The sequence below is a fragment of the Sphaerodactylus townsendi genome, linkage group LG08 (assembly GCF_021028975.2).
Source record: "Sphaerodactylus townsendi isolate TG3544 linkage group LG08, MPM_Stown_v2.3, whole genome shotgun sequence".
NCBI classification, from domain to species: Eukaryota; Metazoa; Chordata; class Lepidosauria; order Squamata; family Sphaerodactylidae; genus Sphaerodactylus; species Sphaerodactylus townsendi.
In genome coordinates this window covers 97,744,119-98,306,734 of record NC_059432.1, presented here as the reverse complement: position 1 = coordinate 98,306,734, position 562,616 = coordinate 97,744,119, and the positions used below count along the sequence as shown (strand labels likewise).

General features: G+C 46.7%; 2 protein-coding genes across 5 annotated transcripts; both read left to right on the top strand.

The window, feature by feature from the left end:
- Positions 1–27,178: 27,178 nt before the first annotated feature.
- On the top strand, positions 27,179–164,379 carry PLD1 (phospholipase D1). The gene is made up of 21 exons (XM_048506934.1): positions 27,179–27,354; positions 69,420–69,602; positions 73,876–74,003; positions 76,832–76,977; positions 80,128–80,236; positions 81,402–81,467; positions 98,527–98,585; positions 100,064–100,156; positions 104,499–104,651; positions 106,084–106,233; positions 109,962–110,045; positions 111,185–111,266; positions 115,281–115,406; positions 133,877–133,987; positions 135,483–135,571; positions 143,253–143,366; positions 149,154–149,203; positions 150,554–150,688; positions 158,943–159,096; positions 161,965–162,079; positions 163,248–164,379. The coding sequence occupies exons 2-21, from the start codon at positions 69,449–69,451 to the stop codon at positions 163,470–163,472; spliced, it is 2,343 nt and encodes a 780-aa protein (XP_048362891.1). The 5' UTR covers positions 27,179–27,354; positions 69,420–69,448; the 3' UTR covers positions 163,473–164,379.
- Positions 164,380–212,129: 47,750 nt separating this feature from the next.
- Positions 212,130–559,790, top strand: TNIK (TRAF2 and NCK interacting kinase). Of its 4 annotated transcripts, XM_048504898.1 has the most exons (34): positions 212,130–212,780; positions 281,150–281,215; positions 390,318–390,374; positions 397,986–398,111; positions 417,699–417,809; positions 427,183–427,273; positions 428,895–429,025; positions 435,334–435,388; positions 436,444–436,522; positions 447,471–447,646; positions 449,738–449,804; positions 453,791–453,995; positions 481,295–481,405; positions 482,127–482,213; positions 486,260–486,454; positions 500,363–500,527; positions 503,370–503,609; positions 511,919–512,025; positions 515,424–515,587; positions 516,876–516,973; positions 519,932–519,955; positions 526,717–526,725; positions 529,458–529,642; positions 533,161–533,287; positions 539,369–539,530; positions 543,783–543,891; positions 544,831–545,001; positions 546,471–546,614; positions 548,319–548,453; positions 552,973–553,073; positions 553,823–553,972; positions 555,976–556,135; positions 557,771–557,910; positions 559,227–559,790. In XM_048504898.1, the coding sequence occupies exons 1-34, from the start codon at positions 212,724–212,726 to the stop codon at positions 559,308–559,310; spliced, it is 4,089 nt and encodes a 1,362-aa protein (XP_048360855.1). In that variant the 5' UTR covers positions 212,130–212,723; the 3' UTR covers positions 559,311–559,790. The 4 variants fall into 4 exon arrangements, with proteins under 4 accessions (XP_048360855.1, XP_048360858.1, XP_048360856.1 ...); XM_048504901.1 differs by lacking the exon at positions 503,370–503,609; XM_048504899.1 differs by lacking the exons at positions 519,932–519,955; positions 526,717–526,725.
- The last annotated feature ends 2,826 nt before the right edge of the window (positions 559,791–562,616 follow it).

The following is a 562,616-nucleotide window of genomic DNA, read 5'->3' as shown; positions in this document are numbered from 1 at the left end:
CAAGGTATCAGTGGGTGTGGCTATCTAGATCAGGCAGCACAGCCCTCCCTCATATGCTCGCTCACGCGCTATGATGTATGGGACTTACTCCAAAATATACACTATAGCCAAAATAGTTTATCCCTCCGAATACTGAAGTGCTGGCTAATCTTCTTTGTTTAATATGACGGAGCGGGAGAGCGAGATGAAAATGAAGATACTTCAGTTATCAACAAAGCACATTTTACTAATATAGCAACTGGAACAGATGGAGAGAGGAAGCCACACATTTACAACCACCGGCTGCCTTTCCCTTAAGAACATCCCTTTACTGAAATGAAGCTTTATAATGTAGCTGCTCAGCAGACATTCTTCCCACTTACTCTCTCTTCTTTCCCCTTCTCTATTGCTCCAGTGGCAAAGCTTAGATTGTAAGCTCCTTGGGACAGAGACCTTTCAGCTTCTTACTACTTACGTTGACCTTGTAGGGTATTCAAAGCAAGAGAGGTTTAGCAGCAGACTCCCCATGCTTACCTCTGCATAGCAACCGTGGGCTTCCTTGGCGGCCTCCCATCCAAGTACTAACCATGCCCAACTCTGCTTAACTTCCAAAGTCTAAGGAGATTGGGCTTTTTGTTTACTTCTTACTACTGCATTGTAAATAAAAACAAACACTTGCTTTTCTGGGCATCCTGTAGATTAGAGGAGTACAATCTTGTGAATTTGACAAGTGCTTTATTGGAAGACGTTTGGTGGGCTTCCCCGTAACATTTAAAGACCTATTCAAACATCCCTGAGGTCACTTCTGCAAAAGAAATCCTAATGCAGGAATGGAGCAGAATTCTCTCCAGCCATCCTTCATGAGTTTGTGAGCCAACTGCACAAAGACAACTCACACAGGGCCTTGGATGTTGTAGCCATTTCCTCTGATTCGTTCCTCTCTTTCTCACAATACTAGAACCAGGGGGCATCCATTGAAAATGCTGGGGGGAAGAATTAGGACTAATAAAAGGAAACACTTCTTCACATAACGTGTGATTGGTGTTTGGAATATGCTGCCACAGGAGGTGGTGATGGCCACTAACCTGGATAGCTTTAAAAGGGGCTTGGACAGATTTATGGAGGAGAAGATGATTTATGGTTACCAATCTTGATCCTCTTTGATCTGAGATTGCAAATGCCTTAACAGACCAGGTGCTCGGGAGCAACAGCCACAGAAGGCCCTTGCTTTCACATCCTGCACGTGAGCTCCCAAAGGCACCTGGTGGGCCACTGCGAGTAGCAGAGAGCTGGACTAGATGGATTCTGGTCTGATCCAGCTGGTTTGTTCTTATGTTCTTACATAAGAGAGAGGGAGAGAGAGAGAGAATCTACATTGAACTTAGAATGGAATGGAATGTTTAATTTCTATATTGCCCTCCCCCAAAGGGCTCAGGGCAGTGCACAACAATATAATAATACCATATATATAACAATAACAAAGATAATAATCATGATAGCAGCAATGAACATCAATTCTCACAATGCAAACACTTCAAAACATCAATAAATAGAACAGATTAAACAAAACACAACAAGAAATTCCAAAAATATAGTACTATACTAATGGCCACCGAAATACACATCTCCTCACATTTGCGTGCCAATCTCCAGGTAGGGCACGGAGACATCCTGGAATTACAACTGATCTCCAAACTTCAGACATCTGTTTCCAAACCCTTGGAGGAAACGGCAGCTTTGAAGTATGCATTCGATGCCATTTCTGCTGCCCAGATTCCACCTTCTCAAGGTTGCATCCCCAAATAGGAATTTCCCAAGGCAGAGCTGGCAACCCTATTTGGGCTAGAAGTCAGCAAGGGGCCAGCCACTGGCTAGGAAGGAGTTTGATGTCCACAGAAGATTGTGTGACCGGCCCTGCTGATGAATTTCACAATGCATATCATAGCAGGGTGAAATTTTGCCACAGGGAAAATTATTTCTATTTCAACGCACCTGTAAATTGCCAGCCCCCCCCCCCCCAAATATCCTTGCTTTTTAGCACCTTCTGCATTAAGGTTAGCAGACAAACACACTCCCATAATAACACATTCAAAAAGCATGCAATTTTACTCTGTTTTGGGCAGAATTAACCTTCGCCCCACTTTGGGTGGGACTGTGTGCCTCTATTTCAAGAGGGAATAATAATTTCAAAGCAGATGAATGAGAAACAGTAGGTGGCGCTCTGAAACAACTCTTGTGAGATTCATCTAGTCTTAATCTTATCATAAGCTTCATCATTGTATTGCCATAATGCACTAAAGTCTGTCAATAACCATGTTCTCCTTTTTTTACATCTTCCCATCATGTCACTAGCTTAAATGTACACCCAGAAAATTAATAAAATGACAACCCCCCCCCCCCGAATCTAGTATAGCAAGCCAAATGTTTTAAATTGCTTTAATCCAAATATTTACTTAAACTTGGCTTCAATAGATATTCTTTGCAAATCTGAGGGGAATGACACCATTAACTACATGGTTCCTGGAACTGTCATCTTGCACCGCAAGCCGAGAAAGACAGCCTGTTTACAGAAAGGGGGGAAAAACCCACCTCGAAATAATAATAACGTAAAAAAAAAAGATTTTGCTGGCTGGGCTTTCACCTCCTACACGTATGAGTGGGAGAAAGGACAAATGTCTAGGACTGAGCTTCCCTTGGCAACGGGAAAGGGAATTACTTTACCCTTTAAAGTGCAAGGACGACTCATTTGTGTTCATTTTCTCAAACACAATAATAGCACCGTGCTGGTAAAAAAGTCTCTGTCGCAGAGACAGCGCAAGATATTTTGGTGCCTGAGGCGAAACCAGAGGTGGGATCCAGCAGGTTCTCACAGGTTCCCGAGAGTAGGTTACTAATTATTTGTGTGTGCCGAGAGGGGGTTACTAACTGGTGATTTTGTCACGTGATTTTTGCCTTAGTTATGCCCCTCCTCCGCTCCTCAGCAGTAGTGCGTAGAACTTGAAGCAGTCTAGCAGGAGGTGCACCGGCGTGCGTGGCAGCCTGCGCCTGCGTGCATTCGTTTCCCGCCCAAGGACCGGTGCGGCGGCTGCGTCCTTGCCACAGCCCCGCCCAGGAATGCCCCGCCCCTGGAATGCCCGGCCATGCCCCCATCAAGCCCAGCCCAGCCCCATTGGCGCTATGCCACTGTTTGAATCCCACCACCATGGGAACCTGTTACTAAAATTTTTGGATCCCATCACTGGGCGAAACCATCCAAACATAAGCTCAATAATTTCTGAAGGACGGGCGCCTTCCACAGGTCCCTGTTCACCAACGACTGTCTTCAGGCAGCCATCTGTAGGATAATCCACCACTTATGGTGGACCATCTGGAATCTTTGGAATGACAGGCATCTTTTACGGGAGAAGGTGGGAGGGATGTGAGATGTTATTTTATCTTCAGTTTTATAGCTGGGGACATTTCAGCTATTATTGTACGCTAACTTGAACCACTGGCTATACATGTTTCAACAACACTGTCGAAGCTCCTGCATATGGAGTCAGACCTTTGGTCATTGGAAGCCAGCATTACCTACTCTGATTGGCTCCCTTGGCTGGTAACCCCATGGAACTTCAAGGGGAGCGGAGAAATTGGTATTGCGTGATGATACATTGTCACAGCATTGTGTGACACTGGTGATTCCTGAAATCTCTATGGTGCTTACCATAGAGATTTGGGGAATTTCTAAAGCACCAGGTGACTCTGTAATATCACTCCAGGGAATGTGACCATAAGTGATATCACAGCATGGCTTGACACTGTCCCACGCTTTTGCCCCTGCTGCTATAGCAGTGGGGGCCGAGAGGTTGGGAGGGAGGGTCCGGGGGGGGGGGTAGAGGTTGCCCATCTCCAAGGAAGGCTAGTTGTACTCACCTAGAAGAAGCAGGCTTTCAGTTTAGGAATGCTATTAGATCAGGCAAAAATACTAAGCCTTTGTTAACTGTTCATTGAGATAATTTTTAACCTGATTGCTTGGTTTTTCTTTTGGGAGCTCTTCCATATTACAATTATTAACAATATGATCATTCCAAACCGTTCTAAATTGATTCTAAAATGTACTTTTAAAAAATTACTGCTGGGGTAAATGGTTTCATTGCAGGTATTTTAATAAGACTCTGTTATTGCTCTTTATTATTTTATTGTTTCAATGTTTTAATTGACTGTCACTTAATAATCATGACTATTGCTACTTGATGGGAGTTGTGTGGTACAGATGATTTATAGTACACTTGTATGCACAAGTACACATGTACACACAACATTTGTTGGGCATCATGATGTGTTTGAACCTTCAAAAGGCTCAAATCAATGTTTTGTGCCAGCCTACCTCAAGGTTGAGCAAATGAAGATACCACCACCAACACCAAATGAAGATACCAACAATGGCTACCAATCTTGATCCTCCTTGATCTCAGATTGCAAATGCCTGAGCAGACCGGGTGCTCAGGAGCAGCAGCAGGCCATTGCTTTCACATCCTGCACGTGAGCTCCCGAAGGCACCTGGTGGGCCACTGTGAGTAGCAGAGTGCTGGACTAGATGGACTCTGGTCTGATCCAGCAGGCTAGTTCTTATGTTCTTAATGAAGATACCACCAACGAGAGGACCATCTCATACAGCAGTGGCGTAGTGGCTAAGAGCTGGTGCACTCTGATCTGGAGGAACCGGGTTTGATTCCCAGCTCTGCCGCTTGAGTTGTGGAGGCTTATCTGGGGAATTCAGATTAGCCTGGGCACTCCCACACACGCCAGCTGGGTGACCTTGGGCTAGTAACAGCTTTTCGGAGCTCTCTCAGCCTCACCCACCTCACAGGGTGTTTGTTGTGAGGGGGGAAGGGCAAGGAGATTGTAAGCCCCTTTGAGTCTCCTACAGGAGAGAAAGGGGGGATATAAATCCAAACTCCTCCTCCTCCTCCTCTTCTTCTTCTTCTACAGCATTTCCTTTCACACAGTGGCCAATCAGCAGAGCCAAATAAACAGGGCATATAAGCCCAGTATTCTAAATATGGAGGTTCCCTTTCGTTACCATGGCTAGTATCCATTTATGGATCTTTCCTCTTTGAATCTATCTAACCCCTTTTAAAGCTATCTGTGCTTCACTCGCCTAACTGTCAGTGAATCTCAGTTTATTTGATCATTGAGTAAAGAAACATTTTCTTCCGTGAATCTATTTCTCATCAATTTCACTAGGTGCCTGTGAGTCCTTGTATAATGGTTTAGCTCCCTTTTATAAGACACGTAAAAGAAACAGATGGGCAGTTAAAATAAATACTTTAATAATACTCTTTTATAATAAACCTTTTTATAAAGACATTTTTTTTTGGCTTTGCTTAGTACAGTGCACTTTTCTGGGATATTTCCTGTAATCTCTTCCCCACACACTAGATTGCATGGCAGTACATAGCTGATTACAAGGTAGTGTCTAGGGTTACTACCCAGTGTTTTCAAAAAAGATAGAGACAAAGAAAGTCAAATAAAAGGTGGCTGCTAACTCTGATACGATTAATTTATGGCATAAGCTGGCCACACCAAATAATTACCAAATAACCAATCAGGTATCAAGTTAGTAAGAACTCTTGGGAAAGTAAGCAAATTATTCTCACCCTTTTGAAACTTTAATGGGGGCTTTAGATCAGTGGTGGGATCCAAAGATTTTAGTAACAGTTTCCCATGGTGGTGGGATTCAAACTTGGTGTAGCGCCAATGGGGCTGGGCGGGGCACGATGGGGCGTGGCCGGGCATTCCGGGGGCAGGGCATTCCTGGGCGGGGCTGTGGCAAGGACACAGCCGCTGCGCCGGTCCTTGGGCGGGAAACGAATGCACACAGGCACAGGCTGCCACGCACGCCGGTGCACCTCCTGCTAGACTGCTTCAAGTTCTGCGCGCTACTGCTGAGGAACGGAGGAGGGGCGTAACTAAGGCAAAAATCACGTGGCAAAATCACCAATTAGTAACCCCCTCTCGGCACACACAAATAATTAGTAACCTACTCTCGGGAACCTGTGAGAACCTGCTGGATCCCACCTTTGCTTTAGATGACCAGTTGGATCCCGCTGAAGATAATTGGAGAACTGTGACTTGCCCAAGGTCACCCTGGAGGAATGTAAGCATGAGGAAACAAATCCAGTTGACCAGATAAGAGTCCGCCGCTCCTGTGGAGGAGTAGGGAATCATGAGATGGCATATGTCACCATGAGCAGGCAGCGACTTGATGGCACTTTCCACACCATACTATTTTTCCCCCAATTACAATTTATGCTGAAAAGCAGTTGGCCTCTTCAGCTTATTGAGCAAACGTACAGCACTTCAATATCTTTTTCTGTTTGAACCATGGCTTCAGGTGTTTCCTCAAAGACCACCAAGGCCCACTGGTAGGTACTGGACCACTGTTTCAGAACAGCGACTCTTCTTTGAATTTACACTGTGAAAACAGACCGGCAGGGGAGTGCCAGCTTTTAAAGATGCTGGAATTGCTGGCGCTCAAAAAGATGAAGAAGAATTTGGATTTATGCCCCACCTTTCTCTCCTGTAAGGAGACTCAAGGAGGCTTACAAGCTCCTTTTCCTTCCTCTCCCCACAACAGACACTTTGTGAGGTAGGTGGGACTGAGAGAGTTTCGGAGAACTGTGACGCTAGCCCAAGGTCACCCAGCAGGAATGTAGGAGTGAGGAGACACATCTGGTTCACCAGATAAGCCGCTGCCACTCAGGTGGAGGAGTGGGGAATCAAACCTGGTTCTCCAGATTAGAATCCACCTGCACTTAACCACTACACCACGCTGACTCTAGCAGAGCTGTCTGCAATTTGTGCCCACTAATTGCTTTTAGAAAGTGGGTGGGGCTAAACGGGGATCTTACAGGGCTGGGTTTCTGATTGGTTGTGTAGATTAAAACACATCCTGTTAAAGAGAGCTTCTGCCTAAAATGTTGGGGACCCCTTTCTAACCCTTCCACCACCTACCGAGTTGTAATTTTGGCTACCACGTCTGCTGTGCCAAGTACTAATTAATTCAGATGGCAGGCTGAGTCATCTGAAGTTGAGAACCTGCTAGTCGGGTATTTGTGACTCCTTCACATCCAGGTGGCTCCTCTCATCTTCAGAGGCATTGTAAATACTACAGATGAGTGGCAACATCTGTGAGTTCGGTACAGGAAATATAATGAGACTCCAAAGGTAGTAAGAGGCCGCGACTGACGGACAGCATATGGTCCCATGTTCAGTTCCAGGCATCTCAAATTCTCAGATCAGAACTTGCCAACTTCCAGGTGGGGCCTGGAGATCTCCCAAGATTACAGAGATTGGTTCCCCTGGAGAAAATAGCTCCTTTGGTAGGAGGACCATATGGGACTGTATCCTGTCAATGCTCCTTCCATTATCCTCCCCAAAATCTCCAAGGATTTTGCAACCCGGAGCTCGCACAGCTAGAATATCTCCAAAAGGGCAGATGGACACACACACACACAGGAGGAAACACACAACCATGCCAATGGAATCAGAAAGAAGCAAAGTAATAAAGTGATACAAGCAGCAGGGAAAGAAATGGAAAGCAGGGGAGGGGTTGAAGAAGAAGAGTTGGATTTATATCCCCCTTTCTCTCCTGTAAGGAGACTCAAAGGGGCTTACAAAACCCCTTTCCCTTCCCCCCCTCACAACAAACACCAGGTGGGGCTGAGAGAGCTCTGAAGAACTGTGACTAGCCCAAGGTCACCCAGCTGGCATGTGTTGGAGTGCACAAGCTAATCTGGTACACCAAGCCTCCACAGCTCAAGTGACAGAGCAGGGAATCAAACCCGGTTCTCCAGATAGAGTGCACCTGCTCTTAACCACTACACCACACTGGATTGAGAACTTCAGGAAGCAAACTTGGACTATAATGTGTTCTAGAGCTGCCAGTCTCTAGCTTTAATTCTGGAAGGCCTTACCTGGAGATCAGTAACCAGGTAAGCACACCTAGGACCTTTCTACCCATTAAACCACCTGCGACTGACTTCAGCATCAAAAATTATTTGTTTTCTGTACCGTCGAAAACTTTCACAGCCGGAATGAACTGGCTGTTGTGGGTTTCCTGGGCCGTGTGGCCATGGTCTGGTAGTTTTTGCGCCCAAAATTTTATGGGCAGCATCTTCAGCGGCAAGTCACGGTAAGATGTGCTTCTCTCCACGGCACAGAAACACATCTTACTGTGTCATGCCTGTGAAGATGCCAGCCATAGATGCAGGTGAAACGTTAGGAGCAAAAAATACCAGACCACGGCCACACTCGGTGACATGCCTCTGAAGATGCCGGCCATAAATGCGGGTGAAACATCAGGCACAAACATGACCAGACCACGGCCACACAGCCTGGAAAACCCACCAAGCCAGTTGATTCTGGCTGTGAAAGCTTTCCACAGTGCAGAAAACAAATCAAGTGAAACATCAGGCGCAAAAACGACCAGACCACGGCCACACAGCCCGGAAAACCCACAACAGCCAGCCAGGGATTTGTTTTGTGGGAGTCTTCACATCATCAGCTCTAGGAAAGGGCTGGGTTAGGCGGGCTTCACCAAAACAAGCACCACGCAAACAGGGCGGGGATCGTTGGAGAGGTTTTTGGCAGTCCGCCCGTCGTTTGCACATGGGGAGGAGGGCGACAGTCCCGCAGGGAAGTTTGGCAAGAGTTGGCACAGAGAGAGACCTGTCATTTGACCCGCTCCAGTCCCGGCCGCGCCCCGGGAGGATCGCAGGCGTCGCCTCCGAGTGCAAACCGGACGCCGCCGCCTCCTCCTCGCCCGGGCAGGTGCGCAAAGCTGCGCTCCTAAGACGAGACGACGGAGCCGCATCTTTAAGCGCAAAAAGAGCACGCGGGGCAGGCCGGGCGCAGGTAAAGCATAAACGGGAGGGGGTTGGGGTTGGAGGGGAGTGGTCCATTTTGGCGCGAGCGGTGAACCTTGAACCTGGTGCTGCAAACTTGCGGCTTTCTTGAGCAAGTGCGGCGGGTCGTTTTGTGCTTGAAACCGCAGCAGCGTTTGCAACAACGTTGGTTGCAAAACTCTTTTTATGTGTCTTCTGCAAACCGGGATCTGGAAACGCGCATTTGGAGAGATGGTCTTCGTTGAAAGGCGATTGCGTTGGAAGGGTGTAAATGGGGAGACCCCCGGCCTACAGTGCCTTGCGCTGGACTTTCGGTGTCTTGACTCCGTATTGCTTCTTAGAGGAATAATTTCCACTTGTGCCGAAGAGGAAGACTTCCTTTTACGAGTCACGAGACGAGGCTGGTTTCAGAGAATGGGAAGGGTTTGTTCTTTCTTGCTTAAAGTTGTGCGTGCAGATTGATAATCGTGGCCCTTATTTTTGCGTGCAGCCGATGACTGCAACTGATTGCACGCTTACTCTAGAGAAGCCTCATTAACCGGGCCCTGGAAGTACCAGAAACCTCATCAACAAATGCAGTGAAATTTGGGCTTTTCGTTCTCGAGGGTGTGTTTTATTTCAAAGGGTCCTTTATTCCAAAAATGGAAACCTGGCAAGGAATTTTGGATGCCCCTTTATTGCCATCCATCCCGCACAACATTGTATTGAGGGTGACATGTAAGTTTCCCAATTGGGGCAAATAGTGGCTCTAGGGGGCCATTTCTGGTCAAGAAAGTGGGGCTGGGGTCTCTGTCTGAATCAGGCCCCAAGCACTTGGAAATGTGCCCCTGGGAATCAATAAACAGTTCTGCTTTAAGCAGAGTTATACCCGACTATATGCCTGTGTAAAGCACCCTCAAGGCTCAGCCAACGTGCAGCAAGCAACTACTGGTGGGGTTTTCATGGCAAGCGTTAAGCAGAGGTGGTTTGTCATTGCCTTCCTCTGCTGCCTTCCTTTGAAGCCTCCTTTCCAAGTTCTGAAAGGTAGTTTTGGAGATTCAATGAGATCGGACTATACCATGCTGCCTTTCCTCCTTGCTCATCAAATTGCCATTGTCAACATTATTTGGAGGAAATAATTACTTATACTATACATGCCACATCCCTATAAGAACTAGCCTGCTGGATCAGACCAGAGTTCATCTAGTCCAGCACTCTGCTACTCGCAGTGGCCCACCAGGTGCCTTTGGGAGCTCACATGCAGGATGTGAAAGCAATGGCCTGCTGCTGCTGCTGCTCCTGAGCACCTGGTCTGCTAAGGCATTTGCAATCTGAGATCATGGAGGATCAAGATTGGTAGCCATAGATCGACTTCTCCTCCATAAATCTGTCCAAGCCCTTTTTAAAGCTATCCAGGTTAGTGGCCATCACCACCTCCTGTGGCAGCATATTCCAAACACCAATCACACGTTGTGTGAAGAAGTGTTTCCTTTTATTAGTCCCAATTCTTCCCCCCAGCATTTTCAATGTATGCCCCCTGGTTCTAGTATTGTGAGAAAGAGAGAAAAATTTCTCTCTGTCAACATTTTCTACCCCATGCATAATTTTATAGACTTCAATCATATCCCCCCTCAGACGTCTCCTCTCCAAACTAGAGTCCCAAACGCTGCAGCCTCTCCTCATAAGGAAGGTGCTCCAGTCCCTCAATCATCCTCGTTGCCCTTCTCTGCACTTTTTCTATCTCTTCGATATCCTTTTTGAGATGTGGCAACCAGATGTATACTTTTTGAGATGTATAGTTCTCTAAGGCCATTGAATTTACTTCTCTAAGACCACTGAATTAGAAGGGGCTGCCTCTGTTTAAGTGAAATTTCCCAGCACAGTACTCGTAGAGTATATATGTCATCAGTCCACATGTCCAATATAGGAACTTTGTAACTTGTGGATTTGATCCCTTTATAAGTGACAAAGTGAAGGGAACCACTTTCATTCCAGCCAAAGGCAACCTCATTTACATTATCAATGAGAGAGTCACACCTGTACATACATCTCGGTTATCAAAATGAATCAGCAAGCAGTCCCAACCCGTTTTTATTTACCTGGAAGAAAATGGTGTTGTGTTCTTTATGGCATATCTCTCATTTAAGGGTATGTACATCTGTCTATCACGTTTTTATCCTGTCCTTCATCCAAGGAGCATAGGGTGGCATTTGTATTTCTCCTCTTTTAGATTATGCAAAGAGAGAGTGATTTTAAAATATTTGAAAGGCTGTCGCTTAGAGGAGTGCAAGGAACTGTTGCTGTTGGGAACAGAGGGTAGAACTCGCAATAATGGGTTTAAAGAACGAGTGGAAAGGTACTGGCTCGACATTAGGGAACTTTTTTTACAGTAAGGGTAGTTCAGCAGTGGAATCTGCAGCGCAGGGAGATCGTGAGTTCCCCATCACTGGTAGTCTTCAAGCAGCCGCTGGACAAATGATTATTCGGAATGCTTTAAGCTAATTCTGCATCGAGTGGGGGTTGGACTAGATGGCCCGTATGGCCCCTTCTAGCACTGCAACTCTATAATTGTAGAGATCACTTGGTGAGCTGAATGAGGTCTTATCCCAACCAACCACCGTCCTAACCCATCACACTGGCTGTCACCCTCACAGCTTGTCTAGTATTGACCTCCGTCAAACATAATTGAGAGTTACTTCTGAGCAAATACACCTAGGCTGTTAGAAGTACTTAATCCTGGCTGGATCTGTCCCAAAGTTTGGCTAGCAAAAAGTGAGGCACCGTGGCCCTGCGGAAGAGCATTTGTTGTGCACACGGAAGGCTTCAGGTTTGGTCCCCAGTATCATCAGTTAGAAGTTTCAGATAGCAGACGATGAAAAGACCCTTTGCCCGAGACCCTGGAGAGCCACTTATTAATCATTATTTATTGTTAAGTTCATGTATAGCCTTCCTTTCTTACTGAGACAAGGCAAGTCACAAAGTATGAAAAGCAATTAAGTCAGACAGCAGAGACCTCAAGTGAACAGTGTGGTAGGCTAAATTACAGAACTGGAAAACACGAGTGTAGTGTAGTGGTTAAGAGCAGTGCAGAGCTGAATTTGATTCCTCACTCCTCCGCATGAGCGGCGGACTCTTATCTGGTGAACTGGATTTGTTTCTTTACTCTACACATGAAGCCTGCTGGGTGACTTTGGGCTAGTCATAGTTCTCTCAGAAATCTCTCAGCCCCATCTACCTCACAAGGTGTCTGATTGTGGGGAGAGGAAGGGAAGAAGTTAGTAAGCCACTTTGAGCCTCCTTACTGGAGAGAAAGTTGATCTGGCTAAATCCAGTTGATCTGATTAAATCTACACTCTTCTTCTTCCTCTTCTTCTTCTTCTTCCTCTTCTTCTTCCTCTTCCTCTTCCTCTTCTTCTTCTTCTTCTTCTTCTTCTTCAGTGATGTGGAGAAACAACCATAATGAAGACAGGAGATTACAGAGTTAGAGAATATTGTGGTAAAGAAATGGCATAAAAAGGGATGCAATAAATATCTTGGTACTAACCTTTAGGACTTTGAGCTGTCTGGAACTGTTGTATCTTCAGGACTGCATCTCTCTATATTGCGGAGGACACTTTGATCCTCTCAAAGTAATCTACTGGTGGTCCCTGGCCCCAGGGGCATTCGGCTGAACCTTACCAGAGAGACGGCCTTTTTGGTTCTGGCTCCTATCTGGTGGAACTCACTCCGTGTGGGACATAAATCAATTCCGCAGGGTCTGTAAGACCGCAGTGTTCTGCTGGGCCTACAATTGAAGATGCCAGTCCTAAATTGTAACATCTTAGCCCCTGAGTTTTCACCCCTTCCTCTCTCACCCATAAGATCTTAAGCCAGGATGGGAGTGAGATTGATATGTGGGTAGGATGTCTAAATTGCCATCTGGATACATGTTGTATATTGGAGTTGTTAACCTATTATTTTATTAACATGAAGTTTTATGACTGTTTTAAATATATGTATTAGCTGCCCTGGGCCTGCCCTTGACCAGGGAGGGCGGAATATTAAGCTTCATAAAATAAACAACCCCAAAGTTTTCTGATTATCACATGGGGAGAACTAACAGTGGGAACTTCTGTCACTTACATGTTTTACATATGTGCTTGACAGCTGGCATGGTGTAGTGGTTAAGAGCAGGTGGACTCTAATCTGGAGAATCAGGTTTGATTCCCCACTCCTCCACCTGAGTGGTGGACTTTTATCTGGTGAGCTGGATTTGTTTCATTGCTCCTCTACATGAAGCCTACTGCGTGATCTTGGGCTAGTCACAGTTCTCTCTGAGAAGTGTCTCTGTCCCACCTACCTCACAAGGTATCTGTTGTGGGGAGAGGAAGGAATTTGTACGCCATCTGGAGACTCCTTATAGGAGAGAAAAGCAGAATATAAATCCAAATTCTTCTTCTCGTCTCGTAGAACATTTGGCTGTCTGTGGTTGGAAACAGACACTTTTATCTAGAGCATTCCTTTCCGTTTGCTCTTTCCCCTTCCTTCCACCCTGGAGAGTGCTCTCCAATTCTGCATTCCTGCTAACACAGGACCAAGATCTTTCAGCAATCCAAGAGGTACCCTGAATATATTTAAAATTAAGACTCATGAAGGTTCCTGTTGCCAACAGAGAACTGAGTTAACTAAAGCTATTTGCCTTTAAATCCCTACCATAAAAGACTGCTGGGTGGATCAGTCATGTAAATAGGTGTTCCCAAACTTAAGTAAATACTATCACACTGATTATGTCTATGCTTGGATAAATACACTTGGGCTAGAAAAGTTTTATTTCCTCATTCAGAAAGCCCTTGTGACGATGTAACACTGGAGAATGGATTGCTGAATATTGTTACTGTCTCCTTGTTACTGTCATGCAGTAATCACAGTGGCCGGGTCAAGTCTGAGCTGCCATTTTGTTAGATATTCTATACTGCAGTAATCAGGAGCAGAACGAGAGTGAACTGCACCCCGCGCCCCTGCCACAGCGCTGCCCACCCTCGCCTTGGAATTCTCTTGCCATGCCCCCGCACTGGGGCACGCCCAGGGCATCACACCCCTGCCCCATGGGCACTACGCCACTGGCAGTTATTGGCTTTATGGAACCTGGAAATCTCCCTTGTCTCACCCAGGAGGGGACAAGAGCCCCTTTTGTGCTAGAGGAACAGGAACGCTTCCTGTTTCCTTTGTTTTGTTTTTTTGTGAACCCACCATGTAATGAAATCCCATAACTAAGACTGCTGGTAAACCCTTAGTATGTTGTGTTGCGTTCCAAGGAAGAATGGTGGATTATGAATGTCATAAGTGACATCTGCTTTCTCTGTCATTGTTGTATCTGCTTTGCTTCTAGCAGTATGTTCCCTTTCTCTAGAGTAGAGGAAGTTGCAGATGCTCAGGGCTGATAATAACCATAATTGATAATAACTGGTTGATAGTGAAGGGAAGCAAGGAAACGAAATGGGTTGCTGGAGAAAGTGTGCTCAAGCTAGAAGTTTTAAATTGAAAAGTTCTACTTTCTCCAATGTAAGGCTGATTTCTCCCTTTTGTTTTTGACAAAAGTAATTCCAGTTACTTTTACTGAGAGTCACACGTTCTCAGTCTAACTTATCTCTCAGGGTTGTTATAAAGATAAAACAGAAAAGAATGGTGTAAGTTGTGTAGGTTCTCATGGGATACCCTACCTTTCTTTCCAATGGGAACCCAAAAAATTCTTCTCTCCTCGCTTTTATCCTCACAACAACCCTGTGAGATAATTTGGTCTGAGAGTGTATGACTGGTCACCCAGCAGGTTTCTGTGGTGAGCGGGTTGTTTTTTTCAAACCTGGCCTGATGCTCTAACCACTATGCAGCACTGCGTCTTTATATTGATAGACGTGGTCCTACCTCATTTTTTCCTCATACAAACTCCAAGAGGGAAGGTAAGCTGACCTGATGACCCAGTTTTACAGGAGAAGGGGGAACCTAAACCAGATCTTTCAAGCCATAATTCACACAAAGCTGCCTTCTACTGCTTGCAACCGTTGGTATCTTGAACACAGCATGCTCTACTCTGAAGATTAGCATCTCTCCAGTTGCTCAGGCATTGATCTGTCTCATTCCTTACCACCTGAGCCTTTTCTCTGAAGATTCTGGGGATTGAACTTGAACTTTGAACTTGCCAAGCAGATGCTTTACCACTGAACCACTTGTGGCTTCTCTGAGCCATGTCTTTCCACACCACACTGGCTCTCTTCTAATGCTGTTTGCTCCAGTCCGTGTATCAGACATAGTAACTTTGCAGCATTCTCAGCGTTACACCCAGTTAGTGTAAAAAAAATATATGATTTTTTTTTGCAATGCATTTTGGGAAAAGCAATGGGAAAAGCCATTAGAAACTGTGTAGCGGACAAATAACCCTATCTAGCCGTGACTGAGCTCTTGGAATCCTCTCTCCTTTGAGGTTAGTTACTCTTCATGGGGAATCATGAGTTGTCATGAATTATTTAGCATGCACAATATTTTTGGAGCTCTGTTCCTGCAGTGGAATATCTACCTTTTAGCTGTTGGAAATTGATTTCCCTCGCTGTAAAATAACATTTTCTTCTCATGCAAAGTAGGTATTGCTTAGTCTATGGTAATATCATACTTTTCTATTCTTGAAGCTGCGAAAATATTGACTACAAGATGTGTAGAAGGGTGGTGTTCTGTTTATTTATCATATCTGTGTTCTGCCCTTGAACATGTAGAGATGGCTGTAAAGTACAGTGGTTAGAGATTTGAACTATACCTCAATTTGTATCTCTACTCAGCCATCTTTAGTCTTCCAGGTGCCACCTCCCCCAGGTTAGAGTAGCCTTCTTGGCATCTGATAGAACAGTCCCTAACGTGGTTCCTGTGGACACCGTGGCACCTGCTGACACCTTTTCTAGTGCCACCAAATGTTTTTAGGAGTGGGTGGGGACGGGACAGACTTTTGTCCAGTGCTAGATTTAGATCAGCCATTCTCAACCAGGGTACCGTGGTACCCTGTGGTGCCGTGATCATGTCCCAGGGGTACTGTGGCAACACTACCGCCCCCCCCCCTCATTTTTGTGGTGTTTCCCACCGGCGCCAGCAAGGACATGGAGCTGGCCCATAGGGCAGGGCCTGCCACAAGGTCAGCAGCCACCACCACCCCCAGTGCTACCCTTCACCCTGGGAGGGGAAGGTGGGGTGTGTGGCAAGCAGGGGCAGTGGGAGGGAAAGGTGGAGGGTGGCGGCAGGGGTACCGTGAGATATGAAGAGTGTGGTCAAGGGTACCCTGACCTCAAAAAGGTTGGGAAACACTGATTTAGATGAAGAAAGACCCTAGGCTTGTGAGGCCCTTCCCAATCCCCCACCCTCATGACTAGAGGAAGATAGAAGAGTGTTTTAAACACAAAGAGGCATTCTCACAAAATGGGGTCCACTTCAGTGAAGTCCCGGAAGGACTTTGGGAGGACTTTTAATGAGATTTCAAGCTGTGGGAGTAGGGTGGAGAATGGGATTTAATTGTGTTTTGTATGTATTTAATTTGGGGAATTGCAAGGGCCAGACTGGATATGATAGCAGCCATTTCAAAATTGCCACGAGGTCCTGACCCTGATAGGGCCCGCAGTGTGGCAGCAGAAGGTGACCCTGTTTCCTCCTTCTGAACCTTTCAGATTGCTGAAACAGCCCCCCATGGCTCTTTCGGCAATTTTAAAATGGCTGCAGTGGCATAGGGTGCCCAAGCACCCCGGGCACAGTTTCCCCTAAGCCCCTGGTGAAGACACTGGAGATTGGCTGACAGCTTCCCAGTGAGCTTCCCAACTGAGGAAGGAATTTTAACCGGGATATCTGTGATTAAAGGTGAAACACAGAGAAATTCTAGTGCACAAGAGAGTGAAAGACTTTGTACCTGATGTTTACGTTACTACCTACTTTCTTGTGATTTCCCGGTAGATTAATGCCTCATTAGTAATTTGATGATTACCATGACAAGAAAGGGTTGGGAGGTAGATGTAGGCGTGAAAGGATTCTTTTGGGGAGACTATTTATTCCCAACCATCTACAGCATAGGTGTCAAACTTGCGGCCCTCCAGATGTTATGGACTACAGTTCCCAGCATCATGCTGGCAGTGGATGATGGGAACTGTAGTCCATAACATCTGGAGGGCCGCGAGTTTGACACCTGTGCTCTACAGTTTATTTCCTTAGATTTGAGGGTTGTCAGTTCTAAAATATAACAAACTTATGTCGTCTTTTTTAAAAAATAAGAAAGTAGAGAGGTATTTTTTCATGGTAGTCCAATGGTACCTCCATGTTAGGGGCAGTATATCACTTAAAAGCATAAGAGGACTTATGGCAACAGATGCAGTATGTGTAAAAGTGGGGGTAACCCTTGTGTTCAATTCTTGGGAGAGTCCCTTTGCTACAATTTTAACAAAAGAGCCAGATTATGTACTTGTGCACTATGGGTCAGGATTCTGATGCTGGTTGTAATAGCACCATTGTTATTGAGGGAAGATGAAGACTTACAGTGGCGTAGGAGGTTAAGAGCTCGTGTACTCTAATCTGGAGGAACCGGGTCTGATTCCCAGCTCTGCCGCCTGAGCTGTGGAAGCTTATCTGGTGAACTAGATTAGCTTGTGCACTCCCACACACACCAGCTGGGTGCCCTTGGGCTAGTCACAGCTTCTTGGATCTCTCTCAGCCCCACCCACCTCACAGGGTGTTTGTTGTGAGGGGGGAAGGGCAAGGAGATTGTAAGCCCCTTTGAGTCTCCTACAGGAGAGAAAGGGGGATATAAATCCAAACTGCTCCTGCTCCTCCTCCTCTTCTTCTTCTTCTTCTTCTTCTTCTTCTTCTGCTTCTGCTTCTGCTTCTTCTTCTTCTTCTTCTTCTTCTTCATATTTCTGAGATAACTTCCAAATTTGCTATGTGTTGCTTTTTCTTTGATCTGTTAGCTTTTTGGTATGCTACAGAGAGATTAATGTGGAATTCTCTGCTGCAGGATTTAGTGACAGCTGACTTTAAAGGGAGATTAGACACATTCATGAAGGAAGTTATTTCCCATAATCACTAAAGGGAACCTTCTTGTTGAAACTCTCTGAGTTGGTAACTCTCTGAGTACCAAGCATGAAGTGTTGGATGTAGCATTGTCTAACGTGCAAAGGAACTGGGTCAGGCAAATGGTCAACCAGAGAGGACTATAAAGTTAGTGACCTTTCCGTCTTTCTGTGTCGCATCTTGTCTGTCCTTAGATTGATGTTCTCAGGTCTAATATCCTGCTTCTTCTCAGAGGTTAATTGCACAGAGATTCTTCCTAGCTAGCAAGATATCAGCATTCTATCTTGCCCTCTTTACTATTCTAAATTTACATCCTAATAAATGTTTACCTTTGACCCTTTTAATCAGTGCGTTAGCTGCTTCTCTGTGTGGTAAACTCCAATGTGGAGAACCTCTGCTTGTAAACGTTTGGGGACATCTGGTTAGTCATACTGCAGACAGTGTTTGTGTCCCCTCAGAAGCATTTCAGGAAGTGTCTGTGTTGAGTATATAGAGCATGTGATATCCCTGTAAAAGATCCCAACTTCAATCTGCAGTTTAGCAATCACTTAGTATGGCAGGGGAGATATGATTGAAGTCTATAAAATTATGCATGGGGTAGAAAATGTTGACAGATCTTTCTCACAATACTAGAACCAGGGGGCATTCATTGAAAATGCTGAGGGTAAGAATTAGGACTAATAAAAGGAAACACTTCTTCACGCAACGTGTGATTGGTGTTTGGAATATGCTGCCACAGGAGGTGGTGATGGCCACTAACCTGGATAGCTTTAAAAAGGGCTTGGACAGATTTATGGAGGAGAAATCGATCTATGGCTACCAATCTTGATCCTCCTTGATCTCAGATTGCAAATGCCTTAGCAGGCCAGGTGCTCAGGAGCAGCAGCAGCAGCAGAAGGCCATTGTTTTCACATCCTGCATGTGAGCTCCCAAAGGCACCTGGTGGGCCACTGCGAGTAGTGGACTAGATGGACTCTGGTCTGATCCAGCAGGCTAGTTCTTATGTTCTTATGTTTCTTACCATCCACTTCCCTCTTGGGCATAAAATCCAAATGTCTTGAATGGTACAGGAAAAAGAGTTTCTCCCCTGAGCTGGACGATATTGTGGATGTTTTCCACTGTCCGAACAGGGAGGCAGGATCAAATTTCCCACATCCTGACTAGTTAGTGCTCATCCCTTCACTACCAGGGAGAGCAGTTCTGTACAGTTGCCGGTGCCTTTTCTGTTGATTTTTACCTTAATTCTTCTTCTCTTTTCTCCTTCCCCTCTTGATTCTACTGATCATCCCACTCTTCCACCTCTTTCTCTGTCCCTGCCTGAACATTAGAAAGGTGGCTTTTGGCTGTTTTAGAAGGGGGAGAGTTGGATTCAGTTGGGCCAGTAATGGTGGCCGCAACAACAGTTGGAGATAATGGCTTCCTCGCCAGTGAAGATCTGGAAGCCCCTATTGTGGCTGAAGTTATAGTGTGGGCTGATAAGGCTGCCCTGACCCTTCCTGCCTCCTGTAATATTGTTGAGCAGCAGCAAGAATTGGCTCCAAAAATTGAACCCAAAGCTGCGTAGAGACAAGATGGCCACCGCAACCCTCAGTGCTTCAGTGCTGGCCCCAGAGGCTCAAATTAGCATTTGTGCAGTGGTGGGGGGAGAGGGAGACTCCAGCCCACTCCTCATTCCCCTGATGACCCCTCTGGAAAGCCTGATTTGAATGTGGGTAATGTAGCCCACAAAGAGGAGTTCCTTTTTCTGTAGACTTGTTTAGTGCCTTGAGGGGAAATGCAGGAACAAATAAATGCCCTGTTCCCACAGCATTTGAGTGCCATTACTAATTTGACTATCTCGGTTCCCCATCAGGCAACTGGTGATTTACCCATGGCCATTTACTGAACTTCTTAACTGATACAGTGTTTGAATCTGCGTTTGTGGCCACACCAGTGCTTTTATCACAGACTAAGAATTTTCCAAATGTGGTTGTGAAGGGAGTGATATAATTTTTGTGTGTCTGTGTTTTATTGTAGAATACAAACAAGGATATAACCACTAGATGGCACCCAAAGATTTTATGTGAGCAAGAAGTTAAGAAAAGATTGTCAGCAATTAGTGTCACGCAGAATTGTGTTTTTGAACTAAATAACCATGCCTGGGTTGACTTAGAGGGGTATCGTTCTGCATAGATTTGCACTGTTAATTTCTCCTGTCCTCCTAAATCAAAAAAATTGGCCTTCAGAAGGGCAAGCTTTTTAGAATGAGCCTGATGCTGAAAGAGAAAAAAAAATCCTGCTTTGATTTCTTGATTTTCAGGACAGCAAGGATATTTGGGGATGGGCCAGAAAGGCTTACATGTCAATCTGTAGTCTAAACAACTGGTTTCCTTTCAATGTTAGGACTTGCTTAGGTCTTTTAATGTAGATTTTAATTGCATTGTGTAGCCTTTTAAAATATTCAAAATAATAGAGGGAGGGGAGTACTAGAAGGAATAAATCATTTCTTGTTGTTACCTAAAGGCAGCTGATGAGCCAGGAAATGAAGAAAGTGAGGCATTGCTACATCTTTGACAGTGTTGGCGCATTTTCCCATATCTTACACAGAATGGATGTATCATTCTAGCTTGAGGTGCAGTCAAAATTGAATGTCTGAATATTTAGCTATTCTTTGTGATGATCATATATGCTTTATGATGAGCAAATATTCTTTATAAGAATCACCAGTTTACTGTACAATCATGAACATGTTTACTTGAATTTGGTCAAAGGTATTTATTCCCATTTAAGGCTGGGTCTAGATATGAACCAGAAGGTTTGTGATGATAATGAACCAGGAAGACTATGGTCTCATGAGCATCCTATCACCTATTCCTTCCTAGAGTTGCCAACAGACCTCTTTGCCATTGCCTTCCTCCTCAGAGTCTTCCTTGGTGGTGTCTCATCTAATAGGGTTGGAGATTCGGATGGTCCAAATCCGGGTTCGGGCCGAACCTGTGCTGATTCGGACGGATTCGGACGAGCAGGGTCCGGATCCGAGCCGTCCGAATCCCATCTGAACTGAATCCATGGGATTCGGATCAGTAGCCGAACTGCGTTTTTTGGTGTGTTTTTTGTGGTTTTTGGTGTTTTTTCACGTTTTGGCCTGCAGGGGTCACATTTTAGACATATCGGCACCAAAACTTCAGGGTATCATCCGGTGACTGTCCTGATGATACCCCCCAAGTTTGGTGCAGTTTGGTTCAGGGGTGCCAAAGTTATGGACTTTCAAATGGGTAGCCCCCATCTTCTTAGCTCCCATTGGAAAGAATGTGGAAGAAGGGGGCTCCTAAGTATCTGAGAAATGATGTGCAGCAATTTGGCTAGATGTTAAGGTTAGATCCTACAGAATGATGCTTTCTTCCAGCACAAGCAGCCAATCCTGGACCTAAGAGGTTCTTCCACTGGTGGGAGAACCTCTTCTGTTATGGGAAAGTGGGGAAAAGATCTGATAGAGGCAGAACCATTCCACAGGATTCAATTTTTATTTAATTACCTAATTTAATTATAGCCTCTGTTTCTCATGGAGATCTGAGGCAGATTGCAGAAATTAAACGTCACCAGTAAAAAAAACCTCCAACAGATGTTAGAACCTACAACAATTCCTTCTTTCCAGAAACCCTTTCTGAAAAATTCCATTTCAGTGGCGTAGCGCCAATGGGGCCAGGTGGGGCATGACACCCTGGGCGGAGCAGCGTGTGGGCGAAGCCCGGATGGCACTGCTTGGCAGTGGTCTTGAGGAAATAGATGATCCCCTATGTGCCCCGGGTACAGTTCTCCCTCGCTCCACCTCTGTTCCATTTGACACAATATGTGGAATGATACTTCTCTGTGAGAGTGTGGATAGGTTATTCACCATATGGGTTCCACAACAGAATGTTGAGGTGTGGGCCATTGCTGATGTTACCCATTTGCTGGGCATCATGTGTAAAAGGCCATGTTAAGATGAACAGTGCTGTCCCAGCAGAGCATTTTGGGGCAAGCAGTCCTGCAGATACCGTATGTGGATAGAGATGTAAAGACCCAGAAAAAAACCTTGGAGTTGAGGAGCAGCCCCCCCCCGCCTCCTTTCATTTTTTTTCTGATGGAAAAATTGGGTAACGGCGGGGAGCATTGCTAAAAAACCCCTCCTATGAAATGTTCTTTCTTTGAAATGAGTGACCTAGAACCCATAAACAAATATGTAAAATATTTTAAAATTTAGAAGCCATAGGAAGAAGCATAGAGTTTTCCCCTGATTTTTTGCTGGAAAAGTGATTTTTTGGGGAAAAATTGAAATACATGAAATATGAAGTACTTGAAATATATGACTTATATGCAACTGAAATATATGAAGTACATATTTTCCTAACAAATCTAAATCTATTTTGTGCCTTCAACAACATAAGATGAATCATTTATAACTTAGATTCTGGGTCAAAGAGGAATAAATAGTTAATTAGTACTACCTTGAATTCAACATCAAATCATATCAGTAGGTGTTGATTACGGGCAGAAGCATTATGATTTTTAAACTTTGTGGTTTGGTGCTTAAACGTTTGTTTTTAAATCTCTTATACTGTGATTTTGGAAGAAAAGCAGATATGAATCTCAACAGAAGTAGGAAGCAGTCTTGAGAATTTCCTGTGTAAATGAAGAAATGTAGCTATTGGTTTCCATGTGGTCAGAATTACCAAGAGTGGGAAATCAGGGATGGCTGTTTCAGATTTGGGTGGCAGTGGGTAGACAATGGGGAGAAGAAATTTCAGGGAAGAGATTATTTCCAATTTTAAAGGCATTACCTTAAATACAACAGGATCAATTTGCAAAAAAACCCCCACAGGGTATTTATTTATTTATTTATCAAATTTATAGGCCGCCTCACCCCCCAGAGACTCAGTGACTCCTGTATAACATTCTTTAAAGACAGCAATGGCACAACATAAAGAGCTTGGAAATCCATTAAAACTTAATCAGCAGTTATAAACATTAAATAAGTTAAAACAACAAAGGTGTTTAAAAGTTGTTTAAAACAGGCGCCTGATCTAAAGGCCAAAAAAACAGGCGCCCGATCTAAAGTCCAAAAAAGTATCTTAGAAACTTTTTAATGCGTCAAAGTATCAGCTGTAATGTTATCCTAACCAGTCAAAAAATGTCCATCCATTTCCCTGTTTTAAAACAAAAGATTTGTGTTTTGAGGATGGAGTTCAATTTGGAATCTGCAGTGGGTTGGAGATTTATCTAAGTGAACAACATTACAGCTCTTGGCAGACATACCTAGCTCATAGATAGGTATGCCAACTCTGAGTGGGGAAATACGTGGAGATTTTGGGAGCTGAGTTTGGGAATGGGAGGGTTTGGGGAGGGGATGGACCTTTTCAGGTATACTGCCAGAGTCTGACCTTCAAAGGAGCTATTTTCTCCAAGGGCAACTGATCGTGGTCATCTGGAGATCAATTGTAATAGCAAAGGATCTCTCAGTGCTACTTAGAGGTTATCAGCTCCTTCATTTCATTGTCAATTACTCTGTCCATACAGCCAAGGTGTTGACCAGAAATATGGATGGCCTTGACAAAGGAAGAATTTGTGCTTTGAAATTTAGGGTGGGGAAGGAGCAATGCCCCCATGTAAAGGTTGCTAGCCTTCACAAGTTCATGCTCTGCAGTTCTCCAAGAATTACAGCTGATCTCCAGTCACAGAGATCGGCTCCTGTGGAGGAAACGGCAGATTTGGAGGGTGGACTCTATGGAATATTGCTGCTGAGCTCTCTCCCCTCTTCAAACTATACCGTCCCCAGGTCCTGCGTTCAAATCTTCAGAAATTTCCCAAACCAACATTGGTAACTTTACCCCACCCTTCCTAAATGGTAATTATTTTCTCCATTGAGGAGAGGGTTTCCTTCACTTTAAAAAGTGTGTCTTATGTTTGCAACACCAGTAAAGACTCTTGGCTTTGGCCTTCCAATATTGTGTGTGTATATACACATTCCTTTAATGCTTGTACATGTAAAAGAATAATTAAATATGGGATGATGCTCAATATAACTCCCCACCCAAGGATTTTATTGAGCCAATTCATGTAGCAAACACTTCTTGGAATTATACTTGTCTGTCGGGTTTAGTATCTGCTAGAGCCTTAACGATCTTCTCCGTGTTGAACAGGAAACTTCTCTGGACAGTAGTAGATCATTTGAACCACATTCACTTATCCAAGGAAGAGACTGTAAAGTAATTTTCCATCTGCTGAAGGATAGAATTGGCACTAGCAAATTCACCTATGTGTTTTTGTACTGTGGCAGCCTAATCCTGTTTGTATTTTCCGAGAGAGAAGCGGTGTGATGGTCAATAGGACCTGCTCCCAGATAAAGATCCGCAGGATTTTAATCCTAAAGAAATGGATTCTCTGGATATTTGCCTTTTGATGGTTGTTGAACTTGCACTAACTTATTTTTTCAGAGAAGCACAATTGCTTGCATTTTTCATTTTATGATTGGTAAAAAGAAGACTTACACCCACCCACACATTGCTGTCAAGTCACAGCTGATAGATGGTGGCTCTGTAGGGTTTTCAAGGCATGAGATGTTCAAAGGTGGTTTGCCATCGCCTGGCTACACCCCCAAATCTCCAAGGTCTTCCACCCAATATTATACACAGATTTTTCACAGATTTAAGGTAACTTGCTATATACTTTGGAGGGGGAAAGGTTAATTTTGCTAAGGAGTACAGAGAATGATAATTGTTGTGCAATTATCCATTCCTCCTGTTCTAGTAAGAGTGATAATCTTGCTCTTCTCAATCTACATGATGCTATATTTAATTGGCATCTGCAGAACAGTGTTAAAATTGATTAATTAATTGCATGTAATCTTATCAGTAGGATTTGACAACAGGTGGGAGAGTCAGCGGTCTGTCAGAGTGTTTCCATGGAAGAATCATGTTCTGCTCTCAGAGCCTGACTTTCCCTCTTCCTCCCACTATAGCTCAGAAAACCCCTTGAAATGCTGTTTCTGGGAAAGATGATAATCAGCATTTGGGGGAATTTTGAGCTGCACCAGGTAGGGAAAAATAAAATGATGGTGCTATGCAAGCAGAAATCTTTTCCTCCCTGGGAATGCATTTTTGGATCCAAGATAGCATGGCATAGCAGTTATTGTATCCCACAAGGCTTCAAACCGCCACTTGGCCGTGCAACTCACTGGGTGCCCTTGGCCAACAAGACTCTCTTAGTGTAAGTTGTCTCAGGAAGTTGTGATGGAGGCAATCATGTATACTACCCAGAGAAGGAATGAGATTGCTGTCAAAGTCACATTTTAGATACACGGTAGAGTTCAGGATAGTGATGAAGAAGAAGAGTTTGGATTTACACCCCACCTTTCTCTCCTGTAAGGAGACTCAAGTTGACTTACAAGCTCCTTTCCCTTCCTCTCCCCACAACAGACAACTCGTTAGGTAGGTGGGGCCGAGAGAGTTCCAAAGAACTGTGACTATCCCAAGGTCACCCAGCAGGAATGCAGGAGTGAGGAAACACATCTGGTTCACCAGATAAGCCTCTGCTGCTCGGGTGCAGGAGTGGGGAATCAAACCTGGTTCTCCAGAGTAGGATCCACCTGCTCTTAACCACTACACCACACTGGCTCTCTCATGATGAAGCATCATGAATTGCAGCATGTACTAAAAGGTGATGACTGATGTGTGTATTTTTGGATTGTTTAATAAACTCTGAAAGCATACATACTTTCATCACTTCTTGGAGATCGCCCCTATTCATTTGGTTGCATATCTGGCTTGTCTTATTTTCAAGTTAACATTCCAGGTTATTATAGCAGATCTCAACTTCCTTCAACTCTAAAGTAAGTGAAGGCAACACACAAAAAGGAAACTGTACGTCTTGCATTTTTTAAAATGATGGAGCAGCAGTGGCGTAGGAGGTTAAGAGCTCGTGTATCTAATCTGGAGGAATCGGGTTTGATTCCCAGCTCTGCCGCCTGAGCTGTGGAGGCTTATCTGGGGAATTCAGATTAGCCTGTACACTCCCACACACGCCAGCTGGGTGACCTTAGGCTAATCACAGCTTCTCGGAGCTCTCTCAGCCCCACCTACCTCACAGGGTGTTTGTTGTGAGGTGGGAAGGGCAAGGAGATTGTAAGCCCCTTTGAGTCTCCTGCAGGAGAGAAAGCGGGGATATAAATCCAAACTCTTCTTCTTCCACCCTCCTGATGGGGTCTGGAGGTCTCTCAGTGGATCACCACATGGCAGGGACTAGTTCCCTAGAGAACAATACAGCTTTGGAGAGTGAACTCTATGGTATTATACCTTGCTGAGGTCTCCCCCTTGCCTTCCCCAGCCTCCACCCTCAAATTTGGAAGGATTTTCCCAGGTCAGAATTAGCAACCCTCTACGAAGAGGCCTGGATCTGGATAGCCCAGGTGAGCTAGATTTCATCAGATCTTGGAAGCTAAGTGGGGTTGGCCCTGGTTAGTATTTGGATGGGAGATGACCAAAAATTCCAGGGTCACTAGACAGAGGCAGGCAATGGGAAACCACCTCTGAACCTCCGTTGCTTTGAATATCCTAAGTTATTGCCATAAGTTGGCTGCAACTTGAGGGCAAAAAGTACTGAATGTCTGCTGATCATCTTTCATTTATAGTGTAGTCTAATATGCCTGACAGACATCTGATATCTTGCTTTCAGTTTTCTACAGCTGTTAAGTACAATCCAGTCCTGTGGAAGAGTCATGGTTTCCTGGTTTGTTGAGAAACTGGCTTACTAAGATCGCTGCTGCATCCATTGAGGCTCCAGGGTCTTTACACAAATCCCACGGATTTCTCTTTAAACTCTCTTGCAAGTAAGGTTGCAAATCTAGTCCATATTTGCAACACAAAACTGCAGCCGAGATCAGCAACGACCCACAATAGATTAATAGTGATCTCTCCTTCCATGTGCCTGTTTGGGAACTAAGTGTGTACATCAGCTTACTACTTTCAAGGGTAAACTGAGCTACAAGTGCAGTTAAAAATTAACCCAGGTAATGGTTCCCTACCCCGTTTCTGTATTTTCTTGGTTCCTGTGAAGACCTGTGCAGCATCAGAAACAGAAAGTCTCATTCCCGGCTTCCGTGCCCTTCCCCCTCCTGCTTTCCCTTACATTTGCTTGCTCTGCTCCGCACAGAGGGAGTGGTTTTCCCTTTTATTAGCTCTGCTTCATAGGCTGAAAGCTCTTGGGGGCTGGATTCTCTCCCTTAAACTGTCTCTCTGGAGGCAGCTCCTACACTTCAACAGAAGCACTAAGACACCACCTGCTATTCTGGACTGTAAAGAGTCCCTCTGTTAGTGTTCTTCGCTGGAGCCTTGCCGTGAATATTTAATGTCGCCCTGAAGAGAGTGGATTGGTAAAAAAAAATAACACAAAAAGGATCATGGGGCGGCTTCTTCCCTGGGGGCGCAAGGTTAGTAAACTTCAAACTTCGTTCCCTTTTTGCCGGAGCGTCATTTTGTTTCTTGTGACATGTTGTCCTGCTAACATGGAGCGGCTGGCAAGAAGGAAAAGCTGTCAAAATTGCCAGTTGGTCTCTGCTAGTGCGGGCAGGCAGAGAGGAATGAGTGAATGCTGAGTTCCTGATAAACGTTTTTCTTTTAAAATGAATAAAATGGGAACCTAGTTATTGAGAGTCTGGAAATAGAAAGTCCCTGCTTTAAAGATCTGGGTGTTTTTGCAAGTCTTTAGGATGTTTTTTTCCAGGTAGCCTGTTTCTGTGTTGTTTATATGCATATGGGATGGACGCTGGTCAAAGTTTAAAAAGAAATGTTGGAAGGGAGTTCTTAGCTCCCTTTGCACGGAACTGGCTTCCTAAAGATTATGTAATGGACTTTGAAGCTGTATAATATCATGTATGGATCAGCAACTTCTGTATAGTTTCATAGGGAAATGAGTGACACCCACGATAGCTCTTAGCAACCTAGCCTGTTGTTTGCAGCCATGCTTGATGGTAATACCAGCCATTCTCGATAGTCTCACGAGTGCCTTCGCACATTGCTTCTGACAAGTGTTCACAAGGTATTAGTCCAAAATCCAAATCTCATTGTTGAAAAGATCGGACCCCTTCCACTCCGAGTGGCTGGAAGGGATGCAAATATTTGAAGCAGAATGGGCAACAAGCAGGCAGGGGAATCATCTGTAAGCATAAAGGGTCTTCTAGCTTTTCTGAGCAGTGTATTGCCCTTGTAGAGGGAGTGGACTCTGCCTTAGTGGTAGAGCATCCGCTTTGCATGCGGAAGACTCCAGGTTCGATCCCAAGCACTGCCAGTTAAAATGTTCAAAGGGTGGGTCACACTACCCAAGACTGAAGAGCTACAGAGAGAGTGGACGGCACTGACCTTGATAGATGAATGGTCTGACTTGCTATAATAAGGCAAGTCCATGTATTCATCCATGTGGAACATAGTAGACGTTGGAACTATTTAGGAGACACTGGTGAAGGAATGAATCTCTGGGAGGCATGTTGTTCTCCTCTTCTTCAGATTATCCTGTGAGGTAGGTTAGGCTGAGAGAGTGTGATTGGCCCAAGGTCACTAGTGGCACAAGTGGGGATTGGCCCAAGGTTCCATAGCACTAGTGGGGATTCAAACCTGGGTCTCTCATATACTAGTCTGACACTCTTAACCACTACTCCATACTGACTGCGGTGGTTGTATCCTGGCTTTCGTTGCCTGTACTTCCCTTCTCTGATCCACAGTATAATGGGGTCGATATCTAACCAACCAGGCTTCTGACTTAGACCGTGCAGGGTCTAATGCAATAGGACAGTTGGATGCCGAATACAATTTAAATGGATCTGTGCATCTCTGTGGGTGACTTGGGAGTAGATCTGATGGGTGGGTGCAATTTCTCAGCAAGACCTGGAGCTGATTCCTCCATAAAACTATTGTGTAAGTATAGAATAGTTGTGTAAGTGTAGAATAGTTACATGAAGGCTATGGCTCCGAGGTAGAACACATTCTTGTCAAGCAGAAGATCGCAGGATCAGTCCTTGCTAATTCCCATTAAAACAACCACAGGAAAGACCTCTCTGTAAGACACTAAAGAGATGCTACCTGTAAGAATAGACAACATTTTGCTAGATGCACTACTGGTATAGGGTAGTGTCAGGTTATGCTTCTATATATATATGTATGTTGAGATGAGAACGATCCAAGAGCCAGAATCCTCATAGTTCTACAAACAGATTCACCTGCAGAAAAGTTACTCAGGCTCATTCTGCACATGCAAAATAATGCACTTTCAAACTGCTTTCAGTGCTCTTTGAAGCTGTGCGGAATAGCAAAATTCACTTGCAAACAGTTGTGAAAGTGGTTTGAAAACGCATTATTTTGCGTGTGCGGAAGGGGCCTCAGATAACATTTGTAGAATATACTTCTCAGCAGTATGTGTTCATGGGAAGTACAAGAGAATATTCATCCAAGGTAGATTTCCATGAGATGGGATTTAGTAGATGGTGACAACAGACCCAAACTGTCAAGTGTGTGATAATAATATACAATTTGTGTGTTCTCCTCTGTTGCCTTGGGCGCTGTTCCCACTTGGATTGAACTGTGGCATGTGGGCAAAAGGAGCTTCAAACCCCACTGTTACCCCAAACAGAAATGGCTCAATGAGGGAGCTCTTTGGCCTTCTGTAGTAAGCCAGATAGCACCACTCTGAACTCTTTGGAGTATAAAGTAGGGCATACTCTGAGATATGGCAGCTAAGTGTCTGTATACGGTACAGAGGGCATGAATGGCAGTCCTGGTGGTGGTTGGAGGAAGAAAGGGAGTCCCTGGTCACTCTGTGCCCAGATCCCCACAAAATCTGGAACCGGCCCTAAACATAGGGTGGAAATGATTGAGGCTCCTGCATGCGCACTGCAGTACAACTTGTAGCAGGAAAAGCATATGCAGCAATGGAGAAGTACATGCAAACCATGAATGTGTGTGCCAGAACTCATGGCTTGGATCCATCGTCCTCATCCAGTGAATTCCCATCGCATGAAAACTAGTTGCCAGTGACCAAAAATGTAGTAAGAGGGTGAAGAATTGTTGCAAACAACAATCTCTCTGCCATTGTAATTTTAAATTAAATTAATTCTTCATTGGGAACAAAACTAGATTAAGGAATAGTTGTTGTTTTGTGGTATAGTCTGATCTCCTTAGATCTCTGAAGCTAAGCTGGTTTGGTGCTTAAATGTGAGTTCACCAAGAAAGACCCTGCAGAAGAAGGCAAACCACTTCTCATTTACCTTGAAGACCTCTTGGTGGGGCTGCCTTAAGTCGGCACATATTGTTCTGTAAGCATCTATCATTGCGGGGTAGGGGAAATTGAGTGAATTGACCAAGCAACTGGCCCTGATGCACATGTTAACATTACTCAGGGAATGCAATTGCTTAAGTGCCCCCCCCCGCCCCCCCGGTTACCCCAAGTAATAGGGCCTGCTCATTTTAGGATGAATAATGAGCAGGGAGCAGGCCTTGAATGAAATGCTTAGTTTAACTTAAGGGAATGAAACATTTAGTTTAACTTTCTTTTTTATTGTGGAAACCAGTCGTGTCTGGAATTTCTCTAGGAGCAAGGCAACCACTCAGTTCTACCAATAAAAAAAATCTTCCTTTGACCTGTTTTTAAAGGATGTTGAGATTTGAATTGTTGATCTTCAACCTAACAAGTATTTACTGCCGGGCTGTGGTCCTCAGTCAGTAACTCAACAGGACCTCTGCACGCCTGATATGCAGTGATTGGTCTCCTAAGAGAGACTGTGAAACTCTGTCCTATCGGTCAAAGCAATACCCTTGTGGTGATTGTATGGCCAAGCAAAGAGAAAGTGAATAGTGTTGGAGGTTTTCTTTTTTTGGCTGAACTTCTCTGGTTTGCCTGCAAATTCCAAGGTGACTTAAAGCAACTAACATAAACTTTAAATTCCTTGGAGTAGTTGTCTTGCAACAGATATGGGGGATTCTGCTTATGTGGTATTGATGCAATGAAAAGGCTTTTTTGGAAAGGTTTGGTAAACTGGTTCCACTTAGGTCTGACACTGGCATCAAGAGGAATGCCACTCCCCCCAGTTATATTAGCTAATGAGTTACTTTTCTGAACGTTTTCCCCTGCAGTGTGTCTTTTATGTAGCATGCATCAAAGCCATTTTGCCAGTTCTGAAGGTGCAAACTTATACTGGCCATCTTAGTTTATGCTCAATTGGTAACCACAGCTTAACTTAATTCTTGACTAGTGTATGTATATGTTCCTGCCTTCTTCCCTCACAAACACCTACATATGTCCCTGAAATGCTCTTCTTCCAGCTTGGTGTAGTTCATGGGTCCCTAGCGGTGGCCATGGACACCATGGCACCTGTTGACACCTTTTCTCGTACCTGCCAAATATTTTTAGGAAGTGGGTGCGGCTAGGTAGTGGTTTTGACCAGCAAGGCTTCTGATTGACTATTGAAGATTTGATGGTCTGTGGGGATTTTTTAAAATGTTGATTTGGCAGCAGCAACCCTCACATCACAGGGATCTGCCCAGTGGTGGGATCCACAAATTTTAGTAACCGGTTCCCATGGTGGTGGGATTCAGACTGTGGCGTAGTGCCAATGGGGCTGGGCAGGGCACGATGGGGGCGTGGCCAGGCATTCCTGGGGCGGGGCATTCCTGGGCGGGGCTGTGGCAAGGACGCAGCCGCTGCGCCAGTCCTTCGGCGGGAAACAAATGCACGCCGGTGCACCTCCTGCTAGACTGCTTCAAGTTCTGCGCGCTACTGCTGAGAAGAGGGGCGTAACTAAGGCAAAAATCACATGGCAAAATTACCATTTAGTAACCCCCTCTCGGCATACATAAATAATTAGTAACCTACTCTCGGGAACCTGTGAGAACCTGCTGGATCCCACCTCTGGATCTGCCCTGTATTGCTGCAGTTAAATTGTGGCAAATGTACTATGGCTAGCTGTGCATCCTGTGGAAGCCATTTTTGGTAGCCATTTTGTTGCTGTGCTGTGTTCTGAGACCATACTGTCTCAGAATTCCAAATATGGCCGCAAGCCCAAAAGATTGGTGACCCTTGGTATGGGGGGGGGGGTCTGAGAGACCCAGGTTTCAATCTCGACTCTGTCATGGGAGGTTATTGGGTGACCTTGGAACAGCCATAACTCTCAGCCTAACTTACCAAACATGATTGCTGTTGTGAGGATAAAAGGGGGGAGAATGATGTAAGCTTCTTTGAGTCTGTAGAAAGGTGGGGTTTAAATGAAATAAGTAAATATGCACAAATAATATTTTTCATCCTGTCTTCTATGGGTATATGCCAACTTCTATGAGTATATCTAGTTGAATGGTGGTTTCTTCTGGTAAATGGAGTTGTCTGTTCTGCACAGCACAACAAAGACGTTTCTGGAATGTTTTAAAAAGAAGCGACTGCTTGTTTTCTGGGGGCGTCTTAAAAAGAGGTGGCTGCTGGTTTGGACAGCAAAGGTGTCAGAGGGGAAAATAAGCTTTTTCCTGCTGGACAGTTCCGCTTTCTGGTCGGTTTCACCCTTTGCTTGTGCCTGACATTTTGTGTACTCCCTGCCTCGATTTGCTGAAGGTAGCCCTAGGACATTTGCTCTACAGGCTCTGATCCCGGGCAACTTTTCAGCCCGAAAAGTACATAGTTGTGCTCAGTTTGTCCTGCTGATTCCGGAGATATACAGTTGCCCTCTTTTTTTTTCAAGCAGCTATCTTTGTAGCTGCGCAGTCAGGCCTAGTGGGAAAAGATTTAAGGGATGAAAACCGTAAACATAAGTCTAGCTAAGTTACGTTAGAAGTCAGTTACCTTAGAAGGAGCAAACATATCCCCCAACTCCTTACTGTAGACTAGTTTTGGTCCCATCTTAGATCACAACATCTGGGCCAAATATGTGAGCAAATAACAAAGGAAGATTCCAGCTTTTAAACCTTTGGACACCTCCTCCCTACTCCAGAGTTAGGAATCCTGTCCCTCATGGTATCTCCGGGTTTTTTATGAGCAGCATCCGTCTCCTCTGTTTGGCATTTAATCTAGATGGGCAATTTCTGGCGGAATTTGATCCCTGTAACCCGACTGCTTCTTGCAAGTTTAATTACACAAGTTGCCTAGTTTCAGGGCCCCTATTCATAACAGATACTATGGTAGGGTATCTGGTAGCCCTAGATTCTTCTATAGGTTAATGCTGTAGAATGCAGAGAAGTTGAGAGCCTCAGGAACTACTTCAGTTTCTCCAAGTGCATGGGACTTGGACTCAGATTGGAACTGTAATGCAAGAGGACAGGGTTGCTATGGTCCAGGTCAACTGACCAGAAAATGGAAATGGAGACACCTGGAGTTGTCCTGGAATTGCAGCTGACTCCAGAGATCAGTCCCCTAGAGGAAATGGCTGCTTTGGAATGTGGACTCTATGACATCACATCCTGCTGAGCTCACTCCCCTCCCCAAACTCTGCCTTCCCCTGCGTATTGCACCCAAATTGCCAGACATTAGTAAACCAGCATTTAAACTAATGAGAGTATGGGTACAGTCAAGAAGCTTGTCAGATTTATTATGGGCCTTGTGTCTCTATAGAAGTTTCAATTAGGACATTATAGTGGCATGTTAATGTGCAAAATTAAACCTTCCATAATTGTAAGAGTGTAGCTAGATCTTACTTATTTAAAGAATCGAAATACTTCTTTTCTATCTACCTGGATCCACGAGATCTCAAGTCATCCCTCACAAAATTCTCAAGATTTTAAGAAGATACTTGTTGAAATATCTAAACTCAAGTTTAAAGGTCAAAAAACCAGTACTTTAAACTGGGTCCCAAACCAACCAGAATCCAACGCTTGCTGTACACAGATTTTAAATTTAATTTGTTTTAAGTTTTAATTTAAGTTTCATTTAATACTCCCGAATCCATGCTGTAAACAGAATTAAAACTTATCTTGGAAGATGGGAGAGCTCGGCAAAAAGCGACCGCTCAGCCTCCATGCTGTACTCTAATACTCTGATGGCTTTATTCTGAACTAGTAATTTCTGAACAGGGACCTAGTATGAACTGCTGAGGTTCCTGCTTGATAGAGTTTGCTCAGAATTCTGCTTCCTGGTAACTGGGCTGATGGGGCACCCTCATTATGAATAGACGCATGAACATAAGTCATATTTAAGAATGTGGGCAAGACTTTACAACTTTTTATTAAAGAAGTGGACTTAATAATTCCATGAAACAGGCAAAAAGGGAACCAGATGTCTCATCTGGACTATGTTTGTTTCAGGAACATGAGCTCTCCCGTGATCAGTGGTCTACTTGCATGTTTTCATTGTTCAATCTATGTAAATTGTTGCTATTGCACTTGCTTGCACTGAGATATTAAATGCTGTATACCTGTTGCACTATATTCAGGATTATGAGTATTACTGTAGCCCAGGTATAGCTATTTTTTTAAAAAATTGGTTGCTTACGCTGTTATGTATTTTTCTTTGTTTTGCTTACGCTGAATTGGACCATTTGTCTGTTAAAATCAATATTGTCTGTGCTGACCAGCTGCTGCTCTGCAGAGTCTCTGGCCCCTTCCGCACATGCAAAATAATGTGTTTTCAAACCACTTTCACAACTGTTTGCAAGTGGATTTTGCTATTCCGCACAGCTGCAAAGAGCACTGAAAGCAGTTTGAAAGTGCATTATTCTGCATGTGCGGAATGAGCCTCTGATAGCTGATCCTCTTGCTGGAAATGCTGGGAGTCGAACCGGAGACCTTCTGTATGCCAAGAAGCCTCTCTGGCCCCTTCCGCACACACAAAATAATGCATTTTCAAACCACTTTCACAAGTGGTTTGCAAGTGGATTTTGCTATTCCACACAGCTTCAAAGAGCACTGAAAGCAGTTTGAAAGTGCATTATTCTGCATGTGCGGAATGAGCCTCTGTTTCTGAGCTACAACTCTTTGCTCTCATTTCTACCGATGTGGCTCTAGAGCTTTGGGATACAGAAACACAGGGTTGGAAGGAACCTCTAGCACAGTGGTGGCGAACCTTTGGCACTCCAGATGTTATGGACTACAATTCCCATCAGCTCCTGCCAGCATGGCCAATTGGAAATGTAGGAAATTCACAACTACCTCCCCACCCCACACACAGGCACCCAAGTGACTTTTGCTGCACACCCTGGAGATGGTAAAAAAACCTCCTCTTAAAGATCCCTGGCCAATCTGGGCTGGAGGGAAATTGCTTCTTGACTTGTAAGTGGCAATTGGCATTGCCCTGAGCATTTAAGAAAGGACCATAACTCAGAGTTATCTTGGCATGGCACTTAGTAAACCTTTTAGAGCCAGGACAATATGGGGCTGTTAATATACCTTTATTATTACTTATTGGTTGGCTTTGTGTCATGCCTTCTGCAGGGAGTGGGCAAATATAGTGGGAAGTAAAAGATGTACATAAATCTGTCCTTCCCACAGCTTAGTTGCTGCTGAGACCGCCGTTGTGGCGTGTGTAGCTTCTGCTTGGGGTATGGGAAGCGTGGATACTGCCCACATTGAGTGAAGTTATATAACCATCACTTTGAAGATTGTGTCCATATTGCTTGTACTTTAGACATTACCCAACTGCTTAATCTCCTCCACCTCAGAATGTTGTGGGTGTTTATTCTCAATAAAAAAGCAGATGAAACAACATAAGCAGAAAATGATACAATCAAATCCCAACCACTGTTCCTCAGTTGTCAGACAGCTCTCCCACACTACATGTATTTCAGAGGTATTCTAATCACCAAGAAGCCATCTGTCTAAACAGGCAGGAGGGGGGCGGAGGGAATTGTTCCTTCGATTCCTCAGCATACAAGTGTGTTGATTGGTACATATAAGGCTCTGTGGCCAATTTTATGTTATTGTTCCCACAGGGCTGTAAGGGAGGCCGAAGGAAGAGATGATAATTTGCCCTGCAATTATAAATGCACTGTTATAATCAAAGTGTCTCCATCCTTTTCTGCATACACAAACTTTTACTGAGGGCAGCCCCTTGAAACTGAGAAGGACTTAATCTTGCCTGTATGATGCCTCTCGTTGCTGGGACTAACAAGATGCCTGCCAAATCTTGGACGTCGTTCCCCTCCCAGCTTTAGGCCCAGGCACCAGTATTATGGGTCTTAACAGGTTGTTTTAGGATTTGATGTGCTGCTTAAGTTTTTTAATGGGGGTTTTAACTGTATTTTAACTGTTGTAACTTATATTTGTTGCAAACCGCCTAGAGCCCTCCGGGGATTAGGCGGTCTAAGAAATCTAAACAATGAATGAATGAATGAATGAATGAATGAATGAATGAATGAATGAATGAATGAATGAATGAATGAATGAATGTATTGTCGAAGGCTTTCACGGCCGGAATCACTTGGGTGCTGTGTGGTTTCCGGGCTGCATGGCCGTGTTCTAGCAGCATTCTCTCCTGACGTTTCGCCTGCATCTGTGGCTGGCATCTTCAGAGGATCATGCATGGCCGTGTTCTAGTAGCATTCTCTCCTGACGTTTCACCTGCATCTGTGGCTGGCATCTTCAGAGGATCCTCTGAAGATGCCAATACAGATAAAACGTCAGGAGAGAATCTTGCTAGAACATACCGGCTCTGACTCCAGCTCGAAACCACAGCACCCAAATGAATGAATGAATGAATGAATGAATGAATGTTGGGTCCATGCATGAAAATGTGGCTTTAAAAATGAGTGATAAGCCCTCCTAAATTTCCCTTTATGTTTCTTTAAACCCTGCTTCTTCCCTCGGTGCCTTAAGACCCTCCCCTTTATCTGCCACTATATCTATCCCCAGATATACACTCTACGCTGTACCCAGAGTCAAATACGTGTCGTCCCTGCTACTCAAAAAAGAGTATGCATCTGACTTACAAAAAATTATCTTTCTGTTGGACAGTCCCAGTAGTGATGCAAACGATGCAGTCGCCTAATTTTTTGATTTGTACATGAAACAACGCTCTAGGAGCAAATCCTGAACATCAGCCTCTTTTCCTGTACGTTTATTTTAGTTTCCCACTATTTGGTTAAGTGGACTTGTGTATATAATATTGTTATGCCAATAAAGGTTCTTTGTTTGTTGATATCCCCAGATAATGAATCCCTTGCATGTTTAGTAGTAACCAGGGTCAGGACAGGGAATACCACTCTGAGCTGTTGTTGCCTACTGCAGCTCCAAATGATGGCAGGGGAAGAATTAAAAAAAACACACCTCAGTGGCTTCACGAGTGTGATGACGTTATTTCTGGGGGAATTCAGGAGTGAGGTGGTAGCTCTAGGAATTGCTGGTAGCTATGTTTTTACCATAGAGTTCCCAGTGATTTCTGGAGCTACCGCCATCGCTTCTGGATCTCCTCCAGAATTTTTGTAATGCTCAAAATGGATGTCGTGCTCATGATGCTGCCCCCTCACCATGTCCCCTCCCCCAAACTTCCCATTGGTTGCCAGGCTTAGCCAGGCAACCATAGCAGCAGTGGTGGGATCCAAAAATTTTAGCAACAGGTTCCCATGGTGGTGGGATTCAAACTGTGGTGTAGCGCCAATGGGGCTGGGCGGGGCGCGACGGGGGCATGGCCGGGCATTCCGGGGGCAGTGCATTCTTGGGCGGGGCTGTGGCAAGGACACAGCCACTGCGCCGGTCCTTGGGCAGGAAACGAATGCATGCAGGTGCAGGCTGCCACGCACGCCGGTGCACCTCCTGCTAGACTGCTTCAAGTTCTGCACACTACTGCTGAGAGGAGGGTGTAACTAAGGCAAAAATCACGTGGCAAAATCACCAATTAGTAACCCCCTCTCGGCACACACAAATAATTAGTAACCTACTCTCGGGAACCTGTGAGAACCTGCTGGATCCCACCTCTGCATAGCAGCAACCCCCCTTTCAGGGTTTATTAGAGGAGCCACAGAGAATACATCCCCCCCTTTTTTTCAGACTTTGCAGAATGTCTCTCTGTTTCCCAACTCCTGAGCTGTTACTTGTGTGGGTTCCACACAGCAGCTGTGCTGTTCACTGCTCTTCTTTGCATTCCTTCATAAGCCTGGGTTTCCAGACCTGTTAAATATGGCAGTTTTGCCTTACCATGAGATACAGTGGTTGTCAGGCATGCAGAGATGTGGTTTGAGATGAGAGTGGGAGGTGACAGAAGGTTAACAGAAAGGTGGATTTGAGAAGAATAATTAATTGCAGCTCTCAACCACAACCCCCCTCCCTGTTCGCACTAGGGGAGTAACTCAGATACATTCCAAGAGAAGATAACATTCCAACAGACAATAAAATTTAAAATTTAAGACTGCTCTTACAACCGCTCTGCAACTCGGACTGGAGATCCCCAGGAGATTGCTATCAGAGGACCCAAGGTCATCTGGGGTCAATGTGGGATAGGGCGGGATAAAAATGTGAAAAATAAATATATGGGGAAAGGTGCTTCTGAAGGTACAACAATCCCAGATTGCTGAAGGCTTTAAAGGTCAACTCCAAAACCTTGAAAACGATCTGGAATTCAACTGGAAACCAGTGCAGGCAGTAGACAGCAGGTCTTATATGTTCTTTTGCTGGAGTCCTGGTGAATACTCTAGAATACATGTCGCATTCTGGACCAATTATAGTCTCTGGAGCAATCTCAAGTGATGGCCAGTGTAGAGGGAGTTACAGTAATCTAGCCTGGAGATGACCATTCCATGGAATTAAATATTTCTCATTGTGTGCACTGTAAAGGAATTGTAGTGCTTCTTGTAAGAGTTATAGTTGGGCCTTTGCAGCCTTTACACTTTAGAGCGAGAGTTCTAGCTGGTTCTAAAAAGCTGAACTGTATACTGGATGGCTTCTTAAAGTTGGTGATCTGGAAATAAACCAATACGTTTTTGTTGGTTCTGGTGGGTTTTCTGGGCTGTTTGGCTGTGGTCTGGTGGATCCACCAGACCACGGCCACATAGCCCGGAAAACCCACCAGAACCAGTTGAATCCGGCTGTGAAAGCCTTCGACAATACAATACGTTTTTGCTCCCTGCATGTTGTAGCCATTCATGCGCGAATCAGACCTTAGGTTCTGATTTGTAAATATGAAAAGAGGCTGAAGGGTGATGAGCAGGGAGGCAGCTGGATCCAAGGATTCTTTGGTCATAAGGGAGCGCAGGTGTCCCTTCTTCCCTGCAAGACAGATTATTCTGAAGTGCTCAGTGCTAGACTACCTGCGTGACATGCAAAAGGTCACAGGTTTGGTCCTTCCTGGGTGTTCTTGTGTGTTCAATAATGACTAATGAGCAGAGAGAAGGCAGTAAAGGATTTTCTCCCGTAATTTTCACTGGAAAACCCTGTGGGATGTTTGCTGTATGAAGCTCATGCAGATAACATGATTCCTAAACTTACATTCTGCCTTGTTAGTTGCAGACTAAGAGCATTCTTTTCCTGAAAGCTGAGAATACAAATTTGGCGTTGGAGCCTAGTTTCTGCTCTTGCAGATAGTTGGCCTACATATGAAACTGCCCCGTATCAAGTAGAACCCTGTAGCCCAAAGCTTTCTACTTTGACTGCCAAAGCCCTCTCTTATCACCGAGATCCTTATAACTGGAGATTGATCCTGCAGTTTGGTACACAAAAAGGACGTTCTCTCTCACTCAGCTGTGGCCCCTCGCTGTGAATAACTGTAACTGTAAGGGGGGAATTGCCAGCACTGGTGTTGTTTGACTATCAAAGGTATGTGGTTGTGTGCATATCTTATCTGCTTCCTGTTTTTAAAAAAAGTTTAGGCATGCTTGCCCGTTTGGAAGTTGGCTGTTTCTCAGGAATCTGTTCTGATTTATTTCGGGATTCTGCTTTGGAATCCAGATTATTTGGAATCTTCTTGCTCCCTTCAGTGAGAATGGATCTTAGCAATTTGGAATGACTCTTATATATGTAAAAGGTTGGCCCTAATAATCTTTTGGTTATGCTGAAGTCGCTCGGTCCCAGAGCACTTCATCCAAATGCTTCCCTCCTTATTCAATATGACACCAGGATTAGGGCTAAACAGGGAGAAGAAATTGCCTGCTGTCATTGCCACGTGGGCAAAATCTGCTGCCGTCTCCACATTGCCTGTCTGGCCGCCCATTAAGTGGTAGACATTACGCTCATTAACTGAAAATAGTTACCTGCCTCCAGCAACAATCTGTTGTTGGTTGAGCAATCTGCTTGTGGCTTAGGAAAGAACATGGATACTTTCTATTTGCAACTGGGCTTGATTCAAATCCAAATTGAAATTCAGAATGATAGCCAGTTCTGTAGAATGGCGAGGCCATTCCTGTGAAATGGCCTCGTGAATTTCCACTAGCTTAGCCATTTTCTAGCGTTTTCCCTTCAGGTACCCCTTTTCAGCATCAGTTGGTCTGCTGGGGAGAGCCTGCTGTAAGTCTGCTACAGAGCCCAAGTCCGTTGTAGAGACTTTGGTAGTCAGATGTACATTTGGTGTTGAACCCATGTGGGGGCTTAGGAGAGAAGTTCACCACTCATCAGGGAACCAGATATGCTAACTAGAAGACCTTTGGTGGTGTTGTGGTAATTGGCTAAGATCAAGAGTAGTTAGTAGTAGTAGTGCAGTGATGGTGAACCTTTTCAAGACCGAGTGCCCAAATTGCAACCCAAAACCCACCTATTTATCGCAAAGTGCCAACATGGCAATTTAACCTGAATACTGAGGTTTTAGGTTAGAAAAAACGGTTGGCTCCGAGGCGCATGTTACTCGGGAGTAAGCTTGGTGAAGCAACCGTGCAATGCTTCGAATGGGTGAATCACGACTTTAGGAGGGTTTACTCAGAAGCAAGTCCCATTGCCAGCAACCGAGCTTACTCCCAGGTAAAGGATCGTGCCCAGGCTAGCCTAGATGTGTGTGTGGGGGGGTAATTTTCCACCACCCCCACATGATGAACTCTGTGCTCGTGTGCCCACAGAAAGGGCTCTAAGTGCCACCTCTGGCACCCGTGCCATAGGTTCGCCACCACTGTAGTAGTGTTTTAGTAGTAGTTAGAAACTTGGTGCGTAATCTGGAAACAGTCACTCTCTTACTGCTGTAACACGGTTATTGTGAGAATGAGATAGAGGAGGAGAAAACAATGTTTAGTTTCCCCATTGTGAAGAAAAGTGGGGTATAATGTCTTAAATGCCTGAGCTAGCCTAATCTCGTCATTTCTTCTACTACGCTTGATCTTAGCCAAAAGGTCGAGAAGTGATGTCATATCTTCAAATACAAGCAGGGTCACCACTAGCAAGTATCGAGAGACCTCCCAGGAATACCAGGGGTGTGATGCAGAGGCAGGCAATGGTAAATCACTTCTGAACGTCTCTGGCCTTGAAAACCCTACAGGTCGCCATTAGTCACTTGTGACTTAAATAACGCTAGCCCGTAAATGACTCTAGGCCTGCTCAAGCAACAACACTAGTTGTTTTCAGAGAAGCTTGTCAGCCATGATTGATTTTTCTCCTTGAGGAACTCCTAATGGGCTTTTATAGATTGCTAGGGATCCTCAGGACAGGGTTTGAAAGGCGATATGTTTGACACTTTATTAGTCCTAGCTGTGAAGGCAGCATTTTGCGGAAGTGCTAACTGTATGTTGTAGACTCAGATTTACACTGTAAGATGAGTATTTTGAAAAGACAGTCGTTCACTGGTGCTTTTACAGTTATTTTTGTTTTATAGACAGATGATAACTCAAAACGCTTCCAGTCAAAACAGCAAACCAAAATAGGTTTTAGACTACACCTTAACCATTGGTATTCTGTCGTAGGTTTCACATGCAGAAGTGAAAGAATCGCTTTGTTCTTGCATTGAGAGAGCTGACACTTCACGTTGTTAATTCTCAAAGCTATTGATCACAGAGGATGACTGTACTTTCGACCTTTCTGAGTACCTTTCATCTTGGAACCTTATTAACGTATGAAGAATGTGGGACCTTTCGGGAGACTCATAAACCAGACTGGACTTGCCTTACGGGAGTGGTGACAGGGATGATTGTACTTTGATCAGAAAGAAAAGGTGATTTTCAGAGTGGGAAAAAGCATAAATGGTAAATGAATACCTCTGCTACTTATGGTCCTGGAATTTATTACTGTTACTCGTTTATCCAATCCCCCCATGCATATAAATAAATATATAAATAATTCAGGATAGCATCCATGCTCCCCCACATTTTCTCCTCAGAACGACCCTGTGAAGTAGGTTTAGGCTGAGGAAGAATGACTGCTCTAGGCTCCTCCTCCCAACTTTCATGGCTGACAGAAGATCTGAATTCAAGGCAAGGCAACAGAGCCCCCGCCCCCAATTTATTAATTTATATCCTGCCTTTCTCCCTAGTAGATATCCAAAGAGGCTTACATCCAGAGGTGGGATCCAGCAGGTTCTCACAGGTTCCTGAGAGTAGGTTACTAATTATTTGTGTGTGCCGAGAGGGGGTTACTAATTGGAGATTTTGCCACGTGATTTTTGCCTTAGTTACGCCCCTCCTCTCAGCAGTAGCGCGCAGAACTTGAAGCAGTCTAGCAGGAGGTACACCAGCTGCTGCATAGGCAGCCTGCACCTGCGTGCATTCGCTTCACCAAGGACTGGTGCAGCGCTGTGTCCTGGCACAGCCCCCCAAGCCCCCAGAATGCCCTCTCGCCAGGAATTCCCAGCCACACCCCTGTCATGTCCGCCCAGCCCCATTGGCGCTACGCCACAGTTTGAATCCCACCACCATGGGAACCTGTTACTAAAATATTTGGATCCCACCACTGCTTACATCATTCTCTGTTTTACCTTCACAATAACACAGTGAGGTAGGTTAGACTAAGAGTGCGTAGCCAGCCGAAGGTCAGCCAATAAGCTTTCATGGCATAATGGGGAATTGAACCTGCGTCCAATTCTGACAACTACGATACCTCTCTAGCTGTCTACATCCATGCTGATTTTCTAAATCTGTTGCCTGAGGCCATTGCCTCACCTCAATGATTAAGGCAGTTCTTGGTAAGTTTCTGGCGGTTTCTCTTACTTTTCTGTGTTCCTTGGTTTTTGCATTCATCACTTCCTCCTCGTGGACCTTGCAGTCAGGGATCCCTTTTGATGATTGTTGTACGCTTCTGGAGTTATATAAGTTAACATTTGTTACTCTAATGATTTCCATGGCAACACCTGTTCACGTCAAGTCATCTCGCTCGGAACTGGGAAGAAAAACGATGGCTGAGCATGAGGAAGATAGTGGTTCAGCGCGGATGTCGTGGCGCTCACGAGGCCGTGCTACAGTGTAAAGCATAAGCATAAGCATAAGCATTTTATTGTCATTGTGCACGCACAACGAAATTTACAGCAGAATTCCTCGATGCACACAATTTCAGGCTCATACCCCATCCTCACTTTCCCCTTCCTCCACCCATCCCTACACAGCCCCAAACACATCAACACGAAGCTCTAGAGTAGAAGCTGTCTCTAAGCCTCTTTGTCCTAGTTTTGGTAGACCTGTATCGTCTGCCAGATGGTAACAGGGAATATTTTATAGGGCCTCAACTATGATAAAATGAATTATTCAGAATCAGATACTGCCCATGATTTTTGCCAAAAGGTGGAGAAACAATTATTACGGGAAGCAGAATTAAAAAAAATATATTGTAACTTCTCCAGCTGATTGCTTCAAGGCAAATTGTGCAACGCACCAAACTTATCATTCCATTAAGTATTCATGCTTCCAGATCCCCCCCTTAAGAAGTACTGTTGAGAAGTTCTGTTGTCAATGGCAAACCACCTCTGTTAAGTCTTTTGCTTTGAAAACCCTGCTGAGCTGCCATAGGTCAGCTGTGATTTGATGGCCCTTGACATACACATACTTGTGGCCATCACGATGTCCACTGGCAAGGAATTCCTCTTATTTTTATTTCACATCATTCATACCCTGCTTTTCTCCCTGCTGAGAACCTAAAATGGCTGACATCATTTATTTTTTCTATGTTATTTTCACAACCACCCAGGTTAGCTGAGAGTTTGTGATTGGCTCAAGGCCACCTAGCAAGCCTCCATAGCAGGATAGGCATCTGAGATCCTAGTCTGACACTCTAACCATTATACCACATTCTCATCTGTCCTGAACCTACTGCCCTGAAACTTCCTTAGATACCCTTGAGTTTTATTAGTATTATGGGAGCAAGAGGAAACTTCTCTCTATCAACCTTTTCCTCCCTGGGGACAATGTTATAAACTTCTTATAAACATCTCCTTGGTCATCTTTTTCCAGCGTGGTGTAGTGATTAAGAGCAGTGGACTATAATCTGGAGGACCGTGTTTGATTCCCCACTCCTCCATGTGAGTGGCAGACTCTTATCTGGTGATCTGGATTTGTTCTCCCACTCCTTCACGTGAAGCCTGCTGGGTGACTTTGGACTAGTCACAGTTCTCTCAGAACTCTCTCCGCCCCATCTACCTAACAAGCTGTCTGTTGTGGCGAAAGGAAGGGAAAGGCGTTTGTAAGCCACCTTGAGTCTCCTTACAGAGAGAAAGGCGGGGTATAAATCCAAATTCTTCTAAAGTCAAAAACCTCTGGCATCAGCACTACTCAAGCCGTGTACTAAAACGTTCTTAAAGCATGCACAAACTCTTCTGATACAATTGGAAAGCTTGCACTTGGCTTTCTCCGCATTTGGATTGAGTCGTTGCCTAATGGTACCAAGGTATGAAAACACAGGGAGGTTTCTTTTCGCTGTTTCTAATTTGTCATCTGTGGTGAAAAAAACACAACTCGAAACACAGGGCTGTCACCCTCTGGAATCATCCTTCAAACTTTGTACATCTGTCAGCACCCCCTACTGCATTTTTATCGTTTTGTGTTTTGTTGTTGGCTGCCGTGAGAATTCCATGTTTATGCTAATTAGCAGGGTATAAGTTTTCATATTTTAAAAAATAGCACCTTCTTCCAGTCTTAGACACGCCGTCCTTCTTCACATTCGCCCACGTGCTGTTTTGCAAATGACAAGTAGTACTGAATGACATTTTCAAATGTTATTTTTTTTCCTCAGTCTTCAATCTTGCTGGCATTTTGATATTTGGAATTTTGTGACCAAATAGTAAGTTCCAGCTTGGACAGTGTATAATTAACTAAAAAGTAACTCAGTTTAATATATTCAAAAATGGCAAGGGCCTTCCAGAGTTTTTCCTACTGACATGCCCATATGCTTTTTCGACTCTCGTAGAACTCCCTTACTCAGTTCTTCAGGGACTGCGAGATGTTCTGCTTTGGTTGAGGCAACGATGGGTCCTCCTCTCCACCTTTCTGGCCTTCCTATCTTCGGTTGAGAGCCAGCGTGGTGTAGTGGTTAAGAGCAGGTGGATTCTAATTTGGAGAACCGGGTTTGATTCCCCACTCCTCCATCTGAGTGGCAGAGGCTTATTTGGTGACCCAGATGTGTTCCCACACTCCTACATTCCTGCTGGGTGACCTTGGGCTAGTCACAGTTCTCTCAAAACTCTCTCAGCCCCACCTACCTCACAAGGTGTCTGTTGTGGGGAGAGGAAGGGAAAGGAGCTTGTAAGCCACCTTGAGTCTCCTTACAGGAGAGAAAGGTAGGGTATAAATCCAAACTCTTCTTCTATCCAATTACCGCTCCTTTGCCATCTCGATGGTTAATAATTAGATGCTACATTGGACTGTTCTGGTTCCTTTAGGCGTGTAGAGGTCCGATTGGACATCTGTTTTCTTCAGCATGTTTAATGTTTATTGTATGTTAGGTCTACAATTCTTGCCCAGTAAACAGACTTTGGTGTTGGTTACAGTAGCCTTTATTACAGTAGTCTTTACAGACAAGAACCCAAACTTCTTCAAGCCAGTTCTAAAGCACCGAGGGGGGGTGGGGGGAGAGAAAGCGTTAGCATCTATCAACCCTTCTCCCCCTCCTTCTCTTTCATGTCAGTGAGAACCTTTCAGGCTGTGACTGAATTTTGTCTAGTGGAGACATCTTCCTTATCACGTTGCTTGGCGACCTGGCCTTGCAGCTCCATAGTTGGGGCCCTTAAGATGACTTCTTGCCCTCAAGCTTACCAACCTCCAGCCAGGAGTGCATGTGAATAAAACTACATACATTTTGCCAGGCATATAATTGGTGCAGGATACAGTATTTAAACCCAAGACTCTGGCGTTGTATTTGAATGGTATTGTTAAAGTTTCAGTTGGATTTATATGGAACTGTTTTAAGATTGTCTTTTTAAAAATAATGTGTGGAAGCTGTTTTGAGCCTGGCCTTGGCCGAGAAGGGCAGAGTATCAAATATAATATAATAAAGTAAATAAATACTTAGACTCTACTATAGAAACCTGTGTGTATTCCAACTGTTCCTGCTAATGTCTTTCATGTAATGTGCAACTGAACGGTCAGCTTTCACTTTAAGGATAGTAAGTTTCTAGCTCATAGTTTGATAAAAGTTACGCTTTTGGAATATGCGGGCAATGCCAGTTGCAATTTCAGAAGCCAGGACATAATTTGCAGAGTTGAGGCTTCAATTTCACTCTGTTTAAGCTCTTTATCCTTTCTATGACTCGCAGTGAATAAGAAGTCATCTTTGGAGTCCCTGCTTCAGGTGTTCCTTCTTAGTTGTGGCACCAAAACTATGGAATGCCCTCCCCAGAGAGACTTCTCTGGTCTCTTCTATTACTATCTTCCTCCAACAGGTGAAATCTTTCCTGTTTTGTTGACATTTTCTTACTGACCCCCCTTTCCAATTTGTCTTAAGTGTTTTGTTTTAATTGTTTTATGTATTTTATGTATTTGAAAGCTTGTTTTTTTAAAAAATATTCTTATTGTTTGCTAGGGTGTAAAGGCACCCAAAATATATTATATAAACAAATAAGTAGAGGAAGTAATGCAAATTTGTGTAAATTATAGGCAAAGGAAAAAATATGCAAATTTGTATAAATGATAGAGAGGAACAAAATTTAGATTTTTTATAAAGCAGTGCTCCAGAATTCACTATTGCCAGCTATGTATTCAGTTCTGTGTACTTGTGAAGCTCCAGGTGCTATAACTACTTGAATCCCATGCACACATTAGGCTCCAGACAATTGCCAGTAACTTGCACCTTTGTAGAATCTTCATAATGCGGCTGGCCTCCATAATGCGGCCCTTTACGGCCCTGGCCCCGGCCTGGTGGAACACTCTTCCTCCAGCTGTCCGGGCCCTGCGGGATCTTGGTGAATTCCGCAGGGCCTGTAAGACTGAGTTGTTCCGCCAGGCCTTTGGAGCAACCAGCCGCTGAGTATGGCGCCCCTGCTCAGTTACATCTAGATTACCCTCCTATGGAGGAGTCCGGCCTCTCCCTAGGGGAGGGTTTTAAGAAAAAAGAGTTTACCGGGCGCCTTCTACTATGGTATTACCGCTGTTTTTAATGAAATCCAGTATATTTTAACGATGGAGCCTCTGTGGGTTGCTGTTGTTTTAATTGTATAGTTTGCTCCTGAACCTGATTTGTTGAACTTGTTAGTATGCGAAGCATTTCATTTCCGATGACATCTGTTCTGTCCGGGCCGACTTAATGCAATTGGAGTTGAGCCCCAGATAGAATCCCCACTCCATCATTCCTCTTGTAGTACTTGAAATTGAGTGCAGAAATTTGATTTGGCAGGTGGTGTCTATTTCATCTGCCTGCCACGCATTTAAAAATCCCAGAATAGCATTCTGCCTGACATCCCAAAAGAACTTCAGGCAGCGCTCTGTAGTCCCCTTTGGGAGCATTTAGATAATTAAAAGCCGCTAGTGATTTACAAAAGGTACTTGCAAATATTTTAATCACCAGGGGAAAGCCTAATGCTGCAAATGAAGCTGAATTAAATGTAGCTGCCTGAAACTTTTTCATTTATACCCTACAAGCAAAATATGAGCTTGTAATCCATTTATTTCTTTTTTACATTCCGTGGCATGCATTGTTCAATAAGTCTACATGGATAACTTGGAAGACAATGTCATGACTGCTACCTGTTTTTAGTAAGCTGTGACTAGAAACCGATTACCTTCTAAAACGTTGACGGTACAATCCTATTTCATTAAAACCAGTGGGAGTTTTGGCTGAAACAGGAGCAGTCCTGCAGAGGCTGCATTATTAAGGACACTTACCAGCGCAATCAGTTACATTTTATCCTATGGTGCTTAGTATTGTTATGTATAGATAGTAATATTCCAGTGATGGTGAACCTTTTCGAGACCGAGTGCCCAAATTGCAACCCAAAACCCACTTATTTATCGCAAAGTGCCAACACAGCAATTTAACCTGAATACTGAGGTTTTAGTTTAGAAAAAACGGTTGGCTCCGAGGCGTGCGTTACTCGGGAGTAAGTTTGGTGGTAGTCAGTGGGTTTGCTTTGAAGTAATCATGCAACTCTTCTAATGGGTGAATCACGACCCTAGGAGGGTTTACTCAGAAGCAAGCCCCATTGCCAGCAACCGAGCTTACTCCCAGGTAAAGGATAGCGCTTTAGTTCTTCGCATGAAAATCAGTGGGGTTTAACAGCACTTAACAGGGTTACCTACACTGCTTCCCCAAAATTAGGTCTTAGGCTTAATGCTAATAATCGAGCCCAGCGGCCCAGGCCAGCCTAGATGTGTGTGAGGGGGTGGGGGCAACTCTGTTTGTGCGTGCCCACAAAGAGGGCTCTGAGTGCCACCTCTGGCACCCGTGCCATAGGTTCGCCACCACTGTAATACTTGGTTGTTAGTAAGGTATTGCATTAATAAACCAAAATGTGCTTCTTCCTCATCCTTCTTTTTTTTATCTCCACATCATGGAGAACAATTAGATTTGAATCCAGTAGCACCTTAGAGACTATCGAAATTTTCAGGCATAAGTCTTTGAAAGGCAGCCCAATTCGGGGAGCGTGGGTGCGTGGGTGAATTCCCCTCTGGAGCCAACACGACCTAGTTCTAGCATGGGTGCCCACCCTGTTGGTGCAGGGGCAAATACGCCGACAAAGGGGATACTTAATTCGGCAGCCGGGTCCCATGCAGCTCCATGGCACCCAGCCTGGAAGTCACTGCCTTTGTCTAGCCCCGTGGTGGCGAACCTTTGGCACTCCAGATGTTATGGACTACAATTCCCATCGGCCAATTGGCCATGCTGGCAGGGGCTGATGGGAATTGTAGTCCATAACATCTGGAGTGCCAAAGGTTTGCCACCACTGCCCACCAGCACAAAATGTTGTGCTGGCTTGGCTGAGGGAGGGCCGGGGGTGGGGCCAACCTTGGTGGTCCTCCACTGCCTGGTCGGACCCCGTGCGCTTTTGGAGATTGAGTTTATCTCTATTCTCCCCTATGGGGGATTTTCGCTGTGGTATGTTGTTTTTTACTTTTTCAGGCTTCCTGTGCTGTGGGGAAAGCCCTTTAAGGGGACTGGAGCGGTGCTGTCCCCGCCCACTGGGTTTCTCTGGATGAGGCTGAAAGCACCCTTCCTCATACTGACAAAAAGAGCTTTGACATTCGAATGCTCATCCCTTGAAAATCTTGTTGGCCACTAAAGGTACTCAAATCCAACAGTCCATTGCAAACCAACAGGGCTACCTTCTGGAAACGTCCAGGAGAATTTTCCCATCCGAGCTGTTGTGTCTATTTGCATAAATCCCACCCCAACTTTTTTTGAAAGGAGAAGATCTTTTAGGGAGGCTGGAATCTTTAGCAAAGGACCACAGAGCTGCGGGTGGAAGAGATCTCCCGTTTCACTGCTGATCATTTGTCCACTCAGTCCCAAACCGGGTTGTTTTTCACATGCAGGAAAAGAAACCAGAACCTCCTCCTTCAGATTCCAGCTGGCCTCAGAAAAGAAAAAAAAGCCACATGGACCAATTGCGCTTCTGGCTTGGGCTAGTCACCTTGGGCCTTGGGCTAGTCACAGCTTCTCGGAGCTCTCTCAGCCCCACCTACCTCACAGGGTGTTTGTTGTGAGGGGGGAAGGGCAAGGAGATTGTAAGCCCCTTTGAGTCTCCTGCAGGAGAGAAAGGGGGGATATAAATCCAAACTCCTCCTCCTCCTCCTCCTCCTCCTCCTCCTCCTCCTTCTTCTTCTTCTTCATGCTTTTGTAGAAGATAGTTCTGTTATAATGCTGCAGCACTGATAAATATTCTGCTTACTGAAATTCTCTTTTGTGCTGGTGCAAGAATCCTGCTTTCCTTTGCAGCTGGGTATCCTAGATTGTACATAAGAGCGTTCCTGCTAAAGCTATCTTCCTTTTCATTTGGTCCGTTTTGAATATATTCATATACTTTCATTTGAGAAGGCCACATGCAGTTGGATAACTCAGCTGCCCCAGATAAGCTTCTGTTTTGATTGTTCTGCAGTAGAAATGCTTCTTAACTGGAACATATATTAGTCCAGGGGTAAGGAACCTGTGGCTCTCCAGATGTTCAGGAACTGCAATTGGCCAATTGGCCATGCTGGTAGGGGCTGATGGGAATTGTAGTTCCTGAACATCTGGAGAGCCGCAGGTTCCCTACCCCTGTATTAGTCCAATCAGGCCTTTCCTATCTTCCCTTTCTTTCCACATATGTGCTGCCTTCAAGATCTCCAATGAATTCTGTAGCTTCCAGTGTTTATTTTTAAGGAAAGATAACAGATAGGCAGTTGTCTGCATGAAAACAAGACCTTAGAATTGCTGGTGAGCATCTGGCCTGGAATATATTTTACTTGACAATGCATAGCAGATAGGCCCTGGTCTTTTTGCTGTAGTCAAAAGTAAAGTGATAAAGACTCCTTGCTTGGTGGGGCAGGGGGTTAGGTGGGAAAGAGAGGATGAAGAGAGTTAAAAAATTGTTGGAGAAAGTGGACCGAATCCCTAAACAGCTGCTTCCAGATGAGTCAGCGATTGCCATTAGGAAAAGCCGTTCTGCATAATTACACCGCTGTGATAACAGATAATTAAGAAAATGAAAAGATGTGTTTAAACAAGAGATTGACCAAGCTATTCCCATCAGTGTTGCCCTTATTCAAAACAAAAAAAAAGGATTGCCCTTATTCTTGAAATAGGATTGAATTCCTCCTCCAATGGAGTCCTCTGAGAAAACTTCAGGATTCATCTGGGTGGGGTGTTTGCGGCAAGGCTGGAATCTGTGTGTCAATAAAGAATATAAGATAATAATCAAGAATGTTATTTGATTACTAATAAGGGAGAGTCCTGAACTATGGCCGATTGGAAATAATTTCCTCCAAACCAGGTAGGTGGGTTATGCGTGATTCCTGTATACTGAGGGGGAAGTACTCTGTCCGTATTCTGACTTCGACTGTTTGTAATTTTGACATTCAGAGCAGAAGTTATTCTTAATTCAGATTCATTTCAGTGCATGTCCAGTGCCAGCTCGTTGCAGTGGACTTATAGTGTTCCCAGCAAAGGACTTTCAAGGCATCTGAAAAGCAGAGGTGGTTTTCCATTGCCTTTCTCTGAAGTTCCCCTTGGTGGTCTCCCTTCTAAGTACCAACCCTGCTTAGCTGCCAGGGTCTGATGAGACTGGATTAGACTATGCCACTTTCCTTCCTCAGATTTATTTAGATCTTCCCAAATACCATACTTTTCATTAGTGAGAGGTGGTGGGGATGAAGACTGGTTTAATGTGTGTGCGTGTGCGCGCACACACACACACACCCCTGCGAGATTCATGGTGAGGAATCCCATTCTATCTATCCATTCTCCAGGCTGCTAACTCACCAGACAACTATCCTACAAGAAGAAGAAGAAGAAGAAGAAGAAGAAGAAGAAGAAGAAGAAGAAGAAGAAGAAGAAGAAGAAGAAGAAGAAGAAGAAGAAGAAGAAGAAGAAGAAGAAGAGTTTGCATTTATATCCCCCCTTTCTCTCCTGCAGGAGACTCAAAGGGGCTTACAATCTCCTTGCCCTTCCCCCCTCACAACAAACACCTTGCGAGGTAGGTGGGGCTGAGAGAGCTCCGAGAAGCTGTGACTAGCCCAAGGTCACCCAGCTGGCGTGTGTGGGAGTTCACAGGCTAATCTGAATTCCCCAGATAAGCCTCCACAACTCAGGCGGCAGAGCGGGGAATCAAACCCGGTTCCTCCAGATTAGATACATGAGCTCTTAACCTCCTACGCCACCTGCAATGTTATCATCTGCTCCTGCCTGGCCCACATGGTGGTGGCTCCCGATCCTCCCCTTCCCCACAAAACCCTGGTGAATGGTTTCTGCTCCTCCCATCTTTCCCCTCCTACAGCACCACCTTCTCTGCCTGAGTGGCTTATGGGGCAACATGGGGTGTGCTGCAGCTCCAGCTCCTCCCCCCTGCCCCCAGTACTGGCACCACCTTCCTCACTTGGTCAACCTCCCTTCCCTTTTGTTCCCTTAAAATGGCAGCTGAGATTTTGTGATGTAGCATTGCAAGATCTCTTCCCCCCCACTCTGGTAATTTAAATTTTCTATTTTTTTTTTTGTCTGGGGGGATTTTTGTGCAAACCTGGAGACTGACCCAAGATTGTACAAGACTCCCCCTGCTTTTACCTAACCCAAGTGTGCAGATTTAATAATCCATATGGGAAAACCCTGGTTCAAAATTATATTCATCTATGGTTAACTTTCCAGCATTATCATTCCAACTATCTAACATTACAATTTTTCCTGAAAGCAAATTGTATGTTTTAACTGTTGCCAACGGTCCAATAATCCTGTTAGGGCAACTAGCTGACTCGTGTTTCATTTCTCACCCAGGCAAGAGAAAGCCAGGAATTTATATTCAGATTAGTTCAAATGCTCCGAGTGAAAATTACTCCAGCCCTAAGAATGTCAGTGATGAGAACCTATTTTCAGTTTCTTTTCTCTTATTAAAATGTTGTACTTTAACCCTGAAAGAACAATATGGCTGATTAATACGTTGCACAATTTCTCTCCTCGTTTTAATTGATGTAAAACCTGAGAACCTTTGCTCCGTCATCTGATCTGAATTTTCAGAGCTCATTAATGGGCCAAATACTGGTACCGAAAGAAGTCCATGTGCATAAATAAGATGGAAATTTTGCATACAGGATAGATGAAGACACACACCTAAACTGGAAACACCATCTCCACAACTTGCATAAGTGAATTCTTTAATTTGACTATTTATTATGCAAGGAAGCACTTCCTTGAATCTGTCCATGGTGCATAATAGTCTATCAGTTTCAATGGAAATCTCCAACTCTCTCTGATAATGTTTTTATTTACTTACTTTATATATACACCTCACCTTTCTGCCCAGTGGGGACCCAAAGCAACTTGCATTGTTGTCTACTCTGTTTTATCCTCACAACTACCCTCTGAGGTAGGCTGGAAGTATCCAGGCTGAAATATCTGACTGGCCCAGGACATCCGGCAAGGCTCTATGGCAAAATTAATTGATTTGAACCCGGGACGCCTAGATTGTAGTCTGGTGCTCTGACCACTGTGTCATTGTAGGGCCACCTGATAAAACATTGGCAACCCTATAGAGTTTCAAGGCAAGAGACAAAAAGAGATGGTTTGCCATCACCTATCTTTGCAGTGGCGTAGGAGGTTAAGAGCTCGTGTATCTAATCTGGAGGAACCGGGTTTGATTCCCCGCTCTGCCGCCTGAGCTGTGGAGGCTTATCTGGGGAATTCAGATTAGCCTGTGCACTCCCACACACGCCAGCTGGGTGACCTTGGGCTAGTCACAGCTTCTCGGAGCTCTCTCAGCCCCACCTACCTCGCAAGGTGTTTGTTGTGAGGGGGGAAGGGCAAGGAGATTGTAAGCCCCTTTGAGTCTCCTACAGGAGAGAAAGGGGGGATATAAATCCAAACTCTTCTCCTTCTCTTCTTAGCAACCCAGGACTTCCTTGGTGATCTCCCATCCAAGTACTGACCAGAGTTGACTCTGCTCAGCTTCCAGGATCTGAGAAGATCAGACCTAGCCTGGGCTATCCCGGTCAGGATGATGAGATTGATTAGTTTTAAAAGACACATTGGTCATTTCTCTGTTAAGAAGAAGAGTCTGGATTTATACTCTGACTTTCTCTCCTGTGAGGATACTCAAAGTAGATTGCAAACTCCTTTCCTTCCTCTCCTCACAACACACACCTTGTGAGACAGGTGATGCTGAGACAGTTCTGAAGAACTATGACTAACCCAAGATCACCCAGCAGGCCTTGTGCGTAGGAGAGGGGAAACAAATCCACTTCACCAGATAAAAGTCTGCTGCTCATGTGGAGGAGTGGGGAATCAAACCCGGTTTTCCAGATTACAGTCTACCTGCTCTTAACGACTACACCAGTGTAAAAATTTAAACAGTGTAATGTAATAGCTAGAGTATTAGAACTAGAATTTGCAGATACATTGACATTTACCCTGTACAATTGGTTTATTATTGAAAAAATAGAAGCGATGAAACTTCCATGGTTGAGGGCAGTATATACTTGAATTCCATGTTCCAGGACAGGAGAAGGCTGTTGCCTTTTTGCTGCTTTGTAAGCTTCCTAGAGACATGTGGGTACAAACGTAGTGCCTCACAGATGGCTTAATTTCCAGGCTCAGACCAGAAGCTGTCAATCCAAACTATCAAGATCAGTTGCCCTGTGTGTTCCCTTGAGGATATTTTGGCTCCTTTGGCCTCTTCCCTTCTGTCATTTTACTCCAGACCCAGAACCCCTCCCTTCCCTTGAATGCCATCCCGCTCCCGCCGTTAGGGTGGGTGGGCCGTGTCCAGATGCTGCCCCCCCTCCCTCCCTTGCATGCCACCCCTCACTACCTCCCCTCCCCCTCCCTCCACTAGGGTGGGTGGGCCATGTCCAGATGCTGGGCCCCCTCCCTCGCATACCACCCCTCACTACCTCCCCTCCCCTTGCATGCCACCCTTCCCTCTCGCTCTGCTAGGGTGGGTGGGCCATGTCCAGATGCTGGGCCCCCTCCCTCGCATACCACCCCTCACTACCTCCCCTTCCCTTGCATGCCACCCTTCCCTCTCGCTCTGCTAGGGTGGGTGGGCCATGTCCAGATGCCGGGGCCCCTCCCTCCCCACCTTTGCATGCCACCCCTCACTACCTCCCCTCCCCTTTCCTCCCAAGGGATTGAAGCACCTTTTCTGTGAGGAAAAGCTCAATAATTTGGGTTTTTGTGATCATAAAAAAGGACCACTAGGGAGAGGTGTCATATTTTAATGAAACGTTGAATGGCATGAGAACAAAGCCACAGACTCTCCTATAGCTGAGTTAGAAGAAAAGCACACGAAAGCCTATTACAGACTTTGCGGCTTGATAAGGACTCCTAAAAACCAGAGACAAGCCTGATCTCATTGAAGGAGAGCCATTATAGAAGAAGTTTCTTTGGCCCCGCCAAATCCTTCCAGTCTAGTTCTGTCCCCCAAAGCTTCCCTTAGAGACTGAACTTTTAAGGTGTGAATTTTAACGTGTTTCTTAGGGAACCCTGCCAGAAGGTCACTGCTTGCAAAGGGTAGCCATGGGAACTTTTAAAAAAGGTGTGGGGTATTTTTGCCAGCTGAGTTAATTAAAGGCCACAGTTCTGTCTGAATCAGGCGCATCAGTGCGGTGAGCTTTGAATGGGTTGTGGAGGAAGAGAGATGGCAAGGAGCTTGCCTTGGCACCTAAAATAACTTAGATCAATGTTGTAACTGCACTTAAAGCTCAGACTGACATGTCAGGCACGGGGTGGCCTGAATCGTTTACTGGGAAAAAATGATGGCTGGGTGAACGTGCCCTTGTTAGGCTGCCAATCACTGCAAGATTGCCTTAAGTTAAAAATAATAGTAAAAATAGCCAAGCCTGGGCATTTCTACTTGAAAATGAGTGAATGTTATTTTGATCAACAGGGAGACCATGATGGTTACACGTGGAATGAAGAGAGAAATGGTTGTTGTGGGTTTTCCAGGCTGTGTGGCCGTGGTCTGGTAGATCTTGTTCCTAACGTTTCGGCTGCATCTGTGGCCGGCATCTTCAGAAGTTACACACTTCTCTCTGTGATGCACCTCTGAAGATGCCGGCCACAGATGCAGGCGAAACGTTAGGAACAAGATCTACCAGACCACGGCCGCAAAGTCCGGAAAACCCACCACAACCAGTTGAATCCGGTCGTGAAAGCCTTCGACAAAAAGAATTTGGATTTATACCCCAGTTTTTTTTCAACTGAGAGGCGTCTCAAACCCCTTTCCCTTCCTCTCCCCACAACAGACGCTTTGTGAGACAGGTGGGACTGGGAGAGTTCTGAGAGAACTGTGACTAGCCCAAGGTCACCCAGCAGGCTTCATGTGCAGGAGTGGGGAAACAAATCCAGTTCATCTGATTAGACTCCTACTCATGTGGAAGAGTGGGGAATCAAACCCTGTTCTCCAAATCAGAGTCTGCTGTTCTTAACCACTACATCACCCTGGCTCTCAACCCCTTTTAGGGGATCATACAACATTAATTTGTGTATTCAGGTTACAAACAACTAAAGTTTTTGCGTGTTCACGTAATACAGTATTGGCTTACAGTGGCATCTCTTAAAGCAGAGCTGTTTTTCTTTAGGGTCACAGACTGGAACGGGAGGCATGACCTTAATCTCATGCACTTGAGCACAGAGGATGACAGCCACTTTTGCTGAATTGGGCCAACTAGAACGCTTAGCTTTTCATTGCATGAACTTTGGAATGTTAGAAATATAGCCAAATGTTATGAAACCGAGGTAACTTGTTCCATGTATAGCAGTATCATCTTTGGGGGGGGGGGGGGCAACTGTGCTCTGACATCGTTGATGACAATATTTTAGAAGACTGCATATCAACAAAAGCAGTTACGAGTTATCTTCGTGCACCAAACGCTCTGCACAACCTAGAATGCACACTGTGGGCCTTTGGGTGAAAACAGTTTTGCATCTCTGATTCCAGAATCATCTACCCCTGTTTCCAACCACAGAAGAGTTTTTTCAGGGGTAAATAGTTGAGATGTCAGATGCTAGCTTGATGCCAGTTTTGATTTGAACTGAAACAACCTGATTTAGTAATGCTTGAGTGGCCATTTACAAGGCTATTGAAAACTCTAAGCCTGTGGTTTTGCAGGCGGGCCAAATCTAATGACTTGGATCTAGCAGTGTGCAAGTGGAAACGTAAACGGACAGTACAGTTCTGCTTATGGAAGACCATGTGCAACACCCAGCACTTTCCCCCCTATATATTTTAGTGCCTAGAAAAATGGTATGCAAGACTTTGCACAAGCAGAAACACAAGTAGGGATACAATAGGGTGCTGTGTGGTTTCTGTGGTGTATGGCCGTGTTCTAGCAGCATTCTCTCCTGACGTTTCGCCTGCATCTGTGGCTGGCATCTTCAGACGATCTGATAGTAGGATTGGAAAGCAAGTGGAGTATATATACTGTGAGGTCAAAAGGTGAGGCCATCTGAATAGAGTAGCCTGGCATGTGAGTCACAAAGAAGTCTGTTTTGACTTAACACAGATAGCTACGGTGGTCTTTTTCTTGCATATCTGATTGCAGAAATTTTGCGCTGGATCCAGCCCAATGTTTGCTATTCCCTCCTCCAAGTTATGCCTTTTATTTATCCATTTATCTTATTTATTGTCTCTCACTGAGACTCAAGGTGGATTACACAGCATAAATCAACGCAGTTAACAGGATGGGGTCTCCAGTAAACAAAGCAAATTTTGGAAATCTGAAAACAAGTAGCATAGTCCACAATCTTTATGCTTTTTTCATCGTGGTAAGTTGATACTAAAAACATGTTTTTCAGGGGATGTTTGTATGTACCAAGTGTGGCACAAACCAGAGGACATGATGTACATTTTTCATTAAGGTCACAAGTGTCTTTAAAATTGAGAGTGACCCAGGTCTTTCCATAAATTGTTGTAACTTCATTTTGTGGCATTTTCCTTCCTTCCTTCCTTCCTTCCTTCCTTCCTTCCTTCCTTCCTTCCTTCCTTCCTTCCTTCCTTCCTTCCTTCCTTCCTTCCTTCCTTCCTTCCTTCCTTCCTTCCTTCCTTCCTTCCTTCCTTCCTTCCTTCCTTCCTCCCTCCCTCCCTCCCTCCCTCCCTCCCTCCCTCCCTCCCTGTTTTGTCAATTTTCTAATGCCTTTCTTTGCTCAGTTCGTAATTTTACATAACATTGACTGATTATGCACAATGTGTTTGCTGTGATATGTGCTGCTAAGGTTAATATGTTAAGTTTGCCAGATACGGGCAGCATTTCCTAGGGCTCAGGTTACTTCCCACTATGTCTGGCAAAATGCAACTCTCTTCTATCTTCCGCATCCTTTTATGTTTTTGTTTGTCAACATCTTCACTGGTAGACATTGCCTTTTTTCAGCGCTTGGGCCCAAGCAGACCAAAATGGTTCCTTTGGTCACCATCTCTTTGAAGAGACAACGTAACACAGACAGAGAATGATAGGATGGAATTGCTCTCCACCAGCCTGCTGGCTACTCCACTGGAAACAGGAGCCAACCACGAGTTAATAACTTACTGATTAACGTACAATTTGGGTTCATCTGACAAGCGGGACTCTGCCGTGCCAGGCACTGAGCGGAACAAAAGGATGAGGAAGATTGTTCTAATTTCCTTCCCACCCACCGCACACGCATCCTTGCATAATCTTGAGTGTTTTGTAAGTGGAGCTTTGTCAGGGAAGATGAAACAGCTCTCATAAATTAAAAAAAGAAAACCCCCAAATCATTACTGGTAATAGTTTTTATTAACTCTGACTGCAAACACTGCTGATACAGAAGTGATCTTCAATCTGCACTTTGGCTGGACTAGGCCCAAAGGTGTTTTCTCAGGTGAGGGTCAACAGTGCAAAGTTGTGCATTCTTTAATGCAAAGGAATGATATTAAATGGGTAACTGTCTGGCTTTGCTGAGGGGCTCTCGGCTGATGGCACAGGCCCCTAAGTAATGCCCACCCATTTTCTTCGTGACATGATAGCCATTGTATAGATATTTGAAGGGATGTCGTGTTGGTGAGGGAGCAAGCTTGTTTTCTGCTGCTCCAGAGACTAGGACCAGGAGTAATGGGTTCAAGATGAAGGAAAAGAGGTTCCTCCTAAACATCAGGAAAAAAACTTCCTGACAGTAAGGGCTGTTCAACAGTGGAATGCACTACTTCAGTGTGTGGTGGAGTCTCCTTCTTTGGAGGTTTTTAAAGAGAGGCTGGATGGCCATCTGTCAGGAGTGCTTTGATTGTGCGCTCCTGCATAGCAGGGCGTTGGACTTGATGGTCCTTGGGGTCTCGTCCAACTCTATGATTCTATGATTCATACACTCTGTTGGTCCTGTGATGTTCATGAGTGGCAGAGTTGGCTGCTTTGTGCACTGGGCAAAATGGTCTTGTGTGCCACTGTTCAACATGCGTTCTAGGGGTTGTCTCCCCTTTAATTAGTGTTACAATATTAGGACGCCAAACATTTTGCAACAGTGTGCATTCTTACACTGGCTTGGGTGAATATTAGTGGCTGTAGCACATGCATTTTATTCAAATGGTCCCCAGTTCAGCCTGTGGCATCTTTAATTTCTAGTTAAAGGTTTCAATAGAGGTTACTGGACAAGGCCTTTCTATGTAAGAGATCTTGGAGAGTTGGTGCCAGTCAGAGTAAATAGTGCGGAACTAATAGTCTGATTGAGAGTTTCCAGGTCTCTTGCATGAGACCTCCCATCAACAGCCTGTTCTTGGAGTGGTAGTGGGAGACAAATAAAACAGATCAGCAACAATGGTGTGATGTCACTTCCAGGGGAAATCTGCAAGCAACTTTGCAGTCTCTTTAGGAATGACTGGAAGCTCTGTGGTTTTGCCATGGAGTTTCTGGCAATGCCTAGGTCAGGGGTAGGGAACCTGCGGCTCTCCAGATGTTCAGGAACTACAATTCCCATCAGCCTCTGTCAGCATGGCCAATTGGTTGCTAAGGGATTGTTCCCTACCCCTGGCCTAGGTAGATATGGTGTCATTTCTGGGTTTGGCAGGAAGTCCCCCATGTCATTTATTGGATCAAGACATTTCCATCCCTTTCTTGCAATCTGCATGTACGTTTGAAGCTGCATTTTACTAGGTCTGGCTAGGGTCTCTTGGCAAGGTTTGCCAGAGGGGGTCGGCGTGAGCAATCCCTTAGCAACCTTTGTCTAGCAACTCTGTAAAAGGCAGCTTTATACATATGTTCAGGCTGCAAGAAAGAGATGGACATTTCTAGATCCAGTCAATGAGTTTGCCTTTGAGTGTTGTTGGAGTCATCTGGAGGAATGGAGTCCGAGATTTATTGCAAGGTGTTCGCCGTCAGCAACAAGAACCACAGTGCTATCATGTTCATCGTCCATATGTAAAAATGGAAACTTGCCCAGAAAGTCCAAAACGGTCAGATTTATTTTCACGAGAGGAAACGATTACTCAAGGATGGGATTAGTCTAAAGGAAGTGAAAGAGTCAAGAGGATCATAGCTCTTCAGGAGGGTCGGAGGTTACTAAAAACCACAATAACAGAATCTTGGCTAGAAAACATGCTGCAGGTTAGGAACAGTATAAATGAATCCCAGAATGTCCCAAAGTGGGCAACAAGCAAAGACAAGGAAATTATAAGAAGCAAGTTGCCTTCCTTTCAGAAGCGGACACTTTACCAAATCAGGAGAACCAAAGAACAAAACAAACACACACACACACACCAACAATTTGGAAGGAAAAACAACAATTTGTGGAAACACATTACATGCCAAACCTTTGCTACTACTGTTGTTGAGGGAGAGCGGAACCAGAAGCTACGGAAGCTGTCACCCTGGTTGAGGAAGCTCTGCCCTAGAGGCAGAAAAGGTTCAGTTGCATCAGTCAGAAAGCCTAGTGGGTGAGGAGGGAGCTAGCTCTCCATCAGGGATGTACCTACTAAGGTTGGCGCCCAGGGCAAGCACTGCACAGCCTTGAGCTGTGTGCTCCCCCCAGCCTTGAGCTGTGTGCTTCCCCCAACTCAGTTCAAGGCTACACTTTGCTGTGGATTCCACCTTAAAGCCAGGCTGACCCCACAATTGAACTGTGGGCTCTGCCCTGGATGGGTTCAGCTTTATACTTCTGACTCCACCTCTGAAGCTCCACCTCCAAAGTCACATGGACTTCAGAGGCAAAGCCAGCAGCATAAAGCTGGATCCAGCCAGGGCAGAGCCCACCGTTCAAGGTTGGCCTCTGCCTGGCCAAGTTCAGCTTTTAAGGGAGGAGTCTGCAGTTTGAAGGTGGGCCTGGCCAAGCCCAGCCTTAAACTGCCTTCTCCCCCACTCCCAAACTCCATATTTGGGAGTTAAACTCTGTATGGAGTTTGGGGTCAGGGGTGGGCAGATGAACACTGGGCCCAGGCCCTGTGCGCCCCTGCCCCCAAATTCCACATGGAGTTTTGGGACAGGGAGCAGCTCCATAAGGGGGCACTCTGGACTGCCTGGCGCACCTCTTTCAAGTAGTGCTTGAGGCATGAGTCCTGGCTTGCCTCACCCTAGGTACGCCAGTGCTCCCCACAACCTCTGTTTCAGGCCTAGTGAAGCCCCACCACCACCAAGAAAGCTCAGGAGACGGCGATCACTCATTGACCTCCCACCCACTCCCACTGAGGGTTGGAAGCCATTGATGCCATCTGCCCAGAGCAACAGCAGTGCTGGCAAGAATACTTGGAAGATGGGAGAAGACTCTGAGGAGCATTTGTTGCTACTACTATTGAGGGGCAGCCAAATGAGGAGCTTCCATGTTTGGACATCAGCCCATGCTCTTTTGGGACTGTCAACTGCACCTGGTATCCCAGAGGCAGATCCCATTAAAAAAGCAATTTATGCATCTCTCTGTGCCTCAGAAGTCCCCTCAGATCAGCAGGATAAATTCAGCTCAGAAAGTATTTTCTCAAAGGGTTCCATCATTATTATCAAAACAATATTTGTCCCACTGTGGATAGATTTGATTGTTTTAAACTCCCTTGGAGAGATGTTAGTGTTCGAAAACAGTGTATAAACACAGGAAATAAATATAAACGCGAATAACAAAGTATGTGCTGTATTGAACGTTATCAGTGACATGTCTAATGTATCTTGGAGCTGTAGAACAATGAAATACGACGCAAACCTTATCTAGAAGTTTACAACTGAAAATGTAAAATACAGAGTTTGGGTTTTTTTAGGCATTTTTCTTCATTCAGGCTTTTAACTGAAGTTACACACACACACACACACCGCAATTTGCTTCTAGCCTGAGTCTGTTTTGTGATCTGCCACATTGTTCTATTGCTGCCAGATACTAAGTTTAATACTGTCCTGTTTGGATGTCTCTGGTAAGTTCTTTGCTAGTGATATTTTTAATACTTTGTTTGTTTTTATGGCTTTATATTGTCTTCACTTGATGAACCCCTCCTTTAGCAGGTACGTGGTACGCCAACCTGAGTAAATAATCTGACCATGCAGTCAGAACATTCTGTTTATCAGGCCTTTGTTTGCCTTCATCGTAATAATGTGTCTCATGCTTGATATATTGCCACTTGGGGGCACCTGGTAGACCTTGCAGTCTTGGGTCAAGCTACACATTACACTTTGTAACATGTTGGGTCTTGGCTTCCCCGACCCACCTTCAACGGAGACATTCAGACATCAGGTGTGAGGGAACACATTTATATTGTCTATTTATATTATAGGCCAAGATTAAAACTAGCACTATGCCTTGGAGGGAGATTTGGGATTCGACCTTCCTTCTTGCACTGTTTTCATGACCCAAAAAGGGCAGAGAAGGAGACTTTTTGCCTGTTTCTGGGCATCGCCTGTACTAATAGCTTCTCCTTGCCCTCATTTGTGTCAGAAAAAACATGGTGGCAAGAAGATATACGCCACTGCTCTTTTAGTGGCAGTCCAATCCTATCCTCACACAGACCTCCTTCGCACACAGCTGTGTGGAAACCAATTCACCATCCCAAGTGGCTCTGTATATATGTGAATACTAGAATCATGTGAGTAGGGCCAGCCACACTGGCCTTCCTTACCCACTGATCACTCTAGGAGCAGCAGTGGCGTAGGAGGTTAAGAGCTCGTGTATCTAATCTGGAGGAACCGGGTTTGATTCCCAGCTCTGCCGCCTGAGCTGTGGAGGTTTATCTGGGGAATTCAGATTAGCCTGTACACTCCCACACACGCCAGCTGGGTGACCTTGGGCTAGTCACAGCTTCTCGGAGCTCTCTCAGCCCTACCTACCTCACAGGGTATTTGTTGTGAGGGGCAAGGAGATTGTAAGCCCCTTTGAGTCTCCTGCAGGAGAGAAAGGGGGGATATAAATCCAAATTCCTCTTCTTCTTCTTCTAGGGAAAGAAGGCACAAATCTGACAGTAAAGAGATGCAGAGCTAGACACACGCACATAGTTGAAGTGTTCACATACGTACCACATCCATGTGAGGAAGCAACATGGAAGCTACTTCTATATGACTATGTTCTTCTGAAGAAGAGACGGCATTAGGTGGACCCACCTTGAGGCAAAGTACATCTCAGATTAACTTGGCAAGGTGCCAAATGAATTTTTCCAAGATATCTGTTTGCAGTAGACAGGAAAATAAATTTTAGGTCAGTATCCAGGAGAAAGACCCAACCATTATCAGGAGGTTGGGATTAGCCGCTGACTAAAGTTTAGTTTGCTTCACTTCAATGTATTGCAGTTGGCTTTGTGTCTTATTGGAAAGTGCAGCATCCTTACGTAAGTTCACGCTGGGGCGGAAGCTCTTGTCTGAAAAATTATTTGTCGACAACCAGTATTTGCATTTCACATATTTCAGGACTGTGCAGCTGCCTGTCTAGTCTCCTTCCTGTAACATATAAGAGGCGGCTGAATGTGATCATCTGGAGATGAGGCGGCCACCCCTTTCCCTTCTACTTTTCATGGCTGCATAAAAGTTAGAAGTGCAGACATTCTTCCCAGCGTTCCTACTGAATTTGGAAGGCTTTTTGGTGGGTAGCTGGCAGAGGCATACCTGGACAAACTGGAGCCCGGGGACAAACCTGAGTTTGCCCCCCCCCCCCCGGGTTATGGGCGGCCACCCTCCCCCACCAATGACCAAACAATTATTTTTTGCACCAGCTCACAAAACACCTCCCTCTCCCAGCAAAACATACATGGCTCTCTCCCACCAACTCTTTTCCTAATTTCCTAATCACAACAACCCTATGAGGTAGGTTGTTAGCCTGAGAAACAACTCCAAGCCAGTGCAAGTGGGTATAAAGCAGGTAAATCTCTCATAAATCACCCCCAGCAAAACATTTACCAAACAAATGTCAGCATCATCTCTCACAAAACACCTCCAGTGGAATCCACTGGCCAAATGCTGTGGACATCAAGTTCACCTTCAACTTGGTGCCCACAGCATTTTCCTCTTCCACACACATTTTAGCAAATTTGGCTGGTTCCTTTCAGGAGACTCACACCAGCAGCCCTGCAGGAAATGCCCCCACCCAGAGCAAGACCCCTACCACAGTGCCTCCTAGCTGGTATGTTTTACATGTGAAAGGTCCCTAGTTCTCTACCCACCTTATCAGTTAAAAGGGCATTAGTAACAGGTGCCAGAAAACATTTTTTTTGTCCAAGTCAAAGTAGACAGCACCAACCTAGGAAGGCCAGTTGGTAAAGCTGCTTTGTATAATATATAGTTTATCTGTCACCTGCTGAAAACAGACAAGCTTTTGGGAAATGATTGATAACTCTTATGCAAACTTAGGGTTGGGCAGCGCTATTAGCTTTTCTTTGTTCCGGTTTCTGCTGCCAAGTGTCCTGCAGTCTTCGGGTTCATTGAAGGGCTTGTTGAAGGCTTTCATGGCCGGAATCACTAGGATGTTTTGGGTTTTCCGTGTTTTATGTCGGTGTTCCAGTAGTATTTTCACCTGATGTTTCGCCTGCATCTGAGGCGAAACGTCAGGAAAAAATACTACTGGAACACGGCCATACAACACGGAAAACCCGCAATATCTTTGAAGGACTGTTTCTTCTCATTCCAGAGAGTATCCCAGCTTCCCAATTTTCATGGGGAAAAGAAGTTTAGTCCCCCCCCCCACTTCTTTTTCCAGACCCAGACTGGCCCCAGAGAGCAGATGCCACAGTCTAGACTTATTATGGTTCCAGTCCCCAAAGACAGCCTCCCTGAAAATGCAGGAAGGCTCTAGCACGGGCCAGGTTCCAGAGGTTTTCTAAAGCCAAAATGTTAAAGGGCTTTTTTAATAGTGGGTGAGATTCCTGGGCTGTTCAGGCGTGAGCCAGAGGTGGGATCCAGCAGGTTCTCACAGGTTCCAGAGAGTAGGTTACTAATTATGTGTGTGTGCCGAGAGTGGGTTACTAATTGGTGATTTTGCCACGTGATTTTTACCTTAGTTACACCCCTCCTCTCAGCAGTAGCGCGCAGAGAACTCTGAAGCAGTGGCGGTCAGCGGGGAGGTGCACCGGGCGAAGCGGCATGGCAGCTCCGCGCCTATCGCGTGCAGTATTTGTTCCATAAGGACTGGCGCAGCAGCTGTGTCTTTGCCACAGCCCCGCCCAGGAATGCCCCGCCCCCGGAATGTCCAGCCACACACTCTGTCGTGCCCTGCCCAGCCCCATTGGCACTATGCCACAGTTTGAATCCCACCACCATGAGAACCTGTTACTAAAATTTTTGGATCCCACCACTGGCGTGAGCTGTACATAGCTGCTTTTATGCCTTAATGTTTGTAGGGTTTTTTTTAATTGTTCTATGTAATTCTGATGAATATTGAGTTTTGTAAGCCACCTTGAGTTGTCATACCGGTAGTTTAATAAATAAATACTTTCTCAGTCAGTGTTGGCTGTGGGTGTTGAGTGCGGGCGTGAGCAAACCAGAGATCAGCATGCCATATCAATGCAGAGATTTCAGCCGGAGATAAAGTACGAAGGCTGAGTCATGTTTCACTAAAGAAAGTTTTTTGTATTTCTTAGGGTGTCACATGGTCGGCGTTTTGAAATGCAAAGTCCTCCGTTTTCTGCTGTTGAAAATACATCTCATGGTTGATTGCGAAAATCAACCATTTATTTAATTTCTTTCCTGCTTTCTCTGCAAGTCACTATAGAAGCTTCTCCTGCCCTCTGTTTAAACCTAACAACAGCCTTATGAGGGAGGCTGGATAGAGTGAAACAGAGAGACTGACTCTGGCCACTAAGCTTCACAGCCAAGTGGGAATTGGAACCTGAGCCTGATTCAATGCTGATCATTTAAGAGTGCTTTTTTCTGCTGTGGGTACTTTAACTACAATATACCCTCGTCCTCACCTACCTAGCAGGGTTATTGGGAGAACAAAAGGGAGGAGAGGAGAAAACAATGGGAGCTATATAGGGGGTGAAAGTAGGATATAAAGGAATTAAATAAATATTTCCTTATTTGGCTCAAATTAGCGGCATGTATGCACTGAAGAACAATGTGTTATAGAACTTATTTTTGAACTCCTATCATACGGGTGGCCAACTTATGGTGCTCCAGATGTTCATGGACTACAGTTCCCATCAGCCCCTTTCCAGTAGCTGATGGGAATTGTAGTCCATGAACATCTGGAGCACCATAAGTTGGCCACCCCTGTCCTATCACATAAACTAGAATTGCCTTCACCATTCCATGTTAGCTGTTCTCTTGGGAAAGGCAAGCATGACTGATACTTGATCTGGCTCATTAATTTTCTTGGGCATTTCCTTTTTTTAACCCAACCCTGCTTTCCGCAGCTTGTACTTTGCTTAGGGGAAGTTTCACTTCCCAGGAGCTAGATTGTTTCCCCGGTTCTCAGGTTTCATTGTCAAATAATGTGATGACAAATGTATACTACTGCTTTAGAGTGCGGTCTGAGATGCTAAGCCTGCTAGATAGCTATGAGTTGATGACACTACTACTACTTTCCCAGCCAATGTTTGTACAATAAATATTGAAAAAGTAGAGGCAGGCTTGTCTCAGTTGGAGATCTGAACTACAGCCAAGGTAAAGGAATGGAGCATTTCTTCTTTCTTTTGTCAGAGATTTTGGTCACTCTGGTGGTGCTATTTGGCATGTGACAAGGAGAAGCGAAATCACAGGGCCCTGCTAGACTTGGCATGTGGGGTGGGAAGGTGGGATTATGAGATTTGCCTTCCACTAGCATAATTTAAAAAGGGGGGGGGGTTATATTCAGAGCAGGATCCAGCAGGTTCTCACAGGTTCCCGAGAGTAGGTTACTAATTGTTTGTGTGTGCCAAGAGGGGGTTACTAATTGGTGATTTTGCCACGTGATTTTTGCCTTAGTTACGCCCCTCCTCTCAGCAGTAGCGCACAGAACTTGAAGCAGTCTAGCAGGAGGTGCACCAGAGTGCATGGCAGCCTGCGCCTGTGTGCATTCAAGCCTCAAGCTCGCTAAGCGATTCCGGCTGCGAAGCGGCGCCGCCTCCCTGCCACAGCCCCGCCTACAGGAATGCCCTCCGCCTCGAATGCCTCTGCCATGCCCCCATTATCGCGGGCCCTCAGCCTGTCCAGCCGCATTGGCACTACGCCACGGTTTGAATCCCACCACCATGGGAACCTGTTACTAAAATTTTTGGATCCCACCACTGGTTATATTCTATTGTTTTCATTGAAAAAAGTGATCAATGTTATTTCCTGTCATGTGACAGTTAAAGGCAGGGGTCCCCAAACTACGGCCCGGGGGCCAAATGTGGCCCCCTGAAGGCATTTATCCGGCCCGCCAGGCATGGCGGCGATGGCTCCATTCATGTGCAGTGGGGGCTCAAGGCAGAGGAGGAACCGGCTCCAACGGCTGTTGATTGCAATTACATGATGGCACCCCCAAATCTCCATGAATTTTCTGACCCAGAGTTGGAAACCTTACATGTGGCAACGCCTGCTCCGCCCTTCCCTCTCAGCTACTCCATGTGTTGCTCTCAGGCTTTCTGTTCCGCCTCACTCCCATTGGCATCAGCCAGGCTGGCGAATCGCTCGCTGGCTGCTAGGGAGGAAAGAACCCAGGAAGATACCTGATCCTGGGTTAGATGGAATGTTTCATTGGGAAAGTTCTGCTTTTTTTTTTACAGGGGAAGGTATTCCACAGCCTCCCCAACAATATTTGGAGCCCACCCTGTACTTGACATACTTTGGTCACTGTTCTAAAAACAGACCATGACAGAAAGGCTGAAAGGTGAAATCAAACATTTTACAATCATTTGTGCATAGGAATTGGTTCATAGTTTTTTTTAGTCCGGCCCTCCAACAGTCTGAGGAACAGTGAACTGGCCCCCTGTTTAAAAAGTTTGGGGACCCCTGTTCTAGAACGTCCTTGCTGTGCAGCGAATTCCCCTTTAAAGTTGCTTCTCGCTGTGCTCTAATACTGCTTTTAATTGACACCACCATTTCTCACACTAGCTGGACACCCATATAGCTACATGTCAGAATTATAGGGAAGACAGTTTCCATACATGTCCTCCAGCATAATCCACATTTCCATCTGTTTTTCCCTCCTTTTGGTGATGGGGTTGATCTCATCAGATCTCAGAAGCTATGCAGAATCAGCCCTAATTAATACTTAGCTGTGAGATCACTGAGTAATTCCAGGGTTGCTGCAGTGACAAACCACCTCTGCTCATCTTGTGAGTTGAAAACCATATGAGGGGTCCCCTTAAGTCAACTGCAACTTGTGGACTCATTAAACACACAATAGGATTAAAGCAGTGTTGGGATCCAAAAATTTTAGTAACAGGTTCCTATGGTAGCATAGTGCCAATGGGGCTGGGCGGGGCACGACGGGGGTGTGGCTGGGCATTCCGGGGGCGGGGCATTCCTGGGCGGGGCTGTGGCAAGGATGCAGCCACTGCGCCAGTCCTTGGGCAGGAAACGAATGCACACAGGCGCAGGCTGCCACGCACGCTGGTGCACCTCCTGCTAGACTGCTTCAAGTTCTGCGCGCTACTGCTGAGGAGTGGAGGAGGGGCATAACTAAGGCAAAAATCACGTGGCAAAATCACCAATTAGTAACCCCCTCTTGGCACAAACAAATAATTAGTAATCTACTCTCGGGAACCTGTGAGAACCTGCTGGATCCCACCTTTGGATTAAAGTCCAGATCAGCCAGGTCTGGGTAAAATGTACCCCCTCATGAGCTTAGCCCATAAATAACACCATAGCCATAATCCACTCATTTTATGGGCCACAACCCATGGGATGGCACATTGATCACACACATTCTCAACAGCCTTCAAAGTGCATGCGTGTGGATTCACAGCAAATGGAACCAGCAATTGTGTATGCTCTATGACAGTAAATGCATGTACACAAACATCATGAACAGCTGAAACTTCCAATCAGTAAAGTTTTTGTTATTTTATGTTAGTAAAGTCGATACTCTCCTTTGCTGTTTTCTTTTAAAATTTAAGGGGTTGTTTTAGGGCTGTTTTAACGTCTTCTTTATGATGCGCTTTACGACTGACTGCGCTTTCCCTACAGGGAGAGATTCCACGGTCGAGTGAACACAATTCTAGGTGTTTTGATAACTCTAGCAAACAGCAGTTATGAATGGACACAGTAATGCAGCTCCCAATTTTCTTCTCATCCAACAGCCCCCTGCCCACATTTGTGGGCGTTCAAGATGTCTCTAAACCGTGCAAAGGAGCTGAACACTTCAGCGCTGAGGAGAATAGCCGCCGACATGAGCAACATAATTGAAAGCCTGGACTCGAGGGAGCTCCACTTGGAGGGCGAGGAAGTCGACACGGATGTTCAGCATGACCCTAAGGCCCCTGGTAAGTTGAGGGCATTGTTTGCTCCCCAGGCAGACCATATGGCACTGACTGCAGAACTGTATTCAATTTTGAAAGCAAGTTAAATACTTCTTCTCGTGGCAGGGAAATGTTTCAAAATTTTGAGTGATGTCTGGGGCATATCTGGAAGCCAAGGGCTACCTGAGATCCCAACAATAATAGAATTGGAATTCAGTGCCCTGCATAGCTCTTTGTCCTACCCACCATGGCTAGCATTTAATCTTCTCCTGGAGGCGACCTCGGGCATCTTGATTGGGTGATTCCCAACTCATTCTCAGGGAGGCAGGATTTAATTTGTTGTCACTTCCTGTAGAAGGCTTGGTCACCCATCTTGGTCTAGTATTCTTCCTGCCTCATTAGAGGGAGCAGGTCTTGGAGATAGCTCCAAGTCAGCCTAGGCAATATTTTTTCAGCCTGTCCATCCCCTGTCACATAATACTCCAGCATTCTGTTATGTGCCTTGTTGACATTTGTGTTCTGCGAAAGGCCGATATCCTTTCAATCCTCTCACAAAGCTCACTCCTTCTACACAGCGTGAACACATGAAGCTGCCTTATATTAAGTCAGACTGTCTAGCAAGGTCAATATTGCCTGCTCTGGCTGGCAGCAGATTTGTCAGCTCTGGTTGGAAGCGCCTTACCTTTTCCCCATGATCAACAGCTTTCAGAAAGTGCCCTGAGGATCATGGGGAAAAGGTGTACGGGAGGGCGACGTGCTGACGATTTGGTGATTGTATCACAGTTTCTTATGCCTTCTCTCTCTCCTTGTGTGGTGAATCAACAGGCATCCCAATCATGACACGTGCTTTGGTAAAAATCTGCTAATTGAGCAGAGCACAGCAAAGCCCGTTTAATCTCTGTGTGTGCTCAGAAACAGAATTACCCAGAGTCTATTTTATCTATTCAAACTTTTATCTATTCAAACTTAATATACTTGACGTATTACAAGAACTCCGTTTCTGAATAGGATAGAGTAAATATAGTTTCTTCATCTAGTCTTAACTCTCTCGGTATGTCACTCGAAGATCACTGTGATCAGCAAATGAAAACCTATTGGTGACCATGGGCCTGAGAAAGGTCTGGCTAGCCTGAACCAGGTGAAACACCTGGTGAAACACTCTTGTCTGCTGAGACCTGGATTTGAGTCAATTCCACAGGGCCTCTATGACAGATCTGTTCCACCAGGTGCACTGTTGAGGCAGCTATGGTTTTTTCCACCTAAACCTTCCCCTTCTCCATTCTTCCCACCCTATATTTCCTCCTGGCATTGGATATGTAATTTTGGGGATTTTTACTGCCATAATTTTAGACTAGGTTTTAAATTTTTACTTATTTCATTATATTGTATCTGTTATGGATAGAAGGGAAGCTGTCCTGAGCCCATAAGGGGAAAGGCAGCATATAAGTCCAGTGATCAATCAATCAATAAAACAAATAAATAACTGGGATGGAGGGAGATACAGGCCCTGTGTCCTGCCCTCGTGGTTGCAAGACGGAGAAGAATGCATGCCTGCAAGCGGAGGTGTGAAAAGGAGAAAGGAAGGAAGTTTCCTGAAAATAGCGGTCTGCACATCAAAGAGCTAGTGTCAGAGCCGTAGAGAGAGGACGCCCAGTGCCTTGGCCCTTCTGTCTCTCTGACTCTCTTGTCAAGTCCTGCTCTGAAGCCTGAGGTTAAGGGACAGCAAAAAGTATTTCACTTCCAGCACTTTGGACCCTGGCTTGAGCAGCTGTGCAGAATTGCACAGTCTATACTGCCCTGCCTGCCTGCTTCAATAAACTGTACAGAACCTAACACACACCTGTTACTAAACAATACTTCTTCAGGGAAGATTACTTAGTAGGGAAATCTTTGTTCTCCTTTATCGGCACTGTAAGGTTATTACATTGCCAGATGGGCTATTCTTCTCTGTTGCTACGTGCATAATGTTTTTTCATCATTTAAAAATCTCATTGCTCTCTAAATGAATGAACAACAAGTAGCCCAGAGATTGGTGCACTTTGCTGGGTTTTTCCCCTCCTGGCATCCTAATTTCCGGTGGTTTCCAAGAGACTCATGGAGTTCCTCAGAATTTATGGGGGTAGCAATCCAGTGACATTCTTTATACCCAAAGCAAACTGCATCTCCAAACAGCCTTTGTTTCCTGGCTCGACAAGGAAAATTTAGCATAAAACCCAACTGATAATGTGTTGGCGTTCAGCTGTAGATATTGTGAACTGTATTCCTCCTTGTCGGTAGTCTTCATTGTGCTATTCTGACCCTTCTTAGAATTAAGTTCTGCAGGTGACCATTGTAGCTTGGGGATATAACCATAGAAGAGATTTAGTTCCTACCCCGTCCTCACCAGGCTGAAGTAACTTGAACGGAGGGTTTCAGCCTTAGAGTGCCATCCTGTTGCGTGGCCCTGACGTAAATGCCACTCCGTGCAGTATACGTGGCATCTTTGCCTGCACTAAAGCACTTACGCCAGCATCAATGCTTTTACTGCAGCAGCGTTTCTCTGGCACAATGGGCGCATTCCCAATTTTTAGTCGGCTTCCTGAGCCCTTGCAGTCTGAGAATGGCCACTTTTGCTAGCATGGCCAAAAGGGTGGTGCATCCCACTGGATTGAATAGTGGCTTTTCACTGCTGTCAGAGGAGGTCGCCTGTTTTCTTGCTATGCCACTAATCCAGTGGTGGGATTCAGAGGTTTGCACCACTTTGGCAGATGCCTCTTATAAACAACCGCTTGTTAAATTATTTAAATCCCGCCACCAGAACGGGTTGTTAAATTGTTTGAATCCCCCCCACTGTGCTAATCTCTTTGGAAGTGGCATGGCTGTGCTGTCCCCGGCCACTGTGAATCTAGCCCTCCCCACTTGGGATTGGACTGTTAGTCACAATGAACTCTTGTTGGATTGGAAGACAGTCAACACATTCAGTCTTTTTTAAAGAACTAACACAATTACAGGAATCTCTACATACTGGAGATACATATATAATTATTCCTTTAACGGGAATAACTTGAAACATTTGTTTGATGCTACTGAGAAAGATAGTCCTTGTCTGTGAAAACTGGTCCAGGGGACATGTTAAAATGTGTTGATTTCACTTGTGCTCACAATTTCTCTTAATCTACCTGTTCCTTAACCATTTGAAAAAGGGCTTCTATTTTAAAAAAAGAAGGCATTACATAATAATATGGGACAATATTTGTTGTGAACCGGGCTACTGAGAGTCTGGGGGGGAATTCAGAGTTGGCAATAAAAGAACAATATATCTGGTTGAAATCTGCATAATTGACACAAGGAGAAAAACATGACATTTTTAGGAAATTTGAAATGAACATGTATGAAGTGTTGAACCAAATATAACGACAATCCCCAACAGTATAGGTATGTGCTCCAGTACAACTTAATGAAGTGAATATTAGCTAATCAGCTAACCAAATAAATAAATACACAGAAACATATTTTAAAGTTATAAAATACAGTCAGAAATCCAGCAGGTGAGTGTAATGTATAGTCTTGATGTCTAACTCCACTCATAAAGCAATCTACTTTTTCTTGAAGCAATTCAATGTTTTTTAAAAATTTTATCATGGAGGAGCAGAGGCATAGCTGGGCCAAACTGCGCCCAGTGCGCATGCTATATTCCCCCCACCACCCCCCGCGGCGCTTCCTCTTCCTCCCTTCCCCCACTGACCTTAGTTCCTTTCCTTTTTGAGAACTTTTTCAGGCTGCAAAAGGCCTGTTCTCAGTAAAAACGGCCTGATGGGAACTACACTTCCCAGGAGACCTTGTGAGCCCCAAGGTCTCCTGGGAACTATAATTCCTCAGGCTGTTTTTAATGCGAACAGGCCTTTTGCAGTCTGAAAAAGTTCTCAAAAAGGAAAGGAACTAAGATCAGTGGGGGAAGGAGGGTGCCGCGGGAGGCGCCACGGGGGGCAGGGAAAAGTGGGAGGGGCGTGGAGTGATTTTCTGTGCCCCCCAGGCGTGCACCCGGTGCACAATGCACCCCCCGCCCCCTTGTAGCTTTGCCGCTGTGGAGGAGGACTCAAGAAAATATCTTCATAAGCTGTATTCAGAAATCCAAAAGGTGAATATGTTCCGGTATAAGGAATGTAATATATTTCTTCATAGACATGTATCTTTTTGGTTGGGGGATTCAGAGTTCCCATGGTAGGGTTTGAAGTCTTCATATCCCATTTAACTGCTTTCACACCTATACTGGACTGCTTTAAAACAAGTACTAAAATTGCTGCCTCGTCATTTGCAGTGGGCATTCCATTCTCAGCCATTTATAACACTAAAGGATTTAAAGAGACTCTACTGCAGATCTACCTAACCGGGTGCCCCATCCGTGTGCGAGTGCTGGAAGTGGAGCGATTTACCTCGACTACAAAGGTCAGACCTTCTTTGCCACTGTGGTTCTCTTTTAAAGATCTGGTCCTGTTCCGCGACTCACTCCTGGCTTTAACAATTTTCTTTTTTAAGCGATGGCAAGACAAAGCATTTTACAAATCAAATCTTTTTTAAAAGTCTGTATAAAAGAGCAACCTGTATCCAACCATGAAGCACCCTGCGTAGCCCAGGACTAGACAAAGTTTGTTAGAGCTGTGAAGCTAAGCATGGTCAGCAGTGGTTAGTCCTTGGAGTCTACCAAGGAAGACTGGGGTTGCTCTTCAGGGGAAGGAAATGACAAACCACCTTTGCTCATTTCTAGCCTTGAAAATCCAACGAGGGGTCATCATAAGTTGCTTGCTACTTGCCTTCTGTTGTTGTTCCGGGGGGGGGGGGGGGGTCTGCTGAGCCTCTGCAGGGGAAAGAAATGGCAAACCACCTTTGCTCTTTGCTAGCCTTGAAAATCCAATGAGGGGTCATCATAAGTTGTTTGCAACTTGCTTTCTATTGTGGTTCCTGGGGGTCGGTTGAACCCAAGAACAAAATTTTGAGGTCTTAATGGGCTATAGTGGGAGGGGGGAACTAGACAGTCCAGCTCCATTATGTCCACCCCACATTGGATGTAAACCGACCCATTTAACAGCTTTTTAACCTGATCCATATAAGTAACTCTATTAACACAACTGGGAGGGAAACCAGCATGATGTGTTGCCTGAGCTTGTCAGATCTTGGAAGCTAAGCAGGATCAATACTTGGGTGGGAGACCACCCAGAAAGACTCTCCATAGGAAAGCAATGGCAAACCACCTCTGCTTCTCACTTGCCTTAAAAGCCCCTTACTGGGGTCACCCTAAGTCAGCTGTGACTTGACAGCACTTTGGCCTCACACATTAACGCAACTGGTGGCCGGATATTTGCTTTCTTGAGAAGCTAGCTGACACACCAGTTGCTCGTCAAAATTCCCATTATTGCACTTAGAAGCTTTGAACTGGTGCTTGAGTTTGGACTGAGTGAACTTCCTCAAGTTTAAAACGCAAATCTCGAAGCGTCTCCGAGTATTACAGAAATAAAAAAGAAATGCAAGCATGTTGATGAGTGTAGAGGAGGTCTCTGTGCATATTCCCTAGGCATGAAGGGAGCCATGCCCTTCGCTAAAGCAAAATGTCAGGTAAAGCTACAGCAGGTAGGGAAGCTTGATAACATGCATTGGAAGTCATAACCTGAAGGCATCATTGAACTGAAGCAGTGGTTTCCTTTACAAGGCAACATGGTGTGATGGTTAGAGAGTTTGAATAGGTTCTGAGAGATGCAGGTTCAAATACCATTTTGCCACGGGCCAGTCAGACCTGTCATGAATCGGTCAGACACTGACAAGATTTTTGTTGGGAGGCTAAAATGGAGGATGGGGAAAATGATGTTGTAAGATTCTTTGAGTGCTCATTGGGGAGAAAAGAAGGGTATAAAATCTAAATAAAATGGGTAGTACTTAGACTTGTTGGTGGCAGAAAAAGAAGAGGGAAGGGGCATATCTGAAAGTATCTACAATAGTTTGAGTGGCGCAGGAGGTTAAGAGCTCGTGTAGCTAATCTGGAGGAACCGGGTTTGATTCCCAGCTCTGCCGCCTGAGCTGTGGAGGCTTATCTGGGGAATTCAGATTAGCCTGTACACTCCAATACACACCAGCTGGGTGACCTTGGGCTAGTCACAGCTCTTCTGAGCTCTCTCAGCCCCACCTACCTCACAGGGTGTTTGTTGTGAGGGGGGAAGGGCAAGGAGATTCTAAGCCCCTTTGAGTCTCCTGCAGGAGAGAAAGGGAGGATATAAATCCAAACTCATCTTTTTCTTCTCATTGGAGTAGTAGAAATTGTGTAGAAAATAAAGAGGTGACTTAATGATTTACAATGCTGGTACTTCACCCACAAGGGCCACCCAACGTAAGGACACCCTCACCATACCAAAAAGGGGCCTCAGAATGCATCAGCCCATTGGTCCATGAGGTTTGGATTCCATGCCCTATGAGGAGCCGCTTAAGGAGCTGGGTATGTTCAGTCTGGAGAAGAGAAGTTTAAGGGGTGACATGATAGCCATGTTTAAATATTTGAAGGGATGTCATGTTGATAATGGAGCAAGCTTGTTTTCTGCTGCTCCAGAGACTAGGACAAGGAGTAATGGGTTCGAGGAACAGGAAAGGAGATTCCACCTAAACATTAGGAAGAACTTCCAGCCAGTAAGAGCTGTTCGACAATGGAATATGATGCCTCGGAGTTTTTCAAAGTGGAGGTTTTCAAACAGAGGCTGGATGGCCATCTGTCAGGAGTGCTTTGATTATGTATTCCTGCATGGACTTGATGGCCCTTGCGGTCTCTTTCAACTCTATGATTCTGTGAACTGCTGTTCCTTCCTAGAATGGCAAAGGTAGTCTTAGATCTCCCAGTTCTAAGACTGATGCTCTGTATACTAAAGAACCACTTCAGAAGAACAGAAAGGTTCCCATTTCTTAATAAAATAAAAGGGTCTTTTATGTCGATGGTAAAGTTACAGGAGATCTTTGTCCATCTCTGAATTCAAGGGGATTGATTTAATCTCCTTTTTTCATACAATGTCTTTATTTTCTCTGCTGCTTATTCAGAAGAAATCCCTGCTTTCCCTGAATGTGCCAAACCATTATTTGCTGGAAACACTTTATTGCACTTTGTTAATTAATTGGCTGGTTGCTAAGCTATTCATTGATTTGTTTGAAAGTTCCGTTGGGTTACAGTTCCGAGACCAAACAAAAATTTAATTGCTGGAATCATGGCTCATTAGCTATCTTGACGCTGTTCCTTCCTGCAGGTACCAAGTCTACATGTTTACACCATTGAATTGACCCACGGGGAATTTACATGGCAGGTGAAAAGGAAATTCAAGCACTTTCAAGAATTCCACCGGGAGCTGTTGCGATACAAAGCTTTCATACGAATTCCCATCCCTACAAGAAGGTAACTGCGGGTCTTCCCAAATGATAATTTTGGAATTTTCTGTCTTGATTTTTTTTTTTTATTGTGGGTGGGTGGGGCAGACAGATAACCCTACTGGCTTGGATCTTTTGGATCTTTTCCATGGACAGAAAGTTTTCCACCCATGGAGTGTGCCCTTTTTTATCCTTGGGATAGTCAGAGAGTTGTCCAGCCCCTAGCTAACAAACAAGTCTTCTGTAAAGGGATGAGCACATTTCTAATCTGCAGCTGTGTTCAGTTAGCTGTCAAGATGCTTGAGGAATATTAAGGAGAGAGAAGGCTTTTGTGGAGACCATTTGAGTTTGAGAAAGAATCTGTTTTGAAGACAACGCTCCTGCCTATTAGAACCCCTGTGTCATGGGCTGGCCACAAGGTTCAGCAAAGTCCACAAAGTCAGGTTCAACACAAGATTCCACAAAGTCCATAAAGTCAGGTTTACCACAACGTGCAGAGCAGGGCAGCCAGCAATGTGATCTGTTGTCATCTGCAAAAGCATGAAGCAGCAACCAGCCCTCTTTATCCATGTGGGACTAATTGCCAAGCCCCAGGGAGCCAAGTCTCCCCTCCCCTCCCCCCTCTCTCCTCCTTTGCATGCCTCCCCTCCCTCCCCTCCCCTTACCTCCCTCCCTCCCCCTCCCCTTACCTCCCCTCCCTTGCATGCCTCCCCTCACTCACTCCCCTCCCTTGCATGCCACCCCTCCTTCCCCTCCTCCTCCTCCCTCCAGATCCAAATCCCGGGGCCCCTCCCTTGCATGCCTCCCCTCACTCACTCCCCCCCTCATACCACCCCTCCTTTCCCTCCACTAGGGTGGGTGGGCCATGTCCAAATCCTGGGGCCCCTCCCTTGCATGCCACCCCTCCTTTCCCTCCACTAGGGTGGGTGGGCCATGTCCAGATGCCGGGGCCCCTCCCCTTCCCTTGCATGCCACCCCTCCCTCCCCTCCCCCTGGGATGTGAGCACTCACATCTTGCTTAGGGAGCCGAGTCTGTGAGCACTCACATTTTGCGAGCAGCCAGTCTAGCTGATCGCTGGTGCTCTGTCAAGTCCCACAGCAGCTGTTGCCCGCGCTGCTCTAGCGGGGTAGGGGAACTAGGAGGACAGCAAGCTGGGGAGACTGGAAGTGAGCCCTGGGCCTGTTCTGGGGGTGCTGGCTGAGCTGGCCCTAGGTCTGTAAGGCCATCAGAGGCTGGTGTGGCCGCAGCTCGGTCCTCATCCTCCAATGAGGTACTGTGGCTAGGTGTTGCTGAGTCAAAAGACCGGCATGACAGGCTGTCATCCTCACTGTCAGACCCAGCAGGGAAACAGACCCTGACACCCTGCCTATAAGCAGGTGTAAACAGGTTTACCATTACGCCTAGTCTCCATAAAGAAGGAAACTGTGAGTAACTCATTGTTCAAGACTTTGAGGCCTGATAGAGATCAAATTACTCAAAATGAAGTGCATTACCGCTCTATTACCATTTGGGGTGAAAGAAATGACCTCTGAGTCCTCCGAAAGCAATTCAGTTAATTTGTATACAGATCATTCATTAAGCTGTAACCTATGAACCAGAAAAATGTATAGCTCAGCCAAGGCTGTGTCGTTACATTTTTCGGTAGCCTGCCTTGAAAATAACACAACAACTAGTGTTCTCTTGTAAACCTGCCTCGAGGGTTTCTGTGTCTTAAAGGACCATAAAAGGTACCTCACAATATGAAACTCACAGTTTAGCAATCATCAGAATGCAGCCCTGTTCTAAAATACCTTAGGGGGAAATTGGTGATAGTACAAACAATTCAGTGAAATTTAATAAGGCCTATTATACCCTCTGGCCTTCTGCTGCAGCCAGAATGCTCCCTGAAATGCTTCTGTCCCTCCCTGCCCAAAGGTATTTACAACATTGTTCTCCACACTTCCATTATATCTTCACAGCAGTTACCCTATGGCAGTGATGGTGAACCTATGGCACTGGTGCCAGAGGTGGCACTCAGAGCCCTTTCTGTGGGCACATGTGCACAGAGTTCATCATGTAGGGGTGGGATGAAAAATCACCCCCCCACACATACACACATCTAGGCTAGCCTGGGCACGATCCTTTACCTGGGAGTAAGCTCGGTTGCTGGCAATGGGGCTTGGTTCTAAGTAAACCCTCCTAGGGTCGTAATTCACCCATTGGAAAAGTTGCACAGTTGCTTCACCAAACTTACTCCTGAGCAACGTGCACCTTGGAGCCAACCGTTTTTTCTAAACCAAAACCTCAGTATTCAGGTTAAATTGGCGTATTGGCACTTTGTGATAAATAAGTGGGTTTTGGGTTGCAATTTGGGCACTCAGTCTCGAAAAGGTTCGCCATCACTGCCCTATGGCATTGCCCTATGACATAAGTTAGGCTAAGAGAGTGACAGACACAAGATCTCCTGGTGAGCTTCCATGGAGAGTTAGGATTGGAAACAGATCCTAAACATGACTCTGCCATCATGATGTGGTCGGTAAGAGTATCAGTCTGGAGAGAGAGGTTTGATTCCCCGCTCCTCCACATCAAGCCTTTGGCTAGTCACAATTCTCTCAGAACTCTCTCAGCCCAACCTGCCTCACGAGGTGCCTACTATGGGTGGGGGAGGGGAGGTGACTGTAAGCTTCTTTGAGGCTCCTTTTGGGGCATGAAAACCAACTCTTACATCGTCTTCCCTGAACTTAAAAATGGTTGGTGGGTTCCAGCGCTTCATACTGAGAAGCCTACATCAATATGTTGATCTCAGTTTGTTACGTGTCAGCTTTAATCATTCCTGTTCATCATCTTTATGCCCTGAACAAGAAGGAATGTCATGTAATTCAGCAAGAGGGAGGGGTGGCCGTTACTAGAGACAACCCTTTTTATTACCTGAACAGCTTGAGGGAAACTCTAGTCATTCAACCTAAATTCCTAGCATTGTTGAAGAAGTAAAAACTGATAGTAGTCCGCCTAGAAAGGAGCAGCAAACTATATTGAAACTACAAAGGTAGTTCCTTGGGCATGCACACAATTTAGCTTTAGGAAATGTCACCTGTTGATCACTGCCATCGCCTCAGAGTATTTAAATAATGACCATTTTTTACGAGAAGAAGCATCTCACTTTCTTCTCCAACTTATGCGCCATGCCGCCTTTTTCAGGCACACAGTTCGAAGACAAACCATCAAAAGGGGAGAAGCGAGACAAATGCCAAGTCTACCACGCACCTCTGAGAACATGGCCAGAGAAGAGCACCTGTCCAGTAGAAGGGTAAGAATGTTTCCTCTTGTGGATAGCACACAAGTCACAACTGCAAGCACTCTGCCGTTCAACGCACTGAAAACATTAGGTCAGTGATGGTGAACCTTTTCGAGCCCGAGTGCCCAAATTGCAACCCAAAACCCATTTATTTATCGCAAAGTGCCAACACAGCAATTTAACCTGAATACTGGGGTTTTAGTTTAGAAAAAACGGTTGGCTCCGAGGCGTGCGTTACTCGGGAGTAAGCTTGGTGGTAGTCGGTGGCTTTGCTTTGAAGCAACCATGCAACTCTTCCAATGGGTGAATCACGACCCTAGGAGGGTTTACTCAGAAGCAAGGCCCATTGCCAGCAACCGAGCTTACTCCCAGGTAAAGGATAGCGCTTTAGCTCTTCGCATGAAAATCAGTGGGGTTTAACAGCGCTTAACAGGGTTACCTACACTGCTTCCCCAAAACGAGGTCTTAGGCTTAATGCTAATAATTGAGCCCAGTGGCCCAGGCCAACCTAGATGTGTGTGAGGGGGTGGGGGCAACTCTGTTTGTGTGGGCCCACAAAGAGGGCTCTGAGTGCCACCTCTGGCACCCGTGCCATAGGTTCGCCACCACTGCATTAGGTCATCCCTCACCCCACGTTTGGATCTCTTTGCAAATTTGATAGCAAAGGTATTGATTAGAACTGAGCTTCATGTTAGGTGGAGGATTGAACATGCTGCTGTATTTTTAAGATTAAAAAGCAGACGTTGGAGGGGACAGAAGAACAATTTGGATGGCTATGCTATTTTTCCCAGTAGAAGTTTCTCTGTACACACAGCTGCTACTGACATAGGGAAAGAAAAAAGACTGGTACAATATGGGTGCCTGTCTTTTTTCCCTACTGGAACGAATAGCTGCCTTGGGAACATAGCATTTCTATCAAGAATATGGTGGAAGAGGGAAGGGCTCTTTTGTTGTGCTATTATTTTTATTTTCTCTCCCACTTCTGTGTTGCTCCCTGTGCACCGATACAAGTGCCACATTAAATTGTTGGCTCAGAATAAGGTTTCCTTTTGGGACTGCTTGTGGGTTTCTAATTCTAAACAACAAAAGCATAATCCAAATACATAATGAGATGCACTTGAGACTGTTGGCAGCCTAACTCATGGCTATTTTGTCTTGTTTTGCATTTTCATTACAGAAGCAACTGGAAGATTACTTAACAAACCTCTTAAAAATGCCCATGTACAGGAACTACCATGGAACGGTAAGTAATGAATTCTGAGACAGCATCCCAGGATTCTTTGCAGCATCGCAGAGAATGTTGTGATCAGAGTTGCCAGGATACGTTGGGCAACGCCTAGGAGCAAGCAAAGGGGCAGGGATGACATGCTGGAATGCTCATGTCACTTCCAATTAAAAAACACGTGGTATCATGGGATGCTCTGGGGTTTACAAAAACCCCGTGTTAAAACCATAGAGGTTTTGCAAATCTTAAGAGTGCCTGTGAGATCACTCCAGGTTTTTACTGGAAGTGACATCATGATGCTGGTGCGCTCACCAATCCCCTCCTCCTCATTTCTGCCTGTTGGCATTTCAGGCACCAGCAGGCATAGCCAGTGGTGGGATTCAAAAATTTTAGTAACAGGTTCCCATGGTGGTGGGATTCAAACAGTGGCGTTGTGCCAATGGAGCTGGGCGGGGCACGACGGGGCGTGGCCAGGCATTCCAGGGGCGGGGCATTCCTGGGCGGGGCTGTGGCAAGGACGCAGGTCGCGCGCGCCCCATGTGCAGTTCCCGATCGCCCCACCTCTAGATTCAAATAATGACTGTTTAAAGTATTAATAAAGCAATATACCGAAAGGTAGTGTATTATTTCTTTTTTATATGATTATGATTGATTTTAAATAATAACATGAGTAAGGAGAGAAACCAAAAACTGTTTACAATTGTTAACATATTACAAACATATCTAATTGTCTATTTCTCTCAACCCCTCCAACTTAAACATCCTATATTGCCTCCCTCCTACCTATATTTCCCTCCCTCTCTACTTTCTGCTTCCCCTTCAGATTCCTATAACTACTTTATCTATTCCCCTTGAAAGAAAACTAACAGAGGGAGAGATCCAAAATCCTTAATCTAAAAGAGTAGTTTAAACTCCACTCTTTCCAATATAAATGTCAAGGGGAAAAAAGAAAATGAAAAATCTTTACTTATAATACTTTCCCAACCTTTATACCAGTGAACAAAAAAAATTAGAATTACTATATATTGTATTATTTCATACAGTTCATACTCATGTGGGGGAGGGGGGTTTGCCATGGGGGCAGGGGGGCCTGGGGGGCGATTTTGCATCCCCCATTTGACAAGATTTGTTGTACCCAGGGACAGAGATTACCCCCTTGTCCCTAGTGGAGTTAATCATTAATAACCGGTTCTCTGAACTGAGGCTGATTCTGCATGGGCCAAAAACAGCAGTGTGAAAATGGTGTGAAAACAGTATAAACCCTTTTACACCGTTTTAAGCCCTTTTATACCATTTTCACACCGTTTTCACACTGCTGTTTTTGGCCCATGCGGAATCAGCCTGAGAAAACTTTAGTAACCGGTTCTACCAAATAGGTGCGAATAGGCTGCATCCCACCTCTGGGCATAGCACCAAGTTGCTGGGGGACACCCAACAACTCTAGGGGATGCAGCTGTTAGGCCTCCTGCAAGCAGAATTCTTAGCCCAACTCTTTACTTGCCTCTGCTAAATTGGTGGATGTTCTTCCAGGCTAGCCCCAGCATCTAAGATGTCATCGGATTACAGAATCCTTGTAGTTTAACCTTATGGGTTTTCCAGTGCCATCACAAGCAGAGTGACATCCTTCTACATCTGTTGAAACCAGTGGGCTTGAAAAAGTTAGGATTGTACCGCTAGTTGATCGATGTAATGGGAATAAATAATTTTGACCAACATTAAATCATGCTATCTTTACCTTTAGGTATTGCCTTTGTCGCAGCCTTAGGCAAGGTGGCTCCTCCCGTGTTAGAGTGTCTCATCTAAGATGTCACAAGCCTTTATTGGCATAAAATAAACATACAAAATCAGCATACAAAATTTGCCCATTATTGCTCACAATTGTAGACACTGGTACTAAAATACTAAATACTAAAATATATACATGGTCCTTCTGTAACTATAGGACATTCCTTCAGCTAAGTTAACTCACTTAAACGTCATCGGATACTGACAGAAGCTAGAAAAATTACTGCTGGCTATATGTGGTCATAATACATAGACATTGGTTGGTATTCATCTAGACTTACGTCTATTATTGTTAGCAGAAATTTTGCTACATTCTCACACACTGTGGGATCCATGTTGTTCAAAAGCATAGGTATCTTAAGAGCATCAGTTAGATTGTTATACAGAAATGGGATAAGTGCAGATTGTGACATTCTGATTTTGCAAACCCCTTATACACAATGAAAGAGGGTATGATCGAGTGTCTCCACCTGACCCATATTGCATGGACATAGCCTCCTCTGTTTATCAATTTGTTGATATCTGCCATAGAGCAGCATAGAAGCGCATTAAGATTGAATCTGGCCAGTGTTAAAGCTCTTCTTTAATTCTAGGGTTGGTGATCCACTGTAAATAATTGTGGCCATGTGTCCTTGTTCAATTGGAATAAAGTAAGCAGGGTCAGGGGAACACGTTTTCCTCGCATGGCTGTTATCATATCCCCGATACTCTTGTTCTAATTAAAGCTTAGTTTTCAAGCAGCTATATGCTTCTTGATAGGGAGAAGAGGGACTAACGACTCTAATGAAGAAAGCCAAGAGTGTTGATTTTTTCCTCAACTAGTTTCAGCCACCCAGAATTTGCATAGTGGCGGAAAGCATGAGAGTGTAACAAACTGGAGTGATCCTGCCAAATAGTGAATCACGTGAGCCAGTATCTGACAGTGTTCTCAGCCAGGCCATCGTTGGCATATGATATTGCCCGAGTTCTAAAACATAGGAGCTGCATATGAAGCATTGAATTTGGTAAGCCCCATAATTTTGTGGAAGAAACGGGACTGGGCTGTGTTTATATTTTTTGTTTTATAGCTCTCGATCCAAACTAGGTGCTCCATAGAGGAGCTGGAGAGTCGCATTTAGCATTGAACACCTTCAATGCGGATGAGTATATACTGGTGGCCCACAGTGAAAAAGAAACGGCTGGAATTGCTAGGGCACTGTTGTTGTTAGCTGCAGCGAGTGCTAATTTCCTATGTGTGTACTGCCCTAATTAAGGTTAAGCTAGTAAGAGTTATGCCCCAAATATTTGAAACTGGTTAACTTGTTCTATGGGTCTGTTATTGATGGTCCATGTATGACTCAGGGAGGTCTTCTAGCGAAGACCATTATTTTGGTTTTTTCATAGTTAATTACCAGTTACGTTCCTGCTTACAATATTCCAGCACAGCAATTTAAGAGAGCGAGTGAGACCAACTTTAGTGTGGGAAAGAAGAACGGTGTCGATCAGCATACAGTAACGCCGGCACGTGTTTAGGTGCTTAGATTTGGGAACATGCCCATTGGCCTTCTTGGAGGTTGGCACTAGATCACTAAGGAATATATTGAACAAAGGTGGAAAGGGCCAATGTACTGCAGCCTTGTTTGACCCCTCTGGTTGTGATGATATTTTCTGTGAGCGGTCCTTTTGTTGCGGCTCTTATTCTGCAGCTAGTGCAAGTGTGTAGCTGTTTTATAAGAAACAGTAGTCTGGGGTCCATGTGTAACGCCGTCAATTTTCTCCACAGTAGGGCTCTAGATATGGAGTCAAATGCCCCTTTTAAATCCAGGAAGGCTGCAAACAGTTTACGGTTATTATGAGTTATACTTTTGTTAGCTAAGTGTGCTAAAACTGTTACATGATCCAGTGTTGATTTATTTTTAGTGAATCCAATTTGCTCTGGTCCTATTACTTCTGCTTGCTTGACCCAATCTTCCACTCTCCTAAGGAGTAGTTTTGCATATAGTTTGCTCATCTAAGATGTGGCCTCCCACCTTCATTTTTTGGAAGTAGAAGTACACGCTTCCATGTACTTGAGGGGCCTCCTTTGCACGCTTCCACCTGGCAGCTTTGCTACTCTTATCATACTCATACTTTATCTTGAGCTCCTTTTGTAACTATCTGGGCTTTGGTCTTCTTGGTGGTGGCTCCATGTTGATGGACCAGCCAGGACAGCTGGTACTCTTGTTTCAGTTCCTGTTGGTTTGGTCTTGTCATGAGTCTCCAGGCGGGAGCAGGAGACGTGGCATCTGGGAGAGATTTGTCTGCCTAGTTTCATTTTTGTTGACTGACTTTCTGTGTTTTGCTTGTGCTGCTGCAAACTTCTTTGAAAACGACCTTCTCATGAACTTCAGACTTATAAGAAGCTATGTGGGAGTGCGTGGCTGGGAAGAACTGTTGCTTAGTAACGGGGGTGAAGGAGGGCTGCCGGTGCATCCTTTACAGGGGACTTTGGGTGCCTAAATGAGACTTCACAAAAACTTTTCAAAGTCATTAGATTACAGAATCCTTGTTAACTCTTCTGATTCCCTTATCAATAGATGGATTTTGTTTGCAACTGAGTCTATTTTATTGGGAGATCAAGGGAATGCATACACCTTTTTGGCCTTCAGCAAGGCTACAAAATTATTTCAGAGTACCTATGAGGGAGTTTAATAGTCTTGGCAAAATGACTGTTTCCTTGTGGTTTGCTAGGAAGTTCCAATACCATTATTGTATTTTAAAGTGGTTTTAATGTATTTGATATTTTCTGTAAAATGTTCTTGGTCGCTACCTGGTTTGATCCTGATACATTTGAAGAAAGGCAGACTGATAAATATTTTCAATAGATAAACATAAAATAAAAGTAAAAGCAATTAACTTCAAAACAGAACGACATCCTTTGAGGGATTAAATAGGAATACTTTTTTTTAAATTGATCAAAAATGTCCTACTCCACTAATGTGACTGATTAATGTAACTGTTGAATGAACTTTTAAGGTCCTTCCCTATAATCAGTAGAAGAGACACATGTAAGGATGTTCTGCATTGTTGCTGAGGATGCTGGGATGCCACCTTTGGGCTTGCTGCTAATATAGTACTTAACCCTGGTTTTGTTAACCAAGGGTAAACATCTTGGAATCAGAGAAACTGGAGAAAGTACTTAATGGCAACATGCTTGTTGACATTCCCTTTCCTCCAGAGTTTCTTCTAAAGTGACCAATAGGTCTCATGGATTTTTTCTCATAGTCAGTTTGGCACCACTTCCATTGGCAGACTGTATGATAATTCCTCTCTCCATAATCTTGACCAGGGTTAAGGTGACAAACCATAGTCTTGCATTATATCTTCACTAGAACCTTATTGTGTACAGTCCTACACAGTCCAAGAGTTGTATGCCAGCTACCTCTGTGATACTGCAAGGCATCATGGGTTACATGTCATCATGCCATGTGATTTAATTTCTTTAGGAACCTAGCTATCTTGGGTTGACCACGGATTGGCCTCCTGTTTCCTGTAACTAGTAACGTTAATTGTAACAGTAACTTGTTTATCCTTTTCTACTCCCACTTTTATTGATCTTATATCAAACTCTGTTATCCTTCAAGTTTGATCTTTCAGTTTTACTTACGAAACAGTGGGAGTGAATGTGATCATTGTCATTCTCCTGACAGCCTTCATAAATGTAGATTAGAAATCTGAGGAAAGTACCAAACAAAGTTTAAGTGGCTATGGAAAATCTTATTCAGTGCCAGGACTCAGCTATGGGATATGTGAAAAAGCATTTCTGTCCCCAGAGAAGTGGAGAATATCTTTTCTTAAGGCACAATTAATGCATGGAATTTGCAGTCACGGGGCATGCTGTTGGTTCCCTTCTTAGATAATTTTAAAACAGAATTTGAGAAACTCAAGGAGGGATAGAAATCAGTCTATAGCTATTAGCAATAATTGTTCAGAAGCGGCATGCTTTGATTACCAGGTTCAAACAGCAGGGGAAAGTTGGTTGCCTTTATCCCTTGCTTTTGGGCTTCCGAGAGACACCTGGTTTGGCTTTTTCAGCAGTTTCCCAACTCTATTTTAATTAAATTTAAAACTTCATTTGCATCCCACCTTTCTCCCCAATGGGAAACAGAAGTGGCTCACATTGTCCTCCATTTTGTTCTCACAACCACTATGTGCAGTAGGTTAGTCTGACTTTCCAGAGTCGCTTGTGGAAATTCCGTGGCAGAGGGGATTCAGGCCAGGATCCCTCAGATCCCGTTTTGATACTGGAACCAGTACATCAGGCTGGCTCTCGTGATGATGCCCCCATTGTTCTATTTAACTGAGGCTTCTGGGACGCTGTGCAAAATTGACTGGCTACACTGGGGAGAAATGTGTGTGGAGGTCGTTTGGAGTTCCTTGCAAAATATTGGCACTACCAACAAAGGTAAATTTTCTTGGGAAATACAGCAAGCCAAGAGGCCTTTAGTGAAAGGTACTTTTTGGAGCGGGGCTGTGGTTCAGTGAAAGAGCCTCTGCTTTGCATGCATGAGTTCTTAGGTTTCAGCCCTGGTATCTCCAGTTAAGGATCAGTTTGTATATGATACTAGCGGGGCCCAGCCTCGCGTTGCTGTGGCAATTGTCCTTCTCATCACAGTCCGCAACCCACACAGATGTCCATGCAGGTCCAGTGATCCCCAGCATAGCCTTTTGGGGTGGCCAAATGGAATCCCTCTTTCCCTTTTCAATGCACATTGTTATGTGGTGGTGCCTTGGGTTTTTAGTATAAGGTAACCCTTCCCGTTCCACAACGGAACTGTCCAGAGTGCAGATCCTGCTGTCCATGAGGCTGGTTGACACGCACAGTCCTGGCTTGGGTAAGGCAGAACTGGGGCAAGGAGGCTATCCCAGTCAGGCAGCAGAGGCAGGGTGGTGAGGCGCTCAGATCGAGGCCAGCTCCCTGGGTTCTTAAAGGGCCATGTGCAAAAGAAGCGGAGCCGGTAGTGTTGATTCACCCCCACCTCGTGGATTTTCTTAGAAGAAAAAGGCAAACTCCAGATCGCTTTTAGTAAAAGAGAGCTGTGGTGAATATGGGTGAGGAAGTGGGTAAGTGGTGGTTGGATGTGAAGGAGGGCAGAGTGAGGTGTGTGAGGATGAGCTGGATGTGTGTTATGTGGTAGCAGTGGGTGAGGCACAGAGAGTGAAAGTTTCCTGCGTGTGAGAGGGGGAACCCCACCTGATGCCTCACACGGCAAAGTGTGTATGTGTTTCATTTCCACTCGTATTACCTAACAGTATTACCTATTTACTGTTTCCACTGCTCATCTCTGCCCATCTGAGCGAACATTCTAAGCCCTCAGGCCACAGACAGACAGGCTGCACGGACATTCTAAGGGTGACAGTTAAACACAGCCAGCTTCATGGCCTGGTGCGCCAGGAAAAAGATGTTTTACCTGGCTCAGGTATGGACTTTCAGCGATTTGAAGGTCCGATTACCTGCCCGCAACAGGGAGGAACGTCATGTGAAAATTTGGGGGCAATCCATTCAGCCGTTTCGGCGTTAGGGAGTGACTAACAAAGTCACTGTTTGCTTTTTATATATATAGATGAAAGACCTCCACCTAAGACCCCGGATTGCGTCTGCTTCTGAGTTGGCAGTACTGACTTTGATGGACTAAAGGTGTAGTTCAGGATAAGCCAGCTTCATGTGTGTTTTGTTTGTGTGCTTAAATCATTTGGGACTTTTTAGTTTAGGAAAGAAAGAGGGCAGAGGGCAAAGAACCTGAGGGAGGTTCAGAAAATTTGGGGTTTTTTTTGGAGAAAGTGGGTAGAGAGAACCTTCTGTCCTTGTGACGTTAGAACTCAGAGTCGCCTGATGTAGTAAGATGAAGTACTTCACACAGTTTATGCTTCATTTGTTGAATTTGCTGCTGGAAGATGTGATGAAGGCTGCCGGAATAGTTGGCCTTAAAGGAGGACATATGCCTGCCAAGGTCCAATAGCCCCAGTAGCTAAATGGAACGCCAGGTATTTCTTAAGGTGATTACCGTGTTTCCCCGAAAATAAGACAGTGTCTTATATTAATTTTTGCTCCCAAAGATGCGCTATGTCTTATTTTCAGGGGATGTCTTATTTTTCTGTGTTCTGTTCGTCGGGCATGCTTCCAGACAAAAACTTTGCTATGTCTTACTTTCAGGGGATGCCTTATATTTCACACTTCAGCAAAACCTCTACTACGTCTTATTTTCAGGGGATGTCTTATATACGGGGAAACAGGGTAGTAGTTCTGGGCAAACTACAGTCCTCCCTCACACATCGCGAGGGTTAAGGGTGTGTCCCCCACCCACGTTGTGCAGAACCCCCAGGGCCGGGCTCTTCCTCCCTCCCTCTGGCCCTTCCTTCCTCTTTAAGACCTCTGCCAGCTCCTGCCAGCAACCCTGCTGCCTCCTTGGCCTCTCCCCTGCTCTGGGGCTCCAGATACGTGAGGCTTCGGGGTTCTGTTGGGCAGCGACTTTCTACTTGCAATCTGGAAAACAAAGTGGAAAGTTGCAATGTGGGGGTGGAAGACCGTATTGCCGAAGCTGATTATCTTCATTCCATGCTTATAGATTTCCAAGAGGCATCTGATTGGCCGCTGTCGGAAACGGGAACTTTTAATCCTGTTACTGTTGCGGGCTGTTTTCAGAAGCTAATGTAAAATGGCTGCCTTCTGTGTAGGCTTGAGTTAACAAGTATGTGTAATAATATAATTACCTTCTGTTCGTAAAAGTGATATTATGCCAACTTGGCAACCATAGCTATGGATCCGTAGGAAAGAGGAGAGTACATAATGCCGGGTGTAAAACTCTGCTGATGAGTGTGCTGCTAGGCAGACGTTTCTTCCTCGCTTTTTGGATCTGACGATGGAAATTTCACACACGCACATATCCTAGCAACTTAACAGAGCAGCTTCTTTTAGCAGAGATGAATGGAAAAGTTCGTTTCAGGGCAAGGGCTTTTTGTGAGTCCATTGTCGTTGAGCCTTAAGATGTACACTCTACTCTGCCAACATACACATGCGGACAGCGGACACGTAAATTCGCACAAAGCCATTCCTTGTTCTCCACTTCCTTGCAAGCCTTAGAAAACAGCTTTGGGGCCTGGAACGGGCAATTAGCATTGCTCACCATTCAGTTGTCCTAAGCTGTTGCAAAGATAGCAACTAGAGAGCCAGTGTTATAATGTTGGACAGTGTGATGTAGTGGTTAGAGTGCTAGAGTAGAATCTGGGAGATGCAGGCTTGGACCCCTGTTCTGTCTTAGAATCGTTCTAAATAATTTTGGCTTGGTTTTGGGTACTCACAGGATTGTCATCTCACAGCCACTTGGTTCCTGGAAGCAGGATTTAAATATCTAAATAAATATCCAAACATTTACTTGGGAGAATGGGTCTCTGGGGACATGCAGAGTTATTTCCAATCTGAACTCCAACCCTATATCTCCACACCCATCTTTTCACTGCAATAAGCATTCCAAACTTATGACAATCCTTTTAGATACAACACGCTGCATAGTAAAAGCTTTCTCTTCAATGTTCTTACAAAAAGATCCAGAGAAGCACAATATTCTATTAGGGACGCAACCAAATAGTGAAGTAGAGCGTGATACCCATGAGCAAGAATGGTTTCAAAAGTCCTCGACACAGAGTTGCAATCAAAAAATTTAAAAGGATTTTGTAATAAAAGGAAATTGGAATTTGCATGGCCTATAAAAGTAAGACGAAGAAAATTTATCAAAATGTCACAAAAGAGTATATAAAAATAGAAATATCCTAGTCGGATCTCAAAACCAGATAGAGTACAACATGTCACAGGTATGGTCCTTCGGCTCAAGTCATTATAAGATGGCTTCAGCTTCTTGTGTTTCAAAGGGGGAAGAAAGAGCAGGAATCAAAGCTGAACTTACACCAGAGTACGTGGTCTATCACTCAAGAAGCTACTGAACCCAGCTTGTTTGAAATTCATATTTCGCTTGAGGGTGAGATAAAAGGCTCTTTGGAAGAAGGAGGAGGAGGAGGAGGAGGAGGAGAAGGGCCGGCGACGAAGACGAAGACCAGCAGATAATCACCTGCAATAGCAAAAGACACAAAGCAAAGCCATTCCCCAGAGCTCCCCTCCCCCGGCAGGCAAATGGAGGTTTGTTGAGTCTCAGATGTAACTCATGGCTGGTGGAGCATTTTCATCTTGGCAGTCTGCAAGTTTTGCAGACCTGAACTCAGTCTTTGTTTTCCTGATTGTTAAATGGAAGAATGTTGGCATTATCTATGTCAAGACCTGCCTGGAAACAGAGCTTTGAATATAAAAAATAAAATAAACAAACACATGCGTCATTTGTTTTATGGTTCTCCCTCCCGTTCCTTCAAATTGTAAACCTCATGGGCCCCAGAGCCATCTGTATTCCTGTTGTTCCCTCCACCCTACTGGTAGTTCTGTTTGTTCTCTGGAAATCAGAAGATGCCCTCCCACGCACAATTTCTCCATTCACTGCCTTAGCTTTGTGTGAACTTGCTGTTGTGAAACACACTGAGCCACAACAGATAAACACGATTCTGCTGAATTGAATATTGTTCACAATGGCTGTTGAACTATCTTCAGGGGACCTGGTGCTTTTCTGAGGCTCATAAGCGAAAAAATTGATAGATCTTCCCCTAGGAAGAGGGCGGACATTGGGTTGAATCTCACAGAAAATTTCTGCATTTGCAACAATCCTTGTGGAAGCAGAAATGCTAAAATTACTCTTTGCAGTCTGCTTGCTTTAAACGAAAATAGTTTTCTCCCTACTTTCCTTACAGCATGCAAAAGATAAAACACAGAGTGTTCCTTCCAATACCGTGTCAAAAACCATGAATGGTACGGTCTGTTGTTCACTGTATATTCTCAAAGATGCACATTGTTACTTGTTTAAAAAAACTATTTATTTTTAAATTTTTAAAACATGTTTTTGCCACCATTCCAACCGATTAGAGTCCTCAAGGTGTCACAAAAATATTGAAACCTTTGAACAATTAAAAACAATTATAAAATAATTTAATAAAATGTATAAATAAACATTACTAGAGGAAGGACAGTGATCGTTCCTTAGGGCATGCCCCCCCCCCCAAGTCTTCACTCAGAGTCCAGGGGTCTGCAACCTGCGGCTCTCCAGATGTTCATGGACAACAATTCCCATCAGCCCCTTCCAGCATGGCCAGTTGGGATTTGTAGTCCATGAACATCTGGAGAGCCTCAGGTTGCAGACCCCTGACCCAAACGATACCAATAAATATAGAGGGAGACATAGCTCTAAAGGGCTATATATGGCTGAATCCCATGTGTGGTTGCTTGCAAATGCAGAACTGTGGCAGGACATTGCGTTTTCTGTTCACTTGTCACTGGAACTAAGCCCCAAAGACAGATGTGTCCAGACGTCGTAATAAGTATTTGAACTTGACTGCAGTTCAGAGCAAGGATTTTTAAGACTTCGTGAAATAGGTGTGTTTTGAGGGGTGATTTGAAGAGGCCCAGAGAGAAAGGTAGTATCACAGCCATCTTTTAAAAAAGATTGATAAGATACATCTTCAAATGTGCTTTGGTCAAGAATAAATCCTCCTGGCTTCTCCCAGTCCTTTTTACAAGTGTTCTTTGAAAGATACAGATAAAAGAAGTCACTGTTTTGATTCTTCCTGGACACTCAGGGATCCGTATTCTTTTCAGATCCAAACTGAATGGGTGGCAGCTCTGGCTGGGTTTTGTAATATTTCTCCAGCGTTGCAGTTCTTGACAAGTTCAGGCTCCAAGCCACTAATTCGAAAGGGCCAGCTGTCCCTTGTGATTGATAGCTCTCTCCAAACGTGTTCTCCTGCCAGCCGGTTGTAGCTCAGAGACAGCCATGGTTTGTCCCCTGATTTCCACATGCATTTTTCTGTCTTTAGCTTTCACTTCAGTTTTTCTGTTTTCTCTCTGATTTTTTCCACCTCTTTTGAGACCACTTTTACAGAGATGTTTTTCTAGAAGCCAGTTTAGAGTCAATTGTTTCCTAGTGTGTAACATTTGTATCCATTTCCTTTGTCCCTCTCACCTTCAGCCAAATTTTCAATGGTTAGACTGCTGTCATTGTTAAATCACTCCCTCTCCACCTGAAGACGAGTGATTTCATGTTTTTTAACTGTCCTAAAGTATCACTGAATTGGTGTAGTGTTGAAAATCTCTACCTTCTTCCCTTGCAGGGGTATGCCTTTTTCATAGCTTCACGAGGGAAGGGGCCAGAGACTAACTTTATAAAATATAATGAATGTTGCAAATTCAGAGGACCTGCTTAAGCTATTATTACGACACTACAACGGCCTTGATATTTTAGGTCCATTTTAAGAAAATAAGGGGGTTGCTTTCATGCTAACAATAACCACACCAATGATGATAGTACCCTCCCTTGAAATTTTTCATTATTTAAGTCACACTTGAAAGACAGTGAACTGACCGCAACTGTAAAAATGTATAGGGAGGGCAGACATGCAGAAGAACCCTGCCCAAACTGATTCCAATGCTTGTAGATCAATTCCCAAGAAAATCAGGAGTAACTCGAGCGTGCAGAAGAGGAAACTCCTACATCATCCTGCTTCCCAAGCTCCTGTTTGCCTCTTTAATGCTGGTATTGCTAAACCCTGTGTGAAAGTTTTCCAGCAGCAAGGCCAACTTTCCACTTCCCTGACTGAACCAGCACTAATGGTCAACCATCCTGTATTAGAATGTTCATGAATATTCTGTGACACACCATACTAGAGTGGGCAGAGATTAGCTGTACAAAAGCACTGTTTTTAATGTTTAGAAAAGTGGCTAGGAATCCGTCCATCCATCCATCCATCCATCCATCCATCCATCCATCCATCCATCCATCCATCCATCCATCCATCCATCCATCCATCCATCCATCCATCCATCCATCCATCCATCCATCCATCCATCCATCCATCCATCCATCCATCCTCTATCTTCTATCTTCTAGAGCAGCAGTGGCGTAGGAGGTTAAGAGCTCGTGTATCTAATCTGGAGGAACCGGGTTTGATTCCCAGCTCTGCCACTTGAGCTGTGGAGGCTTATCTGCGGAATTCAGATTAGCCTGTACACTCCCACACACACCAGCTGGGTAACCTTGGGCTAGTCACAGCTTTTCGGAGCTCTCTCAGCCCCACCTACCTCACAGGGTGTTTGTTGTGAGGGGGGAAGGGCAAGGAGATTGTAAGCCCCTTTGAGTCTCCTGCAGGAGAGAAAGGGGGGATATAAATCCAAATCCAAACTCTTTCTATCATCTATCTATTAAAATTTTATTTCTATCCCACTCTTCCCCACTGTAGTGGACTCAGAGCCTGCTGTGGGTGAAGCTAAAGTGTTCTTTTAATTGTGCACACAACCTAGAGTGTATCTTGTGAGATTTTTTAGCATCCCCCCCCCCCTTTGAATTAAGTCCCCTGTTTTATTAGAAAGTGCCTTTGTAATTCTCACTTTACAAAATGGTATACCTCATTGTTTGGAGGCAGGGCTGTAGTAATGGAGAAGTCATGGGGTGCATTACCTCACCTGGAACTGCGGAACATTCACCCCAACTAAGAACCTTTCCACACAAATCCACACACACTTTATAATTTGTACCAACTCATGGATACTAAAAATACACACAGACGTTTGGGCTTGGCAGCAAATTCATAAAAAGCAACATTTTATTATGAGGAAATGTCTGGTTTTCCATTTCTTTGAAGCCACACCTGGAATTGTGGTAGCTCCACCTAAGCAGGTAGTCAGGCCAAAGTCCTATTTGGGGTGGAGGTTCTAGAAACGCAATATCAAAGCTTATTGCCAGGCGTCTAACTAAGGAGAAGCTAAAGGGATCTTTTGATCCCGGTGAAATGTTTCCTTGTTACTGCTACTGGATCATTTCTGACCTTCCTTAAATTCTGGTTTAAATAAATGCGCATGAAGTTGCCTTATACTGAGTCAGAACATTTATCTGCCAGTACTGTCTACTCTGATTTTAGTAGCTCTCCGCAGTAGCCCCTTCCACACATGCAGAATAATGCAGTTTCAATCCTCTTTCACAATTGTTTACAAGTGGGTTTTGCTATTCCGCACAGTAAAATCCAGCTTCAAAGTGCATTGAAAGTGGATTGAAACTGCATTATTCTGCATGTGCGGAAGGGGCCATACAGTTTTTAATTGATTGGGGATTGAACCTATGACCTTCTGCATGCAACGCAGATACTCTGCCATGGATCATTGGCCTCATCCTAGCACAAGCGTACACAAACTCTGTGGCGGCTGGCAAGTCACCATTCCCCTTTCACTTTTTTCTTCTCTTCAGCGGATCTTTCCGGGCTGTTTATTCCTCCTTTCGTGGTAACTGATTTGGAAACCCTCAGATTATCCCGCCACTTAGCTAGACAGCTCACACTGAAATCGGAGTGGGATACTACTGAATCTTTGATCATTTCCCCACTTACCTTTTGCTGCGCGCTACTCTCCCCAAGTAGCGCGGGGTCCCCCGGCACTCCGCACTACAGGTGTCGCCACCCCGACGCTGTTGCTCTCCTGCCCCCTCAGTGTGCATCATTCCTGGCGCTCCTCAAAACGGCGCCTTTTGATGATGTCATGGGGAAGCCTGGGAGCGCACCAGAAATGACGCGCGCTGGGAGTAACGCGCAGCAAAGAGTGGTCGAGGTAAGTGGGGAAATGACCTTTATTCCCCCAGGTGGGGGAGAGTTCAGTTTCAAAGGGTTGCTGTGTGGCTTTTAGTTTACTTGCTAGAACCCCGCAGGCTTTATGTTCAAGGGATTCACTTTTGTCTGTTTTCATTCGCATTTAATAACAAGCTTATGCCAGTAACTCACAGCTGACCAGGGGCGAACCACCCAGGGGAACGTATGGGTCAAATCTCCCCAGGCTGCAGCCATTTAGTCATGTGGGGCAGAAAATCACCTCCCACCCCCTCCTCCTTCCCTGATGACCTGGTGCAAAAAATGTTGATTGGTTGTGGTGTGGGAGGGCGGCCACCCATACCGGGTGTGTGTGTTTGTGTGTGTGGAAAACTCAGATTTTGCACCAGGCTACATTTTCCCTAGATATGTCTCTGCAGCTGATTCATGGCAATCCCAGCACCGTGGGGTTTCCAAGGCAAGGGATGAGTAGAGGTGGTTTGTCATTGCCTTCCTCTGGGTAGCAACACTGGACTTTGTTAGTCTCCCATCCAAGTACTTACCTGGGCTGTTTCCTGCTTAATTTCCCATCTCTGACATGACCGGGGTAATCAGTGTTAGCACCAGGTGGCATTATTATATTAGACCTTGCTTTTCCAGCCAGTTCATAAAACCCATTTGGCTCATTCGTAGAATACGTGTTTTCCATGTCGGAGGCTGCAAATTCAACCCCTGGCATTTCCAGTTAAAAAGGATCTCAGAAAGCTCTTTCTCTGACAAATCACTGCTGCCAGTGAGAGACAATACTAGGCCGATCGAAGGACTACCTTAGTATGAGGCAGCTTTTTATGCCTGGAATGGACAGATTACAGTGAAAGAAACAGCCACTGATCGGGGGGGGGGGGGGGGCTTTATTCAGATGTCATCCCGAACGGTGGTTACCTGTTGTGGCCCTTTACAGCCTTGATGTGCATGTTCAGAACATGTTGGCAACTTGCCCCTTTTACAAAGCAAACAAAGCAGGATACAGAAGAGGAAGACGGTTAAGCGCAAGAAAGCTAGTGGCGCTTAGCAACAAGCAGCACAGAGTCCTCGGCTTTATGTTTCCCCTCCAACCTGTTGTTTTTCCTAACAGCAAATACAGACAGCGTTTCAAGCAGAGGCATGGGGGTTCTTGACCCTTTCCCCCCTACTCTTGCTGCTATTCATTTCACCGAACTGCGTTTCCCGTTTTATTTGGGGGTGTTGTTTTTTTCGCTTCGGCTTCATCTGTTTATTTCCCCTTCCTAATGTGTCCCCTGTTTTGTCTGATAGGTTGCAAGTCTGCAGGCAGGATTTGGCTTTATTTATGATAACTGGTAGCTTAGCTCAAAAGCACTTTAGGAAAATTAAACCCAAATTCTGATCTGCTTTTTGGCCACACAAGTGGACAGTGAAATAAATTGGGATTTATGCACTTAGTGAAGCATTAAGTTTAATTAATCCCGAAATGCCCCCTAAAGAAAAGTTTCTATAGATTGTATTGTCGAAGGCTTTCACAGCTGGATTCAACTGGTTGTGGTGGGTTTTCCAGGCTGTGTGGCCGTGGTCTGGTGGATCTTGTTCCTAACGTTTCGCCTGCATCTGTGGCTGGCATCTTCAGAGGTGTATCACAGAGGAAAGTCTGTTATACGCTGTGTCTAATGAGACGGGAAAGTTTAGTGGGGTATAAGTTGTCCATGTCCCAGGGTGGGGAACCAATCAGTAAGTGTTTGGGTGTAACTTGCTATACAAAGGTGTGGTTGAGTGCATTGTACAGCGGGTGGGGTTATCAGTCCATTTTTCAAGTACTGGTAGCCAAGCTTTGTTAATTCTCAGAGTCTCTTCTTTCTTGTTGAAGTTGTCTTGGTGTTTGTGAATTTCAAGTCTCCCTGTGCAGTCTGACATAGTAACCTTCCGAATTGTCCAGAATTTCAGAGTTCTCAAATAAAATGTTATGTCCAGTTTTGTTTAACACATGTTTCTATAGATTCCCCCCCCCCCAAAAAAAAACAGTTTAAACAATATGTGCACACAAGGCATGGAAGCAGCCAGTTCAGAGAAAATCATGCACAATGGTGGGCTATTGTATCTTTCAGCATGGAAGGATTTTTGCTATGGAAAGAATGATCAACACGGTCAGTTTCTCACAGAACTCAGTGGTACTCTCCAGTAGGAAGTAGTAGGAATGGACCTGGCATTGTGAAATTTATTTTTAAACCATTTATTTATTTCTTAATATTTACACCCTGCCTACAAAAATCTCTAGATGGCTTATACACGGTGAAAAACAATAAAACATCCCAATAAAAGCATCGTAAATGAATGGTAGCAATTAAAATAAAACAATAAACACGTCATAAAAATTAACTCCACACGTCATAAAGTATTGCACTTAAAACCTAACAATAAAAAAACATAAAAATTAGCCCCAAATCCCACTCACCCACATTCAAACTCACCCCGCCCCAAACCAGCAGTTGTAGAGGGGTTCCAGGGAGGCTAACCAAATTCCTGTGTGAAAAGAAAGGTCCCCGTCATGCGCCTAAGCCCAAATTTTTGATGGCATCGTTTTCTTCTTTTATGATTTACTTTTCAGATGGAGTTCATTGGTGTAAGTCAGCTGTCATTCATCCATGATCTAGGACCAAAAGGCATGTAAGTTGGCCCGTCTTTATCAGACCAAAGCCCCTGGGGGACAAATTTGGGTTCTGAACCACAGTGCAGTCATGGGTTATATCTGCCCTCTCCTCGACCAAATGCCGGGCTAACATTAAATGCTTAAGGGATTTCCCCGTCTTTCCTGCCGGGTCAGGCTGCTGCATCAAAGAGCAAGGCAGGATCATTTGTCAGAGAGACAGACTAAGGTCTGTTCCCAGAAGGTGGTCTAGATAGCTGGGGCTGATGGGGATGAGACAGGAGAAACAGGAGAGGTTTACAGAAAAAGGGAAGGCGGTTGAGGAAGAGACAAGAAAATGGGCTTCAGTAGCACGCATGCGTGGCAAGCTGAAAGTCCCATTCTCAGTTCTTCGCTTCTTCTTAAAGGTACAGGTAACAATAAAGGTAGTCCCTTGTGCAAGCATAAGGTCATTACTGGGGTGATGTCACATAACAACACTTACTAGGCAGACTGTGTTTATGGAGTGGTTTGCCATTGCCTTCCTCATCATCTGTACCCCCAGCAAACTGGGTATTCATTTTATCAACCTTGTAAGGACAGAAGGCTGTGTCAACCTTTAGCCAGCTAGATGAAACTGATTTCTGTTGGGAATTGAACTCGGTTTGTGAAGAGAGCTCTGACTGCAGCTTACCACCCTGCCTGTCTACCTGAGATCCGGGAGAGTCGCTGCTCATCAATGTAACCAATGCTCAATTGATAGACCAATGATCTAACTCCATATCAGGCAGTTTCATATGCTGAGTTTTTAATGTGAAATGCAAATAAGGAAACAAGGGACATTTATTAAGATATCCTGACCCAGACTGTTCACCTATATTTGATGTATGCATACTCAGAAGCAGATTCTGCATGTACTGTCCAATAAATTCTGCACATGATCATAGCCTTTAGGCCAGAGGTGTCCAACTCTGACGCTTCAGATGTTCATGGACTAAAATTCCCATCAGCCCCTGCTGGCATGCCCAATTAGGAATTGTAGTCCATGAACATCTGAAGCGCCAGAGTTGGACACCCCTGCTTTAGGTCATTGCTGTGTGTTCTGAGTGGTGATTTCCCCTCAAGTTCTGGGAAAGAAAAAGGTATTTTCCAATACCTGTTATCTAAGATCTAGCTAGAGACGTCAGGGACAGACCTTGGGCTGTTGCCATGTGTGAAAGACAAACCTTGAGACCTTTATCCTGTCTGTTTTTATCTAAGGAGCTCTGCAGGAAAGCTCTTAAATCAGGAAGGGCCTTTCAGAGGAAGGTTTGTGCCTGGTTAACAGGTTATGTTTCCATTGTCCTTGCAAGAATGCAAAATACAGATGTGCGGAAGTTCCTAGCAGGGTTGTGATTTGCCTTTAAAGCCTTTGATAGCAAATAAAATATCAGATCGGTCTTGTGGCATATTATCTGAGGTTGTTTCCAAGAACTTGTTGAGTCAATCATTTTACCACCTCTTTTCTCTTTGCTTGCAGAGAAGGCATGATCATAAAACGGTCTGGGGGTCACAGAATACCTGGCCTGAATTGCTGTGGACAGGGGAGGCTGTGCTACCGGTGGTCCAAAAGGTACCTTTCTATTTTCAAGTGGTTCCCCCCCAATTCATGATACTCAACGTGTTATCAGCAGATAGGACTGATTTTCTCCTCTTTGCTATACTTCACTGCAGAGGCGAAGCTACAAGGGGACCCGGGGGTGCGCATTGCACTGGGCGCGCTCCTAGGGGGCGCAAAAAATCAGGTTTGTGTTGTTTGTATTTTTTTAGTGTTTTTTCAGTTTGTGGCCTGCAGGGAGCACAGTTTTTAGGCTAGCAGCACCAAAATGTCATGGTATCTTTAGGATACACTCCTGATGATACCACTCAGGTTTGGTGAGGTTTGGTTCAGGGAGTCCAAAGTTATGGACTCCCAAAGGGGGTGCCCCATCCCCCATTGTTAATAGGAGATGGGGCTACACTTTTGATGGTCCATAACTTTGGACCCCCGGAACCAAACTTTACCAAACCTGGGTGGTATCATCACGAGAGTCTCCTAAAGATACCCTGACATTTTGGTGCTGCTAGCCTAAAAACTGCGCCACCTGCAGGTGAAAAACTGAAAAAACACTAAAAATACAAAAAACACAAATGAGCGCAAAATTATGGAAAAAAATAAGACATCCCCTGAAAATAAGCCCTAACACATTTTTTGGAGTAAAAATTAATATAAGACCCTGTCTTATTTTTGGGAAAACACGGGTATATATGATTTCAAATGATGGAGAGAGTGGTTTTTTTAAAGTTATGAATCAGGGCTGTGCCAGAAAGATTATAACTCCTTAGTAAATGCAATAACGTTTGGAGATTTTAATCACATTTCTGCACTTTTATTATATTATGTATATGTCTATTTATTTGAAGATTTATAGTCTCCTTTTCAACACAAATGAATTCCCTGAGCCTTTTATAGCTCAGATTCATTCATTATTTAGTGGCTTGGGATTGCTTTTTATTTTTAGGATCATTGTTGCACTGGGTTGATAAGATCTCTTGAGATCTTCGCCGGTTGTGTTTTCCTGTTGGAGTTTCCCACCAGCATCCGTCCCATCTAGTATAGTTCCTGCCTCCTTTTATTCTGTGGGATGGTTCCATCTCCTGCATGAATAAATCTTTCTCATTCACCACAAACACTGTCTAGAGATCCTGGGTCTTTTTTCTGTGTCCACCATTTTGCATTACGCATTAGTGGCAGGTGCGGGGAGACCGCGAGTGCCAACTGGGCAAAATCGCATTATGTTCCCTGCCTTGTTGTCTTCTGAGCGTTCCTCATTAAGAAGCGCCAGTCAGTCCTGGATCACTTCACAAAAACGCAATTCAATTTGGAACGAGAACATGATGCTGAGATCTTTCCCTGAATATGCAGGGCTCCGCTTTACACTGGAGCCATTGTCTCCAGAGAGCGCCTTTGCCACAACGGGATGATCTCCTTGATGACCTTGGATGCCTTTTCCCTGCCTTGTCAGCTGTCAGACTCTTCTCTTGGTAAACTGGAGAAGGCAGAAGCCGGCCTCTTGCAAGGGGACAAGAAGCAGCATTTCCCTTGTAGCTGGCCTACATTTATGATAATTCAGAGTCAGCATTAGGGACTGGCGTTGCCAAGATTGCAGAGGTCCACCAGCGTGGTGTAGTGGTTAAGAGCAGGTGGATTCTAATCTGGAGAACCAGGTTTGATTCCCCAGTCCTCCACCTGAGTAGCGGAGGCTTATCTGGTGAACCAGTTGTGTTTCTGCACTCCTATATTCCTTCTAGGGGACCTTGGGCTAGTCATGGTTCTTCAGAACTCTCTCAGCCCTACCTACCCCACAAGGTGTCTGTTGTGGGGAGAGGAAGGGAAAGGAGCTTGTAAGCCACCTTGAGTCTCCTTACAGGAGATAAAGGTGGGGTATAAATCAGAGGTGGGATCCAGCAGGTTCTCACAGGTTCCCAAGAGTAGGTTACTAATGATTTGTGTGTGTCGAGAGGGGGTTACTAATTGGTGATTTTGCCACCTGATTTTTGCCTTAGTTACGCCCCTCCTCTCAGCAGTAGCACGCAGAACTTGAAGCAGTCTAGCAGGAGGTACACCAGCGTGTGTGGCAGCCTGCGCCTGCGTGCATTCGTTTCCCGCCCAAGGACTGGCGCAGCGACTGCGTCCTGGCCACAGCCCCACCCAGGAATGCCCCACCCCCGGAATGCCCGGCCACACCCCCGTCGTGCCCCGCCCAGCCCCATTGGCACTACGCCACAGTTTGAATCCCACCACCATGGGAACCTGTTACTAACATTTTTGGATCCCACCACTGTACCCACCATCTTGCATTACACATTTTTCCTCCTCCTCCTCCTCCTCCTCCTCCTTTGCTGACAGCTGTGTCAATCCACTTAATACTGGGGCCCCTGCAGCAACACAGGAGGCATGGTCAGAGGGACAATTGACCTTTCTGCGCAGCCAACCTTAGGGCACCTTTTGCCACAGTTTCTCTAGGCAAGAAGTCAAAGGACAGGTAGTTGCGACTAGTGATCTGAAAAAGTCTCTTTAAAGAGATGGGCATGAGAACCGTTCCTACCTGTCCATCTTTCCTCCCCAACAGGTTTTAAGAACTCCTCCTTGTCACAAAGTAAATTTATCTGCTTAGGGAACTGGGCGGTGGAAAACGAGCATTTCAGCGCGCCAGAGTAGACCAGGTGCTGAAAATAACTTGCAACTGAAAAGGACTTCTTTCGCTGCTCCCTCCCACACCTCTTGGGAGGTCTACATCAAGCCTAGGGGGGGAAAAACAGCTTGTCATTTTTTCTCACCCTCAATTTGTGAGTTTCTGGTGCGGGGCGCGTTGCTTGGCAATGCAACCTTTTCCAAAGCACAGCCTCTTCTGTATCCTTTCCATTAACTTTAATGGAATTAAGTAAGGGCGCCTGTATAAATAAACCATTAGAAGTCTGGAGTGTGCCAGTCTTGCTGCACTTCTAGATGTTCTGAGGTATTAGATTTATTCAGCACACGTTGCGAAGCTTCCCCTGTTCTTCTCTTTATCCATTAAGTAGAAACCTCTTGAGGTCACCCGACGTTTGTCTTGTTGGGTGATTCACGTATCCACGTTAATCCCTCTGTCGCGTCTGCATTTACTGGTGATTTGCGGAGGTGTATGGGCACATCGAGCGCCACTAGCGTTGGATCCCACTGTTCTATTCCACTAATGGTGGCACTTTTCTGCATTGCAGGGAGCTGGGGGAAAGCACCTTCATTAGCAGAACAGATCCACAGGATCTTACACACAGGAGTTCGATACCACTTCTCACCCAAGCAGAATTATGTGGTAGAAAAGCCCATGGGATGTAGTGGTTAGAGCCATGGTGGCGAACCTTTGGCACTCCAGATGTTATGGACTACAATTCCCTTGGCCAATTGGCCATGCTGGCTGGGACTGATGAGAATTGTAGTCCATAACATCTGGAGTGCCAAAGGTTCGCCACCACTGGGTTAGAGTATCAGACTAGGATTGGGGGGGACCCAAATCCCTGTTCTGCCATGGGAACTTGCTGGGTGACCTTGGGCCCTTTCAGCCTAACCTATCTCACAAGGTTGTTGTGAGGATAAAATGGAGCACAGGAGGATGAAGGACGCAGCTTTGAGTCCCCAAGGGCAGAAAAGTGTAGTGTGTGTATATAAATAATTAAATACCATGCGGAGGTTGTAGAATGGACCCTAGCACTTCAAACTATAATGGGGGGTGGTGCAGCAGTGGTTAAGAGCAGGTGTACTCTGGAGGAACCGGGTTTGATTCCCTGCTCTGCTGCTTGAGCTGTGGAGGCTTATCTGGGGAATTCAGATTAGTCTGTGCACTCCAACACATGTCAGCTGGGTGACCTGGGGCTAGTCACAGTTCTTCTGAGCTCTCTCAGCCCCACCTACCTCACAGGGTGTTTGTTGTGAGGGGGGAAGGGAAAGGAGTTTGTAAGCCCCTTTGAGTCTCCTTACAGGAGAGAAAGGGAGGATATAAATCCAATTCTTCTTCTTCTTCTTCTTCTTCTTCTTCTTCTTCTTCTTCTTCTTCTTCTTCTTCTTCTTCTTCTTCTTCTTCTTCTTCTTCTTCTTCTTCTTCTTCTTCTTCTTCTTCTTCTTCGTCGTCGTCGTCGTCGTCGTCGCAAAGAAAGGGGGAAAACCCCTGCTTGCATGTACAAAATGAACACATAGGGAAATCTGCTGCCTGATGAATGAAGAGCATGTTTTAAATTAATGGTTAATCAATTAATAACCTTTTATCATCTAATCGTTCAATTCTTACTCCAATTTAACCTTATCAAATCAATTAGCTTAGGCTAAGAGCAACTCGGTATATCTTGTGTTGTAAATATTGCATCCTGACTGATTATGCATTTGTGCTTGTCTTTCCTAGGTGGCTAGTAGTAAAAGACTCCTTTTTAATGTACATGAAGCCAGATAGCGGAGCTATTTCGTTTGTCCTGCTGGTGGATAAAGAATTCAGCATCAAAATTGGCAAGAAAGAAGCAGAAACTAAATATGGGCTACGAATTGACAATCTCTCCCGGTGAGAAGGTCTTTTGTTGTTGTTATTGCATTGTTGTTGTTGCTGTTGTTGTTGTTGCATACATGTTGTTATTGCATACATTGGCTTAATACATTGCATACAATGGCTTAATACTAAGAAAAGAAGGGTTTGAAGAACAATTCATTTGGCACGAATGAATGTATTTTATGTATTGGCAAAGGCTTCCATGGCTATAATCTAATGGCTGTTGTGGATTACGCAAGCTGCGTTGCCAGGATCTGGTAGTTTTGGTGGCAGCGAAATGTTAGGAGCAAAAACTACCAGACAAGGCCACACAGCCCGCATAACCCACATCAACCAATGCATTTTATCTTTGATTTTTTCATACTGGTCAATAGTAAAAGCTGTGACCTGGATAGCTCCAGATCTCAGAAGCTGAGCCATGGATAGAATTTGACTGGGTGACCCCCCCACCCCACCCCAAGGACTACCAGGGTTGTGATGCATAGGCAGGGAATGGCAAACCACTTCAGAACATGTTCTCTTGCCTTGAAAACCCCAGCAGGGGTCGCCAGAAGTGAGCTGTGACTTGATCACACACAGGTAGTAAACATTGCCTAGCATTCACAAAACAGATCTGTACATTTTTACAGTCAGGGTAATTCAGTAGTGGAATTGACTGCCTAGGGAGGCAGTGAGCCAGCATGATGTAGTGGTTAAGAGCAGATGTGTTTCCGCCTGCCTACATTCCTGCTGGGTGACCTTGGGCTAGTCACAGTTCTTTGGAGCTCTCTCAGCCCCACCTACCTCACAAGGTGTCTGTGGTGGGGAGAGGAAGGGAAAGGAGCTTGTAAGCCACATTGAGTCTCCTTACAAGAGAGAAAGGTGGGATATAATTCCAAACTCTTCTTCTCTTCTTCTTCCCCCCACCCTGGCAGTCTTCAAGCTGAGGTATGCTTTAGGCCCATGGTGGCGAACCTTTGGGATCCCAGATGTTATGGGAATTGTAGTCCATAACATCTAGAGTGCCAAAGGTTCGCCACCACTGCTTTAGGCTGATCCTGATTGAGCAGGGGGTGGGACCAAGTCGCCTGTATGGCCCCTTCCAACTCTATGATTCTATGATCATTTCTTTGCATCCTTCGATAATAATTTTGTGAATAAAGCTATAGTCCAAATACTGTTAAACCAATCTTTTATAGAAAATAGGAAGTTCTTGCACAGGTTTTTACCTTTGTATATTACTTATTATTTGTTTAGCATTTGTACTTTGCTAAATGCTTTGGACCACTTTGATAACCTTAATTGCCAATGGGATTGCTTCACATATTCAGTCAGACTTGTCTGTCCATTGTCATGGAGTCAGGACATTTGGCTCAGATGCTTGCTTTCTCAGTGGCTCAGGTTCAGTCTCCTGCAACGAATCATATGACTGGTCAGGAGTGTGAGAGTTTTCTCTTTCTTTTGCTAGGTCACTCATTCTGAAGTGCAGCAGCTACAGACATGCTCTCTGGTGGTGCCAAGGAATAGAAGAATTCATTCAGAAGAATGGCAAGAACTTCCTCAAAGATCACAGATTCGGTTCTTATGCAGCCGTCCAGGAGAACACATTGGCAAAATGGTGAGGGCCCTGGGCTCTTGTTGTTTTTAATGCTCCTGAAGATTAAGAAGATTATGAGGAAATGCTTTACCTGTTGAATTTCTACGTCTTGTGCATTGGTTAATGGCAGAAGAGAACTACCGGGGGGGGGGGGGGGGGTCAGAGGGTAACCATGCTGGTCTGCAGTAGAACAACTAGATTGGAGTCCAGTAGCACCTTTGAGACCAGCAAGATTTTCAAGGCATAATCCTTTGAGAATCAACGCTCCCTTCCTCAGTATCTTATGAAGGGGACTTTGACTCTCAAAAGCTCATATCCCTCAAAATCTTGTTGGTCTCTAAGGTGCTACTTGACTTAATAGTAAGGAAAAAAGATGGCAGTCCTATCTTCTCTGAAGCCATGAAGGATAGATGCTTGGTGGTTGTTGTTTTTAAAGAAATGAAAGTATCTTCAAGACGCTAAGAAAAAGTGTTGACTAACTTGGAAGTACTTCTGACTTTTTTTGGCAATAAGCATGATGTCCAGAGATATTTAATTAAAGTAGGGATGCCTGGCTCCTGCATTCTGAGAGTTGTTCAGTTCTCCAGACAGCGAACCGTAGGCTGGGAGTATACGTTGCCACATAAAGTATCTCCTTAATTGGTGGTCCGGCTCTAGAGCAGGGGTGTCCAACTCTGGCGCTTCAGATGTTCACGGACTACAATTCCCAGGGGCTGATGGGAATTGTAGTCCATGAACATCTGAAGTGCCAGAGTTGGACGCCTCTGCTCTAGAATAAGATTCACATACAACAACAATGTGTCATTACAGGAAGAAGCATGAGTAACCCTTGGTCCTGTAGACTCTAGCCATTCCCACATAACCAATATAAAATGTCTTGAGGCAGAAAATAAATTGTTTCCTCTGAAGGGTTCTACATAGTTTTCAGCCCAAAACATTTTTCCCCATCCTCAAAACAATTTATTTGCATCCAGTTCCCTCGAGATTCTTTTTCTGAAAACGTTTGAAAAATTTTTCACTTGCTGTGCATTTAGTCTTTGCGACGTTTCCCATTCCTCCCGAACTTCCTCAACTTCAACTTCAACTGACCTTTATTAGGCATACATGCAAAACAATAAATAAAACAAGGTACAAAGCATAGCGGTTCTTAAATAAAACCAAGACAAGTCACGTCGGGCCAGGAACAAAGTGGCGATTGCCATTATAATCTTATCTTAATCACCTCTAACAAAAAATCAGCAATGTTTCCTGTTGTCCCACAATCATGATTATTCAGCAGGTGTATAGTCTTTATACACTTAGAACAGCGGTGGTGAATCTATGGCACGGGTGCCAGAGGTGGCACTCAGAGCCCTTTCTGTGGGCACACGAGCACAGAGTTCATCATGTGGGGTCTGTGTGGAAAATTACTCCCCCCCACACACACATCTAGGTTAGCCTGGGCACGATCCTTTACCTGGGAGTAAGCTCGGTTGCTGGCAGTGGGGCTTGCTTCTGAGTAAACCCTCCTAGGGTCGTGATTCACCCATTCGAAGCGTTGCACGGTTGCTTCACCAAGCTTACCCCCGAGTAACGTGTGCCTCGGAGCCAACCGTTTTTTCTAACCTAAAACCTCAGTATTCAGGTTAAATTGCCGTGTTGGCACTTGGCGATAAATAAGTGGGTTTTGGGTTGCAATTTGGGCACTCGGTCTTGAAAAGGTTCGCCATCACTGGCTTAGAACAACCTATTTTTTCCCCCTAGTGCCAGGGCAAGTAGGGAAAGTCTAAGTGGTGCATACCTCGGACGAGAATACATAATGTTCTCAAGTGTCTCAACCCTAACCTGACAATATGCAAAAGTTCTGTCTTGGAGGGGGATATTCAATTGTCGACCCTTGAGAATGGCAGAGGGGGATACATTACATCTAGCTCAGGTAATGATCCATTTCTGCCTGCTCTCAAGTAGTTGGGATAAAAATTTAACTGTCAAGCTAATTTCAGGATATATTCCAAAGTGCTAGGGAGAACAAGAAGTCCTAGTTGCACTCAGCCTGAACTTCCTCAATGGCCCCATTTTCTGAGCTTGCGTCGGCCATCTTGCGCTGTAATTTTGTCAGTTTTTTAAAATTTTGGGTGGGTCTCTGTAGCTTCAAATACACACACCTAGAGAATCACATCATGAGGCGTAAGCTTCATAGCATCGGATCAACAGCTCTTAAAAAACCCACACAGAATGACCACAAAATGGCAGCCAGAAATTTGAGTGTGGATAGGAAATTAAATGTATCCTCTTTCATGGCAGAACGTTGGGTTGGATCCTGTGATTTCCCCCTCTGCTAAACTGGCTCTTAAGATGGTCCTTCCCAGTGGTGGGACCCAAAAATTTTAGTAACAGGTTCCCATGGTGGTGGGATTCAAACTGTGGCGTAGCGCCAATGGGGCTGGGCGGGGCACGACGGGGCATGGGCGGGCATTTTGGGGGTAGGGCATTCCTGGGCGGGGCCGTGGCAAGGACGCAGCCGCTGCGCCGGTCCTTGGGCGGGAAACGAATGCACGCAGGCGCAGGCGGCCACGCACACCGGTGCACCTCCTGCTAGACTGCTTCAAGTTCTGCACGCTACTGCTGAGAGGAGGGGCATAACTAAGGCAAAAATCACGTGGCAAAATCCCCAATTAGTAACCCCCTCTCAGCACACACAAATAATTAGTAACCTACTCTCGGGAACCTGTGAGAACCTGCTGGAACCCACCTCTGGTCCTTCCTTTAAACTGGACCAAGAAATACCGCATTCAGTGGTGAAGGATTTCCTCTGGCAGAGAAAGGTTTTCTCAGTGAAGATGGGCTTTCTCAGTTGGAGGAAGTCTTCCGCTGCTGGACTAAACTTTAGCAGAAGGGAGCCATAAGATCCAGCCCACAATTTCTAAAAAATTAATCGCAATACATTAATAATAATTAAGTGCGATAATGTCACAAACTATTTATGGAGATCTCTCATGGGGTTTTCAAGGCAAGATGAGCAGAGGTGGTTTGCCATTGCCTACCTCTGCCTAGCAGCCCTGGTCTTCCTTGGAGGTGTCCTATCCAGGTCCTCACCAGGACCAACCTTAGTAAGATTTCGAGATCTGGGCTATTCAGGTTGCATCATCTCAATCACCCGCAGTTTAACACTGGTTTAGAGGAAAGGGAACCAGCCATCAATTGTAACTCTGATGAAGTAACATGCTGTGATTTTCTGTGAAAGCGTTGCATTTCCTGGCTACACGTGTGGGAGGAAGGTTGTGGAGCCGACAAGCAGGGAACACACAGGGATTGCCCAGGCTCATTCCCATTAAAATGAAGCAGTGTTTTGTCATTAGGTGTGAAAACTGCTGGTAACCACCAAGCAGTGGGGGGGATAGAAAGTTCCGGAACATACAAACCCCAAAGAGGGGCACAACACAGTGCAGAGTTAACTCTTGCAGCTCTGGACACTTATTTATTTTCTTCAAGGCTGAAAGATGTTTACCACACCCTTCGAAAACCATCTGCTTCAAGTGCCAGGTCTAATTCACAGACCACATGTTTTCTATCCCTGTTTTGTGGGATCAAGTGAATTTTGGGGTTTCGTTTGTTTGAGATCAGGAAATGTTCTGATTAATCTTTTGCTTTTCCCATTTTCTTTTGATAAGTTGCATGAAAGAAATCCAAGTTTTTGGATAGTTTAATTCAGTTACCTGTTCTTTCCCCACCTTTCCCCTTTAGAAATAAAGTATTCTCCTTGCTTCTAGGTATTTGAATGCAAAAGGTTACTTTGAAGATGTCGCCAATGCCATGGAAGCAGCTAAAGAAGAGATTTTCATCACAGACTGGTGGTCAGTATTATGGGATGGCAGCAGCTCTCAATTGATTCATCCAGATGTTTTAGTGTGTGCTTTTGGTTCACAGCAGCTTTTGCTCCTCCTTAGAACTCGGTCTCCCAAAATGGGCCGACAAGTTACTCACTGGGCGGTCTTTACAAACAAAGGACGGTTGACTCAGTCACAGATGTTGGCTGTTGCATAGAGTGCAGCATTGTTCAAGGCCATGAATAGAAAGTACATTCAAAAAATGTATCATTCCAAGGGGACTCGGTTTGTTTATCTGTTTTAACACCCAGTAGCTAAGCTTAAAAGAGATGTGCTGTTTTTGTAAATGTTGGTTAACTGGGCTGAGGTAGACGATAGAGTGTGGACTTTCTAGCATGTGCTGCTTGGTGGGATTCTTGTGAAGAACACTACTTTTGGTGGCCCTTCTACAAAGTTCTCTTTGGCCACATATGCATGCAGTTCTTACTCCGTGGCTGTTTACATTGCTGTAGGGGTTTCCTGTGTTTTTCTGGCCCCTTCCACACACGCAAAATAATGCGTTTTCAAAGCACTTTCACAACTGTTTGCAAGTGGATTTTGCTATTCCGCACAGCTTCAAAGAGCACTGAAAGCAGTTTGAAAGTGCATTATTCTGCATGTGCGGAATGAGCCAAAGTGTACTCTGCAAAGTGTAGAGACAGCTGAGTCACCATTTTGCCTCCCCCTCCTTGCTTCCTTGTTGTTTCTGAAATTTGGGGGGGCTGCATGCCACCTTTTTAAAAATAGGGTTTTACATGACCTATCGCTCCTATGATAGACCTACCCCATCAAAATATAAAAAAGAAGCCTCTCTGATCTTCCTGAAAAGCTGACCCAAAGAATGGGCAGAACTACTACTTTGTGGTATTGGGAGAAGTAGGAAAACCCAAAGAAAGCTGGATGCACACTGCTATCCTTTGCTCTCCCTGCGAAAGGAGGCAAAATATCACACTTTAACTGAGTTTGGAAAACAAGAGGATAGTCTGATTTGAGAGTACAGTGAATTACTCTCCAGCTGAATTCTGGGTCATGCTAGGTTTTCTTGCTTTCTTTCCAAAAAACAAAACAAAACAAAAGCTGAGTTTTTAAAACAGATGTTAATGTGACTGAAACTTTGGTTTTTGTAGGTTAAGTCCAGAGATATTCTTGAAGCGGCCCGTGGTGGAAGGGAATCGGTGGAGGCTGGACTGCATTCTGAGACGGAAAGCGGTAAGTGTGCTGAGCAGGAGGCCTGGGTTTTTCAGGCAGGGCTGCAGAAAGCTCCTGGAGGCCGGGGGGGTGGGGGGTTGCAGGGAGAGAAGCTCTCTGGTGCTGGGTTTAATGGCCAGCCGTGGTGGCAACTGCCGCAGGAACAATGAGGGTTTGCGGTGCTGGAAGGAAGTAATATAGTGCAACAAAAACCCCAAAAGTTAAGGCAGAAAAAAGTGATGTTTGTTTGGACTGGTCTTAAGTGGGTGAAGTGGAGAAGCTTTTTTTGGGATTTGTTTCAAAGAAAGTTTAAATCAAACTGTTTGCTGAAATACGAACACATGAAACTGTTTCAAATCACATTGGATCATTGTCTAGGGCAGTGGTGGCGAACCTATGGCACTCCAGATGTTATGGACTACCATTCCCATCAGCCCCTGCCAATTGGCCATGCTGGCAGGGGCTGATGGGAATTGTAGTCCATAACATCTGGAGTGCCAAAGGTTCGCCACCACGGGTCTAGAGTACCAACTCCAAAGCTGAATACCCTGTGCCAAAAAAAGCCAAATAGATTCCAGCTTTTTCATCTCTCGTAGCTGCAAGGTGGGGGGGGGGTCAGGTGACCCCGATCCCCTCAGGCAGTGCCCCCACCCCTGCCTGCAAAGCCGGTTCCATCTAGGCAGTAAGGTGGCCAGCAGGGTTTCCTTAGGGGTAGGGTGGGTGGGGTTCCTGATTCTGTCAGCTAACCCTCCCTCACTGCTTGCTGTGTGGGGCTAATATTTTTTGGTTTAGCTTTAAAAAACTTGAAATTTCCAGGAAAGCCCTGAAAAGTCTAAGTGGGGTATCAGCTTTTTCTGGTTTTCCCAAAATGTTCAGGTCTTTTATAGCGAAACCCTAAAAATACCACTAGAAGTGGCCACCCCCATTGCTGTTTGCAGTCAGCATAGTATAACAGCCCTGTCTTGTTCTATATCACATAAACTAGACCCGGTCCCTAAAAACCATGATTAGCTGTGACATCCTTTACTCCTTCAGCAGACTCCTTTGGGGATTTCACTGAGAATAAATTGTTGCTGATAGGAACAGCAATGCTACACATAGTATAAATTGACTTCTTGTGACGCTTCTGTCACACTGCAGGGTGATTTATCGTATGTGTCTGCATCCAGAATGGATTCTCGTTACGTTGATAATGGTGGGCATTGATCTTCTGCGAGGAGACAGCAATCTAATTAGCAAAGAATATTATTCGGCTGCATTCGTACTTTATTGCAATGTTACTAGAACCATATCATTAAGCTTGTGGCAATAGGTCTTTCGTTTCTGTTTTTTTCTAAATGGGCCTTTAAATCATGAGGGCGAACGGTCTTTGCCTGTGCACTGTAAGAGCGTTTGAAAGATCTTATGTGGCAAAATGGATTGTTCCATTGCGGGGAAACCGTCTCCTGCCTTGAATATCATCCTGTGCTTTCGGCCTGAACTGAAGATCAATCAGTCTGGGATTTCCTGGCACATACATACAAGCCCGTTGAATTTATAGCTCAGGGACACCAAGTGGAGCAGATGAGCAACAGATTCAGGACAAACGCAAGGAAATAGTAGGGTTCAGGTGGGGCCTAGAGACCTCCCACTATTACCGTTGATCTCCAGACAACCAGGATTGGTTCCCCTGGAGAAAATGGCTGCTTAGAGGGTGCTCTGTATGGCATTCTACTCTGCTGAGGTCCCTTCCTCCCAAATGCCACCCTATTCAGGCTCCACCTCCAAAATCTCCAGGTATTTTGTAACTCAAGAGCTGGCAGCCCTGGGAAATACTTATTCAGCGAGTCATTAAATTTGGGGATTCCCTTTCACAGGATGTCGTGATGACCACAAGCGTGTGGAAGTTTGTAGAGGAGAGGTCCATTAATGGCTATTAGCAAAGACAGAGAACCTCTGAATGCCAGTGCCAGGAGGCAACATCAGGGAAAGACCTTAGCTTCTTGTCTCCTCCAGGAGAACTGGTTGGGTACTGTGTGAAAAAGGATGGTGGACCAGATGGATTTCTTGTCTGGTCCAGCAGGGCTCTTCTGTGTTCTCATAGAGGAGAAGGTGTTCTATCATGCAGTGGGAGATGTCAGTCAGGAAGATAGCTTCTTAAAGTGCTCAGACTCCTTGGTTCGTTTCAGAGGCAATGCTTGAATTTCTTTTAACGAGCCAATGTGGTATAGTGGTTAAGAGCAGCAGACTCTAATCTGGAGAACCGGGTTTGAGTCCCCACTTCTCTACATTAATCCTGTTGTGTGATCTTGGACCAGTCACAGTTCTCTCAGAGCTCTCTCAGCCCACGTGGAGGCCGGCAAACCACCTCCAAATGTCTCTTGCCCTAAAAACTCTATGCGGTTAGCTATAAGTCAGCTGTGATTCGGCTTGTAGACAGTCATTTAGATCAGTGATTCCCAAACTGGCGTACACTTATCTCCAGAACATTTGGGAGTACACAAAAAAAAAATTATATAATGGAGGAAAAAGTTGCATTAATGCCAGCAGTGTAAGACAAAACACAAGTCAAAAGTTGTGAAATTAATTCAATCTTATGACAGGTGGTGGTATGAATTTCTTGTGTTATTTAATTTGGAGAAAAGCTTGCGTTCCCTAGCTTTGTTATTTTGGTAAGTGTGTCTGTGCAGTGCGCATGCGCCTCTTCACTGGGACTGAGCTTTTGAGTTTAGAATCCCTTTATGCCAGTGGTTCTCAACCTGGGGGTCGCGACCCCTTTGGGGGTCGAAGGACCCTTTCACAGGGGTCACCTAAGACTCTGCATCAGTGTTCTCCATCTGCAAAATGGATAAATGTTAGGGTTGGGGGTCACCACAACATGAGGAAGTGTACTAAAGGGTCACGGCATTAGGAAGGTGTTTGGTGAGGTAGCTGTTCCACATTTTCTCTAAAAGCTGCAGTTTTTGTCACCATTTTAAGTCAGGTTTAAAATAACTTTTTCGATTCTAATTTTAAATGGGGATACAACTTAGGGAAATAGGCTGCCAAGTGGTACCCAAGTGAAAAAAGGTTGGGAACCATTGATTTAGGTCACAAGAACATAAGAAAGAGCCTGTTGGATCAGACCAGAGTCCATCTAGTCCAGCACTCTGCTCCTCACAGTGGCCCACCAGGTGCCTTTGGGAGCTCACATGCAGGATGGGAAAGCAATGGCCTTCTGCTGCTGCTGCTCTCAAGCACTTGGTCTGCTAAGGCATTTGCAACCTCAGATCAAGGAGGATCAAGATTGGTAGCCGCAGATTGTTCAAAATGGATTGTTCAAAAAAACATAGATTGTTCAAAAAGGCCATTGGATGGCTTTGAGAAACAGTAATTTTAAAGTTTTTTTGCTGATTTCTCTGTTTCTACCACTAAGACCTGGCTGATATCCCAGCCTGAAAGAGAGGTTCTGGGAAACAAGCCATAACATCCACGTTCCTGTGTCAAACAAAACCATTGTTAAGACTAATCCTCTTTCAGATTCTATCATGACAGGCCCCGTCTAATCATAGATAGCAGAGTGGCCCACATACAGATGATCACATTAACCGTGGTTTCCTGTGACGGCTGAACCCAGCCAGTGTTACAAAGGAAACTGATAGCAAAAAACGTCTTGAGGCCTGAAAATAAAAAGCATCTTGACTCGACTTTCAGAATTCATAATTTCTGAGTCAGTTCTGTGAACCTCTCACTGCTTGGGGAAGTAGGGAGAAGTCAATCTCTGGCTACCAATCTTGATCCTTCTTGATCTGAGGTTGCAAATGCCTTAGCAGACCAGGTGCTCAGGAGCAGCAGCAGCAGCAGAAGGCCCTTGCTTTCACCTCCTGCATGTGAGCTCCCGAAAGCACCTGGTGGGCCACTGCGAGTAGCGGAGTGCTGGACTAGATGGACTCTGGTCTGATCCAGCAGGCTAGTTCTTACGTTCTTAAGTTCTTAGGGAGCACGTAACGTAATGCTTTCTTAACCAAGCATGAGTTTTGCGTTGGTCATATGGTGTGTGGTTTTTTTTCCTGACAGCAACAAGGGGTGAAAATCTTTGTGATGCTCTACAAAGAAGTGGAGCTGGCTCTGGGCATCAACAGCGAGTACAGCAAGCGGACTCTGATGCGTTTGCACCCCAGCATTAAGGTAGCGATGCTCGTGGTCCATTGCATGCGACTTGATTTCACTTTAGCCTGAGATATGCTAGGCCAGTGGTGGCGAACCTATGGCACAGGTGCCAGAGATGGCACTCAGAGCCCTCTCTGTGGGCAAGTGCAAACAGAGTCCCCCCCCCCCCCATCTAGACCGCTGGGATCGATTATTAGCATTAAACCTAAGACCTAGTTTTGGGTAAGCAGTGTAGGTAACCTGTTAAGTGCTGTTAAACCCCACTGATTTTCATGCAAAGAACTAAAGCACGATGCTTTACCTGGGAGTAAGCTTGGTTGCTGGCAATGGGGCTTACTTCTGAGTCGTGATTCACCCGTTGGAAGAGTTGCACAGTTGCTTCAACGCAAAGTCACCGACTACCACCAAGCTTACTGCCGAGTAACGCACGCCTCGGAGCCAACTGTTTTTTATAAACTAAAACCTCAGTATTCAGGTTAAATTGCCGTGTTGGCACTTTGCGATAAAGAAGTGGGTTTGGGGTTGCAATTGGGACACTCGGTCTCGAAAAGGTTCGCCACCACTGTGCTAGGCTCTGGGCTGGATTTACCATTTCTCTGGAGAAGCAAGACTTGTGTTTGTATCATATCCAAGGAGCCCCGGCATCAAAATCAGGGAAAAGCGGCTTTTGAATGTAGGGGCTACCCCTTAGTGGCAGAACTTGTGCTCTGTGCATACAAAACTGCAAAGAGATGGAATATTTTTTTCATAGTGACTAACCCTGTACTGCTTCATATCCATCAGAAATGATGGAGAAGATTCCACTGTTGGCTTTTTGATGCCAGGACTCAATACAGAAAGGTGTGAAGTCGTAATATACAATGTTTCTGAGGATATGTAGAAAACTAATATTTCTGTCCAACGTTCCTGATTCGCATGTCTTTCTCCTTTGTGTTAATTTCCCTCTCAGTTCTTCCTCTTAAAAAGAAAGATGTTTCTCACTGCATAGTAAGCTTACAGGAAAGAAAGCAGGGTATAAATCCAAACTCTTCTTCTTCTTTCTTGATGTGAGGGCTTAACATGCATTGCTATAAGTCAGTCGGGGCCTGCCGCTTTGTCTTTTGACTATTTCTTTATAGTCTGTGGTGTTTCTTGAATCTCACAAGTTTGATTCAGTATATCCCTGTGTTCAGGTGTAAACGTTTTGGTATGTACTCCATTTACATATTCCTCTCTTCCACTTTCTGCTATGACCGTGGTGGTGAACCTTTGGCACTCCAGATATTATGGACTACAATTCCCATCAGCCCCTGCCAGCATGGCCAGTTGGCCATGCTGGTGGGGGGGGTGGGGGGGGTGGGGGTGGGGGGGGGGGGGGGGGGGGGGGGGGGGGGGGGGGGGCGGGTGGGGGTGGGGGGTGGGGTGGGGTGTTATGGGGGGGGGGGGTGTGGGGGGGGGGGGGGGTGGGGGTCGGGGGGGGTGGGGGGGGGGGGGGGTGGGGGGGGGGGGGGGTGGGGGGGGGGGGGGGTGGGGGGGGGGGGGGGTGGGGGGGGGGGGGGGTGGGGGGGGGGGGGGGTGGGGGGGGGGGGGGGTGGGGGGGGGGGGGGGTGGGGGGGGGGGGGGGTGGGGGGGGGGGGGGGTGGGGGGGGGGGGGGGTGGGGGGGGGGGGGGGTGGGGGGGGGGGGGGGTGGGGGGGGGGGGGGGTGGGGGGGGGGGGGGGTGGGGGGGGGGGGGGGTGGGGGGGGGGGGGGGTGGGGGGGGGGGGGGGTGGGGGGGGGGGGGGGTGGGGGGGGGGGGGGGTGGGGGGGGGGGGGGGTGGGGGGGGGGGGGGGTGGGGGGGGGGGGGGGTGGGGGGGGGGGGGGGTGGGGGGGGGGGGGGGTGGGGGGGGGGGGGGGTGGGGGGGGGGGGGGGTGGGGGGGGGGGGGGGTGGGGGGGGGGGGGGGTGGGGGGGGGGGGGGGTGGGGGGGGGGGGGGGTGGGGGGGGGGGGGGGTGGGGGGGGGGGGGGGTGGGGGGGGGGGGGGGTGGGGGGGGGGGGGGGTGGGGGGGGGGGGGGGTGGGGGGGGGGGGGGGTGGGGGGGGGGGGGGGTGGGGGGGGGGGGGGGTGGGGGGGGGGGGGGGTGGGGGGGGGGGGGGGTGGGGGGGGGGGGGGGTGGGGGGGGGGGGGGGTGGGGGGGGGGGGGGGTGGGGGGGGGGGGGGGTGGGGGGGGGGGGGGGTGGGGGGGGGGGGGGGTGGGGGGGGGGGGGGGTGGGGGGGGGGGGGGGTGGGGGGGGGGGGGGGTGGGGGGGGGGGGGGGTGGGGGGGGGGGGGGGTGGGGGGGGGGGGGGGTGGGGGGGGGGGGGGGTGGGGGGGGGGGGGGGTGGGGGGGGGGGGGGGTGGGGGGGGGGGGGGGTGGGGGGGGGGGGGGGTGGGGGGGGGGGGGGGTGGGGGGGGGGGGGGGTGGGGGGGGGGGGGGGTGGGGGGGGGGGGGGGTGGGGGGGGGGGGGGGTGGGGGGGGGGGGGGGTGGGGGGGGGGGGGGGTGGGGGGGGGGGGGGGTGGGGGGGGGGGGGGGTGGGGGGGGGGGGGGGTGGGGGGGGGGGGGGGTGGGGGGGGGGGGGGGTGGGGGGGGGGGGGGGTGGGGGGGGGGGGGGGTGGGGGGGGGGGGGGGTGGGGGGGGGGGGGGGTGGGGGGGGGGGGGGGTGGGGGGGGGGGGGGGTGGGGGGGGGGGGGGGTGGGGGGGGGGGGGGGTGGGGGGGGGGGGGGGTGGGGGGGGGGGGGGGTGGGGGGGGGGGGGGGTGGGGGGGGGGGGGGGTGGGGGGGGGGGGGGGTGGGGGGGGGGGGGGGTGGGGGGGGGGGGGGGTGGGGGGGGGGGGGGGTGGGGGGGGGGGGGGGTGGGGGGGGGGGGGGGTGGGGGGGGGGGGGGGTGGGGGGGGGGGGGGGTGGGGGGGGGGGGGGGTGGGGGGGGGGGGGGGTGGGGGGGGGGGGGGGTGGGGGGGGGGGGGGGTGGGGGGGGGGGGGGGTGGGGGGGGGGGGGGGTGGGGGGGGGGGGGGGTGGGGGGGGGGGGGGGTGGGGGGGGGGGGGGGTGGGGGGGGGGGGGGGTGGGGGGGGGGGGGGGTGGGGGGGGGGGGGGGTGGGGGGGGGGGGGGGTGGGGGGGGGGGGGGGTGGGGGGGGGGGGGGGTGGGGGGGGGGGGGGGTGGGGGGGGGGGGGGGTGGGGGGGGGGGGGGGTGGGGGGGGGGGGGGGTGGGGGGGGGGGGGGGTGGGGGGGGGGGGGGGTGGGGGGGGGGGGGGGTGGGGGGGGGGGGGGGTGGGGGGGGGGGGGGGTGGGGGGGGGGGGGGGTGGGGGGGGGGGGGGGTGGGGGGGGGGGGGGGTGGGGGGGGGGGGGGGTGGGGGGGGGGGGGGGTGGGGGGGGGGGGGGGTGGGGGGGGGGGGGGGTGGGGGGGGGGGGGGGTGGGGGGGGGGGGGGGTGGGGGGGGGGGGGGGTGGGGGGGGGGGGGGGTGGGGGGGGGGGGGGGTGGGGGGGGGGGGGGGTGGGGGGGGGGGGGGGTGGGGGGGGGGGGGGGTGGGGGGGGGGGGGGGTGGGGGGGGGGGGGGGTGGGGGGGGGGGGGGGTGGGGGGGGGGGGGGGTGGGGGGGGGGGGGGGTGGGGGGGGGGGGGGGTGGGGGGGGGGGGGGGTGGGGGGGGGGGGGGGTGGGGGGGGGGGGGGGTGGGGGGGGGGGGGGGTGGGGGGGGGGGGGGGTGGGGGGGGGGGGGGGTGGGGGGGGGGGGGGGTGGGGGGGGGGGGGGGTGGGGGGGGGGGGGGGTGGGGGGGGGGGGGGGTGGGGGGGGGGGGGGGTGGGGGGGGGGGGGGGTGGGGGGGGGGGGGGGTGGGGGGGGGGGGGGGTGGGGGGGGGGGGGGGTGGGGGGGGGGGGGGGTGGGGGGGGGGGGGGGTGGGGGGGGGGGGGGGTGGGGGGGGGGGGGGGTGGGGGGGGGGGGGGGTGGGGGGGGGGGGGGGTGGGGGGGGGGGGGGGTGGGGGGGGGGGGGGGTGGGGGGGGGGGGGGGTGGGGGGGGGGGGGGGTGGGGGGGGGGGGGGGTGGGGGGGGGGGGGGGTGGGGGGGGGGGGGGGTGGGGGGGGGGGGGGGTGGGGGGGGGGGGGGGTGGGGGGGGGGGGGGGTGGGGGGGGGGGGGGGTGGGGGGGGGGGGGGGTGGGGGGGGGGGGGGGTGGGGGGGGGGGGGGGTGGGGGGGGGGGGGGGTGGGGGGGGGGGGGGGTGGGGGGGGGGGGGGGTGGGGGGGGGGGGGGGTGGGGGGGGGGGGGGGTGGGGGGGGGGGGGGGTGGGGGGGGGGGGGGGTGGGGGGGGGGGGGGGTGGGGGGGGGGGGGGGTGGGGGGGGGGGGGGGTGGGGGGGGGGGGGGGTGGGGGGGGGGGGGGGTGGGGGGGGGGGGGGGTGGGGGGGGGGGGGGGTGGGGGGGGGGGGGGGTGGGGGGGGGGGGGGGTGGGGGGGGGGGGGGGTGGGGGGGGGGGGGGGTGGGGGGGGGGGGGGGTGGGGGGGGGGGGGGGTGGGGGGGGGGGGGGGTGGGGGGGGGGGGGGGTGGGGGGGGGGGGGGGTGGGGGGGGGGGGGGGTGGGGGGGGGGGGGGGTGGGGGGGGGGGGGGGTGGGGGGGGGGGGGGGTGGGGGGGGGGGGGGGTGGGGGGGGGGGGGGGTGGGGGGGGGGGGGGGTGGGGGGGGGGGGGGGTGGGGGGGGGGGGGGGTGGGGGGGGGGGGGGGTGGGGGGGGGGGGGGGTGGGGGGGGGGGGGGGTGGGGGGGGGGGGGGGTGGGGGGGGGGGGGGGTGGGGGGGGGGGGGGGTGGGGGGGGGGGGGGGTGGGGGGGGGGGGGGGTGGGGGGGGGGGGGGGTGGGGGGGGGGGGGGGTGGGGGGGGGGGGGGGTGGGGGGGGGGGGGGGTGGGGGGGGGGGGGGGTGGGGGGGGGGGGGGGTGGGGGGGGGGGGGGGTGGGGGGGGGGGGGGGTGGGGGGGGGGGGGGGTGGGGGGGGGGGGGGGTGGGGGGGGGGGGGGGTGGGGGGGGGGGGGGGTGGGGGGGGGGGGGGGTGGGGGGGGGGGGGGGTGGGGGGGGGGGGGGGTGGGGGGGGGGGGGGGTGGGGGGGGGGGGGGGTGGGGGGGGGGGGGGGTGGGGGGGGGGGGGGGTGGGGGGGGGGGGGGGTGGGGGGGGGGGGGGGTGGGGGGGGGGGGGGGTGGGGGGGGGGGGGGGTGGGGGGGGGGGGGGGTGGGGGGGGGGGGGGGTGGGGGGGGGGGGGGGTGGGGGGGGGGGGGGGTGGGGGGGGGGGGGGGTGGGGGGGGGGGGGGGTGGGGGGGGGGGGGGGTGGGGGGGGGGGGGGGTGGGGGGGGGGGGGGGTGGGGGGGGGGGGGGGTGGGGGGGGGGGGGGGTGGGGGGGGGGGGGGGTGGGGGGGGGGGGGGGTGGGGGGGGGGGGGGGTGGGGGGGGGGGGGGGTGGGGGGGGGGGGGGGTGGGGGGGGGGGGGGGTGGGGGGGGGGGGGGGTGGGGGGGGGGGGGGGTGGGGGGGGGGGGGGGTGGGGGGGGGGGGGGGTGGGGGGGGGGGGGGGTGGGGGGGGGGGGGGGTGGGGGGGGGGGGGGGTGGGGGGGGGGGGGGGTGGGGGGGGGGGGGGGTGGGGGGGGGGGGGGGTGGGGGGGGGGGGGGGTGGGGGGGGGGGGGGGTGGGGGGGGGGGGGGGTGGGGGGGGGGGGGGGTGGGGGGGGGGGGGGGTGGGGGGGGGGGGGGGTGGGGGGGGGGGGGGGTGGGGGGGGGGGGGGGTGGGGGGGGGGGGGGGTGGGGGGGGGGGGGGGTGGGGGGGGGGGGGGGTGGGGGGGGGGGGGGGTGGGGGGGGGGGGGGGTGGGGGGGGGGGGGGGTGGGGGGGGGGGGGGGTGGGGGGGGGGGGGGGTGGGGGGGGGGGGGGGTGGGGGGGGGGGGGGGTGGGGGGGGGGGGGGGTGGGGGGGGGGGGGGGTGGGGGGGGGGGGGGGTGGGGGGGGGGGGGGGTGGGGGGGGGGGGGGGTGGGGGGGGGGGGGGGTGGGGGGGGGGGGGGGTGGGGGGGGGGGGGGGTGGGGGGGGGGGGGGGTGGGGGGGGGGGGGGGTGGGGGGGGGGGGGGGTGGGGGGGGGGGGGGGTGGGGGGGGGGGGGGGTGGGGGGGGGGGGGGGTGGGGGGGGGGGGGGGTGGGGGGGGGGGGGGGTGGGGGGGGGGGGGGGTGGGGGGGGGGGGGGGTGGGGGGGGGGGGGGGTGGGGGGGGGGGGGGGTGGGGGGGGGGGGGGGTGGGGGGGGGGGGGGGTGGGGGGGGGGGGGGGTGGGGGGGGGGGGGGGTGGGGGGGGGGGGGGGTGGGGGGGGGGGGGGGTGGGGGGGGGGGGGGGTGGGGGGGGGGGGGGGTGGGGGGGGGGGGGGGTGGGGGGGGGGGGGGGTGGGGGGGGGGGGGGGTGGGGGGGGGGGGGGGTGGGGGGGGGGGGGGGTGGGGGGGGGGGGGGGTGGGGGGGGGGGGGGGTGGGGGGGGGGGGGGGTGGGGGGGGGGGGGGGTGGGGGGGGGGGGGGGTGGGGGGGGGGGGGGGTGGGGGGGGGGGGGGGTGGGGGGGGGGGGGGGTGGGGGGGGGGGGGGGTGGGGGGGGGGGGGGGTGGGGGGGGGGGGGGGTGGGGGGGGGGGGGGGTGGGGGGGGGGGGGGGTGGGGGGGGGGGGGGGTGGGGGGGGGGGGGGGTGGGGGGGGGGGGGGGTGGGGGGGGGGGGGGGTGGGGGGGGGGGGGGGTGGGGGGGGGGGGGGGTGGGGGGGGGGGGGGGTGGGGGGGGGGGGGGGTGGGGGGGGGGGGGGGTGGGGGGGGGGGGGGGTGGGGGGGGGGGGGGGTGGGGGGGGGGGGGGGTGGGGGGGGGGGGGGGTGGGGGGGGGGGGGGGTGGGGGGGGGGGGGGGTGGGGGGGGGGGGGGGTGGGGGGGGGGGGGGGTGGGGGGGGGGGGGGGTGGGGGGGGGGGGGGGTGGGGGGGGGGGGGGGTGGGGGGGGGGGGGGGTGGGGGGGGGGGGGGGTGGGGGGGGGGGGGGGTGGGGGGGGGGGGGGGTGGGGGGGGGGGGGGGTGGGGGGGGGGGGGGGTGGGGGGGGGGGGGGGTGGGGGGGGGGGGGGGTGGGGGGGGGGGGGGGTGGGGGGGGGGGGGGGTGGGGGGGGGGGGGGGTGGGGGGGGGGGGGGGTGGGGGGGGGGGGGGGTGGGGGGGGGGGGGGGTGGGGGGGGGGGGGGGTGGGGGGGGGGGGGGGTGGGGGGGGGGGGGGGTGGGGGGGGGGGGGGGTGGGGGGGGGGGGGGGTGGGGGGGGGGGGGGGTGGGGGGGGGGGGGGGTGGGGGGGGGGGGGGGTGGGGGGGGGGGGGGGTGGGGGGGGGGGGGGGTGGGGGGGGGGGGGGGTGGGGGGGGGGGGGGGTGGGGGGGGGGGGGGGTGGGGGGGGGGGGGGGTGGGGGGGGGGGGGGGTGGGGGGGGGGGGGGGTGGGGGGGGGGGGGGGTGGGGGGGGGGGGGGGTGGGGGGGGGGGGGGGTGGGGGGGGGGGGGGGTGGGGGGGGGGGGGGGTGGGGGGGGGGGGGGGTGGGGGGGGGGGGGGGTGGGGGGGGGGGGGGGTGGGGGGGGGGGGGGGTGGGGGGGGGGGGGGGTGGGGGGGGGGGGGGGTGGGGGGGGGGGGGGGTGGGGGGGGGGGGGGGTGGGGGGGGGGGGGGGTGGGGGGGGGGGGGGGTGGGGGGGGGGGGGGGTGGGGGGGGGGGGGGGTGGGGGGGGGGGGGGGTGGGGGGGGGGGGGGGTGGGGGGGGGGGGGGGTGGGGGGGGGGGGGGGTGGGGGGGGGGGGGGGTGGGGGGGGGGGGGGGTGGGGGGGGGGGGGGGTGGGGGGGGGGGGGGGTGGGGGGGGGGGGGGGTGGGGGGGGGGGGGGGTGGGGGGGGGGGGGGGTGGGGGGGGGGGGGGGTGGGGGGGGGGGGGGGTGGGGGGGGGGGGGGGTGGGGGGGGGGGGGGGTGGGGGGGGGGGGGGGTGGGGGGGGGGGGGGGTGGGGGGGGGGGGGGGTGGGGGGGGGGGGGGGTGGGGGGGGGGGGGGGTGGGGGGGGGGGGGGGTGGGGGGGGGGGGGGGTGGGGGGGGGGGGGGGTGGGGGGGGGGGGGGGTGGGGGGGGGGGGGGGTGGGGGGGGGGGGGGGTGGGGGGGGGGGGGGGTGGGGGGGGGGGGGGGTGGGGGGGGGGGGGGGTGGGGGGGGGGGGGGGTGGGGGGGGGGGGGGGTGGGGGGGGGGGGGGGTGGGGGGGGGGGGGGGTGGGGGGGGGGGGGGGTGGGGGGGGGGGGGGGTGGGGGGGGGGGGGGGTGGGGGGGGGGGGGGGTGGGGGGGGGGGGGGGTGGGGGGGGGGGGGGGTGGGGGGGGGGGGGGGTGGGGGGGGGGGGGGGTGGGGGGGGGGGGGGGTGGGGGGGGGGGGGGGTGGGGGGGGGGGGGGGTGGGGGGGGGGGGGGGTGGGGGGGGGGGGGGGTGGGGGGGGGGGGGGGTGGGGGGGGGGGGGGGTGGGGGGGGGGGGGGGTGGGGGGGGGGGGGGGTGGGGGGGGGGGGGGGTGGGGGGGGGGGGGGGTGGGGGGGGGGGGGGGTGGGGGGGGGGGGGGGTGGGGGGGGGGGGGGGTGGGGGGGGGGGGGGGTGGGGGGGGGGGGGGGTGGGGGGGGGGGGGGGTGGGGGGGGGGGGGGGTGGGGGGGGGGGGGGGTGGGGGGGGGGGGGGGTGGGGGGGGGGGGGGGTGGGGGGGGGGGGGGGTGGGGGGGGGGGGGGGTGGGGGGGGGGGGGGGTGGGGGGGGGGGGGGGTGGGGGGGGGGGGGGGTGGGGGGGGGGGGGGGTGGGGGGGGGGGGGGGTGGGGGGGGGGGGGGGTGGGGGGGGGGGGGGGTGGGGGGGGGGGGGGGTGGGGGGGGGGGGGGGTGGGGGGGGGGGGGGGTGGGGGGGGGGGGGGGTGGGGGGGGGGGGGGGTGGGGGGGGGGGGGGGTGGGGGGGGGGGGGGGTGGGGGGGGGGGGGGGTGGGGGGGGGGGGGGGTGGGGGGGGGGGGGGGTGGGGGGGGGGGGGGGTGGGGGGGGGGGGGGGTGGGGGGGGGGGGGGGTGGGGGGGGGGGGGGGTGGGGGGGGGGGGGGGTGGGGGGGGGGGGGGGTGGGGGGGGGGGGGGGTGGGGGGGGGGGGGGGTGGGGGGGGGGGGGGGTGGGGGGGGGGGGGGGTGGGGGGGGGGGGGGGTGGGGGGGGGGGGGGGTGGGGGGGGGGGGGGGTGGGGGGGGGGGGGGGTGGGGGGGGGGGGGGGTGGGGGGGGGGGGGGGTGGGGGGGGGGGGGGGTGGGGGGGGGGGGGGGTGGGGGGGGGGGGGGGTGGGGGGGGGGGGGGGTGGGGGGGGGGGGGGGTGGGGGGGGGGGGGGGTGGGGGGGGGGGGGGGTGGGGGGGGGGGGGGGTGGGGGGGGGGGGGGGTGGGGGGGGGGGGGGGTGGGGGGGGGGGGGGGTGGGGGGGGGGGGGGGTGGGGGGGGGGGGGGGTGGGGGGGGGGGGGGGTGGGGGGGGGGGGGGGTGGGGGGGGGGGGGGGTGGGGGGGGGGGGGGGTGGGGGGGGGGGGGGGTGGGGGGGGGGGGGGGTGGGGGGGGGGGGGGGTGGGGGGGGGGGGGGGTGGGGGGGGGGGGGGGTGGGGGGGGGGGGGGGTGGGGGGGGGGGGGGGTGGGGGGGGGGGGGGGTGGGGGGGGGGGGGGGTGGGGGGGGGGGGGGGTGGGGGGGGGGGGGGGTGGGGGGGGGGGGGGGTGGGGGGGGGGGGGGGTGGGGGGGGGGGGGGGTGGGGGGGGGGGGGGGTGGGGGGGGGGGGGGGTGGGGGGGGGGGGGGGTGGGGGGGGGGGGGGGTGGGGGGGGGGGGGGGTGGGGGGGGGGGGGGGTGGGGGGGGGGGGGGGTGGGGGGGGGGGGGGGTGGGGGGGGGGGGGGGTGGGGGGGGGGGGGGGTGGGGGGGGGGGGGGGTGGGGGGGGGGGGGGGTGGGGGGGGGGGGGGGTGGGGGGGGGGGGGGGTGGGGGGGGGGGGGGGTGGGGGGGGGGGGGGGTGGGGGGGGGGGGGGGTGGGGGGGGGGGGGGGTGGGGGGGGGGGGGGGTGGGGGGGGGGGGGGGTGGGGGGGGGGGGGGGTGGGGGGGGGGGGGGGTGGGGGGGGGGGGGGGTGGGGGGGGGGGGGGGTGGGGGGGGGGGGGGGTGGGGGGGGGGGGGGGTGGGGGGGGGGGGGGGTGGGGGGGGGGGGGGGTGGGGGGGGGGGGGGGTGGGGGGGGGGGGGGGTGGGGGGGGGGGGGGGTGGGGGGGGGGGGGGGTGGGGGGGGGGGGGGGTGGGGGGGGGGGGGGGTGGGGGGGGGGGGGGGTGGGGGGGGGGGGGGGTGGGGGGGGGGGGGGGTGGGGGGGGGGGGGGGTGGGGGGGGGGGGGGGTGGGGGGGGGGGGGGGTGGGGGGGGGGGGGGGTGGGGGGGGGGGGGGGTGGGGGGGGGGGGGGGTGGGGGGGGGGGGGGGTGGGGGGGGGGGGGGGTGGGGGGGGGGGGGGGTGGGGGGGGGGGGGGGTGGGGGGGGGGGGGGGTGGGGGGGGGGGGGGGTGGGGGGGGGGGGGGGTGGGGGGGGGGGGGGGTGGGGGGGGGGGGGGGTGGGGGGGGGGGGGGGTGGGGGGGGGGGGGGGTGGGGGGGGGGGGGGGTGGGGGGGGGGGGGGGTGGGGGGGGGGGGGGGTGGGGGGGGGGGGGGGTGGGGGGGGGGGGGGGTGGGGGGGGGGGGGGGTGGGGGGGGGGGGGGGTGGGGGGGGGGGGGGGTGGGGGGGGGGGGGGGTGGGGGGGGGGGGGGGTGGGGGGGGGGGGGGGTGGGGGGGGGGGGGGGTGGGGGGGGGGGGGGGTGGGGGGGGGGGGGGGTGGGGGGGGGGGGGGGTGGGGGGGGGGGGGGGTGGGGGGGGGGGGGGGTGGGGGGGGGGGGGGGTGGGGGGGGGGGGGGGTGGGGGGGGGGGGGGGTGGGGGGGGGGGGGGGTGGGGGGGGGGGGGGGTGGGGGGGGGGGGGGGTGGGGGGGGGGGGGGGTGGGGGGGGGGGGGGGTGGGGGGGGGGGGGGGTGGGGGGGGGGGGGGGTGGGGGGGGGGGGGGGTGGGGGGGGGGGGGGGTGGGGGGGGGGGGGGGTGGGGGGGGGGGGGGGTGGGGGGGGGGGGGGGTGGGGGGGGGGGGGGGTGGGGGGGGGGGGGGGTGGGGGGGGGGGGGGGTGGGGGGGGGGGGGGGTGGGGGGGGGGGGGGGTGGGGGGGGGGGGGGGTGGGGGGGGGGGGGGGTGGGGGGGGGGGGGGGTGGGGGGGGGGGGGGGTGGGGGGGGGGGGGGGTGGGGGGGGGGGGGGGTGGGGGGGGGGGGGGGTGGGGGGGGGGGGGGGTGGGGGGGGGGGGGGGTGGGGGGGGGGGGGGGTGGGGGGGGGGGGGGGTGGGGGGGGGGGGGGGTGGGGGGGGGGGGGGGTGGGGGGGGGGGGGGGTGGGGGGGGGGGGGGGTGGGGGGGGGGGGGGGTGGGGGGGGGGGGGGGTGGGGGGGGGGGGGGGTGGGGGGGGGGGGGGGTGGGGGGGGGGGGGGGTGGGGGGGGGGGGGGGTGGGGGGGGGGGGGGGTGGGGGGGGGGGGGGGTGGGGGGGGGGGGGGGTGGGGGGGGGGGGGGGTGGGGGGGGGGGGGGGTGGGGGGGGGGGGGGGTGGGGGGGGGGGGGGGTGGGGGGGGGGGGGGGTGGGGGGGGGGGGGGGTGGGGGGGGGGGGGGGTGGGGGGGGGGGGGGGTGGGGGGGGGGGGGGGTGGGGGGGGGGGGGGGTGGGGGGGGGGGGGGGTGGGGGGGGGGGGGGGTGGGGGGGGGGGGGGGTGGGGGGGGGGGGGGGTGGGGGGGGGGGGGGGTGGGGGGGGGGGGGGGTGGGGGGGGGGGGGGGTGGGGGGGGGGGGGGGTGGGGGGGGGGGGGGGTGGGGGGGGGGGGGGGTGGGGGGGGGGGGGGGTGGGGGGGGGGGGGGGTGGGGGGGGGGGGGGGTGGGGGGGGGGGGGGGTGGGGGGGGGGGGGGGTGGGGGGGGGGGGGGGTGGGGGGGGGGGGGGGTGGGGGGGGGGGGGGGTGGGGGGGGGGGGGGGTGGGGGGGGGGGGGGGTGGGGGGGGGGGGGGGTGGGGGGGGGGGGGGGTGGGGGGGGGGGGGGGTGGGGGGGGGGGGGGGTGGGGGGGGGGGGGGGTGGGGGGGGGGGGGGGTGGGGGGGGGGGGGGGTGGGGGGGGGGGGGGGTGGGGGGGGGGGGGGGTGGGGGGGGGGGGGGGTGGGGGGGGGGGGGGGTGGGGGGGGGGGGGGGTGGGGGGGGGGGGGGGTGGGGGGGGGGGGGGGTGGGGGGGGGGGGGGGTGGGGGGGGGGGGGGGTGGGGGGGGGGGGGGGTGGGGGGGGGGGGGGGTGGGGGGGGGGGGGGGTGGGGGGGGGGGGGGGTGGGGGGGGGGGGGGGTGGGGGGGGGGGGGGGTGGGGGGGGGGGGGGGTGGGGGGGGGGGGGGGTGGGGGGGGGGGGGGGTGGGGGGGGGGGGGGGTGGGGGGGGGGGGGGGTGGGGGGGGGGGGGGGTGGGGGGGGGGGGGGGTGGGGGGGGGGGGGGGTGGGGGGGGGGGGGGGTGGGGGGGGGGGGGGGTGGGGGGGGGGGGGGGTGGGGGGGGGGGGGGGTGGGGGGGGGGGGGGGTGGGGGGGGGGGGGGGTGGGGGGGGGGGGGGGTGGGGGGGGGGGGGGGTGGGGGGGGGGGGGGGTGGGGGGGGGGGGGGGTGGGGGGGGGGGGGGGTGGGGGGGGGGGGGGGTGGGGGGGGGGGGGGGTGGGGGGGGGGGGGGGTGGGGGGGGGGGGGGGTGGGGGGGGGGGGGGGTGGGGGGGGGGGGGGGTGGGGGGGGGGGGGGGTGGGGGGGGGGGGGGGTGGGGGGGGGGGGGGGTGGGGGGGGGGGGGGGTGGGGGGGGGGGGGGGTGGGGGGGGGGGGGGGTGGGGGGGGGGGGGGGTGGGGGGGGGGGGGGGTGGGGGGGGGGGGGGGTGGGGGGGGGGGGGGGTGGGGGGGGGGGGGGGTGGGGGGGGGGGGGGGTGGGGGGGGGGGGGGGTGGGGGGGGGGGGGGGTGGGGGGGGGGGGGGGTGGGGGGGGGGGGGGGTGGGGGGGGGGGGGGGTGGGGGGGGGGGGGGGTGGGGGGGGGGGGGGGTGGGGGGGGGGGGGGGTGGGGGGGGGGGGGGGTGGGGGGGGGGGGGGGTGGGGGGGGGGGGGGGTGGGGGGGGGGGGGGGTGGGGGGGGGGGGGGGTGGGGGGGGGGGGGGGTGGGGGGGGGGGGGGGTGGGGGGGGGGGGGGGTGGGGGGGGGGGGGGGTGGGGGGGGGGGGGGGTGGGGGGGGGGGGGGGTGGGGGGGGGGGGGGGTGGGGGGGGGGGGGGGTGGGGGGGGGGGGGGGTGGGGGGGGGGGGGGGTGGGGGGGGGGGGGGGTGGGGGGGGGGGGGGGTGGGGGGGGGGGGGGGTGGGGGGGGGGGGGGGTGGGGGGGGGGGGGGGTGGGGGGGGGGGGGGGTGGGGGGGGGGGGGGGTGGGGGGGGGGGGGGGTGGGGGGGGGGGGGGGTGGGGGGGGGGGGGGGTGGGGGGGGGGGGGGGTGGGGGGGGGGGGGGGTGGGGGGGGGGGGGGGTGGGGGGGGGGGGGGGTGGGGGGGGGGGGGGGTGGGGGGGGGGGGGGGTGGGGGGGGGGGGGGGTGGGGGGGGGGGGGGGTGGGGGGGGGGGGGGGTGGGGGGGGGGGGGGGTGGGGGGGGGGGGGGGTGGGGGGGGGGGGGGGTGGGGGGGGGGGGGGGTGGGGGGGGGGGGGGGTGGGGGGGGGGGGGGGTGGGGGGGGGGGGGGGTGGGGGGGGGGGGGGGTGGGGGGGGGGGGGGGTGGGGGGGGGGGGGGGTGGGGGGGGGGGGGGGTGGGGGGGGGGGGGGGTGGGGGGGGGGGGGGGTGGGGGGGGGGGGGGGTGGGGGGGGGGGGGGGTGGGGGGGGGGGGGGGTGGGGGGGGGGGGGGGTGGGGGGGGGGGGGGGTGGGGGGGGGGGGGGGTGGGGGGGGGGGGGGGTGGGGGGGGGGGGGGGTGGGGGGGGGGGGGGGTGGGGGGGGGGGGGGGTGGGGGGGGGGGGGGGTGGGGGGGGGGGGGGGTGGGGGGGGGGGGGGGTGGGGGGGGGGGGGGGTGGGGGGGGGGGGGGGTGGGGGGGGGGGGGGGTGGGGGGGGGGGGGGGTGGGGGGGGGGGGGGGTGGGGGGGGGGGGGGGTGGGGGGGGGGGGGGGTGGGGGGGGGGGGGGGTGGGGGGGGGGGGGGGTGGGGGGGGGGGGGGGTGGGGGGGGGGGGGGGTGGGGGGGGGGGGGGGTGGGGGGGGGGGGGGGTGGGGGGGGGGGGGGGTGGGGGGGGGGGGGGGTGGGGGGGGGGGGGGGTGGGGGGGGGGGGGGGTGGGGGGGGGGGGGGGTGGGGGGGGGGGGGGGTGGGGGGGGGGGGGGGTGGGGGGGGGGGGGGGTGGGGGGGGGGGGGGGTGGGGGGGGGGGGGGGTGGGGGGGGGGGGGGGTGGGGGGGGGGGGGGGTGGGGGGGGGGGGGGGTGGGGGGGGGGGGGGGTGGGGGGGGGGGGGGGTGGGGGGGGGGGGGGGTGGGGGGGGGGGGGGGTGGGGGGGGGGGGGGGTGGGGGGGGGGGGGGGTGGGGGGGGGGGGGGGTGGGGGGGGGGGGGGGTGGGGGGGGGGGGGGGTGGGGGGGGGGGGGGGTGGGGGGGGGGGGGGGTGGGGGGGGGGGGGGGTGGGGGGGGGGGGGGGTGGGGGGGGGGGGGGGTGGGGGGGGGGGGGGGTGGGGGGGGGGGGGGGTGGGGGGGGGGGGGGGTGGGGGGGGGGGGGGGTGGGGGGGGGGGGGGGTGGGGGGGGGGGGGGGTGGGGGGGGGGGGGGGTGGGGGGGGGGGGGGGTGGGGGGGGGGGGGGGTGGGGGGGGGGGGGGGTGGGGGGGGGGGGGGGTGGGGGGGGGGGGGGGTGGGGGGGGGGGGGGGTGGGGGGGGGGGGGGGTGGGGGGGGGGGGGGGTGGGGGGGGGGGGGGGTGGGGGGGGGGGGGGGTGGGGGGGGGGGGGGGTGGGGGGGGGGGGGGGTGGGGGGGGGGGGGGGTGGGGGGGGGGGGGGGTGGGGGGGGGGGGGGGTGGGGGGGGGGGGGGGTGGGGGGGGGGGGGGGTGGGGGGGGGGGGGGGTGGGGGGGGGGGGGGGTGGGGGGGGGGGGGGGTGGGGGGGGGGGGGGGTGGGGGGGGGGGGGGGTGGGGGGGGGGGGGGGTGGGGGGGGGGGGGGGTGGGGGGGGGGGGGGGTGGGGGGGGGGGGGGGTGGGGGGGGGGGGGGGTGGGGGGGGGGGGGGGTGGGGGGGGGGGGGGGTGGGGGGGGGGGGGGGTGGGGGGGGGGGGGGGTGGGGGGGGGGGGGGGTGGGGGGGGGGGGGGGTGGGGGGGGGGGGGGGTGGGGGGGGGGGGGGGTGGGGGGGGGGGGGGGTGGGGGGGGGGGGGGGTGGGGGGGGGGGGGGGTGGGGGGGGGGGGGGGTGGGGGGGGGGGGGGGTGGGGGGGGGGGGGGGTGGGGGGGGGGGGGGGTGGGGGGGGGGGGGGGTGGGGGGGGGGGGGGGTGGGGGGGGGGGGGGGTGGGGGGGGGGGGGGGTGGGGGGGGGGGGGGGTGGGGGGGGGGGGGGGTGGGGGGGGGGGGGGGTGGGGGGGGGGGGGGGTGGGGGGGGGGGGGGGTGGGGGGGGGGGGGGGTGGGGGGGGGGGGGGGTGGGGGGGGGGGGGGGTGGGGGGGGGGGGGGGTGGGGGGGGGGGGGGGTGGGGGGGGGGGGGGGTGGGGGGGGGGGGGGGTGGGGGGGGGGGGGGGTGGGGGGGGGGGGGGGTGGGGGGGGGGGGGGGTGGGGGGGGGGGGGGGTGGGGGGGGGGGGGGGTGGGGGGGGGGGGGGGTGGGGGGGGGGGGGGGTGGGGGGGGGGGGGGGTGGGGGGGGGGGGGGGTGGGGGGGGGGGGGGGTGGGGGGGGGGGGGGGTGGGGGGGGGGGGGGGTGGGGGGGGGGGGGGGTGGGGGGGGGGGGGGGTGGGGGGGGGGGGGGGTGGGGGGGGGGGGGGGTGGGGGGGGGGGGGGGTGGGGGGGGGGGGGGGTGGGGGGGGGGGGGGGTGGGGGGGGGGGGGGGTTGGGGGGGGGGGGGGTGGGGAGGGCGGCGGGTGGGGGGGGAGGGTGGAGCGGGGTGGGGGGGGTGGGATGGAGGGGGGGGTGGTGGGGGGGGGGGGGTGGAGGTGGGGGGTGGTGGGAGGGGGTGGGGTTGGGGGGCGGGGGGGGCGGGGGGGGAGGGGGGGTAGGGGGGGGGGGGGGTGGGAGGGACCGGGTGGGTGGGGGGGGGGGGTGGGATCTATCTATCTATCTATCTATCTATCTATCTATCTATCTATCTATCTATCTATCTATCTATCTATCTATCTATCTATCTATCTATCTATCTATCTACCTGGAAATGAGCACACTGATGTTGAAAAACGAATCTTGAATCTATTTCTGTATGTCTGGTCTTTGTGGTGTATTCCTCTTGATGTTACCTGAACATGAGAATCTATCTCACCCTGAGGCAGAATGTTGGTTTCCCCAATCTAGTACTTTTGGCCAAACACAGCTAAGAATCCTAGCCAGGGGGATTTCCTAGCCCTGGGACCCAAGACCCTTTATCAGGGGGCGGGAGGTGGTTCTTAGTAACAGCACCTATTTTGCCTAAAGAAGGTCCAAAATTCTATCCTTCACATCTCCTCTTAAAGGTGTTCAGTTAGCCGATAGTGAAAGAGACATTTCTTTGTCTGAGAACCACTGCTGCCTATCAGAAGCTAGATGAGACCTGATGACATGGTAGCTTCATATTTCAAAGGCCAGAGACTTGCACCTTTAGCATGCAGAGTATCTGTTCCAGCATGGACAGTGGCACCTGATATTTATTCCAGCCTCAGTTTTCATGAATCAGAGGCCCCTTCCACACACGTAAAATAATCCGTTTTCAAACCACTTACACAGTTGTTTGCAAGTGGATTTTGCCATTCTGCACATCTTCAAAGAGCACTGAAAGCAGTTTGAAAGTGCATTATTCTGCATGTGCAGAATGAGCCTGAGATTGCTTCATCAGATGCATGAAGTGTTCAGCAGTTTACAGCTATGAACAACTGAAAAGTGCCAAGGGAAAGAGATGTTACAGAGAGCGACCAGATAAAAACAATATCCATTCCTTTCTGCCATCAGCCATGCAGCCATTCCATCATGCAAGTCTCCCCCCAAGATGCTACAGCCTGCCCCAGTGTGAATTAGGCCTGTTTTTGTCCAGCTGATTAGAGAATTCACGTATGGGAAGTGCTTTCCTTGAAGACACTATTCCTTCTCCTGTAAGACTGTTAATTGCTAGGGAGAAGCAGGAAGATGTTTCGGTTGGGAGACTGCATTAGTGGACTGAGCACATTCCTTGGCGATTCTGCAAGACTGAAAATGATCCATCTTTCCTGAACTTTATGATCTGACAGACTTCACTTTCATCAGATCAGTTCTCCGGCTAGACGGCATTTATCTCTGAACGGAGCGGTTGCACCTCTCACCTTGTGAAGTTTATCAGCCATCACAAATACGATGGAAACAATCGATTTTAATCCTTGCTCAGTTGAAGTACAGAGCATTAGGCTAAAGTAACTCACAAGGTTGCCAGCCTCCAGGTGGGGCCTAGAGATGTCCTGGAATTACAGATGTACTCCAGAGATTGGTTCCCTGGATAAAAATAGCTGCTTTGAAGTGGGAATAATTATTCCTGGAAATTTGGGGTAGAGCCAGGATTTAGTGAGGGGTGGGTCCTCAACAGGTATACTGTTTCAAGAATCTGCCCTGAAGAATATTCTTCTTCTTCTTCTTCTTCTTCTTCTTCTTCTTCTTCTTCTGCTTCTGCTTCTGCTTCTGCTTCTGCTTCTGCTTCTTCTGCTTCTGCTTCTGCTCCTCCTCCTCCTTTTCCTCCTCCTCCTTTTCCTCCTCCTCCTTTCCCTCCTCCTCCTCCTCCTCCTCCTTTAAATCTTGATCTTCAAGGAGCTCCTGGATTTGAAGCTTGTTCTTCTACTGCAGACCAACACGGCTACTCATCTGAAACGACATGGATCATTATTAACAACACTGTCCATTTAAATGTATCATTATTAATGACACTGTCAAACTGTTGATCATCAAGAGCAGATATGCCTTCTAGCCTCTTTTTTTCCTTCTAGCGTGTGGCGACCTGAAGCAGCAGACCAGAATGCATGAAGGCATTTCAGTTTTGCAAATTTGCGCATGCATGTGTTAAGTGTCGTCAAGTTGCTTCAGACTTACGGCAACCCTGTGAATTAATGACCTCCAAAGCGTTCTCTCATTAATAGCTTTGCTCAGGTCTTGCAGACTGAAGGCCGTGGCCCTCTCATGCTGTCTCTCCTTCTTATCCTGCTTCCTTCAGCCTTTCCTAGTGGTTTTCAAATTTAGCTCTGACGGGAATTTAGAAAAAAAAAGCATAAATAGCTGGTGGTTTCTTTTCTAGGTCCTCCGCTCTGCGGCTGACTGGTCGGCTGGGATCAAGTATCACGAGGAATCCATCCACACTGCTTATGTCACTGTGATAGAAAAGAGCCAACACTACATATACATTGAGGTAAGTAGCAAGCCTGCAGGGAGAGCAGCGCATGTGAGCAAGCCAGCGTTTTTGTTTTGAACAGTCGCAAGCTCGTTTGTGAAATTTGCTCAATGAATGACAGCAGGTGCTCCTGAAAAACACCAGATTGTGAATGAATGAACTTCTTTGGTGAGCAACAGAACATTCTTGAAAGAGTGTTTGGCTTGCATGTTTGCCACCCAGATTTGCATATTCGCATTTTTAATCAAGGCTACATTTTGAATTTGAATATCGGGTGAAGAAAAGATAGAAGTAGCATTGGGGGCTGTCAGAAGATCAAAGGAACAATAGGCTCAATTCATGAACTGACTTGATCAGCATATGAATGAAAAACAAGACTTTGGACAAAACACAGCAAATGGATTGTTTTTAGGCAATGTTTATGTGATGCAGCGAGCAGCAGAATATACTTATTTACTTGGTGCTTTTTATCTCACTTTTCTCTAAGGATTTGAGGGTTGCATACCATGATTCTCCACCTCCTCCATGTTTACTCTCACAATAACCTTGTGAGGTAGCTTAGGCAGAGAAAAAGAAGAAGAAGAAAAGTTTGGATTTATATCCCCCCTTTCTCTCCTGTAGGAGACTCAAAGGGGCTTACAATCTCCTTGTCCTTCCCCCCTCATAACAAACACCCTGTGAGGTGGGTGGGGCTGAGAGAGCTCCGAGAAGCTGTGACTAGCCCAAGGTCACCCAGCTGGCGTGTGTGGGAGTACACAAGCTAATCTGAATTCCCCAGATAAGCCTCCACAGTTCAGGCGGCAGAGCTGGGAATCAAACCCAGTTCCTCCAGATAAGAGTGCACCTGCTCTTAGCCACTGCTCTTAGCCACTACGCCAAACTCTTCTCCTCTTCCTCCTCCTCCCAGGTTCGAATCCCTGCTTTGTTGTGGAAGCTTGGGCCACTGACGGACACTTGGTCTGGCCTACTTCACTGCATTGTTGTGATAATAAAACACAGGAGAAGGGAGTGATGTAAACCAGGAGAGGCCAACCTATGGTGCTCCAGATGTTCATGGACTACAATTGTCGGATGTTGGCAATTGGCCATGCTGGCAGGCGTGGATGGGAATTGTAGTCCATGAACATCTGGAGCACCATAGGTTGGCCACCCCTAATGTAGTTCACTTTAAGTACCTATTGGGGATATAAATAAAAGAAATAAATTAAGATAGGATAGGATAGGATAAGACACGAAAATGTGCTCAGTAATCTCCTGAGGATGAATACTACAGAGGAAGATCAGCAATGGATTTTGGCCAAGTGGTCTTTCAAGGAAGTTTCTGCTCTATGACCAATCTTCTCTTCCAGCTGCTTCCAAAAAAGCTTTCAAGAATCCCCAGGGTTTCCCAGAACACTGTTTGAAAATTGCTGCACTGACAGATGCCGTAATATCAGATAACTGTGCAATAACAATGTTATTAAGAGCAAGATTGTTTCAGGGGGGTTTTCCGTTCTCTTTTCCAACCCTTTAGAACCAGTTTTTCATCAGCTGCGCCGATGACAAGATTGTATCTAACCGGATTGGTGACTCCATCGCAAGAAGGATTCTAAAAGCCCACAGGTGAGCCTGCTCAAAAAAACACAGTCTAGGGTGCATCTATTCAACTATTCACCTATCCATGTGCAGAACATCAGCCGCTAATGAGTGTCAGCTTCTCTTGGGTTGTGTTTGTGTGTTGCATAAATGTTGGGAATGCAAGATGGATTTGGGGAGGGGTATAAATTGGACTATAAATAAACAAACAGTGTTGTTAAGAAGAGCTACACTTAGCTCAGGAGAAGGGAACATGCTTTGCATTCATTCATTCATTCATTCATTCATTCATTCATTCATTCATTCATTCATTCATTCATTCATTCATTTATTTTTATATCCCACCCTCCCCAACAGGGCTCAGGGCGGCAGACAACATAATACCACTAAACATAATAAATCAAAAACAATAACAACGACCATAACGGCAAAGCAACTACAGATGGCAAAAAAACTCACCCACCCCCCAACTGCACCCACAGGAGGCCAATGATGATAACGGTCATGCCGGCTGGCTAGATGGAAATACCTGGCGGAAAAGCTCCATCCCTTAGGCCCTGCGGAAGTCATTTAAGTCCCGCAGGGCCCTGATCTCACTGGGGAGCTTATTCCACCAGGTAGGGGCCAGGGCTGAGAAGACCCTGGCCCTCGTGGAAGCCAGCCGGACATCCTTTGGGCCAGGGATCTCCAGCAGGTTTCCCTCTGATGAGCGGAAGGACCTAATGGGGGAATACAGGGAGAAATGGTCCTGTAGGACTGCAGGTCCAAGACCCCTCGCAGCCTTAAAGGTCAACACCAACACTTTGAACATGATCCGATACATGAAGAAAATGTATCCCATGATGTCTTCAGTGAAAGGAACTCAGGTCGGATCTGTTGAGAGAAAACCTTTCTTGCTCAAGAGTCTGGGAAAATGCTGAGGAAACTGTAAAGAGATAGATCAGGGGTCTGCAACGTGCAGCTCTCCAGATGTTCATGGGCTAAAAATTCCATCAGCCATGCTGGCAGGGGCTGATGGGATTTGTAGTCCATGGACATCTGGAGAGTGGCAGGTTGCAGACCCCTGAGATAGATGGACCAGTGGTCTGACTTGCTATGACCCAATTTCCCGTGATCAATCCATTCTGTCTGAATATGTCCCCCTTTGCTTGATCCAGCAAGCAAGAGCCATATAGTTCACTCTTGCTAGATGAATCAGGAAGTACATCATTCATAATGCTCCGAAATCCATCTTCCCTTTGTGCTCAAGATCTCAGGATTACCTTCAGTAAGGAGGAGGCAGCGAATCAGATCATGTTATATATGAGAAGTTTAATCTTCTGGATTTCATGGAGATGAAGAGTTCGCTCTGGCATAAATATTTAAACCTTAATGGAGGCATTTGATGGAGTGTTCCAGCAAAGAATATGCACCTATTTTGTTCTTGAGACAATAGAAGCCATGTATAATTAATAACCTTCCCTTTACGTGGACAGATTTTCAGATGATCTGTTTTGCTAAGCAAAGTGTTATATTTTTTTATGAAAGTGAAGTTGCTCATAAGTGATTTATTTGTGTAATTACTTTTTGGCAAGTCTCAATAATTAATACATATCGCTTTCCAATGACTTGCCCTGCCTTGTGCAGATGAAATCTTTAATTTAAAGCAAAATGTGTATTCATGTAGAATTGTGCAAAGTTAAATCTCATTTCCACTGTTATTCATAGAAATTTTTTCTTACTTCTACAGAAAAAAAGAAATAGGCCTGTCATGGCTTTCCTGTGCTACTTATTAATAGGAAATAAGTCATTTTAATGCAGTACGTTCAGTCATGCAGCGTTCCGTACATTCTTTAAACTAGCATTAATTTGGGATTTTATATGAATGAGCCCAGTTTATTGCTGCATACATGCCTCCCTTCATTTCCTCTCCCATCTGAAACGAAGCTTCTTGGTTGAAACTAACTCTGAGCAGTAGTGGCGTAGGAGGTTAAGAGCTCGTGTATCTAATCTAGAGGAACCGGGTTTGATTCCCAGCTCTGCCACCTGAGCTGTGGAGGCTTATCGGGGGAATTCAGATTAGCCTGTGCACTCCCACACACGCCAGCTGGGTGATCTTGGGCTAGTCACAGCTTCTCAGAGCTCTCTCAGCCCCACCCAGAGGTGGGATCCAGAAGGTTCTCACAGGTTCCCGAGAGTAGGTTACTAATTATTTGTGTGTGCTGAGAGGGAGTTGCTAATTGGTGATTTTGCCACGTGATTTTTGCCTTAGTTACACCCCTCCTCTCAGCAGTAGCGGCAGAACTTGAAGCAGTCTAGCAGGAGGTGCACCGGCGTGCATGGCAACCTGCGCCTGCGTGCATTCGTTTCCCGCCCAAGGACCGGCGCAGCGGCTGCGTCCTTGCCACAGCCCCACCCAGCAATGCCCCGCCCCTGGAATGCTCAGCCCCGCCCCCGTCGTGCCACGCCCAGCCCTATTGGCGCTACGCCACTGTTTGAATCCCACCATCATGGGAACCTGTTGCTAAAATGTTTGGATCCCACCACTGGCCCCACCTACCTCACAGGGTGTTTGTTGTGGGGGGGAAGGGCAAGGAGATTGTGAGCCCCTTTGAGTCTCCTATAGGAGAGAAAGGGGGGATATAAATCCAAACTCTTCTTCTTCTTTGGGTTGTGTGGATGCGTCTTAAGTGCTGTCAAGTTGCTTCTGTGTTAGGCCTCATCTCCTCAGTCAATAAACAGACTCTGGATTCTTGATCAGTAGCGTTTATTGGAATGTTGTGAGAAAGCCCAACCTGGCTTTCTTGGAGCCCTTTATTCCCAATTGACCCCCCCCCTCCTTTTGTCACACCCAGAGAAAGTGTGAAGAGAGTTGTTTAGAGGCTGAGGCATCTCAAGGCCACAATATAGAGATAGATACAGCCACCTGGCTAGTCTCCCCATTTAAGGCAAACAGGCATATCCTGTTTCTCTTGGGAGATGACCCGCCAGGGTCACTTAGCCTAGTTATCTCCAATCCGTGTTAAAGCCATGAAGCCCAGAAAAGAGAGAGAGAGGAGAAGGAGAAGAAGAAGAGGAGGAGGAGGAGGAGGAGGAGGAGGAGTTTGGATTTATATCCCCCCTTTCTCTCCTGCAGGAGACTCAATGGGGCTTACAATCTCCTTGCCCTTCCCCCTTCACAACAAACACGCTGTGAGGTAGGTGGGGCTGAGAGAGCTCAGAAGAACTGTGACTAGCCCAAGGTCACCCAGCTGGCGTGCGTGGGAGTGCACAGGCTAATCTGAATTCCCCAGATAAGCCTCCTCAGCTCAGGCAGCAGAGCTGGGAATCAAACCTGGTTCCTCCAGATTAGATACACGAGCTCTTAACCTCCTACGCCACTGCATAGGAAAGGCCCATTACAAATATCAATCAGCTTACATATATCTTGCAACGATTATGCTGAAGTGAAAGTACCCATCAACCCCCAGGCGCCTCAGTTCCTGGTATTCTGGCTCACGGCGACCCTATGAATCAGTGTCCTCCCCAACACCCTTTTTGGTGACAGCCTTGCTCGGGTCTTGCTAACTGAGGACTGTGGCTCCCTTGATTGAGTAAATCCATCTCATGTTGGGTCTTCCTCTTTTCCTGCCGCCTTTGACTTTTCCTAGCATTATTATCTTTTCTAGTGAGCCTTGCCTTCTTATAATGTGGCCAAAGTAAGAAAGCCTCAGTTTACCCAAGGTATATGAATGCAGGTGTGCAATTAATCAGAGTTAGTTGCTCCTGACAAAAAATGGATTTTAATTAAGAAGAGTTTGGATTTATATCCCCCCTTTCTCTCCTGTAGGAGACTCAAAGGGGCTTACAATCTCCTTGCCCTTCCCCCCTCACAACAAACACCCTGTGAGGTAGGTGGGGCTGAGAGAGCTCCGAGAAGCTGTGACTAGCCCAAGGTCACCCAGCTGGCGTGTGGGGGAGTGCACAGGCTAATCTGAATTCCCCAGATAAGCCTCCACAGCTCAGGCGGCAGAGCGGAGAATCAAACCCGGTTCCTCCAGATTAGATACACGAGCTCTTAACCTCCTACGCCACTGCTGCATTACATTCTTTTTTGGAATCCCCATTTATGGAAGCAGGAAACTAGCTGTTGTTAACCTCTGTGCCTGGGTTCGAACATCATGGGTATCCAGGATTAGAATCTAAAAGGGAAAGGAATGTTTTTTATATTCTGCTTTTTCCTGACTGAATGGTCTGTAGACCCTGGTAAAAGAGGAAGAATAAGAAAAGAATAACAGTTTGGATTTTTACCCGGCCTTTCTCTGTTGTAAGGAGACCCAAGGCAGCTGACAAACTCTTTCCTCTTTCCACAACACACACCTGGTGAAGTAGGTGGGGCTGAGAGAGCTCCGAAGATCTGTGACTAGCCCAAGGTTCACCCAGCAGGCATCATGTGTAGGAACGGGGAACAAATCCAATTCACCAAATAAGAATCTGCTGGTCATGTAGAGGAGTGGAGAATTAAACCCAGTTCTCCAGATTAGAGTCCAGCACTCTTAACCACTACACCACGCTGGTGTTTTTTTCAGGGAACAGCTAGCTGAATGGTCATGTTACAGTCAGAGTGATCAAAACAAACTCTGTCAAGGCGCAAAGTCATATTGGGAACTTTGGCTTCTCCCTGCAGTTTCCTTGTGATCCATGCTGTTCATTTTCCTTTGCTATTTTCACTATCAAAATTTCACCTATAAGCTCCTTGGGCAGGGGAATATTCCTTCCTTCCTTCCTTCCTTCCTTCCTTCCTTCCTTCCTTCCTTCCTTCCTTCCTTCCTTCCTTCCTTCCTTCCTTCCTTCCTTCCTTCCTTCCTTCCTTCCTTCCTTCCTTCCTTCCTTCCTTCCTTCCTTCCTTCCTTCCTTCCATTAATCCAGTATAAAATAATAAATAATTAGGGAACAGCATATATGAAGACATAATAGGAGAGAAGGCAGGATGCTTAGATTTATCTACTTCTCATGTATTGGGGGACTGGGATGGTAGTCAATAAAATTCCAGAAGGGTGATCTGTGAAGAGAAGCTTATTTCTTCATATTGGTCCTCATCCAAAACATCCATCAAAGCACACATTTAATTTTACTTAGGCAAGTACCTGTATTACATTTGTAATCTGGAATTACTGCTGTTACTTTGAACTATGCAATAAAGGATGGGAGCATTCCCATTTAAAGTACATACCTGGCATTCACTGCTGAAAACACATTTTGTTTGGAACTGGCTGTTTGTAATATAGTAATACAAATCTTAGAAACAGTTCCTAGGAAATGATATATCGGCTTGGTAGAATCACTAATAATTTCTGTGTCTTTAAACCTTATGATATGCGCCATCTAGTGGTCATTTCCTGTCTCTTCATTTTTGGTGGGATCTTTGCCTTTCAAGAGGACAGAATCATAAATTTTGGTGTTAAGCAGATTTGGAAAGTCATACTGGGTGTTGATTTTAATTTTTACTGTGGTGTTAATTTTAAGTTTTACTGGAGTTTTGTAAAAACAAAAACAAAATTAGAGACTGAAGTGCATTTGTGGATTCAAAACTATACCATAATTTGGATGGTCCACAATGATAATCTGTCAGGCGATAAAAGAATAAATATGAGTTAAAAGAGAAAATGTTTTTTATATATCTGAGTCTATTGGCAGCAAATTTGCTTCTTGACTTCTGCTGTCTACTTTTATGACTATCTGGTCTTGAAAACTAAAAACATATTTAGTTTAAAAATACATACTGGTTTTATGTTGCATTAGTTTTCATGGATACCTCCTAATACCTAATAATAATACCTCCTAAAAATCCTAATAATAAGGATTTTAGTTTCAAGAGTTTTAACATTCTCCCTCCACCCATAACAGAACTGCAATTCCCAGAATTCACTGGATATGGTACATGTCTGGTGAATCAGTTTAATGATTCCAGTTTAATATCCATGTCAGTCTGTTGAAGCAAAATGAAACAGGAGTTTATCTGCACCTTAAAGATTAACAAAAAATAAAGACTAAATTTTGAAAACTAAAGACTAACAAAAAAGACTAAGAAAATGTATCCCAGCATACATTTATCTTCTATATATATATATATATAAAATGGAACCATGTGTTTGTTGCTTCGAGAATAACCCCGCACCTGCTGGCCCAAACACTCTGAAAATTTCACAGACACTTACTCATTCCCCCGACTGTGTTCTTATGTACCTCCCACTGTCACACAACACACCTGAGCCAGGTAAAGCATCTTTATCCTGGCGCACCAGGCCTTGAAGCTGCCTGTGTGTAACTGTCACCCTTAGAATGTTCGTGCCCTTAGAATGTTCACTCAGATGGCCTGATATGAGCAGTGAAAACAGTACATAGGCAATAACTCGAGTGGACGTGAAATACATGCACACGTTGCCGTGTGAGACATCAGGTGGGGTTTCCCCCCCCCCACACACACACACGCAGGTACCTTTCACTCTCTGTGCCTCACCCACTGCTACCACACAACACACCTACTCTCATACACATTCAGCAGAGGGAGAGGGAAGGGACGGAGGGGGAGGCATGCAAGGGAAGAGAAGTGAGGGAGGGGAGTGAGGGAGGGGTGGTATGCAAGGGAGGGGAGGGAGCGGGCCCAGCATCTGGATATGACCCACCCACTCTAGCAAAGGGAAAGGGGAGGGAGGTAGGGGAAGGGGTGCCAGCAAGGGAAGAGAACTGAGGGAGGATGCGGTCACACACATCAATGACATCGCACAGTATCAGCCTGCGCGTTTCCATGAGCACCCACTGCTGGCCTCTGCAATTGATTTGCTGCTACTGTTCTTTTCCCATTTCACCACAATAAGCCACAGCAACGCGTGGCCAGGCCCCGCTAGTGTTGGAATACATTTTGTTAAAGATCCACGGGACTCTTATTTTATACCAGTTTAAAAGGATGATGTGTACTTTATTTTTGCAAGTTGAAGATAAATGAGGCCAATTTGTTGCCCTTTCTAGGGATTCTGGGCTGATTTATTCATTGTAACGTTGTCAATACCATGAGTCTTCAGTCTTTGTTCTCTCCTTGTTTTGTCTGTGGTTTTTGGAACAGCTTCATTGAGCTGTGGCAAGCAAGATAATAGAAAGCCAACTCAGAGTGAGGTCGATTTTTTATTATCGTAGATCATAATTCCTCACTTCTATGTTAACCAAGTTTGTGGAAAAGGTTTGAAGATAACTTTTTAAAATATACTTTTACAATTAAGGTGGAATAAATTTTGCTAGTTTTTTGAACCTGTTTTTGTAAGAAAATATTTGGTTGTAACCTGTGAACAGTCAACACAAGGTTGCCATTTTGCTCCTCCCTCTTCCCCCAGGAGCCCCTGGGAATGTCTAAAAAGTTTGGCCTGCAAGTTGCTGGAACTTTGTGGACCAATTACAGTGAAGAGGGACTTGAGTAGATCACACACACCCTATTTCATTCTTGTACCAATGAAGTCTCTTGTGTCACGAGAAACTCCACTAGTGAGAAGGAGGAGGCGATGTCTTCCTCACAGCAGTGCCCCGTGGCATTTTGTCCACAAGGCTCCCACAACTTCCTCCGCCAGCATTTCAGTGGTCTCAGGGGATTCTGGGGGGGTCATGGGGTTGGGAGGGAAATCCAGATCACCAGAAGAGGTTGGTAAGATACCAACCATTACATCAAAATAGCATCATCTGTTTTTATATTTTATTCTAGGGAAAACAAGAGATACCGAGTCTACATAGTGATTCCCTTGCTGCCAGGATTTGAAGGCGACATTTCGACGGGAGGAGGAAACGCTCTTCAAGCAATAATGCACTTTAACTACAGGTATCCCTAGTGGTCCAAATTGCTGAGATCATTTTATTTTCAGCCGTGTATGTGCTTCACAAAAATATAGGCAATATGAAGCTGACGGTATATTTTGTAGACAGTAGGGCACAACTGACCCTTAATGCAGGCTTTAACTGAAGAGTGACCCTGTTTATTAAAAAAAAAAGATTTGTTAGCTACCTCTTCATTAAAAAAAGTTCTCGCTATCTTACAAACGAATCGTTAGCAAAACTAAAGCACAAATTGTACAGTGATAAAAGTAGCAAAACTAAACGCAGCAAGTAAAATGCATAAAACCAATAAAAGCTTCAGATAAAATTAAGGGTACGACCCTGTGAAATATACACAATTAACCAAATAAATTAGCATGTCAAAATGTTTTCATTTAAAAGTTAATTGTGTAGTCACTGGGCTAACTATTGCAGTGAGGATATTTCACAGTCATGGTGCCATGATAGAAAAGACCCTGTTTCCATTTCTTTCCCCACCAGTGAGTGACCAACTTTAGATGGACTTAGCATCAGTAATGTCTCTATATCATGTGCCTTCACCTCAGGCATTTTGGGCAGGCAAGGGAGAATTGGAAGGGCAAAAGTTATTGACAGGAAGGGTTCTAGACTGAATTTATAACCCCAAGAGAGCACTTTGCTGCATGGATAACAACTTGTTAGTGATCCCTGGCCCGAAAGACATCCAGCTGTCTTCAGCCAGGGCTGGGACCAGAGGTGGGATCCAGCAGGTTCTCACAGGTTCCCGAGAGTAGGTTACTAATTATTTGTGTGTGCCGAGAGGGGGTTACTAATTGGTGATTTTGCCATGTGATTTTTGCCTTAGTTACGCCCCTCCTCCGCTCCTCAACAGTAGCGCGCAGAACTTGAAGCAGTCTAGCAGGAGATGCACCGGCGTGCGTGGCAGCCTGCGCCTGCGTGCCTTTGTTTCCCGCCCAAGGACCGGCGCAGCGGCTGCGTCCTTGCCACAGCCCTGCCCAGGAATGCCCCACCCCAGAATGCCTGGCCACACTCCCATCGTGCCCAGCCTAGCCCCATTGGCGCTACGCCACAGTTTGAATCCCACCACCATAGGAACCTGTTACTAAAATTTTTGGATCCCACCACTGGCTGGGACTTTCTTGGCTGTGGCCCTGGCCTGGTGGAATGCTATGTCAAATGAGACCCAGGCTCTGTGGGACTTATCTCAGTTCTGCAGGGGCTTTAAGAGGGAGTTATTCTGCCAGGCCTATGGTTGAGGACAGTAACATTTTTTTCCAACATAGCTGGCCTCCTGATCCTTTTCTTTCCTTTCCCCCTTTCCTTCTTTCCTTTCTTTTCTCTATTTTCCTTTGGCTAGTGTTGATTTTAGAGAGCTATTAGGAATAGCTTGTGAAGTTTTTATCTGTTGTAAGCCACCCTGCATGTGTCAAACAAACAAACAAACAAATAAATCAAAACTAGGGCTTTAAACTAGAAGTTGAAGAAGGAGAAGAGGAGGAGGAGGAGGAGTTTGGATTTATATTCCCCTTTTCTCTCCTGTAAGGAGACTCAAAGGGGCTTACAATCTCCTTTCCCTCCCCCACCCAACAAACACAAACACAAACATCCTGTGAAGTGGGTGGACCTGAGAGAAGCTCCGAAGAAATGTGACTCGCCCAAGGTCATCCAGCTGGCGTGTGTTGGGAGTGCACAAAGCTAATCTAGTTCACCAGATAAGCCTCCACAGCTCAAGTGGTAGAGTGGGGAATCAAACCCAGTTCTCCAGATTAGAGTGCACCTGTTCTTAACCACTACACCACACTGGCTGTCTGGTCTTTAATTGTTCTTAAAGAGATCAATAGTGTGTCTCAAGTGGCCATTTAAAACCAGTTTTAAATAGTGGGCATCACCCCTCCCTTCAATGTTGTGCTGGCTGGTTCTGTGTACATTATTCCCAGTTCCAATCCAGGAAAAACATTTTGCTTTCATGTAGCCAGCAGAGGGAGCACCAAGTTTTGTCTTGTGCCAAGCCAAAACAAAAATATCACAGGGCACACTTGACTCTTGGTTTTCTAATTAAGCTTTCTTTTGCTTTCCAATTTTCTGTTGATTGTCTCTTCTTTGTAGGATCCAAAAATACAAAAGCACAGTTTAAAGAATGGACACATTTTTTTAAAAAAAGAAACTAATACTAATTCTCCAGAGGGCATTTTCCTTCTCAGTGTTGTTTGTTAGGACTGATTCATGTATCATCACTTTGGCGGCTGTAGCATGTCTCCCGCAAGCGGCGTCTGCGACGTGCTACCGTACTGTAGCAATGGCTCAAATCTTGAAGATCAGCTCAGACTATTTGAACTTTCCTATCCCATCCTTCCTCATTAAGGATTCAACACATGGCATCCCGTTCTTCCGGTTTATCGTCACAACAACCCTTTGAGTTGGTGAGAAAGAAAGCAAATGCTCTCCTTAGCCGCTCCTTTCATGGGAACCTGCAGCAAAAACAATACATTTCATAACCCTTTTGAGTGCTCAAAGTGCACATACTGCCTTGTTCTCTCTTTCTCACAATACTAGAACCAGGGGGCATACATTGAAAATGCTGGGGGGAAGAATTTGGACTAATAAAAGGAAACACTTCTTCACACAATGTGTGATTGGTGTTCGGAATATGCTGCTACAGGAGGTGGTGATGGCCACTAACCTGGATAGCTTTAAAAAGGGCTTGGACAGATTGATGGAGGAGAAGTCGATCTATGGCTACCAATCTTGATCCTCCTTGATCTGAGATTGCAAATGCCTTAGCAGACCAGGTGCTCAGGAGCAGGAGCAGCAGAAGGCCATTGCTTTCACCTCCTGCCAAAGGCACCTGGTGGGCCTCTGCGAGTAGCAGAGTGCTGGACTAGATGGACTCTGGTCTGATCCAGCAGGCTCTTTCTTATGTTCTTATGTTGTTCTTATTAAAAAGTAATTCTTCTTTCAGGAGTGAAAGTGGCACGACATAGCCTGATGTCCTGCTACCTTGGAAGCTAAGCAGGGTCAGTACTTGGAAGGTTGACCACCCAGGAAGGCTCTGTAGAGGAAGGCAATGACAAACCACCCCGACTTCATGCTTGCCTTGAAAGCGCCTTGCTGGGTCACCACAAGTCAACTGCGACTTGATGGCATTTTATTCACACACCATTCTTATTATTCCCTTATTTCCAGGATGGATTGAGAGTTTGAGCCTTGCCTAAAGCTGTCTTCGGAGGTTCATGGGACTGGTGACGCTCACACCAGATTATCACTCTTCCTGCATTAAATACTTGGGAGTAAAAACTCAGGACGCTTCCCACTTTAAACATTTTTAGCGTTCGGATTCTCAAGCCTAAGCGAACAGTTGAACCTGTCCCCAGATGTGAAATTTGCATCTCCTAATCCCAGGCTGCTGAAGTTGGTTGCTAGAGGCAGGGAAGGAGTTAAAGTTTGAACAGGACCCAGGACAGGTGATGGAGCCAGAGTCAAGGTCTAAAATGAGCACGGAGTGCATCCGGCAGAGATACAACGGGCAGCCCCAGAGGTGGGATCCAGCACGTTCTCACAGGTTCCCGAGAGTAGGTTACTAATTATTTGTGTGTGCCGAGAGGGGGTTACTAATTGGTGATTTTGCCACGTGATTTTTGCCTTAGTTACGCCCCTCCTCTCAGCAGTAGAGCGCAGAACTTGAAGCAGTCTAGCAGGAGGTGCACCGGCGTGCGTGGCAGCCTGCGCCTGCGTGCATTTGTTTCCCACCCAAGGACCGGCGCAGTGGCTGCGTCCTTGCCACAGCCCTGCCCAGGAATGCCCCGCCCCCGGAATGCCCGGCCACACTCCCGTCGTGCCCCGCCCGGCCCCATTGGTGCTATGCCACAGTTTGAATCTCACCAGCATGGGAACCTGTTACTAAAATTTTTGGATCCCACCACTGGGCAGCCCCACCCACAGCTCTCGGAAGCGGGATGTGGCACTGCTGTGGTGATGCCCTGCGGCATCCAAGAGGGCTTTCCGCCAGAGCAGGGAGCAAAAGAGGCAAAATAAACCCTTGCCATCTAGAAAGCCCTAAACCCCAGGAGGAAGCTAACATTGGCTCCGCCCCTGAGAATGTCCTCCCACTGGTGTCTAATTAGGACACCAGTGCAGCCTTATGGCAACTCAGACTTCTGGGTTTCACCACTACGGAGCTGGGGAGTGGCCGCCAGCCAGTGCGTTTGCCCTCTCTGCTAGGATAAGTGCCCCAGGGCATTCCATTCTTTCAGTTTGTCCTCACAACAACCTTTTGAGGTAGGCATGGAGGGCAAACAGGGAGGGCGTGTTTGCCCAGGGAGGGCAAACATGCCAGCACTAGGCCACACTTCTTCCCCAAACTCTTTCACTCCACCCCTCTGGATGGAGCTGTCTGCGGTCAGGGAAATGGCACAAGGATGGGCCCCTAATATTCATATCAGGATTGGCCAGTAATGGAGCCTGCCAATTACAGGGTCTGACCTTGGGCACTCCTGTTCTTTACCTCAGCTGCAGGCTCTGAGGTGCGAGCACATGATTTGGTCTTCACCGCAGGCCCTACGTTCAAGCTACAGAGGCTAAAGTGATGACCATTTTTTGCTCCTGGCGATCATAACACTGGAATGAAATGCAACGATGACCGTAGGTCTGCCATTGAAAAGGGCAACTACAAGCTGAGTTCCCTTTCCTACACCCATAATACATGGCTATGGAGACACGTAACATCATTATCACTTTTTAAAATCCGTGCTTTAGTCATTCCTATAACTGTAGGTGAGGGAATAGAGAGAGAACTCAACACACAGCAGCATCCCTGTGTTTGTTATCACATTCAGTTCTTCACGTAAAAGGTAGGGAAGATGGTCTTGTTGGGAGATTCCAGTTCAGGTAATAGATCTGCAACTAAAGTTTGTCTAGCACTGTGGTGGCGAACCTTCAGCACTCCAGATGGCTGATGGGAATTGTAGTCCATAACATCTGGAGTGCCAAAGGTTCGCCACCACTGGTCTAGCAACATGTGGGAGAGCTGGTATGCCTAGTGGTTACAGTGTCTGACTAGAATCTAGGAGAGCCAGGTTTGAATACCTACTCTGCCATGGAAGCCTGCTTGGACCAGTCAGACACTCAAAGCCTAACCTATCTCAGAGAGTGGTTGGGGACGTATGCGGGGTATAAATGAAGCAAAGAACCAGGTTCGATTCCCCACTCTGCCACTTGAGCTGTGGAGGCTTGTCTGGTGAACCAGATTATCTTGTGCACTCCAACACATGCCAGCTGGGTGACCTTGGGCTAGTCACAGTTCTTCGGAGCTCTCTCAGCCCCACCCACTTCACAAGGTGTTTGTTGTGGTGGGCGGGGAGGGAAAGGAGATTGTAAGCCCCTTTGGGTCTCCTTATAGGAGAGAAAGGGGGAAAATATAAATCCAAACTCCTCCTCCTACTCCTCCTCTTCTTCTTCAAATAAAAAATAAACCTAGTAGATGACCTGGGGAGTGCTGGGCTGAGATTTCTGAGGCCAAAATTTACCCAGTTGCTGATCCTTATACTAGGAGATACATGTTATCTAAAGCAGAGACCTGATCCTTCACACGTCCCCAATGAAGAACACTAGACACTTTTCTACATCTCACTGTTTTGCTTCTTGCATGGATGCCCTGGGCATTGAACAGCCCCTCCCCCCAAAAAAACCCCATTTATAGATGAACATTTCTGATGCTTTTTAATTAGCACCATCCTTGCAAGCCCGTTCACAGGCTTCTTCTGTTTTGTGGGTTTAATTGTGGCTTTAATTCTTCTAGGACCATGTGCAGGGGAGATAACTCAATCCTTGGACAGCTGAAAGCAGAGAGTAAGTGCATCGCTTTGCTCTCCATATGCCACTCACTGTTGGGCCTCGAGGACACTAAACTTTGATCGATGCGCTATAAAGCCCGCGTTCGTATGCGTAATTGCCGGATTGTATAACCAGTAGCGCAGGAGGCCTCCATTATGTCAAGGAGATCTTCAAAATAAAGGAAACAAACTGGCAGAACTACATCTGGCAGTCTCACAGAGCTGCAGTTTTTGGCATTCCTTTAGCTGCGACTCAAAAATAATTATTCCCCCACCTCCATATTTCCATTTCCCCCCGTTGTGATGAGCAGGGGCCATCGGCTGCGTCCTGTGGGTCATTGTTACAAATAGGAAGAAGAGAGGGTCATATTCTGCTTTTGATAGAGGGTATTTTAGACAACTTCCGTTTATTACCTCCTTTTTGTTTTGCCTTTATGATGGCTGCCTGGCAAAAAATAAATGGCACTTAATCAGAAATAAATACACATAAATTCGTGGCCTTGGCTATTCGTGGCCTTGGACCAGCATATCTACGGGACCGTCTCTCCCTATATCGCCCTGCTAGGCCCCTCCGCTCCTCGGAGGCGGACCGTCTGGTGATCCCTGGCCCCAAAGTGATCCGGCTGGCTTCCACAAGGGCCAGGGCTTTTACGGCCCTGGCCCCTACCTGGTGGAACAGGCTCCCAGGTGAGATCAGGGCCCTGCGGGACATACAGAGTTTCCGCAGAGCCTGTAAAACGGACCTGTTCCGCCAGGCATTTGGCCAGCCGGGATAACACCACACTTCTGTGACAAATATCTGGCCTCCGTGGGTGCAAGAATGGGAAAGGGGAAACAATTTTAATCGCCATCTGAATTTTTATAATTTATATATGGTTTTAATGGATTTTAATTGTTTTTATATAATTGATGGACACCGCCCTGAGCCCTTCGGGAAAGGGCGGTATAGAAGTTTAATAAACAAACAAACAAACTGAGCATGGCAGTCGTTTGGCCATTCAGAAATGGTAGCGGCAGCAGTGCTTTCTCGATCAGGGCAGGGGACGGGATAAATGTGTGAGCCACTCCAAATCCAGCTAAGGGGCTGAATGTTACATCCAAGAACCAGGGGATGGCAGATGGAAGGGAAACAGACATCAGATGACAATGTTGTTGCTTTATTCCCTCTGAGTGGTAGGGTAATGGGCCCAGCCACTGTGCAGGTGCTACCTCTGTGCATATTATTTACGCTGCCGCTTCTAAACCTCTTACCTGGAGGTCTAGAAGTTGAGTGTTTTGCTCCACTGCATCTTAGGTGTTGCTAAGACCTGTCTTCCTCCCTCCCTTTCTATGTCACCTTCCTTCCCCGCCCCATGGCATCCTTCAGTCGGAGACCAGTGGATTAATTACATTTCATTCTGCGGGCTACGGACCCATGCAGAGCTAGAAGGGAAGCTTGTCACGGAATTGATCTACGTTCACAGCAAGCTAATGATTGTCGATGATAATACAGTCATCATTGGTGAGTCTGGAGTCTGGTAAATAAGGGTGTGGGGGATTTGCTTTTAATTAACAAGGATCTCAATTAAAATATCTCTGCAGGTTTCGTAGAATCCATTCCTGGGGTTTGCAACACCAGAATACTAATACTTAGGAAAGTTGTTCAGACAATTCGGTGTCTGAAACTTGAGATGAGCATGTTGCTGTGCATTCCTGTTGCCGGAAGTGTAAAGCTACGTGTCGGTTTTTAAATAATAATTGTGCAAGAGTTGCATAAACTTGTGGCTTGCGAGCTGCGCGTCTGACACAGTGATGTGCGCCTGACACTGGCAAATGGACTGAGGATTCCTCTCCGGTGCTTAATTGTTGTGAATTTCCGTGCTGAAATTAGCATAATTGCGTAGTTGTCAATTTCAGTCAGCATCAAAACTACAAGCAGAAGAAGGGGTCACATTTTGCAGAGCCAGAGGTCAAAACTAATGAGTGCAAGAAAGATTGGGTAAGAACCGGCTTCTGAACTTCGCAAAGCGTAACAGACGTAGATGCTCTTCCTCAGAGGCCCTGCTGCAGTTTGTATTCTCTGCAGTTTGGAAAACAATCCTAATTAGATCTGCTTGGAATCCTACTTGGGTCTATTCAGTTGTGCTCATATGTAAGAGTGGGGAGTGAAGCCTTCTCTTAACCACTAGGCCACTCTGCTTCTCAGAGGAAAACTCTGAAAGTTTAATTGAGAATTGAGCAGACAGCAAAAATTAGCTTGTGCTAAGATAGTATAGGATGTATCAGCTTGTACTATTTTCTCAGGTATTTTGTGTATTTGCAATTTTGATTGTAGAAAACTGAGGCATTTTTAATTTTTAACTCTTATATATATTTCAAATATTGCAATTTTATATGCTAAGTAAGTTATAAATAATACATTTACAACCATAATATATTGTTAAAACCAATTGGTTTAGAAGAAGAAGGAGAGTTTGGATTTATATCCTCCCTTTTTCTCCTGCAGGAGACTCAAAGGGGCTTACAATCTCCTTGCCCTTCCCCCCTCACAACAAACACCCTGTGAGGTAGGTGGGGCTGAGAGAGCTCCGAGAAGCTGTGACTAGCCCAAGGTCACCCAGCTGGCGTGTGTGGGAGTGCACAGGCTAATCTGAATTCCCCAGATAAGCCTCCACAGCTCAGGCGGCAGAGCTGGGAATCAAACCCAGTTCCTCCAGATTAGATACACGAGCTCTTAACCTCCTATGCCACTGCTGCTCACTTTAGGCTTCATACAACAGTAAGCATTGCATATATTTCCAATTTTTCCCCAAATTTTCATTTTTGACTTGGAAAACCCCCTTGTAAAAACTGATTTTGGCTTCAAAATTTCTAGAACTTTTATGTCTCTACTCCCTCCCTCCAAATACACACACTGCAAGAGCTCCACTGTGATTCATAATTTGCAATCCCAAGAAGTTACACCCTTCATTAGACTTGAAGATTATAATTATTCTCAGGATTAAACTGTGACACACATCTATTTAATCAGAACACTTCCCCTCAAAACTACTGAAATATTGTGTTACTGAACCATGAACACTTGAAGATGCTATATAAATCTAAAGGATTGATAATATTGTTATTACATAGCTGACCCCGGCTATGTTTATCTGGGTGTTTTCAGCCATCTGGTATCTGTTTAGGTTTGGGAAGTCACTAAAGAAACTGGAATAAATTAGAATCCTCTTCTCAGTGTCCCAAAGGTTCTGCACAGGCCATCTGGATGAAATTTCTATTACTCAACCTGAAGGATCTTTGGTTCTAGGCCCTGTATACGGGCCTGTTCCTTATTTTTTGGGGTAGCGGTGGTAACTTTGAGGTCTTAGCCAGACCAAGATAGATTCAAAGTCAGTAGGTCTAGTTTTCTCTTAGGAAGCAACCAAAGAGTCCAATTATACCATCTAGCCTGTGGAATTTCCACTTATGCTGCATCTACTAAAGTCAGTGAAAAGAAAAGGGGCACTGTTAATTTAAACAGGGAGCAGCAGTGGCGTAGTGGCTAAGAGCAGTGGCTAAGAGCAGGTGCACTCTGATCTGGAGGAACCGGGTTTGATTCCCTGCTCTGCCACTTGAGTTGTGGAGGCTTATCTGAGGAATTCAGATTAGCCTGTACACTCCCACACATGCCAGCTGGGTGACCTTGGGCTGGTCACAGCTTTTCGGAGCTCTCTCAGCCCCACCCACCTCACGGGGTGTTTGTTGTGAGGGGGGAAGGGCAAGGAGATTGTCAGCCCCTTTGAGTCTCCTACAGGAGCGAAAGGGGGGATATAAATCCAAACTCTTCTTCTTCTTCTTTTAAACGAGACCACCATGGTTTAATTACTGTAGTCAACCCAATTTTCCTCAATGGGTGAAAGAAAAAAATGCCTAAAATTGATTGACAGAGAAGTTTTCGTTGCTCTCTTACTAACAAGGCCCTTCTGCAGGGAACTGGGCCCATCTGGCTCGTGTCTGACTTGGGCTTTGTCTCGAAACTTAGGCAACTTGTCATCTGCTCCTCAAAGAACAGAACGTCCTGTGAAATTTGGAAGCTTTGTGCTGACATGTGTGCTCCATCTAGCTTTTTTTCCAAGGGATTCGGGTGGAAAAAATGTGTCAAGAATAAGCCATCTATCATCCTGTTTCCTTCTCCCTGTAGAGGTTGCAAAGAGCAGAGTTAAACTCATTTAGCATCTTTGTTCCCGTGACAAGAAATGGACACACACTTGTTTATGTTTAAGAAAGCTCTTTTCCCCTTAGGAGTGCTGAGAGAGTGCGGAGGGTAGCCATGTTGTCTTAAGAATCGAAAACTGTCCGCAGAGCCCAAGCATCATTTCTCTGGGCCCAGTAGACAGTATTATGATACTTTTAATTATGATTTACATGCTGCCTTGAGCTGTGAGGAAAGGTGGGGTATAAGTGAGTAAATATGGACAGGTGGATCATCATACCAAAAAATTGGGAACCGCTGCTATAAAGGCTAGCTCAGTTATTAGGCAGGGTAAAATAGTCTGCTGGGTGCATCTCGGGCATGATAACTCCTGTTTCAGCGATGTTGCCTGCAACTGTGATCCCCCAAGATTAACAAGAATCCTGACATCTACTGGTTTCATCCCCAAAGTGTCTTTTCTCCAGACAAAAGAGCCATTATTGACTTAGTTTTCCCAAAAAAAGCCGTTCCTTTATTCCACTTCATTGGAACAGAAGGGGCTTCAGAAGAGCCAACAGCAATCCCTCCACTGTAATTGGGTTGCTTCCCAAGAGAAAAGAGCAGCAGTGGCGTAGTGGTAAAGAACCTAGGTACATTCTAAACTGGAGGAACCAGGTTTGATTCCCCGCTCTGCTGCCTGAGCTGTGGAGGCTTATCTGGGGGATTCAAATTAGCCTGTACACTCCCACACACGCCAGCTGGGTGACCTTGGGCTAGTCACAGTTCTTCGGAGCTCTCTCAGCCCCACCTACCTCACAGGGTGTTTGTTGTGAGGGGGGAAGGGCAAGCCCCTTTGAGCCTCCTACAGGAGAGAAAGGGGGGATATAAATCCAAACTCTTCTTCTTCTTTTAATGGGATTCTTATCTTTGAACCTTTTGCGATTGGCCTCAGCACTGTCTGGTAGCCATACTGTTATTGCAGCCATTTTGTGAGCACCCTCTGTCTTCTGTGCCATGAACTGACTGAGAAATAAGGGACCTTGAGTCAATGACAATGTGAGAGAGCTGTGGGCTGGGTTTCTCGTTTATGGAATGTGAATCCACAGCCTCAGGGCAATAGTCAGATTCGACTCCTCCTCTGGGAGGTCTGGAAAATATTCTTTCTTGGGCTCAACCTAGCATGGGATTTATAAGATCTTTGGGGCAGAGTTCTTGTTGAGATTCCTTTATGGAACATTACTTTCCATTTGAATCACCATCTGAAGCAGATAGAAGCTGGGACGCAACACATAGGCTTCAATCCTAAGAACTCTTTCCAGGGAATAAGCCCTGTTCAAATGAGACTTAGTTCTAAGAAGACTTGTTTCAGATTGTTCCCATAATGTCTACAGTTTCCAAAGGGGCCTCTTTATTGGATATTTGATACCTGGCCTCCACCTCTGTCCTCATCATGAGGAGAAGATCAGGCCTGAAGATACACTAAGAGAAGCGCAGGATCCTCCCCGTCTAGGCCTGAGTTTTAGTGAGGGGGAAGAAGAAAAAGAAGAAGAGTTGGATTTATATCGCCCCTTTCTCTCCTGTAAGGAGACCCAAAGGGGCTTGCAAACTCCTTTCCCTTCCCCCCTCACAACAAACACCCTGTGAGGTAGGTGGGGCTGAGAGAGCTCAGAAGAACTGTGACTAGCCCAAGGTCACCCAGCTGGCGTGTGTGGGAGTACACAAGCTAATCTGAATTCCCCAGATAAGCTTCCACAGCTCAAGCGGCAGAATGGGGAATCAAACCCGGTTCCTCCAGATAAGAGTGCCCCTGCTCTTAGCCACTATGCCAAACTCTTCTCCTCTTCCTCCTCCTCTCAGGTTCGAATCCCTGCTTTGTTGTGGAAGCTTGGGCCACTGACGGACACTTGGTCTGGCCTACTTCACAGCATTGTTGTGACAATAAAACAGAGGAGAAGGGAGTGATGTAAACCAAAAGAGGCCAACCTATGGTGCTCCAGTTGTTCATGGACTACAATTGTTGGGTGTTGACAATTGGCCATGCTGGCAGTTGTGGATGGGAATTGTAGTCCATGAACATCTGGAGCACCATAGGTTGGCCACCCCTAATGTAGTTCACTTTAAGTACCCAGAATAGTTCCTCCAGAATAGAGTACACCTGCTCTTAACCACTACGCCACTACTGCTCCAAGAAGCCAACCCTCACCAAATTATGTTTAACCCAACAGCCTATATAACAAACACACAGCCCCGAAAGACCAGATGTTTATGCCCTTCATATTTTGCACCGTTTTGGTGACCACAGTTGTAGGCCTTGGCAACATTGTGGAAATAGGATGAAGGTTTCTTCCCAAGCGTCGTCTTGGAAAGGACCATGAAAGGACTCAAGCAGTTCTAATGATGGTCACAGGTCTGCCCAAACCACAGAACCTATTCAATCTATTCCCATCCTCCCACACGTTCGATCTATTCCCATCCTCCTATTCGATCTATTCCCATCCTCCCACACATACTTAGAGACACAAAACATAATGTTTTACCAGCTTAACTGCCAAAACTTTGGGCCTAGCAGCCTTAACTCATGAAGAGCCTTCTGTGCCATTACAGCCTTCTGGAGGAACAGCTTGGAGAAACAGAGATATTGGGCTCTGGTTTTTTTCTTCTTATGAATTTGTGATTGTGAATTGCGTCACCTTCTCTAATTTATTGGCATTTATGAAGCAGGAGGTATTCCCCCTCCCCCCCACACGCAGGCTCTCCATTGTAATATTGGCTGTTTTTATGGATTTTTGACTCTTACATTAGGAGGTGCTTTTGACGGAAAGGCCGTCTGAACAAATCTTCATCTTAACAACTGTCAGCCTTTGCCAGCTTCAGTTGTCCCCTAATGAGAAAGAAATGGATAATGTTCACAAGGCATTAATATCGATCAGCTCCAGAGTTTTCACAAATGAGGTGAGGTAATGCAGTCTGCTCTTCACCACCTGGTAGTAAAGGGAAAGTTTGTCACAGTGGATAGTGGAGGCAGACAGGGTTTTTTTAAAAAAAATGATAGGGAATTTGCTGTCCCCTTGTGCAACGCAGGCGGCCATCCAGGAGCAGCAATGGCGTAGGAGGTTAAGAGCTCGTGTACCTAATCTGGAGGAACCGGGTTTGATTCCCAGCTCTGCCGCCTGAGCTGTGGAGGCTTATCTGGGGAATTCAGATTGGCCTGTGCACTCCCACACACGCCAGCTGGGCGACCTTGGGCTAGTCACAGCTTCTCGGAGCTCTCTCAGCCCCACTCACCTCACAGGGTGTTTGTTGTGAGGGGGGAAAGGGCAAGGAGATTGTCAGCCCCTTTGAGCCTCCTACAGGAGCGAAAGGGGGGATATAAATCCAAACTCTTCTTCTCTTCTTCTCAGCAATGGTTAAACCCGTTTTGCAGATTTTCGTAGCTAGGTGAGGAAGGATAGAGGGAAGGTGTGATGGGGACCATACAGCACACAAGTTCCATTTGCAACTCTTGTACAAGGCAAAGGAAGGAAAGGCGTAGGGATGAGGGAAAGAGGCAACGCAACCAAGTAGTATGAAAGATTGTTTTAGCGGGAATCAAATTATCCTTGAAAAAGATCCCTCTGGTGTCAAACCATTGTGTCTGGCACACTTTTTGAGGCCTCTGGTTCTCACTGGTCTCTTGCACAAGGAGGCATTTTGTGATACCTTCATATTTTCAGATGTCTTTATAGCCACGAGGGTTAGAAACCTATTTGAAAAGAAAAGTTAAGGTTGGCATCACATCCTAACGCCCTGAGAGCTAGAATCCATCCATGTACAGTGACAGATAATGAAGACTGTCAAGCTTGAAGCTACTTCCCTCACAGTTTCAGAGACTATTTGGAGACCTATGGAAGTATGCATTGTTTTTTATTGCTTGCTATCTGTAAATTCCAGCATTAAGCTAAGGCACTTTCCGCACTGCGGAAAGGAATTCTGCCGGTGGAGGGGTGTGGGCCGTTCGCACGGGAGCGTGTGAGCGGCCCCCGCAGAGGCAGGCGCGGGAGAGGCGACTCCGCACTGAGCCACCTCTTCCCCGTCCCCCCCACTCACCTCGTCGTCGTGCGTTGCCCTACTGGACTCCTAAGACCCGCCCACGCTGCCCTCCGACCTCCAGGGGTCGGAGGACAGTAAGGGAGGGTCTCAGCAGTCCAGTAGAGCGACGCAGGACGACGAGGTGAGTGGGGAGGGGACGAGGAAAACAGCGTGTTCCCAGCGGTGCTGTTCGCACCGCGCCGGCGGGAACACGCTGTTTTCCAAAAACCTCGCTCCAGGAGGGAGGCTTTTGGAGGCAGCCTGATGCCGCTCTGGGGGAGGTGGAGGGGAGCCAGGTCGGCGCTGCTGCGTTTCAGCAGCGCCGCCTGTGCGAACGGCTCCCTGGGGACGTCGTTTTTGCCGTCCCCAGGGCGCCGTATTTGGCCCGTGCAGAAAGGGCCTAAGTTTCTCCCCACTGAGAACCCAAAACACCTTAAATCATTCTCCTGTCCTCCATTGTGTCCTCACAACAACCACTGAGGAATTCTTTCCTAAAGCTACAGGGACTGTTTTTTTATTATTTTAGTGGTTTTTAACACCCCTCCATGTATTTAGAAAAATATTTTTTTTAAAACCTGGGGCATTTTTCAACTTCATGGAAAGATGTATCTTGTCTGTTCATAGCTCCAGTCTCCATATTTAAGTATCCACAGATTTGCCCATGTCAAAAGTTAAGTATATTGATATGACATTTTCCTCTGCAAATCTGTAATGAAACTATTAAAAAGCCAAAGAACAGGTTTAAATTGACAGCTATCCCCACTGTCAATGGAAATCAGGAATAATTCAGGAAATTATTTCATGTGGATGTTTTTCAAGTGGCTGTTTTTGTTTATGTGCCATCTTGTAATGTGAATGGCCACAATCATAGCAGTAGTTGTAGGGCACAGTAAAATGCTCATGATTCTGAAAAGATTACTGACCTTGGAAAACAAAAGCAAAGAAGATCAAACCTCTAGTTCATAAGAAAAAATAGGTTACAAACATAACTTGCCGTTTCTTGGATGTTGCAAACCAGGTGACATTTGGATGGGGTTTCCTGTAGCCCAGTAGGAAAAATTTTCATTCAGCATAATTTCATTTGCAAGGCTTTCCTGTTCCTTTTGACTGTTGAATCTATTTCCCTGTGACCGTACAGCTATCCTCCACCTCGCAAAGTCCTTCACAATTACTTCACTTCCAACTAAGTGCCTATTCTGTTCTCAACCCACAATTTTGGCATTTATGGGTTTTTTTAAATTCAATGAAGACAAAATACCCAAGCAATGTAATTAGTCTTAACCCTAAAGCATGGAAATTAAGCAAATTTATACATGATTCACAGTGGTAGATTAATTTATTCCTCTAGCCTCTTTTGGAATGTTTCCTCTAATCCAAGATCACTCATGATTACCTACTGTAATCTGTGCTGCTGTTGGACTCCAATGCAAGGCAGTTGTGTTTGCGTCTGAATCACTGCAGTCTTCTGAGCCATTGCAAAGGGTTGATTGATCCAAACTATTTACAACATTTCTGCATCTCTCCTTCTCTTTAATAGGCTCCGCTAACATCAATGACCGCAGCATGCTTGGGAAACGAGACAGCGAAATGGCCGTCATCGTACAGGACGCCAACACTGTTCCTTCCGTGATGGACGGGCAGGACTACAAAGCCGGAAGATTTGCTCATTCTCTCCGTCTGCAGTGCTTCAGGTACCAGTGTTGACTGTGGTTCAGTCAACCTTTGAGTAGTAGGATTAGAACTATAAACATGCAGCGAGAACTATAAACATGCAGCGAGACAGCTTAAAGTGTTGAAGCATCTTGCCAAGATAGTGCAAGTAAGCTTTAGAACCAAGAAAAGATCTGAGCCCAGCAATTCCAACTCATTGCACTTACTGTTTATTATCACCTGCAATTAATAGTGAATTTGGGAATGTTCTTGATCCTTTCCCAAAAGGGAGAAAATGTCATAGAATCACAGGGGAGAAAATGTCATAGAATCACAGAGTTGTCATAGAATGTCATAGAATCACAGAATGTCATAGAATCACAGAGAAAATGTCATAGAATCACAGAGTTGGAAGATACCCCAATGGCCATCAAGTCCAACCCCCTGCCATGCAGGAACACATAATCAAAGCGCTCCTGACAGATGGCCATCCAGCTTCTCTGTCATCGGGAGATCAGCTGGAATTCTTGGACATCTCCAGGTACCACCTGGAGGTTGGCAACCCTAGATCCAGTTCAGATCTAGAACCTCCTCCTTGTGAAGCTCATTGTCTAACCTGGAACCAACCCCCCCCCCCCTCTCCCAAAGGAATGTTGTGACAATAAAACAGAACAACAGTGTTTATCACCTTGGACCCCTTGGAAGAAGGATGGGATACGAATCTGACAGAGAATGTGAGTCATTCTGAGGGAAGTCATCAGGGGCAGACTCCCCTGTGAGTATCTAGCCGGCCAGATATTGGGCACGGAGTACAAAACCAAGGGACGACCTCCTCTGCAGTGTGATCCAGAAAGGCAGTTACATAACCTGGATTGAGTCCACCAGTCTTGCTTTCGCAAAGAGTTTTTCTTCTTTGCTGCCCGCTGTTTTAATCTTTTTAAAAATATATATATTGGCTTGACCTCCTTTTGCAGTAGGAACAGAACAAATGTCACTTTGCTGGAAGCACTTAACTGCCACCCTCTCTCATTGATCGGAGGTGGTGTTTGTCTTTTGTTTCAATGGGGATTTGTTCAGTCAGAGGATCCATCTGCTCCAGAGTGCAGCTATTTTCGCAAGGAAAAAAAAACCCCTCCTTTCCCTCTGTTCCATCTGGAAGCTTTTTTAAAAACTGAAAGAAGGGAGGAAGGGGGAGAGAGTTCAGGCTGGCAGAATGTTCTGCAGAGAAAATGGTAGCAATCAGGCAGAGATCTGCCAACTCCAAGTTGAGAACTTCCTGGCGATTTTGAGGAGGAACCTATGGAAGGTAGGCCACCACCCCTCAGACACTTCTAGGGCATTTCCAGGTCCCAGCTGGATGTTGGCAACTCTAGATCCAGGCCACTTCATACCTGTGTCTATCTAGAGCAGTGGTGGCGAACCTTTTAGAGACCGAGTGCCCAAACTGCAACCCAAAACCCACTTATTTATCGCAAAGTGCCAATACGTTAAAATGCAATTTAACCCGAATACTGAGGTTTTAGTTTAGAAAAAATGGTTGGCTCCGAGATACACGTTACTTGGGAGTAAGCTTGGTGGTAGTCAGTGGCTTTGCTTTGAAGCAACTGTGCAATGCTTCAAATGGGTGAATCATGACCCTAGGAGGGTTTACTCAGAAGCAAGCCCCATTGCCAGCAGCCGAGCTTACTCCCAGGTAAAGGATTGCGCTTTAGTTCTTCCCATGAAAATCGGTGGGGCTTAACAGGGTTACCTACATTGCTTCCCCAAAACTAGGTCTTAGGTTTAATGCTAATAATCTCCCTGAAATAATTACACTATTATCACACTGGGGACCTGGCGGGAAAGGGGAGGGGTGTGGAGGGAGAGGGCAGTAAAACGTTCTCTTTCTGTGGTGCGTGCATGTCGTGCCCAGCAGCCCAGGCCAGCCTAGATGTGTGGGGGGCAATTTTCTGCACCCCCCCCCCCACATGACGAACTCTCTGCGCGTGTGCCCACAGAGAGGGCTCTGAGTGCCACCTCTGGCACTCGTGCCATAGGTTCGCCACCACTGATCTAGAGATTCTGTAGCTGCATCTGCTTTTGCAAACAACACTATTCCTGCGTCAAAATGGATAAATCTGAATTTATGATCTAGTTGAAGAAAACTACCATCAATTGGCAGCTCCCTTACGCTGTAAGGTTTCGGGGCAAGAGACATTCAGAGGTGGTCGGCCATTGCCTGTCTCTGTGTCGCAACTCTGGGCTTCCGTGGTGGTCCCTTGTCCAAATACTAACCAGAGGTGACCTTGCTTAGCCTCTGAGATCTTGGACTACCCTGGGCCATGCACCTCAGGTTGAATTTATGATCCAGCACCCATTATTTCCATTGCGAAACTTGCGAAAAATTTGTCCTGCCGTAAAAATGAAATCCATCTCTGCTAGTTTCATAGCTCCTCTTAATGCAGTATAACTTATTGTTCAAATGCTATTTTCTTTTCCAAAATCTCCCCTAAATTAATCCTGCCACAGCCGGAGAGTATGACATATAATTACCCATCCCTCTGAAACTGCAACTACTGTCAAACTGACTAGATAACCTGGAGTGTCGCTGCAACAAAATAAATTTAATTCCTCCCCCCCACTCCCCCGGTACTGGTATTTTTTGGAAGTGTTTGCCTCTCAGACAACCTTGCAGAAATAATGAATTGATGACGTTTTATTTTAGAAAATAATGCACTGCGACCGAGAGGCCAAGCCTTAGGCTGGTAATTTATCTCAATCCATAGTTGGATTTCCAAGGGTGGGGTGGGAGAAGCCCCAGAACGACTTCCCGATGCTTGGATTTGTTTTGCACATTCCCGGAGAATCATCCTGCAAGATCTCCAGGAGAAATTTCCCTCCCATTCTTCTCTGTCTTTCCCCTTTTTCAGAATTGTCTTGGGAAGCACAACAGACCCCGATGAGCTCCAGGATCCTATTTGCGACAAATTCTTCAAGGAAGTGTGGGTTTCAACAGCTGCTCGCAATGCAACAATTTTCGATAAGGTGAACTGTAGCCCCTGAGGTTTCCAACTCTTGTCTTGGGCAATTCCTGGAAATTTGATAGTGCATCATGGGGAGGGCAAGGTTTGGTAGGGGGTATAACGCTTCATGGGGTATAACGCTATAGTCCTGTGGTGGCGAACCTTTGGCACTCCAGATGTTATGGACTACAATTCCCATCTGCCCCTGCCATGGCCAATTGGCCATGCTGACAGGGGCTGATTGAAATTGTAGTCCATAACATCTGGAGTGCCAAAGGTTCGCCACCACTGCTATAGTCTACTCCTCAAAGCAGACATTTCCTCCAAAAGAACTGACCTCTGTAGTCAGGAGGCAAGTTATAATTTTGGAGATCTCCAGCTGTTCCTAGAGGGTGACAACCATAGTAGTTCCCTTTTCACTGCTTCCTAGCAAAACAAGTCTGTCTTCATGTGAGAGATCTGGAAGGAAGATTTTTTTAAAGAAATGTATTTGATGGTTCTTTTAGAAAGGAGGTCTTTTGGCCATCAGGGACATATTAGCAATCCCAGATGGGGGCAGTTTGAAGAATTTGGGCCCCACACATGTCTAGTGTTCCCCTTTCCAGCATTTGGTAAATTTCAATGTTGTCTTAAAATGCCAGGGATACATTTCAGTTTTCTCTGAAGGGGAAAGGGGAAACAGAAGGGCTTATGATATATCTTCCATGAAAAAACTTTGACACAGCTTTGACCAAGGCATGCTGGGAATTATAGTTTTGTGAGGTAAGAAGAATCTTGTTAGAGATTCTGTATCCCATGCCAGCGGCGTAGGGGGGGAAATGGTGCCTGGGGCAAAATGGCGCCTGGGCACGCACCCCCCACCAGCCGCCCCCCCTTACCTTTTTCTGCCCACTGAAAACAGCTTTCTGCCAGTTGAAAACAGGCCAGGCTGGTGGGGCCAGACCTGGTGGGGCAGGGTGAGGGGGGAAGGTGTCGGGTTGGGGCGTGATTTTCCACCCCCACTGGCGCGTCCCCGGTGCACAGCGCGCACCCTCCTGTCCCCTTCTAGCTACACCTCTGATCCCATGTCAACTATAGCTTCCTGGGGAGAGAAATGACCTTTAAAACAGATTAAGTCTCTTGTATAGATAACCTTTGGGAAAAAATTCTGTCCTCATGCGTTTTTCTTCCTTTATCATCTCTTGAATTAGGTTTTCCGATGCCTTCCCAGTGACCAAGTGAACAACTTAGCCCAGTTACGGGACTTCATCGCAAAACCAAAGCTTGCCAACGAGAACCCTGCGAAGGCAACTGAAGAACTCAAAAAGATCCACGGATTTCTAGTTCAGTTCCCCTTCCGTTTCTTGGACGAAGAGAATTTGCTTCCCTCTGTTGGAACGAAGGAATCCATGGTGCCCATGGAGACATGGACTTAAGCAACATTGGATCAAAATCTACTTAGAGAAATATTGAATGGACTGTGGTTGCAGGCATCTTTTCTGCCATAGGGCGGAAAAAAGATTTCCACTGATCCCAAAGTGCCTTTTGATGGAACTGTTTCCGGGTTAGGAAACAAAGACTGTGTTGTGGAGAGAAAAACTGAAAACAGCCAATGACTGACAGGTTCTGGTAAGGGATGAAAGAAGACTATCCTTAAGGAATCTTAAATGGCTACGTGTGAAAATACAAGTCACTTTCTTCAAAAGACCAGACATCATATTACAACAAACTTCACATATTTCATGCATGCTTCAGACACAAATCAGAATCACTTTTTTTAGGAACAACTGTGGTAAGGCATTTGCTTCTACTTTGGCCTTAACCTGGATGGTCTTTTGGCCTGAACTGGATCTTCTAGGTCACAGGTGTTGGCAGGGGATGATGGCAGGGGATGATGGGAACTGTAGTCCACAACATCTGGAGGGCCGCAAGTTTGACACCTATGTTCTAGGTTAACCTGATCACGACAGATCTCAGAAGTCAAGCGGGGTCAGCCCCAGTTGGTACCCGATGGGAGGCCACCAAGGACGTCCAGGAATGCTACAAAGATACAGGCAATGGTAAACCACCTCAGTTCTCTTGCCTTGAAAACCCTATGGGGTTGCCATACATCAGCTGTGACTTGACAGAACTTTACACACATGCATCCATTTTTATTTTTGCACCAGACAGGGTGTGGTAACCCGTTGCCACCACAAGATGACTAAGGCCACTGCCAATATGATTTACCTCTAATTCAGGACAAAATGGGTCCTCGTCCATGTGTCTGGTTTCAGAAGAATGCACTGAACACCTATGGATGTGATTATTAGCCATGTGCTGCAAATACGCATGTACTGTAATTGTGACAATATGGGTGGGTGGTGGGTGGGCTGCTTATGTTGGCTACATCTTTGGTCCTAAGGGTTCTCTAGTGAGACTTCCTTTTCTTCAGCCACTTTTTTTGTGTTTTGTAAATGTGTGTGTAGCAACTGTTGAGAAACCCTGCACGATCTCACTTTGGGCATGACTGCGATCGCTAGCTATTGAACCTAGGTCGTAAAAGTTTGCACAGAGCTTTCTGCCTTCTCTTAGCTGTATTTAGAGCAAGATGTAATTCCAGTCCTGGAGCGCCTGCATATGTTCCATTGCAACAATATGTGTCGAAGCTCTTGTGAATCTCAGCATGGATGGGTGTCCATCGCAGTGTTTTATGCACTGAATTGCCAGAATGCACAATCCTGGAAAACAGACGGGTGAGTCTTGTCCTCCCTGTTGGGAAAAAGCAGAACCAGAGAGCCCTTGATTGCTCATGCCTAGAATTCCTACTGCCAATGGGGATGCAAAGTGATACTTTATCGTTTTAGTGTCTTTTACTGGTGGGAAAAAATGAGATTTTTTTTTCCTTTTTCAGTGAGCATTTTAGATCAATGAAACATTCTATTTAGTGTGAAAGGGAGTAGGGAAGTTAATTCAACACTGGTTATTCCAACACTAGGAAACATGTTTAGAGAGCTAGCCTACTCAGAATCCTAATCAGTTCTGTTCCATGGGGCTTACTCCCAGGAAAGTATTTACGATTGTATTTTAGTGCAGTTCAGTGGCAGAAAACTAATTTTACTCTGTTCTCCAAGGAATACCATTCTTTTGTTCAGGCCTAGTGCTATGGTTCAAAATCAGAAATCTGCCCTCCACACTGATGTCTTTTTAAAAACAATTAATGATACCATACATAGTGGATGCATAAAGTAACATCTTGTTTGGCATCTTGAGTTTGCCAGTGCCGGTATTTTTCTGATAAGCGGGAGATGAGATTGATAGCAGCTCTCTGTATACAAAGTTTTTAAAAATGGCGTTTTTTGCTATGTAATACCTTGAACTGTCTTTACGCCTTGTGGACAATTCTACTCAGCACTGGGAAAGCGTATCGGAGAAGGAAGGGGACTGGAGAAGACCCTTAAATTTGGACCAATTTCCACAATTGCTACAACTCTGACAAACTGCTGTGCTTTAAAATTTGCTTTTCCTCAGTCCACATCCCTCTTGCCCCTCTAATTAACACTTCTATCTAATTTTGAATTAAAACTGTAATCCCGTTTGAAGCCAATCTTGGGATGCTTCACTGAATCAGTAAGGTTGGGTGGCAACTATCTGAGGGCTTTCATGAATATGCACCTAAGGACAAGAAATCGCAAATAGAATTTTCAAATCTGATCGAAGATGGTCAGAAAATAAACCAAGTAAATGGGTCTATGTTGATTGTCATCTTGGGGCCAACAATGTGACTCTATTTAAAAGTGAATGTGGTCAAGGCAAGACTAATCCATCAGTGTTTTGACCTACTGAGTGTGAGAGATTAGCCTTGGAGTTACGCATTGGCCCTTCAGTAGAGCATCATTCCCTCTCCAATCTAGCAGGGAAAACCTGGCATGGAGGCATTCTAGCATCATTATGATAATCTGATGAAGATTTCAGGATAGAAAGATCAAATGGATGAACCCCCTGATTAGTCTGAGGACACAGGTGTAAGAATACATAGGTGTGAAGATTGAATAATTAAGAAAGCTGATGGGAAGAAAGTTGATTCATTTGAAATGTGGTGTTGGAGGAGTGTTATGGACACATGGACCACCAAGATGGCAAATTAGTGGGTTCTAGATCAAATCAAACCTGACATCTTCCTAGAAGCTAAAATGACTAAACCAGAGGTGTCAAACTTTGGTGCTTCAAATGTTCATGGACTACAATTCCCATCAGCCCCTGCTGGCATGGCCAATTGGCCATGGCAGAAGGGGTGATGGGAATTGTAGTTCATGAACAACTGAAGCACTAGAGTTCGACACCCCTGGACTAAATAGAGGCTGTTGGTCACATATGAAAAGGCAAGACTTACTGGAAAAGACTATAATGCTAAGAAAAGTTGAAGGCAGCAGGAAAAGAGGAAGAGTCCACATAAGATGTACTGACTCAATCAAGGAAGCCACATCCCTCATTTTGCAAGACCTGAGCAAGACGATTAACAATAGGATGTCTTGGAGGTGATCGATTCATAGGGTTGCCATGAACTGGAAGGGACTTGACGGCACTTAACACGCAGAGACAATTCCTGGAGGATAGGTCTACCAAAGGCTACTGGTTATGGTGGCTAAAGGGAACCTCCATATTCAGAGGTAATAAACCTCTGAATACCAGTGCCGGGAGGCAATAAGGCTTTGGCCTCTATGCCCTGTTGTTGGTCCTCCAGAGAAACTGGTTGGTTCCTGTGTGAGACAGGATGCTGGACTAGATGAACCACTGGTCTGATGCAGAAGGGCTCTTTTTGTGTTCTTACCTGTGTTATCAAAAGTGCCCATGTTATAATGCTATGTGCACAACATGGTCTTTTCAGTGGGCCTTAACGTGCCAATTTATCAATAAACAATTTAATAAGCACTACTGTTTCGTCAAACGCCTTGTCATGCCTTTACCATTTTCAAAATCCAAACCAATATACAGCTTTTTCTTTGGCCAGATTCAATGTTAGGCCGTCTGAAATTATCTGTGGAGGATATCAAAATGTAGCATGTTCAGATACCATTGCCCTTGTAAGGCGGGCTGCATTGAAAATACCCAGCGTGCAATTGTCCCTTTTATTTGGATATTCAAAGTATCTAAGCCCTGTTTTAGTACGCAAGACAGGACTTTCTGATGCTGCCAAGCTGTTCCTTCTCTTGAATAACTCCAATCTTGAAATAAGTGAGACAGCAGCAACGTTTTTGCAAGATGCTATAAAGCTGTGCCAAGATAAGATTGGAAGATAAATTGTCATTTATTTATTTGATCTGTAATTTGTAATTATGGCTTACCCTTGATTTTGTTTGGTATGTTTTATATGCCAATAAAGCTTTTCTGTCTGTCAAGTGGACCCAAGTTCAGGTCATGCAACCCCTGCCTAAGAGAATTAGATGGATGTTGTACTTATATTCTTTAATTTAAATAGATTAGATTTTTTAAAGAGCATCGCACATAAAATATAATTGGCGCCTGCCTCTTCAGTTTAAGCACCTCATGGTTTATATCTTTAACAATTTAATTAGGTTTTGAACAGTCCCATATTTCACACTGTACTAATAAATAAGAGACGTTAACTGTCCTTTAAGGCAAGCGTCACTGCAAAAGTGCCTGCAATTTCATGCTGTCCAATTGTGGCAGGGGCAGAAATCAGACACACCCTTTCCAGTTGGTGAATATTTGACCCTTCTGCGGATTCATGCATGGCAGCCTCTTAAGAGATAACCTGCATGGATAACGTGTGTATCCGACATGTACTATAAGTCATTTTGGTTGCCTTGTTGGACCTCAGGAAATAAGCATTTTCAAATCCTTCCTTTTCCTGCTGTTTGCAATGAAGCTCGGGGATGACAGAGGAGACATTTGGGATATGAAGCCATTGTTGCATATATTGTTGTATTGTTGTATATTTTGTTTTATTGTTGTATATTTTGCTATAGCATTTCATCCTGTTCTTGTAGTTTTGCATAAGGCCAACGTTTGAGGTCACAGGTGGCACAGGCATCAAGGATTCGGAGAGGAGCAGAAGGTCACGTGGGCTAGTCGCGAAGTAGACACAGCCCTGCAATTTTGCTTGCCAGACCTACTTCATTCTTTCCAGGCTCAGTAGGTTTGAAGCAAAACCACCCCAATGGTGGCGGACGGGCAGGGTTTCATATGACCCATAGAATTTGCAAGAGAATCTTCATCTCATACTTTAGACCAGTGTTTCCCAACCTTTTCGAGGTCAGGGTACCCTTGACCTCACTCTTCATATCTCACGGTACCCCTGCCACCACCCTCCACCTTCCCCTCCCAGGGTGAAGGGAAGCACTGGGGGTGGTGGTGGCTGCTGACCTTGTGGCAGGCCCTGCCCCATGGGCCAGCTCCATGTCCTTGCTGGCGCCGGTGGGAGACACCACAAAAATGAGGGGTGGTGGTAGTGTTGCCGCGGTACCCCTGGGACATGCTCACGGCACCCCAGGGTACCATGGTACCCTGGTTGAAAATGGCTGCTTTAGACACTGTGTGTGTGTGTGTGTGTGTCACATTTGTCAAAAACCTTGGCTGCCCATTCTAAGGTTGCTAATGTGTCATTTGTAGGTTGCAGACTTTATGAGGGATACCACGCACTTGTAGGATCTCTGTACCAAGCACAGAAAGAAGTCCTGAAAGATCGCCACATGAAGTTACAGAAGAGCCAATGCAGTTTTTCAGTGAAGGAGAGTCGAACCTGCGGCTCTCCAGATGTTCAGGAACTACAATTCCCATCAGCCCCTACCAGCATGGCCAATTGGCCATGCTGACAGAGGCTGATGGGAATTGTAGTTCCTGAACATCTGGAGAGCCGCAGGTTCCCTACCCCTTGTATAGGGAAAGATTCAGCTGTTTAGGCACCACACAGATGGCAATGGTTCTGAGACAGTTCTCGTTTCTCAGCCTGAGTTGTAATGTGAGGATAGACAGCACCACATGGGTCTGCTCCGGGTTCTTTGGAGGAAGGACAATATCATTCATAGCAAGAGCAGAAAAGGATTTGCCCACCAGGATGCAGGGCTTGACTAGAGGACAGCTCGTTTGGTAGAGCTGGCAGTATTAACCTGCTGCCCGTCAGTTTACCCGATGCTGTTATAAGACTTGCCATCTGCTCCCCAGGAAGAATGTCAATGGCCTGGGAAAACGTTCCATGAGGCAGTGAGGTGTCATGGCCAACAAAACCCACATAGTGAACTCCCCTCCTCCGTTCCCAGTCTGTTGCTAGACTTCACATTGGCATAAATGAATGTTTCCATCTTGCGTGTATGCGTCAGTGGTTCCTCAATATAATCAATCACAATTTTAATGTGATTAAATTTTTACTTCATAAAAACAGTTTTCTAAACAACTTCCAAATGTGAACGTTTTTGGGTACAAGGCATCTCTGTATGAAGGCATCTCTGCTTTACCGTTAAGACCCCTCATAATAAACTGAAGAAGAGGAAGAAGAGTTTGGATTTATATCCCCCCTTTCTCTCCTGTAGGAGACTCAAAGGGGCTTACAATCTCCTTGCCCTTCCCCCCTCACAACAAACACCCTGTGAGGTCGGTGGGGCTGAGAGCTCCAAAAAACTGTGACTAGCCCAAGGTCACCCAGCTGGCATGTGTGGGAGTGCACAGGCTAATCTGAATTCCCCAGATAAGCCTCCACAGCTCAGGCGGCAGAGCTGGGAATCAAACCCGGTTCCTCCAGTTTAGAATGCACCTGCTCTTAACTACTACGCCACTGCTGCTCCAGTTCTGGCTCCAGTTCTGCTGATCCACTTCACCTGCTCCTGTGCCTGTTTTAGCTCTCTTGAACTAACAACCCACAGTCAATCGTGCCTGTTTGTTGATCCACGAGTGTGTTTAACTCCTTACTGGTTCATTTCATTCTGACCGGTCTGCCTGAATTAAACCTTTGGTGCTCTGCTAATTTTAAATCCTGCCTGTTGCATCCTAGTGGCTTGCTCACTCCATGTATATTCTGCTGGGTCCCAAACCCATAAGGAGGTAATGGTCCCATTTGGCTCCATGGCCAACCTTTGATTCTTCTGCCTGCCATGGGACTATTGGAGGATCTTAGCCAGTGCTTGGATACATGGATCAGCCTTGGGTGTGCCTACATTGTGTCAAGCATACAATTGACCTCCATCTACCTGTGTTGTATGGTTTCATACTACAGGAACAGATAGCCTTTCTCTTGTGTTAGACCTGCGAGAAGCACAGCAGCACCCAGATATAGCGTAATGGCTAAATAATTGAACCACGCATGGCATCAAATGCAATGCCTACCTTGCGGACGATTGCAGAAAAAGCTACGAGACAGGCATTTGCTGTATTTGCCAAAGCAAACGCTTGCAATTTTCTGTGTGTGGGGGACGGGGGAGGCAATCTGTGTAATCCAGATCTCATATTTCTGGAACAAGCCACTGGCAACCAAGGGGGGTGAATATGACCACCCAGTCCATTTTCTTGTGCGCTGCCAACTCTGTGATGTAAAGGATCCTCCCCGTACAGACAGGATAGTACTGGTATTGCCACCATCCTTCACATCGCAACTTTTTAGAGCTTTGTTGAAAACTTGATTGTTTACCATTGCTATAACGAATAGCATTTTGAAGGCTGCGGAATCCATAAACCCGTAAGATGAAAGGGCTGAAATCAGTATTGATCGAAATAATCCTCAAGGCAGTGAGAGCCGAAATGAGACCTGAAGACGTCCTTTCCTTTCTGACTTTTTAAGGCAGAGAAAAATCCTCAACATTTCTTGTCTGTGTGTGTGTGTGTTTAATCCCAGCGGTTGTCGTGGAGCCCTTTTGTGATCTTACCGGTGTGGTTTCTCAAAATAAACGTTGCTGAGGATAATTGTAATTTATTTGTCTCATCCTTGACACTGAGATAATGGAAAAACACCAGGTTGGCTTTTTAATTGACTGGTCAAGCCACTATCACCTCAATGAAATGTCCTCTAGATTAAGAAACTGACAAGGCAAAGCACATATTGAATTTCAGAGGGTATGGAACAATTCTATTTGTCTGTGCAACTATATGAACACTGTGAATATACCTTCTGTGAAGGATTCCGATTTGTTGTTCTTTTTATATATATATAAGTGCTAGCCATGCTAATGCATGCTTTTATTTCCCCGCTCCCTTCCTCTGTGATTGTAATTGGGAATACGCATATGTTTGTCAACTGAAAATGCAACTAAATGGTAATGTCAGAAACATTTGCGTCACGTGTCTTCATTTTTGGAGTCTCGGAAGCCTGAAGCCGTAATCTGCTTTCACACTGGATCAAGCACAGTCTGCCCTTCTTTCAAAAAAAGCACAGTGGAGGGGATTTTATGTAAATTTGAGCTTGGCGGTAAATGGGTTCCTGCCGAGACTGGACTAGGCAGAGCAATGGAAAGGGCTAATAGGAAATGCCGTTGTGGCATTGCTGAATCAAGATTGCAGGCGTTAGGACCTGGGGGAAGTAACACCAAGGCCTGTGGCATGGCACAGCTTGCCACAGCCATGCTATAGGGAACCGGGGGTTGGTGGATGGTCACTGAGAAGAAGTAGCAGGAAAGATGAGTGAAGATCCTCAGATCTTCCCTATGTGGTAGACATCAGAAGAGACTGTAAACGCCATAGAGCTGTAGCATGCCCTCTTGAAGGAGTTTCTCTCTTATTCCCTTACAGTTGAGTCCATTATCCCTTTCCCTCCTGTGATACTTTAGGGTGAAAGTCCTATAGTCTGTGAGAACCCACAAAAGATTTGAGGTTGCCCAGAGACTTAGTCACAGCAGTCACAGCACCCAGGAGTTTGGGCAGTTCATATTGTCGGGATAACTCAAGGATTGTCAGAATCATGAAACACGTGCACCTGTAAGCTAACCCAAAAGTGTGGGGATACAGATTTGAACCTGCTTTGGAAGGTGAAAATGGGACTCCAGTGTGGACAGGCCTTTCTTAAGATACTGTGTTTTTATTACATCATTTCTGCCCCCCACCCCATAAACTGTGGGCGTTTCCCCACTCACCGTGATCCCCCCTATGCTGCGCGCTGCTCTCAGCGCGCAGCATCCCTGGTGCGCGCCTGGGCATCCCCACGACCCCGCGCTCTGTGCAAGGTCATCAAAAGGCACCATTTGCAAGAGCGCCAGGGATGCCGCGCACTGAGGGGGCACGGCAGCGTCGGGGCGGCTGCGCTATCACCGCCCCTGTCGTGGGGAGTGCCGGGGGACCCCGCGCTACTCGAGGAGAGTAGGGGGGGCTTAAGGTAAGTGGGGAAAGGCCCTGTAGCTCATGTAACGCTTCTTATCTGGTCAAAGGAAAGCAATTCTTACCACAGAGAAGCAAGTCATCTATCTTTATATGCTTGTCACATACCTGAGGAGGACAATTCCTTCATCAACCATTGCAGTAAAGGTAGACTTTATTAGCTAATGTAATTCTGCTGTTGATCAAAGGTTTGTTGCCACAGAATTGTCTGGTTACTCACTTTCAAGAATGAAATATGCCATGTAAACATTCAGCTGCTGTTACTTGCAGCTAAAAGATAGTTTGTTCATGGAGGAAGAGAAGAAGAAGATACTTGAGGTGGGCCCTCAGAAGTCAGTAACTGTTCAGCTGTAAGTTCAACCCAAAATATTTGAGGGAGTTGACATAAAACAGTCCTATTGCAATGTGATTTACAGGGGGAAAAACCCATGGAAACAGCTTGATCAAGACTGAAAATGACACAGCACTTCTAATTTTTAGTAAAAGGCTGCATCTGAGAATAGCACAAGTCCTTTTCCAGCATTGCATTTCTTGTGCTTTTGTCTTGCGTACTAGACGAGTGTACTACGTGTGATCCAGTTGGCATGCACAACTGCCATGTTGTGTGAAACGAGCAACATGTGTATTGTCGAAGGCTTTCACGGCCGGAATCACTGGGGTGCTGTGTGGTTTCCGGGCTGTATGGCCGTGTTCTAGCAGCATTCTCTCCTGACGTTTCGCCTGCATCTGTGGCTGGCATCTTCAGATGAAGATGCCAGCCACAGATGCAGGCGAAACGTCAGGAGAGAATGCTGCTAGAACATGGCCATACAGCCCGGAAACCACACAACACCTGAGCAACATGTGTATTTTCCAGGCAGGATATTTGCAGGGTACAGGGTATTGTCAGAGCCTGCAAGCTAAGCAGGATCAATGCTTGGATAGGAGATTACTGAGAAAGAATCTGCAAAGGAAGGCCATAGCAAACCAGCTCTGCTTCTCACTTGCCTTGAAAGTCCCTTGCTGGGGCTACCAGAATCTTATAGCCGCTTGACATAATATCTGCATGTACAAAAGCTACAAAATAAGTGAATTGCCCTTTTCAAACAAAAGGGTGCTTCTGTAGTCCAAGAAAGGAAAAGGTACCCAAACTAGTAATTAAATTTTCAAAATTGTTGGGGGAATTCGTTGAGCGTTACCTTTTTCAGTTTCTTCGGACGGTCCATGCCCACTGCTTTCCGGGAGAGCAGTTTGTCTTTTCCACAACCCAAGCCCAAACCGCCTGAGGAGAGGACACGATGACAAAAACTGACAACTTTTAAACCTTGGCTGCTATGACTTCTGTCTTCCAGTGAACTATGCTGTCACTTCATGCCCATTTACAGGATTGTTACTGCTAGGATAACTATAGCACAGTTGGTTCCACTCAGATGCCATCAGAGACAATATGGCTGAAGACAGACTACCAGCTAGGGTGTTACTCAATGTGTCGCTGAGGAGGAAAATCATTTACAAAAGGAGGATCCAGGAAGAGAGAACACAAGATCTTGTAGCCTGTGTATACCAGGGTAGATCTCATTAATAGTACCCACAAAGAAAGTGTAAACAATTATAAACACACACAAATAACTTAATTGTATGCAAAAAAAAGGGAAATGCAGAGAACTTACGCTAAGCTTCTGAGAACTGATTCCTCAAGCATTTTCTCTCATACACACATACAAGCAAGACATCGTACCTTACTACAGGGAAAGGGAAGATTCAGCAGGGTGCATGTGTAACCCTCATGCTCAGAATGGGTTGACCCAGTAAGGGGTGGAGACTCAGAGCAGCACGAGGCAGCAGAGCTGATGTAGTTGGAGGAGACAAGGCTACCAGACTCTGACCTTGATTTCTATAAGCCCTTAACACCTTGTTAAGGTAATTGCAATATTATTGGGAACTACTGGGAAGGTAGTTGTTTGTTTTTGCTATGTTGTAAATGTTGGAGTTTATTGTTTCAGGGTTTCTTTTTGTGTATGTAAATGCTGAGAGTTTTCTGGGAACCTTCAACACTTTGAATCCCGTTCACCAAGCCTCTGAAGTCTTCAAAACCAACCACCAGCAAAGAAGAATTGGACTTGGCAATATCAGTAGACTGTAAATATAAGGACTCGAAAATGCAAACTTAACAGGACTGTAAAGTGTAAATGTTAAATGTTTTATTTATTATTTATTTATTTTATTATTTGATTTAGTATACCGCCCTATCCCCAAAGGGCTCAGGGCAGTGAACAATATAAAAGCATATATAAACATATAAAAGTTTAAAATGTACATTCTAAAACAGTATCCCACGAACCCATATGCAACCCTCCCAAGAAGAATGATGGGTCCCGATTATGTTAGGGACCCTATACAGCAGGGGGGAGGATGAAAGTGATTTGTTAAGAGAAGTAAACTGTTTTGTTTAAACTTAGTTCTTTGCAACTCCTTCCAAGTACTGCCCCACAGAACCCACAGAAAGAGGTTACACATGCAACCTTAAAGCAGAGGTTTGAGGTCTGAAGAGATCCAGGGGTTGGTGCAGCAGAGGTCCAAGGAGTAGAACAAGGAGCCGTGGACAGAAGGTTTGGCTCTCCTAACTTTGGATTGGGTCAGGATAAGAAGTCTGAATCTTACTGACAGGTTAAACTGCTGTTATATGTTGACAGCAAAAACTGGAGTAATTACCTTGATTGGGCTATTGTGTGCTAGATCTGCATGGGTAAAAATACCCAGGAGAGGCAAATTGACTCCTGAGATTAGGGTTGAAGGCAGGTTAATGACTTAAGTACCTTTGTTGATTAAGACAATGACCTTGGGCTGGGCAGACATCTCTGGGTGTCTGAGGACATTAGGTGAAGTCCTCAGCGTTGACCTTTTGTTCTTGAGAAAAAATGTTCCACGGAGCTGGGGAAGATTGCTCTTAATCTGCTTTAATTCCACACTGTACTTCATCCCTGGAGCAGCAGTGGCGTAGGAGGTTAAGAGCCTGTGTATCTAATCTGGAGGAGCCGGGTTTGATTCCCCGCTCTGCCGCCTGAGCTGTGGAGGCTTATCTGGGGAATTCAGATGAGCCTGGGCACTCCCACACACGCCAGTTGGGTGACCTTGGGCTAGTCACAGCTTCTCGGAGCTCTCTCAGCCCCACCCACCTCACAGGGTGTTTGTGGTGAGGGGGGAAGGGCAAGGAGATTGTAAGCCCCTTTGAGTCTCCTGCAGGAGAGAAAGGGGGGATATAAATCCAAACTCTTCTTCTTCTTCCCTGGGAATCTCCCGTGTCATGTCTGAAGCTGTGCCTTTCTGAGACCCGCAAGTTTTAGATCCCCCGGCAGTTTATGTTCTACAAGGGGTATCAAAACAACTAAGTCCATAAAAGGGGGGCACCTCCTTTCCTCGGGGTCTTGGCTGGAGGAAGGAATGGGGTCTTTACAAGTGTGGGAAAACTAATGCCACAAAGATGTTGACATTTACCCAGTCCAGTGCCACATGGCTCCAACAGCTGTTTCCACTTTTGACCGCATGAAGATTGTGTAGTCAATCCCCAGGAAACGAGAACTAGGCCCAGTTCTTATTTTACAACAATTTATTTTTAACATGCCGAAGACAACTTTATCTTGGGAAAGAAATTACTTTGGGAGGGATGTAGGTCACATTGTGTTTGCATTGTATGATTAATTGTCTGAGTTTTTCTCCTCCCACCCAAAAGCTCAGTCTATGCCCCATGAAGAGAGACTTAGGGAGCTGGGTATGTTTAGTTTGGCCAAGAGAAGGTTAAGGGGTGAGATGGCAGCCATGTTTAAATATTTGAAGGGATATCGTGTTGAAGAGGGAGCGAGCTTGTTTTCTGTTGCTCCCCAGGACAAGGAGTAATGGGTTCAAGGTGCAGGAAAAGAGATCCCGTCATTAGGAGGGACTTCCTGATAGTTAGGGCTGTTTGTCAGTGGAATACACTTTCTCAGAATGTAGTGGAGTCTCCTTCTTTGAAGGTTCTTAAACAGAGGCTGGATGGCTATCTGTCAGGGGTGTTTTCTTGTCCTTTCCTGCATGGCAGGTGTTGGACTTGATGGCCCTTGGGGTCTCTTCCAACTCTATGATTCTACACTTAACAGAAACCTCAAGATGGAGTTTATGGCATTGCAGGATGAAGAGCACTGGTAACCAGCACAGCACGATCAGCTGAGTCTACCAGCTGCTCAGGTCATTGAGAAAGCCGGATGTTGCAAGACTTGTGGAGTCTGGCTCACATCCTCTGAGTGTAAATAGATCTCCTTGCTAGCATGACTGGGTCTCCTTGCAGTTCACAGCTAGAGCTACATGGTGGCATCCTCGACCTGACCCTTCCCCTTTCAATTGCTGGTTTCAGACCCACTTCTGACTTGCATACAATAGTCTAAATACAAACATAAATGTAAAGCAAGCTACTGCCATAGCAGCACCTTGCTCTAGTTCGGTGGTTCTCAACCTGGGGGTCGGGACCCCTTTGGGAGTCGAACGACCCTTTCACAGGGGTTGCCTAAGACTCTTTGCATCAGTGTTCTCCATCTGTAAAATGGATAAATGTTAGGGTTGGGGGTGACCACAACATGAGGAACAGTATTAAAGGGTCATGGCATTAGGAAGGTTGAGGACCATTGCTCTAGTTTATAATCACCAGAGATCAGTGGTGGGATCCAAAAATTTTAGTAACAGGTTCCCTCGCCAGCCCCCCCCCCCTCAGCAAAGGGGGCAGAGGCGTACCTAGGCAAACCTGAGCCCTGGGCAAAACCTGAGTTGGATGCCCCCCCCATGGGCAGCCATCCCACCACAACCCCAAAAATTTTTTTTGCACCAGGTCATTTCTAAATCATCATCACATTATAGAAAATGCCCCAACTCACAAATCTGAACACAGCAATGGTGAAACACACAGGTTCTTTGATAGAGACTGGTGAGATAAAAGGTACGAAAGGCTGAGAATCAATGAATTGCAGTACCTGAAAGGGATTAACCCAGTTCAGGGAGTTACATTATTAGTCGCAATTGCTATATGGAACCTTCACATTCAAAGGCAGCATGCCTCTCGGGGAGGCGAGGGCGTGGAGATGGAAAAGCGGACCCAATTAGTAACCCCCTCTCGGCACATACAAATGATTAGCAACCCACTGTCGGGAACTGGTGAGAACCTGCTGGATCCCACCTCTGCCAGAGATGCTGAAAACTTGCTAGGCAAACTGAACTGTGTGCAAACCCCTCACTGAAGCATAGATTTTGTTCCCTCACCAAAGCACCAAAACGTTGCTGTTTGGTCGTGTTCAATTTTGCGGCTGCACAGTCAGCAAACTGAGCTTTATTGATTACCAGAGAAAACTGTTCATATCCCCCACCCAGGATCACAGTCAGACTATATAAGTCTCTTACTTTTCCAAATGCAGATAACTCACAGTTTGCTGCCTCTCCGTGAATATCTCTCTGTTTGGGATAGTTTGGCTTCTTTTCCTTATAGCTGGCAATGCAAGTGTGCCGGGAGTGCTATGTAGCAATGCGTTCCTTCTACCCTGTTTCCCTGAAAATAAGACATCCCCAGAGAATAAGACGTAGTAGAGGTTTTGCTGAAGTGCTAAATATAAAGCATCCCCCAAAAGTAAGACATAGTAAAGTTTTTGTTTGGAATCATGCCCGTTGAACAGAACACCAGAGCATGCAGCTGTGGAGCAGAAAAATAAGACATCTTTGGGAGCAAAATTAATATAAGACACTGTCTTATTTTCGGGGAAACACGGTAGTAGTTTTACCATTTTAAAACAAAACTTTTAACAGTTGCAAGTGGGAATGAAGGGGGAGAGAAATAAATGACATGTAGAAGTTTGGGGATGCTGTAGCACAAAATGGGGGATGCAGATAGCTTAGCAGCCACTATTACACAACAGGTTACATGGTCAGAATTCAAAAGAGTGAGGTCAACACATTGATTCCTTCACCCTTATGCCTCTTAATTCGGAAATGCTGTCAGTATTGACTCCAGGTGCTGTCACTGTCATGCCCCCAAAGACACCCTCTCCTTATTTAAGTCTCAGTTATACCTTTAGTTAGAATGGGCTTAGTTGCCTTTTGTACAGTTTTCTGTGGGAGGGAATCTTAGTTAGACCCTGTCCTTTTAAGAAGCCTCTAGAGGCAAAGCACCATAGCATTTTTATTGGTTAGCAGTTCTTGTTTTTACAGATTGTCTTTAGTTCAGGTGTCTGGAGAAGGCTGGAGACAGCAATATCCCAGACAAATAAGGTGTTACGTTTAAGGTGTAAAAGATCCACGATACTTTAAGTAATCCAATTCCAACAGAATTGCAAGGAAACAGAGTCCAGTTAGAGGACACTGGGAGAACTCAGAAGAAGCAAGCAGCACATACTTCCTTAGAAGCAGTTAAGAAAGGAGTTGATGTCTGTAAATTCTTCAAACCACCTCCAAACGTTACCAGCATTGCAAGTATACGTTTATTAGATAGACTACATGGGAGGAGTGAGAGTCCTAAACTTTCAGTATTATTAAACCGTTTTTGAACTGTTACTTATTTGTCTGTGGGTCTCACACTCTGTTCTGGCCAAGTGAAAGGCACCTGAATTTGGTTTGCTTGGGAAACAGAACAGTCACCTGACATGATTGCAACAGACCGCAGGTGGTAATTTTAATACATGGTTTCCAAAGAACTCAATAGAGAGCATGTAGATGAGAGAAGTTGTGGAGGAGAGGGAAGGGGAGGTTTGTTTGTCTGAGAACATGGATGAGGTAGCAGCTGACTCATTGCAACCCCATATGGTTTTCAAGGGAGGAGATGAACAGAGATTGCTAGCTGTTGCCTTCTTCTGTGTAGCAACAATGGTCTTCCTTGTAGGTCTCTCATTCAAGAACGAACTAGGGTTACCCTGCTTAGCTTTCCAGAGCTGACAAGATTGGGCTAGCCTGGACCATCCAGGTCAGGGTGAGAACATGCCTACATGAGACCAAACATGGTCGTACAAATGGAGTTTTGACACATGATAGTTTCACGGCTTTGATTCTGGAGTTTTTACTTTGTGAATGTGTCTACACAAGTGGGGGATCTGAGGATTTTCCAGCCACCTCTCCTCTCACCTGATCTTGAATAATTTTACGGGTCATTGAGTTTTTCTTGAGAACTTTAAAGACTACCAAGATGTCCTAGCTCATTCTCATTTGAAACAGTTGAGAACCTCAGATCTTCCCAGGGATTACAGCCTCTGTCCTTCATCCCTTGAACACGTAGATAAGTGTGGGCATGACTTCAGGAGAGAGCCAGCGTGGTGTAATGGTTAAGAGCAGTGGACTCTAATCTGAAGAACCAGGTTTTATTCCCCACTCCTTGATAGGAAGCCTGCTAGGCAGTGGTGGGATCAAAAAAATTTAGTAACAAGTTCCCTCGCCAGCCCCCCCTCAGCAAAGGGGGCAGAGGCGTACCTAGGCAAACCTGAGCCCTGGGCAAAACCTGAGTTGGATGCCCCCCCCCGGGCAGTCACCCTACCATGACCCCCCAAAATTTTTTTGCACCAGGTCATTTCTGAATCATCATCACATTATAGAAAATGCCCCAACTCACAAATCTGAACACAGCAATGGTGAAACACACAGGTTCTTTGATAGAGACTGGTGAGATAAAAGGTACGAAAGGCTGAGAATCAATTAATTGCAGTACCTGAAAGGGATTAACCCAGTTCAGGGAGTTACATTATTAGTCGCAATTGCTATATGGAACCTTAACGTTCAAAGGCAGGATGCCTCTCGGGGAGGCGAGGGCGTGGAGATGGAAAAGTGGACCCAATTAGTAACCCCCTCTCGGCACACACAAATAATTAGTAACCCACTCTCGGGAACTGGTGAGAACCTGCTGGATCCCACCTCTGCTGCTAGGTGAGCTCGGGCCAGTCATAGTTCTCTCAGAACACTCTCAGCCCACATGGAGGAAGGCAATGGCAAACCACCTCTGAACAGCTCTTGCCATGGAAAATCCTATGGGTTGCCACAAGTCAGCTGTGATTTGATGGCACATAAACACACACACACACACACACACACACACACACACACACACACACACACACACACGTGACTTCAGTGGTTGCTTTCTCAGGAAATCAGGTTGCATAATCAGACTTCCACTATGCCTAGTTTGTTTATGTGGCTCTGTAGAATATGAGTGGTAAAGGATTTTGCATGGACAAAGAGCTGGAGCACAAATCTCTACCACCTATCATATCTGGTGGAGACCACTCACGAATGCAGGTCAACACGACAATGGTACATTCTAGACCAAGCCAAGGTTACTGATCTAATCTTAATTGATTGCCACTCGTTTTCAAGCATGAGCCTACACAGACACACAACATTATAAATCCTGGCTCAATTTTTTTTAGGTAACTATTCAAAATGTGCCTCTGCCACTCATTTCTCCTTGATTTATTCTTGGGCAGACTCTGGTTTGTCCCGGAATGATCAAAAGCAGCCTGTTTTCCTCAGTATATCTTTTTAGTTTCATTATTTTATCCCTCAGTTTCCAGATTTCACTTTGGAAACCTTCCGTTCCACCCAGGCACTGCACACCCCATCAGCAGCCTCCACACGTTCCGCTCTCTCTTGTATCTCTCCCTCACACGCTCAAATACACGCACATACAACACACACGCACGCACGCACGCCAAACTCTATTCATTTCTCCACAGCTTGTGTCAGCTCTTTGTATATTGTGTACCATCACTCCAAAGACGCTGATGCAGACAGAGTTTTGGTTCTGTGCACCCAAATCCCAGTGGTGCTGGAGTACAATACTCATTTTTTATTAGAAAAAAAAATCAAAAGTGACGGGTACAAAATTGGTTCCACCAGTTTGATTGATCACAGAGAATATTTAGCTGGGAATGATTACAGCATGAGTTCTCATTAAAGCTGTCGCTGGGGTACAAAAATTAGTTTGGGGAGGCTTTATTTGGGGAAAAAATGTGCTTGAAACAGAATGTTTGTGGGTATATAAGTTTTTTTAAAAAATCAATAAATATTCTGTTTTGTGGCGGGTGACAGTTGCGACTAGAGGGGATGTCGAGACACTCTCTACTTTGGTGAACCAGTTTTGATTAATTAAAAAACAGTATTTGAAGGAAAAAGGGGACTGAAATGGCAAGGTGATACTCTAGAGCTGTGGCTATGCTAAACTCCGCTGCTTCATATTGATGTATTTGGGGCTGTGTAGGGATGGGTGGAGGAAGGGGAAGTGAGGATGATGTATGAGTCTGAAATTGTGTGCATCGAGGAATGCTGCTGTAAATTTCGTTGTGCGTGCACAATGACAATAAAATGCTTATGCTTATGCTTATGTGATAATGTTATCTTGCCTTCCCAGATCCCTGTTATCTAGAGATTAGCCTTGCCCTAGAGGAAACACTAGAGTGGTTAGTATGCCTGTTCAACCACACAGTTAATGGTCTTTCTGTACTGTCTGGCCCTACTGGGAAATCTTGTCTCATATGACATTTTAAACATTTCATCAACTGGAGGAGCTGCCCACCAGTATACAGACACTGCCCTTTGGCTGAAAAGTTTAAACAAGTGAAATAAATGCTTGTCTAATGGGTGCCCTGGCGGTTCCAGAGTGGTGGTCTGTCCAGGAGGCTACAGAGTTCTTTCCTGGGGGTGGGGGAAGGGAATGGAGGGTCAAGAAAGGGTTGCACAAGCCAAGGGGAACTTTGATGAGAAGATTAGCTCCATTTTTGCCTGCAAAAACTGTTATGGTTAAACGTTAAATTAAACATTGTTTTAAAATTTTAATACGGTAGTTGCTTTGCATGCAAATATCTACTGATCTGAATCAGAAGATGGAAAAGAAAAGTGGATTGTTTGGGAGGTTTTGTACACACCTATCGTGTATGGGGAGGCAGGCAATGGCAAACCACCCATGAATGTATCTTGCCTTGAAAACGCCACCATGGGGTGCCATAAATCAGATGTGACCAAAAAAAAACCCCAAAACGTTTGTGCATGTGTCTCAGCAAACTGCAGGAGATTTCAGCAGGGCTTTCAAATAGATCGTCATGACCATTTTTATACAGAGTTGATTTTAGACACCTTCTCTTTCCTTCCTTTTGCAACCTACGTGTATGCCTTAGTCTGAAATATTTTGGCCACAAACCAACCAAAACGTGCATTTCTTTCTTTTTAAAAATTCTTTGAAATATAAGCAGAATTAGAATGCATATCCAGATTATACAGAACAGCACCCCTGAAGAAAGTAGAAACTTCAGAGGAAGATAATCTGTTATTTGTCATAGATTCTAGATGAAATCCCTCTTCAGATTTTACCTTCCACAGGCACTGTCCCCAAATCTTTACCAGTCTAGAGTTTACCAGTCTAGAGTTGACAATCCTACTCCAGTTCCAATAATGAATTGCCAGTTGTCTTTAAACAGGTCAATGGCATTTTTCTTTGTTCTTCTTCCTATATACAAATTATTTTGTACATTATTCTGAAATCCTGAAATTTCTCAGACATTCTACAAGAAGAGGATTTTTTAAGCATTTCCAGTTTTTTGCTATAATTATTCCAACAGAGTGTATTTTCAGTCACGTTCAGAATAATAACTTGCAGTACAAAATTTTCAAACATGAGCCGCCATGGTGTAGTGGTTAAGAGCAGTGGACTCTCTAATCTGAAGAAGATAAGAACATAAGAAATGCCATGCTGGATCAGATGAAGGGCCGTCAAGTCTGTTCACACAGTGGCCAACCAGGTGCCTCTAAGAAGTCCACCAAAAAAGACAACTGCAGCAGTATTATCCTGCTTGTGTTGCACAGCACTCAGAGGCATATCAAGGGGGGAAAGCGCCCGGTGCACTGGTGGGTCCTCTGCCCCCGCCCCAGAATGCCCCATCCCTCCATGCCACACCCCCATCACGCCCCGCCCCGCCCCCACAGGGGCACACACCCGGTGCATTGGCCCGCCCCCCCATCCCCTTGGAACAGAGCCGTAGCTAGACCAGAGTGAGCCCGGTGCACACTCTGGCTTTTGCACACACACCCCGTGGTGCCCCCCGCCCCCCCACAGTGCCCCCTCCCCCATGCACCCCACCCCACTTACTTTTAGGAAAGGAGCAGGCCGGAGAAGAAGGCCGGAAGCCTGCCTGCGTTGCCTGGGCCTGGTGGGAACTACATTTCCCACAGGCTTCTGGCCTGCTCCATTCCTAAAAGTAAGCGGGTGGCGCGTTGCGGGGGGGGGGATGCCACGGGGGAGAGCGTCACAGGGGGGAGGGGGATTTTTCCACCCCCCACGTGACTAGAAATGGCGCGTTCGGTGCGTTGCGCACCCCCCATCCCCTGGGGCTTCGCCACTGCCTTCGAGCTACGCCTCCGACAGCACCTAATATAATAGGCTTGCTTCTCTGATACTGGAGAGAATAGATATGCATTTTGACTAGTATCCTTTTCGACTAATAGCCATTAATAGCCCTATCCTTCACAAACATGTCTACTCTCCTCTTAAAGCCTTCCAAGTTGGCAGCTATCACCACATCCTGGAGCAGGGAATCGCACAATTTAACCATGTGTTCTGTGAAGGACTATTTCCTTTTGTCTGAATCAATCACGCTTCAGGTTCAGCAGATGATCCCACATTATGAAGCCTGCTGGGTAACCTTGGGCCAGCCACAGTTCTCTCAGAACTCTCTCAGCCCAGGCAGAGGGAGACAACGGCCAACCACCTCTGAACATCTCTTGCCTTGAAAATCCTACAACGTCATATGTCGTACAAGGTTGCCATATGTCAATTGTGACCTGACGATGTGCACACTCACAAATACCAGTTTTCTGTTATGGTTCCTACAGTTTTCAATTTCTGATCCTAATATCTCTGTTAAAAACAGTAGAAAAGATCTCTCTTATGTAGGCTGACCAGACGTCCCGCTTTTGGCGGGACAGTCCCGCCTTGAAACAACTTGTCCTGCATCCCACGGGTTTTTTCAAGTGTCCCGGGTTTTGGAAGGCTGCCGCACTGCCTTCTGGGGCACAAGGCAGTGCGGCAGCCTCCCGCGCGGCCGCAGGAGTGCACTGCCTTCTGGGGTGCTCCCGCTTCTCGCCCTGTTGACAGGGCGCTGGAAACGGGAGCGCTCTAGAAAGCCAGTGTCGACTATCATGACTTCGTGCAGCTGCCACACCAGCCCTTATCCTGAGCCTTTTGCGAAGGTGACCATCTGGTCACCTTACTCTTATGGACACATTCATAGGTGTTGCTGAGCATATGCTGCATACATACTTCCACTGATTTTTAGATATGTTTCCCCATTTCTCTTTAAAACATTGCACTGATATTTAGGCCTTGGTGCACAAATACATATATATTTACTTAGAAAAAGTTCTTTGCAGGTATTAGAAGTTATAATATCAGTTCAAATTCAGTTAGGTTTTGTGTACAGCATGGTCTCGTTAGACATATAAAACATACCGGTACTCTTTTTCTGAAGATAGTGGAAAAAGAAGGGACATTCTTTTTACATTCTACGTCTTGTCTCACTATAAGTTATATACATTTATTTTCAGTATATAAATCATAACATTTGAGTCAAGTAAGCATTTTCCCATCCACTGGAATTACTTCTCAGGCTGCCAAGGTGTCTTCATGGTATATCACAGAAGCAACCATAGACTGACTTGGTGCTAATTCTTTGTTACGTTTGCCCCAAGTGTTTAGCGTAATATTTCACCTTGGGATGGTTTTGATTTCAATCATGTTCTTTTTGTTGTTCTGCCTTTTTTTCAAGAGCGCAGCCTGTTCTTTTATGGGAATAGAACTATTTTGCTGATCCATCCGATCTACTCGGACTGTCCTCAAGACCTTCTAAAGTTTCTTGCTGCATGATAGACATGGTTTATTGTTCCTGACAGGCCGCCCCATCCAAACCTGGAGGTAGCAGACACAGTACCAGTGCAGTACCACCCCGACATCTCCAGGGGCGATTCCGCACACGAGTAAAATAGGTTCAACCCAGTTCCCTGAGAAGGGTACTAACCTAGGTCGAAGCCATTGTTGTTCCCCACTGCAACCAGCTTGATCCCAGCTCGGAGGGTGGAATCATCCTGTGCCTCTTCGCCGCTCCGTTCCGATTGGCTATTGTTTTACGGCCACGTTCTGTCTATGCCCACACACGTTATTAAACAAAACTGCCACAGGAATGGAGGGACGAAGGTGGCTTTTTTTGATTGGCCAGCTGTACGCATGCCCGAAACACTCAGCTGTGATTGGCTGAATGGGGAAGTCCTGGCACCAGAGATTCCGCACTTTACTGGAATCGAGCTGAGTTCGAGCGTGGTTCCCTGAAAAAGTAGTAGTTCTCAACTGGAGTCAGAAATTTGACCGTTACATGAGGCGAAGCTGGTACAAAACCACATCGATCCCAGTGGTTGTGTGGAGCACTTAGGTCGAACACAGCTCGAACTTAGTTCGATAACGCAAGTGCGGAATCGACCCAAGAGGGCTTTCTGGCGCCACGGGGAACTTGGAAAAGGCCCGAAATCTCCTCACTATCAAAAATGGCAGCATAAGTCCACGGGCCAGGGCACTGCGCTCTCGTCCATCAACCTCAGGAAGGAACTGGCTAATGTCAGCTCCATCCCCAGGAATGCGCCAGCTTGCCCCCACACACCCCAGAGCGGAACACCAGCGTAAAAGAGCGGAACGTCAGCGTAGCCCCATCACAGCCCAGTCTTTTGGGTTCTGTGGGGGTGTGGGACAGGTGGCTGCCAGCACATCTGCCCCTCCGCCAGAGTAAGTAACCCCCCAGGGAGGGCAAATAGTCTGGTGCAGGGCTGTACCACTCCATAGGGCCCTTCCCCCCCATGGGTGGGGTTGACAAACTGAATTAAATTTAGCAGGGTTTTTTTAAATGTTTACCACCATTGCTAGTGAGTCATGCTATTAATCTACTAAGGTCAGTACTGTCTACTCTGAACAGGACAAGCAGTCCAGGGTCTCAAGAAGATGTCTTTCACATCAGTTATTGTGTGATCCCTGTTAACTGGAGATACGGGGGCTGACCTGGGACCTTCTGCACATAAATCAGATGCTCTAATGCTGCACCATGATTGGAGGATGCAGTAATATAATACAGAGAGGTGATATTTGATGCTATTCTTGGGAAGGGTCCAATAACTCCCTCTACCTTGGTTAAAAAACAAGAAACTAAATTTGCCAGGGAACATCAATGAGATTGCACTGTAGAGATGGAGGCACACACTATACTAAATATTTCACAAAGTTACTTGGATAAATTATTACGGGCTATGATCCATACAGCTGTGTACAGCTTGCTGAAAATAGGATCCTATTCAATTGTTCTTTGAATGTCCCATCCTGTAAATCCTGTTGTAATCTGCCTTGAGACTGTGAAAAATTTAGAGAAGGGTTTGTGGGTTTTGTTAGGAAAAACATAACAATGTTGTACCACTTTTGGGGTTTTTTTTCATAGAATCATAGGCTCCTTCCGCACATGCAGAATAATGCACTTTCAAACTGCTTTCAGTGTTCTTTGAAGCTGTGCGAAATAGCAAAATCCATTTGCAAACAGTTGTGAAAGTGGTTTGAAAATGCATTATTCTGCGTGTGCGGAAGGGGCCATAGAGTTGGAAGAAACCACAAGGGCCATCAAATTCAAAACCCAGCCAAGCTAGATCTAGCCTAGACTCCTTGGTTAGATCTTGAGTTGCTGGATCATAGAATTATAGAATTGGAAGAAACCCCAAGGGCCATAAAGACCAACCCCCTGCCAGGCAGGAACACACAATCAAAGCACCCCTGACAGATGGCTATCCAGCCTCTGTTTAAAACCTCCAAAGACAGAAACTCCTCCACTGTCAATCAGCCCTTACTGTCATAAAGTGTGGTCTTTTACCAAGTTCAGTGTGGTCTTCTACCAAATTCTTGTGAACATTTTATTCCAAGTACCGGTAGTTCTGATCTTTATCCGTCCACCTTTCTGAGCCAATACTTTTGAATATGTCTTTTCTTTCCAGGTGAAAGTGCATTCTTAGGTGTTCCAAGTTCCACAGACAGCTTCTCTATCCTGCAAGACTGCAGTTTTGCAATGATACTTTAGAGTTGTACTATTTATTCCTGCCCCTGAATATGCATGTTCTCCTGGCACAATTAAAAACACACCCTCTTTCAACATTTCCCTTGAAATTGATTAGAAATTCCTCAGAAAGCCAGAGTGATCCATAGTGTCCTCTAGATGGCAGCTGCAAACAGAATATGATGTAGGGACTCTATACTTGACTGCATAACAACTATTCCACTTTTTAATTACATGTTCCAAGGTGTGTACATTTCGTTATTTGTACAAAGGGCCCATACCCACTTAATGGGTTCTAGAGAAATTGCAGGAAGCCTGTAGGTGTGATTATTGTCATTGGGAAGGTGAGGCACATATGCTATAAATGATGTGTCATGGAGACTGTTGAGCCACAGAGACTCATATATCTGGAAGAGCATTTACCTGACACATTTTGACTTGGGAAATTCAGAGACATTATTTGATGTCTAACAGTACTGAGGACATAGTAGTTTGAAGACTTGCACTACCATCACCTTCGCTAGTTCTAGGACAAGACTTGGGGATTGTTGTTCATACTGAAGTGTTGTAAAGACATTTCTCATTCTGGTATTTTGTGGACCCAAAAGATTAAATTTAAGCATGAGCAATTATTAATAATATAAGCAGTATGCTCTCACAATTATGGTACGCCCACAGTATCAGAATTTAGGGCATTTTAAACAAGGAAGAGAATTATATAAACACTCAGGCAAGGTTTACACTCTTTGGGCGATTCCGCACCTGAGTAAAATAGGTTCGACCCAGATCCCTGAGAAGGGTACTAACCTAGGTCGGAGCCATTGTTGTTCCCCACTGCAACCAGCTTGATCCCAGCTCGGAGGGCGGACTCATCCTGTGCCTCTTCGCCGCTCCGTTCCGATTGGCTACTGTTCTACGGCCATGTTCCGTCTATCCCCACACACGTTATTTTAAAAAACTGCCACAGGAATGGAGGGACGAAGGTGGCGTTTTTTGATTGGCCGCTTACATTGGTACGCGGAAATTGTGCGCCATTTATGCGACCAGACATCGCTTCGAACGCAAGAAAGAAGGGGGGGGGGAATTAGGAGCGATTTTTGCCATGGCGGTTCTCCAGCTGTACGCATGCCCGAAACACTCAGCTGTGATTGGCTGAATGGGGGACTCCTGGCACCAGAGATTCCACACTTTACTGGAATCGAGCTGAGTTCGAGCGTGGTTCCCTGAAAAAGTAGTAGTTCCCAACTGGAGTTGGAAATTTGACCGTTACACGGGGCAAAGCTGGTACAAAACCATGTCGATCCCAGTGGTTGTGTGGAGCACTTAGGTCGAACGCAGCTCCAACTTAGGTCAATAACGCAAGTGCGGAATCGACCTTTTGCACTCTTTTCTAAACTAGTTCAGATTCAAAATCTCAGGTGAGCGTGAAGCGAATGACAGGAACTTTGTGGTGAGGAAGAGACTTGGGAAAGCATCTTTCCCTGGAACAAAAAGGGAGGATAGAACAGTTGCTAAGCAACCAATTCCTCGGTTTCCCAGATCCTTCATATCACCTTCTTATTCTCAGAAGAGGTTTCTGCTACACTGGAGCTTTCGGCCTGAGTCAGCTGTGAAAGAAAATGGAGTCTTTTGCTCCCTGGGGTCCTTTTGTGTTTTCCTCTTGATTAGCAGCAGCACCCTCCACTGTTCAGGCCTTGACTCTTGATCCGCTTGAAACAGAGTATGTGTTGCTGACAGAGGTCAGATTACAAGCATCCATGAGCAGGGCTACTGAAAGTCTTGGGCCACTTAAATCATGTAATGGATACTTCATTTCAGGCCTAGAAGCTCAAGCTGGAGAAAATTCACCATGTTTATTTTAAACTTGCGGATGTTATGGAAGTAGGATGGGGTCTGTGCTCTGTGACCCAGTCTCATACCACATGGCAACTTCTGATAACAACCTCAGTCAGCTGTGAAGAAAAATACATTTGGAGAAGAACAAAATCCAAACCTAATCAGAATCCGACTCGTATAGTTAATGCAAGTGAGGGCCAAGCAAAGGATCATGCAATTATGAAAGGCAGAAAAGCGGTTACAACACTACTGTCCAGATAAATAGCTCCTTATATAAGTCAGGAGCATTATTTATGATGAAATGCACTGGCTTATTTGATTCTAAAGATGGCTTCTTCAATGTTCTTCCCAGAAGGCTTGATTTGCTCTGCGAAGAGGAGTTACTGGCATGCATAATTGTTTTCTCCCGTGCTTCCCGGTGTGGCCTGTATCCGACATAATTTGCATTTAAAAATACTCTCATCGATCTAATTCTTGCAATGGGATTATCGCATTACATATACAAGGAACCTCCTTTACTCTAACCTGAGGCTCAAGGGAAATTCCCTGTGTGGGTGACGTGATGGTCTATTTGTCGGAATGAAGTCTGTCAGAATGTGGGATCTGGCAGGCCCAGAGTAATGACCTACTTTTCTCTCAAGGTTTTTTCAGAGACCACGTTTTGTCCGATTCCTGATATCTTCACATAATCACTGAACAATTACTGTTACTCAGAGATTGCATGGGTCCATCCCTTTCCCCTTTCCCATCCATTGTCCATTGATGCAAAATCTTTTAGGAAAACTGGTAAACAGAGTTGGTCAGGAGAGTCTCTTTGGTAATTGTATATATTTTAGCTCTTTGATCATTGTATTAGCGTCAACCTTGAGATTTTATGTGTTTTTATGTGTGTATACATATATATGTATATATGTGTGTGTGTGTGTGTTGTTGTTGTTGTTGTTGTTATTATTATTATTATTATTGTAGATTTCACAGCTGCCAGATCTTTAGCTGGTTGTTGGCCTTCATTACAATTCGAGCCTCACCCAGAGGCCTAGGAAGTTGTAATGTATTGGCGTATTATTATTATTATTATTATTATTATTATTATTATTATTATTATTATTATTATTATTATTATTATTATTAATTTGATTTGATAAACCGCCCTACCCCCGAAGGGCTCAGGGCAGATGTGTATGTATATATATATATATGTGTGCGTGTGTGTATGAGTATATTTGTATATGTGTGTGTGTATATATGTGTGTGTGTGTATGCGTGTGTGTATATATATGTATATATATGTATATATATGTATATGTGTATATATAACACAAATCAATAATCAACTTCCTCTCTCTTGGTGTGTGTGTGTGTGTGTGTATGTGTTTGTACACACACACACACACACACACACACACACACACACACACACACACACACACAGACAGAGGTATTCGATTATTGATTTATCAGAAATCTGCCCTTTCCCAGCCATGGTCAGGCTCACAGTGGCTCACATCATAGTTTAAACATGTATTTAAAATCAATACAATAATTGAAATCTTATTCTTTTAAAATTCAACTTTAAAATCCAAGCACACCTTTCATAACAATAATACTTGGACAGTATTGGATGTGACTGAGACCACCATTGAAGTCCAGGGCTGCTATGCAGAAGAAGGCAGCGCCAAATGACCTCTGCTTGTCTCTTGCCTTGCAAACCTACGGGGCCACCATAAGCTGCTGCAACTTGATGGCATTTGCCACCACTAGTAAAGCTTGTGAAAAAGCAGTTCTCGCCAGCAATCCTCACAATTACTGATGCTGATTGGAAACCTACTAAAATAGGGGTCAGGAAAACCACCCTTGGTCTAATTCCTGACACGCCACCATAATGAATGTGTGTTAGTGAGTACTTAATACGCCATAAGCGATCTTGAGAGCTTGTCTCTGATTATTCCTAAGTATTTATCACCTGCTATAGCCCTTTCCATCCCTGACCAAATCCCCCTCCCCACCAAAATCAGGAAGCCTGAAATGAATGCACCTAAGACCAAAAATGTCACCCCAAGTCCATGTTTGACCTTTCTCCAAGAGAAATAGGAGACAGCGTTCCAATAGCTGCCACATGGCATACAGTGACCCATCATTTCTCCTTGACTGCGCTCCCTTTCCACTTCTTTGAAATGGTCCTCAATCAACGTTAAAAGAGTTTTCCCTATTTCTCATCACTCTTTCTGGCCTTGTAAATCAAGCCGGCACATGGCGCAGTATCAAACGCTTTCCTGAAACTCAGATAAATTATAGCCACTGTTTTATCACAGTCTGGCAGAGAGCAGGTTAGAGGCGGGGGATAGCGCCGAGGCACATTGGTTACATAAGAATTTCCTTTAATGCAATGAGGATAAAGATTTTTGGCCACATTATAGCGGATATTTCTCAATATTTGGTAATCTAAATCCCTCAGCAGTACTTTTCAAAGCATTGATACTGACCTCAAGATAGCTATATGCAAAGAGGATTATGAATCAGCCTTCACCACCTGCCCCACCCAGGGCAAGATGTTCTGTGCATAGAAGCTGATTCTAATGTTGGTGTTAGGGGATTGTTAGGTTTTGGCCATTTTCTAACTTTAATGCTACCTTATATGAAGCGTTCCTTGACCTGGATGGGCCAGGCTAGCTTGATCTTGTCAGTTCGCAGAAGCTGAGCATGGTTGGCCAGGGCTGTCTACAGAAGTATACGGGGCGGGGGGGATGGCGCCCAGGGCAACACCTGCTCAAGATGCCCCACCACCATCACCTGCGCCCCCCATACCTTAGGACCGTGGTGGTGAACCTTTGGCACTCCAGATGTTATGGACTACAATTCCCATCAGATGTTATGGACTACAATTCCCATCAGACCCAATTGGCCAGGCTGGCAGGGGCTGATGGGAACTGTAGTCCATAACATCTGGAGTGCCAAAGGTTCGCCACCACTGCCTTAGGAACAGCCTGGCAGGGCCGGGCCGAGGGGCAGCCTGCAGCAGGCTCCTGGCCTGGCTGCTAGGAGCAGCTGGGCCAGGAGCCTGCCAGCAGAGGTGGGATCCAGCAGGTTCTCACCAGTTCCCAAGAGTGGGTTACTAATTATTTGTGTGTGCCGAGAGGGGGTTACTAATTGGGTCCGCTTTTCCATCTCCACGCCCTCGCCTCCCCGAGAGGCATACTGCCTTTGAACGTGAAGGTTCCATATAGCAATTGCGGCTAATAATGTAACTCCCTGAACTCGGTTAATCCCTTTCAGGTACTGCAATTCATTGATTCTCAGCCTTTCGTACCTTTTATCTCACCAGTCTCTATCAAAGAACCTGTGTGTTTCACCATTGCTGTGTTCAGATTTGTGAGTTGGGGCATTTTCTATAACGTGATGATGATTTAGAAATGACCTGGTGCAAAAAAAATTTTGGGGTCGTGGTGGGGTGGCTGCCCATGGGGGGGGCATCCAACTCAGGTTTTGCCCAGGGCTCAGGTTTGCCTAGGTACGCCTCTGCCCCCTTTGCTGAGGGCGGGGGGCTGGCGAGGGAACCTGTTACTAAAATTTTTGGATCCCACCACTGCTGCCATGGCCTGCCGGGCACCCCCATGTGATCAATGGGGTTGCTTGGGGTCAGTTGACTCCCCATGTCCCTGTGACAGATACACTACTGGCTGTCTTAACAGCATTAAAGCCGTGCATGAGGTACATACACGTACGTGTAATTACAGAAGTAGCCATGATACTGAATCTAGTGCTGTCCTCTCCTTTTAATTCTCCCCATGCTTGGACGACAATTTGGCTGTGACCAGGTGGGAAGGAGGTTTAACATAGGACTATATGTATTTTCGCCATCTATGGGTTTTTGACTGGAAAGTAATCTTAGTTTTATGTTTTTATCGTATGTTGATGCTTTTAAACGTGAGCACACTGCCCTGTGCCCGACCTGGGTCGGGAAGGATGGGATATAAATTTAATGGAATTTTTCCTAAACCTGCTTTCCTGTGATGTTTTGGAAAAGATCACGTGAAAGCAGGGATGACAGCGCCAAGTTGGGAAATACCTGGAGAGGGCTGGTGTGACGAATGCATTTATACTGCATTCAGGTTACAGGGTGGAGCCGCCCCTGAAAGAGTTAAGCCCTGACCATCCCTGATTGGCCAGAGAGAAAAAGGCAGGTACTATAAATACAGTCAGCAACAGTGCTGAGGGGTTCTTTGGTTCTTTCTGGGAGTCTTTTTTACTTTGTGGCTCTGTGTGAGCTTGTGTGCCCTCGGGTGCTTTTTGTGAACAGAGTGAGGAGAATCCGCTCAGATCTCTCACTGCTGTTATTTAGTAATAGCTGAGGAAGCTATTTAAAACAACTAAAACCCTGAGTTTGGAGGAGAGTGTCCGCCCTCAGGTGTTTTTGAGGGAAAACTCTTGTGGTTTTGAGGGAAACCTCTTGAAAGTCTAACAGTCTGTCCTCCACAGCGAACACCAGTCTAGGGAGGCCCAGTCCTGGGGCAGAGAAGCCAAATTTGGGATTGTGGGAGAGGGAGGCTGTTATGCCTGAATCCCACAGGGCGTAGACTTGGTGTTTTATTTTTGTGGTGAGGTACAGTGGACTGAAGGCTTTTGTTAAGAGGGAGTGTGAAACCTCCAATGAAACATCTTTTGTGAAACATCTTTTATGAAGTGAAAACATAAGTAAAGTGACACCTGCGAGTGTTCATTTTGTAACTTAAGTGAAGTGCCTGCAACCGTTAAGCCAGTAACATCTCTGCAACCTTTACGCTAAAGCAATCTTTCTCTGAAACCAACACGCTAATAACCTCTCAAAGTTACCTGAGAAGCCTCTGTTAAGCCAGCAATAAAAGTTTTAAGTTTTGTTCATCTTTAAAAACTGCTCCAGTCTATTATTGTTTTGTCTGTGTCTGTGTTCCCCAGAAAGGGAGGTGGTGGCCAGGAAAATCAGTTTTTGTGGGCTATAAAAAAAAATTATATTTTGGTGGCAGCGCAGTATAATAGCCCCTCGTGTTACAGCTGGGTTTGAGAAAGTGTGTGATATAGTGCCATAGAGTCCACCTTCCAAAGCAGCCATTTTTCTCAGGTGAACTCATCTGGAGATCAGTTGTAATTGAGGATGATCTCCAACCAATCTCTGGGAGGCTGACAACCTGCAGCAAAGCTGGGCTGGCTACTGCATGGGCAGAAAAACTGGACTTTTCCTGTTTCTTCCACACAGCCAAAACATTCCCTGCCTCAGGCCCTGCTTCCACCTCTCCCCCCTGCAGGACACCAGGAGTCTTTTATGACTGTACCCCGGCCAGGGACTCTGGTGATGGATGGGAAATAAATTTACTGAAATGAGAGAGAGAGAGAGAGAGAGAGAGAGAGAGAGAGAGAGAGAGAGAGAGGAGAAGAGAAGAAGAAGGAGGAGGAGGAGGAGGAGGAGGAGAAGGAGGAGTAGTTTGGATTTATATCCCCCCCTTTCTTTCCTGTAAGGAGACTTAAGGGGGCTTACAAACTCCTTTCCCTTCCCCCCCCCCACAACAAACACCCTGTGATGTAGGTGGGGCTGGCTGATGATAGATAGATAGATAGATAGATAGATAGATAGATAGATAGATAGATAGATAGATAGATAGATAGATAGATAGATAGATAGATAGATAGATAGATAGATAGATAGATAGATAGATAGATAGATAGATAGATAGATAGATAGATAGATAGATAGATAGATAGATAGATAGATAGATAGATAGATATTGCAAAAAGCAGCAACTGGTGTATTGGAATGTTCACTATCAGTTGAATTAAAAAACCCACCTCCCCCCAGTGAGAGACTTGCACACGTCTCCTTTCCATATCTTCTAGAAACAAGCATGTTTTGACCTCTGCACCCAGCTTTCTTTCTTCCTTGGCTGTAATTAGGATGTCTTAAATTGTAGCGCTCCAAGCAGTCCAGTTCTATGTGACTGAGTAATGGGTCAAACAACAGGTTTCTTTCATTCACTTCTTTCATTGATATCCCACCTTTCTCCGCAGCAGGAACCTAGAGCAGCAACGCTGTTCTTTTCTCCCCTTTATCTTCAGATAAACCCTGTGAGGTAGGCTAGGCTGAGAGTGTGGTCACATCCAGCAACGTTTCATGCAGAGTGGGGATTTGAATCAGGCTCTCTCAGATCCTAGTCCAACACTTTGGCCTACGCACAACACTGGCTCTTTATCGGGGGCGTGTGTTGGGACATGGGAACTTTTTCTCTGTGTATATGCATGTAGGAGAAATATGCCCATCCTCAGAAGACTCCTTTCTGAACCAGGAAAGGCTCAGGTGTGGGTGATTAAATACTCCCCAGCAAGAGCTGAAGGATATAGCTTGCTAAGGAATGAAATGGCATGACATTATTTGCAGGCAACACCCAAATATTGTGCTCTGCAAGGGATGGATCAGAGACCTGGTGGCAGGTTCCAATCTATTCTTCTTTCCTCACTCAGCAGCTCTGGACGGAGGTGGGCTTTCTCTCCGGAAAAGAGGCATCGTAGCAAAAGAGGTTAATTGACAGAGCCCGTTCCTGTGTTGCTCTTGCAGCCTGTTCTGAAAAGAAGCACGGAAATGTGTGATCCGATAAATAATGCATTAAGCTTTCCAATGCTAGGTTGCAATGTAATCAGAGGCTATCAAAGGCGACACGAATATCCGTCTTCGTGCCGTAACCAAAGCAGTGCCGCTATGCAAATGCATTTCAGGACAGCTTGACGGGGACAAAAGCTCTGTGAACCTTCCAGCCTTTCGCTCAGCCGTAATTCAGCTGCCTCTCAGCTGGCCCCAGGGGCAAAAAGGCATTTAAACTCTCCTGAGATAGGTCTGGGGCCTAATCTACAAATATTGTAGGATGCCAGCCAACGAAAGCTCAGACACAGCTGGGAGCCTGGCCACATACTCAGATACAGTATGTTTCTTTATTTACATTCGCACACATACATCCCGATATTCCCTTGTTGCTCAAGGCGGCTTTTTTCTTTTTTCTTTTGCTTCAAGTCTCAGCTGACTTATGGTGATGTTGTTGGGCAGAGGTGTCCAACTCTGGCGCTTCAGATGTTCATGGACTACAATTCCCATCAGCCAACTGGCCATGCCAGCAGGGGCTGATGGAATACAGCCCTGCTGTAGGGTTTTCAAGGCTAGAGATTTTCACAGGTGGTTTGCCATGGCCTGCCTCTGCAACATGCCCCTGGTATTCACTCCTTGGAGGTGTCCACTCCCAATAATAGCCAGGGTCAGGGCTGAGAGGGTGAAACTGACCCAATGTTATCCAGTAAGTTTCCATGGCTCAGATGGGGATTCAAACCTGGGTTTCCCAGGTCTTAGTTTGACACCTTAACCACTACACCATGCTGGCTCTCCAAAGCAGCTTTCAAGCCTGAAGTGAAAACTAAAAATAATGGCACCTTGTGAGACAGGCGGGGCTGAGAGCATTCTGAGCAAACTATGACTTGCCCAAGGTTGCCAGCAGGAATTTAGGAGTGGGGAAACAAATCCAGTTCACCAGTAAAAGTGTGCCGCTCGTGTGGATGAATGGGGAATCAAACCCTGTCCTCCAGATTAGAGTCCACTTGCTCTTAATCACTACACCACACTGTCTCTCTAATGGTGGTTATAGTAAGTCAGTGGTAGGGAATCATCCGGATGTTCAGATGACCCCAACTGGCCCATCCCAGATGCGTAGGCTGATGGGAATTGTAGTTCCTGAACATCTGAGAGCCGGGGCTGATGGGAGTAATATTCCCTGAAACATCTGGAGATCCTGTCAGTCTAGGATCTGAAAGACTTGTGTCCAAATCCTCAATCTGCAATCTTACTTGGTGTCTTTTGATCAGTCACTCTTAGCTACCGTGTCTCACGTGGTTTTTGTTGTGACAATAAAATGAAGAAGGGAGAATAATGTTGTAGGTCCCCTCTGGGGGGAACAGTGGGGCACAGATATTTAAATATGCAGAACAAAAACTGTAATGGGGGCAGCAGCACCCACTCCCCAAAGCCTGCAGGATAAAATTCTATGCAATCTGGAGAAATACATTTTATTTTGAGGTCTGGGCTAAACACAACACCCATATTTAGTTTTCAAAGTTTTCCTCTCTCCTGGCCAAAGTCAGGCAGGAAGGAGGAAGTCAATAACATTTGAATATCACCAAGTACCAGTCATCAAAGCTTTAGAAATGCTAATGGTCTTTCTGGCTGTAAACAATTGAACAGTCAACTCACACCTAACTAGAATCTGACACCTTAAAGCTAACAGAGATATTTGGGGGTGCAAGAGGACTGTGTTATATTTTCCTGGAGATTTCAGGAAAGGATTTTTTGATCGATAAGAGCACAGTCAAATAGAAGCGCTCAAATCCCTTGGAATGAAGGGAGAGGGGTCCATTTTGCAAGCTCATCTTGGCTGATTCCATCTGGAGGAAGAAATTGTCACATCAGAACTTTGTCTTGATGGCTGCAATTGCCATGTGGAATTGGGATGGTTGTCTGGAAAAAAATGCTCCAAATCAATGGGAACTTTTTAGGATACTCTCTTAGAACCTCCCTTAGAATAAGACCAGCTAGGACAAGGATAAAGCAAGGAACAGAGGAGTCATGTAATTAAACCTTTATTTTGCATTCTTAGCTCGATATTTTGCTGTGCAGAGAGTATGTGTCTGAATTTTTTCCTTTTAATAAATCTTTAAATGCTGGTAGTTGTTCTCAATATCTCATAGTCCTCCACTGTTTAAATACAACATTAGCCTTGACTTGACATGATTGTTGGACATCAGAATGCCTGGGAGGACTAAGTAGAGTTGTATTTGCAGATCAGTGAGATGTTCTGCCACATAGTCCTGTGGAGAGTGTCTGTGTTCTAAACCCATTGAAATAAATGGTCTTAGATTGGAATGAATTTGCCCTAGACTGTACTATCTGTCTGCTTAAAATATATTGATCAGGACACACTGAGGCATAATGAGCAATAAAGTGTCAGAATTACCCTGACAACTTGCATACAGCATCTCTGTTGATGTACCAAAAATACTTTCTCCACAATCTTTTGAAAGTGATCTTATCCATAGCACCTACCTGTGGTGATGCAAGATGAAATGACATGGAAAATAATTTCAGCTCCGTTAAGGTGAGCTGTTCTATTAATCAGTGCACCAGCAGCTTTGCATCTTGAGGAAAACTACCAGCCGCCCCAAAAGATCTAAGCTATCAAAAACTAATGACAAATCAATTAAAACGTATTTGTGAAGATCAATAGGCACAGGTTGGACACAAGCAGTCCATTAATTCTGGAGATTCTTTTCAAATGCTGCTCCAGCTGCAATCACATAAGCTTGAAATCCAATTATTATGCATTTAATAGTGCATTAATATTTAAACACCCTTTAGTGTGTTTAGATAGCGCCCTCTCGACCATAACTGAACTGCAAAGGAGAAATACGAGGGTGACATCCTTCAGGGGGGAAGCAATCACCGTAGCCCTGATATGTCACTGGATTTATGTCGGGTGAGGTGAGGTGGCGGTTAGATGCCCAGGGCCAGATCAACAATCATGCGCAGCTCTAATTATCTGTCCCAATGTCCATGTATCTACAAACAAGCACATAAACAAACCTGTACATACAAATTGCAAATTTCCTATCCACAGAAATCTTTCTGTGTCAGCAATTATCCAGCCATGTTCTACTCTGAAAGGTAACTTTCTAGCTACTTGCGTATCGGAGTCAGCTGTAGTTCCATTTACCTTCGAACTGAACAGGTGTTGCCTCATCACAAGAAGCCAGAAGAGGTGGGCTTCTAACAGGTTGTCAGAAAATTTAGAAAGCTGGCGAAATGAGCCTGGCTGTCAGTTAAATTCTGCAATGGAACACCTGCTCTGCATTCCACGTCCTTCATCAGTAATCGGCATATTTTATTTATTTGTTTATTCAAAATATTTGTTTTAAACAAGCCTTTATTGGCATAGACAACAATACAACAATAATAAAAAATGGATTAAAAAGCATATACAAAACAGGAAATAAATGTTAGGTTGAAGGAAATCTACTGGCGTTTGGTAATTTCCAGGAGAAAGTCTGCCACTATCATACAGAGAGAAGGATCAGGGTTGTCCAACAAGTAGTGTAATCTAATTAAATTGGGGAGATGGGGTAAATGTAAAGGAGTAAGATTCACATACTTGGATCTGATTTCCTTGAATCTGAGACAGTGTAGTAATTGGTGGGCCGGAGATTCAACTGAGTCGTCGTTACATGGGCACAATCTTTTTGCCTTTTCTTGCTTATTAAATCTGCCATGCGACAAGGCAGAAGGCATAACATCAAAATATTTGTTAAAGGCCTTTCTGCCTTCCAGAAATCAAGATGGCTAACAATGCATACACACATTTTAAACCCCCTAAATTAAAACCTCAATTTACAACTGACAAAAACATATAAAAACCTAATCTAAACTAGCCCTGTATCATACATTTATTCCAGCTAGCTGAGGAGTTGATCAGGTACCCAGGGCCAAATCAAGGTATTTATTTAAGACATTTCTAACCTGCCTTTCTCTCATAACACACTCAGGTTGCTTCCAGATTTTTGCAAGATTTCTACAGATTTCATTGCCTACCGGATGTCTCATCTTTTTGGTTCTATCTACCTATTCTGGGTAATCCCAGCAGGAAAGATTAATTATAAATAGTGTAAACAGATAAAATAAAGACAGCTTACAATGGTGGGCACTATTTAATAAACTTGGGCAGGCCCTTTCTACAAGTTCCAGTCAAGCCATGGAGAATGCTTTCTCTTCCAGTAAGACTGCCAGACAGCAATTAGTACCAGCAGGAGTTCTCCCTTAGGGCAAGAGACCTTGTAACCTATTTTACCTGCACGTTGTTGTGTGCGAGATCAATGGTTTTCAATGAGCCCTTGGGCACATGGAAGTTGCAGGGCAAGAGAAAGCAAGCTCTGCAGCAGAGACAATCTAGCATGCATGGAACTTGTGCATAGGATCTAAGCCGAAATGTTACATAAACCTCAAGCAAATAAAAAATTATCTGTACCAGCACATTAGAGCCACAGTGTGTCCTTCCCTGATGGGATGCCTCAATTATGGACTGTGCTTCTTGTCCTCACAACCTTTTCCTGGGTGCTGGATGTGTACACCTTTAGGAACAAGGAACAATACCCAGGCATTATGTTCTGTTTGTTGATTTCAGTAACTCGCTGATTTTTTTTCACTGACTTTCCCCCTCTGCCGAGGGTTGGTTTTTTTTTTTTATGATTCTCTGTTATAATTTTATCTGGGCTTTAATCTGCCATTTGCAATAATTTTATCTAGTGTTTTATCTTTTACTGTCTGTGCAACTGCTATTTAATTGGGGGGTTTTTTTGCAATTAGTGTTCAATTTCTAACGATTGCGGTAATTTACTTCACACATATATGGACACATTAAGCTCCTTGTACTGAGTCAGACACTTGAGCTATCAAAGTCAGTATTGTCTGTCCCGAGTGGCAGCAGCTCTCCAGAGTTAGAGAAAAAGATCTCTCATATCACCTAGCACCAGAACCTTTCAACAACAGAGGATCGAATCTGGGACCTTCTTGCAAGCAAAGTGGATATCCTACCACTGAGCCTCATCTCAAGCATTTTAGCAACATGCAATTATCCCAAATAAACAAATTTTGTATTGCAGAGACTATTAATTGAAGGCAAAATGATGCGGCTGGCCTCCACTCGAGCCAGGGCCTTAATGGCTCTGGCACCGGCCTGGTGGAACACTCTCCCTCCAGCTGTCCAGGCCCTGTGGGACCTTGGGGATTTCCGCAGGGCCTGTAAGACTGAGTTGTTCCACCGGGCCTTTGGAGAGACCAGCCGCTGAGGGTGCCCCTGCCCCCTCCTCTTTACCCCCATGGGCCCTAATACCATCAGGACCTATTATTTTGCATTAGGAGGGTTTCGTAAGGGCGCGGGCGATGCTCTAAGATACAACTGTTGTTTTAATTATATGTATGTTTTTAGATTATGTTTTATCTGTACACCGCCCTGAGCCCTTTGGGGATAGGGCGGTATACTAAATTTTAATAATAATAATAATAATAATAATAATAATAATAATAATAATAATAATAATAATAAAATCAATAATGTTTGTGGGTTTGTATTCATGTGAGGGAAAGTGACATGGTATAGGGGTCTGCAACCTGCGGCTCTCCAGATGTTCATGGACTACAATTCCCATCAGCTTCTGCCAGCATGGCCAATTCCACACAGCAAATGTAGCGTGGGTTGCAGCGGGATAAATGAACCTGGCATATGATCTGCAGCATAATTTTTTTACGCGGTCAAAGGAGACCCTTCCTCCCGGATCCACCCAGCTTCTCTAAGCATGCGTTGACTGGATACAAACAGGCCATGTGATTAATTAACTAATTAAATATTAATTTAAGACTTCCAAACCTAATCACATTGCCTTATAACCCTCACTGCAAACCCTCACCAAACTTCTAGGTAAAATTAGGATGGGAGCTATACCTATGTTGAAAGCTTATAGTCAGGTATCCCTGCAATGGAAAATGTGAAAATTTTTCTCTTAAAATGGTTGTTGCTGTTCTGAGCCCTGTTGGGAAGGATGCAGTATAAATATAAAATAAAAACAAATGAAATAAATGAAAAGAACAGTCCCTCTAGATCATATGCTTCTTGTTTCACACAGTGAAAGGCCTTCAAGCAGAATTACAGAAAGGAAAGATTTCCTTTTGTTGCTGCACTTCCCGCCCTCCCCCCTCCCCCCCCAAGTCAGATATGCTGCCTCTCAACATGGCTATCACGGGGGTGATTCTGTACAGGCCAAATAGAATGACTTCCGTTCAGGACCATTTTTAAAGCGTTGTGGGGGATCAGTTCCCACAGACCGCGCTCCTCAAACACTTCTGACCCATTTTAGTTGCCTGAACCCAGGTTAAATTAAAGTTGCTAAATCAGCTACTTTTTTCTTCAGCTGGGTTGCAGACAAAATGTTTTCTGCTTGCCCGCACGAACTACGGCAACCAGGAAGCGTTCTATTCCCACTCCTTTCCGTCCACCATCATGGTGGGTTCCCCAGGCAGCTGCCATAAGAGTGGATTCTCTAATAGGCAGCCGCCATTTTGTGCTGTTAAGTGGTTGGGGGGGAATTATCGGATGGGTGGATTCTTGGATGTGTGCTTTGCAGGGAATACTGTGTTTCCCATACGAACCGTGCCACCTCCTGCCGCCAGGATCCCAGTGATCCCGCCAAGCAAATGGTGGCACAGGCAACATGGGTTCATTTAACCCGTTAGTGTTGCCTGTGCAAAATCAGCCATGGTTAACTGTCATTTGAGGTCTATCTATCCATCCTGTTATTAAAACCATCTAAGCTAGTGGCCACCACTCCACCCTGTGTCTGAGTTCCACAACTCTGTGTCTGAGAGTTATGCTCTGTACCCTTCAGAAAATCCAGAAATGTGTGGGAAGCAGGAAATAAGAGACACCCAAGTTTCAAATTCACCCCTTATCTGCTTTGATTGCTACTTTTAATATAGTCACTTGTGAAGGCCGGGGAGGCCGGCTGCTGATATGCCCGTTAACAACTAAGCCCGCTGTTCCCCTCTCAGAGGAGTTTTAATGGTTATTCGCCATCTGCATTTTAAATTATTAAGGAATTTTAGCGCTGCATTTTAATAACTTAATATTTAATATTGTATTTTATCTTCCCATTTGTTTGATTCATGTTGTAAACCGCCCTGAGCCCTTTGGGGGAGGGCGGTGTATAAATGGAATAAATAAATAAAAATGAAACACTTCTGTATTCTGGATTGACCATGCCATACTGTACAGTAATTTTTAGAGTTGTTGAATCCAGTTACAAATCAAGAAAGCTAATATTCCAGTTACCAAATAGGAACATTAACTTGGAATCTGGAGTTTCAAAATAATGCTAAACCTATGAGAGAGTATGATATTGTAATCTATGTATGATCCCTCAGGTAAACTGTGTTTTTTTAATCAGTGTAAACTAGAGAAGTAAATGCGCCACAGTTAATGACACAGTGCAAGACAGATTCCAATCTGATCTCAGTTGAACTTTGGTTATAGTCTAGGAACTGTTCTCTCTTGTTCTCTGCTGAAACACAGGAATAACAGCCATCTAATTTACTGGAATGTGTGAAAATGAGGGCTGCCCCCTCCCTTTTACTGAGATTTTGGGTAACAGCTACATGGGAGGATGGTATTAGCAGGCAGGGCTAAATTTCCCATCACAGCATCTCCATATGGGAAGAGCTTCACCCATTGAGAGTTTTGAGCCGTATATTAACATTACAGAAAAATTAAGCTACTGTGCTCATTTATTATAGAAATTTTTCATCAGTGAAATTAATTTGTGAGGGCTTTTAATGGAGTTTAAACTGCAGGGATCGTACTGGAAGGGGAGGTTAATGGGGTTTTTATTGTACTTTATGTGTTTTTAAAATCTTGGACTTGCAAACTGCCTTACACAAGAGAAAGGCAAGGTACATATATTTAAGAAATAAATGAAATGATAAACAAGCATTGTGTCACCTAGGGTTGCCAAATCCAGGTGGGGAAATTCCTGGAGATTTAGGAACTGAGTTGGGGGTTGGGGAGGGGAGGGGAGGGAAGAGAGGGAGGGATTTGAGCTGGCATAATGTTGTCAAGTCTACCATCCCAAGTATGCCCTGCTGTTAGAGCTCCAGAGTTTGGCCACTGTGTGAGACAGGACAATGAATTAGATAAACCACTAATGTGATCTAGCAGGGCTCTTCTTATGTTATTATTCCCTGTCTGTGTTTGTGAGGTCAGAATTTGGAAAGATCAGAAATGGGTTACGGATCCCCCACCTCCCGGCTCTAAAGTGCCCTTTTCATCTAGTTAGGCTCTTGACTGTAAAATATTTATTATTTATTTGCTTCATTACTCACTGAGATTCAAGGCGGATTACAGAATATATTTTAAAAAATTAAGTCAGACAAGACATCCAATTCACAATGTAACATGACTGGGGTTACAGAATTAGAAAACAAAGTGAACAGAAAATTGACCAATGCATGACATTCTGAAAGAGTGTAGTCACAAAGTGCATCACAAAGGTAAAAGGGAGACAGTAAAAGCAGTTTGATACACACAATAAACAGCACATGACTAAATCCTATCTTTTTACAAAAATGCCCTCTGGACAAGGCCTATCCGCTGAGTAGATTTAGAAGGAGGAAGGTTTTGATGAAATGCTTGTTGTAAAATTAATCAGATGTGTAATTATTTGTAGTTCCCGGGCCCAAAAGTTGCTCTAACACAGTGAAAGCTTTGGTAGTATGTTAGAGGCTACAGTAGCTATCTCTGGTTTGGAAATTCCAACAGATTTTGGGGTGATCCATGGGGAAAACAGGGTTTGGGGATGAGAGGGAACCCAGTGGGGATGCGATCACACAGAGTCCACCATCTGAAGCTGCCTTTTTTCTTCAGGGGAATTGATCTTGGTAATCTGGTGACCTGGTAGGATCCTGGGAGAACTCCAGGCCCCACTTGAATTTAGCAACCCTTGTAGGAGCCCATATATGTCCTTTTGGATACTTAGGCCGATTTAAACATGATACTGATAAGGCAAAAGAACGTAACACTGTGACTTTGCACTCAGGTTGCCAACCTCCAGATGAGTCCTGGATGGGGTTAATAGGACTGGCTTGGCAATCAACAGGAGACCAGGGAGGAGGAAGTATTGGGGAGGCAGTTGTCAGCATGATGTCACTTCTGGGGGAAAACCCAGAAATGATGTCACACCCCTCAAGGAATTGCTGGAAAACACTATGGTAAAACCATAGATTTGCCAGCTATTCCTAGAGTGGCATAACATCACTACTAGAGATTCTTGGAAGTGATGTCATGCCATTGGCCCAACAGTAATTTTTCTTTCTCCCAGCATTTCTCTGGATGAAGGCGGGAAATGAGTGGTGGTGACTGGGGTTTTCCCTCACTCACCAGGGGACTGGCAGCCTATGGCCTGATGATCTCCGGTCTACAGAGATCAGTTCTGTTGGCAGAAATATCTGCTTTGGAGGGTGGGCTGTGTGCCCTTACACCCCATTGAGGACCTTCCCTCCCCAAAGCCCTGCCCCCCCCCCATACACCACTCCCAAAGCACCAAGACTTTCCAAAACCAGAATTGGCAACCCTTTCTGTCACATCGGTTGTGCTGTAGGGGGGGACCTCAGCAGGGTATGATGCCAAGGAATCCATCCTCAAAAACAGCCATTTTTTTCTAGGGAAACGCCTCTCTGTAGTCTGGAAACCAGTCGTAATTTCAGGAAATTGCCATACCTCACCTGGAGGTTGGCAACTCTAGCACCGTACTCCCAAGAACCAATGCTGTGCAGCATGTGTGGAGGGAAAGTAAAAAACAACAACAACAAAGGAAAGTGCACAGAAAACTCCCCATAAGTGCAAGCTCCATTGCTAATGCATATGTGCCTAGGTTTCTAATGGCGATGACAACAATTAAGAGTACGTATGAACACGGAAGCTGCCTCATACTGAATCAGGCCATCAAGGTCCGTATTGTCAACACAGACTGGCAGCTGCTCTTCAGGGACTGAGGAAGAGGTCTTTCATGTCACCCCAGCCTAATCCTTTTAAATGGAGATGCCAGGGATTGAACCTGAGACCTTCTGCATATGAAGCAGATGCTCTACAACTGAGCCTCCGAAGAGAATCCTTGACATGTAGTAACAGTCATGATTGCTGGGCTGCCGGGTCTCCCTTGGTGGTATTTTATTATACAGTTTTGGTGGAGTCCTAGAGCAGTGATGGCGAACCTTTTTGAGACCGAGTGCCCAAATTGCAACCCAGACCCCACTTATTTATCGCAAAGTGCCAACACGGCAATTTAACCTGAATGCTGAGGTTTTAGTTTAGAAAAAACCGGTTGGTTCCCTCTTCCTCCACCCCACCCGCTCGAGCAGGGGCCAGCCTGCTCTAGCCTCCAGCAAGTCCCACGCGCCACACTCTGTGCCTCTCTAGCATCTCTGCCTCCTCTGCGCCCCCCCCCCTCGGGCAGCAGCCACCCAGAGCACAGGCACCAGGCCCACCAGCCGAGTCCTCCCTGCTCACCACGGTGCATGCATGTCGTGCTCAGTGGCCCAGGCCAACCTAAATGTGTGTGTGTGTGGGGGGGTTAGTTTCTGCCCCCCACATGACAAACCATATGCGCGTGCCTACAGAGAGGGCTCTGAGTGCCACCTCTGGCACCCGTGCCATAGGTTCGCCATCACTGTCCTAGAGAGTTGCTCCAATGCTATGATGTCACTTCCAGGGTTGCACCGGAAACAACATTCCAGCATTGAAATGCTGTGTATTTGCATGTCCCCACCCCCCATTTACCTCCCACTAATTGCCATTGTTTGACTAGCAACCCTATATGGTTGCCTTACACAAGGAGCAGTCCTAACCCTGACATTGGCATGAGTCTCATTTGCCTCACATTTAACACTGTGCGCTTCACCTGAATCACAACTAACTGTGGGATCGGGCTGCTTCTACTCTAACTTTACAGAGAGCTGCACAGTTCAGAAAACAGGCAAGAGGTGCACAGCTATGCTTTTGTTGCCACTCAAGAAGCAGAACCTGTTAGAATCATAGAGTTGGAAGAGATCCCAAGGGCCATCAAGTCCAACCCCCTGCAATGCAGGAACACACAATCCTTTCATTATGTTGCAGGGAATCTTTGATTTGTTGCTAGATTCCAGATGAATTCTGTGTCGTTTACATGGTCAAACTGGCCAAAAACAGGCATGTGATTCAGGCTTCGGCCTACGTCAGTGATGGTGAACCTTTTCAAGACCGAGTGCCCAAATTGCAACCCAAAACCCACTTATTTATCGCAAAGTGCCAACACAGCAATTTAACCTGAATACTGAGGTTTTAGTTTAGAAAAAATGGTTGGCTCCAAGGCGCACATTACTCGGGAGTAAGCTTGGTGAAGCAACCGTGCAACGCTTCAAATGGGTGAATCACAACCCTAGGAGGGTTTACTCAGAAGCAAGCCCCTTTGCCAGCAACCGAGCTTACTCCCAGGTAAAGGATTGTGCCCAGGCTAGCCTGGTTGTGTGTGGGGGGTGGTGGTGGTGATTTTCCGCCCCCCCATATGATGAACTCTGTGCACGTGTGCCCACAGAAAGGGCTCTGAGTGCCATCTCTGGCACCCGTGCCATAGGTTCGCCACCGCTGGCCTATGTGTTGTCACTTGGGAGTAAGTTTCCTTACACTCCTCGGACCTTCTGAGAAAACGCCTCACGTTTCACTTCTGCTTTATCTGCTTCTGGGTAATAACATGTGTATCAACTTTGCATTCAGTCCCAGCTAATCAGCTCCGCACGTTGGCAAAGTTGCCTTTTTGTTTGTTTACTACTGACTGAGCTCTGATGCTCCGACACCCCACATCCAGCTCAAGCCGCTAGCAAACAATTTGTCCCCACAGCCTCAGGCCAGAGAGAACCTCACTTGCTACATTTCAGGGTAGGCCCTGAAGCCAGAGAAGTTGAAAAAACGAAAACAAGACAACCAACCCAAACCACCGCTTATGTATTCAACCACAAGCCTGCAAGCTCACATCCTGTACCCTTTAGTTGTGTTTGACAACTCGCGTCACTGCTGTGCGTCGCATCTTTGCTGACCTCCTGAGCGGCACTGTCTAAAGAGATTCTTCTTCTTGGCACCGTGCATGATGTTGAGCAGAAGACGCTGTAACAGCAGTCACTGGCGGAGACCGCTGTTGCTGTGTGGCTTCCTGCCGTGACTCAGTTTTCAGTACTAATGACCATAAGAAGACATTAATTCAGTCCCACGCCTCACCTTGCAAGCTATGTAACGGGGAGAGTACGCTGGCTAAGGGGAAGCACAGGGGAACGCCAGGGGATAGACTCCAAGCTGCTTTTACACCTCCCAAGATGACTTGTTGCTTGCTGAAATTCACACCTCTGGATCCAATCTGCATAAGGCACAAGGGCTCCTTTATAGGGGCTGGCTGGAGGGAGAGAAATATCCAAGGTTTGCTTTCGAAAATGCTGCGCTGCAAAGGTCACAAAGAGATGGGTTCAGTATTGACGTTCCAAGCTCACTCAGCAACACAGACAAATTAAAGCTGTCAAGCAATTAAAGAATTTTGAGTCGCTTGATCATCTTTTTCTTTCCCAATAAATTGATTAGAGACAAATAAATGTGCTCACTGCTGCTATGTGTGTGTGGGGGGGTGCTACACCCAGGTTTGAATCCGTGTTCTGCCGTGGAAGCTGGGTGCATGCCCTTTGGGGGGGCCATCCACACTCTTCTCAGCCTAACGTACGAGGGCGGGGGGGTGGGGGTGGAGTTGTTGTGACAGTCACATCAAAGGGAGGGGAACGATGTTAGCCAGTTTGGGTCCCTGTTGAGGAGGACACTGTGATATAAATTAGTTCAAGAAATAGAAGTAATCGTCAGTGCCGTATGGAAAGGCAACTGATTAATCTTTGGCAGTATCACATCGAGATCTAAACAGCCTATGGTGTTACCAAGTGTGCCAACTATTATTAGATTTTTTAAATTTAGTCCGGAATTGCTAAAAGATGGGAACTGGTCCATGATTATCCAGGGAGTTTAATGGCTTAGTGAGATGTTACTCCGAGTCTCAGCAGATTTCAGCAGTCAACCTTGGCTTTCCTCTTCCTCCGTGAGGAGATGATTCAGAAGAGCCTAGAAGGCACCATCACTATGTCTACAGGCATGTCTGGAAATGGCAGCATCCATCATAGGAGGATGCATGGCTTGGGACCATCCAATATTTTGTGATTGGCCCCAGCCCTTCCTCCTGGCAGCCATTTTGAGATGGGCGAACCTTTGGCACTCCTGGCAGCCATTTTGAGATGGGCGAACCTTTGGCACTCCAGATGTTATGGACTACAATTCCCATCAGCCCCTGCCAGCATGGGCAATTGGTCATGCTGGCAGAGGCTGATGGGAATTGTAGTCCATAACATCTGGCGTGCCAAAGGTTGCCAATTTCATAGCTATCATTTATAACCGCACTCATTTTCCACTGCCAGAATTCCAAGTGTCCACAAGCTCAATGAGACATCCATGATAAAACGCTTTTCACATAGTTTGTGTTAAGGCAGGTATATTTGCTTTTTCAAGGGAGCAAGTGAAATCCTACAGTGCATTCCAACTACTTGGGTATATGTGTGCCTCAAGTGTGTGTCCGTCCGTCCGTCCATATCCATCCGTCCGTCCGTCCGTCTGTCCGTCCGTCCGTCCATCCATCTATAAAATTTATATCACACTTTTCTTTTTAATTAGAAGAAGAAGAAGAGTTTGGATTTATATCCCCCCTTCCTCTCCTGTAGGAGGCTCAAAGAGGCTGACAATCTCCTTGCCCTTCCCCCCTCACAACAAACACCCTGTGAGGTGGGTGGGGCTGAGAGAGCTCCGAGAAGCTGTGACTAGCCCAAGGTCACTCAGCTGGCGTGTGTGGGAGTGCACAGGCTAATCTGAATCCCCCAGATAAGCCTCCACAGCTCAGGTGGCAGAGCAGAGAATCAAACCCGGTTCCTCCAGATTAGATACACGAGCTCTTAACCTCCTATGCCACTGCTGCTCCCTTTGAGGACTTTGAGGACTCAAAGTTGCTTACAACATAGTTCTCTTTTATTTTACTCTCTCAGCCACTGAGAGCCAGTGTGATGTAGTTGCTAAGAATGTTGGACAGGTATGGGAGACCTGGGTTTGAATTTCCACGCCGTGGAAGCTCTGGGTGATGTTGGGGCTGTTATACTTTCTCAGCCCAAGCCACCTCACAGGATTGTTGTGAAGATGGCGGAGAGGAGAATTGTGCAAGCAGCTTTGGGTTCCCGCTGGGGAGAAGGTAGTTACAAATGGAGTAAATAAACAAACAACCACCCTACAAGGTAGGCTAGCGTTAAATGTCTGGCCCAAGGTCACCCAGAAAGCTTCCGAGTCAGAGCAGGGATATGAATCTAGTCCCCAGATCTTAGTTCTTACCACTAGATCTCCCGGATCCTTGTTCTAACCACTACATGCTGGCCTCGATTAGGAAACCCCATTGAGGCATTTGTTACCATGCTAAACGAGCACAGCATGTAGTCCCACAAAACAGACCTGCACCTTGTTTTGCAGGATAGATTCTGGATGGAGTAATCAAGAATGCCTCTGGGCTTGCACAAATTATCTTTGTCTCTTTCCTGCAAAGCACAAAGAGTTCGCCCCCACAGGCTTCCAGGTTAACGGGGTGTGATTCCCCACTGTACAAATCAGCTGCACCAGTACAAACTCGGCCGGTCCTCCAAGGCAGCCTTTCTCTGCCAGGTGTTCATTTTTAATGGCCCAGGTATCCTTATACAAGTCAACCCGTGCGTCTTCCAGCAGCAATTACACCCCAGCTTGGAATTTTAGCAATGCGTTTGGAACAGCTGCTTTAGGTTTCCGCTTTGAATTCCCGTGTTTATCGTCTGAAAAGAAAGTCACCACGCCATATGGTTAAATTTGAAAGAAACCGTAACATTGCCGTTAATAAAATGGAGGCTGGAAACCGATCTTAATTTGGAATCCATCACAGCCCTCAAATGCAGAATGGACTTCTAATTCACAGCCTGTAAATGTGGGAAAGTGCTGGAGCAAAAATGGCATAAAAATACCCGGTACGATGAGGTACGATCTGTGCCTAAGTTAACTCTGTAGTTAATATCCTACAGAGTTCAGTGCCTCTTACTCCCAGTCCCAAGCAAATGCATATTATAGCTGTATGTCCCCCAACCCTTATTTATGAGGCAGTACACTCTCTCTCCACCCCTCTGAGGTAAATCAGTTCCTTCATAGGGTTGTAGCCCTTAATCCTTACTCAGAAGTAAAGTCCTACCATGTTCTCACGGCCCAGTAAAAATAAAAGGAGTCTAGTACCAGACCTAGAAACTAACCAGATTTTATTCCAGCATGAACGCTGGTGGACTAGAGTCCATTTGTTCAGATGCAACGCAGTGACTCTCCACTAGGTGGACATTTTATATCCAGAGATGCCCTTTGCATTTGAATCACAAACTGTGTCAGACTCAGTTGTTAACCCGGCTAAGTTTAAGCTGTACCAAAGTACCATCTCTAGAATAAATCCTGGTAAGGTGTAGTAGTCAGTCACCAACGTTTTGTGTGGGCACCTGGAAACCCAGGTTCAAATCCTCCCTCCGCCAAGGGTGGCCTTGAGGCAGCCTCCCTCTTTCTTAACCTAACGCAACTCACGGGGTTGTTGTGAGAATACCCCCCCCCCCTTTCCAGTTCACATCCCCACTGTTGTGATGCATACGGTGTCCCCTTGGGCCAGTCACTCTTAGCCTCATAGAGTTGTGAGGCTGAAATGCAGGAGGGGAGTCCACCCAGAGCTCCTGAGGAACAGTGCACCTCAAGCGCTGTGATCCTGTACTTAAGGAAACGTGGTTGGGGGCTGTTAGCTTTATCTGCCCCCTGCTCGCCTGGTGGATCTAGGTCAATCCCGTGCGGGGGAAACGGTGTGTGTGTGTGTGTGTGTGTGTGTTAATCGGACTCCCCGCCCCGAAACGATCCGGGCGCCGCTTCTTGCAAAAGAGCCTCGTTTCTGCCGATTTGCCGGGTTTTGCAAGAGCAGCGCGAGCAGGTAGCTCGCCGGGGCTTCCGACCAATGGCACACCCGGGTGGGATCTTGCAGCCAGTCAAAGGATCGGGAGGCTTCAGCCGGCCGGGTTGATCGATTCCCCCCTCCCCCCCGCCCACATCGATCCCTCCTCCCCTGAGAAATTAAAGGGACAGTGCCAAAGGAGGGCCGCGGATGCTGCTCCCGCCGCCGCCTCGATCTCCGCCGGGGGAGCGCAGGCGCCACCCCCTGGGTGACTCCCTTTCCCTCCTCCCAGGAAGCGGCGAGAGGCGATCCTTGCGTGGCTTCGGCTTGCATCGGAGGGGAGCGCTGGATGCGCCTCGTTAGAGCAGCAATCCGCGCAGCCGCCATCCGGGCAGAGGGAAACGCAGCCGGCATGCCCGCTCGCCGCCCCCGGCGCCACCTTTAACCTCCCCCGGCTCTGCCTGTCGCCCGCCCGCCCGCCCGCCGTCCCCGGGATTTGCAAAAAGGGAGAGGTTGCAAAGCCACGGCGCGGCGGCCGCCTTCGCTTCGCCCGGCTTTCGGGGGTCCGCCGCTTTCTCTCCCCCTCCTCTTCTCCGGGCGAGGGTTGCAGGGAGGAGGGGGCTGGTCTCCCCGCCGCTGGCAGCGTTGCATGCCAAGAGGCGTGAAATAGAGCCCCCGGGGACCCCCCCTCCCCGAAGCCCAGGCGGGAGACGGTTTTGCAAGGTGCGGGGAAGCCTGCTCGGTGCTGGCGCTCGGTCCTCGGCGGCGGTCCCCGGAAACATGGCGAGCGATTCTCCGGCGCGGAGCCTGGACGAGATCGATCTGTCAGCCTTACGGGTAAGGTCCTGAAGCGGGCGGGCGGGTGGCTCGATTGGCCTCTTTCCACCACCCCCAGCCTCCTCGGCCTCTCGACCCGGCCTTTTTTATTATCTAAACATCGGTGAACTTTGCAAACGGCGGTAAGAGCTGGAATCCATGCAGACCGTGGTGCTTCGCTGAGCCCATTAAAGATGGGAGATGGGGGAAGGCAGTCTTGGATGCTCCTGTCGCCGGGAGAGAAATAGGAGGCCGGGCAAAACCCCAGGGAATTAGGCAGGCATGCTTAGGAAGCGGTTACCTACCTCCAAATAGCCGTTGGGCACCTGTTTGGGCTTGCATTTAGCATCCCAGTCTTGCCTGTGCTGCGTGTATAGACACCCAGTGTGCCTGCCCTTCCTGGGATGCAGGCAGAAAGGCACAGTGTGGCATGGGGGATGGCTCTTGTCGCCGCTCTGCAAACTGAAGGCTGTCTGTTTGATGTGCCACTTGAAAAATCCAGGTGCTTCCCACCTGCTTTGGGCTCTGCCTCTAGTTGGGTACAAGCACAGGATGGTTCAAGGTGGAGACCTTAAAAATTAAAAGGCTAGATCCATCGCAAGGTCCTTTTGGGAAGTGCCTTCTTCTCCATCATGTTTCGTCTTCCTTTGCCACTTCCCCGTCCTTCCCGGTTCAGCTTATTTATTTGCAGCAAGGGGAAAGGCTCTCGAAGAAGGCGAGGATCAGGGAAGAAATGTGCCATTTTATATATTTATATAGTTAAACGTGAACACACTCCGCGGAGGGCTTTTCTTAATGGTGGTGCTGAAACAGATGCTGTTGTGTGGTGATAGGCAGCTGGGATAGCTGTCGGTTGAGCTGCTGCTTCAGTCTGGACCCCCAAGACGGTTGTGGTGTCCATTTTGGTGTGGTTGTTGTGAAATGGTAACTTTGTGACCTTTCCGCCGTTATCCTTTCCATTCCTCTCAAGGGACCAGAACGTACCTCCTGGCTATTCTAGCCGCATGACATATTACGTGCATCGCAGTATGGGCCAGCGGTGGGGATAATTGATTAAATAAACACTGAATGTTTTGCAGAGACATCTGTTTGTAGATCTGCTTTTATTTGGCATATACCAACGTCTGTATGTTGATTCTCTCCTTTGGCGGGGGGGGGGGGTTGTCACAGCAGGAGCGGATGGCTCTTCTCAGTTCATTGTATAAATGGATTAGGACCACCGCTGTGTGGCCCTGCGTGACACATGGTAAAACTCACATCATATCCCCCCCCGCCCTTTTCTTTTCATCGTCCCACCCACTCCTTTTAATTTTAAATCTGGATTTCTAATTTACAAATTGTATGCAGACCTTATATGGAAGGATTTCCATCTTTCAGCTTTTCTTTGTATGATGAATAATTATTCATCCTTTTGGCCTGAGAATCAGTGATTGGTTTCGCTGGAAATGTGCCATGGAGGACAATAAGGCCAGAGGGTTGTTTGGCCTGGAAATATACAGAATATCAAGTCAAAGATTGTCTGTTGGCCTGTATAAATGCCTCAGTACCTATCTGGGTTTTTTGGGGAAAGGTTTTATGGGTTAAAGGTTTAATTTCCGGGAGTGTGTCCAGGAAGATTCTTGTGCCCCCGCCCCATTGAATGTGTGGATCTATATCTAGCTATATGTTATGACAACTTTACTCATTCCATTGCTATGTTTGTTTTTCTGTGGCTATGTGTTATCAGTCATTGGTGGAGTTCATAACAGCAAGAGCTGGTCAGATGGTTGTCTGATAGCTGTTTCCTGTTTTATGGCAGTGCGAGTTCTTATTTTTTTTATTTGCCACAATCTCTGAGCAAATAGCAGTACAAAGTGGCGTGTGGGAGCTGAGAGAAAGGCACTGTGGCCAAGTGGAGGGGAGAAGGTCTGTTATATTCACTTGCTGATCTTGTGGCTGTATGACAAGAAGACTAACTTGGGATGCAGGGTTTGTGTATTTCAAAACTGCTCCTTCTCTTGATACCTGTCATATTTCCACTCGAAACAATGGAGCAACATAACTGAGCAAAAAATGGAATAAATGAGAATAGGCCACAGAAAGAATTGGCTTTTTGACTTTGTAATCTCTCCTTTGACTAAAAGAAACCCGTTATTCTCATATATAAATCGAAATGTAGTGTTGTCTCAACCTGTGTGTTTGTGTACTACCATAGCATGTTGGGACTCTCCATGTTTTATTTTCAGATCAATTGGTTTTTATAATCTACACCTTCTTGGAATAGAACAGTGTTTCCCAACCTTTTCGACATCACGGTACCCTTGACCTCACTCTTCATATCTCACGGTACCCCTGCCACCCTCCCCCCCACCTTTCCTTCCCAGTTCCCCTGCTTGCCACCCCTCCATCTTCCCCTCCCAGGGTGAAGGGAAGCACTGGGGAGTGGTGTGGGAATTGGCTGCTGACCTTGTGGCAGGCCCTGCCTTCTGGGCCAGCTCCATATCCTTGCTGGCGCCGGCGGGAGACACCACAAAAGTGAGGGGGGCTGGTAGTGTTGCCGCAGTACCCCTGGGACATGCTCACGGCACCCCTGGGTACCACGGAACCCTGGTTGGGAATCGCTGGAATAGAAGATAGTATTTCTTTACTTTAGCGATATTCTCATCATCCCTTGCTCTTAATTACATGTACCCATTTTGCAGACAGGGAACTGGAGCAGAGGGAGATGATCTCCCCATGTGGAGGTCATCCCCTGAACAGTTCCACTATGCTTGCAGTACAACAAGAAATGTTGGCATTTTGAGTAGTAGACGTGGGGTAGATACAGACAGGGATTTAACTGTACCCAGATAGGGAGTTAACTGATTGGATGCCATCTAGATTTCTCTCGGCACAGGGGGAATGATTTTCACCCTCACCTGTGGCATCCTGCAAATAGCCCCCGATTCTGCTTCTTGAGATTGGGGACCTACAGGAAAGTTTAGGGGAAACTGAAGACCTCCCACAGAATGAGGCATTGGCAAAAATGGCTTCCCCCTTGTCCTTGTGGAAATCTGGGTGGGATCTAATTCAACTTTTTAGCATGCACCTAATACAGTGGTGGTGAACCTGTGGCACTCCAGAGTGCCATAGGTTCGCCACCACGGTCCTAATATATGGTATATTACACAGAGGTCCAAATTATTCCAGAATGGCTTAAAAAGATAAAGATGGGTTTGAGGAAGTGCGGAGTAGGAATCTCTGTATATGTGCAATCTAGCCATTATTTATGCATCTTGCTTCTCTGAATAATGACTGGGCCAGGTTTTCAGGGCTGAACAAAAGCTACTCAGTCTGAGATTTTTTGGGCTGGAGTCTACATCTTATTGCCAGCAATGGAAGTAATCCCGTGGATTCTCATGAATCGGGCTGCGTCCCCCATAAGATGGGAATGGGTTCAGAATGTTGACCATTATATCGACATTATGTGGATGCAAGACTTCAGGCACTTAAGCTGTTCTTTATTTGATATCTGTTTGACCCTGTATAATACTTGAAGGTCGGCACGATGAAAGTGTTCTGTGCAAAGTGTGAATGGACCAGGGCTACAGCCACTTATAGGATGAAATATGGTGTGATGTATCCAATTTAACTTGTGGAAGTTCAGCGGATCTACAGCTCTCTCTCCTCTTTCTGAAACATTAGACCAATCAGAGGTGACAACAGTAGAATTCTTAGGTGTTTTCAGTCTGCCAAGGGGATGAATACAGTGTCACATGCACACATACAAAGCTACTTATTGAGTCTGACCAGTTTTGAGTCTACTTATTGAGTCTGACCATCTTGCCTAGAATTTATATGAGGTCCAAGGAGGTGGAACAATTACTTTCCACCAGTTGAAGTTTTAAACGCTTTTCAAGGGCAGCCCCACATAGAGCATATTCCTGTAATCTAAAGATGTCACCAGGGCATGGACTACAGAGGTCAGATCTTGTCTGTCTAGGAGAGTTGCAGCTGGCTAACCAGTCTAAGCTGGTAAAAGGCACTCTTGATCCCAGAAACCACCTGCTTACCTGGTTTAAGATCATGCCCAGATTACAGAACTTCAAGGGGAGTGCAACCCCCAACAAAATGGATGACACCTTAAATCCTGGATCAGATCCTCCACCCACCAGTCAGGATTAAGCTTCAGTTTATTAGTCTGCATCCATTCCAAAACTGCTTCCAGGCATCAGACCAGAGGATCTACAGTCTCAGGATATCTACAGCCTTCTTAGGAACAGCTGGAAGCATAAGATAGCATTGAGCGAGCTTTGTCATAGACCAGGGGTCCCCAAACTACGGCCCGGGGGCCAAATCAGGCCCCCGGAAGACATTTATCCGGCCCGCTGGGCAGAAGCGGATCTCCCCCTTCTCTATCTCCTTTTCCCCAGGTTTACAAACAGCATTAAGCGCGGGCGACTCGCTGCTCATTCCAAGCGGCTGGAGGGGACCGTACCAATGCGGCAAAGGGGGGAGAAAGGCGGCGGAGCTTCAGGGCCGGATTGGAAGGGGACCGCGGGGGTGGGGGGCTCGGCCAGGGGCGGGTCGAGGGCGGATGAATGGCGCCCCCCCCCTGCGGGCGGCACTTGGTCCGGCCCCCGGCTGGGCTCTGGCCATGCGTGAACTGGCCCCCTGTTTAAAAAGTTTGGGGACCCCTGTCATAGACCTAGCAGGCTATTTTAATACTGAATTAACATCCCTATCCAAAGGAGGAGGGGAACAGCTTCGAATTGCACCAATGGATTTGCACTCTCTAGGGCACTTGTCCCAGCCTTAGGCAAAGGCGTCGGTGGGCAGCCCCGGTGGCCCTCTGAAATGTTTGGATGCAACGCAGGGCACTGTGCCACCAATTTTGCGCTGTTGCTGGCCCCATTGGTGCAGCAGTGATATTCACAGGCGTTCCCAGAAGCGGAGCTGATATTAGTCAGCTTCCGCCCCCGACGTAGCAGTGAATACCACTGTGGTCTGGGACTCCGACATGTAGCCCTATGGAGTGCTTTCTGGTGGGAGGGATGTTTGTTTATATTTTCTGTCTTCTCATGCTATCGAAGAACCCTCTGGAGCAGTGTTTCCCAACCTTTTCGAGGTCAGGGTACCCTTGACCTCACTCTTCATATCTCACGGTACCCTCCACCTTCCTCTCCCATTGCCCCTGCTTGCCACACCCCCCACCTTCCCCTCCCAGGATGAAGGGAAGCACTGGGGGTGGTGGTGGCTGCTGACCTTGTGGCAGGCCCTGCCCCATGGGCCAGCTCCATGTCCTTGCTGGTGCTGGTGGGAGACACCACAAAAATGGGAGGGGGGTTAGTGTTGCCGCGGTGCCCCTGGGACATGCTCACGGCATCCCAGGGTACCACGGTACCCTGGTTGAGAATGGCTGCTCTGGAGGCAGTGGGGTGACATGGCAGCAGCACCTTTCCCAGCTTCATGGGGCTGTAGATGGGACTATACACGGACTTGTAATTAGTATATTAGTATAAATGTTATAGCAAATTAACTGTGGATACAATTAGTCATGTTTGAACAACATATCTTTGAAAATATTGTCTATAATATACATAAGGATTGGGGTCCAATACATAAGGATTGTTCTCTAACTCTGTAGACAGTCTTACATAAAAAACCTTCATACGATGGATTCTGTGCAGGTAATGTCTTAAAAGTAGTTCACTAGGGAAAATATTGCTTGAGGTTTTTTTCATGCCCCTTCAAATGGTGGGGAGGAATTGGACAAAAAAATGGAAGGCGTTTTTGTTAATTTTCTGGGGTGACGAGTAGGGCCTTTACCCACAGATGTTCAGATGACTTACGGGTTTTAAAAACCGAGAGAACAATAGGCCTCTGATCTGTTAGGAAATATAGATCTGGCTCGACAAAACTCATTTAGCACTTAAAATAATTGTTAAAGGTCATAAATACAGGTGCATTTATATGTTATACTGAGACGGCCTAATCATTTTGTGGAGTCTGGAATCAGAAATCAATAGCAAGTTTGCTGCTTTAGCACAAAAAGCACACAGCCAGAAGTTTCAGAAGCCTGGCAGATATTTTTTGTGTGTTATTAAAATATCACGATAGATCCATATGGCTGCATGTTAGATGTTTCAATTGTGTCGTCAAAGGCTTGAAGGAGGGAAAAAATGAAAACCTAACTCAGGCTGGGCTGGCCCAATAGTTCACATCTAAAACCTGATCAGGAAACAGCTGTGGGTAAGATATTTCCGTAAAGTTTGACAGACAAAACTTTTTTGCGCTTAGCTAAAACATATAGCCATGTGAGGAAAACTTAAGCTCCTTGCAAACAAAATGCAGATGAACTGAGTCCTTAGGGTGCTATCCTAAGTGGAGTTGTGCTCTTCCACATTTGTTGAAGTTAATGGGCTTAAAAAGGTGTAATTCTGTTTTGATTCTGTAAGGTGTCATATTAAAAATGCTTTAGATTTATCAGGTGTTCATACTTTACACACACAAAGTCCTGGGTGTGATCTCTGGTATCTTCAAAAGATCTTGGGCAGCTGGGGTAGGGTGGGTATCTGAGACCTGGATTGCCTCTGGCCCCTTCCGCACATGCAGAATAATGCACTTTCAGTCCACTTTCACAATTGTTTGCAAGTGGATTTGGCTATTCCACAGAGCTGCAAAGTGCATTTAAAGTGGATTGAAAGTGCATTATTCTGCATGTGAGGAAGGGGCCTCTGTCCAAAAAGAGAGTACGCATGACTTGGCTTGACATGAGATATCTTTATATGTTCATCCTGCACTTTGTAGAATTGCAGTTATCCCTTCCCCATTACAGAGGTTAGGGGTGCAGCGCCCCCCCCCCCCAATCTGGAAATTCACATAACATTTTTTGGGCCTTGCCTTTGTCCCAAATAATAAACCTGAGTGTTTTTTTCTTTTCTTTTAACTTCTCTTATTTTAAAGTCGGTATGGAGATCCCTGCGCTGGTATTTCCCAGGCAGAAGATGAGAGAGGGTGTTGCAAAGAGGGGTGTCAAGATGCGAAGGTATTACAGCTTGGAATCCAGTTAGTGGGGAGGAAATGAACTTTGTTTAAACCTCGCACCCGCATTCGTAAATCACAAGCGATTGGAGTTAGTTTTTAACCATGATTCTCCGTGTGAGAGGGGACAGGAGAGAAGTGAAGCGTATGAACCTGTAGACCAGCAATCTCTTGCACATTTTCAGTCTCTTTGGGTGAAGTCAGATGCCTAAAGTCAACCTTTGTCTTAATGGCAAATTTTGCATTAGGCTGCTTCTATTCCAGTTTTACACTTCTGGGGCTGGAGCCAAAAAAACACAGACGGCCCAAGGCCGCTTTCTGTCTATGGGACTGAAACATGGCATTGTCTGGGCACCCACTACTGGCAAATTTTATTTTTATTTTTAAAGTATTATGGGGCTAGGATTGTTGATGTTCTGTTAATTAATGATATCAGCATGTTACTGTGTACTAGTTATTGATATCCATTGGCATTTAGCTATGTATATGTTATGATTGTTGTTATTTTGCTGATGCTGTTACATTATATACTAGTGTGTCATGTTATTGATAATTTTTGTGTGATGGTATACTTTATAATGTATGATACTGACTTTGTAATGTACGGTATTGTGACTTGTTATTTTGTTGACTTTATTGCCCATGCCTATGAATTTCTTGTATCTTGTGATGCTTATTGATGTTTGCTAGTATTGATATTGTTATTGTTACTTATGCTGTTGTTGTGCGCCGCCCTGAGCCCTTCGGGGGAGAGTGGGATATAAATTGAATGAACTAAACTAAACTTAATGTCTTTTGTTCCCCAGTGTTGGTTTGGCAAGGGCTTGGGCTGGAAAGCTGCTGCCATCAGAGCGGGCAGTACTCAGCTTGATAGACCAATGGTCTGATTGAATGCAAGGCAGCTTCATTCCTTGGAAGGGGTCACGGTTCAGTGGTAGAGCATCTGCTTTGCATGGAGAAGATCCCTGATAGCTAATCCAGCATCTCCAGTTAAAAGGCTCAGGTGGGAGGTGATACAAAAAAACCCCTTGCCTAAGTCTCAGGAGAGCGGCTGCCAGTCTGAGTAGGCAGTTCTGACCAAATGAACTAGTGGTCTGATTCAATATAGCAGTGATGGCGAACCTTTTCGAGACTGAGTGCCCAAATGGCAACCGAAGACCCACTTATTTATCGCAAAGTGCCAACACGGCAATTTAACCTGAATACTGAGGTTTTAGTTTAGAAAAAACGGTTGGCTCCAAGGCGTGTGTTACTCGGGAGTAAGCTTGGTGGTAGTCTGTGGCTTTGCTTTGAAGCAACCATGCAACTCTTCCAATGGGTGAATCACGACCCTAGGAGGGTTTACTCAGAAGCAATCCCCATTGCCAGCAACCAAGCTTTCTCCCAGGTAAAGGATCGCGCTTTAGTTCTTCGCATGAAAATCAGTGGGGTTTAACAGTGCTTAACAGGGTTACCTACACTGCTTCCCCAAAACTAGGTCTTAGGTTTAATGCTAATAATTGAGCCCAGGCCAGCCTAGATGTGTGTGGGGGGGGAGGACTCTGTTTGCGCGTGCCCACAGAGAGGGCTCTGAGTGCCACCTCTGGCACCTGTGCCATAGGTTCGCCACCACTGCAATATAGGATAATTTCATGTCAATGAATAGCAGAGGCATATCTAGGGATAATGTAGCCCGTTGCAAAATCTGAGTTTTCTGCCCCCCCCTTCCCCCCCCCAAAATATGGCTGGCTGCCCTCCCATACCACTACCAAACAATGTTTTTTTGCACCAGGTCATCTCAAAGTCACCATCACATTATAGAACATGCCCCAACTCAGAAATCAGTGTATGGACCCAGGGGGAAGGAGGAGGGGTGGGGGGCGATTCCCCCCCCCACGTGACTAAATGGCCACAGTCTGGGGACATTTGACCCCGTATGTCCCCCTGGGCAGTACGCCCCTGCTGATCAGGTTTGTGTCGCAGCCTTGAGTTTGCCCAAGCTCTGTTGGTCCTTGGGTGTTTAGCTCGGGAAAGGTCGCTTGAACGTTGACTTGAAGGCCATCCTGTGATTGCTGTCACCCCACACAGATGCAATTGAGAGGCTTCAGGACTGCTATGGAAATGCTAAAAAATGAAGTGTGCTCTGAGTCTGGAAACTTCCCGCTCCTTCCCCCTTGAACGCAAGTCCCCGTGAAGCTTGACATGATCTGCTCATAAGCATTGGCATTTTGCGCAGTTTCTGGCCTTTTACGTTACTTCCCGTCAGCTCATGTAGAGCTGAATGTTAATGGGGGTTGTCTTGCAGTGGGACTGGATGGCGTCCAGAACTGTAGCTATGTATTCCCATAGCCCTGCATCTATGAAAACAGTACATTTTGAAAGGCCATTTGTTTACATTATAGCTAATCCTTTTTAATTAAGATGAGATGCTTGTGTGCTCAACACAATGTTGCTCTGCACCGTTGCCAGTGGCCCATCAGTTCCATTTGAATGGCAAATCCTTCCGAGATAGGAAGCTAGAGGATGCTCCGTGTACACCAAGAGATTATGTGCGCATCATGTTTTTTGCGGAACTTACCCTGAGGGGTTAATACTGTATGTTCTCACATTATGCTAAAGAGAAGTTTCAGGTAGAGCACCTTTTTGTTGAGTTTTTATTGTGATAGTTGTGTTTTTGTAGCAGCCCTGATTGCCCAGACAAGCCCAATCTTGTCAGAACTCTGAAGCTAACTAGGGTTGGTGTTTGGACAGGAGACCCCCAACAAAGACAGGGGCTATGATATAGAGCAGGAGTGGGCCACTGGTGGGCTACTGCGAGTAGTAGAGAGCTGGACTAGATGGACTCTGGTCTGATCCAGCTGGCTTGTTCTTATGTTCTTATGTTCTTCTTATGAGTCTGCAACCTGTGGCTCTCCACATGTTCATGGACTACAAATCCCATCAGCCTCTGCCAGCATAGCTGTAGGGGTGAGCCCACGAACCCAGCAGAACCGTAGATAGAGCGCCTGGAATGCCGGTGCCAGCTACGGCCTTCTGGGCACAAACGCTCCCCCCCCCTGTTCCCCCGTGAGTCACAGGTCATGAACTACCTGACTCACGGTCACCAGGTGTCCCAGACAAAGGGACAAAAGGGCTCTTGCCCCCAGGTATGGATTAGACCCAGACGCGGACGCTTCCTCCTGCACGTAGCAGCCCGATGAGATCATGCATCACATGATGATCTCCCGCTCTCCCGCCTATCCGACCCCTTTACACGCCCCCAGAGAAACCCTAATAAAAGGTGCCAGGGACTAGCACACGAGAGAGTTGCCAGATCCACGGATCCCGCGCTCCCTGCTGCTGGCTCTCTCCACCGGATGATATCACCGCGTCTTGCCTCTTCCTTGCGACCCTGCAGGCACGACTTCAATAGCCAATTGGGATGGGAATTGTAGTCCATGAACATCTGGAGAGCCGCAGGTTGCAGACCTCGGATATAGAGGAATGCAGTTGCAAACCACCTCTAATTTATGTCAACCATGAGTTGGTTGTGACTCCATGGCACACTTTACCTCAGGACGTGTTTGGAAGTGGTTATGTGGCGAACTTAAAAGTCAAATATTAAAAGGTAGCGATGCTGGTCTAATGTAAAACCCCATGTGATACATTTTTTTTGTTATAACCAATGTGCAAGCTTTTGGGTTCTTCAGAACTCTGTCAGGCTCGGGTGTTAAAGATGAAGATTCACACTTGGAGGCCTGTGGTTCTTCGCAGGAGTAAGCTCCCTGGATGGCAGTCTTCACATGCATCCTTTTTTATGGGCCTCAAATGCTGATGTGACTTTTTGGAGGGTATGAATATCATAGCAGCTAACTTCAGGGGATGCACAATAGAAGGGCTAAGCCAGCAGCCTGCCCATTGTGGTTTTTTTGCTAGGACCGTCACTGAAGATTCTCTGCTATTGTAGAGTTTGGACTTGATCAGCCAGTTTGATGGTAAAGTTACTGGAAGAGCACGTAATAGTTTAGTGCTCTTCCAGAACGTTTGCTAAGGGAGGGATGGTTCCGAAATGGGTTGAAACCTCTGCAACGTACATGCACTTATTGCAGCTGGCCCTCTGAATGCATGGTGTGGAAATATGGTCATGTGTGCATCCTTGCTGCACTTTCAATGTTTGCACTTGTGTAATTTTCCCACTCTTGAAGAGGGGGAAGATCTTAATTGTAAGCTGCGAAGATTTGTGTAAATGGGGGTATTGACATCCTGTGTCGAGGATTCCTAAGATGGGAACTAAAAATTGCGCACGCATTTCCGCTGCTGAAAATGGTAGCTTTGTGCCTCATTCCTGCTCTCCTTCCCCAGGCAGCTAGCACAATTTTGTTTCCCTGTTTAAAGTCACTGGGCCACTGCGGGTGAAGAAACAGCTGTGCTTTGTGCAGCTTGCAGTAGTGTCATGAGGGAGAAGAAGGTGTTAGTAGATACTGTTTTCGGCAGCTGCCAAACCTGTATGGTAGCTCCGTCTTGAAGGAGAGGGGTCTTAAATGGTGGTGGTAGGTTGTGAGGGCAGCCATGCTGGTTCCTCTGTCTTGTGTGGATTTGAACCGTCACCTTTGCCACCAAGTATGATGAGACTTTGAGGCTTCAAGATTAAAAACACACACTTGTTTTCTTGGTCCGTTCTCCCAAATAAGTGTTCGTGTGAGGAGTCTGGTGGTAACACACACTTTGAGCAGCAGTGGCGTAGGAGGTTAATCTAATCTGGAGGAACCGGGTTTGATTCCCCACTCTGCCGCTTGAGCTGTGGAGACTTATCTGGGGAATTCAGATTAGCCTGTGCACTCCCACACACGCCAGCTGGGTGACCTTGGGCTAGTCACAGTTCTTCGGAGCTCTCTCAGCCCCACCCACCTCACAGGGTGTTTGTTGTGAGGGGGGAAGGGCAAGGAGATTGTCAGCCCCTTTGAGTCTCCTACAGGAGAGAAAGGGGGGATATAAATCCAAACTCTTCTTCGTCTCTTCTTCTTTGACGTTTCTACTGCAAGTGTTTGTGCAGCGAAGAGATAAGGAACGTTCCTGATATTATCTTCAGCACATGGGGAAACTTTAGAGTAGGTTCTAGCATTTTTCATTAGTATTTATATCTGAGTTTTGGAACCCCCTGGAAGAGGATCAAAGAATCCTGGTGGATCAAGAGCAGAATTTCTAAAACCATACCAGCCAGAAAGTTTTTTCCAATCAGAACCCCAGCATTCAGTGAAGCCAGGTTTTCTGGTGGTGAAAAAGGAAAGACTGTGTTAGGATGTTGTGGGTTTTTTTGGGTTGTATGGCCATGTTCCAGCAGTATTTTCTCCTGATGTTTCGCCAGGCGAAATGTCAGGAGGAAATACTACTGGAACACGGCCATACAACCCAAAAAACCCCACAACATCCTAGTGATTCCGGCTGTGAAATCCTTCAACAATAAATCTAAGGCTATGTTGTTGATTATGGGACCATGTAATATGGAGACTGTAATATGGAGACTGTAATATGGAGCCGAATCAGGCGAGATGGAGCAAGAAAGCTGGCTGGCTCCAACCCACGGGCAGGACTTTGGTCAGGAGGGAGAAACTAAGCCAAGGATGCAAGACAAAAAATAAATCTAAGTAATGTATAGAAGCAGTTCCTCATTCTGTCTTTTTAATTGGAATAATTGGCTCGCTTATTACTGCCTTGAAGGGGACAAGGAAGCAATTGGTGTAGAGGGAAACAAGCACTTAACAAAGAGAAAGTTATAATTCTCTGGCTCTATTTTGTTCCAAAATTTTAAACGGAAATGGCTTTCAGAAGCGCCTTTCCTTGCTTTTTTTGATCCAGAATCGTTCTCTTGTTAATTTCCTATATTACTCACATTTGCCATGGGTTTCAGTGGACATCATGGTGGGATGGTAAAACAGTCAAAAAGTCTAGTCGATTTCATACACTCTTATTCTGCTCTTCCTTTGATGATCTCAGAATGTTTTGTGCTCAGAATGTTCTGTGCAGAGAGCCAGCGTGGTGTAGTGGTTAAGAGCAGGTCCACTCTAATCTGGGGAACCGGGTTTGATTCCCTGCCCTGCCACTTGAGCTGTGGAGGCTTATCTGGTGAACCAGATTAGCTTTGTGCACTCCAGCATATGCCACCTTGGTGACCTTGGGCTAGTCACAGTTCTTTGGAGCTCTCTCAACCCCACTCACCTTGTTGTGGGGGGTGGGGGCGGGAAGGGAAAGGAGATTGTAAACCCCTTTGAGTCTCCTTACAGGAGAGAGAGGGGGGGGATATAAATCCACACTGTTCTTCTTCCTTTTCCAAGCTTCCTCTCTTCTGGATGGTTTACTAGGCCAGACTTCCTAGACTATCAAGGAAGACAGACCAAGCCTAATTAGTATGGCACCTGAGGACTATGTGGTGCATCATTTGTTCTGGTTCATGCATGTTACACATGAGCACAGGAATGTATTTGCTGGACTAAAGTAATGGTTATCCAGTACAGTAATTGCAGTTGGACACCTCTGAGATGCTTGTCATCAAGATATAAAGGCTAAGGCCAGCTCCTTTGTCCCCAGCATTTGATGTTCAGAGGTATGTTGCCTCTGCTAAATGGGTCTTCCATATTCCATCCATGGTTTAGTACTATTCATAGATTCTCTCCCTAGCAATGATCTGTGACCTCGTGGAAACAGTGTGGGGGCTGACCCACATCAAACAATTCTTGTCATACGTCATTATACCAACTTGAATATTCATTGGTGAAAGGCAGTGTGAGGGAGTGGGAAGGGTGGAGCTAGATTGTCTGGTCATAGGTGAAGGGAACATTGAAGGCAGCAGCAGAAGGCCATTGCTTTCACATCCAGCATGTGAGCTCCCAAAGGCACCTGGTGGGCCACTGCGAGTAGCAGAGTGCTGGACTAGATGGACTCTGGTCTGATCCAGCAGGCTCGTTCTTATGTTTTTATTGTCGGGGCGAAGTTGTGCTCACTGGCAAATCTGCTTGCTTTGGCAGCAAAGCAAATTAAACGTCGAGCTAGAAGTGGTGTTGCGGGGGGGAGGGGAGGAGTGGGAATGAGACGGTATGGATTTATTCAAGTTGCCATCTATTTCATAAATTATCTATCAATTAGTTATACTAGAGTGTACACTGTAATGCTAATAGGCATTTTATAGTTTTAATGTTTAACGTTATTTAAATGTTTTGATGTGTTTTAATTTGCTGTAACCTGCCCTGAGCGCCTCCGGGAAAGGGTGGGATAAAAATACGATACAATAATAATAAAAAATAATACCACGGAGAGAATGGAACATGAAAGCAGAGCTTGAGGAAATTTGTCCATAACAGAAACCTTGCTGTGATGGACATTCACCTCATTGCGTGCCAGACACCTTGTGCATAATCGTCCAGAATGTTGAAAAGTGATTCTGTGGCTGAGCGTTGTTTGAAATCAGCGCCGATCCTAGTCAGCTAGCAAGACTTACAAAGAGTGTCCACGTAGGTGTGGATGGTGATCATGTGACACAATCATTAGGCCGATATTAAGGATGATGGGTAGAGTGGATGGAAAAGAACAGATGACACCTGGATGAAAATAGGAATTGCCCGTATTTTTAATAGGAATTGATCATGTTGTATCAAATATAGAAGGCTCTTTTTTGTGGATGGGGATCCCAGGTTAAGGTTGATAATCTTCTGGGGAGGAAAACTTGCAGGATCTATATAGCATGTACAGGTTGTTACTCTGTATTCACAAACAATACACTCAGCAGTGCTGGAGCCAGGTAACTTTTTGCCCTGCCAGAAAATGTAGAAATCCTTGACTCTTGCTTGAGTACTTGTGCCAACAAATACAAGTAGGCTGGAGAAATTCCAAACCGCTGAACTTTTGATATGGGTACATAAGGGTGGAAAAATAGTTCCTGTTCCTTGACATAAGTAAGTAAGAAAATAGCCAAAATTCAGATAACTTGATATGACTTGGTGCTAATGTCTTCCCTGTTTCTGTTTGTGCCTGAGCTATCTTGAGAATTATTCTAACGTGCCGTTCTGCAAGGGAAGAAGTTCTACATCAAGCAGTTCTGCTGATGTAGCGGTTAAAAGTGACAAACTGTAATCTGGAGTGCTGGGTTCGATTCCTCACTCTTCCATAAGAAGCCTGCTGGGTGACCTTGGGCCAGTCACAGTTCTCTCAGAACTCACACAGCCCAGGCAGAGGCAGGCAATGGCAAACCAAAACTGAACTTTTCTTGTCTTGTAAACCCTACCGTGTCACCATAAGTCATTTGTGACTTGATGGCAGATACTCACACAAACTTCAAAGGCAGGTATATCTTCCAACAATCAGTTGTCATCAGGGTAGGTGAAAGTATTTACTATCTTTATTTATAGCCTTCCTCACTAAGGCTCAAGGCCTATTACAGAAATTAAAACAAACAAACAAACAAATCCCCAATGCAATCATAAATGACTTCACTTTCTGCTAGGTATTTTGGAGTCCAAAGGTAACCTGTTGAAAGAACTTGTACCGAGAAGACTTGTGCTAGGTAGGAGAAATTCAGGGGTGGGATCTGTTTGCATTAGGCAGCCGTGGGAACTGGCTGCTATCTCAAAGCTTTCTGTTCCGCTGAATCGCTATCAAAATAAAAAATGCTTATCTTTTGGGGGAAGTAGACTTCAAAATACATTGATGGACTTGTTTTGTTTTGTGGATTTATGTTCTTTGGAAGGAGATGGGGAGAGATAGCCGCAGACTTGGGATAGGTGTATGGTATTTACTTTAAGATTGGTTATTATTTACATACACAGCAAATACAATCTATGGAAGCCAATAGGCATTTCTGCAGAAGAGTCTTGAAGAAAGCCAATGAACCTTGAAGATTGCTACTTGCACACTTTCTTCTCTCCTTTCTCCATTGTTGAGCCTCTCTGTAAACTCAGGTGTGCCTGAGGATTCTCCCAATAGTGGGCTGCAGCTGTACATTTTAGGGGAAAGATCAGTTATAAGGCTTTTCCACACGGGTTATTTGCCTGGGGATTGATGCTGTGGGGAAGTGGGATTTTCCTCTTGTGTCCTCACGACTCATGGAATATTTGTGCACCTCCTTGGTTTTTCCCAGCCTTTCTCAAACTCTTTTGGGAAAGACTGCTGTAAAGCTGGGCTGTCTTTGTGTGGGAAAGTCTAGATTTCCCAATTTCCTCCCTCCTGGCAGCCATTTTCCTTTCCACAATCTCTGTGGGGCTTTCCCCACTGACAGAGTTGAACTGGTTTCTACCTAGGTTCGCCTCAGTGAAACCTCACTGCCACCGAGCTCAACATTGTTTGTCTCAGGTCCCCTCTTAGAACTGCGACATCCTTGTCGCAGTTATGAACTACACTTTTCTGCTGGAACAAGGTCGATACTGCTTCAAAGCTTTGAAGTGGGGAAGCATCGAAATGACACCTCATCCGTTTAACCAATCACGAGCCGCTTTTGTGGCATGCGCAGAACGGGAGAGTCGTGGCGGGCAGAAAGCGCATGTAACTGTAAAAACTGTTAAAAAAAAGAACGCTTCTGTTTCCCGCCATAACACAAGCGCCAATCACGATCGAGGAGCGAAACAGGCACCAAGATGATCCCGCCCACTTAGCTCGGTTCCAGGGGGCCAACTCAGTTGCTGTGGGGACAGCCTGGAATCGCCCTCCACTGAAGGGAACCGAGTTGACCTTAGCTCCCTTCTGTAGTGGGGAAAGCCCCACTGTGTCAACCATTCCCTTTCCCTGACCAGAACGAATACGACTTTTTGAGTTTTTTAAAAAATAGTAATTCACTTATTGAAACGAATTCTTAAAAAGTGCCTCATGGCATTGGAGGAGGCAAATAGCCACTGTGGGGACTGGAAAAAATTTTGGGGAAATTTACCATCTGCATGTGTTGATGCCACTGTGACAGTTGAGGATCAATAGTGAAGCCATCAATAGTGCTTCCACAGAAAAGGGTCTGTATTGGAAAGCCCGTTGTGTACAATGTTCTCTCTTTTAGGAAAGTCTCCTGCCATTATTGATCTTTTATGGAGATACTCTTAGAATTCTGAGGAATTTCAAGCTCCCTGGGAACTCTGTTTGACGTGTTCAGCAGGGTTGTAAAACAAGTTGTAGGGAGCTCAGAACACATCTTTTGGGCAGCGTAATGCCTTGTATTGATTTGACTCCAGTAGTACCTTAGAGACCAACAATATTTTTGGTATATGAGCATGATTATGAATGAGGCTCCCTTCATTATGAAGAGACTCCCTTCATTACTTTCAAAAGCTCATACCACAAAAGTCTTGTTGGTCTCGAAGGTACTGCTGGATTCAAATCTAGCTGTTTTGCTACTGATCAACGTGGCCACCCTCAGAAACGAGCCCAATATTGGCATCCCTGTGTAGATATAAGCTTCGCTTCAGGAATTCTGGCAGCATTTCTGAGTTTGTCAGGGAAACTTTAGGGATAAGTTATTGGTTGTAAAGTTATAGTTCCCACCTGCACGTGGATGGGAGCAGTGTGTCTTTTCCGTTTACCTGCTGATGAGAAAATGAATGTGAAGGTCTTGCTTTCTTTGTACCTTCATGGCAACAGATGTTTTACCTGTTGATTTCCCTCCTGTGACGTGCACTTTCAATCCACTCTCAGCTGGATTTTTACTATGTGAAATGGCAAAATACACTTTCAAACAATTGCTAAAGTGTGTTGGAAGTGCCTTACTCTGTGTGTGTAAAATCCCCTTTTAGACTGCTATTACACTTCCCGGATTATCTTTCGAATAATCCTGTTTGGAAACCATCTTAAAATTCAGCTTTTCTTTGTTCCTTTGTCATCTTTGAAATGTGGACCTGAGGTAACTAGAGGACCAATAGCCAATTGGCTAATAGACCCGTGGTGGCGAACCTTTGGCACTCCAGATGTTATGGACTACAACTCCCATCAGCCCCTACCAGCATGGCCAATTGGCCATGCTGGCAGGGGCTGATGGGAATTGTAGTTCATAACATCTGGAGTGCCAAAGGTTTGCCACCACTGTAATAGACCATCTTGCACCACCTGTTGGATTGCATTTTTTGCCAATAATATTGGACCAAGTGTGATCCATTGAGGCTCTTACATTTTTATCCAAAGGTATATTCCAATGTCTGGAATAAAACCCTGTTCCTCAGGAGTTGGTCTGTCAAAAAAAAGAAAAGAAAAAGAAAATCCCCTTATGTTTTTTTTCCTGGCCATGTTGGTATCTCTTGATGTATATTTTTTTTTATTAGTACCCTTCATTTCCAGGAAACTGTATAATAGCTGGGTATGAGGTCCCTTTCACCCTCTCTCCGCCCATCTCTTGAGACCTCCATATTTATTTCATTCAAATAGCTTTTCTTAGCCAAGAGGGATTCCAGGCAGGAGGGGATGGTTAGAAAAACGATCTCTAAAGAGCTATTCTGGTGGTTCTGATTGCTGCCCTCTCCTTCCCTTTTGCCCATGCTTTTCTCTCAATAGGTTGCTTATACATATAAATGTAGTACCGAACACTTTGCTTTCCTGACTAACAAGCACATAATGGGAGAAAGCCAATCCGGTGCTTTTTCCTCAGGTAATAATGGGCAGAATTCTCAGTCATAAAGTTGGAACTAATATTTTGTGAGCTTTTATGAGTGCCATTAAAGCTGTGAAGACAGCGAAAGATTGGCAAGGACAAGATTGGAATAGTGAAGGTAGAAACTAGTTTGTTGGGCCTAAAATTAGAGAAGCCATTTTGATCCCCCCCCTCTCTCCCCCCTCCCTTCTTCCTCTAACAGGGCATTTCTTCATTATGTGCCTGTATTGTGTGTTTCACTGTAGGTTGATACCATCTTATTTCTCTGTTCCTGCTCCTGTGTCTCCATCTGTAGTCATTACCACTGATCTATGTAAAGCTTCACCTATAGATCAGGTTGATGTTAAAAGTACAGGAACCATCCAGGCAGATTTGGTTGCTGTTTAGTTGATAATGGATGGGAAGGAGAACGGTGGAAATATAATCCCCTCCAGGCTAAAAGGTAGAGTAGGAATTTAAAAAATCAGCCGTACCCAACTGGGCATAATGTAAAAAAAGTCAACGTCTCACCTAATGCTGCTTTTATGCTTGTACTACTGGTGAAACTGGGACTTTTTCCATACAAACAGATACCTCACCATTGACCTGCAACATCTCAGTGGTCACATGACAGTGGTCACATGAAACTGCCTTCTATGGAGTCTGACCTGTGGTCTATCATGGTCAATGTTGTCAACTCTGACTGGAAGTAGCTGTCCAAACTCTCAGGTCACAGGTGATCCTTTTTAACTAGAGATGCCAAGTTCTGAGTCTTGGATCCAATCAGCGCCATAATATAACTTTCAAACTATCTACCTGTATGACTAATAGAGAACTTCTGAAGATGTAGCCATCTTCTGAAGATGTAAAGACATCGATGTTCATGCATCAACATAGATGGCTTTAGAAGGGTACAAGTCAGATTCATGGTGCATAGGTCCATGAATGGCTATTAGCAGTGATGACTAAAGGAAACCTTCCAGAGGCAGTAAACCTCTTAATACTGATGTTAGGGAGCAATATTAGAGAAGTTATTGGCTTCATGCCCTGTTTGTTGGTCTTCCAGGGCAATTGGTTGGCACCTGTTCGCTGCAATGTGTTGCTGGTCTAAAGGGACCACTGGTCTGACCTAGCAGGGCTCCTCTTGTGTTGTTATTTATAGTTGAGTCTCTGAGCTCCCGTCAGGTGCAGAAACATCTGGATTGGACAGTATTGATGTCAACATTAGGAACCCAGCCTTTTGTCCTTCCAGGATAAGATGATTAGCACCTGTTGGCTCCAACTTCTTGTTGATTTTCCACACTCCTTTTCCACACTAGATATTGGTGCACTACTAAAGAAGAGTTTAGATTTACGCTCCACTTTTCCTCAACAGTGAGGAGTCTTGAAGCAGCTTAACTCCTTCCCTTCCTCTCCTCACAACAGATTGAGGCAGGTGGGGCTGAGAGAGTTCCGAATGAACTGTGAGTAGCCCAAGGTCACCCAGCAGGCTTCATGCATAGGAATGGAGAAACAAACCTGTTTAATCGGATTTGTGTCTGCTGCTCATGTGGAGGAGTGGGGAATCAAACCAGCTTCTCCAGATTAGAGTCCAGCACTCTTAACCTCTATGCCACGTTGGCTCATGCTTGGATCTGGACATGTGAACACCGTAAAGAAACTGATGACACTTTTAAGAATCCCGTTGTTCCCATGCACGGAGTTTCCCTTGCAGACCGTTGGTTATAGCTGGCATGGAGTGTCACATACCAATGTATTTGCGCAGCTTGTATCTTTATGGGTTTGTACCTAAAATTGGTTCCCTTCAGAACTTTAGCTTGCATTTTTAGTTCCATGGTGAATCAGAACATGGATCCATCTAGGTCAGAATTGTCTACTTGGACCGGCAGCTGCTTTCACTTTGTCTAGCATTTGATCCTTTTAGTTGCCAATCCGGCGCCGTGTCATAAAACTACAGCCCTTCTCCTACTTCACTCCTTCTTGTTTTTTATTTCATCTCAGTACTTTTCAGAAGGTGGCTTCTTTTGTTGGTGTCGTAAGGCATCATCAAAGTGATGCAGTGTCTAAATCATCCCAGTCACACAGAAGGTAAACAGTCTTGACTATACCAAAGTCATGGATGTTCCTGATACATTCAGAGACAGATCCAGGAGGCCGTTTCTGAGCAGGATGCTTTAAGGTTTTAGAAGAGGGGCGCTGAAAGAGGAGGGCAGACGAAAGCCTCTTTTGCCTTACCTCTGAACTTCTTGAGTGCTGGTTGTGGTGGGTTTTCCGGGCTGTGTGGCCGTGGTCTGGTGGATCTTGTTCCTAACATTTCGCCTACATCTGTGGCTGGCATCTTCAGGGGTGTATCACAGAGGGAAGTCTGTTACACACTGAGAAGGGAATGTTTTAGTGGGATATAAAATTGTCACGTCCCTGGATGGGGAACCAATCAGTAAGTGTCTGGGGGGAACTTGCTATGCAGAGGTGTGGTTGATAGTTGAATCCTGTTGAATCCAGCCGTGAAAGCCTTCGACAATTCTTGAGTCATGTTTGTGATGCCAGGGGAACCACGCTATCAGGACATGGGGCCGCTTGCTGGTCTTGGTCCCCTCGCAGTACAATACATCTTGCCACCTTCTGCGGCTGATCTCTTTCCCAATCTAGAGTCGGAAGAGAAATTGAAGTGCAAGCTCAATAGAAATCCCAGTATTGCATGACGTTCTGTTCCTTTGCGAAGTGAGGAATGCACGTCTGTCTGCAAGTGTGTGTTCTTTCCTGTGGCCGATATCCCCTGGTGAGCCTTGCTGCTCTTTCACGAAGGCTCCCATAGACAGTCTCTGATGCACAATGAAGCCGTCAGGCAGATGACCTTGCGTTCCCCATTCGGAGTTTATTTTCCGAAACGTCTGAGGTATTAGCATCTCCTCCAACAGCTTTCCATTGTGAATGGAACCATAATCCTGTAATATTGCATCTGCATTTGGCTATCGAGTACAGTCTCCTCCTGCTCTTGGAAATACTTTTTTAAATGAATGGGTAAAGGACAAGCTAAGAGGATTTGTGCACGTGGTGCTTCCTGCGTTCAGGGAAATGTGCGTGTATCCGACGAAGAGAGAGCTTGCTCCTTTCTGTGGACTCTGTTATGGAATGGACCAGGGGAAGAGAGATGCAGACTGCAGTCCAGGCACTTTAGGGAAGTGTGAAGACCGGGAAGCATCAGTAGGTTTATTTGATATGAAATTGTATCCTGCCTTTCCTCAGCTGGATTTCCTCATCTTTTAATCTTCTTGCAGTCCTTTGGGGTAGTCTACGACTGTGTGCAGTTCTGGTCAGTGTATCTAAAAAGAACGCGCGGAGCTGGCAAAAGTAGAAAGGAGAACAACCAAAATGAATAGGGTGTTGGAGCACCTTCCCTATGAAGAAGAAGAGTTTGGATTTGTACCCCCTTTTCTCAACCATAAGGAGTCTGAAAGCAGCTTACAAACTCCTTCCCTTCCTCTCCTCATAACGGTGAGGGGTTGAGAGAGTTGTATTGTATTATTCGATTTGTGTACCGCCCTCAGGTAAGAGTTCTGAGAGAATTGTGAATAGCCCCAGCTCACCCAGCAGGCTTCACATGTAGGATTGGGGAAACAAATCCAGTTCACCCGATAAGGATCTGTCATCCATGTGGAGGAGTTTGGAAACTTCAGACTAGAGTCTATCACTCTTGGTCAATACACCACTCTGGGAAAGGCTGGAGATTCTGGAGCTTTTCATTGTAAGACAACTGAAAGTGGACATGGTAGAGGTGTATGATGTTGAGCACGGGATAGTGGACTGAGAACTTTTTTCTCTCCCTCCCAAAATACTAGAGGGCATCCAGTGATGTGGATGAACTGTACATTCAGGATGGACCGATGGAAATACTCCTAGAATTTGCTGCTAGAGGATGTAGTGATAGCTGCCAGCCGTGGTGGTGAACCTTTGGCACTCCAGATGTTATGGACTACAATTCCCATCAGCCCCTGCTAGCATGGCCAATTGGGATTGTAGTCCATAACATCTGGAGTGCCAAAGGTTCGCCACCACTGGCTGCCAGCATAGATGGCTTTAAAAGGAGATCAGTCATATTCTTGGAGGACAGGCCTGTCAGCATCTACTAGGCCCAGTGACTAAAAAGAGCATATGCGTTTTGAGGCAGTAAATCTGAATCTCAATGCCAGAAGGAAACATCAGGGGAAGTCCTCAGCCTTTACAGCTTCTTGTTTGCCCTCCAGAGTAACTGGTTGGCCACTGTGTAAGACCGGATCCTGGATGACATGGACCAGTGGTCCGATCCAGCAGGGCTCTTACGTTCTTAGGTTGGGAGAGATTGAGTAACTGAGGTCATCCAGTAATCTTTCGAGTTGAATGTGGATTTTAATCCACGTTTCTCCTATCAAAATCCTCCCCTAGGTCTGTGTGTTCTGACATGCGTGTTGTGTGCTTGCCTGTGCAAAGGTGTGTTTCATCTTGGTTGCCACCACCTCAAGCCTTGGGGTACCCTGGTAAGGCTGCTTGTGAGCCGGTACAAAGGGCAGAGCTCCCAATTATTTAACTCCCCCCCAAGTGTGTGCGCGCACACACATTCATAGGATATAACAGGGATCTTCAGTTTGTGGATAGGATCTGAGACACCGTCTTCTTTCTTAAACAGGAAAGAAGCTTTATCACTAAAGATTAAACTAGAGCACATACATGGAAAATAGCTGTCATAGTTAGGAGATACAGATCTAGGGAAATAAAATGAAGCATAAATCTAGCCAAGTTACATTACAAGAATTAATCCCCATCCCCCACACTGCCCTGTTACAGAGGAAGATGGCCCATGTGGGTCAGAGCATCTGGGCAAAGTGTTTGAATCCAGAACAATGGAAGATCTCACCATTTTAAAACTTATCCTTTCTTGAACCCAAGTTAGGAACCCTGCCCCTTGTGGGACATAATCTAAGCTCTGCCAATTAGGTCCTTTGGCACGTAGACTGTGTCTCTGTCGTCATTATTAATACCCATTCATCTCATCTTTTGGAAGGCAGGTCAAATGGACTGATTTCCCCACTGACACCTAGCTTCTGTTTGACTCTCCTCTGCTGTGGAAATTGACCTGGTTTCAGGGTCCCCAGTCGTAACATCTCCTAGTCCTACTCTAGCACCCCAGCTCATGAGGTTGCCTTACACTGAATGAGATTTCTGGTCAACCAAGAACCAAGGACCTCTGCTGCTCCATTCAGGTTGCTGCCTGCCGCCCATATGGTGGGCCCTGGACACCTAGCAGTTAATCAAGCTGCACCTTGGTACGTAATGCTGGGCCCAAGAGTCTAGGCATGTGCGACTTTAGGCAGAGCTGGCAGTCTTTGAATTGTGCTGTCCTGGATAGCTGCCTGTATACTAGGACAGCTTTGGGGATTCCTGGATCCAGAGCAGCAGTGGTGTAGTGGTTAAGAGCAGGTGCACTGTAATCTGGAGAACTAGGTTTGGTTACCCGCTCTGCCACTTGAGCTGTGGAGGCTTATCTGGTGAACCAGATTAGCTTTGTGCACTCCCAACATATGCCAGCTGGGTGACCTTGGGCTAGTCACAGTTCTTTGGAGCTCTCTCAGCCCCACCCACCTCACAGGGTGTTTGTTGTGGGCGGGCGGGGGGAGGAGATTGAATCCCCTTTGAGTCTCCTTACAGGAGGGAAAGAGGGGACATAAACCGAAACTCTTCTCTTTTTCCCTGGCCTCCAGTGGTAGAACTCTGCTTGATTGTGCTCCTTCGATGTGGATGTAGTGTGGGGTTCTGATTTTCATCCTGACCCATGGCGCTTGCTTCCTAGCAAACAGGGTTGAAGATGTAATCTTGGTAAACGCCTCCCCTCTTTTAGTTCAAATGCCAAACTTTTCCTGTCCTCCCTTTCCATCTGTCTTCGTTTACGAGATTGTAACCTTCCAGCTCCTACTCAGGTTTACAAGATTCTGATCTTCGAGCTCTTACCCAAGAGCATTGCTAAGCTCTGTCTAGTAAACTTCTTGGTGCACAATTGTTTGAAATCCCCCTCCTCCAATAAAAGCAATCCCTTTCCCTTCATTATTGCAGCGTTGCAGAACTTGTTTTTAAGATACCTGTTCTCTTCTACCCCTATCCTACTTATTTTGTTTGCCTCCCCTTTTCTGCTTAGACATCTTGTTATTCTGTCCCTGTGATCCGCTTTATCATGTTGTGCAGAGAATCTCAAAACACACATTCGTAAAGATTTCATTCATTTTCAGTAAGTTGGCAACCATAAACATACTCCTTGCATATTGTGCTAAAGGCAGGGGTGGGGGAACTTTTAAAGATGCATGATTTATTGGGGGATGAAATCTGCATCTTACCAGCAAGTTGTAATAAGGGGAAAGTGGGTGTTTAAAAGGGAGATCCTCTCTTGACACGCATCTGACTTCGAGGTGTGTGTGTGTGTCTGAGCCACAGGAAGTCACATATGTGGTTTGTTGAAAGTCTAATTCCTAGCAGGGCTGGGGTTATAGTCAGGACTTGAAGAGAATATTTTTGTATGTAGAGTGAGAGACTCCTTTACTCAGCTCCCTGAATTAAATTTTAAAACCTCAATAGTAAATGTTAAAACAAGGTACTGATATTCTGAGTCATCGAAGGCTGACTTGGCTGAGCAAAGTAGCTGGCACAAAAAAGGATACTTCTACCCAAATTTAATATTTTTTCTCATTTCTGATGCTTTCAATCATGGTGCCAATAAACTTTTCATTTTAAAAAATAACATGGTGATTAATGATAAATAGCTCCATTCTGCATAATAAAAAAACAAATAGTTAATACTTTTGTCTGTGTCCAGGAGCTCAAAAAGAAAGATCTGTGTGTTCCCCAGTATTAAATATTGGTCAATCCATACTTTGCCAAACAAGTTTTTTGGGTATTCTTATATGCCAGGTAGGGGAATTTCATTTGAACCAGTAACAGTCAGTGATACATGCGGTCCTTTTACTAACACCCTGCTCCAGGATTGAAGGGAGAGGGCTAAAAGACTAGCCTTACCTTCCTTGGTCCCCTTCCCCACTTCATCTGTTACTCTCTACCTGTTGTGCCTCACTCCTTTACCTGAGTGGCAGAGGCTTATCTGGTGAACCAGATGTGTTTCCGCACTCCTACATTCCTGCTGGGTGACCTTGGGCTAGTCACAGTTCTTGGGAACTCTCTCAGCCCCACCTACCTCACAAGGGGTCTGTTGTGGGGAGAGGAAGAGAAAGGAGCTTGTAGGCCACCTTGAGTCTCCTTACAGGAGGGAAAGGTGGGGTATAAATCCAAACTTTTCTTCTTCTAATGGGAAGTGTATACATTTTACAATTGTCTTCATAGCTGCTGCAATTTTTAATTTTAATTCTTAATTGGGATGGGGTTGTGTCTTAAGTACTCTGTGTTCAGAAATTCCAAGGTTCAGTCTTTGGCATCCTGAATTAAAAAGATTATGTTGGGGGCCACGTGAAAGACTTTAGCTTGAGATCTGCTTCCAGTCAGAGTAGATAGTACTGACTTTGATGTATCGCTGGTCTGGCCTGGTATAAGGCAGCCTCCCATGTTACATGTTCAAGATATTCTCACAATGTGGGGGAGGGTATCTCGATCTTGGGTGATTGCCGCTGGTGTTTCAGGGAGGCAGGACTAATTTATCGTTTCCTCCTAGGCGGGTATCTTCTAAGCCCAGTTTACTTCCTGCCTCAAAGAGAGAGGAAGAGAGAGAACAACTGGGATATAACTCTCCTCAGCAGCTATACCTTTCCCAACTGACAACTCTACCAAATGATTTTGTTTGCTCCTATTGCTAAAAATGCTTAGCCTTTCAGTCTCTCCCGGGTGTTCCTTGTGCCTGCCTTTCTCCGTCTTCATTCTTCTTCTCCCCACCCCATGGCAGAGCTTGAGAGGAGTTCAGTTTTGTCTCTGAAGAGGACGTGGACCCAGGTCTGAGGTCCTTTCTGCCACTTGGAGATAGAATCATAGAGTTGGAAGAGACCACAAGGGCCATCAAGTCCAACATGGCCCAGTCTCCTCAAGCCTCAGGAATAGTGAAGTATGAGAAGAGCAGGCAAAGGAGACCTGGCTCCAAAATGGAAGCAGCAAATCATGCTGCAGGAAAATGGTACAAAAAAAGGCCTCAGTGGGGAATACTGCCCCAATGGCTACTATTTTGTCCTTGAGCGGCTATGATGGTAGACCCAATGCTCTGGAACTTAACCCTCTGAGCCAGGTCACGGAGATGGAGCAGAATCCAAGGAGTAATGTACTTCTTCCCTTCCTCTAGGGTTGTGGGAAGGCGGATGTCTTCCCCCATCCAGCTTATGGAGGTAGTCAAGAGGGTTCTGTCAAATGAACTACAGCAGGGGTGTCAAACTCGCGGCCCTCCAGATGTTCATGAACTACAATTCCCATCAGTCCCTCCCAACATGAGCATTGGCTATACTGGCAAGGGCTGATGGGAATTGTAGTTCATGAACATCTGGAGGGCCACGAGTTTGATACCTGTGAACTACAGCATATTCAGATGTCCTGTCGTCCCCTCCTCATCCCCCCTTGCATTGATCTCCCCCACCCCACAAGATTTCCTCCGCATATTCACATTGATTGGTTTAGGCCAGGGGAGGGCCTACATATTGGTTTAGGCCAGGGGATGGCTTCTACCTACATATAGAAACCCCTGCCTTTGGCCAAAACATGTCAAACAAAAAACTTAGCACACGTTAGACTACGAAGGGCACTTAGAATCTATATCCGGCATATGAAAACCATCAGAAAAATGGATTTTTTATTTCATTTTCCTGAACAAGGGAAAGAGGATGTCTAGATTAGCAACCAACTATAATATCAGGTAATATATTTTCCACGCCTGGAAGACTAGTAGCATTCCCATACCTCCTGGCATCACAGCACACTCAGAAAGAAGTGCATCCACTAATGCCACCTTGTTTGACAAACCTCCTTGGAAGAGATATGCAGGTGACCCCATAATCTTCTATCTCGACTTTTGTCAGATACTACAAACTACGCTCTCTCATTGGCGGATGCAGCCTTCGGACTCAGACTACAGCAGCTTGTGGGGGATGGTAACTAGTTCCCACTGGGTCTACCAGATTGAGGGTCACTACTACTGGAAAGATCAAGATGCAGTCCTCCTCAAACTGAGAATGGAACTTTGGATACTTACCGCGAGGGTTCTTTCTGCTGTGAGGCAAAGAGGGCATCTTGCCCACTCAGAAGAGAATGTGTATGTGGGAGAGAAAAGAGGAACGAATAAGATATCTGACCGTCTGGAGTTCGAGAATCAGTGCAAGAATAAATTCAGAACCTGTGCATTGAAGGAAGAAGACTTGATTAATTTTCCCTTCCTCAGAAAAACAACTCCCATACTTATCTGAACACACATGGTTACAGCAGTGTTTTTCACCTGATCTAGTTAATGTTCTGTGTTTATTTATGTTCCTTCCTGTCTTTCTTATTCTTAGTTCAGAAAGTGCTTAAAGTACTTAAACTAGGCTCAGGAAATTCTTGCCTAGCCAATGGGAAGTGATTTTAGTCTTTCCTCCCTGAAGGGCCTGAGGAAATAACCCAAAGTCAAGATGTCCTCCTTTCCTCAGAGCAGAAGGAACCCTCATGGCAAGTATCCAAGGTTCTGATTTCCTCACCCTTTGGTTTGTTTTATTCTCTTCCTATTATTTCTACATTCTGGCCTGAACGGCCCAGGCTAGCCTGATCTCATCAGATTTTGGCAGCTAAGTCACAGCTTCTCGAAGCTCTCTCAGCCCCACCTACCTCACAGGGTGTTTGTTGTGAGGGGGGAAGGGCAAGGAGATTGTAAGCCCCTTTGAGCCTTCTACAGGAGAGAAAGGGGGGATATAAATCCAATCTCCTCCTCCTCTCCTCCTCCTCCTCTTCTTCTTCTTCTTCTTCTTCTTCTTCTTCTTCTTCTTCTTCTTCTTCTTCTTCTTCTTCTTCTTCTTCTTCTTCTTCTTCTTCTTCTTCTTCTTCTTCTTCTTCTTCTTCTTCTTCTTCTTCTTCTTCTTCTTCTTCTTCTTCTTCTTCTTCTTCTTAGCAGATTTTGACAGCTAAGCCTAGTGCTTGGATTGGAGACCACCAAGGAAGTCTAGGGTGGCTACACCTCTGTCCTTCTTTTGCCTTGAAAACTTGTAAGTCACGATTATTTCTATAGACGGGTGTGATTTTTCAGCTTGAAAAAAATTCAACATGAATAACTATAGTGGTAGGAGAGGGATCCCAGTGTGAGGCTAGGAAACCACAAGGCCACAATCTGTTTGTTTCTTATCCTGGAAAGGGACAATACTGCCCATTGAGTGGCTCATTGAATGGGTACATTGCAAAGACCTGATCAGACAGATTCTGACAGTCAGTGACTTGTATATCTTGTTACTAAGTGGGGAGCTGGTGCCTGCTGGAGTTAGCGTACTAATAATTCAGCATCTGAATTCTGCCCTTGCTATTCAAGCCTTCTTTGACGGGGTGCAGTTTGTTGCTCGGGATCCGTATAAAGTGCTGAGTGTGTCACTGGCTCTGAAAGCAAAGTTTAAAGCGCTGGGGAAGTGCTGGTGAAATTCACTTGCTCAGGAGAACTCTTTGCAGGCAACTTGCTGTGCAATTTTGTGGTCGCTCACAAAGCCCAGGTTGCATTACACTTCCTGGCAGCCGCACCAGTGTGTGTTTTGTGCTGGCTTCACGATTTCTGCAAGTTGGAAATGCTGGGCTTGCACAACATTGAGATGTCCTTCTGAAGCCTCTGTAGCAAGTGGGGGAAACCCTTGTTGATGGTTGTGCCTTTTGGGAATTCTTCCATTTCAGCAGTTTGAAACCTATGGAGGCTGCACGGTTCTGACTGTAGTAGAAACTGGATACGGCGATGCTTCGCCTACCTAACTTCCAAATGTAACCTTTGAGAGGTTTCTAAAGGTCCAGTGGCGGTAAGAAGGGTCCCCCAAATAAAAAATGTTATTCCTTTCTGTGTCTCCCAGAACCATTGTTTTGTAAGATGAAATTATGCCAGAGTCCATCTGCATCTGGAGTGCATGTGAAGGGAAACATCAGGGCCCAACTGTGGAATATTTGACACACCTCTTCTAATTGCCTAACCTATTTATTATGATTATGATTATTTAGATTTATATGCCGCTCTCCCATATGGGCTCAGAGCGGCTTACAACAGAACCAGAATTACATAGGACACACAACAAACCTAAAATTATACTAAAATACACACTGACTCAACAACAAACCACTAACTAACTAACCGGCGACTGGAAACAATACCTACTGCTCTGAGAGCATGGTGCCAGTCACTCCCCTTATCCCTAAGTGTTAATTAAAAAATTCTGTTTAATAAATGTACATTTTGTATCTTCACCAAGGCATGAAGAAATCCCATGAGTTAGCAAGGGAAGAATTATTGCAGGTTGGGAAATTCCCAGCTGGGGAGGTGGATGGCAAACAGGCTATGGAATGACTGGGTAAGCTTAAGCAAAGAATTGAGATTCCCATCAAACAGTCCAGTTGGGTGAGTCAGATAAAAGGGATGAAGAAGGTAGACAGTCTGTAAAGCGATGCAAATATAATGGTTTATTCCTTCCCACCAATGACAAGCCAGTGGGGCGAGGCATTTGTTTTACCTCCAGGACATCCAATCACCCTGCTTCCTGTTCTTCCAGTTTCTCTCTGTGTATGACATAAGCTGGTCTATAAAACTGCTGTGCTGTAAATCTGAAACTCTCTGTACCTGCCTGTTTCTGTTTTTCTTCCTCCCTCTTGTGTTTGTCTCCTTAGTCCTTAAAACTTGTAAACTTTGAGCAGACTCTTGGACGGGCCTTTATCTAATCTCACAAAGTGCCCGGAGCCTGGCGGTTAGTGCATCAATAACAAATTGGCATGGGTCCCTACGTGTTGCCTTGCAGCGTTTCCACACTTTTGCAGCAGATTTGGGACGGCTCAACAAAAGCTAGTTTAGTGTCTCTTTAGCCACCCTGTTGCATTTAGAATGGGAGGTGAGTGGATTCTTCCTCCTGGATTACTTTTTAGCACATTGTTCCAGGTAATGAGCTTGAACCCAAAATCTTGCCAGCTGATGACTTGCCATGGCATGAGTCTGTTAGTATGCACCAAGACCTAGAAGTCCTTTTTAGGCATTTAGAGCAGCTTCGCCTCTTTGGTAATTGGCAGGCAATATGATGGCTAGGCAATAGATTGACCAGGCCTGGTGGATATTTATCACACCTGCCTTCTCTTGAGGTGTCCTACATGGTTCTCTCTTTCTCCTCACTTCTCTGAGGTAGATAAGTCTGAGAGACTATTACTGGCCTAAGGTACTGTCTTTCTCCTGCATTGAGTTTCATGGCGTGTGGAGATTTGAAAACAGGTCAGCCAGATCTGAGTCTGAAACCCAAACAAGTATGCTGGCTACCTTCCAAGGCACCATGTGAGGTGAATTAGGCTTTGTGTGTGACTGGGCCAAAGGGACCCATTCTGCTTTGTGGCAGAGTGAAAATTTGAACTGGGGTCTCCCCTGTCCTAGGCTGGCTCTCAAACCGCTATGCCACATGGGCTGTCAAAGTTAGCTAGCTGCCATTGGGTAGGATCATTGCCAATCACGTGAAAATGGACCAGGACATCTTTGTCAGCATCAAGCTTGAACATATTAAGCTACAGTCCAGGGCAGGGGTAGGGAACCTGCGGCTCTCCAGATGTTCAGGAACTACAATTCCCATCAGCCTCTGTCAGCATGGCCAATTGGCCATGCTGGTAGGGGCTGATGGGAATTGTAGTTCCTGAACATCTGGAGCCGTGAGACCCTAGTTCCTACCCCTGGTCCAGGGGAAAGGCAAGAAGTGTAATGAACACCAGCTTTTATCCCCGCCCCAAACACAAATAAACCCACACAAACACAAATAACAATAGTTTCCAAGGTAAAATCCCTTCTTGTAACTGAAATTCCCCAGTGCCTCCCTTTGCTCCCCCCTTCCCATGATGCCGGTAGGTTATGTCTTTAAGGAGTTGTAGCATATAAATGATCCATGTAAAAGCTACGCCAGCAGCATTCCTCCTCATCTCAAATGTGAGCAGCCTGTGAGCAGCAAAGCTACTGGTTGTGTGGTTTCTTACATGACTTTCACCAGTTGCCTGATAACATTAGCCCAGTAGTATTCTGATGGAGAAGGACCTGGCCATCATCTGTATTTTGCATGTATGGGCATGGTCTTCTGTTGCTGGAAATGGTCTTTTGCAGAGATGGTATCTGCTTATGAGCACTGTTATCTGGTTCGGTAATTGTTTATTTCTCTCCTGTGCTCAGGGTGGGAAATTGCCTGCTTCTCTTTGATCGGAGGAGACTTGACCAAATTAGCAATGACATTTACTGCGTGTGATACAAATTGACCCGGAACCGCAGAAGAAAATGGGGAACAGTCTTGAAGGAAAGCTGAGGGGTTTTTGATTTAGCTCTCTGTACAGTAAGCTAAATATCTGGAGGGATTTAAAATAGAAAGCATTCCAACCACTTCTTCTTTATGTCTAACTGTGGATGAATTATTTACATGTTTAGAACATTATTAGCCTTTAATGTTTGGAAGAGTGTTGGAGGTCATCCCTTGCATATACCCCCACATGTGTTCTCTGCAGTCTAAGGCTGGAGTTCTAAGTTGACTTTTAAATCTGTCTGGATGACTTTATTTTTATTTTAAAAATCTCCCAATTAATCGGCTGCACGGCTTAAAACAAAGCTTTCTAACACTGTAGATGGCAAGTTCCAATTTAAAATATTTTCTCCCTATCTCTTTCCTGAAGAGGGGATTCCCTCGTTTGTGGATAATCTCAAAATGCAGCATGCATTTTTGTTTTGGAACAATTGGTTTATTATTCCTATGCAAAACTGCAAATGTGACAGATCAACAGTCTTATGTAGAGCTTGCTCTTCTCTGAATTCATTGACCACATGGACTGAGATTGGAGTAACTGCATAGGAATATGCTGTAAAAACTCAACGGGTAACAGCCTTAACCTGATAACAGCACAGCTGAACTATGGAAAAAAAGTTTAAATAGTTTTGAATGCGCAGTTTGTTTCTGTTTTGGCAAAACTGTGTGTTGGATCCCACCAAAAAGTCTGTGCATGCTGGGGAGAATACAATATTGGCTATATACTTTTAACCAACCCCCCACCCCCCGCTCTTCCTGTACCATCATAGGGGGGATATCTGGTGTGGGTTGGGGAGACAGGGAGATCACACTACAGTGCACAGAAATTTTTGATGGAATCCAACCTTTCATCTCACCCTCTCTAGAGAAACAGGACCTCTGTTTGAGATGCAGGATTTTTTAGACACCACACAAGCCCAGTTTTACAATACAGAAAAGACCTTGCAACCGAGGCAGCCTCCGATTTCTCCTTTTACATTCATCACTCAATGAGGAAATGAGGCTTCTCCATAAGTGATAATCATCAGTCCAGGCCATCCTCACCAGCCGAGCCGTTGAACAATGAAAGTCTTTAACTTATGGATGGATTGTCAGCAGGGAGTTCTCATAAGACTTGGAGATTGTTTGGCCTTTGTTTGGCCATTGTTTGGCCTTTTTCCCCTCTGTGTTTCTCAGTTCAGGGATGTGCAAGATGTCTCACATCTCTGCCTACTGTCAGTCTCCTGGGAGTTTCTGGTCTCTTGTAAGCTTCCTCGCGACAGTAACTTGGAGAACAGCGAACCATCGGCGCTGCCAAGGATTTAAATAAACGTTATTCCCCCTTGAATAGATAACAGTTTCTCTCCATTACTGTTTTGGTATATGTCTAATATTTTAGTTGAAATGCCTCTGGTTAGAGAAGATTTCTGCTTTGAATCACAGTCTTTATTAAGTTACTTCTAGCTTATGTTAGGTTGTGGCAAAAAAATAATAATAATTAAGCCTCAGTTGGGAAACTGAGAGCCCTCTTTGGTCATGGAGAGAAGGCAGCTGAAATCAAGAGTGTTTCAGATTTGCTTGTAATTTTTTAATTTTTATAACGCCAACAGGCTTCATGTGGAGGAGTGGCTAATCAAACCTGGTTCTCCTGGATGGTGGGGGCCGTCTTGTGGGTTGTTCACCACCACTCATCAACGAGGCAGAAAGAAGCTTCTTTGGTCACTTCCTGTAGTTGGTCGGGGCCATCTTAGCCCCAGTATCTTCCTGCCTCGTCAATGAGTGCAGCAATTTTTGGCTCCTCAATTTTTTTTTTTTTTTCCTCTTCCCTTCCTCCTTCCCTTCCATTAAGTGTTTTTGTGAGTAGGGTGTGTTTGTGGTCTTGTCCCCTCCCCAGGAGTGGCTAATCAAACCTGGTTCTCCAGGAGTCTATTGCTGATAACCACTACACTGTGTTAGTGACTGACTAGCATCTGGTAAACCCAGGTTTGAATCCCCACTCTGCCATTGAAAATTGTTAGGTGATCTTGGTCCACTCACAGACTCTCAGCCTTGACCCGAGCAAGTATTTGGGTGGGAGACCTCCAGGGAATCCCAGGCGTATGACATCAAGCCAGGCAATAGCAAACCATGATGAACATCTCTTGCCTTGAAAACCCCATGGGGTCATAATAAGTCAGCTGTAACTTGATGCCAAAAACAAAAAATTGACATCCATAACTTCCCGTGTAGAAAGTTGTGTGGCCAAGATCAGGTTGGACTAGAGCATTTCTGCTTGGCATGCTTATTTTCTTACATGTAGGAACAGAGTTTTGCATCTCAGAATACCACTGGGCTGCCAAGATTTAGACTAGGCCTCAGGTTGCAATGGAATCCCTGCCCACTGTAGAAGTTTCTGCTGAATGTTGCAGAACTGGCCGTTCATGTGAGAGCATGGCCTGGTCCCTTGAAACTCACAGATGTCTCATGGGAATGAGGTAACCCTAAACCTCCCCTCATGGTGCTTCGTTGCAGTGAAAGTAGTGGACAAACCTTGCCATGATTGAGCTGCTCTATTGAGGACTCCTCATTAAGCTTTTAAGATATCTCAAGGACTTCCTGAAACACAGCCTGAAAATTTGTAGCATGTTTTCCTTCACAAAAGTGAAGCCTTGTGGGTCTCTAAATCTTGTTGGTGCTGTTGGGCTGGCATCTCCCTCTTCTGTTGAAGACCAGCGTGGCTACCCTGTAAAAGTGGATCCAGCTTTGTAACTCATAGACTGAACTGAGAGCAATTTCTCTGCATTAGATACTTCATGTATGTGCATGTGAGAGTGAGGGCGGCTTCCTGTTTTGAAAGTATAATGTGGGGTGTGTGGAAAGTTCCGCCAAGTCGCAACCAACCTCTGGTGACTCAGTAGGATTTAAAGGGAAGAGGCTAACAGGGCTGACTTGTCACTGCCTTCCTCTCCATAGTGACCCTGGAATTCCTTGATAGTCTCCCATCCAAATCCTGACCAAGGCCAAATCTGCTTAGCTTCTGAGATCTGATGAGATCAGGCTAGCCGGAGCTATCCAGGTGAGGGCATAATGTGAGGTAGGCTACCTTTTTGTCTCAAGCACCCCCCCCCCCAAAAGCAATGTTGACTTTGACATGGCAGCAAATGAAACAGGGCAGGGGGGTGGCTGAAGTTCATGCAGCAGTGGCATAGTGGCTAAGAGCAGGTGCACTCTGATCTGGAGGAACCAAGTTTGATTCCCAGCTCTGCCGCTTGAGTTGTGGAGGCTTATCTGGGGAATTCAGATTAGCCTGTGCACTCCCACACACGCCAGCTGGGTGACCTTGGGCTAGTCACAGCTTCTCAGAGCTCTCTCAGCCCCACCCACCTCACAGGGTGTTTGTTGTGAGGGGGGAAGGGCAAGGAGATTGTCAGCCCCTTTGAGTCTCCTACAGGAGAGAAAGGGGGGATATAAATCCAAACTCCTCCTCCTCCTCCTCCTCCTTCATCATCATCATCATCATCATCATCATCATCATCATCATCATCATCATCATCATCATCATCATCATCATCATCATCATCATCATCACTGTTGGCCCCAGCTGTGCTTGTCAGGGTTCTGGTTATAGGGGCCAAGGAATATGGGTTGGCATGCTGCTGTTGACCTACACATTGGGGTATAACATGAAAAACAACTTGGAGGAGGGTGAGGTTTTTGTGCTAAACTGCAACAAGGTGCAATGTTTCGACTTCCTAACTCAGCACTCTCCAGCGCTCTATGGAATTACTGCTTTAGAGACTGTCGTGTACCGTGCTGTCATCTTCTAGAAGCTGGCGGTGATTAATTTTAAGTGATATTTTTTGTGTGTTGGAGAAGAGTGCCCTTGTTGCAGATGCGGCTTGTCCCGTTTTTAAGAAGGGATGATTTATTCCATCCATCCCACCTCTGTGGCCTCTTCAAAAGGTCAAGTGTGGTGGCAGTCGACTGTGAAATATGAAACCATTTCCAATCCCACACCTGTAGATTATGCTATGTGTTTTTCCTCCAATAACCTCTGCCACACGTATAAATCCATAAACCTCTCCTTGTGTTTTCAGTAAAGGTGACAATTCTAAAAAATTGCTTTTTTGCGCTGTAGAGAGGAAAAAAAGAAAGAAGACCAACTGGCTGTTGGCAGCTAGGAACAAATTCCAGCTGGGCTGTATAAATCCATCATTTTGGAGAGAGGGTTATTTCTCTTTCTAAATTTAATCAAGATCTCAGCAAATCAAAATACTAAGAAGGACAATGCTTTTTATTTCTTTCTTTTTTGACCATCAGGTCGCAAGTAACATCTGACATGCCTCTGGTGTGCTTCTCAAGGCAAGAGATGTTCCAAGGTGATTTACCCTTGCTTGCCTCTGGCATAATGATCCCGGGATTCCTGAGTCGTCTCCCATCCAAGGCCAACCCTTCTTAGCTTCCGAAATCTGACAAGATTGGGCTAGCCTTGTCCATCGAGGTAATTAGCTTATACAAATGCCTCTCACCTGTTCCAAGTCCCCTTGACATGAGAGGAGCAAGGTCCATTTTGTCTGATTCCATCTGGGTGTAACTTTCAGGAAGGATCTCTGATACCTGCAATCCATCTTGATGGCCTTTGTCATGAGCCAGTCCCTGGGCCATGATTACTCCGTTGTAGAGCCTGAAGGCACCGTGAGGCCAGAACTGGTTTCTCGTGAGGAGATGCGAGCAGTAGAGCCAGCTCCAAGCCCTACCCTGCCAGCCAAGGCAGAGCCAGCAACAGAGCTGCATGAAGAAGACAAAGGCAAAGACACCAGTTCAGTAGTAAAAGGAGAAATGCCTGTATTGCTGCTCGTTATGGCAAAAGGCTCTGTGAGTTAGAGATAGTAACATCAGAGGAGGAATAAGCCTTTGCAGGATCCTTGTTAGTAAGGGAATCCTATATAAACTTTGTCTTGGGCTTGGTTCTGCCTGGGTTCAATGAATGTGCTTCATTAGAAAGCTCCACATACCGCGTTCCCTGCTCCATGTCTTGTATCTTCGTGCCTAGCCTGCCTGCCTGCTTGAACTCCTGGACTTGCTTGACTCTGGACTGTCTGCGCCATTGCTTTCCACCTGCCTTGATTCTGGACTGCCTGACCGTGCCTTTGCCTGCTATGTGCTTGAACTTAAGACTGCCTGGCCATACCGTAGCTAACATCTGCTGGCAGCCATTATCCTGTGGAGCTAACCAAGTCAGGCAGCCTGGACAAAGACTCAGGATAATGGATGACTGATAGAATTCTGTAACTTTGAGTAAATAGCCACCCTTAGAATAACAACAGGCAGGGAGTGTCTGGAGGAACTACAGACTTTGTGTACTTTGTATCCTTGCTTAATCTGTCACTCTGAAGGATATATATGTATTTAAATATTTAAAATAAATCTTTAAAATTTTTGAAGTTTGTTCCACTTGAGCATACTACTAAAAAGACACCAGGTAGAGACGTGGTCAGTCAGTAGATCTCTGGAGCCCCGGAGTGCACAAGTGTGGTAACCTATCCCTTTGGTAGATAATTGGAGTGAGCAGGAGATGTGGGCACTAGGTGATATCTCTCCTTGGGAAGAACAAGAAGAGCAGGACTGATCTGAGGGGATGATGCAGACAAAATGCTAGTGATGCTGGCCCTCTTAGCGAGATATACTCTAAATGACCAGCTGGTGGCAGTGTTAATACTAGTTAGATACTCGGGAGAGCAGTGCACGCCCAGGTGGAGAACCAAGATGGCTGCTGAGAGTCTCAGCCTTCTGGGGGACCAAATCATTATGGCAATATTGGATCAGCCTTTTCAAAACAAATATTTTGACTTCTGTGACACCTCACATCAGAAGCGAATACATGATCCAGATATTGAAGAACTCTGGTCTCTCCTGACACAATTCATATGTCTTTCCCCCATGCCTCCCACCCCCTGATGATTTAGTCAGCTCTTGTGTGGTTTCTGGGGCTGCTTTGATCCTTTGGAATAGTTTGTCTTTGATTCTACAGCATTTGTGCCCAGGTTTTCAGACCAGATTCTTTACGAGGTTTTCGGAGCCCCTTAACATTGGATAATATCTTTGGGACTTGTTAGCTTTGAGTTTTCACAGCATGAGGATCTTATTAATTATTGGAGTTTAGTTCTTGTTTTCTTTGTTACCCACCTTGGGTCCCTGTTTTGGAAGAAAAGTGGGCATATAAATATTCTAAATAAATACATCTGTCCCCCTCTGGTCAAAGCTAGTTGGTAAGAGATCAAGTAAAAGCAGAGGTTGACACAAGGTTGCAGCTGACAGCCTCCTGTGTTGAGTGGGTATTCGGGGTTCACAGAACGGCTCTGGGCTGCAGAGTGTGACTTGACTCGAACTCTGTCCCACTGCTCCTGTGCCAGGGAACCATACTATGTCCATTGTGGCCAACTGGTCCATGTGGACACTTGAATTTCAGTTAATTCCTTCATCTTACAGGAGAGAAAGGGGGGATATAAATCCAAACTCTTCTTCTTCTAGCCCAGTGGTGGCGAACCTTTGGCACTCCAGATGTTATGGACTTCAATTCCCATCAGCCCCTTCCAGCATGGCCAATTGGCCATGTTGGAAGGGGCTGATGGCAATTGTAGTCCATAACATCTGGAGTGCCAAAGGTTCGCCACCACGGTTCTAGCCCAACACTGTTAACAACTGTCTCTCACTGACTTTTAACAGTCCTTCTTTTTACATGGCCAAATGCGCAGAAGTATACCTTCCAGTTCTGGATAAAGAAATATAGGTGTGCTAATAAGATTTAAGGGGCGGGAAATCATTACTGATTTTTTTCAGCCATAGTGTTGATTTGAGATTTTTTTTCTTAATTTCATATTTTGCAAAAACCAGCAATCTGGTTTGGCTGTTCATGGCCCCAGCAGCCTGGCAGTTCCCCTGTATGAAAACGTACACATTTCATTGTTGCTGTTTCTCCATCTTTGACCTTTATTTGTGCAACATTTCCCATTGGAGGCTTATCTGGTTCCCTTCCTTGTAACCTGCCATTACGAAGCCTGTTGCAAACCAACTGTTAAAAGAAACTGATGAAAATTGATAGGGGTGGGGAGGGCTGTGTGAGCAAATTAAATGTGAGAAATTAAGAGGGAAGCAAATTTCCACTGGAGACAAAGTGTGAGAATGTTAACCAGTGCATGAAAATCTTTTCAATCCAGCATGAAAGTGATCTGGTAAGCTGTGGGGGCCTCTGAGCTGACATTTCTCCCATACTTTCCTTGTGATTTAAATACATTTTAGTGCTTTGTCAAAGCCTCCCTTTGCTGAAAGAAAAAATAATAATAATATGGATGTAACAAAGTTTTTTCAGAGTCCTTTCAGAATCTCCAAAGCTCCATTTCTGATCTTTGAACAAACTGGACAATTCATTGTTCTCCTAGAACAGTGGTGGCAAACCTTTGGCACTCCAGATGTTATGGACTGCAATTCCCATCAGCCCCTGCCAGCATGGCCAATTGGCCATGCTGGAAGGGGCTGATGGGAATTGTAGTCCATAACATCTGGAGTGCCAAAGGTTCACCACTACGGCCCTAGAATGTTGTTTGTTGTTCTAGAATTTGTTTTTTTTAATCTTTATTTTTTGAGATGCTTCATACCTTGCTTTTCTCCTGAAGTAGCTCATATCATTCTTTCCTCCTCTGTTTGGTCCTCACACTGACAGCCCTGTGAGGTGAGTTAGGTTTGAGAGAGAATGGCTGACCCAGAATAACCCAAGTGAGCTTTGAGGGCAGAGTAGAGATTTGAATCTGGATATCTTAGATCCTAGCCTAATGCTCTAATCAGAGGTAGCCAATCTATGGTGATCCAAATGTTCATGGACTACAATTCCCATCAGCCCATGCTGGCAGGGGTTGATGGGAATTGTGGTCCATGAACATCTGGAGCACCACAGGTTGGCCACCCCTACTCTAACTATGACACTGCTGTTTTTTAAGTGGCAGCTGTTGGTCCCCAGACTTGACAAAGTTGTCTTCTGATGGAACGCTGAAAGAGAACTATGTAGATGTCCCAAGTTGCTGAAAAGTGGGGTGAGAGAAGCTGAGGGGGGCTTCGCACATTCATGTTCATTGGTTGGTAACTGGCACATGCTGAGGAGTCATCTCAGACCAAACTTCAACGACAGACTCCTCAAATCAGCACCACGGTTTTTAGTGAAGCCAGTTCATACATTCAGCTGCAGAGGAAGTATAGAGAAATCCTGTTTTATATGTGCATGTGTGAATCAGCTCTAGAGAGTAAAATGGATTGAATGATTGCACCTGCCATTTGGGAGAGGATGGAGGAAAATTCAAACCAGTGATCTGACCAGAAAATCTTATCAAAGTATTTTGTACCTGAGGTGGCGGATTCTCTTATGTGTACGCGTGTGAAAAGTGCTCTGTTGAAACTTGTCCCATGCCACGTGCTTCTGACTGGATGAACCAGACTTAAATTAAAAATAAAATAAAAATAGGCTTAGGTTTATCATGTGGTTTTTTCCCAGTGGCGCCACAAAGCAGCTTAAATCTTTCTCCTCTGTTCTACTTTATTTTCACAACAACTCTGAAGGACAGGTTAGACTGAGAATGTGTCCCTGTCTACTGTGCTCTTCTGCACTGTCTTATCCTTACAGCATCCCCGTGAGATTGATTAGGCTTAGAGAGAGAGAGAGATTGTGACTGGTCCAAGGTCACGCAGTGAGCGTTATGGCCGAAAGGGGAAACAAACCAGACACTTCCCCATATCTAGTCCAGCACTCTACCCACAATCCCACACCTTCTTGCTGAGCTGTACTCCAGCAATATACTGTGCATTCAAACCAAGGAAGGAATTTTTATTGGTGAAACCGAGAGCGATCAGCTGGGCACATCAGAAATGAAAATAAAAGGCTTTAAAGTGAATTGTGACCACTCTGGCTCGGTGCTAGTATTAATTTTCAGAACTGGCCCGAAGTGACTAATAACCTGCTCAGAATCTGCATATTCATGTCTCTTCATGGAACACGAGATACAGTTTTTCTAGGACAGCAAAACCCAGCTACTCCTGATGGCAAAGCCTCTTCTTAAAGCTGGAGCTCAGCTTTCTTCCTGGTTTCCCCAGTAGCCTAAGGAATGCCTGAAAATATGGGCTGACGAATGAACAAGATGGACTTTGTTGTATGCCTTGAAAGATGATCTCAGGAAATAATATAACGGCCACCAGGATAGTAATCTTGCTTCGTTATTGGCTGTACCTGAGCATGGGATCACGGTAGGCTTGGAAAGGAAGCACGCTGGTAGATGGCGAGGGAGTGAATCCCTGCAACATCCTACGACTTTTCTTGGGATGTCATGATGTTTGCCTACTTCCATGGAAATTTGCAGGAGAAAATGTTTAGCTAAGTTTATAGCTTAAGCTAAAATTTATATCAGAATATCTAGAAGGACGTTCTGTTGCAGGTGTGGTGAAGCAGCCAGCAGATGTTGAACACCACTGAAGAGCAGAAAATTATCCATTGTTATAGTTTTGGCTACTGGTACTAAAGTGTCTTGGGCTGTCTTAGAAGAAGAAGAAGAGTTTGGATTTATATCCCCCCTTTCTCTCCTGCATGGAGACTCAAAGGGGCTTACAAACTCCTTACCCTTTCCCCCCTCACAACAAACACCCTGTGAGGTGAATGGGGCTGAGAGATCTCAGAAGAACTGTGACTAGCCCAAGGTCACCCAGCTGACATGTGTTGGAGTACACAATAATCTAGTTTACCAGATAAGACTCCACAGCTCAAGTGGCAGATCAAGAAATCATGATCTGTTGAGTGTGTAGAGTGCTGTTAAGTTGCGACCAAATTATGGTGACCCTGTGAGGTTTTCAAGGCAGGAGACATTTAGAGGTGGTTTGCCATTGCGTTTCTCTGTTCTTCTTTGGTGGTCTCCCATCCAAGTACTCACCAGGACTGACCCTTCTTCTTTATAGAGATATAACTAGAAAGTTGTATCTTCCCTCCCCCTTTCCCTCCCTCTCTTCTCCCCAGGGTGGGTGGGCCATGACCAGATGATGGGCCCCCTTCCCCTGGATGGGTTGGTCTCGACCAGATGACAGGTCTGCTCCGACTCCTCCTCACAACAAAACATTTTCATTTATTTGAAACAATGAATGCTGGGAAAGCAGGGGAACTAGTTGATTATAGCAATAGATTGTTACAATTCTGTAGCAATCTACCAATGATCAGTTTGTTTTGAAAGCCTGAAAAATTATGGCCTTAGGGGCTAAAAGCAAGGAAAATAGCACCCGTGTGAGTGAAGCCTTGGAAAATGCACGCAGCCTGATCCACATGGTATGCAAACGTTCTTTGATTGCTGTCTTTCAAAAGGTGACCGTATTTTACCCGATTTGGAAGAGACAAGCATTTCAAGGAAAAATCTGGAAAGTGAGTGACTAGAGAATGAATTCATGGGGCTGCTCCAGACAAACTCTGTTCTGGTCTGGATGCCAAACTGGAGCAGTTTATTTGTAGAAGACATCTAAGCGATTCCACACTCAGTAACTCAACCTAGGTTCGTCCTGTTGGGCTGAAATTGCCGACCTAGGTCAATTCTTCTGTTAACTCCACACAGCAGCTGAGATCGTCCTGCCAGAGCCGAGCTCAGAGGGCAGGATCACCTCTGCGTGTCATTCGCTCCTTGTTCCTGATAGGCTGCTGCGTTGCTATGAGCAGCATGTAATCTGCCATCCGTTTATGCGCATGGCCGTCGCTTCTATACAGAAGCGGGGGGGGGGTTGCGCTTTTTCACGGGCACGAGTCCCCCGTTCTGCGCATGTCCAAGACATTAGTCTGTGATTGGCTAAATGGACGAATCAAGGCGATGGAGATTCCCCACTTTACCAGCTTCGACCTGGGTTCACAGAAAAAACTGTACTTCCCTGGTGGAGTCGGAAATTTAATGGCGGGATGGAGCAGAACAGGAACGGACCCGCATGGAACTTGCTGGATGTAGGGCGTACCTAGGTCGAATCTAGGTGCACATGTGAATCCACTTAATTCTGTCAAGCACTTTGCCTGCACGGTGTAGTGGTTAACAGCAGCAGATACCTAATCTGGTGAACCGGGTGTGGTTCTCCACAACTTCACATGACGCCTGCTGGGTGACCTTGGGCTAGTCACAATTCTCTCAGAGCTTTCTCACTCCCACCTACCTCACAAGATGTCTGTTGTGGGGAGGGGAAGGGAAGGTGATTGTGGGGAGGGGACGCTTTGAACCTTCTTAGAAGTAGAGAAAAGCGGGTTACAAAAGCCAACTCTTCCTCTTCTATTCCTGTGGTGAGGGGTATGAATGTGGTCAAGCAGAAGCACGATACCATTATGGCTATTCTACCCCTCCCTCCATATTTGGACACCATATGAATAATTTGTATACAATTCACGGCTTTGGCGCTGGTAATACAGAACTCTTGAGATTTTGATCATTTTAATATAAGATGTTATCCGTAGGAGATAAATCACTCTTCATTGCTGGGGTAAAATGACGGAGACAGATGTATAAATGAACTCTTTACAGCACCTGTCAAATAGAGCATTTTCCCCTCTTCTTTGTAGAAGTGATGCTTTGGCAGATAATTGACACGTGCTAATAAACTGCTATTTCTTGAGTAATGTCTCCTTTTGGATCTGGAGAAGTAGGTGGGGGAAACCAAGATTGCGGGCTTGTTGCAAACAAGGAAAGTTGAATAGAAAATTCCTTATTTGCTATTTTGAGTAATGCGTTTTGAGCCCTCGCTGAGGAAGTAAGGAAATGTTTTGCACTGTGAGAGGAAAGTGGGGAGATTATTTCCCTGCCTGAGGTAAAATAGCGGGGAGGGGGAATAAGATTGCCGGACACCCATGAAGGTTGAATTGGACACAACTACTCAACATGTCTTTGCTTTGTCATTCAGTTTATGACCAATGCAGAAATGCCCCTAAATTGACATAAATCCTAGTTGCTTTCAGGTGCCCCAGGCAGCTATCCTGGTCTCTGGCTGTTCACACAGAAGGGGTTCTGTTAATGGCATGAACTGGTGAAGGGCTGTCAAGCTGAAATTTAAAATATTCTTGTTTTATATTGTGGACATAGGCTTCTTTGCTCCCGGCTCTCGGCAGCTGTGTGAGAAGTGAATGTCTCTTGTCTGTTTCCCCGCACTCGCCTGACCATTGCACAAAGGGATCTTATCTGGGAATGCATTTTGAGACGGTCAGCTGGTCCTGAACTATAACCAACAATGGCTTTTCTTTCTGTCTTTTTTTTTGTAGTGTCTTTTAAAAAAGCTGCTGGATTGCTTTTGGCTCTGGGTGGTGCTCCGTTTTGGGAAGCCTCACAGGCATGTTTTTTGCAACTTGGCTACTTCCATACTGTTTTGTTGTACTTAATAGCCAAGCATTCTGCAGAGAACCAACCTCTACTAAACTAACAGTGAACCTAGAAAGGTGTAACTCCCTTTGGGGTTGCACCGCTACAGAACGAGGAAAATATCAAATGGGTGACGGAGCAGGCGATCCCTTGGACTTGTACCTGTAGCAAGGCCTGAAGATTTTAATGCTTTGCTTGGACTTTCATAATGCTAAGGGGCGGTTACCCAGAATTCTGCACAGCACAGTGATTTTTGTATGAGACACGAAACATGACCATATTTGAATTCTGAAGCTTATGTTCCTTTCCAGATGGCAGTTTTTAGCACTGTGATTGCGGAGAAGTCGCACAAAGTCCTTACAAAAAGGTTACAGTTTTCCTGCAGGGGTAATTATTACTGTTTCTCCCCATTTATCATTCCTGTGCAAGAAACTGCTCTGTGAATGTCTTAGACCAGGGGTCTGCAACCTGCGGCTCTCCAGATGTCCGTGGACTACAAATCCCATCAGCCTCTGCCAGCATGGCCAATTGGTCATGCTGGCAGGGGCTGATGGGAATTGTAGTCCATGAACATCTGGAGAGCCGCAGGTTGCAGACCCCTGTCTTAGACCCATGTGATAGGCCGGGGGTGCGAACGGTAACTCTCACATTTTTATCTTCCTTCTGGAGAGCTCATGGTAGCATACGTAGGTATTTTCTCCTCTTATTTTTTTCCCTCACAACGATCCTGTGAAGTAGCTTGATCCAAAGGTCCCCAACCCCTTGAGCTTGTGGAATTCTGACCCAGAACACAAGCACAAAATTGTTGCCATATGGAGTTGGAGCAACCATAAAATATCAGAGTGAGGTTATGCACAACTCTCTAGCATTTCAACATTTCACTGTTTTATCATTTTGATGCTTTGGAGACCATGTGTGCAAAACTATCCTTGTTAGTGCTGTTGCGGTAGGGTCAGATGTCTGAGTGTCCGGATACGACCCAAGAAAACCTCTTTCCACCCTTCAGTGGCCTATCAAGCACACTTGAGAGAATTGCCTGACCTTTCCAGGAGGCTGGAGCACTCTCGTGCATGCAAATTGGCTATAGACTTGTGAGATTCCCATTAATTTATAAGAGGCAACTGTGCGCTAACATGACCCCAATTGCCTGTTTGCCTTCCCAATAAGAGCACTGTTACACATGACCGCGGTTAAAAGATGAACCAGGTCTTTCTCTTGACAAGCAGAAGCAACTGGCTTGACTTACTAGGTTGTTCTTTTTGTTTTTACAAAGCTGTAGGAAAATCTGTGTGCTGGGCTGCCGAGAGTGGAGGCTGTCTTACTCTTTCTTCCCCAGACTGAACATAATTCACAGGGTTATTGTGAGAAACCAATGGGAGAAGGGCTGTCTGGGGTGAGGAGAGCTGTGTCTCCTGGAGCAAGTCAGCTGGGAGCGGGAGTGGGAGCGGGGTAGGCAGGAGGGAGGGAGGGAAGCGCAAGGTGCCACCCAGATCTGTCTTGTCCACACTTGAGGGTCTTCCCCACCCTCGCCTTCCTGGGCCAAGAAGAAGAAGAAGAAGAAGGAGGAGGAGGAGGAGGAGGAGGAGGAGGAGTTTGGATTTATATCCCCCCTTTCTCTCCTGCAGGACACTCAAAGGGGCTGACAATCTCCTTTCCCTTCCCCCCTCAATACAATACCCCTGTCTGGCTCTAATACAAGATTAAAAACTCCATTTTAATGAAAATATTTAAAACATATATATCCTTAAACTTGTGCACTATACATGAGGTGGACAACAGATGAATCTGAAGCACAAACACACATACACTAGGAGGGAAATCCCTAAACCAATTCACAGGCAACAGGTCTCTATCATGAGATCATCATATTCTGTGATGCGATCATCATATTCTGTGGAGTGTGCACAGTTCTAGAGAACCAGTCATTGGCTGATGGTCAATCTGAGATGGAGGTGGAAGTATTGACCCGGGATGAATCCAATACTTTCGACTTGGTAGTCTTCTTCAGCCACTCAAATCACCCAGCAGGCTTCATGTGGAGGAGTAAGGGAATAAATCCAGCTCGCCAGATAACAGTGCACCACCTATGTGGAGGAGTGGAGAATCTGAAGTTGTGCATATCCTTACAATCCCTTGCACTTATCACTTACCCCCCTTTCATTGGGCAGTGGAGAAGGTTGTGGAGATTCAAGGGCAACCCCAGGAACCTAGTTGGAAAAATGTAGGATATCTGACTGCAGAATCATGCAAAATGTTGTGTTTATTAGTTGATTGGAGTGTTTACACGTCTGGAGCACACATTTAAACAGGACAACAAGCTGTTCGTTTTTATTTCAGTAACAAGATCCAGTTTCACTAAACACCTGAAGCCGTTGGCACTACTGAGCTTGTTTGGCTCGGGATGCAATTATTCCCCTGTAAACAGGGAGCATTTTGGACTCCTCATTTAGGTGAACAAATTAGCTTTTCCAGAACTTAATGACATCTTGTTTCATGGTCACAGCTGCTTGCCCTTCCGTTCCACTGCAGTGTTTGTAATGGAGAGAGCAAAGCCACATTCGTGGCCGTTCTGAAGCCCTTCCAGTAAAAAAAACCATTTGCAGCTCAACTATGACCAATATTTTCCAAAGAAATGTGTGATTATCCTACTAAAGCATTGCTTTGTGTGCATTTGTTAAGCACAATGGTTTGTGTTTTTCTGTTATCAACCCCAGGGAGTGAGAGGCTGCCGTAAAACAAACGGCTGGGTAAATGCCTTTTTCAAACTTTAAAGGAGTTTCCTTTTTTAAAAAAGAAAGAAAAGAAAGCCAATTAAACTCTAATAACTTCTTCCAAACAATTTGCAGTTGGGTAAGAATGCTGAACATTTTATTGGGAATTCCTGGCTTTCTTACAGAGCGACTGCTCCTGGTATTTACAGGAGCAGTACAAACAACTGCCTTATACTGGTACAGGCCACTGGTTTTCAAGGTCAGTATTGCGTGCTCTAACACTCAGTAGCTCTCCAAAGCCTTTCTCTTTGACCCTTGGCATCACAGCAGATGCTCTACCACTGAGCTGCCAGCCACGCCCACTAGCAGACTGTCAAAGTGGTTTAAGCTAATAGTGTAAACATGCCCTATATCTTGAACAATTGCACATTCTGTATTATCTGCCTCTTCCAACAATCTCTTCTTTACCCACTTGCTTGCGTCTCCTCAATTGACCCGTGTTCTCACTCTTCAGCTTTCTCCTATCTGGATCCAGTCCACAGTCATGGGTGCCTCTGTCCTTTCGTGGCCTGAACCTTGGGTGAAAGGAAAGCAGGTTAAGAACATAATACAGACGAATGTTCCAGAACTCTTGTCTCCAGCAAGGACTCTGGAGCTCACATGCAGAATTAAGTGGAAACAGACATCTTCTCTTCCCCATTATCTAGCTGTCAAAAGCTCACTGCTTCTAACTCTGCAAGTTGCATTTAATTGGACTTCATTAATTAGTGTTGCTATCAGAAGCTTTCCAAAACAAGGAATGCATTGTGAGACTGCAAGAAAGTGTTATCTCAGGCATGTGAAGAATACTTCTTGTACTCTGTTAGAACATACTGTCCCTGCAATGGGTCAATGTTTCATTTTCAGTGGTTACAGTGCATCTCTTATTTTCTAAGAGTATGTCTGAACTGTTTCTTGATCTGAGGAACGGCAGGTGATCCATCCTTTGATAGGCTGATCCTTCATGAATGCACATAAGTTGTTCTCCTGGAGGTGGAGGACATCTTGATGGGTGTTTTTCAACCTGTTCTCAAGGAGGGCAATCACCATTTTAGTTGAGCCTCCCATATTGAAATTGGTAAATTCTCTAGAAATTGTGGGTGGATGGCTGTCGTACAAACCTATGACACAGTTCCATCCCATAATCCATTCTCAAGAGTCAGATTTCATTTCTGAAATGACAAAGGCCCTTTTGTACTCTCTAGACCTGGCAGCATGTGGCAGATCCCCTGCCGCCCCCCCCCCCCCCCCCCGATTCTGGCTGATTCTGGGCGTAGAGTGATAATTAACATGTGCACCTTGACAAACTGAGCATGCATGACACAAGTTAACATAATTCATTTGCCATCATCATCATCATTATCATCATCATCATCATCATCATCATCATCATCATCATCATCATCATCATCATCATCATCATCATCATCATCATCATCATCATGGCTACGGGGATAATGTGCAATTAGGAAGCCATCAGTGCTAGAGGAGGCCCATATTTGGATGCAGGTTATGGTGAGGTCAGTTCTGTGTATGTTGTGAGACTAACCCTCATTCATCCTTACTCCCTTCTCAGTTGCACACAAGTCACAACAGAAGGAGTAAACTTGACATCCAAAACAGATGGAGAAAGTGTGAAGAATCCCATAAACAGCTGAACTGACACTTTGTGTGTGTTTTCATCATTTGCATGTGTAACATGTCTGTTGAAATCATCTCTGCCTACTTGACTGTGCAAATCTAAAAGGTCATCTTACATAATTATTTCTGGATTGCTGGGAAGGCAAATATGGGCTGTTGTTGGTAACAACCGAGATGGAGTCTTGTGCAGAAAATGGCTTCCTGGTACCATAAAACAAGCAGCCTGATCCTTTGAAACATGTTACTGTGTTATTGCTTACATTAAACTGCAGCAAGGCTTTATTCAGTCCATTTAACTTGAGTAATGAAGGAAATTTGAATTGCTTTTCTGTGCACAGCTCACGCTGCCCTTTCCCTTTCTGCTTGGTCACAAAGGTGTTGCTCTTTGAAGGGAGACGTTAACAGTTATCCTTGTTGACTGGTAGTGGCGTAGCTAAGGTGGGATGAAAGGTGTACATGTCCAGAACACAGTCTGGATAAGGGTGGCGGGGTGTAAAGTCAACTCCAAGGTCTTGTAATATATTGATACAGTGTCACGCTATGCAGTGTTGTTAGAAGAATATTTTGTTTTCAGTCTGGAACGATTAGAGGTGTAGGAAAGGTGAAAAATGAAAAGCTGGAGTTTGCTTCATGAAGACGGCAGGTCAGATAAAACGGAAGCGTGAGCGTATCTCATGATCTGGAATCGTAGAAACAAGTATAGTAAGGGAGATTCAGCTGTAGAGGAGGAAAAAAGGTACAACTATGAGACTCTCTAAATGAGAAGCCATAGCTAGTTTCTGAGTAGAACCCTTTATGTCTACACAGCTACCAGGGGCTATAGGGTATCAAATCAACATGTCTCATTAGAAGACTCCAGTGTTTACTATACTGGCTACGATGAAAATAGTGTTGCTGTTCAACGAAAGTGTTTATATGGGATAGAAAATGTTGACAGAGAGACATTTTTCTCTCTTTCTCACAATACTAGAACCAGGGGGCATACATTGAAAATGCTGGGGGGAAGAGTTAGGACTAATAAAAGGAAACACTTCTTCATGCAACGTGTGATTGGTGTTTGGAATATGCTGCCACAGGAGGTGGTGATGGCCACTAACCTGGATAGCTTTAAAAAGGGCTTGGACAGATTTATGGAGGAGAAGTCGATCTATAGCTACCAATCTTGATCCTTCTTGATCTGAGATTGCAAATGCTTTAGCAGACCAGGTGCTCGGGAACAGCAGCAGCAGAAGGGCATTGCTTTTTCCTTCTGCATGTGAGCTCCCAAAGGCACCTGGTGAGCCACTGCGAGTAGCAGAGTGCTGGACTAGATGGACTCTGGTCTGATCCAGCAGGCTCGTTCTTATGTTCTTATCTGCACTCAGTGTCATTCAACAGCCCTAAGTGACCAATTGCATAGAGTTTTTTAAGCATAAGCATTTTATTGTCATTGTGCATGCACAACGAAATTCACAGCAGCATTCCTCGATGCACACAATTTCAGACTCATACCCCATCCTTACTTTCCCCTTCTTCCACCCATCCCTACACAGCCCCAAACACATCAACACGAAGCCATGGAGTTCAGCATAGCCACAGCTCTAGAGTAGAAGCTGTCTCTAAGCCTCTTTGTCCTAGTTTTTATAGAGCTGTATCGTCTGCCAGATGGTAACAGTTCAAAAAGAGAGTGTGCTGGATGAGACGGGTCTCTCAGAATATTTTGGGCTTTCTTTAGGCTTCGGGAGTTATAGAGTTCTTCCAAGGAGAGGAGAGGGCAGCCGATAATCCTCTGTGCAGTAGTGATCACCCTTTGGAGCGCCTTCCTATCTGCCACTGTGCAACTGGAGAACCATACACAGATGCAGTAGGTTAAGACACTCTCTATAGCACAGCGGTAAAAGGACACCAGGAGTTTTCCATTCAGTTGTTGTTTCCTTAAAAGTCTCAGATAGTACAGTCTTTGCTGGGCCTTCTTAACCATGGGCCTGGTTTTCTCTCAGTCCTTGCCCACCATTCAAGCTAGTTCTCCACTACACTCTCTGCACCTGATCTCATCTGATCTCAGAAACTGAGGAGGATCAGGCTGGTTACTACTTGGATGGGAGATCACCTGGGAATCCTGGGTTCTGTAGCCTTAGACTTGCAATAATGGTTATAAATTACAGGTGGAAAGATAGGAAGGTGGGGAGCTCCTTCTCACTGGCAATCTTCAAGCAGCGGATGGACGAACACTCATCAAAGATGCTTTAGGCTGATCTTGCAATGAGTTGGGGGTTGGACTAGATGGCCTCTATGGCCCCCTCCAACTCAATGATTCTGTTCTGTGACTTTCCATCTCAACACATTTTTGTTCAGTCTGTGTGTCTGTATTTGTGTATGTGCGGGTGAATCTTGGTTCCCACTTGCTTTTTTGGATTGCTAATCATCAGACCTGTGTAGTCAGACTATAAATTCCTCAGGGGTCAGAAGTCTTCTGAAGGAAGCTTTACAAATGCCCCTGGCGAATTAGGCTTCTTGCTGTACATTGTGATCACATTGTCTTCTGTTGTAAATGCCTCAGTTCTCTCAGCCGTAGGATGAAGGATAAATGAATTAAGATACTAGTAAGAAAAGGAAAATGAATAGTCTGCAGTGTTTGTTTGTGATGAATTGGGTGAGCAGGGGAAGGAGGAGATTTGCTCAACGGAATACAGCATGTTTCAATAAGCAGTGGCGTCAAAAGTTCCATTATCTCTCAGAGTGATTGTGTTTGGTCTGAGATTGGGTTCTGCTTATCCTGCAGTGGTCCCCATTTTAAGCTTTTGTTCTGAATAACTTAAAGGACTTCACTTACGCTTGCCCATGTTGATTCCTGTATGTCAGAGAGCATTTCCTGAACTATTTTGGCCCTCTCTGCTCCTGCGATCGCATGCCCTCTGTTTCTCTCTTACTCGTGTTAATTCTTTACAAATTTGCAGCATTAAACGGTTTGCATTTGGCCTCTTCCCTATGTAAGCTGGACTGAGATGAAGGGTAGCTTGTGTGGCGCATTGATTAGCAGCAGAGGCGTATCTAGGAAAAATGGAGCTCGGGGCAAAATCTGAGTTTTCTGCCCCTCCTCATATGGGCGGCCGCCCTCCCCCCACAACCAAACAACATTTTTTTGCACCAGGTCATCAAGGGAGGAGGAGGGGTGTGGGGCGATTTTCCGCCCCCCACGTGACTAAATGGCCACAACCCGGAGACATTTGACTCTATATGTCCCCCTGGGCGGTACGCCCCTGATTAGCAGCTTCCCTAACATGGTACCTGCTGGTGCAATGGCACATACTGACATCTTTCCTGGGTCTAACCAACTGTTTTTAGAAAGCGGGGGTCCAGCTGGAGCTTCTGATTTGCTGGAGATCTGAGTGGCTGTGCAAATTATAATAACGTTGTCTCAATTGCAGCTGCCACCACGGTATTGCTTTTATTTTCTATCACTCCTCTTTCCCAGTGTATTTTTTAAAATAAACACCCTTCTTCACCCCTTCATTTGGGATTTGTCCAGGTGTGCAGCTCAGCCATCTTGGGTAGGCATTTTGTGGCCGCACCCACCACACTGTGTTAGAATTCTGAAGCTACCCACAGGCTCAAAAAGGTTGAATTAGCGTGTTGTGCGAGAGAGATCTGGGGTTAAATCCTATACTGGCTGTGAAGCTCACTCTGGGTAGCCACAGGCAACTCACACGGTCTCTTTCACTCTAACAAAGCATGCCCGACCTTCTTTGTTGTAGAATGGTCCACCTGAGTCCTAGTGCCTACCTAGCCCTGCTCCCTGCCCAATCTTCCAGGTGTAAAGTAAAAATACATTTTGAAAGTCAAAATATAGTTTGGCCTAAATGCTCTTGTATCAAAGTACCCTGTTCAATAATGCACAAAATAATGGTTTTGATGGCAGTTCATAAAAATGAATGATAATTCTCATATTGGTTCGGAATTGTATTTTAATGCAGAAGCATACAGCTTTCACAATCGCTGCACCTCAACTAACCAAACTATCATCTTTCTGTGGAACAGAGAACAGCCATGGTAACTAAAGGGAACTTGAATTCCAGTGCAAAGAGCAAAATCAGAAGAAGGTCTCGAACTGTATACTTGTTTGTTGGCCATGGTTACTACCTGAAACCATGCTAAACTGCATGAGCGGGTGGTGTGCTCCAGAACTTTTATATTCAGAATGGGATCCTTTTGTATATAGCACAAAAGGGCTTCGTTCTGCTTGTAAATGAACTGGAGGTATGAAAGAATGTGTGAAACGAAGAGCCATATCTTTCATGTTCCCTTGCTTGCTGTATTTATCCAGAAAACGGGAGGGAAACAGTACTTTTGAGGATGATATAAGGAGATGCAGGGTGGGGGCAAGAGGACTATATTTTGAAGAATCGTTTTCTTCCTGTTGAAGGCTGAGTTGGGAAGAGCAGAATCAAGGGCCAGACGAGTTACTAGCCCGAATAAAGACCAACCACGTATGTATATTATTGGTTAATAACTCGCATTCTGTTCCAGTTGCCATGGCTTTGCTGAAATTGTAACTGTTCGTGCCATCAGCTGAGAGCGACATACCATTCACTGCTTTGCTATAGGCTGCTAAGGTCCTTTGATTGCCATTATAGGAAAGGGACATAAAAGGAGAAAAACAGTGCACAATGCCCAAATGCTTTTTTAAAGATGAAATGTTTGGTTCCTTGAAGAGAGGGGGTGAAAGTCGGTGGGGAGGGCCCCTGCTGTGCTTCATACAGTTGGTGGCACCTCCAGTTAACATAAGAAACAACAGGGCTAGTAAAAACTATAAACTGAGTCCCTAGACAGCTACGGATCAGTCACTGTAAACCAGTTTTGTGACTCTGTATAGACGTGATGTGACCTCAGTCACCCCATGCTTGCACGGAGGACAACCTTTTTATAAGGTGGCGCTCTGTTTTTTCCATTTAAGAAATGGCTGCCTTCCTGCAGCTTGTGGCAGTGAATGCTGAGGTTTCTGTGCTTTATCTCCATCAAGGAGATTCAACTCAAACAGGCTTTATGCTGACATTGGAGCATAGCTGACATCTAGGTTCAAAGTGAAATGTGCTTGTGGAAGAGCAGAAGCCCATTTGGAAACGAGGTGGATTGGAGGCTTCTTGGTGGTGGCACCCAGGCACTGAAATTCCCTCTTGGTAGACACTAACATGGAGCTGAGCTTAGCTTCTTTCAAATACCTGGCATTTAAAAAAAATCTCATGCCTTTTAACTGCCCTATCACTACTGGAAAGTTTTTAGTGTGTTTTTAGGTTTATTTCAGTGCTGATTTTAGGGTGCTTCAGATCTTTTAACCTGGTTTGTCTTATTGGTGGTTTTAAACTGGAAGGTTCTGTTTTACTTTTACTAGTTTTTATTGGCTTCTCATTGCTAACTGTTTTGTCAGTCACTGTTATGGAGAGGTGGGATGTGAAGGTTTCAGTAGGAAAGTCTGATTGTTATGCTTCTAAGTGATTATTGGAATGAGGTCTTTGTACTCAGGAGCTTGCAACAAAAAAGGGAAAGGTTTAGAACTGAAGGTACCTGGACTTATCCCTGCCTCTTTACATTTGGGCACTTGGTTTGTGTAGATGCTGATGCTATATTCGAGTTGGTGAAATACTCTAATCTGTATATGTTCTATGTGACTTGGTGCCTGATCTTGGCTGCTGGTTTCTAGTATCATAAGGTGTAGTTATACATTCTGTTTTGAAAAATTGATTTGATCTTGTGCCACATCATTTTAATTCTGTGTGCCTGTGTGTCTGTTTTAATTTTGAGCATATGCTACTCTGTGGATTCACAATGGCTGGCAGGGTGAAGTAGAAATATGTATTGTTATTGTTTGTTTGATTTCTAGACTGCCCTTCCCTATATGGGTCCAGGCCAGCTTCCAAGAATAAATCAACAATTAAACAACAAAGACAATCTATAAAATCATCTCTATAATTCACGGCATCAAGTAAACCCTTACAAGAGAAAAAGGAGCAAGAAAACACAATAAAGGACAGGGGAAAGCGGGAAGGAGGCCAGCTAGTTTAATGCCTGGATTAAATGAATCGTTTAATAATAATTAAATTAATAAACTGGATGAATTAATAAATATGGGAGTGGTATTTATGAAGGATGAATGTAGCGCAGTGTTGATAGTGTTGGGTTTAGATTGGCAGTACTGGGGTTAAAATGCTCAGATCAGATACGAAGTTGCTTTGGAGACCTTGGTCAGCATCTTGGGGGCCAAGAGGTGATATGGAGAGGGACTGAAGTGTGCAGAGAATACAGACTGCACCTCCTTATGTGACTATTTTAAGCAGATTGTCTTATGAGCACACCCAGATTGGCAATTTTCGCACATTGTTGTCACATGTATTTGGTTAATCCCACAGTACTGAATTCTGGCTCAGTTTTCAAAGCGCTTCGCATGTGGTCGCAATAACCCACTTGTCCCCAAACCATTGAAGTGGGGTGGGAAACATCTCCAAAAATTTCCAGTGCTGCTTCCATGGAAAAATGTCAAATACATCATCCATTTACAGTTTCAGGGCTGTTCTACTGCTGCAGATCAATCATGCTAGATGGGCCAAATGTGAGATACAAAGCACTGACGGACCCCGGTGCTTGTGCGTGGTGCGTTTGCCTCTTTTGCCAAAATTTGTGACTTCATTATGTTAATTGTTTCCTGGAAAACCCACATCACTGTCTCAAATTGTGAGTTGGAGCTCAAGGGTGAGTTCGTAGGCCTTTATGCATTCACTGCTTACGCTGCGGATGTCAGTTTCACAGTGGGTTTTTCCTGCTTTTTTTATTCAAACAAGATTCTCCCACTGCAAAGTTTCCTCAGCCCACCCACCATTTTACCCACCCATTCTCTCTGTGCAGTCTCCAAATGGGGAGGTTGCTTTCTGCTCTCTCTCTCTCTCTCTCTCTGTGTGTGTGTGTGTGTGTGTGTGTGTACACACCTAATTTGTGTCAAATTGCTGCAATTATATATTGGTGAGGGCGGAATAGGATGGAATTTCTTTGCAGCTGGATCCTGAAAAGTGTAGGGTGCTTAGAAGTGGGTCCCACTTCAAAACATTTGAGCATCTCTGGAATAAACCTTACAATGACCCTGTGAAGTAGGCCACTATTAACACTGGATTGCACTTTGGGAATGAAAGCTGAGAGAGAGCGGCCTCTGTAAGGCTTCTCAGAGTACAGTTCTAATCAGTTAACATCCTTCTGTATAATTTTGTTTAGGATTATAATTAGTGTTCTTTGTGGTTGGGTTAAGATGAGATCTGAACCAGCGACCTCCTAGATTACAACTCAGTGTCTGAATCACTAAGAGAGCCGGCATGATGTACTGGTTAAGAGCAGTAGACTGCTCTGGAGAACCGGGTTTGATTCCCCATCCCTCCACATCAGAGGTGGACTCTTATCTGGTGAACTAGATTTGTTCTCTTGGAGGCGAAAGGCATCTTGTTGGGTGCTTTCCACCCCGGCTCAGGGAGGTAGGAAATAGAATTATGTCACTTCCTGTCGAGGCTTGGAACCCGCCCCTTGCCAGTATTCTTTCCTGCCTTCGCCAGGGAGTGCACGAAATTCTGGCTCTCTGCACAGAATTCCATTTGACGATTCTTATTCAACCTATTTGTCTTCCTGTCTTACCTTTGTCTTGTGTCTGTTACTTCTATTGGCAGGGGTAAGTGTTTAAGGGTCCCAGGGGGTCTTATAGAGGGTTCCCTCGGAGTTCCCCCCCCTCACTTCCCTTTCCCCGCCAAAAAGGCACCAATATGGCCGACCAACGCTTCTCCCCTCCCAGGGGATATTTTCATAAAATCAGCAGCCCGAAGCTACCAGGGTCTCATAGGCCAAACGCCTTCCAACTCCACCCAGGTCTCTTAGAGACTCAAGACCTGGAACCGCTGGGATCCAGCCCGGAACAGCTTACAGCCGCGACTCCGATAAGGAACACGCCTCTGACTAACGAGCCGACCCAGAAAGAAGAGCTCGGCTCCGCCCCCCTCTTCCTCGGGCGCCAACCATCACTTTATCACCCACAGCTGCAGACGCATTCCGAGCGCCCCCTGAAGCTTCCACCACGGTCGCAAGTTAATACCTGGTCTCCCGTCCCGGCATATTCTGAAGAATTACGCCTATCTGGGCGACGCCTCCCCCTCCCGCCGGCCCAGAGAACGCTCTCAGGCTCGTTCTCCCGACGGAACGCCACAGCAGGGATCCAATGACGCTTCTAGCTCAGACCCCTCCCCAGGCACCACAGACTAGACCGCGCTAGAGAGGGAGGAGCTCCCTGCAATATGGAGGACGGGGAGGTTTTGGTGGATGCTGAGGCCCCCTTTAACTGGCAGTCTCTCACCTCTTCCAGACTTTGCCAATTTCACTTCCTCAACAAAGGCAATTGAAGACAAACTGCAGCTTAATCTCCACAGGACTGGGAGAGCTTTGCCTCCTTCCTTCACCCCAAGTCCATCCCAGGGACTCCACCAAACTCAAGCAAGCATGGGTCTAGGGGTTACCCTAGCTCCCCATCGCCAGCTCCAGAAGAATTTTCTCCCAGACCTACTTCTAGTAGAACCAGATCTTCCAGGAGGAACCATCCTCCACATGAACACCCTAGATCTCTATCCAGATCCCCTTCTCCGATTACATTGGATACCCCTCCATTTCCCTGGAGATGAGAGAGACAGTGCAGAGGGAGTGATGATCCCTCCAGAGAACGTTTTTCAGACTCTGAGGAAGTGCCAACTATCCCAGACAATTCTCCCAAGTGCTTCAAAGATGAGGAATTAGCCTTCCTCATATCCAAAACCATCTCTGCTTTGGACCTACACGACGCAGCAGATGCCTGAAACTCCCAGGGGCTTTGCAGCTTCAGCTCCCGCCCCATTAAGTGGGATGCCCCAAAGGGAAGCAATTACACTTCCTACCACTCCAGGATGAAGACCCACAATTGGTCTTCTTTCCCATCCCAGGAATGCTTCTATCAAAAAGATTATGAAGGGAGTGGGAAGCACCAGCTGACTAACAAACATACCTTAGCCTCAGTTAAAGAGGCGTTATTTGAGTACCGGAGTATGTGGACCTCTATTCTCTTCAAGTCCCGGCGACAGAGCCTTGTGGCCCATCCAATCAGCAGCAGGCCTACTGGTTAAGGGAGGGTGAAGGAAACATCAGAGATCCCCTGGACAAACGTGCTCGGATGCTATGCGCTGAAAAAGATCACATGAATCCATTTCTGCTTTCCCATCAAGGCCCTGGCCCCAGCATGCGCACCCGTCAGCGAGAGCTCTCCCTAGTTTGGAGCCAACTTCGGGCCCTAGAACTCCTACTCTACCTGAACTGGTCGCTCGTCAGAGAGGGGACTAGGAGCCGCGATCAAAACAGGGCGCAGCCTTCATCGCCGATGCTACCTTAGATGCGGTGATCCTTTACGGCCCAAGGCCATGGCCTCCCTCATTGGTGGCAACGCCGCCAACGCGATGGGTCAGATCTTTGGCAGGTCGATACACATTCCAAGACCTTTGCTTACCAGCTACTCATTCCAAGGCAAATCCCCTTGTTTGGTGAGGGATCTACAACACATCCTTGTCGACCACGAAGGACAAGAAAAAGGTCCTTTCCAAAAATTTCTTTCTTACAGGCTCGGACAGTAACAAATCCTGGTCCAGGCCCTCCTACCTTCGCTCCCATAGGGCGCTCTCCCAGGACTTCCAGAGATGGCAGATCGACTTTCCTGGAACCCCTGTAGATATGACAAGAATAATTCCTGATCTAACAAGAGGGATCTCACTCCTTTCGTGCAGCAGAGGGAACTTCCAGATCAAAAGGATTCGCAGAATCAAATAGGACCCGACGTGGTGACCCCTAAGTCCTGACTCCTCCCCAGTGGGAGGTCGCCTCCTTCTCTTCCAACAGGCATGGAATCAAAATCACTCCAGACGCCTGGACGAAGGGAGATCATTTCACAAGGCTACGCTTCTATAGCAGAATTCATTTCGGTTCCCCTCTCCCAAATTTCTTCCTTCCTTTCCCCTCAGCAAGCAAAAGAGCAAGACGCCGTACATTTAACCTTCACGGTGAAGCGGTGGAACACCTCCTATCTATCATAGAGCCGCATAGAGATGGTTCCCGAAGCAGAGGGCATTTTCCGGGCATTACTTCCTCACTTTTTTTTCACCGTCCCCAAAAAAGAACGTGGGACTGGAGAGCAATCCTCAACCTCAGGGACCCTGAACAAATTCCCTCAAGCTTCGAAGGGTTCAAGATGGAGTCCCTCCGGACCATCTCGGGAGGCATCCTCAGACCAGGGAGACTTCATGACTTCCCTGGACCTGGCAGAAGCATATCTGCACATTCCCATCAGGCCTTCGCGACAGGAAGTTCTTCCTAAGATCTCCTCCATAGCGGACCAACACTTTCCACCAATTCAGGGGCTCTTCCCTCTCGGGCTTGCCTCTAGCCTCCCTCGCATTTTCTCTAAGCATAAGGTCCTTCTGGCCTCCAGTGCACCTTGTTAAGACAACGGGGTATTCACATACACCCGTTATCTGGATCGACTCCTAAGCTAATTCGGTCCAAGTCCAAGGAGCAAGCCATACAGGACCTCGCTGAGATTGTGGGATGCAAACCCTTCCAGCACCATAAGGGTTCCTAACTCAACAGGGAGAAAAGGCATTCTCACTCCAACTCAACGAATCTTTTTGCATTTTAGGGAGCCCTAATAGACTCCTAGGAACAATGCCCCCTCTTTCTCCTCCAGAAGAGAAGATATCCAAAATCCGAAAAATGACCACACTCTATTATGCTCCCCAGGAACAGCCTCCCCTTACTTATTCCTTCCTAGTCAAACTCCTTGGGTAACGATGATCGCTGCCATGGATCTGGTCCAGTGGGGGCGCATTCCAGGCGCGTCCCCTCCAACGTATTCTCTTCGGCCCTTCCAATGGGACATCATCCTAAAAGCGGGACCATCCCATCATGTGGTACCAAGCAGGGCCCACCAAACAACAACTCCGATGGTGGCTTTCAACAACAGAATTCCCTGACCCAGGGCAAACCTTTTTACCTGTACCCCAAATCCAGCTACAGATCTTCACGGACGCCAGCCTCCAGGGTTGGGGGGCAAGCCTCAACCACACATTATGCCCAAGGCAAGTGGGGAACAACACCTATCCAAACTGCCAATCAACGTGCTGGAGGTGAAGGCTATCCTCCTAGCTCTTCAAGCTTTTCAGCAACCTCTTATAGTGGGACATCACACATCTTGATTTGGACGGACAACACCCACAGCCAAGTCTTATATCAACAACCAGGGAGGCTTCACGATCCTCCCGTCTTCGGCCAAGTGAGGCCTCCCCTGATATTGGATCATGGGCGGAACTCAACGCTTCAGGGAGCATCAGAGCAGAACACATCAAAGGATCTCTGAACCTCAACGCAGACTGGCTGAGCAGGCCAAACCGCGTTGCCCCAGCTGAGTGGACCCTGAACAGGAGAGGAAGTTTTTTCAGGACATCGAATGTCGGTTCGGCAGACCAAGAAGTGGACTCTGTTCGCCACGGCACCCAGAACGACCCAAGTTCCAAAATTCATGTCCCGATTCTACCATCACAAGGCCCTAGCGAGCAGATGCCTTTATCCAGTCCGGTGGACCCAAGGAACTCTTATTTGCCTTCCCGCCCATTCCAAATCATTTCCCAAAATTCTCCGAGGAAGATCATGACAGAGAGGGCGCGGGTGATCTTTAGTGGCACCGCTTCTGGCCTCGAAGGCCCTGGTTCTCTATAATTCCAGGAACTGGCCATAGGCCCCAGGTACCAGATTCCAGTCTCCTTGGGATCTTCCATCAAGGCCCAATCCTGCATCCCCAACCCAGACTGGCTCAAACTGACCGTCTTGGTTGTTGAGTGGAGAAAACTAACCAGCAAAAGGCTACTCTAAGGAAGTGACCTCCACCCTGTTAGTGGCATCTAGACGTCCGTCCCACCATCAGAATTCTATAATTACACCTGGAAGAAATTCGGTCAGTTGGGCCAGGAACAAACACATTGACCCAGAAGATCCACCCTTATCTTCGGTCTCCAGAGCTTCTCCTTCCAGGAAGGTTTGAGTCGAGGGACTCCGTAGCAACACACTTAAGAGACATGTCGCTGCCCTGTTCACGGTATGGTATCCCTTCCACGGTCTCCCCAGCAACTCAACACCCGGACGTTATCCGTTTTTCTAAAAGGGGTCCAACAATCACAACCTCCCACCTGTCATCGCTTCCCATCCCTGGAGACTACACACGGTTCTTTAGGCACTCACCAAGTTAAGCCCTTTGAGCCCACATCCAAACCATCAATCTGGAGATGGCTCAGTAATGAAAACATTATTTCTGATAGCCATCACCTCAGCCAGAAGGGTCTCGGAACTCAGCTTCACTCTCCATTGACCCCAACCTACCATGTATATTCCATGATGACAGAGTGGTTCTTAGAATGGACCCTACCTTTAAACCTAAAAGCTGACCCTCCTCGCTTTTCACCTGCCAACAGGACATTGTACTACCCCTCTCTTTTGGTCCACGATCCGTCTCACCCCCCAGAGAACGCTCTTGGCACACACTAGACGTTAGGGAGGGCCATTAAGGCGTTCATAATCCGAGACAGAGTCCATTAGAAAATCACGAAGACACTGTTTATCAACACTTCCAATCCCAAGATTGGTCTTCCCATGTCCAAAGCCTCCATTAGTTCCAACCTTAGATTATGTATTATTGTGGGAGGCTTACAGGGCCTCAGACCTCCCTGTACCCAGAGAAGGAATCACGGCACATTCCACCAGATCAGCTTCTACCAATGCTGCTTTCAGACATAATGCTTCTTGTAGAACAGATCTCGTAAGGTGGCGATCTGGTCCAACCCCTCGACCTTTGTCAGACACTATCCAGACTACCAGTCTTGGGGGCAGCCGACACTGTGTTCGGGCAAAGGGTCCTGGAACACATCATAGAAATGCTGCAACGACAGCCCTCCCTGGCACTGGGGACACTGCTTTGGGAGGTCCCAACAAGATGCCAACTTTCGCCTCCAAGAGAACGGTCTCATTGGTTCACTCTACCGTGAAGGTAGGCCTTCTCTTGGGAGGCAGAAAGGCATCTTGACCCTCCCTTAGCGTCGTTTTTCGCTGTGTCATTAGTTCCAGTCATCATCAGTCAGACTCCGAGGAGTCATGTATATAGTTGGGAATTTTTCCGCCTGTTATGGGTTAAGGGCTAATTGTTTAGGCCTATCATTGTTCAGGATAGAGAGGTGTTATACATGTTCTTGTCTCTCTCTAACCGTTGTTTATTTCTAACTTTTTCTTCTACTCCACCTGCTCAGTCAGTCGAATACTGGCAAGGGGCGGGTTCCAAGCCTCGACAGGAAGTGACATAATTCTATTTCCTGCCTCCCTGAGCTGGGGTGGAAAGCACCCAACAAGATGCCTTTCTGCCTCACAAGAGAAGGCCTCTTCACTGTAAGTGAACCAATGGACCGTTATACCCTGCCAGGGTCTTCCCTTGATGCGCGAAGGGCCCCAATTCGCAAAGGGTATCCCCATCTTCCCATTACTCACAGCTGGCAGAAGGGGAATTTTTTTTTAAAGTGACTGTGATATCACATCAGTTTTGGTTTAAAAAACAGAAGTGCCAAAGCAGCGGTTCTCAACCTGGGGGTCGCGACCCCTTTGGGTCCAACGACCCTTTCACAGGGGTTGCCTAAGACAATCGGAAACATTTTATATATATACCAATTTTATGGTTGGGGATCACCACAACATGAGGAACTGTATTAAAGGGTCGCAGCATTAGGAAGGTTGAGAACCACTGTGCCAAAGGATAGCTCTAGGAATTACTTGAAACTCTATGGCTTTTGCTGTGTTGATTGTAGCTTTTTTTACCAGATGTGACATGACAGCAGCTGTCGTATTATTGCCAAAGCCCTCCTGTCAGGTGCCAGGTGCCACCTGCGGACTCTCTTGCCTCTCCAGGCTCCATTGGCACCAAATCTCCAGGAATTTTCCAATCCAAAGTTGGCACCACCAGTGGTAACGGTGCTGTGTAGTGTTTTCAAAATGAAGCATCTTAGTTGTGTCATTTGAACAACTGGAACTCCCCTCCGTGCCACAAGGCTGTTTAACTCTCTTTTGTCCTCATCTTAATACAAAATCAGATATAAATTTCTAATGCTCCTTGTTCTCACGGTGCTTTAATTTTGATTTTATCATTCTCCTCGTAGCTAGTGAACTGCATGCAATATTATTCCAGAGGGTGTCAATTAAATCATGAAAAACTCCTAACTGAAGAGCAACGTTGACAGAATTAAGCAATTTAATTCTGTATTAAAGGGTCGTAGCATTAGGAAGGTTGAGAACCACTGTGCCAAAGGATAGCTCTAGGAATTACTTGAAACTCTATGGCTTTTGATTTGTGCAGCTTTAAAAAAACATCTGTTGATTTGGAACTTGGTTGCCTTCCCTAGATTAATTATGGTTAATCTTGTTAGAATTCACCAGGAAAATAAGTGTGCAGGCGAAAAAAAAGTCTGGCAACGTAACAGGGGTGTTGAGAACTAGTCAAAGATCCCTAATTTTTCCTGGCAGATTCAGTGGCAGAGCTTGAGCTGATAGATTCCCCGCTGCTTTGCTTGTTTACCCTTTGGTCAGAGCTAATATTTTTAACCTTGAAATGTTAACAGCTCCTGGAGGGGGGGGAGTTTTCAAAATGAAATTCAATGTCTCTGTCTAAAACCCGGTTGCGTGCATCAAGGTAAGCCACAGTTTGAGAACAGCCAACCGCTGCTTTTTTAATTCTCTTTGTGCCTTTAGCCTCTCTGCCTGAATCCTGCTGTTCTAAATGCCACAAAATACCTTTTAGGTTTGCAGAAATATCCCACGTCTTTGTCCATTTTGAGCTGCATGGTTCTGTGTGAATGTGGCTAGTCCTGCTGCGTTCTACATTCACCTTGCCTCCCAGCACTTTTCCAGCCACGAAGCTTCTTCTTCCAGCCCATTTGCATCCCAGGAAACGTTCATTGTCGCCTCAGCTGCTGCAAAAGGCAAATATTGAAATGTAGCTCTTCGGTTCCTTACTGTGCCAGTGATGTGGGCATGGCCAGCCCACAGGAATCAGTCTCCACCATTTTAAAATCCCTCCTGGTGTTTCTCTGTGCCCTGTAATCTTGTGTTTCTCTGCTAGAGCTCATTCCCATTTCAATGGTCTCCCATTTTTTAGAACTGGTTCGCTGAGGAGGGCGCCCTCCATAGAAGTCTTTGGGAGACTCTGTGAAGGCGGTTTTATTTGCTAGGGCTTTTAATGGGGTATGAGCTGCAAGTGTACAGTGGGCATTAATGAGGGTTTTGCTCTGTTGTGGATAGTTTTAATTTAGAATTATAAGCATCCTTGAGGCACAAAGGTAAGATGGGATACGCTTGTTTCAGTAAACAAACAGAAGCAAAGGGCTGCGCCAGTGACGAGTCCAGAAAAAGAAGGAAAAAAGGTGCAGTGGGAAAATATATAGTTTGTGTAATGTTAGACCTCTACAAAGAAGGGATCCAGCACCAAAATATATGTTTCCCCACTGTACCTTTCCCCACTTCTGTTTCATTAAGCAACAAATAAACTGTTCCCGAGAAGCTGGAAAATTCTTGGAAGGAGCCGAGTAATGTTGACCTGCACACTGCCATCCAACTAGGACGCCAGCGCAGGACACCAACTAGGACGCCTGCTGCGGCCCAGATTTCCAGGTTTTGTGGCAGTTGGGCTGTAGGACATGCAACTGCCAGTGTATCTGCCCCCTCTGCTGGGGCAAGTGCAGAGGCGTTCCTCCCATTGGGCAAAGTGGGCAGTTGCCCAGGGTTACAGCCTTGTAGGTGTAGGTCTGCTTGTGGGATTTTTTTTTGTTTTTTTTTTTTTTGCATTTTCAGTGTTTTTTTTTCATTATTTTGACCTGCAGGGGCACATACAGTTTTAGTTAGCTGAGCATACAGCACCAAAATTTCAGGGATTCTTTGAAGACTTCCTCCTGATGATATCATTCCAGGTTTCCAGCGAGGTTTGGTGAGGTTTAGGGTAGATCTCTGCGAATTAGGAACTACACCCCATCAGTTTCTGTCAGCATGGCCACAATTGGCCATGCTGGTAGGGCTGATGGGAATTGTAGTTCCTGAACATCTGGAGAGCCGCAGGTTCTCACTACCTCGGTTTAGGGAATCCAGTTATGGACTCCTCCAAAGGAGTGCTCCCATCCCCCCCACATTGTTTCCAATGGGAGCTAATAGGAGATGGGGGGCTACACTCCCTTTGAGAGTCTATAACTTTGGCCCTCGAACCAAATCTTCACCAAACTTGGGTGGGTAATCATCAGTAAGTGTCTTCACGAAGATACTCTGAAATGTTGGTGCTAAGCTATCTTTAATAATTGCAATTCCCCTGATACAGCAGGCACCCCTAAATTTCCCCCAGATTCTCTTTTAAATCCACCCCCTTCCTGCCAATGCTTGTTTTCTTTCTTCTTTTATTCCCTCCCAACCTCTAATAAAGGTTATTATTATTATTAAATCCATCCCCTTCGCATGGATTTAAAGGGAGAATCTGAGGTCCCCAGTTTAAACATTGAAAGTGAAGCTGTTTCTTAGGGTGGGAGACCACTTCCTAAAACAGCATCACTTTCAATGTCATTTAAGTCTGGGGACCCCTAGATTCTCCCTTTAAGGTGGATTTAAAAAGGAGAATCTGGGCTCCTTAGTTTAAAACACCATTGAAAATAATGCTGTTTGGGGGTGGATTCCAGCATCACTTGTTTAAACTAGGGAGCCCAGATTCTCCTTTTAAATTCACCTTAAAGGGAGAATCTGGGGTCCCCTGTTTAAATAACATTGAAAGTAATGCTGTTTTCCCCAATTGGGGGGATTGGATACAACACCATAAAATGTTTTCATAGCAGTAATAAAACATTTCGAAAGCATTTTGAAAATGTTTTCAAAAAATATTTCTGCTGTGTTCAGATTTGTGAGTTGGGGCATGTTCTATAATGTGATGGTGACTTTGAAACAACCTGGTGGAAAAAATCATTGTTTGGTTACCGTGGGAGAGGTTGGCCGCCCATTGGGGGGGGGGGGCATCAAACTCAGGTTTTGCCCAGGGCTCCAGTTTGCCTAGGGATGCCCCTGGGCAAGTGCCCAAGGGAGGGCAAATACGGCAGTGTAACCACGTGCCATTTCCACAGGCCCTTTCAGCACCCCTCCTGGATAGGGCTGTCAATCTGTCAAAAAAGGTCCATTATCTGCCTACCAGACCTCTTTCCCCTCAATACTCATACAAGGCAGAGAGCTGGGTGATTTTTAGTGTTAATGTTCCTGTTGTGCAGACACCGTGTCTTCCTAGACCTGGCCATTCCATACTGAAAGCCAGGGTGGTGGTATAGTTAGTGTTGGACTAGAGGTTGGAGAAATCCAGATTCAGACACCCACACACACCTGGGCTCGTTCCGCACATGTAGAATAATGCACTTTCAATCCACTTTCACAACTGTTTGCAAGTGGATGTTGCTATTCTGCACAGTAAAATCCAGCTGCAAAGTGCATTGAAAGTGTATTGAAAATGTATTATTCTTCATGTGCGGAAAGGGCCTTTCACACTGCCTAGAAGGTGGCTGGATCAGTTTGGGCCAGTCACATTCTGCCAGCCTAACTGAACAGCATGATTTTGAGGCACCCACCTGACATCTCCTTCACTAGCTTTTAGCTGCCAGGCTGAAACATTTTTCTTCACCTAAGCTTTTAACCAAATTCTGTACCCTGATATCTCCCTGCTGATTATGCTGTTGACTTGTAAGGTTTTTTTTTTAAATGCCACGCTATACTGCCTGTTTATTGGTTGCTGTTTTGAAATGCTAAGAGTGGGTTTTATTGCTGGTGTCCATTTTCACCTATTCTATCAGTGTTTTGTCTCCATTTTGTAACTTATAGTTGTATGCTGTTAGCTGCCTTGGGCAAATTCTGTAGAGTGCAGTATATAAAGGTTTTAAACGTATCAAGGTGTATGTGGGGTGCGGGGTCAGCAACCATATATCTCACCCTGAGCAGTTTGAACGCAAGGCAAATATTTAAGCAGGGCTTCAGAGCATCCTGAAACATGCTCAGTATTTTTAAAATGTATAGAGGTCCCTTGGCAGAGGAGGCCAGATCCTTGGCAGGCAAGTTGATTTTCGTGACTGAGGGTAGTTTGAAAAATCGCAGCCAGGAGAAAAAAATGTGACACCAACTGCTCTCCTTGTACATAGTTTCTATTTTTCTTCCGTTTATACATATTATGTATATTTTCCTTGGTAACCAAGTCTTTCCAGGACTTATTTTCTACACAGTGTCCCTCCCCCACCCAGTCTTCCTTCTCACCTCCTAACTGCCACTAACTGACTTTTAACTGACTTTAACTGACTCTAACAGCCTCAGAACTTTCAAACCTCCACCAATAACAGCCACCCCTCTGTTAGTTCGAACTACCTCCTTCTAAACTGACATTCTCAACTGAATTTTTCCTGTTCTTTCAAAACTTGGCTGCTTGTTGCTTCACTTAAACCCTCATTTAGTCACAGATGGGATAAACAACAAATATAAACCTTGCCATCCGATCCAAGAAACCTTGGTCTCTAGTTGCATATTCAGGGGGCCTGGCTAGGATTACTTGGGATTGGGTCAGCGAACAAAGGATGTCAGTACTGACCCCTAGTATTGGTAGGGATGCAAAGGACACCTGTTTCCGCCCCCAGCTGCAAAGCAAAATTATGCATTCACCTGCTTGGTTTTCGAGTCTACAGTCATTCAGATTTGGTTTGTCGTTGCCTGACTCCGCATCATGACTCTGGTATTCCATGGAGGTTGCCCTTCCAAATACTGACCAGTGCCAACCCTGCTTAGCTTCTGACATCTGATGAGATTGGGCTATCATGGCACTATCTAGGTCATGGCCAAGTGTTTCTAGTTGGATTGTTAACCTCAGTTGGTATTGATTGTGGTTTGGTGTGATGGCTGGATTCACAAATCATAGTTTTGAGCAGCGCTGCCCCAGCAGCTGCCCAGCCATAGAGACAGGGCCTTTCCCCTCTTACCTTAAGCCCTGCGCTACTTGAGGAGAGTAGCGCGGGGTCCCCCGGCACTCCCCACGACAGGGGCGGCGATAGCGCAGCTGCCCCGACGCTGCCGCTATCGCGCCCTCTCAGCGCGCGGCATCTCTGGCGCTCTTGTAAAGGGCGCCTTTTGATGACCCCGCACAGAGCACGGGGTCATGGGGACGCCTGGGCGTGCGCCAGGGATGCCGCGTGCTGAGAGCAGCGCGCGGCATAGGGGGGATCATGGTGAGTGGGGAAACGCCCACAGTCATCTATCGAGAAAATCCTCCTTACTGTGAAACAGAGAGGGGGCAAGGAGGAGGCAAACCAGGGTTCTCACACAAATTTGGTCTCCCGCCTAAGTATGGTACATTTAAAAGAGTACATTACCCAAATCATGGTTTATCACAACATCTGAATATCGTTACAGATGTTAGTTGCTAGAGGTTTTAAGCATCTGTTGTTGGTTTCTCAATTCCTCTTTTTTTCCCCCTCTCTAGGATCCTGCAGGCATCTTTGAACTGGTTGAACTTGTTGGCAATGGAACCTATGGACAGGTCTATAAGGTAAGGATTATGAAACTCTCTACTACTTGAGTTTACATGCTAACAAATTCCTTCCTTATCTCTGCCTTTGATTGCGTCTGACTCTGACTTGAACGGAACTGGTAATTTCAGCTCCCCGCCCCCCCTACCGGCTTGAAACTGATTGCAAAAGAGAACATTGTAGCTGTCTGTGGTTCCCTTAATTGTTCTTTTGGACCTCTTTGAAAGCTTGTCGTGTTTGCTTAAACGTCTGTCAAGAAGAAAACCTCAGCTGTGATCGATCTGTCGCTGCTATTGAACATTGGAGGCTGATGAAAAATAGCATGGCTACTTCATGGAGTTGGTTGTAGTTAGAGATTCCAGACCACAACTCAGTGCACAAATGTGCTTCTCGACTCATCCATAACCGCAGAAGATTTGGTGTGAATGCTCCTCCTCCATCCCTTTATGCCCACTTTCCTTTCCCACCCGTTGGGAGTTAAAGCAAAAATTTTCTGGCTCTGCTAGACAGAAGAGGAGCAGTGGGGTAAAAGAGGCCATGGCTGCATCATCCGCTGCTGCCATGTATCTCTTGATGACATGTATGCTCTACAGGTTTTGATTTATGAGCCCTAATGGGTTGGGAGTTATGGTTGCCACTCTCCAGATGGTGACTGGAGATCTCCTGGGATTACAACTGATTTCCAGGCATCAGAAATCAGTTCCCCTGGAGAAAATGGCCAGTTTGAAAGGTGGACTTTATGGTATTATAACTCACTAAAGACCCTGCCCTCTTAAAGCTCCACCTCCCAAATCTGCAGGAATTTCCCAACCTGTAGCTGGCAGCCCTATTGGGAGCCCATTTATGCTGGTGTTTGTGTTATTCCCTGTTGACTTTAGACCATAATTCAAGACAGGACTGGTCTTAGTATTGGGCAGATTGACGCATCCTACCATAGGAGGTAGGTTTGGTGGTACCATAAATGGCGGTAAGCTGTTACCACAGTGAGAAGGCCATTTGTACTCAACCTCTGGCCCCAAAATGTCTCGGCCTAACCACCTTTGAAATCTATCTGGTTGCTAGAGATGTACATAATTTAAAGATTCTGTCAGCCAGGAAGATCTAATGGATTCCTCCCTGCATTGTGTCCTGTGAATGTGAGCAAGAACACTGAATTTCTTAGGGGACTTTCAAAACCCAAAGGCCACAAACAAACATTCTCCAGAAATGTGGGCCAGATGGATTTATTGGAGTTAGTTCTTGAGAGGCCAGTATTAGTTTTCAAGATACTGTCTTTTAGCTTGTGAATTACCATGCTGCATTCTCCAGTGTGTTTTTAAATAATAGTTTATTCCAGTTTCATTATTAGGCAAGATACAAACAGGGTTAAATAAATAACTACACATCAATAACCCCAACTCTACCAACATGCCGCTGTAGTGTTGTCATCTAACCCACTGTTTGCAGAGGCAGCCCATTTGCTTTCATGGTATAAAATGCCACAGAATTCTTGCTCCTTTCCCCAAATAAGAAAGCAAAATTAAGTATGTCAGGAAATAATTCTTTTTAAAATTCTGGTTCCTGCATTCTCCTGACTGCTATAATATAATCCTTTCAGCAAAGATACTGGAAGAATGTACGTGAACCAAGAATGAATGTAAATGTCTGGACTTCCTCATAAGTATGACTTTTCAAAGGCAGTGTTAAACCATTGCTGTGGTTACATTCTGTCTTGCCTTCCTTAGCCTTCCATATATCTTTGCGAAGGAGAGATTTCTGCTAAGTGGCTATTTTTTCTCCTCCTCATTTTGTTTAATTTCCAGCTGCTCTGCCCCAGTTTGCCAAGGCTAAGAGCATTAGAGTGATGTCTAAACAGTTTCTCTCAGCTGGTAAAATAACGGCAGAGCTTGACCTACTTCTAAACATGTGCATATTTCTAATAACTTCTGCTGGAAAATGTGACTACAACATCCTTTAGAAAGCATAACGTTTCAATGGAAAAGCAGAATAGGAACTGTTATCGCTCCAAGCTTGCCTATGTTTTTTGTTCCTCCCTCCCTCCCTCCCCCTCTCTCTCCCCCTCCCTCCCTCCCTCCCCCCCCTCCTCCCCCCTCCAACGGTGGTTTCGCAATTTGTTTTTGGCTGAAATTTTGCATGTTATGATGGCAGTTTGAATATTTAAGATATAAATATACAGGCTGTTTTTTTCCTCTTCCAGATTCCAGTTATTTCACTGAATTACTTTGGAAAACAAAAAACAAAGATAACTGAAACTATTTTTTAAACACAGCAGAGTTAGGGTGGCCAGCCACTAGGCGGGGTCTGGTGAACGGCTGACCTTTGGACTACAGAGACCATGATTGGAGAAAATGATTGCCTTGGAGGGTGGACTCTATGGCATTATACCCCTGTAAAGTCCTTGTTCCCCCCAGGCCCCATCTCCAAATCTCCAGATGTTTCCCAACCCAAAATTGACAACCCTGGAGAAATATACAGTTCAGCCTGTCAACAGATTGGCCGATTGTGCAGGAGGCCTCCATAGTGTGCTGGCAACCGAACCCCAGCATGGCAAGCATCCTTGTACCAACATAAAAGGATGTTGCCCCATGCGATGAGCAGAAGTGGTGCATGGCAAACTTCCTTGTATCAATGTACAAGGAAGTTGCTGCACGCCTACGGAGTGCTTCATGCACATGCCTGATGCTACAGTGGGTCAGAGAGGAGGTAAGCTCCCCTATGTGTAATCGGCCATTAAGTTAAGGTGACCAGATTGTCACCTTTGTAAACCGGGACCCGGGCGGGTGGGTGGACGGCCGCGCAAGTGCGTGCAGCCGCAGGAGCGCACTGCCTTCTGGGGCGCTCCCGTTTCCTGCCCTGTGACAGGGCGGGAAACCGGGGAGTGCCCCAGAAGGCAGTGCGCTCCTGCAGCCGTGTGCGTGGAAGGCTGCCGCACTGCCTTTTGGGGCGCACCCCAGAAGGCAGTGCGGCAGCCTTCCAAAAATCAGGACGGTTCAAAAAATTGTTGTTTTAAAAATTGTTTTAAGGTGGGACTGTCCCGCCAAAAGCGGGACGTCTGGTCACCATACATTAAGTACATACCAAGTTTAGATAGTGTGAGGTGTATCAGGTGAAACATGCCTGGATTTCCCCATAAGAATTTTAGTGAGTGGGCTTAAGGGTCCATTTTTCCTTTCTACCTGCATAGTACAAATTTCCCTCCATGTCCACAAATAGGTGAATTATTCCAATTCGTAATCCAGGGCACACAGTCATATACTGTGTGTCCAACGTCTAGATTTCTATATTCTGTGCTGGGCGTAGAAACTGATTTTATATCCTACATTTGAACATCATGCCCGAATGGGGTCATTCAGTGGCATCAGAAGTATAATGGGCACTCATAGTGGGTTGGGAGGAAATGCATTGTCTTTCTGCCAGTCCCTGCTATGCACAGAAGGGCAATCTGATCCACAATATCACCCGTTCCAATCCATTTTCATTTTTCAAGAAGGTGGTGCGCCAGTTACATGCCCTAATTGTTTCTATTTATATAAGGGAGTCCTGATTTTCTCATACCGCTTCCTGGTCAGTCCTCGTCCTTCTTTTGTCCTTCTTTTCCTTGTGGCTAAGTCTTAAATGTTCTCTTTAATGCAAAGTGCTAGAATCGCCATTTAAGCTTCAGTGCCTCCCCGCTGGATCGATTGAATTTTGTTTTAGTGGGAGTTATGAATACATTTTACCTTTTGCGCTCATCTACGTGAACATGTGCTTTTGAACGCTGAGCCATTAGTGGCTGGCCAGTTCAAAATAGATCTTAGTTAAGCATCCTGTTTGCTTTCAAACTGGAGAAGGGTTGGTGCAGAGTATCCTTCCTGCAGCACGGCAAAAGAGCAGTTAGCAAAATGTTCCTGTTTTTATTGTTGAAACCCCAAATGTCAAGATTTCTGCTTGGTTGAATGGAGCTGTGATCCTTGGCATATTTCCCTGAGCGTAAATCCCTTTTGAAGTTTATTCCAGGACAGCAGAATTGGGCTGCCAGTTCCCATAAAACCCATCACTTTTCAGGGATGGGCCACTGTATGATCTGGTCATTGCACATACTTTTGTGATTTCAAGGGACAGCTAATAATTATAATATGCTAATTATTGCCATTTTTATCCTGTTCTTTGTTTTGGGAGTTCTGTTCACCTAAAACCAGCTTCAGGCTTGCCAAACCACCTTCAAAGTCCTTCTGCCTCTGATTAAAATCCAGCTCTGGTTTTGTGTAGACCAGTGTTTCCCAACCTTTTTGATGTCACGGTACCCTTGACCTCACTCTTCATATCTCATGGTACCCCTGCCATCCCCCCTTCCCCTCCCAGTGCCCCTGCTTGCCACCCGCCCACCTTCCCCTTCCAGGGTGAAGGGAAGCACTTGGGGGGGTGGGGAGGTAGCTGCTAACCTTGCAGCAGGCCCTGCCTTCTGGGCCAGCTCCATGTCCTTGCTGGTGCCGATGGGAGACACTGCAAAAGTGAGGGGGGCCATTAGTGTTGCTGCAGTACCCCTGGGACATGTTCACGGCACCCCATGGAACCCGGGTTGAGAATCGCTGGTGTAGACCATTGATAATGGTGCATATATACTGCCGCATCATGGTTAACTCTGGAGAAATTGACATGATAGAGACAGGGTGCCAGGGATCCTGTCTCTGATATCTTAATGGTGGTTCCAAGTTGAGTGGTCTGAAGACTGCCACGTGTGTAAAACAGCTCAATGTAGAATTGGGAATGAATGATAAGCACTGGGCAGCACCGATTACCTTTACAGGATCTCCATTCCCATCTGCTAAAGTCACCCTTTTACTTTTTAAAATAAAGCACTTTGTCAGATATGTTGTTTGGTGATCAAGTTATAGGCTAGTTCTAAGTAGGATTAGCTGTCATGTGGTTGACATTTGTTGCTCAAGCAATAACATGACCTGTTGGAGATGTGATGATAAATGAGGTTATTAAATGTGTGATGTTCCGTGCCCCCATAATTCTTCCTTTCTGTGTTGTTTGTGTGTAGGTGGATAAAGATCCACTGGGAATGGAATATGTTTCTGCAACTCACTGTACAGCATCTAGCACGCTAGTGACCTTCAATGACTGCTGATAGCTACAGTTTGTCGTAATGGCAGTTAGAAGAAGAGGAAGAGTTTTGGATTTATACCCCACCTTTCTCTCCTCTAAGGAGACTCAAGGTGGCTTACAAACTCCTTTCCCTTCCTCGCTCCATAACAGATACCTTGTGAGGTAGGTGGGGCTGAGAGAGTTCCGAAGAACGGTGACTAGCCCAAGGTCACCCAGCAGGAATGTAATAGTGCAGAAACACATCTGGTTTACCAGATAAGCCTCCGCCACTCAGGGGGCGGAGTGGGGAATCAAATCTGGTTCTCCAGATTAGAATCCACCTGCTCTTGACCACTACACCCCTGGACCCATTTCTGAAGTTAGTATCATCCATTGGGGACAGCATCTCTTGCACTACATATCAGCTGGAAGGGTCTGGCCATATTCTGATCCATCCACCTAAACTGCATGTGGCAGAGAGTTTTTTTTGCTTAAGACAGTCCTGTAATTCTCTCTGGCTGAATGTCGCCCTTCTAACTCCATTGAATGGAGTGGATTGAGAAAGATATACCGTATATACTCGCATATTAGTCGATTTTTAAGCTCATTTTTTGTGCTGAAAAAGCCTCCCTCGACTTATACATGAGGTGTATTTAAAAAAATATTTTAGGGTTTTTACTTTGTCGGTCTCCAGGGGGCGCAGTTTTTAGGCTAGCTAGCAGCACCAAACTTTCAAGGATTTTTCAAGAGACTCTTCTGATGATACCACCCATTTAACCTACTGATGGCTCAATTAATGTAATTTTATTGGCATCTATTTTTATTTTTGAAATTTACCAGTAGCTGCTGCATTTCCCACCCTCGACTTATACGCGAGTCAATAAGTTTTCCCAGTTTTTTTGTGGTAAAATTAGGTGCCTCGACTTATATGCAGGTCGACTTATACACCAGTATATATGGTAGATTTGCTTGGGATTGCACTGTGAGTGAGCCAGCATGGTGGTGCGGCCAGAGTGTTGAGTTGGGAACTGGGAGAGATCCAGATTCCATGAAGTTCAGTGGGTGACTTCAGGCCAGTGACTATCTCTCAGCCTAACCTACTTCACATGATCATTGGAAGAACAGAGAGAGAAAAGGAGAACCAAGAATACTATCCTGCAAGCTCTGTGAACGAAGGGCAGCATAAAACATTGCTAGACAGACAGATGCACAGAATGTCAAGTTGCAGCTTCAAAGTTTGATGTAGGGGTCAGGACTTGTGGAGATGAAGCATTTTGAAAGGCTCTGAATAATTTTAATAATGGACAAAGTTTGAAGACAGATGAACATGGTGGCAAAATCTCTTTCTCTCTCTCTCTCTCTTAGCTGGATCTAGAACAGTGATGGAAAACCTTTTTGAGACCGAGTGCCCAAACTGCAACCCCAAACCCACTTATTTATCGCAAAGTGCCAACACGGCAATTTAATCTGAATATTGAGGTTTTAGTTTAGAAAAAACGGTTGGCTCCAAGGTGCGCGTTACTCAGGAGTAAGCTTGGTGAAGCAACCGTACAACGCTTTGAATGGGTGAATCACGACCCTAGGAGGGTTTACTTAGAAGCAAGCCCCATTGCCAGCAACCAAGCTTACTCCCAGGTAAAGGATCATGCCCAGGCCAACCTAGATGTGGGGGGTGTGTGTGTGTGTGAGTGAGTGAGTGAGTGAGTGAGTGAGTGAGTGAGTGAGTGAGTGAGTGAGTGAGTGATTTTCTGGGGGGGGGGGCAATGATGAACTCTGGGCACGTGTGCCCACAGAGAGGGCTCTGAGTGTCACCTTTGGCACCCATGCTATAGGTTCGCCATCACTGATCTAGAAGATGGCTATTCAGGGTAAATGAACATGGAATTGCTGCTAACATCACAGTTTCAATCTGAATAATTTCATTTTATGAGAGAGGACCCGAATGGCAGCTTATCTTTTCATGTGAATCCAGCAGGGTATTGTATTATTTAACAAAGGCAACAAACAGGCTCTGGATGTGTCTCTAATCTATTCAACTTGTTGCTGCTACTGTTGACATGTTAACTTTCTGTCTGCTTAATATTAATATGATGACTCTGAGGGAAAAATATGGTAAAAAAGTGATGTTGACTCATAGTTTGTAGCCGAAGACATTATTTCCCAGTCATAAGGAGGTGGGGGATCTCTTAAAATCCTTGAAATACCTTAGAAACATTGTGGGTTGACAGAACCACAGTTGACCTCTTTTGCGCTGCTGAAAAATGATTTTATGGTAGCAAGCACATTAATTGTAGCTGAATATCCTATAGACAATAATTTCTACTTCTTTTCTGTGGCAAGTAGGAGGAATTATTTAACCTTGAAGAGATTTCACTGGTAGTTGGTGAGTGTGTGTGGGTGCCCCTCTGTAATATACTTACTGATTTTTTGGATAAACGTATGTCAAACAGAGGATGGTCTTCCCAGAGAGGTGTGGGCAGCTGTTGGTGAGAGGTGAGATTTTTCTTACTGACTCATCTTTTTCTTTTTGTGACATGCTCAGGAGGTAGAGTGACTGTTGAACATCTTGTTCATCACCCATAAGTACAGAACAACATTTCCATTTCCTCTTGGTGTCAGTTTTCTAGGTTTTGTTTTCATTCACAAACTCCAGTCAGGTAATGGGTCCCCTCCAACCCTGAAGAACTGCTGCTAGTCAGTGTAGGCAATATTGAATTTATTTTTTCCCTTTTTAAATTTTGCTTTCCATATACAATGGGACAGACCTCCTAGAGAGGCTGGGGCAGTTGCTGCCTTGTTTCCCCGAAAATAAGACAGTGTCTTATATTTAATATTTGCTCCCAAAGATGCGCTATGTCTTATTTTCAGGGGATGTCTTATTTTTCCGCTCCACAGCTGCATGCTCTGGTCGACGGGCATGCTTCCAAACAAAAACTTTGCTATGTCTTACTTTTGGGGGATGCTTTATATTTAGCACTTCAGCAAAACCTCTACTATGTCTTATTTTCAGGGAAACAGGGTAGTATAGTACTGTAATTTATGCCACTGTGTGTTCTGTTTCATCCATTTGTTATATGTATTATCCTTTTCTTACTGCATTGTTTTCTACTATTGCAATTACATTTTCTATGTCTCTTAACATGGGTCTGATACTCTGTTGCATTGTCCCTAATTTTTGTAATCCTAGTCCTATTGCGTTGCTTATTAAATTTCTCATCTTATTTAATTACATTATTATCACAGTGTAATTCACCTTGAGTTTCAGTGAGAAAGGTAGACTATAAATGAAATTATTAAAATACTAAATGCATGAGCCATTCTGTTTTGGTTTGTGGAGACACTGTTGGCTGCATCATAAATGATGCATCACTGTCTTATCAAATTAACACTTTTCTCCCATCATTAGTGGGGTGGTATGAATTGATTTGATGTTGTCCTTTTGCTGTGGTAGGATGCACATCAGCATTCTGAATAGGCTACAATTCTCCATGCCACATTAAAAGACAGCAAGGCATGCTTTCCATTGATTTAATATGGGAGGCTAGAGTGCAAGGATAGGGAAGAATAGATGGAGACAGCACTGTATTCTGAAGACAGGAGCAGTAGGATACTTGAATATTGTGTGGAAACCCTTGTTAGTTTTGCATGTCTGATCTGATGTAAAGAAGTATGCCCTCCAATGATTGTGCTAACAATTACACCCATAGGGCCCTTTCAGACTATGGTTTTGAGGACAAAATGCATACATATTTGGGGTGGGGAGGGTGGGGAACAATCTGTTCATTCCTTTGTGCTGCCATTGGATGGAAAATTACTTTCAAAGTGCAGATGTGAACACCTAAATCTGCCTTGTAGTATGAAGGCATACTTTCCAGTTCAGGCAGATGACTTGTATGGAACCAAGGGATTTTCATATCACCTGGTGTTTTTTAACTGGAGATGCCAAAGATTGAATCTGGCACATTCTGCATGCAAAGCAGAACCTCTTCCACTGAACGAAGCCACCTTTCCAGTATCTCCTCACCTATTAATATTTTTGTATTAATTAGTCCACCCCACCCACCCCACCCCAATTCCACGTTATCTGGTGATCTCATCGTGAGGCCCGAGTGTTCCGCAGCTTTATAAAAATAAACAGGAGCACCTAAAGACTAACACATTTTTTAATGCTGATGTTAGCTGCAAGACGCTGATTTTGGTTTCAGTGCCCAATTAAGCTGCTAACTCTAGAACTGTGTCTTTGAGGGGTATATCCTGTTCCGTTGGAAATTGCCTAAATAAATTGAGCTCTGAAATGCAAACTGGCCATCCCACTTCCGCATACACATACATGACATCGTGTATACTTTTGAAGACTATTTTTCTTGGACGCTATGGGTTCCTTCTCTGAACCACCCAAGTAGAGTTGATGTACCTGCTAGCACTTTATCCGAGAAAAGGCAAAAATATCCAAAGGCGTCTCCCATCAAACTTAAGGTGGACTGGTCTCCTGAGGTTCAGACCCTGAGAGCTCAGAAATAGTGCTTAAGGAAAAAAGAGTTGGATCTTGGATGCACAGTGGAGAGATCAAGTGATGCCCATGTATGTGTGAACCGATTCTTTAGGTCTTCCAGCTGCCAGTGACCCAGAACCTGCAACTGAAGCTCAGTAATTCTTTAAGAGAGCCCTCAAAAGGTACTTCTTACTGGGATTGTGGATTAGTCATTACAGATCTTTGACACTTTATTAGTGGGCCCTGGGGAGTTTGGAGAGCTAATGCCAAGGCAAAGATGGCATTAATTGTTTGAACAGTCAGCTGTTTTATTATCTCCCTATCTGGAAGACTGATGGTGAACAGCTTAATTAATCATGGGCCTCTTAGCTGAGCATTAGTTACCATACAGCACAAAATAATTGTTTCCTGGGGGATTGTTGCTGAGAAGAATCTAGTGTTAGTATCTGCAAGTGTGACCTGGGATGCTGAGTGTGTATTTGTGTACATACATTTGTGTTGCACACTTGATCTGCAACCAGGATCTCTCATCTGTGTCGGTTTTACTTTTCATGGAGTAGGTAATGAGTGAAAGCAAAAATAATTTCAGGCCCCGAGGATGCATTTTGTTAAATGTGTTGGCAAATGTATGAGACAGCCAATCCCTTTGACTTGCAACCTAGGCAGCATACCGTTTTTATTAGAACTGCATTGTCGAAGGCTTTCACGGCCGGAATCACTGGGGCGCTGGGTGGTTTCTGGGCTGTATGGCCGTGTTCTAGCAGCATTCTCTCGTGACGTTTCGCCTGCATCTGTGGCTGGCATCTTCAGAGGATCTGATGGTAGTAAAGCAAGTGAAGTATATATGCCTGTGGATTGTCCAGGGTGGGAGAAAGAACCATTTGTTAACAAATGTAAAGGGTGCAATTAGCAAGCTTGATTTGCATGTGTTGGGTGGGATCCAGTGGTGGGATCCAGCCGGTTCGCACCACTTTGGCAGAACTGGTTGTTAAAATGGTGCTTGTGTACAATCAGTTGTTAAATGATGTGAATCTCACCTCCAGAACCGGTTGTTAAATTATTTGAATCCCACCACTGGGATCCACCCATTTAGCATGTGAGTAACCATGAAGATAGCATAATCAATAGTGAGGGCATCTGAACTGTGAGATCCTTGACAGTGATCACTCAGATACAGGGCTTATTAGAACTGTTGTGATACAGAGAATAGGAAATCCCTGGTGCAGGTCTTGCTTGAGTGGACTTAAGCAAGCTTATAGGCTTTTGCCTGTCTTCTCCGGTATGGTCACCCTTAAAGTGGTAGTTGTGGACCTTCTCAGTCATAGCCCTGACCCTCTGGAATGACTTTTTTGGTGGAGCTAGGGGTGGGCAATTATTTTTTCCATGGGGCCGCATAAAAAACAGAAAATATTGTGGAGGGCCGGGCCAAAAGGCAGGGGGGCGAGGCGCTTTTGAAAGCCCCGCAGAAGCCGGCAGCTTCTGCGGGGCTTTCAAAGACACCTCGCTCCCCAGCACGGCAGGGGGGCCAGTCAGGGTCATCCGGGGGGCCGGATGTGGCCCTCGGGCCGTATAATGCCCAGGTCTGAGCTAGAGAGACCCTTTAACACTTGGGAGAAGGCATGGTAGCTTTCTGTACAGGACTATCTTAATGTACCTCCTGTCATTTTTGTTGATCCCCTTTTGCCAAGCAGTTTGTGGTTTTGAGCATTTCTGCTTTTTCCTGTATGTGTGTATATATGCATGTAATTAAAAAAAAAGACTGGTGAACAGTTTGAACTAATGCTTAGTTAAAGGGCCTGTGATTAATTCCTCTCTGTCTCTTTAGAATGTGTCATGCTGGTATTATATGTTGTAAGCCACTTCAGGGATCCTTTGGGTGGGCGGGTGGGAGGCAGGATATAAATGTTTAAATAACTGCACTTCAAACTATAGAGTGCTATAAAATGCTAAGCACTGGTACAATGAAGATTATCTTATTATACCAAGGTCATGGAAGCCTTTAACACAGATGATCAAATCCCCCCCTCCCAATCTTGCAAAGAACCATTAAAAGGTCAAGTCCATGGCAGTAAAACTGCCAGCTTTTGAACCGTCTAAGACAGGGGTCTGCAACCTGCGGCTCTCCAGATGTTCATGGACTACAATTCCCATTAGCCCCTGCCAGCATAGTCCATGAACATCTGGAGAGCCGCAGGTGGCACACCCCTGATCTAAGGGAGATTTGAAGCCTCCTCTCTCCCAGTTTATTTGACAAATGGGAAAAGGGAAGCCGTTCTTGTTATAGTGGTAGCTTAGTCACCAAGCCAAGTTTTGATGCTCTGAAGTCATGGTTAAGGCTATCAAGCAGAAAAATTCCAGTTCAGAGCTCTTGTTTCAATCAGAAACTAATTACACGCATTTGGGGGAAAGGAAAGTGTGTTTGGGGAAAGCTTAGTTCTTTGTGTGCTGTTCAGTTCCTGACCGTACCCTCAGTTTAGTCCTGCCTCCCTGAACAGCCAGTAGGAAATACTCAAGATTCAAGATGCCCTCTGTACCTCAGAACAGATGGAACACTCCCATTAAGTATCCAAGGTTACATTTTCAGATAACAAACTTTTCCTAGGGTGAATGCTTCAATGATGCTTCTTTTTTTGGGATGGGGCGGTGGTGGTGGGAACAAACTGTTACCCGAGCAACTGGTACATCTTGTGCTATTTGATTGGTGTGAAAGATACAGCAGAATTCTGGGAAGGGAAGAAGTGGGGGATTAAAACCCCTTAAAAAGGGAGTCAACCCACACACGCCTGCACACCAATATGTCACATTATTGCTGGTGTTTCATGAATTTGCAGGAAAGGTGTTTTTTTTTACCCGTCTTCCTTCTAAAGTCACCTGTGCTTAGAGGGGGATTAAACGATACGAGGGAATTTGGAGATTAAATTCAGAGGAGGGAACTCCCAGAATGCATCTGGAGACAAGGCCTGCGGGGAGGGGAGAGGACAATTTTGTAACGTGTGACTTGCCCCTCAGTGCAATGCTGTGCAGAGCGATTCCAGTGTAAGCCCACTGAAAGTTTCAGAACTCAGACTTTTTCCTCTTGTGACTGTAATATTTTCCAGGTCAGTTCTACTGTGCAACAAATATTGACTGCTTTGTGGCAAGTTATCTAATGCTGTTGCCAGTGATGCTTAGAGAAGCTGGGGAAGAGCTATGCTAAACAAAGCACCACACAAGCATTCCCCTGCCAGGGCAGAAAGTTAAAGCAGCTTCCGCTTGCTTTGCTGAATCTGAGGTCATCAAGTCAAACAGCATCTTCTGGAGCTTAGCTAAGGAAGTAGGTGCCACAAGAAGCTAATTGTGTATCTGTTGAAGCTCGGTTTCAGAAATGGCAGTTATCTTGCCCTCAGGAAGAAAGGAGGGAACCTTGGGCAGCTGCCTGACCTTTATGTGTGGTTCTGAAAAGGTCAGAAGGCATTGGGATTACTGGATCTTTGCCAGTTTCAGCTATAGGGTTTTAAAGGTTTTTTCCCCATCAGATGCGAATTTGAGTAGCTAAAGCCATTTCTAGAAGCAGAAAAGACTCTGGCCCTTTCCGCATGGGGCCAAAAACAGTGGCCCAGGGACGGAAAAACACCGGTCTCTGGGGTGCTGTTCGTACAGGTGCCACTGCTGCGCTGTCTTGTGCGGCCCCAAGCGGCGCAAAGGCGCCGCTTTCCACCTCCCTTCCTGAGGGAGGTTTTTGGAAAGCACCACCATCGCGTTGGTGCGGTGCAAACAGCACCGCACCAAAGACGCTTCCCCACTACATCACTTTTGTCTCTTCCAGGAGGTCAGTCTGGAGGGTTGCTGAGACTCATTTCATCGCTGCCCTCTGACCCCTGGAGGTCAGAGGGCAGCATGGGCAGATCCCTGCAGCCCTCCAGACTGACACTGGAGGGCAAGGTGAGTGGGGGGGGGGGACTCTTCTGCGCCGGCCTCTGTGGCGCCCTTTCCGTTGTGTGGAAAGGACCCTAGTGTGGATCTGTATTAAACAAAAAAGTGGTGTCCACGCCAGTCTAAATTGAAGATCAAGCAAGGTATTTACATCTTGTTAAGAAACGCAGTGTTGAGGGTGTTGCTGATATTGCATGAGTCTCGATGAAAACAACTGCAAAAAACTCTCCCATATGTTTTACCCACGGAATAAACTTTAAGACCTGGCATCGAGTCATTTTTTCAAACTTTTGCAGCTTCATAATTTCCAGCATACAAATAGGAGCACTTATTATTTTAATTACCATTTTTACTAGTGCCGGAGTGTGTAAAAATGCTTCCAACAAATATGAAGAAGCCAAGAATCTTCAGTTTCCAGTCTTTTTATATCTTTAAACTTTCCTAATCTAAGTGTGAATAGCAGATTTGTTTTACTGTAATATTTTTCTTGTAGCCTGTTTGCCAGATTCCATCTCTTTCTTTAATCCCTTTCCTTTTAATTACCTGGTTCCTAGTTGACTGTTGGGATAGTGCTTTGTTCAGTCTGGTCCTCTAAATTTTGATTTTGATTTTCATTTTGGGTTCTGCATTTGTGATTGCCCAGAGATGTACGGTGGGCAGTCCCTAGTTGTTCAGTCCCTAGTTAAAATCTCACCTGGACATGAACTCAACAGGTGGATTTCATAAGGTTGCCAAACTCCAGGTTGGACCTGGAAATGTCTAGATGGGGCCAGATTACAATTCATCTCCAGACAACAAAGATCAGTTTCCCTGGAGAAAATGGCCCTTTGGAGTGTGAACTCTATGGCATTATGCCCTTCTCTTGGAGGCGGAGACCTTCTCAGATGGGTGTTTCCCACCCTTTCTCAGGGAGGCAGGACCAAAGAAACGTCACATCCTGTTCAGGCTAGGACTCGATTTCTCCCCAGTTCTATTTCCTGCCTGATCAGGGAGGCACGGATTCTTTGGACTCCTTAGCCTTTTCTTAAGGTTTTATCTCTCCTTTGTCTTTTCTCCTGTCTCTGTCCTGTCTTAAGTCTTTGTGATCCTCCTGTGAACGGAGGCTTGGGAAATTCCTCTATTTCCCTCGCCCTCCTCCTCCCGCCCCCTCACGCTCTTCCCGCCAAAAAATGGCGGACCAGGAATTCTCCCCTCCCAGGGAGACCTTTCACGGGGGCCCAGCAGAAGCCACAAGGTCCATTTCCAAACGGACCCCCTTCTATCAGCGAGACCGCTTCTCTTCAGCCGCTTCCAGCGCGGCCAGCCGAACGCCCTCCGTGGCCGCTTCAGAGCCGGCGCGCCGCAGCAGCGCCTCAGCGGGCGGGAAACGCGCCGCGCCGGAGGCGCGCCCAGGCCCGCCCAGCAAGCAAGGAAGGATCAATGCAGCCTCCGCAGCCGGGAGCTCCCGCGAGGGCCCCATTCAAGGAAACCCATCTACGGAGCAGGTAGACTCCCGCAGTAGAATCATGACGCCGGCTTACTGGGCCTCCTCCAGGCTAGCACAATGCATCCGGGAACTGGAGGGGAGGGAGGGGATCTTGACAGACAAGTCAGCTCACGGGCCTCGTCTCCTTAGGGACTGGCAAAATTCCCTCGGCAATTCTCGCCTTCCAGCATTTCAAAGGGCTATTGAGGAGCACATAGAGTGCTACCTCGAGGGCAGGGGATCCAGGGCTACTGGCACTCCTCCTCCCTCCAACGCTCCAGCTCCAAGGCTCCCTGGCCAAGGGCAGACTAGGGGTTATCCTAGGTCCCCGGAGCAGTCACTCCCTCAACCCCCCCTGGGGGGAGAGGGCCAGACCCACGTAGAAGGCTTAGACCCAGGGTCCCTGGAGCGCTTCTCAGACTCAGAGGAAATCCCACTTCCTTCCTCTGACCAGTCCTTCAGGTGCTTTAACCCAGAGGACCTGGAATTTCTTATTGCCAAAACAGTTTCCGCTTTGGAACTCCAGGAGACTGAATCGCCTCAACCCTCTGGCAGCGCCACGTCCACTAACATTAAAGGCTGCCCCAAGGGTAGTAAGACCTGGTTCCCCCACGAGGAAACCTCCAAATCCATCCTCCCATTACCAGAGTATTTCGTTAAGAGGATTAAGAAGGAATGGGAAAATCCGGCATCCAATAAAAATTTACTTTCAGCAGCGCGCAAACAATACACAGCGCCAGAATTCGTGGAGGACCTCTTAAAGGTCCCACTTGTGGATGCACCAGTGGTGGCTATCCAGTCAGCCGGCCTAGTCTCCAAAGACGGCGAAGGCAACCTCAAAGATCCCCTAGATAAGAGGTCCGAGGCGGCACTAAGACGCTCCCATGACTCGTTAGCTCTCTCCATGAAAGCCACCGCCCCAGCCTCCACAGTGGCCAGAGCCATCCTGGTCTGGCTGGGACGCATCATGGAGCTCCTGCCCCCAGAAGCACGAGGAGCAAGAGACGGGCTGGAGAGGGTCAGGATAGCCGCATCCTTCATTGCAGACGCCACCCTGGATGCACTGGTACTCTCAGCCCGGTCCATGGCGGCTAGCGTGGTCGCCAGACGCAACGCCTGGCTCAGAACCTGGCAAGCAGACAACCAGTACAAATCCATCGTCGCAGCATACTCCTTCCAGGGGGGCAGACTCTTTGGCAAAGAACTCGATGACATCCTGGTCGAAACCAAAGACCATAAGAAGACAATGCCCAAGACGGTTCGCTCCGAGAGACATCAGTCCTGGCCCCGGGCCAACTACCGTCCTCCTAGACCCTTCCAACGGACCCCCCGGGACAACAGGAATAACTGGCAACCCAGGGGCTCGTTCCGCAGACGCGGAGGATTCCGACCTCAAACCAAGTTCGATAAGAGCTCCAGGGCGGACGCCCCCCCCAGGTCTTGACTCCGACACACATCCAGTAGGAGCACGCCTACTCCACTTCCGGGACCAATGGAGAGGAGAACACATAGATGCTTGGTCCCAGGAGGTGGTGTCCTTAGGCTATGCAATAGAATTCCTGAGCCTACCCCCACCAAAATTCTTCCCCTCTCCCATCAGCTCCAGAAGAGAGAAAGCAGACCGAACCAGAGAGGCCATACATCACCTATTGGAGATCCGGGCAATAGAACCAGTCCCAGACGAAGAGAAGGGCTCCGGGCATTACTCACACTTCTTTACGGTCCCCAAGAAGACCGGGGACTGGAGAGCGATCCTCAACCTCCGTTCCATCAACAAGTACATCCACCTGAAGAGGTTCAAGATGGAATCCCTAAGATCCATCACGGAGGCCCTCCGCCCGGGCGACTTCCTCGCCTCACTGGACCTCACGGAGGCCTATCTGCATGTGCCCATCCGCCCAGCACATCGCAGGTTCCTCAGGTTCACGTGGGGGGATCGCCACTTTCAATATCGAGCCCTTCCCTTCGGCCTGTCTACCGCACCGAGAGTTTTCTCCAAACTACTCCTGGGCCCGATAACTCTCCTACGCCAACGGGGTGTGCATATACACCCCTACTTGGACGATATCCTTATCAGGTCCAATTCGGTTCAATCAACTCTACAGAACCTCAACGTCACCATGCAAGTCCTACAAGACCACGGGTTTCTGATAAATCGGGACAAGAGCCACCTACAGCCCACTCAACAACTAATTCACCTCGGGGCCTGCATCGACACCACCAGGAACATACTCCTTGTTCCCGAGGACAAGATCCAAAAGATCATCATCATGGCTTCCACAGTCATCCGGTCCAAATCCCTCTCTCTACTGTTTCTGACCAAACTCCTAGGGGTCATGACAGCCACATTCGACTTGATCCAGTGGGCCAGATTCCACTCAAGGGAACTCCAATTCTTCCTCCGACCGTTCCAGTGGGAGATACTCCAGAAGAGGGACAGGAATCTTCACATACCACAATTCCTCAAGGACGACCTCCGATGGTGGACCCACAAGAACCATCTGTCCCAGGGCAAGATCTTCGGCGAAAAGCCTTACCTCCAAATCTTCACCGATGCCAGCCTACGGGGATGGGGAGCCACCCTCCAGGAGGAATTCGCACAGGGCAAGTGGACCAAGCCGGTCTCAACCTTGCCCATCAATGTCCTAGAGATGCGTGCCGTTCGCCTAGCCCTCCAGCACTTCAGCAGGGAAGTTCGAGGCACACACGTCCTCATAAGAACGGACAATGTGGCTACCAAGACATACCTGAACCATCAAGGAGGATCCAGGTCCTCAAGGCTTCACAGGGAAGTCAAGAAGATCCTCAACTGGGCGGAACTCAACACCTTGAGCATCCAAGCCGAACACATCAGGGGAAAACTCAATCTGAGCGCGGATTGGCTGAGCCGCCAGACGGTATCACCAGCGGAATGGTCCCTCCACAGAGCAGTGTTCCAACAGATCACTTCCCGCTTCGGCAATCCCAAGGTGGATCTGTTTGCCACAGCGGAAAACGCACAGGTACCGACCTTCTTCTCAAGGTTCCATCACCACCTGGCCCAGGAGGTGGACGCCTTGATCGCGCCATGGCCTCGGACTCTCCTCTATGCCTTCCCTCCGACACCTGTAATTCCAAGGCTACTCAGACGCATTCGAACCGAGGAGGCAAAGGTCATCCTAGTCGCCCCCTTTTGGCCAAGACGGCCTTGGTTTTCGGCCATCACCGAAATGGCGACAGCACCTCCGTTCCATCTGCCAGTATCCTCAGATCTCCTGATCCAAGGCCCTCTACGCCATCCGGACCCCGGCTGGTTATGCCTAGCCGCTTGGCTGTTGAGCGGGGAGCCTTAAGACACAAAGGCTATTCAGTGGAGGTCGTTAACACCATCCTGGCCTCACGCAGACCCTCCACCATCAGGCTGTATGATTCAACCTGGAAAACCTTCGTGACATGGTCCAGGGAACAGAAACGCGACCCGCGTGACCCTACTCTAGCCTCGGTACTCGAATTCCTACAGGAAGGCTTCCGGAAAGGCCTCAGGAGTGCCACACTCAAGCGCCAGGTGGCAGCTCTATCCACGGTGTGCCCTACCCTCCAAGGGTTCCGACTTTCACAACATCCGGATATGATTCGCTTCCTCAAAGGAGTGCAACAACAACAACCACCGGTCAACCACAGATTTCCCTCCTGGCGCCTGCACACAGTCCTGACGGCACTCACGGCCTCCCCCTTTGAACCGGTCCAGACTATTAATCTGCGATGGCTCCGCATGAAGACGTTATTCCTCGTGGCCATCACGTCAGCTCGAAGAGTTTCGGAGTTAAGATCCCTATCCGTGAACCCGAACTTGTGCGTCTTCCATCAGGACAGGGTCGTCCTGTCACCGGACCCAACCTTTAAACCCAAGGCTGCCTCCGCCTTTCACCTCCAACAGGACCTTGTGTTACCAAACTTCTGTCCAAAACCGACGCACCCGAGGGAACGCACCTGGCACACCCTGGACGTGCGCAGAGCACTTAAAGCCTTCATCCTAAGAACAGCAGACATTCGACAGACACAATCACTCTTCATCAATGTGTCTTCACCAAAGCTAGGTCAGCAGATGTCGACAGCAGCTATCAGTTCGACCATTAAGCAATGCATAGTGGAAGCCCATAAAGCCCTCAAGCTACCAGTCCCTGGGGGCATCACTGCACACTCTACAAGATCTGCAGCCACCAATGCCGCCTTCCGTAACAAGGCTTCCATAGAACAGATATGCAAGGCAGCCATTTGGGCTAGCCCGTCCTCCTTCGTAAGGCACTACAAGCTCCAGTCATGGGGAGCTTCCGAGACCGTCTTCGGTCGTAGAGTGCTTGAGAACATACTGGACGCTTAGTGTTAGCCCACCCGGTTTCGGGGACACTGCTTGGGGAGGTCCCATCTGAGAAGGTCTCCGCCTCCAAGAGAACGGTCCATTGGTACTTACTGTGAAGGGCCCTTCTCTTGGTAGGCAGGAGACCTTCTCGACCCTCCCATAGGCGTCACTAGCGTCCGGAATGCTCTAGGCTACCTTAACCAGTACAGGGGTAGCCCGTCCTAGTTAGTCATCCCAGACCGTTTGTCTTGTTGTCTGGTCCTGACTGTTGTTAACGTTTTCCTGTTCGACTAGTTTTGTGTGTGTTTATATTTTCACTGCTCAGTCAAGAGTTACTGGGGAGAAATCGAGTCCTAGCCTGAACAGGATGTGACGTTTCTTTGGTCCTGCCTCCCTGAGAAAGGGTGGGAAACACCCATCTGAGAAGGTCTCCTGCCTACCAAGAGAAGGGCCCTTCACAGTAAGTACCAATGGACCGTTCCCAAACCTTGCTCTCTCAAACTCCATCCCCAAATCTCTAGGAATTTCCCTACCCAGTGTTGGCAACTGTCGGATTTCGGCCAAATCTGTTTGCACTTCCTGAGCTATGTAGTGGTCAGGGTACTTACTCTCCTTCATAAATGTAAGGATTTTGAGAAAGTATATAAATGATTTTGAATGCTCAGCATGATGTACATCCTAAGTAGCATCATCATTAATAGAATTAAATGTAGAATTCAGAAGAAGAAGACGACGACTTTAGATTTATATCCCCCCTTTCTCTCCTGCAGGAGACTCAAAGTAGCTATTTTTATTGCTTCTTGGCCCCTTATACAGAATTCAGTTATGAATACGCCTTTAACTCATGGCTTGTATACCAGTCACATGAAGCTGTCTTTCATTTACATAAAGACTTGAATTAGAATCATAGAAACATACCGTTGGAAGGAGCCAATGAGGCCATTCTAGTCCAACCCTATGAAGGTCAGCATCATCTTCTCTGGTGGCAACTCCCCAGGGCCTCCACAAATCTCTTTTCCATCCCTAGTACCAGATCCTTTTTAAACTGAAGTCAATGAATGTTGAACCTGAATCGTCTGCATGCGAAACAGGTGCTGTACCCCCAAGAGCCTAGGCTGTTCAAGAATTAGCAGTTTGGGGCCAAACTGTACTATTGTGTTTAATTCATACTATTGATACCTATTCCTGCTATGTAATTTTTGCTTTTGTTTAATAAAGTGTTAGTATTTTGGCGCTTCTCCTCTGGTTGGTTTCCAGATTTCTAAAAGTCAAATCCTATTATCTGGTGTGTTGTATTGATTTATTCTGTGTAATGTTCCTTCAATCCCTGTAGCAGTTTTTTATTGGGACCAACCAAAATGAAAAAGCAGTGTGCAAACGTTTGAGATTTCCAGAACTCTTTATCGTGCTGGATATTGCAAAATAAAAAAAAGAGGAGAGAGGAGAAACAATGCATCAGGCCATGATTTTAAGGCCTTGTAGCACAGCCCGAAGGAGATTTACACTCTTCTTAAACCTGCTGACTTCAGTGGACTTACAGTCTTAACAGTTTTTAAGATTTTACTGTTAGTATATAGTCCCGTGGGCTAATCCTTCAGAACTGAGTTTGACGTTGCTGTAGTATAGTCATTGAGAATGTTCTGTGATTTGGGAGGTACCCAGTTCAAACTTTTCCTCTGCTGAAGTAGTCAAAGACACATCACTCTTTCATATTTCTCCCTGCATAATGGAGTGCTAACCACACTTGGCGTGGTCGATTAGGTGAACCCCCTTGTCAGGAAGGAATGCCAGCTCCAGCTGTATAGCAACCATTTTACAATCCCTACTCAGCATAATTGCATGTATGAGATCATTGCATTAAGTAACATTAGTGTGGCCAGCTCCAGGTGGAAAAATACCTGTAGATTTTTGGGGGGGGGGGGGGGGTTTGGAGCCGAAGGAGGGCTCAGTTTTGAGAGGGGAAGGACTTAAATGGGATATAATGCCATAGGGTCCACCTTTCAAAGTTGCCATTTTTTCCAGGGGAACCAATCTCTGCTGCCAGAGATCAGTAGTGATACCAAGAGATCGGCAGCCGCCACTTGGAGGTTGGCGCAGCAGGGTAGTATGCAGAGGTGGGATCCAGCAGGTTCTCACAGGTTCCCGAGAGTAGGTTACTAATTATTTGTGAGTGCCGAGAGGGAGTTACTAATTGGTGATTTTGCCACGTGATTTTTGCCTTAGTTACGCCCCTCCTCTCAGCAGTAGCGTGCAGAACTTGAAGCAATCTAGCAGGAGGTGCACCGGCGTGCCTGGCAGCCTGCGCGTGCATGCATTCATTTCCTGCCCAAGGACCGGCACAGCGGCTGCGTCCTTGCCACAGCCCCGCCCAGGAATGCCCTGCCCTCAGAATGCCCGGCCACGCCCCGTTGTGCCCTGCCCAGCCCCATTGGCGCTACGCCACTGTTTGAATCCCACCACCATGGGAACCTGTTACTAAAATTTTTGGATCCCACCACTGGTAGTATGCACCAGTAAAGATAAATATTGAGGGCTCTTCTCCGAGGCCTGTTTTATGAACTGAAACAGCTCTTGTTTCCAACATGTAGCTATATCATTACTGTTGCTCCAGTCCTAATTCTGAGGTGCGTCCTGTTATGTAAAGAGGTTGTGGTTTCAGGGATGGAGCACATGCTTTGCATATAGGTGGTCCAAAGTACAATCTCCGGCAAGATGAGACTTGAGCAGCAAGCCTGACAAAGAATCATTGCCCGAAGAGTTGTTGTCAATAAATAATAATCCAGATAAGACAGTTCTGTAGATTCTTGAAACAGAATCCGCTTCAGGCAGGGATGAATTTACATTACCCGCTCTCTGCGGGAACTCTGCTCAAACTTCAGTCAGAGTCTTCGAAGTCAGACATGAGCATTGTAGCTGGCAACATTCTTCCTGCTCCGGGTTGCCATGTTTTGGATACTGTCTCCTCCCTGAGGCGGAGATTTTGGGAAGAGAGGTTGTGTGTGTTGTTTGTCACCTTTAGTGCAGTCTACAGACCTTGATTTTTCTACCACGGCCCTGGATAACAAAGTAGTACATAGAAAGTTTTCGGGTGACAAGTGCTCTTGAACGTTCTTTGTCCACATAGTTTTGGGGACTTTAAAAAATTTCATTCACAGAGCAGAAGTCTTGCACTACTGTGTATGCTGCTGTAGTAAAGAAATCCACTTGTCATCCACCAAGCCATCAGGCTGATCTATTTTATTAATTTTATTAAAAATATTTATGTCCTCCCTTCCTTATGGCTCAAGATGGCTAACTCTTGTTTCTGGTTGCTTTTCTGGGGAGGGGTGGGCAGTTATGTGACAAAGCAAAAACTGCCTAGGGGTGGTAGTGGAGGGATCACTGTTTATCTCTCACTGGAAGCCCTTTCCTCTACCGGCTGCTGCTTAGAAGCCTGGCAGGAAAAAAAGACACATTTTTTGCCATCGCATCGTTTTTTGCGTTTTTTGGCATCACACTACTGTAGGATTTAGCAAAACCTCTATAAAAAAACCGTAGAGCTTTGTTTTGCTGAACCCTAGAGTGGTGTGATGGTGCTCCCCCACTCTCCTGCTGGTAGTCAGCCATCGGCTGGCATAGCTACTGGAAGATGATCCCAGGCAGAAAATTCCAGCATGGGACAGCCCTTGGTTACTTTCTAGGTCTATGATTTTGACAAGGGTGATTATATATAGACTGTCTACTGCTCTCTGAGGCTGAGAAACTATTTATTCACTGCTTTTTTTTTAAAGGTCCGAGCTTGGTCTTAACTCTCCTGAAGCTCCCTTGATGAAAAACAAGCAGCAATATATGGCTCATTCTGCCCAAACAAAAATCAAATAGGGCCCAAGCTGTATCTTAAATTAGCATCACTGCCGGAAATGTGAACTTGATCCTCCTTTCTATAATTAATTCCTTGACATGTAACCCCTCTTTCAGTGGAATTGCTCCGGGTTTTAAACCCACAGAGAAAGAGACAGGCTTGTATTGACCCCTATTGAAGAACAATAACTTCATTATAGAAGAAAACTGGGTGTTTCATTACGAATCTAAGAGCTTTGCTGGCTGGAGGGGAGGGTATTCGAATGAAAGAAAATGAGCTTGAAAGGTCTGTTCTATCTTCTTTTCTCCTCCAGGCTGTTGGAAGATGCTTGGTTTATTAGTATTTTCAGGGTGCCTATCACTCGGAATGAAACTGAGCCAAGTCCGCTGTACACATTGCTTGGCTAAAACGGCCCTGTATCTTTTAACGAGGGGCGCATGTTAAGGCTTTTTCCCCCTTTTAAAGAAGGATGCACTGAGGCCGGATCTAAACATGATGTTAGTAGGCATGATGGATTTACTCATGCAATACTGCAGGAGCTCAGCATCTCATATTGGGTCTTCAGCTGTTATGTATGCACTGCTAGCGTGGTGGTGTAATGCCTGCAGGGCTACAGATCTGCGACCTGGTAATACTACCTACATATAATTCCACAGGACATTGTCTACTTGGATTTCCAAAAGGCTTTTGACAAAGTTCCTCACCAGAGACTGTTGGGAAAACTCAGCAATGAAGGAATAAGAGGGGAAGTCCTCCTATGGATTAAAAACTGGTTGAGAAACAGGAAACAAAGAGTGGGTGTAAATGGGAAGTTCTCACAATGGAGAGATGTCGGGAGTGGTGTCCCCCAAGGATCCGTTTTGGGACCAGTGCTCTTTAACCTATTCATAAATGACCTGGAAGTAGGGGTGGGTAGCGTGGTGGCCAAGTTTGCAGATGATACCAAATTATGTAGGGTGGTGAGAACCACAAAGGATTGCGAAGAGCTCCAAGCGGACCTTGATAAATTAGATGAGTGGGCTCAGAAATGGCAAATGCAGTTCAATGTAGCAAAATGTAAAGTGATGCACATAGGGGCAAAAAATCCAAACTTCACATACACGCTACAGGGGTCAGTTCTATCAGTCACAGACCAGGAAAGGGATTTAGGCGTCTTAGTTGATAGTTCCATGGGAATGTCAACTCAATGCATGGCAGCTGTGAAAAAGGCAAACTCTATGCTGGGGATCATTAGAAAAGGAATTGATAATAAAACTGCAAAAATTGTCATGCCCTTATATAAAGCAGTGGTGCGACCGCACTTGGAGTACTGTGTCCAGTTCTGGTCGCCGCATCTCAAAAAAAGGATATTGAGGAGATAGAAAGTGCAGAGAAGGGCAACAAGGATGATTGAGGGACTGGAGCACCTTCCCTATGAGGAGAGGCTGCAGCGTTTGGGACTCTTTAGTTTGGAGAGGAGGCGGCTGAGGGGGGGATATGATTGAAGTCTACAAAATTATGCATGGGTGAAAATGTTGAGAGAGATAAATTTTTCTCTTTCTTACAATACTAGAAACTAGGGGCATTCATTGAAAATGCTAGTAAAGAATTAGGACTAATAAAAGGAAACACTTCTTCACACAACGGTGATTGGTGTTTGGAATATGCTGCTGGAGAGGTGGGTGATGGCCACTAACCTGGATAGCTTTAAAAGGGGCTTGGACAGATTTATGGAGGAGAAGTCGATTTATGGCTACCAATCTTGATCCTCTTTGATCTGAGATTGCAAATGCCTTAACAGACCAGGTGATCGGGAGCAACAGCCGCAGAAGGCCATTGCGTTCACATCCTACATGTGAGCTCCCAAAGGCACCTGGTGGGCCACTGCGAGTAGCAGAGAGCTGGACTAGATGGACCTTGGTCTGATCCAGCTGGCTTGTTCTTATGTTCTTAGGAGTAGCCATGTTCAGCTGTTGCAGTAAAACACAAACTTGTATGTAAATGTCCTCCTGTGGGAACTGTGTTCAAGGTGCCACAAGTCTCCATTCTGCGTACACAGTGGCAGAGAGCCCAGTCTAAACGAAATCCTGGGTGCATGCAGTGCCACATTGGAAATCACTGCACAAAATGGTTTCCTTATTCTTGTTTCTTGGTGTTTTTCAATAGAAGTGCTTCCCTTGTGGTTTCGTCTCCTTGCGATTTTGGATAAGGTGTTTTCTGCTGTATTTTGCAAGAGCATCATGCCGAAATTGAACTCTGTAACACCATGGAGACTGGGGAGGCAACCATATTAAGACTGCCATAATTAAGGGCGTGGGTTTAAAGAACTTGGTGCCAGGATGATCAAAAAAGTGTGCTAAGAAAACCACAATGATAAATGATACATTATACATATGATGGGAAGCTCTGTAACACATCCTTATCCTGCATGCAGGCTTTTGCTAGTCTGCAGAATTCATTCTGGTTTTCCTGTGGTTGGCGGTGGTGACAGAAATGAGCCGTGGGACCCATTGGTGCTGTTTTGCAGACTACTGACTTCTGTCACTTCTCTGGTCCTAAGATTTCAGCAGATGTTTTGCTTTCAAAAATACCTCCAAATCCAAATCCAAAACCTTTATTAGGCATAAAACCGGTGTGTGTCATGAATTCCAAATACAATAAAAAGATCATTATTGCACAACTTGCAGTACACAGAGTAAAAATGTAGCAACAGCTTCAGAGATTTCAGCATTAGAGTTATTTGGAAGCTTAGCCATTTTTATCTTATCAGAAAGGATCATGAATCCTGTTGGTAATACAGTTCTCAAATCAGTTCTGATGTTGTTGTATTTTGAACAGTGAAGCATAATATGAGAAAGTGAATCAGTTGCATCAGGACAGAATTGACAGCAACGCTCATTTCGTGGATCAAGAATACCTTTGTAATCAGGTGTGTTTGTGTGTGTTAAGAGCCATTGAGTTGATTCCGACTTACGCTGACCCTATGAATGAATGACCGCCAAAACATCCTGTCATTAACATTAGCCTAAGAAACTTTCCATTTAATATTAAAAAGAAATGGACAAGGGAAGTTGAGATCCCTAGAGAGCTGAATTTTACCCTGGTTTCTAGATGCTGCAATTTTCTGCACTCTTTTGGAATCCTAGTGAACACATACCACTGTTACAGAGGTTGAATCGCCACTACCATCTTAGCCAGGTTTCAGAACACAAACAAACCAGGTTTGAGGGATTATTTCAGCCGATCTTTCTGTGGGTTTCAGGAACACAAACGACCTCAAACCTGGTTCGTTTGTGTTCTGAAACCTGGCTAAGACGGTAGTGGGGATTCGACCGGAATTTCCAGCTCTTGAAAGAGAGAATTCTGAAGTGGCACCCAAGAGGTAGAACATCAGATGGAGAAGCACACGAAGCCTTGTGAAGATGTTCTGTTCATCTGAGTTGCACACCTGCTGCATATGCTGACAAGACTTGCCACCACCAAGGGATACCATCCACACGTGAAACTAGGATAATGTCAGTAAGTTTCATACCAGTCAGTGTCGGATTGTGTCACAGGCTCAGAATGTGAACAAATAGTGCTTGTGAAGCAGAACTTGAAAGCAAATGAGACCTTCAAAAGACTGCATCTCGAAGTTTATCTATAACATGTGGATGTAGCATATTATTAAGCATTTAGGAGATATTCTTGAAAATATTCAGTCATTTCACAGTGGAGTAATTCTGAGATTTGGATCCTGAGACTCTAGACAGCCTGCATGGATGTGTCAAGCACAATACACAAAGTAAGCCACAGGGTTATTGGTTAGATTGAGTACATTTGTTATGCATTCAAGAAAAGTAAGCATAAAGCAGACATTTTAGGCAGTATACGTTGGTGTTATAAAATCATGGTCTTCAAGAGGAACATCTGCCCTCACTTGGACTCTCATGCAGACTCACGCAGTACAGGCGGCGCCCTAGTTTCTACTAACAGGTGCTCCTTTGGCAATTCAGCAATCCCCTGTGCTGCTAGCACTGCTTATTCTCCTTATGCCTCCTCCTACCCCTAATGCTGGGAGTCTGTGCCCGAGGAAAAGGAACTCAGCCTTGGATCCCGTGCACCACAGGTGGAGTTGCGTTGCGTAAATGTCAGCTATCCTCTCACATTGCAGTCTTCCGTGAACCCCCGGGGTCGTGTCCAATGGTCTGTGAACCCTCAAGGGCCTGCAGGGAGAGAGGGGAACCAGCAAAAACTTGCCCTTGCCTTTCTCCTGGGGGTGGAGGACATCTGCTGTGGGTGATTCTCCACCCCATCACCGGGAGGCAGAAACTTGAAAAACTAACAGATGTACCCTGCCATTGGCAAGCGAGCAACCTCTCTCCAGTTCCTCCTTTTAAGAACCAGCCCCTTTCTGCCAGCCAGCACAACACCCCAAAACTGGCTAGATCTCTTTGTCAGCCTTACCTTAAAATGCTCAGCTCCCATTTATTTTTAATGAATATCAAGTGTACTAGAAGGCGTTCAGACCTCCCCCCTTCCCCCTTGTGAGTCAGTGCTGTATCAAGCTGAAAATACATTTTTGGATTCCTAGATGGCAGAATTAAACTTGGAGATGCTTGAATAATCAAGCAGCCTGGATTTCTCCACCCGTAGCTAATGAGATTCATTGTGCAGCCCTGCATTCTTGTTGCATTGATTTGACCTGCAGGCGATTCCCGTGTGGCTTCCAGGCCACCATAGGTGGAGTTTTGCTAATGTTAAGCAGAGGGAGGAGAGATGGATCAATGCCTCACAAACAGATCTTGAGAAGTCAGGGTTCCATGGAGCAGGTAACCCTCTCATACCCGTGCCACAAAACTGTAAAAGCCAGTCAGCTGAATTCTATAGCTTTATACCAATGAGAATGTACTGTTCGGCCTATCCTAGACTGTGAGCTAAGTACTTGTTCAGTCCCTCCTCCCCTCATAGTGTGTTCCCAACCAGAACTGGGCCCTTCTGGTGCTTCTGAATAGAGTTTCCATGAAAACTTTGCAGCTGGCATAAGGGTGCAAGCCCCCCTGTTGACGCAGGCTGGAGAGGGTTGATTTGGCATCAGATGTTATCGCTAATTCCCATCAGCCCCGGCCGGCCATGCTGGCAGGGGCTGATGGGAATTGTAGTCCATAACATCTGGAGTGCCAAAGATTCGCCACCACTGACCTAGTGGAAATGTGGTCCTCAAATCCTACCTGAGCAGTGGCGTAGGAGGTTAAGAGCTCGTGTATCTAATCTGGAGGAACCAGGTTTGATTCCCCGCTCTGCCGCTTGAGCTGTGGAGGCTTATCTGGGGAATTCAGATGAGCCTGTGCACTCCCACACACACCAGCTGGTGACCTTGGGCTAGTCACAGCTTCTCGGAGCTCTCTCAGCCCCACCTACCTCACAGGGTGTTTGTTGTGAGGGGGGAAGGGCAAGGAGATTGTAAGCCCCTTTGAGCCTCCTACAGGAGAGAAAGGGGGGATATAAATCCAAACTCTTCTTCTTCTTCTGATAGAAATTGGTGTGACAAGGGGTTTCCGTTGTGCTTCTGTAAGCATTATGTTTGTATGTGTATGTTTTGAAGATATTTTGCAGGCCAAGGGTAGCATATTATCAATCCCCTTTGTGGGGTTTTGTAGCCCACTTGGTGGGCTTGTGTTCCCAAGCATTGCAAAGATCAGTATCTTGCAGTTGACCTGCGGTGGAGAGAGTCAGCCTTGCCAGTGAACTGGATATGAATGTCAACCTTGAGATCTGCTTAGGCAGTGAATGAGTTCTTTAGATTTGGGCTTAGCAAGACCTAAGCAAGCACAATTTCAGAAAACACCTCCCGCCGACACACCAAATGGAAGCTGATTTTTTAAAAATTGCTTCTTGTATTTATAGCCTGCCTCTCAGGCAAAGCTCCTGAGATATGACAGCACAAATATTTAGTCTCCAAGTGCCTGTGAATTAAGGCCTAAAGTCAACTTAGGAGCACATTAATTTCTGCCACTGGGACTTCCTCCGATTAAGTGTGTTGTTTCTCTCTGCTGTTTCTCAGGCTTTCTAGCAAAACCTTGCTAGACAATCCTACTTGCTTTTCCATGATTATTTCACTGTTTTCTAAAACATCTCCAGGACTTTGTGCTGATTCCAGATCTCTTTCTCCTCATTCCAGTCCTGCTCATCAAAATGACACTGGTATACCACTGCTACTCTCTTCTCCTTCAAAGGTTTCAAAGGAGCAGCAGTGGCTGAATATAAGTTGGTTTCTGGTACCTAATCTGGAGGAACCGGGTTTGATTCCCTGCTTTGCCGCCTGACTGTGGAGGCTTATCTGGGGAATTCAGATTAGCCTGTGCACTCCCACACATGCCAGCTGGGTGACCTTGGGCTAGTCACAGCTTCTTGAAGCTCTCTCAGCCCCACCTACCTCACAGGGTGTTTGTTGTGAGGGGGGGAAGGGCAAGGAGATTGAGTCTCCTGCAGGAGAGAAAGGGGGGATATAAATCCAAACTCTTCTTATAACGCGTCTCTGCAAAACCTTTGGGTTCAGCTACTTAAACTTCATCCAAATTTAAACAGCCTAAATATTGGGTGTGATTAATTCCCTGTTTTGTCTTGTGTATTTTGTCTTGTGTATTCTATATATGTTTTTTTTGTATTTTAATGTGTTTTTAAAATTGTTTTTAAATACATTGTACATTGCTGTGAGCCCAAATCGGTCATTGTGGAGGGCAGGATTTAAACTTAAAATTTAATTGGGCAGACCAAGAATAATAAGGAAGATCTTGTGGGACTCTTTGAATCCGCCAGCGTGAAAGTCTTGGCACATAATGCACACCAGAACATCACCGCGGATCGAGAATAAAGGAAAGTGTAGACCATCATGCGACAAAGCAGTCCCCAGTGACAGCAGGGTCATTGAAAAGAACACGCACGAAGGTCACTATATATCATGATTTGAAAATCGGAAGCCAGCGTCTGTATGGCGCAAAACCAGCTGAGGTCGTCCCTAGTGGTAATCGGCACACTGGTCAGCGCCATCCCAAAACACTAGGGCAGCACTTTGGCAAACATCGCTTTGAATTGACAAAATTAACATCTACTTCAAATCTAAAAGGCATTCCTGCTGCAAGGATCCGCGACAAATACTTCACGCTGATACACATAACTTCCTAGGCCTCTGGGTGAGGCTCGAACTGTAATGAAGGCCAACAACCAGCTAAAGATCTGGCAGCTGTGAAATCTACCACCACCACCATAACCATCATCCCATTTCCTGCCCTACTGGCAAAAGTTTGATTGTAAGTTCCTCAGGACAGGGATCTATTTGCTTGTTTGCTATTCTAAAGTATTGATGGGGGCACTATAAATAATGGCAATGTAGACTTTAAATATGCTGAGCAAGTGTGCAATTAATGGTGCCACACTTAACCTGTTTAACAGTAGAACTGGATTTAAGTCCCCTTTAATCTCAACTATTTAACAGTCTGTCGTCCCTCTTGCGGATACCAAGTGGAAAGAGCTTCTTGGAACACACTGTCCAATTCAACTTGGCTAAGTTAAGCTTCCTGTGGTCTGGGTATCTGTGCTACAGCCGCCTCCGCGAATAAGAACAGGACCCTTTCACATTCTATGAAGCTCTAATTCCCAAATGAAAGTTGGTTGAATGTACATTATCCTTTCTCTCCTGGCGCTTTGGCACTGAAGTGATTTCATTTGCCTCCTGTTCCTACGCTTTAATTTATCATTTAATAGCCACCGGCTGGTTCTTTAGGCTCCTTAGATCCCAGCGGTACTGGCTGAATGTACGTATCCCTTTCTCTCCTGGCTTTGGCACTTCCGGAAATTGATAACAGCATTTTAACAACCGCTCTGTCAAGTTTAATTTTATCGGTACTGAAATATTGTAAAAAGGTTTCTTTTTTGTTGTGGATTACTGGCGGGGGGACATGCTGTGTGTACGTGTGTGTGTGTAGTTTTTTTGTGGAGCTGTCTGATTGAGCCCTTTATCCTGTGTGCACATTTTCTTTTTCATTCAAAATAATAATGAAAGTGCTACCTTCTGTTCCGCAGAATCCTCACTAGAGCCCACTGTTCATGGGAAGGCATCTGCTAGGATCAGCTGGCATGAACAAAACTGGGTTGAAGAGGTGATGGTTTTGCCTGTATAGCGGTTGTGAACGTCTCTCTTTGTTTACTTCATAAGAACGTAAGAAAGAGCCTGCTGGAACAGACCAGAGTCCATCTAGTCCAGCACTCTGCTAGCGTGGATAGCCATTGTGTATGAGAGGGTTGAAAATCAGCCAGAAGATGGCAAGTGAACGATGGTGCAGGAGAATGGCAAGAGCTTTTGAATTTCCACCAGTCCATATCTAATACGCCTACATTTTGCTTTATGAAACTCTGTATATTTGAATATAAATTAATGCTTGTATGTGTGGCAATTCAAGTAGGTTCCAGATCTATTTCCTCCCTTCCTGCTATGTGCATTCCAACACACACCTGCTAGGTGACCTTGGGCTTGTCACAGCTCTTTGGAGCTCTCTCAGCCCCACCCACCTCCATTGTTGTAGGGGCCCTCCCTGAGGTCTCCTCCTCTTGCACAGGAGAGAGGTAAGCAAAGTATAAATCCAAACTCCTCCCTCCCTCCCTCCTCCTCCTCCTCCTCCTCCTCCTACTACTACTACTACTACTACTACTACTACTACTACTACTACTACTACTACTACTATCTGAGATCTTTTTGAAATATAATTGTAATTAAATATAATTCCTATGAGGAATGTAACCACCATAACTGGCTTGTGGTCTTCCAAAGTGACCATAGCTACTAATAAATGGGATGATGAGTTTGGTGGAGCACGTAGCCCAAAGGGGGGAAAAACCCCCATAATGTTTGTTGACAAGACTCATGGTTCTAGTTGCTGAGGGTTGCATCTGAGGAAGGCTTCTTTACCGCTTGGAATCAAATTCAGTGTCCATCTCTTTAAGGAGCCAGTGGACTCCCTGTTGAATTTTTTTGGGCCCCTTTTGTGTGCCTTCTAGAGCTTTTATTCTGCTGCTATGGGGAACAGATTGATGAGATTACATAGTTGCTGTGATCCTGCATCGCTGCTCTTAGGTTAATAGCTACTGCAGGTTCTAGTAGTGAAATACGGTCTTTATTATGTATAATGTATCAATAATCTGATGGGAGAAAAATAAAGGCCTGTCTGATTCTCTGTTGCGGAAACACCATCTTATTAGCTGCACTGGAAATGAGCACTCAATTTACGATCTACTCCTATTTGCGTAATAGATGTGGAGCAAATGGCCTTGTAGGTTAGTGATAAGATCTCCTGTGGATCTTTAATTAACTCAGATCAACGTGTGTTCAAAGCTGCTGCAATTTGAATACAATTAGGGGCAATCTAATTGCTGCATTCTGGGAAAGTCAATTTTCTGCTCTTTGGTACGCTAGATTGCTGCTAAAAACCAACTAGTGGACACAGATTTGAAGGGGAGCACTTGAACTTCAGTTGTTGAAGAGCCTAGGAGTGGGAAGAATCAACTGAATCTCTACTTCTAAATCCGTGCTAGCCAATCACTTCAGCTAGGAGTTCTCTCTCTACTGCCTTTTTGATGACTTGGTCGCCACTTTCACTGCATCTGTTGGAGCTTTAAGCGTGTGAAGTGTCTTCAAATCATTGCTGAGTGATGGTGACCCCATCGGGTTTTCAAAGCAAGAGATTTACACAGGTGATTTTCTATTGTCTTTCTCTGCACAACAGCCCTGGCATTTTTTTAGTGGTCCAATTACTGACCAGAGCTGTCCCTGCATAGGTTCTGAGATCTGATGAGAACAGGCTAGCTTGGGCCATTTATAAGGGGACTGAATTGATCCTCTGGATTATCAGAACTACTTCTTCCCTTAAAACAGCCCTGAGAAAAAAGTCTCTTTGAATGTGCTGATTTCATTTGTAAGCACCTTTGTTCACGGTGAGAACATCTTTCAGGCTGACAGAGCTAATTGGTTGGTGAAGACTGCCATGGATGTTAGAAGTGTTACTTTTCTGATAGTTAAAAATTTAGTGAAAAATCTGTCAGAGTGCAGGAGACCTGTGCGGGAGGGGAATTTATTTCCCCCTGTGTGGTCCCCTTATGTTTCATTTTTCTTTACTCCTGGCTCTGCTTTCCTTCATGCATGCACACTTTGCCATCACAAAATCTTCACGTTTACCCACTCTACCCTCCAACCATATTTCAGTTTCATCGTGGAATAAATGGTCACTAAAATCTCAAAAGATTGCCTCACTCTAGATCTTGGTAGCCTCCTCTCTCTGGAATGATCTGGCAACCATAGACAGAATTGTCCATGGTTCTCTAAGCGATGCAGAATGGCTGCTACGGTTTTTTGGGGAACCCTTGCAACATCTTAACAATTAGCAAAAAGTATGGGAAGGAAATCTCCCCATTTTGTACTTCACCTCATGGCATATATTTCTTGCCTTGCATGCTGGAAGGGACGAGGGCAGGTTCAGCATTAAATGTGAGTGTTGAATTACATAATGTATATCTGAAATTAATATCTGGCCCTGTTTTTTAATTGTGCCAGTTCAATTATAAACATCCGTTTAGCTTATGTCATGATTATTCTTTTTCTTTCTTTTTTTTTGTACAGAGACAATTTAAAGCATTAAGAAAACTGGATCTGCCATCTCTCAAACGAGTTAATTATCTCATTAAAAAGACTAAGCACCAGTTTAAAGAAACCGGCAAAATAAGATGAGCAGAGTTCAGAGGAGATGATTTGTGTTACACGGAAGGCATTAATCTTGGCAAATGGGAAGAGCTGCGTCAGACTTGAGGAGAGCCTATATTGGATTGAGTCTTGTAGCATTAAAATTAGATGCCGTATGAAAGTCAATAATACCAGTGCAAAAGCAAGCTAGCCAAGAGAGCTGATAATCCATGAGCATTTAAATTCCAAATGAGGTAGGGATCATTTAAAGACGCGCAGGGGGGAAAAAATTCTGTTTAACAAAGAGAATAACTGTTTGCAATTGCTAGTGTGAAATGGGATGATTTCGAGAGAGATGTTCTAAGTAGATTTTTTGCCACAGATAATGGCTTTTGTTATATTTTTCAAGGGAAGCCAACCCTGGCATCTCCCAATTTCAGGGTTCTGTGATGATCAGCACACCATAGGGCAGGCTGATGGTCTAATACTTCACCTGAATTAGGCTATCAGTAACTCCTGGCTGGAGTATGATTTACAGAGTTGTCTGTATCTTGGTTGCTATAATATATCTCTGGCTGACAACATGCTTTTGCCCAGGAATGGGTGGATGGTGTGTCGATATGGTAAAGTGATCCTTGAGGCCTGTTGGTGTACATATCCCGCAATCTGGGACTCAAAGCTAGAGGTGCTTGAAGAAATTACAAGGTCAAACGGTGTTAGAGAATGAGTATTAAGAGACTTATGCTGTCTGCTGTAGCTAATACCTCCCCACCTCCAAGAAAATTACACCCGAAATGAAGATTTAAAGGGACTTTGTAGCTCATGCAAAGAAAAAAGAAAACGAAGACAAAAGTGCAGGATAAAAGAAGGTTTCGCTTTAGATGAATGATAAACTGCAAGACTGTGAAGAGCGTGGTAGGATGCTCAGTGGTACAAATGTGGGGGAGTCTCTTCTGTTGGTGAGACATTTTTCATAAATGAGCAAGCAAAAGTGGTTGTAAGAAAAGGCAAACATCTGACCAAGGTTCAGTTGCTCAACTGCCCAATCATCTATTTGTTGCTTTCATTATAGAATTCAAGGCTGCATAAATAGAGTTTCCCAGAGATCTCCCATCTAAACAGCTACTTGATCCATCAAGGTTGCTGGATTGTGTGTCTTCTAGCCGTGCCTTGTCATTGGTGATTTCCTCACTGGCGCTTAATCCTGGGATAGTCACCCGAAATATCCAGGTTTCCTCGAGATCTCCTCACAACTGAACTGTGGAACACAGATCAGTCCCATTTCTGGCGCCTACCCCATCACGGGATTTTTCCTGGACCAGCTTTAGACATATGCAAACTTTTTTTGAAAAAAAAAAACACTCCAAATGGGAGTTAATAAGAGATGGGGGTACACATTTGAGGGTCCATAACTTTGGCCCCCATGAACCAAACTTCACCAAACCTGGGTGGTATCATCAGCAGTGTCTCCTACTGACAGCACTCAGGTTTGCTGAAGTTTGGTCCAGGGGGTCCAGGGGATCCGTGCTATGGACTCCTACAAAGTGAAAGTGCCCCCCATCCCCCCCATTGTTTCCAGCAATGGGGAGCCACATAGTAGATGGAGAGGCTACACATTTGAGGGTCCATAACTTTGGCCCTCATGAACCAAACTCCCAAACTGTCAAAGCTGGGTGGTATCATCCAGGAGGGTCTCCCAAAGATAGTCAGGAAATTCTGAAAAGCTGCTAGTATAACAATTGCACTCCCCCCTGACAGCAAGAGCACTCAAGGGCACGTTGGCCTAGATCGTCTCTCACTGGAAACTTATGCAGCAGTGAGGATATTGGAACTTGGATGAAAAGTTGTGTTTATTCTTTTGAAGTCTTGGTTGTATCTAGATTAAATTTTCAGTGGGAATTTGGCCATTCATCTGCAACTATTTACAATCTGCTTGCCACTCTTAGGACTCTGAGCCATGGTCGCTAAAGGGAGCCCCAACAATCTTCAAAATATATCTCCCAGTACTAGATTCAAGGCACACACAATGTAGGAGGGCCTTCGTTTCTATTCCTGGAAGCCCCTGGCTGACCACTGTTGGAAACACAATTCTGGACCAGATGGAGCCTTGTATTCTTTATATTTTTGTGCATGTTAGAAAAGTGGTGAGAGGACACAGCAGGGATCGAGGAGCAAGGATGGGATTTGAGGCTGTATGGCGGAGAGATGGGTGCTAGCAGAAGATGCAGACCACAGTAAGTTGATTCAGGAAACCTGGCAGTCAGTTTTTGAAAGAGTGGTCTAATATGCGAGTGTGAAAAATTATGAAGGATCATCCGGTTGTTATTTTTTAGATACAATTGCTTGTTACATGTAGTCGAATTTAATTTTTTGAGGACATTATTTGGAAAGGAGGCCTTATAGCCATAGAATTGCCGGAGGGGCACTAGAAGACACAATATCCCAGAATATGTTCTTCAGCAAGAAGAACTGGAAGTGCAGATGCTAACAGAAATAAATCTATCCAGAGAACAGGAGCAGAAGATGTCACTGAACTGGGAAGAAACTAATTCTGTGTCTTGAACAATTGAGGAAGATTACGGGTTCGATGAAACAGCACCACATTAGTCTGTTTTGTCAGAACGTTCTGAAACTTTGAGATTCTCCTCTCTTACCCTCCTACGCGCTTAGACGAAAGAACTGTTGCCAACTTCTAATAAGAATATGCTCAGCTACTAGCTGTAATATCAATTGCAGCTCTGAGTGATTTGTTGCTGTTAACTGAGTTGTTGAAAAGTGGCATGTTGCATCTTGGACTCTCAGGTTGCCTGTCTTCCTGCCTCTCCCTTTTTATGAAGGGATGCAGGTAGAAAGAGGTTTTGTGGTGCCTAATAAACCATTTTGTTAGTGCTGCTCAAAACATTTCGTTGCCAGGGAGAGAAGCCAGTTAATAATTTCCATTTTCCGTGTTCTTATTTTAAACATCAAAGTGCAGTGGGCTTGCAACGCGTTTTTAAACAATCGGGGATGCAATGAATTTCTACACCAAACAGTGAACATATAGCGAACATTGACAAGAACAAGCTTCAGCTGGATCAGTGGACCAAGAGATCCATCTAGTCCAGCTCTCTGCTACTCTGTGAGATGGCCCACCAGGTGCCTTTAGGGAGCTTGGCCTCACAGATGTAGGATGTGAAAGCAATGGCGCTTCATGCGGCTGCTGCTCCCCTAATCCACCTTGGTCTGTTAAGGCTGCATTTCATGTAACTTCAGATCAAAGAGGATCAAGATTGGTAGCCATAAATCTACTATCTCCCTCCATAAATCTGTCCAAGCCCCTTTTAAAGCTATCCAGGTTAGTGGCCACCACCACCTCCTGTGGTGCAGGCATATTCTGCAAATCACCAATCACCATGCGTTGTGTGAAGAAGTGTTTCCTTTTATTAGTCCCACTTCTTCCCCAGCATTTCTTCTAATGAATGCCCCTCTGGTTCTAGTATTATGAGAAAGAGAGGTACTTCTCCTCTGTCATACATTTTCTACCCCATGCATACTCTTATAGACTTCAATCCATGTATCCCCCAGTTAGCCGCCTCCTCCTCTCTCCCAAAACCTAAAGAGTCCCAAACGCATGCAGCCTCTCCTCAGTAGGGAAGGTGCTCCAGTCCCTCACAATCATCCTTTAAGGTTGCCCTTCTGCACTTTTTCTATCTCCCTCAATATCCTTTTGAGATGCGGCAACCAGAACTGAACACAGTACTCCAAGTGCGGTCGCACCACTGCTTTATATAAGGGCATGACAATCTTTGCAGTTTTATTATCAATTCCTTTCCTAATGATCCCCAGCATAGAGTTTGCCTTTTTCACAGCTGCCATGCATTGAGTTGACATTCCCATGGAACTATCAACTAAGACGCCTAAATCCCTTTCTTGGTCTGTGACTGATATCTGATTTGTTTAGATATTTAAATATTAAGCTTTTAGTCACTGCCCCCCTGGAGCTATCTGCACGTACTATCTGTCAAATATGTCCTTATTAATTTAAAAAACAAAAAAATTAAATTAAAAGCCCTCCAAAATGAACACCAGCAGGTCACTCTGCTCTTCCTGGCCAAGTCTCTTCTGCTGCTACTCCTCTCTGCTGGTTCCAGAGACTGAACTAAAGCCCCACCTTTCAGGACAAAAGCCCCACCTCTCAGGACAAAGAGGAACAAGAGATGAACTCTGTTAACCCCTGTTAAGCCCCACCTTCCAGATTCAGCAGCCTTACAAGGAGAAAAAGAGATAACCCCTGTTAAAATACACTGTTTTAAAAGCTGTGGCTTTGAGAAAAGCTGTGGCTTTGAGAACCTTATAGTTGCTTCTGTTAACGTGTGTACATTGAAGCAACAGTTGAGAAAATCTTGCCAACTTTCCTAATTCTGTCAATAGCAGCACCTGTAGTTTTCAAATCCAGTGATTTTCCAAGAAATGTCTATTTCTCAGTCATTACTGATCCTGGATGGTTGGTAATTTCTTTTGGGTGGCAGAATCCCTTAGCAACTGTTTCTTCTACTTAAAGAAAATACTGGCTGTTGCAGACCTGTGGTTTTGTTCAGTCTGTAACTTCCAGCATCCTTGTAAGCTTGTGTTAACACTGTGATCTGAAGACATCTGTAGTGGGGTGATAGAGGCAACAGACCTTTCTTAGCAGCAGTGGCATAGGGGGTTAAGAGCTCATGTATCTAATCTGGAGGAACCGGGTTTGATTCTCCGCTCTGCCGCCTGAGCTGTGGAGGCTTATCTGGGGGATTCAGATTAGCCTGTACACTCCCACACACGCCAGCTGGGTGACCTTGGGCTAGTCACAGCTTCTCGGAGCTCTCTCAGCCCCACCTACCTCACAGGGTGTTTGTTGTGAGGGGGAAAGGGCAAGGAGATTGTCAGCCCCTTTGAGTCTCCTACAGGAGAGAAAGGGGGGATATAAATCCAAACTCCTCCTCCTCCTCCTCCTCCTCCTCCTCTTCTTAACGTAACATGCATACATGGCAGAAGAACATAAATTAAAATCCACTAGTGTTGCATTCTGTGATTAGACAAGCTCCTTTTTATAGTAGCTGGGAAAGAGCAAAAAGTCAAATATTGTACTATGATTAAATGATTTTGTTTGATTATAAGCCTTGACAGTCCTGGGGCTTATGTCCTTTCCTCCTCCACACTGGTATGGCCAAGCAGCAGTTTAAGCCTGAATTGGACAAAATGACAAACTGTGGTTTGTTTGATTCAGGTATAACACATTGTGGTTGGTTACAAACTTCAAAAGTCTTCAGCTACTGGGTGATGCAATGAGAGAGAATAGCATATTGTAGCCCAGAGGTTTCTGAGGTACATTTTAATTCCCAGCTAGCCATAATATATACAGTTATACCCTGTTCAGGATAAAGATGACAGGAGATTTGTGAATTCATCCACCCTTTCCTGGACCGTCTTTGTTCTGGAATGTTCCACTTGGGTCTTAGTGCCTTGGGGCACCACTAGGTAGGTGTAAGGATTTCCATAGAAGCAGAAATAAAAGGCTCTTTGGTGTAAAAGACCGTTTATTCAGACATCTTAGAAAGCTCAAGTACACGCAGTGGCAGGAATAAGATCTCCCGCCAGAAACACAGGTTATAACTCTGTCCATCCCATCCCCCCTCCTGGATTCCCATGGGAACGGAGGTCTCATCTCCCTCGCAGAGATAAGGTCTCCGCCGGAGAAGCTGGCCCATCGCCCGGGCTGTGGAATGTAGTCAAGGCCAAGCGGCTGCCCCTCTCATCAACACCATTGAGTTCTTTACACTCTGCCTCCCTTAAAGAAGACCCCTCCCCGGGTTTTGTCCAGCGCGAAAGGCGCGGTGGAAAGCAAGAAATAAGGGGAAGGGCGTCAATATTTTCGGAATAAACCTCATTGATTATGTACCCAGAGGAATAATCCCTACCCAAGAGACTAAATATTGTAAGCGTTATGCGATTAAAGCGTAGAGTCCAGGATGGCGTCAATTTAAGTAATGCTTGTGGCCATCAATAATAGTCGGTGGGGGCCTCTCCAGCGGGTCGTGCCAGGCATCGGAACCGGGAGCCTCCTTGAGTAAAGCTGGAATGGAAGACAGGATGAATGTTACTTGGCAGAGAGTTAGGGCAAATCCAATCGGGCGAGTGACATCATTAATCACTTTAGTAATCTGAAAAGGTCCCACGAATCTTTGCCTAGTTTAGAAAATTTATGCATCGATCTCTGAGATTTTTGGTAGACAAATACACCTAGTTCGCCCTGCGCAGAGGGAAATCCGAGCGGTAAGCTTATCCGGGCTTGCAGCTTCTTGGGGAGTCTTTAGCCTGTTGTAAGGCAGTCTGGACCCGCTTTTCCACCCCTCGGCCAGGGATGGAAATCCATTGTTGTTGAAACTCTGGAGGATCCAATGCTTCCGCCCAGGTAGTTTAGCGCAACCGGCGGAAAGGAGCGACCAGACACAATTTCCCAAAGGGGTTTTTTTTTGTACTGCTATGAACCGCGATTATTATAGGCGTACTCATGGCGAAACGGAATTAGCCTCGCACTCCAATTGTCTTGGTGGTAGTTGGTGTAACAACGTAAATACTGCTCTAGGGTTCTGTTCGTTCTCCTCCGACTCACCGCCACTTTAGCGAACGTGGTAGGGGGCGGCAACCGCCGGATGCGGCCCCTAACAACTCCTAGAAAAGCTTTCCAGAACTTTGAAATGAATTGGGGTCAAGGGTCGGAGACCATTTTAACGGGGGCGGAGTGCAGATGGTAACATGCTGGAATGAACAGGACGAAATAACTTAGGAGCCGGAGGGGATGGTGCACATGGAATAAAATGGGCTTGTTTAGAGGGCCAAGTCCACCACTCACCCACAAGAACTTGCTGCTGCATGACTTCTTGGCACCCGTAATAAAATCCATGGAGATGACTTCCCAGGGGCGGGAGGCCACCGGGAGAGGTCTCAACAGACCATGGGGCTTTCCCTGAACGGTCTTGGCCTCTGCACAAACAGAGTAACCCCATTAATATACGCTTAGTCGTCCTTATGCGCATCGCTGGGCCACCAGAATTGACGGCGGGCCAAATGCAGAGTTTTCAGAAAGCCAGCGTCCAGCCGAAGGGTACTCATGGCAGGTGGCCTCGAGAACCTGCTTGGCGGAGGGGGGGAGGCAGGTATCACCAACAATCCTCTCACACCAAACGGCCATTCTCCAAACGAGAATTGGGAGTCAGCCTCACTCCGCCGGAGGTTCGCGTCTCATACGCCTACCCCAAGTCTCTGTAGGGAAAGGAGAGACCAGGCTGGGAATGGGCGGGAGGAAGGAGGAGTGGATGTCTGAGGACTGGTGACAGCCAGCCCCACTTGGGAGGGGGAGAGAACAGTGCTGGAAGGTCCCGTGAAGTTGGCTCCACCCCCCTCCCCCGGCAGGCGCGAGAGCGAATCAGCCAGTCTATTGGTTTTTCCGTGGTGCCGGACCGTGAAAGAAAAACGAGAAAAGAAATCGGCCTAACGGGTTGTTTATGGATATCTTTGAGGGGGGTGGAGATATGCTGTTCTTGCGATCCACCCAAACTTGAAAGGGGTGTTTATCCCCCTCCAGCCAGTGGCTCCAAGCGGACAGTGCAATTTTAATGGTCGCGAGTCTTCCTTTATCCCCCATAGTCCAGTTGAGTTCAGCAATCGAGAATTTCTTTGATAAATAAGCACACGGAACCAGCCTATCATCTTTATTTCTGTGCAACAGGGTTGCCCTGCTTTGTCCGAGGTAATCCACGCGGAACCACAAACGGGAGATCTGGCCAGGGTGCTTTAGGATAGGTTCGGTGGTAAAAGCAGACTTTAAAAGCTGAAAGGCTGTCTGACATTCTTCGGACCAGGAAAGGGGGGGCCCCGGGTTTACGGATAAAGTGGATCTTTACCTTTTAGTGCTGAAGAGGTCTGTGAGAGGGAGAGTCAGTTTAGCTTAATTCGGGGTATAAAGTCACGATAGAAATTAGCAAAACCTAGAAAAGATTGGAGTTCTTTTCGGTTGGTGGGGGCCGGCCATTGGAGGACCGCACCAATCTTAGCAGGATCCATTTTTAGGCCCTCGGGCGAGATCCGGTAACCCAAATAGTCAAATACAGAGAGGTTTGGTGGAAACAGCACTTGGAAAGTTTGGCAAAGAGGGAGCTGTTGAGCAAGCGCTTCAATAATTCCTAACCAATGCTTCATGTTCCTCCATGGTTTGTGAATAAATTAAAACGGGCCATCTAAGTACACCACCACTACCCTCGTGCCAATAAATCATGGAGAATTTTCGCTGATAAGGGCCATAAAGTCTCCGGGGGCCCCACTCAACCCGAATGGGTACTATTGGCATTCAAACTGTCCAAACTTCGCGGTTAAATGCAGTCAAGTGTTCATAGCCTTCAGTACTCCTGACCCTGTAGTAAGCTTCTCTCAAGTCCAACTTAGTAAAGATGCGTCCTTTGCCCAACGCGCCTGGGTGCTGTCCTTGATCAAAGGCAAAGGGCATTTTATTGGACAGGGAGACTGCATTGAGACCTCGGTAATCTGTGCAGAGCCAGAAGACTCCATCTTTCTTTTTTACAAAACAATACAGGAGCAGCATGTGTGTGTTTAGTAGCTCACTGCATGAACCCGCCGGTTTAGGAAATTCTTGTCCTAAGAAGGCAACGAAGTTCAGCCTTCTCCCTCATTGGGACTCATACGGTAGATTCTACCTTTGGGCAGTTGTCCCTGGCGCAGCCAATTACGATTTTGCAGTCAGTGTCTCTATGGGGTGGCAACTGATCGCATTCTTGCTCCTGAAATACTCTGGCTTCTAGATCTTGAGTACGATTGGGATGCCGGTGGAATCGGGAGCTGTCGCTGATGAAGCCAGAGGTGTGTGTGTGTCAGGAGAAGCTCGCAGTTTTCCCCAATTCATGTGTTCCCCACGCTTAGGGAGTGGGTCAGTGAATTCCAAGATCCTTTCTTTCCAAAGGAATTTTTTTTGGTTCATGTTAACAACAACCATGGCATGCCCAGAATCTATAGGAGTGTTTGGCCACTGGTAGCCAGAATAAAAACTAATTTTCTCCTCTAATGGTCGGGCGAGCCGGAGGTGAGCAGAACCGGTATGCGCTTTTGAACTGGGCCGGGTCCTTCGCTTCCCGAGAGGACTGCGCGTCCCATCTGGGGTGAAAGGTATGGAAGCTTAGCCAGGGGACTTGGTCTAGATTCCTAGCTCCTCCGCCACCCAATGGGGCCGCATTAAACAATGGGAGCATGCCAGAATCCACAAGGAGCTGAGGCTATAATGATGAGTGCATGCTTAGCGTGGGTTGCTGGCCAGAAACGCTTGGATTGTAATAGGATTTCAGCTGCCTCTCACTCAATGCCAGCTGTCTGGAGTCGTAACTCCATGTCCATTGGGGCTGAAGAAAGGCAAACAGCTGCTTCCCACTCACTCCGGTGTCGCCTTCGATGAGCTGCTTTAAGTAGCGACACCCGTTCAGAGGCCGGCCCTGATTTCCCTAGGCGCGGGTGGCTTTTTGGCAGATGGGGTGCTTGGCGTAGCGTCGGAGATGGTTGGGCCTTCTGTTTTTCTGGACAGTTGGCGGCCTAGGATGACCGGGACCTCCGCAGTAAAGACACAATCCCCAGTCGGCGACGGCGCTACCCGTGAGGTGGTCTCGGTCGGGGCGGCTGGGCTTGGCTTGGTGGACGCAGTGATGGCCCGGCTTCCGGGCGTGGGCGGCCTCCGGCACGCAAGCGATACTCCAAGCCAGCACCGCCTACTTGGGATCCCAATTCAATCCAATCAGCAATAGTGCGGGGAACCCGAATTCGGTTAAAAAATACCTTACCGGGCTTTCACGCAGCTTGCCGTCGACAGCATCCGAAGGCGCATTCCGCATTTCATGCGCTCAGGCCACTTCAGTGGAGGGAGTCGAGGCAGCACGCCCGCCATCAAATTCACGGGCAAATTCTGCAAAACGAGCCGGTTGCCTTGCTGGAATAATAGTGAATTTGATGGTCGCGGATAGCTTCATTTTCCTCGCACCCGGATCTTGGAAGCGCAAAGCCCTCAAGGCTTGGAGGAATCAAGCGGTAAATCGCCGTCTGCGTAGTATCTTCATCTTGCAGGTTCAAAAGAGTCACAAAACCAGCTCGGCTGCTGCCCCATCCAGGACTGAGCCGGATAAGTCCACGTGATTTTAGCGCTTCAGACCGGGTATAAATCAATCGCGAAGTCCTCCATGTGGGCATCGCAGGTTGCAAGATGAAGTAGGGAAGTTTGGCAGCTGGTCCCATCGAAACGGGCAGGTGCATTGGAAGGTCTGTAGGTAACCCCTCTCCATCGGCTCTCCTCTTTGGCGCCTGCGTGCAGAGAGCGAGCGGTTGAAAGCAGGTTATTGAGCGGAGTTGAGGCAGCGGTTGCGCGGGGGGGGCCTGAATCGGGTGGAGGTATCATCAACGCCCGGTGCCGCTTGGTGTTGTTCGGTGGTAGCTTCGGTCCTTTGGAAGGTGGCTATTGACCCAGCAGCGTCGCCGCCTCTGGACGCTGGCTGTACCTCGTGACAGCGTAGACTCCTGGTAACTTCTTGGGCTGTCCTGGTCTGCTGCTTCTTCCAGTTCCTCTCCAAGGCAGCCAGCTCTCTCTCCTTGCGCAGTCAATGCATCCTGGTCGCAGCATGCAAGGCTGCTTTCTCTCCCGCTCCAATTCTAATAGCCAGTTCGGCCCGTTGAACAGCTGCAGTAAGTTCACTTTGTTTTGTAATGGCAAGCGCCTGAACACTTTCGCAGGTTGACTGGCGCTGTAAGTTCAGTTCTGGGAGTGTTCCAGGACTTTATCATGGACTGATAGATTCTGCGCGATATTGCCGCTTGGATGCGCTCTCTCTTTGTGCACGGTCCAATTCGAAGTTGGACTTCTTTGCGCTCGCTGCTCCCGGTCTCTCTCTGCAGGTTTTCACGCCCCTGCTGCAGAAGCGCTGTTCCCGTTCACTCTTCCCTATAGCTGGCGTTCACGGGCCCATGCTTCTTGGGCATCTTCGCCAGTCGGCCCACTTCCTCATCCCAGCTCTCTTTCGATGCGGAGAGGGAAACAGATCAATCGGCTGGGAGTGCAGGCTATTCTCCGGACTCCTGCGTCCGTCTGGACGCCGAGACATCGTGCTCCACCGGGTGGCTCCATCGAGGGCATCTCAGGTGCAGCCGCTGGTCCGGGATCAGGGGTCCGATCGGGAAGATCTGGTACGGACACCCCTCCCAATCCTCCTGGTATAGTCCCGAGTGTCACCGGTGGTCTTCGGACGGGCCCCAGTGCTGCTGTGCCCACGGTGGTTCTGGGGAGCATCACCAAAATACGAAGTCCAGGAATCGCCTTCAATGGACTCCTGGGTTGCCGCCATGAAAGGTGGTCAGGCCCCGTCTCCTCCGTGACAGAGTTGCATCTGAGGTTTGTAATCCATACGTAAAACGTGGTAGATGTATCCGGATCCACAGGCGCTCGATCCATAAGATACACAGCGCCCCAAAGCGACTCAAGTGTAAGTCCCCATGGTGCGCCTTCTTCGACGCACTACGCTCCAAGCGGAGTAAAGGGAAGACTTCATTGCCTGATCACGAGGACGGGAAAGAGTCACCAGCGAGACCCGTTCTCCCGCCGGTTCCTCCAGATCCAGAAGGGAAAGGTCGGAGCCCTCTTTGGGGGCTACCGCACCTTCCCCAGAAACATTCAACCTCTCCATGCCGAGACACCAGAGGTCCACTGCACTAGGAATATAGATGAATTAAGATTCCTGCCACAATGTAAGGATTTCCATAGAAACAGAAATAAAAGGCTCTTTGGTGTAAAAGACCGTTTATTCAGACATCTTAGAAAGCTCAAGTACACGCAGTGGCAGGAATAAGATCTCCTGCCAGAAACACAGGTTATAACTCTGTCCATCCCATCCCCCCTCCCGGATTCCCATGGGAACGGAGGTCTCATCTCCCTCGCAGAGATAAGGTCTCCGCCGGAGAAGCTGGCCCATCGCCCGGGCTGTGGAATGTAGTCAAGGCCAAGCGGCTGCCCCTCTCATCAACACCATTGAGTTCTTTACAGTAGGCAATAGGACCCAAGCGGAGCATTGTAGAACAAAGATGGTCCAGGAAATGGCGGATGAATTGCCAAATCTCCTGTCATCTTTATCTTGAACAGGGCATACCTGCAGCCTCACAGTTTCATCCTCGGAGCAGTTACGTGGAAGGTGGAGATTGCAAAAACATCTGAAGTGGCAGAAAGGGACCACTTCCTCTTACCAGACTTTGGTGCCCTCCCCCTTTTGGTATCAGTTCTGTTGCTTGTCTCCTAACTTTTCCCAGGGAATGTTTTGTTTTGGGTGCATATTGTTCCGTGACTGTCTCCTGTAGAACTGGAGAGGCTGATGTATCAGTTTGGAAGGAGCTGTTGTTGGGAGGCATTACTCTTGAGGAGGAATTATGCTGTTTCTGTCCTTAGGGTGTGTGTGTGGGCTTGCACTGTTGATAAAGAGCAGTGCAATTTATTCTGGAGAACAGATCTAGCTGGCAAGTGGCTGTGAAAGCAAAATGGAACCTTTCTCTGTTGAGAGATGATGTGCGGGAGATAAGCGATGGAGCAGCCATTCATGGAGCATGCCTTCATAGCACATCTGTGAGTATTGGCTCTGGTTGGAAAATGTATGCCGAACTAGATGAATTTTTAATCAATACAACACGCAGTTCTTGTTTTCCCTAATGATGTGATTTGGCCTATGAAAAACGGGAGCAGACGGAAAATACAGTCAGCTTATCCTCTACAAATGAAACATCATATATTAATTATACCCCACTCTTGTCCTAGGATGTCAGCCTGTTATATGCAGGATCTTCCACCCCAGCACTGAGCAGGCTCAGGCCAGCTTGGGGTCTCTTCCAACTCTATGATCCTATGTCTGCGCATACATCACGGCATAGTTCTTTACACACAGGAAGTGTACTGACTGAACGCAGGAGAAGGGGAAGGCATCTGTGAAGTCACGGCCCTCAATTTGCAAGACCTAAGCCGAAAGTTGCCCGGATTTACTCACACATGCATGCAGTCAGCTGTATTTTTTGTGATGGATCTGTTTCTTGAGTCAAGGGGGTGCTCTGGAATGTTTTGAGTTTAACTCACGTAGTTTTATCGTAGGATTTATACCAGCATGGCAGGACACTCTTGGAGAGAGTAGGAGGGTATTTTGCCGCATGTATTTAAAATACTTTTTAACCCTTTTCCCCCCACCCTATGTAACCCTCCAAGGCAGATTATGAAACCCATCACAATATGACAAATAAACAACATGTATGGTTAGTGGACAAATGTTTGTGTCCACTCCTTTTTCTTCCGTCGCTGCTGTTCTGGCTGTTGTTTCTCCTTGAAGGTGTGGCAGTGGGAAAGACACTCCTTTCCAGGAAGTGGCTGCCATGTTTACCCTCAGTGCAGTGGAGATCCTGGCAGTTTCTGGAGGAGGTGTCAGTTTCATTAGGTCTATATATACAGCCCTGTCTCTCTACTAAGGGCTAGCCAAGTTAGAGAGACACCTTGGGCTAAGGGACAGAAGGAGGTTCATCCATTAGCCATGCTGGAAGGGGCTGATGGGAATTGTAGTCCATGAACATCTGGAGAGCCACAGGTTGCAGACCCCTGTGACTGGAGGGACAGCAAGGAGAGGGAGATATAGATTTGACAGAGGGAGATATAGATTTGACTGGTGAGGAGCTATCCAAGATGAATATCTTATCCTGAGTAGGGGGGTGGGGAGGAAAGGATTTCCTTAAGAGGCTGGGACACCCCTCCCACACCCATGTATCAAGCCCTCTCAGTTACTCACTTGTGAGTTAAAAGGAGGGCCAAGAGGGTGCCTAGCTATGTCCTGCCCTCCCTTTGTTGGCATTAGTGTATGTGTGTGTGTTTGTGTATGTGTGAAATGCCATCAAGTTGCCTCAACATGGTGACCACATAGGGTTTTCAAGGCAAGGGACGTTCAGAGGTGGTTTGTCATTGTCTACTTCCACAAGGGCTAAGAGAGTTCTGAGAGGTTTGTGACTGGCCCAAGGTCCTCTGGTAGGCTTCATGTGGAGGAGTGGAGTATTGAACCCAGTTCTCCGCGTTAGAGTCCACCGCTCTTAACAACTACAACATGCTGGCACCCAGATAGCCTTATTAGTATGTATGAAACCTAAAATATGCCTGTTTGGTATCCGAAGCATCGTGCCTCTTATTTTCTAAGGCATCTGGAGTGCCAGGAGACTTAATACGGGCCATCAAAAAGGATTATGTAAACTTGCCCTAGCAGAAGGCAAGCAGCAGTTATTGTTCAAATCACTTTCAGTTCTTAATCTTTGTTGTACTGTGTCATTTAACTTAATTTTTATTTATTATGATCAGCCTCTGCTACTTTCTGTTTGGAAGTGACATTTATGTATCTGATAGCAAAAAACTGACCACCTTCACTGATAAAAAAAAAAATCCAAACCACAGGGGTAGCCATAGTTGCAGTTTAGGGTTTGCAGAACGGATATGATTAAAAAACATAATCTTCGGATAAATGGCAAGGGGGGAAGTACAGAAGAGCCTGCTAGCTGGCTAGCAACAGCTGTTCAACAGCTGTTTGTTCTACTGAGTTCACAGGTAATTAAGGCATGAACTGAAGGGCAAGAGCCAAAGAGCTCTTGTTCTTTGGTTCTTAGCTCAAGGTGTGTGGCTTAGAGCCGAGTAGAAGATCCGGTAGAGAGGGAGGAACACCTGTTCTTTATTCAGATCCACATCCCCCCCCCCCCCTTCCCTCATTTGGTAATCCAATTTTGGTCCTCATTGAGGAGAAAAGAAGGATATAAATAAACCCTCAAATAGTACAAAGGACATTAGAAAGAACTTCCTGACAGTAAGGGCTGTTTGACAGTGGGATACGCACTGCCTTAAGAACATAAGAACAAGCCTGCTGGATCAGACCAGAGTCCATCTAGTCCAGCACTCTGCTATGCGCAGTGCACACACCTTGGAGTGTGGTGGAGTCTCTTTCTTTGGAGGTTTTTAAACAGAGGCTAGATAGGCATCTGTCGGAGGTGCTTTGATTGTGTCTCCCTGCATGTCAGTGGGTTGGACTTGATGGCCCTTGGGGTCTTGTCCAACTCTATTGATTCTGTGTCTGTGCATACATAACAGCAGTACATGAAGTGTACTGACTGAATGCAGCGGAAGGCATCTGTGAAGTCATGGCCCTCAGTTTGCAAGGTCTAAGGAAGACTGTTAAAAATGGGATGTTTTGGAGGTCATTCATTCATAGGATGGCCAAAAGTAGGAAGTGACAACACACCCACACGTACCTGTGAGTAAAAGAGGATACAGGAAAAAAAAGAATGTCTGGAGGATCAGGTGTGTGCTTGATCTTTTTGTTAGTTTAGAGCATCAGTGACCTGGAAAGCAAAGCGCGAAGTGATGCAAGGTACCTTGGTAGCAAATCATATGGCTAGCTGAGAGAGCCGGGAGAGCTAAGCTCAGCAAAGCAGTGTTTCTGGAAGCAATGGCGACAGGCTTTTCCAGGCAGGGCAGTTGGCAAGGGATAAGATTTTCACTGCCACTCCCGTCTTAGGCTGTGTCTGTTCTGTAAGGTGTAACCAAAATGAATATCTGTCCCCAGACTGATACATCATGCTTCTGTGGGGATTAGACACCTAAAACAGCCTCAGGAAATTTGCAGTTTTGAAGAGAAAAGGCAAAGAAAAGATCCCTTCCTTGCTGGTTGTTTGATCACTCAAAATTGCTGCCACCAGCTGGTCTCCTCCCACCTTTGATTTTTCGGATAAATCTAAACATTCGTATTAAACCTCATAGCATGAAAACTGGGTCTCTTTGGGCCTTCTTCCAGGAGCTCAAGATGGTGTACGTGGTTCTCAGTTCCTCATATTCTCTTCTCATGACAAACTTGGGAGGCTGAGAGCATGTCGCTGGCCCAAGGTCACCCAGTGAGCTTTATGGATGAGTGGGTTTTGAACCTCCCAGATCCTGGTTTGACACTCAAATCATTGTACCCTACTGGCACAGGATCTATTTTATTGCTTTATGTTTCTTAGATATCTATTCCATCCTTCTTCGGTAGATCTCAAAGTGCTAAACATAAAGTCTTCTCCAAGATTTGTCTTCAGGATACTCACTTAGACCTGCTTTGCTTCAGCAAGGTGTTTGCTCCATGGGTCTTCACATCATCCTTCATGTGCCTACAATATAGCTTGCTCTTGAGCAACAGCCACAGCCAGAGCAAGGGGGACACACGTGCCCTGCTCCCCTGCCATGCCCCAGAATGTCCCCGCCACCCCACGCACCGGAACGCACCTGGTGCATTGCGCACCCCCACGTCCCTTTGGCGCTACGCCACTGGCAACAGCTATATATTGGTACAAACCACTGTGCCTTCATCCTGTGTTGTCTTATTCATTTCCTTTTTGTGTAACCTAAATCTGTGTGCTAGATAAAGTTGGAACGTGATGACTTCCAAAAGCTAGGTCTGTGATATGGCCAAGGACAGTTCCCCAACCACATGTGAGAATGGTTAGCTTTTGTAAGATCCAGAAATATATGCCTGATTTTTCATATAAAAGATCATGGATGGAGATTGGAGGTTGCAAGCAGGAGGGGGTGAGTCCTGGAATGGCCAACCTGCAACAGTGTAGCCAGGCCTGTTTGGGAGTGAGGGGTGAGAGGGTACCCGCACTGGCCAGCCCGCAATGGGCTCAGCTGGCCAGATTGGGACGGTTTCTTGTTAAGACGGAAGTGAGGATAGGATTTGATGTTTTTTGTGTCCAGCTGATTTTGGCCTTATTGCTAGAAGAGAAATGTCCAGACAATGCCTGCAACCTGTCCCTTTGTTCACATAGGAATTGTCTCAGGGAGTCTGGCAGAAACGTTCTGAGTCTGACCTACATTGCCTTCTATTGCAGAGGCTGTCCAGAAATGAAAGTGGGATTTTTATTTTAATTGGCCAGGGCTTTTCTTTGCAGCATGTAGGGTACTTAATTATGCAGTGGTCTTGAAAGCAATAGTCGGTCACGTATGTAAAATTCTCGGGCCTTCCACAAATACGAGGCTCTGAAACTCAAAGGTTCTCTGCTGCTGAGGTTCCCCATTAGAAATACCTCTTCTGCACTTTTCTTACGCCCCCTCCTATTGTGGAATCTCAGATCAAACACTTGTCTTCCTTGAGGAAGAACAGCTGCCCTTTGGAAAGGCATTTAATTGGCAGATGCACCAGAGAGAGAGAGAGAGAGAGACTTTTTGTCTCACAGCCCAAAGGGGAAGAATCAACATACTAAAGGATTTTTGGTAATATTTAGTTGGCTTGTTATTCTATTTTTATGCATTTGTCTTGTCATGTTTCTATTACCTCCTCACTGCAAAGGCCTCATACATTGACCTGGTTCCTTGATATGACTATATTCAGTTATTTATTTTTAAAGGAGGGATGAATCAGAATGGCAAAGTCAGTTAAATCCAACCCTTTCAGCTTGTTCTAAAGGTCAAGACTTCAATAGTATTACCTCCAAGTTTTTTCCCCCACACAAACTGATTAAACTCTAGTTCCACCCAGTGAAGAAGAAGAAGAAGAGTTTGGATTTATATCCCCCCTTTCTCTCCTGTAGGAGACTCAAAGAGGCTTACAATCTCCTTCCCCTTCCCCTCTCACAACAAACACCCTGTGAGGAAGGTGGGGCTGAGAGAGCTCTGAGAAGCTGTGACTAGCCACCCAGCTGGCTTGTGTGGGAGTGTACAGGCTAATCTGAATTCCCCAGATAAGCCTCCACAGCTCAGGTGGCAGAGCGGAGAATCAAACCCAGTTCCTCCAGATTAGACACACAAGCTCTTAACCTCCTACGCCACTGCTGCTCCTCATAGTGGCACTCATAGTGTTCATAAATACCATATGCTTATGTTAACTCTAAGCAAATTAATGGAACCCCTTATCAAACGGTATACTTCTACTGGGAACCTCTTGCCCCAATAAGCCGCTTATCCCTTCTGTGAGCGGTATATTATGGGGTTGTAACATTTCCTAGCTCTTCCCATGCAAACACACCTCCCTGCCTTCTACACAGACAAATGTGTTACGCTGGACCAGGCTGTTGAGTGTGGCAGAATGAGAAAACAGCTGGCCCCGTGTTGCGTGTCAACGAAGATGAAAGTGTGTGGGAAAGACGGGCTGCTGAAATGAAAATTAGAAATTAGCTTCTCCAATTACATTTGGCGAAGGTTCAGCTCTGCTGGCTGATCTCGGACCCGTGCAGTGTGACTAAGAACTATATCTAATGGGTTATTAAAAATTCTCTCTTCGCCACTGCATACAAACTTTCTATTTTCAAGCTATTGTCAGCCATCCAAATTACCAAAGTGTGTGTATATGATACGCATGCCTGAATTCAGTATGTGTTTGAAATGGTTTTTTTCCCCATCTGCAAAGGATAAAGCATAAGGTAACTATCCCATGACCTTACTTGTTAACTATGGTTTTTCAGCTTTTCTGGCCACATAGTTAGCTGAGGAGTGCAGCGGGGGGGGGGGGGTAGGGTATGAGGTCGACAAAGACGTTGACAGACAAGGCTACCTTACAAGAGATGAAGGGACGACAAGAGGACACGAAAAATAGTGGAAAAAGCCTAAATGGGCTTGGAGAGAATCCAAGACCTGCTCTCTCTGCTTGAGGCAGGAACAATACTGGGGCCAGAGGGGTGCCCAACCCTTCTACAGGAAGTGACAACAAACTTCGTCCTGCCTCCCTGAGAATGAGTTGGGAATCACCCAATCAGGATGCCCTCGTCGCCTGCCAGGAGAAGGCCTCTTCAGGGTAAGTATACCAATGGACCGTTCTCATTTACTTCTCAGGGTGGGTCCACCTTGCTGTTGCTCAGCACATTGGAAACTACTTGACGGAGAGTACTACAAGACGGAAAGTGTACTACTTGACAAGCACGTTGTCTGTTGTTGTGGTTCATTGTCCTGTTCTGGTTTTCACAGACACTTGTTCATTATTTCTGTCAGACACATGAGTGCTGTTCTCTGTCTAAGCATTCACAGTGGCTTATGTTCAAAATTTTAAAAGACAAAAAACAGCGAACAGTAGAGACTGAGTACTGTCAGGCTCTTGTTGATTTCTTCAGGAATTGGTGTGATATATTCCCTGGCCTGAACTTCTTTTGCGATTTTTCTTCAGAGGACACAGGTTTCGAAGGACTGTCAGGGGAGGTGGGGATGAGGCTGCCTCATCTGATTTATCTCCGACCCTTGCTAGTTCCCTCAGAAACTAATACCATGAAATCCCTGGCCTGAACTTCTCCTTTCTATTATTGATCTTCTCGCTGAGAAAACCCTGATAATACTCCAAAGAACTGCAAAGTTTGAAAATCATAGGCATATACAATGCATAATTATACAAATATTGTAATTCGAGTGGGCAAATTTAAGTGTCTTTTTAAAAAAGTATATTAAAATGGCTGTTTCAAATGTGTACAATATGTATCATGCGCGTATATCTCAATATATCCGTTTTTCCATAGGATATTTTTTTCCTGTAACTGAGAAAGTGCATTCCTCTCGCACAGGAGTAAAAGCCTTAAAGGAAAGAAAATAACCGATATTGTAGAATCAGCTCCTTAGAGCGCCAGTTGCTCATGTGAAAATGAGGGAAAACCCTCTAGAAAGTAGGTCATGTTGTAAAAACGAATTAAGCCTCGCTTCACATTTTATCGACCTTTTAAAACTAGTTTATCATCTAGATAGGCTTTGAGTGAGTAAAGGGCGTTATGTCTTTTTAATGACTGGTTTAAATAAAGGGAAGATTGGAAAATACTCTTTTTTATTTGCTCAGTTTAGAATTTCATATTTTGAGTAATCAAAGTGATAATGAATGTCATTTTTCTTTCTCACTCTTAGTTTGGTTTTTTTTAAACCATTCATCGTAACACAGCTAGAATTGCAGCCGTGTGCTTGAAATATATTCTAGGAGCAAAATTCACTCTCAGATATATATCAGGACAGTGAACAGTAGGAGATCATGAAAGCAAATCCTGGAAATACTTGCTAGCCCTTAACCGTTAGAATCTTTTGCATGTGCTTTTAGGATTATTGTTTCACTTGGTGATTTTCAAACGGTGTCCTTGGGCACTGTGTGGTGCCTTAGAAATCAATTAGGGCCTTCTTAGTTGAAAGAGCAGTAATCCCTGCTCCCCTATATGAACTTTCTCCGGCAATGTGTAGCCACACAATGAACTGGGTGTGTTCATGTTGGACAATATTGGTATCCAAAGACCTAACCAGTGCTCATTATAAATTGATTATTACTGGCAACTAAAGGTCAGTATCAGTCAGGAATATCTTAAGAGATTATATGGATTCATGCCAGCCCATTCTTAAATATAGTCTCATTGCTGAAACAACGTATAATTCAATTTAAATCATGTCCAAATAAGACCAGCATATAAATGCAGCAAGCTTCCTCACATAAAGGTAGTGATAGGTGAGCTTTCCTTACTTTGTGTTGAGAGTTATCTCCTCCCCCAGCCCTGAATTTTCCAGATAATTCTTGAAAAAGGCTTAGGTCTCCCCATTTTTTTTTCCCTGAGAAAGTTGGGAAAACCCAAGCCAAAGAAAGCTTGCCCCTCCCCAGCTCCTTGCCTCCAACAAGCAAACGCATAGGGCCCTCATCCTCAGCCAAGACATCCAGAATAATCTGCAGTAATCTCTTCTCAAACTGCTTTCAGCAAGCTCTTTTGGAAGTTGTATGGAATGGCAAAATCCACTTGCAAACAGTTGTGAAAGTGGTTTGAAAAATGCATTATTTTGCGTGTGCAGAAGGGGCCATAGCTTTGGAAAAAGAAGGGTAACCAAGAAGAAGATGATCCTTCAAGTATCCTAGCCCCAAGCCATTTACAGCCCCATCCAAAGGAGGGGGATTTGCTTGCGGGAACAGTGTGGATACACTGGCAGATTATCCCTCCCTGGGCACTTGTCCCCGCAGAGGGGTGATTCTGCTGGTGTGCAGCCAGTGGTGGGATCCAAAAATTTTAATAACAGGTTCCGATGGTGGTGGGATTCAAACAGTGGCACCACCACACAAACGCACCTCCAGTCCCTATTGGGCAGGGAGGTTGCTTTAGTAACCCCTTCTCGGCACTCAGAAAAAAATTGTAACCACTTCCAGAGAAGTGGTGAGAACTGGTTGGATCCCACCTCTGTGTGCAGCCCTCCCCAGTGCTGGGATGCAGTTCTGGATGCCACACTAGTGTCCCAGAGCCCCTACTTCCACCACCAGTGTGGCAGGGGTATGTGTGGCCAGGGGAGGAACCAATGTTATTTGGCTCCCTCCTGACCTTTACTAGTGTTAAGTCAGTGGCCTAGGCCTTGTTCATTCAGCCTAATGGGGGCTTCTCAGCAACATGGAGGCTTTTTGACTGTTCAATCCTTCCCATGTTGTCACGAAATCTCCATAGGAGGGGGGGGGGGGGATGGCAGTACCACATTGGCGCTGCAGCCCACTGCCACAAGTTTGGATGGTGCTGTGCGGGCCTTAAAGCTGAGAATCAGCACTTTGTTCAGTAAACTCCCATATTAGTCTGATAAACTGGAAGTTCCTAACACAGAGGTGTTTTGGGTGCAATATTTTGAACTGATGGTATATGGTGTTGACCATGACTTCAGCTTGTCTCTGTGCTCTGTGTGTGGAGTACTGAATGGGGGTCGCCATGATTTAGTTTAGTTTTGAAAGCGCTTTTCTTTTCTTTTTTTACATCGCAGTCCAATTTATTCGGCCCTAGAGAGTCAGTTCCATAATGCAATTCGTGAAATAAGATCAGGCCTGAAATTCTACCAAGGACTAGGGTTGCTGTCACCCTCTTCCTTTTATATTTTGTAAAATCTTTTAATAACCCTCAGCCCTGGGGCACAGGACAGGCTAATAAATCAAAATAAAAAGAATAAAATATCAGGCTGCACACAGAAAATCTGATAAAGCTGGAGGGAACTCAGATTGATTTGTATGGATTAAACATTTCTGGCTTCCAGCCTTATGCTAACTCCCATTACTAAACACATTGGTGTTGATGGTTGTAAATTCTCTGTACTTTCGGCTGAAAGTTAGATGGCCTGTTGACGTCAGGGGCAAATTTGCGCTGAATGGATTTGCAAGGGGGATCTTTGGCCTATTTTTTATTACAGAAATTCCAATGTGTTAAAATTTCCAATACTAAAATTATATGCTTGGAAGGGGTGGGGTAAGGAGCAGGGAAAACACACATTTTGGCTGAGCTTAGTATCTAACTATTCATTTAATTATCTGGCACAAATTGTTTTTCTCCTCCATTCCCTTTAGTGAACCAAATTCCACCTAACCCATTGGACACACTGAGCTTTCTTTTGTGGTACCTTTCTTTCATGTGCCATCTACAGATGCTGGGCATCTTGCAGCCTCCAGAACATTCATTTGCTTTGTTCTAAGGCTCAAAGCATGAATTTCATTCATTCATTCATTCATTCATCCATCCATTCATCCATTCATTGTTTGTTTAGTTCCTGTATCTTTATTTCCCACCTATCATCTAAGTAGATGACCTGGTAATGACCTGGTGCTTGCACAAGGAGTCTACCTTTACCTTTTGAATAGAATTTGTGTGTTTTATATTTTATTTGTGTGTTTGTGTTGGATTTCATGTGTTCTTTGCTGTATTTGGAGCCAAATTTTGGCTGAAAAGATTTTTTTTAAAACCCCAAACATCTTGCTTTATCCTCAATATTGTGGAATCTCTCTCTTCTCTCTCAGAAGCATGAGCCATTCTTTAGTTCCATATTGATATGTAAATCTACATGAACAAAAGATGAAAAAAATATAATTGTGGGACAAAGAGGGAAACCCCTTGATATAAAAGAGCATACAAGTGCTCTTTTAAAAATGAGCTTTTATGCCGTTTTCAGTGGCATAATTAATTTATATCTCACGCTTAAAATTAAAGCTGGAAAACAAAATGAAACAACGGCGCAAACCAGTCTACTATTTAGGTCTCAAGATAACAGCCTAATTTGCTTACAATGTAGAAAAAAAAAAAACAAATTCTGTTCCTCTTTGGGAATACAGAGACTGTAAAGAAGAGTCAATTCATCTGTTAGAATAAAAGCGGGTGGGATGAGGGAAAACAAAGCCTCGAGGAACTGAACGTGTTAAAAACATTGTGGGGCAGACACAATTAATTTAGTAGCTGGGAAGGTATCATTCTATTAAGACAGAGTATATTTTTGGAAAATATATTAAACATGCCTGACATATCTGGAGGATCAATTATGTCACCTTATAAAGCTCCACACTTGACTTGGATGGTCCTGGCTAGCCTGATCTTGCCAGATCTCTACATACAGGGGTCTTCAACCTGTGGCTCTCCAGATGTTCATGGACTACAATTCCCATCAGCCCCTGCCACCATGGCCAATTGGTGTCATCCCTTGTTAGTACTTGGATGGGAGACCACGATGGGTTTGCTATGCAGAGGAAGGCCGTGTCAAGCCACCTATGTCATTCTCTTGTCTTGAATACCCACTTGGCTGCATAAGTCGGCTGCAACTTGATGACACTTTACAATCTATCTTATAATCACTAACAAACTGATTATAAATGTCCTAGAATATTAGATCAAGACCTTTCCTAATATTGACAAAGGCTTCTGTGCCCTGACAATTTTTTTTCTCTCTCCTAAAATTACAAGTTTTCAAGTTAGGGGAAATATCTGTGTCTGAAATACTAGACCATGCCAATAGATTTTGCTAAAGAATCCCAGTCGTTTATTGAATTCCCATTTTCCTCATGTATTGAGAGAAAAGACCATAAAAGCAAATCTGTGTAGACATATTGGGGTATCATTGAATCTGATGGAATGAACATTTCCCAAATAATGGAATTGCATTTCTGCTATATTTAGCATTAATGATCCCTATCTGTTGTAGACAATGCTCTTTCTCTCTTCTACAAAGTAAAAAAAAGTCTTCTGATCCACCGTGACTCAAGGGCGTTTCACTGTTTTATTCCTCCTGAGCATTATGAATGAGTTCCCAGTATTTAAACGTGGCTATCATGTCATCCCTTAACCTTCATTTCTCCAGACTAAACATCCCCAGCACCCTAAGTCTCTCCTCATAGGGCATGGATTCCAAACCTTTTACCATTTTGGTTGCCTTCCTCTGGACCTGATCCAGCTTGTCAATATCCTTCTTGAATTGTGGCGCCCAGAACTTAGTACACTATTCCAGGTGAGGTCTGACCAATGCCGAATTGTGTGGTGCTATTACATCCCTCTATGTAGACACTGTAGACCTATTGATACGGTCCAGAATCACACTGGCTCTCTTGGCTGCCGTATCACACTGCTGACTCAAGTTCCATTTGTGGTCTCCTAGATCCCTTTTACGTGCATTCACTTTTAGTTGATTAAAAAAATAAAATAAAATGTATTTTACCTAGATTGGATTTTAATCATTATAATTGTTTTAATTGTTTAATTGTATTTTATATTGAGGAGCAGCAGTTGCGTAGGAGGTTAAGAGCTCGTGTATCTAATCTGGAGGAACCGGGTTTAATTCTCCGCTCTGCCGCTTGAGCTGTGGAGGCTTATCTGGGGAATTCAGCCTGTACACTCCCACACACGCCAGCTGGGTGACCTTGGGCTAGTCACAGCTTCTCGGAGCTCTCTCAGCCCCACCTCCCTCACAGGGTGTTTGTTGTGAGGGGGAAAGGGCAAGGAGATTGTCAGCCCCTTTGAGTCTCCTGCAGGAGAGAAAGGGGGGACATAAATCCAAACTCCTCCTCCTCCTCCTCCTCCTCCTCTTCCTCTTCTTCTTCTTCTTCTTCTTCTTCTTCTTCTTCTTCTTCTTCTTCTTCTTCTTCTTCTTCTTCTTCTTCTTCTTCTTACTAGCTTTCTTCTTTCTTTCTTGCTTCTTTCTTCTTTGCTTCTATTCTTTCAGCCTTTCTTCTTTCATAAGTTCTATTTATTGCTGTAAGCCGCTCTGAGCCCTTGTGGAGAAGGTGGCGTATAAATCAAATTACAGTAGAACCTCGGTTTTCGTTGGTAATCCGTCAAAAAAAAATCGATGAAAACCGAAACCGATGAAAACCGAGGCAAACTTCTATAGGAATCAATGTAAATCCAATTAATCTGTTCTAGGCAGTCCAAAAAACATACCAAAAACACATTATTTGGTGGATAAACATAGTGTTTAATGCTGAAAATAGTAACAAACAATAACACTAGGACCAGCTTCAGAGCCAGTGGACCAATGTTGCACCAGAAAGCTGTCCAAAGAGGTGTGTTTCTGACACCTCCTTAAGATTTGTCTGAAATGGGGCAAGACATTGTCATTAAACAAGTTGCTGACACGGCCTGCAACAGCTTTGTCCGGGTGATTTTTCTCCACAAACCCCTGCACCTTACTGCAAATCGATGAAAACCGAGGCAAATCAATAAAAACGGAGACAAATTTTTCACTGAAAAAATCAATGAAAACCGAAACCGGTGAAAACCGAAGGCAATGAAAACTGAGTAAAAATTTTAAAAAGTGCTTAAATAATGTCTGTTGAATGATCTGCTCTACCACTTTTCCTGGTACTGATGTCAGGTTGACTGGGCAGTAATTGTTTGGGTCCTCTTTACCCCCTTTTTGGAGATGGAGACAACATTAGCCCTCCTCCTGTTTTCCAGGAGTTCTCAAAATTTTTAGCAAGTCTGAGATCAGGCTAGTCTGGGTTATTTGGGCTGCTGATACATGCATAGGACTGTTCAAACGCAAGGAAATACCACCCATACGTATTGTAATGCTTATGCTGTTTGCACTTATTCTTCAAATGTTGTTTAGGTAAAATAGGAGATAGAGAAAGACAATTTTTACATTGAGCCAGAATTCTCTTTCTTATATCGATGAAAGTGTGGGAGGTAGATTTAGTTTACCTTATGCAGTCAGAGGGAATCAGAACATTGGGAAGGGGAAATAGCCTTATCTAGAGCTCAAAACGCTTTTTAAAAGGTCAAGTTCTGTATCCAATAAAACCCGGTTTGAACCTAGTGGAGATCAGAACTTGCTTGTGATGTTAAGAACATATAAATTAAAAAAGATATATATCTTTGCCTGGCTGCTGGAGTTGTAAATTTGTCCTGTTTTCTCTATTCTAATAAATTAAGCCTGGTTCAGACATAAATTTGTGAGTCTATGCAGCTGCTCATACGCACACACAAACACATAAAAAAGAGGTATTTTTAAAGGCCCTTCACTCAATGACTGTTAAATGTAATCCCGTGTCAGAGAGTGTCATTCTCTGGCGAATGGAATGTTCTGAATGATAGATAATTCTCCAAATGAAATTGCCTGCATTCAAGAGGGAGCGCAATAAATCAACGGCATGATCTGAGGGAGATTCACCTGTTAGGTCTCTGAAACAAAGAATGCATGCTCAGCAAACCAAAGCATGCTTCAGATAAATTTTTCTGGTTTGAATATTTTCCTTTTGGCTGCTCATTGGCGATTAGGCTTAATTTTTTTTAAAAACTGCCATAAATTTTGTAATATACTGTTCATTGTAAAAGATAGAGGATAGTAAGGTCTGTTGTTGTGATATTTAGAGATATGTGATGTGCCAATGACTTACACAGGTGTTTTAGCAAGTCGCAACTGCCCAGCAAGGGACTTTCAAGGTAAGTGAAAAGGAAGCCATTGGTTTGCCATTGACTTCCTCTGCAGAGGATTCCTTGGGAGTAGAAGTATAGATCCAGCTTAGCTTCTGAAATCTGACAAGGTTGGGTTATGACATGCTTCCTGCCCTGCATGAATTAGGAGAGGGGATACAATGGAATTATGTTATCTTTATAACGTGTCAGGAATGGCACCCGCGGGGCACACATGGTGACAAGATTAACACCTGGATGAGGGGGTGCTTGTTCCGCTGTATGGGAATTGATCTATGCTTCAAAATGTAACCGACTTTGTGACATGTTAATGGGCCTACTTTCTGTTTGATCTGTTCCTGAATGCTTGCAACTGAAGATAACTAGGCTGACCCTGCCAAGGCTCAGGGAGGGGGAAGGAGGAAGGAGCGGAACTCGGCAGGAGGCCATCTGACTATCTCTGCCTCGGCCTTGGGATGCCTGCTTTCAAAAACATTCTTGTTCACACTTTGCTTTCACACATTCTCTGGGAAATTGGCAGGGGGGATTCAGGGGAGCACGAGTGGGGATAAAAATGGATGTAGAAGCCAGATTGATCAGAACTGGCTTCCTGAATTTAGGGAACTTGTTGCCTACTCAATAGAGACTACTGATCCTAGATCTAGAGTCCACTTATTGATTATTGGTCCAAGACCTAACATAAAGCCATGATGTGTAGCAGTGTATCAGCATGTGTGGACAGATGTTGAAAAATGATGTGCAGTGTATGGTTTGCTTTTCAGTTCTTCATGTTTAGTGCATCGCATTGCACTGTATAAATTTCCAGGGGTCCCCAACCTTTTTGAGCTTGTTGGCCACCTTTGGAATTGTGATACAGCATGGTGGGTGCAACCACAAAATGGCTGCCACAGGAGGCAGAGCCAGCCCAAACTGACTTCTGTGGCTTAGCTTCAGTCACATGGTCAAGATCCTTGTGCTGTGGTGACCTCTGCCAAAGTGACATTTTTACAAATCTGCACAGCCAATCCAGTCTTCAGTGGCCAATCAGAATCCTTGCTGGATAGCCTCTGGTATAAATAGTGAGTGTACAACAGTGCTTTGTAATACAAACGGAATTTTCAGTGTACACGGTGGGTTTGCAGTTTTGCTTGTATGTATCTCAGTGATAAAGTTAGGATGACTTGCCTGAATCCAGTTGGCTTTGCGGTTAATAGGATATGAAATCAAGGCCCTGATCCATGATTAGACCTTTTACTGTGACCATCTTCAGGCCCCATGTTGCAGGATCAGTCATGCAGATTGTTCCCAACCAGTTGGCAGCCTGCTGGAAAGGAAGAAGATTGCTAGACACATAGGGAGAAAAAAACCATACCGTTGCAACGTGTTCTGCAGAAGAATGGGATCATACCACATAGAGGTGGCTTTCAAGGGCATGTGAAAGTGTGTGTGGGCAGGGGGGGGGGGTCTCATGTTTGCTCTGCTTCTCGCACAAATTGTAAAGAACTGTAACAAGGACGCATGGATGCTTTGTAGCAATTTGGGAACAAAGAAAGTACAGCCTAGTTCATCAAATGCATGGGGCGGATGGGCAGGGAGGAACTGGCATGAATATCTGGGTTATGCTATAGTGCAGAACTAGAACAAGTCATCAAGGTGGAAAGTGGTATGAAATTGCAGCCAACTTATGACAAACCTGTAGGCAAGAATGAACAGAGGTGATTTGCTATTGCCTACTTTGACATAGCAATCCTTGGTGGCCTCCCATCCAAGCATTAACCAGGGCCAATCCCGTTTAGCTTCAGAGATCTGACAATATTGGGCTAGGTGGGTCATCCAGGCGAAGGCAGAAACTGTACTGATTACCAAATCACCAACCTGTGAGCATATGGAGCAGCCTTGTATCAGTGGAGGCTGGCAGTACTTTCCAAAGGTCTCAAGTCAGAGTTGTTTCACAGCCCTGCTGGCTCAGAAAACTTTTACCTGGAGATACCCAGGATAACACCAATGCCTTCTTCATACTGTGAGCTGCCCTGGTCACTGAGAACTGGTATAGCACACTGAACTGAGTCTGAGCGTGAATTGGGTCATCCATTCCAGCCTTGCCCTCGTCATGAACTCCCTAGCCGTCTGCAACACGAGGACAGTGGTACTGACCTATTTTATAAGGATTTCGTAAGATTGCATGTGAAGTATGTTGGATGTCAGAAGGCCAAATAAAAATGCTGAGACAATGTCAATGTGTACATTTAGTGCACACCTACATGCCAACACAGCTTGGGACAATAGGACTTTTTTTAAAAAGCAGAAAAGGTAGAGTACTCTGACATTCTTATGGTACAGTCTTAAGCATAATTGCCCCCTTCTAAGCCTATTGACTTAAATGGACTTAAGGGAGTGTAATTGTGCTTAGGCTTACATTGTTAATTATGGGCCTCCACCTGATGAATCCTGAATTGCCTTTTAGCCTCCCTGTATATTAAATTCATAAATAAGAATGTTCTTCCAGTAATCTTTACAACAACTCGCTGTTTCATGGATGCTGGTAGAACCATTCCCTCCAAACATGTTCTCTCTGTTGGCCTGACCCAAAGTCTCTTTGGTTCCTTTGCATTGCATTGTTCCTAGCCAGTTAGATGGACATTTACATTTCGTAGGTCTGAAGTTGCATCATTCCTTTCATTGATTGGTCCCCTGCTCAGAGGGAAATGAAAAATACTGAACAGACCAACCGGAGCTGTATTCCAGGTCTGCAAAGTGGAACTGGGTCACAGGCTTGCAATTGATGCACGGGTCAGTGATCATTGAAGCCAGTGTGTCAGCTGTGCTGTTGGCTTTCTCCTGGTGTGGAGAGAAACCTCTGGCTCTGGGGCAGATTGCTTTTGATGTCTGGTTCAGATGCGTTCCGGGAGCAGCTGTCATGAATGCAGACCTAAGAGCCATTATGTGATGTAGAAGGAGGATCAAGGAAAAATTCGCTTTTAAAGCTCTTTGTGGTCGGGGACTTGCATATTTGAAGCAAACATCTTCCTTTGCATGTTTCCCTGCCTGTACAGGCTGAACATTGGTGGGGGGTGGGGACGGACTGTCTTCAGTGTGGTGTAGTGGTTAAGAGGAGGAGGAGGAGGAGGAGAAGAGGAGGAGGAGGAGGAGTTTGGATTTATATCCCCCCTTTCTCTCCTTGCCCTTCCCCCCTCACAACAAACACCCTGTGAGGTAGGTGGGGCTGAGAGAGCTCTGAGAAGCTGTGACTAGCCCAAGGTCACCCAGCTGGTGTGTGTGGGAGTATACAGGCTAATCTGAATTCCCCAGATAAGCCTCCACAGCTCAGGCGGCAGAGGTGGGAATCAAACCCAGTTCCTCCAGATTAGATACACGAGCTCTTAGAGCAGGTGGATTCTAATCGGGAGAACTGGGGTTGATTCCCCACTCCGCCTGGGTGGCAGAGGCTTATCTGGTGAAACAGATGTGGCAGAGGCTTATCTGGTGAAACAGATGTGTTTCCGCACTCCTACATTCCTGCTGGGTGACCTTGGGCCAGTCACAGTTCTTTGGAACTCTCTCAGCCCCACCTACATCACAAGGTGTGTGTTGTGGGGAGAAGAAGGGAGAGGAGCTTGTATGCCTCCTCGAGTCTCCTTACAGAAGAGAAGAGTATAAATCCAAACTCTTCCTCTTCTTCTTCTTCCATTCCGCTGACCTCAGTTGCGGGCTTAACCTTTTACGGCAAGTGTCCCTATCCTATAGTAGAGACCCACACGTAGGTCCTTTGGGTGATAAGTGTGCTGGGAAGGCTTTCGTTTCTTGGTTTTTATGTTGATGTTTGGCTTGTGAATCTTGGATTCAGTTTCATGTCCTCCTACTGTAGTTTTAACTTGTAAGCCTCCTTCGATACACTTGGAATGGGTTTAATTTTGTAAATAAATAAAACACAATTAAGATTTTTCTGAAAAGAGAACTCTGTGCCCAATACCAGATTCCTTAACTGGATTGTGGCTGCCTAATCATGTTTTCTGAAATCAAGCTAGGCAGCATTGGAAGCATTAGGTAAATAAAGACTCTCCACACACAAACATTCAGAGTTCTCTCAAAACCTGGCGTCTCAGAGAACATGAAAAATAACACTGAATATGATGGATGGCCTCTCTGTGGGCTATATGGTAGAAATACAATAGGCACTCCTTTATGCTTTTATTATCAGTAACAACCTTGGAGATGAAACCATTTATACCTAGTAGGAGAATGGAAAGTGCCGTCCATCTCCTGAGGTAATTTTCATACAGCAGCCGAGTGTTGTTGATGTGTCGCCGAGCTGAGTTAATGAGGAAAGGAATAGAAATTTTTTCTCTGGCTCAGAAAGAAAGGTAGTGGTTTTTTTTCTTCAAATACTAATATGAAACAAGCCTTTTTTATTATTTCCTGTTTCTCAGTACATCTTGAATCCAGGAGCCCTGGGCCCTGCATGGTATGTTTGAGGGATTTCATCTTTCCACCTTGTTGTATTCAGTGGAAAAAACATTGTTTACTAAAACTAGTGCAAAAAAAAAAATCTTCTTTTTCCTCCCTAACTGAGATCAAGAAAATGGGGTGTTTGAATGATGAGAGCATGCCAGTAGACCATATTGGCTTTGGAAAGTGGTTATTCCAACTCTTCTGTGTTTGAATAGTGGCTTAGTATGGTACAGTAGAAATACCGTGTTTCCCCGAAATACCGTGTTTCCCCGAAAATAAGACAGTGTCTTATATTCATTTTTGCTCCCAAAGATGCACTATGTCTTATTTTCAGGGGATGTCTTATTTTTCTGTGTTCTGTTCGACGGGCATGCTTCCAAACAAAACCTTTGCTACGTCTTACTTTCGGGGGGGTGCCTTATATTTCACACTTCAGCAAAACCTCTACTACGTCTTATTTTCAGGGGATGTCTTATATTCGGGGAAACAGGGTAGGCATGATGCTGACCAATGTATTTGGCTGCCACTGGTTGTAGAGAGAGGCTATCATTTTCAGAAGGCATCACATGGTGACTTTGTATACAGGAGGATGCTACATGTAGATGTTACATGTAGCTCTGCCCTTAGCTGTGGTCACATGTGCCCACTGACCTTCTGCTGTTGCACAGCTGCTTAAATAAAAGGGTGTACAGTTGGCCTAGGGCAGTGGTTCTCAACCTGGGGGTCGGGACCCCTTTGGGAGTCGAACGACCCTTTCACAGGGGTCACCTAAGACTCTCTGCATCGGTGTTCTCCATCTGTAAAATGGATAAATGTTAGGGTTGGGGGTCACCACAACATGAGGAACTGTATTAAAGGGTCGGGGCATTAGGAAGGTTGGGAACTGCTAGTCTAGGGCTCTGTGCCTTTTTGCTAGGCGGCTGCTGAATTGTATTAGGACCAGGTGTACCGTCTGCCTTTGCAAGCAGTATTTGAGCAAGAGTGCAGTTCCTTCTACAAAGAATATGTATTCTTATGCATACAAAAGGTTAGGTCTCTACAGTAAGAACATTTTGATACTGCTGCGTACGTGAGAACTAATTGCAATATGTAATAATCTGGTACAAGCCCTATTACAAGTCATATTACATTACAGGGCTTAGGAAAGTGAAAATAAGTAGGGAAGGATGATTGAAGAAGGAACAGCATGGATTTGGCCGGAGGGTGTTTTCTGCAAAGCACACTTCAAAAATGTTGGCACCGTCTACGGTTCTTCCCTTTTTTTTTTTTTTTGGCACAGTCTATTTTTAAGATGCTTGCATGGCTATTTTTAAATGCAGTGATGCTGGCCTCGCTATCAAAGGGTTCAGCAGTTGCACTATCCTCTCCAACCAGGAATGCTGAATTTCATAACAGAGCCGCGGAGGCTATTTTTAGCTTGCTGGGATGGTGGTGAGAGTAACTGTGACATCTCTTGCATTCTAAGAGTTTGCTCTCCAGAGGCCTGCTATGTGCAGCTCCTTCCTTCATCTTTTTGAAGAGGTTGGTGATCTTTGCTCACCCGTTTCTCTGAAAAGCAAAGAAAATAAATGTGAAGGCTGAGTTTAATTTTTAAGCAAAGCATTGGACAGAACAGGGTCCGAACCCACAGAGATTCCACTCAAGTGTAATTTGTGTGCCTGGTGTTGTGGGGCAGAAACTGGCAATTCTGTGGCCCAGAAGCCAACTTGTACTCACCATAGTTCCAGCACAGCTGGTTGTGGGAATGAGTTATAAGCCCTTTAGGTGTTCCATCAACAGAGACCTTAGGTGGAGCTGTCCACAGCCCAAGAGGTCAAGTGTTATCTGGGGAGCCAAGACGTTCCGCTTCCTCCTGTATAAAGTCCAAGGCCTTCAGTTGCTGTTTTTTCTGAGCAACTCTGTTGCCTGAATGGCTTTTGGGCTTTATAACATCAAACACTTTCTACACTGGCCTGCCCACCATCACCAAACGTATTATAGAGAATTTCAGCAGCATGTTTTTGGAACGACAGTTAAACCTCTTGAATGGTCTGGCCTCTAGTTCAAAGTGAGCTGTGAGCTAAGCATATGATAGGACATACCCTCAATCAGGGGTGTCCCACTCTGGCACTTCAGATGTTCATGGACTACAATTACCATCAGCCCCTGCTGGCCATGCTGGCAGGGGCTGATGGGAATTGTAGTCCATGAACACCTGAAGTGCCAGAGTTGGACACCCCTGCCCTAGATCTCTCCTATATAGCCATTTTGTTGTAGAAGAACAGAAAGAAGAGTTTCTTCTTTCCCAAGGACTACCATTTTGGAAGATCATCTGTTTGACATCTTCTCATCTCTTTGCTTGCCTACACTTTACATTGCCTCCCCCCCAGATTACCACCTCTTTCTGGTGTTTATGACTGCCCAGAGACACCTCACTATAGTCTGTCTCAGATAAAGATGTTTGTAGGGTTGTATATTCCTCCGCCACAGAACTCAACATGCTGGACCTTCTTGGTTATGGAATGTTCTGCCTGGATCCTAGTGCCTACCTAGCCCTGCTCCAACACATCCATTTGAAAGTAAAAATATGTGCCGTTGTAGGAAAGTACCATGTTCAGTTATGCAAGAAATATTTTTTTATATAATAAGGTGCAAAATAATGAATGAAAATTCTCATATCCATTTGGGACTATATTCTAATGCAGAAGCATACAATTTTCTCAACTGTTGCACCTCATCTGACATCTTTTTCTGAGACAGAATATAGCTTACTTCACTTTGATAGCTGAAGTTCTCTACGGCTTCGTGCTTTTCCATGGGAAATGAGGATATAATATGAATGAATGAACCTAGGATATGAGTGGTAGATTGATATCCAAAAGGTCTTGATCTTGGATAGGACTCTGGAAGACTTTGGTTTGCTTCAATCTCTAATTTGTTTACAAGTTTAATGGCTGAATTGGATAACAAGAAATTAGAGATTGAAGGGAGACAGGAATTGGTTATCCTGGGATAGCTGATGTGGATAAGGCAACTTTAAGTGTGAATCCAGAGCAGTTCATGACCAAGAGGGCGTTTTCTCACTGAGAAACATTACATTTGAAAGCATGACCTGGAAGAGAGCTAAAATATCTGGCTGCAATAATTACCCTGCAGGTGCAGAACTCTGCCTTCCCTCCTAAGCTTAAACAGAGACTTAATTGATGCTTCTAGTGAGCACAACACAAAATAATGTAATAGAACTGTCAAAGTGTCCTTTCCTTTTAATCTGCTGGTGATGTCAGCTGACTCAAAATCTATTTTTAAACTCGGCATGGGTACTTTTCGCTTGATTTTTTTCTTCAGCTGGGTTAATTTGCTGTTGACAGTAAAATAAAAGATGTACACGTTGGTAGCCTGCAACGGGTTGTGGCAGGCTCAGCTGGAGATGAGGCCTGGCCTTTTTTTTGTCACTAGACTTTTTTTTGAAAGTCTAGTGGAGGGCTGTTCCTGATCTGACTAGTATAGCTAGATTTAACCCCTGTCTCTACCCTGTATCATTAATTACATAAACTCTGTGCCGCTGTAGTGCTATGGGAGATGTGATATGTTTGGAGCCTGTCTACAAAGTGAGCTGCTTATCTAGCCCCCAATGTCAGTGGTATCACTACTGGGAGGAGAGTCATTATTTCCCCTCATCAATTTGCCCATGTAGCCCACAACTACAGGAGTCCCCCTGGGAGTGTTCCCTGTACAGTCTGAGACCATTTGTTCCCCCCCCCCCGCCCCCATAAGTGGAGGAGAAAATACTCTGTCTCATTCTTTGTTGTGTTGGAAGGGGCCAGGTATAATACCAAACCATAGATGCAGAGGTGGAACTACCAGGGGATGGGGGGGGGGTGCGTGTTGCACTGGGTGCATGCATGCCCCCCCCCCCAATCGCCCCCCGCCTCCCTACACTTACCTTAGTGAAACAGTGCAGGCTGGAGAAGCGACCTTGCAAGCCCCACTGTCTCATGGGAAATGTTCCCACCAGGCCGTTTTCAGCCTGAAAAGAACAGACCACTTTTCCAGGCTGAACTAAGGTAAGTGTGTGGGGGGGGTGCTGCAGAGGGAGGGGGGTGGAAAACACAGAGTGTGCACCGAGCGCAGTATGGTCGTGCTGCTCCTCTGTCTAGCTCAGTGGTGGCGATTGCTGGCAGGGGCTGATGGGAATTGTAGTCCATAACATCTGGAGTGCCAAAGGTTCGCCACCACGGGTCTAGCTGGACAATGTGGCCTCTGATTAACTAAGGGCATTTCTTTTAGAAACTTGCCTTTGAATGGGAGGTGGGACTTCAGGCTACCGTATATACTCATGTATAAGTCGAATTTTTCAGCACATTTTTAATGCTGAAAAAGCTCCCCTCGACTTATATGCGGGTCATTAAAAATTTGTGTGTGTTTTTACTTTGCCAGCCAGCAGGGGGCGCAGGTTTTATGCTAGCGGCACCAAAATTTCAGGGTACCCTCAGAAGACACTCCTGATGATACCAGCCGAGTTTGGTAAAGTTTGGTTCAGGGGGTCCAAAGTTATAGACCCCCCAAAGGAGGTGCCCCCATTCCCCCCCATTGTTTTCAATAATGGGAGCTGTTATTAGTAGATGGGGGCTACCTCTTTTGAGGGAGCTTATTAGTAGATGGGTTGCCTCACCTTTTGGATTCCCTCTGAACCAAACTTCCGCAAACCGGGCTGGTCTCATCCAGGAGAGTCTCTTTATGATACCTCAGCCAGGTTGGGTGGTGAAGTTTGGGTCAGGGGATCCAAAGTTATTTGACCCCCAAAGGGGATGCCCCATCCCCATTATTTCACAATGTACGGAAGCTAATAGAAGATTTTCCCATTTCCTTGATAATATCCCTCTTAAAATCTAAGTTAGGCTACATTTTGGACATACACCGAGATGATGATGAGGAATCCAGTTTTGGGAGGATTTTTCTCTTGTGTTTTTTTTAGCTTTGGTTGCTGGGTTGAGCTACAGGTTTTATGTAATTTTAAAGTTACTTTGTTAGAGACCATATTGTTCTTGTTGACCCTCCTTTTTCCCACTGACAGAGCCAGTTTACTGTTTTTCTCTTGAAATAAATATTCAAAGGAAAACATTTAAACCTACTGATGCCTCCAATTGATGGTAAATTTCTTTATTGGCATTTATTTTTATTTTTGGGAAATTCTACCAGCAGCTGCTGCATTTGCCACCCTCGACTTATACGCTGAGTCAATAAGTTTTCCCCAGTTTTTAGTAAAGTCAAAAATTAGGCCTCGACTTATATGCTGGCTCGAAACTTCTATCTGCTGAAAGTATATAATGGGTAGATTATTTTTTTAGATTTCTTCTGACCCTGTCTTTACGTCATAGCAGTCTTGGACTTCCATATATGGTTCCTGGGGGCTAATGAACCAGAATTTAAGCACAGAGAGAAATTTAGAAGCTTGTGGGTGGGAGCAAAGAGGAAAAACTTTGTATCATGAATATAACGTTGTGTCGTTCTTGTCTATGGGACAATGCTTAATTACACAGCTTTGGTGTACCACTGTATTTCAATCTGATTTGACTGATGTGAAGGATGATGCGCTAAAAATTAAGCTATAATACATTGATTTTTGTGTGTGTGCCTTAGCCCTTGCTTGATAAGTAGCTTAGCCCTTGGTAAATTTGCTATATACGTGCAAAGACCATGGTGGTAGACCAACCCTTCCCTGTTTTAGTTGGAATGTATGCATTGGTGTCAGTGAATGTAGGCAGCACTAATATGAGAGATATAACTACCAACCCCCCAAATATTTTAATTGTGATTCCCCCCACACACACCAAGGAATTAAGGGAATGTAATTGCCAGCACAATCATGATTTCCATGCACAGATCAAAATATCTGCGCAGTTCTAATGGGATGAGCGAAAGGGCTTGTGGCTGTCCATGCCTGGAGTAATGTAAATGTATGTGTTTGCTTACAATGATTGAAGAAGTAAACATGTAATGGCTGGAGATAGGGGCCAGGGAGGAGCGTTCTTTTATTATCTAGTTACCTCCACCCAACCCCGCTTTTTGTTATGCTACCAAACTGCTGTTTCAAAACATCATTGAAATTTCTCATTCACTTCTGTTCTGCCAATGAGGATGACCCCAAATCTTCCAGCTGCCGATTCTCGAAAGAGTCCAGCCCCAGCCGGCTTTACGGCTGCCTGTTAGCAGAAGCCGCTTGCTTAATTTGTTTTTTAAAGAACGGAAATGGATTTCTGAGGTACCATCTTTGCGGCATTGTTTAGCTCGTTCTGTGAATTTCCACTGGGAGGTAACCGTCAAGTTGGCATTACCGTTGGAAATAGATGAATGGCGCGGGGGGTGGGGGTGTTGAGACGTCTGGCTGGATTCGCGGTGCATAATCTCCCTAAGTGAACACTGACACAGTGCACTACAGCGACCTCTGAGTCGTGCCGGGTCATGTCATGTCTGTCAAGTCCATGCTCTTTCCGATTAAGAGCTCCCGAAGCTTATGTTGAAACTGTGTGTGGCTCAGCTCCGAGGCTGCCATTACACACAATCTGTTACGGATTTTGGAGTAATGGGAATTTGTCATATGCTTCCGCGGTTTGATCTCATGCAAGACATATTAGCATGGGACCTCTTTCGGTTTTAATAACATCCTTCATGGAAACCAAGGGCACTGTTTTAATAAACGACATCAAATATATGCAAGGATTTGTACTTAATGGCTGTTCTCTGTGGGGGGGGGGGGAATCTGATGATCCTGGGATGTGATTTTGCCATCATGTCACTGTTGACTTATGGCACCCTGTTTTCAAGGCATGAATTTGCCATTGCCTGCCTCCTCTGGGCTGAGAGAGTTCTGAGAGAACTGTGACTTGCCCAAGGTCACCCAGAAGGCTTCATGCAGAGGAGTGGGAAATCAAACCTGGTTCTCCAGGTTAGAGTCCATCAGCCTTAACCACTCCCCCACACTGGCTCTCTGAAGGAAGTCACAGATATGATTGACATGTATGCTGTTTCTCTCCCTGGCTAAATTTGCCGGTGTCTGAGATGAAAATGGAAATGGTGAGCAAATGGTTAGGTAAAAAGAAGAGGAAGAGTTTGGATTTGTATCCCAGCTTACACTCCTATAAGGAGACTCAAGGTGGTTTACTAGCTCCTTTTCCTTCTTCTCCCCGCAACAGATACCTTTTGAGGTAGGTAGGTCCAAAGAACTGTGACTAGCCCAAGGTCACCCAGGAGGAATGTAGGAGTGCAGAAACACATCTGTTTTACCAGATAAGCCTCTGCCGCTCATGAGGAGGAGTGGGGAATCAAACCTGGTTCTCCAGATTAGAATCCACCTGCTCTTATCCACTACACCACACTGGCTTCCTGTGATGCTTCCTGTGATCCTTCTCCAGTTTTTGGTGACAGTCACCAGAACTAGGCACAGCAGTTGAGAGATAATGCAAAAACATGATTGATCTGCATAATTAGTCAGTTTGCAAAGCATGCAAATTAGGCTGCTGTCAAAGCATATATTTTCAAGCACAGTGAGTGTGGTGAGGGCAGGGCCCTCTGTCTCCTTGTTCTCAGTACTGTGTAGCTCATATGTTTTACCTCAGTTACTCTGAGGTAAAACTACCTCTCAAGTCTGACCTCTGATTTTTGTCTTGTGAACCGGAGACAAGGTTGGCAAGTGCCTCCATAGACCAATGAGCTGTTCTTCACACAACTGAAAGGCAACTCACTTTAGAAAAGAGATGACTAAGGGAGGGACATGAAACAGACTTGTAAAATTATGGCCAGGGTGGAGAGAGCTGACAAAGAGAACTTTTCTCCCTCTCCCAAAACACCGAAACTCTGGGGCAGCCAATGAAGCTGATGGACAGGACGAACAAAAGGAAATACTTCTTTACATAATGAGTGATTAAAATGAGGAATGGGGTGCCAGAGGGTGGCCACAGACATAGACAAATTTAAAGGGGATTAGATAGATTCATGGAGAATAGGTCTGTCACTGGCTACAAGCCATGGTGTTTAAAGGGAACCTCCACATTCAGAGGCAGTAAACCCCCTGAATACCAGTGCCAGGAGGCAACGTAAGAGGAAGGTCTCAGCCTCTGTGCGCTGTTGTTGATCCTCTAATTGGTTGTCTACTGTGTGAGACAGGATACAGGACTACCCTGTTTCCCCGAATATAAGACATCCCCTGAAAATAAGACGTAGTAAAGGTTTTGCTGAATTGCAAAATATAAGGCATCCCCCGAAAGTAAGACGTAGCAAAGTTTTTGTTTGGAAGCATGCCCGACGAACAGAACACAGAAAAATAAGACATCCCCTGAAAATAAGACATAGCACATCTTTGGGAGCAAAAATTAATATAAGACACTGTCTTATTTTCGAGGAAACACGGTAGATGTATGGTCTGTTACAGCAAGGCTCCTCTTTACAGTCCTATGATCTAGCCCAGACATTGTATGAAGGCAAATTAGTGACTTGCCCACTTCTCCGGGCCTCCAGACTTAACCCCAGAATTTTATCTCCTCCAGTGACCACTTCACAGCAAACCTGACCAAAGTGCAGAATTAGATGGCGCAGGTGTAGAAGTGAGGGAAATGCCAAATGGCAGAAAGAACCTGAGGAGAGCACAAGAACTTAACAGAAAATGCCCAACTGAGCTAGCCTAGCATCTTCTGCTTCTTTTATTTTTGTCCCACGGCATGATAAAATAGCTATGATGAATGTGGATAGTTGGACGATTGAAAAATTCATTCCTGAGATATTAGGGTTCAATAAAACTTCTCCAGCAAAAACTTCTAGGGTCAGCCTATGTGGTGGCGAACCTTTGTCACTCCAGATGTTATGGACTACAATTCCCATCAGCCCCTTCCAGCATGACCAATTGGGTGTGCTGGCAGGGTCTGATGGGAATTGTAGTCCATAACATCTGGAGTGCCAAAGGTTCGCCACCACGGGTATGCAGAAGTAGTACAGTTCTCCAAGAGAAATGTTGCCTGATTTGGTTCAACAAATAATTAAGAAACAATTCTCAAGGTTCTTCCAGATGGAGGCACATTCCTGTCATTGCTTAATTTTGGCCGATTTTGATAATGGATTTTGCAGACATCCTGGTTTTTCAGGGTTAACTTTTTCAAGGTGTATGTAATGGCCTAAAAACATATCCTGACATAGGGCTTTCTCAACAAATGAGCAACTTCATACTCAGCTGCTGTTCTTTCCCAAAGGCTGTTGTGATGCGAGTTGCCACCTTCTGCAGACGCAGAAATGTTTGTGGTGAAGTCAGTGTCTTATGGTGGTTATTTTTGAGGATCTCTAGGTCTTTGAAAGATTTAGAAATGCTAGGCACGCTGAAGTCGGTCTTAGGCCAATGAGAAAACATCGCTGTTCTTGAGCTTTCTCTGCACCTGTGTTACTTTAGTGATTGGAATGTGTCTTTTTGAAAAGGCAAGATTCTGGTGCATGCAATTTTCTCTTGGAGGTCTCATCTATCTACTGTTTTCTTCACCTGTTTAGCCTGTTTTCCCAGTTGTACAAGTACCTCCATTAACTTATAAATGTTACTGTCAATCAACCTGACAATGAAGTGCAACCAGCTCATAAAAATGCCATTCTCTAGCTCAGTGCTGGATGTGCTCTGATTCAGAGGTTTCTTTTAACTGTCAACCGTGTTTTACTTGAGAGCAGTTGGTTGAAAATGCAGCGCCCATCCACAGAAGCAGGTAGGAACATTTTAAGAAACTTATTTGGATGATCATTTTATTTTGAAAGTGTGATTACATTGCTACATCTGCAGTTTGGCATTCAATTATGCAGTGATTTGACCCAATCGGAATATATTTCCTTGGACATTTGTACTTTGCTGTTGGGCACGCATTGGAGCGTCCACTGGCGTATGGGGGGTGGGAAATGGTGCCCGGGGACAAAACCTCCTCCAGATGCCCCCTTGCCCTCTGCTGCAGAGCCCTGCCCCTGCATTCCTGCTTTTCCCAGGGCCTGGGGAGGGCAGAAGCCTGCCTGCATGGAGCCCAGGAGGGTGGAGTGCTGCCACAACCCTTGGACCCTTGCTCCCCCCGTGGAGCTCGGGGAGGCCTGCTTGCAGGGAGCCTCGTCTGATTTGGCCTCCCTCGGCCCCTCCCACATCGTTCTCTTCAACAAAGTGGGCGGGGCCAAGGAAGGCCGAAGACAATGAGGCAGCATCATCTTCACAGTGGAAGGCATCTGGTCACGGGAGATGACAATGATTTTGTACCCCTCACGTGACCAGATTAGTTGTGCCTGGGGACATGGGTTACCCCATGTCCCAAGGCAGATACGCCCCTGTGTCCACTAGATCATTTCAGCAGTTTGTGTGATTGATTCATACAACAGCCTGGCTTATGACTTTTTCTCCATGTTTGTGTAAATGTTTTTTCTGAATAATTTGCTATGAGGATGTGCCATTTTGAACACTAATATCTACGTGTAAGGAAATATTGTTGTGGTCTGGAAATTGTTGCATAGGACCTTGTAGTTTCAGGACCCATGAGGCTAAGACCTGCTTCACCTTGCTTAGGGTATCCATGTGAAGCAATCCCACTTATTTATCTGACCCAGATTAGCCATGGTTAAATGGTAAAGAAATGCATGGAACACTAATATTCCAGTAAGTGCTGACTTTCCCCATATTCTAGCATTGCCACATTTAGAGTGAAAGAACGTATTCATAGTTATATCCCTTTATTTCAAGGATTTGCCCAATGCTTGCTTTAATATTGCATATATTGTTAGCCAGAGCATTTTTGTGACTTTACTCACTGAACAATTACATCTTTTGAAGGGGCAGTCCCGGGTCCTGATCCCTGTGTACCGACTTGACGTATTTACCCACAGAAAAAGAGAGTGGACTATCAGAAATGTCCTGGTAGGATCGGCAGTAGGAGGGAGAAATTGTGCAACTTTAGATATGAGTAGTGGCACTTTTTTTCAAAAAACCCTCAACTGTTTGCAATTACAGTACATTCATGGCAATAATTCTCAAGTTGTATACATTATGTGCTTCAAATGACTGGCTTTTGGTATTTTTTTTTAAATGCAGTTCCACATTTTTACTGTTAAGCAAAATAATGATAAGATATGGGGTGGAGTATTGTATTGTGTAGTCTCCTAGGAGTTTACGATTTTATAAAATTCCATCTCTATGGAAATAATGTAATTCCCCCACTTTTGAATGTATTCTTGTATTTTTGACATGTTCTGTTCCAGTTGTTACATGTGTACATATTTTTATTGTTCACTAAAGTACCTGCCAAATTGCCGCTTATTTTGGTTGTTACAGTGTTCTTCAATAGATTCCAGAAATGGAATGCTCAAACCTGTCAGCGTTTATTTTTAATATTTTGAAAATGTGCAAAAAAATGGGAAATTTGCATTCTAGGCTGTAGGACGTATGCATATATGTCTGCGCGCACATATATTGGAAGTTAATATTGCAAGAACTGTTTGGTGGGATAAGCCCAGTGGTGGGATCCAAAAATTTTAATAACAGGTTCCAATGGTGGTGGGATTCAAACAGTGGCACCGCCGCACACACGCACCTCCAGTCCCTATTGGGCAGGGAGGTTGCTTTAGTAACCCCCTTCTCGACACTCAGAAAAAATTAGTAACCACTTCTAGAGAAGTGGTGAGAACTGGTTGGATCCCACCTCTGCCTCCTATCATGCCTCTGTGTCCCATACGTTCTCCCCTGAGTCCCATGGGCATGGCCCACAACTCTCCTGTAATTTGCAAGAGCATAGTGTCATTGGAGCTGGCACAGACAAATTTCCTGGTGGGTTTTATCCTAACTTTGCAAATGCCACCCCCAAATCTCAATTCATATAGGAGTAGAAAAGCCATCGCTTCATTTTAGAAATAATTTTAAACACTGCACAGTAAGAGTTATTTAAGGCGCTTGGTGGTACAACTGGGGGAAAAAGGTGAAATTGCTTTCTAGCTGTGCATTTACGTATTCAACCAGCCTCCTGTTAATGGAAGTTCTGGAAGACAGCCGTGCTTGGGGAAATTGAAAACTTGGAATAATAACTAGTTTTGCAGTTCTTTTGTGGTTAATGATACCAGAGAGCTGAAGTGCCTTTTGTCAGCACCCAGATTCACTCTGAGAATCTGCCAGCTCTTAGTTCATAAAGGGAGAACATCTAGCCCTCTCATTTAGGATAAAAATGGTTCTTGTGGAGACTTTGTGTTCCTTTCTTGGAAAGGCCAAGGTTTGAACATCTCTGAGCTCATAAGAAAATAAGCAGGAAGGAAACTCCTGGCGGGGGTTCAGGCTCTGTTTTTTGACCCTAAATAGGAGGTTGACATTTCATTATGGGGGGATTTTTCAGTTTCGATGATACTGTATATTTTCTTCTTTAATTCTTGATTCAAGCAAATACCAAAGCTCTAACCCAGTGTTTCCCAACCTTTTCGAGGTCAGGGTACCCTTGACCTCACTCTTCATATCTCACGGTACCCCTGCCACCACCCTCCACCTTCCCCTCCCATTGCCCCTGCTTGCCACACCCCCACCTTCCCCTCCTAGGGTGAAGGGTAGCACTGGGGGTGGTGGTGGCTGCTGACCTTGTGGCAGGCCCTGCCCCATGGGCCAGCTCCATGTCCTTGCTGGCGCCAGTGGGAGACACCACAAAAATGAGGGGGGGGGCGGTAGTGTTGCTACGGTACCCCTGGGACATGCTCACGGCACCCCAGGGTACCAGGGAACCCTGGTTGAGAATGGCTGCTCTAACCCATTTGAGATTTACAGAAATTCTGAAGTTTGTCTTTAAAGGGACACCTTTTGCAAAGGAAGAGAGAAAGAAGGGCATTTTTTTCCTGCCTGAAGGTGGAATCATGAGTAACGCTATCTTCTTGTTTATCCTGTAATCCATAGAAGATGGAAGTAGACTGTCCTTTCTAGAACAGGCAAGTCTCAGATTCAAAGAGGGAGTGTTGCAGATGGCAGAGTCTTTTGTGCCTAAGAAGCTTTCTCTGTCCAGTCTGTAAATGATTCTGGAATCCTTTATTTTTGCTCTTGGCAAATCATCCTCCAGGATTCCTTTTACCCCCGTCTCTTCATGGGGGAAGGATTATTCAAACCAGCGTTCCATAGTAACACCTTTCACACACACTCACCCCCCCCCCCCCTTCAGCATTATAATATTTTTCTCTCATGTTTTCTCCTCAGGTTATCCTACGAATTGACGTTGCAGTTGACTAGTGTCATCGGTAAATAACTAAAAAGAGCAGATTAAGCCCTAGATCTTGATACTTTCCAAGTTAGAGCTGACCCTTAGCTTTGGGCCATTTTCTGATCAGCAGTTTTCAAACTTTGTACCTTCAGGGAAGACTTGCCTTGAAGTATGAAATCCAGGTATGTTCCAAAAGATTCTGTACAGTCAATCCACTTTTACACCCAAGCGGCCAATTCACTTGTCCCAAAACAATGATTTTTTTTAAAAAATCTTTATTTGCATTTTTTTAACCTTTATCTTCATTTTTAAAAAAACTTCTCTGCATTAGTAAACATTGTGGTCGCTTGTAAGTTTGAATGATGGATTTTGGTGAACAATTAGAAGAAGAAGAAGAAGAAGAAGAAGAAGAAGAAGAAGAAGAAGAAGAGGAGGAGGAGGAGGAGGAGGAGGAGGAGGAGGAGGAGGAGTTTGGATTTTTATCCCCCCTTTCCCTCCTGCAGGAGACTCAAAGGGGCTGACAATCTCCTTGCCCTTCCCCCCTCACAACAAACATCCTGTGAGGTAGGTGGGGCTGAGAGAGCTCCGAGAAGCTGTGACTAGCCCAAGGTCACCCAGCTGGTGTGTGTGGGAGTGTACAGGCTAATCTGAATTCCCCAGATAAGCCTCCACAGCTCAGGTGGCAGAACTGGGAATCAAACCCGGTTCCTCCAGATTAGATACACGAGCTCTTAACCTTCTATGCCACTGCATTATTTGTATGTACATTATATTATAAAGATTTTAAAAACAGTCATTGTCTTGGGACAAGTGAATTAGCCTTTTGGGTGTAAAAGTGGATTGACTGTACTTATCTAGTGCGCCCATGCCATAATTATATTTTGAATATGGTGCAATCACCAAAAGTTTCTGTGGCATGTTCTTGGGTGCATGCTTGATTCATGTGAGACTCTATCTAACTGACATTATTCTTAGCTCTTGCAGTAATCAGGAATAGGAAAAAAATAGAGATTGGTGCAGTGTTGGAAGGGAAAGCATTTGGGGTAGGGTACTATAAAGGAATTTCTGTTTCAGATTCATAAACTTAAACAACTGGGAGTCCTGAGCTGTGTACATGTCAGTGGCGTTTTACTTACTCAGACTTAGCATTTTCATGGCTAAAATTCGAGTGTGCACGTGTGTTAAATCTGCTGTCATGTAATTAGTAATGTTCAGCCCATGGTAGTAGTAAGTAGCTGGCTGGAAAGGTCACGAGAATTATGATGCAATGACATCTTTTCATCAGTCTATAATAAAACACCCTATTGCATGTTAATTTTTGTCAAAATAAAAGGCACCCAATATTAAACAAGGTTTCACTTGTTTTTGACTGCTTTGCCTTCATTTATTGTTTTGTGGGTTTGTGTGTATGATATTCTTTTGTCCATACATTCTTAAGCAACTTTGATCAAGTGCTGGGATTTGTCTTCCCACTTCGTGTTTCTGTGGCTGGCATCTGATCTCTGAAGATGCCAGCCACAGATGCAGGTGAAACGTCAGGAGAAAATGCTGCTACAACACGGCCATACAGCCCGGAAACCACACAGCACCCCAGTGCCGTGTAGGCTATTCAGAATCGTACTCAGGTTTGTTCAGTGAAGGTTACTCTCAGGAAGTTGTTCTAAAGATTGTACTATAAGCTGCTTCAACCCATTTGAGACACGAAGCGCTAGGCCCAAGCCTTTCTGCTTCCTTCCATAAATGTAATAATGACCTGCATGAGGCACAAAAGTGGATATTTTCTCTTCTACTAGAGCTGAAGAATTTGTAAATTGTCTTTTGTCTACATCTCCAAACCGCACATGATGACAGTTCATGGTTGACCCGGGAACAAAGGTTGAACAAAATATTTGATCTTTTATCTCTGAAAGAGCATAAAGACAACCTTTTCAAACAAACTAAGGCCATAGCTCCTGAGGGGAAAGCTTGTGAGGAAGGTCACAAAGTGTATCACCAGGCAAGATGGAATACATAGATAGATGCAAGAAATACGCTAGTCTTCTCATGGTGCTAATGTTATCTTTTGTTTTCCTGTTTCTGAATTATTTACTCTATTGTTTGGTGTAGAATTATACCGGTGTCCTGCAGAGTGGCACCAAGTTGGTTTGGAGTAGATAATGCAAGCTTTTAAAGTTATAACCTCGGTATTATGCTAAGTCATTTCTCTAGAGCAGGGGTCTGCAACCTGCGGCTCTCCAGATGTTCATGGACTACAATTCCCATCAGCCCCTGCCAGCATGGCCAATTGTAGTCCATGAACATCTGGAGAGCCGCAGGTTGCAGACCCCTGCTCTAGACCGTGGAACTTGGGAAATCATACTAAACTCTAGTGCATACCATATGTTTGAATGATGACCCAGTAAGCATCTCACAATTGTTTTCCAGCACCTGGATCCTGCAGCCCTATAGCCTCCTCCATTGATTTTTGCTTGATCAGGATGAAGAGACCTGAGGGTTTTTTAGCCTCATGTGGAGAGCATAATTTAGTATTGTTTTCCGTTCGGGATGGGAGGTACATTCTTGCTGTATTTCTGAAGATTTAAACCTAACATGATAATGATTATTGCAAATATATAAAGTATTCATCATAATCAGCGGATACTCCAAGCTAACAGTTGTGCCTCTCTCTTATACTATTTCTACAGGGCTCCAGGTTCAATGTTATGATTCCAATACATCCATTGTAATTAAACGGGTCTGTATATTGCTTTTCAAGAAGGATTTCACACATTCCCTGAGGAGTTAATCTTCCTGTGTGGCAAATGCTGTGGATTTTATATCCTCCCTCTTATTTTTTGCACAACCTGGTGTATGAGAGAACAATATCATGAAGTTTAATCCTGCAAATGTCTCCAAGCCATGCAACACCTCAACAAAGGACTCTTTCATTGGGCTGTGCAGTCACACGATGAACTGCCTTGTGTGAAACTATGTTGTTCTCTATTTTCAATCAGGCTCCTTTAAAAAAAACACACTCCCTGTTCTGCTCATACGTCCTTCAACTGGGAGTAGGGAATTATCCCTTAAATCATTCCCTTTAACTGGGATGGTTAATTACATTTCCAACCAAAAATAATTTCAGGGCTGCATTCATGTTAAAATCAGACATTTCATAAGTTACAATCCAGAGTCAGTGAATGTGCACGTAGGAGTGCTTACAGCCCCTGCCTCTGCTAACCTGTAAACAGGAGCTGATGAGAACTGATATGATTGGGAAGTGTGATAAATACGGGGTCCTGATTTCAAGGACCAACTGTATGCATGAGCACGTGTATATGTTCACATGTATATCAAACAGATACAGCAATGAGGTCAGTCCTTCTATATGTGTATGTTAATTATGGAGTAGGAAAAACCATATGTTGCACTGAACCAACCAGTTGGAAACTGATCTTGAGTATTCTGAGCAGAAATAAGCAGGGATATTTTTTTAGCCTATACATTAAGCTCCTAAACAAAATGGATGCATTTTAAAAAAAAAACAAGCTCTGCCTCTTAGGCTTGCAGGTTCCTAGTTCTTTTGTGTGCTTTGATTCAATCAGTTGCTTCCTATTTATCAGAAACCATAACTCGTCATTATATCTTAGCCAAAAACTACCATTTGTATTTGACCTCCACACAGTGACTGCAAATAAACAAATATCACAGGGAGGACAAGCACAAGCCAGTTCATGGATTCACATGTAGCAATAAACTGTGATTTGTGTTGAGCAAGACGCAGCCAGTATTATTTAGGCGGAACAAGAAATCTGGACCCCAAAGGTTGCTCGTGTAACTGGCAACCCCCAGTTGGTACCGTGGTGTGAGCTGATTGGTTCAACTTTTACAAAAAATTGTGGAAAAGCTTTGCCCCTGCTAAATTTTCTACTTATGATAGCTGGTGATACAAGTCATTCATAATTAATTTTGAATCTGGATCCAGATTAGCCTGTTACACTCCACGGTAGTATTCCTTTTCCGTTGGGATTGGAAGATGGAAATAAAAATAAAATCTTTCAGTTGTTTTCATTGAAGTTCAACTCTGCAGAAAAGTTGAAAAGCTAATAATGTACGCATCTGTCAGAATCTCAGTCAAGAATCAAATTAGAGTTCTTCTCACAAATACTAACATAGAATGACTCATACTATTGAATTGTCACTGGAGGTCTGTTTTTTCTTCTTATCTTAATTGATTATAATTGATGTGTAAATGCAAAGTGTTATGATTGGAAGCAAAACTGGGAAAATATTTGTTTGTACTCCTTAAAAATATTGAACAGGGATGATTAATTTGCATCATGCAGCATAGGGGGAACCCACATGACAAGGAGGCATTCCTACTATTCTGTGGCAAAGGTCTGCTTTATCTGCTATCAATAGCCCTGTTTGGTCATAGCTCATTTCTCTGAACAATAAGAGAGTTGGGGTGGAAATAGATTTCTTCTAAACTGTTGTGTACTCTCTTCTCCATAGCATGTTTCTCCTGCTTTCTTTTCCCTTGATCTCCTACCATTTGATGTGAACACTTATATCCTAACATCTGTCCTGAGCCTAGTCCTCATACTGCTCATGGCAGATATAGTTATGACTTCCAGCAAGCCATAGCTGGCAAATAGTAATCCCTCACTGGGGGGCACATGTTCTCATTTTGCCCCAACCCTCCTCTTCCTTTTTTGGACTGGGATCTGAATACCCACTACAGTGGAACCTCACTGGGTGACCATTGCCCAGAGCCCTCAGGGGATGAGGCGGTATATAAATATGATAATAAAATAAAATAATTCCCTCTCTCTGCCTATCTCAGGGGTCCCCCATATCACTGAGACTGTGGTCACTGCATTGCTCAAGACCTGAGTTTGATCCCAATGGAAGTCGGTTTCAGGTAGCCAACTCAAGGTTGACTCAGCCTTCCATCCTTCCGAGGTTGGCAAAATGAGTACTCAGCTTGCTGGGGGTAAAGAGTTGATAACTGAGGAAGGCAATGGCAGACCACTCTGTAACACATAGCCCAGTAAACGTCATGATGTGACATTACCCTATGGATCAGTAATGACCCAGTGCTTGCACAAGGGATTATCTTTACATGCTCCTTTATATCAAAGATTAGACCACCGGGGTAAAAATTAAATGAGTATGAACCGCATATTAAGGTGCAGTTCATTAAAAGTAGCAGAGAAACACGTGCAGTCGTTATGTACTCTTTCCTGCATGTTTGACTGGCTGAGGTGTTATTCAAGGAGCAAATCAGAATTTATTCTAGGTAAACGTTCGCTTTTACTTAAGGGTGTTGCTGTGCCTTTATTCCAGGTTTAAAAAAACTCAAAAGTTTATTCTCTGTTGGGTGGAGCTAAAGAGTTCTTGACCAAAGTGGGCCAAAGTAATCAGCGAAGGCTAATAAGGCTGCCGTCCCCAGGCCTCAGTGGTCAAACACTGTCGGAATACGAATCCAGGTAGGAAAGAGCCATCCACGATTCACAGCTTGGAGGAGTCTGAATCTTGCTCTCTCAGGTCTGAGATCAATCTCCACCAGAGCTACCTGGCTTTCCAAGGCCTTTTCAAGGCAGCTAGTTAGTTGAGTGTGCTGAATTGATCCCACAAAATGAGGAATATGGCAGAAGGCAAGATTATATATCGTTCATGGGTTCACTTCTTTTTTTTTAATAGCTGCAAGCAATTTGCTTGGCTCTTTATTATGAGAGGTATTTACAGCAAACAGTGTAAATATAGATTTTTTCCCTTAAAGCTGCACAGTGCAGGAGTGTCAGCCGAACAAATGAATGCAAACAATTCGGTTTCATACTAAAGGTTCTCCATGTTGACTGTAGGACTGGATAATATTGTCAAACTGAAATTGACCTATTTGCACAGGCTTCTGTATTTTTCTTGCCTTTCTGAGACCTCTGTTCCATGTGATTTTTTTTTTCTATTCAAAGGGAAATTAAGCTTGGTCGTGTTTTGTGTTTTCATGCATTCTGTTCTCACCAGACAGAGTCGAGAAATGGAGCAAGAGCAGAACCAGGTGGATGAAAAGTAAAATGCAGAAGACTCTGTTAAGTTGGGGTCAGGGCTAAGAGGGAATCTGTTGTGCTGGTTGCATCAGAGCAAAATGTGGTATCAAGCATGGGGATTGCCAGAACCTACAGTTTTATTGGCTGCTCAGATCCTGATTTGCTACTGAAAGAACTTAATTGTGCCAGTTAGTCTAGTACTAGCTGACTGGCAACTTGGAGAAATGGGACATTCAGTTGCTATGTAAGGCTGAACAGTTGTCTTTGTAAGAACCTTACCTATAGCATGATTGTCCTTTCTGCACAAACCTCCTAAAACATTTGTAAAACATTTTCAATCCCCCCTCTTTTGTTCACACTCACCCCCTTGAAATGATTCCTGGCCGCCATTTTGTGAATTTTCTGGGGTTTTTTTTAGTTTTTTACTTGGTTAGATAGACTGCAGCTTCAGATTTTCTGCAGCTCCCCTTTTCTACCGTAATGTGATCCTGTGCTACCCTTGTTAGCACAAAATCAAGAGGACTGTGTTCCCAGACTGCTCTCCTCTCCTGGTCATTTAACAGCTAAGTCAAAGTGGGTTGGATCCAGTGGTGGGATTCAGCCGGTTCGCACCACTTCGGCAGAACCGGTTGTTAAAATGGTGCTTGTAAACAACCAGTTGTTAAATTATTTGAATCCCCCCACCGGAACCGGTTGTTAAATTATTTGAATCCCACTACTGGTTGGATCTTTCCCTCACTTCTGCTGGTGCAAAGGGAATTGAGGGGCTAACTTATTCAATTCTTCTTGTTCTGCAGCCCTGTTCAGTGTTGTATTTTGTTCATGCAGGCTTCGTGACCCCTGGCATGGTCTTTTCAGGGTTGAAAGGGTCCTCTCGTTCTTCCGGGGCAAGTGTAAAATACTAGTGATGATCCAACCCATTGTTACGGCTGCACTTGTCCTCTGCAGAAAGATTCTGACACTATAGCAGCCCTGCTTATTGAGTGGCCCTTTGTTATATGTTTGTTTGACATCAAATATTCCTCTGAAGAAGGATTCTGTAGCTTGAAACATCTAGAGATTGATTATTCTATTAGATCAAATATCCTCTAATGGATCAACTTCTCTTGGTGTAGAAGAACTGAGATTTAATTGAGCAGCTGCTTTCGGATTGAGTGGGGAAAATATCTGCTTTGTTTTCCCCCTTTCTCCTGGTTTTCAATAGAAGAGCAAATAATTATTTGTGATTAAATTACAAGCCACTGAGGGGGAATGAGACCAGTTTTTTGTGTGGATAAGAGCAAAGCCAGAGCATTATTTAACTTTGGAATATTTTTGCACATGTGGTCATGCTATTTATATTTCTGCACATTCTGGATAAGAAGCATTTAGTGCCTTTTTCTATCACAGTGCAGAAGCCAGTTTCTAAAGGAGAATTAGTTCTTAATTGCTAGTTTTAACTCCATTTCTAAGCAGGGTTGCAAAGAACAATAGCCTACTATTTGGAAATAAATAAATATGCAGCATTGTATTACCATGATTAAAGGATCAGTTAAAATTGAAAGGCAGAATTGAAATAAGGGAAATGTTTAGCCGTTTGAACTGAGACTGAAGAGCCAGTGCTGTTCCTTCGAAGAAGAATAGGAGGGGGAAGAGGTGGTGGTGGAGGAGGAATAGTTTGGATTTATACCCCCCTTTCTCTCCTGTAAGGAGACTCAAAGGGGCTTACAGTCTCCTTTCCCTTCCCCCACCCCACAACAAACACTCTGTGAGGTGGGTGGGGCTGAGAGAGCTCAGAAGAACTGTGATTAGCCCAAGGTCACCCAGCTGACATGTGTTGGAGTGCACAGGCTAATCTAGTTACTCAGATAAGCCTCCACAGCTCACATAGCCGAGCGGGGAATCAAACCTGGTTCTCTAGATTAGAGTGCACCTGCTGTATGCCATTACGCCACTGCTGCTCTACTAGATCCCTACTTGATCAAACCGGTTGTCCATCTCATTCAACATCCTATCTCACAGAGTGGCCAGGCAGTTATTCTGGAGGGTCAGTAATGGGGCATAGGGGCTGAAGGCTTCTCTCCTTCTCTCCTGGCGCTAGTATTCAGAGGTTTGATGTGGATGTTCTCTTCAGTCACCATGACTAGTAGCCATTGAAAGACCTGTCCTGCATGAATCTGACCGTTCCCCTTTTAAAGCTGTCTGTGCCTGTGGCCATCATTACATCCTCTAGCAGCAAATTCTGCATTTTCAAATCCTGAGCATAATTAACACTTTATTATAGCTTTTGTTTCTTAACCATGGCCAAGTAATTATGTTTGAAAGTTGAGTTCTATTGGGATTGTTTGCAATGAAATGGCAGCGGTGTTAACCTTTGCATCTACACTGAATAAACTATAGTGTTGGTGGATTTGCCACCTTTCGCTTTTCTGTGCAATCTCTCTCCAGCAAGTTAACAAGCATCTTCCTATACATGCTTTTGGGCTGCAATGAAGTGGGGGGTGGGGGAGAAGGGGCAGAACTTATCTCAACAGTCAGCCCGTCACTTATTTACTGTTGTACCCATGACATTATTAAATATATATTATATAGTGCATATTATAAGCAGTTAATTGCAAACATATTACAAAGAAAATAAAACCCATAAAATGAAATAGCAGTCCATGAATATTAAAACATAACAATTTGGCTAGGATTCTTGCAGAATTAATAGGTATTAATTTCTTCCTTATATTTATTGCTAAAAAGAAGAAAATAGCCACTTTAAATTTAGCTCAACAAGCAGAACTTAACACTCAGTTATGGGCAGCCCAATTCACAGCCGCCGATAGTACTGCTGCTGCACCGCCACCTCCAGAAGGGTTTTTTGGCAGCATGGGGAGGCAGAAAAAAATAAACAACGCCCCCCTGCCCTGGCCCCACGAAAGCCCTCCATACGGCTAAATGGGTTTACACCAGCCTTTCAGCATGCCTGGTTGCAAAGGCCAGGTGGAAGCTGACTAATGTCAGCTCCACCCCTGGGAACGCCCCACCCTCCTGTCCAATCAGATGCCAGTGTAGCTCCACATCAGCGATCTTTTCTGCTTTCGCTACGATGGAGCTGAGGGTGGTTGGCTGTTGGTGGTTTTGCCCCCTCTGCTGGTGGAGGTGGCGAACATGTTGATACAGTGGGGTGCTGTGTGGTTTCCGGGCTGTATGGCCGTGTTCTAGCAGCATTCTCTCCTGACGTTTCGCCTGCATCTGTGGCTGGCATCTTCAGAGGAGATCCCGGAAACCACACAGCACCCCAGTGATTCCGGCCGTCAAAGCCGGAGATCCCAGAAACCACACAGCACCCCAGTGATTCCGGCCGTGAAAGCCTTTGACGATACATGTTGATACAGCCCCACACCAGTTCCACAACTCAATTCACACACACACACACACCCCACTTTAGGGTGGCACATATTGATCCTAACTAGCTCTTCCAGGCAATACTCTCCCCACTCTCTACGTATACAGGTATGGTTGGTGACTTCTGTTTCAGTGCCTCTGAAGATGTGTGCATGCACACAAAAGCTTATATCAGTGATAAAACTTGGTTGGTCTTCTGCTGTTTCAGATCAACATGGCTACCCACCTCAAGCAGAAAATTGGTCTTAACCAGGCATAAGTCATCAATCCATGCTGAAGACTTTGAAACTATTCCCCCCCCCCCCCCCCCCCCCCCCCCGGTAATTTTTATTTCCACAAACTGTTAGTAAGAGCAAAGTCCCTACAGCCTTTCACAGAGCTCATTAAAACTCTGCCCTATTGATTGCGTGTTCAGTTAATGTCTCTGTAAATAGGATCCTTAATGGCCGTGTTGCGCTCTAAGTTCTCTTGCTTCATTGATAGCCAGATTCGGTTGACGGGGAACACAAATGACTGGTTCATATCCCATAATAATTATTACAAAGTAGGGCTTTGTTGGTGTAATAGGTACATTAATCAAGGAAAGCTTTAGTTCATTAATCTGTAGAGTGCCGATTTTGATCGGTGAAAGAAATTTTTAATTGATCGGGGAAGGGCCAAGCTCAGCATGACCTGGGAGAGCTGCGATTGGTCTCTGTGTATTTTTAAAGCTAAAACAGCCTCCGCTTCTCTGCTTTGGATCGATGCTATGATGTACATCAGTTTTCAAAACAAGCTGTCCCCCAGAGTTGCTATGCACCCTACAAAAGCGAGCCATACAAGTCCTTATATGGTATTTGTGTGTTTTTTTCTTACGGGGCAAATAGGTTAGGGATGAGACTGAGAATGAGGGGAATGGCACAAGGGAAGTGATTAAAATTTCTCCCTAAATGCTGTGGTCCTGATCTATTTTCAAGTGTATGGCCATAACTGGAAAGAGAATGCTAGGAGGCAAGATGAGATCAGCTCCTTGGGGTCAGATGCCTTGGGCAAGATACCCACTATGGTTCCCCCTCTCTAAGTGGGCCAACTTCCTTATTGCTCTCTTATTGCTCTCTAAGTGGGCCAACTTCCTTATTGCTCTCTCTACATATTTTGTAGTCCAAATGAGCTACCACAGGAAACTGCGGTTTGTTCTGTGTATAAATCCAGGTTTCCAAGTAAGGATTAACCCAAGAGGGGTAGGAAGTGTAGAATTCCAAGGATTTCCTAGTTTTGCAACAATACATTTTTATTTAGTTATTAAAACATTTTTGCCCCACCTTTCCCTTATAGTAACAGGACATCTTTGTAAAAGGACATCTTTGGCTGATTCCTGCTGCTTTTCCAGGTAGGCAAGAACACCACCACCACCCCCTTCGAGATTTTTGTAGTTTATTTGAAGAAAATTAGAGACTTAAGTCAGGCCTGAGAGAAGTGGAGTGAGGGGATTGGATTTGGGGTTGTGAAAGAAAGTAAGCAATTTGAAAAATTCTATCCCCTTATCCTACAAATATCTGAATCTGGAATTCTGTAAACTATTAGGTATTTGAATAGACCACTTTTCCCATCTTACCCTTTAGCAGACTCTCAAATGTTTGACTAGGTTATTATTTTACAGGGTCTGGTGGACGGGTACAGACCCTCACATTCAGCATCCTAAATGATGCCCTTAAAAGTGAGATCAGTCTGGTGAACCTGCAGTGGATAGATTCAAAGTGCCATGTTGTAGGAAGTAAGCTTTCTGTGAGTTCTGGTTCAAGATGTCCTCCCTGCCTTACAGTTAAGTACAGCAGCCCACTTTTGCCAGGAAGTATACTTAGGATAGAAAGCCTTTGATGGTGTCATTGTTTGCAAAACTGCCTCGCACGCTGTAGATTGGGTAAGGCTAGAAGGCTGACCATGTTCTGCTAGTGGACCATTATCCAATTTTTGGAGGCCACCTGGTTTCCGAGGGTTGCTTGGACTCTTGCAAAGGATGCTGAACAAGGTAGACTTGGGCTGTGATCCTGCAAAATGCTACTTATGCTCTGAAGCAAAAGTGTGCAAGATCACTTATTACTGGTGCCTTATCTCTCAAGTGTGTCTGTTTTTCGTAGTATATTTAAAATACGTAGGCTAGACAGTGGAGGATCTAAAAACAACAATAAAATAATAGATCACCCGAAATGGAACTGAACCCACCAGTGGCGTAGCTACCATGGGGTAAATGCCCCAGACGGGCCCTCGTTCAGTCACGTGGGGTTTTTTTTTGGAAAATTGCCCCCCACACCCCTTATCCCTTGGCCCTGCCCTGCCCTGCCAGGCAGAGATCACAGCCAGGCACCCCTCCGCCCCACCAGGCCTTGCCAGGCTGCCTGGGATCGCTGCTGGCTCAGATAAGTTGGGTGTGGGGGCCCTTGGATGGCATTTTCTCCTGCTATGACTCTGGAATCTACCAATGCTCTAGGTGTGAAATAAATGTTAAGCAGCATAGTCAATTAGACCTCAGTTGATTGCATTGCAATGAAGAACCAGCTGCCTGTACCTTTGCCTTTGTTCAAATACATTCTTTGGCACATTTTTTTTTAGCTTAGTTGCCTGCGTGGTGTTGACATAGTGGCTAATTGCATTGGATTGTATTCTGTTTGGTTTTGTCTTTTCGGTAATTAAGGAAAATCATATTCCTCATTTGCTCAAAAATGAAAGGTTTTTTGCATTCTAACACAATATTCAAGTAATTAGTCATGTAGATAATGTTACGCTTGTAAAGAAGATTGGGTGAAAATTAGATGCACTTTGGGCATAATTATTACCTGTTTTTGTTTTGACATATGATAAAATGTAATATTACCAAGGGCAGAGATTTCATTTAGAATTATGGTTTTATTCAATTCTTGAGGAGTCCTGTCACTTCTGGTTGTTCAAGCCTGTGTGTTTCTGTCTAAATACTTGTGTATTTATTTATTTACGTCATTCATACCCTACTTTTCTCCTGAATGGGGACTCAAGGTGGCTTATAACATTCTTTTCCTCAATTCTGTGAGGTACTTTAGGTTAGGCTGAGAGTATATAGCTGACTCAAGGTTACCTGCCAGCTTCTATGGCAAAGTGGGATTTGAACCTTTGAACCTTTCTTTCAGATCCCAGTCTCACATTTTTAACCACTACACCATACCGGCTGTGTTATTTTTTTTCAGATTATTTAATTTCTCACTCCTTTTTGAAGACTGGGCTGTTTCAGCACTGCCGGGGCTTAGTGCTGGTTAATTATCTGGTTTGACTACTGGGATTTGTATGCCTATTCTCCCTGCTCCCTTGATGGCAAATGATGGAGCTCCAAAAATTGGTATCAGTACTAATGCCACACATCATTCACATGGACAGCCTTTACGGCCCTGGCCCCAGCCTGGTGGAACACTCTTCCTCCAGCTGTCCAGGCCCTGCGGGATCTTGGTGAGTTCCGCAGGGCCTGTAAGACGGAGTTGTTCCGCCGGGCCTTTGGAGAGACCAGCCGCTGAAGGTGCCCCCCCTTTTGGCTCTTTACATCTGGGCCTTTTTCCACCTAAAGGGACTCGCCATCCCTCCCTCTTGGGGAGGATTTAAAAATGGGGTTTTGTTGGACGCCTCCTATTATTCATATTGCTGTTTTTAAAGATTTTAGTAATTATATTTATGCTATATGAGATTTTATGTTGTACACCGCCCGGAGCCCCTCGGGGATGGGGCGGTATAAAAATCTAAATAATAGATAGATAGATAGATAGATAGATAGACAGACAGACGGACGAATGATAATAATTTGACTTACTGGACGGATGACGACGGGATATCGACGCATCGCATTCGGCCTGACGCATCGGACGCACTGGACGGGACAAAGCGTAGAACCTGGGCTGTAGTAAAATGCACACTGCAGCCAGTAGGAGATAAGGAGTTAAGCTCAATACACTGACGAGGCTGTCTGTAACACGTTGAAACCCTAGAGAAGAGGTCACCAATATGGTGCCTCTGGGCCCCATGGCACCTGCCAACACCTTTCCTGTCACCCATCACCTTTCCTGTCACCCATCAAGTGTTCGAAAGTGGATGGAGCAAGGTTTGGCACCTGCTGAACATGGGTTCTGATAGGCTGCTGGGGATTCATTTGGCCAGGCAGAGCAAAATAATATTTCAGTGGTAGCTAGTACTGTGCATCAGTTATTTTTGGGGTTTGGGTTTAATAGTCCTGGAAATTTTTGACACAGCCCCCCCCCCCCCCCGATCATTCCTTACACTGGTATTTTTTGGGAATTCAAACATTTTTGGTCTATTAAACCCAAACTCAAACTCCCAGAATTCCAGCTGCCTCTGAACTCCACATGGACTTGGAGGCAGCAGACTGTTCAAAGCTGAACTCTAGACCTGGCTGAACCCAGCATTCAGCTCTGCCCTGGCTGCTGCTTTGAGCTCACGTGGAGTTTTGAGGCGGCAGCAGCAGCAGCACAGAATGGACTGCTGGGCTTGGCCAGGTGTTCAGTTCTGCATCACCTATCACCTCCAGGACTCAGCCAGACGGTAAGTGAGGGGAAGGTGGAGAGAAGAAAAGAGTTGTTGTTTTTTAATAGCAGAAGCTGCCCGAATAATGCTGAGATAAGTTGACATTATTTGGGATCTGCTTTTCTGCTCCCTTAAATGGACATCAATTTGGTGGGGGGATTAAAACCCCCTTGAAAAATACCAATAACGAATTTTTGGGGTTTTTTCGGTTTTGCTTTGCTAAATGCACACCTCTAGTGGTAGCTTCCCCCTCAGTGTTAGTTTTATTATTTGCTACCCCTCTTTTCCAGTGTATTTTAAAACATACTTCCCCCTTTTCTTCATCCGCTTCAGAACACCTTTTGTGATTTGCTCCACCCCCTGTGGCAACCATTTTGTGATTGCGCTCACCACCCTGTGCAAGAATTCCAAAAATGCCTGTGGATAAGAGAACAAACACTCTCTTTCTTTACATGGGACAAAAGCAGTTAACTCTTGTAACTAAATTTTGATTGTAAAGCGTTACGGTATCTGTATGTTCAGATACCATGTTCTAAATATAAGCTTTCAAATCAGAACTTCAAAAAATAAACATCTGTGGCGCATTCAAATATTCAAAAATAAACATCTGTGGCACATTTAGCTTTCAATTGTTTATTTTTGTAATGTGTGTGCTTTCTATAAACTCCTTGAGATGGCATATAAATAAAGTTACAAAGACGTACGCAAAGAACATTAAAACCGTCTATTAAATAAAATTTATTAAATAAAAGCTAAAACTAACAGCAGCAGAATAGAAAAATAATGAAGGATTATCAAAAGCACTTAAAACCAAGGGGTTTTAAATGCATGAAAAAACAAACTGATTTTTGAGTGTTAATAGGGGCGTGGGGAGAGGGGGACATCAAGTGACCAAGTCTAGTTTTGGGATGTCACAGAAAAGGCCTCGTTATTGGTAGTCTAACTAGGACAGGGGCCCAAAATGAGCGTTTGCTCCAGTTTCATTCTTAACAGTGACTCAGATGGAGCGCCACAGGTCATGTTGGCATATTTCTGTGGTTATGTGAATACAATATGACTATGGACAAATTGCTTCTTTAGTCCTGAATAGATGCGTTTTCAAGGTACTGGAAGAAAAGCCAAATACAAGGGTGCTGGGATACTCTGAGAATCTTTACTGCTTTTCTTGCAGCCTAACACAATCAAGCAAATACAGCCATTATCTCCTGGTGATGGTGAGTGATAGAACTGGAACTCTGAGACTCTGGACACTTTCGCATATGCAGAATAAGGCACTTTTAATCCACTGTCACAATAGTTTGCAAGTGACTTTTGCTATTTCGCACAGTGCAATCCAGCTGCAAAGTGCATTGAAAATGGATTGAAAGTGCATTATTCTGCATGTGCGAAAGTGCCCTCTGACTAGCAAGTTCTGCTGGTTCTTTTGTGGGTGTAGTTGTTCAAGTCAATAGCTTTCAATCAGACTCGTGGAGCTGCTTGGTCAGTGTTCTTTAGTGGCATTCAGTCCCTAGCAGCTCCAAATTAAAGGCTCTTAGATATGCAGGGTTGGGAAAGACCTCTGTCCGAGACCTTGGCGGGCAGCTATGAGTCTGTGCAGGCAGTATTGGGCAATGGACGGTTGGCTCGATGTTGTAGGGCAGATCTGTTTGTTCACATGTTTCTTAAAAGGCTGCAGTTGTACAAAGGCCTTGATGCAAACTTTAAAAAGCACTCAACTGGAAATTAAATATCCCTCCCCATGGATTTTATGAACAAGGCAAGATGTAATATTATAACTCTCAAAAAAAAAAAAAGAACTGGGGACCCTTGATCTAAACTATTGGCCATCACCTTATTTTTCAGTTATTATATATATTTTCTCGGATTTTATCTAAAAAGGGGAAAATGTGCCGCACCAATAAAATCTGTACTTGTCCGCTTTGATAAAGTCCCTTTGCTCTTTTGCTATTAAATACTCTAGGGGACACTGCCAGAATGATAATGCCTTGCTCAAGGGGGAAAGAAAGGAGAGAAAAAATATATTTCAGACATGCTAACAAGGCATGCTTGGGGCAACCATTGCCTGCTTGTCCTCTGGGGTTTTGATTCCTCTCACTGGGTCTGAAAAGACCATGTTCTCTGTTACGGCTGTGCATCATGTGAAACCAATAGATCCCTGCCATGATTAATTTTTTTCCCCAAGAGGCAATGGAGAGAGAAGTATCATCCAACAGTGGAAAAGTTACAGGCAAGGACTGTTGGAATGATCAAGGGGGCAGAGGTATGTTATCTGTAAGCAAAGGCTAACTAAATTATCACTACAGAGGGCACAATTAATGTTAATAATATCATAAACACAATATAGAAGTTGGAGTCAATCAGTTATGTGAATTTGCTATTGAAGATTAACAAAAGACTTCCTAAAACATGGACATTATCAAGGGAATAACTGAAAAATAAGGTGATGGCCAATAGTTTAGATCAAGGGTCCCCAGTTCTTTTTTTGAGAGCTATAATATTACATCTTGCTTTGTTCAGAAAAAAATAGAGATCATAGGGATCTTGTGGCGGGATTACAGAAATCTTGTATAGCACAGGGATCTTATGCAGTGCCTTGGTCTCTTAGTACAGTCAAAACATAGCAACTGAATAAGAGCTGGTTGTGGGTTTTCTGGGATGTGTGGCCGTGGTCTGGTGGCATTTTTCTGGGATGTGTGGCCGTGGTCTGGTGGCCCCACAGCCCGGAAAACCCACAGCAACCAGTTGAATCCAGCTGTGAAAGCCTTTGACAATACATTGAATAAGAGCTGTTTCTGTCAATCTGACCTCGGTCACATGGGCAGTGGATTATTGGCCACAAGCCAAAACAGGTGATTTTATTCACTAGGAATCTATTTAGGAGCTACAAAATGCAAAAAGGTAATCTCTCTAGTACTAGGGACATGAGAGTTGTCTGGTTGTGGTGCAGACCTTTTCCGTGGGGAATCCACACCTGCCTTTCATATTGTACCTATTTCGAGAACTGAGACTTCTCAGAAGGTGTACCTTCCAAAGTCTGCTTCAGTTCAGTTATCTAGTTGCACCTGAAGGCAAGAACAAGTTTCATTTTGCCATTGTAAACCATTGCTCCAATCTAATGCAATGTGACAGTGAAGACATAATCTTTGCTGCTTCATAATTGCATCGTGATGTGACACATTTGGTTTGCTCCATTGGTGGCTTTTTAACAGTCATTGTCATGCAAGTGAATTTGGCTTGATGACCCTGTAAAGCATTAATATGCAAAACTTCCTTCCATTGACTTGTTCAACAGTGTAGATTAGAAGATGCTTTTCCGCTAGCAGCAACTGCTGAGTAGGCGACATCAAGCCATTCTCCCTTCCCCATCTCTGATCAGAGGTCAGGTTCCCTATTTCAATAAGCTTGCTCAGAAGTGGAAGGAAGATGCGCATAGGATGCCATCAAATATAATTTTTTTTTGGTTTGGATTTATATCCCCCCTTTCTCTCCTGCAGGAGACTCAAAGGGGCTGACAATCTCCTTGCTCTTCCCCACTCACAACAAATGCCCTGCGAGGTAGGTGGGGCTGAGAGAGCTCCGAGAAGCTGTGACTAGCCCAAGGTCACCCAGCTGGCGTGTGTGGGAGTATACAGGCTAATCTGAATTCCCCAGATAAGCCTCCACAGCTCAGGCGGCAGAGCTGGGAATCAAACCCGGTTCCTCCAGATTAGATACACGAGCTCTTAACCTCCTACGCCTCCTACGCCATTGTAACTGGTCTGTCACATTTTTATGCACGTTTTTATGCCCACCCGTCCCAAGAAGGTTGAAGTGTTGAGCGTGGAGCATGGAATGTTGCTTCTTTGTTTCATCAACCCAACCACCCTATGTGGCAAGTAAAGTAATCTTCAGTGTTGTGAGGTGACCATCGCTTAGATGACTGTGGTGAGGTCGGATTGGGAGAGGTAGGGTGCCAACTTCCTAGCCTGGTGAAGGTCTGGGCTGTTCTTGTGATCTGGTCCTCCAATTAAAGGTTAGAGTCTAAGGTCACTCCAAGACTCTTCACTGATGAGGCCAGATGTAGGTTCTCACCATCTAAGGCTGGTAGTTGGACGTTCCCTGGCCTCTCCCCCCAACCCAGCCACAGGATCTCTGTCTTTGCTGGATTAAGTTTCAATTTTCAACCAGCCAGTCACAGCTTCTAAACAGTGCTGGAGAGCATCAGGGGTGGAGACTGGCTGACCCTCCATTGTAAGGATGAGTTGGATGTCATCAGCGTACTGGCACTGTAAACTGTAGCTCCGTACCAACTGAGCTAGGGATCACATGAAGACATTAAATAACATCGGGAACAGGATGCTTGATGGGATGCCGCTTGGATACATCCCCCCTGGTTATCACCTGCAATCCCTGGCCCTGGAGGAAAGAGGTCATCCAACAAAAGGCTGTCCCTCTAACTCTGGCGTAGACGAGGCGGTGGACCAGAAGTTCATGGTCTACTACATCAAATGCTGCAGTAAGATCTAATAATACCAGCAGCGCAGTCCGACCTTGATCCAGTTGGAGCCGGAGCTCATCCACAATGGTGAGTAGCATGGTCTCCGTCCCATGACCAGCGTGGAAACTGGACTGGTTGGGATCCAACATGCAATGGTTGAGAGACAATGGTTCTGTATTTCCACCCTATCCCTGTCACCTGGTTTCAGGTCATATTTTCAAATGTTTCATTTCACCCATAAGGACTAAAGACTAGCCCTGAGAATGGAGATGCCGATTCTCAGGTGGCAAACAGACTTCAGGCTTGCGCAAGGATGACGTGGTCCACTCCTGCCTTAAAGCTCCAACCTGCTTCTACAGCATTTTCATGCTTGCAATTTAATCCGTGGTCTCTGAGGACAAGGGGGAAAGGGGAAGGAATATTTTAATAAGTGTTACTGAGTTAATCCCATTGGTTTATGCATTTTTGCATTTTAATTTGCCTCCTAACTTACAAGAGAAATGTAGCTTTCCTAGTTGCAGGCTCTTTGCAGTGGTCATCCAAACCTTTGGGACCTATTGTTGTCCTCAGCCTGTGCAATTTAACCTATTTTTACTTCTTCTGTATAGTTTTACCCCTTTCTTTCTCTACTCCTGTCTCTTTCTCCTTCCTGCTGTCTTATTTGCCTGTCTCCATCTTTCTCCTGTAAAGAAAAATGGTAAGCCAGAACGATAGCTGGGGAAGTTGATCTATGCCATTGGTGCAGATGGTTTTAAAGCACGTAGGATGTGGAGCTTGTTTGTTTGTTTGTTTGTTTGTTTGTTTGTTTATTAAATTTGTAGGCCGCCTCATCCCCGAAGGGCTCGAGGCGGCTCCCAACACGGCTGTCCCCGACAGCAAATAATACAACATAAAAGTTAAACCATTAAAACTCAGCAGCAATCAATAAATACATTTAAAACAGCCAGATTGTGTAAACACATATATACACATGCGCCCGATCTAAGGCCAGGAAATTGTTACGTATGGACCATGTGCACATTTGTGTATGTTTTGTGTGTGCATGAGAGAGAGGTATAGTTAGTTGATGCTTAGTACTTAGAAATCTAATTCTGAATGTTCAGGCAAAATGTGCTCGTAAACCGAAATAACGCATACAGTTGTCTTGCTTTGCATTGATCGAATGACTTTATTTAATTAATGCATTCATATCTTGCCTTCCCACCTCTGTGAGACACCACAGACAGATATTGGCTTTAAAAAATCAATGTAATTCAATCATGAATACAAAAATTAAAAAATCAAACAGTCACAAAGCAGCTTCATATAGTGACAGAAGGGGGTGGATGAAGCTGGCTTTTCTGAGGAGTGAAATTCTGTAACCTGGGTACCACTGAGTGTAAAAGTTCTGTTCCTAGTGGTCATCTGCACCATGTAGTAGAGTGCTGGAGTAGGATCTGGGAGGCCCAAGTTGGGATCTCTACTTAGCCATGATTCCACCTGTGGTTAACCCCCACCCCTGCACAATTGCAAGCTAAAACACTGAAAGAGTTCAGGATAGAAGTGCCTTGCCCTTATTCAGGTCATGTTGTTCAGCAGAGCAGGAGGGAAACCTCCAAAATAGAGACCTTCTGCGAGCAAAGGCGACTGCGGCCTACTGTCTGGCAGTGCCAAGGAGGTAAGAAGCTGGCAGACACTGGTGTAGCTAGAGAAATGCGGGGTGGGGGCGCTAGAGCCCCGGGCTGCACTATCTATAATCACATGGGGGTGCAGTTGACCACTGACCTGTAGGACTGTACCCCGCCCCCAAGCTCTGCTGGAATTTGGGAGTGGTGCGTGTCCGTTTGATCCTGGCCTCAGCAAACCTGGGTCTGAAGCTGTGGCCAGGATCAAACTCAGCCAGGGAAGGCTGTCAGGTTCCAGCTTTGTACTGTTGGCTCTGCCCCCCAAATTCCTAACTGGAGGTGGAGTTTGGGAGCGGAGCTAAAATGTAAAACTAGAGCTAGTGCCCCCCCCCCGGCAGGAAACGGGCCAGTTCTCTGGCAGGAGGTTATGAGGGGGGCAGTAGAAACTTCAGGGAGTTGTGTGCCCTTGGGCCAGCCACGGGCAAGTTTCAAGAGGTATGTTGTGGTAGGGTAAGAGAGAACTAGGGTGACTCATCTGAAGCAGTAGAAGGTAGTCTGATGCAGTATAAGGCCTGTTCGTGTAAGAGGAATTGTCCCTTTTTAACACGGACCTTTGCACACTTTCAAGAACAATATTTTTTTAAAAAAAATCTTTGCTGGTAGAGAATGTCAGGCTGGTTTAGTCTGTCAGTACAACGTATTCAAAGTGTTTGAATAAATCCAGTTTAATCTAAAGGCTGCCTCTAGTTTAATGAAGCTGAGTGAAGCAGAATGTAACACAAGGGACCTATGTTCCATTTCAAATTGACTTAATCTTAGAACCTTTTCTGGCTGCTTTTCTGGTTGTCAGTTTTACCCTGAGAATTTCTGAACCTCGAAATAGCTCCATAGAAAACGTACGACTTATGAGATTATCTGCAGCTATGACGCCTGTGTTATCTAGAATGTATGTAACCTTCGAATTCCTTTGTCCAGAACAGAAGCACATAAGTTACTTATGACTTTCTTGCTCGTGGGAATTCAGCTAACTTCATTGGGTGGTGGGAAAGTACTGGGCCTTGTCGCTGTGCATATTCCACTCTTCCAAAAAAATTTTAAAAATTGGGATCTTGACTCAAAGTAGGAACTTGAGTGTGTCATGTATTGTAAGTAGTTGTAGTTTGGGAAGATATTCTGCAAAACACCAAAAATAAGCAAAACTTAGAGCAGGAACCATTTTATATTCCTTTTATTACTCGTACATGCCCCTAGTCTGTTTTGCATGGCTTGCTAAATGTAGCTAGATTTGATTCCAGCAGCACCCCAGAGATTTGGGGGGTAGAAAAGTCAAAACTCATTTCCTAAGAGTGCAGTGTTAGCTTTAGAAATGGAGTCTCATGACCATCTATCTTTTTTGTTTTGTTTTAGAAACAATTTTTTGCAGTTTTACAGCTTGTGAAGATGAGTATTAAATTTCACGAGCAATTCCTAGAGAAGGAGTGGGCGTGATAGGGTTCCCAACTTAAGGGGAGTGGGGTTGGGACCTCAGTGACCTTCATAGATCACGTCCTTGTCCGTGACTACCAGAAGTAACATTCATTATGCAGACGGAGGAAACATTTCCTGATATGAATCCCAGAGCTTGGTTGGAGGACACAGTAAGACAGCAACTATGCTGATGTTAATCTGGTCCCTCTCTGGTCAGTGCCTGGAAGGGAACTTTCCAAGCCACTTTGAGTCTCGTGATGGAAGAACGAATAAGATAGGAAGCGTAGACGAGAAATAATTCACATAAGTGGTATGCTTTTTATCAGGGGTGTCAAACTCATTTGTTTACAAGGGCCAGATGTGACATGAATGTGACCTGGTTGGGGCAAAATGGCACTGGGGGGGTGTCTGCCTGGGCTGGTGAGCCCATAGTGGGATGGGGTGGTTTCCTTGAAGGGACTGATCAGTCCTGCAAGCCAGCTGAGGCACCCCCACCCCGCTCCCAATCCGGCCTGGTGACCTCGGCTCGCCAGGCCACATCGGGAGCGGGGGCAGTTTCTCAGCAGGCTTGCAGGTCTGATAAGGGGCAGGATCAGGGTTTGGGGCCACCTGTTAGACAACCCTGATTTATATAGATTGCACAATTCCACTTGCCTTTTTGCAGAGTTTGGATGGGTATTTGCATTTCGTTTCTTAGCCTTAGATGGCTTTTTAAAAAGTGTTAGTCAAATCCACAGAGGATGGTCTGACCAACAATTATGAGCCATGATAGCTTACCTTCCAGCTGTTTCTGTTTTTTTCAGGAAAGGCTGTGCTTCTAGGTAGTAAATCACTGCCTTGTTCTGTTCTAGAAAATTAATACTTTCCGTGTGAATTAGTGTGAGTCACTAGTATTGCCATTCTTGAAAGTACAACTCCCTCCCCTAAATCTCCAAGTAAGAAATAGATTAATTTTGTGTTTATTGCACATACATGTAAATATAGCACATGCCCACTACTGCACCATTCAAGGAACTGATTTTTAAATTAGGCATAGAGGTTGTTGCAGAGTAAACCAATGCAGAATAACAAAGGTAGAAATTTACAGCAATACATATGTGGGGAAGAGGAGTTGGGGAAATGGGTGTTGCAAATTTCTTTGTATTTTCATGTGTGAAAATGTTGGAGGATGCAGTCTCCATTTTTGGAGGTACAGTCCTCTGTATACCGTGTTTCCCCAAAAATAAGACAGTGTCTTATATTAATTTTTGCTCCCAAAGATGCGCTATGTCTTATTTTCAGGGGATGTCTTATTTTTCTGTGTTCTGTTTGACGGGCATGCTTCCAAACAAAAACTTTGCTACGTCTTACTTTCAGGGGATGCCTTATATTTCGCACTTCAGCAAAACCTCTACTACGTCTTATTTTTTGGGATGTCTTATATTCGGGGAAACAGGGTAATAGATGCCTGGGGAGCATACATTCAGGAACAGTGTTTGCGCCCTGTGGTCTGCTTCCTAGAAGTGTTTGGCTCACCTCTGTTGGAAACAGGATTCTTGCTCATCTGGACCCTCTATATCAGTGATTTTCAACCAGGGTTCCGTGGTACCCTGGGGTACCGTGAGCATGTCCCAGGGGTACCGTGGCAATGCTAACCCCCCCTCACTTTTGTGGTGTCTCCTGCTGGTGCCAGCAAGGACATGGAGGCTCAGGGCAGGGCCTGCCACAAGGTCAGCAGCCACTCCCCCCCCCCCCCAGTTATTCCCTTCACCCTGGGAGGGGAAGGTGGGGGGTGGTGCAAGCAGGGGCAGTGGGAGGGGAAGGTGGGGGGGATGGCAGGGGTACTGTGAGATATGAAGAGTGAGGTCAAGGGTACCGTGACATCGAAAAGGTTGGTAAACACTGCTCTATATCATAGGTGTCATTTTTCATTTCATAACCTTTATTGGCATAAGAAGCAACAGAACAATAATACTGGTACGAAGGAATGGTTAAGATCATATTGAAATAACAGTACACAGAAATTTTGCTACGACCTCCAACGTCGCATTGTTCTCATTATTAAGGAGAAATACAGATTTTTTGTGCGTCTTGGTCTGCCTACAAGGGGGTATCATAGGTGTCAAACTCAGGCGCTCCAGATGTTCATGAACTACAATTCCCAGCAGCCCCTGCTAGCATGGCCCTGGAGGGCCTGAGTTTGACACCTATACTCTACGATCCTACACTCCTCCATGTGGCACTGTCTCTATCCAATGTAGCCTTCTGATTGAAACTTTTATCTTCTGCCCTAATCTGTGGAAATCTGAGTGTTGTCTACATAACACCCATGAGATTCACAAGTTAGTGATTGCTGGGATAATATTTTCAAGGTAATTAGAGGGATGACATTATGCCCAGGTAAGTGCTTAGTCAAAAGCGATGACAGCTCTGAGGTTCCCACTTGGATAAACACCAAGTTGAGATGCTCTGGGTTCATCCACAAATAAGCCGTTTTGGGGACCCAAGCCATTTCCAGCGTTGCTGCACCACCGCTGTTTGCACATGACTGCATGATTCAGAGAAAATAGTATCATAAAAGAAGTGGTAAGATTGAAACTGGTCTTGGTTCAGAAGGGTAGAGCTGCTGCTGCTGCTGCTGCTGCTGCTGCTGCTGCTGCTGCTGCTGCTGCTGTTGTTGTTGTTGTTGTTGTTGTTGTTGTTGTTGTTGTTATTATTATTATTATTATTATTATTATTATTATTATTATTGATTCGATTTAATAGACAGCCCTACCCCCGAAGGGCTCACGGTGGTTCACACACCAATCAAACATAATACAAGTAAAAAATCGAATAATCCCAATTAAAACAATAAATATGATAAAACAGTAGCAGTAGCAACAATAACCTGTCCATAGTTAGACAATTAAACAGTTACAATTGAGCTCGACTTTTCTGATAGTACAGGAAGGGTCTACAGCAGAAAATCAAAATGGTGGACCCATCCATGGTGGTTAAAGTAATTTACATGTTGCTACTCTTAGTGGCAGATTTTTCCTTTCTCCCTAAGGTTGTAGCTGACTTTTATCCATCATCTTGCCTGTTTTCTTTGCTTCTCCCACTACTGACACAGAAAGGACCTTACATTCCTTTGATGTTGGGCGGGCACTGAATTTGCCAGGCCATAGCTTGACATCTTCACCCTTACACCAACCTGGCACATTCTCACTCTGGCTGGCTGCCTCCCTTTCCCTCCTCTATAAAACTCCATAAAACACTATGTACAGTGGAATGCTACATAAATAAGTAATAAAGTGCCGCCTGGTGTGTATTGTCTGTTCCTTGTTTAGTGTCACAGACAGGGACTGCAATCTTGCAAGCCCTCTCTCTATCCCAATTTTTCTGGGTGTTAATAAATATCAAGCAGTGGATAACATGTGCGGTGCCTGGGTATGCAATTCACAGGAGCCGCTAGACAGCCCCGGCTTCTGAATTCATTTGGACGACCTCAGCTCACCCTGGCTGCTGGCTTGCTCTCATTAGAAGGCAAAAGACTTTTTTGCCAGAAGACACACATTGGTACGCCTCGCACAATTCCTTGAATAGAGCCAGCCCATTATGCCGTTCCATGAAAAGCAGGCAGTGACATTCTGCCGGAATGCTCACTGCCTCTCAGGTCATGCGCCTGACTTTCAGACACATTCCCTTCAGTTTCGGTTTACAAGCCGAGAGCACGTTAGACTGTGTCTGAAACAAGGCCAAGCATGACGTCCCTCTGCAGTTGCAATCTATAAAGTTATGATCTTGTTCTTGTCTATTTTTATCAGGAGCCGAGTTCTGTTTTTAAAGCTCTGACTGCGTAATCCGTGTAATGTAGATGTGATAAACTCGGCATGCGTGAGAGAGGAACGGAAGAGGAAGGAGCTGGGATACTCAGCAAGGGAAAGGGTTGAAGGCACCTCTGCTGAGATGTGGGTTCAAATCTCCCCATCATTTGTGAAGTCACGGTCTGAATTATGCTGGAAAGATGAGTGTGTTCACTCATCTTTGTAGATGCTCTGGGCTTGCTAAACCGAATGTTCCTCAGACAAAAGGTACATGTTTGCACATCAAACGCAAAGCTTCTCTAATGCTGAATCAGACCCTTGTTCCATGCATAGGTGTCAAACTCACGGCCCTCCGGATGTTATGGACTACAGTTGCCATTGTCCCCTGCCAGCATTATGCTGGCAGGGGATGATGGGAACTGTAGTCCATAATATCTGGAGGGCCGTGAGTTTGACACCTGTGCGTGATTAAGGTCAGCATTTGACTGACAGCAGAATAGGAGCTTTGACAGAGATCTTTCACATCACCAGCTGCCTGGTTCTGGGTTTATATCCTGCTTTCTTCAACCTTCAAGGAATCTCAAAGCGACTTACAAACTCCGTTCCCCTTCCCACAACAGACACTTGTGAGGCAGGTGGGGCTGAGAGAGTTTGAAGAGAACAGTGACTAGCCCAAGGTCACCCAGCAGGCTTCATGTGGAGAAGTGGGGAAAGAAATCCAGTTCGCCAGATAAGAGATGATGGATACTGTTGAATTTGGGGCTCTGTGTAGTCTATGCTAAATCAAGTTATCCAGGTAGATCGCATACTATGGAAAAACCAGCTGCCTTCCCTACCTCCAGACCCTCATCTCAGCCGCTATCTCGGTTCTTGAGGTGGCCCACGTTCTTGAGAGCCAGCATGGTGTAGTGGTTAAGAGCAGGTGATTCTAATCAGGAGAACTGGGTTTGATTCCCCACTCCTCCACCTGAGTGGCAGAGGCTTATCTGGTGAACCAGATGTGTTTCTGCACTCCTACATTTCTGCTGGGTGACCTTGAGCTAGTCAACAGTTCTCTCTGAATTCTCTCAGCCACACTTACCTCACAAGGTGTCTGTTGTGGGGAGAGGAAGGGAAAGGAGCTTGCAAGCCTCCTCGAGTCTCCTTAAAGGAGAGAAAAGTGGGGTATAAATCCAAACTCTTCTTCTTCTTTTCAAGCATAACATTGCCACAAGAAGGTCTTCTAGGAGTTAATTTTCCTGGTGAATGAGAGCAGAGATTCTTAGGAAGCCGGGTGTCTGCCCGCTCCAGCATTTCTTGGCATGTGTACAACCCCACCTGTGTTGACAGGACTTCTGCATATGATCACATATGATCTCATTAACGTGCCTGGGAACATCACCACATCCCACAACTTGGGCAGGATTTGGAGGCCAGAGGCAGTCCTGAAGGCGAAGTAACCAAGTGAAGAGAGCAGATGCAAAACTCCAGCATGGGTCCAGCAGCCAACAGTTCCTTTCCTTTAAAAAGCAGGGGGGTGGGGTGGGATCCGGCTGCATTTTTTTCCCTAGAAGAAAAACAATTGGTACAGCGTGTAGGTGTGTGGGTGGTTGCTCAGCTTTCTTTTGCAAGAGGTGGCAGCTGAAAGCACCGCGCTCTTACCGCCTGCCTGCGTTGTCCTCGTTTCCCCCCATTGTCTCTCTGCAAGTGCATGTCCTGGCACTCCGAATGGTAAAGCTGTTCCCTCAGGACGCCTGGGATTCTCTCCAGTGACCTAGTTTTGTTCACGCCGCTCCACATCAGGCACAGCCTGGAATTTTACCATATGGGCCTCTGGGGGAACAAAGCCAACTCTTCGGTTGCGGCAGCTGAGGCTCTGCCGTTCCTGTATTATGGGACATGCTGCGACGGATGGGCAGTGGGGTCGCCAACCAGCCAGTATTTCACTGGTCTGGCCAGTACTGCTGTGCTTTGTAGGGTAACCATGTCTGAAAAACCATCACAAGGTTTGCCTAGAGCCCTCAAATTCCCACCAGCTTCTGATACATCTCTGCCTCTGATTTTCCAGTCTTGCTCTATTCATAATCATTTCACTTCTCATTTTCCCCTTCTGAAATATGGAGATAGCAATTATAGACTACTTTGCAGGGCTGTTGTGGGGATTACACCAAGGTAATGTGTGAAGCATCCTACATTTTGAAAGTGCTATCTATCTGCCTGCCTGTCTGGCCAGTGTGGTGTAGTGGTTAAGAGCAGGTGGATTCTAACCTGGAGAACTGGGTCTGATTCCCCATTCCTCCACCTGAGTGGCAGAGGCTTATCTGGTGAACCACATGTGTTTCCGCATTCCTGCATTCCTGCTGGGTGTCCTTGGGCTAGTCACAGTTCTTCGGAACTCTCTCTGCCCCACCTACCTCACAAGGTGTCTGTTGTGGGGAGAGGAAGGGAAAGGAGTTTGTAAGCCACCTTGAGAGAAAAAGGCAGGGTCTAAATCCAAACTCTTCCTCCTGCTCCTGCTCCTGCTCCTCCTCCTGCTCCTGCTCCTCCTCCTCCTCCTCCTCCTCCTTTTTTCCTACTTCCAGTGCATACTGCATTGATATCTGTTGATCCACTTCCTGACCCATAACCTCTCATGAAGTTTGTGTCATGCTCTGTGTCAATTTCCAGAGAAGCAGCTGTATAAGAGTATTCAAGTAATAGCGAAAAGGCTAATATTTTTATGGCTGAAGTTGCATTCAGATGTTGCAAACATACCTTTGTGTGTTCATAATGATCAGCCTGTGAGTCTTCCAGCTTGCAAACATTTTCACTCGCTCCACTTGGCTGTGGCACAGATATTGGGTTCTGCATTCCGGCGCCCTTGGCAGGTAAGATGGCGCTGGTGTGGTGCTGCCCTGTCACCTGTACAAGGGTTTTTTGGTGGCTCAGTAAGGCAAAAAAACCTCCTCTCCCCGCTGCTGAAAAGCCAGAGGATTTAATGGTCTTATGGCACCCAGAAAGGTGGTTTAAGTCCAAGCCCTGGGCAGTGGATGTTCTGGGAGGCAAAGCAGCGTGGAAGCTGCCCAGCGTTGGCTCCGCCTCCAGCCATGCGTCTGTAATGCCCCTACCGTGATGGCAGAGCTGGCAGGAGTGCTAATGCAGTGCTCAGCGCTGCATCTAGCCATAGTGGAGGACTGCTTCAGCTGCCAACCGGTAGATTTTCCCCTCCACCGGGGAGGGTAAATCCGCTGGCACAGCCCTATGCAGCCCCCGGATGTCGCTTTGGCCCTCCCCACTTTAGATTGAGCTATAAGACTTAGTGGTATGAATTTAAACCAGAATTAAGATGTGTTTTCAAACCCTACTTTGTAGACAAGAAAACAAACCATAATTTTAGCAGAAGTAATAATGCCTGGCGTACAAAATAACTAAGAAGACTGAGGTGGGAGGTGGGCAAATGGTCATTGTAAAATTATTCCCCCCCCCCCCGGTCCTTTTGTGTCACCTCTTGTCTGCCCTTAGACTGATATTCTTAGGTCTAATTTCTTCCTTCTTGGAAGTCTCTTTCCTTCCTTCTGTAGCTAGCATGGTAGCTGCAGGCTCTCTCAGCTTTCCTATCTGAACTGCAGTTCCCTAATAAACATTTAACTTTACCTTTAATAAGTGAGTCTGCTGCTTGTCTACATAACTAACACTCTGCCAACAAATGAGCTGTGGCATCTGTTTCACGCAAAATCACAAGCCACACTTTGTTTCCAAATGATGAAGTCTTCAGTCTCTGCATCATGCTTGAGGGACGGAAGTGGTGATGAACCTGAGGACTTCCTGGCTCATTCTGAGCATCAACGAAATAGTTATTTGTTCCCTGAAAGCCATTGAAAGGGCAGGTGGAAGAGTTGCAGTGAAGGGCTCTCCCGTGGACTCGCTAGCAGTTTGCATGGTGGCTGAAATCCTAGCCATACTTAACCTGGTAGTGTGTCTCCTTGAAATCATGAGGTGCATTTCTATATTAGAAAAAGGGAAGACAGAAGAACAGAGATACATACAGTTAAACCAATCATGGATATTATCTATAATTGTGACCTCTGAGTTTTTCTTCTTCGGCCATTTGCTGCTTTCTTCCCTTTGCCCGCTGAATAAATGGAAAGAAAGGGAATGTGATATCAAAAGGGCTTTAAAAACAACATGTCTGCCTAAAATGTGAGAAATCCGCAACAGTGCATAAAATGCTGGTCACTTTGGGATCCTGTTTCCCCGCTGCTTTTTGGCGAGTAATTTGAATTCTAGCCTGGTTTGGCATTTTATCCTTCTGTGGAAAAATATGATTTGTTCGTCAGCTTCCCGCAATAGCAAGGGCTCATTCTGTCAAAGGTTGACAGTTATGCCGTGATACTGCATTTAATTCCACGTGGAATGAGGCTAATCTACTAATTCTTTCATATCCATAACCTTATTTAGCATCAAAGTGTCGGCTCTGAAGAGTGTTATTAGCCGACTGTGTGTTCAGCTCTAAAGTAAATCTGCTTCAGGCTATACTCTTTTCCGTGGAAAGATGACAGTAAATTTGTATATTAATCCACCCTTTCCTGAACCTTCTTTGTAGTAGAATGCCCTGTAGGGGTCCTAGTGCCTACCTTGTTCTTCTACCTTGTTTGTGATGTGATTGCTGGTGTAGTATAGTGTTAAGAAGGTTGGACTCTAATCTGGAGAGCCAGGTTTCATTCCCTACCCTTCCACATGTACGGCAGACTCTAATGTGGTGAACCGGGACTGTTTCCCTACTCCTCCACATGAAGCCTACTGGGTAACTGGGCTAGTTGTCGTTCTCTCTGAACTATCTGGGCCCATAACCTGTTGAAGCGGCGGATTTACTCAGAGTAGACCATTTTGTAGGACGCAATGTAGACAAGAACTGATAGACACACAGTCACCAGTGCAGTTCTATTTTATTGCTATCTACTAACAAAGTGCTTCGCCAGACCACAGGTGTTTTCAGGCACAAATCACACTGCTGTCTGTGCTAACTATATACAAAAGTGGTACCAATCAGGTGCCCTCACCTTATCAGGTTTGCACACAGTACAAACTGTGCACTCGGCACTAATCTGCACACGGCACCTGTTAGATGGAGGGTCCAGCTGTCATTTAGATTTTGCTCATCTAAACACATGTTCTGACAAGCCCCACCTATTCACAAGAGAGGGGAAGGGAAGAGAAAGCATTTGTAAGCTGCTTTGTGGCTCCTTAAAGGTTGAAAAAAAACCTTTTAAAACAACTTATTTCCTGTTAACATACCACTCCCAATAAGAAACACACGAATTTGGGTGGAGCCCATACATATCACCAAGGTTATACCAGATGAGCCATCTCATGCTAGAGTATCATGCCAAAGTTGTAAGGAGAATTTTACGCACATCTGTGTAAATGTGTGGTTAAACAGTCATTTATGGACTCAAGTCTGGAGCAGATTGTGTGGTAATGTTCTGTACTAGCAGCAGAGCCCTTAAATGTGATAAAGGTAATGGAGTGATCTTCCTGAAACTTACTTTGAAGCTGGTTTCTTTAGGGAATTAAGCTACAAGCCACAGGCTCTGAGCTCCGTTCAGAGGAATGGTTCGCTTTCAATTTGATAGGGTTTTGGAACCTTGGGACCTTTTGTCAGTGAATTCTTACTTCCACTGTGTAACTAGAAAAACTAAACCATTCTTTTCTTTTCTTTTTCTAGGGTCGTCATGTTAAAACGGGACAGCTTGCAGCTATTAAAGTTATGGACGTCACCGGGGTAACGTATTCTTCCTTTCCTATTTCTCCTAACCGTTTGTGAAGTAAAATAGTCAGAAATGCACTCAGCGTTTTTGAAACTGTCTAGAAAAATTCTATTAATGCAGTTGATTTTTGACACACATCCGTGCGATCTGGTGAGCACAATTTCTTCCATGGACAGGGCTTAGGGCTGCCACCAGACAAACGTTTTACAGTTTCAAACCCATGTGAATATTACCCGTGGTTTAATAGCACTCTTTTTGGAACTCTGCCTGGAATTCTTACCTTCTGCTCTAAAAGTTCTCAGCTCTGTTCTCTTATGTGGAGGAACCAGTTGCGGCTGTTCTGTAGGGCAGGAAGACTAAACAGCACATGCTCAGATGCATTGTCTGCATCTCATATTCCAGGAATGAATCCTGTGAAGTTTAGTGTAAATGAAACCCTCATTTGGAAGTATGATCTGCAACCACCTCTAATCTAGATCAGCGACTGCCAGCTGTTAGTGTGCAGACACTGTCTTTATTTGACCCTATACTATTCTGCTCCATGTTCCATGTAAAACATATTCTTTAGTGTCCCCTTTAACAGAGAGAATCAATGCCAGTGTGTCATTGCGAGGATTTTTCAGGAAGGACATTGTCCTGAGACCCGTCTCCCAACTGATGACCTTATGTCATCTCAGCTCAAATGCTCCTTACTGGCTCGATCTGGATGGCTAAGAGTTAGTTTTATAATGCCTGGTAAGGCAACTTGTTCCAAAGTGGTCCCTAAGAATGAAATTGTCTGTCCACCTCCAATCTTAGACTTGTGCTGTTCACTTTCACTTTTCTCCCCTTTTTTGGCCTACTAGTTGCCACCAGCCCCACCCCGATCACTATGAGGATGCCACCCAGTCCTGACATCTGCTCCCTGCTAGTTCTTTATCAGTTTCAGTCCTGAGCTTGGTTCTAAATCTCTTCCTCATTTCTGTCACTGACCAATATGGTGGTATACACAGTATCTTTCTTATGTGTTGTAAACAATTGCATGGTGGCAGTCACTCCATGTCCCCAACCATGGGTTGTTAGAATGGTTTGTTGTGTGAGTCGAGGGGGGTAGCTTAGCGTTTTAGTTAATGTTGTAGCAAGAATAAAACAGAGTTGAAGTTGTCACCTATAAAAGGGTGAAAACAATGGCTAATTACCCACCCTCTGACGCCTTGGCTTTGGACCAAGAAGTGCATGGGGGCAAGAAATCTTGTCCTGACATGCTTCCTCTTTGCGGCATGCCAAGAAAGGAGGTGCTTCGGGGCAGAAAACCTGATCCAAATGTGCTTCCTCATTGCAGCGCACCAAAGAGAGGAGGCGTGTCATGGCAAGATCTCTTGCCCCAACACACTTCCTCTTGCCCAGCGCATGCTTCTCACTTTCCATGGGGAAAGCGAGAGTACTTCTGGTGCGACTTTTCATGCCAGAGCGGGATGAGGGCGAGGAACAGGCTGCAGTGGGTAATTGGCCAACATTTATTTCAGCATGAGGTTTTGTAAGTCCCAGTTCCCTTCTGAAGAAAGACTCCTCCTTTATCTGGTTCTCTTGGGACACTTCCTTCTATTTGCATACCTGTTGTGGTCTTTCTTAGTTTTCAACAGCCTTTAGCATGATCTTTTGCGCAAATCAGGTTAGACAGAGATGGACACCCTCCTAAAACTCCAATTATGGTGCTTCTTAACACCTACCAAGCAAGCTAATGACGAATCCAGCATTAAAACAGCAGTTATGCACACTTTCACTTGGTTTTCTGATTGTTCCAACACAAGGGATAATTGGCTCTCTTAAACTGTGGGCTACAGCAAGCCGGTTGGGCCACCACACCCCCGTCTTTCCTCAGTTCTTCTGCACTTTTCAAATGCAGTGTTAGAGATGGTAACAGCAAGGCACCAACTCTCTTAAATGCCCTCTGTATGTGCATTGTACTAGTCCTAAATGTCCCCAAATTTCTAGGCTGGAGCAGACTGGAACTCTCTGGCTTAATGTGGCTCTGAGTCATTTTACGTAGAGTAGGAGAAATACGGTTTGTGCTACTCATGTGTGGAAGGCATTAACATATTGAGACTCCCATTTCTGTACCTCCTGAGTAGAAGAATGAACGTATGTGGAGTGTGCTCATTTAGCATTTGTAGACTTCGAAAATGTCTTGCAGCCAGTGCAGGAACGTCGTCACTGAGGAATTTATATGACAAAAAGAACAGGGATTTTCAAGGTATTAAGCTTGTTATTCCTTTAATAGGAGGAAAATAAACTGCACAGTTGCCAAAAAGCCGCAGGGGAAGAAAGTGCAAAATGACTAAAGCTTTTGAAAGCCTGAGCACTGTAGAGGTTATTTAATGAAAGCCTTCATTCACCAGAAATTACACTATTTTCAAGCCAGATTGTCATGCATTTCTTGCATGGAAATGCAGCGTGAGATTTTGGAGCTTGCCTGCCTTTAAAACCCAATTAAAATTTCTGCATATAGGGTTTTAGCTCAGTTCCATCCACCATACCATTTGAAAGAAATAACAGCCGTCGTATATGGAATAATTTGGAAGCCATCAGCAGACCCCTTAAGCAAGCTCAGATTTAAAAATGCTGTCCATGGTATTCTTGCCTTGGGAATGCCACTGAAAACATTGGCAAGCTCAAACCATGGGATGGCAGAGAGCGCAATTGATAGGGCACGGGAGATAGGTGGAGAAAGCTTATAGTGTAATATCTCTCCTCCAGGCAATAAGAACTTGTAAGCAGAGGGGTGAAGAGCTTATCCCTAAAGTCGATGGATAGCCTTAGGGTATATAGAAATCTACAAAGAGGCACAAGATGGGTGGGAGTCACTTCTTAAAGGCGTACAAATTACATTCTCAACCACATTCTGATATAATGAAAAACCTCTACCATGAACACAACCGGCTTACATCCTCCCCACACTTGCAAAAGCATAGCTGAAAATTTCCTGGTTCTGGCAGCCTTTTTTTGGGGAGGGGGGCACTTCCTGTTTGTGATAAACAATACAAAGTTTATTTTTGGACAAAAACTCTCACAGAATTGCAGTGCCTAGAACTGCCAGCATGTTTGGATAGCAGCTTAAACTTTATAACACTGAAAACACAGAACTCTTTAAGGATGTATTGTCATTAAACACATGATAAATTGTTGCCAAAGTTATTGACATCGAAATATAAAATCTTGAAAGTATTATATATGTCTGCAGTATCAGTTTTTTTCAGCACCCCCCCCCCCATGGAAAAATCCTCTCCTTTTCCATGATGTACATTTTGAATGTAAGAACCCTTACCTTCAGAGGTATTCACTTATTCTAAAGGAGGAAAAGTTTCCCAGAAGTTTCTTTTCAGTGTTTCCTCAAATGTTCCACTTGAAAATCAGGAAAATTGGGGGGGGGGGGGAAGCCGTGGGTTTTCGGGCCTTTCTATTTTTTTCAAGCCCTCACATATCTAAGAAGAGAGGGAGCCAACCGACTATTGAGGGAATGGGTTCCATAATTAGGATGTTCTTAGCCTGTGTTGCTACAACATCCTGATTATCGAATCATTCCCACAAGCATGCTATATCTCAGGGGTCCCCAACCTTTTTGAGCCTGTGGACACATGTGGAATTCTGACACGCCATATAGTGAGTGCAGCAACAAAATGGCCACCCCAAAATGGCTGCCGCAGCTTAATCTCAGTAAGACAGTACGGATTCTTGTGGTGTAGTGGCAGCTGCTGCCAAAGCAACGGCTCCTTCCGCACACGCAAAATAATACATTTTCAAACCATTTTCACATCTGTTTGCAAGTGGATTTTGCCATTCCGCACAGCTTTAAAGAGCACTGAAAGCAGTTTGAAAGTGCATTATTCTGCATGTGTGGAATGAGCGAACATTTGAAAAAAAAACCTGTGCAGCCAATCAAATCCGCAGTAGTCAATCAGAAGTTTGACTGGGCAAAAGCCCTACCTGGCCCCACCCACTTCCTAAAACATTTGGAAGGCTACCCTAAAAGGTGTCGGAGGGTGCCATTGCATCCACAGGCAGAATGTTGGGGACCCCTCCTATATCCTATGCATTTTGTAACTAATTCATTCATTAGAGGCAGGAACGAACTCAGCGATATTCTTGCATGTATAAATCACCCCTTATACATTCTGGGTCTCGCAAGGCATGTAGACAATAAATGAAAGTTGTTTTCCAAGACAGTATTAATTTGGTTCTTTTTGTTGCTCCCACCTGACGTTTCCTTAATCTTCTTAATCACTCTGCTTGCCTTCTGTAAATTCTGTCTCAATGATTACAAGGTTTAGACCCTCCCTGTAATGCTTCATAAAGAAAACAACACTTCCTCTCCACACTTGCTGTGACATCTGGCTGGGATGTGCAGTTGTTTCCCAAAGAGCTGGGGTAGGCAGTTTTTAGTTGAACGCCAGGGTGTCTTTCCATTTTCTAGTCCATAAAATAAAAGTGAAGCTGGAACCAAACAGATGGCATTCAAGGGGGGGCGGGGGGTGGCGTGGAGGAAGCAGCAGAGGAGGAGAAAGGAAGTCAGCTGGCATTCTGTTTCTGGTGGAAAATGAGGAGGCAACTTCCATGTCAGGGCTCCATTTTCAGCAATTTGTGGCCTTCAGTGCCCTGACAGTTTGGTGAAGAGAAGGTTAAGAGGTGAAATGATAGCCATGTTTAGATATGTGAAGGGATGGCATGTCGGTGAGGGAGCAAGCTTGTTTTCTGCGGATCCAGAGACTACGACCAGGAGTAATGGGTTCAAGGTGAAGGAAAAGAGATTCCACCTAAATATCAGGGAAAAAAACTTCCTGACAATAAAGGCTGTTCGACAGTGGAATGCACTACCTCGGAGTATGGTGGAGTCTCCTTCTTTGGAGATTTTTAAAGAGAGGCTGGAGGGCCATCTGTCAGGACTACTTTGATTATGTGTTTCTGCATTGCAGGGGGTTGGACTTGATGGCCCTTGGGGTCTCCTCCAACTCTATGATTCTAATCTGAAGAACCGGGTTTGATTCCCACTTTTCTACATGAGCAACAGACTCTAGTCTGGTGAACCTGATTTGTTTCCCCATCCTCCACTCCTGCTGGGTGACCTTGGGCCAGTCACAGTTCTTCTGAACTCTCTCAGCCCACCTATCTCACAAGGTGTCTGTTGTGGGGAGAGGAAGGGAAAGGAGCTTGTAAGCCACTTTGAGACTCCTTATGGGAGAGGAAGGTGGGATATAAATCCAAACTCTTCTCTTCTGCTGCTGTTTCTGCTTCTGCTCGGCATTCGGAAGGTTCTATGTTCAATACCAGGCATCTCCAAAACAGCATAAAGAAAGTGAGGCAGGGGAGGTAGAGAGAAATGAAAGGTTAAGATAAAAAGAATTACACAAAGGATATGACTAAGAGATGAGAGAAAGTTGTTGGCAGGCTGAAGGGGTAGAAAATTGGCAGACAGCCAGTGAAGAGGGGAGAGGATAGAAATGGTCAGAAGGGTTTACAGAGGTTAGACATCAGGCAGAAATAAAAAAGTAATGCTACAAGTGTAAGCGTTGTTAGTGTTTTAAGGGTTATGTTGGTTTTAGCCCCCAGAAAAAATGTCTTAACTGACTGAATCCCAGCCAGGCTGAAACCATTTCCCAATTGAACTGGTCTTTGATAGTTCAGGCTTGTTGTGTCTGACACATTTCCCCAAACTGGAAATCGGATGATGTTTTTTCAGTGTCTGAAGTAGTTTGAAAATGGGTGTGGTGTAGTGAAGCTGGGACATACTGCCCAGGGGACATATGGGGTCAAATGTCCCTGGGCTGTGACCATTTAGTCACATGGGAGGTGGAAAATCGCCACCATTCCCCTCCTCCTTCCCTCCGGCTCCATACACTGATTTCAAGACCTGGTTGTGGTAGGGGAGAGCAGCCACCCTTACGAAGCTAGGGGTGGGGGGCAGGGGCAGAAAACTCATATTTTGCCCCGGACTACATTTTCCCCAGATACGCCTCTGAGTGAATGAGAGCTAGGGATCAGGAAGTCCCCAGTTCAGAACTAGTCTCTGTCCGGATCTTACTCGGTGGCCACATTCAAAATGACATTCTTGGTCTCTCTCTATAAGGAATTAATAATGCTTACCTAGCTTATGAGAGGGTTACAGTGTGTGCTTAAAGCCTCCATAAAACACCTATTAGTATTCAAGGTGTCATTTGAACACTTGAAAACCCCATAAAATCCTTATTATTATTTGCTTGTGCCTGATACGCTTATCTCTGTTCTGCTTGTGGTAAACATCTTTTGCACTTTTAAATATTGTTTCAAAAACTTGTTCTGACAGAGGAAAAAGTAGGAGAAAAACATAACTTTTCCTCAGAGGAAGTGAAGCTTTTGACTCTCACAAACAAAGCAACTTACGAATCATGCCATAGAAGTTTAAGTGTGCACCTGTAATCGTTGTGATTCAAAATCCCAGCATGTCTGTTTCATAGAGTAATAACTGAGATGCTGTTTTGCCCAAGGTCATTCAATATATCTGATGCAGAGACCCAACATTCTCATTCTATTGGATTACATTGGCCATTAAAATTGTTTAAGCCAGTTAAAACCCATGGGTTTAGAAACACATAATGGCCCTCAGGTTGTAAGACTTGAGCAAGGCTGTTAATAATAGGACATTTTGGAGGTCATTAATTCACAGGGTCACTATAAGTTGGCAATGACTTGATGGCACTTAAACACACAATTCTGTGTTGGACTATGAAAATCTTGGCTGCAAACCTAATGCTCCATGACTTTTCTGGGTGTTTTTCATTTCCTCTGTGTGGTACCAATAAAGGGATGTCAGATTATTGCAGCTGTAGGTAGGACTCTCAAAAGTTTTGAGAGGGGCCCACTTCAATACTTTGTGTTCTAGACAAGGGCATACCACTAATAGGGACATGGGGTAACCCATGTCCCTGGGCGCATGCCATGTGGGGCACCGGGTGCCGGCTGGGTCCCTGCAACACAGGGACCTGGCCAGGGCCTGGTGGGTCCCCCTGTGCTGGGGTGTGAGTTGTTTGCTGCAACTGCAGGCCAGCTCCTGCTCCTCCGAGGGAGGTTGGGGAGGGCAGGAGCTGGCCCGCTGCCGAGCCCAGCCTCCCTGCAGGCCAGCTCCTGCAGCTTCCAAAGGTAAGGGGGGGCACGGGGTGGGGTGGGGGTGCCTAGAGCAGATGTTGCCCCAGGCACCATCCCCTCTGGTTTTAGACCCACTGTCTCAGCACCACAGGCCGGGACTGGGCACATGAGCAGATGGCAAGGGCCATAGGCTCTGGCCTTCATCTCCTTGAAGTCAGTTACTGAGAATGAGCAACCCTCAAATGTGAAAGTAGCACTGGAGCAAAGGAGGGGAGGAAGAGGGGATGCAAGAGTGCCCACCCTGTTTTTTCTTTCCCCACTGCTTGGAACGGGGGGGGGGGAGGGGGAGGGGAGGGAAGAGCCTCCTCTCCCAGCCCAAGAGTTTGAACCTCATGACCTGTATGTCATGGGTGTCATGACCCATATGTCGAGAACCACCGAGTCATAAGAGAGAGAAATGATAATTGCCAATAAACTGGAAGTTAATTTGGTTAAAATGAGATTTATATGTATATTTCTTCTTTGTCCAGGATGAAGAGGAGGAAATTAAGCAAGAAATTAACATGCTGAAGAAATATTCTCATCATCGGAATATTGCTACATATTATGGTGCTTTCATTAAAAAGAACCCTCCAGGAATGGATGATCAGCTCTGGGTACGCCTATTCCCCCTTCTCCCATCCCATAGTTTCCTTTCATTTGCCATCGTTTAACATGTTACTTCTATCCTTAAAATACTCCAAATTTTTGTGACCTTGCATGAGGGGGTTCTGATTGTTTCTTTGACTTTTTGTAAAATGCAGTTGCACATTTTTTTTAAAAAAAAAAATCTCTGTTCTTCTGTTACCTTATAACACCCACACGTTATTGTAAGAGAGAGAACATTTCTTTTCTGAGACAGCTTGAAATTGGAATGTGCCCTTTATTCAGGTTACAGTAAAATTTGTATAATGGTGGATTTGTATTCTATACTAATAGAAAAAAATCTTACAAGATGTATAGAGCTGCTGCTGAAAATGGGATCCTCATGCTAGGTTTCTTTTATTTCCTCTAGAATTCCTTTGCAACGTTTTTTGACATTTTCTGATATCTGTACTCTGTGTTTCCCCTCATCCTTGCTCTTTACTGTTGGCTGCTGATGGCAGGAGTGGGGAAGACACAGGGCATAAATCCTGCTAGAGCAGTGATTCCCAATTGATTTAGTGGGCTCCACCGCCCCTGAGGTGAATGCAAGCAGCGATCCAAGAGGCCAGTGATGTACAGCTAGTAAACTGATAATACGCATATATATCTTTTCTGTTTTAATTGCTATTAAAAAGATTGAAAAAAAATTAATTTCCAGAAGGCGCTAAGTATATATTTTTTTCTGGAAGAGCGGTGAAGCCTAGGAAATGAAGTTTAGGAACACTGTGCTAGAGACTGTAATCGAACTTGCAAAAACAGGGTGGCCATTTTGTCTGAAGTCCTGAATTTCTTGTAAAGTTTATCCTCAGAACCGGTGCAGAAATAACGTGTTTTCTTCCTTCCAGGCCTGAGAGAGTTGAGACTTTTAGCCATGTCCAGGATCTGTGTGAGAAAACCAAATTAGGTATCCTGCCCATTTTCCACGGGGTTCAGAAGAAAAAGCATGTATATGGTTTCCCCTTCCACCTTTTGTCTTCACAGCAATTCTGCGAGTTAGGAAGAGCTTGGGGACATTGACTAGCCCAGATCAGCCAGTAAGCTTCATGGCTGAATGGGTATTTGAACCTGAGATCTTGTTTCTATCCTTGCTCGACACTGTAATCTCTACCCTGCACCACAGTTGGAGACCCCCCCCCCCCCACCCCCCCGGTCATCACCGAGAGCAGCACAGTATATTTGGTCCCACATTCTCAATCACTCCATTTTTAGGCATCTGATTGAATTAGAACATGTGAGCATTCTATCAACCCTGCTCCGGAGATAAACGCTTGTTTATTTCCCCCCGTCGTCTTTGTTGGAATAAAACTCGTTGCCGATAACGCCTGAGTAATTCTCTTTATCAACACTCCATGAGGTTATACGGAAATAGGAAAAAAAAGTCAGAGCTCTTCCAATACAGATTAAAATCTCTTTCAAACAAGGCTGGTTTCTTACATATTGCGTTGCCATCACGCTTGACGTGCGTCTTTCAATTTTCACATTACTCAGTAACTTGGTGAGAGGGAGCCAGTAAAGGGGTGGGGGGAGATAAAAAAAATTGTAAAAAGCATTCACTCGTTTCGCTCAGATCTGAATGCTGCAGGTGACAAATTCTAGCCTAAATTATTCTCCTGGCATTCCAGGGACAGTGCCACAGTTCTGACACAAAGAGAATGAGTGGAAAAGAAACCTTGACGAGTGAAAATCCAGAGTTCAGGTCTTTAAAATGTATCCCCTGTTACAGAGGTCTGTTTTCTCAGTGGCCAGGACTCTCAAGGCAGCAGTGGGCAGAAGGTTGGAAGATGTATTTTGCCCGGTTAACTGATCCCTACCATCAGCTCCATGGTAAAGATCTCACCATTGGGAAATGAAGATCCTGCCATTAGGGAGCATACGGATGAGAGCGCTGCGTACAAAATCGAAAAGACACAACTTCTACTCAAGCACATTTTTTTTGAACTTTTCTTTTTCCAAAGAAATTGTCGGGACCCTTTTTTGTAAAAAAAAAATCATGTCTGTGTCCTTCAGGAAGGCATATAGATAAGAACATAAGAACATAAGAACTAGCCTGCTGGATCAGACCAGAGTCCATCTAGTCCAGCATTCTGCTACTCGCAGTGGCCCACCAGGTGCCTTTGGGAGCTCACATGCAGGATGTGAAAGCAATGGCCTTCTGCTGCTGCTGCTCCTGAGCACCTGGTCTGCTAAGGCATTAGCAATCCTAGAGATACTAAGGAGGATCCAAGCGATTGGTAGCCATAGGATTGAACTTCTCCCTCCCATAAAATCTGTCCAAGCCCTTTTTAAAGCCTATCCAGGTTGAAGTGGCCCATCACACGCACCTCCTGCTTGGCAGCATATTTCCAAACACCAATCCACACGTTGCGTGAAGAAGTGTTTTTCCTTTTACCCCAATTGAGTCCTAATTCTTCCCCCCAGCATTTTCAATATTATTAGATGCCCCCTGGTTCTAGTATTGTGAGAAAGAGAGAAAAATTTCTCTCTGTCAACATTTTACCTCTACCCCATGTGCATAATTTTATAGACTTCAAATCATATCCCCTCAGGCGTCTCACCTCCTCCAAACTAAAGAGTCCCAAAGCGCTGCAGCCTCTCCCCTCGCATAAGGAAGGTGCTCCAATCCTTCAATCATCCTCGTTTGCCCTTCTCTGCACTTTTTTTCTATCTCTTCGCTGATATCGCGCTTTTTTTGAGATGCTTAAGCGTGCACTCAGAACTGAACTACCAGTACTCTCAAGTCGCGGTGCCGCACCACGTGTGCTTTTATATAAGGAGCATACGACACAATCTTTTGCAGTTTTTATTCCTTTCAGAGATTCCTTTTCCTAATTATCCCCAGCATAGAGGTTTTGCCTTTTTTTCACCGCTGTCCATTGCATTGAGTTGACATTCCCATGGAGACTGCTTATCAACTAAGGCCCAAATCCCTTTCCTGGTCTGTGACTGATAGCACTGACCCCTGTAAGCCGATGTATGTGAAGTTTTGGATTTTTTTTGCCCCTACGTGCAGTCACTTTACATTTCTCGCTACGATTGAACTGCATTTTGCCATTTCTTAGCCCACTCACCTAATTGTATCAAGGTCCGGCTTACTTGGAGCTCTTAGCTTAATCCTTTGTGGTTCTGCTTACCACCTCTACATAATTTGGTACATCATCTGCAAAGCTTGGCCACCTACCACTACTCCACCCCTAACTTCCGAAAAGGTCATTTTATGAATAGAAGTTAAAGAGCACTGGTCCCCAAAAGCAGGATCCTTAGGGGGGGACACCACATCCCTACATCTCTCTCTCACACATTTGTAGGAACTTCCCATTTACACCCTCTCTTTGTTTTCCTGTTCCTCCAACTAACCAGTTTTTAATCCATGGAGGACTTCCCTCTCTTATTCCCTTCATTTGCTGGAGTTTTTCTCTCAACAGCGTCTCTGAGTGAGGAACTTTAATGTCAAAGAAGCCTTTTGGAAATCCAAGTAGAACCAATGTCCACTGGGTTCCCCCTTATCCACATGTCTGTTTACACCCTCAAAGGGAACTCTAGTAAGTTTGCTTGTAAGAGCAGGACTTGCCTCTACAAAAGCCATGCTGACTCTTCCTCAAGCAGAGTCTTGCTTTTTCTACATGTTTAATAATTTTATCTTTAATGATAGATTCTACTAATTTACCAGGAACAGATGTCAAATGGCCCAGCGGCAGCCTGTAATTTCCCGGGTCCCCTAGACCCTTTCTTAAAGATTGGATTGTGACATTTGGCCCATCTTCCAGTCTTCAGGGATGGAATGGCCCTGATTTCAGGGGATGAAGTTGCCTTATTAATGTGCGAGAACATCCCAGCGAGATTTCATGCTTGCAGGCTCTTCTAAAGAACGCTCTTGGATAGATGCAATCCCTATGGGCCAGGGGATTTGGTAGCATTTAGTTTATCAATGAAAACGCAGAGACTTCTTCCTTATCTACCACTAACTTCACTAGTTCCTCCCGGATTCACCTCCTAAGAAGCTTGGTTCCAGGTGCAGGAAATTTTCCTCCACCTCCTCTTAGATTGAAGACAGATTAAAGAATTCGATTCAGCTTCTCTGCAATCCTCCCTGTCACCTTTTTAGCGCACCTTTTGTTTCCTTCATGCGTCCTAGCGGACCTACAGCTTCCCTAGCTGGCTGCATAGCGATTGATGTACTTGAAGAACTGGCCCATGTTGCTAGATCTTGATGTTCGCATTGTGGATTTCCCTCCCGCAATCCTTTTTTTGCCTCCCGCCCACAGCTAACTTGCTACTCCTTTTGCCACCATTTGTGATGTTCTCTCTGAGTATTCTTCATCAGTTAAGTTGGACTTCCATTTTCTAAAGAGACATCTTTTTTCCCTAATGATTACGCACCTCAACCTCCTTGTGTGTGCTATGAACGGCTTTCTTTTGGACTGGGCGCTGCCCAGCACCACAACCTCACGGAACCCACATTCCAGCTGGGCTTTTAAGACTGTGTTTTTAGAAATAGCCTCCAAGCACCTTGGACGGTTTTGACTCTCTTGATTTTCCCTTTCGGCTTCCTGCGCACTATCCCCCTCATCTTTGAGAAATTTGCCTTTCACTGAAATGCAAATGCCAATACGGTAGTAGTTATCCCTTGTTCGCGTAATGCAGAGATACTGAATCTGACGGCATTGTGAGGTGAACTGTTCCCTATCGGCTCAACAACGCACTGAGCTTCGCTTTTGCACCAGGTCCTGCAAGATTCCACATAGAATTAGATCCTAGGATCACATCTCCCCTGGATTTAGTTTCTACAACCATCTGCTCTAAGCCACAGTCATTTTAGCATATCCAGGAATGTTCTCTCCTGTATGACTTGGACATGCATTTTTCCAGTTTATGTGGGGATAGTTAAGTCGCCCATTACCACGACATTTTTGCTTTTGTTGGCCTCTCTAATTTCTTTTTCCATCTCAGAATCCTCTTGTGCACTTTGGTCAGGGGGACGATAATATATTAATAATGTTAAACTTTGCTTCACCCCTGGTATTGATATCCACAGTGCTTCTGTAGAGGAATTCCACAGGGTTCAGAAGGGGGCGGTAGGCCAAATAAGTTTGGCTGATGATGGCTGATATGGCCATCAGCATCTGGATGAAATTGTCGTTAAGGACCAGATTTGGCCATTGCTGCCCAGCGGGGTAACTAATAGGATCCCTTGTAGAGAGAATCGGGAACTTTGCAATACCCCGTAGGGTCGCCTGGTTACAAAGAGTAATAGGGGACATAGGCATAGCTAGGGAAAATGGAGCCTGGTGCGAAATCTGAGTTCTGCTGCCCCCACCCCCCACATGTTCATGTGTGTTTTTTGTATTTTTATTGTTTTTTCATTTTTTTGCCTACAGGGGGTGCAGTTTTTAGCCTAGCAGCATCAAAATTTCAGAGTATCTTTAGAAGGCTCTCCTGATGATACTAGCCAGTTTTGGTGAAGTTTGGTTCAGGGGGTCCAAAGCTATGGACTCTCAAAGGTGTATCCCCCATCTCCTATTAGCTCCCATTGGAAACAAGGGGGGATGGGGACACCCCCTTTGGGAGTCCATAACTTTGGACCTCCTGAACCAAACCTCACCTAACTTGGGTGGTATCATCAGGAGAGTCCCCCGAAAACTCCCTGAAATTCTTGTGGCTGCTAGCCTAAAAACTGCACCCCCTGCAGGCCAAAAACTGAAAAACACTAAAAAATACAAACAACACAAACCTGAAATTTTTGCTGTCCCCTCTCAGGTGTGCGCCCGGTGCACCCCGGCCCCCTTGTAGCTCCGCCTCTGATAGGGGATGGCAGATGCCCTCCAAGGTATTCTGTGAGGCTAAACAGGCCAGTTGAAGAAGGCATCCCATGTGTAAAGAAACGTAGGAATTGCATGTTGTGGGTTTTCCTGGCTGTGTGGCCGTGGTCTGGTGGTTGTAGTTCCTAATATTTCACCTGCATCTATGGCTGGCATTTTCAGAAGCATGTTGCAGTAAGATGTGTTTTTCTCCATGGCATAGTGTGGCATGTTTTGTGTAGCTGGATATTTATTTTGCCTCCTCTAAGGTGGGAGGAGGATGAGGTGTATTTGCATATGTCACACATACAACTGCAACTGCCAATGAACTCCAACCAGGCACATATTAATGCATCTGCAAATGAACTCCACCTGCAAATGGACCTCCTCCTCCTCCTACCTCAGAGGTGGACAAAACATATACTCAGCTACACAAAAGACCCCACGCTGTGCCGTGGAGAGAAACACATCGTGAAGAAGAAGAAGAAGAAGAAGAAGAAGAAGAAGAAGAAGAAGAAGAAGAGGAGGAGGAGGAGGAGGAGGAGGAGGAGGAGGAGGAGGAGGAGTTTGGATGTATATCCCCCCTTTCTCTCCTGCAGGAGACTCAAAGGGGCTTACAATCTCCTTGCCCTTCCCCCCTCACAACAAACACCCTGTGAGGTAGGTGGGGCTGAGAGAGCTCCGAGAAGCTGTGACTAGCCCAAGGTCACCCAGCTGGCATGTGTGGGAGTGTACAGGCTAATCTGAATCCCCCAGATCAGCCTCCACAGCTCAGGCGGCAGAGCAGAGAATCAAACCCGGTTCCTCCAGATTAGATACACGAGCTCTTAACCTCCTACGCCACTGCTGCTCTGAAGATGCCAGCCATAGTTGTGGGTGAAAAATTAGGAGCTCGAACTGTCTGAACTGGCGACTCAGTCCGGATAACCCAAAACAAATGTTCATTGTAGCTGTGGAAGCTTTCAACAATGCATTAAACCCAGGATGTGCCTACAAATATAACTGATCCCTCCAAAGGGGAAAGAGTGACTGAGATCCAGTAATGCTGGGAAGTATTCAGCACCAGGCCTCATCAGACCAGACCTTGGGTGTCCAAGCAGACCGTCCTCTGATGTTCGGAAGGGGGTTGTAGGGTGATGAGCTCAGGGTAGGCACACTTCCCAACAATCTCCTCTCCATATTGTTGAAGGCTTTCATGGCCGGACTCAACTGGTTGTTGTGGGCTTTCCCGTGGTCCGGTGGATCTTGTTCCTACAGGTGAAACGTTCCTGCAGGCAAAACGTTAGGAACAAGATCTACCAGGCCACGGCCACACAGCCCGGAAAGCCCACAATCAACCAACCTCTTCTCCATTTTACTACACGAGAATCCATAAATAACCTGCCAGGTTGGTTTCATCCTATTCCAGAGTCAGTTATCCTCTCCATCAACCAAAGCATCCCGTCCTACTGATTTTTCTCCAGTCCTGGTGCTGCTGGCCTCTGTTGCGCATGCTTTGTTCTTTCTGGAGAGAGCTCCTAACGTTTTGTTCGAAGGATAGCTAATTCAGTGGAAGCAAGAAAGGGCACCTCGCTATCTTAGTAGTCAAACACGAGAGCTTCAGAGAATACAAGTGCCAAGAGATGGGAGAAGAGCATAAGGTCATTTGGTAACAAGGAGTGCTGCAGAAAAAGGCATTACAGAGAAGAGCTGACTGCTTTGGGGTAATTTCTTGTGAAACGTTGGCCACTTGTGGGACTGAGTGCTAGGAGCATATCACACCTGTGCTGAAACAACTTCATTGGTTTCTCAGTTCGAAGTACTCCTTTTGACCTTTAAAGACCTTCAAAATCTGAGGCCTTCGTACCCAAATGATCCATTCTCCATGACTCCGTGTGCCTGCCTGCCTCCTTTTTTTAGGTCTGCCTTGTTTTTTTCTTTCTGTAAAACTTGTATTAGCTGCATATTGCCGAAGGCTTTCACAGTTCCAGTCACCTGGCTGTTGGGCATTTTCTGGACTGTGTGGCCTTGATCTTGTAGTTTTTGCTCCTACTGTTTTGTCTGCAGTCACAGTTTCCGTGACTGTTACGGAAAGAAACACATCTTACCATAAACATGTCTCTGAAGACGCCAGCCACAGATGCGGGTGAAACGTTAGGAGCAAAAATGAACAGAACACAGTCACACCACCCAGAAAACTTACAACAGCCAATTTATTAGCTGTCTTTTTGCCTTGCAGAAAACACAGCAGTTTACAATATAAATAAAGCAACAACTGAGCAAAAAATAGAAGACCACAATGTAAAATCACAGTTTAAAGGTCAAAACCAACACCTTGAATTGTGCTTGGTAGCCAGTGTGATTGCTGTAATATCAGGGTCACACACCCCTCTTAGCTGGCCCCATCTAGCAGTCTGACTGCAGTATTCTGCCATACCTGTGACGTCTGAACGCTCTTCAAGTTTAGTTCCAAGTGCAGCACCTTGCAGTTGTTCAGTTTGGATAGAACCAAGGTGTGGTGGAGAGTGTAGTGGTTAAGAATGGTGGACTCTAATCTGGAGATCTGAGTTTGATTGCCCATTCCTCGACCTGAGTGGCAGACTCTTATCTGGTGAATAGGATTTATTTCCATAGCAATCTTGTCCCACCCCCCATGTGCCTTCTCAAGTGTTTCAATAGCCCCTCCCCCCAAAAAAAATTGCCTGGTCCCAGCTCAGAAGGGCCAAATAGTTCCCTAAATGGCACCACCTTCCCCAGGTCAGACCTGTGGTTGCTGCTAACATCTAATTTGACCCTCAGTTGCTCCCTATTGGAGAACCTGCCAGTAAAAGCTTTGCAGTGGCTTGTATAGACAGCACGTAAAGTAGGAACTGTTTCAGAAGTGGAAGAATCAACCATTTTCTTCCATCTATTCCCACGGTTGCTCTTCTACTCATCCTCTTGAGCATAAGGCATAGATTGCCTCAGTAGCTACTCCCCATCTGTTGGTCTGCTTCAGTCCCCTCCCAAGCCCCACTTTGTCCTTCCTTGCTGGGTTTCACAGACCACAACGCTGACTATATCAGTATAAGCTCAGGGTCAGTACACACCCAGGACCTAATCATGAAGACATTAGGAACCTGATGGCCAAAGAGCCCTGAATTGCAAGTAGCGTGAAAAGAAACGTGGACATCCTTCCTCTGTCCCCATTGATATTCCAAAGACAATGCTGGCAGTGCTATTGCAAGCTGTGGAGCCCTTCTTTAATTTCAATATGTTAACACAAAGCGTACATCCACAGGGTAATACAGGTGCCACTCGGCTGGATGTTTGTCATCTGTCCTTGCTGTCTAGGGTGCATTGAAGTGATTAACAGAAAGCGGCTGCCGTGCATGCACAATAGCGCGGCTTTTTCACTGCCCCTCTGCCGATTGTAAAACCTGGTGTCGTGCAACAAGCAGGCAGACAGAGCTCCAGGCTGGTGCAAGCCGGGGGCAGAACGCTGGTGACAGAGCCGCTCCCCGGAGGGGGAAGAGTCACTCGCCTTCCTGTCGAAAGAGGGATTGCTTCCATGGCAACCTTCACAATTTGGATTTAGAATGGTTGGTCGATTTAGAATGAAAGGGTGGGGGCAGGGGAAATACATGCACGGAATGAGCAATATGGAAATACTCTGGGAAAGAACGCTCAGATTTCCTGCCCTCTTTCCAATTGAAATTGAGGAAGCAGTTTCTCATTGATTTTCCCACACTGCATGGCTGGAAGAGGACCTCGTACCTGCTCTAAGATGCTGAACTCCACTCGCCTCTGACCTTGGTGAAGCCACGCAGTGAATGGCAAGTGTCACCGAGCCACAACAGAGCAAAGGTTCTAGAATTTTCTTTTTCCATCCCTGTAAGAGGGATTATTGGAATACTAGCTGACTGACATGTTTAATTGCAGGAGAACACAGACATCTGTAAATGACCTAATTCAAGCCAGAAACACTCTTGTTTTCCTCAGCCCTAAAATAACAGCCTCTTTCTTATTGTATGCAGGCATTTCCAGAAGAAATGGTTGGGAGAGGGCTGATGTCCTGTTCAGGATTTCCTGAGGTTTTATGAGGGTTTGAACAAGACTGTTCTGAGTGAGAATCCAGTGCAACGCATATATCAGGAAACAGGGCAAGGCCTAGATTCTCAGAATAAGGAGATCTCCCAAGAAAGCCAGACCTAACTCCACCAGTGGTTGGACAAGCCCAAATGAGCTCAAAACTGAGGCCAGAGGCGTACCGGGGGGAAATGGCGCCCGGGGCAACACCTGCTCTGGGTCCCCCTGCCCTCCCTTACCGTAGCCAGTGGTGGTGGTTCCAGAGCAACCTGAAGGAGCAACCTGGCAGGGCTGGGTCGAGAGGTGGTTTACAGCAGGCTCCCATCCCGGCTGCCCCTTTCAAATTACCTTTTGAAACCTAATTACACCCGTCATTGTCCCATTTTCAAGTAAAGTGATAGAGGGATGCGGTTTCATACAGTTCATTTCAATCTGTCTATGAGCCATCTCTAAAGTCCTCTGACCATTTTAAACAATACCGCTATTGGTTGTGGTGGGTTTTCCAGGCTGTGTGGCCGTGGTCTGGAGGATCTTGTTCCTAATGTTTTGCCTGCATCTGTGGCTGGCATCTTCAGAGGTGTATCTATCACAGAGGGAAGTCTGTTACACACTGTGTCAATGAGAAGGGAATGTTTAGTGGGGTATATATTGTCCATGTCCCAGGGTGGGGAACCAATCAGTAAGTGTTTGGGTGCAACTTGTTATGCAAAGATGTGGTTGATTGTGGTTGATTGGTTCCCCACCCTGGGACACGGACAATATACACCCCACTAAACATTCTCTTCTCACTGACACAGTGTGTAACAGACTTCCCTCTGTGATATACCTCTGAAGATGCCAGCCACAGATGCAGGTGAAACGTTAGGAACAAGATCCACCAGACGCCAGAACACCAAGAGAGTTACGAGTTTGCAGATGTAGACTAAAGCAGTGTGAGGATTACATTTCACACTCTACTGCCCTTTTTATGCTGTTATCCGTACCAAATATATCAATGACATCCTGATAGGCCTGACAGGCAATGTGGAGGAGAAGGCTTGTTTTCTTATGGCTGAATTATTTTTCCACAAGAGGTTGCCCCACAACTAAAGAGTAGCGACTTTTTATGTTTCTAGCAGCAAAAATTAGAGAAAACTTAACCGAAGCTCCAACTTTAAAAGCTAAGTTGTAACATAGGTGGCCAAATCCCCTCATAGTTTCAACTTGACTTTGTTTTAATTATATAATTAAATATTATTATTTTGTTGTTGTATTTCAATGCCATACAATTATTCTATTTGTATTTTTCAAGCTTTATATAATAGCCTCTTTTTTGGATTTTAATGCTTTGTATAAATCTCATGTTGAGTTTTAATTTTTATGTAAACTCTTGGGAGCTGGGCTAGGGTTGAAGTCTTATACATTTGTGTATGGCCCATGGCTAATAAACATGAATTTGATTGATTGAGATCCACCAGACCACAGCCAAACAGCCCGGAAAACCCACCGCAACCAGTTTAACCTAGCCATGAAAGCCTTCAACAATACAATTGGGGTGCTGTGTGGTTTCCGGGCTGTAAGATTTTTCTAGGGAATGGGCACCTCTGCAGAGACCGAAGATGCCAAACGGCCAGATGGCATAAACGCCAGAGAGAATGGCGAATACAGCCTGAAAACAGCACCATGATTCCGCCATGAAAGCCTTTGACAATACAATATCGTTATTATTTTTTCTGCTTTTTTTGGTTATTTTTAAAACATTCTGATTTAAAATTGCAGCCATAGTAATTTATAATTAATCCATGATTCAAATAAGCAGGATAAAACCATCTGCTATATCCGGCGCATTAGGATGCCTTTGGATTGCTGAGGCAAGTTAAAGCACACATCTAGAATGGGTAAAGAAAAGGAAAAGTACCCCACCGTTGAAAAGGAGAAACAACAGCCGCTCTTCAGAAGTGTTCCAGATAGTTTGAAGATCCCACCGGAGCAACTCCAGCGTGGCGAAGAATCAAAACAGAAAGAAAAGCAACAGCAAAAAGAAATTAGAGCCCGATATCAAGTGTTATGGCTTTGTCGCAATAGGGATTGCACCATTGTGCTCTGAATTAACACAAAAAAATCCTTTTACAAATCTGCTGCTCATTCGGATCAGAAAGGGCAGTCTTGCGCGCCTAACTCATACAACTTCATCTATCCGCCACAGAATCAGCCCAGAATCTCAGGAAGACATGCCCTTCGACATCAGAATCAACCAAGACTTGTCCTCAGAACCCAAATGAAGGTCTGACCGCTCCGTTGAATAAACGGTGACAAGAAATCGACCGCCCGGTGGAGTATATTCACTGTTGCAGAACACCGGTACGGAAAACGCACCGTTCAGACGGCAAAGGACCTATGGGCCCCGGGCATTACTAAGAGGCTGTGAAGGCAATTCATCGGCGATGAACTGAATACCAAAGAATTGGTGCAATCAGGAACATTGTCCGGACGTGATTAATATTTGAAACCTTTTTTGCTCAATAAATTCATGCCACAGCCATTGATTACCCTCCTTGGCAGATAGCCCTACAGTAAAACCTGAAACGCCTCTGCCCCTTTTCCGCCAAGATTCCAATTAGCTGTCAGTGATAAATCTGTAGGCCGCCTGCCCCATTAGTCAGTCTGCTGAATCACCGCGATGCCGTGTGAATCAGCCCCTCGGCTTACTCTACTTCTTGCTGAATTTCGGTTTCGTTGACGAGGATTTTACACTGGGTGGAATGAGTGCTTCAGCGGCAAATTGCGTTCGCAGATTTTAGACGCCAGAAACCGCATGAAATCCATCCGTAGGTATGACGGGCTTGGGTGCCCAGTTAATTGGATGACCTGGATACTGTTAATGATGGGAGTTCCATCCTTCAATATTTCCAGCGATCGCTACCGTGTCATAACAAGCTTTTGCCATTCGCCCCTTTAATTCATGAACCATGGCGGTAAAGGGAGACATGCTCTGCCCCAGCGCAATTCTAGTGAAAGGTTATCACAACATAGAGTGGCTTCAGACCAATCAAAACCGGTCCTCAATGCCGCCTTGTTTATTAAGTGGCATCAATAAATTGGCAATTTATGCTTTCAAGCTCCAGAAATCCATTTGTTCAGGCCAGACACTGGGTCATTTGCCAATAAGATTGAATGCAGTTTTCCGAAAGCAGGTTTTACATGGTTAGGCAGGTTTATAAGACTTTTTCGTGTCTCATGGCTTCGGAGATTTGAAGCCCACATCAGCCAGCTGGGCTATCGCCCCTTCATGGGCTGGTCGGCGGAAGAGCCGGATTGTCTGGATATATCGTGAGCTTAATATTTGAAAGTAACGTCGCTATAAAACCTGGTTTCAAGGCCCCGTTTTAGAAAATGATGCACGACGTTGCCCGCGAGTAATTCCACAAAGACCCGTTTCATGTCCTGTCAGTGACTTGGACACATCAATTCCCACCCACCACCTACCTACATGGTTTTCTTCCACCCTCATCAGTGGCAATACAATAACCATGTCATCTAGCTGACCCATACAAGTGATGCTTTTGACTCTCTAGATAGCTTATTATGTTTCGATTGGCTTTTCCTCCAAGGAATTTCTGTGACTTCTATCCACTTTAATTATGACTAACCTTGTGAGAGGAGCCGTTCACAGTATCTCAGGAGACCAGAGGTACTGGTGGTGTCCGGCACTACAGATGATGCATCCTCAGCATCAGAGGCTGCCTTGCCAGAACTTGCAATGAAAGCTGCCGCCATTATGATCAAGCCCATTCTGTAGACCCCCCCTGATTTTGATTCAGTCCAAGGTGAATCCTGGTGGGAGCAGCATCCAGGCCAGCGGAATAAAGGAGCTGATGTGCATGCAACACCACCGTGAGCTGTGCACTGAGTGCTGAGTCCAGGATCCTGGCCAGTGCAGAGCCACTTCACGGGATCTTCAGCACCTGCCAAGGTAGCCAGCTGGACTCAGTGACATCCTTCAGCCTACTTAAATCCAGGGCCTGAAAGACACATTTCTGACCGCCAGTTTGCAAGACCCAAAGTCCAAGCTTCTGGATCTGGGCTCCAGGAACTGCCTGCTCCAGTCCCTGAGCTCCTGAGCCAGATCTGCCCAAAGACCTCCTGCAGACTAAGACCTGACTCTTGGGGGGACCAGTCACAGCCTGTGTGCTATACTTCCTTCTGTTCTCCATTTTACTGTCAGTACAACTCTGTGAGGTAGGCTAGGTGTGTGTGGTTGGCTTAAGGACATCTAGTAAGCTGCAAGGCCATAGTCAGGAATTTGAGCCTGGGTCTCGTCTGTTCTCATCTTACCTTCTAGCCATTGCACCATATTGGCTTGGCATTGTACATTGTAATTGCATCAAGGAACTATGGATTAATTGGGTCAGTACCTTTTGCAAGTCTGATTCACACAGGTCCATTCAAAACACTGTGCTGACCCCATCGTAAAACCTTTAACATTAAAGAACTGGCACCGATAGGATTGCTCATCATCCCCGCCGCATATGCCATGGGTGATGATGGGAACTGTGGTCCATAACATCTGAGGCTGCCGAGTTGACACCCTGCGCCCCAAAGGTAATGAGCCAATGGCTGTTTTGCCAACGTAACAGTTCTTTACATTGAGGCGATTCCATGGGCTGTCCATTGGGCCGGGACCTACCGTAGGATTACGGTAAATAATCCGCCCCCAACAACCTGGATATAAAATTTTACCGGTTCGAGTGGCAGCAACTTGCCTCTGGCACCGTAAAGGTCATGTCGCTCCATATAATGTTTAAAATGGTCTTTCTGTCTGCAAAAAGAAATGGAAAGGGAAATGAACCTAAGAACTGTTACGCTATGCCCAGGCATTACATGTTCTATCTTTCTCAGACAGAATTTATTTCCTTTATTATATTAAATACTCGACGTATTCAAGGTTATGTTCTATCCGGTGGTATCCTATTGCCTACATTGGCGTACCAACAATGAGGCGCGCTACTCAGTAAAGGCAATACCAATGTAAAAATCTAAAATTCAATTTAAGAAGATACCTTTAATTTACCTGTTGGGGACCCTGAACTAAAGAAACAAAATGTCTGGAAAGAACATAAACAGGTGTTTACATTGGCCATGAATTGCAGCAGCTCGTCTTACTGGCAGCACCATTGGGAAAAAACTAGATTATATACCAACGTTAGAAGAATGGGAAGATAAAATGTCACATTATGTAATGATACATCTATCAAACCAACCAAAGAACAAAGACTCTGAAGAATATGTTAAAAGTGGACACCTTTGGTTTAGATATATCTGTCAGGGAGATATAACCAAAGTCAATTAAACTGGAGCAGAATACGCCAACCTCAAAAATGGAAACACAATCAATCAACCTTTAAAACTAACAGGAATAACACAAATATATTATCATAAAATCCTAATTAATAAACGCATATTAGCAATACAAATACATGAAACTGAAATACTAAATTAAACTCTTTCTCTCCTTTTATAGATGTAAAGCAATAGATACTTTAGAACTAGAATAGAATGGAAATAACTAAAACAGATAACTGGTTTAAATGTTAGACAACAGTAATAATACAGTAGATTGAACAATTTTTTTAAAAGATAACCATGAGTGGTTTGGGGAGTTGATATATTAATCCATAATGCAATGCTGTTGGGGAAGTCCTAAAGGAATCTACAGAGGGTAATCGAAGTAGGAGGGAGTATTAGTGCACTCTGTGAAAGAGATAAGCCTTTAACTCTGGACAGTAGCTACATAAGAATCTCCCACCCTAACGATTTGTGTGGGGAAGAAATACGCGAAGTCGATTATTTAATCATTGTTTGTAAAATCCTTTCTTTACTACTAATAATGAGAAGATAACTGGAAACAATAACATCGCATAGTAAAGGTCTTTGTACCTTCTTTTTCTTTTTTTATTGTGAATTCTCTATTGAAGAAAAGGAGAACTTATGGACAGCTTGATTACGCAGTCATTATTCGTATTTTTTTTCTGTCAACTTTACTATTATAGATTTTAAATTTGTAAACTCCACAATAAATTAAAAAAAAAAGCCTACATTATGTACCGTTGATGGTCCTTAATCCAACCATCTGTTGCAATTTGTCCAGAAGTCGCAATTCTTTCTTTGTCGGTTCCGATTTTAAGTACTTTAAGGCTTCTTGTCCTAAATAATCACTCCTAGACTGAAATGTTTCTTGTGAAATAGGGTATCCATTTAGAGGTGGGCACAAAATCTGCGGAGTATCCCGAATTCAGATACCGTGAAGAAGACTGTATTGCAGAGTCCCCCCACACCGTCCCATGAAAGCGTACCATGCTGTGTGAGAGAATCTGGCAAGCTCAAATGCAAGTGGCACTCGTTTGGTTCTCTAGTTGATTTAGATTCTTTTTGCAAAAGCGGTGGGTACATTCCTTTCTGCATCAGGAGTGGGGGAATGGTGCCCGGGCAACACCTTGTTCTGATAGGCCCCTCGCGCATGCTCCCCACCTGCGGCTCCACTTACCTTAGCCGACAGGAGCCTGCTGCAAGCTGTTCTTTCAGCCGGCAGAGCAGCCTGTCGGGGGAGGGGGCGCCCTGCAGCCACCCAACCAGGTTGGTCCTTCGGCCAGTGGAGGCTCTGCCGGCTGAAGGAGCGGTGGGGCGGGGCTGAGAGGAGGGGTGTGGGGGCGATTCTCCATCCACCACATGACCAGCTGGTGTGCGACCCCACATGTCCCCATGAGCACTCCGCCTGTGCTGGGCATTTAGACTCAATTTTAAACATTTGAACCGGAAGGAAAGAGACGGTGCATCCTTGACAAGGTTCGTTCCTTGCATGTGTAGGGAAACCTTTAAAACAATCAGTTTCAACTGAGCAACCCCCATTTCTGTGGCATCTCCTTTAAGGAGTGTCACTTTTTCCCAGCAGCTCAAGAAACAATTAACGAACGTGATGGCAAAACAAGAATAGGATGGCTTTAATGTATCTGCAGTTGTTCTTCCCCTCTGCAGGTCACCTTTCTTACCACTTGGTAAAGTTTAATGAAATAAAGACACATGATGCTGATTAGGCAAAAGAGCTCACCTGTGGTACTGATGCACCATGTTGCCCGAGAGTAATTCCACAAAGTCCCCATTTCATATCGTGTCAGTAACTTGGACACATCAATTCCCACCCACCACCCACCTACATGGTTTTCTTCCACCATCATCAGTGGCAATACAATAACCACGTCATCCAGCTGACCCATACAAGTGATGCTTTTGACTCTCTTACATAGTTTATTATGTTTCGATTGGCTTTTCCTCCAAGGAACTGCTGTGACCTCTCTAGTCCACTCTTAATTATGACTCAGAATCCCTAGAGGAGGAGCCAAGTTCAGTGCCTCAGGAAGACCAGAGGGACCAGGAAGGTCCCGGCACTGCATCCCGTGTGAACTGGGTTGTCACCCATGCAAAGTGGCTATGGGTGCTTAATTAGCATACCAACGCAATACCCATCGGAGCTGCGGGCATCTGACTTACTGCACCCCTAGTAGCCCAGTTTTTATACTCCACATTACTTTATTCTAAGTCAGACTCTTGGTCCATCAAGCTCAGTATTGTCCATGCTGAGTAGCAGCAGGTATTGATTGTCACTTGTCACCTGACCTTTTAAAAAACTGCAGATGCTGAGAATTGAGCCAGGGACCTTCTGTATGCTGTATAGATGCTTTACCACTGAGCCACAGCCCATCCCAATAATATAGCCTTGGGGGGTGGGGGGACGGGACCTTTTTTCCACCCAGGGCCATTTGGACATTTATAACATCATTCGCGGGCCATACAGAGTGATCAACTGAAAAATTAATCTGCTATATTTGGTCAAACATTCAATTAACTCACCCCTAATGTGATGGCAGGAACTGCTTCTCTTTGGTCCATCTATCCTGTAATGGATGTTCCTTGCTTGTCCCTCAGAATTTATGTTATTATTATGATTCACTTAATATAAATTTATGTTGCTTTGAAAAAAGGTCCTAGATTTATTGGATTTCAAGTCCCGTCCGATGCATTCTCATTCTCTCTCTCTCTCCCTCCCTCCCTCCCTCCCTCCCTCCTCCCCCCCACCTGGTTTCTGGCTTCCTTCTCTCCCCCTCTGGCTTTTTTTGACTTGGCCCTGCCTTGGTCCTCTCCTGATTCCCACCTCTCCTGCTGTCCTTGCCCTAGGGCAGTGCAGCCAGTAGGGCACTGGGTTGCCGGGGGTGCCTAGAGACTTTTTAAGACCCAGTGGCGCAGCGGGCAGCTGCTCCAATGTGCACCAGTCCCCTCCCGCACCTGCCTTAATTGTCTGAGCAGCCCAGTGGTGGCAGCCGGTTGTGGGAAGGATGGGCAGCAGTGGGGCAGGGCACGGGCAGCAGCGCTGATTGCCTGCCTGAGTCTTGTGGCTGTAGCCAGACCGGGCTGGTGTGGAAATGAGCCCCCGCACCACGGTGAGGGGCAATCTGAACGGGAGTTGGAGCGGGGCTGGACCAGATGATTTCACAGGCCTTATACGGCCCACGGGCTGGATGTTCCCCACCCCGATATAGCCACTCCTTCATATAGTTTCTTTTCCTACCCACCCAACTCATGCTGTGTAATGCTCCACAACAAAACCCCATTTTTAACAGACTTCCTTGCAGTGTGAGGATTTGAAACCAAGTCCCCCACTAGAATACCCTACCTCTTTCACATTGATTTGCTTCCTAGTTATGTTACATTCTCCCCCTTTCAGTGGTGGGATCCAAAAATTTTAGTAACAGGTTCCCATGGTGGTGGGATTCAAACTGTGGCGAGCCACAAGCCCAATGGTACTGGGCGGGCACGACGTGGGCATGGGTCCCAGCATTCCGGGGGCAGGGTATTCATGGGCGGGCTGTGGCAATGATGCAGCTGCTGCTTGGTCAAATCTTGGGCGGAAAACGAATGCACCCAGAAAGCTTAGGGTGCCACTGCACACCGGGTGCACCCCTCCTGCTAGGATCAAGCTTCTGCTCCCAGTGGGCTTACTGCTGAGAGGAGGACTTAACTAAAGCAAAAAAAATCATGGGTGCAAAATCACCAATTAGTAACCCCCTCTCAGCACACACAAATAATTAGTAACCTACTCTCGGGAACCTGTGAGAACCTGCTGGATCCCACCTCTGCCCCCTTTGCCAATTTTCAAGCGCTCTTCAGGCTGGCGCGTCCACGGGGCTGCATGGGAACACCTTTTGAACCCGGCCTGTTTTTCTGCAGCTTTAATAGAATTTTTTTTTAAAAGCCAAGAGCCTTTGAGCCACTGGCTTTGTTGGGGTTCTTCAGCCTCGCGCTCATTCAGTTTCGGCTCCCTGATCTGTTAAATGGGAATATTTATGGTCCACCCCCTGAGGATGTTGGAAGCGATGAATGCGACAAGGACCGCAAAATGTTTGTACTGTAATTTGTAGCAGAAATTATATAAATAACAATAATTTTGGTCTACTCTGGCTCCTGTTAATAAAGACCTCCCCTGGCTCCGTCCCTGGGTCTTGTCCTCCTCCCAAGGCAAGAAGAACTTGAATGCTGAAGGGGGAAAGATTTGCTGTTATTTAACGCTTGCTTTTTCTCTTCCAGCTATGCTGACAACTGCTTACGTTGTTCTTGCAAGGTTATTGTAACCCGAAGCGATGCCTTGTTTAATTATTATACAATTGCCCTTTTGTTTCCTTTACAAAGCAGGTGATGGAGTTTTGTGGCGCTGGCTCTGTCACCGATCTCATCAAGAACACAAAAGGGAACACGCTGAAGGAGGAGTGGATTGCCTACATCTGCAGGGAGATTTTACGGGTACGTGTCCACAGGAAGTCAACAAGTTACTCTGCCTGTCAGTGGAAGCACGTGGGGCTCAAACCAGGGCAGAGCGCTCACGGGGTCATGTGGAGTCTCATGTCCCTGGGCACATGCCAGCTGGTCACATGGAGGGGCACACCCCTCCCCTTGGCCCCACTAGGCTGCTCCTTCAGAGGCTCCACCAGCTGAAGGAGCAGCCTGGTGGGGGCAGGTCATAGGGGCTGCCCACAGCAGACCTCCTCCCCACCGCTCTCTCACAGCTCTTCTGAGTTTCTCAGCCTCAGTCCCACCCACCTCACAGGGTAAGCTTGCTGTGAGGGGGGAAGGGCAAGGAGATTGTAAACCCCTTTGAGTCTCCTGCAGGAGAGAAAGGGGGGATATAAATCCAAACTCTTCTTCTTCTTCTAAGGTAAGTGGGGCGGGGTGGTGATGGTGCCCAGAGCAGCTGTTGTTTCGGCACCATCCCCGCCTCTGGCTCAAACTCAGCATGTTTTTCTTTTAGAGTTGGAAGGGGCTATAGGCCATCAAATCCAACATGGTTGCTCAATGCAGAATCAGCCCAGACAGGTGTTCATCCAGCCACTGCTTAAAGATTGCCAGTGAGGGAGAGCTCAGCACCTCTTTAGGTAGCTGATTCCAAGGTTGCACAACTCTTACTGTAAAAATATTTTCCTAATATCCAGTTGGAACCTTTCTGCCCAGAATTTATACCCATTATTGCGAGTCCTATCCTCTGCTGCTAACAGGAATGGCCCTTGCCTTCTTCTAAGTGACAGTCCTTCAAATACTTAAACAGAGCCCTTAACCCCCTCTTCTCCCAACTGAACATTCCCAAGTCCCTCAGCCTTTCCTCCTAGGGCTTGGTCTCCAGGCCCCTGACCATCCTTGTCGCTCTCCTCTAGACCTGCTCCATTCTGCCCACATCCTTTTAGAAGTGAGTCCTCCAGAATTGTACACAATACTCCAGGTGCGGCCAATGCAGTGTACAGCGGGACTATGACATCTTGCTATTTGTGGTCCTGACCATCTCCAAGATGTGGTTTGCAAAGCAGGAACTGTCATTGAGAGTTCTCCCTCCAACACAACCTCCCTTTGATCCGTATTAACCAGGCTTAACTATAATGGAATCACGTTTGTAACAATGCTAACCATGGTTAATGCTGATTTTTTTTTCAATTAGGGGCTTCTTACCCAAAGTGTGCAGACCCTCATTTCAAATCCTAACCATGATCATAATCCTGACAATAGTGCTAAGTAAGATTCCAGTCTGAACAAGAGAAATATTTAAGTATGGTTGGTGTAGACCAACAAGGGAAGGGAAGTGGCTAATTGGTACCAACAGGGGAAGACAGCGAGCAGAGAAAACAGCATGTCCCTGGCTCTTTTGATTTTGCAAAATGACTCATTTGGGAGAAGGCAGCATTATGGCTGCCTAGAGGGTCTCTCTTCTTTTGTTTTTAGCTTATTAGAACAGGCATAGCCTAGGAGATGACATTTGAGCCTTAGTAGATTGTCGGAGAGGAGAGGTTTATCCATGCCCTTTACATATGAATGATTTATGAGTACTTAAATAGGATGCATAATATATGAGTGAGTGTTGGTGGCCATTGGCTGTTTTCCTTGCTTGACTTTAACACTGTTTTGGCAGGGGGGGGGGGCATCCCTCGTTAATGTTAACGGGAACAAAGATGTTTCATCTCTTCACACCTTTTGTCTCTGGAGAGTCTCTGCTTCAAAGATGACCAGTATGTGTTTCCAAAAACTGCATTAGGGGAAATTGTGGCTCGTGTCAGTAGCTCATTGCAGATGTGGCTGCCGTGGGACTGAAAAGCATGGCCACTTAAATGAGTTATGGATTTCCTTGTGGAAGGCAGTTCCATGAACTGATGCTTTTCACAGGAAAGAAGAATATTATAGCATTATATAGAAGAATATATTGTAGTATTGTTGAAGGCTTTCACGGCCAGAATCACTAGGACCGTGGTGGGGAACCTTTGAAACTGCAAATGTTATGGACTATAACTCCCATCAGCCCCTGCCAGCATGGCCAGTTGGCCATGCTGGCAGGGGCTGATGGGAATTGTAGTCCATAACATCTGCAGTACCAAAGGTTTGCCACCACTGCACTAGGACATTGTAGGGTATAGCTGTGTTCCAGTAGTATTTTCTCCTGACGTTTCGCCTGCATCTGTGGCTGGCCTCTTCAGAGGACCTGTACCAGCCACAAATGCAGGCGAAACTTTAGGAGAAGATGCTACTGGAGCATGGCCATACAACCCGGAAAACCCATAACATCCCTATATATTATAGCATTGTCACATGCTTCAGTATACATGTGGATTCGCCTCTGTCCTTTATGAAAAATTCATAATGTGTTGAATCAGTCCTCATCCAAGGCTTTATATTATTGGCAGAGCACTCCAATCCAAAGCCAAACCAAACCCAAGCACATGGTATTTAACTGGATCTTTCAGCATGACGAAAGCATGCTGTCTTAATTTTTAAAAGCAAGATCGCCCATTGCCGGAGTTGCTTCAACCGGTGACAGAATGCTCCCACCAAAAAAACAAACAAACACCAACTGTCAAGACATTTTTGGGCTCCATTTATGGGATATCTGTTCCTTTGAAGCCCCAGGCTGCTCCCCACAGTTCACCCAATTCTTCTTCTTCTGATCTGCGCAGCGTCCTTGTGCTGTATTTGGACTGACCATATGATCCCAATAGATTTTATCTTGTGGATCCATCCACTTAGTGGTGGCATTTCCCTCTGGAATAAGGAGCCTTCCCTGACCTTGAGAAGGTACCGTATCTCAGTGGTAGGGAGAGGAATCATAGCTCAGGGCTGGAGCATCTGCTTCACACGCAGAAGATCCTAGCCACAGATGTAAGTGAAACGTCAGGAGAAAATGCTACTGGAACATGGAAATACAACCCGGAAAATCCATAATATCTTCTAGAATAAGGAACCTTCCCTCTCCCCGGACCTTTAAAAATGTGATTCCTGTAATGGTAGAGAATCATAGCTCAGGGCTGGAGCATCTGCTTCACACGCAGAAGATCCTAGCCACAGATGTAAGTGAAACGTCAGGAGAAAATGCTACTGGAACATGGAAATACAACCCAGAAAAACCATAATATCTTCTAGAATAAGGAACCTTCCCTCTCCCTGACCTTGAGAAGGTACCGTATCTCAATGGTAGGGAGAGGAATCATAGCTCAGGGCTGGAGCATCTGCTTCACACGCAGAAGATCCTAGCCACAGATGTAAGTGAAACGTCAGGAGAAAATGCTACTGGATTACGGGAAATACAACCCAGAAAAAAAACCATACATCTTCTAGAATAGTGCCTTCCCTGACCTGATGGCTGTACCGTGACTTCAATGGTAGTGAGAGAATCAGCTCAGGGCTGGAGCATCTGCTTCACACGCAGAAGATCCTAGCCACAGATGTAAGTGAAACGTCAGGAGAAAATGCTACTGGGACATGGAAATACAACCCAGAAAAACCATAATATCTTCTAGAATAAGGAACCTTCCCTCTCCCTGACCTTGAGAAGGTACCGTATCTCAATGGTAGGGAGAGGAATCATAGCTCAGGGCTGGAGCATCTGCTTCACACGCAGAAGATCCTAGCCACAGATGTAAGTGAAACGTCAGGAGAAAATGCTACTGGGACATGGAAATACAACCCAGAAAAACCATAATATCTTCTAGAATAAGGAACCTTCCCTCTCCCTGACCTTGAGAAGGTACCGTATCTCAATGGTAGGGAGAGGAATCATAGCTCAGGGCTGGAGCATCTGCTTCACACGCAGAAGATCCTAGCCACAGATGTAAGTGAAACGTCAGGAGAAAATGCTACTGGAACATGGAAATACAACCCAGAAAAACCATAATATCTTCTAGAATAAGGAACCTTCCCTCTCCCTGACGAGGAAGATTACACTGACATCTCAATGGTGAAGATGTAGCTCGGAGACTGGAGCATCTGCTTCTACATGAAGATCCTAATACAGATGAAGATGAAACGTCAGGAGAAAATGCTACTGGAACATGGAAATACAACCCAGAAAAACCATAATATCTTCTAGAATAAGGAACCTTCCCTCTAGAATAAGGAACCTTCCCTGACCTTGAGAAGGTACCATATCTTAGTGGTAGGGAGAGGAATCATAGCTCAGACCTTCACACGCAGAAGATCCCAGTTTTGGTAGTTGACATGAATTGGATCATGTAGTAGGAGAATTCCTACTGTATACCTAAGACTGTTGTGAGCTCCTGCCAGTCCGAGCAGACAATGCTAACAACTCTGACAGTCAGAAGGTCTGACTCAATATAAGGCAGCTTGATGTATTCAGTGTCCTTGTGCCAGAGGAAAGCGCCACCGCTGGAGGAGAAAAAGTCTCTTCACAGCAAGTGCTGTGAATGTGTGAGATCAGCAATCATGAATCCAACCGTCATAGGTATTTAGTAACCCCAAGCTGGCAAACCGCTGGAGTGCTTTGCTTCAGCCCCCGAGTTCTTCTTGATGCATCCACGTGGCTATTCGCGTGTGTGCTTTTAACATGCTTTTGGGCTGCATCCAGAGTTAAGGCACCCGTGCAAAAGAAAGAGAAAGAAAACACGTTCCCCTTGCAAACAGAAGTAGGGGCTCAGGCACTTCTCGAGAGGCACTTGCTGTCTAGTGGGGACAAACCACACTCGGTCATTTACAGTAAACACCCCGCCAGCTGCTGCACTTTAGCAACTTGATACGAAAGGCAGGCGGCATTGTGGCTCATCAACTATTGTATTGACTTTTTATTTCTGTCTCAGGAAGCCACAGTTATACACACTGGGTTTAAATTTACAAACTGGGAAGCCAGTTCCTTAAAATAGGCCAAGTACGTGAGTCAGCTTCTAGCTGTTGCTCTGGTAAATGCTGCAGCCAAACAATTGCCCAGGTCAGCAGGTCTGGCTCATAGCTGTATTGTTACCTGGGTCATGCCTCATGATAATCACATATGTGAAACAAACTGTTTTTTTGAATTGGCAAAAACCTTATCAGAAGTCAGCTGATTAGGGGAGGCAGGTGGGGTTCTACATGGTCTTGATCTGGTGGATGTAGGGAGCGCAAGCTCTCCCAGTGCTGCTGTTCTGATCACATTTGGAGCACCCCCACCTTTGCATCCTAGAGCTGCTATTGGTAAAAGCATTGGGAGACCTGAGCTCCCATATCTCATGTAGTTTGATCCCTGCAGTTTATACAGTAAGTGCACCATTTAGTAAAGATAGTAGCTCTCACTCCACTCCATCAGTGGAAACATGAGCGTTATAGAGCACGTGGCAAGCTCATGCAGCTTCGTTTTTAATTCTTCAGTTTAAGCATCACATCTCTGTACCCAGGGTGGCCCACAACAAAGGAAGTTGTAATATAATGCTCCGTTAAAACATAAAATTCTAAAATCTAGAAGAAAACTGTAATAAGCAAACAATAGCAACACAAGAGTCTATCCCAAAAAATTGTGCAGAACCTAATGCAAAGGGTGCAAATAAATCATATTTACAAAATGCAAAACTTAAAAAACAGACCATCAACTATAATTGTTAGTAGAAGCTTCATAAAGTATACTGCTAATAAAAAAACAACAGAATAGCAATTTTGGCAATCAAACGCCCTATTTAGCATCAGGAGACATTTAAACGAGAAGGTCTTCATTTCCCGAGGAAAGACTGTTCTGGAAAGGACCAGGTTCCACAGTATAGGTGTGCGTTGCTTCTTAGCCTGACATCTTAAAGAAGAAGTGAGAGGAACATGTAGCAGATGGGAAACCAGGCCTAGGCCTCATATAACTCTAATGATAAGCACTAACACAGGGGGAACAACCCCCCCCCCCCCATGTGATGCCCATAGGTATACTGGCACTTGCCAAAACCTTTTCTGGTGGCCTCCAAGTGTTTTAAGGAAGTGGTTACAGCCATGTGGGGCTTTTGACCAGCAAGGCTTCTAATTCCATTTTAGAGATCTGATTGACCGTGCAGATTTTTAAAAATGTCGCTGTGGCAGCAGCTGCCACCACAGCACAAGGATCAACACCGTGTTGCTGAAGTTAAACTGTGTCAATCATTTAGTGGTTGACTCCGCCTCCTGCGGCTGCCATCTTGTGGCAGCCATTTTTTTTGCTGTGTTCAGTATACTGTGTCACAATTTCAGAGGTGCCCCCAGGCTCAAAAAGGTCAGGGACCTCAGCATGAACCTATTCAGTTGGGCCCAGAAGCACACAAGGGGCTCATGCAGTTGGACTAAGAACATAAGCATTATGTTATTTCTGTTTTTTATTAGCAGTGTGGAGAAAGACTAGATTAGGCACAGAATTCTGCACCGCCAGGTTTGCTTCCCTACTCCACACGAGTGACAGACTCTTATCTGGTGAACTGGATTTGTTTTCCTGCTCCTCCGTATGAGGCCTGCTGGGAGACCTGGTCACACTTTGCTGAGAATTCTTTCAGCATCACTTATCTTACAAGGAAGGGAAGGAGTTTGAGAGCTGGAACTACCAGACCATGGGCACACAGCCCAGAAGACCCACAATAGCTAAACCAGGACAACCAAAGAACTGAACCTCAATCCTTCCCTACCAGAGCCATAGCGCCAAGGGGACGGGGGGTGCGCCCCTGCGGAGGCGTGGTGGGGGCGTGGCGGGACAGGGGCTTGGAGGGGCGCACGCACGCACGGGGCACACTTCCCCCTCGCTCCATCCCTGTTCCCTACCACTGTTCTGACATTGTTGACAAAGTAGAATTTCAGATATTTGATGTGTGCCTATTTTGGTCAATGCAGCTAATGTGAGGCTTTTAAAAAACTGTATGATTAAGAATTGAAACACGTAATGTCTGTTGAAGAAATGAGCGCCTGCTTCATAGTCTCGGGAAGCTCGTTCTTTGCATGAAAAAGTCTGTGGTTCAGTACTTAGCATCTTTGGCTGAAAAGGCCCCCAGAGAGCGGTGCTGCAGCTGCAAAACGCTTCCCTGAGGCCTTGCAGAGCTGTTGCTTGTTGGGAGAGCCAATGCAGTCTAGGAGGATAGACGGTGTGATTCAGTAATAGTTCACATACACTCACATGTTAAAGGCTGCATGTAAAACGGCAGTATCCGGTGCCCCAAATCACGCAAAACCTCTTTAATAACCTCAACACAGCTAGGTTTCTGTAGCGCTATGCAAATTGCTGCTCTGGTGTAAGGAAAATAAAATGACTTAATAAATGCTGGCGGTGACAGTGAAAATCATTTTCCGTTTCAAAATGTGACTGCTAATGTGAAAGCTAAAGCAGATATGAGTTTAATCATGAAAGAAAACCATACTTTGCCGGAATTGCAATTTAAGTGGATATTACTTTTTAAAACCCTGGAACATAGATGTGTGAAATAAAAATGGAGCTTGCAAAAAAAAGAGAGAGAAAAGAATTAATGAGCTAATAAAAAGGTACAAAAGCAAGCTAGTTTACCTCTAGCCTTCGAGACAAGCTTTTAATATGAGCTATGATTCGATTAGGGCAGTGTTCAAGCTATTGTGTGTTTGCAGTGGCTTTTGTTTTGTTGTTGTTGCCCCTTGAGCATTTACTTCATCAATATATCATGAAATGAGGAATTTCAATTCCAAGGTAACAATAATAACAGGAGGAGACTGGAGTGTTCTGTTGTCCACTCACAAATGGGCTGTTTTGGTAAAGGGCAATTCAGCCCAAACGCTTGCAAGCAGTAGAGATTTAAGCAGTATTGTGACTGGATCGAATGCTTACTCTATAGTAGGGGCTATGTCTATCTTCAGCTACCAAAAGTTGGAAGGGTGTTTTTGGGCAGACAAAAATGTTTAGAAAATGGGTTTAGAAAATGGGTCCTTAACGTGCTCAAACTTCAGCCGTTCTTGATTGGATTTTTTAAAAAGAACATGGCTGAATTATACCTCTCTCTAGGTAGATTCTTCGTGCCCAAAGATTATCCTTCTAGGATAAAAGTTTCAGTCCCTATAACAGTAGAACACTGAAGACGCAGCTGCCTGAATTATTCCGCTGTATGATGTGCATGTTTGTGTGTTCAAATATGAAACTGCCTTAGACTGAGTCAACTTGCTGATTTGACGGCTGGCTGGCGTTGTCTGTTCTGACTTGGTGCCGTTTCCATAGTCGGATACCTGAGATCCTTGTGCTGAAGATGCCAGAGATTATACATTGGTGCCATACGCGTTTAACACATGTGTTCTGCCACTGCGTTGCAAACTCCTTCCCTGTTCATGTGTACATAACTGTATAAATAAGCATATGTTCATGCATTGTGTGAGGTGCAATACACAAGGCTCATCTGAAGGGTGGTTGAGCTAAGAAAAATAGAGCAGAATTCGGTTCACACTGAGAGCGCAATCCAGAGCTGTCGGGCAGGCGGGGACAGCGCTGCTTTGGTGCCACCCACCCCAACTCCTCCCCTCCAGAGGACTTTCCCATAGTGCGGGAAGCCCGAAAAAGTTTTTAAAAGGCCGAAAATCCACCATAGCGAAGAATAGAGATATGCCATGAAAATTGTGGTACCAGTATATGTCTGCTGGTCACCCCCCCCCCCAAAAAAAAACTCCTGGCCACAGCAGCACATCGTTTTGCACCCGTGAGCCTCGGTGACAGAGCCAGCTTCTGGGGCGGGCTCTGTGCAGCTGCGCGGTGCTTGGCTGCTTAGGTGAGTTGCCCCTCCACTGGCGCATTTGCCCCTTGCTCCTGCAAAGTTACCCCTCCACTGGCGCATTTGCCCCTTGCTCCTGCACAGCTGTGGTGGCTCCAGAGGGGGATCCCACCCGATCGGGTTGTTAATTTTTCTGACATGTTGTCTGTATAGCGCTTCCTGCTTTCACATAAATTGTCACAGGAATTCTTGTAATAGCCTTGTAAGGTAGACCAGTAGACCTGTTGCAGATTTTGGCTGGGAACTTTTGAGTCACACTCATGCTCATTATTTAAGTTTCTGTCTCTTTCTTTTCAGTGTGTTGATTGGTAGTTTAAGGAGAAATGGAAATCGAGCACAAGGCATGACCTTGTTCTCAGCTGATGGAAGGTGCTTACCCCAAGGTCATGATTTCAGGGGGCACAGCTGACTGTAGCAGGAGGTGACATCAAAAACCTGGCTTCTGCAAGAGCTTCTCTGCTCATGCTTAGAGAGGATGAAAGCTGTCTATTTAATCAATTGGGCTTATCCTCAGTGAGTTCAGAATAACATTCTGAAGCAATTGTCAGTCTTCTAATTATTATTTTTTTGCTTACTGATTGGTAAACAAGAAACAAATATCACGTGTTCCGTGTCCCCCTCACAGACCTTGAAATGTAATAACTTTCTTATTGAATTTCTAGGGTTTAAGTCATCTCCACCAGCACAAGGTAATCCATCGGGATATCAAGGGACAGAACGTTTTGCTGACAGAGAATGCAGAAGTTAAGCTGGGTAAGCACGAAGTCCTTTCCGATTCTTGGAAAATGTAGCAAATCCTGAAAGGGGGCTGTCTGAAAAAAATTGAATTTGCCTTCTGAAAACTATAGACATGTATTGGTGTTGAAGTCAGAGGTTCTCCGCTTTCCAAGGAAGAGATGCAAGAGGCAAGGACCCCCAAGGACTTATGGGGCAGTGAAATCCCATTCCTCCCCTACCAGCCCCTGCCTCCCCCCTCCCAGCTCTAACTCTGCTTTCCTTCCTTCTCTTCCCGGCCTGTTTGGTCTTCTCTCCTACTCATGTGTTGGTCAACTTAATCTTCCCTTTTGCCTTTCTGTTTGTCAGCAGGTTCCATTTCCCACCAGTTCCTGGTGGCCATTGCCACCACATTTCTGTCGGGCATTTTGGGTTGCTATGGCAACCAAATACTGTGGCTGAACACCCTTTGTCTTGGCAACATCTGTACCAAAATGCCACTGTGATATGGGGCTTAAGGGTGGCAGACTCTAATTTGGAGTACTGTGTTTGATTCCCCACTCTTCCACATGAGTGGCGGACTCGTATCTGGTTTGTTTTCCCACTCCTATATTCCTGTTGGGTGAACTTGGGCTAGTCACAGTTCTCTCAGAACTCTTGCTGCTTCACCTACCTCACAGGGCGTCTCTTGGGGGGTGGGGAGGGAAGGTGATTGTAAGCTGCTTTGAGACTCCTTAAAGGCCAAGGAAAGTGGGGTATAAAAACCAACCCATACAGATCTGCATAAAAACTCCAGTCACCACCCACGATATGAAAAAAGACATAATCGAAACCTTGGTAGACCACGCAAAATGGATCTGTGATCCTCAGCTTCTCACTGATGAACTGAATCACCTAGACTGGGCTCTGCAAGCAAATGGCTACTCCAAAACAGAAATCAGAAGAGAGAGAAATGCAGGACTGAGGAGAAACAGCCCCCACAGAGAAGCTATTTCTGCCAAGCATTGAGAGGATCACCGGTTGAATGGGAAAACTTATTGAAAAACATGACCTTAAAATAGTCTTCAAGCCCACCAGAAAAATACAACAAATGCTATGGTCAGGAAAGGTCAACGGAGACCCCTCCTGCCTTTGCAGGAGTCTTTTGCATACCATGCAGCTAGGGATGTATACAAAGGCTCTACAAAACACAGCATTCAGACAAGAATTAAAGAGCATGAAAGGCACTGCTGACTACTCCAACCTGAGAAATCAGCAGTAGCTGAACATGCTCAAAACCGAGCTGAACAAAGGAGCTTATTTCAAGACACAGAAATTCTTGACAACTCTAAAATCTGAGGCAGAGGACTTGCCTGACCCTTTTAAACTGGAGATTCTGGGGGTTGAACCTGGCACCTTCGAAATGCCAAGAAGATGCTCTATCACTAACCCACATCCTCTTATCCATATTTCTGAGTTCTCTAGCTCTTTTGAAATTAATGGGACATGAACGTACTCTGGCCAAGGAGTAGTTTGTGGTGGACGGCATCCTCTATTAAATGTAACAAAAGCACCAGGGTATTCCAAGTTCCAATGCGTTCCTCTTTTTTTCAGATGAAATAAAGCTAAAACCATCCTTGCTCTATGCCCCACTAAAGCTCTGTGTTCTTTGCCTCCCCAGTGGATTTTGGAGTAAGCGCTCAGCTCGACAGAACGGTCGGCCGTAGAAATACGTTCATTGGAACCCCGTACTGGATGGCCCCTGAAGTTATTGCCTGTGACGAAAACCCAGATGCCACATATGACTTTAAGGTATTTATGGGGGCTGACATGTCTTCAGTTGTTGCCGGCAGTGGGTAGATTGAGTGGCCTTGGAAGGACGGGAATTGGAGTTCAGTGGAACCCTGCAGCAGACCTCAGGTGGTTCTGCAGGTAGGCAGATGCACTTATGGGACAGAATTCAAGCTCAGAATATCCTGAAAAAAGCTGGAACCTCAGTGCAGTTTTGGTTGTGGAGCAGAGGAGGTAACAGGGAGACAGAGACACCTGGTGTAATGCAAGGGAACGCCAGGCACAAGGCAGTCGTGTACCTATAATGGGGACATCTGGGGACAAACGCCCTGGGTGCCCCTCGGTGAGTCAAGTGGGGGGGCAGAAAGTCACCCTCCACACTTCTGGTAAATGGGTGTGGGGGTGCGTAGCTACCATGGGATGTGGGGAGAAAGCAAGGTGTCCAGCTTGAAAGACCAAAGAATTTAATTGTTTTTTCTAGGGTAAGGTAGAATATGCTTGGATCTGGGAGGTCAATGCTGCCTCATTCTTTTTCTAAAGTTCTTGCTCAGTAACTTCGAACAGTACTTCACAAAAGAGCCCTTCGGGGTTAGGGCGGTATAAAAGTCGAAAGAATGAATGAATGAATGAATGAATGAATGAATGAATGAATGAATGAATGAATGAATGAATGAATGAATGAATAAATAAATAAATAAATAAATGGCAATAGTTCGCATACCTTGGGGCCATTTAGTTTGTTTGTTTATTTAAAACATTTACTAGCTGCCTTTCCTCCTTATGGAACTCAAGGCAGCTTGCAAATTCAAATAAAACACATGAAATGAAATACATTAAATCATAAAACCAAAATTTTAAATGACTATTCACGACCGCTGTTAAACTTATATAAGACCGACATCAACTGCCTCCTAAGGATTGACGCTGAGGGACGCTGAGAGATTGTTCCATAACCTTGGGGCTCCCACTGAAAAATGCCCTTTCGTGTGTACTGAAACCAGATGAGTTTCTTTGATTGATAGTCAGGAACATATGGGAGAAAATGGTTCTTCAGATAACCTGGTCTCAAGCCCTCATAGGAGTTTAAAGATCAAAACCAACACCTTTAATTAGGCTTGGGAGAGGATCGGTAGTAGCTTAAGTACTGTAATATTATACTTCAGGGGCCATCCCAATAGCTGCCCCTGACCGACAGTTTAGTTGCAACCTCCAAACACTTTTGGGTAGCCCTAATTGCTATAGTCCAGTCTGTAGTGACGAAGGCATGAATTACTGTGGCTAGATCTAACAGACCAAGGAGTGAACTCAGTTGACACACCAGCCAAAGCTGGGCAAAACACCCTGAACCATCACAGCTACCTGGTTTTCTTGACACTTGGGAGTTCCACATAGCATGCCCAAGTTGCTAACCTTTCAAGGGGACCATAAATCGAACCAGGACAGGAGAAATCTCAAGTCCCAGATCTGCCTTTCTACTAAGACAGAGAAGCTCTGTCTTGTCAGGATTAAGTTTCAGCTTGTTCACCTTCATTGCTGATTATGGGCTCTGGTTCAGAACATCAACAGCATCCTTGGAATTAGGTGGAAAAGAAAGGTATAGCTGGGTAATGTCTGCATACTGGTGACACCCGCAGCCAATACTTCCTGATGGCCTCTCTCAGTGGCTTCACCTAGATATTAAATAGTTCAGCTCCCCATCAGCCCTGATAGATGTTTCTTAGGAAAGCGCAATATGTGGGATTAATTAACAATCAATCCCCAGAACGGCCGAAAAGCCGATGCTTCAGGAAACTGAAGGCCAACATTATTTTCTGCCACAGGTTTCCCCAAGTGCCCTCTAACTGTTGCAGACTTGTTTCCCTTTTGACATTAGCTGCAAGCTAAATTGCTCATTGGCTCGCTGAGTGTGTGGGATCATTACCAAGTCGCAGCCGATTTAATCAGCCGCTGACATGCCGGTGTGCCGGTTCACAGGGTGCCACTCTGCAGAGGACCAAAGTCCACCTCCCATCTCGAGTCCCCCCTCTCCTGAAAATATGTGGCTGCAAACACCCACGGGCAAGCTTGCTCATTTGCCGGCCGACAGCAGAGGCGGTTTTCTGAGTGAGTGAAGCCTGTCGAAAGCTTGTCAGGGAAAGCTGTCTGCTTTTGCCAGTGCCAGATTGATTCCTTGTTAAATTTCTATTCTGAACACAGTCTGGGGAGATGCACAGTCCATAAGGCAGTCAGTCACTGGAAAGCGAACGATGGTTTTGGGGGGATTCGTCACTGTTATTACAATGTTTGGGTTTCAGTTGCTTTTGGGTCCCTGCTGGAACCTTCAGTTCAGTTGGCTGTTGGACAGCACACTTTTTTCCTAGATCCTTGAAAATATTTCTTTAAATAAAACATTTTAAAAAATAAATAAAAGACACATCCCTGCTCTAGGCTCCCAGTGTAGTGAAAGAATACATGCATGAGATTCCACCTAAACTTTAGAAAGAACTTCCTGACCATCAGGGCTGTTCAACAGTGGAATTCACTACCTCAAAGATTGGTGGAGTCTCCTTCTTCGGAGGTTTTTAAACAAAGGCTGGATCAGCATATGTCAGGAGTGCTTTGATTGTGTGTTCCTGCATTGCAGGGGGTTGGACTTGATGGCCCTTGTGGTCTCTTCCAACTCTATGATTCTATGAAAGGAATGCAGAGAAATTGAATTAGGGGGATCCAACTTGAAAGGGCTAGTTTTTATTGGCCATTGAAATAGACTGAAGGAGTCAGGTGAATGCAAAGAGTAGTGTTTCAGAGATACAGAATAGCAAGGAAGAATGAAGGAGGTATGTTTTAGGTTTGTTTATTTATTTATTATTATTAGTTTTACTATACCGGCCACCCCCGAAGGGCTCTGGGCAGTGTACAACTAAAGGTAAAAACATATAAACCCCCAATAAATAACTAATTTAAACAAACCGATCCATAACATTACAAAACATGTAGATGGCGAACCACAGAACTTCCGCTCTACTCTCCTGAGGGGAAGATCAGGCATTGTTGGTGTCAATCAGATTTTATAACATAAAGGACAGCTCAGCAGCAGTTGGTCTAGCTAAACGTCCGGTGGAAAAGCTCGGTTTTACGGCCCTGCAGAACTGTTTCCTAGAAAAAGAGTACCAAAGGAACAGAGAGTACTGCAGAGTAGGGAGAGAGAGAAGAGTAGATAACTGTGGAAACTAGAAAATAATTATTTGGGGAACTCTGTTGGAAAATCAGTTTACATTGTCTCTTTTTTTTGTAAACCACAGTACTTTGGGATAAGACTGGCACTTCCAGCTTGGGAGGTTTCTAGAGATTTGAGGTCAGTGCCCAGAGAGCGTGGAGTCTTGGCTCCAGAACAGTGGTTCTCAACTTTCCTAATGCCACGACCCTTTAATACAGTTCCTCACATTGTGGTGACCCCCAACCCTAACATTTATCCATTTTACAGATGGAGAACACTGATACAGAGAGTGTTAGGCGACCTCTGTGAAAGGGTCATTCGACCCCCAAAGGGGTCGCGACCCACAGGTTGAGAACCACTGCTCCAAAGAAAGCTGAGTGAAGGTGTGGTGCCATAGAATCCAAAAGGTTCTGGCAGGGACCCAAAAGCAACTGAAACCTAAACATTGTAATAACAATGACGAATCCCCCCCAAAACACCAACCTTCCAAAATTGCCATTTCCCCCAGGCCGGCATCTCTGTAACCAGGACAGCGAATGTAATTCCATGATAACTTTGTGTAAAAGCAGACAGCCACTACTGTCACCCCCTTGTGAACCACCTCACTTTCCCAGTCTTTAAAGCAACCATGCCGAGGCTTCTAATGAGTCATATAAATAAAGGAGCTGTGGAATGTCTGTGATCATGGTGCGGCCATGTTGGACTAGTTTAACCCTTGATCTAGAGTTTATAGTTTAGGACTGATGCAAGCTTGCCTGTTAACCGTCAGAGCATTTAGGGCCGTGGTGGCGAACCTGTGGCACTCCAGATGTTCATGAACTACAATTCCCATCAGCCCCTGCCAGCATGGCCAATTGACCATGCTGGCAGGGGCTGATGGGAATTGTAGTCCATGAACATCTGGAGTGCCATAGGTCCGCCACCACGGATCTAGGGACTATTGGGGGCGGGGGGGTGAGTATTCCTTACAACTAAAGAAAACAAACAGTCACACATTAACTGTCAGTGTAGGTACCTCATTTTTTTCAAGAGTACAGCATGATTTTGGTATCTGAGAAACCACTGTAAGCTTATGAAAGGTTACTTTATTACTGGCATCTAGGTAACTTGTGTGATAATGACAGCCAGTTCTAATTTTGTTGCTGAATTTGAGAAATCCACACCGTCTGTCTGCTTCTAGTAGGGATAATGTACTAATTCACTAGACGGTTTGTTAGCAAAGGTCAGATCTGTCTATCTGTCCTCAAGGATTAAATACATTGAGCAGCCTTGATGTTAAACAAGTTAAACTTCTGCAGGGTGTTTTTTAGAGTTCATTGAAAAATCTGTGCTGTTGGATGACATGGCGCTAACTGATTCATATTCATGTGGCTGACATTCACCTTTGGGAAACAATAGACACGGTCACTTTTTTACAAACTGTACAGATTGGATTGGATTGTGTCATACTTGGCCAAATGGCTTAATAAACACAAAAGCCCCAGATGATTCTGCAGAAAGAAAAAGCGGCAGCCGCTGGAAATAAAATGCCTCTGATCTTCCTGCTTAACTTTAGTTAAAAGGAGCTGTTTCGTAGTCTACAGAATAATACTGTCTCGCAAACAAATACTTCATGTCATTAAAATATATACAAAACCTACATTGTAGTAATTGTTCATTTTTCCCTTGGTACTTTTTGCTTCCTTTTGGGCAAAAAGATTCCCGAAAAGACTAAGAAAAATAACAGGGTTGTTGTTTTCTCTCTCTCAGAAATAGTAAAAATTACAGTCCTAAAAAAATGACACTACCTCCTAAGCCCATTGACTTCAATGAATTTAGAAATGTGTACCTTTAAGACACAGGTGTCAAACTCACGGCCCTCCAGATGTTATGGACTACAGTTCCCATCATCCCCTGCCAGCATGATGCTGGCAGGGGATGATGGGAACTGTAGCCCATAACATCTGGAGGGCCGCGAGTTTGACACCTATGTGCTAAGACGTCACTGGCAGACCCATTCACCAATTCCACCATTCCATTTTATTTGCCCAACCATCCTGTGAGGTAGATTAGGTAGAAAGAGAATGGTTCTTCCAGCTAGTTTCATAGCAGTATAGGGCAGTGATGGCGAACCTTTTTGAGACCGAGTGCTCAAATTGCAACCCAAACCCCACTTATTTATTGCAAAGTGCCAACCCGGCAATTTAACCTGAATGCTGAGGTTTTAGTTTAGAAAAAAATGGTTGGCTACCTCTTCCTCCGTCCCACCCGCTCGAGCAGGGGCCAGCCTGCTGTAGGATCCAGCAAGTCCCACGCGCACCGCTCTGTGCCTCTCTAGCATCTCTGCCCCCACCCCTCAGCAGCAGCCACCCGGAGCACAGGCACCAGGCCCGCCAGCCGAGTCCTCCCTGCTCACCGCGGTGCATGCACATCGTGCTCAGTGGCCCAGGCCAGCCTAGATGGGTGTGTGTGTGAGTGTGTGGGTGGTTGATTTTCCATCCCCACATGACAAACTCTGTGTGCCATAGGTTCACCATCACTGGTATAGGGATTCAAAGCTGTATCTCCCCAAGCTTAGTCTCATACTCCACCCACTGATCTACATTGTGTGTGTGTGTGTGGGGGGGGGTATTTTAGTTCCAATATACATTTTGATAGTAGAACTTCTCTGGTGAAGTTAACAAGAATAAATTGCTCAAAGTATTGGGGGAGGAAAGGGGGTTAGAGGGAATGGCAGATAATTGCCTTTTGCTTTTGTTGCAAGATTAACTGCCAGGCTGTTTGAGTTTTTACATCTCAAAGAGTTATTACTTTGTTATTGAAAGAAGATCACATTGGATTACATGGCTTCAGTGTTCTCATATAGCAATTGTGGGTGTGTGTTTTTTCCAATTTGTGGGGATGGAAGCTTGACTTGACAGTTCTAACAGTGGGAAGAACATCAAAATTGGTGTCTGAATGGCCTAAATCTTCTAAGCTTGGGAGATCAGGCACTTAAAAAATTCTGATCAAACTTTACAGCTATAAAATGGCCAAGGGTTTTTTTATTTAACCAGTGTTAGCCACAGCCCCCACAGATGACTCCTTTTTTCAAAGCTCCTGCAATGTTAATATGATTTTCTGAGAGGTTTTGTTGTGTTTTCTTTTCTTTCAGAGTGATTTGTGGTCATTGGGGATAACAGCCATCGAGATGGCTGAGGGAGCTCCCCGTAAGTACAACCCAATTTCATGGTTTTATTATGCTTGGATCATTGGTTATTAAGATTTGTTATGCGTTGGCAGGATGTCTGGTGTTGTGTGACAAAGTGTCTGCTTCCCAAGGAAAGAGCTGAAATGAGCTAGGTGTAGGAATCATGGGTTGAATGGTAAGCTCCAGAACAGGAATAGAACCTTAGAGATTGTGGCACACAGTCCTGCTGACCTGCAGGCACTGCCTCTTTCTACCCTCTGAGGCACAGGTGTCAAACTCGCGGCCCTCCAGATGTTATGAACTACAGTTCCCATCACCCCCTGCCAGCATGATGCTGTCAGGGGATGATGGGAACTGTAGTCCATAACATCTGGAGGGCCACGAGTTTGACACCTATGCTGAGGCATCTAAGCACCAGTAGTTTTCTGAGTCTCCACCCGGCAACATGCTACTCTCTCAGCTTTGTCAGCCTTCATAGGAAGTACCCACTGACAGGACAGGTTCTCCTAGTTTCCTTTCCCCGTGTTGCTGTTCTAAGACCCTGCCTCATCCCTCCATCTCCCACCATCCATCATCTGGTTACCATGGAGACAGCTTACTGCGTTGGCGCACCATTGGGGTGTAGCATATCTGACAAAGGGAGCTTTGATTCACAAAAGCGTACAACCTGGAAATCTTGTTGGCCTTTACGATGCTACTTGCTTTTTGTGTGGCTAGTGTTTTTTCTTTAAAAAAAAAAGACTATGCACACCCATTGATGGATTACCTTGCAGCTTGTACAGTTTGCCCCCAATAGTGCTATCATGTTTTTCATACTAGCAGAAAAGAAGTTCATTAATAAGATGATTAGAGTGATCTTTCACCCATCAAACATGGTGAGGGAACAGAAAACACCATGAAGATCTTGTATTTCTTTAGTAAAATGTTCATTGGATCTCTCCTATTATACTTATGCCTTGTGTTTCCCGTTATCGTTGAAAGGACAGATGGGGTATAAGTACTTTAATAGATAAATGCATTCTGTGTTTGAAGTTTCGTGCCATATTCAGTGCCTTCTGCTGTGATTTTTTTCAGCCCTTTGTGATATGCATCCTATGAGAGCTTTGTTCCTCATTCCCCGGAATCCAGCTCCCAGGTTAAAATCAAAGAAATGGTAAGCGCTTTTGTCCTCTTTTCTCCCCAGTTGTATTTGATCTGATTGTAGCCTTTTGGTTGTACAAACACACACACAGTGGGGTTTAAGATCTCGTTTTGAAGTTCGTAGCAAAATGCGTGCTGAATCTGAAAATTTCGGCTGGCCTCTAATAGTGGAATCAGGCGAAGAAAGGCAGCATATACACAAAACAACTTTTTTTCCCCCAACGAATCAACTTAGATGAGCTTTGAGCATGCCCTCTATTAAAACTCTTCATGTCAATTGGATAACTCAGAGCAGAAGACTGGCTGGTTGGGTAATGATTGCAAATCTTTTTTGCAGTCTCTGCTTCCATCCATCAAGACAGTGGTGGCTCTATTCCTGGTTGGATATGAATATTTATTTATTCTTCTAAGTATTCTTCCTTGGAAGGCTCAGAGTGGCTTAGGCAGAACTGACAGTGGCCTCCTATCTAGGAACAGATTAGATCAACAGTCAGTAAGCTTCAATGATACATCACATGAGATCTCATAGGTTTTCACCAGGAATCCATTGCTTTAGTGTTGTAGTATCTGGAATGGCTTGACAGCCTTGAATGCGAATATTGCCAGATAATGGCAAAGAGAGGAGAGACAAAACCAACACCCATTTCCGGTATATATATATATATATGTGAGACTGGAATCTGAGTGTGCTTGATTCAGGTTGTGGCTCTGTCCAACAGCACCTCTAGTGTGTAGACTGCGCTGAAGGTCACTTTGGACAGGTGGCAGATCCCTTAACATACTTTATGCACAACATTTTATTTGAAAACACTGCAATTCTGGACAATTCGGAAGGTTACTGTGTCAGACTGCACAGGGAGGCCGTTGAAATTCACAAACACCAGGACAAGTTCAACAAGAAAGAAGAGACTCTGAGAATTAACAAAGCTTGGCTACCAATACTTGAAAAATGGACTGATAACCCCACCCGCAGTACAATGCACTCCACCACACCTTTGCATAGCAAGTTCTACCCAAACACTTACTGATTGGTTCCCCACCCTGGGACATGGACAATATATGCCCCACTAAACATTCCCTTCTCACTAGACACAGTGTGTAACAGACTTCTCTCTGTGATACACCTCTGAAGATGCCAGCCACAGATGCAGGCGAAATGTTAGGAACAAGATCTACCAGACCATGGCCACACAGCCCGGAAAACCCACCACAACCAGTTGAATCTGGCCGTGAAAGCCTTCAACAATACATACTTTATGCAGTTTGATTCTACAAAAGGGCTGTAAAAGGTGGCAGATTTCTTAACATACTTTAAACACTTTGATTCTGTGTAAGAGGGCTGTCAACCAATAAATAAAAGCATTTAAACATAAACATTCAAAATCTTACAGTTGCCTCTATTAAAGGTAAAGGTAGTCCCATGTGCAAGCACCAAGTCATTACTGACCCATGGAGTTATGTCACATCATAATGTTTACTAGGCAGACTGTGTTTACAGGATGGCTTGCCATGGTGTTCCCCGGTCACCTACACTTTATCCCCAGAAGTATTTTACTGACTTTGGAAGGATGGAAGCCTGAACCAAACTTGAGCCAGCTTCCTGAAACTGACTTTCATCAGGCTGTATAACAGCTGCGTTAGTGTCTATGTAAACCATCCCTTCTGATAGCAAACTTAATAGATGAACTCTATCCAGCAAAGTAGGGAGATAAGTCCACCTGCATGCTTTGACTCCCCAGATATGCAGAAAAAAAATATTCGGTAAATTAAGAGAAACCCCCTCAAAGGAAACTGCCTGATGAGGATTGAACGTATACAAAGAGTACCCTATAAAAGTAGAGTAAATATTCCCATCAGAAGGAGATCCACTTCACTCTTGAGGAATGGAAGGATTGCACAGACAGAAGACTTGCAGTCATTGTCTAATCTGCTGGTCTTCTGGTTTTCAGCAAATATCACACTAGCAATAGTGCTTGGACAGATTTATGGAGGAGAAGTCAATTTATGGCTACCAATCTTGATCCTCTTTGATCTGAGATTGCAAATGCCTTAACAGTCCAGGTGCTCGGGAGCAACAGCCGCAGAAGGCCATTGCTTTCACATCCTGCATGTGAGCTCCCAATGGCACCTGGTGGGCCACTGCGAGTAGCAGAGAGCTGGACTAGATGGACTCTGGTCTGATCCAGCTGGCTTGTTCTTATGTTCTTATGTTCTTAGCAAACGAAAGCAGTGTTTGAACTGGTCTTGCTCATTGGAGAGCAGCAGTCTCAGCCTCAGTCTCAGCCTCAGTCTCAGTCTCGCACATATATGAAGATGGTCTTTAAAGGGCTTGGTCCTGTCGACCCACAGCATGTGATAACGCCTCGACTTGGCATGCTCTAAAGCCCTCGAGGGCAAAGATCAATTGCCAGATATGGAGAAAAATATGGCTGGCCGGTCGTAAGCCCCTCCACAGCAGCAGATGAAGAAGTTAAGTCAGCAGAATCCTCCAATAAGTAGCAGAGGATTTGGAGCCTTACCTGCTGCTGCTGCTGCAAGTTGGGAAGGAAAAACAAAACCTGGGAAGAAAACAACCTTATTTTGGTTCTTCTCTTGGCATCTCTGCACCTGCTTTCATATGGCTTTAATTCACTTGGAAGCCAAGGAATTGTTTCTCGCAGCCAGCCTGAAATGGTGATTTGATTTCCCTATTTGCTAGGTAACTTTATCTATTTGTTTGTTGCTGGGAATTGCCCCCTCCCTTTTCTAGCAAATCTGTTTGTTTTTATTAAGCGGCGTGGAGGGTTTGTAGGTTGCTTTGGTTGTTTTCATTCAAGGACCCCGCAGGGCTTTTGCAGACTGCTGCTTTTCCCTCTTCTTCAAAGCAGATCTGGGGCCTCTTCTTAACATTGCCAGTCCAGGTCTATTTAACGGAGATCAAGATCTCTGTGTTTTTCTTCTGTTCTCTGCCTTAGAAGGGACTTGAGCAGAGGTGTAGCTCCAAGGGGACCTGGGTGCACGTGATGCCCCGGACACACGCCCCTGTGGGTGTGTGGTGAGGGCATGGTGGGGGCATTCCGGGGCGGGGGCATTCCGGGGTGGGGGTGGAGGACGCACCAGTGCACCGGGCACTTTCCCCCCTTGCTACGCCTCTGCACTTGAGTGTTCTGGTTAGAGGCAGGTAAAGATCTAACCACTTGCATTTACATTTTCCAAAGCTTTTTTTGCTGTTCCATTCCAGCAGGTTCTGGTGATTCTTGAAATCTGTTTTGCACCCAACATGATAGAAATGCATTCTGTCATGCCTCCTGGTCTCCATTTCACGAAAGCTATGAGATTTAGATAGAATCATAGAATTGTAGGAGACCACAAGGGCCACCCAGTCCAACCCCCTGCCATGCAGGAACGCACAATCAAAGCAACCAAACAAAGAGATGTTGCTCTTTATTTCCCATCATGCCTGAAATCTCTTTTTCTCTCCCCATTCCATTTTCGCCTTGAAGATGTCATCTGACAAAGACTTTTGTGATATTTTGGTTCGTCCCAACAGAACATTTTACACCACCATTATGTTTGAAATGTTTCTGTGGGCCAGCAGGACTGCCTACATTTTTGAGGCAGCTCTGACTAAGAAGTTATTCTGACATTCTTCTCCTCTTTACTATCCTGGTATTGTACCCTGGGAAAGATCAATAGGAAGCTTTGAATTCCCCCTTCCTTAGCGTTCCTTCCTTCATTTTACATTCATGAGGTCAGGGAAAATGCATGTTGAGATAAACGAGGATCTCTGCATTCAGTTCTTCCCTATAGGAATGTGATTGTTCCAGACCTATTTATTTCAGTACATATTTATCCTGCCCTTTCTCTGAGGAGCCTGGGGTGGTGTGTGCTGTTCTTCCCTCCTCAGTTTTATCTTCACACCAACCAACCAACCTGTGTAGCAGGTTAGGCTGAGAGAAAGTGATTGCTGTAAGGTCACCAAGCAACCTTCCGTAGCAAGCTGGGGATTTGAATTGGGTCTCCCAGAGCCTAGAGAATCCGCACAGTTTAGCGATGGACTGCAGTCTGGAAGGCAGAAGTGCATACACAGTACAGTGGAACCTCGGTTTTCGTTGGTAACCCGTCCGAAAAGAATCAATGAAAACCGAAACCGATGAAAACTGAGGCTAACTTTTCCATAGGAATCTATGTAAATCCAATTAATCTGTTCTAGGCACTCCAAAAACATACCAAAAACACATTTTTTGGTGAATAAACATAGTGTTTAATGCTGAAAACAGTAACAAACAATAACACTAGGACCAGCTTCAGAGCCAGTGGACCAATGTCGCATCAGAAAGCTGTCCAAAGAGGTCTGTTTCTGACGCCTCTTTAAGATTTGTCTGAAATGGGGCAAGACATTGTCATGAAACAAGTTGCTGACATGGCCTGCAACAGCTTTGCCCGGGTGATTTTTCTCCACAAACCCCTGCACCTTACTGCAAATCGATGAAAACCGAAACCGATGAAAACCGAAGGCAATGAAAACCGAGGTTCCACTGTATTGGCACAGTAATGTGCATAGTCTGTGTTATTGGGAGGAGAGCAGGCATGAACATGTGCAAGAACCATTGGGGTTTGTTAAGCAGGATTTTGCCAGGCTCTTGCTTTCTTTCCTCAGTGTGTTTGACTCTGTGAAATTCTCTCTAACGGTCAGACCTGAGGACAGACCCACACTGTACCCCCCTCCGTTCTCTTCTGTGTGGACCCACATGAGAGAGTGGCAAATTGAAGAGATGCTAGTAGCAATTCTCTGCACCACATAGACCTCCACCATCTTGGACATGCTATTTTTTAAAGGGAGGGCTAAAGGAGGAGGGAAGGCTGGCAGTTGGCGAGTAGCTATTCCTCCAGGGGTGCACCAAACCATAAACCATCCCTGCGGTAGCCATGAGTGGGAAAGCGGGCGACTCAGAGGCAAGACCTCAGAGTTGGGAAAGAAGCTGGGGGGCCCTGACCCTCCCCAGTGGAAATACATATGAAGGTGAGATGGTGGCATCAGTTACCCAAGAGAGAGAGAGAGAGAGAGAGAGAGAGAAGCCCCTCAAGGAGGAATTGAGAGCCCTTGGTAGAGGGCTGGGTGGAATGGGACCTGTAGGTCAAAGCAGACCTGTTCTTCCCCAGAAATTGACTAGTTTCCTCAGCAGCAGTGCAGAAATTGACTAGTTTCCTCATGACCACTCAATAAACAACAGTTACAGTGTTGTTCTTCTTTCATCAAGTTAGCTTGCAGTAACCTAGTTTTTATGTGTGTATATAAACATGGGGTCTACACGCATAGGTCTACACATTTTGCTATAATAAAGAAATACCTCCTAATGTGGCACAAGGGTGTGCTTCTTCTTTTGCAACTGGAGTACATGTGTCTAATTTTTTTATGAAATATTAAATTTGTTCTCCACTTTTGTGACTATAACAGTACTTTATTGGGTCCTAGTTTTGTAGCACAGGACTGTGGCAATTGGGTGTTGGCAGTTATTCCTTTCCCCCGTGCATTTAGAAAGATTTCTGTTACAGACAGCTTCCATTTTACATGCAAATGTAAAAAAGTTTAAATGCAAGAATGTTGAAAATGATATCCAACTCGGTGGCAGCTGGGGATTTTGATCAGCTGCATCAGAACTGTATTCATACTTTAAAAAAAAAATCTGATAAACATTATTAAGCAGTCAGTTCATAACCAATTGGCATTTACTGAAAAATAGCAGGCTTATAAAAGTATCTTGTGAAATTGGTGATTAAGACACACTGAGCTGCGCAAGATTGCTTTCGCAAAAGGTCCGTGGATTTTATATGAAATCTTTGTTTTATGCAAATATGTTTTATGCAAATACAGGCTGCTAGAGTTATGCCACTGTGGCTTTTTTTTGTTTTTGTATTCAAATAGTGGTGGATCAGCCCTTGATGGTCTTGATAGGGTCAGCATCAGAGGTGTAGCAAGGGGGGGAAAGCGCCCAGTGCACTGGTGCATCCTCCGCCCCGCCCCGGAATGCCCCTACCCCGCCCCGGAACGCCCCCACCATGCCCCCACAGGGGCGCGCGCCTGGTGCGTTGCGCACCCCCTGGCCTGCTTGGAGCTATGCCTCTGGTCAGCATTGATATGCTCTTTTTACAAAGAGGAGCTTTGTAGTTGCTGGCCCAAGAGCCCAGGAAGGATCTTTTTCTTATTTCTCCTATTGTATTATTTTAGCTGAGAGGACTCCATAGTCCACCGAAATGTTCATTGATTGACCTTGAACTAGAGCAAATTTTATTTTTTGACTTATTTGCTTCATTTATACCTCGCCTTTCTCTCCAACAGAGATCCAAAGTAGCATGTTCACCTCTCCTCCATTTTCTTCTCAGAACAACTCAGGCCCCTTCTGCACATGCAAAATAACGCACTTTCAGTTCATTTGGGCCCCTTCCGCACACGCAAAATAATGCGTTTTCAAACCACTTTCACAACTGTTTGCAAGTGGATTTTGCCATTCCGCACAGCTTCAAAGAGCACTGAAAGCAGTTTGAAAGTGCATTATTCTGCATGTGCGGATGAGCCTTTCAATGCATGTTGCAGCTATGCAGAATAGCAAAATTCACTTGCAAACAATTGTGAAAGTGGATTTAAAGCGCATTATTCTGCATGGGCGGAAGGGGCCTCAGAAAGGTGTCTTAGGCTGCATGTGAGTGGCCTGTGGTTACCTACCAAGCTTCCACGGCAGAGAGGGGATTGACAGGGTCTCCCACTTCCTTGTACAATGCTCTAACCAATCCACCATACTGGCTGTTAAATGGGGAGCAGCATCTTAAAGCAATAATTACTTGTTTTTATTTTAGGTTTCCTTTCAAAGGACCTGACCATATAATTAGGCCATCAAAAGAGCAATTGAAAATAGAATGGTTGTCACAGTTTATTCTATCTATCCAGTGTTATCTCAACCTTCATACGAGAGACTTGGATAGCGTCTATGGTTTTCTTCCTTCAAAACAATCCCTTGAGTGTGGCAGGATTTACTGGAAAGCTTCATGGGCAAATGCGGATTGGAGCCTGCATGTCTACAGTCCTACTCAAGTATTCTGACTGTTCTATCATAAAAGCTCTCAGACAGTAGCATACTTCAAAAACAGATCCAAAACTATCTCTCTTCCTTCAGTATCGTAACTCCAACTGGATGTTTGGGTATCCGTGGGTCTGGACCATGGACCATTTTAGAGAAGAATATGACCATTTAAAAATATTGCAGGGGGCCTGATCCTGGGGGGGGGGCAGAACTCGGCAATCTTGTTTCCCCCGCCTGTCTTTCAAGTGCCAAAATGGCTATCAGCAATTGAAAAGGTATGGAGATGGGCACAGTATCACCTTGTCCCTCTGTGCCGTGGCCCAGTCAGGATTAAGCCCCCACAGCATTTTTAAATGGGGTCAGTCGATGCCATAAATCTAGTTTGGCCCTCAGACACCCACCTTGGTGTTGCAATAAAGTGTAAATGTGTTTCAACGGTTTTGAGCAAAAGAACTGATCAGTGGAGAGTCCTGTTTAGCACAGGCTCATGGGGACATGTAGGGTCACGTGGCGGGGGAGAAGGCGAGAATTGCTGGTCATGTGGGGGGGCGGAGCATCTCCCCTCACACCCTTCTCCTTGGCCCTGCACCGCCAGGCTGCTCTTTCAGCTGGCGGAGGGTCAGAGGGGCGGCCCGCGGCCCCCACCAGCAAAGGTAAGTGGGGCACGGGGGTGGTGGCCATAGCAGGTGTTGCCCTGGGCACCATTTCCCCCCCACACCTCTGCTATTCAGACATGATCAATGTATCTGTGCATAGTATTTTCTCTCCCTAAACTCAACTGGAGGAGAAGGACTTCTATGGAGGAGAAGTCGATTTATGGCTACCAATCTTGATCCTCTTTGATCTGAGATTGCAAATGCCTTAACAGACCAGGTGCTCGGGAGCAACAGCCGCAGAAGGCCCTTGCTTTCACATCCTGCATGTGAGCTCCCAAAGGCACCTGGTGGGCCACTGCAAGTAGCAGAGAGCTGGACTAGATGGACTCTGGTCTGATCCAGCTGGCTTGTTCTTATGTTCTTATGTTCTTAACTGTGCATTGAGCACAAATGGTCCCTTGAGCAAAAGTATATTTACAGCAGCGGTTCTTAACCTGTGGGTCGCGACCCCTTTGGGGGTCAAACAACCCTTTCACAGGGGTTGCCTAAGACTCTCTGCATCAGTGTTCTCCATCTGTAAAATGGATAAATGTTAGGGTTAGGGGTCACCACAACACGAGGAACTGTATTAAAGGGTCGCAGCATTAGGAAGGTTGAGAACCACTGATTTAGAGGAATGGGAGAAACGCAGTACCTTTGGAAATCAATTATGGAATCACTAAGAACCGTCTTGTCAAAGGCTTGATCTGCGCGTGTTCAAAGTTCAGTGGTAAAATTCTGTGGTGATAGATTTGCTATACCATTTGAGACTTCATGGGTGGGAGGGGTCATATACAGTGCTCTCTTATATACAATTGAATATAGTTCATACGCGCAGGTATGTGAAATCAGATCATTTAGTGATAAACATACACATGTAAATGGCCTTATCTCTTTCTTCAAGAACAGTGGACTAATTGCTCTTTGGAAAGAGGGCTGGCACTTCGTTTAATCTTTTACTGTATTTACTTTCTTATCTCAATTATCGTATTAAGAAAACAGTAATTTAAAATCTGATAATGCTGAAAGATAAAGCTTATCGTGTGGATTTTTATGTATTTTTTGGCTGCAGTCCTATCTGCCAGCTCCCAACACTAATTTCAACTAATTTTCTTATTTTCCAAAGCTGCATGTTGCGTTTTAGTCTCCCTTTATTGTAAATCCTGTCAATTCTTTTGTGTTTCATAATAGCATAAAATTGGCTTCTAAGAACGTGTGATAAAATAAGATGACTTTGAAGCTGAGAAAACAGTTCTTGGAATTCAGTCGCTTGGATTAGGGGGGGTATAGTTTGTGCATTTTCAAGGAAAAAATGGGGAGCATCCAGCAATTTATAAATCAACCATAAAAAATAATGTGTGCATAAAGTGCAGTTTCTGGCAGTTTGTTTTTTTAATGTGTCTTTCATAAATCTATGTAGAATTAATAACATCCTGATTTATGTAAATTCAGAAAATGTGAGGGGAAAAAGGCAAAACAGAACAATTTGAATCAAATTACAGAAAAGCATCTAGATTTATTTAAATCAAGAATATTCTGATATTTACCAAAGACAGGAAAGATGACAAAGAGAGCCATTCTCTATTGTTACAAGTGTTATAGGAGCACCGTTTAGAGGCTAGCAAAAGGCCATGTATCCAGAGGCATAGCTGCAATGGGGACCCCCGGTGTCCCCATTGCAGCTACGCCTCTGGATACATGGCCTTTTGCTAGCCTCTAAACGATGCTCCTATAACACCACCATTGCAGTCACGTGGGGCGGGGGCGGGGGGCGCGCATGAGCAGTTCATGTCCCGGGCACAGTTCCCCCTCCCTTTGTCACTGCACGTATCCCAAGGCAAAATTTAGCTGCTTATAGAAATTGATCCACTGATGTACTCCCAATAATATATTTGATTAAATTGACTATCAACATTGGTAATTATTTTGAGTAAAGGCTTCTTCCAAAAGGCACAGCCATAACTCACCCAGTGCCACAATTTGTAGTACACAAGGCAGGGGAAGACAGCATGACTGTCTGCTGCCATATGCTGCCCTCAGGCTGGTCATGGTGGGGGCAAACTAGGATCCCTTCATCCTTCCACGTCAGCTTAGGGGTGAGCACATGGGGGCGAGACTGGGAGCCGTGGGGTATTTAAGGTGGGTCAGTATACTGCTCCAGCCTCACCTTCCTCGAGGCAACAGCTGTTCTTCCAAAAGTCTCTTATCATGAAGCGTAGCGATCAGACATGTTCAAAATCAACTTCATAATACATTGACTTCTAAAAACAATGCTATGCCCTGTTCATGATAAAGACGACAGGAAATTTATGCATTCATCCGCCATTTCCTGGACCATCTTTGTTTAGAAAGCTGCCCTTGGGTCCTAGTGCCTACTTAGTTCTGAAGGCACTAGGACTCAAGGGGAGCATTCTAGAACAAAGACTTCCAGGAAATGGCAGATGAATTCACAAGTCTCCTGCTATCTTGATCCTGAACAGGGTAGACTACCAAATGCTTAGCTAGTAATGTAGGACTTGCCTTTTCCTTGGAAAGTCATTTTCCTATATTTTACGAGTCATTTGTTTGAGTATCTTCACCATGCCATTTCAGATATTCAGACTTCAGAAGTGGTCCTTGATGCTGAACCTATACTGGTTTTCATCTGGGGTGACTGCAGAAGTTGTTGAGATTATGCTTACTTAAAGGTCCGATGTGTTGTTATGGTAAGAAGTTATGGCCTCTCCAGATGAGATCCAGTGGTGGCGAACCTTTGGCACTCCAGGTGTTATGGACTACAATTCCCATCAGCCCCTGCCAGCATGGCCAATTGGCATACCCCATGGCCAATTGGCCATGCTGGCAGGGGCTGATGGGAATTGTAGTCCATAACATCTGGAGTGTCAAAGGTTCGCCACCACGGAGATATGCACAAATTGAAAGCAGATTGTTCTACAATGTTTGCACAACAGGGTTTTTTTAAGGGCCTTGGGTGCCTGAGGGGCTTGGTATTGGTTGGAAGACCAGCACTACAATATGTTGATGGAAATTAAAAACATATGTATTTATGACTCATGAATTTCTATGTATGCATTGACATCGTGGGTACAGGAAGACCCATGTTACGATTTTGTGCCGTGCCCAAAGGAATGAAGTTTGTGTTGTGGTCTCTAAAACATTACGGAGCCTTATCTGATTTGCTTTTCTTGTCACCAAGATAACGACACTTGTAAAACTACACATACCTCTTTTTACATTTTTTTTTGGTCTGATCGTCTAATTTGTGTAGGTCCAAAAAGTTCCAGTCCTTTATTGAGAGCTGCCTAGTGAAGAATCATGGTCAAAGACCAACCACTGAACAGCTGATGAAGCATCCCTTCATTCGAGACCAGCCTAATGAAAGACAGGTTCGCATCCAGCTCAAGGACCATATTGACAGGACTAAGAAGAAACGTGGAGAGAAAGGTAATGTATTACTCTGAGTGCAAAAGGCCTTGGTCCATGCAGATGAAACTTAACAGTGGTTGTTCAGTCCTGTTGAAAAAACTTTGTGGTGCTCCCTGTCACTGGGAAATCCATCTCAGCACCCCTGGGGAAGGTAGCTCAAGTTCCTCGCTGGTCTTGTAGGCGTCAGAAGTGAGGGAGGATGACTTACTGGTTGCTTCTCCCTCATGGCTTGGCAAGTTCCCCAGTTCTTCATGGGCTGCCTCGGCCACCTCCCTTCCTGACTTTTATGAAGATCAGGGCCCCAGGCTGTCAATCAAGGCCTCTGGGCCTGGACGGAGCCCACCCTATGGGCTGCCTGAGCCGTCTCTTTCCCAAACTCCGCCTCCCCTAGATTTCCCTTGGGCTCCACTCCACTCAACTCTCCTAGTGCTGAGGCCTGGGCCCGACTCCACCTCCCTTCCTCTGCCATTAGTATTTCTTCAGGTCTCTGGCTGAGGAAAACTGGTGTGTCCTGACACCCAGGATCCCTGAAGAGGGGGAAAGTGGGTCTTGGCAACTCATGGGTCTTCCCATTGAGGCTGGAGGGCTGGAAATGGGGCCAGCCAGCTCTGGGCAACTCGAGGGCGTTCCAGGCATCTTGGGGGCACCGGAAATGAAGTGGTGTGACCCCAGGTGGCTTGGGTTTTCCCAGAGGCCATTGGGATGCAACCAGAGGTGGGATCCAGCAGGTTCTCACAGGTTCCCGAGAGTAGGTTACTAATTATTTGTGTGTGCCGAGAGGGGGTTACTAATTGGTGATTTTGCCATGTGAGTTTTGCCTTAGTTACGCCCCTCCTCTCAGCAGTAGCGCGCAGAACTTGAAGCAGTCTAGCAGGAGGTGCACCGCCGTGCGTGGCAGCCTGCATGCATTCGTTTCCCGCCCAAGGACACAGCCCCGCCCAGGAATGCCCCGCCCCTGGAATGCCCAGCCACACCCCTGGAATGCCCCGCCCAGCCCCATTGGCGCTACGCCACAGTTTGAATCCCACCACCATGGGAACCTGTTACTAAAATTTTTGGATCCCACCACTGGATGCAACCAGGCTGCTCTGGGGGTTGTCAGGGGGTCCCGGACTGCGTACCCCTCGATTGCCTCGGGACATTCTTTTTTAGTGTTTTCTAAAAACACAGGTCAAAAAAACAATGGAGGAAAGAGGACAGGTCTAAGCATTCTTAGGAAACAGGTACTTTGGTGTGCTATTGTTCTCAGTTGTGTTCATCCGGGCCAGTTCTTTGGCCAGTTAAGCAGAGATTCAGGAGTTTCAAGCACAAGCGCATCTGCTTTTCAACAGATGTTACAGATGAAATCAGGAAAAATAGCACATCCTTGCAGTTAACAGGAAGAGCTCAAAGATATGCCAGTGCATGAAGAGGTTGAACGGCTTTCAAAATTAAAATGAAACTGTGACATCGATGGAAGTTTCTTCCATTAAAGGAAGAGGTTGGATCCAGCCCCAAACACCTTGTTTAGCTAAAAAAGAGCTCTTCTGAGACAGAATTAAAATTCTAGTGATAAATCATGTTGAATCGGTTTCGGTCCTTTTACTTATATGCTATTAATATATGGCATGTATAGTCAGCGCTTGTAAAGGTATTGCCCTAGAAAGAATTAGGGGGTTTAGTGTGATTTCTTGTCCCAGTGATTACGATTATGGCTAATTGATCATTCATATCCAAATGATAGATTTGCCCATTTACTGTGTGTGTGTTTTTTTTAAGATCTATGTATATTTCAAAATCCAGTGATGAAAAACATCCTTACCAAAGAACGTGAATGATGTATTCTTTATCTTCTGAATTCGCATATATAGCATTAAATAGAACACAATATATTTTCAATTGAATGTCCTTAGTGAGGTTTTTCATCTTTGTTTAAATTCAGACATTTTGGAATGAGTGGTGAAGTAAGGCTGAGCTAGTCTTGAAACAATATTGATTTTGTTCTCCATACGTGATAAAATGGGGTGGGGGGTGGGGATTTCGGTTCTGAATCCAGAGCCTTGGGGCCTCATCTAGCAGAAAAAATGAATGAGTTTCGTAAAGGGCACTGACATTCAATTATATTCGTAGATGAAACTGAATACGAGTACAGTGGAAGTGAGGAGGAAGAGGAAGAAAACGACTCTGGAGAGCCCAGGTAATAAACAGTCGTTCATTTCAGCCTTTGTGCCTGTCTGTGTTGCTTTCGGTAGCGCTTCTTAAGACAAATAGAATCTGAGGCTATAAGGAGAAAATGTAGCATTAGCTTGAAACAGGGTAGTATAAGGAAGGAGGATATTTTCCCCACCAAAATTGGAATGGAGAGGGGAGTTCTTTATAACATTGAATTATTGCTTCCTTCTCATTCCTCCTTCTGAGTTGTGTTCCATACTCACCCAGATCTAATCAAATCTACTTGCCTGTCTTGCTTCACCAAAAAGCTGTTCTTACAGTAAAGTGTGAAAAAATTAGGCAAAAGTGCCTATTGTGACAGATAAAAAGTTCCCTCTGGGTTTTGCACATAGCTTCCTCAGGGGAATATGCAGTATACTATACATAGTCGTAAGGGATGAGTTTCCACAATAAGAATATGTATGTAACGATTTAAAATGTTATGTGTGTGTGTCTTTAAATGAAAGGTAAGTTGTAGAAGAAAGGGAGGGAATGAAAGGGAGATGGGAGAGTGAGGTAATTGGGTTGACACTTGAGAGAGAGAAGGGGAGGGTGGGTTGGGGGGAGTGTCCATTGGGTGTACACTGAGAGTAAGAAGGGCCTGAAAAACACAGAAAAGTGTGATAAAAGTGTGATAACAGCTTATAAGGCAGATATGTGACTAGAGTCCTTTCTAGGGTTATATAAAGTACAAAACTGCCTAAAGAAAGAAGTTGAAAACACATGGAAGACACTGGGAGATTAGAAATGGAGTCAAACCTAATATGGTCACAGATATTTTAAGAGAGTCGCTTTATGTGAAGTGAAAGTCACCTCAGCGAGAAGTTATACCCTCAAAGTGTTTTACTCATTGTAGAAATAAGATAAATTACTTCTTATAACCATTAAGCTAAAGAAAATATGTAAATAACATTTTAATTTGTTCAAATTAATCTGGAATCCTACACCAGTCACTTATGAGGATTTCTTGCTCAGGACCACATAGACCTTCCAAATGTATTTAAAAATCCAGAGTACAGCTAAACAAAGATGAAAAAGCAACCATTTAAAAAGAGCAGCTATTCATAATCATAGACTTTGTTCTGTTCCTGGGGTTATATGCAACGAGGAGAAAGAAAAATTCTCTGAAAGCAAAAAGCTAAGAGAACCAGGTCTTAGTCTTGCATATTCTGCATAATATTTTTTAAAAATCCTGTTGTTGTTGTTTTCTAATAAACTCACCTGTTAAATCTTTCAGTGAGAATCCAAGACCAGCAGTAGTAATTAGTGAGACAAGCCAGATAATAAATCTCAGTACAAGATGATGCAATCCTCTCTATTGAGGTTCTTCTTTGCGGCGTGGCCATCTGCGTGGTATGACCATGACTACCGTCCAATTCCAGCTGAAAGGGTTACCTTTGCAAATAGGGTTAATTTTTTAAAAAAAACCTTCATATTTTGGACCAGCAGAGAATTTACCTGCTGAATCCTGACACTTGATTAGGTCAGTATCCCCAACAACTCTGGCTTGCTTTTTGAGAATTGTTCACATCCCTTGTAATATTGCAGGGCATCCGATGGTGAAGTTTTTTTATTTGTTATTTTTTTATTATTGAAACTTTAAAAGCTTACAGGCAATGAACCCCCCCCAAAAAAAATACATTTTAACAAAAGAGCTCCCAGTTTCAGCTGTTCTAAGTATTAACACATTTAAGAAATTACTGCTTTGCTCTCTAAAATTAATACTTAATTCTTGTTGCTGATAAGTTTCACACTTTTTTTCTGATCCAACTTCCCCCCCCCTTAATCTTCTGTTCCTCAAATCCACAAATCACCAGCTCATTTTTTCCCTGTTTGACAAAAAAAAAAAATATTTCAAGGGTTTCCAATTATCCCAGATTTGAGATAAATTATTTTCTCTAACCAAAGAAGTAAATTTAGCTGTCTTCGCCAATTCCAACAGAAAGGCACACATAATATAATGATTGCTAAAATCTTTATTAAATGTATCATACCATAAATAGGCATGTCGTTCAAATCTCAAATCATGCAGATCTTCTGGATTTTCTTCTGTTTCTCAATATAATCAATTCTTTCAACCAAACCAAGCAATGAGCCCCCAAATATAATTTCGGATCCAGTAAACCTAGGCCTCCTTTTTCTTTTACCTTTTGCTGTATTTTATATTTAACCCAAGGTTTTTTCCCTTGCCAGACAAAGTCTGATAAATCCCTCTGCCATTGTTTAAACACACTATCATTTGTCAATACCAGTATTGTTTGGAACAGAAATAACATTCTTGGCAATACATTCATTTTAATCAACCAAATTCTCCCCAGCAATGATAACTGGAGTTTATTCTACCCTGACGAATCTTTTTTTGATTTCATTCTGTGTTTGAACATAATTATTTTGAAATTAGACACAATTCGTATTTGACAACATAATACCCAGATATTTAATCTTTTTTCAGCTTTAAAATCTGTTTTGCACATCAACTGTGTCGAATACTCGTATTGTTTGCTAAAGCCTCTGTTTTCTGGTTATTAATCTTAAAACCCGCTAATGCACCCAATTCTTTTAGTTTAGGCATTACAGTTGTGACTCCCTTGTCTGGATTCTCTAAGATCAACACCAAGTCATCATCAGATGCTCTTAATTTATAAGACTTTTAAAAATTTTTATACCCTCAATCCTTTCATCAAGTGTGATGTCTCTATTCAGTACTTCCAATACTAGTATAAAGAAGAGAGGAGAGCCTTGTTTTGTTCACTTGTGAAGCTCTTGAATTATGCATTGTGATACATCTTCCAGCAGTGCACAATATGAGATAGTGTTTGAGATTCTTCACGCAACGCGTGATTGGTGTTTGGAATATTCTGCCACAGGAGGTGGTGATGGCTACTAACCTGGGTAGCTTTAAAAGGGGCTTGGACAGATTTATGGAGGAGAAGTCGATGTATGGCTACCAATCTTGATCCTCCTTGATCTCAGATTGCAAATGCCTTAGCAGACTAGGTGCTCGGGAGCAGCAGCAGCAGCAGAAGGCCATTACTTTCACCTCCTGCATGTGAGCTCCTAAAGTCACCTGGTGGGCCACTGCATGTAGCAGAGTGCTGGACTAGATGGACTCTGGTCTGATCCAGCAGGCTCTTTCTTATGTTCTTATGTTGCTCCAGTGATGTTGCTGAGTGTTGCTGAAGCATGCAGTGGTCTCAATTGGTAAAGGTTTTCCAGTATTTTCCAGCAGTAAGTGGGAGTTTGCATGTCCCAACATTGCTGCAGAAGCCTAGACTGAACCTTTCTCCCTGATAATGCCAGACTTTTACCTGTCAGGTGGGTTTGTTTGTGTGTTTTAGGGAGAAGCATGCAGACATGCCAACCTTTATGTCAACTGGCTACATTCAAGTCCAGAGCCAGGAGCCTGGACGATCAAAATTGGCCTATTTTCTTGGGAGTGATGCAAATAAATCAGAGTTTGGGAGTCCCCATCTGTATTGTTTCTTTAAAATCTCCTGATATAACTCCAATACCAATGATCCACATTGGTTACAAGCGTGCTTAAAATACATTGTTCATGTTAGGGAGTGAGTTTGTGCAGTCCTTATTGCGGAGTTGTTATCGGGATGCCCTCAACATTATAACTGTCCTAGGTTTCAATCTATTCCTTTTTTCAGATTCCCCTTCCGTTACACAGCGCCAGTCCCCAGTTTTGTCTTTCAAAACACACATTTGATTTTTTTGGAAATAAGGTGGCACAAATGTAGTGCCTGGATGATATTTTGGATTATGGTGGCTTAGTAGCTAAGCGCAGTGAGAGTGATGAGAGATGTGTGAGATACCCTTCTTTTATTGCTGGGTTGATTCTTTAGTATGATGTTGACTTCCAAGGCACATCAGAGCTCTATGGAGTTCCAAAGCCTCTCTGTGTTGAATGTGCTTCTGTGCGGATGCGTCCCTAGAATGACATGAATTTGTCTTTTCCCCGTGAAGTTCCATCTTAAATCTGCCCGGAGAGTCAACGTTAAGACGGGATTTTCTGAGACTTCAGCTGGCAAACAAGGAACGTTCAGAGGCCCTCCGTCGGCAACAGCTGGAGCAGCAGCAACGTGAGAATGAGGAACACAAGCGACAGCTGTTGGCGGAACGACAGAAGAGAATTGAGGAGCAGAAAGAACAGAGGCGGAGGCTGGAAGAGGTAACGGGTCCTACATGTTATGGCTTTCAAACAGTGGTCTAAAATTTGGAGCTTTAACAACTGCAGTGAAGATCCTCAGATATCAATACGTAGCTGTTGATGGATGTGTCCTGTAGCCAAATTTGTGTTAACTAAATGAACATAAGAAGCTGCTTAGACTCAGAAGACTATTGGTGCTTCAAGCTCTACTCTGACCTGCACCAACTCATAAGCATAGAAAGGTCTCTCCCATAAGCCTGCTACTCAAGAAGCAGACTTCATGCCAGCGTGATGTAGTGGTTAAGAGAGCCAGGGTGGTGTAATGGTGAACAGCAGGTGCACTCTAATCTGGAGAACAGGGTTTGATTCCCTGCTCTGCCACTTGAGCTGAGGAGGCTTATCTGGTGAACTAGATTAGCTTGTGCACTCCAACAAATGCCACCTGGGAGACCTTGGGCTAGTCACAGTTCTTTGGAGCTCTATCAGCCCCACCTGTCTCACAGGGTGTGTGTTGTGAGGGGGGAAGGGAAAGGAGTTTGTAAGGCCCTTTGAGTCTCCTGACAGGAGAGAAAGCGGGGATATAAAATCCAACTCTTCTTCTCTTCTTCTTAGCTGGAATTATCAGAGGTTGGGACCATTTGAAGAAGAAGAAGAAGAGTTTGCATGCAAGTCATGCAGGCAGGAAGCTTCTAGGCACCCCTTCATCCTGTCTTGAGCCAGTTCAACCAAGAATCCCCTCCCTACAGAACATTTTGTGTTTACATTTCAGTAGGAGTGTGGTGTAGTGGACCCATGTGGTATAGTGGTTACTGTACAAGTATCTAGGAAATCCAGGTTCAAATATGCACCCTGTTGTAAAGCTGACTGGGTAAGCATGAGTCTCTCACTTGGTCACTTTAAGCTTTTGTATTTCCCGGAAGTGTTTTGAGGATAAAATTAAAGAGGTAAGAACAGTATAAGCCACCATGAACTCCTTGGAAAATGGGTGGAATAAAATGCACTGAATACATAAATAAATACTGTTCTTCTCCTAGTTTTTCTGAAGAGCCACTAAAGTTGGAGGAAAGTTCTTTAGGTTGAAGGAAGCCTTCAAACATTACTGATCAGAGCAGTAGGATATATGCTAATGTCTTTCCATAGGCTGTTTCATCTCATTTCACTTTGCAGTCTTTACTGAGAAGAAGACGAATAAAATAAAAGAACAAAAGGATTTTTTAATAATATGCCACATCTCCTGCCGTATATAACCTTCCTGGTGACTAACAGATCAGTCAACAGACCAAAGGGAAATTGCAGAATAAAAATTCAGCTTGCCAGAATGAAAAATGCAAGCCGTTTTCTTAATCATGCTGAGTAGAGAAAACTAGACGTTAATGAACTTAAGCAGCGCCATATAGTTAAAAAAAAATCAATTGCCTTTCAAACTGAAGGCATACCTGAACAGAAAGATCTAACCCAGCATCTGAAGGAGAACGGCCTAAGGAGGTGTGTATGGACGGATGAGGCTTCCTTATTTGGGGATCGATCAGTGATCCACTGGTCTAATGTTCCAGTTGGTGTCATTTGTCCAAAGCATCAGGTTGTGGGCTTTCTCCACTGTTTGGCCAAAGACCCCTTTAACAGGAAGAACTGGGGGGGTTGAACTTGTAACATTCTGCATGTCAATCATGTGCTATATCCAGTGGTGGGATCCAAAAATTGTAGTAACAGGTTCCCATGGTGGTGGGATTCAAACTGTGGCGTAGTGCCAATGGGGCTGAGCAGGGCACAACGTGGGCGTAGCCAGGCATTCAGGGGGCGGGGCATTCCTGGGCGGGGATGTGGCCAGGACGCAGCCGCTGCGCTGGTCCTTGGGTGGGAAACAAATGCACGCAGGCACAGGCTGCCACGCACGCCGGTGCACCTCCTGCTAGACTGCTTCAAGTTCTGCAGACTACTGCTGAGAGAAGGGGCATAACTAAGACAAAAATCACGTGGTAAAATCACCAATTAGTAACCCCCTCTCGGCACACACAAATAATTAGTAACCTACTCTCGGGAACCTGTGAGAACCTGCTGGATCCCACCTCTGGCTATATCCCTGAGCTATATAACTGAATGTTGGACTGGTGGTGCTCACTCTGCAGGTTGCAAAGAACTGCATTGACAATTGCCGTCAACCAAAACAGCCACATGTACTTCCGTCTCTAGCATGAGACCAGCACCTCATGGAGACCTGCTGCTTTTCTGCAGCAGCTCTTTCACTATGGGAACCAATAGCCAGTCATAGTCCTTACCAGGCAAGGGCCTTGCCCACTTTCCTGAAGCATAGGACGGGTTCCCCATTGAGGAATACTGCTCAGAAGAGTCACAGGTAGCATGTCAAAGAGCACTGCATAAGTAGCACTCTGTTAGAATACATGACTAAATAACTAACTCTGTAATGAAATTCTAAAATATAAAAAATACAGAATCCATCACTAAGTTCTGAAACAGTTTCATGGTCAGCACAGCCTTTGTTGTCCTACAAAACACTTGGATCTTACGTTTTGTTCTAAAGGCAAAGTGGGACACCTGTAAGCAAGTCAGTTCTTTCGGAGGTTGCTATAAATTCAGTGCCACAGCACCTTGTTTGCAGGTGTTCTTCCATTCTGTAAACATGGTATGCTGGTCATATATATTCTGATGTCACAACAGACGTCTGTTTGTATGTCTGAATATAAACACAGCTTGTTGTTGGCATACTCTTTCCTGTTTTCCTTGTCTCTCTCTTCTTTGCATGTAGAGTACAACTGGTTTTTTTTCTGGTTAGGACTCTCATTTGCTATGGTATGCAAATGCCTAGGCAAATGGAAACTGCAGTTCTAACCCGAGTTAAACTGGAGTTTAGAGTCCCACTTGATAGGAAGGAAACAAATGCCACTTTGCCCAGGTTCTTAATATGACAGACTCTTATTTTATTATTTTTCTTCACTGTGTTTTCTCCAGAGATGTAAAAATTGTCCCCACATAGTTTTTCTGTCCCACACTTAGGAGGATGAGGAGTCCACCCAAAAACCTTTACATAAATAAATCAGAATGTGGGACATGAGAAGTTTATTGAATTGTAAACAAAAAACTGTATTTTTCTCTTTGGGGGGGGAAAGGTAAAGTCAGGTTGTCAGGAGTGTTTCAGGAATAAACTTGGCAGGTAAAAAAACAATAGGAGTGGGGAAGCGTAGGATTTTTATAAACAATAGATAATTTGTATTCATTGTTTAACTGATGGATTTTACAGGCAAGTGTTTGATACTTTTGAAATATTGAGAGAGGAAACGCTTGGCAGTCACTACTTAGTTGAATTGACATACATTTATTTGAAACAATATTTTTAGTATTGGTAGAGACAGGAACAAAATACACAGTTTCCCAGTTTTCTTCCTTAAAACTAGTTAGATCACCCCCTCTACTTTGGAAGAACACTCAGTTCACTACCCTTACTCAAGATACTTCTTGATCCTACACAACATTGTTCTTCTTACTCTGGCGACCCTCTCTAACTGTCAACTTTTGTCACTTTCCAGCTGTAATTATCCAACTGCCTTTCTTAAATGCCAAGCCACAGAATTCTGTTCAAACCCCGTCAGTCAAGTATTCCATGATCAGGACAACACATCAGTATTCAGCTGTCTGTCACACCTGCATTCAGACATCATGATAAATTGCAGGTTGACTAAAGACTTCTAAAGCCAGGAGGCTTTCAATAGGGCTCTAGGTATGAGGAGAGAAAACGACAATATGGTGAATTGGGAGTATGTCAACAAGTGGCGCTCATACCCATTTTGGACAAAAAGGGCACTTGTGGTGATATCTGAAGGCAAGCACTCAGTAAGGCTCTCCTAGATTGTCTTAAAAGGCTGAGTGGGGAGTTTTGGGACTGTTGTGAGCAAGCTAATGTATTTGCAGTCCTCTGAACATGCTATGTAAATGTTACTGCTATTATCATTAGCCGTAGGTCGGCTCGTCCCATTTGCTATCCAGCTGCGATGCCGGATTCTCTGTGAAGTTCAGAAGCCAATTTTATCCTGTGCAAAGAATTATGATAATTTCGCTGGCTTGAAATTCAGACCCAAAGAGCCCTTTGTGCTCTTGCTGAAAAATTGCTCTGACAAACTGACCCGTTTGCGGTTACCTTTGTGTGACGCTCACACAGACACTCAGATGGAAGTCATCCCGTTTCTTTTGAAAAAGACAATTAGCTCTCTGTGCCAAGAGTTCACAGGACAAAGACTGCAAACAAATGGACTGCCCTCTTACATGGAACCAGTCATTTTGCCCATTATATTCGGTCAAAGTTGCCTTTTTTGCTGTCTTGGTTTCTAAGCAATGGTCAGCTGAGCCTTAGGCGAGTCATTTAGACATGAAAGGATGTCGAGCAGCTGCTTCTGTGCTAAGTGAGCAAAATGTGGGGTATTCTTTTTCCTTGGCTGCTCTTTGTCATCAACTCCTAGGCTGAAAACAGAAGGCAAAATATGGATCGGCCTGAAATGTCTGGCGGATCTATGGAGGCTCTTCAGATCATATTTTATATTGACTAGTTGAATGATATGGCTTACAGTCCAAACCACAGTGCTCACCTTGTGATTCCTCTGTCTTTCTCCTAGTCTTGAAAAGCTACTTTTGTACAGAGGATGATATGCTGTTTTTTACACTCAAGGCACATGAATGGATATTATTTTTAATTATACATCGGGATTTCCCAACAAGGTTCTCGAAGCAGCCTAAAAACATAAGAAAAGCCATGCTGGAATCTCTGGGGTGCTGTGTGGTTTCCGGGTTGTCTGGCCGTGTTCTAGCAGCATTCTCTCCTGACGTTTTGCCTGCATCTGTGGCTGGCATCTTCAGAGGATCTGATAGTAGGAAAGGAAAGCAAGTGGAGTATATATACCTGTGAGTAAAGGTCAATAGGTGAGGGCATCTGAATAGGAATGGCCTGGCAAGTGAGTAATAATGGAGACAGCAAGGCCAATAGGTGAGGCATCTGAATAGAAGTAGTCTGGCCTTTGTTCCCTTTGATTGTCTATTGTTCCCTTTGATTCCCTTTGATTCACCAGGGGCTGTATGATTCCCTTTGATTCACCAGGGGCTGGTGAAACAATATACTGACTTGACTACCTACCATTGCAGTGGTATGATCAAGGAGGGAGGGGGCGTCTCTCTTGGGCCATTGGAGGCATTGTTGTTAACCATTGGGAGTTACTATTGAGGCAGAAGGTGTCTGGGGTATATCTTTCAACCTGCTTCACGGGCCTATGAGCAACAAGACATCTGCATGGTGCTAAGCAAGATGCCCCTTGCATACACCTCCCAACAAATACTGGCTTTTCCCTCCCACCCCAGTTGCCCCATAGTGACTGGCAGTTGTCACCAGCAAGCCACCTAGAACAGCGGTTCTCAACCTGTGGGTCGTGACCTCTTTGGGGGTTGAACGACCCTTTCACAGGCGTCGCCTAAGACCATCGGAAAACACATACAGAGAAACTGTATTAAAGGGTCGCGGCATTAGGAAGGTTGAGAACCGCTGATCTAGAAAGATGCTGTCGCTGCTTAGTACGTGCAGCTCTTATACACCTAAAGAGGCAGCAAGGTGTATTGGTTACGAGGGGTGGATTCTAATCTGGAGAACCAGTTTTCATTCCCTACTCCTCCACATGAGTGGCGACTCTTATCTAATCAACGAGGTTTGTTTCCCCACTCCTCCACATGAAGCTTGCTGAGTGACCTTGGTCTAGTCACAGTTCTCTCAGAACTCTCTCGGTCCCACAAGGTGTCTACTGTGGGGAAGGTGTCTGCTGAGAGGAAGGGAAGGTGAGCATAAGCTGCATTTGAGATTCCTCAAAAGTAGAGGTATAAAAAGTGGGGTGTAAAAGAAGGGTGTAAAAGAACCTTTTAAAGAAGGTTGATAGATTATTGCTTTGAAGGCTTTTTTTTTTTTAAGCACTGCGCCAGTTTCATGTTTGGACGGTCAGAAATCTCAGATTCATTCCCTGTAATCTTTAGGAGAAATATTTTACGAGCCCTTTGGACTGACATTTTAATTTTTTTTTCTTCAGACATTTGAAAATTGTCTCCCATCGTTGCAGAACACCCAAGGGGGTACATGACCAATAAAAGTACATCCATTAAAGGAGATTAAAAGGCACGGAGAGGCTAATAAATTATTGTGATCTTCCTTGAAAAGATACGCATCATCTCATCTTGGGTTAAAAAATAAATCACTTTCCTGCAGGATCCCATCCTTGGGAAATATCATTATCAGCCTGTCTGAAAAAGGAATGTTTTATGGCCTTATCTAAATCACGAGGGCAAACATCGCCAGATTTCAAAGAAATTTCTCTGGCACGATATGAACTAGCTACTGCAGGGCCCTGAGACCCCTAATCCTAACAACGTACCGTTTAAACCCTGCAGGGTTAGTCTCAGTCAAGTATCACTGACCAAACTGTTTCTGTTATCTAGAAGACAACTGTTAAGATAGACCCAGAGGTGGGATCCAGCAGGTTCTCACCAGTTCCTGAGAGTGGGTTACTAATTATTTGTGTGTGCCGAGAGGGGGTTACTAATTGGGTCTGCTTTTCCTTTAGAAATTCCATTAGGTCCAAAAATCATAAAGTCCTGTTGTTTCCTATTTGGCTGGTTAGCGAAGGTAGAAAACAGGATAATTCTCCCTGTTGGGCTGTTTTAAAAACATGTTTTAGAAATATGGTAAAGTTCCTTATTTAAAGAAAGTATCCTTCTTTTGATTTCTAGAAACAAAATTAAGTATTTGAAAGTATTAAGTATTTAACAGGCAGTCAATTAGAGGAGAAGTAGTTGTTTCTGTTGGCAGTAGATGATAGGACTTGCTATAATGAGTTTAAATTATGGACAGAAAGATACCAGCTGGAAATTACAAACTTTTTTTTACAGTAAGAGTTTTTTACAGTAACAGAGAAATTATTAATGCCCCGCCCCCGAATGCCCGACCACACCCCCGTCGTGCCCCGCCCAGCCCCATTGGCGCTACGCCACTGTTTGAATCCCACCACCATGGGAACCTGTTACTAAAATTTTTGGATCCCACAACTGGATAGGCCCTCTTTCATTCCTACTCCATGCACACAGACAGCTTCTAAGTGACCAGAGAAATGAAGGAGCAGGTTTGAAAGGGACCGGTCATACCTAAGATGTGCATTTGGCTTGCTGGGTATCCCAAAACATAAATCCTATGCTACCTGTTGAGCAAAAGTAGTGTTTGAAGGAGTCCTATGTCTTTAATTGGTAGAGTAACAGTTGATCGGCCTGGGGTATTTGGTCTTGGGTGTGTGGATTCAGCCAATGCATTCCCCACAAGTGACAATGCAAAAATATGAGTCCCCCCAGTCCAGATCTGAACAGAAGGATCAACCATCTCACAGGATATTTAAAGTTCTAAATCCCCATTCATCCCATCTGGGCTGCAGTTATTGCCTTAGAGTGATTCTGTAGTTTTTCCTGTGCTGCTGGCAGAGTGAATGGAGGACTAGAATTATTTGCCGTCAATATACAGTTCTTTGTGCTGATTTTAACTGTTCGCTGACTGGAGAGGCCTGGTAGGGTAGGGAAGTGCTTTATATAAATAATATCCAAATTGCAAGATGTCATAGTCCCATTTTACACTGCACTGATCAGTACCTGGACTACTGTGTGCAGTTCTGGAGGCTTGCCAAGTTCTTTTCCCCCCCAGAAAACATACTCCTAAGCATTTGGCTCAATTCTAAAAAATAAGCAGGAAATCTGAAGCGTACGAAGGAATCAAGTATATGGGAAACACCACTTAATTTAGTTAATCCTGTTGTAAATTCTTCATAGTTCTATGTAAGGACTCCTCTGGTTTAAGTGACTCTTGTCTCTAAGTACTGACTTCCATTTCCTAGCTTTACACCTTTGTCTTACTATAAACATACTTTATAAATACGCTATAAATTCTTCCTCTTCATTGGTATGATTTACTGCATTAATTACTGTCTCAGTAGCAAATGACGAATCATTAGCATACTAGCAATCCATACCCCATTATCTCTATAATAAAGGGTGCATTAAAACAGCAAAAATGGTTGTTGATAGGAAATCATTGGGTGGACATGAAAGGAGGAAGGGGAACGCAGATTCAGTGCTCCCATGAATGTCTACAGACAGCAATAGAAGTCGCTGTCAATCATATTCTTTCTATTTGAATGTATAACTCATGAAAATAGGCCACAGTAGCACCCTTGAAGCTGGGTAACCTACAGAAGAGAAAAACAACCATATGCTTTCTGGTCTGGAGGCTGTGCAATATATTTGATGGCCTTTTTGAAAAGGCTGGTTAGGATCACAATTGGAGCCATCTGCTGTTATGTTCATTTGTCTGCCTCTTACTGATCAATCGGTACATTTGATATAACGACATTTTGCCTATTGCCAATATTCTCAGCAGATTTTGCTTTTGGTTTTTTGAGAGTGTTTGTGATTCAGTGAAGAAAAACCACCATTCGTTGTTCCCAGGAAGCACTTCTGCAAATGTTTCCTTTTTACTGCCTATATCGCATTAACATATCAAAACCCCAAATAGCCACCCTAGTTAAAGTGTACCTTTAACTCTCACACTTGGAGATTAAAATTGGGCCCTTCTAATTCCTCTTCCAATTCAATCCATTAAACTTGCCGCACCTAGTAACGATCAATAGTATTTGCACAAATCCACGCTTCATTAGAGGGTGGTCTGGTACAAGACCAGAGCCAGGAAGACGCTACGCCCCTTCCGCACATGCAGAATAATGCACGTTCAATCCACTTTCACAATTGTTTGAAAGTGGATTTTGCTATTCCGCACAGTAATAAAATCCAGCTGCAAAGTGCATTGAAAGTGCATTATTCTGTATGTGCAGAAGGGGCCTAAGACTGAATATGGTTTTGGCGATAGGTGGTATTTTCATGTTGGTGCTGTTCAGTGGTGGGATCCAAACATTTTAGTAACAGGTTCCCATGGTGGTGGGATTCAAACTGTGTCGTAGCGCCAATGGGGCTGGGTGGGGCACGACGGGGCTGGGCATTCTGGGGGCGGGGCATTCCTGGGCGGGGCTGTGGCAAGGACGCAGCCGCTGCACCTGTCCTTGGGCGGGAAACGAATGCACACAGGCGCAGGCAGCCACGCATGACGGTGCACCTCCTGCTAGACTGCTTCAAGTTCTGCGCGCTACTGCTGAGAGGAGGGGCGTAACTAAGGCAAAAATCACGTGGCAAAATCACTAATTAGTAACCCCCTCTCGGCACACACAAATAATTAGTAACCTACTCTCGGGAACCTGTGAGAACCTGCTGGATCCCACCTCTGGTGCTGTTGCTCCTTCTGGACTCATAGAAGGTTTCCAAATAGACAGCCAGCCAAGAAGAGTGTCAACAAATGTACCATTATAGTGTAGCAGGCTGGGTTGAATGAGTCCTGATACTATATTGCACCCTTGTAGAACAATGCAGGCATCCTGCCTAGACTAGCCTCCAGTCGGCCCTTGTCCAGATTAATAAGCCATGAGACTTCAAGATGTGACTGAAAGGAAGAGATGCTGTTTATCCAATCCGCCCTCATGAGACAGAATCGCTGCTTTGAATTGAGACGATGGATGGGGGACTTTTGTCATTGAGTTCTTTAGAGACAATTAAATCCTTGCTTCCAAGTTCTGTTTCAGTCTAAGAATGGCTTTGTAGAAGTGGCTGAGCAGTGTGCCAACGCACTCGAAAAGTTAAAGAGGTTGCTGTGAAAGCTCTCTTGCTGTGCACTGCTCGCCCAGCAAGCTAAGCTGAGTAAATGTACTTTACAATATTTAAATCTGCCTGTAAACCATATTTATTTGGTAAAAAGATGGTTCTAACGTGCAAATGAGATGTAAGGAATGGCATAGTCAAGGTACCTTGATTTGTACGGACCTGCTCGCAACCGTGCCGATTTGACCATTTGGCAAGATGGCATCTGGCACCTTTTGATTGGAAGCAGAACAAATGGTCAGGCTACTCCAATGGCAGAAGGAGCTGCAGTAGTGATGACACCCAGCTTTTATGCCATTGTCCAGGCCTCTGGAGGCAGCTATGGACATCCTGGGCCAGTGTCTTGAGGCTGTGGTAAAGTGTTGGAAGGTTTTTAAAAAAAACAAAGCTTAATCCAGAGAAGATAGAGGTGATGCTGTTTGGGAAGGCAGAATGCTTGGCTGGTGTTCATCTAATAGGGTAGATCATGTTTCAGATAAATTAGGAACTATACTTCCTATCAGTTTCTGCCAGCATGGCCAATTGGCCATGCTGATAGGGGCTGATGGGAATTGTAGTTCCTGAACATCTGGAGAGCCACAGGTTCCCTACCCCTGATCTAGAAGAAGAAGAGAAGAAAAAGTTTGGATTTAAGGAGACTCAAGGTGGCTTACAAGCTCCTTTCCCTTCCTCCCCACAGCAGACACATTGTGAGGTAGGTGGGGCTGAGAGAGTTCTGAAGAACTGTGACTAGCCCAAGGTCACTCACCAGGAGTACGGAAACACACCATGTAGGAGTGCGGAAACACATCTGATTCACCAGATAAGCCTCTGCCATTCTGGTGGAGGAGCTGGGAAACAAACCCAGTTCTCCAGATTAGAACCCACCAGCTCTTAACCACTACACCACGCTGACTGTACTAGACTTAGATAGGGTTCTGCTTTCTGTAGCAGATCAAGTTAAGAGCTTGGGGGTCTTGTCAGTGGAGAAACGTGTTGGTGCTGTTCGTAAAAGGACTTGCTTTCAGCTACACTGAAGTCTTAAGATGGCCATTTATCTAGACTGTGTTGCCCCAGTTACAGTAATTCATGTTTCCATAATCTCCACATTGGACTATTGTAATATACTCTATGTGGGGTTCCTTTTGACAAAGATTCAGAAGTTCTCGTTGGGACAGAATCTGGCAGCAAGTGGCCCTCTTTGGGGTCATCCATTCAGAACACTTAACCTCCGTGCTGTATTGACTGCATGACTCAACCTGTTTGCTTCTGGCAGTATTAATTCAAAATGCTGGCTATTACCTTAAAGCCCTTATTTATTTATTTATTTATTTATTTATTTATTTATTTATTAGGTTTATAAACCGCCCTCCCCCGAAGGGCTCAGGGCGGTGAACAGTATAAAGCCTTGATGGCTTAGGCCCTGTGTATGAAACACATCTTCCAGTATTCTCCCCTGTGCCAGTTATATTCTACGGACAGCCTCCTCTTTACAGTGCCCTTCCTCAGAACTGTCCATACGACTTCAGCGATATCACAGGCTTGGGGGGGGGGGGCAGTCTTTTGGAACAGCCTGCCGCAGTGGTATGGAAGGCACCTTCGTCCACTGCACTGAGGAAGGTGTGGAAAGCAATCTTATTCCAGATAGCTGTGCTGCCAAGCCTACGGTTGAGGGCAGCAACGGTGTCCAACATGGCAGCCCTTCCCCTCCCCCTTTTCTCCCCCTCTTTCTGACCTCCCTCTTCCCGCTCCCTTTTCCTCTTCCTTCCCTTCCCCCTCTCCTTTTTTCTTTGGCCTTTGTGTTCTATCGATTTAATTTAAGGATGTGGCAAATTTTATTAATTCATTAACCCTTTGGGTTGGTTGTTGTTAATCAAATTGGAGTGTGGAGATGTATATTGATAAGCTGATTTTAATTGTAAACTTGCAGTCGTGAGCCACCCTGGGATTATTCAGTGGGGAAGGGCAGCCCATAAATCAAATAAATAAATGCATAAATAAACTCAGTGGAGCTCAAGTTGTCTTAGTAACATAGCTGTGTTCCTTCTGATGTTGTGTGTTAATCCTCTATAAGTGTTTTTTTTAGTGTTTTAAACCTTTATTGCTTTTACATGTGTAATGTGTGAGTGTGTGTGTATGTTTGTAAATATACTGGATGAAATGGTTACTGCATTTTTAGCTGCCTTGAGTCAAAAGAGGTAAGGTTGATAGAAATATTTTAAATTAATGAATTTAACTTAATGTGGGTTAATCCTATATAGGTATTTTTTGGTGTTCTAAATCTTTATTGCTTTTACATTTGTGATTTTGTGTGTGTGTGTATGTGTGTATCATTATTTTGGATGAAATGGTTACTGCATTCTTAGCTGCCTTGAGTCAAAAGAGGTAAGGCAGATAGAAATATTTTAAATTAATTAATTTAACTTCATGGGCTGCAATAGTTTGAGGGGGAAGAATGAGTGTGTGTCTTAGACCAGGACCCCTTCCATGCCACTCGGGGCTTAAAGCGCAAGAGATCCCAAATGTGGGCGGAGTGAGGGTGGATGTCAGATAGTGCATTGTAGCCTCTTGGAGTGTAACGTGTTCTGGAGTTGGCTCTGGCACATAGAATGGCAGTGAGAAGGACAGGCACTCACCCTGTGTCAGCAAATAATTGCATGCATGAATTTGGGTAAATGCATATTAGAAGAATAACTAAAACAATGCTGTGCATTGTGTAAGAAAAAATTGTACTTGGGAGAAGTAAAAGGCTCTTAGGAATGTATTTTTAAGTAATTGAACTTATATTGTCTACCCAGAGAGTGTATAACTGGCAACAATTGGTGGCAGGAATAAAGACCATTTGTTGCTAAGGGCATCACTATTCAGCATTGGATGCATTTCCATTGGAAAGAAAATGCTTATGCTCTTCAATTTGGCTGTATATGTATTCATATATAAAAATACATTAAACATGTGCCTGAATAGAAAGGGCCTTCTTGTACCCTTTAACCAGGATTTCATTATGGACAGGATCCTTCCCTTGGTGTCAAAGAAATCTTTAACTCTATTTGGGAAAAAACATTTAGTCTAAATTTATAGTCTTAAAAGTTTTAATTGATGTCTCCTTGGAAACAAGGCACCCTAACTTAATTGGTGCAGCATGATTTTTGTAGAGGTATAATCAGAGGTGGAGCTACAAGGGGGCCAGGGGGTGTGCGTTGTACAGGACGTGCGCCTGGGGGGGCACCTTTGAGATTCCATAACTTTGGACCCCCTGAACCAAACTTCACCAAACCTGGCTGGTATCATCAGGAGAGTCTCCTAAAGATACCCCGAAATTTTGATGCTGCTAGCCTACAAAACTGCACCCCCTGCAGGCCAAAAACTGAAAAAAACACTAAAAAATACAAAAAACACAAACGAACTGGGCAGGGGGAGCAAAACTCAGATTTTGCACTGGGCTCCATTTTCCCTAGCTACACCTCTGGGTATAATAACATAAGAGCAGAATTAAAGTTATGTAAACTTCAGTAGGGATACAAACCATTTCCATCATTTCCTGCAAAGTGCTTCTTTTTGAGTCTCATCGTGGTTGAAATCAGAATTGCAGCAGGCCATGGGAAGAGCCTCCCAGCACCCAGTGGTTTTGTATGTCCCGTGGCAGCTTGAAGCTTTAAGTCACATGTCCTTACAAACCATGAAGAGTGCTTCTGAGATTTTCCACATTGCATTTGCTTGATTCAGATCCCATGGTCCAAAGATACGGCTGTGATTTCTAAATCAGCAAAGATCACCACCACCACAGAACGAGAAGCATAAAATGGATAACAGGTTCAATCTTCTGGAATAACTCATCCAGCAACTCTTACTATTCTAATTTGACAACTAGCATCACATTTGGCAGGGGCCATAACACACTGAGGAAGTGCATGTCTGGTATGAAAACATCTTCAGGCTCATTTCTCTCAATATTGAGTTTCAAAGGATCTCAAGAAGATCTCCCACTGGGCCCTTGAAGATGTACTATGCATTAGAATAGGCTGAGTGAGGTGAACCCAGGGCCTTCATCAGATGCTTCAAACATTGCTGTGAGGGCTGTGCATCCAGATAAAGCTGAACTGAAAATAAACCCTGAAAGATGAAGCCAAAAAAACCTTTCAGCTTTTTTTCTTGGCTTTTCAGCTTTTTTTCACAGCCCAGTTCCCACAGCCCATTTTAGGGGAAAACAATTAAATTTTTAAAAAAGTGAAACCCAATCACAAGACTGGCAATTGGGTGCTACACATTTTAATCCCCACCCGCAAACAAATTACCTTGGCTGGTGCTCTGGTGGACTTCCAGGTGGATTCTGCTGGGCTGGTGAAATGCTGTTCCCTTTGCTGGATTGCTCTCTGGAAGGAGCAATCCCTTGTTGCCCTCTCCTGCCCTTTAGCTGGTCAAAGGGACAAATAGGAGAGCTCACAGGACTTTCCTATTTAGCCAGTGGCTGTAATGCACTTTGCATTGCAGTTTTGCTAGGTTGTTGCAATCATATTGTGGACTGCTCTAGCCTCTAGAGAGGGGAGGGTGGAAGAGTGGGCAGAAAGGTAGAATGACCAGTAGGATTTCAGGCTAGAGACTACACTGCTCTTTGGTCAAGCCCAGAAGGTGTTTTTGACCTGAATTTCTTTCAAACGGCACAAATAGGAGGCCTGGTTCTAACAGATTCCATTCCATAGACTTTAATGGAACTGAACATTTTTAGGTTTCTGGGGGGGAAAGCCCTCAAACCCATTAACCAGCATGGGTATATGACTTTATTCGGCTTTACCGAAAATTTTCGGGTCCAGCAAATCCAAAAATACCGAAAAAAATTGTGCATAGCTCAAATCACTATTTCCACTTTTATGCCATCTGTTGACTTAAAAGGCTGTTAAAATGGCACACAAAAATATAACATTTTAATTTTAAAATGTAAGGTGGAGAAAAATTAAAACTGCACTCACGGAAACAAGGCTCATCTTACCCTCCCTTAAGTTTGCCAAAATAATTACGGGTGGGGGTTGTATCTTTCCTGTTCCTTAAAGAAAGCAAATCAAAAAGCTGGACAGATTTCTGTGGCCTGGGAGTTACATCTCTCTGTGGAGTGTGATCGGTTTCAAACCCGTTACTTGTTGGGGAAATGGGGAGAGAAGATCCCCAATTGCAGTAAGATAACCTTGGAGTGGCTGGGTTGAAGAGGACATATCGAGGAATTTCTCCCAAACTCAGCCTTAGCATCTCTTTGACCAACCTGTCTGGTTGACCTTGTGTGACTTGATTACTCTTGCAGTCCCCAAGGGAGTCTGGCTTAGCAGAGCGAATTTTTCAGAATTCTTTTTTGAGACGTGTCCGGGAGGTTTACTGCTTCCCTCATCAATATTTAAGACCTGTCACAGTGGATGTGGTAGAAAAGAAGCCCCCTTTTGGCTTGTAACAAGAAAATGAACGGATTGGAGTGGGGGGGAGAGAACGTGCCCTGAAGCATCACCTGTGAAGTTGTGTAAATAACCCGATAATGAATTGTTGGCCTTGCCTCGTATGAATAATAGATCTACGTTCTGTGAACATAACTTGGTAGACCCAGAGCCGAGGGAAATAAAGAAAGCAGGGTTTTTTTAGAGAAACAAAGGAGAAAGGAAGAGAAGTGTTAAAGAAAGGAAGAGAGAGAGTTAAGAAGGTGGGGGTATCTCATGTTTTGCTTCCCTGTGTCTGCGTTTTGATTCAGTGACTAAAAAAACAAGAATTTCCCTTAGTCTTGTCAGAGACACTGAATAGTCTCACCTGGAATGTTTGAAACTGGCTGTCGCCGGAGAGAAGACAGATGAGAAATCAGTGAGGGGCTCGATTCTTTGTGCGCTCCATCATGCCAGCAGAGGCTGATGGGAATTGTAGTCCATGAATATCTGAAGCGCCAGAGTTGGACACCCCAGGATTATATGATTCAATTTTTCAAGAAAAAATGTTTGGTCAGCTATCTTGAGGGTTTAGACTGACCTGGATAGCTTTAAAAGGGGCTTGGACAGATTTATGGAGGAGAAGTCGATTTATGGCTACCAATCTTGATCCTCTTTGATCTGAGATTGCAAATTCCTTAACAGACCAGGTGCTCGGGAGCAACAGCCGCAGAAGGCCATTGCTTTCACATCCTGCATGTGAGCTCCCAAAGGCACCTGGTGGGCCACTGCGAGTAGCAGAGAGCTGGACTAGATGGACTCTGGTCTGATCCAGCTGGCTTGTTCTTATGTTCTTATGTTCTAAAGGCAGGAAAGTATGACTTATTTAAAAAATATAAATATTGTATCAGCATATGCATTATTAATCCGTCGGCAGCCAGAATGAAATGTACATTAAACAGCCAATCCTGTGGAGAAGACAGATGTAATATAAATAGAGGGCTCAGCAGCACCCACTCTATAAACCCACCTTCAAAACTGAATTGACAGACAAGCATGTCAGCCAATTAAATGCCGGGTGAAGCCCTTCAGTCTCTCCCCTTCCCACTTGCTCAATCCCTCCCTTACTGCTGCTTCTTTAATATTCCAGTTGAGTAAAAACAAACACAGCGCCTTGCAGCTGGCGGCCAACATTGGTCCGGTTTCAGGATTCTTGGTTGACTTCCCCCATCCCTGATTGGGACATCATGGGAAGCAAATTGAAAGCCAGCGTGGCATAGTAGTTAAGAACTGGTGGGTTCTAATCTGGAGAACTGGGTTTGATTCTCCATTCCTTCACCTGAGTGGCAGAGGCTTATCTGGTGAACCCGATGTGTTTCCACACTCCTACATTCCTGCTAGGTGACCTTGGGCTAGCCACAATTCTCTCCAAACTCTCTCAGCCCCACCTGCCTCAGTGTCTGTTGTGGGGAGAGGAGGGGAAAGGAGCTTGTAAGCCACCTTGAGTCTCCTTACAGGAGAAAAGGTGGGGTATAAATCCAGACTGATCATCTTCAAATTGGCAAGGAGGCGTGACCGATGGCTCGGTATGCATGTCTGCCAGTTCAGTTGTGAAAGCCAGCATGGAACAGTGAACGTGCTGTGACAAACTGCACCCCCCCCCTTTATGATGCATGATGTCTGTCTTCTCCCATTGCAAGGCCCATGAGCATGAAATACAAGCTTAAGCAAAAAAAAGCAGGCTCGTGTGATCTGTTTTTAAATGTCAAACAGGCAAGTTGGCCCACTTTTGTCAGTGCATGAGCGATGATCATACCTCTGAATACATTTCATTTATAATGTATTTACTTGATTAAGAGTTTTATCCCACCCCCTCCCCCAGAATGAGGCTTGGGGCAGCTAACAACGTAGTAATACAGTGACAATCATAAAACCATAATTCTAATAAAATCCAGTTTTAAAACTGAGCACACAGCAAACCAGTGCTTTTGCATTAAAAAAATCAACAGTGTTAATGGTATTGCGCACCGAAATTACATTAGTAGAAAGCCTGATAGACTAACTCTGTCTTACGTACCCTGTGGAATGTAGGGACGTCCCACACTGCATGAATATCCTCAGACTAGCTCATTCCACTAGCTCAGAGCCTATGCCCATGTCACACTCAAATGGGCAAATCAAAGGGCCAGTTACCACCAAAAGCCTACCTGCGGTAGAATGAAGACATGGGGAGGGGTTCATAACTTAAAAGGTCATTCTTTAGGTATGACAGTCCCAGACTGTTTAGGACCTTAAAGGCTAATACCAGCACTGTCCTTGAATTTGACCTGGAAACCGATTGGAAGCCAGTGCAGGTGCCACAGATTGGACTGGATGTGTGGAAGCTGCCAACAGCCTGGCAGATCTAGTCAAATGAAAGTGTTATGTAGGTGACTACAGGTGATCTGATGTCCCAAGGGTATGAAGAATGGGTGTGGCTCAGTGGCAGAGCGCATGCAGTGCCGCGACAGGTCCCAAGTTCAGCTCCTCGCGTCTCATTACAAAGAAATTTAACTTGCGCATTTCAAAACGTGATCTTCCCACTGTTATTTCAGATGTATTTCATGTTTATGGCTCTTTCTGGGATGGTGTTTTTTTAAATATGCACTAGACTGTGGCTGTGATCTAGTTTTACGTTTGCGTCATAATCTTTGGGGTGCTTTTCTTGTCGGCCACAAAAGCAGAGCAGCTGATTCTTCCATAAGTTATAGAACCTGCTGGGTGGGGTCGGGGGAATTAGCATGATTTTGATGTGCAGTTAAGCCTCTGTCAGTCTAATGTGACATGACACACGGGCTTCTCCACCAGTTGAATGGAAGGTGTTGGTTCTCATTTCTCATGCTGCACGAGTACATGGAAATCGACTTTAGCATTTTGAAAAGGCCAAATAGTTTATTTCTGTATAACGCTGCAAACCTGCTATTAAGCAGCAGAGCGTTGGCTTTATGCACAGAGCTGATTTGATAATGCCATCAGAACATTTGGCAGCTGAGCGTGATGTGTCATTTTTTTAAAAAGAAAAATTATTTACATCATTTAAAGGGAAGGCCAGACATGCTTTATTTTGGTTTCCAAATATTCTGGGTTTCTCAAGCTTTTAAAATCAACCTATGGCCCGGACAGATGGCGGAGAGCTCGAATCTCGATGGTTGGCTTTGCTGTGTTTTCCTGTTGGATGAAGTTTTATGAATACGCTTGCAAAATGTTCACCATAGTGACAGGTGGTTGTGTGTATTTAGATAAGGGCTTGCCAGTTAGAAAGACTATGGAGGGTGCACAGAAGGTGCCTTTTACATCCTGCAGGGCCTAGAACAGTGGTGGTGAACCTTGGCAGTTGGCCATGCTGGTAGGGGCTGATGGGAATTGTAGTCCGTGAACATTTGGAGTGCCATAGGTTCACCACCACGGGCCTAGAACTAAGATCTCTTCCCCATCAGGGTCAGGGGGGAAGTCAGCCTTTGTACTCACCCCAACCCTGTCTTCAAGTGTTCTTTTTTTTCCATCAGAGTGCCAGCAAATAAAGAATTGCATTCATGGACACCACCTGGGTCGAAGGTCAACTTCTGTCCCCGGTGATCCAATCCATATGGATCCATGTGGTATCTCTTCAGCAGTGGCGTAGGAGGTTAAGAGCTCGTGTATCTAATCTGGAGGAACCAGGTTTGATTCCCAGCTCTGCCGCCTGAGCTGTGGAGGCTTCTCTGGGGAATTCAGATTAGCCTGTACACTCCCACACACGCCAGCTGGGTGACCTTGGGCTAGTCACAGCTTCTCGGAGCTCTCTCAGCCCCACCTACCTCACAGGGTGTTTGTTGTGAGGGGGGAAGGGCAAGGAGATTGTAAGCCCCTTTGAGTCTCCTACAGGAGAGAAAGGGGGGGATATTAATCCTAACTCCTCTTCTTCTTCTTCATTCACATAGCCTTATATTGGGTTCTGTTAGTTGACTGCATTCGAGTGTTGTGTTGTGCTCTGAACTGCCTGAAGCCTTAAGGGTTAAAGGAAGAGCACCTTGGGAAGCACCAGGTCATTACTGACTTGTGCAATGATGTCACATCACAACATTTACTAGGCAGACTTTTTTTAAGGGGTCTTTTTGTCTTCGCCTTCCCCAGTTGTCTACATTTTACCCCCCTGGATGCTGGGTGCTAATTTTACCAACCTTGGAAGGATTTAAGGCTGAGTCAACCTTGAGCCAGCTACCCGAACCTGACTTCTGTCGGGATTGAACTCAGGTCATAAGCAGAGCTTTGACTGCAGTTCTGCAGTTCACCACTCTGCGCCACAGGGCTTCTGTAGCCATAAAGAATGGGTATTAAATCGGAAAGGGGGAGCAAGTGAGATTGGGGAGAGTGGCTCAGTTGTAGACCATCTGCTTTTCATGAAGAAAGTCTGAGGTACAATCAGTAGTATCTCTACTTAGCAGGCACTGGAAACAGCCTCTCTGTCCCTGAGACCTTGGAGAGCCACACCACCAGTCAGATTAAACTAGATTGGTCTGCGATCTGACTCAGTAGAAGGTGACTTGAGGTACTCTCTCAAGTCAGGGCCACTTTTGAATGTGTACAGATATGGAACGTGGCATCCATAAGAGAGTTTTCATTGGAAAGGTTATGAGAAGTGACACTTAAGGAGGAATTATGGCTAGACTGGAGGAGAGACTAAAGGGGAAAGAGAATTGCACTTGAAAGCAATGTTCCAGTGCCGGGCAAAATACATCTCATTTCATAGCATGCACCTTCTGGAATGGAACGTGTCGCAAGCACAAGCATCAGTCACTAGCACTTTGAACATGGAGAGAAATTAAGTAATGAAAAATTCGGAAGCCCTAATACTTTTCCTCTGATATTTTGCACTACTGCCCTCTAGGGGGCAAAGGGGTGTGGTGTTTTTTGTTGCTGTCAAGTCACAGCACACTTATGACAACCCCATAGGGTTTTCAAGGCAAGAGGCATTCAGAGGTGGTTTGTCCTTGCCTTCTCCCACATCACAACTGGTATTCCTTGGAGGTCACCCATCCAGATACTTGCCAGGGTCTAGGCTTAGAGTGGGTGACTAGCTCAAGGTTACCTAGCAAGCGTCCATGGCAAAGGAAGGATTCGATTGTGGGTTTTGCAGATACTAGTTCAACACTTTAACCAGTGGTGGGATCCAAAAATTTTAGTAACAGGTTCCCATGGTGGTGGGATTCAAACTGTGGCGTAGTGCCAATGGGGCTGGGCAGGGCACGACAGGGGCGGGGCATTCCGGGGGCGGGGCATTCCTGGGCAGGTCTGTGGCAAGGACGCAGCCGCTGTGCCAGTCCTTGGGCGGGAAACGAATGCACGCAGGCGCAGGCTGCCACGCACGCCGGTGCACCTCCTGCTAGACTGCTTCAAGTTCTGCTCGCTACTGCTGAGAGGAGGGGCGTAACTAAGGCAAAAATCACATGGCAAAATAACCAATTAGTAACCCCCTCTCGGCACACACAAATAATCAGTAACCTACTCTCGGGAACCTGTGAGAACCTGCTGGATCCCACCTCTGGAAGTAATCTCTTCTCTGTACTGGCAAACCAGTAAAATGCTAATGTCTGAGGAGTTGTGGTCTGAGGAATATTCTAAGCAAAGAACACAAAGCCTGTCAGACAGTTCTGATTTTTTGATGGTGGTCAAGCCGCTTAATGCCACAGCTAATGAAGGATTTTACACATCTTCATTCCTTTTTCTAGACACATAGGTCCAATTGTAGCCACATCTCATCCATGGCTGCAATCAATACGGAGTGTGCCGTGCACAGAGGACCCAAGTGGCACGTAATTATTAGCCTGTATTGATTTCCCTGCAAAGAAGTTGCTAACAGACCAAAAGCAGCTTGACTTTCAAATGTCTGGACTAACAGCCTTTTCTTTCCCTGAGAAAATGAACATGGCTCAGTGAAAGGTCTGGACTTGAACGCTTGTTGTTACAACCGCACAAGGATCCTCCCCCTATTATAAATCTTGGCCACTGGAGAGATGCTTACGGTGTTCCCTTATGTATCCTATTCTGGCTCCCTTGGAAAAGACGGAGGACGCAATCCATCGGGCTCCACAGAAAGCTGTATCTGCCTTATGAAGCTCTTAAGTTCCTTTGTTTGGGCTGCACAGCAAGATTCAAGCCTCCTGCCACACACCCCATTTGGGGGGAGGGATTCAGAAGCAGCCTCTACTCAAATGCAAATCTCTGCTGGCATGGAAAAAAAAAGAGAAGGGGGGAAATCCAAGTTACTGACTGCAGTACAGTGGTTAGAATGTTTATTTATTTATTTATTTATTTCATTTTTAAACCGCCCTCCCCCGAAGGGCTCAGGGCGGTGTACATCAACATAATAATACAAATATAAAACAATCTATAACAACTTTAAATTAATAGAATTTAAACAGTTTAAAATTTACAATTTACAGATGGCGACTTATCCCAACCCCATTCCTGCCCACGGGAGACCAAGATGGTATGGGGGTCAGATGGTCATCCCGGCTGGCCAAAAGCCTGGCGGAACAGGTCCGTTTTACAGGCCCTGCGGAAACTCTGAAGGTCCCGCAGGGCCCTGGTCTCCTTAGGGAGCCTGTTCCACCAGGTAGGGGCCAGGGCAGTAAAAGCCCTGGCCCTTGTTGAGGCCAGCCGGATCTTTTTTGGGCCAGGGATTTCCAGCAACCGCTCCTCCGTAGAGCGGAGGGCCCTAGTAGGGCAGTACGGGGAGATGTGATCCCTCAGATATGTAGGCCCAATGCCGCTAATGGCCTTAAAGGTCAAGACCAGCACTTTGAAGATGGCCCGGAACTCGATGGGCAGCCAGTGTAGATGGTATAGGACCGGAGTAATCCGGTCCCAACTAGCTGTTCCTGTAAGTAGTCTGGCTGCCGCATGTTGAACGAGTTTCAATTTCCGGATCACCAACAGAGGCAGGCCAGCGTAGAGCGCGTTACAATAATCCAGCCTAGAGGTGACCGTTGCATGGATCACTGTGGCCAGGTCAGAACGGGACAGATACGGGGCTAATTGTCTCGCCTGTCGCAGATGGTAAAAAGCGGTTCGGGCAGTTTGAGTGACCTGGCCCTCCATTGATAATGTCGGGTCCAAAGCCACGCCCAAGCTCTTAACAGTCGAGGTTAGATGTAAGACCTCGCCATTTAGCGACGGCAAGCAAAAGTCCACCGGTCTCTCCCCTCGTCCCAACCACAGGACCTCCGTCTTTGCAGGGTTTAGCTTCAACCGACTTGCTCTCAACCACCCAGCTACGGCTTCTAAACAGCACTGGAGAGCTCCAGGGGCCGCAGACGGGCTGCCCTCCATCGTGACCCCGAGCTGGGTGTCATCGGCGTACTGATAGCACCGCAGCCCGAAACTCCGGACTAAACTTGCCAGGGGGCGCATGTAGATATTAAAAAGCATCGGGGAGAGGATCGCCCCCTGCGGCACCCCACATTCAATGGGGTAGCACCTGGAGTTCTCACCCCCCGATGTCACCTGCAGTCCCCGGTCTCGGAGAAATGAGGCCAGCTAATCCAAGGCTGACCCGCAGACCCCGATATCAGCGAGGCGGTGGACCAAAAGGTCGTGATCTACCATGTCAAACGCTGCGGTGAGATCCAACAACACCAGCAGCGCCGACCCACCTCTGTCCAAGTGAAGCCGGAGTTCGTCCACAACGGCAACCAGCACCGTCTCGGTCCCATGGCCAGCACGGAAACCGGACTGGAAGGGATCCAACACGTGTGCTTCATCCAGAAATCGCTGGAGCTGCTCCGCCACCGCTCGCTCAATTACCTTGCCCAGGAATGGTAGATTAGAAACTGGGCGGTAATTGGCCGGATCCTCAGGATCTAACAGCGGTCTTTTCAGGAGCGGGCGGACCACTGCCTCTTTAAGCCGACCCGGGAAAGCTCCTTGCTCAAGAGAGCTGTTGATAATATCCAACAGGTGGCTCCGAAGCACCTCCCCGCTGGCTTTCACCAGCCAGGAAGGGCACGGGTCAAAAGAACATGTGGTGGACCGTACAGCTGCCATTGTTCTGTCAACATCTGATGGGTCAAGTCGGTCGAAGTGGTCCAGACGAGGACCCAAAGACGGCCAAGGGGCCTCTAGTTCACTTATTGTATCAACTGTCGCGGGTAGGGTTTGGCGAAGAGCCAACACTTTGTCCGTGAAGTAGCTCGCAAATGTCTCACAGCTTACAGCCAATTTCTCTAATTTGGGACCCATACCTGAGGTCGTCAATGACCGGATCACCCTAAACAATTGTGCTGGACGCGAGCTAGCTTCTGCTAAAGAGGAAGCAAAAAATACCCTCTTTGCAGCCTTCACGGCACCCTTGTAGGATCTCATAAACGTCCGATACGAGTGTCTTGTCTCCTCGTCAAGGGTCCGCCGCCACACACGCTCCAGCCGTCTCAGTTCCTGCTTCATCCGTCGCAGCTCCTCAGTATACCAAGGAGCCAATCTGGTGCGGGAGCGGAGAGGGCGCTTTGGCGCGACAGCCTCAATGGCTTCAGAGAGCCTGTTATCCCAGCCCTCTACCAGCTCATCAAGGGTGCCGCTGGTGGGTGGGGTCTCCCGCAGAGCTTCCTGGAACCTCTCTGGGTCCAGTAGTCTCCACGGGTGGGCTAAAATATGCCCGTCGCCTAGACAGGGGGGCATGGCAGCATCTATCCGGGCCTTAAGGACGTAGTGGTCAGACCACGGCACTCTATCAATAGAGGATAAGCCCACATGCACACCCGCCACAAAGATCAGGTCTAGAGTGTGGCCTTGCTGATGTGTGGGACCCGCGGTGTTTACTAAGGAGAGACCTAGCGTCGCCATGGTTGACACTAGATCAGCGGCTATCAAAGAGGAGGCCGAATCAACATGGACGTTAAAGTCACCCAGCACCAAAAGGCGAGGGTACCGCAACGTCCATTCAGAGACGACCTCCAAAAGCCGCGACAGGCTTTCTGCCGGCGCGCTAGGCGACCGGTACACCAGCAGAACTGCCAGTCTCTCCGGAGAGTCCCAACAAAGGCCCAAACACTCCAATCCCATGATCAGTGGGACGGGGGACGTCCGAAAGGTGATCGAATCCCGGATGAGCATCGCCACACCACCACCCCGGCCCTGTGTCCGAGGCTGCTGAACAACCGTAAATCCCTTTGGGGTGAGATCATTGAGGGCTACCGTTTCCCCCTCCCTCACCCAGGTCTCTGTAATGCACGCGAGGTCTATGGTCTGATGGTAGATATAGTCTCGAAGGACTGAAGATTTGTTGTTTATTGACCTCGCGTTCACTTAGGATCTTGGGATGTTGACTTAGGATCTGGGAGAAACAGGTTCACAACCCCACTCCGTCACAGACGCTGGCTAGGTGACCTGCCACGCTTTCAGACGCACCTTCCAACAGGGTGTTTATTGTTCGGGCAAAATAGAATAAGGGCAAATGTATAATTCATTGTGGGATTTCTTGCCAAAAATTTCCTCTTGGGATGTGTGGAAAGGCAGCCCAGATTATCTGGATTCATCAGAAACATTTTCCAACTTCAGAGCAGTCAGATGTTCAGGCCGCACTGTTATATGAGATTCCGCTCATTGTTCATTAACTTGGGAGGGCTTTCTCTCTCAGAAAGCTGAGATTTGTGGCCTAATTTTATTATGACGTGTAGATTATTATGACCTTTAGAATTAGGTGGAAACAGTCCAGTTTATTTATTTATTTAGGATATTTCTATGCCGCCTTTTCAGAATCCAGCGTGAGGCATCTCACACTTGTGACCATGTCACAATATTAAAAACAAGCCATTGGACATGGTTTGCCTTACTTGGAGCCAGATGTTTTGTTTTGTGTGCTGAATAGTGAAGAGAGATGTCGCTTGGTGATAAAGCATCTTCTTGGCATGCAGGGGGTCCCATGTCCAATCTCAGGCATCTCTAGTAAAGCAAAAATGTGGCAGCTAGTAGTTGATCATGTGAAAGACCTCCACTTGAGAACCTGGCCACCAGTTGAGTTCTGGATCAGTTCAAGGTGTTGGTATTGACCTTTAAAACCATGAGCAGTCTGAGGCCTCATATCTACAAGACCGCATTTCCCAATAACAGCTCGGAGGACATTCTGCTCCTCAAGCAGTAACCTCCTGGAAATCTTTGGCCCGAAGGACTTCTGACTGGCCTCAATCAGGGTCAGGGCTTTTTTGGCCCTGGTCCTGGCCTGGTGGAACAACCATCTTGGCTTGGGTGCTGTGTGGTTTCCGGGCTGCATGGCCGTGTTCTGGCAGCATTCTCTACTGACGTTTCGCCTGCATCTGTGGCTGGCATCTTCAGAGGATCTGATGTTGGGAAAGCAAGTGGAGTATATATCTGTTGGAGTGTCCAGGGTGGGTGGAGAAACCTTGTCTGTGAGTAACAAAGAAGGTAACCAGGTCAATAGTTGAGGGCATCTGAATAGAAGTATGAGTAACAATGAGGACTATAGCCTGGGAGTAACACTGGAGGATTCAGATGCTCCCAAGGTCACTGGTGGGAGCATCTGAATAGAAGTATCCTGGCCTTTGTTTCTTTTGTCTATGGTCATCCTGTGTTTGTGTGGAGCTGGTTAGACACTGTCTTGACTCTAGTATTCTTCAACACTGGCAGCCAAGTTCTGTTCATTTTCATAGTTTCTTCCTTCCTGTTAAAATTGTCCATGTGCTTATGGATTTCAATTGCTTCTCTGTGAAGTCTGACGTAGTGGCTTTCAGGGTGGTCCAGAATTTCTGTTTTTTCAAATAATATTCTATGTCCAGGTTGGTTTATCATGTGTTCTGCTATTGCTGATTTTTCTGGCTGAACCATCTTGGCATTAGGGCCCTGAGGGATGTAGGACAGTTCCGCAGGGCCCTGAAAACAGAGATGTTCTGCCAGGCCCATGGTTGATGGAGCCATGATTTACCACCTGGCTTCCCCTCCCCACTTTCTCTCCTCCCTTCTCCTCTCCTCTCCTCTCCTCTCCTCTCCTCTCCTCTCCTCTCCTCTCCTCTCCTCTCCTCTCCTCTCCTCTCCTCTTCCTTTTTTCTTTTTATTTCCCCTTTATATGTTTTGTTTTGTGTACTATTCCTTGTTTTTCTTTGCTCTTTCCCTCCCCCGTTTTTCTTATTGACTAGAAAATAGACAGTTTTTAAGAACTAGTGGCAGAAGGAAGAGTTTGGAATGTGCATCTTTGTCAGAAGAGGGCCTCCGTAGGGACATCTTCCTTGCTTTGCCTGAACCACTGGGAAACTTTTAAAAACTTTGAGAATCTTAAGACCTCGTGATGCCAGTTCTCAGACATACTGCAGGTACTTATACGGTTGTGTTTTAACCACAGTAGGGATTATTTTGATTGGGTTTTATTGACTGTGTTGTACTGTTGTTGTCTCCGTCACCCTGAGCTTGGCTTGGTTGGGATAAAAATCTAAAACGAAGTAAAAAGTAAAAAAAGTGAAGAGCACCTGACAGATCTGTAGTGGCTTTGATAAACCAATAGTCTGATTCCTACATACAGCAGCTTCATGTATTCATGTAAATTGGTATTCCAGAGTAGAGTTCTGGAGTGACTTTTTCATAGTGCTTGAAAAGGTTGTAGCTGGCTTATGGCAACCCTGTAGGATTTTCAAGGCAAAAGAGGAAGAGAGGTAGTTTGCCATGGCCTGCCTCTGTGTAAGCTGGACTTCCTTGGTCTCCCATCCAAGTACTAACCAGGGGCAGCCCTGCTTAGCTTTTGAGATCTGAAGATTGAACTAGCCTGGACCAGCGTGGTCCTTTCATGCTACTTCCTCCATAATGATTGTTCTGGTTCACAATGTGCAAGAAGTCCTTCTTGAACTTCCTCACTGTTCAATGTAATCAGGCACTGGTGTGACTTTTGATCCCTTCTGCTCCCTTCAATCGAATGTGAGACTACTAGTTAATAATAGGATATCTGCTTCCTTGAATTATATTCATTTGGAGGGGGGAAGGTGTGGTTTGGTTTCTCCGTGTGGCACTGCACAAAGATGGTTCAGATAACTTTTGGGAGCTTCTTCCCACGCTATGATGCTGATCTTACGGAATTGGAAGCCCTATTCGTGCCTGCAAATATCTCAAGAGCTTTTGCTATTCTTACCTTGGCGTTTGCTTTTGCAGCAGCAAAGGAGAGAGAAGGAGTTAAGGAAGCAGCAAGAGAGAGAACAGCGGCGGCATTACGAGGAACAGATGCGTCGAGAAGAGGAGAGGAGGCGTGCAGAGCACGAGCAGGTAACCCCAGCCAGCTCCTGCTGGAATCGGCTTCTTGTGCTGTTTGTCAAGGTCAGAGCCACAGTGTGTAAGCAACAGGGAGCTGGAGCCCATTAGGGCTTCCTTCCAAATGGGGGAAAGTATTCAAATGCTGTATTGTCGAAGGCTTTCACGGTCGGAATCACTAGGGGGTTGTGGGTTTCCCGGGTTGTATGGCCGTGTTCCACCTTCTCCTGTATCTGTGGCTGGCTAACTTTAGTCGACTCCCAAAGGACTTTCAGCCCGGGTACGCCCCCTATGCCAGCAGCCAACTTACACCACCAAAAAGTGTGGCATAAGTCGGTGTTCCCTGTAGGACTTTTCAGATGGCCCGGTATTTTTCTTTCCCCACCCCTTCCCATGCTGCCTGAAACCCCAGGTGCAGGTGTGCAGATAATGCAGGTGCGCTGCTACACAGCCTTCCCTGACCACCACTCTGCCACCCCCCACCCAGTGGTGGGATTCGAATAATTTAACAACCGGTTCTGGTGGTGGGATTCAAATAATTTAACTGGTTGTTTACAAGCACCATTTTAACAACCGGTTCTGCCGAAGTGGTGCGAACCTGCTGAATCCCACCACCGCCACCGCCCCTTGGGCTGCCCACCTTTCTGCTGTTTCTTCTCTCATGCAGTCACTCCTTTCTCTTTGGAATTACGGTTCTTTTCTCTCTCTCTCGTTTTTCCTGCTGCTGCGTCTCCAGGAATACATCAGGCGACAGTTAGAGGAAGAACAGAGGCAGTTAGAGATCTTGCAGCAGCAATTACTGCAGGAGCAAGCTCTACTTCTGGTAACGGGGAGGCAGGGTCCTTCACCCAACCCTTTTCTGTGTGTTGTGTTGCATCTACTTGTGCCTTATAAGGTTGCCACTTGTTAATCCGGTCCTGTCTGCAGAGAGACAAAAGACTATTAAAAAACTCCTGTTCCCCAGCGGGGAGAAATACAACCAAAATCGTCACCACGTTTTCGGGAGAGCGTTCCCACAATGCGTTTTCGAATATGCATGGGTTAATTGATTCCAAAATTGGCATCTTTGACGTATATTTACATTTCTAAGCGCACTCAAGGGTATAGGGCCGTACACCTGTGGGAAGGTAAACAGGTGCCCCAAGTGGGCAGCAATTTTATCTGGCCCCCGCTAACCTTACCAAATTGGAGTCTCACTGGAAATAAAGTGTTTTGACCACCCTGCCTCTCCTAAGTGGAAGAAAATTGTTTTCGGTAAACAAGAAAGATTCCAAATGCCAAATGCTCCCTTTGGTTTTTGTCTGTTATGCCTGCGGGCGTATAATCTGAAGGCCATTAGTGTTAGGCGATAGGTGGATCCGCCAAGGTCATTTCAAAATAAATTGGTTGGCCTTTGTTGTTTCTTGCTCTTGGCTATATTCGGGATCAAACTGCAAGCCCCAGTGAATTTTGAAAACATTTTTTGTTGTCTCGTTTCCCTGCTCTTAGCTATGGCAATGGATTGAGTCAAGTCAAAACAGTCCCCCTCTTTGGAAAAGCAAAGCATACTTAGAATATAGGCCCCTTTATAGCGATAGTTGCTTGGGGTGTTCCACTTGTGAATGGGCCAGAAAGTTTTCCTAAATCATCTGTGGCCTGAAATGTAGGTTGGGAGGTGCTACCGGCAGTACTCTAAGCACATTTGGCCTGTCAGTAGAAGAGTTTGGAATTATCCTCCGCTTTTCTCAACCATAAGAAGTCTCAAAGCAGCTTATAATCACCTTCCCTTCCTCTCCCCACAGCAGGGCACTTGTGAGGTAGATGGGGCTGAGAGAGTTCTGAGAGAATTGTGACTAGTCCAAGGGCACCCAGCAGGCTTCATGTGTAGGAACAGGGAATTACAACTGGGTCTCCGGATTAGTTTACCTCTCCTAACCACTACACCACGCTTGCTTTGCGTATTCTGCTCCAGTGGACTCCTGTGAAGAGTCTCTGAACAGGCAAAATGGAGGCTACCCATGAGTGTGTGCTTAAAACAAAAAAAAATCCTTAAACCCATGACACAAAACAGCTGTGGCTGTAAAAACTCTCAAATGGTAACCCTAAAAGACACACGTGTGAGTAGAGTCTCCTCTCTTCCATTCAACTCCTGACCCAAGAGTTGTCCAGTTGTCCACCATGCTGTCGCACAACATTATCTCCCTCTTCAGGTGTGAATTCAGCCAGGTTTTATTCTTTTTTAAAAAGATCAACAAAAGATCAACAAAAGATCAACAAAGATCATTTGTCAACCATTCTTTGATGTGTATGCATTTCTCTCCACTGTCTGCCACTGGAATGTCTTCCCATTTTACAAAAGAGACAGGCTGCACCTTGGGCCTGCTGTGTTTATTGCTGTGCAGTTAATTGAAAGCCGCTGGCAGCATGTGCCAGAATACAGTCTAGCTAACATGTACTTGTTCTATGTAGGCTGTGCTTGGGTTTATGGAGTTTGCTGGCATATTTCATTTGCAGACTGCTCAGCTTCCCATTCCTGACAGGAATGTTTTGCGTTGTTTTTTCATCCCGTTTATAGTTTTGACATCTTTTATTGGTGAACATTCCGTGAATGTATATATATTTTGCCTCTCCCTTTATTTCGAGACTGAAATTATGTATCCACCAGTATTTTAGATGTGAATTGACCCTTCCTTCCTTCCTTCCTTCCTTCCTTCCTTCCTTCCTTCCTTCCTTCCTTCCTTCCTTCCTTCCTTCCTTCCTTCCTTCCTTCCTTCCTTCCTTCCTTCCTTCCTTCCTTCCTTCCTTCCTTCCTTCCTTCCTTCCTTCCTTCCTTCCTTCCTTCCTTCCTTCCTTCCTCCCTCCCTCCCTCCTCCCTCCCTCCCCCCCTCCCTCCCTCCCTCCCTCCCTCCCTCCCTCCCTCCTTCCTTCCTTCCTTCCTCCCTCCTTCCTTCCCTCCCTCCCTCCCTCCCTCCCTCCCTCCCTCCCTCCCTCCTCCCTCCCTCCCTCCTTCCCTCCTTCCCTCCTTCCCTCCTTCCCTCCTTCCCTCCTTCCCTCTCTCCCTCCCTTCCTCCCTTACTTCCCTCCTTCCCTCCCTCCCTCCCCTCCTTCCCTCCCTTACTCCCTCCTCCCTCCCTCCGTCCCTTACTCCCTCCCTCCCTCCCTCCCCTCTCTCCCCCTCCTTCCTTTCCCCCTTCCTTTTCCCCCTTTCCTCTCCTTCTTCCTTCCCTTCCTCTCCTCTCTCCTCCTCTTTTTCCTTTTTCCTTCCTTCCTTCCTTCCTTCCTTCCTTCCTTCCTTCCTTCCTTCCTTCCTTCCTTCCTTCCTTCCTTCCTTCCTTCCTTCCTTCCTTCCTTCCTTCCTTCCTTCAGCATGTATTAGCAGTGCTGATGCTGATACATCCTTGAAGGAAAAGAGATGCCACCTGTCTCTCTTCCCCATATGTGAGGACATAGAACCCTGGGAGGTTATTTGTCCTGGGGGTCTTTTTATCCCCAGTCCTGCTGTCGAAGGTTTCCTCTTATCAACTATTGAGAAAAGCTGCTCCTTGAATAATGAATGCTGTTACTGTCAACAAGTTTGATGGCCCTGTGGTGAGCAGAGCTTCCAGGCCTAAAAACAGCAAATTGGTCTCCAAAGAGAACAAGCAAGATTACCATAAAATAAGTTGTTTACAAGGAGTGAGACTTGGGTCCCTTGGGGATAGGGCTGTGACTCAGTGGAAGAGCCTTTGCTTTGCATCCTGAAGGCCCCAGGTTCAATCCCCAGCATCTCCATTTGAAAGGACCCTGCAGCAGGTGACGTGAAAGACCTCTACCTGATCCCTTGGTGAGCCCTTGCCAGTGTGAGTAGACAATACTGACCTTCATAGATGGAGGGTCTGATCCAGTATAAGGCGGCTTCATGAGTGTGCATGTGAGCATTTCCACGAATGGGAAGATTTCTACCCATGGAGTGCAACTTTCTTGCCTCCTGCTCCCTCTGCAGCTCCTCCTCTCCTATACTACTTAGTGAAGATAGAGGGCCTCCAGGGACAGCACTTGGAGTGGCATTTTGAGATGCATTGGGAGGAGAGAGGCAAGGGAGTGGTCTTTCACAGGCTGGACCCAGGGCATATGCTCTTCGCTCTCTGCGTGCTCATGATAGCTTCAAGTTAGGACTCCATAACGATATTTGTGAAGCGTATTGCGAGAGAGGCTAAATGTTCTCAGCGGAGAGGGCCCACTTAGGCTGCAAATGTCAACTGATTTCTACACTGAACTGACTGTCACAGTCTTTGCAGTAGCCGTTTTCTAAAATTGACTTGTTAAGTGCTGAAAAGGGATTGAGAAGAGATAGAGCTTTGTGGAGGGTCAGCGGCAGGGGAATAATATCCAATATCCTAGAGTTGGAACGGGCCAGAGGCCATCAAGTCTAATCTCTTACTCAGAGGATATCGGAAGCTGGAGTGTCCCCGACAGGTGGCTTTCCTCTCTGCTTAAAGGCCACCAGCAAAGGAGAGCCCTTTCCATCTGGTAATTGGCTTAGCGAAGCAGGTAGCTGATGCATGTATGCCTAGGACAAAGAAAGCCAAATGTAGCCAGGTTCCCTCTTAAATCAGAGTCCCTTCATGACTTACCATCCTCATGAGGAAAGACAATGGATTGGATCCAATCAGCTTTTCAGCTAGTGATAAATGAAGGAATGGTAATTTGTCTTTGGCCATCAAGCAAGGCTGTGTTGGAGATGACGGGACTGCGTGGCTGTGTCGATAGGGAGTGTAGTAAGAAGAAGAAGAGCTGGGCGCCATTGAGTGAAAAATCTGATTGGATTCAACCCAAGTCGATCTGTATCATCTGTGACTTGCTGCCGTCCTGCTACTTGCTAATATCTGTTGGGCACCTCTCTTTTGGTAGGAATATAAGCGCAAGCAGTTAGAGGAGCAACGGCAGGCCGAGAGGCTCCAGCGGCAACTGCAGCAGGAGCGGGACTACTTGGTCTCCCTGCAGCAGCAACAGCAACAGCAACAGCGCCAACCAGCAGAAAAGAAACCTCTGTATCATTACAAGGAGGGCATGAATGCCACCGAGAAGCCAGCTTGGGCAAAGGAGGTAGGAACAATGATTTCTGCGTGCCAGAGTGCAAGATGAGAGAAAAATGTTAGCAGCGCTACAGAGGGGTATCTAGGGGAAATGTAGCCAGGTCAAAATCTGAGGTTTCCACCCATCCCACCCTTCCACCTCCCATGGGCAGCCACCCTCCCCCATCACAACCAAACAACTTTTTTTCTGGTGGTGAGGTGTGTAGGGGGCAATATTCCGCCCCCCACATGACTGAATGGCCGCAGCCCGGAGACATTTGACCCTATATGTCCCCCGGGCGGTACACCCCTACAGTTCTAAAAGTAATCCCTTTCTTCACTTCCTGGCAATTACTCAGCACCCCTTCTCTGGTTTTTCATTTCTGTTACATGACATCATCGTTAGCCTCCGGCCCAACTGGCTACATGGTATGATGTCATCGTTGCATGATCTCTGATTGGGTGGAATTAGCAGTGTCGGGAAAACATAGCTCAGCTAAGAAGTAGTAAATAAAGCAAAAGCATCCAGCTGGAGATATAACCAAAGATTGATCGAAGGTCTCTCTGTGGATGTTTCTATTATTTCTGTTTTTGAAAGCCCAAGTTGTGACCTGATATCGGCTCCACCTAGTACTGTTTTGTCCGTGCAAGCATGGTTGGCAGTCTGTTCAGGGAGCTTCCAAGACCATGGAATGTAATATCTTTTTTGCTTTCCATGCTCTTCCCCTGTCCATTTGGTCTCTTAGTCTGATGAAGCGTTCTGGAGAAATCAAAAGCCTGAATAATATTCTGTGGTGTTTTTGCTTAAGAAAGGAAAAGTTTCTGGTACCTCTCAAAATTGACTACAATTAAAATGGCAGTTAAAGAAAATGGTAAATACTCAAGCTAGATCAGGGGTCTGCAACCTGTGGCTCTCCAGATGTTCATAGACTACAATTCCTATCAGCCCCTGCCAGCATGGCCAATTGGCTGGTGGGAATTGTAGTCCATGAACATCTGGAGAGCCACAGGTTGCAGACCCTGTCAGAGCACTGATGTAAAATGTGTCTGATCATCAAAATCTAACTGACAGCTAACTGACAGGTAACACCTGACAGCCTCATTCTGGGATTGATTTGCATTGGACTGTGATAGGCCAGTAAACCAGATATAAGGCTTCAGTGTACCCAGGACTATGAGACTTGTCTTCGCTTTGCTTTGCGAAGCACTTTGCTTGAGAGAGCAACTAATAAAGTAGGACCGCTTCTATGAAGCAGAGCTGCTGTGTGAGAGTCTGACTTCCTCAGTGTTCCAGTATATTGTGCTACTCTGCTATAGGGGTTTTACCCCACACCTTCACAGGTTATGGGCCCAGAGCGCCAGCTTACTCGTGAGTAAGGACTGCGTGGTTCTGTGTGTAATAGTCTGGAAGGCGTACTGATGTTCCAGATGGCCTCATCCTCAGCCTACACCTTCACAACCCCTGAGCTAGATATTCACTGCTCAACATAGCATCCAATAAACAAACTTTGTTCACCTCATCATTCCAATGGTTGCCCAGCTATCCTGGCATGAGCAGTGGTACACAGATGCTGCAGAAAAGCAAAACGAGGAGTTGAATTGATTTGAGAGACCGTGAGCCCAATCCCTGGGAATGGCACTGCTGTTGCGCCACCTCCAGAGGACTTTCAGGCAGCTGGGGAGGCAGAAACAACAGAAAGCCTCCCCAGCTGCCCAAAAGCCCTCTAGAGGAGAAAACAGGTATGACCCCCAAAAGTGTGGCCTAAGTCCATCCTCACCACCACCACCAGAGTTCCTGGGGCCAAACATTAGTTGGCTCCACCCCTGAGAGCACCCTCGGAACGCCCCTGGTTGCATCGGCCTGCAAGTTAGGCTACCGCAACTCTGGAAGTGGTGGCCAGAAGTATCTTGGGCACCGCAGAGCTCTGCGGTGCCTTCTATGGCCGTTCAGTTCCCCCTCATCTGGATTGGGCTGCCCCTGACTGAAGAGCTTTCAATGTGCCTATTCCAGTGGTGGCTAACCTTTGTCCATAACATCTGGAGTGCCAAAGGTTCGCCACCACGGGCCTATTCAATATAACTGCCCTAAAGCGACCACAGTTTGAAGCACTACCAGATACTAAGTCTCCTGGGATAAAGACATTTTGGGTTGAGCCAGGCTCTCCAAACATCTGCTGTAGCCCCTGAGTATATACCCTGAGCCTAGTACTTCATTGGCTTTCAAACTTCCGACAGTCAGGGAATCCTTTCCATAGCAAATCATGTGCTGAGGAAAACTCTGTAAAACTGCTGCAAGAATTTGGCATGTTACAGAAGAACCTAGGACATGTTCTAAGGCACATTTGGGGGTTGGGGCAAATGTGTGGGGCCTCAGTGCTGTCCCATCAGCTGGCCACACTACACACAAATACACCTGTCCCATCCCTGAGACCTCACATTGCAGGAGAACACCAGTGATGACTATTCTGACCCTGTGCATTGAGGAACCCACATTTCTTCAGAACATATTTTGAAAACTGCTGCTCATCTGACTGACGCTGGGCAACTGTCTTCCAATTTCGTGTGCTGTGCTTGCAGCATCAACAGTTTTCATTCAACGCCTGATTGGTTACAGTTCTTGACGAACACCCTTCACTGCACACTGTGCTTTTACTGGCTGGATCATCTTCTTGTTTGAGCCAGTTGCATGTAATTGGCTTGATGGCCTGCTTATTTTTCAGCGTGGCCAAAGCCAGAAGTGGGGGCGGGGAGGCAATACGAATGCACGGAACAAATCCCTGAATACCCACCCCAGTTAGCTTTTGTGGTTTGATTGTTACTGAAGATGCTTGCTGGCAGGGCAAGGTCGGGAGCAGCCTTCTCTCATCTGTGCTGCAAATTAGTATAGAAGCTCCAACTCCTGAATATAAAATGGGCATGTCCACACAATTCAATGGCCCTGGAACAAGGGATGCATGTTGAAATGGAGAACCGAGAGCCACAGTGGGGCACGGTAATTGCCACCACTCTAAAAGGTTCCTGTGTATTACAGGTGTTTCTTTTCCTCAGGTGACCTTTACAGATCAAGCCATGCGAAAGTGGTAAAAATTCGGCTACCTGAAAAAGATCACATCTTTCATTTTTTCTGCCTCTCAAAAGCAAATTTCTAAGCGTCTGGGAGGCCCATGCTGAATACTCATTCATTCATTCATTCATTCATTCATTCATTCATTCATTCATTCATTCATTCATTCATTCATTCATTCATTCATTCATTCATTCATTTTTTTAAATTTAACAGTGCTATCTTATGGTCAACGGAACTTTCAGTCATACATTCATTAAAACAAAATGTAAGAATTGTACATGCTTGATTAACATAGCTCTTTCAACATCCAGGAGCTAGTCTCAATGGCGACATTAGGAGAGAGAGAGCCACCCTTTCAGTGATGTGACTAGCTGCTCAGCTGACTAGCCTGGTATTGTATCCAAAATTGAAGCATCGACATCATCTCTAATTCCCTCATAATAATTACAAAACACAGGATTTTGTGTTCAGAACAGCCAAAAGAAGCAGACTTCATACTATTTAGTTGGGCATTTTCTGTTCCACTTTTTACCCAGAGTGGTATGTTTGGCTCTTAAAATACAGAACAACCAGTTTTTAAACTACAGCTAAAATTAATAAAAATAAACACAACTTGGGTCGGTCTTGATTTCCTGAGCCAGCTAATGCACATCACAAGCTGAGATCTAAGGGCCAAGACCTGTTTGGCCTTTGCTCTTTGGCTAGCAGCATGGAAGAGTTTGTTCCTCTACCTTATGCCCAAGCTAAGTAACTGCAAGCAGAGAAGAAAGTGAACTCCACGTGGATGGTATTCAGCTGCTGCTAGTTGGATCTTCCCTGCTTCCTCCTGTGCTAAAAACCCTTCCAGCCACGCCTACTCTTGCAGGCAAAGGAGAGAATTTACTTTCCCTAGATGACTACCTATTTAGATGGCTTGAGAAAGAGTTGGCAGATACATAGAGACGCTCTCAGTAGCTGATAGCCCAGTCGAACCTTCTTGTTCAGAAGTAGTATACCTCTGAATACTGACTGCCGCTAGACCAGTAGCAGGAGACAGCTATTAACTTCATGATGCAAAACATCTCAACTTGCTCCCGTTGGAAGAAGAAGAGAAGAAGAAGAAGAAGAGTTTGGATTTATATCCCCCCTTTCTCTCCTGCAGGAGACTCAAAGGGGCTTACAATCTCCTTGCCCTTCCCCCCTCACAACAAACACCCTGTGAGGTGGGTGGGGCTGAGAGAGCTCAGAAGAGCTGTGACTAGCCCAAGGTCACCCAGCTGGCGTGTGTGGGAGTGTACAGGCTAATCTGAATTCCCCAGATAAGCCTCTACAGCTCAGGCAGCAGAGCTGGGAATCAAACCCGGTTCCTCCAGATTAGATACATGAGCTCTTAACCTCCTACGCCACTGCTGCTTCCAGAATTTTCTGGAAGAAAAAATGTTGGACTAGATCAGTGGTTCCAAACCTTTTGGGGCCTTTGGAATACTGATGCAAAGTGCTGGACAAAGTTTCTACAAGAGGAGAACCCACACCCACACCCAGAGACGGTTCAGTTTCGGAAGACGTTAGCAGCAGGAAAAATATCAGTGGGTAACAAAGCACCCCCATAGGAACCACATCAGTGGCTGCTGGGGTAGATGGTCTCTTGGTCCCATCCAGCCGTGCTGCTTTTATGTTCTTGTAAAAGAAAAATGCTTGTGAGCGTCTGCTGTGTGACCTTCATGTCATCACTGAGGTAGAGCAGCTCTAGATCTGTGGACTGGGTTTAGAGCTTTCAGAACCAGCTTGAATTCTCTTCCTCCTTTTTTCTTTCGTGTCAGCTAAGAATGGTGGTGGTTTGCCAGTTTTCATGAATAACAGAAATGCATGTTTCAGTCGTTTTAATTTCTGCAATCCTACTTCCCCAGGTACAGCCGAGATCTCTTAATAACCCGCCTGTTATTCCAGCTAAGCAGAACCACGTCCCCAAACCACCAATGCCCCTCCATGATGGCAAAGGCAGAGCTCCACAATCCAAGTCTAAGGCTGATTCGAATAGGTTGCCTATTATTACCATTTCTGTTCCGCAAGAAGAGCGGAAGAGCCGGCCGGGTTTTCCGCAGCGACGCAGGAAGGATGACAACATGATGCATCTCAGAGGGACTCGGTCTCAAGGGTGCAGTCCCGAAAGGCAGTCAAAATTAGATGCCAAGTGCTTTTCCTCTCCTCATATTCCAGCGGGGAAGCCACCCTTGCCTCCCACTCAAGTCAAAATGAACTTCAAAGAATATAGTGGGCAAAAAGGAAGGACCTACCTTCCCTCACATATGTCCCCGTATGTCATTTCTCCCTCAAGAAGTGCTCCATCTTTGGCAGCACAGGATAACCACAACCTGCATGTTTCTATCTCGGCAAGAAACGTGAAGGTACGAGGTTATCAGAAGAAACATCATGCATCTTTGGAGAGCCTTCCAAATCATAATTCGCTTCTTAATGGGATGCATCAGGCACCAGGGCAAAAGAAAATGATGGGGAGAAGCATGAACGATCTGCTCAGCTCTTCTGTGGGTCTTTCTCCATTTCGCTCTCAGCTGAACGTGTCTGCCGTAGAGTCTCTGACTTCCGGTATTCGCTCGTCGTCTTTAAATGCCCTTTCAGTTTCTTCCAGCTCAGATCTGATTCCTTCTTCTTATGCTTTCCACAGTAAATCGTCTGGTGGTAGCACTTCGCAGGTGGCTGGGGGGTCATTTTCCAGCTCCTCCTATTGCTTCTCTCAGCCTTTCCCTCGAGCATCTAATGCCAAAAGCGCTTTAGGTTTGCAAGCAAATAATTATCCGTCTCTATCATCAAGCACTCCTGACCTGCGAAATGTCTGGAAGAGTCACTTTAATCTGCTTCCAGTGGGTTAATTCTTCCAGTTTTCTAATTAACTGTACTATTCTTACCATCGTGGGGCTTGCTAAAAAGGTCTGTGCCACAGTTGAGGTGAATAGCGTGAACAGGTAATCTGATGCAATTCCACTTTGAATAGAGAAATGCAAAGTACCTGGATGGTTAGAACATTGTATTGTCTAAGGCTTTCATGGCCAGATTCAACTGGTTCTGGTGGGTTTTCTGTGCTGGTGGGTTTTCCACCAGACCACGGCCACACAGCCCGGAAAACCCACTAGAACCTGTTAGAACATTGTTTCTGCTGTTGTCTCATTTAGGTGCTTTTAAGAAAGAGAAATTGTTACGTGACTTCAATATTTTTGTCAATTAAAATGGACTGAAGAGCCAGTTAGGACATGCTGAACTTGTTAGAGGGAAGATGGAGTAAAAATACATGGACAGATAAATAGTCAGAAATTAATAAAAATTTAATTGGTTAGATTAGGTTAGTGTGTTTTAAAAAAATTTAATCACTCATGGACCAATTACCCACTGGCGCTCTGGCATGCAGTGGGACAGGAAGTGCATCGGGAAAAGAAATGTTGTCCCAATGTACTTCCTGTTTGTGGCGTGCCGAGAGAGGAGGCATGTCAGGGAAAGATTTCTTGTCCCAACGAGCTTCCTCTTGCCCCATGCGTGCTCCTCGCTTTTTGCGGGGAAAGCAAGAGCACTTCTACCGTGACTTTTCATGGCAGAGCTGGGCAAGGCCGGGAAACGCCGGCAGTGGCTAATTAGACATGAAGAATCTTTAAATTAGACTAATAAAACTGGCTGTTGTGATTAGTACCACAGGAAGCAGCTACCTTTTTAGAAGTGTTCAATATCATATATAGGAGGAAACCCCTCTTTTAAGATGATTCTATAACCTGTTCCATTTAAAAAAACAGAAAAAAATATTTTTTTCTGGAATATTGTTTTTTATATAAAAAGAGAGCATATTTTTCACTTCAGAAATATTGTTTTTATTCATGTGAAAACTTGCACAGATTTAATCTGATTAATCAACTGCAAGTTATATGATTTATTAATCAACTAAGATGCATTTGAGTAGCAGCCGTGAAATGTTCCTTTTCCTGTCATGTCAAGGATATTTTGGCCTTCATTCTGGAAGGTCCTGAAATACTTCATTCTCAGTATGATGGATGACCATCATTTGTTGCTGTATTTTTAAAATAATGTATTCTTGCTGCAGAAAAATCAGACGGAAATTTGTCTGTGCTATTGGTGGAACTGGCTTGAAGCAAATGGGCTAATATAGAACTTGCTGGCAAAATTCATATGGGAAAAGCTTCAGATCCTGGATCCAAAGAGGGTCAGGTGCACCTAAGACGATTTATTTCAAAATAATTAAAAGGGAGTGCAAAGCGTCAATTTACGAAGTAAGTTATACATCTAAGCAAAAGGCATCTTAAGAAGACTTCTACTTTGACTGTACTACCCATTTTTTTTCAGGCATCTGCTCAGTATCACAACCGGACCTAGCTGTGTTTAAAATAACCAGTGCTTCTCTAGTAGTCTTAATTCTGGGGCCCATGGTTACCTGCTTTCTCAGCTGTGTGGTGAAATCCTAATCTACGAGAGGAATAGTACATGATGAGCTGGTATAAAAAGATATGGTTGGATTTATTTGAAACTGTGCAGGTTCTTTTTCTGGAAGAGAACCGCCACAGGCAGGGATACTGGAGTTAAAGAGCTTCTGCTTGTGTTTCCAACTGCAATTGAGATTGTTCACTTTTGTTTCACCTCATAAATAAAAGCTAATCTGATTTTAAGTCTACTGTGATTTGTTGAGTTGCTTGGTTGAGAAGACCTTGAATTGCTCTTAAACCCGGGCAAAATTTTTGGAAAGTACCAAAGATGTTCCTTGCAGAAAACATTGTTGAGGGCTGGTCCTCAGATAGCCTGATCCTCCATTGATTTTCATGGAAATAACCTAATTGATAACCCATAGATGTAGCTACTAAAGGACACATGATCAAGGCCATATCTGCAAGGGAACACTTCCGGTTGTATACATGAACCTTAGAACTGCAGTGACATCAATGCATTTCTTGAGGTGGACTTTTAAAACAGTAGGCCCAAATGTCTGTCAGAACACATGTTAAAAGGCTAACACATTAGTGTCTTTCATGTCACAGTTCTTCATATTTTTCCCTTCATACACTTCATATTCTTAGTTGAATGTCTGTTAGTGAGTTATGCATGTTGGCTTTGGCAAGAGGGTGGTTTCCATTTGACCAGCCTTTGGCCCTCACTTGAATAAGAGGTTCCTGTTTTGGAATTTCTTGGAGGTCCGTTGAAGTAAACCTGTCATTTGTTGCAATGTATGCTACTATTTATGTGGACTTGTCTTTGTTTCAGATAAATGCTGTTTCTCTTTTTGTATTTTCTCCTTTAGGCTATGGGTAGGATTTGGCCCTAAATATCCCAGTATAGGTGATAGAAGGGCCAGATTGCACAGTGTGTTTTTTAACAGATGAGGCTCAGAAAACTGCGCATGCAGCTTTAAAATGGGACAAATGTCTGCTATTTTGTCTTGGGATAACGGTGGTGGATTATCCCTTATGCCTTGGATCCCTTATGCTTTGGACCCAAACTAAATTAGACTTCCATAGACTTTCAAAAAGCCATTTCATGGGTGTGGGGAAAGAGGGTTATTAATATTTGTATTGTATAGTTTGGCCCTAAAATTTATTCCTCAGAGGTGCAGTATACCGCTCGGTCCTGTACGAACAGCCAAATTAAAATGATTAACCTAGATCCGAAATATCCTTGGCTGAGCTTAACATTGTGTAGGAGAATCATCCTTAAAAATTTGCCTAGTCTCAGATTTAAGCTTGCAATTTTGGAAGCCGCTGTTGGTTCAGACGTGGAATCTCTTCCACGTTAGTTTCAATTGGCAACCAAGCAGCTGGGACTTGCTCGATGATGTCACCTTAAAGGTTATTTTAATCTTCTTCTCATACAATAGTTTGCTGCCAGAGACGTTTTGATCCACACGTAGAAATCTTGGATTCTGTCCCAGAATACATTCCACTAATGTGTTGTCATTTAAAGGTCTTCTTCAAACACAAATTATGGCACAGTGCCAAATTCCTGCCGTGCAGGTTAAAATTCACCACAAATATTTTGTGAAGTACTAACCACGCTGTAAAAACTTTAAAATTGTGGGCTGCCGGCATGTTTTATCACAGCGGTTGACGTGTACTGTTAAATGGAAAAACTTTTAGAACCAGATAACTTATTTTTCCTTGGTGAGTCTGTGTGAAGCAAATGGTATCAGAGATTAACAGTCCAGAGGGTGAGGGGGCAGGGACAGGGAATCGTGCCGTTGCTGAAAGTGCCAATCCCTGTTCGCCAAAGGCTTTCCTGCAGCTTGCAGGAAACCTGTAAAGAACTAAAAAACTCCTGGCTTGGTGAATCCGATCATAAGGAGCAGTGGTGGCGAACCTTTGGCACTCCAGATGTTATGGACTACAATTCCCATCAGCCCCTGCCAGCATGGTCAATTGGCCATGCTGGAAAGGGCTGATGGGAATTGTAGTCCATAACATCTGGAGTGCCAAAGGTTCGCCACCACGGATATAGGGCATAGGTGTCAACCTTGCAGCCATCCAGATGTTATGGACTACAGTTCCCATCATTCCCTGCCAGCATCATGCTGGCAGGGGATGATGGGAAGTGTAGTCCATGACATGTAGAGGGCCGCCAGTTTGACTCCTGTGCAATAGGGGATAACAAAGATACGCCAGCTTCGGCGGTGCACAGGGGCTGGGCGAGCAGTGGAAGCTAACTAAGGTCTGCTTCACCGCCTGGCATGTTTATGGGATGGCCCTGGGCATACCAGCACAACTTTTTGCACTGGCAGGTATGGGGACAAACGGAGGCTTCCAAGTCAGATGCCGCAGAGTTGCCCAAATAAGTTGTCCACTGCTGGTCCATTTGCCCCTTGTGCCAGGAGGGTGGGCACCCAGCCGACTCCAGGAAGGGGCCCACCCCCTGGTCTGGACCGGGCTGCCCAGACAATACTCAGAATCCTTGCCTTGTTTTGTTTAGCCTTTAGCAGAGGAAGTAATCTCAAGGCAGGAACAGCAGAGTTGTTTGTCTTCTCTGACAAACTGTTCTGTTTTCCCTCGTCAGTCGGATTTGGGATGCCATGGCTGCGTTCACACATAAGTTAACACGTTGTCCAGTTTGTTCATGAGGAAGTATGGGCATAGTTTATCTCGGAGGTTGCATGCTCCCTTCCCTGTTGAGTGCAGATGAGAGACTGAAAACTTCCTGGTTTTAGAGCTGTATGTTGGTGGTTGTGTTGTCCAGCTTGGGGCACTTAAAAGAATGACAGTGCTTCTTACCTGCAAACTGATTTTTAAAACCAGGGTTAATCTGAATGGAAGAATCCTGATTTCTGGAAACTGCAGTTTTCAAAAGCCCCCAACTGTGACATCACAACACATTGGGTTGGACCCAGACTAAATATTTTGAAAACTCCTTTTTAGAACAAGAGCACTACTAACATCTGGTAAGCATCCATTAGTTACATCGGTTCCTTGATGTTTCTCCGGCAGTTTACCATCCATCTTCTAATTCAGGTAGCTGATGGTTAGAATCATAGAGTTGGAAGAGACCCAGGGGCCATCAAGTCCACCCCCCTGCTATGCAGGAAGACACAATCAAAGAACTCCTGACAGATGGCCATCCAGACTCTCTTTAGAAACCTCCAAAGAAGGAGACTCCACCACACTCCGAGGTAGTGCATTCCATTGTCAGACAACCCTTGCTGTCAGAAGGTTTTCCTGATGTTGAGGTGGAACCTCTTTTCCTTCACCTTGAACCCATTACTCCTGGTCCTGGTCTCTGGAGCAGCAGAAAACAAGCTTGCTCCCTCACCAACATGACATCCCTTCAAACATCTAAACCAGGGGTAGGGAACCTGCGGCTCTCCAGATGTTCAGGAACTACAATTCCCATCAGCCTCTGTCAGCATGGCCAATTGGCCATGCTGGTAGGGGCTGCAGTGGGTACCAATCAGAAGTTCCTGAACATCTGGAGAGCCGCAGGTTCCCTACCCCTGATCTAAACAAATATCTAACTTCAAACACAAGCAGATTATCTACTTGCAGCCAGGTTCACAGCTGTTTGAAATCTTGCTAAAGCATTTGTCCCTTATGACATCAGAAGAGGTAAGATTCCTCTTGGGATGAAAATGGCAGTGGCTTCTCCAGCCCTGCAAAACAGCGTTTCCCCAAACTGAGGATTACTTTTTTTCCGAATGAAAATCCGAGGCATGCTTCCGGCTTCCCCCAGAGGTGGTTTACTTCCACGGAGGTAGAGTTCATCCCCTGTATTTCTCAACGAGTCTCTGCTCTGGGTATGGCTCATCTAAGCTTAGGTTAATCTGCTGCTTCATCTTTATATCATGCAGAGATGCAACAGAGAACTTCCGCTACGGACGGGTACTTTGGATTCCCAGGGATGATAACTACATAATTTATTTATCTTGATGAGATAGATGTTCTCCTGCAGCATACACAGTTTGGGAATTACTGTCATTATCTCTTGATAGTCAGATGGTCTCTTTTGGATCTCCACTTTTGCTGCTGGGCTCGCCTAAAAGCGAAGTTATAAGAATTAGCTTGGGATTCCTCAGGTTGCATATGCTGGGCTTTCTGCGCAGGTTTTGCGATTGTCAAAACCAAGCCAATGGTTTGCCAGGAGAAGCGTGGTGTTATTTCTCTGCATGCTCCCCTTTTCAGCTGTCCGCTCCTGTTGACATGGGGCTGGCTATTTTTGCTGCCGCTGGTGGGCCCACATGAGATTTCTTCGAAAGATATGGTTGAGATTCCACAAATCACAGCCATCAGTGGTCGCGGCTTTTATGAAGTGGCGTTAAAAAATCATTTTCTTGCCTACGATTTATAATCGCCCGGAGTGATATAAATCCAGCAATCTGCTTGGGCCGGGATTGCTTTCAAGACGAGCTGAAAACTGTCCGAGGAAACCTGTTATAGCCATTTTGTAGAGATTTGAACTGATATTGTAACATTCCACATTAACCATTAAAGGATGTTTGGATCAAAACAGGACTTTGCGAGTTGCCCGACTCTGAGATTTTTTTAGCAAAGCTGGCCCTGTCACTTGTATGCCACATGCTGTATCTGTTAGATTTTCTTCATTCTTTTGAAAAAGGAGACGGACTTTCATATTGGGGAATGCATAAATATATGTGGGTTTCTGCTGGGTTAAAGTGGAAAAGACTCAGCTACCAATTTTAAGTATCTTTTTAAAGAATTCAGATTAAACCAAATTAAACAAAAAGAGAAAACAGCTCCATACTTGCCCATTCAGGAATCAGCCCGAGAAATAACTTGAAGCAACAATAGTTATATTGTAACTATTTCATTGCTTTCTATGCATTCATTTTGTCATAGTAAGTCATTGTGTCGTAACTTAGGCCCCTTCTGCACACGCAGAATAATGCATTTTCAAACCACTTTCACAACTGTTTGCAAGTGGATTTTGCTATTCCGCACAGCTTCAAAGAGCACTGAAAGCAGTTTGAAAGTGCATTATTCTGCATGTGCGGAATGAGCCTTAGAGACCCAGCAAACACAAATGTAATTTTGACTGGTAATTCGGAAAGCTTGTCTGTGGTTCCAGTTGATGAAGTTTAGGGGGTCAACTATAAACAATTTTGGTTAAATGTGTGCCACAACTCTTGTGCACAAATAATGAAACTGGATTTTTAAAGTACACATTCCTTTCTTCCTACCCTTTCTTTCCAGCCTCCAAACCCATGAAGTGTTGGTTACAGGGTTATAATTACACATCTCAATCGTTAAATAGGTTTTTGTTGAATTTTTTTAAAGAGGGAAACCAATTTCTTTCCCTGCCTTATGTCACAGCAGCATTATACCTGCTGTGCTGTTCAGAATATCAAGCTTCTTTTTTGCACATCAAAAAGCATGCAAGGAAGAGGAAGAATATGTCACATAGCAATGGCAAGATTCAGGTGTGGAGGTTTTATTCTGTGCACCCAACTGGCTACTTTAACCATAAGTTAGGTGCGCAGCACAAAGACACTTCCTGTTAAGTTTCAAATGGGACATTTTTTTCTCAACCGCCACCAGTTTCATCTTCTGTGTTCAGCCACCTCTTGTTCCATCTGCTCACCCCTTTGTCAAAGGCTTTCATGGTCGGACTCAACTGGTTGTTGTGGGTTTTTGGGGCTGTGTGGCTGTGGTCCGGTAGGTCTTGTTCCTAATGTTCCTAACTAGACACAGTGTGTAACAGACTTCTCTCTGCGATACACCTCTGAAGATGCCAGCCATAGATGCTGGCAAAACGTTAGGAACAAGACCTACCAGACCACGGCCACACAGCCCAGAAAACCCACAGCCACCTCTTCACCCCTGTTTAATTCCTCATTTAATCTGTTTTTACATGCACACACCTTCACTGGCTTTTCTCCTGCATTGTTCTGTCTCATGCAGTGGGCCTTTTCAAATGTTTACTTAACTGTCCCTGCTGATTTTCATTCTCTGCCACACTCTAGGAAGCCCCACAGATCCATTTCTCAATTTATGCTTTGAATGCACTCACAGGTGTCAAACTCGCAGCCCTCCAGATGTTATGGACTACAGTTCCCATCATTCCCTGCCAGCATCATGCTGGCAGGGGATGATGGGAACTGTAGTCCATAACATCTGGAGGGCCGCGAGTTTGACACCTATGATGGATCTGACCCTCTGAATGTACCGTTTTGCCACCTGCTCACTGGATGGGATTTGTAAATTGAACATATTTGCTTGTCTTTTGTCAAAAAATGTTCTTTTCACCAATATGAAAGTCCTGGGGAACCAAAGTAAGCTCTTCTATGAGCATTAACAGTTGATTTGAAATGACAAAATGGCTGTACAGGTCCAGGAGACGTGTGGGGGTGAAGTCAGAGACCCTGACCGCTTCTTTTCTCCGTTGCCTCAGGTCGAGGAGCGCTCCAGGCTCAACCGGCAGAGTTCTCCAGCTATGCCTCACAAAGTAGCCAACAGGATATCTGATCCAAACTTGCCTCCTCGCTCAGAGTCCTTCAGTATTAGCGGGGTACAGACTGCTCGGACGCCGCCGATGCTCAGACCAGTGGATCCACAGGTATAGTAGCGGCTTGTCTTCTTTCCTGGTCATATGCAAACCAAAAAGGACCACCGAAAGGATTCTCACGTAAGGTAGAGTTTGCCTGTAAGCACTTCAGCCACCAAAGAAGTGACGCGCAGAAACATTTTTTTTCCTTACCAGAGGCAAATAATATATTGAACACATCACTGAGTAGAATTTGGTTTTCGTTTGATTTGGGTATGTCGCGCCAGCCTAGTAAATGTTCATAAGCTGCCCAGTTTGCTCCGTCTCGGTTCTGTGAACTGCTCAAAGATTTTCCTGGGCACTATGAGGCACAGTTGTCCATGCTGGCAGGGGTTGATGGGAATTGTAGTCCATAACATCTGGAGTGCCAAAGGTTCGCCACCACTGCTCTAGGAGAATTACAGGCCCCACTTCGAGGTTGGCAACCCCACTGTGTCTTAAAGGGACGAGGAAGCAAGCATGTGACTTTGAAGCCTGATTCCCCCACCCCAAGGAGGAAAGCGGGGACCTGGTAGCAACTCAACAAACTTGGGAGGTGTAATAGCTTTAACCTGCCTTGAGGTGATTCGTTTGTGGGGGAACAGGGAGGATTCAAACTGAGCTCCCATGCTCTGATTCAGATATGGAGACGCCATTATAGATTTAGCGCAGCCTATTAATAAATTCTGTTGCCACCCCTGAATGCTTCTGCGGTGTTGAAGCGATGCATTTTTGTGTTACTTTTCTCCACAGCAGTAGTAAAATAGACATGTATCCAAGTTTTTTTTTAATGTGTACGCCTCTTAAATAAAGAAACATGTGTGTCTAGAAACAGGTGCATTATACAGATTCTCTGCCTGTCGACGTCAGATGTACAAGGGGTGGTAGATCTGTGTTTGGTGCCCTGTGACCTGGGAAACAGCCCTGAGAGGGTGCGTTAAAAGGAAAGAACTGTAGTTATGTGAGCAAATAAGGGAGAGTATTTGCATTCTCATGGTTCCTTCCATCATAACCTGATCACTAGTTCTGTTCCAGATCATCCTTTTCTTCCTTTCTTCTTCCGTATAACATACCCCTGTGCCATTACCTTGTTAAACTTAAGCCGATCTCCACCTGGATGGGTGTTTTCCTGGGATTCTCATGTAAGCATCTCTGAACTTCCTGAGGAGAAAATGGGATACCTGTGAGAACTCAGCATTTATTTTGTGTTGGGAGCCACCAGGTAGCTGCTTCCGTTTGGAGAGAGAAATTAAGGAATGTTTATGAAACCTTGGTTTGTTCCAGTATGGCAACCGTTCCGTCCCAGGTGGGAACTTTTTTAACCAGACGAGTTCACCGTGCCTGAGAGGCCTTTAGAAAAGCAACTTCCACCCTAACATTTTTTCCACTTTTTTTTCCATTTGACGTATACTATTAATCCATCTTGAAATTAATTTCACAGGAGTAACATTCTTTTGTTAGGAGGACTCGGTGCAAAAGAACCCATTGTAATATTCAGAGACCTCCACATACACCTCTCAGTCCCCCTCCCCACACTTCTAGTATGATGAGAGGCGTGTTGATTCGGACCTTGTGTGTGTTCCTCTTAGAGGTGTCTTTCCACCTCTGGGCGTCTTCCTGAGGGTCTTTCCACTGAAAAGCTCAGACAGAAGGAAATTGTTCTTCGGCATGGCAGCCTAGTGTGTGCTGCATGGATCTGACCAAACCCATCCAAGGTTCCTATTTGTAACTGACTCGTCTGGCTTTTCAGGCAACTTGGAGCTTCCCCCAAAAGCGTGGTTTATCTACCTTCAGAAAAGATAATATTGGATAGCATGAAGAAATACATTTGTGTAAATCAGGCATACCGTGGCCTTGTCAGATCTCAGAAACTAAGCAGGATCGACCCTGGCAAGTATTTGGATGGGACACCACCAAGGAAACCCAGGGCTGTTATGCTGAGGCAGGCGATGACAAACCACCTCCAACTGCCTCTTGCCCTGAAAACCCCACCAGGGTCCCCGTAAGAGGCAAGAAAACAACCCAAACAAACAGAAAAACCAGGTATTTTCCCAGGAGACTCTGGTTTTGCAATAAACTAACCAGGAGCCTCTGGTTCTACAATAAACTATTGCAGAAAGAGTTAACCAAGTCTGGCTGTTTCTCAGAACCTGAAACTTCTTCAGGCAGTAGTTCCTTTTCTTCTTAGCATTTTCTCCACCGAAAACTGACAAAACAACAAAACCGCCCAGGAAGTTCCGTCTGAAATATTGCTAACACCGTTCAAGGGTTTAAAAGCCTGAAGGAAATCAGGTCTCTGTGTTTTCAAGTATAGCTGAGCCTGCATTTCATCTTGAAATTTTCCTAAGCCATTTCATAAATAATGCATGATCATACACCTTCAGATTATATTATAATACATAGAAAGGGTCAGAATTAAAGTGGAATCTCATCTGTAGCAGGTTTTTTTAAAATTTTTCAACCTGCTTAATAAAGGGGGGGGTGTATTCAGCCATGCAGTTCCTCCAATGGAGTGGCATTACCGTTTGTGGGTGAGTGGGTAGCAATTTCCACCTTTCCACTGCACTTTGGCTTCTATTGTCTGGGGCAAAGCCCGACCTGATGCTATTCCAAAGGGTCTACTGACCCCTCAGAAGCAAAATTTTGGAGCATCCACTGGACAGTAGGAGGAGGGAAGAAATGGGCAAATTGCACCCTACCAACCGTTGGATACACCCCAGTGTGAGCCCTGAATTTTTATAATATACTTGAGCCCTGACGCACCCCGAAAATTGGGGGACAAAAGGGTTTTTAATGCTTTAAAACGATTCATTTTTTAGAACATTTTCAAACATTTCCATTTATACTGATGGTTCTGTTTTGACTTGGTGCATAGATTCCACATCTGGTCAGTGTGAAATCCCAAGGACCTTCCTTGCCAGCCTCCCAGTCACTGCATGAACAGCCCACAAAGGGAATGGCTGGCTTTCAGGAGGCTCTGACGGTGACCTCTCACCGCACCGAGATGCCAAGGCAGAACTCGGACCCCACTTCCGAAAACCCTCCTCTCCCCCCTCGCGTTGAAAAGTTTGACCGAAGTTCTTGGTTACGACAGGAGGAAGACATTCCACCAAAGGTAAAAATGGGGTCACTGCTAACTTGGAAAGTTTGGAACAGGGAGTCACTTGGCTCATCTTCGAGGGCACCTTCAATCCTCCCCCCTTCGCACTTCATGATATTTCATCCCATTTACTCCAGCATTGATTGGTTTCTCCCACCATAACCATGCAAGTATATTAAGGGCAGATATTGATCCCTCAACACTTGGGAAAGCAACACAGTGAGGAAACTTTGATTGACCATAACTCCACAGCAGGTATCAATGACATATTTAGGGATTAAATGTGTGATGTGACTCTTAGTTCTCAGTTACTGGTTGCAGCGGGCAGACATTCTGGCCAGAGATGCCAGAAAAATACTAGGCTTCTACAAGAAGTCTAGCATGACCAAGACCACTCAGTATCCACAGATAACCAGAATAGGCTTGCTTGTAGCTATAGTGCAGTGGTGGCGAACCTATGGCACGGGTGCCAGAGGTGGCACTCAGAGCCCTCTCTATGGGCACTCACAGAGTGCCTCCCCCCCACACATCTAGGCTGGCCTAGGCTGCTGGGCTTGATTATTAGCATTAAACCTAAGACCTAGTTGTGGGAAAGCAGTGTAGGTAACCCTGTTAAGCGCTGTTAAACCCCACTGATTTTCATGCAAAGAACTAAAGTGAGCTGGGAGTAAGCTCGGTTGCTGGCAATGGGGCTTGCTTCTGAGTAAACCCTCCTAGGGTCGTGACGCACCTGTTGGAAGAGTTGCACAGTTGCTTCAAAGCAAAGCCACCAACTACCACCAAGCTTACTCCCGAGTAACACACGCCTTGGAGCCAACCGTTTTTTCTAAACAAAAGCCTCAGTATTCAGGTTAAATTGCCGTGTGGGCACTTTGCGATAAATAAGTGGGTTTTGGGTTGCAGTTTGGGCACTCGGTCTCAAAAAGGTTCGCCATCACTGCTATAGTGAAACAGATGGAATTCTGACTTCCTGTGCAGGACATTCTTCCTTATTTAAAGGGACCGTACTTTTCTGCGTGAAAAGGGCAATGGTTGATGAGACAATCATGTTGTTATACCCACAAAGCATAGCACTTTACAAGGTATTTCATGCCAGAGCAAGATGCAGACACTGACACAGTCGCTCCAGTAGTTTCTGTTTGGTCTTTAAAATGTTGCAAGGTATACATTCTTCTACCATGCACCAGTTTAGTAGCCCAGTTCTAAGTACACTGACCACAGAGTATCCGATCAACCAGTGAAACAAGACAGCAGAATGTGTTTTACATCAGCACACTAGAACAGTTAGCTGATTTTTCTGGCATGTATACAAAATGCCATTAAATAATATTGCAAAGGAAGTCTTCAAGTCTTTTATTGAAATTGGAATAAATCAGCCGCTCACTTCCTTGGCTTCTCTTTTTCTCAATAAAGAGAAGTGTTAGGAACATAAAAAAAACTTGCCATACTGGATCAAACTTGGAAGGTTTCTAGCCTGACATCATGCCTCTAGTCGGAATCAATACCTGATGGAATGTTCGGCGACGTTTCCAGGAGCTTTATGCCTTACTGACGCGATGCCAGTAGCTCTTTAATTAAGACTCTTTTCCAATCTAGTAATGCAGTCGCCTTGTTTATAACCTTTCTTTTTTTGGATGAATTACAACATGGCTGTTAAAAGTTTCTCCCATGCTGAATCAGCTCTTTGCCTAGATTGTGTGTGGCTATGGAAAAGCAGAGAGATGGTTAATAGATACTGTTCAGTCAACAGTAACTTCCTCAGAGGATGGTGAAATCTCCTTCTTTGGAGGTTTCTAAAAAGTGGCTGGATGGCCATTTGTCAAGGGTGCTTTGGTTGCGTCTTCCTGCATGGTAGGGGAGTTGGACTAGATGGCTCTTGTGGTCTCTTCCAACTCTATGGTTCTGTGATTCCCCAAGATTTGCAGACAGTGAAGGAACAGCTTATAGTGACGTTAAGAGACATGTATCATCAGCTATTTTTGCTGGACTCTTGGGCTGCATTCAGATGTCATAATCAGCCACAGCTTGTAAACTGTTGTTTGATTTAACTCCAGTTTAGTGTGATATATGATTGCAGATTTCCCAGTTAACTGTGCCTTGTTCAAGGACACTAATCTGAGATTTTAAACTGTGGTTTGTGTTTGTTAAGTGAGGTTTGTACAAACTGTGGTTTGTTGTGACATCTGAATGCAGAAATTCTACATTGTTCAATAATGCCATCACTCTTTGCTCCCTAAATGTTGAAGAGGAAGCACTGACCCATAGAAAATTTTGTTTCCTGAGCTATTCATTGAGTTTTCCTGGACACGCTCTTTACGTTGTCTTCTGTCCACACCCTCTACTTGATTACCAAGCAGGGATTTCAGAAACTTCAGCCTCTTCCAAGGAGAAATTTTAAAACCAGAAAAATGACAAGACAAGAAGAGGGAGCTATTAAAAAAACACCCTACTTTGTTTCAGAGTTTTAAAAAATCAGGCATTCATTGAAGAGACTTCTAATCCTTTATCCAAGTGTCAGGAGGTGGAAGCATGGCTTGACTTGCTGTAGGTTTGCCCGTAGAATGACCCATTCCCTTTCCATTTATTGCATGTATTGCATAGCAAGGAAGCTGCATGCATAATAAAATTTTGCCAGCTAACTGGCAATGCAAAAAATCCTGGGATAGCACCCAGGGTTTCTTTGGGGAATTGGGAAGGACACAAGATGAGACATCTGTACACCCCTCAGGGGCGTAACGAGGCAGCCCTGGGCAAACTGTAGCCCTGGGCAAAACCTGAGTTGGATGCCTATGGTAAGCCACTCCACCGTGATTTTTTTGCGCCCAGGACATTGGTGCCTGTAGGGGGTGCATTTTTAGACATATCAGCACCAAAATTTCAGCATATCATCAGGAGACTGTCCTTATGCTACTCCCCATGTTTGGTGAGGTTTGGTTCAAGGAGTCCAAAGTTATGGACTCCCAAAGGGGGTGCCCCATCCCCCATTGTTTCCAATGGGAGCTAATAGGAGATGGGGGCTACAGTTTTGAGGGACCATAACTTTGGCCCCCCTGAACCAAACTGCCACCAACCTTGCTGAAGTGCCATCATCTCCAGATGATCCCCTGAAATTTTGGTGCCGATCCATCAAGAAATGCACCCCCTGCAAGGCTATCCTAGAAATTTGCCCAAGAATCTTTGTTCTGCCATTGGAGTTTTCATTGCTTTGTCAATATGGGGTTGGTTTGCAGGCTGTGGTGGGAACATTTAACCGAAGGCACAGTCTCAAAACTTTCAGGGTCTCATCAGGAGACTGCCCTAATGATACCCCAAGTTTGGTGCAGTTTGGTTCAGGGGGACCAAAGTTATAGACCCTCAAACTGTACCTCCCATCTCCTATTAGGATCCATTGGAAAGGAAGGGGGATAGGGGCACCCCCTTTGGGAGTCCATAACTTTGGACCCCCGGAACCAAACCTCTCCTCGCTTGGAGGGTCCTTCTCGACAGTCAGCTGATGATAAGCTGGGGAAATTTTGATACCCACTAAATCTAAACACACCACTTTTACCGAGCCACAAATGGAAAACCACTAAAATACCCAAAAACGAACCCAGCATTTTGATGCCCCCCACAAGGTGATGCCCTGGGCAGCTGCCCACCTTGCCCAATGGGCATTACACCAGTGACACCCCTCTTTTTTTGGTAGGTGGGGAGGGTGTGGGAGATTTTCAATTGCTTCTGGGTTTTTAGAATGAGTTTTTATTGTGTTTTTATAATGGGGCTTTTGCAATGGGGCTTTATTGTGTCCTTACTGTCATTATTTTAATGTTGCATGTTTTATTGTACCCCGCCCTGAGACTGTAGTAAAGGGTGGGTAATAAATATAAATAGAAAAGAATAGAAAGTGGAAAATTAAGTATGGTTTAGAAGCCACATATGGTCTGATGATGTCCGTCTGATTGACCAGACCTTACATAACAGCCGGTTTAAACAAACCACAGTTTATCAAGGCGACTGAAAGCAGTCTTTAAATAAGGGGGCCATGGAGATTCACCATATCCTAAGCTGGCTGTCCTGAATTCCGGCGTTAATGAATTCTCCCCAAAGTAACAAACCAGAAATCTCAAATTCTACTCTGGAGTAAGATGTATATGGGTGAACGTGAGTAACATTGCCTGTGCTATAAGATTTGACAGGTCCTGCTGAGTTCTGATTTTTTTTTGTCCCCCTGGAGTTTGCAGTGCACATATTTACTCAGGGGCGTAATGCCCATTGGGCAAGGTGGGCAGCTGCCCAGGGCATCACCTTGTGGGGGCACCAAAAATGCAGGGTTCGTTTTTGAGTATTTTTAGTGGTTTTCCGTTTTTGGCCTGCAGGGGGTGCAGTTTTTAGGCTAGCGGCACCAAAATTTCACATAATGCTACCCCCCAAGTTTGGTGCAGTTTGGTTCAGGGGGGCCAAAGTTATGGACTCCCAAAGGGGGTGCCCCATCCCCCATTGTTTCCAATGGGAGCTGAGATGGGGGCTACCTTTTTGAGGGTCCATAACTTTGTCCCCACTGAACCAAACTGCACCAAACTTGGGGGGTAGCATAAGGACAGTCTCCTGATGATACGCTGAAATTTCGGTGGTGATATGTCTAAAAATGCACCCCCTGCAGGCACCAATGACCTGGTACAAAAAAATTTTTTGGTTGTGGTGGGGTGGCCGCCCATGGGGGGGGGCGGGGATCCAACTCAGGTATTGCCCAGGGCTCCAGTTTGCCTTGTTACACCACTGTATTTACTGGAGGCTGGGAGGCAAAACATACCATGACGCCAGAAAGCTGCCTGCCCACTGACTGTCCTGTTCGAGAACGGCAGATGCTTGTGTTTCATGGCATGCCACTGTGGCAAAAGGCACACATACGTGCAGTTAGCATGCATGTTCGTTGACACCCACTTTCCTACAAACAAATGATTTCCATGTAGAACACAAATTTGAAGTAGCCAGAAACGTGGTGAGGCAATTCCTGGATACAGAATTTTAATTTTCAGTAGCCCGATCATAATCGGTGAGTTCTGTCTCAATTTCTGGTTCGTCTTAGTTTTTACCAGCCGTGCTGCCTTCGTTTAAACTTGTTTACAGTTTGGAATTCTAAGGCAATAGTGTGTGACTAATACAGTCAGTTCCATGAATTCCAATCCCATCACAATCATTTGTCATAAGTCAAGCACAGAGTGAGTGTTCCTTATATTTGTGTATGTCTTTCTTTCTTTCTTTCTTTCTTTCTTTCTTTCTTTCTTTCTTTCTTTCTTTCTTTCTTTCTTTCTTTCTTTCTTTCTTTCTTTCTTTCTTTCTTTCTTTCTTTCTTTCTTTCTTTCTTTCTTTCTTTCTTTCTTTCTTTCTTTCTTTCTTTCTTTCTTTACTTACTTACTTACTTACTTACTTACCTACCTACCTACCTACCTACCTACCTACCTACCTACCTACCTACTTACTTACTTACTTACTTACTTACTTACTTACTTACTTACTTACTTATTTATTTTATACTTTGCATCGATATCCCGCCAATCTCCCGAAGGACTCAAGGCGGCTTTGGCCAAGGATAATGCCAAAATGATCAGTCTGGCTGCTGACCTCATTGTTATTGTGTGAATGCAAATAATAAGTTTGACAACTTCAGCAACTCGGGGGAATATCTCACGCTTCATTATAGAGCAGCGAAATACATAACGTGGCAAATTTTCAACGTCCCCCGTTGAAGACCCCCGAAAATAAGACAGGGTCTTATATTAATTTTTGCTCCAAAATATGTGTTAGGGCTTATTTTTAGGGAATGTCTTAATTTTTTTCCCCATGATTTTGTGCACCTCACATGACCAGATCAGCTGCGCTGGGGAATCTGTAACTAGGGCTTATTTTTGGAGTAGGGCTTATATTTCAGGCATCCTCCAAAAATCCTGAAAAATCATTTTGGGGTAGGGCTATTTTCAGGGAAACGGGGTATTTCTGTCGCTTCAATGTCACTTGTGTCATGTACTATCATGGTTATCACCCAAAATCTAATAAGGAGGAGAATTTTTCAGAGTGTGCCAGTTCAAGTTACTAAATCATTTGTTTAGGCCTGGCTTAAATTTAAGCTCACTGAGCCATGGGGCAGTTCTTTGGTCACTGCAAGAAAACTGTGCACATCAGTCTGTTTTTAAGTTCTTGTTTTGCAACAGACTTCCAAGAGCCATGGTCTGCTTATGGAATGACCATGTGAATGAATAATCTATTGGATTTAACCATGGTGGGCTGAATTATATAATCAAAAAACATCTCTTTTATTAGAAGGATTAAGGCAGGGGTCCCCAACACGGGGACTGCAGGCACCTTGGCTACAGCAAAATTCCTGGCTACAGCAAAATGCTTGCAGGAAGTGGTTTGGGGTCAGCTGGAGATTTTGCCCTGCGGGGCTTCTGATTGGCCGTTGAAGTTCCAATTAGCTGTGCAGATTTTTTAAAGTTGCTTTGGCAGCCGCCGCCACCACAGTGCAAAGATCCTCACAACGTGGCTAAAAAATAAGCAGTGTGTACGCAAGGAAATGTTTCAAAACAGTATGTTCATTTCAAAAGGCATTGTATTAAGCAATACATCTGCTTGCAGTGTTGAAGAACTACTGAGTTGAAGAACAACTTAGTGTGCTGAAGAGCATACTTAAGAGTTACACATGTCTCTACTCCTTGGCATTTTGTGGTGGCTGCTATCTCCTGGGGCAGCCATTTCATAACTGCACCCACTGCCCTGCGTCAGAATTCTAATGGTGCTTGCCCGTGGGGCTCAGAAAGGGTGGGTACCCCCAGATTGGAACATTTACAAATATACCCCTGTTCTTTTTTTTTTAAAGGAAATTGGTAAGCTGAGCCATGATATTGTTTCTGCACCCGCTTGGTGTCACATATTAAAACCGCTTACAAATTAGGTTGCATGAGTCCTTGCTTTCTTAGTTTTCCAACTCAACATTATCCTCTGTGGTTGTGGACAGGCAGAAAATCAACCGATGCAGCTTCCCCCTTCTCTTGTTATGTGCGTATCTCATGAATTTCAAAGAAATATAAGTTAATAATAATTTCAAAGAAATATAAGTCAATATGCCTTTTCCCCTGACTCCCATCATTTGGTCTTTGGTCCCTGGGTTATTCTACATGTTGCATAAAATATGAGCTGTCTTCCCTACAAAGCTTTGATTCCTTTCATTCAAAAATTCGTACATCTTAAGCCCATGGAGGTTTAGGGAAGGAGGAAGAACTCTGTTTTCAGAACACCTGTTTCGTATCAGAAGTCATATTTTTTTTGCCACACTGCTCAGAGCCATTCAGCTACCTTGTGCAATTGTTCAGTCTTCATAATGAGGGACTTACAGCTTGTGGCATACCGAGACATTCAGTATACCGCCCTGCCTGTCCCTTCATTACCGTGCACACAGCAAGAACTCAACAGTTCATCTTGGCCTCCAATAGGTCACAAATTACGAAGGGCGGGTGTAATTGGATTGCAGAGTTTTAAATTCACCGATAAAGTCGCTCCATTGGCGCTGGTAACAGACTTTATGGAAATCCGGAGAGTGGATGAAATGTTTCCCCGTGGTGACTCACGTTCCCGACATGCTTAGGATTGTTCTCATGTTTGATTCCATTGCAAAAGTTTCCCCTTTGGGAGGGAGAACCCACATGAAAGCAACCGCACTTGCAAAAACCCACTTTTTTGCGCCGAACAGCGCACTGTATAAAGCTGTACCATCTCTTGGCAAGCACTTTACTAAGGAAGAAGAGGTGTGCAGACAGCTGCAGTTGCAGATTGGTTGGCACTCTGCCATCATCTAATGGTAAGAGCGTTCTGGAGATACTTAATCCTCCCTTGCTTTGTAACATGTAAGTACTCACTGTAATGATGCGCTGTAGAAAAGAACCGCTTGGCAACGAAATATTTCTTTATCCTAAGCAGCTAGGCTTCTTTCAGTGGTTTTGAAAGAAGCACTGAAAGAATCACTTAAATTCACTAAAATTCAACGCATTTTTTGAAAAATTCGGTGGAAAATTAAAGAAAAGTTCTCCCGGCAAGGTTTCTCTAGTGCAGGGGTAGGGAACCTGCGGCTCTCCAGATGTTCAGGAACTATAATTCCCATCAGCCCCTACCAGCATGGCCAATTGGCCATGCTGACAGAGGCTGATGGGAATTGTAGTTCCTGAACATCTGGAGAGCCGCAGGTTCCCTACCCCTGCTCTAGCGGGTCTGTCTCCTATGGTAGCTGATGTGAACCAGAGACCTGATTTTAATAGTGCAGTCTCAATACCTGATATGTTTTCATGTTCTTAAAGGTGCCTCAACGAACTACTTCCATCTCACCTGCGTTAGCTCGAAAGAACTCTCCTGGGAATGGCAACGCATTGGGTCCCCGACTAGGATCACAGCCGATAAGAGCAAGGTAATGCCATCCAAGGAAGGACAGCTTTAGGGTCAGGGTGGTGTAGTGGTTAAGAGCAGGTGCACTCTAATCTGGAAGAACCGGGTTTGATTCCCCGCTCTGCCACATGAACTGTGGAGGCTTATCTGGTGAACCAGATTAGCTTGTGCACTCCCACACATGCCAGCTGGGTGACCTTGGGCTAGTCACAGTTCTTCGGAGCTCTTTCAGCCCCACCCACCTCAGGGTGTTTATTGTGGGAGGTGGGGAGGGAAAGAAGATTGTAAGCCCCTTTGAGTCTCCTTATGAGAAAGGGAGGTATAAATCCAAACTCTTCCTCCTCCTCCTCCTCCTCCTCCTCCTCTTCTTCTTCTCTTCTTCTTCTTCTGGGTGTTTGTCTCCCACCACAGTCACAAGCAGAAAGTCAGAGGAATCTGTGGCCTTAATAGGTTTATAATAGTGGAGGAATTCTAAAATTTGGCATTTAACACACACCTCATCCACCCATATCTCATATTTGGACAAACAGAGATGGAAGGTGATGTGGTAGACCCAACCTTAGCCTACCTTTTGGCTGAGCAACGTTTACTTATTTCCCAAAATATTTATACCTCATTTTTCCTTCCACCATTGGAGGAAGAGTCACTTGATTTGGAGGAAGGTTCCTTCAGCTCATCCCTTCCCAGAATAGACACTTTGTGAGGCAGGTGAGGCTGAGAGAATTTTGTGAGAACTATGACTAGGCCAGCGGTTCTCAACCTGGGGGTCTGGACCCCTTTGGGGGTCGAACGACCCTCTCACAGGGGTCGCCTAAGACTCTCTGCATCAGTGTTCTCCATCTGTAAAATGGATAAATGTTAGGGTTGGGTGGTCACCACAACATGAGGTACTGTATTAAAGGGTCGCAACATTAGGAAGGTTGAGAACCACTGGACTAAGCTAAGGTCACCCAGTACGTTTCACATGTAAGAGTAGGAGAACAAACCCAGTTCACCAAATTAAAGTCCACTGCTCTTAACCACTACACCTCTCTGGCTCTTTCTCTTACCATTGTCCTTTCTCCCCAACATGACCTACCTGTGGGCATCACCTTCCCTTAATACCATTTACTTTTCATGAATCCCCTTTAACTGTTGTTGGGAAATAGTTGGCAGTGCTGTGATTGTGTGTTTCAGCATCGCAGGGGGGTTGGACTGGATGGCCCTTGTGGTCTCTTCCAGCGCTATGATTCTGTGATTCTGTAGCTTCTTTCTGGCAATGATATCACTATAGCAGCAGATGCGGTTGCCACGTCACATGTGGGCTTCATGCTGCGATTGCTGCTCCGGACTGGGCTGTCCTCTTTTAATCTCTTTGGGTGAGGATCACCACAGCCCCTCGTAACTTCAGTGACTCTGACACTTGCAAAACAGCCCATCTGGGCACCCCAGTAGGCTTGTTGCTAGCTCAAGATGAACTCAGCAGTTACCTCTTGGTGCAGCTGCCAGGGCGTGAAAAGTAATACGTGCTGAAGTGATGTCTCTCTTCAGGAGGGAGCTGGGGTGAGAGGCATCGTGGAGCTGGCAAATGAGCTGTCAGATATCAGCCCGCCTGTGGCTCGAAATAGCCAAAGATAACAAAACCAGGAACACGAGGAAATCAGAACCCGGCAGATGTCACCGACTGTCATATTTGCAGCTGCTGAGGAATAAATGTTGTGGAAGGAAATAATCAATCAGCGGGTTGCAGGTTTACCTTCTTTCTGTTGCTGTGCTTTTAAAATAAAAGTAGATTAAGGTCAGTTGAGGCGACGCGTGCACAAGCACATAGTTCCAGAAGGCATGTAAATATGATTTCCCTCCCCACCCCTTAAAGGTAGGTTTTTCAAAATAGAAAGAGCAGATAGCTGCGCATGACTGGACGGCTGAGGGCAACATGCAGCGTTTCTATCCTTGCTGCTGCTTTTGTTCCATGGCGTTGTCTGAATCACACAGGTTTAACCTTCGGGTTGATCTTCACCCCCATCCCAAAGAACCTTTGAGAATCTCCAAAGTGACTTCTTAGCACTTTCACACAACCACAGGTCCCAAGGCCTGTAGTTCTAGGATTCTAAGGCTCCTTGTGGGAAGTCCTCATCAAGGCCATCTTAAGCGGAGTTCAGTGCTTCTAAACCTACTGGCTCCAGTGGACTTAGATGAGTTTTGATAGGTTTTATGAATTTTAAACAGGGTGGTTTTTTTTGTAACAGATTGTAATCGTTTTTAGGTTATCAGATTTCATGAGCCTTGTGTTGGAACTAGCTCTGAGACCTTAAGGTGTAGGGCAGGATAAAAACACATTTAAATAAATAAATAGATGGGTGTGACTTGGTTTAGGATTACCCTCTTAGATTGTTAAAGCAGCCGAGGCTGGTAGCTTTGCTTATTGCTTCTGATCTTCCGGCACAAGCCCAGCTTGGTGCATACAAAGTCGTGGCAAAGGGAAAAAAAAATATTTCCAGCAAGACACACGAAAGATTGGTAGCACTGGAGGTGTTAATACCTGATGTTCTGTGACGACCTTGCAATTTCAGAGGGGAAGGAAAACCAAACTTTTTAGAAGACTTTTGGCTCACAAGATAAGTGGCGTTGGCTTTGAGGGGCCACTGCTTGGACTTTTTAACACACATCGTTGCTGGCTATTTTAATGGTTATTTTTGATGTGCTCCGGAGGTACTGGCTTTGTGGTTGTTATATGCCTTGGCCCCAATTTCCTAGAGGACAAGCTGGTGTATAAATGTTTAAGGTAAATAAATAACTGTCCAGAAGGGGCTACTAATCAGAGTGCAACTACAGCGACATCCAATAGTCACATACACAAGGCCTTTATTTGCATTAAAAAGATAAAGATAAAGTCTGTGTCAGAAAAAGATGTTAGTAGGGTTGTATATCCCTCTGCCACAAAACTCAACAGGTTGTAGAATGCTCTGCCTGGGCCCTAGTGCCTACCTAGCCCTGCTCCCCCATTTGAAAGTAAAAATACAATGAACTGTGACTGCTCATGTATCAAGGGACCATGTTCAATAATGCACAAAATAATAGTTTTGACAAAGACTGTGTGTAAAAATGAGCAATGATTCTCATATTCATTTGAAACTATATTCTAATGCAGAAGCATACAAATTTCTAAACCACCGCACCTCTATTGACCTTGCTGACATCTCTTTGTAAACCGCTGCTCCTCAATTGACCTTTCTGACATCTTTTTGTAAACCGCTGCATCTCAGCTGACTCTGATAACATCTTTATCCGAGACAGAGTATAGTATACAGTAAAACGGAGTATAATACAGTGCAACAACCGAAAGTTTCCATCTCACCCCCTTCTGCTGACTTCACGGCGCGCATCCTAGAGGACCCTTGGAGACTGACGTCTGTTCTCATTCCTTCCCACCACGTCTAGCAACCCTGACTTGCGGAGAACGGAGCCCATCCTAGAAAGCCCCCTACAGAGGACGAGCAGTGGCAGCTCTTCCAGCTCCAGCACCCCCAGCTCCCAGCCCAGCTCCCAGGCGGGATCACAACCTGGATCCCAAGCTGGCTCGAGTGAACGTAATAGAGTCAGAGGTGAGACCATTATTTGTGTTGCTTTTTTGCAGTTTGCCGAGCCCAGCACTCCATCCACTCGACTGCCAGAGGAGCCTTTAAAAACAACGTGTTGTAATATATTGTCGAAGGCTTTCACAGCCAGAATCCCTGGGGTGTTGTGGGGTTTCCGGGCTGTATGGCCGTGTTCCAGTAGCATTTTCTCCTGACGTTTTGCCTGCATCTGTGGCTGGCATCTTCAGAGGATCCGTGTTCAGAGGATTCACAGATGCAGGTGAAACATCAGGAGAAAATGCTGGAAAACCCACAACATCCCAATGTGTTGCAAGTTTAGCTGTGACACTGTGTATCGCTAGCACAGAAGAAAATGCTTTTAGTATGTTATAACTTGCATTTTACCAAGCACAGGAGAAAATTCACTTCCTTTTCAGGAAAGAGAGACAGAGCTAGCAAACCTTGTAGGAAGACTGTATTCCTGGCCAAGACCCCCCTCTTTATACTCCCTCCTACCCTTGCCACATCATAGCGCCCAGGCCCAAGATAAAGACCTTCCCCAGCCTCGGAAAGTAAACTTATGTTGGCCTGTTGATGTTGTAACCAATTCAGATAGTGACTGAGTTTCAGCCATAGCTGAATTTTCTTCATATGAGAAAAAAAAATCCCTCCACATAGAAAAAATAGTATGTCAGGGGGAAAGGGCTAAGCTGTCCCTTCTCTGAACAAGCTACTTTTCTGTGAGCAGGGATTTATATTTTTGCATGGAGGAGAATTTAACTATATGAGCCCGCAACTTCAACCTTAGGTCGTATAACCCAGTCTCAGGTATAACCGCCTCTCTGAGAACTGTTACACTGGAAAATTGGACATGATGTTGAAGTAGGGGGCCATTTGCACTCTTTGAATTTATTCATTTTCAAATCTACCTGGCAGATTCTACACAGGATGCCAAGAACAACCTACACCCCCCCCCCCCCCCCCACACACACACACACACGCACACTCTACATCTTTTTGTTTGCCTGATGAATCGTTCTGATGCACTCAGGAGCTCGGAAACTGTTTTTTGTTTGTCTGGCCGGTTCTCGTAAAAGGCATGACGCAGCTTTTCAGCTGGGATTTTGCGCTGGATTGACACAACTGCCTGCCACTTTTTAAAGAAAAGAGAGACTTACAATGGATCTTAAAGCAAAGGGAGAGAGAGCTTTGCAGAGACACGGCTTTGCCTTCTTTTTTTTCTGTTTTGTTCTTGGTGGGTGAAGGGGAAAGAGAGGCTTTAATCCCATTTGTCCACACTCTGCTCTTTGCCCAGGAAACGGCAAGCCTGAAGGGTCACCTATTCTCCCTCACGAGCCGGCTAAGATAAAGCAGGAAGAGAACAAGGACCTGACGCGGCCGAGCCGACCTGCTGTGAGTCCTACTTGTGTTTTGTAACTGAATGCTGTCCACCGAAGTGTTTTTGTTTGGAGCAATAACCTCCCCATAATAGTAAACAGAAGGGGGCAGGGAGTGTCAAATGCTATTCAACACCTGGAATCTCATTCGGAATTCCACTGGCGTCCAGTGCAGCTGTCATAACACCGGTGTTACATGTTCTCTCACCGACGCTCCAGAGAGAAGAACAGCAGCTGCAATCTGGACTAGTGTCAGCTTCCAGATCAGTCTAAAGGGCAGGCCCATGTAGAGTGAGTTGCAGTAGTCTAGCCTGGAGGTGGCCTTTGCGTGGATCACTGTGGCTGGATCACAGCGGGATAGATAAGGGGCCATCTGCCTGGCCTGTCAAAGATGGTAAAAGGCCACCCTCGCCGTGTTTGTGACCTGAGGCTCCATAGACAGGGAGGACTCCAAAGCCATGCCCTGGCTTTTAACAGGTTGTGCTACTTTGCCAAATTGCAGCTGGTTGTGCTACTTTGCCAAATTGCAGCAGTAGGAAGCCCTCCACTGACCCTCCCTGACCCAGCCACAGGACCTCTGTCTTTGATGGATTTAGCCTTAACCTACTCTTTTCCAATCAACCAGCCATGGCCTCCAAACACCGTGCCAAAACATCTGGGGGCGGTGACTGGCCGGCCATCTATCAACAGGACAAACTGAGCGTCATCAGCGTATTGATGACAGCTCAGCTGCAGACAGTGTCCAACTCTTCATGACTGGCTTTCAACATCCATGAGGGACATGGATCCAGAGAGCAAGTGGCACGTCTTATGGCTTCAAGCACTCTGTCAACGTTGGATGGAGAGAGTAGATCAAAATGGTCAAAGACAGGATTAGAAGATGGCCAAGGGGCCTCCAGTTCTCTTACTGTGTCAGTCATCAGTGGGAGATCGGGTAAAGCGACAAGACTTTGTCCACAAAGAAGCTTGCAAAGGCCTCACAGCCAAGTGCTAGTTAGTACATTAGTTTTAGATCCCATCGGCAGGGACGCCAGCGACCCAATCCCATTAAATAATCGTGCTGGGCATGAGCTTGCAGATGCAATAGAGGATGCAAAGAATCTCTTCTTTGCCGACCTAGTTGCCATCTCATAGGATTTTGCAAATGTCCTATAAGATGTTTTTGTAGCTCCGTCCTGATTTCACCACCAACCTCGTTCTAGCCATCTCAGTTCCCTTTTCATCAACCTAAACTCAGCCGCGTACCAAGGGGCTGGGTTGGTGCAGGAGCAGAGAGGGCGTCAGGAAGCTATAACCTCGATGACGCCAGAGAACCAGAAAGTCTAGTTCTCTACCAGCACATCAAGGGAACTGCCAGTAGGCCTTGGATTCCACAGAGCATTCTGGAAATCAAGTCTCTGCTGGCGAGTGTAAATAAGTCCGTTCCTAGGGTGTGGGGCATTGATGTTCACCCGGGCCTTCAGAGCAAAGTAGTCTGACTATGGCGCTCTATTCATAAACATCAAAACCACATCCACCCCCATCCCAAGGATCAGATCTAGGGTGTGGCCTTCTTGGTGGGTGTGGCCCATTTTAATCAGGGAGAGTCCCAGTGCTGCCATGGATGACACCAAGTCCGCTGCTTGTGATGAGGAAGCTGAATCTACAAGGGTGTTGAAATCCCCCAAGACAAGGAGTCTGGGGTATCTCATGGCCCGATCTGAGGTGATGTCAAGCAGTTTCGGCAGGCTTTCCGCCAGCGTTCTAGGCAGCCAGTACACCAGCAGTACAGCCAAACTCTCCGCGGTATCCCACACGAGGTCCATACACTCAATGCTGGAAATCATTGGCCTAGGGAGTGCTCTGAAAGAGAAAGCCCGCCAGATAAACATCGCCACCTCTCCCCTCCCTTAATCTGAGACTGGTGGAGGACCAAGAAACCTGTTGGGGTGAACTCTTTTAATGCGACTGTTTCACCCTCCCTAACCCAAGTCTCGGTCATGCACGCCAGGTCCACCTTTTGCACTGGGCAGGCAGTGCTATTAGAAAATACATTTTGGTCTTGTTGTTGTTGTTGTAGCTCCCAAGAGCCACCAGTGGCTTGAAGAGCACAATCTCTTTAGGGGCAAGATGATGCAAAAAAGTTAAGGCACTGATTTTCGAGAGAAGATGTTCATGGGCGGATGAGGGTGGTTTACTTGATGAGGAAGCCTTGGGCCCCCCAGCAAGAGGGCAGGTAACCGAGATGTGTTGCCCGGAAATAGCATGGAGTAGAACAGAGTAAAGGGCAATTGGTGGTGCATTAGATGCAGGGATTCGGTGGCCAGCAAAGCAGAACATCAGCAGCAGGTATTCCTAAGCCAGCTCCTTCAGCATAGGAGGAATGCCTCTGGTTTCTCAGACCACATCCCGCTTTCTGAGGAATGGAAGGCATGGAGGAATGTCACCAGTACATCTTTCTCCCAAGACCAGTGAGAATGGTGTCTAAAAATAGCTGCTGGGTGTCGCAAAGGACCTACATATTTCCGCCAAGGCGAAATGTGAGGACATATGAGCTGCTGGGTATGCCTTGAGGACCACACGCGGAAGCCCTCGAGGATAGAGGCCCGGTATAAAGAATCTAAATAATAAATAAAGCAAAACAAGCACGGAACAAGCAAGCAAAGCAAACCAAAGCCAGAAACAAGCCTGATGGGTTTTTACAGCGCTGTTGCCATTGCAAATTCACCAATGACGCAGCTTCGGCTCATCCTATATGTTTCTTCCCAGTTTGATTTTGTGTGTAATGTTTTGTGTATCTGTACAGCAAAAGAGCAAGGGAGGAGTGGCCACTTACTCTCTTTTTAATGTGTATTTGTTGTTTTTGTGGATGTTTTTTTCCCTTTATTCTGCGCTAACACTTTAAATTTTATTTCTAACCCGCTTGCCTTCCCTCTGGTATTTTCCCGTCCTCATCTGTTTCCTCTGACGCTGATTAATCTTCCCTTACTCCCAGAGCTATAAGAAAGCAATAGATGAGGTTAGTGATATCTTTTCTCAGTTGGTCATGCCTTTGCAGGGGTGACTAGTTAGCGCTTTGACCTCAAGCCATATTTTCTTGGTTGCTGACATTTGAAAAGCTGGCACTGCAAATTTGTACAGGAGAAAGAGGGACAGGCTATAGAGCAGGTGTGACGCTTTTCATGTACTCTTGTGTTGAGCACGAAAAAAAGCACCTGCAGACTGCTTGCATTTAAGCCACCAGAACATCAACTCTGGATCTTTGCTTGTAAAGATCCCTGGGTTCAAACAGAGCAGAAAACATCTGGGACTAAGGAGGAAAATTATTGTTGTAATGGATAAAACCCACGCTACTGAACTTCTTCTGATGGAGAACCACTTGCATGACAGTAAGGCTCTTTCCGCACATGCAGAATAATGCACTTTCAAACTGCTTTCAGTGCTCTTTGAAGCTGTGCGGAATAGCAAAATCCACTTGCAAACAGTTGTGAAAGTGGTTTGAAAACGCATTATTTTGCATGTGCAGAAGGGGCCTAAGATCTAATTAAAGCGAACGTATCTTTAGAACAGTTATCTGTGGCTCACAGGGGGACTCCAGCAAAATGCTTCTGGAAATATGAAATTTCAAAACCAGGTTTTTAAAGTCATTTTAAAACAAACCGTGCTGCAGGCTTGGCCAATTCTCTGGCCTTTCAGGTATGCAGCGCGGGCCTTTTTACATAGATGCTGCTGGATGGAAAAAATGCTGCCTGCTGGTGAGCAGACCGCTTTCATCACAGCCAAATGACAAGCTATGGTCGCATGTGAATAATAATTTGTGAGCAGCCCCTTTCTCTACAGGATCTGTATAGTTTATGTAAATTGTTTATTTAAAAGATTGACATTGCACCCTTCATATCGCTCAAGGTCATTTCCAAACAGCTAAAAACCAACTGTATACCACACAGAGGTGGAGCTACCAGGGGCTGGGGTGGAGTGCGTGCATTGCACCGGATGGGGGGGGGGGTGGGGGGGGGGGGGGGATCCGGGTGGGGGGGGGGTGGGGGGGGGGGGGGGTGGGGGGGGGGGGGGGTGGGGGGGGGGGGGGGTGGGGGGGGGGGGGGGTGGGGGGGGGGGGGGGTGGGGGGGGGGGGGGGTGGGGGGGGGGGGGGGTGGGGGGGGGGGGGGGTGGGGGGGGGGGGGGGTGGGGGGGGGGGGGGGTGGGGGGGGGGGGGGGTGGGGGGGGGGGGGGGTGGGGGGGGGGGGGGGTGGGGGGGGGGGGGGGTGGGGGGGGGGGGGGGTGGGGGGGGGGGGGGGTGGGGGGGGGGGGGGGTGGGGGGGGGGGGGGGTGGGGGGGGGGGGGGGTGGGGGGGGGGGGGGGTGGGGGGGGGGGGGGGTGGGGGGGGGGGGGGGTGGGGGGGGGGGGGGGTGGGGGGGGGGGGGGGTGGGGGGGGGGGGGGGTGGGGGGGGGGGGGGGTGGGGGGGGGGGGGGGTGGGGGGGGGGGGGGGTGGGGGGGGGGGGGGGTGGGGGGGGGGGGGGGTGGGGGGGGGGGGGGGTGGGGGGGGGGGGGGGTGGGGGGGGGGGGGGGTGGGGGGGGGGGGGGGTGGGGGGGGGGGGGGGTGGGGGGGGGGGGGGGTGGGGGGGGGGGGGGGTGGGGGGGGGGGGGGGTGGGGGGGGGGGGGGGTGGGGGGGGGGGGGGGTGGGGGGGGGGGGGGGTGGGGGGGGGGGGGGGTGGGGGGGGGGGGGGGTGGGGGGGGGGGGGGGTGGGGGGGGGGGGGGGTGGGGGGGGGGGGGGGTGGGGGGGGGGGGGGGTGGGGGGGGGGGGGGGTGGGGGGGGGGGGGGGTGGGGGGGGGGGGGGGTGGGGGGGGGGGGGGGTGGGGGGGGGGGGGGGTGGGGGGGGGGGGGGGTGGGGGGGGGGGGGGGTGGGGGGGGGGGGGGGTGGGGGGGGGGGGGGGTGGGGGGGGGGGGGGGTGGGGGGGGGGGGGGGTGGGGGGGGGGGGGGGTGGGGGGGGGGGGGGGTGGGGGGGGGGGGGGGTGGGGGGGGGGGGGGGTGGGGGGGGGGGGGGGTGGGGGGGGGGGGGGGTGGGGGGGGGGGGGGGTGGGGGGGGGGGGGGGTGGGGGGGGGGGGGGGTGGGGGGGGGGGGGGGTGGGGGGGGGGGGGGGTGGGGGGGGGGGGGGGTGGGGGGGGGGGGGGGTGGGGGGGGGGGGGGGTGGGGGGGGGGGGGGGTGGGGGGGGGGGGGGGTGGGGGGGGGGGGGGGTGGGGGGGGGGGGGGGTGGGGGGGGGGGGGGGTGGGGGGGGGGGGGGGTGGGGGGGGGGGGGGGTGGGGGGGGGGGGGGGTGGGGGGGGGGGGGGGTGGGGGGGGGGGGGGGTGGGGGGGGGGGGGGGTGGGGGGGGGGGGGGGTGGGGGGGGGGGGGGGTGGGGGGGGGGGGGGGTGGGGGGGGGGGGGGGTGGGGGGGGGGGGGGGTGGGGGGGGGGGGGGGTGGGGGGGGGGGGGGGTGGGGGGGGGGGGGGGTGGGGGGGGGGGGGGGTGGGGGGGGGGGGGGGTGGGGGGGGGGGGGGGTGGGGGGGGGGGGGGGTGGGGGGGGGGGGGGGTGGGGGGGGGGGGGGGTGGGGGGGGGGGGGGGTGGGGGGGGGGGGGGGTGGGGGGGGGGGGGGGTGGGGGGGGGGGGGGGTGGGGGGGGGGGGGGGTGGGGGGGGGGGGGGGTGGGGGGGGGGGGGGGTGGGGGGGGGGGGGGGTGGGGGGGGGGGGGGGTGGGGGGGGGGGGGGGTGGGGGGGGGGGGGGGTGGGGGGGGGGGGGGGTGGGGGGGGGGGGGGGTGGGGGGGGGGGGGGGTGGGGGGGGGGGGGGGTGGGGGGGGGGGGGGGTGGGGGGGGGGGGGGGTGGGGGGGGGGGGGGGTGGGGGGGGGGGGGGGTGGGGGGGGGGGGGGGTGGGGGGGGGGGGGGGTGGGGGGGGGGGGGGGTGGGGGGGGGGGGGGGTGGGGGGGGGGGGGGGTGGGGGGGGGGGGGGGTGGGGGGGGGGGGGGGTGGGGGGGGGGGGGGGTGGGGGGGGGGGGGGGTGGGGGGGGGGGGGGGTGGGGGGGGGGGGGGGTGGGGGGGGGGGGGGGTGGGGGGGGGGGGGGGTGGGGGGGGGGGGGGGTGGGGGGGGGGGGGGGTGGGGGGGGGGGGGGGTGGGGGGGGGGGGGGGTGGGGGGGGGGGGGGGTGGGGGGGGGGGGGGGTGGGGGGGGGGGGGGGTGGGGGGGGGGGGGGGTGGGGGGGGGGGGGGGTGGGGGGGGGGGGGGGTGGGGGGGGGGGGGGGTGGGGGGGGGGGGGGGTGGGGGGGGGGGGGGGTGGGGGGGGGGGGGGGTGGGGGGGGGGGGGGGTGGGGGGGGGGGGGGGTGGGGGGGGGGGGGGGTGGGGGGGGGGGGGGGTGGGGGGGGGGGGGGGTGGGGGGGGGGGGGGGTGGGGGGGGGGGGGGGTGGGGGGGGGGGGGGGTGGGGGGGGGGGGGGGTGGGGGGGGGGGGGGGTGGGGGGGGGGGGGGGTGGGGGGGGGGGGGGGTGGGGGGGGGGGGGGGTGGGGGGGGGGGGGGGTGGGGGGGGGGGGGGGTGGGGGGGGGGGGGGGTGGGGGGGGGGGGGGGTGGGGGGGGGGGGGGGTGGGGGGGGGGGGGGGTGGGGGGGGGGGGGGGTGGGGGGGGGGGGGGGTGGGGGGGGGGGGGGGTGGGGGGGGGGGGGGGTGGGGGGGGGGGGGGGTGGGGGGGGGGGGGGGTGGGGGGGGGGGGGGGTGGGGGGGGGGGGGGGTGGGGGGGGGGGGGGGTGGGGGGGGGGGGGGGTGGGGGGGGGGGGGGGTGGGGGGGGGGGGGGGTGGGGGGGGGGGGGGGTGGGGGGGGGGGGGGGTGGGGGGGGGGGGGGGTGGGGGGGGGGGGGGGTGGGGGGGGGGGGGGGTGGGGGGGGGGGGGGGTGGGGGGGGGGGGGGGTGGGGGGGGGGGGGGGTGGGGGGGGGGGGGGGTGGGGGGGGGGGGGGGTGGGGGGGGGGGACCGCCCGTCCTGGTTTACAAAGGTGACCATCTGGTCACCTTATCTTAAACCCTCAGCGCAAAAAAGAAAGCCCGCCCGCCTGCCCTTCAGATCATTCTGAAATGTTGGCCAGAAGAGAGGGAGGAACTGCTGTTGGGTGGGTGGGGGAAAGGGAGAGGACCAAGAACACCTGAAGAGAGCTTTATGGACAGAGATCTCCTTTGCAGAGCCTGCAAAGGGAGAGAAAAAGTCACAGTTAATGAGGTTTCAGAAATGGTGGGGCTTCTGGGATCTGAGGGGGAGTGAATAGCCAAGATGCAGAAGAGCTGTGTTAGTAAGACTGAAACGCAGAGGAAATGCACGCTCAATCCAATAGAGACCACCAAGGTGTAAAAGGCCACTGTCTCGTGAGCCAGAAAGGAGGAGAGCAGGCTTGGCTCCCGAAGCAGAGGAAGAGTGAGCCTTGTGAATAGAAGAGAGGATCACGGGTGACTGTGAACCCCAATTCCTCCCTGTGCTCCAAAACAAACCCAAGGCTCACAGAAGTGAGGCGCTAGAGGTGTGTCAGCCCAGATCTCTGAAGCAGAGGTCCCAGTGTCTTTAACATCCCAACCTGCCTCTGGTAGCTTTTGTTCATAGCCTACTTCCGGTGAAGCTTTTGTGCAGTGAAAAGCCTCTTCTGTGATGTTTGTTGTGACAATTATTTCAGAAATGAATTTACCCAACAAAAATATTAGGAGTTGAGAGAGACAGCAAAGCAAATGAGCAGAAGCACTTCATTGGAATCTCTCCTGCCCTGCTTAGTTTCCTAAAACATGTATGAATGAAATGCCAACAATATAGTTACACCAGTTTAGCGCCATTTGTGTCAATTGTATTTCTAACATAGATGTACAGTGGAACCTCGGTTTTCATTGGTTTCAGTTTCCATCGGTTTCGGTTTTCGTCGATTCTTTTCGGACGGATTACCAACGAAAACCGAGGTTCCACTGTATACATAAGCTGACAAGACTATTTACTTAGTGGAGTTCATGAACGTAGGGTCCTGCGCTGTTTTATTGCTGATGTGAGAAAATGTTCTTATACCTTTCAAGGCATGGAAGCACTTCCATGAGATGCCAGTGTGGTGTCGTTTCTACAGTGCCAGACTAGGACTTTGGTTCAAATGCTCACAGTGTTGTTGCAAGAGTTAAGTGGAGGAGAGGACAGTTATGTACTCTAGTTCCTTGGAGGAAAGGTGGGGTTATTTATTTATCATATTTCTAATCTCCTCTTCAAAGGAGGCCCAAAGGAGCTTACATGGTAAAACAGAAATAAATTAAGCCACAGTGACAAATAAACATCAAGTAAAGTATCATTCCTCATTAAAAAACACACACACAATAAACTGCCATCATTTTAACCAAGGCCTTCTTAAAATTTAACGAGGGCCTTTTTAAACCAAGGTGGTTACCATACGTGCCACCTTGAAGACTATCCAGGCAGACAGGCTCCTAACCTTCAGTGGAGAGGTCATTATCCTGCTACACCCATGAGAAAGGCAGGAAACATTATAAATATTTATTTATAATTTGATTTATAGGCTGCCTTTACACTGATGGCCTCAGGGCGGCTAACAGCAACATTAACAACAAACCAACACAAACAGATTCCCGCTATAAAATGCCATCAGTGATGCCTTAATCAGTTCTACACAGAGGGAGGAAGTAAAAGGGAGGCCAGATGTGATGGAAATGCCATTGCTGTTCTCAACCGTAGGCCTGGCAGAATAGCTTAGTCTTATGGTGGAACCTCTTTAGGAGACTCAAATGGCCAGAGCACCCCTCCCCCCGATAAAACAGGTTTAAAATCACTTGCTTATTTTTTTGCAGATGTTTCCCAAGCTGTAAGTATATTAAATGTGTTGTAGCTTCAGTTGATTAAACTTTATGCCACATTTCCTTCTATATCTCAAAAAAGCATCCATTTGGGCCTTATTCACATTTATTTAAATTCAGTTGATTAACTGCTTGACATAAACAGCAGGTGATTAATCAGCTAAAAACTCTTCAGCTGTAATATTTGCCAACCTTCTCATTAAGATTAAAGTACGGTACTCGATGTGCATTTTGCCCCAAGAGTTTAAGAAAAAAACTAAGCTGGAACAGAGCCTAAAGAAAACTGGAAGCCACTGTTGACTGTGATGCCATTTAACCAAGTTTAGGGTATGCACCTTCATAACAAAAACCTATGTGTCTACAGGTGTCAAACTCGCAGCCCTCCAGATGTTATGGACTATAGTCCCCAGCATCCCCTGTGGCAGGAGATGATGGGAACTGTAGTCCATAACATCTGGAGGGCTGCGAGTTTGACACCTATCAGAGTGTAATGTAATACTGGAAAGGGGATTGGAACTGAATCTCTTGGGCCGCTTTCGCACAGGCAGAATAATGCACTTTCAATCCACTTTCAATTATTGTTTGCAAGTGGATTTTGCTATTTCACACAGTAAAATCCAGCTGCGGATGCATTGAAAGTGGATCGAAAGTGCATTATTCCACATGTGCGAAAGCAGCCTTGGTTTTGCCAGTTTCTCCTCGTGACGGAAGGGAAGCTTGCTTTGGGCGGCTTTTAAAGGATATCTTTGGGAACGTTTTCCTTATGGCCAAAATTGGGGAGTATGTCAGAATGCAGCAACGAGAGAATATGGCCGTCAGAACAAACAAGCAAACTGTGGAAATTAGCCTTTTTTCAATGAGTTTCTTTCTCCCTAACCTTTTATCTCTGACCGAATGCGCTGATGCCTACCTCGGTCATTAATGTAGGGAGAAATGGTAAGACTAACGATTGCGGCTGCTTTGTTCATTATGTGCATGCCTGATGCGATAATCTCTTCTAACCCATTCTAATTGGAGCTCTCGTGCTTCTTATTTTTCCGTCCTACTGCTTCCCCTGCACTGCTATAAAAGCATGTAAGATCACAAGAAGTCTTTTTCCCCCCTTCCATGCTGCGCTTGCAGTGCCCTTCGTGTTGAAATGACTCTGTCGATCTAAGGTTTCATCAGTGTCATAGTAAACTGAAAATTGTTTGTGTTTGTTTTCGTCCTTCTCCCAGTTCTTTGGTTGTTTGTTTTCACTGAATTTTCAGAGGATGTTATGTCCGCATTTGATGTAGTTAGTGTCTGTATCTCCACAGGGCATGAGTAAATTCACGTGAATTGTAAATTCATGCCTTTTGTATGTTTGCTGAACATGGAGGTCCTTTTATGCCAGTGTTTCTGAACAATTGTTTTATGTATCACATTAGGTAAACTATTTGATTGCTATTTCTAGGGCTCTTTGAATTCTGGCTGAACTTTCCCTAGAAGCTAAAACGGCTGAGCCTATTTTACTTTGGTCATATTATGAGAAGAGTTGACCCACTGGAAAAGACAGCAATGCTAGGAAAAGTTGAAGGTAGCAGGAAAAGAGATGGACCCAACATGTGATGGATTGACTCCATAAAGCAGTGGTTCTAACCTTCCTAATGCTGCAACCCTTTAATACAGTTCCTCATGTTGTGGTGACCCCCAGTCCTAACATTTATCCATTTTACAGATGAAGAACACTGATGCAGAGAGCCTTAGGCGACTCCTGTGAAAGGGTCGTTCAACCCCCAAAGGGGTCGCGACCCACAGGTTGAGAACCGCTGCCATAAAGGAAGCCGCAGCCCTCAGTTTGCATGTCCTGAGCAACGCTGTTAACGACAGGGCGTTTTGGAGGACATTAATCCATAGCGCTGTCATGAGGCGGAAGCAGCCTGGTGGCACTTAACACACCCACTCGCACATACACAAGTACTAGCTGGAGGAAATTCGCTAAAGACCAACAGGAACCTGCAGGTTCTTGAATGATGCAGAGAGAACTGACAATTACTTGGAGATTAGATGTCGGTGTAAAAACTGCAAAAACATGACATGCGTGCAAGTTTCTGGTGACATTCTGCCATTTTGTAACACCGGTGAAGTCTAATTTTCATGTAATGGTTTTCCTGTTGCAGAGACCCTAAAAGCTTATATAGAAAACTATAGAATCTGTAGAGCCCATCAGAATCTAAAAAAATATATATCATAGCATCAGAATTGGAGGGGCCCTCCAAGGCCATCTACTCCAACAGTGTGCTCAGTGCAGGAGATCCAAAGTCAGAGCATCCTGGGTAGAAGGCCTGAACATCTCCAGGAAGGGAAGGTCACCTTCCTAGCTAGGTTGATTCTATTGTCAGATTTCTCTTAATGTTCAACTGAAATCTACCCTTGTTGAACACACTCATTAGTTTGAACACATTCTCCTAATTCTAAAAATGCTGAAATACTTGTGCATCTTGTCTATAAATACCTGCCTGCTTGGAACAGGTAAGAACAAATTATTTCAATACCTATAGCTTAGAGCAATGGTTCTCAACCTGTGGGTTGGGACCCCTTTGGGGGTCAAACGACCCTTTCACGGGTCGCCTAAGACTCTCTGCATCAGTGTTCTCCATCTGTAAAATGGATAAATGTTAGGGTTGGGGGTCACCACAATATAAGGAACTGCATTAAAGGGTCGCGGCATTAGGAAGGTTGAGAACCACTGGCTTAGATCCTCCTTTGCAATGTTCTGTATGACTCTTCTGCCCCTACCCTGAACCCCAATCCTGGACTTACACACCTTACACACATTGCTCAAACAGAGCTCACCTTGTCCAATTGTATCCCGTGACCCCTTCTTTCTCTGCCTCTCTGTTCATTTCAGAAAGCAAGTTCTGCACCCCCAGCCCTCAATACAAAATTTCCTGTTGGAGCAAAAGGAGCGGTTATCTACATAACGTACACAACCCATCTCATTTTCAGAAGTAGTCTGAACTGCTTATTTGAATCTGCCTCCTATCTGTTTCCACTGGTGGTAGCTAAACAGTGTTCAGTTTAACACGTTTCATCCTCGGAGTTAGAGACAAAATGCTGATCTGAGCATTACTTCTTCACAGGCATCTCTCTCCTGCACCATACCCCACGAATCAGGGCTATCCATATGTATTTCTTAGCTCCTGCTGTGAAAGGCCATTTCAGGAAGGCCGTTCCTGAGACAGGAAAGCGGAATGCTTGCAACGTGAGAGGCATGTTTGCACAAAGAACTGTGTTAAAGGCAGCCAGTTGGGGAGTTTTATTGCTATCAGTATTCTCTGAAGAAGACAGCGTTTTCCAGTTTACTATGATAATGATAGAGCTTTGCGTTCTTGATGAGCCTCGTTGTGTTATTTGTGTACATAGAAGATCTGAAACAGATATGGATGCATACCTACATGGCCAAGCAAAGCTAGCAGGTTGGCTGTCGAGTTCCAAACAAGCATAAAGTTGTTTTCGTTTGAACAAAAGCTCAATGCTGTGTTGTCTCACTTTCGTTCTGTGTCCGTAAGAATACAGTAGACCTTTGTTTTGTCGCTTTTGTGCTCTGTAGCATTAGCTTCCAGTCAGACGGGTTGTCCCGTTTGCCCTCTGTGTTTGTAAATGGCATTCAAGTCGGTTTCCGCATTTCCCCTTCCCCTCTGTAGGACCTGACTGCCTTAGCCAAAGAACTGAGAGAAATGCGCATCGAAGAAACCAACCGGCCTTTGAAGAAAGTTACGGACTACTCCTCTTCCAGCGAAGAGTCTGAAAGTAGCGAGGAGGAGGAGGAAGATGGCGAGAGTGAAACACAAGATGGCACCGTGCCTGTCAGTGACATTCCAAGGCTTATGTAAGGCACGCTTTTATGAGGCTAAAATCTGGCTTTACTGACTGGAACTGATGAGAAACATATTGGGGTAGATCCAATTACTCTCATCTGAGTCTCCTCCTTATTACAGCCCCTGTATCACATGACCTATGCAGATTCCATGTTCCCTGACATGACCTTTTTTGGGTGGTGGAAAGGAGCCTTTTCTCCATTTTTCATTCTTGGAAAAGTTGGCTAGATCCATCCCATTGACAGGAACAGGAATCCCAAGCCATCCTGGTCCAGCAGCGTATAAACTCAATCCAAGCGCTAATGAGATGATTCAGTTTGCTTTATGCAATGATAGGGAGGGACAAAATGTTAACCAGCCTAACCTGAGGTTGTGAGGCAGGGTCTTTTCCCACCCCACCCTCCTTCCAGGACCAAGTCTTCCATACAAGGACATTTTAGAAATGAACTCAGTGAATTCCAATCACAGAATCATAGAGTTGGAAGAGACCCCAAGGGCCATCAAGTCCAACCCCCTACAATGCAGGAACACACAATCAAAGCACTCCTGACAGATGGCCATCCAGCCTCTGTTTAAAACTTCCAAAGAAGGAGACTCCACCACCGATGTAGTGCATTCCACTTTCAAACAGCCCTTACTGTCAGGAAGTTTTTCCTGATGTTTAGGTGGAATCTCTTTTCCTTCACCTTGAACCCATCACTCCTGGTCGTAGTCTCTGGAGCCGCAGAAAACAAGCTTGCTCCCTCACCAACATGACATCCCTTCAAATATCTAAACATGGCTATCATGTCACCTCTTAACCTTCACCAAACATACCCAGCTCCCTAAGTCTCTCTCAATCATGTTGTGCCTTGCACAGGTAAAACTGTGGCACTCGATAGCAAACGTTCCAAGTCCATGGTGGTGAACCTTTGGCACTCCAGATGTTATGGACTACAATTCCCATCAGTCCCAATTGGCCATGCTGGCAGGGGCTGATGGGAATTGTAGTCCATAATATCTGAAGTGTCAAAGGTTCACCACCACTGCTCCAAGTGAACCGAAGGACATGCTGACAGAGATGAATAGAGCAGCTAAACAAACCTGTGTTGTCTTCAGTCCCTGATCCCATATCTGGCTCTTGGCAATGTTGGGCTGTTGTACACATCATGCGGCAACAAACACATCATGTGGCAACAAACCCAGATTTTTTGTTTATGTTCCCCTTGCCAGAAACTGCAGCCACTCCTGAGTCTTATAAATGTACCTATGTGATGCATGTGTTACCAAGCACACTTCAGCTTCTTTCATGTATTGTGTTTTTACGGGTACTTAAAAAAAATCTGTGGCATATATGCAGAGCCGTAGCAAGGGGGAACTTTGCCTGGGGCACGTGTGCACCCTGCGCCCCTGCTATACCCCTGCCAGACCCCACCCCCCAGACTGCCGCCTCCTGCTACGTGCCCGGTGCATCACACACACAGATACCCGCCCCCTTGTGTGTAAAGCAGTGTGGAAACTGAAACTGTGGCTGCCTGTTTCCATCTTTCTCCGTCTTGGTTGGGCCTGATTTTCTGATTCCATCACAGGCCCTGCCTACTCCCTCCCTTTCTTTCTGGCCTTTAGATCGGGCACCTGTTTTAACCAAATTTATATTTGTTGTGAGTAACTGCTGCTTAAGTTTTTAATGGGTTTAATGGGTTTAAGTTTTATGTTGTTTTGATTTGCTGTCTTGGAGAACAGCCATATTGTGAGCCGCCTCGAGCCCTTCGGGGATGAGGCGGCCTATAAGTTCAATGAATAAATAAATATAAATAAAATAAAGCAGTTCTGAGGACTAATCAACTCCAGGATTCCCCTCCCCCCCCTCCACACACACTTCTAGCTGAGATACCACACCTTTGTTTAACAGCTAGATTATTACTATTTGCCAAAAAGATGCAGTGAAAATGCCATTTGCTTTGCCACAGAATTAACAGTTCTCCAGTATTCTGAGCAGTGACAAAGTAACGTTCTCAACAGCCGTGTACTGGGACCGCTATTAAAATATTCTTTAATTTGTGTTTCTGTGAACCTTCTTAACTAGGTCATTCTCCGCCTTTGGGCATCAATGCACAACTGCTGCTTTTGTTGCCAATGTATGTGGATAAACTTTGGGCAGATATTATGGATATAAGATGCTTAATGAGGTTCAAAATATGCTGTGTTTCAATTTCATATTACGCCCCCAGTTGCTTCTGATTTGATGCTTTCCAGTAGACATGAAAAATGCTGCTGAAAATCTTGCCTTTATTACCTTGGCAGGCCATCAGAAATACATATTTCAGTTAGTAACTAGATGCACTTTTTCAGTTGAGTGGTAGGATAGAGGCAGAATTTGCACCTTTCTCAGAAAACCCAGGCCTCTCTAAACAACTTTCTGTCTCTAGCTGCTGCTGGGAGGGTAAGAACTTCTGATAGGACCAGGAACAATCACACCGTGAGTCACTGATAGTACAGCTTGACGCAAGAAGTGTTTTAAAACCTCCCCTGGGTAAAATGACATCGGCTCTTGGCCTTACTGCAGAACTACACATAATCGTAGGACTGCCACTGAAAACCCAGGATGCCAGTTCACTCTGCTGTCCCCGTAACATTTAGTAAAGGAAGGCCATAAAACGACCTTGTCAATTCATCCATTTTCGTATAGTGATAGAAAAGGAGACTTCCAGTGGCACGACTGTTTCCCTTATTAAGTGTCACCGGAAAGATGGGGGAACTGAACACAGGCTTGCCATTTTTCGTGGCAGCCCTGCGATCCGCATCACATATTATTTCCTATGCAACCAGAGGATGATGAGAGTGAAACAGACCAAGAATTCACATTGAGAAAGGAGTTTGTTTGTGTGTTCGTTTGTTTAATAATTAGTTTTATATACCACCCCTCCCCCGAAGGGCTCTGGGCGGTGAACAACACAATAAAACAATAATTACAATAAAACCCCATTAAAACAGCAGTTAATAACGTTACATTGGTGTCCAACGTAAAAACATAAACTTCATAGATCCACCCTGGAAAATAAAACAGGGGAGCGGAGAACCCAGAGTGTAAGGGAAAGGGAAAGGGAAAGGGGGGTGCACGCATCAGCGGCCGGCCCCTCCAAATACCCGGTGGAACAATTTGGTCTTACAGGCCCTGTGGAACTCTCCAAGATCCCGCAGGACCCGGATAGCTGGTGGTAAAGTGTTCCACCAGGCAGGGGCCAGGGCTGTAAAAGCCCTGGCCCGGGTAGAGGCCAGCCACATCATCGAGGGGCTAGGGACCACCAGTAAATTGGCCTCTGGCAAACGTAGAGGCCGTGTAGGGGCATATGGGGTAAGACGGTCCCGAAGGTTGCCTATAGCTGTTCTTTATCGAGCTTTTATGAATCTCTGAAGTTGTTTCACTTGATCATTTGGTCTGGACAGCTGTGACGCTCCAATTGCATAAGGTTTCAACACGCTCACACTGCACTGTCCTAGACTCAGTACGATTTTCATGGTTACAAATGCCCATTGTAATGTTTTGCAGACCGACGGGAATGACAGGAAACAGTGAGGCCTACAACATAGGAATGGTGTCGAGCCATGGCCTAGAACAATCCCACACGGATAATTTTAGCGGTATTTCAAGAGAGGGGACTTTAATGATAAGGGAGGTAAGTGGGCGGTAGCTATTTTCTGTGCAGCTCATTCGGGAGGTTTTGCCTTTATAAGCTGTGCAGAGCAATTGTTCTGTGTGCTCCCAGCATAAAGTGACTGATTAAACTGCACTTGTTAGTGGCTGATTACTATAATTACAGCATCTAAACAAAAGAGGGTTTTCCAAATTCAGACAGCCACAAACACCTTAGGGCTCCACGGGGTTAGTTCTGGATTCTGATAATCCTTCACCTTGGTTAAGCAAGAGAATCTCCTAAGCGGAAAGGCTTGAGCTATACTAATGCCATTAGAAATGTGATCGAAACTCGATCTATACATTTTGTGCTCAAGTTTCTCCAAAGACAGCTGCTGACAGCCCTCAGTTGCGTCGGTTATAATGGTAGCTCATTCTTTGAACAATGTAATTGCAACATTTGAGACCCCCATTCAAAGGGGGGAATCGAATCTGCTTGTGGGAGCTGCGCGCAGCTGTGCCAGTGGTTTTGCCCTGCCTGAAGCACTTGCTGCACTGCAGGGGCTATTCTACCAGCGTGCAGGCACTGCGCCTGCCCTCCCCCCAGTCCTGGGATGCACCGCAGGTGCCTTGCTAGCATCCCATGGCCCCTGCCACTGCCGTAGCAGGACCTGGCCGGGGGCATGGCCAGAGGAGGAGCTCCCAACATTAGTCAGCCCCCTCCCTTTGCCGACATTATGGTGGCAGGCCCTAGTGCAGACTTAAGCCACTGAAAACATGGCGTAAGTCTTTTGAGGCCCATAAAGGTTTCTCTGTGGTGGGGAGGCTTTTTCGCTTTGCAACCCTCCACCCGCTACCGGAAGCCCCATGGGTAGACCACCCCTTCCCTTTCGGGTTTGAGTAGTTGTTACCTATTGATGGACCGTGGGTGAACTTCAGTGAAATCTCCCTGGATCACTTTGGATTAGGAAAATCGTGCAGGACAAAAGGCTGAAACCCCTTCTCCTCCTGTTCTGTGACGCAGTGCCGTCACGCAGAGCGAGGGGAAACTGCGCCCTCACGCAGAGCGAGGGGAAACTGCGCCCGAGGCACGTGCCTTCCACACCCTCACAAGATTCCTCGCCCCCTGGGCGCTACGCCACTGCCATGACGCCAGCCCACTTATATAAGTTCACAGCAGTGTGATTTGTGATTCATGGTCTGAAAAGCTGAATCTGGAGACCCAGATCCAACCTGCAAAAAATCAGAAGGTCTTGTTCAGTCCTCAGCCCAGCCCACTTCTGGTATTGAAACCCTGCCTGGCAGAAGTGCCTGAGAAGCAGTCCATGGAAAGAGGGAGGCTCCTGGTTTCTTTAGAAAACAAAATCCATGAATACGTTTTTTATTAAGCCCAGCCAGAACAACACAGAACGTTGCACAAGCTTTCGAGCTCACTAGAAGTCTTAATTTGGCCAGATGTTGCAGACTTTTTAAAAACTGAGGGGAGGAAAAGAACAGATTTTTTTCAGGTGGTGGTTTTTAAGACCTGGTCACGCCAGCATTTAGTGTTCGCTCGTGTGCCTCTTTTCCAGGTGACTGGCAAGGGAAATTAAAAGCGTGGGCTGGACTACAGAGAATGGCATTGCATTGGGAAAGATGATGGCCTTTTATGAATACAGTACTTACTCTGCGGTTGTTTGCCGCACATTGGGGTTTTCCCGCTTTTTTTTCATTTCCTGGTTGTTTTTGCAACCTCTGTTTGGGGAGATTGCCTGCTGTTTTTTTGTGTGTGTGTGTGCGCACGCTATTTCAATGGTTTATCATTCCTGTGATAAATCAACCGCAACAGAATTTTTCAGGAGCTCCACTGGTCCTTCTGAAATGCTGCCCCAAGGAGTGGGCACAACTGCTGCTTTGTGATCAGGGGAAGGCGGGGAGGAGTGGGAAAATGTGGAGGAAGCTGAATGCAGATTGATCTCCTGCACAGGGAGACAGCCCCATCCAGTGAGGAGACAAATCCGCCTGTGGGAGCAGTGAGCAGCTGCATCAGCAGATTCACCCTCTCCAGGGCACTTACCCCGGTGGAAGGGTGTCATGACTTAAAACTGAAGTCAATAAGCGGACTCTGGATGCTGGATCAGAAGTCTTTATTGATAACAGCTAGTACCTGGCTTTCAAAAAACTAGTTCTGTTAGACTACAGAATTACGGTTGCCTTTATCCCCTCAGAGTTCCTGCCATAAATCCCCCCTCCCTGATTCCCATGGAATGTAAGAATAACACAACGGAGAGATGTTTGTGAGTTGAGCACCTCAAGGCCAACGCGGTGATAATCCTCAGCCACCTGCGACCCCCCTCTTACTGGGAAGGCACCAGGGTTGCCTCTAGTTCGCTACAGTTGCTAGCATCAAAGGAAAATGAAAGCCAAGGAAAAGGTCTATTAACATTAGAAGGTGAAGACAGTTGCCTCCTCCCCACGGGCAGGTGAGGATTCACACACCCAAGTCTTCCCTTTGATAACAGGGGGAATATATCCTGACAAAGGGCGATTTTGCTGGCCCTCCCCAACACTGAGACACGGTGTCCTATATTGCACCGGTGCCCCTGCTGCCACCGCTGGTGTAGCAGGGGTGGGATGAGGCATGGCCAGGGAGGAGCCGACATTATTCAACCCCCCTCCCGGCCATTTGACGTGTTATGCCGGCAGCCAGGAATACGGACTTAGTCTGTTAAACCTAATGGGGACTTCTCAGCAGCGGGGAGACCTTCTCGGTTGCAAAGTTTTCCCGTGCCTCTGGGAAGCCCCTTTGGGAGCGGCTGATGTGGCTGGCCCCTGAAGTCTTGGGCTGAGAAAGTCACACTTTTCACAGGTTTCAGAAGCCTCACAGTGAGTCTGAGCTGAGAGCGCAGTGGGTTATGAAGAGGGGAAAATGTGAGCATAACTGAGAATCCGAGCCGAATGGAATGTGCGCTGAACACCGAGGAGACCACTCGTGGGCAAATGACCCATGTGCACATAATGTGGGCCTAAGGAGACTCCTTGTTTTGCCAGGGAGCCTAAGAGAGACCTTGAACCTCATAGCTTTCCAGAACCAAACTGTCCTGAGTGCCTGAGCAGTTGTTGTTTTTTTTGAAAATGATAATAATAAATTGTACCTTGCCACCTGATTAAGTGCAGAGTTGGAACACGGCAGATGCTGCTTCTGCTGCCTGGGGAAATCTCTTTCAGGTACATTAGCCTGCTTGAGCCTTCCTGTAATAAGCGGCACGTTAGACGTAAACAGCCGGTTGCTCGCAGCTGCACCGTGCTGCTGACAATTTCTGCCGGGCTTGTAATTCAGCAGAAGAGGCACCCGAGGCAACTTTTTTTCCCATCGAGACGAGCAGATCTGTTTTTGTCGGTTGCCAGCCAGAGCAGAAATAAAAGGAAGGAACTGAGGGACGACCCCTTGCCATATTGTGAAGCATTTCCACAACTGCAGATGGAAGAGGCACGTGGTCCTTGGAGATGCTGATGCGAACTTGGTGGGCCAGTCAGGATCAAAGGGAAAGAGAGATCTGTTAATTTCTGTGAGGAAAGAGAAGAGCCAAGGCTGTTCACTGCTTGTATTGTCAAAGGCTTTCATGGCTGGAATCACTGGGGGGTTGTGTGGTTTCCGGGCTGTATGGCCATGTTCTAGTACAGGGGTCTGCAACCTGCGGCTCTCCAGATGTTCATGGACCACAATTCCCACCAGCACCTGCCACCATGGCCAATTGGGGTTGATGGGAATTGTAGTCCATGAACATCTGGAGAGCCACAGGTTGCAGACCCCTGTTCTAGTAGCATTTTCTCCTGACGTTTCGCCTGCATCTGTGGCTTGCCTCTTCAGAGGATCTTCTGTTCACTGCTTTCTTGTAGCCCAGCAGTTTACTATTGACTGCTTGGAAGTTGGTCATAGGCTCTGAAGAAGACAAAAAAATATATTTTCTAGAGCCTGAACATAACGTGCATTCTTATCTTTTTGGTGATTGCGCCAAAACATTATGTTTATGCGTCAAAATATTTAGCAGTTGATGGGGGGAAATGGCAGGGGAGAGAGACATATGCCGCACATGCACACAGTGAGCATTATCAGAGGTTATGTAACATGTCACTGGCTATTTAAAGATCCCTAAATCATTTAAAGACCACTAAATCATTAACTGTGTGAAGCAGCCATATACTGAGTCTGTCAAGTTCAGCATTGTCTGCTCTGGCTGGCAGCGGCTCTCCAGGATCTCAGACAGAGATCTTGTATGTAGCCTGTCGCCTGGTCCTCTTTTTAACTGGAGGTACCAGAGATTGAACTGGGGACTCAACCAGTGAGGCACTGCCACATTTTCTTTTCCATGTGCAATAGCTACCCACACTTTCAAGGTGGTGGAAGAAAAGGCAGGTTTCAGCTGACTTTGGGGCACAGCCAGAGCGGCAGCCTGGGCAGAATGGCAGTGTTGTATTTTCCCTTGGCCTGTGTCAGCATCCCTGACATGGATTTGTAAAGAGCATTCAGACACCAAATACTTCCAGTTCAGAGGATCCCATAATGAGCTATGTAGGCGTTAAGGGACCATTCAGTCCCTTGAATGGGCAGTCTGGAGATAGCTACCCAGGGATGCTGAAAACCGAACGTACAAAACTGGGAGTCTGCCTTAAGCATATAAATAAATCTTGATAGCACTTGTAGGTAACTCCAGTCTGGTGCTGCTAGCACGGCGTAGTGGTTAAGAGCAGGTAGACTGTAATCTGAAGAATCAGGTTTGATTCCCCACTCCTCCATAGGAGCAGTGGACTCTACCTGGCGAACTAGTTTTGTTTCCTCACTCCTTCACATGAAGCCTGCTGAGGGACCTTGAACTAGAAACAGTTTTCTCAGAACTCTCTCAGCCCCAGCTGTCTCACAAGGTGTCTGTTGTGAGGAGAGGAAGGGAAAGGAGTTTGTAAGCCGCTTTGAGGCTTTTTATGGTAGAGAAAAATGGGGTCTACATCCAAACTCCTCTTCTTCTTTTCTCTTCTTCTCTTCTTCTCTGCATAGCAGAATCCAATGGTAAAACAAGAACCCACCGCAGGAACCTCTCTTTACATGTAGGCCGCTCGATGTCCAGGGGGAAAGATTCATCCACGCCTTCTTTCTGACATGCTGTTTGGTCAGGGCAGCAGCCAGTCATGAAGACAGCATGGATCCATGGCAACTTTGCTATATGATTTTGTGACGTAGGCTCCTTCCACACATGCAGAATAATGCACTTTCAAACTGCTTTCAGTGCTCTTTGAAGCTGTGCGGAATAGCAACATCCACTTGCAAACAGTTGTGAAAGTGGTTTGAAAATGCATTATTTTGCGTGTGCGGAAGGGGCCACATATTAACTGGCCGTGAGGGATGAGTTAGCAGCCAGTTGGCCTCAATGACTGCACTAGAAAATCTTGCTGCTACAAATATCCCTTGTAGATACCCCTTGCTAGATTGTGATAGAGGACTGGGGCGGGGCGGGGGTAGGGGGAGCCACCAAACTTATGAACCCAGGCCTAAGATCAAAACAGAAACATTGGCTTAAATGAGTTTTTGAGTTCTCTTCCCCTGTGTACTTCACCTTAACGGCAAGCACAGTATCATTGCAAGGGCTCCAATAGGTTAACATGTTAAAATGGTCTTTAAAATGTTCCTTACTGCTTGTCTTCTGTTTGGGCCCTTGTGTCAATTTCCAACAAGGATTTTATTGAAGACATGAGAAAGACAGCAGAAGACAGTTCTGGTGATAGGGCGCCAAAACTGTTAATACTATGTTACAGCAAATCCCCACCCCCACATGTGAACCAAGACAGTAGCAAGAGTCCAGTCTGAGAGCTCGTCCCAGGCGCAGAGCTCCAAGGCCAGAGAAACAGATAAGCAGCACCTGCAGAAAGCTGAAGCTCTCCCCAACCATTCCCCCCTCCCAGCAAAATGGCAGTCCTGACACCTTGCTTCTGAGATGGCATCCTCTTTGAATGTCCTCCGCATCAACACAGTGCCGCTGTGTTTGCATGATGAGGAGATGGTGACTCTGGGAGCTCATCTCACTGATGGCTTAGGTACATGGTGCTGTTGTCTGTTATTAATTTCTTTTTTTTCTTTTCGGCCTCTCTGCAGACCGGCGACAAAAAACGCTCCGGCCACAATGCCAGCAACGGCTTTGCAGGCCACGTCAACCTTCCTGATTTGGTGCAACAAAGTCACTCTCCGGCCGGCACGCCGACTGAGGGATTGGGGCGAGTATCCACCCACGGGCAAGAGATGGATTCTGTGTCAGAAGTAGGTGACAGGCGTATCTTGGCTAAGCCCTTTCTTCTTTTCCCCCTTCCTTTTGGCTCGAGTTAACGTCCTGCTCTGAAGAGGCATTTTGGTGGATCTTGTTTTTAGCCACTTCCCTTTTATTGTGCGTGCGTGTGTGACTGCAGTGACGATTGTAAACAGAATTAAATCCCTCTCTTTTTTTGGAGAGGTGGTGAAAGGTGGCACCGTTTCTTGGTAACGGTAGCTGCAAAACTCGGAAAGTTAGCAGGAGGTATTATTTAGAAACAGCTCTTGAGTTTCCTCAACATGTATAGTGTTGATCGTATTAGTACACATCAACTAGCACCCGTTCACTTGGCATCAGCATATAGTTCATGGGAATCCAGCATGTCTTTATTGCTGCAGAAAACCAGCGGTTTGCAAATTTCCTAAACGGCAGAATCCCGCTGATGGAGAGGGTTGCAGATCTCCACAATTCTGCAGCCCTACTCCCTGAAAATCTTAAAAACATTCTTGAACGATTGTGAGCAAAACCTGCTGGGATCTCCAAACATGGAGGGGGAAAGGTAAATAAACTTTCCAGTGATTAGGGTGGGACTCCCATACCCTGCAATGTGTCTTGTCCATACCCTTGTGAATTATACATATTTGTTTGGGTTCTACCTAGAATTTCCACGGGTGCTCGGTGGGCATTCTTCTGACTCCTTCCTCTGATAACACACCTGAATACTCCCTCAAAATGTTGTTTCTGGGGAACAGCACCCCCCCCCACACACACACACACACACCCTCCCTGGCCCCAGGAATAGCTTGGGAGGGAATCAGAGTTCTCCTGCTGGATGAAGAGATAGGCAAAAATTGATTCCCTGCTAGAGCTCATAAAAATTCTAGGCGGGATCCAATCCAATAAATGCAGCTCTGGAAACTTGCCTTGTTCGTATGGATTGCAGAATTCATTTTTTTTCTCGGGGACTGAATTCAAATACTTTGTTTTTAGCACAGGCCTCTTTCTAACGAATGGAACAGCCACTGAGTTTTTGCACCACTAAGCCTTGAAAACCAGCCTCCCTGACTCTTAATAAAGATCTCAGGAGAGAGAAATACTCGGCTGAATATTCTTTGTTGGCTTCAATTTAGGTTAATCCTTTTCTTGCTCTGCTAAGAGGTGGCGCTGCCTTTTGTGGAGACCCAAAGCACCGTAGGCGTCCACACATCTGAAAGAGAAGCCGGAGCTTTTTACCAGGCTAGCTATCTCATTGCAGCCAGCAGGAGTCTGCTGTGGCAGCTGCCTGACTCGGGCTTTCATCCTGAATCAGAGACTCGGTTCTGGGCCTCAGTGGCTTTTGAAGTGCATCCTGGGAAGCGGCATAAAATGGTCCAGATGGAGGGGGAGCATTTCTTGTGATGCTGGGACCTGGCTTCTTGCTATCATAGCTGCCCCTAACAGAGGTCATAACACGCCCTGAGTAAAAAGCAAAGAAGAAAACAGAATGGTTCCACTATCGCCCCTAAGGAAATCCTTCCCCTACTCTGTTTAGATAAGAACAGAGTTTCCTCTTGGAAGGAGACTTTCAGCATTTTTGCTTCCTCAAGCTCACAGAACGAGGGGTTGCAATAAGAGACACTGTAAATATGAGAGGTTCTTTATTCCTACTAATGATCTCAGTGTTGCCATACTTTGCACTAAGGGTATGCTCAGTGGTGGGATCCAAAAATTTTAATAATATGTTCCAATGGTGGTGGGATTCAAACAGTGGTGCTGCCGCACACACGCACCTCCAGACCCTATTGGGCAGGAAGGTTGCTTTAGTAACCCCTTCTCGGCACTCAGAAAAAATTAGTAACCACTTCTAGGGAAGTGGTGAGAACTGGTTGGATCCCACCTCTGGGTATGCTAAAATCCTCTTTATTTGGAGCTAAAACATACATTTTTGACAATTTAAATATCTCCCCCCCCCCCAAAAAAAAAAATAGAGAATGAAATATAAACTTTAGAAATTCTTGCCTTGTGGGAGTCTGTTTAGGGAGGGCAAGGACACCAGATGTCACTACATGGGGGGGGGGGGGGGGGGGGGCAATTTATGAATGCGGAGACAGACAGCAGAAAGCAGGAATGCTCATTTAGATGGACACTATCCAGTGCAATCCTTGCTGCCTCTGCTTAATGTGGATGAGAAACTCTTGACTCATATGGGAGTATCTATTTTCATGTGCCATCACCAGCCACTGTGCATGGATTTTTGCTGTGTGTGTCCCCAGCCATGCAAAACAGTGTACTGAATGCAGCCACTTCAAGAACAGGGTTTGTCTCTCTGTGGCCCCTTCCGCACATGCAGAATAATGCACTTTCAATCCACTTTCACGATTGTTGGCAAGTGGATTTTGCTATTCCGCACTGTAAAACCCAGCTGCAAAGTGCATTGAAAGTGGATTGAAAGTGCATTATTCTGCATGTGCAGAAGGGGCCTGTTTATAGATGGAAAGAGATCAACAGAATGAGAATGAATGCCCAAAACGGGCTGGCTGTGGATAGTCACATGTCAAAATTTAATCCAGACCGATGTTTTGAGTGTTGAAACGCTCAGAGACCCACTAGTGAATATTGGCGGTCATCTAATTGGGATTGCCAGCTTTCTCGTCTGAATGCTGTCTCTCAAACTCAGCAAGGCTATTTTTGGACATTCAGAGCTGAGTCTAGGATTATCATCATTCTTGCATAGAGGAATATTTCTTCACTCATTTTGTATCTCATACACACAAAGTAGAGCCATAGAATCATAGAGTTGAAAGACACCACAAGAGCCATCAAGTCCAATCCCCTGCCATGCAGGAACACACATTCAAAGCACTTCTGACATACGATCATCCAGCCTCTGTTTAAAAACCTCCCAAGAAGGAGACTCCACCACCCTAGAAGGAGACCACCCTAAGAAGGTTTGGCGTACGTTTATATAATGCATAAAATATTTGTAGACTACTGTTCCTGTTAATGTCTGTCTCATACTGAGAGAGGAAGTCAAGTGCCTTCGACTGTGTGAGTCACCAAAGTCAGCCCTTGGAATGTTCGGATTTGGGGACGCACTTCTAGACAAGCTGGAACCTCAGTCTTTCTCTCTTCTTTTAAATCAAGTACTAAGCTGAACCAATATGTCATTTGTGGATACAGAAGAAGTATGAGCTTCTTCTTGGCACTGATACAGAACTTGCTTCTATAATCCGCTCATACTAAGCATAAGCCTGCATTGAGCAAAGCCTTAATTTGTACTTTGCACCTCTGCTGGGTGTGATTTGGATAGTATACTGTTCAGGACTTTTCCATTTAAAAGAGTGGGCAGTTGTTTCTGATTCAGGTATTACACGTGCCTATTTGAGAGTACAAGGGTCTTACGGAGCAGAGAGACCCGTTGATCAGGCACTTTGAATTTATAAGAAGTTGATGGTGTGAAATCAGGCCAGTTACCTTTCTAGAAGAAGAAAATTGGGTTTTCTATATGACATATTTCTCTGCCTTAAGGAATCTCCAGAATAAAGTCCGGGTCTCCAGATCAGAGTCCGTCTTTCTTAAGTGCTAGATCACGCTGTCTCTCTAGATGAGTTTTGTCAAGCTGGTTCTTCAGTGCAGTTTCAGATCCAAGTGTTGAGGCCACCTCACGTGTGCAGGGAGCATCATGTGCTTTCTCTTCACTCAATGGCGTGTAGCTGAGTATGTGAACAGACTGATAACTATGGTTTGGGTATTCCTGCAATTCCCCTCTTCCGCTGGAAACAGTGCCGTGCTTGACACTAAATGTTGTTTGCACTGACCTGATGGAAGTTCTCTTTGGTATTTGATCAGTAGTGAGTCAGCCATGCATACTGTATGCGTGAATACATATCTAGGGGAAATGTAGCCCGGTGCAAAATCTGAGTTTTCCACCCCTCCCCCCCATGGGTGGCAACCCTCCCCCATCATGACCAAACAATGCTTTTTTGCACCAGGTCTTGAAGTCAGTGTGTGGACCTGGGGAGAAGGAGGAGGGGAGTGGGGGTGATTTTCTGCCCCCCTATGTGACTAAATGACCACAGCCCACAGACATTTGACCCCATATGTTCCCCGATGGCCCCTTGTCACTTAGGACCTGTTAAGCACAGGTTCCATGGGATGACCTTGGACCCTCATTCTTGCACCCTGCACAATTTTTTGTGCACCTGAACTGCAACCCTTGTTCCCAACTGATCTGCAGCTTCCCTCTCCTGACTGAACCACATTTCTCTTCCTTGGTTTTTACAGTATGGGATGGGAAGTAGCACAAAAGCATCTTTTACCCCATTTGTGGACACCAGAGTGTATCAGACCTCCCCAACGGATGAAGATGAAGATGAAGAATCATCTGCTACAGGTAAAAGAAAGAAATAGAAATATGTGGCATTAGAAACCTAGTGGGCATGTGGCACCTCTGAAAAACCCGACATGTCCCAGTGAGAACACAACCACCTTTCAGCTTTCCTAGCAAATGTCACTTCTACAGCATTTCTGAGAGTGTAGGAAAAGCCAATACCTACCTATAGCATTAACAACAACAGAGGCACATGACTGGCAAGTCTAGGAACAGAAGCCTGAGAATGTGTGAAAAACTGTATTGCAAGCGTATCACTTGTATAACCAATGTACAGAAGAAGCACATTTTCCCAGCAATCATATTTTGCAGTTTTAATCTAATAAAACAAAATAATGCTTAGGTTTCCAAAGGGCCTGCATGGAGGTTTTTTTTGTTTTTGTTTTCATTGTTTTTTGTTTGTGGTTACCTTGTGTTCCTTGGCAGTGAGATTTTGTTCATGAAGGACCGTGCCGAGATGCATGGCCAGCTAAAGAAAATAACATTTATTTTGGAATTTATAGAGGAGTTATAAACGTTTAACTTCATGGCTGTCAGAGAGAGAAGCGTGAGAAGGAGGAAGCCAGCTTGAGAATTTCATCCTGGGATAAAGAATTTGCTTAGCGGGTAGCAAGAGGGAAATGCGCATACCCTTTTGGTCCTTTGCTGCCCTCTGTAGGAATTTACAAAAGTGTACAAATGTTCATGTGAAGGACAGTCCATCAGGGTATAGCTGGGCCCTGTTGGCAGCATCTTCCCAGCAGTCCTTGCAACCCTGAGGCCTGCTTTACTTCGCTTCTTTTCCTGCACTGCTCTCTTTGGAAGCTGGATGAAATTTATATTAGAAAGAGCCCATTGGTGGCCCACGCAAGCAGATCTTATCCTTTCAAGGAGAAACTCAGGAATAAAAAGCCCTGTTTGTAGAGTGCCTTCAACACGGTTGTTTGTTTCTGCCCTTTCCAGCATTGTTCACCAGTGAGCTGCTGAGGCAAGAACAGGCCAAACTCAACGAAGCCAGGAAAATTTCAGTCGTGAACGTGAACCCCACTAACATTCGTCCTCACAGTGACACGCCAGAGATCCGGAAGTACAAGAAACGCTTCAATTCAGAAATACTTTGTGCTGCTCTGTGGGGTAATCTGTTAACTGTCTTTGCAAATTTCGAAAATGACACTTGCCTATCATGTATTGTATCTACTTATTTACCTCATTTGTGCCCCACCTTTTTTCCCAGTGGGGACCCAAAGTAGCTTTCAACATTCTCCCTTTCTCCAGTTTATGCTCACAACAGCCCAGTGTGGTAGGTTAGGCTAAGAGTGCGTGACTGGCCCAAGGTCACCCCGCAAGGTTCCGTGGAAGACGGGGGATTCAAACCTCAGTCTCGTACGTTCCTAATCTTGACACTGCCCACCCCGTCATGTGGAGAGAGCAACATGCTTACTGGCAGTTCGAGCAGGGATCGAATTACACCGATCCTATACCACCTGCACTGGCTGCCGATTGAGTTCCGGATTATGTTTAAAGTGTTGGTTTTGACCTTCAAAGCCGTTCGCGGTCTCGAACCTGCATACCTGAGGGACCGCCTCTCCCCCTTATTGCTTGGTAGGCCCCGCAGCTCCTCGCAGGAGGACCTGCTGATGATCGCTGGCCCAAAAGTGATCAGGCTGGCCGCGACGAGGGGCAGGGGCAGCTTTCAGCCCTGGCCCTACCTGGTGGAACAGGAACTTCGGCCTAGGGAGATCTGGGCAGGGCCCTCGCGAAAGGACACCACAGAGTTTCAACCAGGGAGCCTGCAAGACTGAACCCTGTTCCGCCATGGACATTTGGCCAACCTGGTTAAAACTCCACCATCTACCATGTCTCATCCCCTGGCCTCCCCATTGGGCACAAGGGGGGGAGGGGAGTGAGCCAGGCGCCATCACACGACGCGCTTTAAAATGGGTTCTGTTTTTATGTAATTGATAGTTAAATTATGTTTTAATGTTTGTTTTAACCTGTTGTGAACCACCCTGAGCCCTCAGGGGGAGGGCGGTATATAAAACTAATAATAAATAAAATAAATAATAAAATGCGACCTGGGTCCAAAGATAGAGCTTTGTAGAGAGACTCTGGCACGGCTCTCAGAGGCACAGGGGCTATGACCAGAATATCCAGACCCTTTTTGAGAGATCCCACTCCTCCCTGTTTGGTCTCATTTTCAGAGGATGAGTTACGACCTTATAATATTTCAGGTTTAATGTGATGTTTTTGGATAACATCAAAGAATGGGAAATGTGAGTTATTTATATTTTTGATTTCCAGGGAGAATTCAGTGGCTTCAGTGAACATGGATTGCCAGGGCTGTGAATACCATGTTTGCAGAAATTTCAGGCTAGACTGAAAGCAGCAGTTTTGCCCTGAAAGTATTATTTGTTTCTTTTGTTTAGTCCTCTTGAAGGGCCAAACTTTACGAGACTTTTTTTTTTAATGAGACAAGTCTGGTTCCTTGGACCCAACTAGTTAAAAAAAATGCATCTTGTATAGCTTGGCCCTGATGCTCAGTTGAAAACATCCGACCCCTCACTGATCTGGCTCATGAGTTCTTCTGCTTGCTCAATGCACAGGTGTAAACTTGCTGGTGGGAACGGAGAACGGGCTCATGCTGCTCGATCGGAGCGGCCAAGGGAAGGTGTACAACCTGATCAACCGGAGGCGGTTTCAACAGATGGATGTGCTAGAAGGACTCAATGTCCTTGTCACAATCTCAGGTACAGCCACGAGCTCGAGTTGAGGGCTCACGTTTTCCATCTGGTTTCTGACAGCCCGGCTGTGAAGTTCTCCCTCCAGCCAAAGCTGAGGCTTATTTCTCATTTAAGAAACAGCCCTACAAGAATCTCACAAGGTGCCGAGCGAGGCAGAGTATGCAAAGTCATATCTCAAGATATGAACAGGAGGGCATGGAGTGAAAAGCAGGGCTCTTTCAGCATTCTCATTGTTAACGTTGTTCTGGTGTTTCACTGTGTAAATGACGTCATATTTGGTTTCTGTTGCTTTTTATAGAACGAGTGCGGGTAGATTCGCAAGGGTAGCCAATTAGTTCCAACAGGCAAAGCCTATTAGCAAGCCTGGCATCAGCAGTTGGCATGGTCGAGCTCCTACCGAGGGAAACAGACCAACAGAGAGCTGGCACTGAGCAGGGATGCTGGCACAATCTCCCATTTCTCAGTTGAGGGGAACTGCTGATACCAGCAGGGGAAATGGAACACAACGGAATCGTATTCTGCTGCCACCAGACACCCTTCCATTGGGAAATGGAAGATCACCACCGAAGACCCAATGGGAGGGGTGCCCAGCAGTGGCGTAGCACCAAGGGGGCAGTGGTGGGGTGCACGATGCACCGGGCACACACCGGGGTGGGGGCATGACAGGGGCGTTCTGGTGCGGGCGTGGCAGGGTGCAGGATGCGTGCATGCCACGGGTGCAGTTTCCCCTCGCTCTGGCCCTGGTGCCCAGTGACTGCAAGTCATGACTTTTGTTCTCCTGTTAGTACTGGTCTCCTTGTGGATGCTGGGGGGAACAAGCGGAAGGAGCAGTGTTGCAGCGAAGCAACAGTCACCAGGGAAAGTGCAGAAGAGTTGTCAGACTGGGTCTTCTGGGGGGGGGGGGTTGATAACACTTCGATGCCCAAGGAATCATCACAAAGGCTGGATCTGACCCTGCCAATCATCTCTTCTGCAAAAGAGGGAGTGTTATGTCTGCAGAATGGGGAGTGTCATGTCTGAGGCTTTGCTGGGTAGGTGGATGAGGTCTGCAGTTGTCTGGCTGCTAGAAAGTGTAGTTGAATGAACCAGTTGTTCATGTCACCCTTTTCTGGGCTAAGTGGGCTGCTGACTTCAGGTGCCAGAACTACAAGACTGGAGGATTCTTCCCCAGTATTGCAAACAGAATATCAACATGCCAGGCTAATGGGCAACTGTGGAACTTTAGCAATCCATGGGAAGTGATAGTTAGGACGTCGTGGGTTTTCCGGGCTATACGGCTGTATTCCGGTAGTATTTTCCCCATCTGTGGCTGGCATCTTCAGATGGGTTCGGACAGTGTGGCAAATAAGAGTTTGTGGAATTGGTTTGCTTTATAAAGCAAGGAGCTTTTTATTGTGCTCCATCTGCAAGGGGAAGAGGGAAAGGAACGCCAAGACCTGCACTACGGCTGCATTCTTTCGCCTGTCATGAACAAGCAGATTTGTCCTGGCATCTCATCTCAACCAGCCAGAAACTGTCTTCAATCATATGACTACATTTTAGATGCAAGGTTAGCATTTGAGTCAATCTGAAAATTAGATCATGGCAGGCAATTGAGCAGCATTTGAATCAGAGCAAATGGCATCAGAAATCCCAGGAACGAACACTGGTGTTTGTAATTGGTGGATTATATCTTCATGGGTTAACAAAATCACTTTCTTGTTCCATCAGGAAAGAAGAATAAACTACGAGTGTATTACCTTTCATGGTTAAGGAACAGGATATTGCACAATGACCCAGAGGTGGAAAAGAAGCAAGGCTGGATCACTGTTGGGGACTTGGAGGGCTGCATACATTATAAAGTTGGTATGTAGAAAACTAGAAGCATGAAGAGTGAATCAGGTCACCTTCGGGGATTGGGCGGCATACCAAATTCAATAAATAAAATAAAATAAAACCATGGCCAGGCAACATGCCTTCTTACTTGTTGGGCATTCCAATTAATTGAATGGTCACTACTGCCACTCAGTAACCCATTAGGACCATAAAGACTTCCATGAGGATCCTTGGTCGTCCTAATGGCAGACCAGGATTGACTCACTCCCAGAACGGCGCTTTTGCCCAGAGCCTCAGAATCACTGAGAATTACTTCAACTTCTTCTATCATTTGTGCAAGCAATCTCAAGAAATCTGTCCTTGTGCTTATGTATTAACAATTCAGAGCCGTGAAGAATCTCAGTTCAGACCATTAGAGAAATTATTCAGACTCTCCTGACCATGCATCTGTAGCCTCCAAAATAGACTACTGCAAGACCACTGCATGGGGCTTTCCTTTAAAGATGGTTCAGAAACCACAGTTGGTACAAAACATGTTAGCGAAGCTCTTTTGGCACTGTCGTGCTTCATTGGCTATGAAGAAGAAGAGAAGAAGAGTGTTGGATTTATATCCTCCCCTTTCTCTCCTGTAGGAGACTCAAAGGGGCTTACAATCTCCTTGCCCTTCCCCCCTCACAACAAACACCCTGTGAGGTAGGTGGGGCTGAAAGAGCTCAGAAGAACTGTGACTAGCCCAAGGTCACCCAGCTGGTGTATGTGGGAGTTCACAGGCTAATCTGAATTCCCCAGATAAGCCTCCACAGCTCAGGCGGCAGAGCGGGGAATCAAACCCAGTTCCTCCAGATTAGAATGCACCTGCTCTTAACCACTGGGTTGTTTCCTGAGGCCTGTAGGGACGAGACCTGATGGCAGACCAGAAGTTAAGCCATGAGAATATCATACCCCATCAGCCCCAATTGGCCATGCTGGCAAAGGCTGATGGGAATTGTAGTCCATAAACATCTGGAGTGCCATAGGTTCGCCACCACTGTCCTATGCTTACACCCAATGCAAATTTGTTCTCACACCCAATGCAAAATGCTGGTTATTTCCTTTGAAGCTATTCATGGCCCTTCATGCTGATCAGACTGCATGCAAAAGCTTTTATTTCAGAGAACTTTTCCCATAGGGTGAAGGAACTATTGAGAAGGTGTTGATGGAAAAGCTTGGCTATGGTTTGTCTATTTGTAGTTTCAACTCTTCTAAGTTGTTGATTTAAATTCCTTCCTTCCTTCCTTCCTTCCTTCCTTCCTTCCTTCCTTCCTTCCTTCCTTCCTTCCTTCCTTCCTTCCTTCCTTCCTTCCTTCCTTCCTTCCTTCCTTCCTTCCTTCCTCGCTCTTCCTTACTTCGTTCCTTTGTTCGTTCCTGCCTCTTCCTTCCTTCCTTCCTTCCTTCCTTCCTTCCTTCCTTCCTTCCTTCCTTCCTTCCTTCCTTCCTTCCTTCCTTCCTTCCTTCTTCAATGGTATGGCTTTATTGGCCATAACCTTAAGCCTATCCATGCTTATTTTTTAAAACATCTTCCTTTTTCCTTCTAAGCCCACCCTAATTACAAAAGTTTTTAAATTTTGATTTTATGCCAAATTACTACAAGATAAAAGGCCAGGGACTCAGTAATATTTGAATCATTATCCCGCACGTTATCTCTAACAAAGGGATTATCCACCTCTGCCTTCACTAAATAAAGGGCATTTAAGGACTAAGTGAGCCAAGATAGCTTTCTTCCTCATGTTTAAAAAGCACCAACATTCTGAAAAAGGAACTCCTGTAAATTGGCCTTTTAATTCGGACAATGGGACAGCATTTAATCTGGCTGCCAAAAAAAGTATTGCAGTATCCAGGAATAGTCAAGGATTTTAAATATGTCTGAAAGGTTACTAGAAGTTCTAAGCCATTATAGGAGAGAGAGAACACACCCTTCATGCTCGAAGATTTGTACTTCTAAAATGTAATCTTAATAACTGCTTTTTTTAGCTCATGCCAATGCTACCTGGTAATTTCCCATATATAATTAAGTAAAGCAAAAGTTAAACTTAGATGTCTTTGATCAACCAACCTCTTCTGGTTACTCTGAAACGAATCTTCCCATAATCTAAAGAGCCCAGACTTGTAATTATATAGGATCTTAATTTTCAGGCAAAATGTGTCTAACTGAGCTGCTGATTCCAATGAAGAAATTGTAAATTCTTGTTGAATAGCTGTGCCTGATACCAGAGGCGTAGCAAGGGGGGAAAGCACCCAGTGCACTAGTGCGTCCTCCGCCCCGTCCCTCTCCGGAACGCCCCCGGAATACCCTCGCTACACCCCCACAGGAGCTACACCTCTGAATAGCTGTGCCTGATACACATTTAGGCAATCTGGTTATTTTCCTCAAGAATTTTAACAGAAAAGAATCTGTGTCCTCTGAGATACCTTTTACCCAGTTTCATTCGGTTAATTTTCCCCCGGAAGGTCCTAATGGCTGCTGGATAATACCTTCCTGTGGGAAAAAGAAATGATAAAGCATTTAGATATGATAATGTCTTTTGAGAAATAAATTGAAACCGGGCTTCCCAGGATAAATCCCAGAAGAATGACTGTCCTAGATATCTGAATCTAGTCACTTGTTCAGCATTAACATTTGCTGTTCTCCATTCTTTCTTCAACCAAGTGCTTGAGGGGAAAAATGATTTAGATTTTTCTGCATTTGTAATTAATCCTTCATCTACACAGCAGGAACCAAAGCTGGCTAGCGCACACTTCAAACCTACAGGCATACTGGCCATATTGTCTGCTTAAAGCAGGAATTGAAAGATCTTGTTGGTTAAGGATGGGTGCATGATAAATATGTCCCAAGATAGCTTTGACAATATCATTTATTTACAAATTGAATAAATGGGCAGATAAGACAGAACCATATTGAACATGTTGATAGGTAGGATCTAATTTTAACTTCAGTACCTTAATATAATCTAATCAGTATTCATAACATAGTTTAATTCAGCTTCTGTAGAAATACTAGCCATAGCTGGATGCAAATCCAAGAAGGCTAGATATTTGCAGAAGTATACTTCTCGATCAAATGAGGTAAAACCAGACAACCTTCAACTGCAGGGCACCCTTGATGAAACCCACCTTGTTCTTCAAGGTTTCTGGGGGGTTCTTTTCATCTATTCTTTCAATTTTAAACTTAAACAGGCTTCATGTGATTTTCCAGTGACAGATAAAAGGCTAACTGGATGATACTTCTATGGATCCTGTTTAATCTCTTTGTTCTTAAAAATAGGAACCATGAGAGCTTTCTTCCAGACAGAAGGGATACACTCTATGTTATCACAGAGAATAATGGGGCCAATATCTCAGCCCGCCATTTTGGATTGGATTGTAGTACACCTGTTTTTACTCCATCCATACCTGGTGCCTTTCCCAATTTCCTATTTTTTATTAAATGTTCAGTGGCCTTTAACAGGATCGATTTAAATTGCAATTTCTTGTTGCCTGTATGAACAACCTTGGAAGTTTCGGGAAAAGGGTGAGAAAGATGCTTGTGTTTTTTAAATAAACTTTTTATTTCAACAGGTTAATCACAGGTTGTATTGAACAAATGTGTCAGAACTGTCACAAGTTAGACAAGCTAACTGACATCAATTCCATCAACATAATGAAGCAAACGGAACAAAATCTGTGTTCAGAAACATCTCTGTTATCAATAGATGCTACCTAGTATCACCATAGGAGCCTCGTGGTGTAGTGGTTAAGTGCTTGCACTGCCACTCACACGGTCAGGAGTTCGAGCTCCCTGTGGGTCAGATATCCTGGCAGCTGGCTCATGGTCAACTCAGCCATCCATCCATTCTTGGTTGATAAATGAATACCTAGCTCTGCGGTGGCAAACCTATGGCACTCCTGCCAGCATGGCCAATTGGGAATTGTAGTCCATGAACATCTGGAGTGCCATAGGTTCGCCACCAATGACCTAGCTCATAGCTAGGGGGTAAAGAATAGCCGGGGAAAGCAATGGCAAACTACCCCACAAAAGCGGCTTGCCTATGAAATAACTTCTCGCAATGGTACCCCAGGTCAGACACGACTGAAGGGGGAAAGTTTACCTTTACCTTTAGTATCACCATGACACAATTGTTCATAATAAATTTTAACACAGAAAGAAAACTATGAGGATGTTTGCATTATTTTTAAATTGTGCATATAAGGTTTACTCTGGCTTTGTTTTTGCTTTGATCAACATTGTAAGTCAGGATATAGCAAAACACACACACACACACACATACACAAAACCAGTTTTCCTGGAGCCGGAAGTATAGGACAGGGTTTCTATTCCATTTAAGTGTGATGAAAGTGATACAAATGTTAAAATAGATCAGTAAATAAATCTTACTAGCTAAGATTTTGCCCATTCTTAGCAATAGCAATTGCTAACAAGATGACTTCAGTTACCCTCCCTTAAGAGTACGCAGTTCTCTTTTGTCTGAATAAATTTGAACGAGTTAAAAATCTAGTTTTATTTCATTTTTAGTGAAATACGAGAGAATCAAGTTCTTGGTGATTGCCTTAAAGAATGCGGTAGAGATATATGCTTGGGCTCCGAAACCATATCACAAGTTCATGGCATTTAAGGTATGTTTCATGTTACAAAATATTTTGGTATTATTCATGCATGAGTCTTTATCTCACATAAGAAAGTTTATCACTACCAAACTGTTACCTACTCATCCTATTCATAATGTATTCTCACTGTTGGTGGGAGATCTACAGCTCACTTCCACTGCTCTCCTAGGTAGTGGGAGGAAAATGGCTGGCAAAATGGGGGGATTCGATCCATGTCCCCAACATGATGATGCCACTTTTCATGCATCCCAAAAGTGACATCAGTGCATTGAGTGACACTCTAGCATTTGCCCTAAACTCTATGGTCAAATGTTATAGTGTCCCTTCCTGGTCAAGTAATGACATCTTGGTGCCAGGGCCACCAATCATTTCCCCCCAAGTAAGTATACTGGTCTCTTGCCAGTTTCTGGCCATTTCTGGCAACCCTACTTGGATGCCCGTAAGCCTAGTGAGTAGGGACATTCTCCATCATGCTTAATCTTTAAACACAGATATCTCATCCATCCAACAGGTGGAACGGATCTGTTGTCAGGAAACCTGCTACCTCAAGGGAAGTAGCTAACATTCCTTTGGCATTGTAGGATAGTGGACTAAATCCCTGTCTAAACACGCTAAGACAATGGAAGTAATCAGACAAGATAAGAGATAAGCACATTCTCTAAAGGCATGGGCGAGACCAGCTGTTTTGCTACCATAGCATGCTGTGAATTTAGGAAATCATTTGTGTACAATAAAATTGACTGAGTGGATTTTAAAAGTCTTTTGCAGATCTGCAGCACAAACCATTGCTTGTTGATCTCACGGTAGAAGAAGGTCAGAGGTTAAAGGTCATCTTTGGGTCACACACTGGCTTCCATGTGATTGATGTGGATTCGGGGAACTCTTACGACATCTATATACCATCTCATGTGAGTCCAAGAATATGGTAGTACTGTGCAAATTGGATTATTGGGCATCACATGACAGAAAATATAGACTGTTAGATGACATTTGCTAATTTTTTGATCCAAGCCCTCTAGGAAGGATTTGAATCAGATCCCATCATCAGGCTGAGCAGGGGAAAACTACGCCCAGGGCATGCATATGCCCTGCACTCTTGCCATGCCCCGGAACTCCCCCACCATGCCCCCGCACCGCCGCACGCCCGGTGTGGCACCCCCCATCCCCTTGGCGTTACGCCACTGCCCATCATCACAGGGAATTAATCTGCTTGGGGAATTTAGAGGGCCTTTTCTGGATCTTGGCCAGTTTTGAAATACATGTACCTCAGTTCTCCAAATTGCTTGCCTCCTCAGACTGTCTTAAATGTTGCTGGAGTCATTATAAATGCTGCTGTTCAACAACTATTCTTATTTGGAGCGTGTATTCTATTATGCATCTTTCACATTTTGGTATATATTTTTGTACATAAACCACTTTTGGCAAATTGGTGTAAACACTTCAAAAATGAATCCTCTAATTAAAGAGAAATATTTCAGCAACTCCATGGACATCACTGAGTTTCAACTGACACAAATCTAAAGGTATATCACCAGGGTATATAGAACAGGGAGCCTATGTCTCTAGCAATAAATGTGGCCTGCTACAAAACTAATATGACTTTTAAAAAAGAAAATGAAATCTGTAAGTTATAGATAAGAATGCTAGAATAATCAGTATGTGAAGGAAATGCCGGCAAAGTATTTTTATGACCCTAAAATGCTTCCTAGAGATACCTGACAGAACAGGATACGATAGAAGTGAATCCCAGCCAGTAATCCAAGTGTGAATCAGGCCCTGGTGTACTCCAGTGCTCTAAACTATTGTGCCGGGTGCTTCTATGTATATTTATACTTACTATGAGACCTTACCTATGCCCCCTCCTAATAAAAGACTACCTCAGCCAGTGTTGTTAGTAAAACCCATAATTTTATTCTACGCTGAGTAAAGTTTTTCCTTTTGTCTGTCTTGAATCTCTTGCCCATCATCATGGGCAAGGTGGTCTGAAGATCTAGTGTTATGGGAGAAATGGAAGATGTTCTACCTTCTTTCTCCATCCCATGCATACTTTTATAATCCTCTATCCTGTGTGTATGTGTGTATCCTTGGTAGTCTCCCAATCAAGTACTAACCAGGACTGACCTTATTTAGCTTCTGAGACCTGATAAGATCAGGCTAGTCTGGTATTCTCCCTTATATATCTTGTTCTTTTTTAATAAGCTGAAAACGTCCACACTCTAGCCTTTTCTCATGTCAATTATTAGTAATGTAAAACTGTATATTTTCAGCTACACAGATGAGCTTTCTTACACTGTCTCTTTTTTCTGATCTCTTGGTCTGAATTATAACATGGTTGGTCTCCTTTATAGTTAAAGGCTGCAAGCGTCTGATGTCAAGCTTAGTTCTTCACATGTTCTTAAGGCTATTCTAACTAACCATGCCTTACGGCTTACCAAATGCACAAGCCACTGTTTAGTTACCAGGTTTGGTTCAGCTAGCTCTTAGCATGTCTGAAGACAGCTCTTGCTACTACAGCCCCCAAAAGAAGAAAAAGAAGAAGAGGAGTTTGGATTTATATCCCCCCTTTCTCTCCTGTAGGAGAATCAAAGGGGCTTACAAACTCCTTTCTGAGAGAGCTCCGTAGAGCTGTGACTATCCCAAGGTCACCCAGCTGGAGTGCACAGGCCAATCTAAATTCCCCAGATAAGCCTCAATAGCTCAAGTAGCAGAGCGGGGAATCAAACCCAGTTCCTCCAGATTAGAGTATGCCTGCTCTCAACCACTACGCCACTGCTGCTCCAAAGGACATGTTGTTCAGGGCTGATTTAGCCATGTTAGTCATTACTAGTATTCATACCTGTCAGATTACCACTTGTGAGTGAGTTTTGATTTCATGCTGCTTGTGTTTGTGTGTGTGGTCTTCCATCTGCAGATTCAAGGCAATATCACACCTCATGCCATCGTCATTTTGCCCAAGACGGACGGCATGGAGATGCTTGTGTGCTATGAGGATGAAGGGGTCTATGTCAACACCTACGGGCGCATTACGAAGGATGTGGTGCTCCAGTGGGGAGAAATGCCCACTTCAGTGGGTATGTCAATCCTTCCTCTTCTCCTTAGCCATTCAGAATGAGATGAGAAGTCTAAGCTAGAATTATTTTCCCAGGTAATTTGATTTTGCATTGTTCAGATGATGGGATGTGGGTGTTGTTCAGGGCGTCTGGAGCCTGTTCCCTGGGGCATTTTCACTCCACACGACCAACTTTTTCCGAAGTGTAGAAGAATTATTACACACACATACATAGTGTAAATAATAGTTCTGTAAAAAAAGATGGTCCTTAATTTAAAAAAATAGGAAGAAACAGTAAAGTTATGTGGTAACTGTGAGTGCTGGTTTGGAGTGGAGGCTGGAGAAAGGTGAAACTACCCTTTTGGCTTTTTATTAGCAGAACTAGTTTAGGGACTCCCATCTCCTTTAGTTAGAGCAATACTACACAGAACAGTAAGAATGTTACTTAGCTAACAGAATGCCCAGTTGTATATTCATGCCATTCTTTTAAATATTTAATTCTTTAATGCACATTTTTATATTTGATTCTTGTTACTCTTTGGCCACAGTGCCTCGTGATTTCCTCACTGGCGATTAATCCTGGGATGGTCACCCAAAATATCCAAGGCTGCATAAATAGATTTTCCCAGAGATCTCCCATCTAAACAGCTACTTGATCCATCAAGGTTGCTGGATTGTGTGTCTTCTAGCCGTGCCTTGGCATTGGTTCCCTCGAGATCTCCTCCAGGTTCCCTCGAGATCTCCTCACAACTGAACTGTGGAACACAGATCAGTCCCATTTCTGGCACTCTTCCCCCCCCCCCCCTATCACGGGATTTTCCTGGACCTGCTTGTATATGCACCTTTTTGAAAAAACACTCCAATGGGAGCTAATAGGAGATGGGGGCTACACATTTGAGGGTCCATAACTTTGTACCCCCTTTGGGAGTCCATAGCTTTTGCCCCCATGAACCAAACTTCACCAAACCTTTGTGTTTTCATCAGGAGAGTCTCCTACTGATACCACCCAGGTTTTGTGAAATTTGGTCCACGGGGTCCAAAGCTATGCATTCCCAAAGGGGGTGCCCCCATCCCCCATTGTTTCCAGTGGGAGCTGGGGGCTACACATTTGAGGGTCCATAAGTTTGGTACTATGAACCAAACTTCACCAAACCTAGGTGATATCATCAGGAGGGTCTCCTAAAGATACTCTGAAATTTTGGTGCTGTTGGCGTAACAATTGCACCCCTGACAGCAGGCAACACCCCCCACCCCCCCGAAGGGGCAGGCCTAGACGTCTTCAATAGAAACATGCTGCAGTGAGGATGTTGGAACCTGGGTGAAAAGGTGCCGATTCTTTTGAAACTTGGTTGTATCTAGATTAAATTTTCAGTGGGAATTCGGCCCCTGTCTATTCCATTCCTAGTATAAAGCAAACTGCCACGGTATAAATTAAAAGTGTGTTTTGCCTTTACCTGTAAAAGGCAGAGCAAAAACAAAGTAATATATAGTATACCTACGCTCCCATTCTCCTCATAGGGGTAGTGTGGCAAGTAAAGCTAAAAATTAAAAAAAAGTAAACCCCGTGTTTCCCAACCACCACCACAACAGATGGTAAAAACATAGTTTGTTCCAAGTATTTCCTGTGATAATACGATGCCAATTTGTGTCTTGGCAGCATACATCCACTCCAATCAAATAATGGGCTGGGGTGAAAAAGCAATCGAGATACGATCAGTGGAGACGGGACATTTGGATGGTGTATTTATGCATAAACGTGCTCAGCGGTTAAAGTTCCTGTGTGAAAGAAATGACAAGGTAAGAGTCCACATCTTCCTCTATCTCAAGCCTGCCAGCAAACTAGGTTGTTCGTGATCTCATCACTTCTTTGATTACTGACATTCAAAACGAAATTCAAAATAACTCACTCATTTCTACACACACACATACAATATGACATTTTGAATGTTACATCTAAATATCAGGAATTCAGAGCAGTGTTGCGAGAACTATCATTTTTTTCTAACGTGAACGCACACACACGCACACACATCTGTGGGTTTGTCAGTTTGTAAGTTGCTTCAGAAATTTCATATATGCAGGTTATACTTTTTTAAAATGGATAGATTTCTTATTTTACCAGCATAGCAAACATCTGAAATAGATTAAGCCATTGGTTCTGGAAACTCGGGGTTGGAACTCATGACACACTCCCAAGTAGTTCTCAAGGCTCAGATTCTTAAATTGGGAAAAGAAACTCTAAGTAGACATTCTTCCGAGCAACAGGAAAAGAGAAGGTGGGATTGCCACATTCTCTTTTCTCCCTGCCCTTTACCCAACAGCAGTGGCGTATTCATGTAGGGGACAGGGGGTACCCCCGGGGGGGGCGCCAAACTCAGGTTTTGTCCCCGGGCTCCAGTTTGCCTAGATACTCCTCTCCTGTTCAACCCCAGGAGCAGGGCTGGAACCAGCAGAACCCAAAGCAGGGCTGCTGCTGAGATGCAGACTTTCCCAGAGAGTCAGGTTCCAACTGATAGCAGGCACAGATGCAAGAGAGGGAGAGAGCAGTCTTCCTCTGAGTCCAGAAAAGCAGAGTCCAAGCAGGTCTGGTAAGAGACAGTCTTACCGGTCAGAGTTCTAAGGAATCAGTCTGCAAGCAGGCGCAGCAAAAAACTGTCCAGCTTTCACAAAGGTTGCTCCTACAACTCACAGCATTCCCCCGCAATGCCTTTGAAATGGGCTTCGAAATGTGTACTGCACCTTTTAGAGAGCAGTTCCTGCCTGGCATGAATCCTCAGCTGTCTTACAGACTCAGGTGAGCTGGATGGATTGCTAGGTTGGGCATCAGTGGCTGGAGGTGCTTCTGCAAGCACTTTGGCTTCCAACTCTTGACCTGTCTGCATCCTGTGAGGCTTCTGGCTGTGCCTGAGGCCAAGTTGATTGGGGCTTCAGCACAGTGGGGTCGTTCTGCCAGTGCTCCCCATCAGAGAACTCCTGGCTGACTGACTGAGACCAAAACACAATGTGATAATTGAACAAAAAAAAAATGAGAAAAATAGGCAATCTCTCCCTTTTTAAAAAACGTAGGAGGTGGTTTTGGAATTGAATTAATCGGAACGTTTCCTCCCAAACAGGTATTTTTTGCATCGGTGCGATCTGGAGGAAGTAGCCAAGTTTTTTTCATGACTCTCAACAGAAACTCCATGATGAACTGGTAACACAAGAGCTCCGGCTGCTTCCCTTGCCTGGAGGCCAATGTTTTTAATTTCAAAGGACATTGGAACAGGCGGACTCACCCTTTGGAAGGCAGGCCGAGGAGACGTCGTGGAACATGTTTGCTTCTTTCCGTGAACACACTCGCACACACACAGACACGCTCCGAGAGCCAACACACCTTTACTGTTGCGGCTGAGAAACGGAGGTTTGTTCAAGATCACTGGAATGCGACACTATATTGAGGCAGAAGTGGATACGTGTGCAAGAAATTTAGCAGAATAAGTCTCTAGGGGTCTTCAGATTAAGCTGTGATAAGAGTGGGTTATACAATTTTTTAAGATTTTACTTTTTCCTCGTCCCTTGATTTGTAAGGAAGGGGACAGAACTAAGTGTCTGAGTCTCTTTTTAAATTTTGTCTGCCTGCTAGCATTGAATATATAGTATGTTGTAAGGTTACCAATTAAAACTGGTGAGAGACAGCACAATAAATGTACCGTTTTTATTTTTTTTGTGGGTGTGTTGGAGGCCCCAGCCAGACAGCTAGTTAACTTTTGTGGTTATTCTTTTGCCTTTACCAGCATTTCTGCGTGTTACTTTGCAAAAACAGCAAATCAGGTTGACGGTGAGAGAAATAGCAGGATCCCCTCCCCCCTTTTGGGGAAATAGATGCTAAATGGCTGAACAGCTAGCCTTAAACGATAACATCATCAGGGAACCCATTTTTTCCTTGTCACCTTCTCAATCCATACTTCCATATGGATCTTTATTTAATGATATTTATTGAGAGATGCGGTAGTGCTCTCCTTGGCTGTTGTTCCCCGAAAGTTGGCCTTCGCATTGCTATGCCTTTCTTTAAGCTGTGGCATGAAAGTCATTGGAACGAAACCGCAGGCAGAGAAGCGGATGGAGATTTAGCCAGATTCTGGAGATTGGCTGAAGAGTGTGCTTGGCAACTTGGTGAACAAGACATCTGGCTGGGATTCTTTGCTTCACGGGTCCAACCTGCTGTGTACAGTTGCCCTTGTTTTGAAGGGGTGGCCTTTGTGGAGAGTGGTCCTTTTTCTTCTTTCTTGCAACTCCCATTGAAACTAGAAGCCAAAAGCATTTCAACTTTTGCAAAACGGGAGTCCCAAATGGTAACAGCTGTCTGGCCCCTTTGCCCTATCGGCTGCTATTCAATGTAGGGAGGGACTTATCCCTTAGCTCAAAGAATATAACAGGAGCACAGCACAAGAGGGCAATATAGCAGACTTCCCTAGCCTTTAAAAGAATCACCCTTCTGCTCCCACCCAGCCCGCTTTTGCTGCCTCCTTGATGTATAGTCATCATCATTGCGTGTTCAGAAGTCTGTATTATTCCGTTGGGCTTATCCTGTGTCCTTGTGTGTTCTGTTCAAATTATTTCCAATCTTAAGTTGCGTGCAATGTTTCTCTTTCTCCTTTTTCTGAGCATGGATTTCTACCACCACCACCACCACCACCACCACCCCATCGGTTTGTAGATATACCAGATCCGTAGATCTGTGTTGCTGTTTTTAACCTACCTCATTTAGTTTTGTTAGCTTTTTCTCACTGTCTCCAGGGAGGTTGGCCGGTGTTCCGTGAGAACGCTGTCTAAGCGATCATAAGTGGTGCAGCCGTCTGGGCCTGTTTCAGTGGCAGGAAATGAAAATCAAGTTGCCTGTTTCTGTCTCCCCTTCCCAGTCCCTCAATTGCCCCTCTTCTTGTAGCACGAGACAGTGGATCCTGCCAAGGCCGCCCAGCTAGGCTCACTGACCCAAGTCTCTTTAGGTGGCGGCAGCAATTTGGGTGGCTTCATGCCTTTGTATAAAACCCACAAATGGGGACGTGATCCCAGCTGATTTAAAGTTAGGATGGCTGCTTCGTTCATTTCCAGAAGCCATCATGCAGGGGCCTTCAGCGAGCCCTACAAGGCAGGCCTTTCGAAGAAGGCAGCCACAGTCATTAGGTGAACGTGCACACAGAACCTTCCTTGGCCACAACCTGCCTTGTTTACATAATGTTCAGTGAGAAAGGGCCCCATCTCTGTTACTTACCCCCACTCTACCTCACGGCATAATGCCCCAACAGAAGCAGTATGCAGGACCAAGCCCACTTGTAGGCTGTGTGCCCTGCAGAGCAGGAATCCAGTCCAGTTGGTATCCTGCGACAACATAGTTATCAAAAAACAGGCCTGCCTTAGATTTCATTTCCTGCTCCTTTAAAAGCTCCCTCTGCCCAAAACATATTGGCTTTGTGCAACATGAAAGGGAAACAGTGACCCTGTTTTCCTGTTGTGGGGGGGAGGGAATCGTTTGCTGTTGTTCCAAGCCTTTAAAAAGGGCTCAGGCATGGAGCCATTCATTCTGGCCAGCCGTGTCTTCCCTCCGCAGATAGAGGAACCTGCACAGTATGGACTCCTTCCACGAAAGAATACGTGGCTAGTAAATGTCACTTAAACTTTTGGGTGAGTATTTTAAATTGTAATAAGTAAGTACTGCTTTGTTTACTCAACCACCAAGAAGAAATCACTCGTAAATTCTCAATATTATTAAATTGGGCCATCAGATTAACATAAGAACATAAGAACAAGCCAGCTGGATCAGACCAGAGTCCATCTAGTCCAGCTGTCTGCTACTCGCAGTGGCCCACCAGGTGCCTTTGGGAGCTCACAAGCAGGATGTGAAAGCAATGGCTTTCTGTGGCTGTTACTCCCGAGCACCTGGTCTGTTAAGGCATTTGCAATCTGAGATCAAGGAGGATCAAGATTGGTAGCCATAAATCGACTTCTCCTCCATAAATCTATCCAAGCCCCTTTTAAAGCTAACCAGATTAGTGGCCATCACCACCTCCTGTGGCAGCATATTCCAAACACCAGTCACACGTTGCATGAAGAAGTGTTTCCTTTTATTAGTCCTAATTCTTCCCCCCAGCATTTTCAATGAATGCCCCCTGGTTCTAGTATTGTGAGAAAGAGAAAAATATGAAAGTATGTCATATAGATTTTGACCCCCACAAGGCCCTCCCCCCCCCAATAGATCTTGTCCCCGTGGTTTCATTTTAACTGGCTCTCCCCTCCCCAAAGCTGTGGATCATTCATGATCTAGATTGCTAGTTTTGCAACCCAGTGGCCCATTGCTAGCACCTCTTATCGCCGCCGCCCCCCCCTCCCACAAATTGGTAGCTGAAGATAAATTTGTCCCATTCACAAGGTCAAATTCTGTGCAGATCTTCTGTTGGAATTTGGTGCAGAGAATGACAACAGTGAGAGGCGAAGGGCCATAACTTCACTCTAAGAACACACAAATA

What these genes read in the sequence shown, in the direction of transcription:
- TNIK (XM_048504898.1), top strand. Translation starts at nt 212,724, where the DNA reads ATGGCGAGCGATTCTCCGGCGCGGAGCCTGGACGAGATCGATCTGTCA. An exon ending in GAATGGATGATCAGCTCTGG is followed by an intron (nt 398,112 to 417,698) that starts GTACGCCTATTC and finishes TCCTTTACAAAG; the next exon opens with CAGGTGATGGAGTTTTGTGG. An exon ending in AGAAATGCCCACTTCAGTGG is followed by an intron (nt 556,136 to 557,770) that starts GTATGTCAATCC and finishes GTGTCTTGGCAG; the next exon opens with CATACATCCACTCCAATCAA.
- PLD1 (XM_048506934.1), top strand. Translation starts at nt 69,449, where the DNA reads ATGTCTCTAAACCGTGCAAAGGAGCTGAACACTTCAGCGCTGAGGAGA. An exon ending in GAGAACACATTGGCAAAATG is followed by an intron (nt 106,234 to 109,961) that starts GTGAGGGCCCTG and finishes CCTTGCTTCTAG; the next exon opens with GTATTTGAATGCAAAAGGTT. An exon ending in CTCCGTCTGCAGTGCTTCAG is followed by an intron (nt 159,097 to 161,964) that starts GTACCAGTGTTG and finishes CCCCTTTTTCAG; the next exon opens with AATTGTCTTGGGAAGCACAA.